Below are 576,716 nucleotides of genomic sequence, written 5' to 3'. Positions count from 1 at the left end.
TGTTCCGCGAAATTATTGACCAATACACCCTCACCACTGTTTTGTTGCAGCATTCTTGAACGTATTCTCATAGCGAATATAATAAAATTCCTTGAGACGGAAAACTTCTCTTCACAAATTAGCACGGTTTTAGAAAGCATCGGTCGTGGCCTTTTCTCGAATGATATCTTACAAGCCATGGATGAAGGCAACAGGCAGATTCCATACTGACAGATTTCTGAAGAGCGTCTGATGCAGTGACTCACCGCAGGCTGTTAACGAAGGTACGCGCATACGGGACAATTTCGCAGTTATCTGAATGGCTCGAAGACTCGTTAAGTAACAGCAATCAGCATGCATATTTGGACTTTCCCGGTGAATCTCGGTGGTGAAGTCTTCTCGGGTTATCAGGTGAGTCATCGTCGTAGTTCTGCGGCAACGTTCCAACAAGTTTCCTACTTGTTGAAACATTGCCGCAGAACGACGTCTTTACTAGGAATCAGTAAGTTGTCCTCGACGGCGAATATTCATCAGACAAGATTATGGTAAGGAGTGCCCCAGGGAAGCGTGATAGGATTGCTATTATTATCTATGTACATTAATGAGCAACAACCTGCGGCTGTTTGCTGATGATGCTGTGATGTATGGAAAGATGTCGCCGTCGAGTGACTGTAGGAGGATACAAGACGACCTAGACAAAAATTTTAGTTGGTATGATGATCGGCAGATAACTCTAAGTGCAGAATAATATAAATTAATGCAGATGAATAGAAAAAACAATCACATAATTTTCGAATACAGCTTAGCAGTGTGCTACTAGATACAGTCAGCTCGTTTAAACATACAGGGTGTCTATAAAGTCCTTTTACAACTTCAAAATTTTATTACAACGGCAGTTGTTGAAATATTTTAACAACATTTCTTTTATTGTAATTAGAGCTTATAAAAGATTTTTGACGGTGTTTAATAGACCTCTATATGGGCGCCTTTAGTTGCACGAAGCACATCAAGACGGTCCTCGATTTCTTGCCATGTTCGCTGTGACATAGCGTCATCAATAGTGGCAATGGTATTACGAATCCTTTGCTTCAGGTCACCAATGTCCCGTATCTGTCATTGATATACGATATTTTTTACATACCCCCATAAAAAAAAGTCCAAGGGAGCGAACGCGGTGGCCAAGGCATTGGCCCGTCCCTCCCAATCCATCTGCTTGGAAATGTTTCACTGAGGAACCGACGAACATGCAGTCCCTAATGTGGTGGTGCACCATCTTGCTGGAAAATGATATTTGGTTGTAAGTCAGTCAATTGTGATGCTACATACTCGGTCAGAAGGTCGAGGTAAACATCTGCAGTAATTGTTGACTCGTTGAAGAAAAATGGACCACATATACAGTTGGACATGGTTCCACAACACACATTCACTTTTGGACCATCCCGGTGAAGCTCCCTAGTCACATGGGGATGTTCAGATCCCCAGATTCTCACAATGTGTCTGTTTAATGTCCCATAAACATGAAAAGTTGCCTCGTCACTGAAACAAACTCGCTTGAGGAATGCTTCATCCTCCGAAAGGAGTTCCGGCATTCTGAGTGCAAACTCAGTCCGTTTTGGCTTGTCATTTGGCTCAAGTGTCTGTAAGAGTTGCCCTTTGTAAGCGTACAATTGTAAGTTCTTCTGGAGGACCTTATGCACAGTCCAACATGGTAGTTGCAAGTGTCTGGCAGCAGTGCGGATGGACTTCGAAGGTGAACGAATGAAGACGTTTAAAAACGCAATCGATGTTTTCCTCGGATTTCTTGGTCACCTGCTCCTCCCTTTATCCAATACTGTCCCTGTCTCCATAAATTTTTTGTGCCATGCACGGATTGAAGGGCGCGATGGTGGATCTCTTCCATACTTCGTTCTGAAATTTCGTTGAGACTGAACATCCGATTTTGTCTCAATAAACCAGGACACAAATTGTGCCTTCTCTTGAGGCGTTGCCTTTTTATAGAGGTTCAGTTCCTTTCATCAACAGAGTATCTGAAACACAAAATTTCAGTACGTATAAAATCTTTAGTAAACAGTGATTACAATAAAAGAAATTTTGTTAAAATATTTCAACAACTGCTGTTGTAACAAAATTTTGAAGTTGTAAAGGTACTTTGTGTGCACCCTGTACATACTTTACGTTGCAAATCGATATGAAATGGAACGAGCATATAAATATTCTAATGGGGAACGCGAATGGTCAGCTTTACTCTATTGGGAAAGTGCGGTTCATTTCTAAATCAGAGCACATGTAGAGCATTTGTGCTACCAATGCCTGGGTACCGCTCGAGTGAATGGGGTCTCCACTAGGACGGACTACGAGAAAATATAGAAGCAATTCTGAGGCGGGTTCAAATGGTTCGAATGGCTCTGAGCACTATGGGACTTAACTACTGAGGTCATCAGTCCCCTAGAACTTAGAACTACTTAAACCTAACTAACCTAAGGACATCACACACATCCATGCCCGAGGCAGGATTCGAACCTGCGACCGTAGCGGTCACGCGGTTCCAAACTGACGCGCTTAGAACCGCACGGCCACACCGGCCGGCTCTGAGGCGGGCTGCAAGGTTTGTTACCCGTACGTTCGATCAACTCGCAAGTATTACGTAATGCTTCGGGAACTCAAATGGGAATCCCTGGAGGCAAGGAGACGTTCTTTTCGAGGAACACTGTAGAGAAAATTTAGAGAACAGGCATTTGAAGCTGACTGCAGAACTATGGTACTGCCACCAACGTACATTTCGCTTAAGGACCACGAAGATAATAGCAATTAGGACTCATACGGAGGCATACAGGTAGTCGTTTTCCCCTCGTTCTACTTGCGAGTGGAACAGGAAGAAATGAGTCGTGCCCGCCGCCACGCACCGTTCGGTGACTTGCGAAATAAGTATGTAAACGTAGATACAGAGTCCACATCTGCGCGAGTATAATCAAAACAAGCAAAAATAATGGAAATTGTAAACTGTCGTCTGATTCACTTACAGTGGTAGACGAAAGTGACTTCCCTCAGCCATGTTGTTGTTTCTGTCACACTTAAGCGTCGAAGAAACTGGTATAGGCATGCGTATTCAAAGACAGATATATGTAAACAGGTAGAACGCGGCGCTGCGCCAGCAACGCGCGTATTAGACAACAAGTGTGTGATGCAGTTATTACATCTGTTACTGCTGCTGCAATGGCAGGTTATCAAGATTTAAGTAATTTGAACGTGGTGTTGTAGTCGGCGCATGAGCGATGGGACACAGCATCTCCGTTGTAGCGATAAATTGGGGATTTTCCCACACAGCATCTCCGATGTAGCGATGAAGTGAGCATCTCCGATGTAGCGAAGAAGTGGGAATTTTCTCCTACTACCATTTCACGAGTGTACCGTGAATATCAGGAATCCGCTAGAACATCAAAACACTGACAATGTTGCCGGCCGGGGTGGCCGAGCGGTTCTGGGCGTTACAGTCTGGAACCGCGGGTCCGCTACGGTCGCAGATTCGAATCCTGTCTCGGGCATGGATGTGTGTGATGTCCTTAGGTCAGTTAGGTTTATATGGTTCTAAGTTCTAGGGGACTGATGACCTCAGATGTTAAGTACCATAGCGCTCAGAGCCATTTGAACCATTTCTGACAACGTTGCGGCCCGAAAAGATCCTGCAAGAACGGGACCAACGTCGACTGAAGAAAATCGTTCAACGTGACAGCAGTGCAACCCTTCCACAAATTGCTGCAGATTTCAGTGCTGGACCATCAACAACTGTCACCTTGAGAACTATTCAATAGAAACATCTTCGACATGGGCTTTCGGTGCCGAAGGCCCACTCGTGTGCCCTTGACGACTGCACGACACAAAGCTTTACGCTTCGCCTGGGCCCTTCAACGCCGACATTGATGACTGGAAACATGTTTCCTGGTTGGACGAGTCTCGTCTGAAATTGTATCGAGCGGATGGACGTGTACGGGTATGGACACAAGCTCATGAATCCATGGACTCTGCATGTCAGCAGTGGACTGTTCAAGGTGGTGGGGGCTCTGTAATGGTGTGGGGCGTGTGCAGTTTGAGTTATATGGCACCCCTGATACGTCGAGATACAGGTGACACATACGTAAGCGTCCTGTCTGATCACGTGCATCCATTCATGTCCACTGCGCAGTCCGTCAGACTTAGGCAATTCCAGCAGGGCAATGTGACACCCCACACCTCCAGAATTGCTACAGAGTGGCGCAAGGAATACTGTTCTGAGTTTAAACACGTCCGCTGGCGAACAAACTCCCCAGACGTGAACATTACGGAGCATGTCTGAAATGCCTTCTAGCGTATTGTTCAGAAGAGATCTCTGCCCTCCTAATTTATGAACAATCCTGCAGGACTGAAGGTGTCGGTTTCCTCCAGCACTAATTCAGACATTATTCGGTCCATGCTACGTCATGTTGCGGCACCTCTGTGTGCTCGCGGGGGTCCGACACGGTATTAGGCAGATTTGCCAGTTTCTTTGGCTCTTCAGTGTGTATGCTTGTGAAGGCTGCGTCCACAGACTATAGCATTTTTTGACCATGCGTGGGCAAACAGTTTTGTACAGCCATCGGTCCATAGCTGCTAGAGCAAGCAGAATTCTATGAAAGCCGAAATATTTGTCATTAGAATCCACGGAAAAATTAAATTTTTGAGTAAACGTTGCTTCCACAGCTAAGAAATTTGCCTAGCTCAAGCACCATACGAGTTTCGCACAATTATTTCCTGCCGTTAGGAGCGCGTGGTAGGCGAGCGGTCGGGGGCACCTTGTCGCTGCTCGCGCGGCTCCCCCCGTGGGAGGTTGGAGTCCTCCCTCGGGCGTGGGTGTGCGCGTTGTCCTTAGCGTAAGTTAGTTTAAGTTAGATTAAGTAGTGTGTAAGCTTAGGGACCGATGACCTCAGCAGTTTGACCCCTTAACACCTTACCACAAATTTCCTATTTCCTGCCGTTCATCCATGGAATTTGTCGGAATTCCTCAAAACCGTATCACGACTACCATGTCAGATACATATGGTGACGAATCCACAAAGCAAATGTCCGAGCCCAGGAAAGAAATACAGTTGTCTTCCTGTCGTTCCTGTTGAAGGAAATATTGGTAATAGTACATCTTGTGGCGTTGGTAAGCTGTTGTAACAAAATGATATATTCATGAAAATAAATGGTTTTCATATATTTATACTAGCTCACCAGTGTCTCAATCTCATAGTGTATGAAATAAATTTTTTATAATATTTGTTAATGTAAATTTACACTCTCTGTAGTGAATAGTCATGCTTTTTACAATGAAGTTACACACTCGTACTCAAAAAAATATTGAAGTTATTTGTAATACAACAGTGATATTACACTACTGGCCATTAAAATTCCTACACCAAGAAGAAATGCAGATGATAAACGGGTACTGATTGAGTCAAACAGAGCTTGGATGGCGTGTACAGGTACAGCTGCCCATGCAGTTTCAACACGATACCACAGTTCATCAATAGTAGAGACTGGCGTATCGTGACGAGCCAGTTGGTCGGCCACCATTGACCAGACATTTTCAATTGGTGAGAGATCTGGAGAATGTGCTGGCCAGGGCAGCAGTCGAAAGGCCCTTACAGGACCTGCAACATGCGGTCGTGCATTATCCTGCTGAAATGTAGGATTTCGCAGGGATCGAATAAAGGGTAGAGCCACGGGTCGTAACACATCTGAAATGTAACATCCACTGTTCAAAGCGCCGTCAGTGCGAACAAGAGGTGACAGACGTGTAACCAATGGTACCCCATACCATCACGCCGGGTGATATGCCAGTATGGCGATGACGAATACACGCTTCCAATGTGCGTTCACCGCGTTGTCACCAAACACGGATGCGACCATAGTGATGCTGTAAACATAACCTGGTTTCATCCGAAAAAATGACGCTTTGCCATTCGAGCACCCACGTTCGTCGTTGAGTACACCATCGCAGGCGCTCCTGTCTGTGTGCAGCGTCAAGGGTAACCGCAGCCATGGTCTCCGAGCTGCTAGTTCTTGCTGCGGCAAACGTCGTCGAACTGTTCGTGCAGATGGTTGTTGTCTTGCAAACGTCCCCATCTGTTGACTCATGGATCGAGACGTGGCTGCACGATCCGTTACAGCCATGCGGATAAGATGCCTGTCATCTCGACTGCTAGTGATATGAGGCCGTTGGGTTCCAGCACGGCGTTCCGTATTACCCTCCTGAACCCACCGATTCCATATTCTGCAACAGTCATTGGATCTCGACCAACGCGAGCAGCAATGTCGCGATACGATAAACCGCAATCGCGATAGGCAACATCCGACCTTTATCAAAGTCGGAAACGTGATGGTACGCATTTCTCCTCCTTACACGCGGCATCACAACAACGTTCCACCAGGCAACGCCGATCAACTGCTGTTTGTGTATGAGAAATTGGTTGGAAATTTTCCTCATGTCAGCACGTTGTATGTGTCGCCACCGTTGCCAACCTTGTGTGAATGCTCTGAAAAGCTAATCATTTGCATATCACAGCATCTTCTTCCTGTCGGTTAAATTTCGCGTCTGTAGCACGTCCTATTGGTGGTGTAGCAATTTTAGTGGCCAGTAGTGTACAAGAGGAACAGATTCTAGCAGTATGTCAGGTACAGTATGTTCGGATGTGATCCCTTCCAATACATATGGAGTATATTGGAAGTACTCCAACAAATTAGGGATCAGATGCCTCAAACCAGAACCGATAAAAATGCCCATAAAATATTTCCGAGATCTATCGTATTTTTTTCAACAAATTTGTATGTCATGTTTTCTAGGTAATATCATTGAACTTATTTTTGGAACCAATAGTTAAACTGAATACCAAATTTTCGCAACCAATATTCCAATGCTAGAAACGGACTGCCTACACTTCGCATATCCGTCGTCTTCTGGAGTATGCTACGCTGTGAGAGATCCTTACCAGCTGTGACTGACAGAGGACATCGCGAAAAGTTCAAAGAAGGGCTACTCGTTTTGCAATATCGCGAAATAGGGGAGAGAGTGTCACGCATATAATACTCGAGTTAGGGTCGCAATCATTAAAACAAGGGTGTTTTTGTTGCAGAGTGGCCTCCTCACGTAATCTCAGTCATCAACTTCCGTTTCCCAATGAGAATATACTTTGTTCATTCCCACATACAGAGGGAGAAATGATAACCATAATAAAATAAGAGAAATCAGGAGTCGCACGGAAAGATTAAGGCGTTCATTTTTTCTACGTGCTATTCGTAAGTAGGGTGGTGGAGAAATAGTATAAAAATGTTCCTATGAACCCTCTGCCAAAGACTGAAGTGTGAATGGCTGAATGGTCATGTAGATACAGAAAATTAATCAGTGGGCTGTACTGTAGGAACTGTCTGGTTTGTCTGTACTTTGTCCCAACAGGTCTCCCACGTGCTTTTTCTCCTCTTGTCGCTTATGTCACCCCTTTCACTGATGCCCGAGGTGGAGTGGTAGCAGTACATTGGAACTTTTCAGGAGAGACTTTATTTTTTATCTTATTTATTTTATTCAAATTTTTCGCGTTATTAAACAGGATGGCTGTACGTTTAAAATTTAAAATTTGCTTTTTTCTATCATGATCCAAAAATTGATGATAGTCTTTACAATAATATGAACCAATTCAATGTGTAACGTTTTAAGACCTGCGCTGAGAAGGGATAAATTCGAAATAGGATACTGGTGATGTGCGGGCCTTTAAGGACTAGAACGGTAATATACTTAGTAAGTAGGTATGTGGGGACGTGTAGTGGGGGGGGGGGGGGGGGGGCAGTGAGAAGTAGGAAACTTTGAATTTGAGGTAGGACTGGCTAAGACAGAAGACAGGATATGCTTCTGGAGTAGAAAAGAAACAAAAGAAAGGAAACGACAGGATTGGAAAGCAGGAAAGGGGTTGGATGTGAGAAAATATAGGGGAAAGTGAGATAGAAAAGTACTACAGTTATGAGGCATCCAGCCCATTTTTTAATGTTTGTGACATCACGTAAGTAGGTCAGTTACTTACCCATGATGTCAAAAGCCACTCCCCTTACCTATCACTTTGAAATCACAGGCCACACGCCTTCTCCAATTAAGTGATCAGGATATGGGACAGCGGAAAATTAAAACTAAGAAATTGTAGGAAATTTAAAAATTAAAGATGGTGATTAGCGGTAAATGAAGATAGCGCTGGCGGGGAAAATTTTTACAACCAGTGACACTGCAGTACGCATACTTTTTGCTAAAATCTGCCATATTCAAAAGTATCCACAGCTCTATTTACAGAAACTATTGGTAATATAATTCTGCTTGTATTTTCAATTTCCCTCTGAAATCGAACACGATCTATCGCTACCTGTTCCCAAGATCAAATGCATGCTATTCGATATGTGAAATCCCACTGTGTTTCTACAAGAGAAATTGTAGTAGCTTGACCAAAAATTTATCAAGTTGCCCACAAACGAGAGAATAAAAATATCACAAACTGTGTTATACACTTGTGGTATGCTTTCACAGAACATACACGTTTTCAGGTAATACATAGCATTTGTCATCTACCTTGTGTAATGGATAACCCAAGGTGCGTGAAATTGTGAGATACATCTCAGTTAAAAAATCAATATAACTCTCTCTCGTATACATCTACATCTACATACGTACTTCGCAACCACTGTACGGTGCATGGCGGAGAGTACCTTTTGTCACTCTACTAGCAGTTTCCCTTCCTGTTCCACTCGCAAACAGAGAGAGGAAAAAGCAATTGTCTAGTGACCTCTGTACGAAACCTAATTTCTCGCATATTATCTTCATGGTACTTTGGCAGAAGTAGAATCGTTCTGCATTCGGCCTCAAATGCCGGTTCTCCAAATTTGAGCGACACTGCCTTTCGGAAAAGGGATTCTCATCTGAATTCTCGAAGCATCTCTGTAATACTTACGTGCTGATCAAACCTATCGGTAACAAATCTAGCAGCAAGCCTCTGGAATTAGTCTATATCTTCCTTAATCCGACCTGATGAGGGTTCGAAACACTGAAACAGTACTCAAGAATGAGTCGCACTAGCGTTCTACGTGTCGTCCCCTTTACGGATGAGCTACCCTTTCCTAAAATTCTCCCAAAAAAAAAAAAAAAAAAAAAAAAAAAAAAAAAAAAAAAAAAAAAAGGAGAAAAGAAACGAAGTCGACCGTTTGCCTCCCCTACCACAATCCTCACGAGGTCGTTCCACTTCATATCGCTTTGCAACAGTGTCAACCAGGACACTACTAACACTGTGTCTGAACATTACGCATTTGTTCCCAACCAGCAACCTGACGATCTCATTCCATTTCATATCGCTTTGCAACGTTACTCTTACATATTTAATCGAAATGACTTTGTCAAGCTGTACTCCAGTGAAGCTGAAATCTAATGTTATAGGAGTGTTTTTCTACTCATCCGCACTAACTTTTTTTCTACATTTGGAGCTAACTACCATTTTGTTTAAGTCATCATCTATATTCCTAAACTCAGTCAACGATGACACCTTCCCATACGCCACACCGTCATCGGCAAAGTGGCGTGTGCCGGCCGCTGTGGCCGAGCGGTTCTAGGCGCTTCAGTCGAACCGCGCGACCGGTACGGTCGCCGGTTCGAATCCTGCCCCAGGCAGCATGTGATGTCCTTAAGTTAGTTGGGTTTAAACAGTTCTAAGTTCTAGGGGACTGATGATCTCAGATGTTAAGTCCCATAATGCTCAGAGCCATTTGAGCCAAAGAGCCGTAAATTGCTGCTCACCCTGTCCGTCACGTTATTTATGAATATAGCCTACAACCTAGCTGACGCAATGTATCATCGTGCATATGGCGTGGCTGCGTATGTGCGATCATCGATTGGAGATGTCCACTTTTGCTCGGCAACAGTGCATGGCGACATACATGAAGTTGTTGTCAAGACATAAGATCTGTCCGAGAGCAATGTGTACAAACCACCAACCATTCCCTGGCCTCAATATATGCTTCCACACCTGCCACACCCAGCAATACACGTGGGGGATTTTAACAGTCACCACCCTCTGTGGAAATATAGAACAGCTGATGGAAATGGCGAGGTTCTTATTAACTGTGCGGAGAGTAACAATTTGTTCTTAGTTTTCGACCCAAAGGACCAAGGAACATTTAGGTCAGCGGCTTGGAGAAAGAAATGTAATCCAGATTTATGCTTTGTGACGACTGGCAATAACCATACACCACTGAGAAATACAAGAAGCACATTAACAGACTTTCCTCATAGCCAGCACTGCCCAGTCTTGATTGAAACTGGAATCAACATCCCACAAATAACAACCCTACAACGCCCAAGGTGCAATTTCAGAAAGGCAAAGTGGGATATCTACGTGTAAAAATTGGATAAGTGCTTGGGATGGTTTCACCCGACAGCGATTAATTATGACACACTCATAGGTGCAGTTAGAAGTGCAGCGAAAGCTGCTGTCCCAAAGGGGTTCCGTAAACAATATGCACCGGGATGGGACAAAGAGTGCGAAAATAAGTATCAGAGATTCCTTGAGAGTGAGGACCCTGAGATTGCAGACGATCTGCTGCACAGCCTAGACAACGCTCGGAGAGAGAAATGGATTGAAACCGTTGAGTCCCTTGATTTCAAGACATCTAGCAGACAGGCCCAGTCCCTCCTCCGAAAACAAGGTGGAGCTAACAAACTACACCATAACTCAACAGATTTTTCTGCAAATAGGATTTCGGCTCACGTACAGGCAAAAATCTAGTGCCAAAGGACAAGAGACATACAAGAATAATACGCCGTGAACTTAGTGTTCTTATGAAAAACAGCACACCTTTGGACCATCATTCCTCGATATTTACTATCAGTGAAGCCAGAGAAGAACTGAGGAGTCTCAAGGTGGGAAAGACACCTGGACTGGAATTCCTTCTTCACTGTGGAGAATATGCAAAAAAACTGTCTTGCAGAGTTTTACTCAAATATAATGGCAACAGAGAACAAACCACAGAAAATGAATCACTGAAGGAGCATTGTACTGCTTAAACCAGGAAAAACAAGCCATCAGCCAAAGAGTTATAGGCCAATCGCATTGCTCAGTGTCATATACAAGCTGCTCGAGAGACTCCTGTATAACAGACTGAGCCCAAAAATACTGGAATGAATTCCACAAGAACGATCAGGATTTCGACCTAATAGAAGCTACACTGACCAAGTACTTTCCCTGACAACATACAGAGAGGCAGGCTACCAGAAAAAGCAAAAAAAAAAAAATATCAGTTGCATTCATACACCTGAGCGCAGCCTATGAAACTGTCTGGAGACAAGGCCTGCTGTACAAACTCATACAAATAATCCCATGAAGCAATCCCAGACTCGTCGATAACGTGCTTACCAGGAGAGCTTTTCAAGTGACTACTGGAGAAAGAATGAGCTCTACCAAAATTGTCAACAATGGGGTACGACAAGACTCAGTCCTTGCTCCATTGTTCTTCAATGTTTATACATCTGACATCCCAAACACACAATCTAGGAAGTTTGACTATGCAGACGAGTGGGTTATAGCTGCGCAACATGAATCATTCGAGGCTACTGAAGACACTCTTTGCTCCGATTTGAAGCTGCTGAGTAGCTATTTCCGCAAATGGAGACTGCAGCCGAATCCGACTAAGACTGAAGTATCATGCTTCCATCTTTGCAACCACTCAGCGAGAAGAAAGCTTAATGTCATCTTTGAACGGAACCACCTTAGCCATAACAACTACCCCAAATACCTAGGAATCACATTGGACATGGCGCTCTCTGACAAGAAGCACCTGACAAAGGCTGCAGATAAAATGAGGATAAGAAACAACATCTATAAACTGTTTGGCACCACTAGGGGATCCACACCAAGCGCTCTCCGCACATCAGCAGTTGGGCTTGTCTACTCGGTGGCAGAATACTGCTCTCCTATGTGGATTAACAGCCCGCATACAAGTAGGATTGATGTGGTATTAGAAGACACCATGCGCATTATCAGTGGCACAAGAAAATCTACGCCCACAGTACGGCTGCCAACCCTGAGCCATATACCACCCCAGAATTGCGGCGAAAAAACACCTTTCTCAGTGAGTTCAACAACATAACTAATAACCCATACACAGCGATATATCTGACTTGGAGCTCAGAAGACTTAAATCGAGAAGACCAGCATTACTCTTTGCTAAATAGATGACAATCTGTGGAAACAACACTGGTAAGAACACTGTCCACCAAAATGCCAAAGTTTCATGGCAACTGAGAAACCGCCTGGCTTCAACCAGTCACGCAAAATGTGGACAGCTCTAACCCGCATACGTACTGGCTATGGCAGATGTGCTGGCGCCCCCTACAGATAGGGATACCAACACCACATTGCGACTGCGGATCTGTAGAACAAACAGTCCGAGGCATAGTAGAAGAATGCTCGGTTCGAGCCTACAAGTTAATCTTCAACGATTTCCACGCTGCAACTGAGGAGGCAATTGATTATGTTAAATATCTTGATGTCAGTCTGTAATTAACATCCGTATCAAATGTATAAAGGTTGTGATGTATGACGTACGATAAATTCATAAAAATAATTACAAATTAATACTTTCCGCGTTTTCTCGTGCAATGTTGCTGCCGCACCTCGTCTCTTGCGAAATATTACGGTCCTAGGTCAACTACATGGCATGTAAAACTGTCAAAAAGTGAGTTTTCTATAGCAAAATATGAGGCGCAACATGTCGTACTTCTCGATTGCTTTCACTTAGAAGCTTCTATTGTGTATGGAACGAAGACAACAAATTCAACAGCACGTGACAAATTTCCACTAGATAACCGGTAACCATTCCTGAGAGAAAGGCGAGCAAGGTGATGTTCTGGCATTACGACAGTTAGAAAACGAATAACAAAAACGACACGTTTTCGTAATATTTTATTACAAATTAATACTTTTCGCGCTTTCTCGTGTAATGTTGCTGCTGCACTTCGTTTCTTGCCTAATATTACAGTCCTATGTCAACTGCATGCCATCTAAAACTTTCAGTAAATGAGGTTTCGATTAAACAAAATATGAGACATAACATACCGTACTTCTCGCTTTCATTGACTTAGATGCTTCTATTTTGTACGGAGCAAAGGGATCAGATACACTGGTAAATGTCAATTTTCCACTCGATACCTGTAACCATTCCTGAGAGAAAGGCGAGCAATGTGATGTTCTGGGATTACGACAGTAATAAAACAAATAACAAAAACGACACCTTTTCTTAATACTTTATCACAAATTAATACTTTCGCCTTTTCCCGTGTAATGTTGCTGCCGCACCTCGTCTCTTGCCAAATATCACGGTCCTATGTCAACAGCATGACATTTACAACGCTCAATAAGTGAATTTTCGATAATCAAAACATGAGACATTACATGCCGCCTTCTCTGTAGCATTGATTTGTACTGAACGACAAGACCAAATACCTTAATATATGACACAAATTTCCACTCGATATTTGTAACCATTACCGAGAGAATGTCGAGAAAGCTGATGTTCTGGCATTACGAGAGTACGAATGCAAATGACAAAAACTGCACATATTCCTAAGATTTTACTAAAAATTAATACTAACGTGATTTCTTGAGTGACGTTGCTGCCGCACCCCGTCTTTCGCAAATTATTACGATACTAGGTCAACAGCATGCCATCTAAAATAGTCAATAAGTGAGTTATCGATTGTCAAAATATGAGAATTAACATGGCGTGCTTCTTGATTGCATTGACTTAGAAGCATCTATTTTGTACAGAACGAAGAGACCAAATACCTTAGTAAGTGACACAAATTTCCACTCGATACCTGTAACCATTCCTGAGAGGAAGGTGAGCAATGTGATGATCTGGCATTACAAAAATTCGAATACAAATGACAAAAACGGAACGTTTCCTTATGTTTTATTAGAAATTAATACTTTCGTGTTTTCTCATGTAATGTAACAGCTGCACCTCGTCTCTTGCCGAATTTTGTGGTCCTAGGTCAACAGCATGAAATCTATAACGGTCAATAATCGAGTTTTCGATGGTACAATGTAAGATTTAACATGCCATACTTCTCGATTGTATTGACTAGAAGCTTCTGTTTTGTACAGAACGAAGAGATCTAGTATATAAATATGTGACTCAAATTACCACTCCGTAGCTGTAACCATTATCGAACCCACCCGTTTAGCCGAGCGGTCTAATGCACCGCAATACGGGCAGGAAGACGTCCCGTTCCCTGGCACGAATCCGTCTGGTGGTTTAGTAGTAGCTTTATTCATCCGTTGATCTCTTTTTACAAGGATATAGGACATGTCACAGTATTTACAAATTTAGATCAATTTAAAATAAGCTAATTCGTATACACCTATATTTACAGACTTCTAGTTAGAGACAATCATTAGGTTTACTCCTGGTATGCAATACTTTTTTTACAAATAACTTATTGAATAATGTAATGCCACATTGTTCACTCATATCTCACTATTAGTCACTGCACACATTATACAGCCAGCAGGTGAAAGTCGCATCTATTTTCGGGTATACAGTTACAGTTCGAGTGTTATACTGATGTCACATGTCAATGTAAATAACAGCCAAGTCACCCTCTGGGCCACGCGCGTGTTTACCATTGCTGGCGCAATACCTCTCTACCTGTGGATACTGATGTCACAGTTCGCGCTTTAGAAGTTTGTTCCTGCGCTTCCCAGAATAGCACTGGGTGCATTGTTCCTGGCGATCCTAACGGGACATGCGTCTATCCGTGCACGCATGTTTACCTACATAGAGCTCCTGATGCATCGCCATGAAGTGTTAGCGTGGTGACTCACCATCACAGCCGCATCTAAAAGGTTCTCAATGTTATACTGACGTCACATGGCTATGTAAAGCCAAGTCGACCTCTTGGAAACTGTAAAGTGCTGCAGAAACAGTTAACCGTCGCTTTTGCTGTAGCTTTCGTGACCTCTCAGCTTGTCTTAATGGAAATTCTTGTCCTAACAGGACCTATTAACGAAAATAGCCCAGAATAAGACCGACTGCATTCTTCTCATCGCTAGAAGCCTTCATCATGTATGTGCGCACGTGTGAAAACACTGTTAATCATAAAAGCATTCTTGTTTCTTAGAGAGACGATGGTCGCATCAAGCCCTTCCAGAAATTGTGACTTTCCATAAAAGCTTCTCACTGGCTGAACATTCAGACGAAGCTCTTCTCACTGGTCGCCTTGGTCTATATATAAACACACAGCCAACCTCCATTGTCCTCACTCCACTGCTGTCCACCTTGTTGTGCATTCCATCCTCTCTGTGTGTGTTTACTTGTTCTTTTCTCTTCGCAAGATGAAGAGAGGTGGCTGTGGCAACGCTTCAGAGTGTAGCGGCAAGAGGCGTAGAGTTCTGGAGACAGGATTAACAAGTGAGTAATTTCTATTTTGGGCGTAAATTCTCGTGTTTGTATGTTATATTTGCGTTATTAATTCAGTCTTCTTGTTATAGTACAACTCCAGGATTTTGTCTTGGAGTGTGAGGAGAGACAGGAGGGGGCTGGACCGTGACAGGCTCTCCAAGTCCAGCCTCCTGTGGTGGGTTCACAGGCAGAATTGCCATTTGAGTATAATTTTCATTGTATCTTGTTCTTGTGTAGTAGCGATTCAAAATATTCTTATTTCATACTTGTTTTTTCCCTCTAGCTCACTTGATGCAAATGCAAACTGAGTTGGAGGCAGAGCTGGGGGCTGAAAAGAACTATCCACTGCAGCAGCAACAACGTTATTTGGAACAGCCTCCAGCTGTGGATAACCAACAACACCACTCACGCAAGTATAAAAAAATATCCATGTGTGATCTTTCTGTGTAATTCGACATTCAAAATAAATAAAATTATGTCTCGTCCTGTTACAGGAACAGCTCTAGAGGAGGAGTTCGATCTGTTGGAGAGGCAGCTGGAGGCTTTCCATCAGCAGATGCAGGAACAACCTCCAGCAAATAGTGAGATGTCTGAGAAGCATACTTGTAAGTTGAAAAAAAAGATTACGTTTGTACATGCCTCTAGTGGTAGTGGTAGTAGTAGTAGTAGTAGTAGTAAAGGAAGAATTTTTTTCTGCAACAAATCGGTTTATATATCTTGTTTGTTGTTGTTGCTGTTGTTTTTGTTGTAGGAGAGACAAACCAGTTGCCAGATTCTGATGAGGACAATGACATGCCTGAATGGGTCAGAGAAAGGCGCTCTGATCTGGCCATAATAGATGATGATGATGACTTTTTTGAGGGTGTGATGGAGTCGCCCGATGAAGTGTTAATGCCCTGCAGCCAGAGCAGAAAAGGTAATTACTCACTCTGTTTATAACCTTGTGATCGTCAGAATTCTTCCTTTCAACGCGCCAGCAGCGCGAAGCAATGTACTTAACTATTATTTATATGATCTCTTCTTCTACAGCGATCGCGTCTCAGCAATCTCAACACAGTCTGGCGCGCATACCGCTGGCGGCTAACCCTTCTTCCTAACCAAAGCGGCGCCCAGTAAGGCACGCATCGCCTATAAGGGCGCCGCTACTCGCTGCGTGGGAAGCCGCCGCCGCCGCGCCGCCGCTGGCGTACATGGGCCGAGCAATGAACCATCACCCCTCAAGTTACTGGGTCGGGTCTACAGCAGCATTGGGAACCATTGCCGCAGCCTGGCTGTTCCGATCGCTCTGAACCGGTAGCACCGCAACATCATCCTCCGTCATCATCATCATCCTCATCATCATATGAGTCTCGTCAGAATCTGCCTAAACGCAAGGTATGTGTACCTCGGCGCATATCGACTTGCCCTCGCCATCGTCAATGGGGTGGACTCAATAGTATTATTAGTAATACAGAAGATCCTGTGGCTAGTGGCAGTTCTCTCTCCCGTCCTTTTAGTGAAGGACATCAGGTCAGTGAAACCGTACCACAGTTAGAGTACTCGATGATTGAGGAGTGAATCTCATTCACGAGGATCGAGAACCCTGCAGGAGTGTAGCACAACCCTGTTGGTCTTCTAAGGGCGTGCCTTCCTGTCATGTAAACGGAGCTTCCCAAGGTAGTCAATGGCCCGTGGTATCCAGCCATTAAACTCAATGTGGTGCAACGCATCGAATTATCGCATCCCCCAAAGTTGAGTTTGGTGTTGAAACCGTGCGACTGCTACAGTCACAGGTTTGAATCCTGCCTCGGGCATGGATGTGTGTGATGTCCTTAGGTTAGTTAGGTTTAAGTAGGTCTAAGTTCTAGGGGACTGATGACCTCAGATGTTAAGTCCCATAATGCTCAGAGACATTTGAACCATTTTTTGGTTTCGTAAATCCACCTTGAGTACTATACTGGCCCAGTTTTCTGAGATGGAAGTCAGAGGATCAGCTAATGCACTCAGCCGAATATTACACCTGGACATTCATACGCATGTGTATGATCCGGTAAATGAAGGGTCTAGCTATATCAAACTCCCTAAAGATACAGCTAAACTGCACTAATTTCGAAAATAAAACCTATCAGGTTTCTTTTGCGCGGTCAATCCTGGCTCTTGAGACAAATTACAATCGAAGGGATCATCCTGAACGTCCCAGCACACACCATGTATGCGATAATATTCGTGGGTGTTATAACTTTGATCATATCGACTTCCCCATCAAGATCCAGGACATACCTAAATTTGAGGAGCAGAATACTGGAATATCGGTTCATGTTTACGGCCTGGAGAAGAAAAGCAAGTCAGATGAGCAAGACAAGCATATTGTCGTCCGCCCCCTCCACTTCTCAAAATTTGTCAGTGACAGTGCTTGCATGTAAACACACTGCTCTTTTCTGAAGGTGATAATTATTACTATGTTTGGATCAAAGACATGTCCTGACTCCTTTCCACCCAACTATCAACTAATCATCGTGTAAAACATATTTGCTCAAGGGGCCTGAATTATTTCTCCTCGGACAAGTTATTAGCGGCGCATCTAGTAGACTGTGCTTCCAAAGACCTGGTACGTGTTATTATGCCTACTGAGGAAAACAAATTCATTAAGTTTAAGAATGCTCACCATGAGGAGCTCTGCCCACTTGTAGTGTACACCACCTTTACGGAAAAACACGTACCATATGCGGCAGCGTACCAAACTGTATCATCTTATGATTCCAGTCAACCACTAAAAATCTTATGTCGGGATAATCCTGAAGTTTGGCTACTCACTGAGCTCGAAAAACTTTCATTGGAGGTTGATAAGCTTTACAGCAACAACACACCCATGGCCAGATCGAAGGAGAATGAAGATTAGTATAACAACACAGTTGTGTGAAAGAAAGAAAAATATAAAAAGAAGCATAAAAAAATATAGAAAAGCAACAATAGAAAGTGTTTGTATACTGATTTATTTGTTCATACGCAATCCAATGTACGTGTAGCCTGTAAATGTATATATATCTTTTAAGTTTTTCACCTGCCACTAGGCATTCAAGTCAGAATAGTTTTTAAGTGTGTGTGTGTGTGTGTGTGTGTGTGTGTGTGTGTGTGTATTCTATGGGATATATATATATATACACGCTGTGAACTCATTGAGTCTGAGATCGACTATACATGCAATGTCGGCATAACATCAATCCTTAAAACATATGTCTCTGCATCACCCGCAGATTTGCATGGTTTAGTAAATGCAGGATAGTTCATAGACGAAAGAGATATATATACTTTTAACTTACTTTCTACAAAAGTAACACTGGTAGGTAATTTTTTTTTTTCTTTTTTTTGTAAATCTGCACTAAAAACTAATGCGGAGATACTTTCTTTACTGCAACTAAATTCCACAGCCCCAGTAGCATAGCTTTTACAATAATTCTGATGAAGTTTGCATACATAGAATCTAATTTCAACAGTCTGCAACAGTCTGTAGTTTTTACACTAAAAATTGCAGACTGTTGAAATTAGATTCTATGCATGCAAACTCCATCAGAATTATTGTAAAAGCTATGCTACTGGGGCTGTGAATTTAGTTGTAGTAAAGAAAGTATCTCCGTATTAGTTTTTAGTGCAGATTTATATAAAAAAGTTACCTACCAGTGTTACTGTTGTAGCAAGTAAGTTAAAAGTTTTTCTGTACTGGAACAGGACAGTCAATTTCTACCTCAATAATACTATATTTTACCTCAAAAACTACATTGTACCTCAAGAATTATATTGTACCTCCAGAACTATATTGTATTTGTGTGAACTGAATAAACGAAGGAAAAAAATTCGTCACCATGCGTCTTTGATGTTATTTACAAAACCCCTATCCCCTATTACATTATGTATGTATACGTACATAAAGGCTGTGCAGGTCACAAATGACATTAGTTTTGCTGAAGATAAGTGCTATTGAGGAGGTGAAGCTTAAGATAGAAGTTAACAAAATATATAGAATGGTTGTATGGAATTACGACTATCGTACAGCATGAATTAGATTATGGGAGCAGGGGGCACGTGACCTTGTCCACTTCCAAAGATACATAGCAGGCATGTCTAAAATTATATCTCCTGTGCTTGAAGAAAACCACAGACATAACATGTGGTTAAAACTGTACACTGTCAAAGTGGGAACAGGGTTGAAAAAAAAGAAACACAGGTTGTGGGGTAAAAATTCATTTATTTTTCATCAAACTTAGAAGTAATTTTACATTTTCATGAGCAGACACAACAACACTACTTTCATACATGTTTTTGAGTCGATGGAGAGAAGGACAGCCGTAGAATTCCAGGTCTTGAATAGCAGCAAACAAAGATTCGACACATCCATGAGATCTTCTCCTGCCCCTTTATGTAGATGATACTATCCACGTAGTCGAATAATTTAAGCGCCATCGCTATATTTTTATAGGGTACGGCAGGAACATCCCAGTTAATTCCATGGTAGAAATGGGTTAACCACTTTGCACTCTTCCGTGTCTTAGCACACCTCACATACTTGAAAGACCTCGGTGATGCTATGTTTGGTGAGAATGTCTATTATTCCTGCATTTTCTGTGCACGCTACGAACGCAACATTTTTAATTTGAACTGTCTATGCTCACCGTCATAGAAACCCTGAGCGTCTCCAATGATGTTCACACCTCGAGATACCATTGTGAAATGCTGTAGGTATGATGCAGCACCTGTTCATCTATACAGCTCATTGCACATCATCGGTGAGGGGGCAGTAGTTGATCACATGCTTGTGTAAAACTAGAGCATACGCGGCAGTGCGATCTGGGAAATTTCTCGAAGATTCAAATTCAATTCGCACATCGATAGGCCCAGACTTGTTTACCTCATTCTTTTTCGAGCCGTCTATTACCATGATCGGTGATAGTTTATTGAACTTCCGTGGACTGAGTAGACACCCGCCTCTTTCTTCTTCAGCACTTTCATAGTAAGAAGTATGAAACCTTGCGTACATGTCATATCCTAGATTGTATACATTTTCATTCCACTGCAGTTGTAAATTGTCATATGAGTAGAATTCTGAATTCAGGCAGACTTTGGCATTAGTTAACTTGCAGTTGTCGAACACAGTGGAACCATTTGCTATATTACCTCTTCTATCAGTCTGAAATGCAAGGATGATGAATCTAGGTATCTCTAACTGCGAAGAGGTTTTAATAGCCCATGTTTGTCTGCTCACAGTCAGTAACATGGGTTACTCGAAAACATCACACGAGCGAAAGTCAGTGATAGAAATGTACCGAAATTCAGAACTTTTAAAAGTTTCAAACGCTCCTCGTCTGATACACCTATGTGAGGAATTTTCCATATTATCTTGCTGATTGTGATCACATTCTCTTCTTGAGCTCCTTGAATGTATGAGTTATTATCCGTCGCACTCTGTACCAGAATGAGTTCCTGTTTAGCGTTCATAATAATCTGGCTCATGTCATCAAAGTACTCCATAAGCATTTTTAGAGATATGCATGCAGTAAATGGCTTGTACTCTGCAGCTGTTCTATCCTCCGTATCGTCTATGAACTATCCTGCATTTACTAAACCATGCAAATCCGCGGGTGATGCAGAGCCGTCGGTTTTCTTGAATGATCCCTCTAGATATATGAATCTCTTGCATGGAATCATCAATGTGTCTTGGTGCTGGATGAAAACCCTAATTTCATCGTTCTTGTTAAATGTAGTTGAAGCGTAAGGTTCATGCGAGAAGTATTCCTGACGTATAATTCTTTCGTCATACTCTACTGGACTGGTTATATTGAGTGAGGACGTCATTTAAGAAACTTGTAGCTCGGCGTGTTATCACTTTGCGGTTCGGTAGCGAAGCGACGTGCTGTGGATTGCGTGCACTTGTTTTATACCGTGCGCCCATCCTGCCTTAGATGTAATCGTACAATGATTTCTTCACCACGAAAGCCAACAAGTCGATTATTCTGGTCCACAATACGCAACTCCAAATAGTCCAACGCCTGAGCTGTCACTGGAAGGTATATTGCATTGGCAGGAGTCTCAACGACTTTATACCCAGTTGCAACTGAGGAGAAGAATCAGTAAATAGTATGAATCAGACTGTCGTGGAGATAGGAATTCGTTGCAGTGTTACATCCAACTCGGATTGTGCTGACGGGAAGTACGTCCACAGTCTAATCTAATTTGTAAAATTTACTTGGACCCTTCTTCAAAACCTGTCCTTTTGTGAAACCCACTAGGCACCCAATTGAATCTTTCTGGTCAAGGTCAATCGTTGAAGTCCTTATTTCAGATTTAAGTTTATTGACGTTTGCACGTAGCTCAATGCCTTTTCCAGACTGTTTTAAGACTTAGTTTAAATCGTCGATATCGTATGCACCCGGCTCTATTTCCACAATGTCTTTTTCACCATTAGTATCCAGATGCAGTTGGCTGTTAGTCTCAGTGATATTGGGGATGCTGTTGTACGTCTCCAGTCCAATTAATGCAATACTCCATTCACCAATGCTCAAATGAATTGGCGGGAAGTAATTTCCATGCAGTACAGACGATCTTTCTTTTAACGTCAAGTGTACGACATTGGATCAGAGCCTCTACTGATGAAGGAATGTTTAAAGCTCTTCCTCATGTAGCATCCTGCTGCTTCTTTGTAAACGTCAAGAGAAACATGATGCATAGACGTCCACAGAAGTATGTATTAAAGTCCTGATAGCGCCGATAATTGTAGAACACAAGTCTTCTGTGAGTGAAGTATTATTGTAATTCTTCTGGTTATTGCAGGTCACCAAATGAGTCGAAATAGTAGACGGTATCCTAATTTTTCATATGGTACCCAGTGGGTGCCGGGATCTCCAGCAACATGTAAATTCACAATACCACGTTCACCAGTTTTCCACTTAGTCTTTGGTAATGCATCCCACATAAACACACCACGGAATCTTGGAACGTTGAATTTGTTTCTAACAAACTTAAGATGATCAGTATTTGTGAGTAGTCGATCTCGTATGACTACTAATGGGCTTTTTTTGTGAATATACCAAGCCCTTTCTGCACGGTTTCAAGTATAGTCATTTTCCGATGGCTGCGGCTTCCATCATGCAGTTATGTCTTCTTGCCTCTTCTAACTGTGCTTGGGAGTTTTGCGCGTTCTTGGCCGTTCGAGCGATAGCTGCAGCACGACCAGCGAGGGAACCTACCGCCGAGAGCACGGAGAGGACCAGGATGAGAAATGGAAGAAAACCGCCAGATGTTGTGGTATTGGTAGAACTCGAGGTGCTTTAACACAGCCTCCTCTTCTTCTTTCCCCACCTTTCTGCTTCAGTGCGTTTTTGGCTGCATACGTCGCTGCCAGGATAAAGTTCTTCAAACAGCTCAGCTTCCCACCCTTGTCCTCCTCGTTTAGTGCCCAACGTGCAGCATTCATAACCCGCTTGAAATTCATCACTCCTAAACACAACTTAATTTTACCTCGCATGGTTTTATCAACTGCAAATGCTGCGATGCGTTGACCTATACCAATATCCTTTCTTCTCCGTATCGCCTTAGCCTTATCAGTTAAAACCCTATCTGCAATGTGACGTCTTGATACATCTTGATTTGCAGCATATGCAATTTCATGTTCCATACACGCTTCGTCGAGCAGATTATATAGCAAATCGTTAGCATCAATCCAACTGTTTTGTGCAACAGGAAAACCAATCCATATGACTAGTGCTTTACTTCCTCGACGTCTTATGACTGTCCACAAGAAACACATCCGGTTCTGAGCTTTCCTGTAACTCCTCGGTGTAGAAGTAGCCTGCAATTTCTTCACCTTTACTATTCTTCAATATATAAGTTCTAGAATTCGTTCTTTGCACCTTTGAAACTAAATATCTCTGTTGACCAGTTCGGTATATATATATATATATATATATATATATATATATATATATATATATATATATATATATATATAATCATGCAGGTCGTTAGAATGAAATTACAATGAAATGAACGCTTACAGACGATGACATACGTCAACGGGGACAGATGAAAATGTGTACCCCGACCGGGACTCGAACCCGGGATTTCCTGCTTAAATGGCAGACGCTCTATCCATCTGAGCCACCGAGGACACAGAGGATAGCACGACTGCAGGGATTTATCTCTGGCACGCCTCCAGCGGAACCCACATTCTCAACGTATTGTCCCGCACTACATTCGCAGTGGCCCCGCCCATTATACTCATTACTCGTGGCTCACCAGCCACTTGACCATCTTCTTCTTCTGTGCGAAAGCACAAACAGTGCCCGAACTCTTACGGGAGTCGGCAACGCGCCGCGAGTAATGAGTAGCAGCTAAGGGTGTTCATTTCGGTAAGTATGATTTCTCAAATGGGGTCTTGTTTTGAGATACCTATCAAATCACCTACATTAAATATGTCTGCGTGGATCAAGCATTTTAATGCGGTAGTACACCGTATCCGTGAGTCCATTATCCCGAACGTCGATTGGTCTCATTTTTATTGTGCTATGTTTGGTTCGATTATACTGAGAAATTATTTCTGGGAGCATATCTGTCCATTTGTGTGAGCCGCGAAGGTTAAAACGCATCCACAATTGACCTTTTAGTGTTCTGTTCAGACGCTCAGGTGAGTGAACGTTGAGTAGTGATGTATTCCGTACCGCTGCATCACGGTCTTGAAATACCTAATGTAAAACTCCCCGACGTGATCAGTTTGGAGGTTGTCTGGGCATTGATTCATCCCTGTCTGTAGCAAACGCTCAAAAACATCCACGACATTTCTACCAGTTTTTGTTTTAGCAGGTAATTCCCAGGCAAATTTGGTGTATGTATCAATAACGATTAAAATATATTTGAATCCATTATTCTCATGCGAATATTCCCTCATATCTACAAGATCAGCTTGCCATAAGTCATCCAAACCTTTAATCATAACATGCCTACGAGGGTATGTTTAGCGTGCTGGTTTGTGCAGTTCTCGAACTACTGTCTCTATACTTATTCGATGATACGTCTCTCGCTAAGCTCAGAGATTACTGAAACAGCCTCACTCGAATGAGGTGTATTACCTGCAGCAGCTGATGCCATGAGCAGCCGTAGTCGATCTGTTAGCTCGTTGGGGTCGTCATATATACGGCGGGATTCGATTGTTCACTGCTTTATGTCCAAATATCATCTCAGCTGCTGCTGCTGTTTTCGCCATCAAGTATTGGTTTTATAATGGTTTTATGTTTCTTGTTGCTCAGGCTTTTCGCGATCTTATGTACATCATCCATGTGCAGCATTTCACGGTACGTTTCCCTATCATTAGCTGAGTAATTTATAGGTTTTGAATGCATTATGGGAACAGCAGTGATCAATGTCTTGTAAATAATTACTATTAAAAACAGTCTTGATCACGATTTATTTAACAAGGTGACCGGTTTCGACCACTACTGCGGTCATCTTCAGACCTACAAAATGTATACAAAGCACTAATTAGAGGGCTACATGCATTAATGAAAATACATAGAGTTATACGGCTATAAAGCTATAAAACGTTGAATTACCATTGAGTAGGAACCCCTTTCTGTTGGAGAATCACAACTGGAAAAACCAGTGCACGTCTTACTTTATATAATGGAGGCTCCACCCACTTCTGACTGCATGACGTCATTATTAACCAATGAGTTATAAGTCGAATTACAATTTAAAATTTCTTAGTTAAAAGAACATTGTCAAGAATTAGAAATAAATACACACTAAAACTTAGCTTATTAAACAGCTATAGTCAATTAAAAAGCGTTAAAAATATTTAAATATGTAGGAAAATGAACTTCGGTTTGGCAGAACATGGGTTGCCCTCTCGTGGCCTGTCGGTGAACCATTTGGAACCACTGGTTGCTATGGTGAAGTTAGACGCCGTACAAAGACGAAGAAGCAAGCTTTTTCCACTGAAGTTGTTGTAGAGTCGATAGTCGAACTAGTGGTTGCCATGGTGAGGACAAACGCCGATGCAAAGACGTGGCAGCAGGCTTCTTTCCAACGAAGTTGTTGCGAAGTTGAATGGAAAAGACTGTGGCGTCAGACGATGTATTATTGAGCAGCAACTTCTCTTTATTGAAACGAAAAGAGTAAGCTACAATAATCTGTAGCTGATATATATACTACATGCTGCACAAATACGCTACGAAGTAGTTGACCGTATATATGAAATATTATCTATGAAGTTAATGTGTAGATTACAAGTGCCATTTTTTTTATAATTCATTGCTGTTCCTCAAGTTACATACCAGTCATATAAGCAAATAAAAATGAAAGAATTTAAAATTATAAAATTATGAGCCATTGTCAAAATAAAATAAAACGATGTGAATTAGCAAAATGCAGTCTAAAAGCATAAAAGCAATAATTCTAAAACAGATAGTCAATCATAAAATAATGTTTGGTAAAATACAATTACAATGTAAAGATAAAATATTTGCTAAAAGTCTTAATAATTTAAAAGACCTTTTTTTAAAACAAATACAGAAGAGTAGACATTCTAAAGCAGATCATCGAAAAGCTCAAAGAAATGTTTGTCTTTGAACTGAAGTTGTTCGTTTAAAACAGATAATGGATTACTTTTGTGAAGTGAAAAAATTTCAATTTCTTCTAAGGTATTTAGCAATGGTCCTTTTGGCACAGTATGTAATATTTTCAGATTGCTAGAAATGCAACCCTCAGAATGATTGTATTCATCAAGATGTTGACCGAATATTGATTTGATACGTGCAGCACCAGTAGTATGTTCTCTGAAACGTGTTAAAAAGTTTCGGCCAGTTTGGCCAATATACTGTTTCTCACAATCATTACATATTATTTTATAAACACCTGACTTTTGGTATCTATTTAATAATGACGTCATGCAGTCAGAAGTGGGTGGAGCCTCCATTATATAAAGTAAGACGTGCACTGGTTTTTCCAGTTGTGATTCTCCAACAGAAAGGGGTTCCTACTCAATGGTAATTCAACGTTTTATAGCTTTATAGCCGTATAACTCTATGTATTTTCATTAATGCATGTAGCCCTCTAATTAGTGCTTTGTATACATTTTGTAGGTCTGAAGATGACCGCAGTAGTGGTCGAAACCGGTCACCTTGTTAAATAAATCGTGATCAAGACTGTTTTTAATAGTAATTAAATTTATAGGTTTTTTGGTAGGTCTTAGGAAAATAAGATTCATTAAGTCTTCCCATGCTAACCCCGAATGTTCTATCTATCTGACCAGAGGCGTGATGGATAATGAATTCTCCAATGGCAACACCATCGTTATGGCGTGTTTTTGTTTCTGCTGAGAGCTGCCTGAGAGATTCAGTAACCGGCTTAAAGGTCTCTCTTAGTGTTTGCTGTCGATCCATATGCCCTAACCTTATAACCGTAATTTCTCTCGAACTGCTTTTCGCGCTTGAATCACTTTCTGCTTCGTTGACATCTCAGTGTATGCTAATCAGACATCTCCGCAGCGTGAGGCTTTACATATCCACTCTTCTTCTTCTTCTTCTTCTTCCTCTTACTATGTGCCTGCTCCCCCTTCTCAATAACAAGGAACTCTACATCTATTTTCCCCTCAATAGCATCGACCTTTACAGTTAAGTCGGCTACATTCTTACTGACTTCATTAACTAACTCATTTAACGCATTCAGCACGCTCAAAAGAGTCTGGTAATACGTCTGTAGGCCGGCCGGCGTGGCCGTGTGGTTCTAGGCGCTCTAGTCTGGAACCGCGTGACCGCTACGGTCGCAGGCTCGAATCCTGCCTCGGGCATGGATGTGTGCGATTTCCTTAGGTTAGTTAGGTTTAAGTAGTTCTAAGTTCTAGGGGACTGATGACCACAGATGTTAAGTCCCATAGTGCTCAGAGCCATTTGAACCATTTTTGAATACGTCACTAGTTCCTTGCGCAAACCTCCAACTTTACGCACAGTAGCCTGAATTTTCGCATTCATGGCGAATGTTCTGTCTGTGTACACCCATTCTCTCGGTTGAGAGCTGGACACGCGCGCGGATTTGTCCGTGGTGCAGCGTATTCTGATGTACTAACCTCTGGGGTGCAATGAAGGAGCCTCCCCAAAGATTGCGAGAGCAAGATATAAACGAGAACCGCAATCGGGTGCACCCCGGGCAACGTTGATCTATCAGCGGTTAATCCTTCAACAACTTGAACGGACTTCTGAGAAAATGAAGACCAATAAGACCCTACCCAAACGGTCTTTTCTAAGGCCACTTGTGACGATGTCGATAAACATTGAAGGAATATCGAGAGACAAAGAAGTTTTACTATCTGACTTGTGTAAAGAATATCAATGTGACTTCCTCCTGATTCAAGAAACTCATCGGGGCAGTACAAGACCCACACCCAAAATATATGGAATGAAGGTGAACTTGGAGAGACCACATGAACGGTACGGCAGTGCCATATTTGCGAGGCCAGGAATTAGAGTCACATCTGCATCACTGACTGACAGGCAAGACATTGAGATATTGACCGTTCGAACTCAACAGTATAACGTTACCTCTGTGTACACACCCCCAGAATCAGATTTTGTCTTCACTGAGCCTGGCAATTTCAGTTACCAAGTCTTTAATTTTGTATTGGGCGGTTTCAACTGTCAGAGCACTACATTGGGCTATAAAGAAACTAACAGCAGCGGAGTGGAACTAGAGACCTGGGCTGAGGTACACGATCTACTGCTCATACACGACCCGAAACTGCCAAGCTCCATTAATAGTGACAGATGGAAGAAAGGGTACAATCCCGATAACATCTTTGTTAGCGAGAAACTCGCTGGCCAATGTGGAAAACTGACCGGGGAGCCAATTCCCCATGCGCAGCATCGACCCATAATTTGCACGGTCAATGCAGTTGTTAAGCCTGAACAAGTTCCTTTCAAAAGAAGGTTCAACTTTAAAAAGGCGAATTGGAAGAAATTTAGAGAGCTCATTGATGTATAAATAACAAAAATGCCCCCACAACCTGAGATGTACGACTCTTTTGTCAAACTCGTTCAGAAGGTGTCCAGGAAAACAATACCGCGAGGATGCAGAGCACAGTATATTACGGGACTGTCTGAGGAAGCAAAGCCACTACTGGAAAGATACCAGAAGCTCTTCGATAAGGACCCATTTGGTGATGAGACACTTCTAGCAGGCGATGAACTCATGTCAGCCATAACTGAGAACCGCAAAACCAAATGGTGTGACCTCGTGGAGAACCTGGACGTGAAAGTGAACAGTAGGCGGGCTTGGAAACAAAGAACCTTAACGGTGACGCCACAAAGTCAAATGACAAATTTATTAACGTCACGGCAGACCAAGTCGCCACTACACTCCTTATGAATGGCAAAACCCACGGCAGAAAGTACCAGGAACCATTAGCACGTGATCCGGCAGAGTAAAATCATCATCTCAAGGCACCATTTACAATGTCAGAACTTACTGCAGCCATTTCCAGCTTGAAGATTAACAGAGCCCCTGGTATCGATGAACTTAGAGTCGAGAAAATTAAAAACATGGGCAGTAATACCCTACAGTGGCTGCTATAATTGATAAACGCATGTGTAGAAAGGCTCCATATTCCAAAGATGTGGAGGAAAGCCCGAGTGGTTGCACTTCTGAAACCAGGAAAGGACTCTGATGATCCAAAAAACTTCCGACCTGTGTCTCTTATGTCACTGTTTTAAGATCATGGACCGCCTGACGCTAAGTCGCATAGAAAGCGTCTTGGAACAACAGATCATCCCACGGCAGGCAGGTTTCAGACCAGGCAAATCGTACTGCGGTCAAGTCCTGAACCTGACCCAACATATCGAGGATGGGTTTGAGAGGAAAGAGATCACGGGAGTGGCGTTCATAAACCTTTCAGCTGCATATGAAACTGTAAACCATCGGAGGCTCCTTAGGAAAGTATATAATGTGAAAAGAGATTACCATCTAACATCACTGATAGGTACTTTCCTGCATAATAGGAGATTTTTCGTCTGTCTCCAGGGCAAGAAGAGCAGGTGAAGAAATCAGAGGAATGGCCTACCTCAGGGAACGTCGTCGCCCCAGCTCTGCATATTGTTGTTGTTGTCTTCAGTCCTGAGACTGGTTTGATGTAGCTCTCCATGCTACTCTATCCTGTGCACGCTTCTACATCTCCCAGTACCTACTGCAACCTACATCCTACTGAATCTGCTTAGTGTATTCATCTCTTGGTCTACCTCTACGATTTTTAACCTCCACGCTACCCTCCAGTACTAAATTGGTGATCCGTTGATACCTCAGAACATGTCCTACCAACCGCTCCCTTCTTCTAGTCAAGTTGTGCCACAAACTCCTCTTCTCCCCAATTCTATTCAATACCTCCTCATTAGTTATGTAATCTACCCATATAATCTTCAGTATTCTTCTGTAGCACCACATTTCGAAAGCTTCTATTCTCTTCTTGTCTAAACTCTTTATCGTCAATGTTTCACTTCCATACATGGCTACACTCCATACAAATACTTTCAGGAAAGACTTCCTGACACTTAAATCAATACTCGATGTTAACAAATTTCTCTCCTTCAGAAACGCTTTCCTTGCCATTGCCAGTCTACATTTTATATCCTCTCTACTTCGACCATCATTAGTTATTTTGCCCCCAAATAGCAAAACTCCTTTACTACTTTACGTGTCTCATTTCCTAATCTAATTCCCTCAGCATCACCCGACTTAATTCGACTACATTCCATTATCCTCGTTTTGCTTTTGTTGATGTTCATCTTACATCTCATAGCCTCCTTTCAAGACACTGTCCATTCCGTTCAATTGCTCTTCCAAGTCATTTGCTGTCTCTGACAGAATTACAATGTCATCGGGGAACACCAAAGTTTTTATTTCTTCTCCATGGATTTTAATACCTACTTCGAATTTTTCTTTTGTTTCCTTTACTGCTTGCTCAATATACAGATTGAACAGCATCGGGGAGAGGCTACAAACCTGTCTCACTCCCTTCCCAACCGCTGCTTCCCTTTCATGTCCCTCGCCTCTTATAACTGCCATCTGCTTTCTGTACAAATTGTAAATAGCCTTTCGCTCCCTGTATTTTACCCCTGCCACCTTCAGAATTTGAAAGAGAGTATTCCAGTCAACATTGTCAAAAGCTTTCTCTAAGTCTACAAATGCTAGAAACGTAGGTTTGCCTTCCTTAACCTATCTTCTATGAGAAGTCGTAGGGTCAGTATTGCCTCACGTGTTCCAACATTTCTACGGAATCCAAACTGATCTTCCCCAAGGTCGTCTTCTACCAGTTTTTCCATTCGTCTGTGAAGAATTTGCGTTAGTATTTTGCACCTGTCACTTATTAAACTGACAGTTTGGTAATTTTCGCATCTGTCAACACCTGCTTTCTTTGGGTTTGGAATTATTATATTCTTCTTAAAGTTTGAGGGAATTTCGCCTGTCTCATACATCCTGCTCACCAGGTGGTAGAGTTTTGTCAGAACTGGCTCTCCCAAGGCTGCCAGTAGTTCTAATGGAATGTTGCCTACTCCCGGGGCCTTGTTTCGACTTAGGTCTTTCAGTGCTCTGTCAAACTCTTCACGCAGTATCATATCTCCCATTTCATCTTCATCTACATCCTCTTCCATTTCCATAATATTGTCCTCAACAACACCGCCCCTGTATAGACCCTCTATATACTCCTTCCACCTTTCTGCTTTCCCCTCTTTGCTTAGAACTGGGTTTCCATCTGAGCTCTTGATATTCATACAAGTGGTTCTCTTTTCTCCAAAGGTCTCTTTAATTTTCCTGTAGGCAGTATCTATCTTACCCCTCGTGAGATAAGCCTCTACATCCTTACATTTTTCCTCTAGCCATCCCTGCTTAGCCATTTTGCACTTCCTGTCGATGTCATTTTTGAGACGTTTGTATTCCTTTTTGCCTGCTTCATTTACTGCATTTTTATATTTTCTCCTTTCATCAAGTAAATTCACTATCTCTTCTGTTACCCAAGGATTTCTACTTGGCCTCGTCTTTTTACCTACTTGATCCTCTACTGTCTTCACTATTTCATTCCACAAACCAACCCATTCTTCTTCTACAGTATTTCTTTCCCCCCATTGCTGTCAATTGTTCCCTTATGCCCTCCCTGAAACTCTGTACAACTTCTGGTTCTTTCCGTTTATCAAGGTCCCATCTCCTTAAATTCCCACCTTTTTGCAGTTTCTTCAGTTTTAATCTACAGTTCATAACCAATAGATTGTGGTCAGAGTCCACATCTGCCAGTGGAAATGTCTTACAGTTTAAAACCTGGTTCCTAAATCTCTGTCTTACCATTTTACAATCTATCTGAAACCTTCTAGTATCTCCAGGGTTCTTCCATGTATACAACCTTCTTTCATGATTGAACCAAGTGTTAGCTATGATTAAGATATGCTCTGTGCAAAATTCTAGCAGGCGGCTTCCTCTTTCATTTCGTAGCCCCAATCCATATTCACCTACTACGTTTCCTTCTCTTCCTTTTCCTACTGTCGAATTCCAGTCACCCATGACTATTAAATTTTCATCTCCCTTCACTACCTGAATAATTTCTTTTATCTCATCGTACATTTCATCAATTTCTTCATCATCTGCAGAGCTAGTTGGCATATAAACTTGTACTACTGTAATAGGCGTGGGCTTCGTGTTTATCTTGGCCACAATAATGCGTTCACTATGCTGTTTGTAGTAGCTTACCCGCACTCCTATTTTCCTATTCATTATTTAAGCCACTCCTGCATTACCCCTATTTGATTTTGTATTTATAACCCTGTATTCACCTGACCAAAAGTCTTGTTCCTCCTGCCACCGAACTTCACTAATTCCCACTCTAACCTATCCATTTCCCTTTTTAAATTATCTAACCTGCCTGCCCGATTAAGGGATCTGACATTCCACGCTCCGATCCGTAGAACGCCAGTTTTCTTTCTGCTCTGTATAATATATATACAAATGACCAACCAGTGCCAAATATCACGCGCCAATTTATGTATGCCGATGACACTGCAGTTGCAGCCCAAGGTAACAATTTTATGGATGTAGAGGAGAAATTAACCAGTACCTTGGAAGCTCTCTCGCAGTATTATGAGGCAAACCACCTAAGGCCGAACCCTTCCAAGACGCAAGTCTGTGCATTCCATTTAAAGAACAGGGAGGCAAATCGTGAATTAAATGTAATATGGAGAGGTGAACGTCTCGAGCATTGTAAAACGCCCAAATATCTTGGTGTCACGTTGGATCGCACAATGACCTATAAACATCATTGTAATGCCACAAGGGAAAAAGTCTCAACTAGAAACAACATCATCAGGAAACTAACCAGCGGATCTTGGGATGCAAACCCAAAAGTCCTGATAACTTAACCCCTTGTGCTCAGTGTGTCAGCCGCGGAATACGCCGCTCCAGTATGGTCTGCGTCAACACACGCGAGGAAAGTTGATGTCGCGGTGAATGAAATGGCACGGGTTGTTACCGGATGCTCGAGGCCAACCCCAGTGCACCACATGTACTTAATCATGGGGATCGCACCGCCCAACATACGACGTGACATCGCTGACGAAGCCGAAAAACCCAAGCAAGAAAAGAACATGCGTCACCCTTTATATGGACACCAGCCTGCTGACCGACGGCTTTGTTCGAGGAAGAGTTTCCTGACACGTACCCGAGCCCTGGAAGGGTCGGCTGCAGAGAATCGTTTGGAAAGGTGGGAAATCGACCTGGGAAACCCCCATAATGATGTAAAAGAACTGGCGCCTGGTGGAGATCTACCATACACAGTCTGGAGAACCCTAAACCGTATGAGGGTAGAAGTGCCAAAGTTCGAGACAAACCTGCAGCAATGGGGTTTCCTAAAAGAGAATGAGAACACTGTCTGTGTGGTTCTGCCCAGGATCCTCAACACCTGCTTATCTGTCCATATTTAGACCAGTCCTGCACAGTGAATGACTTATGGGAGGCAAATGAAAAGGCCATATTGGCTGCCGATTTTTGGAAGTTTGAAGTCTAGTTCCGGACACGGGAAGTAAGTAAGTACTAACCTCTCTTACGATGCTATATATGCAGAAACTCTGGAAAGTTTCGCCTGTACCTACCATCACTCGGTTTTCTTGTTTTATCAGTAACGAGAAACCCATACTCTTAATGATTCCAGCAATCAACATATATCTTTACAAAATCATTGAACGACATGTCAGTTCCTACATGTGCCTGGTAATTGCGTTTTAAATTAAGATTGTCTTGTTTGAAGGCTATGATGAGGTTTGCATTATCCCTAACCAACTGTTTCGGGATTCTGGAATATGTTTGGCTTAGATGAAATACATCAGCACCCACACGACAACCGAAACAAAAATATTTTCGAATTTGGTCTCGGTTTTCAACAGCAACATCGTCAAATATGACTTCTGCTTTTTCAGGTGGGGGAATATCACCGCTTTTATCGCATGTCGTGCATGTAACACCATCTACACCGCGCAAGATGTCCTGTAATAGCTGACACTTGGGCTGAAACAGTGTTTATGAGAATACAAGTTCCAACCGGACTCCATCTACATGTGTTAGCAGCGTCATGAGGACATTAGTCTTGCCACAATTAGATGGACCTATAACAATTGCTGGTATATTAACAGAAAGGAGAATTCCGTTCTTCTTCTTCCTCAGGTCATCTTTTGCATCTTCACAGGACCAGTCACTGACAAGAAAGTCCTTGTGATGAGGATGTTTCACCCACTCTGCCATGATACTAACTACGCCAGGTACTGACAAGTAGATGGCATAAATAGAAAGATACACTTGAAGAGACGGTAATAGCATGTGTAGCCACTAAAGCTCTATCACTTAACCGACTGAGCTATATTGGCTACACAAAGAAATCAGATATATATATATATATATATATATATATATATATATTACCCATGAAGAGCAACTTTATCATTCATTTTGTGAATAGCTGGTGTAGTATTGAAACATGATATTAATAAGCGTAATACTTTGACTATAATGAGAGAGGTATGAAATAAAACACAAACACGGTTTGAGATATTATATATATATATATATATATATATATATATATATATTATTTATTTAAATATCATACGTAGGATGCAGTATTTCAAGAGCGCGCGTATCTCCCTGAAGAGAGTGGGTGCCTCACAGTACTCAGGTTTTTCACACGCACTTTAAATCTGTTTCTCTTTCGCTTCAGCGTTCATGTGCAAACAGAGGTACTGCTTCAAATCATCAACATGTACACTATGCACACGCTGGAAGTTTACATCATCATCGTATGCAGAGTCTATGCTCGACAACCAGCGGCTCAATCTCTCCAATGCAAGATGTAGCGCAGTATCCAGATCGTATAACTCCATAACTGAAACGTGCGTTAAACACAATTGTCACCCGATTTCACACATAATGCACAGTCATCATACACAGTTGTAATAGAAAATGTCACACCAGTAAGGTAAATGTCTGGGGGAGAACGAGTTGGATAATACTCTGTAGTCATCTACTGACTCTGCACGACAAATTTCGTTCCAGTTGAACTCGGAAATTGGCACTTTAACACTCTACGATGCATTTTAAATTTATATTCTCACCTGCAAGCCCCAGACATGATGTGCTTCTACAGCAACGTTCTTCCAGGAGTGCTAGTTCTGCAAGGTTCGCAGGAGAGCTTCTGTGAAGTTTGGAAGGTAAGAGACGATGTACTGGCGGAAGTAAAGCTGTGAGGACGGGGTGTGAGTCGTGCTTGGGTAGCTCAGTTGGTAGAGCACTTGCCAGCGAAAGGCAAAGGTCCCAAGTTCGAGTCTCAGTCCGGGACACAGTTTTAATCTGCCAGGAACGTTTCAAACCAAATAATGATACCCACACTCAAACTTAAGATCCGAAAACTCTGTCAAGGATACCGGACAACACAGCTGCACCTGTCGAGAACCCAAACGGAACTCTCTTGTACTCAAAGCAACCAGTCGGTCGCAAAGGCTGTCACCGGTTTAGATTCTTCCGCTAGAGGTACTTGATAATACGCCTGGTTCAAGTTGAAGGTAGTAAAAACCTTTACCTTCTGGAAACAGGAAAAACATGAATGCAGATCAGGGAGAGGTATAGACTTTAGCACAATTTTTTATTAAGCGTTCTACAATGCACCACCAGACACCTCCACCTCCCCCCCCCCCCCCCCCCCGCCCTGCGCATTGGGCACCACAAATATAGGTGAAGAGCACGGATATTTACATGGTGTAATCACTAAGTCCTGCAACATTTCCCAAATAGTTTCCCCTAATGCTTTCACACGAGTCTGGTATAACCTATATGGTGGACACCTTACGGGAACAATCTCCGTTAATTCGATCTTTGCTTCTTTAATCTCACCTAGCCGATCGGTTAGCACATCACTGATATCTGTACACAAGTCGACAATCTGCTGTCTCTGCTCTGGCAACATATGCTTCAGGTCATACACGGAAACGGTTTCCACTGCGTTCATTACGTGTCTGGAACCTTTAATCCGGCGATATACACAATGTTTAAAGAACTTTTAAGGCTTTTACCTGGAAAACTCGAAATTAAACTTCCTCCGACCCCACTGGGACACCATGCCTACCTTCCCGACTGAATCGGCACCCAGTATAGCCACTATCGACAGATTACGCGCTAATTTGACAGGAAATTTCCACATAAACTCAATGATTCGGATCTTAGCCGTAATTGTCCCCAAAATTTGCATTTGCTCTGAGTTAGCTAGTAGGCAACAGCCAATTTTGTCTGATAAATCCGGAAACTTGCAGTGTCCGCGGTATGCGGTCACCCATCTTCCATTCACTAAAGATGCGGAACTACCGGTATCCAGCAGAGCACCAATGTCCCTCATTTAGTGCTGCGCAAACAAAAGGAACTATCGCTGGGAACCGCTTCAATTCTCCTCCAGAACCCCCTAACACGCGATTCCTGCTTACAATACCGTCCTAAATTCTTGTCCTCCCCCTTCTCAGGGCAATTCTCGGCAAAATGCCCCTTGTTCTTGAACTTAAAACCTTACTGTAGGACAGTTACTAACATGCCCGCTGCTCTCACACTCTAAGCACTTTACTCCCATGAAACCCGCCTGTAGTATGAGGCTACTATTATCCAGCTTTTTCTGTTGACAACCTTTTCCCTTACCCCGTTGTTGGCGCCGTAGACGAGAGCTTGTACTCTATTGATCAATTCATCTAATTGCCCAAAGTTCTGTGGGCGTTCACAAAGCAGCCCGGCAACGATCGCTATGACGCATCCCCTGGAGAATATTCTCGACTACCTCCGTTCCACCATAAGACATAAGCTTCTAGCACTATTCTTTATCCTTTTGACGTACTTCTGTAACGGCTCGTTATCGTGCTGGACTTCTAGCTTCACGTCGCACTCGGGGGCAAATAATTGTGGCAGATTAACTCCAGAAATACACCAAACGACAACCCACGACGCCTAACGTCCATTAACAGTTGGACCAGACGCCCATTCACTATTTGACTCAATAACTGATAAAAATAAAAAGCAGTCAAGTCAAAAAATTCCCCTCTATCCTGTAACCTTGACAGAAAAATCAAGGTGCTAACGAGGGAACCTCCCCATCGCCCCCCCCCCCCTCAGATTTAGTTATAAGTTGGCACAGTGGATAGGCCTTGAAAAACTGAACACAGATCAATCGAGAAAACAGGAAGAAGTTGTGTGGAACTATGAAAAAATAAGCAAAATACACAAACTGAGTAGTCCATCGGTAACATATGCAACATCAAGGATAGTCTGAGCACAAGAGCGCCGTAGTCCCGTGGTTAGCGTGAGCGGCTGCGGAGGCAGAGGTCCTTGGTTCAAGTCCTCCCTCGAGCGAAAAGTAACTTTTCATTTTCAGACAATTATCAGAGTTCAGGCACCCACACATAATCAACTTCGCTCTCCAAAATTCCAGGACATGTTCAGATTTGCTTGGACATATACAGGATTTGACGGTATACACACGGAAAAATTTGAAAACGTTAAAAACATACGTTTTGACAGAGCACAGAGAAAACTGTGCGACTGTGAAACTGTTGCATTCATTTGTTGCAGTTTATGTCACAAACTCTTATGTTTTCATCACTTTTTTGGGAGTGATAACATCCACAAGAAAACCTAAATCGGGCAAGTAGAAGAATCTTTTTACCCATTCGCCAAGTGTACAAGTTAGGTGGGTCGACAACATATTACTGTCATGTGACGCACATCCCGTCACCAGTGTCGTATAGAATATATCAGACGTGTTTCCCTGGATCAAATGTTTTCGGTTCCCATTGGAGAGGCACGTCCTTTCGTCTAATTGCACGGTTTTGCGGTGCGATCGCAATACACAGACACTAAACGTATTACAGTGAACAGAGACGTGAATCAACGAACGGACAGATCATAACTTTGCGAAAATAAATTAGGTAAACTTTTCGCTCGAGGGAAGACTTGAACCAAGGACCTCTCGCTGTGCAGCTGCTCACGCTAACCACGGGACCACGGCGCTCGTGTGCTGACATCATTCTTGATGTTGCCTATATTATCCATGGACTACTCAGTTTGTATATTTTGCTTATTTTTTCATAGTTCCACACAACTTCTTCCTGTTTTCTCGATTGATCTTTGTTCAGTTTTTCAAGGCCTATCCACTGTGCCAACTTATAACTAAATCTGAGGGGGGTGCGATGGGAAGGTTCCCTTGTAAGTACCTGATCAACTGAATCTAATGATAACGTACTTGCCTCCCATAGTAAAGGTTAGGCAACTTAGCGAAAACATCAGTACCTTTTATAGAAGAAATAGAAGGGGCCTCGTTCGCAACTTGTCCTAAGGTAGGCTAATTCCCTGCCAATGGCTTCTCCTCCACATACTACCATCCCCTTGGTACGTCCTAACAATGCGTTTAATTGCTCAAATATTCTTTACACTGGATGTTGCACGGGTTGACAGTACACAGATCCTGCGCCCTGCCAGTATAATGTATACTCCGAGCTCACACTCTATTCATCTGTGACCGTGACGGCTCACCGAACTCTAAGTAAACAAATGACTGTAACTAGCCTAGCGCACGCTCAATGCTGGATACGGCGTCACTCACCTCGCTTCCCTCCACCTACGGCGGTACGACCGGACGGTCAACAACTTCCCGCGGCCGCCGCGCTAACTCGGCCACACTGCCCGATGTATCGGCAGACCGTACACTTACTTGGTACAATTTTTCCTCCTTCTGCAACTCCGACATTCTAATGACCTCTCTGACTGCCATGCTGAAACAATACAACACCAAAGTACATTCGGCGTTACAAAATATGACACTTCTATCTTAGTGAACTATCAGTAACAAAAATAATATACTTCGGACCGCACCGACGTCCTCACACCAGAAACAGGTGTAGTACTATAGTTATAAGCATAATTTTATTGTAATTAACCACCCAGTGAAATTCACTAATACTCTTAAACTCAAACTTTTAAAAACACGAAATAATTGATTTATAACAACGTCAAAAAAACTTCACAATGAAACGTTTATTTGAATGTGGTACCTTGGCCAAAAAAAAACTTTACAACCGGAAGTGAATATAACACAGGCGCCGGCCGAAGTGGCCGTGCGGTTAAAGGCGCTGCAGTCTGGAACCGCAGGACCGCTACGGTCGCAGGTTCGAATCCTGCCTCGGGCATGGATGTTTGTGATGTCCTTAGTTTAGTTAGGTTTAACTAGTTCTAAGTTCTAGGGGACTAATGACCTTAGCAGTTGAGTCCCATAGTGCTCAGAGCCATTTGAACCATAACACAGGCGCTCATCCTATCATAATTATTGCATTTCATCATTCGTCTTTGTTCAATGCAAACAGTTACAAAAGCCAAACAACCATCAGAATTTGTCTTTGGAAGGGACACGAAAATAACCATCTGAATACAGTAGTATGAGTAACATACGTTTTCCGACCCCTCCTCCTGCAGAGTTCTCTTACTTAAATATACGTCACAATTGAGCCATATAGAACACGCCCAGTATTCAGCCCCCTGGGCGTCGACCATTCCAGTCACCACAGTTCACTACAACTCAAAAAAGTTAATGATCGATACTATCCACGGTGTCATCGATACCGACCAAAGTCATCTACTGCCCAGAACACGTCGTGTAGCAGGTTGACGCAGTCCGGGGCTCCGCTCTTCCGGCTCGCTCCCTGGTTGCAACCGTTCTCCCTGTAGCTGGCTCCAGCTTCCCCTCGTGGCAGTCGGCAGAGGGCGCCCCACACTGTAGTACCGGCGCGGGAAGGCTGCGCGCAGGATTCAAAGGCGTCGGACATGTGGCGATGGCACCATTGGCACAAGGGGGGGAGGGGGGAATTTATGTCATGTACTAACGTATACGATCTCTTCGTTCTGTACGAAACTGAAGGTTCTAAGTTAATCCAATCGGCAAATACCCTATATTACGGTTGATGTATTGGTTATCCAAAAACCACTTTTTGACCATTTTAGGTGCCTTGCATATCACCTAGGATCATAATATCTGGCACGACACTATGTGTAGCAGCAACTTTACACGGGAAAACGCGAAAAGTAAGAAATTGTAATAAAATCTTAAGTAAACATTCCGTTATTGTCACATGCTGTCTTACTGTCGTAATACCAGAACATCACATTGGTTGCCTTTCTCTCGGGAACGGTTATTGGTATCGAGTGGAAATTCATGTCACATACCAAGGTATCCAGACTATTCGTTCTGTACAAAATTGAAGCTTCTAAGTTAACGCAGTCGACAAGTACGACAAATAACGTCAGTAGTGGAACAACCTTGTTACTGCGAGTTGCCTACATCAGAGGCAGGTATGCACTCAGAGGCAAACCTACTGTTCTCCTTTGACTGATCTATTGTTCTCCTGAAAGGAGACTTCTATTTGATTGACAGGCTCAACCTACTGTTCTCTCCTCCCCCCCACCCCCCTCCAAACCCCACCCACTAGGAAACCTCCCCTTTCGCTGCTACCAGTAAACTTGCAGGATTGAGTTATTAGAATAGCCTCCCTTACTATTATCAGTTTGTTTGACTATTTAATAAAAATTGATCAATTTTTTAACCTATCGCCCCTGGTAAACCTCTCCCCTCTCATTCTCCCTCTCGCAAATTGGCGGAAAAAGACTCAGTTGATCAGTCTTTTGGAGGGAAGTAGATTGTAGTGTATGAAATATCGTTTAAACAATTTATACAATGTAAAATATTGTTTAGTTATTTATGGCCGTGTATGGAATGTCGTTTAGTTATTTAATTAAAATCGTTGACTGGAAATCGATTACTGTGTATGGAATACTGTTGAATCAATTTAGACATTGTCTGGTATATTGTTTACTTATACAGTTTTGGGGATTCAAGGCAGTGTATGGAATATAGTTTATTTATCTATTTAAAGAATTTTTCGGGATATCGATAACCACCCCTGCCAAAACTTCCCTGCCCCCCCTTGATCCCACCCCTCTCCCTCCCCCACCCCTCCACCACCTGGAAATTGGCGGCTCTGTGGTGGTGAGGAAGGATCTTACGAAGGGAAATTCGAGGGTATATTGTTCTTTCACAAAAAAATAACTTTCCGGGGCTAGGATTACACTTGCTCATGAGTCTCTGCTGTTTGGGAAGATGCAGGTCTTGTGAGAAGTAATTACATCGATCGCATCTCTTTTTTTTATTCTAATTGTGTAAGGAATACCGTCATGAAACACACATCACACTTAATTACACACAGTTAAAAATCTTTTGATCGTAAAGCATTCCCCACTCGCTGTCCCTTTCCACTGCACCGCACAGGACGCTACCTCACACGATCCCAGAAGTCGGGATGCACCTGTGACCCCGCGAAGTGACGACGTGGCCATCAGCTGCCAAACCACGTGCAGGGGTCAGTTCGGGTCTACAAGGATGAGCAGGCGGCATCCCTTTGATTCAGGATACCTGAGAAATACCTGTCGAAATACGTGTCCATCTAAGGACCGTTGCGGGCTCGACGACGCAGAGTTGCAGGTCCAGCGCTGAGAGAGGTGTAACGCGACAGCCCGTCTATTACTTATCAGTCCCTTCCCGGAATTCCCAGAAATAGTTAACCGTCGCTTTTGTAGGAGATTTCGTTATGTCTCAGCTTGCTTGCATGAAAATTCTTGCACTAACGGGACCTGTTTACGAAAAAACCCAGAATAACACTTAATGCATTCTTTCTGATGGTCCTAACAAGACACCACGTGTTCCCTCCCTGGAACTCGTGACGTCCTGCCTTTAACATACGTCTCAGAAACGGTAAACGTTCTCACCGCTAAAAGCCCTCATCATGTCTGTGCATGCTCCCAAAAACACCGTTAGTCATACAAGCATTCTTGTTGTTTGGAAAGAGAGCACTGTCTAAGCACAGATGGGAAAATCGGAACAATTACGCAAACATAATTTGAAGCACTGTGCTACAGAAGAGAAAAATGGATGGAATTTTCTGTGCCCAACAGCTACTGGTCTGGAGACGTCCTAATGGCACAGTGGTGGATGAGTGACAGCATCTCCGCTAGAGATGGGTGATCTGCATCAACTTGTTTTTGAACTCTTGATTTCTCAGAACTTTCCGTAGACACCTTGCCTCCATCTTGTTCGAATCAATTTGGTGTAATTAGAATTAAATAATAGGATTGCTGCCGCTGTCTGACACCGTTGTTCTGGAACGAATCTCATTATCTACAGCGCATGTAATTTTCAACGTAAAAAAAAATCTTTGATTACCCTTACGAGTATCGACGTGCCGAATCTATACCTCCCTAGCGATAGGGCACACAGTCATTTTCTCTGAACATGCCTGAACATAAGCCACAGTAACTTCACACTGCAACATACACGCATTTCAGACAAACAGTGCAGTTAGCGTTTATGTGTGTGCAGCACCTGAAAAAATTATGGCATGCCCTCATCCACATCAGCTACGTGTTTAGATTCTCTTCAGTTCTAGGAAGTTATTTGACGTTTAAGTTTCCCAGTCAGCGCTTCCGGAAGGCTCTGCATCCTGTCAAGACTCTCTCAAACAAATGTTATAAAGCACAGGCGTCCGGTACAATGTGACAATCAACAACGCCCCCGCGGTCTAAAGGGTTGGAAATATATCACCGATACGGGTTGGTGTACTATAATCAACGGCATTGTCTATGATGCGACAAGGAAAACGCGATGATACGCTTAGGTAGTGCCGATGAGAGGACGATTTTTTTACAACAGTATTGCCCGTCCTGTTTGTAGACTACAGCAGGTCCAGTTGAGCCCTTGCATTGCTATATTGTGCAGCCGTTTACGAAATTAATCCATCACCCCTTACGTTCGGATATGTTCCTCAATGCATTGAAATCACAATTCACCACATCAAATGTATCCTTCCTTTACGACTAAACATACGTAATTTTCCTTTTTACGTGAACAGTAGTTTGATTACGTCCCACAAACGTCTGGAACATCAGCCACAGTCCCTTTACGTTCAAGCAGCAGCGTAACATTTCTATCAATTATGGCCATAGTAAAAAATTATGATACGTTCACGCTTGAAACAGCTGGATGTCGTTTTGACACTGCAAAAAAGCCCCCCGCCATCACATACTTGTCGATGAATAAAGGATGTAATTACAACTTGAAAAAACCATTAGAGTCTTTCCGGTTTATTAATTTCACCACTTACTCGAAACCTTTTGGTATTTTCAATACTTGTAAATCCAGCCAACACACAGTGGCGTCTTTATATATACATATATATTCAGACCGCCAAGTCGGGGTTTTTGTCAGTGCATTCCATGCATAGATTCCACCACAATCTTCCCCTGTCTATGAAATCATTATGAGCCATTGAGTAATTAGAAACTTTACGTGAAAACTCGCAAAAAATAGAGGAAACATATTTCCACTCTCGAATATCGATGTAGGTGATATAACAAATTACTTGTCGGGGTGGCCGAGCGGTTCTAGGTGCTACAATCCGGAACAGCGCGACCGCTACGGTTGCCGGTTCGAATCCTGCCTCGGGCATGGATATGTGTGACGTCCTTAGGTTAGTTAGGTTTAAGTAGATCCAAGTTCTAGGGGACTGATGACTTCAGAAGTTAAGTCCCATAGTGCTCAGAGCCATTTGAACCATTTTTGAATCATTCGCTCTACAGGGCCGCCGCGCCAAGCACGCATAGACAGAATCGTCATACGAAAACGGCCACATATGTATTTGACCACAATATTTACAGTTAAATGTTATATTGCGGCCTCAGTTGAATGACATTGGACAGTGAGCGAAGTATCGGAAATACACCCTGCTGACGGGTATGGTTCTAGAAGAAGAAAAATCTGTACCATTCTTATGACTTTACGCACTCTTCCCTTTGCTATCACAGTATTCCACGTCAGATTCATGCCTTCCTTAAGACTGGACATAGTCATTTCCTTTGTACATGTTGGAACACAAACACATACTTTATAAGCCTGATGCTCAAGGCGAACCTATCAGGCATTCCCTGCAACTAAGTACAATACTTCGCCAATAACTGACTGCTGGCGATACGAAATAATACTGACCGAAAATCAGCGACGGGTGGACACTTCTCATAAGTTTTTCTTACGAGTAGTACCACTGTGTCTTTGAAAGAGAGGAGTAATCGTCTTACAAACCGCCAGATGTTGAAAAAACACGGTCGCAACAACTACCGAATGTTACTGTCACAAGCGGTCTTGGTTCTACACATCCATCATGCAAGTGTACCATACAGTGCTCTACATATTTCTAGCACCTCGACCATAGTGCATAATTTACGATCTGTCTCTACGTGGATAGCAGTCACCGAGCATTCTTGCAGTCTTAGGATAAAGTTAGAGATGGAAAGACCCCCCCCCCCCCCCTCATTGTCTTTGACCAGGCCGCCCAGCTGCATCGTTACCGATTTAATCTGCAGCTGACCAGAAGTAGGCCGCTACATTCTGCGTCTCGTGAATGAATGGAGCTAGCCGAGTCCTCGCCCATCCAAGTACACAAGATTTCTGCAGATGCGCCCATATTGAGGAGGTGAGCACCCCTTATTCGTTTGTAGTAACAGACTTGTGATGTAATAGCAGAACAAGAAACGGCTGGTTTTTGTGTGTGTTGGAGCTTCAGGCGATTGGAGTTCGAAAGGTTTTTATGCAAATCAGCCACGTTATCAACTCTAAAGTATTGTTCTATAGTCTGGGATCTGTACCTGGAAGGTATTGGTAAGAGACAACATAAACAAACGCACTCGTATGGATACAAGGCTCCGCACTTAAAACAGGCTATATGTTAGAGCGGTAGTGTTTCCGACCTATTAGTCATAGAAATATATCTCCAGCGGTTGACAAACATCTTTCTTGCCGGTTTCTCTACGATAAACGATGGTAACAAACCGTAAAATGAAAAAGCTGCTTCCTTAAAATATCGATTCTGTGTGATACATGCACAATACAGCTTTCCAGAGATGTATAGCGTCCATTGTTCACATCCGATCACGTTTCTGAAATTATACTGTGCCCGCATCAGTCCTGTACAAAATGATAGTCAGTAACGGAGAACGCCTCTTAGAAGGAAACAGATAAACGCATTGCAGCGGCGTTTGACATGTGAAATTACACGTCATACTGCCACTAACTCTGTAAACAGAAAATCTGTCAGCCAAATGTATACACGGGGATTGCAGTGCCTCACAAACACCTATCGCGAGCTTAGAATCATCTTAGTTATGAGACTGAAGTCTTGATTTTATACCCAAGATGCGATAAGGGGATGGAGTACATCGCACAAATCTTCGTTCGTTTAGAGAAATGTGTCACGTTTCATCACACATGAGATGGAAGTCCTCTGATGACCGAGAGGTTCACTGTTAACGATCGCCAGTAGACACTGCTCTAAGACCCACATAGAACACGAAGTTGTATACGGGGCGAACACAGGCTATGTCACGCGACCGTTGCATCCTGACAGAACAGTGGAAGAATTGACTTGCAACAACTTCTCCTCCTCTCTTTCTCTAGAATGCATCATCAGTCTACCATTAAACCGTACCTCGTTACAACTCCATCTCAACCGTCCACCCCATGCACTGAATGGTTGAATATCGTGTGACTAGAGCCTCCCGTCGGGTAGACTGTTCGCCGGGTGCAAGTCTTTCCATTTGACGCCACTTCGGCCACTTGCGCGTCGATGGGGATGAAATGATGATGATTAGGACAACACACCACCCAGTCCCTGAGCGGAGAAAATCTCCGATCAAGTCGGGAATCGAACCCGGGCCTTTACGATTGAGATTCTGTCGCGCTGACCAATCAGCCACCGGGGGTGAACGCCCCATCCACTCTATGTCATCCTTTAACGCTGATGCAAGTAAGTTTAGAGGCAGATGTCTCTCTGTTTTACCAGAAAAGCATCAAAGACAGCAGTCAACTCATATGTATCACTATTACCTGAATAAACGTACAGTAGAATGCTGCCTCGATAGAAAAGAAATTGACTGTCTCCCTGGTTCCCGATGCTTCCATCTCAACGTTTTCTGGTATTCTTCTTGCTGTCGCATACTCATTCCCAAGTACAAGAAATCTGCTGCTCCAGCCAGAAGACACGCAAGTACTTCCTCAATTTCCCCACATTTCAGTGTATTTTCTGTCAATTTTTACGTATTTTCCGTCATTTTTCGCAATTTTATCGATTATTTTATGTCGCTTCTACCCATGCTATCATGACATCACCTCTCGTTCCGTGTTCTAAAATTCCCTGTGAATGCAGTAAAGCTGCCAACACCTATCGCGAATGCAATGATCGGGAGGCATAGTATTGTTCTGTACTCGATTGTATCCAGTCGCCTCCACCCACATATTGCACATCTGCTGTGCGTTTGCCATGTTTTCTGTATGTCTGCGTATGTGCATGGGTCGTGGATGGCTCCCAGGACCAGATCCTGCCGCTGGTGGATCCAATTTCGAACATAGAACACATCTTCGGACGTAACACGTGGATGGTCCACCTGCGAGCCGTATTCCAGATGTGATGTGTAGTGGATCGGCCTCTAAACATCGATCTGGATATACAGGGTGAAATGTATTTAAACCGACAAACTCTGGGAGGTTGTAGGGGATTTCAAAACAAATATTTTTTCCTAATGTCATTTTCTCCTATGCTGAGTATTTAAACCGCTGGAGGAAGATTTCTGTGGCGGCAAATTAATTAAACCAACAAACACTTTTCCATTTTTTATGAACAAGACACAACACATTAGCACAACCCAATTTCAATTACAGTAGATTTTCAAAAATGCATCCATTGACACGTAAACAAAGGTTACACCGTCTGATCATGTTCTGTCTAACACGGGCAAAAACCCCAGGAGTATCCTGAATTGTTCCTGCTGCTGCTACTATCCGGGCAACCAGATCCTCTTCTGATGCAACATGAGTCACGTAAACAATGTTGCGCATCTCTCCCCACACAAAAAAGTCCAGAGGGGACATATCTGGGTATCGAGCAGGCCATGGTACAGGACCACCTCTGCCAATCCACTTTTCTGGAAAAAGTCAGTCTAGGAATCGACGCACACGACGACTGAAATGTGCCGGCGCCCCGTCATGTTGGAACCACATGCGTTGTCTTGTAGGGAGCGGGACGTCTTCCAGCAATTCTGGCAATGCTCTGGCGAGAAAATTGTAATAGTGCCTGCCATTTAATGGCCTAGGTAGCAGATACGGCCCAATTAAACAGTTCCCCAACAACACCGACCCACACGTTAACGAAAAACCGCACTTGATGAGCGCTAGTAACTGTGGCATGTGGGTTATCCTCACTCCAAACATGCGAATTGTGCATGTTGAACACTCCATCACGCCCGAACCTTGCTTCATCGGTAAACAACACAGAGGATGGAAATGTATGATGCATTTCACACTGTTCCGGGTACTGTGCTCTGGGTGGATAGTCAACTGGTTCCAGGTTGTGGACACTCTGTAAGTGAAATGGACGTAACAATTGCTCTCGAAGGACTGTTCTTACATTCATCTGATTCGTCTCCATGTTACGTGCAATTGCACGAGTACTGATTGAAGGATCCCGCTCCACATGCTGCGAGAAAGCTTCCTCAAATTGCAGCGTGCTTACCGTGCGACGGCATCCCTGTCCAGGTAATCTGCTAAATGACCCGGTCTCACGCAGACGTTGGTACACAGCAGCAAAGGTCGTATGATGCGGGATACGGCGATTAGGATATTGTTGTTGATAAACCCGCTGTGCAGCTCGTCCGTTGTGGTGCGCTACGTAGTGCGCACCAATCATATCAGTGCACTCACCTCCGCTGTATCGCTCCATTAGTAAACAGAGACAATGCACTACTACACAGGTGGACAGCAGCTGCCTACAACTGAAGAGCGTTATACGCCTTCCAACAACTGAAGATCGTAATACGGCCTCTAACAACTGAAGAGCGTAATACGGCCTCCACTGGTTTAAATAATCCACTTAAGTAAAAATGACAAAAATGGTTCAAATGGCTCTGAGCACTATGGGACTTAACATCTGAGGTCATCAGTCCCCTAGAACTTAGAACTACTTAAACCTAACTAACCTAAGTACATCACACACATCCATGCCTGAGTCAGGATTCGAACCTGCGACCGTAGCAGTCACGCGGCTCCAAACTGAAGCGCCTAGAACCGCACGGCCACCGCGGCCGCCAAAAAAAAAAAAAAAAAAAAAAAAAAAACATTAGGGAAAAATATTCGCTTTGATGTCCCCTAAAATCTCCCAGAGTTTGTCGGTTTAAATACCTTTCGCCCTGTATAGTGTGCGGCAGATCCACACTCGATCGCTAACTCGGCTCTACTGCGAGTTCTGAGAGCCATCCACAACGCATGCACATACGCAGACATTCAGAAAACAGAGCAAACGACTGCAGATATAGAATATGTGGGTGGAGGCGACTGTATGCACCCGGGTACAGTACAATACCACGCCTTCCGATCATTGCATTTGCGCTAGGTGTTGGCAGCTGTACTACATTTACAAGGAATTTTAGAATTCAGTACGAAAGGTGCTGTCATGATCGCATGGGTAGAAGTGACATAAAATAATCAACAGAATTGCGAAAAATGACTGAAAATACGTAAAAATTAATAAAAAATACACTCAAATGTGGGGAAATTGAGGAAGCATTTGCTTGTTTTCTGGCTGGCGCAGCAGAATTCTTGTACTTGGGAATGAGTATGCGACAGAAAGAAGAATACGAGAATACGTTGAGATGGAAGCATCGGGAACTAGGGAAACAGTCACTTTCTTTTCCATCGAGGCAGCATTCTACTGTATGTCTATACAGCTAATAGTGATACACATGTGTTGACTGCTCCGTGCGGTTCTAGGCGCTGCAGTCTGGAACCACGAGACCGCTACGGTCGCAGGTTCGAATCCTGCCTCGGGCATGGATGTGTGTGATGTCATTAGGTTAGTTAGGTTTAACTAGTTCTAAGTTCTAGGGGACTAATGACCTCAGAAGTTGAGTCCCATAGTGCTCAGAGCCATTTGAACCATTTTTTTGACTGCTGTCTTTGATGTTTTTGTGGAAAAGAGAGCACCATCTGCCTCTAAACTTACTTGCATCAGCGTTAAAGGATGACATAGAGTGGATGGAGCGTCCGCCCTCGGTAGCTGAGTGGTCAAAGCGACAGAATTTTAATCGTAAGGGCCCGGGTTCGATTCCCGGCTGGGTCGGAGGTTTTCTCCGCCCAGGGACTGGGTGTTGTGTTGTCCTAATCATCATCATTTCATCCCTATCGACGCGCAAGCCGCCGAAGTGGCGTCAAATCGAAATATTGGAACCCGGCGAACAGTCTACCCGATGGGAGGCTCTAGTCACACGACATTCATTCATTCAGTGGATGGGGTGGGCGGTTGAGATGGAGTTCTAACGAGGTACGATTTAATGGTAGACTGATGATGCATTCTAGAGAACTAGAGGAGGAGAAGTTGTTGCAAGTCAATTCTTCCACTGTTCTGTCAGGATGCAACGGTCGCGTGACATAGCTTGTGTTCCACTCATATACAACCTCGCGTTCTGTGTGGGTCTTAGAGCAGTATCTACTCGCGATCGTTAACAGTAAACCTCTCGGTCATAAGGGGACTTCCAACTCATGTGTGATGAAACGTGACACATTCCTCTAAACGAACGAAGATTTATGCGATGTACTCCGTTCCCTTATCGCATCTTGGGTATAAAATCAACACTTGAGTCTCATAACTAAGATGATTCTAAGTTAGTGATAGGTGTTTGCGAGGCACTGCAATCACCGTGTATACATTTGGCTGACATATTTCCTGTTTACAATGTTAGTGGTTGTATGACGTTAATTTCACATGTTAAACGCCGCTGCAATGCGTTTATCTGTTTCCTTCTAAGAGGTGTTCTCCGTTACTGACGATCATTTTATACAGGAATGATGCGGGCATTGTATAATTTCTGAACCGTGATCGGATGTGAACAGTGGACGCTATACATCTCGGGAAAGCTATATTCTGCATGTATCACACAGAATCGATATTTTAAGGAAGTAGCTTTTTCAAAAAATGGTTCAAATGGCTCCGAGCACTATGCGACTTAACTTCTGAGGTCATCAGTCGCCTAGAACTCAGGATTAACTAAACCTAACTAACCTAAGGACATCACACACATCCGTGCCCGAGGCAGGATTCGAACCTGCAACCGTAGCGGTCTCTCGGTTCCAGACTGTAGCGCCTAGAACCGTGCGGCCACTCCGGCCGGTTGTAGCTATTTCATTTTACGGTTTGTTACCATAGTTTATCGTAGAGAAACCGGCAAGAAAGATGTTTGTCAACCGCTGGAGATATATTTCTACGACTAATAGGTCGGAAACCTGAGCGATCTAACATATAGCCTGTTTTAAGTGTGGAACCTTGTAGCCCTAGGAGTGCGTTTGTTTATGTTGTCTCTTACCAATACCTTCCACGTACTGATCCCAGACTATAGAACAATACTTTAGAGTTGATAACGTGGCTGATTTGCATAAAAACGCTTCGAACTCCATTCGCCTGGAGCTCCACTATGCACAAAAACCAGCCGTTTCTAGTTTGCTATTACATCACAATACTTTCAAATCTGTTAGTATACACCAATAAGGCGTGCTCACCTCCTCAATATGGGAGCATCTGGAGAAATTTGTGTACCTGGATGGGCGAGACTCGGCTAGCTCCATTCATTCACGAGACACAGAATGTAGCAGTCTACTTCTGGTCAGCTGCAGATTAAATCGGTAACGTTGCAGCTGGGCGGCCTGGTCAAAGACAATGAGGGGGGTCTTTCCGTCTCTAATTTTATCCTAAGACTGCAAGAATGTTCCGTGACTCCTATCCACGTAGAGATAGTTCGTAAATTATGCACTATACTCGAGGTGCTAGAAATATGTAGAGCACTGTCTGATATACTTTGATGATGTATGTGCTCGAAAATTAACAATGAATGGACATACTGCACAGCCATCTGTCTTCATTCGCAATGGTTCTCACAAAGTAGAGAAGGGGCTGTTTAGCTATGATACTGAAATTGGGAAACATGCTGTTGCATCATTGGCCAGTATTGAAATTACTGTCAAATTGCTGAAATTGTTCGCACTATCAACTGCACATAACAGTACATCGGCAGTGTCTTTTCCATCTCATCTATCCAGAGGTACGCTGTTGGTTACCTCATAATGACTGACTGACATCGCTTGTTTGAGACAGAGAAAGAGTCTTGGTGGAGGGGCAACCCCTTCTGGGGATATCTAGCACCGAAACAGTGATTATGTACATGACTGCAATATGAGGGATCAATCAAAATCGAACGCAGAGCCATCAGCTATTCTGTCACTGTGACAGACAAGTTTACATGTAGAAGTCGTCAGTCACCTTCGGGCAGCAGCGTGGAAACTCTCCACAACCCCGCCAAACTCTTCCAGTTTCCTTATGTTGTAACTGTCTTTTATTTAAAATCATCCAGTGTGTGTGTGGTGTATTATGGTAGCAGCAGTAACAACATGACTTACAAAGTGGGACGTCTAGTTTTCTGCGAGAGGCAATGGATCAGAATGTGTCAATGTCAGTTTAGAACCTGACACAGACCTCGATGTCGTGGTGGAAAAAGAAAATGTATGGCAATGTACAAAGCGTATTACAGAAGAAAAAAAACAATGTTTGAAACAACGATACAGGTTGACAGGGAGAATCTCGTCAACTTATAGTATAGAATGTGAGTAGGGTCATCCTCCTACAGTACAGGCGATGCAACTTTATATTGGTACTTGCAATAGCTCTATATTTATTAGGATCGTCACATGTGCTCGATGCCAGCACACAGATGGTATTTGTTTCGATATATAGGAGGAGAGAGATACGGTAAATATCTTATCGAGTTCTCTATTGGATGAATTTAGTGGAGCTTCTACAGTTTGTAATTTTTCTGTGGTACAGAATAACGAAGATACCATGTTGGGGTGATAGACGCGAATGGGCCCTGAGGGACGTGTATTTGCTTCGGACATAGTACTTGTATAAAGTTTGGGGTCGCACCGCAATGCAGTAGCAAAATCCGCATCCTGCCCCCAGTTCCCGTACTGTCTTTTACACTACCTCATGTTGCAGGAGCAGGCTATGTTTGGCGCTGACCTTACACATCGTACTCTGTTGCCAGAGCTACGAAATGTTCCCATTTCCACCAAAAGGTCAAAACACGATCCTGTCGCACTAACTCAAGTCACTCTGTTTCTACACGGGTTGCAGAAGATGGCAGATACTGATCTCTCCGACTTCTGCTTCGCTCCTATTTAAATTGGAACGATCACATGCGCAAAGCTGCAGAAATGGCGGAAGTTATAAGAGGCATAGGGACCATCTAAAATTCTACTGTAGCTGATAGGTTCGAAAAAGATGACTCGTTTCAGGATACGAAAATGCCAGAAATATGATTCACTAGTTCATTAAAGGACTTCTCCATAGGATCCAGCGCAGGTATGTGGTTGAATGGAAAGACTTGATTCCAAATCATAGACACCATTTCTACCGGAAACCGTAGCACTAGAGATCTGGAAAGCTAGAGTACATTTCTTACGACCTCATCAGCACACCATCTACTGTTTGTGATCCTTCTCAGTCAACTATCGCCTATAACCCAGTCGATATATCATCGAACCTATGACGTTCCTTAGCCGAATCACTTTCTAAATTCGATAATTTTACTACGAGGATGCACCGTCAGCGACGTGTAAGAGCACTGCTAGTCTGATAATATACACTCTGGTGATCACCGCCCATATTCAGTGTCGCGGTATTTGTCTGGAAAAACCACTTCATTTGGAGGTGATGCCATTCCTCGATTTATAAAGCCAGTATAGCGTTTAACATGGATACTTGTATGCACCTGTAGAACCAAGACCGCTTGTGACAGTAACATTCAGTAATACTTGCGATCGTGTTTCTTAACATCTGGCGGTTTGCAAGACAAACCTCTGTTTCTAAGACACAGTGGTACCAATCAGTTATTGGCGAAGTATTATGCTTAGTAGCACGGAATGCGTGATAGGTTCGCCTTGACCGCCAGGCTTATAAAGTATGTGTTTCTGTTCCGACTTGTGCAAAGGAAATGACTATGTCCAGTCGTAAGGAAGGTATTCGATTTGACATGGAGTACTGTGACAGTCATAAGAATGGTACAGATATTTCTATTTCCAGAGCCACAGCCGTCAGCAGGGTGAATTTCCGATACTTCGCTCATTGTCGAATGTCATTCAACTGAGACCGCAATCATAGCATTTAATTGTAAGTATAGCGGTCAAATATATATGTGGCCATTTTTGTAGGAAAATTCTGTGTATGCGGCTTGTCGTGGCGGCGGTGCCCTGTGGAGGGAATGATTCATATTTGTGGCTAACGGCAGGAGCCGTCCAAGTGGAGAGGCCTGTTGCGATGCAGGAATATAGTTCACTAAACCATGTCGTTCTCTCTCTTGGTACTTAGTATGTGATGGACAGCTTTTGTGATCGCGTGGAAATTTGAGAAGATTCAATATGGACATGAGTTTCCGCTGGACCATTATTGCCTCCCATGCAAATTGTCCGACTGACAGCGTCTTCACAATTCCCGTCTTTATTTGATTGAGAGAAGAGCGATTTTGGTGTGTGTTGACTGCATCTAGCAGGTGAAAAATGGGTGGAGGACACGTTTGCTGGTTATCTTGACATGAGAAACACCTTAGTTGACTTTGTAAATTATTGTGTTATATCACCGGCATCGGTATTCGCGAGTGGAAATATCAGTTTCCTCTATTTTTTGCAGTTTTCACGTAAAGTTTCTAGTTATTCAATGGCTCACAATGATTTTATAGTCAGGGGAAAATTGTGTGATCTGGTTGGTGGAAGCTATGCCTGGAATACACTGACGCAAACCCAGACTTGGCCGTCTGAATATATGTATATAAGACGCCACTGTTTGTTGGCTGGATTTACCAGTATGGAAAATACCAAAAGGTTTCGTGGGAGTGGTGAAATCGATAAACAGGAAAGACATTAGTGCTTTTTCCAAATTGTAATTACATCCTTTATTCATCGACAAGTATGCGATGGCGGGAGGCTTTTTTGCAGTGCGAAAACGACACCCAGCTGGTGCAAGTGTGGACGTATCATAATTTTTCTACAGACCCATAACTGACAGAAGTATTACGCTGCTGCTTGAATGTAAAGGGACTGCGAATTATATTCCGACATACAACCAGACATTTGTGGGACGTAATCAAACTACTATTGACGTAAACAAGAAAGTCGTAAGGGAAGGAAGTATTTCACGTGGTGAATTGTGATTTCAATGCATTGAGGAATATATCCGAACGTAAGGGGTGATGGTTTCATTTCGTAGACCGCTGCGCAATATAGCAATGCAAGGGCGTAACTGGACCTGCTGTAGTGTGCAAACAGGACGGGCAATACGGCTGTAAAAAAGTCGTCCTCTGATCAGCAACACCTAAGCGTATCCTCGCGTTTTCCTTGTCGTATTATCGACAATGATGTTAATTACAGTCCTCCAACTCGTATCGGTGATATCTTTCCAACCCTTTCTACCGCGGGCGCGTTGTTGATTATCACATAGTGCCGGTCGCATTTGCTTTATAAAACTTGTTTGAGAGAGTCTTGAGAATTTGCAGCACCTCCGAAAGCGTTGACTGGAAAACTTAAATGTCAAATAATTTCCTAGAACTGAAAAGAATCGAAACACGTAGCTGGTGTGAATATGGGCATGCCATAATTTTTTCAGGTGCTTAGACATATAAACGATAACTGCGCTGTTTGTCTGAAATGCGTATATGTTACAGTGTAAAGTTACTGCGACTTACGTTGAGAGAAAACGACTGCGTGTCCTATCGTGAGGGAGGTATATATTCAGCACGTCGATACTCGTAAGCCGGCCTTGTGACCGAGCGGTTCTAGGCGCTTCAGTCGGGAACCGCGCTGCTGCTACGGTCACAGGTTCGAATCCTGCCTCGGCATGGATGTGCATGATGTCCTTAGGTTAGTTAGGTTTAAGTAGTTCTAAGTTCCAGGGGACTGATGACCACAGATGTTTAGTCCCATAGTGCCTAGCGCCATTTGAACCATTTGATACTCGTAAGGGGATTGGGCATGGGTGTGTGTGTTGTCCTTAGCATAAGTTAGTTTAAGTTAGATTACGTAGTGTGTAAGCCTAGGGAGCGATGACTTCAGCAGTTTGATCCCATAAAACTTACCACAAATTTGCAATTTCGTAAGGGAAATGAAAGATTTTTTTTACATGGAAAATTATGTGCGCTATAGATACTGAGATTCGTTCCAGAACCACTGTCGTAAAGAGGAGACATGTCCAGTACATTCCTCGGTGTCAGATTCCGGCAGAAATCCTAATATTTAATTGTAGTTACACCAACAAGATGGAGGCAAGGTATCTACGGAAAGTTCTGACAAAGTAAGTGTTCAAAGACAAGTTGAAGCAGACCATCCATATCTGGCGGAGATGCTGTCACTCATCCGCCACTGTGGTATTAGGACATCTCCAGACCAGTAGCTGTAGGATACCGAAAATTCAAGCCATTTTTCTCTTCTGTAGGACAGTGCATCAAATTATGTTTGCGTAATAGTTCCGATTTTCCCATCTGTGCTTAGATAATGCGCTATTTCCAAACAACAAGAATACTTCTATGATTACCGGTGATTTAGCGAGCATGCACAGACATGATGAGGGCTTTTAGCGGTGAGTACGTTTACCGTTTCTGAGACGTATATAAAGGCAGGACGTCACGATTTCCAGGAAGGGAACACGTGGTGTCTCGTTAGGACCATCAGAAAGAATGCATTCGGTGTTATTCTGGGCTATTTTCGTTAACAGGTCCAGTTAGGGCGAGAATTTCCATGCAGGAAGGTGAGACATTACGAAAGCTCCTACAAAAGCGACGGTTAACTATCTCTGCGAATTCCGGGAAGGGACTGATAAGTAATGGACGGGCTGTCGCGTTACACCTCTCTCAGCGCTGGACCTACAACTCTGCGTCGTCGAGCCCGCAACGGTCCCTAGGTGGACACGTATTTCGACAGGTATTTCTCAGGTGTCCTGAATCAAAAGGGATGCCGCCTGCTCATCCTTGTAGACCCGAACTGACCCCTGCACGTGGTTTGGCAGCTGACGGCCACGTCAACACTTCGCGGGGTCGCAGGTGCATCCCGACCTCTGGGATCGTGTGAGGTAGCGTCCTGTGCGGTCCAGTGGAAAGGGACGGCGAGTGTGGCGTGCTTTACGATCGAAAGATTTTTAACTGTGTGTAATTAAGTGTGATGTGTGTTTCATGACGGTATTAAAAAAAAATGGTTCAAATGGCTCTGAGCACTATGGGACTCAACTGCTGTGGTCATAAGTCCCATAGAACTTAGAACTACTTAAACCTAACTAACCTAAGGACATCACACACATCCATGCCCGAGGAAGGATTCGAACCTGCGACCGTAGCGGTCGTGCGGTTCCAGACTGTAGCGCCTTTAACCGCTCGGCCACTCCGGCCGGCGACGGTATTCCTTGCACAATTAGAATAAGAAAAGAAATGCGATCGATGTAATTACTTCTCACAAGACCTGCATCGTCCCAAACAGCAGAGACTCATGAGCAAGTGTAACCCTAGCCCCGCAAAGTTATTTTTTTGTGAAAGAATAATATACCCTCGAATTTCTCTTCGTGAGATCCGTCCTCACCACCACAGAGCCGCCAATTTCCAGGTGGTGGAGGGGCGGGGAAGGGAGAGGGGAGGGATCAAGGGGGGCAGGGAAGTTTTGACAGGGGTGGTTATCGATTTCCTGAAAAATTCTTTAAATAGAGAAATACACTATATTCCATACACTGCCTTGAATCCCCAAAACTGTATAAGTAAACAATATACCAGACAATGTCTAAATTGATTCAACAGTATTCCATACACAGTAATCGATTTCCAGTCAACGATTTTAATTAAATAAACAAACTATATTCCATCCACTGCCACAAATAACTAAACAATATTTTACATTGTATAAATTGTTTAAACGATATTCCATACATTATAATCGAATTCCCTCCAAATGACCGATCAACCGAGTCTTTTTCCGGCCAATTTCCCACAGGGAGGGGATGGGGTTTACCATGGGGGAGAGATTAATTAATTAATGAATTTAATTAAGTAGTAAAACAAATTGATAAGAGTGAGAGAAGCTATTCTAATAACTCAGACCTGAAAGAAGAGGTTTCCTGCTGGGTGGGGCCGGGGGGGGGGGGGGGGAGCGGGAGAGTGGGGGGGGGGGGGGGAACAATAGGTTAAGTGCCTGTCAATCAAAAGTAAGCACCCTTTTAGGAGAACAATAGGTTACATACCTGCCAATCAAAGGAGGACAATAGGTCAAGTACCTGTCAGTCAAAGGAGAACAACAGGTTTGCCCCTGAGTGGATACCTGCCCTGATGTAGCCATCCCGCAGTAACAAAATGCACCCATATGAAGGTTGTTCCACTACTGACGTTATTTGTCGTACTTGTCGACTGCATTAACTTACGAGCTTCAATTTTGTACAGAACGAAGAGTCTGGATACCTTAGTACATGACATGAATTTCCACGCGATACCAATAACCGTTCCCGAGAGAAAGGCAACCAATGTGATGTTCTGGTATTACGACAGTACGACAGCATATGACAATAACGGAATGTTTACTTAAGATTTTATTACAATTTCTTACTTTTCGTGTTTTCCCGTGTAAAGTTGCTGCTACACATAGTGCCGTGCCAGATATTATGGTCCTAGGTGATCTGCAAGGCACCTAAAATGGTCAAAAAGTGATTTTTGGATTACCAATACATGAACCGCAATATAGCGTAGTTGCCGATTGCATTAACTTAGAACCTTCAGTTTCGTACAGAACGAAGAGATCGTATACGTTAGTACATGACATAAATTCCCCCCTCCCCCCCTTGTGCCAATGGTGTCATCGCCACATGTCCGACGCCTTTGAATCCTGTGCCCAGCCTTCCCGCGCCGGTACTACAGTGTGGGGCGCCCTCTGCCGACTGCCACGAGGGGAAGCTGGAGCCAGCTACAGGGAGAACGGTTGCAACCAGGGAGCGAGACGGAAGAGCGGAGCCCCGGACTGCGTCAACCTGCTACACGACGTGTTCTGGACAGTAGATGACTTTGGTCGGTATCGATGACACCGTGGATAGTATCGATCATTAACTTTTTTGATTTGTAGTGAGCTGTGGTGACTGGAATGGTCGACGCCCAGGGGGCTGAATACCTGGCGTGTTCTACGTGCCTCAACTGTGGCGTATATTGAACTAAGAGGACTCTGCGGGAGGAGGAGTCAGAAAACGTATATTACTCATATTACTGTATTCAGATGGTTATTTTCGTGTCCCTTCCAAAGACAAATTCTGATAGTTGTTTGTCTTTTGTAACTGTTTTCACTTCCGGTTGCAAAGTTTTTCTTGGTCATGCTACCACATTAAAGTAAACGTTATAAAGTTTTTTTTTTAACTTGTTTTAAATCAATTATTTCGTGATAATTTTAAAACTTTGCGTTTAAGAGTGAATTTTCCTGGATGGTTAATTACAGTAAAATTGTGCTTAGAACTGTTGTATTACGCCTATCGCCTCACCCCCAGATCTTCCACCTAATGATCTGTTATACCCCAAAATATGTAAACATTCCCGAGAGAAAGGTGAGCAATGTTATGTTCTGGCATTACGTCAGAACGAAAACAAATGACAATAACGGTACATTTTCGTAAGATTTTATTACAAATTTTTCGCGTTTTCTCGTATAACGTTGCTGCTACACCTACCAAATATTATGGTCCTAAGTGAAATTGATGGCGCTTAAAACGGTCAGTGAGTTTTCGATAACCAAAACATGAGATGTACACAACTGGCCATTAAAATTGCTACAACAAGAAGAAATGCAGATGATAAACGGGTATTCATTGGACAAATATATTATACTAGAACTGACATGTGATTACATTTTCACGCAATTTGGGTGCATAGATCCTGAGAAATCAGTACCCAGAACAACCACCTCTGACCGTAATAACGGCCTTGATAGGCCTGCGCACTGAGGCAAATAGAGCTTGGATGGCGTGTACAGGTACAGCTGCCCATGCAGCTTCAACACGGTACCACAGTTCATCAAGAGTAGTGACTGGTGTATTGTGACGAGCCAGTTGCTCGGCCACCGTTGACCAAACGTTTTCAATTGGTGAGAGATCTGGAGAATGTGCTGGCCAGGCAGCAGTCGAACATTTTCTGTATCCAGAAAGGCCCGTACAGCACCTGCAACATGCGGTCGTGCATTATCCTGCTGAAATGTAGGGTTTCGCGCGGATTGAATGAAGGGTAGAGTCACGGGTCGTAATACATCTGAAATGTAACGCCCACTGTTCAAAGTGCCGTCAATGCGAACAAGAGGTGACCGAGACGTGTAACCAATGGCACCCCATACCATCACACCGGGTGATATGCCAGTATGGCGATGACAAATACACGCTTCCAATGTACGTTCACCGCGATGTCGCCAAACACGGATGCGACCATCATGATGCTGTAAACAGAACCTGGATTCATCCGAAAAAATGACGTTTTCCATTAGTGCACCCAGATTGAGTACACCATCGCAGGCACTCCTGTCTGTGATGCAGTGTCAAGGGTAACCACAGGCATGGTCTCCGAGCTGGTAGTCCATGCTGCTGCAAACATCGTCGAGCTGTTCGCGCAAATGGTTGTTGTCTTGCAAACGTCCCCATCTGTTGACTCAGGGATCGAGACGTGGCTGCACGATCCGTTACAGCCATGCGGGTAAGATGCCTGTCATCTCGGCTGCTAGCGATACGAGTCTGTTGGGATCCAGCACGGCGTTCCGTATTACCCTCCTCAACCCACCGATTCCATATTCTGCTAACAGTCATTGGATCTCGACCAACGTGAGCAGCAATGTCGCGATACGATAAACCGCAATCGCCATACGCTACAATCCGACCTTTATCAAAGTCGGAAACGTGATGCTACATGTTTCTCCTCCTTACACGAGGCATCACAACAATGTTTCACCAGGCGACGCCGGACAACTGCTGTTTGTGTATGAGAAATCGGTTGGAAACTTTCCTCATGTCAGCACGTTGTAGGTGTCGCCACCGGCGCCAACCTTGTTTCAATGCTCTGAAAAGCTAATCATTTGCATATGACAGCATCTTCTTCCTGTCGGTTAAATTTCGCGTCTGTAGCACATCATCTTCGTGGTGTAGCAATTTTAATGGCTAGTAGTGTATGTTACGGAGGTGGCACTTGTTACGACTTCTGCACCACTTGTTATGTCCACGTCTGGACTTGTTAGACCTTCTTGCTACTTGTTAGCAGCAGACACAGTGGCTGCGCCAAAGACTGAGACGGCGTGGCGTTTTACAATTATTTATTGAACTTTCTTTACAATTCCTCCCTCGTCGTCGCTGCCCAGCCCTGCCGATCCCTCCACCTGGCTGCTGCTGTGTAGATTCTCCGACAATGCACGCGACGCGCGCAACTGATCGCACTTGGAGCCTCAGGCCACCAGTGCTCCGCTGAAGCCAGGATGCCCTGTGGTTGAGATGAACTCGTCGCCACTCGCTGCCCAGTACGGCACGCCCACTGAGCCGCGTCGCTGTTGCACCGGCGGCTGGGAAGCCATCAGTCGCTATGTCCGCGAGGTCCCGTCATGGATGGACCAAGCGCCGTGGCTCCGTGTTGCCGTGAAGTCCGGGCGTCAGTCCCCGGCGGCGCCTGTGACCAAGACCGCGCTGCGGCCGGTCCCGCTGGAAGTCCTCGCTGTAGTTAGTCAGCCATGGTGCCGACCAAACTCGGGCCGACCTCCAGAGCTGAAGTTGACATCTGGCGGCGAACAGATGACTCCTGTGAGCTGGAACAGACTTCCGGAATCGCCACCTATGAAGATTGAACATTCGGACATGGACTACGTCCGTCCTCAGATCCGAACTGCTTCCTAACGGCTTCTGTCTGTTTCTACCTGTGCTCCACTATTTATATCCGGCAGGAGGACGTTTTTTACCCTCGGTGGTAGCTTTTTGTTCTTACTCCCACAGTATATTGCAGCGTAGCTTAGCGTGCTGGTCTCACTTCCCCTTACTCAGCACTCTCCAGGCTTCACTCGGCGCTCGGTCTGCGTGTGTCCTTGCGTCAGCCACTTGGTAGACTGCTGCTGTCAGCAAGGCTATCTGTGCCGTGCTTACTTCGCAACGCCTCGGTCGCCGGCTGCCTCTGTTTTGCCATTCTCCACTGCGTGAAGCAACGCTTACTACGTGTGGCCGCAACATGTAATATGGCATGCTTGTCGATTGCATTAACTTAGGAACTTTAAGTTTGTACAGAACGAAGAATCCCAATAACTTTTTATGCGACACAAATTTGCACTCGTTAATAACCATTGCTGACAGGAAAGCGATCAATATGCAGTGGCATTATTACAGTACGAAACAAATGACAAAAGCGAAAAGTTTTAAGATTTTATTACAAATTAATAACTTAATAATAGAGCCAGAACATAAGGTTATTCGCCTTTCTCTCGGATATAGTTACATTTATCCGCTGGAAATTTGTCACGTACTAAGGTATCCAGTCTCTTTGTTCTGTAAAACATAGGATTCTAAATTAATGCAATCTACAAGCACGCCATATTACAGGTCATGTTTTGGTTATCGAAAACTCAAATATCAACTGGTTTAAGTGCCTTTCAGTTGACCTAGGAACGTAATTTTTTGCACGAGAGGAAGGTTATCAGCCACATTACATGAGAAAACGCGAAAAGTATTAATTTGTAACAAAGACTTATGAAAACGTACCGCTTTTCACATTTGTTTTCGTACTGACGTAATGCCAGAACATCACACTGCTCGCCTTTCTCTAGGGAAAGATTACATTTATTGGCTCGAAATTGGTCACGTACGATAGTTGGCTCTGAGCATTATGCGACTTAACTTCTGAGGTCATCAGTCGCCTAGAACTTAGAACTAATTAAACCTAACTAACCTAAGGACATCACACACATCCATGCCCGAGGCAGGATTCGAACCTGCGACCGTAGCGGTCACGCGGTTCCAGACTGAAGCGCCTAGAACCGCACGGTCACACCGGCCGGCCGTACGATGGTATCTAGTCTCTAAGTTAGGTACAAAATAGAAGCTTCTGAGGGAATGCAATCGACAAGTACGCCATATTTCAGGTCATGTTTTGGTTATCGGAAACTTAATTATTGATCGCTTTAAGTGCCATGCAGTTGACCTATGACCGTAATACGAGGTATGTCCACAAAGTAAGTTCCATTTGGTTATATAAAACGAACGTGTACAGATACAGAAAAATATTTATTGTACAAAAATCTAAAACTGTTAAACTACTTTTCTAGATAGCTTCCGAAATTTTGTAGGCACTTGTCATAGCGTGGCCAACGTTTTTGTATGCCTTCTTCATAGGTTTCCGCCTGTGTATTCAACCATGTGGTAACATATTCTTTCAGCTCATCACAGTTGAAGTGTTGACCACCTAGGACAGATTTTTGTGTAAAAAGAAAGTCGCTAGGAGCGAGGTCTGGGCTGGACGGAGGATGATCAAACGTGGCTCAGTGAAATTCCCGTAAGAGTTATTTGGTCACATTCGCCGTGTGATGTCGGGCATTATCGTGGAAAAAACACCTTTTGACAGTAATCCTCGGCGCTTGTTCTGTATTGTTCAGCGCAATTTCTTAATGATCTCGCAGTAACCATGTGCATTGATTGTTTGGCCTCGTGGTAAGAAATAAATCAGCAAAATGCCTTATCTATCCCAAAAATCGGTGCTCATGACTTCTCGAGGTGTCAAGATTTGCTTAGGCTTAACCTTCGTTGGGGATGAAGTGTGCCTCCATTCCATTGATTGCAGTTTTGTTTCACGGGTGTCGTACGTTACCAAACTTTCATCCCCATGACTCTCCGAGAAATAAAACCAAGGCCTTCTTCATTGTAGTGAGTGAAAAACTGAAGTGCACTGCCCATCCGTTGTTTATTGTATTCAGTAAGAATTTTGGGCGCCCAGCGTGAGCAATGTTTCCGCAATTTCAATTTTTCAGTAACAATTTCAGGTTTGAGGAACTTCCATAGCAAGGGCACCTTACGGTTCTGCTTAATCTTCTCTTCAATTGTGTGAACCATTTCATCAGTAACCACAGACGGGCGTCCACTTCGTTCTTCATCGTGTACTTGATCACGTCCTTCATGGGCCAGTCTGCCCATCTTCTAACCACTGAATCACTCATAGCATTTTGTCTGTAAACCTTGCAGATTTGCCGATGAATTTCCTTTGGTTTAACCTTCTTTGCATTTAGAAAACTAATCGCAGATCTGATTTCACACGCATCGGCATTTTCAATTGCGGCTGACTTTATAAAGAAGCACTACAAAGCACATGTCTTCAGCAGCGATCTGAAAATGGTGTGCATGTCTTCTACTTGAGTCAGAGTAACTGCCGCGCATGCTCGGAACTGCGATCGTAGTGATGCCGCGGATAGAAATAAAAACGGAACTTTGTGGACGACCTTCGTATTTGGCATGAGACGAGGGTAGTAGTGGCGACCTTACACAAGAAGACGCGAAAAGAAATAAATTGTACTAAAATCTTAAGTAAACGTTCAGTTTTTGCCATGTTTTCGTACTGTCGTAATGCCAGAACATCACATTGCTCGCCTTTCTCTAGGGAGTGGTTATTGGTATCGAGTAAATATTGTCACTTACTAAGGTAGGCGGACTCTTCGTACTGTACAAAATAGAAGCATCTAAATTAAAGCAATCGACCAGTACGCCATATTACTGCTCCTGTTTTGGCTATCGAAAACTCCCTTACAGATCGTTTTAAGTGCCTTGCAGTTCACCTAGGAGAGTAATACTTTGCGCGAGACGAGCTGTAGCACCAACGTTACACGAGAAAACGCGAAATCTTCAAGTAAACGTTCCACTTTTGTCACTTGCTTTCGTACTGTCATAATGACAGATCACTTCGTTTGCTCTTCTCTAGAGGGGATTATCTGATCGAAATTTATATCACGTAGTAAGGCGTCTATTCTCCCCGTTCTGTACAAAGTAGCTTCTAAGTTAATGCAATCGACAAGTACGACATATTACAACTCTTGTTTTGATTACAAACTGCCTTGCAGACCGTTTAAAGTGCCTTGCAGTTGTACTAGGACCGTAATACATGGCACCAGACAAGGTGTAGCGCCAGCGTTATATGAGAAAATACCAAAAGTAATAAATTGTAATAAAATCTTAAGTTAAGGCTCAGTTCTTGTCATTTGTTTTCGAGCTGTCGTAATACCAGAACATCACATTGCTCGCCTTTCTTTTGGGATTGGTAATAGGTAATGTGCGGAAATTTGTCGCGTAGTAAGGTATCTCAACTCTCCGTTCATTACAAAATTGAAGCTACTAAGTTAATGCAATCGACTAGTACACCATATTGCGGCTCATACTTTGGTTATCGAAAACTCATTTCTTGAGCGTTTGAGGTGCCATGCAGATGACCTAGGACCGTTATATCTGGCACGAGACGAGGAGTAGCAGCAGCATTATAGGAGAAAACTTGAAAAGTATTAATTTGTAATAAAACCTCAAGAAAACGGGCCGTTTTTGTCATTTTTTTTCTACTTATGTAATGCCAGAACATCACATTGCTCGCCTTTCTCTCTGGAATGGTTGTATTCATCGAGTGGAAGTTTATCACGTACTAAGGGATCCTTTCTCTTCCTTCTGTACAGAATAGAAGCTTCTAAGTTAATGCAATTGACAAGTACGCCAGTAGGTGGGCGGGCAACCTTCGTATGGCCCAAATCCAATATGGCGGCCGTGACGTCAGTTGATGACGCGAGTACCGTTACCTAAGACGGCGGGAAAGTACCACGTTCCTCCTGTTGTGAAGTGAGAATTTTTGGATGGAAGATTGGTCAGTTGGGATACCTCTACTGACCTAAGAAAATAGCAGGAAAGAAATGCACTTGGGCTACTTCCACTAACTTAAGACACCTGACCGCCACCTCTTCCTTGGAACTGTGGGTAAAGGACTTGGCCTGTGTCGGACATAAATCTGTATTTTCAGACTTTATTTAAACAATTAGAGGCAGTATCACCATAAGTGTGCTCACCTTGGGATTCTGGCGCGTCATCCTCTTAGAAAATGGGTTTGAATTTTGAATTTTTAGGGAATTTTGTTGTAAGAGATTACTGCTGCAGCTGAGGGAGTTAGTATGGTGTTGTCCCGACTAGAGGCTGCTCATGATGCCGTTCAATTCGAATATAATTTGTATAAGTTTGTAATCTACCTGTAGCATTAGTGTCATGTTACCGCCACAAGAGGCCGAGATCAGTTGTCGCTGTGCAACAAGGGTGATGCTACCCAGGGGGTGTTTTCATATCTGTATTACATGCACTCATTCAGCTGAGAAATGGAAGCCAGCATTAATGCTTGAACATATTAAGAGGAAGAATACGGTCCTGCATATAATTACTTTGCATTAAAGATGCATTACACAATGCATGGAAACATCTGTCTCTGCTCGAATTGTCTGTCATTTCTAAAAGCTACGTATAGGCTGCCAACACACAAGAGAAAACTGCTTCCGATCCACCAGACCAAAGAACTAAGGTAGTTGGCGAATTAACCACTAGAGGGTGCCACGACAGCTCATGTGATCGTGCATTTAAGTCCATAGGAGCATAGCACCATGACGTCACATGGTTTTCTCAGCTGCACGTCTGCCCCAACATCCTGATCCCCCTGAGGTCTGGTGGGGGAAACTGGTGGGAAATGGAAGCAGCCGGTTCTGGGCTGGTGGAGAGAGAAATGAGTGTACTTTATTTCTTCAACAATTTATTTAGGGATGGATTTCACATAGTTTATTTATTACGCTGATACAAAGCTCACCCTGCCGGCAATCTGGAGGGGAGAAAATTGGTGTGAAAAGGAATCAGCCTGTTCTGGGCTGCTGGAGAGAGGAAGGAGTGTACTTTATTTTTGGAACAAATTATTTAGCGACGGATTTTACCTAGTTTCGACTAATTCCTCATATTGCAGACATGGATGTGATCACTGTTTCGGTGCTAGCCATCCCCAGAAGGTGTCACCCCTCCTCAAAACTCTTTCTGTAACTCAAGCGTTGTCAGTCACATTATGTGGTAACCAACAGCGTGCTGGTGGACGGATGAGATGGAAAAGACACTGCAGATGTACTGAAATAAGTGGGAACAATTTTAGCAATTTTACAATACTTTCAACACTGACCGATGATGTGACGGCATGTTTCCCAGTTTCAGTATCATAGCTAAACCACCCCTTCTCCACTTCACGCTCCCCCTGTGGGTCCAGTGGTTAGAATAGGCCCAAGGCATTCCTGCCTGTCGTAAGAGCGACTAAAAGGAGTTTCACACGGTTTGGCCTTTATGTCATGTTTTACCACCATTCTTCAAAATTTTCCTGAAGATCAAGCCAATTGGGGAAGGGCACCTTACATGATGCATCGTGACAATCATGCATTCAGATCTTTAGCCCACTTTCTCGTCGTCTCATTGCAGTCCCGCCCATTCTCCATCTCTTGGGCGAGGACACCTTCCTGGGTGCGTTTTCCACCATGCACTATATAGTGTCGCTTTCTGCATCGACGATGACCATGGACTTCTCAGCACCTGATTTCCAGCACGGTAGCCAGTCCGTAGCCGCCATGTACCCTGTTGGTTGTAGCCCCCTGACCACACAGGTATCGCTCTCCTGATGCCTGCACTGTTAACTCCCCACGTATGCCAAGGGGTAGATGTCTATTTCCCTGGGGCATCGGGACTCCCGGCAATAGCCATCCTGCTAGGTGGCCTTTGCTGCAACTGGGTGGGGCCCTTGGGAGGGCCCCTGGTCGGAGTGGGTGGCATCAGGGTGGATGACACACAATGAAGCGTGGCCCATGTCTTGCTGGTGGTGAAACACCAACGGTCTCTAAGCGATCACGAGCTCAATTCAACGCACGGAAGTATGACCCCAAATCGTTCCCCTCCCTGGCCACACCATGGGAGGAACGTCATGCTAAGGATGGCAGCGGATCTTATTCGCCCCAGTACCCTGTATGTTAGAGAACTGATGGGGAACCTTTCATGATGATGAGGCCTCAGTTTTTTGTTGAGCATTTCGAGGACAAGTTTGGGGAAGTCGCAAGTGATTCTTTAGGAGATCTGTGTATGATGCACTGGTGACAGTGGTCCCTCTGGGCAAATGCTCCAAAATGACGCCTTTTTCGTCCCAGAAGAGAGTCAGCATAACCTTCCCTGCTGATGGTTCTGTTCTAAACTTCTTTGGTTTTGGTGATGAGGAATGGCGCCATTCCTTGCTCGCTCACTTCGTTTCTGGTTGGTGGAAGTGAACCCAGGTTTCGTCCCCAGTAACGATTCTTGCAAGGAAGCCATCACCTTCTCGTTCAAAGCGCCGAAGAAGTCCTTCACAAGCATCAACACGTCGTTCTCTCATTTCAGGAGTCAGCTGCCGTGGCACCCATCTTGCAGACACTTTGTGAAACTGGAGCACATCATGCACAATGTGGTGTGCTGACCCATGACTAATCTGTAAACATGCTGCAATGTCATTCAGTGTCACTCGGCGGTTTTCTTTCACTATTGCTTCAATTGCTGCAATGTTCTGTGGAGTCACAACTCGTTGTACCTGACCTGGACGAGGAGCATCTTCCACTGAAGCCACATCATTTGCGAACTTCCTACTCCATTCGTAGACTTGCTGCTGTGACAAACATGTATCGCCGTACTGAATCTTCATTTGTCGATGAATTTCAATAGGTTTCACACCTCCACTACGCAAAAACCGAATAACAGAACGCTGTTCTTCCCTGGTGCAAGTCGCAAGTGGGGCGGCCATCTTTATACTGATACTGCGACGGTATGTGTGCATCTGCTCTATGCTGCCACCTACAAGCCATTCTGCACGCCGTTTATAGCACGCTTACCAACTTACGGCGCGAAATTTCGATTTGTTATTACAAATTTAAGGTTTTCATTTGACAAATCCTCGTACAATGTATCACTGCTGCGGATTCTGCATAGTGTGTGTTCTTTTGGACATGTGCAGAAAAAGACACCACTCTTTCATGATAGTGGAACGGGCATGTTTTCTGTTCTAAGTCTTTAATTCTCTTCTTTAAGGTCTCTTACTTCTGCCTCCCGGTGTCGGGTGCTGTCCTGCGTATCTGGGGCATTGGCAGCAGCCAGTTGTTTCCACAGTCTGTGATTGCCTTTACGAAGTTCTTCGTTTTGGCCTTCTAGTTTACATTGTATAAGAGCAAGCGCCCAAATTTTATTTCGTAGGCCGGCCGGAGTGGCCGAGTGGTTCTGGGCGCTACAGTCTGGAGCCGCGCCGCCGCTACGGTCGCAGGTTCGAATCCTGCCTCGGGTATGGATGTGTGTGATGTCCTTATGTTAGTTAGGTTTAAGTAGTTCTAAGTTCTAGGGGACTGATGACCTAAGATGTTGAGTCCCATAGCGCTCAGAGCCATTTTGTTCTTCAACGTGGAGACGGAGATGGCAACGTCAAGGAAACACGACACGCACGTCTTAGATTCTTCACTGTACGAAGTACTTAGAGTTAGTGCCACCTTGGTGTTGATATAACTCTTCTATAAGTTTGTCCAAAGAGGTTTTTACGGTCCACTCATCTCCATTAGCAACAGCAGCAGTCGTACGAAAGTGCGCCATATGCAAAGCGGTCGTTTGGTTCGGCTCGCTGAGGCAGCCGTCTAGACGTGCTCGGCGAGTGGGGAGAACATATGGTGGGTGCTGACGCGTTGAATGCCGTTGCCGCTGACGTCGAGGTGCGGCGCAGCATGCTGACGCGATAGAAGACACATGACGGGTCGACGCAGGAGTCAGACATGCGCCGGCCAAGCGGGAGGGCGGCGAATCTCTACGCTCACGCGGCGGAAAAGCGCCGACGAACGAATCACTACAAAACTTTATTCACTCTTCCTCTATAAATTACAATATCTAACGAGTAAGCGATAAACGACTGTGCGAACGTAAATACGAAATGTTTTTTGCAACTTTAACGTAAGAAAACTGCATCCGAATACGGAGCTACATACGGTGCCACCGGCTCGGCAGCCATCTTGGTTACGTACAAGTGAACTGAGGTTTTCTCTGAAGTTTTCGGTTACATCATGCGGTGAGTATGATGGGGGATAGAAGACCAAACAATCTCACATGCAGCTTCAATTTCCATTTCGGTGGATTAGAGTTTCTTGTCTACTGCGACGAATACACCAACTCCATTTCCACTTGCTTATCCTCTCGAAATACACTTAAATTTTTTCCAAAAGTCTCACTGCTATCAATTTTAGGTTTCAACCAGCTTTCTGTACCTAGTATTATGTGAGCTTCTCTGATTTTCAGGAGCGCTTCGAACACTGAGACTTTGTTGCGAATGCTTCAGCAGTTGGCTGCCGGTGTGGCCGAGCAGTTCTAGCCGCTTCAGTCTGGAACCGCGCGGCCGCTACGGTCGCAGGTTCGAATCCTGCCTCGGGCTTGGGTGTGTGTGATGTCCTTGGGTTAGTTAGGTTTAAGTAGTTCTAAGTTCTAGGGGACTGATGACCTCAGCTGTTAAGTCGCATAGTGCTCAGAGCCATTCGAACCATTTGAGCTTCGGCAGTTAACCACTAGGGTTTTAATATTCTCACTTGAGGCAGACTTTTTTCGATCTTACACTGATGCTTATGGGGTTCCTTCAGCTACTGTTATCTGGATTAGACGGAGGGTCCTCTAATTTAAAAAAACTATCTGCACAGTCAGCTACCTGGGTAGCAGCCTCTCTGGTGTACTGCACACCTGACACATTTAGGGACACCCTACAGTTTCCTGTGTGACGAGTCGCAGGAAGTCACAGAAGTTTCTAAGTCTGTGGTTTAGTCCTTACACTTGGTTGAGAACCAAGGGGCCACGATCAGTTCTGTGGATAATGCTGCAAATTGAGAGTAACTCCATGAGCAAGGCTGGGCTTCTCAACCTTCTCTGCCAGTTGCTGAAATGATCCAAGTGGACCTTGAAGCCCAGACGACATGCATCATTTGTTCCAACGAGCACGACAATCTGCAGTTGCTTGCACACTGTTCCCTCAGTGGCTGTCAGAATAGCCTCTTCAGCATGTTGAATGAAGCCCCCTTAATAGAGCCCTACCATTTTGCGTTTGCCTCCTCTTGACACCGGACAGAACAGGCTTCCCCAAAACAGCTGAAGAGAGTCCCACTGGCTCATTTTCTGTATCACTAAAAGACAGCACCTCGAACCTGTTGGTTAGGGGGGTCGGTATAACACCCTGAGTCCTTCCTGTCCCCTATCCACAGTGTACAGCACTCGTAGATCTACCACTGAAACGCCACTCGCAGTCAAGTGGACGAGTAATGACAGATCCTGTACTTCTTGCGGAGGGGACAAGATCTACAAGGGAGGATGGTACATGAGGTACCTTCGATATCTGTACTACAGCTACTTCACTCTTGGGAGCTTTCCAACGCACTGATTCACAGCAGTTGCCATCATTTGACAGTAGTCAGGGCGATTCCCAGCTGCTTACGAATGTCAACTAACTCATCTCGTGTTCGGGAACAGCATTCACAGTGGGGCTGCATTCCGGTCTCATCACGTCGAAAACCTTTTCAATTGAATCACCAGAGTACAAATAACAGCTCCGCCAATGCAATGCGATACTAGTTCCATCTGTATACACTGATGACCAAAACATCATAACCACCTGTTAAATTGAAACTTCCTGGCAGATTAAAACTGTGTGCCCGACCGAGAATCGAACTCGGGACCTTTGCCTTTCGCGGGCTACTGCTCTACCAACTGAGCTACCGAAGCACGATTCACGCCCGGTACTCACAGCTTTACTTCTGCCAGTACCTCGTCTCCTACCTTCCAAACTTTACAGAAGCTCTCCTGCGAACCTGTTAAATTGCTTTCTAACGAATACATCACTGACACAGCGTATCGGTGATCCAATAGTTTGTTGGTAGGTTTGTGGAGGTACGTGGCATTACATGTCTACGCACATGTGTAATTCGCGTAAATAGTGGGTCACCGATTTGCATAGGCAATGATGGCGTCTGGCCCAGATGGGTTCCATAAGATTCACATTAGACGAGTTCAATCGCTGAAACATCCAGATGAGTTCACTATAGTGTTCCTCAAACTACTGTAGCACGGTTCAGTTACTCTGCAGAAAGATGACATCGCCGTCGGGGAAGATATCAGTCAGGATGCAGGTGGTTCGCAGCTATCGACGTGTCTTCGATTACTACCACAGGTCCCATGAAACCGCAGGAGAATGTCTTCCATAACATAATACTGCTCTCACAAATCTGTGTATGTAGCGCGCTGCACGTTTCGAGGTGCCGTTCACTTCGATAAGGGCGTCTGTGGAGACGACCATCGATCTAGTGTAGCAAAAATGTGATTCACCTAAAGAGCCGACATGTTCCCATCGTTCGACTGTCGAATCTCGATAGCCCCATGCCCACTGCAAACGTCGTTGGGTCGACATGTCAAAACGTAGGGGTGGTCTGCTGCGAAGTTCTATGTTCAACGATGTACGATGAACGATGTGCTCCGAAGCACTTGTGCGTGCACCAGCATTGTGCTCTTCCGGCTGAGATGCCACAGTGAACCATCTGTCTACTTTACAGAACAAAAATCTCCGAACCCCACGTTCTGTGAAGAGTCGTGGACGTCCAACCATTTAGCCCCTAGTGATAGTTTCTTTCCGCAGATACTCACGACAGTATCATGTGAACATTCGACAAGTTTCGCAGTTTTCGAGATATTCGTTCACAGACTCTGCATAATAATAATCTGCCCTTTGTCAAAGACGCTTGTATCATTGGATTTCCCCATTGACAGTCCATATCTTCGCTTGGGTAATCCTCCACCCGTGTTTGCTCCGCTTACATACTTTTGTGCCGCGCGGAATAGCATTCTCTGGCGCCTTGCCACGGTTCGCGCGGCTCGCCCCGTCGGAGGCTCGAGTCCTCCCTCGGACATCGGTGTGTGTATGTGTCTCGTCCTTAGCGTAAGAAGGATTAAGTAGTGTGTAAGGCTAGGGACCGACGACATCAGCAGTTTGGTCCAGTAGAAACTTACCACAAATTTCCATATTTTTGTAATCGCTTCACGAACCGCAACGCCACCAGGCGACATCCAGCGTCGCGTCGGGTAGTGGTCGTAATGTTTTGACTTATCAGCGTATGTGTATATCACTATCCCATGACTTTTATCACCTCGGTGTATTTCTATCAGCATTTGACATGAATGATAGGCATATAAATTCCCATAGAATCTTCATGGATACTTCTTCATTTCTAAATAATCAGAGACTGCCTAAACATATTTTTACGATCACTATGGGCGCAAAACATCCATCTACCGCAATGGACTTCATGCAGCAGTGGCATCGGTCTTGTGCTCCCTCCCTCCCTTCCACCCTCCCATGCTCGCACTCTCTCTCTCTCTCTCTCTCTCTCTCTCTCTCTCTCTCTCTCTCTCGCTCTCCCCCCTTCGCTCTCACTCCCTCGCTCTCTCTCCCTCGCTCTCTCTCTCCCTCGCTCTCTCTCTCCCTCGCTCTCTCTCTCCCTCGCTCTCTCTCTCCCTCGCTCTCCCTCTCCCTCTCCCTCGCTCTCTCTCTCCCTCGCTCTCTCTCTCTCCCTAGCTCTCTCTCTCTCTCTCTCGCTCGCTCTCTCTCTCGCTCGCTCGCTTTCTCTCGCTCGCTCTCTCACTCTCGAGCGCTCTCTCTCTCTCGGTCGCTCGCTCTCTCTCGCTCGCTCGCTCTCTCTCGCTCGCTCTCTCTCTCTCGCTCGCTCGATCTCTCTCGCTCGCTCTCTCTCTCTTTCGATCGCTCTCTCTCTCTCGCTCGTTCGCTCTCTCTCGCTCGCTCGCTCTCTCTCGCTCGCTCTCTCTCTCTCTCTCGCTCGCTCTCTCTCTCTCGATCGCTCTCTCTCTCTCGCTCGTTCGCTCTCTCTCGCTCGCTCGCTCTCTCTCGCTCGCTCTCTCTCTCTCGATCGCTCTCTCTCTCTCGCTCGTTCGCTCTCTCTCGCTCGCTCGCTCTCTCTCGCCCGCTCGCTCTCTCTTGCTCGCTCTCTCTCTCTTTCGATCGCTGTCTCTCTCTTGATCGCTCGCTCTCTCTCGCTCGCTTGCTCTCTCTCGCTCGCTCACTCTCTCGCTCGCTCGCTCTCTCTCGCTCGCTCCCTCTATCTCGCTCGCTCGCTCCCTCTCTCACTCCCTCTCTCACTCTTGCTCGCTCACTCTCGCTCGCTCTTTCACTCCCTCTCTCACTCTTGCTCGCTCTTTCACTCCCTCTCTCACTCCCTCTCTCACTCTTGCTCGCTCTTTCACTCTCTCTGTTGCTTGCTCACTCTCCCTCTCGCTCACTCACTCTCTCTCTCACTCGCTCACTCTCTCTCTCGCTCGCTCACTCTCTTCTGTCTCGTTCGCTCACTCTCTCTCTCGCTCGCTCACTCTCTCTCTCTCTCTCTCTCTCTCTCTCTCGCTCGCTCACTCTCTCTCTCTCTCTCTCTCTCACTCTCTCTCCCACTCTCTCTCTCCCGCTCTCTCTCACTGTGTGTGTGTGTGTGTGTGTGTGTGTGTGTGTATGTGTGTTATCCTTCACTATGAAGCGTTCCCATCCATTTGTTATTTTGGAGTGTTTAACTTACTTACTTATTATAAATGAATTTGTAAGTTTTACAAGCGATTTTGAATTTCAGGATGTGGATGAAAGATTTCCATCTGATTTGCAAACCAAAATAGCAGATGATCATAGTGAAACCGATGATTGGCAGCCATTTAACTAGTGTGTTTCTGATGTAATAAGTGAAACAAGTTCAAGTTCTGGGGAGAACAGTGACTGTGATGCTCTAGAGACTGAAGCAGCAAGAGCTAATTGCCATAGTGTACGGTAACTCAAAGCAATCTCAGCCGAAGTGGGGAAAAGAAGACAAAATTTTTAGCTGCAAGCTTCCACAATTTCTAAATGACGCGGAGTTAAATATAATGATAGATACTCCCATATATTTATTTCTTGCAGTGGTATACACTGTCTATCACAAAAATATCTCTGCATCATAGAATGGAAAGCAAAACCTTGCGATCACTGGCCCAGAAAGGAAGAAATTTTTAGGAATAAATTTGCTGATGATGAGCTACCCTGCCGATCATCGGACGAGGGATTTAGAATGGACATACAGTAGAACGTCGATTGTCCAAACGCCGCCCAATTGAACGACCGGTTTACTGAACCGTCCACTCCCAATTCTTCCTGTCCACTCTCAATTCTTCCCCGCTGTTGCCGAGTAGCCGACAATAGTAACCTGTAACCATTTGCGGTATTTTACGATCACTTGTTTTAACTATCGGAGAGCAAACTTGTGATATGAAATGCCTAAACGTAAACGTCTTGTCCTTCCTCTGAGAGACAAATACGATATTATTAAAAGGTTAAAAGACGGTGAATCTACAACCAAGACATCAAACGAGTACGGGTCATGCAGAATAGTGAATCTGTTGAGCTTATTACAGATAAATCTGACGCCGCCAGCATCTCATCAACTAGTGGTCGAGAAAATGAAGATGAAAATCTACTGACTGCTTCTGAAGCATTTACGTGTTTAGATATGGTACTGCCTTGTTATGGTTCGAAACTCTAGATGAAAGCGACCAGCATCAAATATCAGTACACAAAAAAGTGCGACTTACAAGGGAACAGTCCCAGGTGTCAACAAACGATCGTGGTGAAACTTGGCGGGTGTATAGAGTGGGCGAAACAACGCTATATGTATTTTTTGTTTGTCCCAATTTCACTTTTAAGGGGTAAAACACCTCCAGACAGGCGATTTGGTGTAAGGTAATATCTTCGGAACGATGATATATGCGTATAAAAAATGTTCCTTATATAAAAGTTGATATGTAATTAACATTCTTGAAAACGGTAAAATCGAATTTTGCAATAATCTGAAATTCTGCAAAATACCTCACCACCATTAATTAATTTTGAAAAATTAAAACTGTAATCACAACATAAATTAAAGAAGCTTTCAAGCTAAGTACATCCATATGTAATAAAGGTGATTTATGAAATATCATTTCTGGAAAATAATCTGTGCACAGTATGCTGACATAGTATTTTCAACATACCTAACTAAAATGGCTAAACATTTATTATTAATACAGTTATTTATTTTACTTTTTTGTTTTATGTTTTGAACTGTTATTTTACCTTCACATTCTTTATTTACTTTGTCCTTTAACATGCGTGTATTTCGTAAAGTGAGAATAACAAGTAAGTCATTATTATGATACAAAATAACTACAGTAATAATCTGTAAAAAAATGCTTAAAACATAGCGATTACTTACGCCATGCACATAAAATTAATGATATTTCTTCACTTAATACACACGACAGAGAACACAATACAAAACAAAATTCAGCAGGATTCCAAATTGTAGTGTGTGACCCTCTAAATATCCTGATTTGCATCAGGCACATTTCAGTTCATTGGTGAGTCTTGGTAAAGAGAATTATGTACTAGTGACTGCAGCTTGATTACATTGTGTCTCAAGTGGAGATTGGCATCCTAATCATTTAACGTCACTCAATCTGGAAATCTTCTCGTAAAATTCTTCCAACGTCGACAGCTGTATACGTCCCTTAACTCTGCCTGTGCCATCGAGCCTTGTGCGATGACAGACGAACAGTTTCCTTGCCCTCAGGTATGATGATCAAAACGGTTTTTTTCACAGTGACCACCCCCTTATAGAAACTAATGGCGAGTTTTGACTGAGAATTCGAGACGCTCTTTTTCAAGCACCAAATATCCTTGTGAAAACATCGAAATATGGTAAACAAATGTCTGACCAGGTCCAAAGATATTTGAAAGATGTTTTCTTTCCCAGAAGAGGGAGCAAAATCTATTATTGTTACGATTCTTAGAGCTGTCAAAGAATCGTATAGGCACCTGAGGACAAGGAGCTTGTTCATCTGTTGATCTCAAAGGACTCGATGGCACAGATAGTCATGAGACGGATTTCGATGTTGGGAGAACTTTGTGAGAAGGTTTTCAGATCTAGTTCAGTTGAATGATTATGATGTCGATCTCCACTTGAGAAACAGTATAATAAAGCTGCAGTCACTAGTACATAATCAATTCTCTTCGCCAAGGCTTACCAATGTAGTGAAATATGCCTGATACAAATCAGGATGTTTAGGTCGTCTACGAAAATTTGGAATTCTGCTGAATTTTGTTCTGTATTGTAATCTGTCATATATACAGGGTGTTACAAAAAGGTTCGGCCAAACTTTCAGGAAACATTCCTCACACACAAAGAAAGAAAATATGTTATGTGGACATGTGTCTGGAAACGCTTACTTTCCATGTTAGTGCTCATTTTATTACTTCTCTTCAAATCACATTAATCATGGAATGGAAACACACAGCAACAGAACGTACCAGCGTGACTTCAAACGCTTTGTTACAGGAAATATTCAAAATGTCCTCCGTTAGCGAGGATACATGCATCCACCCTCCGTCGCATGGAATCCCTGATGCGCTGATGCAGCCCTGGAGAATGGCGTATTGTATCACAGCCGTCCACAATACGAGCACGAAGGGACTCTACATTTGATACCGGAGTTGCGTAGACAAGAGCTTTCAAATGCCCCCATAAATGAAAGTCAAGAGGGTTGAGGTCAGGAGAGCGTGGAGGCCATAGAATTGGTCCGCCTCTACCAATCCATCGGTCACCGAATCTGTTGTTGAGAAGCGTACGAACACTTCGACTGAAATGTGAAAGAGCTCCATCGTGCATGTACCACATGTTGTGTCATACTTGTAAAGGCACATGTTCTAGCAGCATAGGTAGAGTATCCCGTATGAAATCATGATAACGTGCTCCATTGAGCGTAGGTGGAAGAACATGGGGCCCAATCAAGAGATCACCAACAATGCCTGCCCAAACGTTCACAGAAAATCTGTGTTGATGACGTGATTGCACAATTGCGTGCGGATTCTCGTCAGCCCACACATGTTGATTGTGAAAATTTACAATTTGGTCACGTTGGAATGAAGCCTCATCCGTAAAGAGAACATTTGCACTGAAATGAGGATTGACACATTGTTGGATGAACAATTCGCAGATGTGTACCCGGGGAGGCCAATCAGCTGCTGATAGTGCCTGCGCACGCTGTACACGGTACGTAAACAACTGGTTCTGCCGTAGCACTCTCCATACAGTGCCGTGGTCAACGTTACCTTGTACAGCAGCAACTTCTCTGACGCTGACATTTTCGTCGTTCTAGGTCTTCCCGAGTCGCGAGTCATAGGCTGGAATGTTCAGTGCTCCCTAAGACGCCGATCAATTGCTTCGAACGTCTTCCTGTCGGGACACCTTCGTTCTGGAAATCTGTCTCGATACAAACGTACCGCGCCACGGCTATTGCCCCGTGCTAATCCATACATCAAATGGGCATCTGCCAACTCCGCATTTGTAAACATTGCACTGACTGCAAAACCACGTTCGTGATGAACACTAACGATGAACACTAACCTGTTGATGCTACGTAATGTGCTTGATGCTAGTACTGTAAAGCAATGAGTCGCATGTCAACACAAGCACTGAAGTCAACATTACCTTCCTTCAATTGGGCCAACTGGCGGTGAATCGAGGAAGTACAGCACATACTGACGAAACTAAAATGAGCTCTAACATGGAAATTAAGCGTTTCCGGACACATGTCCACATAACATCTTTTCTTTATTTGTGTGTGAGGAATGTTTCGAGCAGGGTGTAAGGAAACGTTATGTTTTAAGCATTTACTTACAGATTTTCGTTATTGTAATGATTTTGTATCGTAGTAATTAGTTACTTACTATTTTAGATAACCAAAGATAGACACATTTGAAACAATAAATTAAAAAACAAGAAAATTAATCTCAAACGTAAAATAATGTCAAACATAAAACTACAAACAATTTCTGTTGTGGGGGTGAAGAGGAAGAGGTAAAGAGGAAGGAGGTGGAGAGGGAGGGAGCTGGGGGAAGGTGGTGTATCATTGTGTGAGAGAGGGGTGGAAGGGATGGGCCAAGATCATGTGGTATTAAATGCCAAAAAAGAGCTCATATTTACTAAAAAAAAGGTAATTAGGATTAACTTCAAAAATAAAACTTAATTTTGATAAATAACCGACGAGAGTGATACGTAGCGCATTTTTATTGTGTTTTTAACTGTTTATTCTCGACTAGATGGTATGTTTCCCTGCTACTGTGTCCTGGGCTGAGTCTCCACAGTGCCTGCTAGTAGCGTGCGCATTGCTACAATAGTCGTACCTTGCGTCAAGTGGGACAGTTGTGTCCTGCGGACTAGTAACGACATTGCTGGATGGGACATCAAAATTCTTAAAATGTACAGAAATTCAGAAACTACACTGGATACCAAGTATTTTAGCAGGTTGTTACAGGTGATGCCGGCGGAGCTAGAGCAATAGTCAAACTGCGACCCGAATACAGTATTCGTGGAGCCCGCGGTTCTCTGGCGTATTTTGTAATAATTCGCATATAGCAACTGACACTCGAATCCAAAAACATCAACTAACGTTAAGAAGATCTTAAATGTTCTTCCACTCAGTTGTTGTTGTTGTGGTCTTCAGTCCTGAGACTGATTTGATGCAGCTCTCCATGCTACCCCATCCTGTGCAAGTTTCTTCATCTCCCAGTACCTCCTGCAACCTACATCCTTCTGAATCTGCTTAGTGTATTCATCTCTTGGTCTCCCTCTACGATTTTTAACCTCCACGCTGCCCTCCAGTACTAAATTGGTGATCCCTTGACACCTCAGAACATGTCCTACCAACCGCTCCCTTCAAGTTGTGCCACAAACTCCTCTTCTCCCCAATTCTATTCAATACCTCCTCATTAGTTATGTGATCTACCCATCTAATCTTCCGCATTCTTCTGTAGCACCACATTTCGAAAGCTTCTATTCTCTTCCTGTCCAAACTATTTATCGTCCATGTTTCACTTCCATACATCGCAACACTCCATACAAATACTTTCAGAAAAGTTTTCCTGACACTTAAATCTATACTCGATGTTAACAAATTTCTCTTCTTCAGAAACGCTTTCCTTGCCATTGCCAGTCTACATTTTATATCTTCTCTACTTCGACCATCATCAGTTATTTTGCTCTCCAAATAGCAAAACTCCTTTACTACTTTAAGTGTCTCATTGCCTAATCTAATTTCCTCAGCATCACCCGACTTAATTCGACTACATTCCATTATCCTCGTTTTGCTTTTGTTGATGTTCGTCTTATATCCTCCTTTCAAGACACTGTCCATTCAGTTGAACAGCTCTTCCAAGTTCTTTGCTGTCTCTGACAGAATTACAGTGGCATCGGCAAACCTCAAAGTTTTTATTTCTTCTCCATGGATTTTAATACCTACTCCGGATTTTTCTTTTGTTTCCTTTACTGCTTGCTCAATATACAGATTGAATAACCTTGGGGAGAGGCTACAACCCTGTCTCACTCCCTTCCCAACTGCTGCTTCCCTTTCATGTCCCTCGACTCTTATAACTGCCATCTGGTTTCTGTACAAATTGTAAATAGCCTTTCGCTCCCTGTATTTTACCCCTGCCACCTTTAGAATTTGAAAGATAGTGTTCCAGCCAACATTGTTAAAAGCTTTCTCCAAGTCTACAAATGCTAGAAACGTAGGTTTGCCTTTCCTTAATCTAGCTCCTAAGATAATTCGTAGGGTCAGTATTGCCTTACGTGTTCCCATATTTCTACGGATTCCAAACTGATCTTCCCCGAGGTCTGCTTCTACCAGTTTTTCCATTCGTCTGTACAGAATTCGCGTTAATATTTTGCAGCCATGACTTGTTAAACTGACAGTTCGGTAATTTTCACATCTGTCAACGCCTGCTTTCTTTGGGATTGGAATTATTATATTCTTCTTGAAGTCTGAGGGTATTTCGCCTGTCTCATACATTTTGCTCACCAGATGGTACAGTTTTGTCAGGACTGGCTCTCCCAAGGCTGTCAGTAGTTCTAATGGAATGTTGTCTACTCCCGGGGCCTTGTTTCGGTTCAGGTCTTTCAGTGCTCTGTCAAACTCTTCACGCAGTATCGTATCTCCCATTTCCTCTTTATCTACATTCTCTTCCATTTCTATAATATTGTCCTCAAGTATATCGCCCTTGTATAGACCCTCTATGTACTCCTTCCATCTTTCTGCTTTCCCTTCTTTGGTTAGAACTGGGTTTCCATCTGAGCTCTTGATATTCATACAAGTGGTTCTCTTTTCTCCAAAGGTCTCTTTAATTTTCCACTCAGTAAAAAGCAAAAATATTGAAATCAATATTTTTGGATGTGCTAAATTTTAAATGACGTGGGGAATCGGCAGCAAATTAGGTGAAGTTGGCTACTTACCTTAGGGGCAGAGGGGTAAGTAGCGCGGCCACTGCACGGTTAGAGGATGTGATGGGGAGATCATTTCGTTGTTTGTCTTGCAGTACTGACAACTCACAGACGTACGCGACACGTACCGATCAGCTACTATGATATAAATTTTGACGCGAAAGCAACATGGATTCGTCACTGTACGTTACAGAGATGGTCATCTTCAAATGTGGTACTTATGTCTAGTTAGGAACGTTAAATTAAATAAGGCTGTTGTAATACTACACAGTGCGTAGAAGCAAACTGACGTTTAAATCATTTATCAAATTTCTGTGATGGTGTCTCATCTTCAATAGTGCATCTAAAAACAAGTACGAATACTATTGTTAATACAATTCATTCATACACATGGTAAAAGGAACACTTCAGCATGTAACTTAAGTGTCACAACTGTTAGATCACTGAGGTTGACAGCAATCTGGAACAGACCACAGTCAACACTAAGTGTTCCGAATGGTCCCGACATAAAGGGATCAGAACTTTGGGGACGCATGCCAACTTTTCACGTGTCTACTATAAAATAATACTGTCAATAAAAAACGATCAGTAATTAAAGAAGCGGAATTTGTGAACACACTTCAAATTATAGAAACAAACACCAGTGAGGGAGTTTTATTTCAAATGTTTTCGGTGTACTTACCACAAAGTAAATAGCATAGCAAGGACGAGAAATTTCCGAAAGTGTTGTAGATGTTTACTGCAACTGTAATGCAATTAAAATTACTTTGCATTTGATTTACGCCCGCGTGGTACCTGATATCTATCTTGCAGCTTCGCGTACGAAGTCTGCACAGTTGCCATCTCTCTGACATATACTGTGTTGCTCTGTGACAGATAGCAACAAAGAGCGCTCCTTTCGTCGGCTCTCAGGTGCAAACTATTTTTAATCGCACTATAATGAGAATACTGTCTCGTATGATAGTCAGATATTCCGAAATTCGATGATGCAATGAGGATTGCTTGCTGTCAAAATGACACAAAAGATGAGATAGCAAAAATATACATCACAAATCATATTAATCAACAGTTTTATTTATGTACTTAAGACTTCGCAACAAAAATCCAGACTTAACATCAGACTTGTAGCTTTTTATACAAAGTCTTTGTAATGCGAATGGTATCGGAAATGAAGAGGTTCATCGGCTTTTTGTCATTTTGAAAATTAGAGATTAATGGCTATAGAATAAAGTTAATGTGATCATTTGAATAATGTCAAATATTTTTATAATTTGATCTTACATAAAAGTACTTCGAAATGAATTGTCCTGCACCGTTAAAAAGCATCTGCCACGTGAGATGAACATTGAAGACTACGCACTAATAGAGAATTTTCTCTTCATAGGGATAAGTGGACTGGCCTCTATCTTCTGTGAAATTTGTTGTCAGTCGCGAATCCAGGGCTGTACCGTACCGAGGAAGTGGCAACATACGAGGGTTTCCCAATGGCATCTGTAGGTGATGTGCGTTACAAGCAACGTGCCGCCATTGAACTTCTCACTGCAGAGAAAGAAACTGCGGGTAATATTCAGAAAAGCTTGTCCAAAGTCTATGGAGCATCTGCTGTCGACAGGAGTACAGTTAGTAGCTGGACACGGAGGGTGAGGTCATCAGAAGGCGGTTCAGCTGAGCCCCACGATTTGCAGCGGTCGGGGAGACCATCCACGGTTGTCACACGTAACATGGTGCAGCGAGCCGATGTCATTCGTGAGGACAGACGCATTACGACTCGGTAGTTGGCACTGCATCTGTCAATCAGCAAAGGAAGTGTGGATGCAATTATCCGCACTCTTGGATATTCAAAAGTGTGTGCCAGATGGGTCCTGCGGTGTCTAGCTGTGGGTCACAAATCGCACAGAAAAAACATTTATCTTGATTTGTTGCAACGTTTCGAAGCTGAGCGGGAGGCCTTCTTGTCCCAGATTGTGACAGGTGATGAAACCTGGGTTCACCATTTTGAGACCGAAACAAAACGACAGCAGATGGAATGGCGCCGTTCCCACTCCCCACAGAAGAACAAGTTCAAAGCAACTGCTTCCACTAGTAAGGTCATGATCACCGTGTTCTGGGACTGTGAAGGTGTAATTCTCATTTATGTGATGCCAAGAGGCTCTACCATTAATTCAGAAGCATGTGTCAACACATTAACAAAACACAAGACGCACTTCCGGCGACTTTGGCGCCACAGCAACCCAGGAGATGTTTCGCTGCAACACGATAACGCTCGGCCTCACACAAGTCTGAGGACTGCTGAACATATCGCAGAACAGGGTGGACGGTGTTACCCCATCCATCCTACAGCCTTGACCTAGCCCCTCGTACTTCCACTTTTTTGGGGCATTAAAGGATGCCACTCGTGGAAGACATTTTGAGGACGACGAGGAGGTGATTCTCACAGTGAAGTACTGGCTCCACCACCAGCACAAAGATTAGTACCGACAAGGCATTAACGCCCTTGTTTCGCACTGGAGGAAGGCCATAGAATGGGATGGAGATTACGTGGAAAAATAGAATGTGTAGATAAAACACCATTCTTTCGAGTGTGTAATTCTCATTATGTTCAATAAAGATTTGTTGAAGAAAAGTACAATGTATTACTTTCTGTGCAACCCTCGTATGTCTCCGCCAAATGTGCACCCGCAGTGAGGGCGCAAAAATTGATCGCAGGTTGGGGAAAAAGGAGGAAAGATGGTTTAAGAATTAAACAGAACAGGCACGTGAGTTCTGCTACCCCTGATTTTCCCGTCTCTTGCCTACGAGAAGACGTCTTTCATTCCGCTCATCACTGCAAACACAAGCTCTTGTCACAGCGTCATTTCACCTATGTTACATCATAAGAAAATGACTACTGCTCAACAGATGTGTCTATCGCTGCCGGCCGGGGTGGCCGAGCGGTTCTAGGCGCTACAGTCTGGAACCGCGCGACCGCTACGGTCGCAGGTTCGAATCCTGCCTCAGGCATGGATGTGTGTGATGTCCTTAGGTTAGTTAGGTTTAAGTACAGGGTTATTGCAAATGATTGAAGCAATTTCACAGCTCTACAATAACTTTGTTATTTGAGATATTTTCACAATGTTTTGCACACACATACAAAAACTCAAAAAGTTTTTTTAGGCATTCACAAATGTTCGATATGTGCCCCTTTAGTGATTCGGCAGTCATCAAGCCGATAATCAAGTTCCTCCCACACTCGGCGCAGCATGTCCCCATCAATGAGTTCGAAAGCATCGTTGATGCGAGCTCGCAGTTCTGGCACGTTTCTTGGTAGAGGAGGTTTAAACACTGAATCTTTCACATAACCCCACAGAAAGAAATCGCATGGGGTTAAGTCGGGAGAGCGTGGAGGCCATGACATGAACTGCTGTTCGTGATCTCCACCACGACCTATCCATCGGTTTTCCAATCTCCTGTTGAAGAAATGCCGAACATCATGATGGAAGTTCGGTCGAGCACCATCCTGTTGAAAGATGAAGTCGGCGCTGTCGGTCTCCAGTTGTGGCATTAGCCAATTTTCCAGCATGTTCAGATACACGTGTCCTGTAACGTTTTTTTCGCAGAAGAAAAAGGGGCCGTAAACTTTAAACCGTAAGATTGCACAAAACACGTTAACTTTTGGTGAATTGCGAATTTGCTGCACGAATGCGTGGGGATTCTCTACCGCCCAGATTCGCACATTGTGTCTGTTCACTTCACCATTAAGAAAAAATGTTGCTTCATCACTGAAAACAAGTTTCGCACTGAACGCATCCTCTTCCACGAGCTGTTGCAACCGCGCCGAAAATTCAAAGCGTTTGACTTTGTCATCGGGTGTCAGGGCTTGTAGCAATTGTAAACGGTAAGGCTTCTGCTTTAGCCTTTTCCGTAAGATTTTCGAAACCGTCGGCTGTGGTACGTTTAGCTCCCTGCTTGCTTTATTCGTCGACTTCCGCGGGCTACGCGCGAAACTTGCCCGCACGCGTTCAACCGTTTCTTCGCTCACTGCTGGCCGACCCGTTGATTTCCCCTTACAGAGGCATCCAGAAGCTTTAAACTGCGCATACCATCGCCGAATGGAGTTAGCAGTTTGTGGATCTTTGTTGAACTTCGTCCTGAAGTGTCGTTGCACTGTTATGACTGACTGATGTCAGTGCATTTCAAGCACGACATACGCTTTCTCGGCTCCTGTCGCCATTTTGTCCCACTGCGCTCTCGAGCGCTCTGGAAGCAGAAACCTGAAGTGCGGCTTCAGCCGAACAAAACTTTATGAGTTTTTCTACGTATCTGTAGTGTGTCGTGACCATACGTCAATGAATGGGGCTACAGTGAATTTATGAAATCGCTTCAATCATTTATAATAGCCCTGTAGTTCTAAGTTCTAGGGGACTGATGACCTCAGAAGTTGAGTCCCATAGTGCTCAGAGCCATTTTTGTCTATCGCTAACATGGTTTAAGTGGCAACAGTGCGTTCGGTCACACAGCTGTCGCCTACACATCTCACTCATGTTCAACAGCGGAGCACTTGATGCTACTCCGCTACATAATTGGTCAGCTAATGGGTGGCTCATACCAATCAGCTGCTAAGGCAAAACTTTCAAACGGAAGTAACATGTGAGGTGTTTTGTTCTGTTAACCAAATACCTTTCTACACTTAAAACACGATCTGTCACCCAGAATACATGCGTATCAGTTTATCTCGTAAGTAATTTCTGTGGTACGTTTAGCTCCCTGCTTGCTTTATTCGTCGACTTCCGCGGGCTACGCGTGAAACTTGCCCGCACGCGTTCAACCGTTTCTTCGCTCACTGCTGGCCGACCCGTTGATTTCCCCTTACAGAGGCATCCAGAAGCTTTAAACTGCGCATACCATCGCCGAATGGAGTTAGCAGTTTGTGGATCTTTGTTGAACTTCGTCCTGAAGTGTCGTTGCACTGTTACGACTGACTGATGTCAGTGCATTTCAAGCACGACATACGCTTTCTCGGCTCCTGTCGCCATTTTGTCCCACTGCGCTCTCGAGCGCTCTGGAAGCAGAAACCTGAAGTGCGGCTTCAGCCGAACAAAACTTTATGAGTTTTTCTACGTATCTGTAGTGTGTCGTGACCATACGTCAATGAATGGAGCTACAGTGAATTTATGAAATCGCTTCAATCATTTATAATAGCCCTGTAGTTCTAAGTTCTAGGGGACTGATGACCTCAGAAGTTGAGTCCTATAGTGCTCAGAGCCATTTTTGTCTATCGCTAACATGGTTTAAGTGGCAACAGTGCGTTCGGTCACACAGCTGTCGCCTACACATCTCACTCATGTTCAACAGTGGAGCACTTGATGCTACTCCGCTACATAATTGGTCAGCTAATGGGTGGCTCATACCAATCAGCTGCTAAGGCAAAACTTTCAAACGGAAGTAACATGTGAGGTGTTTTGTTCTGTTAACCAAATACCTTTCTACACTTAAAGCACGATCTGTCACCCAGAATACATGCGTATCAGTTTATCTCGTAAGTAATTTCTGGTTGCCATTCTCGAAGTTAATGCAGTGTCACATGACCGTCCTGTCTCCTTCATTTTGTTGTGATGTATTTCTGGTGGAAGAGAGCTTTAATCCATCCTAGCTACTAAATGACGTAAACAGCTTAGCACAAATTCTTCTGTATTTTATGTCCACTTGTTTTGATACAAAGCTTCACAGCTTCAATCGAAATTATGTATGGACAGATCTCATAGCTCATGGCAGACTATTTAAAACAGATATGTGTCTCACTATGACGTTAGCAATCCAAAGTGAGTTAGTGACAGTTCTTAAAAAGATATTTCATTTGTTTCTGCTCCTTGACATTCTTGGGTGTGTCTATCTGTTCTTTGACTTCCAAAGCACTGCCAAGCTGCGACGTCCAAAGAACAAGTGCTCCGCCACAGCACGTGGTAAAACCTAGGATGAAACAGTAGATGGGCATCTGATTCGAACCATGTATGATCATTAAAAATCTCCAAAACTCTGTCAATAGGCGAGCCTGGACAGCACATGACAACCCACATATGATAGGATGAAACCTATGAGCACAAAACATAGCAGAATGAGTGTAATGTAAATTAAAACACAGCTCACAGCGTTGATAGAGTACAAAAGTGATAGGGTGCATGTGTGTTTCCATTCATCCGGGATAAATAATTGTTCCTGTCGCCTAGATCCAGTTCTACATTGTTTCTCTATTCACAACCACCTCCCATTCCCCCTCCCCACTCCCATCCTGTCAAAGAGGAGTTTTGGTCGGTTTTGTGAGGTCAGTTTTAGGAGGGTGTTGGTCCATGAATTTGTCTCTGTCAACTCTGGTCTGCTTTCATCAAGATACACCATATGGTCTCTATATCCTCCATGTTAATTTGGGTTGTTTTAAAAATGATAGGGGTTGATTTTTATGTTAAGTTGGTCTAGCATTACTTATCACTATTGTAGACATTTGTTTTTTTTATACTCTTATTAGTTTAATATACTTTGCCATCAAGGACTGTGATTTCAGTTGGGTTCTGTTATGTTATGGATGCAACAAGTAGTTCAGTTTCCATAGCTAAATGTAATTTTAAGTGTATTTTAGTTCTCATAAGTGGAATCGTTAATATTTTCTGTCTCTTGTACTGGATTGTCATTTAACACTGAGATCCATCTTGGTGCAGTCTGCATGTCCTTCAATTTTGTTTCTACCACTAGATGTTGGTCGCAATTTTCAACACACAATGGGGTGGCACATGCTTGGTTTGGTTAGTGTTGTAACATGCAGTTCTATTTGACCCGTACCAATATAATTTAGTAGACTGATGACTCCCAAGGATTGTGTGTCTTTTAATTGTCTGTTTCCTCTGTGGCTTTTGACAATAGTAGGTTTCTCCTCTTTTATACTCTACCGATATGGCGAGCTGTACTTTAATTTACATTACATTCATTCTGGAATGATTTGTGCTCATAGGTTTCATCTTATCATACTTGTATTGTTATGTGCTAATTGGGCTCATCTATTAAGAGTTTTGGAGATTTTTACTGATGTTGCACGGTTCAGATTGGATGTTCACCTCTTGTTTCATCGAAGGTTTTACCAAGGAATGACACATTTTCATGCGCACTTGCAGCTTGGAAGTCATGGCATATGAAGTATTAGTTTTGTGAGTACATTGCTTTATTGTCTACTTTGTTCGGTAAGATAAGTTGACTATTAGTGCTTTTACTCATGTAGTTTCATTCTATATGCAGATGTGACCTGAAGATATACCTCCTGGGTATGAAATTGGTCATCATGCAGTGAAAACACAATAAACAGCTATTGCAGATTTTGACTGTCACTCAGTTTATTATACACTATTCTACCATCTCTTATTTTAAATTGTTTGAGTGTGCTTCACATTTTCGGCTCTCAGAAACATCTTTCGATGCCTTAACAGGATAAGAATGGAACGTGTTATTCCAGAGAATCCCATGTTGTTCAAACGTGTGTGAAATCTTATAGACTTAACTGCTAAGGTCATCAGTACCTAAGCTTACACACTACTTAACCTAAATTATCCTAAGGACAAACACACACACCCATGCCCGAGGGAAGACTCGAACCTCTGCCGGGACCAGCCGCACAGTCCATGACTGTAGCACTTTAGACCGCTCGGCTAATCCCACGCAGCAATCCCACGTTACCCCTACACATGGACTTGTAAATGTCCATTATACAGACACCTTTCTTCAAATGCTGTATATCTTTGTAGCAAAGAAAGTGAAATTAAATTACTGCTGTTGTAATACAATGCAATGAGTAGAAAAAACGTTACTTGCAAAACATTTAATAAACATTTATGACTGTGTCTCATATTGCATACTGCTTTTAAATACAGGGTGAGGAAATAAATGCAGCCCGGACGAGTGGATGAGACTGGGAATGAATGTATGTATATAACCACACCCTGTGATGCGCACACCATGTGTATGCTCATCACATGATCCATACCAGTTCAGAGCATAGTGTGAGCTGTGTCAGTGTGAATGGAACAGTGCAAAGGGGACGATGGTACTCACAGTGGAGCAGTGCTTGTTCTATGTGGAATGTTATGTGACAACACAGTCATGGAAATGGTGTGGTAAGTTGTTTGCTGAGAGGTTTAATGGTGTCAAAGTGCCAGTAAAGAGTGCCATGCAATGCTTAGTCCAAAAATGGCATCAGACAGGACTGTTTTGAACAAGTCAAAAAACATACTGAAACATACCCCCACACCAGAAAATGTGGCTGCAGTTCGCTAGAAAATGCTTCATTCTTACCAAATCAACCCAACATCTGTTGCAAGAGATCAGCATATTGTGTAGACGAATACTCTACCTAGATCCGCACATGCATCCTAGCTGAGTATCTGTCGTTCATGATTTAAACCAGCAGATTCTCCTCAGTGTCTCCACTTTTGTGAGTGGCTGTTCACAGAGATAACAACAAATGGCTTGAACATGGATCTGTTCTTCAAGCTTGTTGAACCCTGGTTTCACGTAAATGGTTATGTCAACTCACAGAATCACAGGTTCTGGGCAGCGGAGAACACACGTAACTTTCATGAAACACCATTGCATGATAAGAAACTTAGGGTTTGGTTTGGAGTGTCTGCATCCTGTGTTACTGGTCCCATCTTCTTTTATCAGACACTGACCTCAGCGCATTACATTACCAACATTTTGAAACCATTTGTGGTAGCGTTAATGGAGGAGGAAAAGACCTGTGGTTATTTCCAAAAGGATGGAGCAACTGCCCATAGAGCCGGCCAAATTTTGGACCACATTTACACAATCTTCATGCTTCACACCTGGCAGGGTTGTTCACAGATGTCAGTTGAGTGACGGCTCTAGCTGGCCACTCAGGTCACCTGATCATCAGTGGGTTACTACCTTTGTGGGGAGCCCTCATAGTCTTTAAGAACTGCAGCAGAACACTTTGGATGAGACTGCAGCAATTCCAGCAATCGAACATCGATCAACCTTCAGCAACTTGGTGACCAGGACCCAGAAGTTTTGAACTCAGTTCTCCGGGCCACTTTTATTTGCTACACCCTGTATAAGTACAATTACTGTTATAAATCAGTTAATCATCTGGTCAGACAGACAACACAGCACTTCATCAAGCATTTACAGTGTCACAACCTTGGGGTCTCTGAGGGTGGCAGAATACTGAAATAGAGAACAGTCAACGCAAAGTGTTCTGAATGGTGACAACTTTTAACTCTCAGTATTTGGGGACCAGCAACCAACGTACTGGCGCCCTTACTATGGATACTCTTTTGAGGGCTCATAACATACTAATTTATATATGTACCAATTAATAGTAAGATCAGTGCATACGCGGTCTGAAGTGTCGACTGACACTGTCAGGATTGGCTCTTGGGCAAAAATATTTATGACCACTGGTCTTAAGTGTTCAAAAAAAAATCCTTTTGTAACTGAGTGTAAAATTTCAAGGTAATAACTATTTGGCCTATTTAGTATTTAGTTGTACTTAAATGATCAGCAAATGCTGTTTTAATATTTCTTTGAGCAATATGCTCACTACAGTGAAGTTCTGCCCACTTGACCTACAAATTGTTTAGGACCATCTTATATTTCACTGGGTGCTATGACTTAAAATTATAAGATCAGTGCAAGTGAGTTTTTATGCTTAGAGAATTAGTGCCTGTTGTTCTCTTTAGCAACTATTGTGTCAAAAAAATTATCTTATATTCATTTTTAACAGAGAAATTTATTTTGGGGAGCGGGTGCTACATGTTGCAGAAAATTCATTAATATCATTTGCATTCCCCTTTAGTGACAAAATAAAATCGAGGATAATGGAATGTAGTCGAATTAAGTCGGGTGATGTTGAGGGTATTAGATTAGGAAATGAGACACTTAAAATAGTAAAGGAGTTTTGCTATTTGGGGAGCAAAATAACTGATGATGGTCGAAGTAGAGAGGATATAAAATGTAGCCTGGCAATGGCAAGGAAAGCGTTTCTGAAGAAGAGAAATTTGTTAACATCGAGTATAGATTTAAGTGTCAGGAAGTCGTTTATGAAAGTATTTGTATGGAGTGTAGCCATGTATGGAAGTGAAACATGGACGATAACCAGTTTGGACAAGAAGAGAATAGAAGCTTTTGAAATGTGGTGCTACAGAAGAATGCTGAAGATTAGATGGGTAGATCACATAACTAATGAGGAAGTATTGAATATGATTGGGGAGAAGAAAAGCTTGTGGCACAACTTGACCAGTAGAAGGGATTGGTTGGTAGGACATGTTCTGAGGCATCAAGGGATCACCAATTTAGTATTGGAGGGCAGTGTGGAGGGTAAAAATCGTAGGGGGAGACCAAGAGATGAATATACTAAGCAGATTCAGAAGGATGTAGGATGCAGTAGGTACTGGGAGATGAAGAAGCTTGCACAGGATAGAGTAGCATGGAGAGCTGCATCAAACCAGTCTCAGGACTGAAGACCACAACAACAACAACAACAACAATAGTATATCATTTTTATGTTTTTATTCATGTTTTCTCCTGTCACCACTTGGTGAGTAGATTTTTTATCTATACAACTGCATTATTTTCTGAGCTATCTCTAGGTATTCTGGTAAGATTTTCTGTTCTATATGCTCCATAAAAAATTTCAGACAGAATTCCACCACTGCCCATCAGGTTCACGGTAATTTTTAGTGTTAAAAGAAAAATAATTATATGTCAGTTTTTTAAACTTTTATTAATTCTACTGTTTCCCCTTTTTTGTTCTTCAGTAAATTACTTTTGATTAAATCAAAGGTTCCACTCACTGGTACATTAGTGCAAAGTTCACTATATCAAGGGTCACATACGCTGGCATTACTATATTTTCGACCATATTGGCAAAATCATAAGTGCTGAACTGCCAATTTAATTTGTTTAAGGCTTTTAGCTATTAATGGCTACAGTAGGACACCATTTCATTTTGGATATTAGTCTCATGCTAGCATATCTGGTAATAAAGATTCTTAATGCAAAAGAGGCTCTTTTCAGTTTCATTAAATAGAATGTCACATATTTGTACTTAAGTTCATTGCGAAATTTTCCTGCAGGACCTTATTCACACATTTTATGACATTGCCCACAAAAAAGCTTCTGTTTTAGATGTAGTTGTCACCACCACAGTGTTTCCTGTCCCAGCCCTCATGATGAATGCTTTTCACTGCTTTAATTTCTTATTCAAACTCATTATAGTCCACTGTATTGATTCTTTCAGACATCTCTTTGAAATTTCTTTTGTAAGGCTTTAGTAACTTTATTTATAATGTCACTTTTGAGCTATAGACAGATTTTCTGTGTCACTTAACACATTTCGTTCAGTAAATATTTGCTTAATTTCCTTATCACTCTCAATGCAGGCTGTGAATTATAATAGTCCTTTTGAAAGAAGAGATTTCTTGGAATTTGTCATAGAATTCATGCACATGTGGCTCAGTGACAATCTTCTTCCTATTACCACACTGCACATTCTTACATATCCTCTGATGTCTTGCAACAATATTTCCTATCAGTAATCTGAAACAAGCCAAAAACCAGTGAGGTAACACCTTGGCAACTTTAAATGCATTTCTTACAATTCATGAGAAAGTCTATCCTTATTGGAACATGTTTCCCTAATCTTAGCTGACCCACAACATTCCACTCTGTTAACAGACTGACTGCGCCATTATTTTATTTCTTCATCATGATTTCACATACTGGGCATCTCAGTCTACATACACAATCTGCAAACTACTGTATGGAGCATAGCGGAGGGTAACCTACACCACTACAAATAATTTTCTTTCCTGTTCCACCTGCAAACAGAACAAGAGAAGAACGACTGCCTACGATGGGGTATCCAAAAAAACAGAATAACATTGCTGCAGGCAGAGCTTGTGTAGTATACATTTCTGTCGCTAGGCGTGTATAGTGCAACTCACTGCCAGTTCAGTGCTGACTGTGTTGTCAGCCTGACTTGTTCTGTTCACCCGCAGTGATTTTTTTTGTTTGCGCTGTTTTGTTCTCATTTCATTTTTCATGATGGCAAGTTTAAGTGAACAATGTGCAGCTGCGAAATTTTGCTATCTACTCAGGAAAAATGCTGCTGAAACTGTTTTAATGTTGAAAACATCTCACCAAGGTGACGCTATAGGAAAAACTCAAGTGTACAAGTTGTTTGCTCGATTTAAAAATGAGGACATGTCAACTGATGACAAACCTCATTCTGGACGTCCATCAAGTGCTAAATTGACAAAAATATTGAAAAAGCTCATTTTCACAGACCAGCGACAGACAACTGATCAACTGTCAAAGATTATCTTGAAGCTCAGTTCTGGAATTTTAGTGGAAGTTTTGAGGCAGACAGGAGACTGGTTCCAGAATGAGATTTTCACTCTGCAGTGGAGTGTGCACTGATATGAAACTTCCTGGCAGATTAAAACTGTGTGCCCGACCGAGACTCGAACTCAGGACCTTTGCCTTTCGCGGGCAAGTGCTCTATCAACTCAACTACTGAAGCACAACTCACACCCGGTACTCACAGCTTTACTTCTGCCAGTATTTCGTCTCCTACCTTCCAAACTTTACAGAAGCTCTCCTGCAGGAGAAAGTTTGGAAGGTAGGAGACGAGATACTGGCAGAAGTAAAGCTGTGAGTACCGCAGGAGAGCTTCTGTAAAGTTTGGAAGGTAGGAGACAAGATACTGGCAGAAGTAAAGCTGTGAGTACCGGGCGTGAGCCGTGCTTCGGTAGCTCAGTTGGTAGAGCACTTGCCCGCGAAAGGCAAAGGTCCCGAGTTCGAGTCTCGGTCGGGCACACAGTTTTAATCTGCCAGGATGTTTCAGGAGACTGGTTCTTCCACCACAACAACACATCTGCACACACAGCCATCTCTGTTAGGCAGTTTTTGGCTAAAAATAGCATGGTTCCACTACCCCATGCACCTTACTCACCTGTGTGACTTTTTCTTATTGCCATGCATGAAAAGGGGCATGAAAGGACACCAATTTGACAACACTGAAGATGAAGTGTGTTCACATTTCACGGCGTGCGGTTGCAGCTGTAGCGGTTATAAAGCTAAGTACTGACAAAGTTGTTTGTCCACTGTTATACAGTTATTAAATTTAATAGTTTTCAACGGTGTCTCATGCTGTTTGTGGTGAAATAATGATGTAATAAACTTTTGGAAATGTTCGCTCGCTGTGTTTTGTAGAATTTTCTGTGCGTTGAAGTCATTTAGAAAATTTGTGCTTTAGTTTTCAGCAGACATTTCTTATTGTTTCTAGTGAAATATTTCAGTAACATTTTCATTCACTGTTTTAACTTTGTTGAGTGTTCAAGTCTCACTTGAATTTTTGGTTTAGGTAGTATATTTTTATGAAGTTTTGTTGGTATTGGTATTAGGTGTGGTTTAGTAGTATTAATAAAAGTTGTTGCATCCCTAGTTAAGAGAGAGCTTAGTGATGCTATTGTTAGTTCTATAAATAGTTCTATTGATGTAACTGAATTTAGGTAACATAGTTATTGTTTTTCTCAGTAACTGTAAAATTTTGCCACGAGTGAGAAGTGTGGGCTCTGTCGTAGGTTTGTGAGTAGTGGGTTACAGTGTGGGATTTTTTCAAAGTTTTTTCATTAAGGTGGCTGCAGTGGGGAAACCAGTGGACATTCTAGCAAGAGCTTCTCCTGGGAATGCAGAGTCTGTAGTAGAAACAAGTTGACAGAGGAGCAGGAGTGTAAGATCTGTGCCCTTCAGGTGCAGTTACAGAACGCAAAGGAGGAACTAGATAGGTTGAGGAGGCTGGAGGGTGCTGGAGAATGGGAACAGGCAGTTGGCAAGAAGGCAGCTAGGAGGAGGAGGAGGAGGTATTCAGACAGTTGTACTTTGCATATATGCAATAAATTTGACCAACTATCAGAGTTGAGTAGAGAGAAGCCTCTTGCAGCTGTAGGTGTAGGAAACATGCAGCAGTCCTCAGCAGTTAGGAGACCTAAGTCAGTTGCAAAGTGCAACAGAAAGTAGGAGGTCTCCTGCTAGGTAGTTCACACAGTAGATGTCTAGGCCGCAATTGCAGGAAGTGTTGGGGAGTGAGTACCAGGTCATCAGCATTGTGAAACCTAGTGCAAGGTTGGCTCAGGTGATTTACAGAATAGGGGAGTGATGTAGGAACTTTACGAAGGAGGACAAGAACTGATAGTGGGTGGAGCCGGGAATAGTCTTGATAGGAACAGAGAATATGGTGTAGGTAGTGACCTGGTAAAGATAGCTACTCAAACTTGTGGCACTGACTGCATTTCCTGCAACCGTTTCAGCGTCATGATCGGCCTCATCTTAATGCGGTTGTTAGGTGCGTTAACATGGGGATTTAGATGGCACTGATGGCAGTGGGCATAGGTCGCATTGCAGTGGTGCCAGTTGAGTCTATTAGTAGATCGGGTTTCACCAGGCATGGCCTGCACCTCAATAGGTACGGAAAGGGAAGACTGGCCAAGCTTATAAGTGATGGTGTAGTGGCGGTGATGGGATCACTCATGGATAAAATTCCTATAGTAGCTGGTGTTAGAGCTGTACCTTTTTTAGATTGATATCAGCTGATAGGTATACCTGCTTAAAGGAAGTCCCTCTAACTAAGGAATCACCTTCAGAGGACATCATGTTTCCAAGCAGAGAAGGAATTAGCATATTTCATCAAAACATAAGAGGTATTAGGGATAAAGTTAGTGAACTGCTTATAGATGTTGACTGTGAAATTATTGCTTACATAATTTGACAATTCAGGGGCTTCGTTTACCAGGGTACAGATTAGCTGGCTGTTTTTCAAGGAGTTCCCTGAGGCCTTGAGGGGTGGGGGAGTGGCCATGTACGTAAAAAAAACAGTATACCATTTGAGTCAATAGATGTATCGTGGCATTGCACTGTACAGATATTTGAATGTTGTTCAGGGGCAGTTGAGTTAAGTGAAACTAAACTTCTAATTTTTGTTGTTTACAGGTCCTCTAACTCTGACTTCAGAGCATTTCTGCTCATGCTAGAGAAGGTTCTTGATTCACTTTATAGGAAGTACTGGAAATTAATTATATGTAGTGACTTCCACATTAATTTTTTATGTGATTGTGCAAGAAAAAGGATGTAGGTAGATCTCCTAAACTCATATGATCTGATGCAGACTGTGTTTTTTTCCAATTAGGGTGGAGGGGAACAGTAGCACAGCCATAGACAATATTTTTATTCATTCTTCATTACTATATGGGCATTCTTTTAGTAAAACGGTAAATGGCCTTTCTGACCACGATGCACAAATTTTAACACTAAAAGGCTTCCGCACTCAAATGCCACATATAATTACAAACCATGTAGGAAAGCTAATCCAATGGCAATAGTGTTTTTTAAAACTCATCAGGCAACAAGAGTGAGAGGATGTTCATAGTTCCAATAACATAGATGACAAATATAATGCTTTCCTTAAAACATTTCTCATGCTTTTTGAGAGTTTCTTTCCATTAGAATGTTCTAAACAGTGTACTATCAGTAAAAGGCAGCCCGTGTGGCTGACTAGTGGGATAAGGATATCATGTACAACAAAGCAGGAATTATATCAAAATGTTAGTAGTCACAATAAAGCTACAGTAGCCCAACAGTATTGTAAGATGCTTCAAATGTTGTTAGGAAGGCAAAGAGTATGTGGTACACAAATAGAATTCACAGGATAAAATTAAAACCATATGGTCAGTTGTGAAGGAAGTGTCTGGTCAGCAGCACAAGGTCGGTGATATAAAGTCAATTTGTACTAAAAATATTTCTGATACTGATAAATCAGATACACGTACAGTATTTAACAATCATTTACTGAGCATTGCTCATGAACTAAATAACAATTTAGTCTCAACAGGGGATCATATAACTCTCTTGGCAAATCCTTTCCGAGATTGATGTCTGAAATACTCCTCTGTGATACAGACAAGTGGGAGATTGAGTCAATAATTAAATAACTGAAGACTGAGGACTCTCATGGATATGATGGAATGCCTAGAAGAATATTAAAGTACTGTGCTGCACATGTTAGCTCTGTATTCTAACGCTCTAGACAACAAGAATTGATGTGGAGCTGATTTGCCAACTTCACACTGCTCTCACATCAGTTGACTTACTTGGTATGCACAGTCGATCTTCCTCTCTGGATAGTCGGCCCCGTCAATCTCCAAAAACTTCTTCTCCAACGAATAAAGCTGGCTAAGACTCATGAAATAATTGGATACTCGCAGAATACTTTTAGTTTAGTCTTGGTATATTTCAACTTCCACAAAGAACAAAGTCACCATTTCTCACATAAATATTCAAAAGTTTGCAACTCAACCAATTCGTCTCACATTAGACTCGATTAAATACATTTACAATAGCGTTGGTTTAACAACCACATAATTTACAAAAATGTCTTGCTTCTAGCAAGTCCAACATATGAATTACTTGAAAGTCTAATTTCATTTCTTTATTTGTCCTTAACAATCATCACAGTCACTAAAAGCACAGAAAAATAAATAAACACTATTTGTTCTTCTCTACACTTACACACTTACACTGAAACACTATGGATTGTACAGCAGGTATTTGTTGGCCACCATTTGGCCGCCGCATCCACAATTTGCTCGTGACTGTTTTTAGACCTGCACACACAAACACGCAATGCGCAGTAGGTCAGATTCATCTCTCTCACAATTCTAATTAAAATATCTTGTGTTTGAGATGGAGGAAGGGCAAGTGGTTCTAGAATTTATGCAGAAACTCTTGAAGCACTATGTATTCCTCCCCCTCAGACTGAACATATATTTTATAAACAATCATTATGTACATTGGTATCACATATAATAACAATTCATATTTCAACAGTATACCTTGTTCTTTTCATAACCGTAAATACCCTTTTTCTTATTACTTAGCTATTGCTTATTTTTTTCATTTTACTTTAATTATAAAATGTGAACATTGATTGAAATGTTGTAGTTAAGTTTTCTTATATCTAGGAATTGTGAGGACTAAACCTTTAGTTTCCAATCATAAGCTCCAGGTGTTCGTGACACTTGAGTACTTTATTCTTTATTCTAATTCCTTGTACTATTTTTTCCTTGGTATGTAATAGTGTCATTATTTATAGTAGTTGGTAGTCTGGAGGACTGTAAACTCACATAAAACATAATAATGCTAGTGACATATAGAATTCAAACTTACCTGAATAATTCTTATTAAATGTGACTCCTACCACGATACTGTCCTTTTCCCCTAGGATCAGAACCTTTACCTTACATGTGGATTGACCCTATGAATTCACTTCCTCCTTCCATCCTGGTACATACGCCCCTTTATAAAATATCCCTACTCATCTGGCCACAGCTCATCCTGCCCTATATCTTTTGCAAATGCCGGGTATGCCTCCCTTATCCTTTATGAGTATGCCTCATGGTTCATTGCCCTTGTATACATCTTTATGTACACTATAATCAAATATTTCCTGGTAAAATAAAAATCTATTTTACACTTCACTCTCACTTCTTAGTACCTCATTTAATACCCTAGAGTCCTCCTCTAATTTTCAACTTCTATACTCTTAGTAGATACTATCTCTACACATATTATTCAACTCATGGTAGATACTATGTCTACCTATTGTTCAAGCCCCTTTATCCTACTATTCATCAATTTATCCAACTATTCGCTACACTGACTTTTTTTAAATATGCATCACAATTTACTCCAGTCTGGTTTGCGTTCTCCTTCATTACTCATGCTTCCTGCTTATGTATACTCGTTGTAAGATCATCATAGTTTTTCTATACTTATGTACATATGCAATATGGAGGCTTTTCATGTAAATAAGCAATGTAGAACCGTCATAATAAAAACAATGTGTGTAGCTTTCTAGACGTACATATATCTTCTCCCCTACAACCCTTGGTGGTTCTTACATCCTTCTAATCTGTGACTTCATTGTTTGTGTATTAGTATTTCTTTGTGTGAATGCATAAGTGTGTTTGTGTGTTCTAATTCTTCGGCCTTCATATGTGAAAATAAGTTGTAGGATATTGGAAACCATGGAGACTAGGAAGGACTTCTGCGATAGAAGTATATGAACATGGAAAGAGGGAAAAATAGTTAGGTCCTCAAAAGAGAAGTAAGAAAGGAAAAAATATAAATGATTGCTAAGATCGAAGAAGAGAAAGAAGACAGGAAACCCTTCGAACCCTCCTTCCCCAGGATCCCTGCCTCGCCGGTACTTGAGTGAGGAGCTGGAGGAGGTATGGTGTTAAATCGTCTCCTACAGAACAAACATTCCCACCTTCACCCTCCCCGAAGAAAATCTTAGCAACCCTATGGAAACGGCAAATGGTGAAGAACCAGTCACACTTGTTTGTGAGGGTTGTTTGAAAGGTGTGATGTGTGTTCTGTGTTATCCATGATTTCACTGTTGGTGTAAATCTTGCTCTTATTTACACTACCCACCCCTTTCAAAATCAATACAAACCCTCCTGTCTACATCACATCTCATAAAAGGTATAAAATATTCTATACAAAATAGAACATTATATGCTATAGTATCATCATTATTTAATTATTCATCCAATATTATATGTTCTGCTAATGTAATATTCACTTCCATTCATTAACACAAATATGCATTAGAAAATATAAATTTGAACTCTGGACCAACTATGGCGGTACATCCGACAAAGAGTAATGCAGCTGTCCTAAGGCCAACTCAGCGAGGACGGAAACCTCGTGTAATGCAAAAAGGCAAAAGCTGGCTTGACTATATTATATTTTGCATGAGAACAGTATTCCCATGACTGAGGGAGATAAGAACTGACCAGGCACCTAATATATCCTGCCCCAAGGCTGTGCCCAATGTCTGAGATCGGAGACAACACGTGTGCAATTCTCCGCCTCATGCTGCAGCTGACCAAAGTCGGGACATCTAACTGACTGGAACAAGAAAATATCTTACCAGGAGTAATTTTGGATGACATAATAACAAATGCTCACTGGTAAGGTTTTTACCAGTACCTCTAAGTGTGGGAGGATAGAATAGTTTAAGAGTTTGGGGAAATTCGGTGCAGGGAAATTATTAAAGAAGAAACACCGAAAACAACTCGGGACCCAACGGTCGTCACTCCACCTGTTAACTAAGAATGTTTATGTCCCTGGGGATATATGACTCTGCCCAGGTCCCATGGATCTGATATTGACTTCACTTGAGCAAGTGCAGACCAGTACTTCTCGTTAAATTTTGTTTGAATGTCTCCCCACTGCAAAACAATCACCACTTCCCTAGGAAACACAACATTAGGTGGCGATGCACTTTTTCTACTTTGTTTTGGATAAGCTTGAATTCTTTCCACATGTCATCTGTAACCTTGCTAGTATCATTAAGTTTGGACGAAGCAATAGTTGAAACATTTCAGGAGGTTATACTCTCACTAACTTTTCGGTCTGTAATTTCTTCTGCCTGTTCCTCCAGACTACTTATATTTATTGTATCAGAGTTATTCTCTCTTGGAAACTTCTTTCTACATTTTCTACTCATGTATTAATGCCATTGGATTATTGGTATTAATTCGCTATTCTTATCGACGCTCCCTTTTAAAGTATGGAGTCTCTGCTTTACAGCATCAAACTTAACATTATACACATTTTCAAATGATCCTAACCTCCCACTAAGTTCAGATTCCACATTATTACATTTACCTTCAATATCAAATTCTAACTTTTTTATCAACTCCTGAATTTGATCATTCTGTTTCTGACTAGTCAGTGAACAGTTGATTTAGAAGGAGGTTTAAAGAGTTAGTTACTTCATTCTTTAATTCTAATTTCAAATGCACTACTTCATTATTTAAATCGTCAAATTCAGTGTTTAAAGCCCCCCTTGCTTTTGCATAGACTACCAAATTCTTTGCTTTGCGATTCTCCTTTGGCATTTAATAAATTTAATTGAGAATTTACTGAGCCTAGTTCTTTACTTAAAGTAGCATTTTGAGCAGTTGAAGCTGCACTCTGGGCATCTAATGTAGCATTTTGAGCTTTTAAAGTTTCATTTAACTGTAAATTCTGGGCTTTGTTTAAATTTACTAATTCAGACCAATCTGGCACTTCCTTACTCACTTTCATAGCCATGGCTGGTTCTGAAGTTTCCCCAATTCTCTGTGTATTATCCATATTCCTATTAGTTTTAGACCTAGTAACGAATGAACTCTAAGTATAATAACTACACCAATAAAAGTCACTCTATTGGTTGTATCCCTCCTTGCTAAGGTACTTAAGTTCTATTTTGCGCTCACCCGGCGTAGAATTCTCCCAACGTAGGTAAGCGGATGTGATGGCAATTCAACACTGGTGAACAGCAAGCTGGTGGCGTCAGATGTTGGTGTCGACGTCGGCATCGGTGGTGGTGGTGGTGGTTAGTGTTTAATGTCCCGTCAACAACGAGGTCATTAAGAGACGGAGCGCAAGCTCGGGTTAGGGAAGGATTGGGAAGGAAATCGGCCGTGCCCTTTCAAAGGAACCATCCCGGCATTTGCCTGAAACGATTTAGGGAAATCACGGAAAACCTAAATCAGGATTGCTGGAGACGGGATTGAACCGTCGTCCTCCCGAATGTGAGTCCAGTGTGCTAACCACTGCGCCACCTCGCTCGGTCGGCATCGGTAAGCAGCCGTGGAAGCAGGTCAGCACCAGTGAACCGCAACTGGTGCCAGTGGCGTTGGATGTTGTTTCTGCGTCGGCATCACTGTGATGTGTGTGAGTTGTATACTCCACCCACTGGATCTTCTTAGTTGAATTATTCTCATCATATCTCTTCTTAGTCTTCTTTCCGTTCTTTTAACGTTATTACTTCCTTACGTCTTCTCTTTTGTTGCATCCACATTTTTTTCCATTTGATTTTTGGACTTAATCCAATTACACAAAACAGTTCTCGTCTTGCTATATCTGGTTGCTATGGCAACACATCATATCTTCTTCTTCGATTTCTTTTCAAATTCCCATTTTTTTTTCCGAGTCCTTTTCACTGGTCACCATGCTCTAACGCTTTTTGACGATAGAATGTGTGCAGTACATATACAAACTTTATGTTTTCACCAATTAACGATGTATTGGAGTATGTAGAATAACATTCTTGCATTCCACATCTAAATATCTCCATCTTCCTGTATTTCACTCGTATTTTGAGCTTTAGGAATGTATTAAATAAACATTCATAAGCGACTTGGTTTAAGAACGACTCGCAATTTATGAACATGTCTTGCTTCTAGCAAGTCCAACATATGAATTACTTGAAAGTCTAATTTCATTTCTACATTTGTCCTTAACAATCACCACAGTCACTAAAAACACAGAATAATACATAAATAATATGTAAACACTCCTTGTTCTTCTCTACACTTACATTGAAACTCTATGGATCGTACAGCCGGTACTTGTCGGCTGCCGCATCCACAGTTTGCTCGTGAATGTTTTTAGACATGCACACACATGCAATGCAATGCATAGAAGGTTGCATAGTGGCATAGTAGGTCAGATTGGTCTCTCTCACACTTCTCTTTAAAATATCGTGTGTTCAAGACAGAGGAAGGCCAAGTGGTTCTAACATTTACACGGAAATTCTCAAAGCACTACAGTATTTAGCCATATTTGTAATTTTTCCTTTAGAAATGGTCAGTTTCCTGAACGATTAAGGGGCTCAGTAGTAAAGCTGCTTTATAAAAAGGAAGAAGCAGATAATGTAGACAATTTTAGACCTATTTCTATGCCATCAGTGTTTGTTAAAGTTATTGGAAAGGCTGTGTATGTAAGCATAATTGATCATTTTACATCACATAACTTGCTATCAAATGTACAGTTCGGCTTTAGAAGTCATTTAACAACTGACAATGCTATATTCTCTTTTCTCTGCGACATACTGGATGGGTTAAACAAAAAGTTTTGAAGGCTAGGCATATTTTTTGATTTAACTAAGGCGTTTGATTGTGTTGATCAGAAAATATTGCACCAGAAGTTGGACCATTACGGAATATGGGGAGTAGCTCACAATTGGTTCACCTCTTACTTTAACAACAGACAGCAAAAGGTCACAGTGTTGAGAATGGCTGTGATGTGGTGTCTGAGTGGGGTACAGTCAAATAGGGGGTGCCCCAGGGATCAGTGTTGGGGTCAATCCTGTTCCTTATTTGCATAAATGATATGCCCTCTAGTATTATGGGTAACTCTAAAATATTTCTGTTTTGCTGATGACACTAGCTTGGTAGTAAAGGCTAGGTTTCAAATGGTGCAATTCAAGATTTACGTTCATGGCTTGTAGAAAATAAAGTAATGCTAAATCACAGTAAGACTCAGTTTTTATAGTTTCTAACACACAATTCAACAAAACCCGACATTTTAATTTCAGTGAATGGACATGTGATTAGTTAAACTGAACAGTTCAAATTTCTGGGTCATCAGATAGATAGTAAACTGTCATGGAAAGCCCATGTTCAGGATCTTGTTCAAAGATGCTGCCATTTTTACCATTCGAACGGTATCCGAAGTAAGTGATTGTTTGACACGAAAATTAGTCTACTTTACTTATTTCCATTTGCTTATGTTGTATGGTATTATATTTTGGGGTAACTCTTCCCATTCTAAAAGGATATTTCTGGCTCAGAAAGAGGTGGTTCGGGCAATAAGTTGTGTAAGTTCACGAACCTCTTGTTGACCCCTGTTCACTAGTCTGGGTATTTTGACATTGGCCTCTCAATATATATATTCTTTACTGTTGTTTCTTGTAAACAATGTCAGCTTATTCCCAAGAATAATGCAATATGTCACAGAGAAAAGAGAATATAGCATTGTCAGTTGTTAAATGACTTCTAAAGCCGAACTGTACATTTTAATGTTGGTTAATACTAGGCAGAAATCAAAACTGCATTTGGATTAGACTTCCTTAACTCTTGTGCAGAAAGGTGTGCAGTATACTGCTGCATCCATTTTCAATGAGCTACCACAAGAATTCAAAAATCTTAGCAGTAATCCACATGCTTTCAAATTTAAACTGAAGGGTTTCCTCATGGGTCACTCCTATTCTGTTGAGGAGTTCCTTGAAAAATTAAGCTGATTCCTGTGTTATATTGTTGACTGCATGTACTTAAACTCATGGCTTGACCTTTTCTGGGTTCATAAACATTTATTTTTATCTGTTATTACTTTTATGTTGTAATGTCAAGTAATGACATGTTCCATGACCTTGGAGATTTTCTCTGCAATTTGGTCCTATTTTATTTATTTATTTATTTACTGGTCCAAGAATAAGTTTCGTACATTGTTTGTACATGTGATATAGGATAGTGGTAAACCTAGTTAGTTTACAATACAGTAGTCATTTTGACTACATTGTTGACATAGTAAAATTGCATAATAATGTAGGTTGGTGTACTACATTACTTCTATATGTGATAATAGCAGTTATTAAGTGAGATGACATGATAAGCACAATGTAAACTATATTATGAATTGACAAATTAGTGAAATTTGGTAAATGAGGTTTACTTATTATGATGTTCCATAAACTCTGACAAAGAATAGAAGCAGTGGTCATGCAAGAACTGTTTTAAGTTTATTTTAAATGCATTTAATGTTGGTATGTATTTTAGGTAAGAAGGCATATGGTTATATAACATAGCTCCAGAATGATACATTCCTCTTTTGCATAAGTTTGTATTTACTGTGTTCCTGTGTAGGTTCATCTTCTGTTTAGTTTCATATGTGTGTATATCATAGTTGTGTTTGAAGAGATTTTCCTTTTTTAAGATGCTCCCTTTTGTGAAAATTAGTGTTTCGTACATATGCACAAGCAAGGCAGTGGCAATATTTTCAGAGTTTTAAAAAGGGGTCTACAGGAATCCCTACATTTAGCTTTTTTCATCACCCTGATAATCTTTTTCTGTATTTTAAATGTTTTTGTAGTATTTGTGGAATTCCCCCAAAAATTATTCCATACATAAGTAGTGACTGTGTACTGCAATGATGCATTGCCAGCACTGGTGAGCAGCTTGTATTTTGAGAGAGGATCCTAACAGCATATGCTAGTGAATTCAGTCTCTTATTTAAATTGTTTAGGTGTACCTCCCACTTCAGATCTGCCTGAACATGTACACCTAGAAATTTTGTATGACTGACCTTCAACACATTTTTTCCTTCGATAGTGAATAAAGGGTTTGCAGGCTGGATATTTGTGTGGTATGAAAGTTAACTGCCACAGTTTTTTCAGAATTTATGATGAGCCTATTGGTCTTGAACCAGTGTGTTAAGGTACGCATAACTGATGCTGCAGCCTCCTGCAGATTTTCCTCATTCTGTGATTTAATTAGAATATTAGTGTCATCTGCAAACAGTGCAGTAGTTCCATTGTGTATTTTACTAGCCAAGTCATTTACGTACAGCAGAAATAGGACAGATCCTAGAACTGACCCTTGTGGGACTCCATACTTGATTTTCTTCTCGTCACTGAAAAAAACTAGAATTTTTTTTTGTGTTTCACTATCTTTGTGTTATATTTCTGCAATCTGCTGACGATTTCTGAGGTACGACTGGATCCACTTTTCAGACTGGCCTCTAATTCCATAATTACTTAATTTACACAAGAGAATGCCATGATCAATTACATCAAATACTTTACTTAGATCCAGAAATATCCCAGATACATGTTGTTTATCATCCACTGCTATTAATACTTCATTTAAGAAGGCAAAAATTGCTGACTGAGTTGACTTCCCACCTCTGAACCACTCTGGGAGTCACTTATCAGCCTCTCTTTATTTAAGAAAACTGTTAATCTTCTAAGGGGCATTTTTTCCATAATTTTGCTGAAGCCTGATAAAACTGAAACTGGTCTATAATTAGCTATATCACTTTTTGCACCCTTCTTATGCAAAGGTGTTACTTTTGCAGTTTTTCGATTATTTGGAAATCCACCACTTTCAAAAGATGAATTTACTATGTCTGTTAGTGGTTCAACAATAAATGTTGCACTAGCTTTGATAATAGCGTCTGGTATCTCATCAACACCCACTGAATATTTATTGGGTAATTCTTTTAGGATTCTTGACAGTTCCTCAGGTGTTGCTGGATACAGGAATAATGTGTTTGAATAAATTTTTTTATCTGAGGGACTGGTTGTCATCGTGTGTGTTTATTAACTGCTGTGCTATATTTGCAAAATAATTGTTGAAAGCACTAGCAACATGTTTGGGGTCAGTTAGTTTATTATTATTCATAATCAGCTCTATATTACTGTGATTTACTGGCCTGGTACCCATTTTTTTCCTTATAATTTGCCCGGTTGCTTTAGTTTTATTCTTGGAATCACACAATATTTTGTCATTTTCTAGTTTTTTTGCTTTTGAAATAACAAGGCTTTTTTTTTTTTTTTTTTTTTTTAATATGCAATAAAGTCAGGACTGGTATTATGCTTGGAGTACTCATACACTCTCCTTTTATTTTGACATGATATCCTTATCCCTTTTGTAATCCACTTGTTTGTTTTTTGAGTAGAGATCAACATAGTTGTTTTCTTGGGAAAAGCCATTTCAAAAAAATGTTGGACTGTAGCCATAAACTTATCATATTTCTCATTGGTCTCATTACAGTCACATACATCTTTCCAACTTTCATCCTCTAGGAGAGAACAAAAATATTCCACATTTTTTACACTGAAATTCCTTACAGTATGTTGTATTGGACTGGGAATTTGGTGTCCTGAAACATTCATTGCAAGAATTTGAGCATAATGATCACTGAAACCCATGTTTACAACTCGTGTGCTATAGGCATATTTGCACGTATTTATCAAGATGTGATCAATAATAGATGCTGAGTTAGGTGTTTCTCGAGTTGGTTCAGTTACCGTTGGATTGATGTTGAACGACTGTAGTAAATTTATAATGTCATCTCTGAATTTATTGGATTTAGAGAAATCAATATTAAGGTCACCACATATAATATATTTTTCTTGGCAGATTGAATTTCTTCCATGTGATTGTAAATCACTTTTTTGTCTCCATCTGGTGACCTGTATACACAAATAACTGCATTTTGCCTTGGTAGTTCAGCAATAGAGAGTGCTATATCTTTTTCACAGGACACTTTATGGTATTTAGTTAAACTATTGAATTCAATATTTTCTTTAGCATATATGCAAGTACCCCCATGACTCGATATTTTCCTACAAAACATGCTTGTAAGTTTCAACTGAGGAAGGTATGTTTGCTCTAATATATCTTGTTTGAGCCATTGTTCTGTAAAACATAGTACAGAAATATCATTTACATCATTTAATATTATTTCTATTTCATTTAGTTTATTTGGGAGTGACTGAACATTTTGATGGAGTAATTTAAGATTAGGGACAGGGAAGGAATCATTTCTTACTTGACCACTCTCCTCACTATTTGAGCTAGTGTACTTAGTGGTAAAAAACTCTTGGATGGTATTCATGGTGTTTGCCGTGTGGCTTTCATGTTCACCTTTTGTGAGTTCCTGCCTTTATTCTGCCGATATGTTACCAATTTTCAATTTTTTCCGTCCTTTTTCACCCATATGTCCATTAACGACTGCCTTGATGCTGCATTTGATGGCTTGAAATTCGACCTAGTAGGCCCTAAGTGTATTGTTATGACTTTTACTCAGCTTATTTTTTGTTATAAAACGGTCCATAACTGTGTTTTTTCGTGGGTGACATTTTCACTTCGAGACTGGCACTTTCCATCTGATTGTCCGTTTGCATATGCTTTTTTCCTGTACCAGTACTTGGTTTTTCAGTTTTCGCCATGTGTATGAAAGAAGCAAGCTTATTACAAATACGAATCTTTCTTTGTTTGGTCAGATATAAACCATGAATTGTATATTCATTTCTTTTCAGGCATTCGATTTCGAAATTCACAGATAATCTTGAGGAGGAAGTTCGGGTCGGTTACACCAAACAACACTCCCATTTTGCAGTAGTTCATTTATTCACCTGAACACATCAAAGGCTTACAGAGAACTGACATGGCGGAACTGCACAAAGATAGTGTTTAGCTTAGTTGAAAGACGATACTCATATCGATGCTGGTGTTGACCTCATTGGCGCAACATAGCCCACCCCCCCCCCCCCTGCAGTACGGAGTACTCTTGAGAGGCCGGGGAGGGGGGGTGACTATGGCGTCGGCAGGGGTGGTCCACAGGAGTCAGACCACAGTCAGCTGGACAGAGTCGTCGGGGAGCTGCGTGGGAAGATGTCGTGAAGGAAGGTTCGGCCACCGAACCTGGAAGTCGTTGAAGCGAGCCAGGCGTCGTGCTGCGACAGGTAGGCCGGTGGTTTGCGGGAGGAACTGAGCGACGACGACGATGTCTCCGGTGGGCGTGGCGAACACACGAAGCATGTTCAGGTCGACGTCGGGCGAGAGGGGAACACATTTCACCAGGTGGCAGGGAATGGCGGAGGTTGTGTCATGAGCACTGGATGAAGGGAAACACACGACCAACAGTGTATCATCACTAGTATTATAGAGTTGTCGTGGATTATGTCCGGGGGAACAGGCACAAACACCTCGAGCAAGGGCACGTTTAAGATGTGGGGGTGTGGGAAACCTCGACAGGGCGAGGCAGGCGACAGGGGAGAGGGACTGGCGAAGCGCCTGGCACCAAGGGCATGATCATAGGGAAGCTCGACATGGGGAGCATGGGGTCACTCGACGGAGTGCGTGAGGCCGGAGTAGGGGGCGAGGTCGGAGGAGAGCTTGACGACTGGAGCTGGAAGTCACTCGACCGACTGTGTAAGTCCTACGTGGAGGGAGTGGTCGGAGCATCGTGAGCCACGACAGTGAGTGGCGTGGTTGTGGCATGAAGGGGGGTAGAAGCAGGCTCGACATGAGCAGGCTTAAGTCTGTTGAGAGAGACTGTAACAACTGAATCTTTTATCTGGATGTCATAGGTGTTGGCTGATCGCTGGAGAACTTGGTACGGGCCGGTATATGGAGGTTGGAGGGGAGCACGGACAGTGTCATCTCAGAGCATGATGTATTCGCAATTGCACAGACATTTTGGGACGTGAACCTTAGAGCGGGAATGGGTGGCGGGTGGAGGGATGTGGAGGTTGATGAAGTGGTGTCTGACGCGGTCCACGAAGGAAGGTAAGTCAGACTGAAGGAGAGAAGCAGAAGGGCTCACGAGTTCACCAGGGAGAACAATGTTCTGGCCATATATGAACTCAGCTATTGTGCCTTTCAGGTCTTCCTTATAGATCACACGAATGCCAAGTAGCACAAGGGGAAGGGCCTCCGTCCATAGAGTGTCATGGCATCGAAGAGCCACTTTGAAAGTGCGGTGCCAGCGCTCTACTAGCCCGTTACTTTGCGGGTGATATGCTGTGGTATGGATGCGCCGGATGCCGCAAATGTTACAAATCTCGTTGAACAGGGCCGACTCAAATTGTCTACTGTGGTCAGTCGTGATGATAGCTGGACATCCAAAACGCGATACCCATGACTCGACAAAAGCTTGAGCAACAGTTTCTGCCGTAATATTGGGGAGAGGGACAGCCTCGACGCAGCGAGTTGTTCGGTCGATAGACGAGAGAACATAACGAAAGCCGTTAGAGGGGGGGAGAGGGCCGACAATGCCAATATCAATATGCTGCAAACGCCCAGGAGGGATCGAAAAGGCGCCGAGGGGGGGGTGAAGTGTGCTTGTGTACTTTGCATCGTTGGCACGCGACGCAGGAGTGTGCCCATTGCTGGCAATCCTTGTTGACATTTCTCCACACAAATCGCTCCGCTACGAGGCGGGTGGACGCATGAACACCGAGGTGGGCTAAATTATGCAATGCATTGAAGACAGCTTGACAGAGTGTGGTTGGGATGAGGGGGCATAATGTGCCCGTACTGTCGTCGCACCAGATCTCACCAGAAATGCCAGGGAAGGTGGTGCAGACGAAGTGTAGTGAAGAGGTAGAGTCTGAAATCAGGTTTTGTGTGTCCTCGTCGGCAGGTTGGAGGTTAGGCAGTTCAGAGAGGTCTAACGGCGAATGGACGGTGTCAACTTGTGAAAGGAAATCAGCAACTGTGTTGTCAGCACCCTTTATGTGTCTGACATCGGTGGTGAACTGAGATATGAAGTCCATGTATCTGAAGCGGCGAGGAGGCGGGTCAGCTGGCGGGTTTGTAATGGCCACAGCCAGGGGTTTGTGGTCCGTTAAAACATATAAAGGGTGTCCCTCAACATCAGTCTTAAAATGCTTGATCGCTTCGTATACCATGAGCAACTCCCTGTCAAACGCAGAATATTTCCGTCGTGCATTGGTGAGCTTGCGCGAGAAGAACTGCAGAGGCAAAGTCTGGCGGTCGATTTTCTGGCTAAGGACAGCATCAATGGCAGTATCGCTCGCGTCTGTGGTGATGAAAAGTTGCGCATTGTGATGAGGATGCGCGATGGTGCAGGCCTCAGCAAGACGATTTTTGAGGGCAGTGAAAGAGTCAATCATAGCAGGGGTCCATGAAACGGGCCGAGATCCAGAAGTGTTGGTGCCTGCCAAGGCATCCATCAGTGGAGCCTGAATCTCCACAGCCCGAGGTAGATGTCGGCGATAGTAATTAACCGTACCCAGAAAGTGCTGGAGCTCTATGAATGACACAGGTCTGGGTAGGTTTAGTATTGTTTGTACTTTCTCAGAGGGCGGTGAAATGCTGTCGGCAGAGACCTGAAAACCAAGAAAAGTGACAGCGGGTCGATATAACTGCAATTTGTTCTGGTTGGTCTCAATGCCTGCTGCCGAGAGTGTGTTCATAACAGTTTGCACATATCGAATGCTGTCCTCGACGGAGGAGCTGAACGCAAGAATGTCATCAAGTTATGCAAAGCAGAATTTTAGGTCGAATAGCACTTAGTTGATGAAGCGTTGCCAGATCTGGGTTGCGTTTTTCAGACCGAAGGGCATGAACTGAAACTGAAATAACCCAATCGGGGTGGTGATTACTGTCTTCTCGATGTCTTCAGGTGCCATGGGGATCTGGTGGTGGGCCCGTTTGCAATCAATGACAGAGAACGTGGTTGCACCTGCGAGGGAACTGGTAAAGTTAGCAATGTTGGGTATGGGGTAGGTGTCCATAATTGTTCGTGTGTTTAATCGACGGTCGTCTCCGCACATGCGCCAGGACCCATCTTTCTTGGGTGTCATGTGTATGGGCATGGACCAGCTACTGACAGATGGTTCAATGATGCCAGAGCTTAGTAGTTCAGAAATCTGCTTTTTAAGGTCGGAGAGGCACTTGGGACAAGGTCGACGTGGTTTACTGGAGATCGGGGGACCTGGCATGAGGCAAAGCTTGTGAACCGTGCCGTTGGTGATAACGGAAATGTTGCCAGCAGCGAGGGAGGGGGTTTGTTTACGTGTGGCAGGCGGGGCGGGTCAGGCGTGGTCGTGGTGTTCGGAGCCACTCGACAGATCCAACGGGAGCCGAGGCGGTTAAGTGTGCCAGGAGTCAACGCGACAAGATGGCCGCCGGCCCGAAGCAGTGGCACCGAGGTCAGGTGAGTTCGGTAGAGCTTGTGAGCCGTTAGTGAGTCCATTGTCTGAGGGCGCAGCCTGTGGCAGCACGGTTTGGCGAAGCGCTAGGTGCGAGTGCACCGTTTGTGTTGCCAGTGGCGGTCGCACGGCGGCGCATGGGAGCCGAAGTTGCATAGTTAGAGGTACTGTCCGCAAGGGAAGGGGTAGGAGCTGTCAGTTCGGGAACACGTGACGCTCGTTGCACATGCGCACTCATGTCTGGCAGAGTATCAAATGCTGCCATGTTAGGGGGGTATGGCCCTGTGGAACTGTCAGTGCACGTTATGGCAGACTTGATAGCACAGTTGCGAGGGGCAGCGGGAAGTAAGCTCACGGAGGCTTGATTGCTGGGACTACAAGCAGATTCGGCACACTTGCCGACCTTGCTTTGTCCTTGCTGCAGTATCTGTAATTCCTTTGCTGCATAGGAGAGCTGGAGCTGTGTTTTGTGGAGCTGGAGGGAGAGCTCGAAGTTTTCCTTGCATAGGCGAGCGACGTGTTCGAGGTCGACAAGGCGCATGGTTTCTTATGTCGTCGTCGACAGAGACGAGCATGTACGGATGAGATAAGCCCAGATCGATTTGTCACGGGGGGGTTTGCTCGACGGAGCACAGGGGAAGTGAGTCTTGGACGGGTGATGAAACACTGTGTTTCGCACTAGGTCTGGTGAAAGTTTGTGGTGTCACAAGAAGTCAATGCCTGGTATAGGTTCATCAATTTTGCACACTCAAACAGTCTACTTGAGTTTGCAGTTTGCGGAGAGTGAGACGATGTGGGAAGTTGAACCTGAGCATTGTAGTTTAGTTGAATTCATGGCCTACAGTGAAGTATGATGATGACAGATGTTCGACAACGCTAAGGACATAGGCAGCAGCGAAACATCGGCACCTGTGTCCACTAGGAAAAGGTATCCCGTCGAAATGTCTTTAATGTAAAGTCGTCCGCAATTATCTGGTCGTTCCTGGACAGAATGTAGCACTAGGGGGTGCCTGTCACGTTGTGCGCAGGAAGTGTTTGGGAAGTAGCAGGGTGGTCTGCAGTTCCGTGCCGCCTCACCAAACCGTCTGTGGAAGTAACGGTATGGGTAGTGCAGTTGCATTTCCTGCGGAACGTTCGTTACCAGTGGCGGTGGCCGAGGTTCGGTGGCCGCAGCAGGCTCAGTTGTAGGATGGGGCGTGACAATGGGCAGAGCCGGTGATGTCCCAGTAGCTTGTTTACTGCTTCCCAGAGTGAGCGGAACGGTTGGCACAGTGCGGCCCCGGCCGCAAGACGATGAGCCTGAACCTGAGACTTGTCAGGTAGGCAGTGGCTGGCGAAATAGATCAGTAATGCATCGTGTAGCTTGTCAGCAATTGTCACTGTTTGCTCGACAGGTTCAGGAGACCTCTGAGCCAGAGCAAAGCGGATGTGAGGAGATAGTTTATCTGACCAGATGGCGAGGAGAGCTGTGTCAGAGAGTAGATCAGCGCTGACCAGAGCACGTAGCCGTCTCCAGAGCTGGGAAGTTTTGTCGTTGCCTAGTTGCTCGACAGGGAGCATTTGCCGTATTGCTGTCTCAGTTGAGCGCGCAAGCCGACGTAGAACTGTCTTTTTGGCTAGAGTGTACCGGGTAGCTGAGTCCGGGGCATCGACCAGGTCAGCAATCAAGTCCTCCTGGTCATGCAGGTGGGTGATGAGGCACAGAAATCTGGTTGACTCGTCGAGTTTGTAATGGTTGAACACTTTGTCCACAATTTTGAACCAGGTTGTTGCCCTGTCGGGATTAAACGGCGGCAGCATCGGTATGCGTTGTAGAATGTTCGAAAGAACAGGTTGAGTTGAATTCGTCGGGGCACTGCCTGGAACGAGCTGTTCTTGCTGTAGTAGTGTGCCTCCAGGGGATGTGGTGACGACAGCCGGTCGGGTGGTAGCGTGAAGGTGACGCGTTGTGGTTGAGCGCAATCCATTGTGACATGGAGGGCCAACACAGGTGAGACACCGTAATGTGTCGATTGCAGTTGCGGAAGCTCAACATGTTGCGGGTGTGTTCGGATTGACGTGTCGCGGAAGACCAATGTGGATGAGGCAGTAAGGTGTGCCGAGAATGGTAATGGAAGCTCGATTGGAGCCGACGCGGGGGCGACAGGTGAGAAAAGTTCAACGTTTGAAAATGCGTGTTAGTCCACGGAAAGCTCGACGTACGATCAGAGCCGGGGCCACCTGTGTTGCAGGGAGGCTGCGGAGGTGCGGGCTGTCCAGAAGCACAGTGTGGAAAATGATGTCGAACGCCAGACAGAATGTGTGAATGTTCACTGTTCATAGACACTCCACTCAAAACGGTGTGAGGATAAGGTTAATGTTGTGGCACAAAACTCTGAGGCGTAGCAGTGGGACGGAGATGGAGGTCAGGCACAGATAACAAGCTATAGTCCCTGTTGCATGCCGAGGTATCAAAGCAGGAAGGAATGTGCTGATGCTGAACCAAGGCAGGCGCGGGCGTGGTCAGATGCTGAGGAGGTTGACCTGTGAACAAAGCAGTTCCGGCCACGTGGCAGGAATCCGCATGGTGCTGCACAGATTGCGCCGTGGCAAATCGTTGTCCTGGCGGTGGTAGGTTGTCCAACAAAGCATTTGCAGAAATTGGCATTGGTCCCACACTGCACGGAGATCCGTAAGAGGTCTGCACCATTGATGAGAGAGGGCACATGTGGTGGGAACAAAGGCGTCTGATAACCAGTCATGCACACTTCTAACCTCACCTATTGTTGCAGGATCGAAAACGTCCGGCGAAATCGGCGTAATCGTCGAGTGAGAGGCATCGTGTTGCAGTCCTGGCGGGTGTACATCGCCCGCAACACGATGCATGTCGATCACAAAATCCGGCATTAGGCATTGGGCCGAAGTCATTGTTCGAATGCTGTGTTGATGTAATACATGCGAAAATAACCGACGCGGACACAGTAAAACAGCGAAAACGGAAGACGTTACAACTCGGGGTCACCAGTGAGGAGGAAGTTCAGGTCAGTTACACCAAACAACACTCCCATTTTGCAGTAGTTCATTACTCACCTCAACATGTCAAATGCTTACACAGAACTGACATGGCGGAACTGCACAAAGATAGTGTTAAGCTTAGTTTGAAGATGATATTCAGATCGACATGCTACAATCTCTTCCTACACACGTCTGTGGCAGTGTTGATTTTTTCTAACAAAATGCAGTTTGCAGCTTTGATTTTTCCATTTAGATCTTGTGCATCATGCCTAAGCGGTATTGGAAGAATTATTACATTTTTTTGTGTGAGTTTAAGTATGTATTGCAAAGAATCTTTCATGTTCCTCTGCAATTCTTCCAGAGGTTTATCAGTGTCAATTGTGCCACCAATAATGATTTTAAAGTATCGTTGACAGAGAAGTCATCAGTTAATTAGTCTGCATTTTTCACAACTTCATTAATTCGCGCCGCAGGTATTGTAATACATTGCTCACTGAATTTTTTGCCTAATTCGTCTTGTAGTATACTCCCACAGTTTCTGCCATGGCTGTCGCTTAAAACAAGAACTTTATTTCCTTTTGTAGCAGTTGTTCGAGGCATAACAGATCGCGAGTTTTCACACGAAACATGGATATGGTTTTTCATTGCATTTTGCTCATTATGAGGTATTTCTGTTTCTGAATCCTTGATTTTAATCTTCATAGCACTGAAACTTCCTGGCAGATTAAAACTGTGTGCCGGACTGAGACTCGAACTCGGGACCTTTGCCTTTCACGGGCACAGGTCCCGAGTTCGAGTCTCGGTCTGGCACACAGTTTTAATCTGCCAGGAAGTTTCATATCAGCGCACACTCCGCTGTAGAGTGAAAATTTCATTTTAGATTCATAGCACTGTTTTCTTCTTGCAACACTTTTTTAACTTCGTTCTTGATCACTTGAGACCACTCGTCGGGAAAGGGCATTGTTTCCGGCGGAATTTTCGGCGCACTTTTCTTTATCAGCTGTTCGTTCACATTTTGGTGTTTGAAGTTTAGTAATATCCATTTTTATTGTACTGATAATAAACTGTAGACTGGATACTCATTTGTGTAATTTCGATATTTCATCCTTACAAGTTGCACACAATTTCTTTTTACTGGCAATATTTACATTTTTCTGAGGAGATGCATGACATACTTTTGCACTGGCCGCCATATTGTACATAAAGTCAACAAGACATGAGGGAAGAGCTATCAGCCATTTCTGCAGTGACTACACAAAATGTTTTGAACTGTGGAAGCACTAGTGGGACAAATGTATTAGCTGTAATGAAGAGTATTTTAAAGCGAATAAGGTTGTTTTTTTAAACAATTTGAAAGTATATACCTTTTAAAAAATAATTCTAGGTTTCTTTATGCCCCTCGTACATACCTCCATGCGGGCTCTAATTTCTCTACAATCTTAACTGCACAGTCCTTACACTATATTCATGGTCCTTAGGCAAAATGTATGTTGGCAGCAGTAGAATCATTCTGCAGTCAGCCTCAAAAGTCTGTTCTCTATAGTTTCTCAATAGTATTCCCAAAAAGAATGTTGCCTTCCCTCTAATGATTCTCATTTGAGCTCCCAAAGCATCTCCATAATACAAGCATGATATTTCTTATTAAATCTAATGCTAAGGTATTATTTTATAATTTTCTGCTTAAGTTACAGAAATAAAAATTCTCTCTCATAAGGCACAATTCTTTTTTCTAAATGTCTTCCTCTTCTAAAGTACTTGAGATATTAATTTTCATAAATTATTGTTAGATTTCTTGAATAAGAAAGACACACAATAGAAAATTCAGGATGGAATAATGACAATATTATGAAAAGGATAGATTGCTACTCACCATATGGAAGCAATGTCGAGCTGCAGACAGGCACAACAAAACGACTGATAATAATGTGATCTTTCGACTAAAAGGCCTTCTAAAGTAGGCCCCACACACACACACACACACACACACACACACACACACACACACACACACACACACACACACACACAACCACTGTCTCTGGCCGTTCAGGTATGAATGTTCATGTGTGTGTGTGTGTGTGTGTGCGAGTTGAGCTTGTGCGAATGTGTGTTTATTGTCTACTTTGGAAGAAGGTCTTTTGACCAAAAGCTCACGTTTATCAGTCTTTTTGTCGTTCCTGTCTGCAACTCAACAACTCCTCTACATGATGAGAAGCACTTTATCCTTTTCATAATATTGTCATTAAATGGCATAGTAATACAATTGAATACCACAGTAACGGAACACAACTTTACTTGACTGAAACAGCTGTATTTGCTTTTCTATTTGCAGCACTACATGTTATTACATTTTGAGTACATTCTTAAATTTACAAAAGACCTTTAATACCGTCGCTCACAGTATGTTATTTAAAAAGAGCAAAATTTAGGAATTAGGGTGGCAGTGCATAGCTGGGATAAATCCTACTGCCATGAAAAAAAAGAATGGACAGACGAAAATGGCATAGTTAATCACCCACTAGTCTGATTTATTAACTGTCAAAAAATGTCCCTCAAGGTTCCTTATTGAGCCCAATTCTGCTTCTATGTACAAAAATTATTCAAACAAAAATAATGGTAGAATGAAAACTATTCCAAGCTGCAGATCAAACCATGTCTTAAATTACAGAAACTATCAGAGAATAATTTGAAAATTCATTAAAGCTGATACAGAGTATAGAGTAGTGCAGTTAGATGAAACACTTTAGTTCTAACAAAAAAAAAAAAGACATCAGCCAAACTCCCTATTAAACTAATGGACAAAAAGTTATCAGAGAATACAATACTTCCCAGCATTATGATACAACAAAACATAAAATGGAATACTTGCACTGACTTTAAATTGAGAACAGGTTTCAAAATGAGAATACACAGCAACTGTCAATGTAATAAGTAATGGACTAAGTATTTTGCAAATATCAACTTGGTATTGAAATAAGGAATAGCATTTCCAGGAAACTGTGAGGCATTAATCATCTTGATCACAGAAAAAGTATAATTACAGTAAGGGAAAGAACAACCCAACAAGGACTTCACTAATTGTGCCACCATTTGAAGAGATGTGAATAATGCAATATTGCATACTATTATGTCTTGTTGGAAAATGTAGTGCTAATATTAAAAATGTATAGTTTTTCAGGAATGGTCCCACAACATTCATCCACTGGGTAGTTACAAATCTCAAGGACCAAATGCATAAATTAACCCCTGTCACTCCTTGATTAAATTTGTCATACTGCTCTAAAAGACTGCAATATCAATTACATACATTAATTTTTTTGTACTTCTTTCACCATGTTTTATGTCTTTTGGGATATTTTTGGAAAGCAAGAATATTCTACTATGCAAAGAACACGTGGAGTTATCTATTTACCAGTGAAATTGAAAAATAAATGAATGACAAACACAGACATGTCTATGAATCAACAGAGAACAAAAAAAATTAAAAACTAAAGAGGCACAGGTCTGGGATGACTACTTGTATTCTCTATTGCTGAATTTTAAGTTGTATATTTATTAGTTCATTTCCAATAGAAACATCTGCTTTCAGTTGTATGTTTTATATAGCATGTTATGAAAAGCCAAAGACATCACAATGAGAAGCTGAAGAAATAATTTCAACTGCTTATAAAAGTAAATTATAAATTTACTGCAAATTAATAGCCCAGTCCCTTTAAAAAATATAAACATTAATATTTTAATGTAACACAGCTTTTGCAATAAATAATTTGACTAGAATTTAGGATTCACCTGTATGTATGAAAAATTCAAAATATACAGATCAGCACTACTATTTTAAAATGAAGTTGAGGTTAACAAAAAGGACACACTGAATTGAACCATGTTTTGGTAATATTTCCACCATCATAAAATAGTATGGTACAGTAAGAGGAGATAGAGAGAGAGAGAGAGAGAGTGTGTGTGTGTGTGTGTGTGAGTGTGTGTGTGTGCAAGGTGGGGTGAGGGGGGGGGGGGGGGTTGCAGTTAGAAGGGGAGTATTTAAAGATGTATACAATTTTGAAAGGTAAGTGTTTTTTCAACAGCTGTTTGAAGCCAATAAATGAATTTGCACATGAATCTGTAAAGTGTATACAAAATTGTAACATATGACTAGCACAAAAATTTGTATTTCATACAGATGTGTTTGAGCAGTGCATTGTACAGCTCACAGTGTGTGTGGATGACAAAGACAGTTTGCTAACATTCTGAGCTTCACTATGAGAAACAGAAATTCATCACACACTCAAAGAAAATGAAAAGTATGAACTGAGCTTAATAGTCTGTACTAAGCTTCTCTTTGAAGAAGGAATGTGAGAGAAGGCACCTAGGTGACGGGAACAATACAGCATCTTAAATAGTATCAAAATGCACCACTATTCCAGCAGGCACAAACTCTTCATAAACACAAATGGTACAGGAATAACCTGCAACATCATCTGTTTTCTTACTGCTGTGAGTCACAATGATCTGGATATGAAAATTTCTTGCAAGATAATTATTTTGTTTACTTGCTACAGTTACATGACATGGCATGATCTTCTATGTGTGACAGACTCCTGCACATTGAAACAGAGAAATATGTCAACAATAATTTCGTAACTGTTCCATTGGCTGTAATGGTTAAATCCCCTGACCACCGACATAATCAATCTTAATTCTGTATGGGGACAAATAAAATTCAGTCCTGCCAGATGAAGAAAGCTGTGCTTGTGAAAGCAATTTTTTTTGTGATTTGTGTGTGCCTGTTTCTGATATCAATAACAATAATATTGAACTCAACAAAAGGCTGCAGAATAATCTCTAATGGTGCAATATGCTATGGTGGTGAGACTTGATGCGTGTTGAACCCAACAGTGGACTTCATAAAAAGAAGGATAAGATTACTGAGTATTATTAATTATTTTAATCACTAAGACCACACAAAACCTAAGATGCTTAATCATGTGTTCTCGAATATTTTTTGTAAAATTTCTTAAATATATGGCTTCCAAAGAGCTGCAATGCAACATTCCTTGAAAATGCAATGTTTACAAGAACTAACTGTTGGTGCAAACACAACTTCAAATATTCCTTCATTAAAACAGAATGAATCTCACATAAGCCATAATTAATTTCACGTACATGGCGTCTAAAGCTACATTTACAAATGGCATCTATCACAGGTGACACAGTGACAAGGGCTTTATAATTACACTTGATGCAATTCAACTTGTATATGCACATCAGGAAACTTGATTACGGGGCTAAATTAAAGGAACTGTAAAAGATGGACAGGAGAAAGAAGTTAGGTATAAGGTTCTATCAGTTTCTATTTATCCATGAGAGAACATGGATCAAGAAGTTCAGAGCATGGAGAAACCATCAGTTCACTAGTGAGTAAGAAATACGATTGTACTTACAGTACACGGTTTACCTTCCTAGTTGCAATATATAAATCAGATCTTTTTTTTTTATTTTAGAAATCAGAAGAAACTGATGTTAGCTATGAACACAAATACCTACAATTCAATAAATGCCACAATGTGAAAAATCACAGAAAAAAGAACTTGTTATAATGCAAAGTTCTAGATGGGATACAAATAATGGAAGGAGTAAAAGTAACCACTCTTCATGAAGTTGAGGTGTTGCTGGCCTTTATACCCTTCTCCAGCAGTAACTTACATACATACACATACACACACACACACACACACACACACACACACACATTGTCCCAGTTGAATACATTGTCCTGTCACTGTCACTGTAACTTGACTGGTTTGTGGGGTTAGGTGAATGGAATGAATCACTGAAGATTGTGGACAGGAGTGGTTGTATGGACAGTTCCCATCTACATACTTCAGAGAAGTTGTGTAGGGACAGAGGATCCAAACGGAACACATTTTTAACCAATCACTGGCCACCGTGTGGCCAACTCTTCTCTCAGCCACAGTTTGATGGTGCCCATCCACTTGGGCAGACACCTGGTCGTTGGGCGTGCCAAGTGAAAAGGCTGTGCAAAACTTGCAGTATAACTGGTTTCATGACATTACTACCTTTGCAGGTTAGCCTGTCTTTTACAGGAGAAAACATACTGCAGTGCCAGCACAATGTAGTCTGCTGGTACAACACGTGTGTGTGTGTGTGTGTGTGTGTGTGTGTGTGTGACAAAAATTCATAAAACTTTTCTGTGTTCCTCTTGTTGTCAGAGAGAACAAAGGCTACTACAAACTGCATCTACACCCCTATACACAGATTAACTGTGTACAGAAGGTCCTTTCTTAGGACTTAATTACCAGAGCCAAATATGTGCTGAAAGGGAATGAATTGTTCATCAAAAGGGAGGCAACAAAAGCTATCCATAAGAGAACTGAATGCATGTAATGTGGAAGATGCAGTTGCATTATAAAAGTCACCTGTGTGTAAAAATTAATATGGAATTGCTGTACTGAAAGTTGAGAGTACTGTTTACATAATTTGGAGAGCAGTTAGAAAGATGAAGCATTATGTAGCTACAAAACGCATTTACAGAAGAGTCTCTTACGCCAGCCACAATTATCAAATACTCCAAAAAACAGCAGTCTGTGAGCTGCACATGACATCTGGATCAATAGGCTGCAAGAGCCATGGTAATATGAAAGTTGGCAAAATGTTGACAACATAAATGGATCCTAGGGAAACAGTTACTGCTGATTAAATTTTGGTTCACTACCATCACGGACAACCAGGTCAAGCAATAAATCGAGCCAACAGTAACTGATACGAAATAAAGAAATTTCACATGTACCCATCAGCAAGAATGACTATGTTGTCTCTCTGAAACACGCAAAACAGCTTTTTGGATTATTGCCTGTCCAGAAATACTGTTTATGACAATCTACGAGTCTATAAGGCTTTGGACATATTTTGTAGTGTTCTGTCTTAATGTAATCATGTTTGTCCCACATTCTACAAGTAATAATTATACACTTGGGTTCCTTCCTCACAACACTGACCAACTGGCACTAGTGCTTTTCACTTCTACCACACTTATTTCACAAGGGAAAACTTCAGGTTCAGCTTTGGAGTGTAGATTGTGAAGTACAGCAATTACAGGTAAAGCCACCATTTTATTCACAATGGTGTCTGTTGAGCGTTCCCATAGTGGAAACTCTGAATGCAGTGAGAATTATACAGAGATATTACGTTCCTCTATGCAACTCTCATTCTATTACAAAACAGAAAAAAGTTTACACTCAATCCATTTATATGCAACTTCGCCATTTCCGTGGTAGTTATATTGAGACTTGCAACATAATCTTCATGAACAAGAACTTAAGGTTTCGTAATAGGTATTGGCAATAGAGGATTGGATTCCAGATGTTGTTAGCGCTTCCAGTTGCTTGGCAGTGTTTAGAGCAGAGGTACTTCACGTTACATATAGCTAAGTCTTAATTACTTACATTTGCCCATCATGAACTGTTAAAATTGTTTTATACGTTTGCACAGTTATCACATTCTACAGACCTAAAAGGTATACAAATTGCTTGCTCAGGTACCAATTTGAGCAATAAAATAAATCTGGCATTCATAACAACAAAATTTTGAATAATTTACACAAGCAACAAATGCATGTTCAAAGATTCACAAACAACAGTTCAGTCATACGAATTATTTCTTATGTACATTACACAGTCTACACAGTGTCCAAAGAACCTTCTTGTTTCTGGAATCAATCAAATAAATCAACATAAATAGGCAGTGCATATTGTTTCATATACAACATGAACAAGGACACTGTCACACAAAACATTAAAATAAATATATCTCCATTTAACAAAATGCTTACAACATATTCAACAACATCTTATGGTTTTTAACAACTGTTCGTAAGGATTTCACTAGTCAAAGAGTAATGGTCTTCAAAGTTCATTCTTCTGCCTCCCTGAAAATACCTACTTTGAAAATCATGCCTCTCTCTCTCACGAACTGAGTTCAGAACGAAGTCCTGGGGCACTACCAAGTAGCAGCACATTTGGATCATCAAGAAAATCACCAACAGCACGCAGAAACTGAGCTGCCACTGAATCCTCAATGGCACGGTTATCATACGACAGTGTTGCCACCATGCGGGTCTCCGGTCGTCCTTCAGAGTCTGTAAAAAAGCCATCTCTTGTAACCCAAGATTTAAGACTACAAAGCCAATCTGTGAAAACCTTACTCTACAACATGGCAAGCAAATTAAATGGATAAGAAGCACGGAATAGGCAGTAGCTAATGGAGATAAAGACCACTTCTAGCATTATTTATTAATATCTTTCTGTATTGTATAATGAAAAGGGGGGGGGAAGAAATTGTTAAATGATGAAAGTCAATATCCTCCTTCCCCTCTGTTAAAGTCAGTTTTAGTTACAAGTACTAGATTAAAATTGTAAATCCAACTTTATTTTCCTTCAGTTGCTAAATGTATCTTCAAATAAAAAAGTTTCTTTATTAGTTACTGTAACTATTTCTACATGACTTAAAAAAAAAAAAAAAAAAAAACTTATTACTTTCTTACATGTAAACATTCTGCATGTATGATGGCCTAAGCAGTCAAAACCTGGTTTGTAATCAAATAAGTGTAAATTCGCAGAGCACTGAGAAGGGTTTCCTAGAGGGAAAATTCACTTAATGCTATTTATCACTTAATACACCAACCTGATATTTACCAAACTGATATTTATCAAGGACCAGTTTTTCTGTATGCAGAAGGAACAAATGCCTATAGCTCCAGACTTCCATTCAAGACAAAGGCAAAACTTACTGTACTAGCTCCCTCAATAATTTATCCACACAGTAACTCAATTTAATATGAATTGTCATGAGATTAAGGCTTGCCGTGGAATAGTATTTTTTCTGTTGCTTGAGTATGTTTGATATGCTCAAGTTTGAACTCTCATTTAGTATGGTGGTGTTGTTAGTGTCAACATTAGCATTACATATTCTGAATAGTCCTTTTGTCACTTGAAAGCCACTTATGTTAATTATAAACAGGAGTGAAACCAATGCCAAATCATATAGGAAGGCATGTTTCCCAATTCTAATGTTAATTTCATTCCTATGACACTTTGCTTTCAGTAATGGAGGTATAATCCACCTGTGAAACAGGGATGCAATTAATGTAATACCATTTTAATTTGCCAAGACCAATTTATGCCCCATATGTCCAAACTTCGTGGGCAGTATAATATCTGTCATAGAACTCTGCCTGACTTTCGTTTGTGAGATAGGCAGTGTTACAAATATTAACAGCAACACTAGTGTCTTTTGAGCCACAGCGGCATCAGGTAAGCATTCGTCAATTTAACAGTTGTAAAATAATGAACCATGAGCCTTGTCGAGGTGATGTGGCTTGAGTGCCTCAACGATACAGATTGCCACACTGCAGATGCAACCAAAACTAAGGGATATCTGTGAAGAGGCCAGACAAACATGTGGTTTCTGAGGAGGGACAGCAGTCTTTTCAGTAGCTGGAGGGGCAAATTCTAGCTGCCTGACTGACTTGGCTTTGTACGGTCTTGTACTGCTGGTACTGTGAATGTCTAAAAGCAAAGGGAAATTACAGGCATTACTTTTTCCAAGGGCTCATATCTCTTCTGTATAGTTAAATGATGATGGTGTCCCCTTGGGTAAAATATTCCACTGGGAAAAACAAATCTGCAGTTTGTGGGTCAGAGCATGGAACACAAGAGTATCAAAGAGGGAAATGGATAGGTTGAAGTTAGATACAGTGGGAATTAGTGAAAAGCACTGGCACGTACAACAGGGCTTCTGGTCAGGTGCATATAGGATTATCAAGACAAAACCAAATTGGGGTACTGAGGGAGTTGGTCTAATAATGAATAAGAAAATAGGAATACATGTAAGCATATGATAAAGAGAGTGAAAGAATTTATGTGATGAGCAAAAGTATTCAGATAGTTACAAGAGTTGAAAATTTAGTTGTGACGGAAACCTGGAATTTGATAGTAGGAAAAGGTGAAGAAGAAACATAGAGAAACATAGTAGGAGAACTTGGACGCGAGGTGAGGGAAATGGGGGCGGGTGGGGGGGATAATATGTGTCACTGCACTGCACCCATCAATCAGCTATAGGTCAGTGGTTGCATTTCCCATATTTTACATGTTAGTTTGTTAATTATTCAAATTAGAATTTTTCACTTTCTCAAAACTTTTTGACGAACTTTGTGAATCTTCACGCACACTAAAACTGCTTTCCCACAAAATAGTACTGATAACTTTCCCATTTGCTAAGCATACAGCTAGTAGTTAAACAAACTTATTCATCTGCCTATTATATCTCTGTCTCTCTTAATTTTTCTGTCTTTTACATTAATATCTACAACAGAACAGCTTCTGTAATACACGAATCTGCAAACGAGCATCACCTACAGTTTAGTTAGTTCATTTCTGCTAGTCAAGTCAGTAACTCTGCAGCTGGTATTCTGTTTGCACGCACAGTCAGTCAGTGCGCAGCAGTCACAATATATAACCTTAATTGAGAATTTACTATGTAAAGTTCACAATGAATCACTTGTGCATATTTGGAATATTATTCAAGTTTGTGTAACTTACTGGCCAATGCAAAGATACAGATGTCCTACAGTTTACAAAACTGATCATCTAACCAAACTGTGTGTTAATAAATGTGAAAATAAATGAAAACTTAATTCTAGGTGTTGTGTGCATTGTTTAATAGTTCACCACCATCAATAAGCATGGGAAGGAGATTAAAGTAGAAATTCTATGAGACAAAGGCATGTGAACCAGGTTGGTAATGGCAACTTTTTTTGTAACAGCTTTCAAACGCTACTGGAGAAACAACATTTACTAACCTGTGGAGCATGGATCCTAACACCAAAATTGTTGTTTATATTCACTACCCCGGGCATGGGTCCTAATACCAGAACTGTATTTCCATTGGATGCTGGACAGTATGAAATTAGACTGTATCCATATAAATTTACCCATTCAATTTCAGTGACTTCCAAGTGATGATAATACAAGTAAAAAAAACCTCTCCTAGTAATCTATATGCCCTTTTATTTTCTTGTACTGATATCAGAAGTTAATCTGTTTCATTTTTTCGTTGGGAAATACTAAATTAGTGTTCTTTCTATCTACATATTTGACCAAGCTGCAATGTTTCGGAGCTCCATCTGTTTTTGCCACACTGTGTAATGTTAGTTATTAGATGTTATCAAAAGCAGGAAGATCCATATTGTGCTGCCTTGTGAAGGTGACGCATTAATCATACACACTTCCAAGTGACCTTCTCAAGTGACTATCCGAGACCTGCTGTAACACAATGTGCACAAAGATTCACCAGAGGTCAGCTGTACCACTCAAAAAATGATATGATCTTCACAGTAATGTGAGTAGCATTCTCACTGACCTACCTGATGTCACTCTGAATTATGTAACAAAGTCCCTGGCCCAAACTGTTGCCTACAACTCCAACTATAATTATATAATCATCTTTCCCGAGCTCTTTTCCCAAAGAGTCTAAATCACATTTAACATGGAGACCATTTTGCCAGTTACTTGGTAATTGACATTTCCTTCTCCTTTCTTCTGTGTCCTTAGCATACACTTTATGCCCTGTATTTGTCAGGTCGCTTCTCAACTCATCAGGCAGCCAGATTGTATTTGTTTGTAGCCTTGGAAGCACCAGGCTTCCAGAATATCTTAGTGTTTTTCATTGATTTGGCACACATCTTATCCCGCCTTAACACAACTGCACCTTCCAAATGAGCTAACTATTTCCATGCAACTACCAAATTGGCTGTAGACTTCCCTGTTTTCTGCTCTTTTCCCAATGGTGTGCAGCAGAAGTGGCAATCATAGCATCCCCAGGAATGACCGGCAGAAGTATCCATGTAAGTCACGGTGTGACATCCCATATGAAAACAACGTCTGATGCTGATATTTATTGCACTAATTTCAGTTATTGATGATTCTTATTCATTTTTACAGTAATTCTTATTCATTTTTACAGTATAAATTTGTAGATGTGAAGTTAGTTAAGGATAATAGATTTCAACGGCTACTCATAGCTCCCATACAGCCAATACCGATTTTATTTCAGCCACATCTGGACAATGCAGCAGAATTATTGTTATTATTTTTGTATCCAGCACAGTACAATAAAATTATTTACAAAATAAAACATATCTACAATATATATACAGGATTTTATGCAAGTTAAACTTGGTTCGAGGCCCAGAAATTGGTAGCCTTGATTGCTGGAACATTTGCTGCGACCAGGTCATCAAGTGTACAGGATTAAGGCAACTTCTGGCAGACCAAGCGGTGTGCATCATCTTGAGATTCTCCGCATTCGTATTCAGCAGAAGACTGGGACACTTAACGAAAAACACCTATGACAACATTTCCAGGCATCTGGGGTAACAGACAAACTTGTGCAAGGGTCTTTTTATTGTCATGGATCTCACCTTGTGTGTATCAGTTGTGTCAGCTTGCTGCCTTACAAGAACCTTCAAGTCTTTCTCTTGATCAGATGAGTGAGTTACTGTCTGCCTATAACTGTAAATGTACTCACATTATAGATGCTTAAGTGGAGTTTTTATCAGTGCCAAAAGCAGCCAAAACAGTCATACAGGGCATGGGCAGCAGAACTACATGGACTTAATCATCAACATAATTTTGGAAGTTATAGGAGTCGAGGGGCATGAAAGGGAAGCAGTGGTTGGGAAGGGAGTGAGACAGGGTTGTAGCCTGTCCCGATGTTATTCAATCTGTATATTGAGTAAGCAGTAAAGGAAACAAAAGAAACATTCAGAGTAGGAATTAAAATCCATGGAGAAGAAATTAAAACTTTTGAGGTTCACCGATGACATTGTAATTCTGTCAGAGACAGCAAAGGACTTGGAAGAGCAGCTGAACGGAATGGACAGTGTCTTGAAAGGGGGATATAAGATGAACATCAACAAAAGCAAAACGAGGATAATGGAATGTAGTCGAATTAAGTCGGGTGATGCTGAGGGAATTATACTAGGAAATGCGACACACAAAGTATTAGATGAGTTTTGCTATTTGGGAGCAAAATAACTGATGATGGTCAAAGTAGAGAGGATATAGAACGTAGACTGGCAATGGCAAGGAAAGAGTTTCTGAAGAAGAAAAACTTGTTAACATCAAGTATAGATTTAAGTGTCAGGAAGTCATTTCTGAAGTATTTGTATGGAGTGTAGCCATGTATGGAAGTGAAACGTGGAAGTAAATAGTTTAAACAAAAATAGAATAGAAGCTTTCGAAATGTGGTGCTACAGAATAATGCTGAAGGTTAGATGGGTAGATCACGTAACTAATGAGGAAGTATTGAACAGAATTGGGGAGAAGAGAAATTTGTGGCACAATTTGACTAGAAGAAGGGATCACTTGGTAGGACATAGTCTGAGGCATCAAGGGATCACCAATTTAGTATTGGAGGGCAGCGCAGGGGGGAAAATCATAGAGGGAGACCAAGAGATGAATACACTAAACAGATTCAGAACAATGTAGGTTGCAGTAGGTACTGGGAGATGAAGAAGCTTGCACAGGATAGAGTAGCATGGAGAGCTGCACCAAACGAGTCTCTGGACTGAAGACCACAACAACAACAATTTTGTGACAAATGTTCATCAGGAATCTCATTCAGATCAAATAGTTCAATGTGCAGTCATGCATCTTGCTCCTGTCAGGGAAGTTTGAGAGCGAGCTCTACATTGTGAAAATCCTATGCTTTCAAGTTTCATGGGTTGCAGGTAGGCAGATATAAGCCTGGTCCAAAGTTACAAAATTCAGTTTCTCTCACCCCTCCTAGCCTTCATTCAGTTCACAAGGGAATGGAGAAGCTACTGCAGCATTCCAAGAGATGTCAGCATTGTATAGGTAATCATTTTTCGCAATAACAGTCCGCATCACAACAGCAACAGCCTTGTGCTCCACTGCCTTCATGCCTGTACTGGTTCAATCAACACGAACAAACCACAGGCCCCAAGTGCTGGGCAACATGTAGTAGGTGCCATAAAAAGGGACATACTACTTTTGTGTGTAACACTCTTCTGAACCTGAGTGAGGACGAAACGAACATGGATGTCAACAGTGTATCAGCAGTGACGGTATCTACAAGCAAGTTCTACATTGAATTATGTGTTTATAAAAACCCATTGAGAATGCAGGTGGACATGGATGCAGCAGCAACGGATTTGGGTTCTCTCCCTCTGGATACAGTGTCACAGAGGATGTCGAGTTATAACAAACAATAGATTCCTATTCTTGGATAGTTTGCACCTGTGACATACAAGACTGTGGTTAGTTCATTAACATTTGTAGTTGTGGACAATGCTTACACTGAAAATCTGTTTGATTTGGACACTTTTAACTCTTTAGATTCTTCATCGATGAAAAAGAGCATTTGGTTTCTGATCAAGTTCCATATCAACAATTATATGCGCTCTGGGCCACATTTTCCTCTTCATTTTCTCCAGTACTGGGTCGTGCATCACAATTTCAGCTCATATTACAATGAAACAGTCTGCCTGCCTGCGTTTCATCCAGTCCCACACAGTACCAGTAACTTTACAGGATCGCGTAAAAGCAGAATATATCGTCTTCACTCCCTCGATGTTTTTCGACCTTTTTGTTCTCGAGAATGGTTACCATCACTGGTGATAGTAGGCAAACCTACAAGTGAGTTACACCTCTATGGTGATTTTAAAAAATCAATTAATACACTGTCAATCCTTAGTACCTGTCTTTTATTGCGCCCTGACGAGTTGTTAGCAAAATTATTTGGGAGGGGGGTGGGGGCATTATTTTTCAAAGATTGACTTAAAAGATGCATATTTACAGCTACCACTAGATGAGGAAACTCAATGCCTTCTAGTTATCAAAACACAATTTAGGCTTTATAAATACCAGTGTTTGCCTTTTGGTGTGGCTAGTCCACCAGCTATTTTTCAGTGCTTTTTACAGTAACTTATTGCATCGGTTCCAAGCTGCATCAGCTATTCAGACAACATAGCAGTGTCTGGTGGCTCTGCAGAGAAATATGTGCAGAACCATTGTGCTCATTTTCTGTTTTAGAGCCTGCAGGGTTAAAGTGCATTTGGACAAGACACAGTTTTTTCAACCATCTATTATTTACTTGGGTCTTGAAGTGTCCCATGCTAGCATTAAACCATTGCAACAGAATATTGAAACAATTGCCGTGTTGTTATACCCCACGTTCATCAAGCAATTATCGGCATTTTTAGGCAAAATAGCGTACTACCACAAATTCATACTGAACACTGCTACTGTGACACAACCACTCCATCTATTATTACATAACGATATTACTTTCCAATGGTCCCTGGCTTGTGACCGGGCACATTGATGAAATCTAAGCTACAGTCGGTCCCTTGTTTGATTACTTTTCAGTCAGGCCAGCATCTTGTGTTAGCCACAACACATCTCAGTTCAGCCTTGGCACTGTCCTTGTTCTTAAGTAGGCAGATGGACCAGAATGCCCTACTCCATATGCCTCTAAAACCTTAAATTCAGTGAAACAGCGTTATTCGCAGGTGGAGAAAGAAGCTTTAGCAATAGTGCATGCTCTAAAAATTTCACGTTGTTCTATATGGGCTAAGTTTCAACTGATCACAAAACACTGGTGTCTCTTTGTAACCCTTCCATGTCCTTACCAGACAAAGCTGCACACTGCTCACAGCATTGGGCTCTTTTTCCGTCAGGATATAATCATGAGATACATTTTTGACCTACAGTGCAACATGAAAACCTTATCGCTTTTTGCCGACTGGTGTGGATCCAGAGTTTGATAAAGAGGAATTGCTTTTATTTATTTAGATGCGGAAACTGAAAATGTTGCTGACGGTTTTCCTATTACTGGCACTAAAATTTCGGTTCCTGTTTTAAGTTAATTTGTTTCTATAATGCAAAACGGCTGGCTGGACAAACCTCTGGGCCATGCTTCTAATTTTTTAAGAAATTATTCTGCATTATAAAATCATCTTTCTGTCTGGGATGGAGTTGTGCTGTTATCTACAAAGGACACCACTCCCCAGGCTGTATTCCCATCCTCCCTTCGGCAGTGAGGTTATGCTTTTATCACATGTGGACCACAGGGGGTGTCACATACAAAAGCATTAGCACGCAAGACATGTCTTTTGGCCAGGCACTTGAAATAAAACAACCCCTTGCTTTACATTCCTTTTTCAACACCCTAATGAAATAGTCTCCAAAGAGGCAATAGATAGAAAGTTTCGTAATTCCAATTGTATCTAAAGAGTGATTTTGTGTAAACATTAAATTTCATAAACTTAATTATTTCCTTTGTTTACTTGTATGTCATGTTCATCCAATATATGCTAGCATTATTTTGCATTCACTAATTAATCCATAATTAAGAAAAATTAGGTTGGCAGTGTTGTTTTTCAGTATTTTGTATAATGTGATGTAAATACTACATAAAAATCTTTTATGTGTATACACCAGTTTAGGCACAAAATACAAAAGGTTTTGTGTATAGTTATTCATAATTACTTTGAACTTTTAATTGTTAATTTTATAAATTTGCGGTCTAGTTTTTTTAACTTCATTGTTAAGAACATACAAATTGGGGGAGCAGAAGGCTCAGAAAAGCTCAGTTGGAGACAGTTGACAGATGTGACCACTGTCACCCGTCAGTGTACTGCCACCAAGAAGAAATTGTGCAGCTTGTCATTAATAAACCACCATAAAACAACTTGGTACCTGGATTATTTCATGGAATTCATGTAACTAGATCCAGTTTGCAGATTAAATGGACCAGGACGACGACTTCAGCACCAGCGACAGAATGCAGATTACTCAGAGTTACACCAAACTGAGATATGTATAAGAAACAAAGTAAACTTTATATGTCACTGCAGAACTAATTACTAAAGTTTAATATTTGGATAACTGTTCTAGTAGTAAGCATATGTATTTGTCTCTAAGTTATCTCTGAGAGGTGGAGGCCAGAGTGATGAATGATGATCACATGTCCTTGATGTCATTGGAACAAAAGTATAACAACAAACTTTTCAAATTCTCTGTTTAATAAAATAATCTTTCAATGATTATTTTTGCGACAATTCCAGTCTCCCCCGTGCCAAAAATTTCGTTATAGACTGATGGGGAAAATAGTGTGTGTTGCTGCAGCCTGCCCACAGTGTATCACACACCAGGTGGCCCCCTTCCATATTTGTTGCTGTGGTTAGCTCTGCAGCCACCTTGGGAACTAGTTTGTGTAGATTTTGTGGCACCTTTTTTGAATTTCTACTATCTTGCTGTAACCAATGCATATTCTAAGTTTCCGTATGTGGCGTGTTGCATGTCTGCTGCTATGGGGACAATGATTACAGCTCTGTCAAAAATTTTTACAGTGAAAGGTCTTCCATATACGGTAGTTACAGACAACAGCCCCCCCCCCCCCACCCCCCCCACCCCACCCCGTTCATATCTCAGGAATTTGAAGATTTTTGTAAAAATAAGTGCTGTCTGCCATATCATGGCTCCTCCTTTCCATCTTCAATCAAATTGGGAAGCGGAACGACTAGTACAAACATTTAAGACTCACACGAAAAAGTATGTTTCGAATGGGTCCCCCGAAGTGCCTCTTGACTTGTTCCTTGGTTCTTATAGGTTTGCCCCTGTTGGAAATAAGAGTCTGGCAGAGTTGTTTCATGGCCATCAGCCTCAGACTCTGTAACACATGCTTCAATCGATGCCAGGACATTCCACACCACCAGCGTCACAATGCTTCCGCCTGGCACAGCTGTTTGGGCTCGCCGTTTTGGCTGCTGACCAAAATGGGTGCCGGTGGTCATAATGAGTCATCATGGCTGATGTATCTGTGTCGTCCACTCTGATGAGAGGAGAGCATTGCAACACTTCGACCAGCTCAGTGCCCTCACCTTCTCCGCTGCTGCTGCCAATGCCTTCACAGCTATCTCCTCTGCTGTGGGTGCCCCCTACAGCTGTCAGGGGCTAGGCAGAACCCCAACTCCCACACTGTCACAGCCAATGCCCACGCCACTGCTGGCGTCACCTGTTCAGCTGCCTTCACCATGGCCTCCTTCACTGGTGTTGGACTAGACATGAAGCTACATCAGTGTTGCCTGTCCCCCCCATATGGTCTCCCACTAGGGTGGCCTGCAGGAGGGTGGGGCACCACACCTGTCTGCGATCGTTCTACTTCCAACCCTATTCACTGGTGGTATGACTCAATGACTCAACAACCAGCGTATATGACAAAAGAAATGGACATGAGGACAGTACTCACTTCTCCACAAATTTGTATGTGAGCTTCTTCATAGATTGTGTGTGAAGTTTGTGCTTGAGTGCCTGATTCAGCCGCTAGGGGCCACCTGGTCTGCTAGTATGACAGCAGCTGCATCCCCTGTTCAAAATAATGACTATATAGGCTGGAGTGCAAGGCTTTGCCAGCCAATTGTGGGTTGTCTGTTATATGTACCTTGTCTCTCATGTGTGTACATTTTTTCATGTAATACAGTTACAGTATTCTAGGCAAGTTGAACCTACTGAAGTAAGTCTAGAAATTTTTAAGCCAAAGATGATGAATGTTTCAAGTATCTCTATGAGAAGGTTCCTCAGCCAGCAGAGGCGAAACTGAATGAAGGTGTGTTTGTCCTACTCAAGAGTCATATATGCTGCCTCAACTTAGAGACGGAGGCTTGTGTGTCATTCAAGAAGATTATTTATTACTAAATTGTTAAGCAACAGAAAAAAAACACATTACATTCCTATAGTAGCCAACATGCTGGAAAAATATTCACAGTTTAATTTTTGAACAATGTCATTGATTTTTTTCTCCTCTAAATATTTGGGTTATGTCAGTGAGGAACAAGATGAGCACTTTCAAGAAGATATCAAAGTCATGGAAGTATTGGGAACTGGAATATTAGTAAAATGGAAGACAGCTGTCAGTTACTCTGCTGACACATACAAGAAGTAATTAATTGGTGAAAAAGCTATATTTGATTTTTTCAGGAGAAGAGAAGAAGGAAATATGAGGCAGTGGTTACAAATACCTCCGCAACAAAGAGGTATTTTCATGTACACAGGGTGAGGCACCCACGACAGGCAACCCCAAATATATACAGAACGATAAATAAATGAAGGTGCAGTTTTCGACAAGTTTTCTGACATTCTCAAGTAATTTTTATTTTTTATTGTCACTGAATTACAACACTGACTTTGTTTTTTTTTCTAATGGAACAATATGCTTTTTCTGAAGCATTTGAAAGAAGCTTCTACGAGAACTTCAGTGGCATAACTTGTATGGGACTTGGTCAAACAGTATGAAAGTAACAGCACCACAAATAACTGTCCCACTGTCACGAAAGAGGTTCCACAAATGTCTGCCCTATTATATAAAATGTAGGCAAGTTTGTAACTCAGGTACAGTTCAAGTGTGTAACTCAGGTACAGTTCAAGTGTTCATTCTCATGGCTGTCATATCAAGTGCTCCAAACATTGACCTTGATGATTGCTACATGTAATAAACTGATTCTGGAGAAATAATACTGCACGCTGAATTTTATCTGGAGGTAAAACAAGCACAGGCCTGTGTTCTAAGGAATTTCGTGCCTTTGAGAGTCACAGGTGTTTCATAACAGACCTCTTGTTTTAATTTATAAGAACAAAGTGTTAAGTATGGTCAGCGTGCAGATCACTTTGTGTTTCCTAAACACGCATTCAATGCTCTCCAAATGTTCTCTTAACAGGGTCTGTCATTATATGTGTAGGGTAGAAGGGTCTTCAGTCATGTTGATACCACACAGACTGCCTTAGGTACAGTGAGATGTCTTCGAATAATTGCTGCTGCTGCAGCAGCAGCATATCTTAGGAACTCGAGATACTTGCGTGTATTTAGATTCTCATTGATAAAACAGGGACCAACGATGTGGGTCTTCAAAAACACGCACCAAACATTTACAGGCCAATAGAGTTGTTTTTATCTACTTTTTTTATTTAGAGTGAATTTTGAAATTATGATTAGTGCATATTGCAAAGATTGACTTGCTCATGGTTTGTTAATGATGCGTCTTTCTTACACAAAATTCTGCACAGATATGCCACATCACTTTGCACTTTTCGAAGACAGAATTCAGAGAACTATAACCAATTTTGGAAGTCACTGCCTTGAAGCTGTATGTGCGGCAAAACATGAAGAGGATGAAATGTAGTGTTCAGAGCACACTCATTTGGTTGATCCCTGTCGTACTTCCAAGATGCCTCTTGTGATAGTTGCATTGTGTGCTACTGCTGCTAAAATGTTAATTTCATTTCTTTCATCACCTGCTCTTGGCGTATTTTATTTTCACATTTCCAGTCTTGAGAACCTTTTTTTTATAATGTTTGCAAAGACAGATCATGAGTGCTTGGCACGATTTGGATACTTTTCAGCGTACAACCACACTCCTGCCCTAATAGTTCGCCACACTTGCCACAAACAATATTCGTTTTTTTGACAGTCGTATATAATGCAAATGTCTCAGAAGCTTTAGGAGCAAGTCATCTGATCGCTACAACAACAGAATACAGACTTTTGGGCTTCAAGCACACAGGTAAACACAAGAACCACACCCATGTTATGTGTTTCCTGATACTTGGTAGAATAAGGCAAACATTTGGGGGCCCTCCTCTCCTGATAGTGAAACTGTGGCTTGTGGGACTGTTATCTTGAAACTATTTGATCAAGTCTCATACACGTTAAGTTCCATTTAAAAAAGAGGTGCAGTAATGCAGCAACTTACAAAAATGAACAAAATTACTTGCGAGTGTCAGGAAATTTGCCATATTGTCTGCTATAGCTTGGCAAAAAGTGCACTTTGATATATTTATTCACTCTGGCTATATTTTAGGTGGCCTGTCTTATCTCCCTCAACACGTATACTTCACTAAAACATAATGAAAAATTACATGACACTTCATTCAAATTACATGTGTTTTGATAATTTTCTAGTTTATATCGAAGTCATATTGCAACAAAACTATATGTGACAGAAAGAAGCTGAGGCCAGATAAGGATTTAGTGCCCCAAAACGTTATAAATACTCTATTACCTACCAAAATATAATAAAATATATTTTTTTTGTTGGCCCTTGTCATCTGCCTGAATATGGAGACATCTTCTTCTTATGTTGTTAACCATCGTGTTGGTCAGCAGCAGCTCACCATGCTTTTCTGTCTTTTGCCATCTTCTAGAGAGCCGTATGGGTGGTGCAGCTGGTATCCTCCTTGATCTGGGTGATGCATTCCAGCCTTGGTATGCCTCATCTTCTTCCCCTCTTTTGTCTCTTCAATGCTACTTTTAATGACACATTTATGTCACGGCAGATAGCCGACTCATGTGTCCCTTTTCTGTTGGATATGTTTCCAAAGACACAGCTTCATTTCCTCCAATCTTGGTAGAGTAAGGCAAACATTTGTGGGCCCTCCTCTCCTGATAGTGAAACTGTCTACCAAGACAATCATTAGCATTCTGCAGTAGAACCACATCTTCAATGGCTATTGTTTTGTGTTGTTCTGCTTCTTTGATTGTCCATGTTTCACTTCCGTACAGCAACACACTCCAAACAAATGTCTTTATGAGGTCTTTCCCAACATGTTTGCCTAGACAGGAGAAGTCCTATCCTAGATCCTCCTTAACAGTCCCTGCTTCCTGAATTCTCCACATCTTATCACAGCCATCTCTTCTGTATAGTGTCTATACAACTTGTACAAGATGGAAGAGTTCATCATGTAGCCGTTCTCCAGCAGCGTTGATGAGTTTTCTGGTACAACAACTTCTGTGGCTTTCCCTGGTTTTAACTGTCTGACCGCAATGTTGGAAGTCGTCAGACAAGATACAGTCTCCCTCGTCTTCCGCATCTGATTCCTTGGTGTTCTCCAGTTCCAGATCTTCATTATTTCCTGCATACAGCTTTCTGAGGTAATGTTTCCACCTTTCTGCTCATATAATACCATTCCATCTTAATTTTGGACTCTATGCATTTTACTCATCTATTTACTAATAACTGTTTAATTGATTTATAGGCACATTCCAGTTTCCTTACTTTCATCATTTCATTCACCTCTTTGCAATGCTCCTTCAAAAAAATCCAGGTTTATTTCATTCAACACACTTATATTGCCTTTTTCCTGCCTCAGTGTTGTCTTGTTTCAACTTACTTCTCATATTTAGTTTTGTTATTATGCTTTCTGTAACCCTTTCTCCTTTAGGCTTTGCCTTCTATCTTCCAGAGAGAGAGAAAGAGAATATAAGTTTATTACTGAAAAAAATTTATATATAGTGTTTGAAACTGAACTTTAGTTCACAAAGATAAAATTAGTCTTTCAAGAAACCATGCGCCTTCTGAAATACATTAAACAACTTGCAAGAAAGAACAAATGGAAACAAAAAAAAATGCAAAGTAGTACAGATCTGTGCCAGAGAATATTATTGTGTGTCACTGTGCTTTGTCTTATCTCCCACAAGAAATGAACATGTTGACCATAATAGCAATTACAACAGAGTCAACTTGTGGCAATAGCCCTTTCCACCATGTCCATGAAAATCGCTGTATGCCAAAGCTACATGGTACTTTGTGCTATTTCAGAACAGTTTGAAGCAATTTGCTTCAATATAGTAAGCTGTTTGTTTTGCCAAATTTATGCTGTATTGCTTTCCTATTGTTTTTGGATATCTCTCCTCGTTATTGTTTTGGACCATTCACTTGGTTATGGCATCTTGGCTACTCTCAACTTCTCTGAAGTATGAGAGTTGTGCTTTGGTTTACTCATGCTTTTCCTCTTCAGTGGGTGAGCAGTCAACATGGCTCACTGCCATGCTTGGAGCCCGGCTTCAGCTCCTGGCTGGTTCAGAGATTTTATCTGCTCTGGGAATGGCTGTTGTATTATCCTCATAATCATTTCATTGTCATCGACACACAAGCCGCTGAAGTTGTGTTGAATAAATTGGGGTCTCCCACCCAATAATGTCATACAATCATCTCATCTCATTTTTTCTCATGCTTCCTGTTTAAGTACAGGATTCGATCATTGTTATCTTTCATCTTCTTTGAAAGTATGGGGCTGTGTGTGTGCATTTTGATGCATTTCTGTACACCATATTACTCAAAGAGATTTTGTGCATATCTGTAGACACACAAAAGATTGATTCATAACTATGAAGTCCAATGTGTTCACAGTCAATGAATCTATAGAGACTGCTTTATGCTTATTATGTAGTACTATATAGAGGAGAAATATTAAATGCAAATGTGAGAAAACGTTACTGATGTTTCCTCTAAAAGGCTGCCCCAACCACTTCCTTCTCCCACCATTCTCCAGTTAAAATATTGAGTGATCCATCTCTAATGATGTGTTACAAATAATTCCTTCTAGACCTTTTAAGGATTTTTATTACATTGTTTCACGCTTCTTTTAAGTGATCTAGGAATGTTTACAATCATTACTATAACATAGTATCAGGAATTAATTTCTTTTATTTGAAATGATCTAAGTTTTGCTAATAAGTTAAAATTTGTCTTCCTTACATTTTACTATGTACCAACTTAGAATAAAGTGCACAATCTGTAATGCAGTTTTTTCTATGCAACTGTTTACAAACTTTCCAGAGCTGCAGACACTGTTAAAGCTTTTTACTTGCATTACAAGAATAATAACATAATGTTAGGCCAATACCACAATCCTCTATTGTACTTTAAAACAGAGATGGATGAGTTTTATTCTTGCATATAGTGTTGGAGGCAAAGTTTGTTGTTAATTTTTAAGTGAATGTAATATTCAGATTTTTTTTTAATTATTCTAAATAGCTGAAGGTAATTTCATGCAGGATCTGTGGAAGGAACATTTGCATGTCACTTCTTTTATGAATATGCAATCTGTATTTTTGTTTTTATGAGATGTTCTACTTCCATGTGGGTTTCTCCACCATGAATCTATGGAACTAAAGTAATATCCATTTATTTATCCACCTATGCACTTAAATTTTTATTCACTACAATTTTATCTGCACAATTACTTACTTATTACTTGTTTCCCACCTCCGACTGCAAGAATGGCACACTGTGGGGGATTGATGATAGCACTGAACTCTCCAATGCCAAACATGCCCAAATTGGATACCCTATGAATATAATGGATGTTATAATACAGTCAGAAGATTTTGTATTACATGTAATTGCTTAAGAAAGATCATAAAATCTAATTTTTAATAAACATATAATTTACTTTTTTTAAATTGTCAAATCAGAGTTGAAAGCAACAAAAAACACTGAAACACATTACAAAAATGATATTTCTAAAAGGAACTAATTATTACAAAACACAAATGACAAAAAATAATCACCCTGTCATGGTATTGTTTTGCTGTAGCCGGAATAGCACACTTTTGTACCAAGGAGGAGGAGGAGGAGGAGGAGGAGGAGGAGGATGATAGCTTTAGGCTCTTACAATGAGACACAATGACTACATTAAAAATCTTCTTTGAAATATGAAGCAAAACGCAAATAACAATCTCTGATAAAACTTCCCTTAGTATTTTCTAGGACTGTTGTAGCTTACTTACTGTTTCGGAGAAAGGGAGTTCTGTATCTACAGGTATTTTTTTATCACATTTCTAAAATGCAAACATGTTTCGTGTGGGACAGATGTTAACTAAAATGTGGAAACGTCATTAGTTCGTTTAATGAGGAACACATCCAGAAAATGCTACAATTTAATTTTATCTCAATACAGAATTGTTCACAGATAACTAGAAACGTGTAACATTTAAATTTAGACTGCAATTACTAGTAGCTTGTCACAGTTCAAAATAGAATACAGCTAAGCTTTCATTATCATTCACAAATTACCAAACTTGTTTGAGCATTGTTATACACTATACGTTTAAAACGTCAACTTCTCTCTAAAGACAGTTGCATCTTTTGATAGTTAACACAAAAGATCGATGCTACAAGGAATGAAAAATTCACTAACCAGTCACTAAGTGGGTCACATGAAGTAACGTATAGAAAAAATACTGTCAAAGTGGGACAAAAATAAATGGACCAGAGGATCGTAATGTGCTGAACCTCAAAAGGTTTCTGTAGTAATGACTTGTACAGTGACAAAGAGCTGTCAGAGATCATTCCCGACCTCCGGCCTTCACCACTGGTGGCACAGTAATCTACAAGCCGTATCCACAAGAAGCGCTCTGGGAAGCGACCACACCACTGCAGTTCATGTCACATGCAGGACATCGTCACCTCAGATTGGCTATAACTGTACACCTGCCGCGCAGAGGACTCATTCTCTTGTGTACTACCTAGATGGAATGATCACTGTACCGGCTGCTAGCTGTTGATGACCTTTGCTTTGGTTCTGGACTACATACAGACCTTAATACTGGCAGACTACCTTCTGTCTGTGTGACACCGTCCTATACATTATTGCTTTACTGTGGGTTATTACTGTCTTAGTGTGATAAGCCAAATAAATTGTGTTCATAACAGCAGACATCTACAGTGGCAATGAGTCTTTCCCACTGTAGCAGTTCCACCTGCTTTATTTATTTCTTCGTTTGTTGTCCTCAGTGTTGACTTATTACGTTGCTACACTGGCTGAAAAATGGATTTTGTAATTTGGACACTGACTACTGTAAATACTGTAGCCGACAGGTACACATTTGCGTTTCACCGTAGTTTACCTTCACTTTGCACAACCCCCCAATAATTCACAGTTATATATATATGGCCAGTGCACTATTGTTTAAACTTTTCATAAGCCTCATTAATAGTTTGCAGGCAAACCTCCACATACTGCTACAATAGTTTTCTGTTGAACATCTACGAACAGGAAAAACATAACCACATAGTTCACAGTCTTCAAATAAATTGAACAGTCACTGTCCTAGCTGTAACACACGTCCTATTGGTGTAACACTTATTTCACTGTTGATACATTGTTGTCGTAATAAGAAACACAGGTCCCTCGTCTGAAACTCGGCCTTGGACTGACTGTCTTGTGGCCAAAAACCGGGCCCTTATATATCATCACAATAATAGGTACTGAAACTACACATTGTGCGACGTTTAACTTACAGAAATTACAATTAAAACTTAACTCATTAATTTAACTGAATACATCAAAAAATTCATTATTTTTAACAGCTTCTTCTACTGCAAGAATTAAGCCAAATTATTTGTTTAAATCATGAAATTAACATATATAATTACACAAACAATACTTTTGACAAAACTGTTAATTACTCTGGAATGAACGAAGGGCTGATTTTGCTAACATGTTTTCAAGTAGAGCCAATTAGATACTTTAAGGTTACTAGTATTTCGTCTTCCAAATGTTTACAATTAGCACAGAATTTATATTTGTTTGTATGTCGACAATAGCATTTAAGTTACGAAACAATTACTGATTTCACCCAATAATGAAAGATACTACCTACAAATAGTCAAAATAATTAGAAAAATCAATTACATACATAAAACTAAGCACAAAATCTGGTATTATATGCTTTAAAACTGAGGGTCAATCTTTCTCTATTATGAAAATACAGATTATATTCACGTATGTTAATGGTAAATTGTTAAAAGTGAAAAAACGAATTTAAGGAGGCGGATGGCAAAACAAGGGGGGGAATTAAAATTATCCCAGCTTGCTTCATCACATCACCCCCTCATTGAATTGACTAGATAGATATTGGAAATAGCTAACTGGACAACTCAATGACAACAAGTGATGATAGAAATTGGGTTTAAAATCTACACACAAAAATATTACATAAGAAAGCTTATCAAAACTACAGTACATATGTCTTCTCAAATTTATACTTTTGTGAACTGGCCATACGAAAATCACAATACAAAATATTTACATACAGCGAGTTGTTGTACAATATCACAAAATATCCACAAGTTAAACTTTCAACAAAATTTTTGCATCTTTTTTGTTAAGCGAAGATTATATTTTAAAATACATATCACTTTGTACAAGTCCTGTCTTGCTTAACAAAAATGAATCCTCATGGGTAGCAAAGAAGTTAAATTACACTATGCATTGCAGTTCATGTTTAGACAAAAAATTTCACTTGCTCACTGTTTAGTATTTTTCGCAATCACTTTCACTTTTTCAATGAGCTCTTACACACTTTCTCACCAAGTTGTCCACTCCTTCAACAGGTCCAAGTGGCAGTTAGCGAGGAAATGCACTGCTATCAGTTCCCTTGGAGGCGGTTCTCCTCCGCCACAGTACATGAAAAAATGAGATGAAATATCCTACTTTAGTACCCTTTCTTTGTACTTCTAACTTAAGTCCAAGGAAAAAAGTAACACTAATGGCAACTGATAGTCATTACGTCATATATAAATACATTACATAGTTCTCATAACATTACAACAATTAACACTAAAACTGACTATAGTACGGAAGGTGTGGTGACTACAAAAATTTTAAAATCAATTACACATTACACTACAAAACATTACCCTAAGTCATAACTGACTGAAACTGGTTAAACTTGAAAGACTTGTTTATTTCCCACTTGCAAAACATCACCTAAAAGATGTGCATTACCTCTGGTAAAAACTCAAGATGTGCAGTAGCATAGATTTACAAATCATTATGTAAAAAGAATAGTCACCATTACACAGCTCAATTAGTATTCAAATCAAAATTAAGGAGATGGAAGTTGTACCAAATCATTGCCCTATTTCTCCACTCAGAGTACTACTCTCACTGAAGCAGAAAATTAAATCCTCACAAAGTCACAAAATGTTATCAAATAGTTTAGCTGTCAGAATATTCACATCAGTCTAGCACCATAGTTTCCGGTGAATCAGAAAAATTATTGTTCTTCGTACCAGTGTTACCACTTCAAGCTCAGAACACACAAAGAAGTTTTCAAATAACATATAGGTCCAATGATGCAGCATTATATGCCTTGTACCACACTAAAATTTCCCTCTTTCAGTTAAGCTCTCATTCCTAACTGCAGTGTCATGAATTGCACAATATGTACAGTACCCAATACTGCCTAGTTCACAATTAGATCATTAATACAGTCACACTACATTTGTTTGTATACAGTTATGTTTTGCATTAATCATATCTGTCAGCTCCATTATTTCACTTGCATTTCTCACCTTGTTAGCCAGTGGAGTGCATTCTCAAAAAATATCCCTACTGCAGACACAGGCTCCCTAACCATTAAGACCCTAACATTACTTATTACTTTCTTATTTCATTGTTGTTTCATTATATAATAAATAAACACTTGCTCTGCTTATCTAATGCAAAACTGACTCTACTGAAAAACACTCCACAGTAACAGATCCTTATGCTAAGGCAAACATAACTCTCATTACTGATCACACAAAATTATCGCTTAGACAAACTATTATTTCACTGTATTCTAGCCTGAAGGGCAATATACATACAAGTCTTGCTAATATATTCCACACACATTACTCCAGGCAACTATGTTTCAAGTTATAGTTCCTTAATATTAGAAAAGGCTGTACATGACAAACTTCTATGGTTAGATAGTTTTCTCAATATACTGATGCCACTAAACACAAACACTTCTACTATACCACAATTAATATTAAGATCTCATATTTAAGATGATTTTTTACTGAATATTGCCCTTGCTGCCGCACCAATGAGCTGATTACTTCAGATGTTAATTACTATCCACATATGCTGACGCCTTTCATTTTCTGTTTACCTTACCTCTTTGACATAAATTTTTTAACCATGGTACCACTTTACTTTCTTTCATCCTCTTATGACGGCATTTCTTATCACTAACACAACATACTATATATAGAAGCTTTCACAACCCACAGTTGCTTCATCAGGAAAGAGGGAAGGAGAGGGAAAAACGAAAGGATGTGGGTTTTAAGGGAGAGGGTAGGAAGTCATTCCAATCCATTCCCTTAGGGGGGGAAAAAAGGACAGGTAAGTCTTTCCCCTCCCAGAGTTGGAATGACTCCCTACCCTCTCCCTTAAAACCCACATCCTTTCGTCTTTCCCTCTCCTTCCCTCTTTCCTGATGAAGCAACTGTGGGTTGCGAAAGCTTGAATTTTGTGTGTTTGTTTGTGTGTCTATCAACATACCAACGCTTTCGTTTGGTAAGTTATATCATCTCTGTTTTTAGATATATTTTTCCCATGTGGAATGTTTCCCTCTATTATATTCATACTATATATAGATATACATATAACACTGAAGAAAACTTTTCTAACATATTTATATACTAAAGCATCCTACAGTACAAAATTACTTGAAAATCAAAGATAAGAGTGTCCCTGATTGACTTACAAACTACAGATAGGATAGGAGAAGAGTTTGACTGCCTCATGAAACATGAAAAATGAGACAGACAGCTGGGGTAAGCATTATCACCACATAATGAATCCAACACAGAATGTTGAATCCCCTACTTGCTTTTACACAAGAAATTAGTCCCAAATATTACATCACCGCTGAGATTTTTGAATCACCAACAAACTGTACTTCAACAGCTGTCCTGCCAATTCTACATTTAATAGTATCTCTTGTTTCACACTCTTCAGAAGCTTACCAGTAGCACCAATAATTTTTATTCCAGAAACATGCATTACTACTCTAACCTCTGGGTTCTTAATAGATTCAGAAAATGCCTGCGACATGCCATTCAAATGACTACCACTGTCCAGTAGAAATTTAACATATATACCCTGTACAGTTGCTGTTATTACAGGGTGACCCACTTCCTTTTTACTTACCATGTCATCTTGTCCAAACAACAAATCCTCATTAATCCTTTCTTAACACATTGCCTTCATTATTAATTATAGATTCAAATACCCAATTCTTATCACTACTGGATTCGTCACTGCTATCATCATTACAACTACAGTCAGAATCAGACACACTTTCACTTATGCCAGGGGCGGGCAGGAATCCTGCACGTGTGCAGTTACCAGTTGTTCTGCGTGCACACAGGGGCAAGCTGGCCACCTGCTTCTCTCCCCTCCCCACCATACTGTCTCTCCGCTCCTTCCTCTGTAATGTGTTTTGTTTCCTAGCTTGCTGTATTGAATGAAGGAATAAGGTTAGTAGGAGTGCTTGAAAGAAATCATGGTTTGAAAGAGTATCTATTACCTACTATACGTTTTATTTAATTGTCACAGGTGGAGTTTACAATACGTTTAATGTCTGGAAGACATTTCACAAATTAGCTGGTTTTCTCCTTGCAAATTTGTGTTCAATGCATTTAAGTGTCCGGTAATGTCCACTAAAAATGCAAGGTCGGCAACCCACTCTGGATCTTCTAACTTGGGATCGTACCTTCCGTTGTCCTTTAAATACTGATTTATTGGTATTCTCAGCTAAAAAATTTTTTTTGAGTACATTACCGCGGCTAAGCCAGTGGCCTTCACTGTGGTATGGTATGTCACCGTACTCTTCCCCAATTTCGGCTAAATATGTGTCAAACTGTCTGTGTAAGCCCGTGGGATCTCAAATAATTAACTGTCCGAATAAACACTTGCATGACGTTCCCCAGTTTTGCCCTTTCATTGCAGGTGCTGTCCGCCACGGTAGCTGAGTGGTCAGCGTGACAGAATGTCAATCGTAAGGGCCCAGGTTTGATTCCCAGCTGAGTCGGAGATTTTCTCCGCTCAGGGACTGGGTGTTGTGTTGTCCTAATCATCATTTCATCCCCATAGATGCGCAAGTCGCCGAAGTGGCGTCGAATCGAAAGACTTGCACCCGGCAAACGGTCTACCCAACGGGAGGCCATAGTCACACGACCGTTTTCATTCCAGTGGTCGTGCTTTTTAAAGATATCATATCTAAAAAATCCTCTGTTATGTGAAGAGCAGTGTCCATGCCGCGGACATAAATCACTAATTGCGCGGTGTCTGAAATGTCTGTGAACTCAAGTGCGATGGAAAATGCAATGAACTCCTGCACTGCACTCCTTTATTGACGGTAAACGTCACTTGCCGTGGCACTTAAACGACGACTTACAGTCTGCCGAGAAAGAGTGATAGCTTGAAACTGATTTGCATTCAGTTGTTGTTGTTGTTGTTGTTGTTGTTGTTGTGGTCTTCAGTCCTGAGAGTGGTTTGATGCAGCTCTCCATGCTACTCTATCCTGTGCAAGCTTCTTCATCTCCCAGTACCTACTGCAACCTACATCCTTCTGAATCTGCTTAGTGTATTCATCTCTTGGTATCTCTCTACGATTTTTACCTCCACGCTGCCCTCCAATACTAAATTGGTGATCCCTTGATGCCTCAGAACACGTCCTACCAACCGATCCCTTCTTCTGGTCAAGTTGTGCCACAAACTTCTCTTCTCCCCAATCCTATTCAATACCTCCTCATTAGTTACGTGATCTACCCATCTAATCTTCAGCATTCTTCCGTAGCACCACATTTCGAAAGCTTCTATTCTCTTCTTGTCCAAACTATTTATCATCCATGTTTCACTTCCATACATGGCTACACTCCATACAAATACTTTCAGAAATGACTTCCTGACACTTAAATCTATACTCGATGTTAACAAATTTCTCTTCTTCAGAAACGCTTTCCTTGCCATTGCCAGTCTACATTTTATATCCTCTCTACTTCGACCATCATCAGTTATTTTGCTCCCCAAATAGCAAAACTCCTTTACTACTTTAAGTGTCTCATTTCCTAATCTAATTCCCTCAGCATCACCCGACTTAATTCGACTACATTCCATATCCTTGTTTTGCTTTTGTTGATGTTCATGTTATATCCTCCTTTCAAGACACTGTCCATTCCATTCAACTGCTCTTCCAAGTCCTTTGCTGTCTCTGACAGAATTACAATGTCATCGGCGAACCTCAATGTTTTTATTTCTTCTCCATGAATTTTAATACCTACTCCGAATTTTTCTTTTGTTTCCTTTACTGCTTGCTCAATATACAGATTGAACAACATCGGGGAGAGGCTACAACCCTGTCTCACTCCCTTCCCAACCACTGCTTCCCTTTCATGTCCCTCGACTCTTATAACTGCAATCTGGTTTCTGTACAAATTGTAAATAGCCTTTCGCTCCCTGTATTTTACCCCTGCCACCTTTAGAATTTGAAAGGAAGTATTCCAGTCAACATTGTCAAAAGCTTTCTCTAAGTCTACAAATGCTAGAAACGTAGGTTTGCCTTTCCTTAATCTTTCTTCTAAGATAAGTCGTAAGGTCAGTATTGCCTCACGTGTTCCAGTGTTTCTACGGAATCCAAACTGATCTTCCCTGAGGTCGGCTTCTACTAGTTTTTCCATTCGTCTGTAAAGAATTCGTGTTAGTATTTTACAGCTGTGACTTATTAAACTGATTGTTCGGTAATTTTCACATCTGTCAGCACCTGCTTTCTTTGGGATTGGAATTATTATATTCTTCTTGAAGTCTGAGGGTATTTCGCCCGTTTCATACATCTTGCTCACCAGATGGTAGAGTTTTGTGAGGACTGGCTCTCCCAGGGCCGTCAGTAGTTCCAATGGAATGTTGTCTACTCCGGGGGCCTTGTTTCGACTCAGGTCTTTCAGTGCTCTGTCAAACTCTTCACGCAGTATCGCATCTCCCATTTCATCTTCATCTACATCCTCTTCCATTTCCATAATATTGTCCTCAAGTACATCGCCCTTGTATAGACCCTCTATATACTCCTTCCACCTTTCTGCTTTCCCTTCTTTGCTTAGAACTGGGTTTCCATCTGAGCTCTTGATATTCATACAAGTCGTTCTCTTCTCTCCAAAGGTCTCTGTAATTTTCCTGTAGGCAGTATCTATCTTACCCCTAGTGAGATAGGCCTCTACATCCTTACATTTGTCCTCTAGCCATCCCTGCTTAGCCATTTTGCACTTCCTGTCGATCTCATTTTTGAGACGTTTGTATTCCTTTTTGCCTGCTTCATTTACTGCATTTTTATATTTTCTCCTTTCATCAATTAAATTCAATATTTCTTCTGTTACCCAAGGATTTCTACTAGCCCTCGTCTTTTTACCTACTTGATCCTCTGCTGCCTTCGCTACTTCATCCCTCAAAGCTACCCATTCTTCTTCTACTGTATTTCTTTCCCCCATTCCTGTCAATTGTTCCCTTACGCTCTCCCTGAAACTCTGTACAACCTCTGGTTCTTTCAGTTTATCCAGGTCCCATCTCCTTAAATTCCCACCTTTTTGCAGTTTCTTCAGTTTTAATCTACAGGTCATAACCAATAGATTGTGGTCAGAGTCCACATCTGCCCCTGGGAATGTCTTACAATTTAAAACCTGGTTCCTAAATCTCTGTCGCACCATTATATAATCTATCTGATACCTTTTAGTATCTCCAGGGTTCTTCCAGGTATACAACCTTCTTTCATGATTCTTAAACCAAGTGTTAGCTATGATTATGTTGTGCTCTGTGCAAAATTCTACCAGGCGGCTTCCTCTTTCATTTCTTAGCCCCAATCCATATTCACCTACTATGTTTCCTTCTCTCCCTTTACCTACACTCGAATTCCAGTCACCCATGACTATTAAATTTTCATCTCCCTTCACAATCTGAATAATTTCTTTTATTTCATCATACATTTCTTCAATTTCTTCATCATCTGCAGAGCTAGTTGGCATTCAGTGGGAAAAGTAAATCAGCAGCGTCATAGATGCACTCCTTTATGAAATCACCTTCAGCAAATGGGTTTCCAGCTCTCACTATATTAAGCTCAATCTTATAACTTGCATGTACCTCTGGGCTATCATTGTTGTCGTCCTGAAAAATTGAAAACATTGCTCCATAAAATCTTAAATCAGTTAGATGAGAGACATGACGAAAGAAAGTCGCAGATCTCTCGTGACAACAGCAACTTATGTCAGATTCATCTAGTATCGTCAGATCGCTCTTCTTAAGCTCAATAAATTTCCCCATCCACTCAGAATCTGACAATGAATTGTACTGTCCTTGTGAAATTTATTATAATGGCGTTCAATACTAAACTTCCGTTGACCAGCGAGGATACTGTCGCATATTAAACATTTCGAATTTTCACATTCTTGCACAAAGAAAAAATGATTTTCCCATTCCTTCTCAAAAGATAGCAAATCTCCACTTCCTTGATTCACTCTGCATTTTCCGGTTCTTGAAATACAACGTTCTTACATAGTGGTCGCTTCACATCAACACCCGCAGCTTAGCCCGGGACTACACTGCCCACTGCCGCAACCTGCCGGCTGTCGCCACTGCCCCGGTCGACGAATGCTCGTGAGCAGCACACGTGCAGCACTGTGCGCTCATGAGCCGCGTGCAACGTTTGCCTGCCCCTGACTTACGCTATGTTTTAGATTTGGGACCTCTTCCACCTTTTTCTCTATTTTAGCCAATTTTGCATCTACATTTTCATTTACTTTTCCCATTTTTTCCCCTACCACTACTGCACACTTGGTTTCTACCTCAGTTTCTGAATCATTCCTAATGTGATCGATTTGGTTCTCAAGTTTAACCCCACCTTCAGTACAAAATTTCTCAGAAGCCTTGACTTCATCTTTACACTGTTTTTCACAAGCCTCCACCTTCCTACTATTGTCATCACAAAGTCTCTCCCTCTCTTCTATACATTTACTACTCAATGTTAATTTCTCATTAGTATTATGTACTACTTTTCTTCATACTATTTTCCCACCTCCTAATGACTTCTTTTCTATTTTCAAACCTATTCATATTACTTTACATCCTATTCATGCCTTCTTTCAAACTATTGGCATTACCCAAAATTTGCCTCAACATCGCTTCCAAATTTCCGTAACCACTATTGTCCTGCGACTCAGTCCCCATTAAGTCTTTCTGGTTATTTAAGAACTTAACCTCTACAGCTTTGTTTTCAAGCACACTGTCTTGTTCGTTAAGGCCACTCATTATGCATCACTTAATATAAAACACCTTTTGCTATGAAATACCTTATTTTTCAATCACTCGTCTCCTGCTGCAGTTGTGGTTGCTGCTGCTGCTGCTGCTGCTGCCATCATCTCAGTCCATACATTCTGTACGACCGCGTCAAGTTGTAATTCTCTCGGCCAAGTGTCTTGTTTATCTCTGGTCAGCTGTGTCCATCTGCATGCTGATTGGCTGCACCTGTACTCAGTGGCTGCTTCCATAGAACCCTCTTGCTGACTGGCTGCTGCACATTCTTCATTAGGAAACCCCAGCACTCATTGGCTGACACCACTTCCATTTAAAGCTGTAAACTGCTCGAGTTCACACTTCACTGTCAAATGTCATGAGTTCTAGTTTATTGTGCCCACATACGATAATCCTCACCCGCAAGGGCACCATATGTAACGGTTCCACCTGCTATATTTATTTCTTTGTTTGTTCTCCTCAGTGTCAACGTATTGCGTTGCTACTCTGGCTGAAAAATGGGTTTTGTAATTTGGACACTGACTACTGTAAATACTGTAGCTGACAGGTACACATTTGCATTTCACCATAGTTTTCTTTCACTTTGCACAAACCCCCAATAATACACAGTTATATATGTATGGCCAGTGCACTACTGTTTTAAACTTTTCATAAGCCTCATTATTAGTTTGCAGACAAACCTCCACATACTGCTACAACAGTTTTCTGTTGAACACCTACGAGCATGAAAAACATAACTACATAGTTCACAGTCCTTCAAATAAATTGAACAGTCACTGTTACTGCTTTAATACACATCCTATTGGTGTAACACTTATTTCACTGTTAAGTTGATACATTGTTGTCGTACTAAGCAACACAGGTTCCTCGTCTGAAACTCGGCCGTGGACTGGCAGTCTCGTGACCACAAACCGGGCCCTTATTTATCATCACAATAATATGTACTGGAACTACACATCGTTCGATGTTTAATTTACAGAAATTACAATTAAAACTTAACTCATTAAATTAGCTGAATACATCAAAAAAATCATTTTTTTAACAGTTTCTTCTACTGCAAGGGTTACGCCAAATTATTTGCTTAAATCATGAAATTAACATATATATAATGGAAGGAAACATTCCACGTGGGAAAAATTATATATAAAAACAAAGATGAGGTGACTTACCGAACAAAAGCGCTGGCAGGTCGATAGACACACAAACAAACACAAACATACACACAAAATTCAAGCTTTCGCAACAAACTGTTGCCTCATCAGGAAAGAGGGAAGGAGAGGGGAAGACGAAAGGAAGTGGGTTTTAAGGGAGAGGGTAAGGAGTCATTCCAATCCCGGGAGCGGAAAGACTTACCTTAGGGGGAAAAAAGGACAGGTATACACTCGCACACACGCACATATCCATCCACACATCCTGTATGTGTGGATGGATATGTGCGTGTGTGCGAGTGTATACCTGTCCTTTTTTCCCCCTAAGGTAAGTCTTTCCGCTCCCGGGATTGGAATGACTCCTTACCCTCTCCCTTAAAACCCACTTCCTTTCGTCTTCCCCTCTCCTTCCCTCTTTCCTGATGAGGCAACAGTTTGTTGCGAAAGCTTGAATTTTGTGTGTATGTTTGTGTTTGTTTGTGTGTCTATCGACCTGCCAGCGCTTTTGTTCGGTAAGTCACCTCATCTTTGTTTTTATATATAATTAACATATATAGTTACGCAAACAATATTTTGACAAAACTGTTACTGTAATTACTCTGGAATTAATGAAGGCCTCATTTTGCTAACATGTTTTTAAATAGAGCCAATTAGATACTTTAAGATTACAAGCATTTCGTCTTCCAAATGTTTATAATTAGTGCAGAATTTATATTTGTTTATAAGTCGACAACAGAATTTAAGATACAAAACAATTACTGATTTCGCCCTATAATGAAAGATACTAATTACGAATAGTCAAAATAAATTAGAAAATCAATTACATATGTAAACTAAGCACAAAATTAGATCTGGTGTTATATGCTTTAAAAATGAGGGTCAATCTTTCTCTATTATGAATATACAGATGGGTCATCCCATATTATGTCATCCAGGGCCCTACACCCACCTGTCACAGGTATTTATGAAAATTTATATTTGAATTTTATGCATAAAGACAAGAAAATATTCGAAGTTTCATCCAATTCTAACATGTAGTTTCAGAGTTATCACCGTTTAAAGTTTTAGTCAAATTGTATTTCCAAGGGCAATTAAGACGTAACTAAAGCGTGCATGCTTTTACAGAATATGAAGCAAAATCGTTAGTTTTGAAGCTAGAGCCTTGAAATTTTCACTGTTTTGTTCTAAATTAAACACTGAAACTGATAGATCTACAACATTCCGCTTTATAATGTTCATTCATATTGAAAAACTGTACTGAAACTCAAAATATTGTTAATTTCAAAACTGTGACATAGGTATAAAAATTTTGAATAGCTAATATCTCTTTCCAAATAACCCAATACAACCACATATTTTTAAAAACAGTACAAAATTACCTTTCAAATGGCACAAAAAAATTTGGTGCGGTTTTGAGTTGTAACAATTTTATGACAAATGGAAGTCAAATTTTGTAATTTACTTTGTAAAACACACGTTTGATACAATAATTAAATATTTGAAGTCAATACAACTGTGAAAATACCAGATGAACTCAAGTTTTATGTATCGATTATTTTAAAATAAAAGATACATACATTGAGAATTTTACAAAATATGTTTAGTTTCATTTGAATACGAGTTGACAATTATTCGTTTTCAAACAAATTCTTTGTACAAAGCGTTTTTGATGATTTTAAAGTTTAATAATTATTCAGTTGCAGTATTATACTAAGTTTAAATGAAGCAGTATGTACAACAATTACATTTAAATGTCCATTAAGTTTTTTTTTTTTCTTTTTACAATAAAGCATTGCAATTGTTCCATGTTTTGATGAGTTCCTTTCAGGAATTAGCATCAATCTTATATGATCTGCAGAACTGAGATGCTACCTCTAGAGGAGCTATTACACATAGAAGATGGGCTGGTGGAACAGGACATCTGTCTTCTTTTTGAACCCAAAAGAAAGTTTTTGCTGGTCCGTGAGGGTGCATAAAAAGAATGTCATAGTCCTCTTCTTCTTCATTGAAACCCCAAACCATTGCTATCCGCCAGTTCTTCTCATAAACTCATGCAATGAAAGAATGTAGGTTAGGTTTAATAGTTGTCAGTCATAAAAATATTTTGTTTCAACAAAATTTTCGAGTCTGAACTCACTCGTTTGGCTGTAATTTCTTCACAAGAAGCTGGCTTAAAATAATGGAAAAGTTCATGTACCCGGTATTGTTTGACCCATTTGAGATCTAGTTTCAAGCATTGTTCTTTTAGCTTCATTTTCTTCTTCCTTTAAAAAGAAGAAATATATTTTTGAGAATAAACTTTTGCAAAAATTGTACATTTGTTCAGCGTTTATTATCTGCTCACTTTGCCAACTGCTCTGCAAGTTTTTTTTGGTTACAGTTCTCTTGACTGTGCTCCTATCCCATTGCAAGTTGCTTTACCATGACTCGTAGCATGGCATGATCAGCTTGCATTTAATTTAAAATCATTTTTTTAAATTTATGTATCATGCTTTTGAAGTTTTTATACTGAGCACTGCAACCATCTGTAAAATACTCAATTCGTTCAATGCCAGGAAAGTTTTGTTTCATGAAATCTATGTTTTTATCTTGTACTGAATAAACAAATGGTACATCATGCTTTAGATCATCTGAAATGAAACACAATAATGTTTCTTTTATGGTGGAATCTTCATTTTTAGAAAAAAAAAAAAACACTACTGGATGAAGTGAGCAGCTCAAGTGGCCCCAGTGGTAGGATTGCACTTCGTTTGCAGAATGAAGTCATCGTTTTCTGCAAAATCCATAAGAAGTAAAACGTCATTAAATGCCAAATTTTCTTTTCCCTGTTTCATGTAAGAGTTTTGAGTTTTTGTGATGTAAGAATGAGGTATCAGAGCCTCAATTTTTCTTATAGTAAAGTCAGTAAATTCCTTGCAAAGTAGTAGCATTGTTTGTAAAGTCATTCTGCTGTCACTTGAAACCCACTGCGAAAATTTAATGCCTTCATTTTCATCAGTCTTCTAGTATTTCTTTTAGATGTAGCTGCATTGATTCACTCGTTTTCGGGCACACATCACAACATCTTAACATACAGTCCACGTTTTGTATATCACAAACCAATTTGTCCATCACAGTGTGTATTGATTCTTTATCATGCTGGTTCAGAGCATTTGCTGAAAGCTCAACCTTTTGGTGGTACAAGCAAACACACACACTGTGAGTTCCAGGTGAACCAGCAAGCACACACCACTTCGGTCTCAAGGAGTAAAATTTGGAAAATACAATTTTAATATTTGGGTGTTTTTCTTTAAACGCAATAAGTAGTTCCTCTAAGTTGCATAAAAGAATTCTTTTCTGCTTGTAAGTATTTTTTTTTTTTTTTTTTGTTTTGTTTTTAGCAGCTGGCAACATGTAAGAAAATTCATAATCTTCATAAAACAGTTGGACAGTGTCTATTGTTTACTGGGGAAGGGTTCTGCCATGTTTGGATTCTGTCAAAGCCAAAATACCTTTCTCGTTTGCAAGCGTTCGGGCTTTTCGCACAAACTATTCTGATACATTATATTTTTCCACCGCTTTTATGCACGACCAAGACTTTGGAGTGATTGTTAATATCTGTATTTTTTCCTGTTTGGTCAAGTTTGTCTTGAATTTTTCCTTTATAGTATCCACTAAATGATCAAGATCCTTAGATTTTGTCTTCAATTTATTACCATTACTTGTACTGTCAGATTCACTTGAATCGTTGAATTCTTGTACTTTCAAAACAAATGGCAGCTTTTTTTTAACCTAGTCTTTTGCCTTTTTAAACTTCTTTTTGGCATTTTTTTTCTTCGATTGGGTAGATAATGACTGACGTTGAAGTGGTGTCACATCCAACCCTAAAAGCATTTCATTCAACTTTTCTCTTTCTACTAATCTTTTTGCATTGGTTAATTCACCCTCATTTGCTTCACCACTTTCAAGTAGAGCAATATCTTGATGATCTAAAGTAGGTGTTGTCCCATTCAACAATTTTCTACATGTACTGCACAACAGCTTTCCTGGCACTAAAACAGTGTTCTTATTTTCCTTAACATATTTCGCTTTTCCAGGGTAATTATCCTCAAATCTTTCTTCTTTGTTAAAGGTACAGAATGTTTCTTAAATGGATCACAACAGGATTTTTGGTTCTTTTCAAAATACTTTAAAAAATAACACAAATGATGGGAACAAATATCATCTGTTTCACTGTACTGCTTATTAGTATGCCAAACTAAAATTTCTACTTCTTCTTTACACAAGTTTTCCGAAATTAAATAAATTTCTTTGCTTTTTGTCAGTGAACTATTTTCGCATGAAAGATTTAGTAATGAACCTACTGAACACTTCAGGAGGGAGGGTTTCATGTCCTGACTTTAATTTCATGTCTTGATGGGAAACAGCAGGCAGACTGCTGACTGGTGAATTTTTGATGTGCATACTTGCATAGTAGTACTGCCTTATCTGAACTTGCAACACACTTCATATGACTCAAAAAATGTTGTATGTTTCTTGACTTTAACTTCAGTTAAATAAAACAAAAAAGACAAATAAAATAACAACTACAGTAAAATCTTTGACCCAATTTAAAAATACATAACAAAAGATGTACTAATAATTTACTGTTTTAAGTAGCTGATCTTCCAAATTATAGTTTTAAAACCTTATACTTCTATATAACCTCTACTGTAACCATTTTGAATCTTAAAATAGCCATTCCATACATTTTGAATAGATAAAACTTGTTTCCACTTCAATGTAAGAAAAAATTGTTACAACTCAGAACCCCACCAAATTTTTTGCATCATCTCAAAGGTAATTTTATGCTGTTTTCAAAAATATATGGTTGCATTGGGTTATTTGGAAGGAGATTTTAGCTATTCATAATTTTCTATGCCTACTGTATTTACTCAAACCCACGCCGCACTCGAATCTAAGTCACACCTGAAAAATGAGACTCGAAATCACGGAAAAAAATTTTTCCCAAATCTAAGCCGCACCTGAAATTTGAGACTTGAAATTCAAGGGGAGAGAAAAGTTTTATATCGCACCTCCAAATCGAAATAAATTTGGTCCATTGTAACATGAGAAACAATTTAGGTCGAATGGATGAAGATACAGCTACAGTAGTTTGGCTTCACCAGGTAGCCATTACTATGCACCAGGCGCTCCATCCGTATTTATACAGGTACCATTCCTTTTTCATGTGCTTCGTCTGGTTTGAATCAATTGCTTATTTTGCTTTGATCTGATAAGTGCCGTTCTCTTTGTTATAGGTGTTTACGTCACTCTAAGCTGAAAATGCATTATTGTACTGTGTCGTGCATTGTTTGTTGCATTCTGATAACGAGTGTTTACGATCTGTCACCGCTCGCAGCATGGCTTGCTTTTATGTGCACTACAGCCGGTTACAATAAATAAAAAGAGAGCAATTGTATCATTAGTGAAACAATAGCAAAGAGACTGCTATTTGTTGTTACTTACACTGCTGCTTTATTTGATAATGATCAACAAAAACCAAATAATAGACTGCGTATGATAGAAAATGTTCTGAACGAGAGTTTAGCGAAAATTTTTCTCCGTTTGAAAATCTTTGCAGACGCCTCTTTAGTACATTACATTCTGCACGGAAATTAGAATCATCTTAGATTTAAAAATCTAGTCAGTTGCTGTGCTTCATTTCTGACTGTATCACTATTCAGCATAAGAATAATATGAATATCAACATGACATGATATGTATATTCTTCCGCGTTTGCTGTTGTCTCGCTCTAGTTTCATAATTTATTAGGCAGACAGGATTTAAATGAGATAGCAGCAAACACGAAATAATACATGGCGTAATGTTTACATTTGTATCATTCTTATGGTGAAGAGAATACTGCATGTGAATCACGATTTATAAAAGTTCCTATTAGCAACCATCTCTTGTCACAGGTAGGAAAAAATTCAGAACGTAGAGTTGGCCATATTGACATACATTCCAAACAGCCTTGCCAGTCGGATTTTCGTAGTAGATATTTAGTGATGACTTGAAATGCAGGGTGTGTTGTTGTTGTCTTCAGTCCGTACACTGGTTTGATGCAGCTCTCCAGACTTTTCCATCCTGTGCAATGCAGAGTAGCAACACTTATTTTATAAGAATGAAAATAACTTAGAAATTAGAATTTAGAACAAAATTTTATTAGGTTTGTAATACATCTTATATGAAATGTTTAAAATATGAGTCGTGATTCTGAATCACCATCACTCGATTCTTTGTTGCTCATTTCTTTATACAGTGCATCGTCCTCCATACAGTCTAGTGCATTGGATATCGAACATTTTTTTAATGTTTGTTGCACAGTCTGATTTGGAATACATTTTCATGCATCATAAATCCATTGGCACACTTGCGCGTTTTACACATCCTGTTGGTGTCAGCTGTCTGTCGCTTTTCGAAAGCCAGTCTGTGTACATGCGTTTAAGCTTGTCCTTAAATGGTTTATTCAGACAGACATCAAGTGGTTGCAGAATTGACGTCATCCCGCCTGAAATTACTGCCAGGTCCGTTTTGCTTTCCTCTAATTTTCGTTTTACTGCAGGTGTTTAATGGCCTGCGTACACATCTAATACCAACAGACTGCGTAAACCAAGCATTGCACCACAACAACGATTCCACACACACCTAATCCATTCCAGCACCATGTCCCCCGAAAACCACCCAGTTTCGTTTGCTCATACAATTACACAGTTTTTGGAAACACTTCCGTTTTTGGTAAAGTCTTTCACTTGAAAACTATGAATGGGGGTAATTTATATCCATCTGCTGTGCAAGCCAGCATGACTGACATCTGCTGTTTTTCACCCCCTGATGTAAGAACACTTTCTTTCCTTTGGCATCAACCATATACTTTGACGGCATGTCAAAATATACGGGAGTTTGGTCAGCATATCCTATATGAATAAGAAGGTATTGCTTTTCTGTGCACTGCCTAATTATGAAGTGCTGAAATTCCAAAAGTTTTTCTTCATAATTTTTCGGCAGCTCCTGTGCAACTGAAGTTCACCTCCGAAGTGAAAAACCCCAGCGCTTCATAAACAGATCAATCCAGCTGCGACTGGCCTTAAAATTCTCGATTTGTTGCTCTCTAGCAATTTCACGTGCCATAATTTTTAAAATTTCGGCATTCACAGGCAGGAATTTCTGACGCTGTTCCTTAATAGATTCATTTAAAATCACTCCTAGTGCATGATATCGGCCACACTTTGGCCCACCAAATGCTTTCCTGCTACTTGAACATTCAAATAATTTATCTCTCACCAGTCGCCATCGCCTGACATTGCTCTCATCAATCCAGTATCACAGACTTGCAGCACAATTAGAACTTTGTTCCGCAAAAAAAAATAACTCCCCTCTTGAATTTGGCACTATAATGAAAGCGCTTCATTACGGTTCACTAACACCAACAAGCACTTCACAAAATTCCACGAAGCAACAGGTGCCGCTACGTGAAATCTTTATGAGCCCCAGCGTGTCAACTCGTGCACAATCCTAAAGCCTTGTGCATTGCTGGTATTTTTGTGTAAAGAAATTTATTTTTGTTGCCATGAATATGTGAAAGGCTGCTACATTGGAAGATGAACAATACAGAATTTCTATTTACTTCATTGGATTGTTGTTGTTGTTGTGGTCTTCAGTCCTGAGACTGGTTTGATGCAGCTCTCCATGCTACTCCACCCTGTGCAAGCTTCTTCATCACCCAGTACCTACTGCAACCTACATCCTTCTGAATCTGCTTAGTGTATTCATCTCTTGGTCTCCCTCTACGATTTTTACCCTCCACACTGCCCTCCAGTACTAAATTGGTGATCTCTTGATGCCTCAGAACATGTCCTACCAACCGATCCCCTCTTCTAGTCAAGTTCTGCCACAAACTTCTCTTCTCCCCAATTCTATTCAATACCTCCTCATTAGTTATGTGATCTACCCATCTAATCTTCAGCATTCTTCTGTAGCACCACATTTCGAAAGCTTCTATTCTCTTTTTGTCTTAACTATTTATCTTCCACGTTTCACTTCCATACATGGCTACACTCCATACAAATACTTTCAGAAACGACTTCCTGATGCTTAAATCATTACTCGATGTTAACAAATTTCTCTTCTTCAGCAACGCTTTCCTTGCCATTGCCAGTCTACATTTTATATCCTCTCTACCTCAAGCATCATCAGTTACTTTGCTCCCCAAATAGCAAAACTCCTTTACTACTTTAAGTGTCTCATTTCCTAATCTAATTCCCTCAGCATCACCCGACTTGATTCAATTACATTCAATTATCTTCGTTTTGCTTTTGTTGATGTTGATCTTATACCCTCCTTTCAAGAGACTGTCCATTCCGTTCAATTGCTCTTCCAAGTCCTTTGCTGTCTCTGACAGAATTACAATGTCATCGGCAAACCTCAAAGTTTTTATTTCTTCTCCGTGGATTTTAATACCTACTCCGAACTTTTCTTTTGTTTCCTTTACTGCTTGCTCAATATACAGATTGAATAACATCGGGGAGAGGCTACAACCCTGTCTCACTCCCTTCCCAACCACTGCTTCCCTTTCATGTCCCTCGACTCTTATAACTGCCATCTGCTTTCTGTACAAATTGTAAATAGCCTTTCGCTTCCTGTATTTTACCCCTGCCACCTTCAGAATTTGAAAGAGAGTATTCCAGTCAACATTGTCAAAAGCTTTCTCTAAGTCTACAAATGCTAGAAACGTAGGTTTGCCTTCCCTTAATCTTTCTTCTAAGATAAGTCATAGGGTCAGTATTGTCTCACGTGTTCCAACATTTCTACAGAATCCAAACTGATCTTCCCCGAGATCGGCTTCTACCAGTTTTTCCATTCGCCTGTAAAGAATTCGCGTTAGTATTTTGCAGCTGTTTCTTATTAAACTGATAGTTCTGTAATTTTCACATCTGTCAAACACCTGCTTTCTTTGGGATCGGAATTATTATATTCTTCTTGAACTCTGAGGGAATTTCGCCTTTCTCATGCATCTTGCTCACCAGATGGTAGAGTTTTGTCAGGACTGGCTCTCCCAAGGCTGTCAGTAGCTCTAATGGAATGTTGTCTACTCCCGGGGCCTTGTTTCAACTTAGGTCTTTCAGTGCTATAATATATGAAAATGCAGTAGTTGAAACTCGGGGCGAAGAAAAAAACTCGTCTACTACCTTTTTTTTAAATTTATTTACTGGTGCAGAGGTTTTGGCGCCAGTATTTATCTTTGTGCCTGCAAAGCATGCCTGTGCAGCGCTACATATATCCGATGGCAGAAGTTAGTTGTGGCGGCTCCTACCAACATTTTTCAGAACTTCGGCTTACTTTGCACTCGATTCTAAGCTGCAGGCGGTTTTTTGGGTTACAAAAACCGGAAAAAAGTGCAGCTTAGATTCAAGTAAGTACGGTATGTCACAATTTTGAAATTAACAATATTTTGAGTTTCAGTACAGTTTTTCAATATGATTGAACATTATAAATCTTAATTTTGTAGATCTGTCAGTTTCAGCATTTAATTAAAATAAACCAGTGAAAATATCAAGGCTCTAGCTTCAAAACTAACAATTTTGCTTCAAATTCTGTAAAAGCATGCATGCTTTAGTTATGTCTTAATCGCCCTTAGAAATACAATTAGCCTAAGACTTTAAATGGTAATAACTCAGAAACTATTTGATAGAATTGGATTAAACTTTGGATATTTTCTTATCTTTATGCATACATTTCACATATAATTTTTGGAGAAAAATCCAAAAACCTTGGGTTTTATATCTACTTTTGGCTGGATGATTTGGCGTTGAATGTCCCAGTTTATATTCATGTATGTTAATGGTGAATTGTTAAAAGTGAAAAAACTAATTTAAGGAGGCAGAAGGCAAAACAAGAGAGGAATTAAAATTCTCCCAGCTTGCTTCGTCATAGCACACCCTTTGCATTACTTTACTGGACAACATGGATGAACAATTTATGAAGCAGTGGCTCCAGTAACAGCAGGAACAATCACTTCTTGATCGGCAGTTACTGGAACAACAGCAACAGTAGCTTGTGTTACTACAGCAACAAATAACAGCATTGTCTACTACAAACAAGATACTTCATCATTCTACTGTTTCCTTCATTTATGGATGGCACTGATTTTAGGGAAACATATTCATGACACCTGCTCCATCACTTCACTGCCTACAAGGTAACCGATTCAGATTGTAAACAGTCATTTTTGTTTCCCGATCTTTTCATAGTGTGTTGAATTTGCTCCGTAAAAGTTATACCCCATGAAACATCCTGATAGTCTGTCTTTTAGTTTGCTCCTTACCATAAAATGACACATTAAGTTGCATACAGACACAATTAAAAGATACTTACACTTTTAATTGTGCCTGTCTGCAACTTAGTTTGTCACTTTTACAGTAAGTGGCAATCACTGATATCCCAACCTGGAGTTTCCATTGCTTGATTTTGCTGAACATAGTTATCTGCTGTTGGACCATTATGGGTGTCAATCCTGTGTGGGCATATGCTCATTTGAAACGTTATAGACATTGTGCACAAACATCGGGAACCTACTGACCTTCGTGGTCTTAGTCAACATTGTGCTTTCATGTCCTCTGAAGAATCAAGTTGCCAATTGTATGCAGACTCCTTGGTTCAGGACTCGCTTCTCCATCTTTCACCCAACAAGAGAGTCCACTCACAGGCTTTATGGCATATGGATCCCTCCTTAGACAAAATCCTTAAAACTCCTCAGGTTTTCAAATTCACATAGGAAACCGAAAGCTATTGGGAGGTTCAGCCCACAGTGTCTGCTGTCACCGCTTGTCTGACAGTAAAATCTTCGCATCAGTGCAACAGGAAATCACATCCCCGTGCCAGCCATTCTGGTAAACATGTTATGCCATGCCAACAAAATGGTCTAAAGGCAAGCAAACAGGGAAGTGACAGTTCAAGTTTCTCTCATAACTCAATTTCAGAATCTTTTCTGGGTTCTCCGTCTCGATGGAACTCCAATCCGTATTGTCTACCTTCTTGTACTCAGTGTTTCCACTAACACGCTCGCTCCCTCTGTCCACATCAATCAGCTATTTGTTTTTCATGTGGCATTACGGGTCACATTAAAAGTGTGCATCGGTCATCTGACATCCGGAACCACAGGTACGATGCAGAGTCTGGTTCTCCCGTCTTTTCCCTCGTGGGATCTACTCACAGCTCTCCTACTGAAGCCATGCATTATAATGCTCTACTGAAACAATGACTCATCCCACTAGATGTCAACCTGTCAAATTGGTAACCATGTTATGAGTGAATGGTTTGGAAGTCCCTTTTCAGGTGGATACTGGTGCATCTTCTTCTCTTATGAATAGTACTACCTATGTTGCATTAGATTCTGCTCTGCTACAACCTTCTTGTCAGAGAGTAACAGTGTACAGTGGCCATAACATTCACATGAAAGGCATTCCTGCTAAGGATATCTCCTATAAAATGTTTATAAAAACTATCCTGTTCGGTTGTTACTTCTGGTAATGCAGAAAACGTCTTTGTGGTAGACATATTGGAACAGTTTGGGTTTCTGATTTTGGAGAATGCGTGTTTGATTGCCACATTGATTCCATTTCACGGCGCTGATGACTTAAGTGCCTCATACTTGTATCTGTTTACCCCTAGTTTAGGAAGAGCTGCAGATGTAGATGTAAAAATTCACTGACAAACAGGTCTGTGCCTTGCTTCCTGCAGGCCCCGCTCAATTTCACACATCCTTTGGGATGTGGTTAAGGCAGAATTGGATAGGTTGGAGGCCCTCGGTGATTACCCTTCTCTCATCATGCAAATGGGCCTTTGCCCCTTGGAATCATGAAAAAATTGGATGGCTCTCTCTGCTTATGTGGTGATTTTAAGGCCGTTAATACCCAGGACATCATCGACACTTTTTCGGTTCACCGCAGAGAAGACCTGTTTTCTAAGTTACAAAATAGTGTCTGTTGTACTAAGGTCGATTTGTCGGAGGCATACTTACAGTTGCCACTGCAGTCGGGATCTACTGGTGCTCAACACACCTTTGGCCTTTACAGGTATAACAGACAAACCTTCGGTTTTTCTAGCACACCACCACTCTTCCAGTATTACTTGGAACAGCTGATATAGGACATTCCTTCGTGCTGCAATTATTTAGGTGACATCACAGTGACAGGGACACCAACTGATGAACACCCTCAGAACTTGCAGTCTTTGTTTTCTTGATTACTTCTGGCTGGCCCCAAATGTAAACTATAAAATCTAAATTTTTCCAACAGTTCGTTGACTACCTTGGTATTATCATTAGCAAACAGAGGAACTGTCCCACCAAGCAGGGCATCCATGCCACAGAAAACGTGCCCAAGCCCCAGTATCCCAAGGAATTGCAACTCTTTATAGAAAAAATTAACTATTACTGCCATTTCATTCAACATGCTACAAAAATTTCCTATCCAGTATACGCATTGCAGAAAAAAGGGGTTCTGTTCTGGTGGTCTCTGAAGTGGGACACAGCTATTTCAGCACTTAAACGGGTACTGTGCCTCATCCCATTTTCACCAGGGATTCCCCTTCTTGCCACAGGCGTTATTCAGCGTCGTGTCGGAGTAGTCCTGTCCCACAAGGAGATGGATGGTTCTGAACATCCTGTAGCATTCATGTCCAATACACTCAATGTTGCCCAATGCAACACCTCCCAGATTGACGAAGAGGCACTGGCCATTGTGTGTGAAGTTCATGTAGGAACAGACTCCGACAGCGACATGGAACTGTCACAGCTGTCTGAGATCAATCCTTACCTAAAGCTCTCACCACAAGTGGCATCACAACCTAAAAGCTGTCTCTGCAAAAAGCGATCTGGGAAAAGGCCAAGGCCCTGGAGCTCACGTCACATCATCTGGTGAGATCCCGTGACCTCCAATCGGCTGTAATCATTTGCCTGCCACACAGAGGACTCATCCTCTTCTGTACTCACTGTACCGGCCAGTATCTGTTGGCGACTTTTGCTTTGTCTTCAACTATGTATCGACCTTAATATTGGCCAGTTAGCTTCTTCAAACTTATCAGTTATTGTCTTTACTGTGTGTTTCTACTGTGTCACAGTAATAAGCCAAATAAAGTGTACTCACATGTCTGTGGCTAACATTAAAATCGTAGTAATGTATTGCTGTTAGTAACAACATTAAACATTTTTAAATCTACTGGTAGAATATCTTTTTTGCATTTTCTATTTTTAAATATTTTCTCTATTTATAGCCTGTATTTAATATTTTATATGCAACCTGGAAACTATAACTCTTGTGACATTGCTGTAAAGACTATACAAGAGAAATTGAGAACTCAATATGGAAAAGAGTTCAGCTATTGCACAAGTTGCAATATGAAGCAACAGTCACACTGACATTAGGGATTTGTCAAAAACCAAAGCCTCTTTACTACTTTGTGATGACAAAAACAGCTGTCCAAGACCTGCGCGTATTTCCTGCATAAAATGACATCACCACTTCTGTGGTATTGTCTCTGGAGATACTGTAATATTCTGCACATTTCAAAGTAGTAGGTATTGAGAAAAGCACTGTTTTCCAGTAAGCACTAATGCTAATAACTAAATGTAACTGATGCACACTGTTTGCAGTTATTTTAGGAGTAACAATTTCTGTGATACATACGTGAAGCTTCCACCTTGGAATTCATGAGGCTGGAGTTTCCCAGATCGTGCTTTTTCTGCCAGTTTGCGTATTTCTGTTGAGATCGTTTCGATACCCTTGCCTGCTGCATTTTTCACTATGGGTGTGATCAAACCAGCATCTGTGGCAACTGCTATTGATACATCCACAGTTGGAATATGAACTATCTGTAACAAAACGTAGCTTTAACTACCAAAATTCAGCTTTCATCACACAAAAACAAGGTAGCATCCTCATGAACACGAGCAGACACTGATAAGATTCATTGGATACAGGATATTAGTGGCTACTAATTGTATCTTGTCTTAATATTTCTGAGATATTCAATGACAGAAGCTAGAATTAAAGTAAATATTATTTTTAAGACATGTTTATTTAGTTTTCAAATTTATGTTCTTAATCAAAAGCAGAAATAGTCAAATATTTGTCCATGCATGTGTTACAGTCAAAATCCATTTTTAGTTAGAATGTGTTCTTACTAGTTTGTACTGAGCCACTTCATCAAAATGTGTTTTGTCTAGTTAAAACTAGTTTTAACTGACTTTCGCTTTTGATCAGCAGTAAATTCTAGTTGTAACTAAAGTTATCATCAACGAGTTTCAACTAGTAAGAACACTTCTAACTAAAGTAGACAAAACTAGTTATCACTAAATTTATTTAGGGGCAAATATTAAAATGAAGGGCAACTACGTGACAAAACAGGCTTAAAGAATGAAGATGGCTTCAGATTCAGTACATGCCACTGTAGAAATCAGTGACAGTATAATTATACTGATCCTGTTACCGACAGATCAAAAGCAGATCTCCCCAATATTATTGGAGTTGTTCTTCAGAAAGATGAACAGGGCTTGCACAAGATTGGAACGAAATATGGGATACTCGACAAATTGTATTGCAGGTATGTATTTCTGAACTGATTTCAATAATTAAGGACAAATGTCAGACATATTCATTACTTCATTGATTTAATGCTTTGAAAATGTTGCTAACTATTCAAGTAATTAATACCTGCAATACAATTTGTCGAGTATCCCATATTGTTCAAGTAATTAACAATATGGGGTACTCGACAAATTGTATTGCAGGTATTAATTACTTACAATTTGTCGAGTATCCCATATTGTTCAAGTAATTACTTGAACAATATGGGATACTCGACAAATTGTATTGCAGGTATTAATTACTTGAATAGTTAGCAACATTTTCAAAGCATTAAATAAATGAAGTAATGAATATGTCTGACATTTGTCCTTAATTATTGAAATCAGTTCAGAAATACATACCTGCAATACAATTTGTCGAGTATCCCATATTTCGTTCCAATCTTGTGCAAGCCCTGTTCATCTTTCTGAAGAACAACTCCAATAATATTGGGGAGATCTGCTTTTGATCTGTCGGTAACAGGATCAGTATAATTATATTGTCACTGATTTCTACAGTGGCATGTACTGAATCTGAAGCCATCTTCATTCTTTTAGCCTGTTTTGTCACGTAGTTCCTCTTCATTTTGTATTTGCCCCTAAATAAATTTAGTGAAAACTAGTTCTGTCTACTTTAGTTAGAATGAGTTCTTACTAGTTGAAACTAGTTGATACTGATAACTTTAGTTACAACTAGAATTTACTGCTGGTCAAAAGCGAAAGTCTGTTAAAACTCGTTTTAACTAGGCAAAACGCATTTTGATGAAGTGGCTCAGTACAAACTAGTAAGAACATGCTCTAACTAAACACGGGTTTTGACTGTAACACATGTACATATATATGTGTGTGCAACCTTGACCCCCCCCCCCCCCCCCCCCGCTCTCTCTCTCTCTGCAATCGAATGAAGTGAGGCTACAGTTCATTAAGTGTATTACAGTTTCCCATGGAAATCAGTTCACAGACTCCAGCAAACACAAGCAGATGAACCACAACAGTGAGCAAGGTTCTATGGAAAATTATTGCAATGGGTCCTATACATAATGCAGCCTAATGAACATGTAAAAAGACAGAAAACATCTGGGAATTTTAGTTCATTACCAAACAGATGAGGATTTATCAGAATGAATCATTACAGCTGATTAACTGCCATTTCATTAACTATGAAAGAATAACAGTTACAAACTCTACACATGCAGAGACAATAAATCCCAAGTTGTTATTGAACGTGAAAGCACACAAGTAAATATGTCTTAGTGTCATTCCTAAACGAGCTTTGTTTGGCACATTTTCTTCATCACAATAAATATCACAAGAAATGTGTATATAAATGTATGGCATAGTGAAACATTAATTCTGGAATACATTAAATACTGAATAGCAGGCACTTTTATTTACAACTTATTTACAGAAGACTCCGTGCCCACACAGATTTAGACTCAGTATATTATTAATTAATGTTATATTTGTTACAAATAAATGCAAAAATGCACACTATCAAATTACAACAACACTCATGACAGGCATTATTAGAATTACAATTTAGAGAGTCCATTGTGTGTTTTACCTTTCCATCAATCCAATGTACATTAACTTCAGGATACTGGAGCAATGCATTTGCAACAGCTTTCACAACAAAGTCATTCACAGATACAGATATACCATCTGATTTCAACTGCTTCCTTAAAGCTAATATTTTGTCTATTGTACATTTGACACTGCCATAGGCATGTGGTATTGTTGACTGGAAAAGAAAGAATAGCAATTGAATATACATTAATTTCATAAGAAAACTATAAAAAATAAAAATAAATTTTACACACACACACACACACACACACACACACACACACACACACACACACACAACTGAGACAACACCTGTAAATATCCAGAACTTCAACATTTTTTTAAAGAATTTAAATAGGACTACAGTATTTTTGCACCAGAATAGCAGATTAACTATTCTGTAGACCTGAAAAAAATAAAAATGCCTTCAAGCTGGTTAATTTTGTTTTGTTTTGGCTCCTTTTTCAATGGAGAACCACTATTTTTTGTGAAGAATGGAACAATTTCTTGTTGGCTTTAGAAAATAGTTATATCAATGAAATTCCCTTATACAGATCTGCTATTCTGGTGCACAAAAGATACATAGCTACACATAAGAAAATGCTTATGACCATTGTACTGTTTTAGAATATGTCATTCCAGTGATTTACAGTGGCAAAAGCAGGTACCAGGTACATCATCTTGAAACAAACAACAGTGCTCTCTATATTTTTTTAAAAAACATCAAGTTTAACATGGTTCTTGCAGAGGCCACAATTAAATGTGACTCCCTGTATATAGTAACAGGAGTGAAAAAACAGAAAGGAAAAATATCAGTGCACAGGCACGAAACACCATCTGCTCTTGCGCAACAAAAGAAAATTAGGCAGTAGTGCACACAGTCTCAGAGATCCACATTGACTCTCATCCTTTATAACTGAATCCTGTGAACCTTCAAGAAAATGAGGCTTATTATTCTATTTAATGTGCTATCCACTCAGCAAACAAAAACATATAAATTCCTACTTGCACAAAACTCTGAGAATCATTATGACGACAAGCATTCTCTCTTATCACTAGTATCTTGAATCATTATTCTCATTTCCTACACTACCCTCTCAAATCATCCCTGCCTTACTGTACTTCCTTCTCTTGTGGTTTAACTACATTCTTTTCTATTTGCATTATTACATTACTGACTTCTACATCTACATATTAATGTCTTGCCAATGTACAGCACCATTACCAAGTTGAAGTGTGTACAACATGTAAGTAGACTCATTTATTTTGTCATCGTAACTGTGATGGAGAAAACAAAATTGTTCTGCGGTCTGTACTGGACACCAGTTCTCTTAACTCTACATAATAATCTTGCGTAAATTCACCATTATTAAATTCCCCAAGCATGTGACCATTAAGTGTGTTTTTCAATTCCTATGAACCCTTCTTGCAAGCACACTTTTAGATTAAAATGGTCTAGCAGTATTCCATTGCCTCTGCATGGTCTCGTCTGCAGACACACAACAGTTTCAAAAGTCCCACAATAAATTTAACTTCTCTGTTTGTCCTTCCTAAAACTGATCTTAAATCATTATTACTGACATAAATGACAACAGTTAATTAAGTAAATGAGATCACTACACTGAAATTCATATCATCGTACCAATGGACAATATGCGAATTTCCCAGTAATGTGGCTTTTTGCAGCTGGGAAACAGACCTCTGTCTTCGCTGAATGTTTCTGAGTGCCCACCAAGATGTCTTAGTAACGTGTCCAATGTCGGAGAGAACCGCTAAGATCACTTTTACCAATTTATCCCAAAGTTGCAGAAATTTAATTTTCAGGGCTCCTTATCTCAGAAGCTCTTCCACCACCTTACGCAACTCTACTGTCACCTGGAATAATGACATCAACAATCTGCAATTTCTTTTTCTCCACTGCTGAGAAGTCTAGTGAATTATAATTCAATGTCTCATCAGCCCGAAGAGCCTAATAGCTAAGATAATCCTTTTCTGACCACCTTTTCTGTCTTACAATACCAGCTGCCAGTTCATAACTGGCAGCTGGTATTCTTGGCACAAGTCCGAATATACAATTTGCAACTCAACACTGTGCCTCTATTTGTAATCTGTCAGTATGATCTTTTTGCAACAGTTCAGGAGATGGTCAGTTGTTTTGTCACTCCTTTGGGAAGTCTGTTATTCTTCCAGTTTTGATTGGAACAGCACCCTTCCTGATGGCTTGCTCCTTTGCTGTTACTCTTTGCAATCCTGTTTCCTTCCCAGCCACAACCACCCTTTATGTGATTTGTTATTTGACCTTGTGGGTAATATACACATCAACTGTTTCTACTACAAATTTGTCAATGGATTGGAAGTCGAAAATCGGCAGATTTTTTGTGCTCCTCTGAAATTGCAGTGTTACTTCATTAGCAGCTACATCATCTATAGTTGCTGATAAGTTATTAAAATATGTCTTTCTGGATAAGAACACCTTTCTAGACCAAACTACATGACTTTAACCATTTGTGTAGTTTATACTTATTTCTGCTATTCATTCAATCTACTGCACTGTTGGCTTGGGAGAGAGGACATACTGGGCAGTCAAATGAAAATGAAACAAATGGAAAAAATGAATAAATAGTTTATTATTTCAAAAGTAATCACCGTAATTGTTAATACATTTATTCCACTGTGAGACAAGATGGTCAATAACTTCATGGAAAAACTTTCGTGGTTATCTACAGAATCTCTTCGTCCAGAACAAATTTATGGTCAATATGACCAAAAATATGAAATTGCATGGGGGAAAATAGAGACTGAAAGGGGGATGTGTAAGGGCTTCCCAGCAAAACTTCTGCAGCATAGACGAAACAACCTTGACAACATGTGGGCTGCATTTTTCTAAAGTTTATTATTCAGAATATAAGTTACTTGTGGCTGATAATAATTGAACACAAATTTCACAATGAGACATTTTCTTTAAAGTAATATTTTTCACAAAATTATGAGTCAGGAAAACCATATGCACATGGAAATCCTTCTCCACCAATTACTATCAGTTTTAGGTATGACATACTTTTGAAAGCCCTCGTGTTCCTTCTTTATAAGGAACATCTTGTCTTCTCTAAAATTTGTGTAATTCAAGAAATGGCTTTATCCAAATTTACTGTTATTGTAATAATTACAAAATTTTGAATCTTAAAATGCTGCCTTTTTAAAGTATTTTCTGTATTTAAAAATGTGTACTTGTGATAGAATTTCAGATCCACACGTTTATCCCAGAGTTGTAGCAAAGTCACAACAATTTTTCTAATTCTATGTTTATCATATTTCACACTCTATTATGTTAGTGAAATATTATAAACACAGAATCAGAAAAATGTCTGTGGCTTTGCTAGAACTGTGGGATAAATGTGTACATCTGAAATTCCACTACAGAAAATAGAGCCTGATACTAGCTACATCAAAGAAAACATCGTTGTGCAGTAGATTGAAGGAATAGCAGAAATAAGTATAAACTACACAAATGGTTAAAGTCACGTAGTTTGGTCTAGAAAGGTGTTCTTATCCAGAAAGACATATTTTAATAACTTTTCAGCAACTATAGATGACGTAGCTGCTAATGAAGTAACACTGCAATTTCAGAGGAGCACAAAAAATCTGCCGATTTTCGACTTCCAATCCATTGACAAATTTGTAGTAGAAACAGTTGATGTGTATATTACCCACAAGGTCAAATAACAAATCACATAAAGGGTGGTTGTGGCTGGGAAGGAAACAGGATAACATCATCTAGAAAATTAACCAATTATGAGTCAGAATTGCTGGCCAATACTTATCTTAAGGAGGCGAAACATATAGAACTCCAAATAAGATAAAAATTACAGTAAAAGGGAACCACTACATAGCTCTCGGAATTACCAAGTCCTTCATGGGAGAGAGAGGAATGTATTGAGGAAGGATGGGTAGGTCGCTCAGACCCCAGGATGAGAGACACCCGCCAGTTACGAATATGAGGACAGAGAAAGATCTCTGTTTATCCTTCCCTCCCAAAGGTTAAGTACTGACCAGTTTATTAGAACCTGATATTAACACTATTTTAAGAACAGACAGTCAATAATTACACAAAACAGCTTCATCACTAAATGTGTAAAAATAATGCCAACAATTCCAGACTTTTGAGTGTTAACTGAATATGTAACAGCTTTGGAACGGCCAGGATAGAAAAACAATAGGTGAAGGATAGATTGCTACTTCTCACACAGAGGAGGCTTTGAGTAGCATATAAGCACAAAGAAACAGAATGCTGAAATATTTAAACTCTTGGAAAAAGTCCTTAAGAAGTAGTTATACACATTCACACAAGAAAATACATAAACAAATATGGCAACTGTGTCCAGGTGCCTACGTGTGGCCTGATACATCCTCTATGTGGCGAGTAGGTCTCTATCCTTTACTTGTAACTGTTTCATTTCTAACTCTTCAGTTAAAATGTAATATACCCTTTCAGATGACATATGGCAAGTGTGAGCATTTTCACACACTTTCAGTAAGTGATCCTCCATGACCATTTTATGCACTTTTGCAATGATTTCTGGAGTAGCGACATATCTTGGCCGACCATTGTGTGGATGATCATCAAAGCTCTCCTGACCAAATTTAAATTCATTTGTCCACTTGCCAACAGTTGAATATGAAGGAGCAGAGTCCCCCAGTGTATTCTGGAAATTGATGTCCTTTGCTTTCATACCTTTCTTTACAAAGTACATAATCTCTGCTCAAATCTAGATTTTTTCCATCTTCGTAAATCACTACTCAGGAACAACAACAGAGCCACGTCACCGCCACTGTTCTCTTCCAAGAGCACTGATGTGGCACATGTTTACAGGCAACAGCCCAATGAATATCACGCGAATAACTCGTTGTGCTAGCGTTGACCTCTTGTCGTGATTCCGAGAACTTTTCAAACCACCCTCTATGTACAAATTCATGAAACCAATTTTTCAAACAATATTTTTCTCTCTCTTTCTTTTTTTTTTTTTTTTTTTTTTTTTTTTTTTTTTTTTTTTTTTTTTACAATTAAAAGCATATCTTAAACTATTTTTCTACATGGTTGCCTGCACCATTGTTCAGACATTAATCATAATGGAAAACAAACTTTTCTAGGCCCTCTTCATAGAAAGAAGCACCCAATGAAGACAGACACTGCTGAACACCATTTTTCTGTGCTGTCGTGCTGTCAAAGCACCTACCTCCAACGTAATGCTTCAAATTCAAGTCAAATGGTAGTCTGAAGGTGCAAGATTGGATTTGTATGGTGGGTGATCAAACAGCTTCCAACCGAAGTGCTGAATAAGGTACTGAGTGACACCAGCAGAATGGGGCATGCACTGTCATGAAGCAACACAATACCTTGGCTGAGCATTCCACACCTGTGTTTTGAATTGCACATCGAAGTTTTCTCACTGTTTCACAGTAACATACCATCACGACAGTTTTACCTCTGGGAAGGAACTCAACAAGCTGAATGCCCTGTCTGTCCCAGAACAGTGCACTTGAGTTTTTTATGCTGACAATTTTGTTTTCAGTTTTTGTTTTTTGGAGGATCATGAGTTGAATTATCTCACCCACTTGCTCACCAATCCCTTAGTCATTTCATCTCTACATATAAAAGGCAATGTCCCAACTGATTGACTTTCTCGCTGAGTCATCATTGCGCAGCCCAAACCGCTATGGATAGAAACTAGAAATTTGGAGAAGTGTTGATTTTATGCTGTTTATATTTTGAAGTTCCACCCCTACAGGGGTGAAACAGGAGACGAAAGGTTTCTTAAAAATATGTCACTATTAAGGCAATTTTGAATCTAGACCTACGAAAATTGGTATTTCATTTCTCAGTCACCATTTTTGAAAATTTAATCCCTATGGGTGTGAAAATGCATTTCAGTGTTTTTGGAAATTCAACCCCTACGGGGATAAAATGTTTTACGAAACTGTTTCATTGTGAAAGCATTTTTAAAGCTAAATCTTTGAAAATTAGTGTTTGGCTTCTCGGTTTCGAAAATAAAAGTTATATGTTTCAGTGTTCTTGGAAATTCAATCCCCAAGGGGGTGAAGTAGTGCCACACTTATTCACTAACTCAACATCGGCCAGTCCAGTCCACTAATGACAGAAAACTGAAACGAGTGTGGATCTCATATTGTAGGCAGCGTTTAAGAAGGGACTGTTCGAAATTTCACTCCTCTGGGAGTGAAATATGGGATGCAAGGCTTTATGAAAATATTTTGCTATTAGGACAATCTTGAAAATAAATCGTTATTAAAGGAACTACTAATGTATTTTTTTTTATTTTTCCTCCCCCCATGAACCATGGACCTTGCCGTTGGTGGGGAGGCTTGCGTGCCTCATCGATACAGATGGCCGTACCGTAGGTGCAACCACAACGGAGGGGTATCTGTTGAGAGGCCAGACAAACATGTGGTTCCTAAAGAGGGGCAGCAGCCTTTTCAGTAGTTGCAGGGGCAACAGTCTGGATGACTGACTGATCTGGCCTTGTAACATTAACCAAAACGGCCTTGCTGTGCTGGTACTGCGAACGGCTGAAAGCAAGGGGAAACTACAGCCGTAATTTTTCCCGAGGACATGCGGCTTTACTGTATGATTAAATGATGATGGCGTCCTCTTGGGTAAAATATTTCAGAGGTAAAATAGTCCCCCATTCGGATCTCCGGGCGGGGACTACTCAGGAGGACGTCGTTATCAGGAGAAAGAAAACTGGCATTCTACGGATCGGAGCGTGGAATGTCATTGGGTAAAATATTTCAGAGGTAAAATAGTCCCCCATTCGGATCTCCGGGCGGGGACTACTCAGGAGGACGTCGTTATCAGGAGAAAGAAAACTGGCATTCTACGGATCGGAGCGTGGAATGTCAGATCCCTTAATCGGGCAGGTAGGTTAGAAAATTTAAAAAGGGAAATGGATAGGTTAAAGTTAGATATAGTGGGAATTAGTGAAGTTCGGTGGCGGGAGGAACAAGACTTTTGGTCAGGTGATTACAGGGTTATAACTACAAAATCAAATAGGGGTAATGCAGGAGTAGGTTTAATAATGAATAAAAAAATAGGAGTGCCGGTTAGCTACTACAAACAGCATAGTGAACGCATTATTGTGGCCAAGATAGACACAAAGCCCATGCCTACTACAGTAGTACAAGTTTATATGCCAACTAGCTCTGCAGATGATGAAGAAATTGATGAAGTGTATGACGAGATAAAAGAAATTATTCAGGTAGTGAAGGGAGACGAAAATTTAATAGTCATGGGTGACTGGAATTCATCAGTAGGAAAAGGGAGAGAAGGAAACATAGTAGGTGAATATGGATTGGGGGGAAGAAATGAACGAGGAAGCCGCCTTGTAGAATTTTGCACAGAGCATAACTTAATCATAGCTAACACTTGGTTCAAGAATCATGAAAGAAGGTTGTATACCTGGAAGAATCCTGGAGATACTAAAAGGTATCAGATAGATTACATAATGGTAAGACAGAGATTTAGGAACCAGGTTTTAAATTGTAAGACATTTCCAGGGGCAGATGTGGATTCTAACCAGAATCTATTGGTTATGAACTGCAGATTGAAACTGAAGAAACTGCAAAAAGGCGGGAATTTAAGGAGATGGGACCTGGATAAATTGAAAGAACCAGAGAATGTATAGAGTTTCAGGGAGAGCATAAGGGAACAATTGACAGGAATGGGGGAAAGAAATACAGTAGAAGAAGAATGGGTAGCTCTGAGGGGTGAAGTAGCGAAGGCAGCAGAGGATCAAGTAGGTAAAAAGACGAGGGCAAATAGAAATCCTTGGGTAACAGAAGAAATATTGAATTTAATTGTTGAAAGGAGAAAATATAAAAATGCAGTAAATGAAGCAGGCAAAAAGGAATACAAACGTCTCAAAAATGAGATCGACAGTAAGTGCAAAATGGCTAAGCAGGGATGGCTAGAGGACAAATGTAAGGATGTAGAGGCTTATCTCACTAGGGGTAAGATAGATACTGCCTACAGGAAAATTAAAGAGACCTTTGGAGAGAAGAGAACCACTTGTATGAATATCAAGAGCTCAGATGGCAACCCAGTTCTAAGCAAAGAAGGGAAGGCAGAAAGGTGGAAGGAGTATATAGAGGGTTTATACAAGGGCGATGTACTTGAGGACAATATTATGGAAATGGAAGAGGATGTAGATGAAGATGAAATGGGAGATAAGATACTGTGTGAAGAGTTTGACAGAGCACTGAAAGACCTGAGTCGAAACATGGCCCCGGGAGTAACAACATTCCATTAGAACTATTGATGGCCTTGGGAGAGCCAGTCATGACAAAACTCTACCATCTGGTGAGCAAGATGTATGAGGCAGGCAAAATACCCACAGACTTCAAGAAGAATATAATAATTCCAATCCCAAAGCAAGCAGGTGTTGACAGATGTGAAAATTACCGAACAATCAGTTTAATAAGTCACAGCTGCAGAATACTAACACGAATTCTTTACAGACGAATGGAAAAACTAGTTGAAGCCAACCTCGGGGAAGATCAGTTTGGATTCCGTAGAAACATTGGAACACGTGAGGCAATACTGACCTTACGACTTATCTTAGAAGAAAGATTAAGGAAAGGCAAACCTACGTTTCTAGCATTTGTAGACTTAGAGAAAGCTTTTGACAATGTTGACTGGAATACTCTCTTTCAAATTCTAAAGGTGGCAGGGGTAAAATACAGGGAGCGAAAGGCTATTTACAATTTGTACAGAAACCAGATGGCAGTTATAAGAGTCGAAGGGCATGAAAAGGAAGCAGTGGTTGGGAAGGGAGTGAGACAGGGTTGTAGCCTATCCCCGATGTTATTCAATCTGTATATTGAGCAAGCAGTAAAGGAAACAAAAGAAAAATTCGGAGTAGGTATTAAAATCCAGGGAGAAGAAATAAAAACTTTGAGGTTCGCCGATGACATTGTAATTCTGTCAGAGACAGCAAAGGACTTGGAAGAGCAGTTGAATGGAATGGACAGTGTCTTGAAAGGAGGATATAACATGAACATCAACAAAAGCAAAACGAGGATAATGGAATGTAGTCGAATTAAGTCGGGTGATGCTGAGGGGATTAGATTAGGAAATGAGACACTTAAAGTAGTAAAGGAGTTTTGCTATTTGGGGAGCAAAGTAACTGACGATGGTCGAAGTAGAGAGGATATAAAGTGTAGACTGGCAATGGCAAGGAAAGTGTTTCTGAAGAAGAGAAATTTGTTAACATCGAGTATAGATTTAAGTGTCAGGAAGTCATTTCTGAAAGTATTTGTATGGAGTGTAGCCATGTATGGAAGTGAAACATGGACGATAAATAATTTGGACAAGAAGAGAATAGAAGCTTTCGAGATGTGGTGCTACAGAAGAATGCTGAAGATTAGATGGGTAGATCACATAACTAATGAGGAAGTATTGAATAGGATTGGGGAGAAGAGAAGTTTGTGGCACAACTTGACCAGAAGAAGGGATCGGTTGGTAGGACATGTTCTGAGGCATCAAGGGATCACCAATTTAGTATTGGAGGGCAGCGTGGAGGGCAAAAATCGTAGAGGGAGACCAAGAGATGAATACACTAAGCAGATTCAGAAGGATGTAGGTTGCAGTAGGTACTGGGAGATGAAGAAGCTTGCACAGGATAGAGTAGCATGGAGAGCTGCATCAAACCAGTCTCAGGACTGAAGACCACAACAACAACAACACTTTTAGACAAATCATGACACAAAATGTTTGACTTTTTTTCAAAAATTTTGTAAGCTTTACTTTCACAGAATACACATGAATGAGCAGAGGAGCATTTGACTATCTCATCAATAAATACAGTAATTGAAATGCTTGGCCTTAACATTGACTACTGATGAATTATGTTCACAACATCAAATACCTGTAAAGTTTCATAGTTCATTTACTTTATTAGGAATAAAATGTGTGTGATATACTGGGATAGGTGTGAAGATCAAGTTGTTTGCCAAGACCTTAAAAATATACCTAGGGATGCAGTGTAAACAGTATACATAAAACTTAGTATACAGATTGTAACAGAGTCAGTAAAAATATAAGAAAATCCCGGAATTGAACCCACGACCTCTTCCCAACACGTAATCATGAGGTGTGTGCGCTACCCCTACACCACAGCTAGCTTTGGCTTAATGGTACCAATCTGTGTACTTATGTTCATATTTAGCATAGTCAGTCATGTAGTAGTCATTCCTCCGCATTTGTTGGCTGTTAAAAGTTCTTGATCATGTAAAAAACATTTGTATTTAATTTATTGATGAGATAGTCGAATGCTCCTCTGGTCATTCACGTGTATTCGAAGAATTTGTCCGGTGATCTTCGTAGTTGATGATATTTATGAAATTCTCCATGGAGCTCCTCCCTTTGTAAATTTCATGCACAGCATTCCTTTTTGCTTTATTTTCTTAAGTAAACCTAATTCTGTAGCCTCACTCTTGAGCTACAGTATTCTACAGGTTAGGGATGCCGTTTTATAGAAACAGCTGGTTGGCCCTAAACAGCCATCTTGTAGCACGACATGGTCACTCGCATGCAGGACACCCAAGCTTTCCGCCCAACGCTGCTAATTGTCGCTGGAGTGTCGTGTATCTAGAAGTCGCTCGCTGGCACTCACTTCTGTCGCTCACGTAGGACATGGCCTTGCACAGTTTGCGAATTTCAAGATGGCAGAGTTAGACAAGCAACGCATGTGCATTACATTTTATGTGATACTCAAGAAAACTTTTACAGAGACATACCAAATGATGAAGGACACCTATGGTGATGAGCGCTTAATCCATACTCAGTTTTATGAATGGTTCCCACAGTTTAAAAATGGCTAGACTGAAGTTAAAGATGACCCGCATTTAGGATGCCCTTCGACGTCTACTGACAATGCTCATGTCAGGAACATCAAATTGTGCATGCCAATCGAAGACTGACTATGCAAGAGATTGTAGAAGAATGTAACATTTCAATTGGATCATGTCACAAAATCCTGACACAGCATCTTGGAATGTATTGTGTTGCCACCAAGTTCATCCCAAGGCTCATGAGTCAAGACCAGGAAGACTATCGCCTCACAATCTGTGAATAGCTTTTGAATCGTGCAAATGAGAACGAGATGTTCCTTAAGAGAATCAGAACTGGTGATGAGATGTGGTTTTACGGTTATAATGTTGAGATTAAGGTTCAATGTTCACAATGCATCAGGAAAAGTTCTGCAACACCAAAAATAGCTTGTCAGATCCGATCAAATGTCAAAACCATGCTGACATTTTTCTTTGACTTTGAAGGATTAGTTCATCATGAATTCGTGCCACAGGGACAAATTGTTAATCAATGGTACTATCAGGGCATGTTGCGACACCTGCAAGAATATGTGAGAAGGAAATGGCCTGAAATATGCCAAGACAATTCATGGCTCCTGCATCATGATAACGCAGCCATATATTCATCCCTGTTGATGCATGACTACCGCACAAAAACTGATATCATCGTGCCGTCTCATCCTCCATACCCTCCAGACCTGACTCCTGCAGAACTTTTTTTATTTCCGAAGTTGAAAACCCTGCAGAAAGCTTGAAGATTTGCAACAACAGACTAAATGAAATAAAATTCGCAGACGGCTCATCACACGATCCAGCAAGAGGCATACTAAGAGGGCATCCGGAACTGAAAATGGCGTCGGAAGCAGTGTATCAACTGTGGCGGAGAGTATTTCGAAGGAGACCACACACAATAAGTAAAAGGTAAGTATATAACAATTTTGTGGACAAAGTTCGAGAATTTTTTCAACAGACCTGTTATTTTGTGGTAATTATGGAACTTACTACCTCTAAGCTATCATCACTGTAAACAATAAAAATTAAAGTAGATTAACTGAAAATTAACTTTGATGGAGTTGATTTGATTACCAAAAAATTGTTTAAACACCTTGAAGATTAGTTACTGGACACAAAATGATGGCTACAACTGAGGCATCCGAAGATATCACTATTACGGGATCACTCTTACTGACTTTATACAGAATAGTAATCAGATCATTCATGTGCAGAAATGCCCCCAAACTACATTTTGAGCCAACTAGGGGCCTCCAACACATAGTTGGGTCACAGTTGGGTTTAGCGTGTGCATGTGCTGTGGACACATAAAGTAATAATCAAAGTACTTCTGGAGACACTCTCCAAATCAACATGAAGGTCATTGAATTCCCATGGATTTCCTTTGAACTAGTTCATCCAACGCATACCATTTCTTTTACTAGTCTGCATCCAAAACCTTGTCCAGTATGAACTGCACAAAAAATAACTCACGTCCAAAGCAACCACTGAGCTGATTCAGTGTATTATTTTGATCAACTGCCAACAGGCACTGATCACGGACTGACATATGCGTAAAATCGCTAACTGGGGACAATCCCAGCTGCTTAGAGGTGTATGACTCAGGTCGCTTGTAACGCATGTTCCCGCATTCCCGCAGTTGCTTGTTGTCACATACAGTGGACAGCCAGACTAACACCTCTGTTATTGAGATGCTTGGCAAAATACTTATTTGTGAATCTGGTGCTTCTGCAGAATAAAATGTCAACAGCCATCCAATATTTTCACTAGCAATTCACCCCATAACATATGATAGCAACTTACGCAGCACCTGAGGGATCAGAACATCCTGCAGAAGTGACGGCAGTCAAATAAGTGGTATTTTAGGGGCTACATAATTCTAGATTAATTCTTGTACTTTCAAATTATGAAGGTGCTCTACAGAAATTAGAAAATTTTAGATAAGATATGGTTCAAGCCATTATGTACTGAGATTAAGTATCACAGCGGGAAAAAGAAACCTTCACTGGCACAGTGCAGTCATGCAACTCCTTTTCTACTGATAGATCTCACTCTTTTCTACTGACGGATCTCACTGTCTGCGAAGCTTCTCTTCTCCTTCTGCTGCTACAGCATCCCACCCAAGGTTGTGGGGGCATTATTCTCAGCTCAACTGCAGTCTGAGTAGAGTTCAAACTCGAGAATGTGCACCAGTGAGCCATAGCCAATCTGAGGCGTCTCCTCAAATACCACCTGCTGTGGGTTAATAGCTTTGGAGTCTGTCACTGATACCGATACATCAAGTCTCTTGAGATGACAGAGTAGTGACTGACTGTAATGCACTGGTAGGCAGCACAGCTTAAGGTGGGCACGGGCTATCACGTGCCACAACCCATGTCCACTAGCGATCCGAGGGTACAAATAACCAGCACAGCAATCAACTTCAGCTTCAACACTGACTTGCTACCTCTGAGTGTTTTCAGCTGGAACACATTACAGCAACTGTTGCACTGCCCGAATTTGGGAACTAGAGACACTTCGGATTATTTATGTAAATGCCATTTACTGACCTCGGTCACGTACCCGATTACAAACAATACTACAACAATATGGTCTCATATATTACTAGCTACTTTCTGATCGAGCAACAAATCCTTCCCGTACTGAAATTTCGTGTAATTTTGAGCAGTTTGACACAATGCAGTGCAGCACTGGTATGAGGGTAACCAACTAAAAGTGTAATACATGTCAAACTGAAGCTCACTGTCACCCTCTGCTTTGTGAAGCAGTGTCCTCACTAACTCAGACATGCAATTTGCCACACCAGTAGAGAAGACAGCAACTGTTCAGATTTCTTTGTGGCTTCACAGAGTTGCAGCACAATTCCACATGTTGCGACTTATGTGACTGCAAGAGTACAGTATGTGAGTGCTTCATGTATAGAATATAATCTATATGCTACACCTTCACTGTACTACACCCTGAGGAGTTGCCTCCAATAACAATACGGATCATCCTAAAATTGTCCCCATTTATAATTCCCTCTTGATTAACTGCGTCTCTTATTTCAAAAAATAATCTTTGAATAACATGTTACAGTGCAATCATAGTCAACTTGCATCTGTCTACAGGCTCTCCGTCCTCTCTCCAACTCCCCTTCATACAGATTTAAGGTAATAAATGTTAAAGCAAACATTCTTCACTCTAAGGTACATGTCTTCAGGTGCACCATTCAGATAAACTTAATAGTCCACTGATTGTCGGGCATCCACTTTGCCAATGGGGTGGCTCATTTTCAGAGTCTGCTCCATCTTAAATTTTCTGCCAAATTGAGAATGGCCACTGAAGTGATCTAAATGTCAATCAGCAACTGTACAGAGTTTGCAGCCCACAGCCTGTATTGGATGGGCACAGTGTTCTGCAGGTATGCCTGCTATTAGTGCAGGCTGCTTGTGCAAAATAGCTGTGCTGGGGAAACAAAATTGTGGGAAATGCTTCACTGCTGGGAAGAAAAAATCTATGAGCTGTAAAATACTGGTACAGACAGCCTAGAAGACATGAGCTCTAGACACAAGGTTTTGGTTTTGTCTATGTCAATATACTGATTTTCAAGGAAGTTTTTTCACTCTCAGTTCAAAATGAAGTTGCAATTGAAAGGTGTTTTCAACTTTGAATTGAAATATACTATAGGTGACTTCTCTCCTGCATCCTCTTCACCTCACCCGCCTCCTACAATCAGACAAATGTATCAAAATTCCAGATGACATAACATCAAATACAGGGATTAGAGATGAATATTATGTTCCTGATTTGTGCTACTTTGCTACACAGATGCATACTGTGTGGCTTTTACATACCGGAACACTGTCTCTGAAATGCAGTTATTAAAAATAACTGCAAAGCTTGCTATATCAGGGTGTATACGCGGACAAGGAAAAAAAATTCCCGGGTTTCTCCCGAATTTCCCGGTTAAGAATACACTTTCTCCCAGGTGGAAACATACTTTTACCCTGTTAACTGACAGTATATTTTCTCTCAGAACTGTATAACTTATCAGTCCTTTGAATGATTATGGTTTTATACAAGGGCGTAGAATTTCCCGACGCTTTAGAAAACTAAACACAAGGAAAAAAAACATGTTTTGGAAAGATCTTTGATGTGCAGCAACATGTACAATGCATATTTTCGTATTACGAAAGTATAAATTCGAATTCCACCAAACAACGCATGTTACTTTCCGAAGCATTGAAATCGAGATTGCGATGCGCTTTTGTAAGTCAGTCACAGTTCATATCATGTGATCTCACCAGCCTATGACAGCGGTTATTCAGAGCTTAGGACACGTGATGTAGTCAGTCAGTAGTAACATCACTGTTAAACAGCGTGAACACACAAACAGAAAAAGTTAATGGTTTACATTAATATACACAGTGTTGCTACACAAAATGCAAAGCTTTCACATATAATATCGGTCTACAAGATTAATACGCTGCAAGAGAAGCTAAGCTTTCATATATAATGTTGGTCTTTTATGGGCATATTGAAATTTAAGATATATGACACAAATGTGCCAGTAAAATTTTTAATAACGACATAAATGTCTGATCTTCTGGGCTCGAAATTCATCTAAATGGCTCGTCATAAAAGAGTTGATTTTTAAATGAGAAATTCATCGTACATTCTCGCACAGAGTTCAACTTGCGTAAAAGAAAATTTACTATGATGGTAACGCTTTTCAAACCACCATTCAAGATATTTTCCCGTGACCTGTTAGAAATAGGTTCGTTTATGCAGTTGCCACAGAGTGCCAGATAGCAAGCATCACCGCACTTGCGCAGCTATGGTGTCGTAGGGAGCCCGTATGTTCGTACGTGTAAAACATTAAAAGATCTTACATTATGTCATAAAAGAAATAAGACATCAGAGGATAGTCCAAGAGCATCAGAATTTCGTGACCCACACTAAAATGTGCACATTTAAAGTGCACATTCCTATGCCCAGATTCCCAGTGAAATAAGCCTTTCAGTGCGATTTTTGGGATGTAAATTTTCTTGGAGTACCAGTACTGTGTTATCTCATGTTTGGTTCTTTATCATGGCATAATGCCATATGTGCTAGAAGTTGAAAACGTGCACTTGAAATGCAGCGAACAGTGTGTGGAATTAAACACTTCCTTTCAAATACATTGTCTGCCTCAGCGGAAAAGATTAATAGAAGAAAATTACTTTAGCAAACCGACAAAAATAACTTCACTGTTCTGCAAGGTAATTAATGCCTAGCTGACAGAAAGGTGGAAGTAACAAAATCTGCAACTAATAACACATTTTAGCCTTCCATAATTATGTGAATGTATTTTAATTCACTTGACAGTTCCCATCCAGAGAAATATGTTTTGTTTTCATTTGACGTGAGAGCAGTAAACGAAGAGGAAACAGCAAAATCACTAAATGTAAACACGGGTCACGTGAAGACTACCTACTTCCCCACTGTAACTCAAACTGCTCTGAGCATCAGCCCCCGATCTACGATATTTCCGAATCGGAGCAATACCCCACCACTTCCTCGAGCGTTTGAGACAAGATGTCAAAAATTTTAAAAAAATCGAGTTTTCAAAAGTATGATCATTTTTGTAGCACACATATTTCTGAAGAGTCTGATGCATGAAACATATGTGTTCGAGGAAATGTAAGACATGTTATTTGGTCATACGTGTGCCAAAGTGCAGTGCCACACCTCTTCACACAGCGTTCTCCTATCGCACGTCACTGTATTTCACTCTGTGGAATTGAAATGTGTATGTTTTGTAATGGATGCCATCAAACCATACTCAGGACAGTGGAAATTAAAATGTCCTGTGGTGCCTCTCCTGCTTACAGTCGGCCGGTTTGACATCCTCTTCAGAAAATTTGCACTCTTTATTCCATATCAGCTAACAACTTGCTGCTTTGTGTGACATAAAATTAAATATAGGATACATAAACCCAGTAAAGACATGAGACAAGCAAGACAGTACACATTGCTTCAATCCTTAGCTCGTAGAATTTTTTTCTCTCTAATCTTGCTACAGCTTTACATGGCATGCTTTCCTTTCTGCGAAAGAGTATATTACCTGCTCAAAGTTCGTCAAATGTTTTGCTACATGAAAAGTCGCAATGTCGTTGTCTAATACTGAAAAAGCTGTTAATACAAATAGGACCCAAGACTGGTGTGGTTTCCCGATCCGATTACATCTATTTTGTCACTGTCTGCTAGATAAACCATAATAGGCCTTTCTAATACTGCAACAATTGCAACACACACCAAATAAACGAGACTGTTTTAGCACAAACGGTCTTTTTTTGTAACGACAGAATATAATTCACAAAGTATCAATATCAAATGCCTGTTAGGCCTACTACAAGCAAAAAGCTTTATGTTAGGAAATAGTTTCACACTTCATTCACATGCTCTATTTTCTCAAGCACGAGATCGAAAAGTAGTAGTATGAAATTTTTATACAAACTTGGAATCGCCATATTGTTCCATAATTTGTGTGTTTCCCCGTTTCTTCTCCTTCCTCGTTCTCACAAACAGTCTTGTTATCACTAATTCTGTAACTATTCCTGCCAATGTCAAAGCTTATTCGCAGGTTAACTTCACTAACTCTTCCAGGATCACCGGTTTAGTTATCCCGCAATTATTCTCCTGTTAGGCGTTGTTAAATGTTCGTACAATGCGTTTTCCGCGCTTCTTCCCGAATAGAACTTAAAGCGACTGCTAGCTGAGGATTGTACAACTGGCCCTTACTAGTATAGCGATCTGGCCAAAAATCTTCTGTCAAAATTTCATTTTCTTGGATACACCGAGAAGGTAATGCATAATCTTTCTTACCTGTTATTCGTTTATTTCCACTCCTGTAGTCTGAATTTATGGATTTCGCTAGTAATTATAACAAAACTCATCATTCACAAACCCAATCAACCATACAATCAGACAGTGGTTGGCATTCATCCATTTGGACTTACTCCGCTCAGCTCGTTTGGCCCCTTTTGTCTGTATGAAAGTTTGTTTCTACATGCGACGAGGGTTCCCCTGACAGAGACATCATGTACACTATGCACGTATTTACAAATCAACTTACGATTCATTCGGAAATCAACTTAGAATGTGTTCAAAAATGTTCAAAAACCGACAGGGATGGGTTTCAAAGTCACAAGAATAATCGATAGACTAACATGCACTGGATGTTAGTCGCTTTGTGAAACAAAAGGTTTTTTCCCCTCGAGAATATGAATTTGTCCCCCCCCCCCCTTTCCCCCTCCCTCCTAGATCTGGGTTTGCTGCGCATGCATGATTCTGACAGCTTGGGCACTCCAGTAAAATTTTTCCTGGTAGCGTCTAGATGCTTGCTGCGACTGCTTACACTGCCAAACAACCACATTTCTGTAGCCAGAAGAGGAAGAAGGTACCAGTTGAGACCGGCCATGCGCATGATCCCGCTTGTAACTGCTAAAACGAATCTAAAGTAAACAGTTGTGACATCACGCTCATTGGAGGCAATTGGTTGTTATGAAGCATTGCATAGTCTTCCTAAAGCATTTGACACATTTTGCTGCTGGCAGATGCTAGTATGAGCACTGTATTTTGTTGCTGTATAGGGTGCATTTCCTTTGCAATTTAAGTTTTATTTTCGTTTTTTCTCCTGTTCATATTTTATTGCTGCAATATTATTCTGCATTTGCGGGATACAGTGATATCCTTTGTTAGAGTATCGGTTCTTAACAGTCAAAATTACAAAAATTTAACTGAAAACAAAAACAATCAAAAATTCCCGGAATTCTAAAAAATTCCCGGAATTTTTCCCGGTTTTCTCCCAGAAAAAAAAATTTCCGGGTTTTTCCCGGATCTCCCAGTTGTCCCAGGTCGTATACACCCTGTATATGTGTTTCCTGCCATTTGAAATTTACTGATTGTTAAGTTTTTCACATTGCTGATGCCACCTGTCTCCGATTGCATGATTTTCTCTTATTTTGCATATCCATTATGTCTTTTCATGTCACAACACCTTGGCCAAGACTGAAAGTGCTGTGCAGTTCCGCAAAGTATGGGGATCTACTAGACCAGTGGCTCCCAACCTGCGAGTAATTACCCCCATGGGTTAAAATGAGTAGAGGGTGGAAATCAAAATGATTTGATTGTGTCTCAATCACAAGCTATATTTTTAAAAAAATCATTATTATTATCATAAATCTTTTAATACAATTTTGATTACATAAGACTAACAATTACTTCTTTTCAAATACTATCATTAATGCATAATGCAGTGCAGTGGAGGTAACATTTCATAAAACAAATATATGAACAAAATCTTTTTCAAATATACATCCCATAAATGTATGCCTTTGCTTTGTACTGTGCTTCTATGACAATAAAAGTGAGACAATTACCAAATGCTAAATGTATCACGACAATTTCTTGTCCAAGCATGGGTAGTTCCTGGAATGATCCAGAAATTAATTCAGGATTCACTTCAAAACAGATAAACGATCTGACAGCACAGTGGTGCGAAGGAAGAATGTTATGTAACAAGTGTGGCAGTGTGGATAGTTAGCTTTCTTTTCTGAGGAGGAGTTGTAGATAACACTTATACAACATTCCTCGAACTGCTTCACCATTAAGTCTAAAACACATACACACTACTTGAATATAGCACATGGAAAAGAAATGTGACATTCAAGATTTATAGATGAGAAAGTACATTACTGACTATGATTGCAATGAAAACATAAACAAGAAAGTGAATGGGCTTGAAGCAAGACTTATGATGTGCACTCACTGAGACCAGACCAAATATAGAAAAGGTTATTAGAAATTAGCAGTAACCAATTGTTTCATGGACTCATTAGTTCCCAGTTTAATAAAATAATTACAAAAAGTAAATACAATTTATCTTTCATCATTTTAACATTAAAAGTGTTGGAAGAAAAATTAGTTCTCATTTTAAAGTTTAGTTACAGCTAATGTTGGTGATGGTGCTCTGAACAGGGAGGGGGGGGGGGGGGGGGGGGGGGGGAATACCTGATAACATCTGATTGCTCTCAGGGGTAATGGTCTCAGAAATGTTGGGAACAACTGTCCTGGGCAGATGCAATCTGAAGCACTGTAGCCTGATATCCAAATGGGACACACTTGCTCTATGTTCCGCAACTTTACCCTTGCCATTCTTCAACTATCTGACTAGCTCCCAAAGAAATGAAGGTTCTGATGAGGCGTTGGAGGATTTGCCACAGTTTTTTATACTGCTGACACATTCTGTAGAGCACCGACAGAGAATTTGATCAATGTTAAGTTAACATAGCATGATGTGACTTCACAGTCCACATTATTGGAGTTCGATTTTAGGGATCCTGTATGAGTAGAGTTCGATTTTTGATATGTTTTGCACACTTCCGAGTTCCTGTAAAGGTGTACAAAGCCTGCACAACGTGACAGTTTTCAAAACTCTCTTCTTCTTTCATTAACACCTTTTGGTTACTGATTTGTGCTCTGTTGGCACTTTAAGGTCCAAATTTCTGTCACTGCTTGTTTCGGATGGTTTAACTCAATGCGTGTCCAAAGGTGTTTCATCAACATTTCCATGGGTGTCAATAGGAGCCACTATAGTCCTATGGAAACGAAACAGCCTTGCAAGCCTGAACAGCCATAGTGCATCAGATGTCCCTCTCTTTACAGTTTTGAGTTTCTAATATCTTTTACATCAACTCTGGCACTGAATCATTTGAATATTTTCTAGATTTTGCACTAACTTGCAATTAGAGTAAAAACAAATGCAGTATTAGGAAGCTTATTATTCTCAAAATTTCACCAATGTGTCCACTAAAGCTCATCAAGCAAGTATCGAGTACTGCGCCTCGAAACATTCTAGACTTGGGACTACCAAATTGATTAAATGTTTGTGTAACCCAGTAACACTTTTCTATCTGCAGTGTAGAGACCAAACATGACACAAACTAACCTTGGATTGTGTCAGCCTCTTTGCGATGGTGCGGCGCATGTTAGTCAGCTCAAGATCTGAGAACTTTGCGCCCGGCGGCTTAACTTTCGCTGCTGCTCCTGCAGCTGGTTTACGCACAGCACCTGGCGGAGGTGCTTTGGCCGCCTGAGGTGGAGGAACTGGAAAATACAACTGTCATCAATGTGTTGCTAAGCAACTTCATTAAATATAAATCTACAAGCTTTTCTTTTAGAAAGAGAATAAAACAGAAATAACTTTTTTTCACTAGATAGGGTAACTCTTAATAAAACTATTACAGGCATAACATACAACAGAAAACAAAAATATAATAGGGAAACATTCCACACGGGAAAAATATATTTAAAAACAAAGATGATGTGACTTACCATACGAAAGCGCTGGCAGGTCGATAGAAACACTAACAGACACATACATACACACAAAATTCAAGCTTTCGCAAATGTCTGCTTGTGTCTGTATATGTGTGGATGGATATGTGTGTGTGTGCGAGTGTATACCCGTCCTTTTTCCCCCCTAGGGTAAGTCTTTCCACTCCCGCGATTGGAATGACTCCTTACCCTCTCCCTTAAAACCCACATCCTTTCGTCTTTCCCTCTCCTTCCCTCTTTCCTGATGAGGCAACAGTTTGTTGCGAAAGCTTGAATTTTGTGTGTGTGTTTGTGTGTCTATCGACCTGCCAGCACTTTCGTTCGGCAAGTCACATCACCTTTGTTTTTAGATATATTTTTCCCACGTGGAATGTTTCATATATATATATATATATAAAAAAACAAAGATGAGGTGACTTACCGAACAAAAGCGCTGGCAGGTCGATAGACACACAAACAAACACAAACATACACACAAAATTCAAGCTTTCGCAACAAACTGTTGCCTCATCAGGAAAGAGGGAAGGAGAGGGGAAGACGAAAGGAAGTGGGTTTTAAAGGAGAGGGTAAGGAGTCATTCCAATCCCGGGAGCGGAAAGACTTACCTTAGGGGGAAAAAAGGACAGGTATACACTCGCACACACGCACATATCCATCCACACATACAGACACAAGCAGACATATTTAAATATGTCTGCTTGTGTCTGTATGTGTCTGTACATATTTAAATATGTCTGCTTGTGTCTGTATGTGTGGATGGATATGTGCGTGTGTGCGAGTGTATACCTGTCCTTTTTTCCCCCTAAGGTAAGTCTTTCCGCTCCCGGGATTGGAATGACTCCTTACCCTCTCCTTTAAAACCCACTTCCTTTCGTCTTCCCCTCTCCTTCCCTCTTTCCTGATGAGGCAACAGTTTGTTGCGAAAGCTTGAATTTTGTGTGTATGTTTGTGTTTGTTTGTGTGTCTATCGACCTGCCAGCGCTTTTGTTCGGTAAGTCACCTCATCTTTGTTTTATATATAATTTTTCCCACGTGGAATGTTTCTTTCCATTATATTGATATATATATATACACTCCTGGAAATTGAAATAAGAACACCGTGAATTCATTGTCCCAGGAAGGGGAAACTTTATTGACACATTCCTGGGGTCAGATACATCACATGATCACACTGACAGAGCCACAGGCACATAGACACAGGCAACAGAGCATGCACAATGTCGGCACTAGTACAGTGTATATCCACCTTTCGCAGCAATGCAGGCTGCTATTCTCCCATGGAGACGATCGTAGAGATGCTGGATGAAGTCCTGTGGAACGGCTTGCCATGCCATTTCCACCTGGCGCCTCAGTTGGACCAGAGTTCGTGCTGGACGTGCAGACCGCGTGAGACGACGCTTCATCCAGTCCCAAACATGCTCAATGGGGGACAGATCCGGAGATCCTGCTGGCCAGGGTAGTTGACTTACACCTTCTAGAGCACGTTGGGTAGCACGGGATACATGCGGACGTGCATTGTCCTGTTGGAACAGCAAGTTCCCTTGCCGGTCTAGGAATGGTAGAACGATGGGTTCGATGACGGTTTGGATGTACCGTGCACTATTCAGTGTCCCCTCGACGATCACCAGTGGTGTACGGCCAGTGTAGGAGAGCGCTCCCCACACCATGATGCCGGGTGTTGGCCCTGTGTGCCTCGGTCGTATGCAGTCCTGATTGTGGCGCTCACCTGCACGGCGCCAAACACGCATACGACCATCATTGGCACCAAGGCAGAAGCGACTCTCATCGCTGAAGACGACACGTCTCCATTCGTCCCTCCATTCACGCCTGTCGCGACACCACTGGAGGCGGGCTGCACGATGTTGGGGCGTGAGCGGAAGACGGCCTAACGGTGTGCGGGACCGTAGCCCAGCTTCATCGAGACGGTTGCGAATGGTCCTCGCCGATACCCCAGGAGCAACAGTGTCCCTAATTTGCTGGGAAGTGGCGGTGCGGTCCCCTACGGCACTGCGTAGGATCCTACGGTCTTGGCGTGCATCCGTGCGTCGCTGCGGTCCGGTCCCAGGTCGACGGGCACGTGCACCTTCCGCCGACCACTGGCGACAACATCGATGTACTGTGGAGACCTCACGCCCCACGTGTTGAGCAATTCGGCGGTACGTCCACCCGGCCTCCCGCATGCCCACTATACGCCCTCGCTCAAAGTCCGTCAACTGCACATACGGTTCACGTCCACGCTGTCGCTGCATGCTACCAGTGTTAAAGACTGCGATGGAGCTCCGTATGCCACGGCAAACTGGCTGACACTGACGGCAGCGGTGCACAAATGCTGCGCAGCTAGCGCCATTCGACGGCCAACACCGCGGTTCCTGGTGTGTCCGCTGTGCCGTGCGTGTGATCATTGCTTGTACAGCCCTCTCGCAGTGTCCGGAGCAAGTATGGTGGGTCCGACACACCGGTGTCAATGTGTTCTTTTTTCCATTTCCAGGAGTGTGTGTGTGTGTGTGTGTCTATATATATATATATATATATATATATATATATATATATATATATATATATATAAAAAATAGAAGGAAACATTCCACGTGGGAAAAATTATATATAAAAACAAAGATGAGGTGACTTACCGAACGAAAGCGCTGGCAGGTCGATAGACACACACTCAAACACAAACATACACACAAAATTCGAGCTTTCGCAACAAACTGTTGCCTCATCAGGAAAGAGGGAAGGAGAGGGGAAGACGAAAGGAAGTGGGTTTTAAGGGAGAGGGTAAGGAGCCATTCCAATCCCGGGAGCGGAAAGACTTACCTTAGGGGGAAAAAAGGACGGGTATACACTCGCACACACGCACATATCCATCCACACATACAGACACAAGCAGACATATTTATGTATATATATGTCTGCTTGTGTCTGTATGTGTGGATGGATATGTGTGTGTGTGCGAGTGTATACCTGTCCTTTTTTCCCCCTAAGGTAAGTCTTTCCGCTCCCGGGATTGGAATGGCTCCTTACCCTCTCCCTTAAAATCCACTTCCTTTCGTCTTCCCCTCTCCTTCCCTCTTTCCTGATGAGGCAACAGTTTGTTGCGAAAGCTTGAATTTTGTGTGTATGTTTGTGTTTGTTTGTGTGTCTATCGACCTGCCAGCGCTTTCGTTCGGTAAGCCACCTCATCTTTGTTTTTAATCCCATACCACACTAAGAAGTGCCTTCCATAGAGCCTAGCCACATATGGTCATCACATCTGCAGTGACACACATTCAAATAGCCAAAGATCTCAATTAGCCCTTCACAGGCTGAAATTACCCTCCACACCTTACCCTGAAACAGGTATCTCATGCTGTGTCTCACCTGTCACCTACCATTCCCCACACAACCACTAGCTGGCCTTGCAACTGGAGCAACTGAATCAAGATCTCAGACAAGTTTTCAATTACCTCTTGTCATGCACCGAAGTGAGTTATAGCACCCGACTATCCTCCCAAGCCATCTCACAGTAGTATTTTGCTACCCACCCAACCTGCACAATATCCTTGTTCATCTCTATTCCATCCCTGCTGCCAACCCCTTACACCGTGGTCAATATCCCTGTTGAAGAGCTACATGCAAGAACTGTCCCACAGATCCTCCCACTAACATAGACTCCAGTCCCATCACAGGCATTTTCTAATGCTGCCAAATGCAAAGCCACTGGTGAAAGCAGCCATGTGGCATGCCAACTTAGATGCAACCACTATGCGGCTTTCGTTCTGGGCATAAGTACTAACAAGCAGTCTGTCTACATGAACGGCCACTAACAAACTATGGTCAGGAGACAGTTGGACTAGCCAGTTGTCAAGCAGGCCAGAGAACTTCGTGTGCTTGATATCAAGGACTGTTTCGCAGCTGTGTCATCTGGAATCTTTCAACCAACATCAGCCTTTCTGGACTGCACAGGTGGGAACTCTCACTGCATCAAATCCTTCATTCTCAAAAGCCCCCTGGCCTGAACTTTGTTAGTCCTTGTCCTCTACCTACCTGTGAACCCTTGAACATGCCTTCTATCCCTGCAGATCACATGCATAGATCTTTTGTCTGAGCCGCCACCCATTCCCTCCCTCCCTTTCCCCAGATGCAAAGCTTCCTGTGTGTGTGTGTGTGTGTGTGTGTGTGTGTGTGTGTGTGTGTGTGTGTGTGAGTGTGTGTGCGCGCGCGCGCGCGCGCGCACGCGTACGCACATATATAAATGTGTGTGTTTTTTTCTAAATATCAAGAAGGATTCATCTGATAACTTAGTTTACTTTTAAATGTCTCTGGCTCAAGAGCAGAGATCTCCCCTAATTTGAATTATTGTTATTCCAGCTTGTATCTGTCTTCTTGGCATTGAGCTATACCCTCCACCTTAATCATGACTGCATCCTCCTGGGTAATACATTCTAGAGATTCATCAGACCCCCACTGCATTTCTGGGCAGGGACTTTCCACGGACTTATCTTCAAATAAGGAGGGGGAAAGGACATAGCATGAGATGTAAGCTCCTGTAATCATGTTGGTAGGTTTGAGTAATAGAAAAAATAAATGGATAGGTCAAAGTTAAATACAGTGGGAGTTAGTGAAATACAGAGGACAGAAAGAACAGGATTTCTGGTCAGGCAAGTAGAGGGTTAGCAACATAAAATCAACTAGAGGGAATATAGCAGTACACCTAACAATGAAAATTGGGAATTTCTGTAAAAGGGAAAAGGAAGAAAACGTAAAACAGTCAGTGACACTGACAGGAGGAAAGGAATGGAATTAGAAGCTGTGTGGAGGAATGTTGCAGGAATATGCAAACAGTTCACTCAAGAACCATGAAATATGGTTGTATATATGTAGACATAGAAAAGACAGAGATGTGGAGGCACTGGAAGGCTTTACATAGATTTTGTAATGATGCAAGAGAGATTTCAAAACTGGGTTTCAAACTGCAAAACTTTTATAGGAGCAGATGGCGAACTGTGACCAAAACTTATTAGTTATGAAATGCAGGCTTAAGATGAACAAATTGCAAAGATCGGGGAATAAAGAAGATTGGCACACTAGTTGAGAGCTTCAGATGGTGCAGTGGACAACTACTGACTGACACAGTGGAAAGGAATGCACTAGAAGATGAATGAGTATCTTTGAAAAATGAAACAGTGAAAGCACCAGGGTAATAACTAGACAAGTAGGCCCAGTAGCGATCCTTGGATAATACACAAGATAATTTCTTCGATGAAAGAAAAAGATTTAAAAATGAAGCACCTGGAGCAGACACACAAAAATGAGATTAAGAGGAAGTACAATGTAGCAAAGCAGGAATGGTTACAAGAGAAATGCAAAGCTTTACAGTCAGCTACAGGAAAGATAGGTGTGACTTAAAGAAATCTTTGGAGAAAAGACATGTAGCTGTATTATGTCAAGAGAACAAATGCAAGGCAACAAGAGGCAAGGAGGGTTGTGGAAAAGCTCTATATATGAGAACTTGCTGACAATATTACAGAAAAGGAAGAGCAGATAAGATAGGAGATGTGACACTGTGAAAAGAATATAACAAAAAAATAGAGAACCAATGTGAAACAAATTACCCGAAGTAGATGACATTTCTCAGAATTATTAACATCCTTGGGAAGACCAAACAAAACAAAAGTATTCTACACATTGTTGTTGTTGCTGTCTTCGATCCAAAGTGTAGTTTGATGCAGCCGTCCACACCTACTCTATCCCGTGAAAGCCTTCTTCATATCTCTGCATAATTAGTGCATCTTATGGCCACTTGAAACTGCTTACTATAGTAAGCCTTGGTCTCCTACTACATTTTTTACCTCCTCGCTACACGCAATTATGAAACTGAAAATTCCTTGATGTTTCAGGTCCTATCAACTAATCCTTTCTTTTGGTCAACTTGTGCCACAAATTTCTTTTCTCCTTGATTTGCTTCAGAGCTCTAATCTTCAGCATTTTTCTGCAACACCACATTTCAGAAGTGCCTATTCTCTTTTTGTCTGAACTGTTTATCATCCACATTTCACTTCCGGACATGGCTACACTCCACACAAATTCCATCAGCATAGCCTCCCTAACATTTAAATTTATATTAGATGTTAACATAGTATTTTTTTCCAGAGGCACTTTTCCTGTTATTGGCAGTCTGCAGTTAATATCTTTCCTATTTTGGCCATCATTAGTTGTTTTTCTGCCCGGCACAGTCATCTACTACTTTCAGTGTCTCATTTTGTAATTGATTCCCTCTGCCTGATCTAATTAGTCAATATTTCATTAATCCTATTTAACTGTTTTTAACATTCATCTTGTAATTTCTTTTCAAGACACTACCCATGCTATTCAACCAATCTCCCAAGTCTTTTGCTATCTGTAACAGAACTACATTGTTTTGACAAGACTCAAAAGTTTTTATTCTTCTGCCTGAAACTGAGTTTTCCTAGGTTTCCTATAATGCTTGATCAATGTACACATTAAATAACACTGAGATAGCCTACAACTCTGTCTCACTTTCTTCTCAATTACTGCTTCTCTTTCATGTCCTATGACTCTTGTAACTGCTGTCCAGTTTCTGTGCAAGTTGTGAATAACATTTTGCTCCCTGTGTTATATCCCTGTTACCTTGAGAATTGCAAAGAGCATATTCCAGTCAACATTGTCAAAAACTTTTACTACATGTACAAATACTATACACTTTCTGTGATAAGTTACAGGGTCAGTACTGCCTCACATGTTCCTACATTTCTTTGGAACCCACATGAAATGGTGGATCATTAAGACAGAACAAACCCATTAGCATGTATACAACTGAATCAACTGCAACTTCTTCCACAGCAGACTTTATGTGGCATCTCTATTTGTACTGATCGAGCATCCATGTGTAACTTACCGTATTCTTTTTCTTAAATAGGATCTAAACCAGGCACAAGATAAAACACACCCAAACAAATGGATGCACATGTGTATGTACCACATCTCCTCCTAATCCACTGGATCAATTTCAACCAAACTTGGTACACATATTACTTACTGTCAGGAAATCATCGCTGTGGGGGCAAAAAGCAATGACGCACACAACACATGAGTAGCCATACTTCAGTCATCCAGTATTTGAGAATGAGAACACCTAGTAATATGGAACAAACTTCACACATAATTTCAAACATCTATGAAATTTTTTCTCACTGACAACCCCTAAAAAATGATGAAAGGAAAAAAAGTTTGTCACTTACTGCATTTTTGCTGTTCATGCAGTAAAACTACTGCATGAATCATTACATTTTAATTTACTACGGCTTTACTACTAACTGTATTTGTGACACATTTTTCAGACAGTATTCACACACACCACTGCACTAAAAACATTATATCTCTGTACGACATATGACACATATTTTAAGATATATGATGTCATGCACACTGAGACGAGTGAAAAACTGCTGAATCACACATGGTGTTTTAACTTATTGCTTCTTTACTACTAACTCTATTCACAACACATTTCACAGACAGCAGCCACAATACCACTGGATGTACATGCTAAATTACATCACTGTACAGCACAATGTTCACAAGATACGATGTCATAAACATTAAGCTGCTTGAAAATGTAAGGTGAAATTCACTAGAGATAAGGGGCCTTATATGTACAAATCTCTCTGAAACATGTTAAATACATGTGAAATATATTTGACTGTAGTATACAGGCAAAGCCATGGATAAAAAGTTCATCCTAAGCCCTGCAATGATTTCAACCAACTTTAGAACACACATTAGTTACAATCCAGAAAGAAATCCTGTGGGGTAAGAACTACCAGCATCTTATAGGGGTGAGCATGATAACATGGAGAGAGAGAGAAGGGGGGAAGAAAGAAATGGACAGAGAGAGGTGGAGGAAGAAATGGACAGTCAAGAGGAGCAGATGGACAGAGAAAGTAAAGAGGAATATATATATATATATATATATATATATATATATATATATATATATATATATATATATATATATATATATATATATATCTAAAAAGAAAGATGATGAAACTTACCAAACAAAAGCGCTGGCAGGTCGATAGACACACAAACAAACACAAACATACACACAAAATTCTAGCTTTCGCAACCAATGGTTGCCTCGTCAGGAAAGAGGGAAGGAGAAGGAAAGACAAAAGGATATGGGTTTTAAGGGAGAGGGTAAGGAGTCATTCCAATCCCGGGAGCGGAAAGACTTACCTTAGGGGGAAAAAAGGACAGGTATACACTCGCACACACACACACACATATCCATCCACACATACACAGACACAAGCAGACATTTGTAAAGGCAAATGTCTGCTTGTGTCTGTGTATGTGTGGATGGATATGTGTGTGTGTGTGTGTGCGAGTGTATACCTGTCCTTTTTTCCCCCTAAGGTAAGTCTTTCCGCTCCCGGGATTGGAATGACTCCTTACCCTCTCCCTTAAAACCCATATCCTTTTGTCTTTCCTTCTCCTTCCCTCTTTCCTGACGAGGCAACCATTGGTTGCGAAAGCTAGAATTTTGTGTGTATGTTTGTGTTTGTTTGTGTGTCTATCGACCTGCCAGCGCTTTTGTTTGGTAAGTTTCATCATCTTTCTTTTTAGATATATTTTTTCCCACGTGGAATGTTTCCCTCTATTATATTTATATATATATATATATATATATATATATATATATATATATATATATGATGTTGTTGTGGTCTTCAGTCCTGAGACTGGTTTGATGCAGCTCTCCATGCTACTCTATCCTGTGCAAGCTTTTTCATCTCCCAGTACCTACTGCAACCTACGTCCTTCTGAATCTGCTTAGTGTATTCATCTCTTGGTCTCCCTCTACGATTTTTACCCTCCACGCTGCCCTCCAATACTAAATTGGTGATCCCTTGATGCCTCAGAACATGTCCTACCAACCGATCCCTTCTTCTGGTCAAGTTGTGCCACAAACTTCTCTTCTTCCCAATCCTATTCAATACTTCCTCATTATATATATGAAACATTCGACCTGCCAGCGCTTTTGTTCGGTAAGTCACCTCATTCATATATATATATATATATATATATATATATATATATATATATATATATATATAATGGAAGGAAACATTCCACGTGGGAAAAATTATATATAAAAAACAAAGATGAGGTGACTTACCGAACAAAAGCGCTGGCAGGTCGATAGACACACAAACAAACACAAACACACACACAAAATTCAAGCTTTCGCAACAAACTGTTGCCTCATCAGGAAAGAGGGAAGGAGAGGGGAAGACGAAAGGAAGTGGGTTTTAAGGGAGAGGGTAAGGAGTCATTCCAATCCCGGGAGCGGAAAGACTTACCTTAGGGGGAAAAAAGGACAGGTATACACTCGCACACACGCACATATCCATCCACACATACAGACACAAGCAGACATATTTAAAGACCAATATATATATATATATATATATATATATATATATATATATATATATATATATATAATAGAGGGAAACATTCCACGTAGGAAATATATATCTAAAAACAAAGATGATGTGACTTACCAAATGAAAGTGCTGGCAGGTCGACAGACACACAAACATACACACAAAATTCAAGCTTTCGCAACAAACTGTTGCCTCATCAGGAAAGAGGGAAGGAGAGGGAAAGACGAAAGGATGTGGGTTTTAAGGGAGAGGGTAAGGAGTCATTCCAATCCCGGGAGCGGAAAGACTTACCTTAGTGGGAAAAAAGGACGGGTATACACTCGCACACACACCATGTCTGCTTGTGTCTGTATATGTGTGGATGGATATGTGTGTGTGTGTGTGTGTGTGTGTGTGTGTGTGTGTGTGTGTGTGTGTGCGCGCAAGTGTATACCCGTCCTTTTTTCCCCCCTACGGTAAGTCTTTCCGCTCCCGGGATTGGAATGACTCCTTACCCTCTCCCTTAAAACCCACATCCTTTCGTCTTTCCCTCTCCTTCCCTCTTTCCTGATGAGGCAACAGTTTGTTGCGAAAGCTTGAATTTTGTGTGTATGTTTGTGTTTGTTTGTGTGTCTATCGACGTGCCAGAGAGAGAGAGAGAGAGAGAGAGAGAGAGAGAGAGAGAGAGAAAGAGAGAGAGAGAAGGGGGGGGGGGGGGGGGGGAGGAGATGGACAGACAAAGTAAAGAGGATGAGATGAACAGGGAGAAGGGGAAAAGAGCGGAGGAGGAGATGGACAGACAGGGGATGAAGGATGAAATGGAGACAGAGAGAGAGGGGGAAGGAGGAGATAGACTAACAGAAGATAACTACTCTAAAAGAACATAATGATTGATAAAATGGTATTACATCACATACAGATTTTATTATGGGCTCAGTAAATGTAGAAATAAATTAAGTTTCCATTCAAAATACGAAAAAGACTTATCATTCATTGCTAAAACAGGAACAACTAGAGCAGGCCTAGCGTACATAGAGACATACTTCAAATTTCTAAATCAAACAGATATGACACAATTCCACCAGAGAAAAGAAAACAATCAGAAACAACAAAGAGAAAAAAATTAAGAAAACAATATCTGTCAACTAGAAGGAACAGAATATCTGTCAACTAGAAGGAACAGAACATTGGGAATGCTGGATCAGGAAACATGAGGTGCAGGTAGGCAGGCTGCAAATCATAGAAAAAAATTGGTGTTTGGAGAGGCTTGCAGGGTACAGGCATATCGCACAATAGAAAACAATAACTGCATGGCTTGTTTTAAGCACCAAGTGATAAGCAACCGTCACAACATTATAAATTCATATGTTAATGTTAATTTACAGAAATTCTGAAGATGTGCCACTAGCATGAAATGTGTTAATTTTAAAATAAATACCTGCAACAGAGACTGCCTTTTTATTTGAAAATTGGATCACTGTTGCTGAACCAGGATAGAAATGGTGTGGAGAAGCATATTTAAGTTTTGGAATTATTTATTAGGCCACTGATTCAGCACCTGTGCACTTACTTGCTCTACTCTGACAATTTACAATTCAAAAAAAGAAAAAAGCTGTCCCAGTAGTCACCGTACCTTGCTTTGGTGGCTTTGGCTTCAGTGCGTTCTTTTTGACAAATTCGAGGACATCGCCCTTGAGCACCTTCCCTCCTCGGCCGGTTCCAGGTATGTCTGATGGCTGCAGACCGTATTGCTCCAGAAGAAGTCTAACAGCGGGACCAATGTTGCTAATAACAGAAAAAATTTATACAAATATAAAAAGTAATTTATAAACCCTTATTCCTTAAAAACAGCTTTCAGTTTTTGAATGACTTATTCAAATGTTCACGCTAGAATGGATCACACAAAATGTGAAATGCCTAACATAAAACTGAAATACAGCAACAGCAACCCCTACCTTTTGGTCAGAGTTCGCTGGAAACATTAAAGGGTTAGTTTATTGTCATTCAAGTTATACTATGTGGAGGACGAAACTAGGGAAATTCATTACAGAATAAAGATGTAGCAAGGTGTTTCATATTTTTAAGGAAGCAGCCATCTTAGAAGTGAGACAAAAGGTTGCAGATTTCATGACGTTCGCGGCTAACACTTATCCTCTGAGTTGTAAGTGTTGTGCTTGGACTTTAGAGCAGGCTGCAGCTCTTAACAAAAAGCCACATATGCCAGGATGGGGCTGCAACACCTCCGAGCAGTAGTTGGGACCAGCAAAGATTAAGTATCATGGGCAGCGTCCCGCAGTCTCCGAGCACTCCTGCAAGATGCGAGTCATGAATCGTGACAGCTTGTCCCTCAAACAATGGGATGGCCTATTATATGTGCGACAAATTCTGTGGCACATCAACAGAGAGATTTTGCTCTCCTTTGTGACACGGACAGAACCCGAGCGACTACTACTGACCAAAAAAAGGCTCAATCAAGAGAGGGATGGAACCTTTCCTAATCGCCTGATAAGCATGGCATAAAATAACCTCCCCTTGTTGAGAACACCACTGGTGCACTGGCAGAAGCTATGGGGATGTCAGCAGTTGTAGTGGTGTATGAGAGGTGAGGTGATGGGGAGGGGAGGAAGTGTTAGTTTACAGGCCTGGCTGTATACAACCGAGCTGCACAGCAGAAAGATGGCCCTGTAATGCATGCTTAGGGCAAGCACAAAAGGATTAGGTGCAGGAAATGGCAGGTAAAACCCAAGAATTAGGGGAGACTTGCACACTTGTGGCCAAGTGACAATTGCCAGCTACTCTATGTAACTTAGAAGTACATGAAAAATACTAAAATTGAATCTAATAGTGTCTCACAGAATATGATGATATCAAATTTTGCATCTTGATTTCATGAGCTCATAGCAGTATTGCAGTTCATTGTATGGCCTCTAGTTCATGAGTAACACACCTTTTCATTCATGCTTCTATACACAGTAAACACATAATAACTTGATTTATCTAAAACTCAAACGATACTCAAGTAATGGTGACTTGAATTAATATGATTCAATCAAATGAACCAGAGCACAACACAATCCAAAAAAAAATCTTAGCATAATGTCAGCATGTGTTCCCCTACAACTTTAACCTTTCCCCAAATATGTTTAATGTTAGTTCCCAAAAACCATTTATGTGAAAAATTATATACCATGTTCCTAGACAGAAGTAAAGCTCTTCATAAATCAATCACAATTTCAATTTGGTGTATCTTAACTATGAACTGAGTATGTCATAAGGAAGGGTAGAAGTTTGTGTACCTTTTGATATGGCACAGTCATTTACAAAAGCATGTTTGTTTTTGTTTTATTCATCTTAAAGTAGAGCATGACAGCACCACTCAATGCCTTTATTGATAATTGCGTTAATACTCATGTTCGAATGATTTGGAAGGTGGGAGAGTAATCAGAATGAGAAGAGGCTTATTTTGATATGTTGTACGGTAATGAAATGTATGAACTGTTGATGACGGTCATTTTAATGACAATTCTGTAACAAGACATGAACTTGGCTAACATGGTCTAGTATCCAAGGTTCGAATGGTACTGGAGCACCTCACCTCATGGTCTTTTGCTTGAAGTAGGGACATCATGGTATCTGAAACTTCCTGGCAGATTAAAACTGTGTGCCCGACCGAGACTCGAACTCGGGACCTTTGCCTTTCGCGGGCAAGTGCTCTACCATCTGAGCTACCGAAGCACGACTCACGCCCGGTACTCACAGCTTTACTTCTGCCAGTACCTCGTCTCCTACCTTCCAAACTTTACAGAAGCTCTCCTGCAAACCTTGCAGAACTAGCACTCCTGAAAGAAAGGATACTGCAGAGACATGGCTTAGCCACAGCCTGGGGGATGTTTCCAGAATGAGATTTTCACTCTGAAGCAGAGTGTGCGCTGATATGAAACTTCCTGGCAGATTAAAATTGTGTGCCAGACCGAGACTCGAACTCGGGACCTTTGCCTTCCGCGGGCAAGTGCTCTACCATCTGAGCTACCGAAGCACGAGTCACGCCCGGTACTCACAGCTTTACTTTTGCCACTATCTCTTCTCCTACCTTCCAAACTTTACAGAAGCTCTCCTGCGAACCTTGCAGAACTAGCACTCCTGAAAGAAAGGATACTGCGGAGACATGGCTTAGCCACATTTTCTACGTGTTCCTTCCAATTTAAGTTGTTCGTAATTCTAATTCCTAGGTATTTAGTTGAATTTATGGCCCTTACATTTGACTAATTTATCATGTAACAAAAGTTTAACAAACTCCTTGTAGCACTCATGTGGATTACCTCACACTTTTCGTTATTTAGTGTCAACTGCCAATTTTAGCACCCTTCAGATATCTTTTCTAAATCATTTTGCAGTTTGTTTTGATCTTCTGAGGCGATAAACGACAGTGTCGTCTGCAAACAACCTAAGACGGCTGCTCAGATTGTCTTCCAAATCATTTATATTGATAAGGAACAGCAAAGGGCCTATAACACTACCTAGGGGGAACACCAGAAATCACTCCTGTTTTACTCGATGACTTTCCATCAATTACCACGGACTGTGACTCTCTGACAAGGAGTCACAAATTCAGTCACATAACTGAGACGATATTCCATGAGCAACTAATATCACTAGAAGCCGCTTGTGTGGTATAGTGTCAAAAGCCTTTTGTAAATCCAGAAATATAGAATCGATCTGAAATATATATAGATGTTTGAGACTTGAAAAGGTCTCTGAATCATATAGTTTCATTCCAACAATTATTTTTTATTTGCAATATTGGCTGCCTATTTGTGTGAGATCAATGATGTGTTTAAATCCTTTTAATTAAACAAGTCTGTTCTAGGGTAAGAAAGAGCAGTGAGGCCACACACACAGAGCCAAACAAGCCTCCTAGGGGAGCCTCAACACACAGACGGAAAGTCAACGATTATTTGTGATTGCTACTTGTGATGCAGCTCTTCAGGCTACTCTATCCTGTGCAAGCCTCTTCATCTTCGAGTAACTACTGCAACCTACATCCTTCTGAACCTGCATATTGTATTCAGGTCTTGGTCTCCCACTCGTTTTTCAGCCTCCACGCTTCCCTCCAATACTAAACTGGTATCCCTTGGTGCCTCAGAACATGTCCTACCAACCTTCTTCTAGTCAAGTTGTGCCACAAATTCATCTTCTCCCCAATTCTATTCAGTACCTCCTGATTAGTTATGTGATCTACCCAGCTAATCTTCAGCATTCTTCTGTAACATCACATTTCAAAAGCTTCTATTCTCTACTTGTCTGAACTGTTTATAATCCATTTTTCACTTCAATACATGGCTACAATCCATACAAATACTTTCAGAAAAGACTTCCTAACACTTAAATCTATACTCGATGTTAACAAAAAAATTTTTCTTGAAGAATTCTCTCCTTGTTATCATCAGTCTACATTTTACATCCTCTTTACTTCAACCATTATTAGTTATTTTGCTGCCCAAATAGCTAAACTTATCTACTACTTTAAATGTCTCATTTCCTAATCTTATTCCCTCAGCATCACCTGATTTAATTTGACAACATTCCATTATCCTCGTTTTGCTTTTGTTGATGTTCACTTTATATCCTCTTTTCAAGACACTGTCCATTCTATTCAAATGCTCTTCCAGGTCCTTTGCTGTCTCTGCCATAATTACAATGTCATCGGCAAACCTCAAAGTTTTTTTTCTTCTCCATGGATTTTAATTCCAACTCCAAATTTTCCTTCTGTTACCTTTACCGCTTGCTCAATACACAGCTTGAATAAAATCGTCGATAGGCTACAACCCTGTTTCACTCCCTTCCCAACCACTGCTTCCCTTTCATGCCCCTCAACTCCTATAACTGCCATCTGGTTTCTGTACAAATTGTAAATAGCCTTTCACTCCCTGTATTTTACCCCTGCCACCTTCAGAATTTGAAAGAGAGTATTCCATTCAACATTGTCAAAAGCTTTCTCTACGTCTACAAATGCTAGGAACATAGGTTTGCATTTCCTTAACCTATCTTCTAAGGTACGTCGTAGGATGAGTATTACCTCGCATGTTCGAATATTTCTACAGAATCCAAACAGATCTTCCCAAAGGTTGGCTTCTACCAGTTTTTCCATTTGTCTGTAAAGAATTCTTATTAGTATTTTGCAGCCGTGACTTATTAAACTGTTATTTGGTAATTTTCACACCTGTCAACATCTGCTTTCTTTGGGGTTGGAATTTTTTTTTTCTTCTTGATGCCTGAGGGTATTTTGCCTGTCTCATACATCTTGCTCACCAGATGGAAGAGTTTTGTCATGGCTGGCTCTCCCAAGGCTATTAGTAGTCTAATGGAATGTTGTCTACTCCCAGGGCCCTGTTTTGACTTAGATCTTTCAGTGCTCTGTCAAATTCTTCATGCAGGATCATATCTCCCATGTCATCTTCATTTATGTCCTCTTCCATTTCCATTGTATGCCCTCAAGTACATCACCCTTGCACAGACCCTCTATTTACCCCTTCCATTTTTCTGCTTCCCCTTCTTTGCCCAGGATTGGTTTTCCATCTGAGCTCTAGATAATCATACATGTGATTGTCTTTTCTCCAAAGGTCTTTTCAATTATCCTGTAGGCAGCATCTATCTTATCCGTCTTACTCCTAGTGATATATGCTTCTACATCATTATATATGTCCTCTAGTCATTCCTATTTTGCCCCTTTGCATTTCCTGCCAATCTCATTTTTGAGACATTTATATTCATTTTCACCTGCTCCATTCCCCTTACATCAATTGAATTCCGTATCACTTGTGTTACCCAAGGAAATCCACTAACCCTTGCCTTTTTACCTACTTGACCTTCAGCTGCTTTCACTGTTTCATCTCTCAAAGCTACCTATTCTTCTTCTATTGTACCCCTTTCCCCTGTTATTGTCAATTGTTCTCTAATGCTCCCTCCGAAACTCTGAATAACCTCTGGTTCTTTAAGTTTATCCAGGTCCCATCTCCTTAAATTCCAACCTTTTTGCAGTTTCTTCAGTTTTAATGGCAGTTCATGACCAATAAATTGTGGTCAGAGTCCACATCTGCCCTGAAAATGTCTTACAATTTAAGACCTGGTTTGCTAAATCTCTGTCTTACCATTATATAATCTATCCGGTGTCTCCAGGCCTCACCCAGATATAAAACATTCATTCAAGATGCTTAAACCACAGGTTAGGTATGATTAAGTTATGCTCTGTGCAGAATTCTACCAGGCAGTTTCCTCTTTCATTTCTTGCCGTATTCAGCTACTAATTTTCCTTCTCTTCCTTTTCCTACTATCGAATTCCAGTCCCCCATGACTATTAAATTTTTGTCTGCCTTAACTATCTGAATAATTTCTTTTATTGCATCACATATTTCTTCAGTCTCTTCATCATCTGTGGAGCTAGTTGGCATTTAAACTTTTACTAGCATGGTAGGCATGGGCTTAGTGTCTAACTTCGCTACAAAAATGCTTTCACTACACTGTTCATAGTTGCTTATCCGCATTTCTATTTTTTTATTCATTATTAAATCTAATTGCATTACCTGTATTTGATTTTTTATTTATAATCCTATATTCACCTGACCTAAAGTTTTATTCCTCTTGCTATCGAACTTCACTAATTCCAACTATATCTAACTTTAACCTATCCATTTCCCTTTATAAATTTTCTAATCTACCTGCCCAATAAAGGGATCTAACATTCCATACACCAATCTGTAGGAGGACAGTTTTGTTTCTCATGATAATGGTGTCCTCCTGAGTAGTCCCCACCCAAAGATCCAAATGAGGGGACTATTTTACCTCCAGAATCTTTTACCCACTTGGATGCCACCATCATTTAACCGTACAGTAAAGCTGCATGTCCTTGGGAAAAATTACAACTGTAGTTTCCTCTGCTTTCAGCCGTTCACAGTACCAGCACAGCAATGCTGTTTTGGTTAATGTTACAAGGCCAGTTCAATCAATCATTCAGACTACTGCCCCTGCAACTACTGAAAAGGCTGCCGCCCCTCTTCAAGAACCACATGTTTGTCTGGCCTCTCAACAGATACCCCTCCGTTGTGGTTGCACCTATGGTACAGCTATCTGTATCGATGAGGCATGCAAGCCTCCCCACCAATGGCAAGGCCCATGGTTCATGGTTTTTATAAATACAAAACATACACAAATAGAATGCTACTATTTGTTTCACAATTTAACATTTGCTGTGTCATACACAAAACAATATCTCACAGGCCATACCTACAGTAAAAACTGAAATGGACTGACACTACATATGACACGGTGATGAGATTCAACTGACTTAATTTCTGATTCACGTATGATCCTATGACTCTCTGTAGTCCAATGACATGCACACATGAAACATGAGGATCATTTTAAAAATAAATAATGATTTTTTTCTCTAGATATTTTTATTCACAACAATGAAAGAAAATTTATTTTACAACATGCTTTTATAAGATCTGCGACCCTGCTGGTGAGGTGGGACAAGAACTGCATGGGTCATCACATCTATAAACATTCTTTACTTCTAGAACAATCATTTGCTAGAACCATATGAGACACTGCACAAAACCTCTGGAACCATAGAACAGCATCTCAAGGTAATGTGAGTGTTGTCCAAGCTTCCCGCTCAGTGACACAGATACAAATTACTGCCTCTGAGGTTAAGAACAAATTGATCAGTCTCATAGCTCAAACAAAGTTGAACAATCTAGTGTCAACAGAGGAAAAATATATGTAGCGGATACAGTGGATTATAGTACTATTCGCTCCTGAGCACCTCAAGTTTTTTTACATACAAATAGACACTGAATGATGTATGCAGCCTCTCAGTACAGGTGCTTATTCCCAAAATGCAGCAAATGCTGATAACCCCAATGTTGAGTGCCATAAGGAAACAAACAAAAACTAACCCCCCCTTCTGAGCACAAATTCACAGACTAATCCTGTTACTACTTAAATAATTGCAAAAAAATTTAAGGTCCTACAAGAAGAGTTATTGAAGTGAGTCAGTGTTACCATATGTTAACTGTATGTAGGCCCGTTTCAGAAGGGGGGGCAAAGAGTGGAGGATCAAGCCCAGCTGTCATGGAGAGCCACAGGGAAAGGAGCCATATGGGGGAATACGCCATGTCTGGCACCTGCAGTGCCAGCATCATAAACTGTGCTTCGTACTTCCACGAAAACAGAAGTCACAAACAGAAGTAAAAAATCACTTAAATGCTGTTTGTAAATGAAAGTGAAATCGTTATATGTATTGACACATTTAGTAAAGACCCCAACTAAGGCAATTATGTGCACTTCTCACAAGTGAAACTAAACAGTACCAATTACCGTGGTTAACACACTGTACTCTATTTCTGTAATGTGTAAAAAATTTCTTAAGGTTCTGTGATCACGAAAAGGAAAAAAAAAAAAAAAAAAAAAAAAAATTGTGAATTGTTAAGCTAGGGATATACCTTTTCATTTCACTTTTGATACCATGTGAACTTCAACAGTTGAACTTTGCTGAATTATATGACATTGTACAGGGAGTACTAGAAACCTAAACCCGATTTTTTGCCTTGTCAGTTTACCATGCCACAAAGGAAAAAAAAAAAAATAATAATTATTAATCTCAATACTGAACCACTTGACCAGACAGAACAGACTCACTGTGGTGTTTCTGGGTGGCCAGGTTTCGCAGCGACAGAAGGAGCCGGGGGTGGGGCGGTTGGGGCAGATGGAGCAGGAGCAGAGGCAGGGGGCGGTGCCCCAGCCGAAGCCGGCACTTCCACAGACTTCCAGTCCTCTCCCTGAGCCACCATCAGAGCTATCAGCGTCCCCACCTTGACATCAGCTGTGTTCTCTGGAACCTGTAAAATAATTCGTACTTGTTATTTGATCCACAACAGTAAAAGGTTCTGTCACTGTTTAGAATTACTACACTGCCTCTACCTTATTACAACAACTCGAAGTTTAAGTTCACCTTTAGTCTAAAAAGTAGATCTTCGTGCAACTTGCTCGTTGTTTCTCCTCTACAACGAATGCATACAAGTATATAGACTCAAATCATTTCTTTAAAAGTTGTGCTACTTAGATGTAGGGAAACAATTTACTTTTTCTAAAATTGTGCAGAATATATGACACTTTGAAAACACTGCACTGACCCAAAAGCTGGTTCAAAATGGCTCTGAGCACTATGGGACTTAACATCTATGGTCATCAGTCCCCTAGAACTTAGAACTACTTAAACCTAACTAACCTAAGGACATCACACAACATCCAGTCATCACGAGGCAGAGAAAATCCCTGACCCCGCCGGGAATCGAACCCAGGAACCCGGGCGTGGGAAGCGAGAACGCTACCGCACGACCACGAGCTGCGGACACCCAAAAGCTGGTGAGCATGTGAAACATATGGTTGCGATTTTCAAAAAGAAAACTGAGTCAGTTAGAAACAAAACATACTCAGTCTAATTAGGCTAGACACAAGTACAATTGATGATCATTTGCCAGCTAAATACACAAAGCTGGAACTGCAGTTCAGCAGCCTGACTATGGTGAGTGGTTGTGTCAGGTCCAGTGGGAGAGGGGAGAAAGGAGATGGTTAGCCATGAGGGAGAGTTGGGGAAGGTGGCTGACAGTTCAGATGAGAGTAGGGATAGGAATGTGACACTGGCACCTGTTAATTTATAAGCACACGATGATGATGATGATGATGATATGGAGGAATCAAATGGAAGAATATGACACAACTTAGGAAACAGAGACTGCTGGGAAGAGCGTGTGGGTGCAGGATTAGCGAAGTTAGGTTCCTGCAGCAAGGTAAAGGTGCATGTGGGGCTGGGACCAGTGGAGACAGAGACTTGTAAGATTACAGGAATGAAGGACATGTGGCAAGGACAACTCCCATATATGTAGCTCAGAAATGATGGTGTTGGGGAGTTAGGATCCAGGTGACACAGGTTGAGAAGCAGCCACTGAAACTGAGCATGTTATGTTCAGCAGTGTGTTCTGCCACTGGATGGTCTGGTCTGCTCCAACACACAGTTTGGCAGTGGCTATTAATTCACGCAGACAGCTGGTTGCTGCTCACGTCCACATAAAATGCTGTGCAGAAATTGCAGCAGAGCTGGTATATGATACAACTGGTTTCACAGGTAGCACTGCCTCCAATAGGACAGGATAAGCTTGTGACAACACTGGAATAGGATGTGCTGAGTCTTGCCCCTGGTCTTCATCAGAGATATGACCCATCCGGCAAGAGATTTGGAGCGGGTGTGACCTAAGAACACAGCAGTCTTACCCTATCCCAGGAGAGGAAGGACCATCTGTGAAAGCAACCATGTCGTGTTATCAGCTCTACTGCCTCTCCCTTCCAAATTCCAATCCTGAGTATCAGCTGACCACTCCAATCGGTCAGTCACCCTTCTACAACCCACCCTCCCATTCTCTGCCTCCTTTCTCCATGTGAGACAAACTCACTCTCTCTCTCTCTCTCTCTCTCTCTCTCTCTCTCTCTCTCTCTCTGTGTGTGTGTGTGTGTGTGTGTGTGTGTGTGTGTGTGTGTGTGTGTGTGTGTGTGCACATGCATATGTATGTGAACGTGAACTCTACCTTAAAAAAGGATTCATCCAAAAGCTGACAAATTTCTTTCTTCTGTATTTGCCTGTAAGGAAGGAAGATTAAAGTTTAACATCCCATCAACAGCGCAGTCATTAGAGACTGAGAACAAGCTCGGATTACTGAAGGATGGGAAAGGAAACGGCTGTGCCATTTGCCAAAGAAACCGTCCCGGCATTTTCCTGGAGTATTTAGGAAAATCACAGAAACCACAATCTGGATTGCTGGACGGGGATCTGAATCATTGTCCTCAACATCTATAGTTTTATTTAATTATAAATATAATTATAATAAATGAACCACAACAGTTTTACAAATCACTCACTAGCCACTGCTATGTCAAAAATTAAAAACTATATCACCCAGAATGAACTTGAATAGCTCTTAACAGACACACCTAAAAATAAGCTAGCAGAGGAGAAGTGGGAATTGTTTACCAGGTGAAAGAGTTCCCACGCAGACTAGACATTCTGTCTCATGGACACAAAGTGACCGTTTTAAGGGTGCAAGCCTTGGCATCGACTTCATAAATGAATAAGATCAGCTGTTTTCTCCGATCTATTTAGTTATACATTAAAAAGATGATACTGGCCTATTCATTACTTTCAGTCTCCCAGCACAGTGTATGACTAATGCCCGAGTATAAAGAAGAGCAAGTGGCAGGGTGCATCTAATGGCCATTGTACACTGACCAGGCCTGCACGGCCTCTGATGGAATATGTAATTCCTAAGAGGGCTTGAAGTGTGTCATAAACCACTGTTGATACAGAATGTCATGTCATGTCTTTTTGCAATAAAAGTTGCCAGTCATTGAAGAGGGCTCAGGTATGCACTTCTGTATCATGTATGTCTTTAGTGAGCAAATGATTAAGTGGAGTTGAAAGTGTTTGCAAACAGTTTATAAAGAAGAAGTATATATTATATGCATGTAGACAAATTGTTGTGACTCGCCGATCTTTCAAAGTGCTGCCGCACAGTTACGCGCGTCCTCTACATGCGGCACTGTCTGCCAGCGATGCAGCAGCCGCGCCACCTAAGCGGCCAGCCAGCCAGCCAGCCAGCCAGCCAGCCAGCCAGCCAGCCAGCCAGCCAGCCAGCGGCAGCTAGACTTGGACTCAGTGCCGATTTGACTGTTACCGTGTACACATGTCTTACTTTGTCTACTTGATCTGTAGTCACGACATGTATTGTGTCGTCTCTGAAATATATGCGTTCAACTTGACGTTATAACAATTGGCGACGAGGATAGGATTTTTCTTTTCCATCGTTGACCCACAGATTTCCATGGCTACTTTAGAGCAACTATTGCAAGGTCTCATCGAACAGCAAACGCTTGTCACAAATGCCATTCGTGATTTCGTCGCGGCATCCAATGCGGGGCGTCTCTCGTCGTTGTCTATACCTCCTTTTCCTCCTTACAACGAGACGGCGGAAGACTGGTCTGATTACAAAAAACGTCTTCGACAGCACTTCTTGGAATTTCATGTCGCAGACGAACAAACATGTAAGTCTCTGTTCCTTTCATGGATTTCACCTCAAATGTATCGGTTGTTGGCACAATTGTCTCCTTTGAAAGATCCTGCGTCTTTGTCCTTTGCTGAAATGTGCTCACTTCTGTCCGTCTATTTTCGAAAGCAAACGCATGTAGTAGCCTCTCGTGTTGCCTTTTATCGTTGTCAAAAACAACCGAATCAATCCTATCGTGCTTGGGCTGCTGAACTTCACGGCCTCAGTCGAAAGTGCCAATTTGCTACTGGCGTTCACAAAGAATCCTACGCCGATTCCATGGTACGGGATGCTATTATCCGGTCAGCACCCGACAAAGAAGTTAGACAACATGCCCTTCAGTTGGCAAAGCCAACTCTAGATGAAGCCCTATCCCATCGCGGAGTCTTTAGAAATTTCTCGCACCGCTGGAGTGCAAATAGAGGCGTGGGGTGACGTCGGGGAAATACAACCTCTGTGCGCTGTTGACGACACGTGCGGCATGTCCCCACCCGCCGACGTGGCCACAGTACGCTCCCACGCGCAGCCTCGGCCTAACCGTAAACAACCCTCTAAGAAACTGCAGCAAAACCCCTGGCAACTTCCTTCATGTCCGCGGTGTTTTACGAAACATTCACAAGAGGATTGTCCCCAACGTTGGGCCATGTGTCACAATTGCAAAACGAAGGGTCATGTGTCTTCCGTTTGCAAATCCGACCACATACATGATGTTCATGACCGTGACACTGACTCTGTTTCTGTGTTGTCTGTCAATTGTACTTCTTCCCTTTCATGGAAGTTATTCCTCACTGTCCAAATACTTGGTCGGGATGTTCGCATGCAGGTGGATACTGGTTCTGCAGTCACTATCATCAATTCTCAGACGTATCTTCAGTTGGGTTCTCCAACCTAATCACCTGTCACTAGGCAATTACGGACATACAATAAACAGAAGATTTCTCTCTTGGGACAATTTTATGCTGAGGTATCTTACAAATCTGTCGTTCACACTGTTCCCATATTTGTGGTCGACCCTAGTAACGCGTAGAATCTTTTTGGTTTCGAAGCCTTTCGCGTTTTTGGGTTCTCCATAGATGACTCTGTCAATATTGTCTCTGACGCTATTCCTTACACTCACTTGGATTCCTTGTCGACGACATTTTTGTCCCGTTTTTCTCCTGGGTTAGGCCGTGCAAACAAATTTGAAGCTCATATCACGCTCAAACCTACTGCTCAGCCTTAGTTCTTTTGGGCTCGGCCCATTCCTGTGGCCCTTCGTGATCAGGTCAAACGGGAGCTGGATCGTCTCACTGCTTCATGGATCTTGCTTCCTGTCACTTCCAGTGAGTGGTCCTCGCCTGTCGTTGTCGTTGCTAAGCCCAATGGCGATATTTGTCTCTGTGGCGAATTCAAAGCCCCGACCTGAAGAATTGTTCACTAAACTTGCTGGAGGCCAGTATTTTTCTAAAATTGACCTGTCAGAAGCTTATCATCAACTTCCTCTCGACGCTGCTTCCTGGCAGTTCCTGATCCTTAACACGCCTTTCGGCCTCTATCAATACCAACGATTGCCATTCGCGGTTGCCAGCGCCCCTGCTCTCTTTCAGCGATTCTTGGAACAATTATTGCTCCCTGTCCCTGGGTGTATCAATTACATGGACGACATTGTTGTCAATGGCTACACCAGTGAAGAACATCTTCAGAATCTCCGCACACTTTTTCATGTCTTAGAGACTGCCAGTCTTAAGTGTAACCTTCAGAAATTAAAATTTTTTCAGGCATCTACCACATACTTGGGGTTTCAACTCTCTCGGGATGGTATTCGTCTGCTTCAGCAAACTGTCGCTGCGATCGATGCCCTTCCTCGCCCTACATCTGTTAAGGAACTGCAGGCCTTCTTGGGGAAAATAGCATACTATCAAAGGTTTTTACCGTCGGCGGCTTCGGTGGCTCAGCCGTTGCATCGCCTGTTGCACAAAAATGTGCCCTTTCACTGGTCCGCGCCATGCGATGCAGCTTTCCAGAAATTGAAGACTATGTTGAAACAGGCCCCGTGCCTGGCTACTTATCGACCTGGGCAACATCTTGTTCTTGCCACTGACGCCTCTCAATATGGGGTTGGTGCAGTCCTTGTGCACTATTTTTCTGACGGTTCTGAACAACCCATTGCTTATGCCTCCTAAACGCTCACGGATGCCCAACGAAAATATTCTCAAATTGAAAAAGAAGCTTTGGCCATTATTTATGCTCTTCATAAGTTTGGTGTTTTTCTTTATGGATCCAAATTTCATCTTGTTACGGACCACAAACCACTTGTTTCCTTGCTCCATCCATCAACGTCGCCTCCCGACAAGGCTGCACACCGCCTCCAGCATTGGGCTCTTTACTTGTCTCGTTTCAATTATGAGATTCATTTCCGGCCGACGGCTCAACATGCGAATGCTGATGCACTGTCTCACCTTCCCATGGGTCCTGATCTGGCATTCGATTAGGACGAACTTTTGTGTTTCCACCTGGATGTCGCCGAGCAGCGGGTTGTGGACGGGTTCCCCATCACCGGGGACCGGCTGACGGCTGCTACAGGTTCTGATCCTACCCTCTCCCGGGTTTTAAGCTGTATTCAGAAGGGTTGCCCAGATCGTCTGTCCGCTAAGATTTCCATTGCGGAACTACTACGCTTTGCGCTACCGCCTCACGGCTAGGGATGGTGTTATCCTCCTTTCCAACGACAATCCTTCGCCGCTGGTTGTGGTACCTGCGTCTTTGCGTGCGTCGGACTTGCGCCTCCTTCACCAAGGGCACTGGGGTGTCTCTTGCACAAAATCTCTGGCGCACCGTCATGTGTACTGGCCTGGCATCGACTCTGAAATCGCACACATGGTCGCTGCCTGCAGCCCTTGTGCATGACAGGCCGCCGCCCCAAAGTCATCTTTGTCACCGTGGCCTTCTCCTGAGAAGCCCTGGGAGCGTAGTCATGCTGACTTCGTGGGACCTTTTTTAGGTACTTATTGGCTACTCGTAATTGACACATACTCTAACTTTCCTTTCATTGTCCGTTGCACGTCGCCTACCACTGCGGCAACCACACATGCTCTAGCTCGCATTTTCTCTTTGGAAAACCTTCTCTCTACTCTTGGTACTGATAATGGTCCGCAATTTGCCTCTTCCGAATTTGCGGATTTTTGTGCCCGTCACGGTGTCATGCATGTCACAGCCCCTCCGTTCCATCCACAGTCAAACGGTGAGACTGAACGACTGGTCCGCACATTTAAGGCTCAGATGAGGAAACTCCCGACTTCTTCTGTGCTTCTCCAATTTCTGGCTTCTTACTGTTTCACCCCCATGGGCGACCACAGCCCAGCTGAGCTCTTACATGGCCGACAGCCCCGCACACTACTTCATCTTCTGCGGCCTTCCACCTCACGGCCGCGGGTGCCTTCACTTGGCCGGTTCACCGCCGGCGACCTTGTATGGGTACGGGGATATGGCAGGCAGCCAAAATGGAGTCCTGGCCGCATCTTACAACACCGTGGCCGAAGCCTGTATGAAATCCAGATGGACAAGGGTGATGCTGTGCATCATTCGGAAGAACGGACGCCACCAGGAGACGTGCCCATACAGGAACCGGATGACCATCACCTGTCGGAGCAACTCTACTCGCCTCCTTCTCCTATGGACGCCGACACATCGCCCATGTCTCCTGTTATAACAACCGGACTTGCCACAACGGGCAGATTGGTGCACGGGGCCCCAGCAGATTCGACCCCTATGTCTCCTGTAATCTCGACCCGTTATCATCGGGGACACTTCCGTCCGTACGGAAAGCCTCCTCCTCGAGATTTTACAGCCAGTCAAACAACACCTATGGAAGTTAGCAATCTACAGGCCACCTCCATCATGACCAGTGCAAAAACATCAAAGGGGGAAAAGTTTTGTGACTCGCCGATCTTTCAAAGTGCCGCCGCGCAGTTACACGCGTCCTCTACATACGGCGCTGTCTGCCAGCGATGCAGCAGCCACGCCACCTAAGCGGCCAGCTAGCCAGCGGCCGCTAGGCTTGGACTCAGTACTGATTTGACTGTTACCGTGTACACATGTCTTACTTTGTCTACTTGATCTGTGACTTACATGTATTGTGTTGTCTCTGAAATATATGTGTTCAACTTGACGTTATAACACAAATATTGATTCCAAGTACCAGGTTTTTGCTGAATGTGAAGGTTTGAAGCAAAAGCAAAGTGAGAGATTTGAGTGAGATTAATACTCAATACATGGTTGTAAAATAAGTAGAAAAGTGGAAGAAACCAGAAGCAGTGTTCTATTAAGTAAAAAGCATTAAAAAGTGTAGGTTCTTCACACCATATGAATTTTATTATTATTATTATTATTATTATTATTGTGAGTGACTCCTGGGATGTTCAATTGTTTTTGACGAGTTACTATGTAATGCGTTGAGACCATATGTTGATGACATATACGGAATAAAAACCAGTTATTATACCAACTGCATGACTGGAGGTTGAAAGTTGTTGTTGTGGTCTTCAGTCCTGAGACTGGTTTGATGCAGCTCTCCCTGCTACTCTATCCTCTGCAAGCTTCTTCATCTCCCAATACGTACTGCAGCCTACATCCTTCTGAATCTGTTTAGTGTATTCATCTCTTGGTCTCCCTCTACGATTTTTAGCCTCCACACTGCCTTCCAATATTACATTGGTGATCCCTTGATGCCTCGAACATGTCCTACCAACCGGTCCCTTCTTCTTGTCAAGTTGTGCCACAAACTCCTCTTCTCCCCAATCCTATTCGATACTTCCTCATTAGTTACGTGATCTACCCATCTAATCTTCAGCATTCTTCTGTAGCACCACATTTCAAAAGCTCTATTCTCTTCTTGTCCAAACTATTTATCGTCCATGTTTCACCTCCATACATGGCTACACTCCATACAAATACTTTCAGAAACAACTTCCTGACATTTAAATCTATACTCGATGTTAACAAATTTCTCTTCTTCAGAAACGCTTTCCTTGCCATTCCCAGTCTACATTTTATATCCTCTCTACTTCGACCATCATCAGTTACTCTGCTACCCAAATAGCAAAACCCCCTTACTACTTTAAGCGTCTCATTTCCTAATCTAATTCCCTCAGCATCACCCGACTTAATTAGACTACATTCCATTATCCTCGTTTTGCTTTTGTTGATGTTCATCTTATATCCTCCCTTCAAGACACTGTCCATTCCGTTCAACTGCTCTTCAAAGTCCTTTGCTGTCTCTGACAGAATTACAATGTCATCGGCAAACCTCAAAGTTTTTATTTCTTCTCCCTGGATTTTAATACCTACTCCGAGTTTTTCTTTTGTTTCCTTTACTGCCTTCTCAATATACAGATTAAATAACATCAGGGAGAGGCTACAACCCTGTCTCACTCCCTTCCCAACCACTGCTTCCCTTTCGTGCCCCTCGACTCTTATAACTGTCATCTGGTTTCTGTACAAATTGTAAATAGCTTTTCGCTCCCTGTATTTTACCCCTGCCACCTTCAGAATTTGAAAGAGAGTATTCCAGTTAACATTGTCAAAAGCTTTCTCTAAGTCTACAAATGCTAGAGACGTAGGTTTGCCTTTCCTTAATCTAGCTCCTAAGATAATTCGTAGGGTCAGTATTGCCTCACGTGTTCCCATATTTCTACGGAATCCAAACTGATCTTCCCCGAGGTCTGCTTCTACCAGTTTTTCCATTCGTCTGTACAGAATTCGCGTTAATATTTTGCAGCTGTGACTTATTAAACTGATAGTTCGGTAATTTTCACATCTGTCAACGCCTGCTTTTGTTTGGGATTGGAATTATTATATTCTTCTTGAAGTCTGAGGGTATTTCGCCTGTCTCATACATTTTGCTCACCAGATGGTAGAGTTTTGTCAGGACTGGCTCTCCCAAGGCTGTCAGTAGTTCTAATGGAATGTTGTCTACTCCTGGGGCCTTGTTTCGACTTAGGTCTTTCAGTGCTCTGTCAAACTCTTCACGTAGTATTATATCTCCCATTTCATCTTCATCTACATCCTCTTCCATTTCCATAATATTGTCCTCAAGAACATCGCCCTTGTATAGTCCCTCTATATACTCCTTCCACCTTTCTGCTTTCCCTTCTTTGCTTAGAACTGGGTTTACATCTGAGCCCTCGATACTCATACAAGTGGTTCTCTTTTCTCCAAAGGTCTCTTTAATTTTCCTGTAGGCAGTATCTATCTTACCCCTAGTGAGATAAGCCTCTACATCCTTACATTTGTCCTCTAGCCATGCCTGCTTAGCCATTTTGCATTTCCTGTCGATCTCATTTTTGAGACGTTTGTATTCCTTTTTGCCTGCTTCATTTACTGCATTTTTATATTTTCTCCTTTCATCAGTTAAATTCAGTATTTCTTCTGTCACCCAAGGATTTCTACTAGCCCTCTTCTTTTTACCTACTTGATCCTCTGCTGCCTTCGCTACTTCATCCCTCAAAGCTACCCATTCTTCTTCTACTGTGTTTCTTTCCCCCATTCTTGTCAATTGTTCCTTTATGCTCTTCCTGAAACTCTCTACAACCTCTGGTTCTTTCAGTTTATCCAGGTCCCATCTCCTTAAATTCCCACCTTTTTGCAGTTTCTTCAGTTTTAATCTACAGGTCATAACCAATAGATTGTGGTCAGTGTCCACATCTGCCCCTGGAAATGTCTTACAATTTAAAACCTGGTTCCTAAATTTCTGTCTTACCATTATATAATCTATCTGACATCATCTAGTATATCCAGGGTTCTTCCATGTATACAACCCTCTTTCATGATCCTTTAACCACGTGTTAGCTATGATTAAGTTATGCTCTGTGCAAAATTCTACCAGGCGGCTTCCTCTTTCATTTCTTAGCCCCAATCCATATTCACCTACTATGTTTCCTTCTCTCTCTTTTCCTACTCTTAAATTCCAATCACCCATGACTATTAAATTTTCATCTCCCTTCACTACCTGAATAATTTCTTTTATCTCATCACACATTTCATCAATTTCTTCGTCATCTGCAGAGCTAGTTGGCATATAGACTTGTATTACTGTTGTAGGCGTGGGCTTCGTGTCTATCTTGGCCACAATAATGCGTTCACTGTGTTGTTTGTAGTAGCTTACACGAACTCCTATTTTTTTATTCATTATTAAACCTACTCCTGCATTACCCCTATTTGATTTTGTATTTATAACCCTGTATTCACCTGACCAAAAGTCTTGTTCCTCCTGCCACCGAACTTCGCTAATTCCCACTATATCTAACTTTAACCTATCCATTTCCCTTTTTAAATTTTCTAATCTACCTGCCCGATTAAGGGATCTGACATTCCACACTCCGATCCGTAGAACGCCAGTTTTCTTTCTCCTGATAATGACATCCTCCTGAGTAGTCCCCGCCCGGAGATCCGAATGGGGGACTATTTTACCTCCAGAATATTTTACCCAAGAGGACGCCATCATCCGTTAATCATACAGTAAAGCTGCATGCCCTCTGGAAAAATTACGGCTGCAGTTTCCCCTTGCTTGCAGCCGTTTGCAGTACCAGCACAGCAAGGCTGTTTTGGTTAATGTTACAAGGCCAGATCAGTCAATCATCCACACTGTTGCCCCTGCAACTACTGAAAAGGCTGCTGCCCCTCTTCAAGAACCACATGTTTGCCTGGCCTCTCAACAGATACCCCTCCGTTGTGGTTGCACATACAGTAAAGCTATCTGTGTCGCTGAGGCACGCAAGCCTCCCCACCAACGGCAAGGTCTATGGTTCATGGGGGGGGGGGGGGGGGGGAGGTTGAAAAGTGTAACAAAAATAAGCTCAGAAACAATCATATTCAACCCAGTGGAGATTACATAAATATTGCTAGGCAAACCTCCACACAGCCTGGTTAGGTTAGGTAGAATAATGTGATCAAGATCTCTTTTATAAAGTAACTACTATGCAATTTTTTAGGTAAAATGTGACTGAGCTATAGTTTTATAATATAAATAATAGATTTGCAAAAATATTAAACACTAAATTAAATTAAGAAGACAGTTAAAAAACTGAATTTGCAATCAAGGGGGAGGATTTTTTATTTACAATCCTGTATTCACCTGACCAGAAGTCTTATTCCTCTTGCTATCGAACTTCACTAATTCCAACTACATCTAACTTTAACCTATCCATTTCCCTTTATAAATTTTCTAATCTACCTGCCCGATAAAGGGATCTAACATTCCATACACCAATCCGTAGAAGGACAGTTTTGTTTCTCATGATAATGGCGTCCTCCTGAGTAGTCCCCACCCGGAGATCCAAATGGAGGATTATTTTACCTCCAGAATTTTTTACCCCAAGGATGCCACCATCATTTAACCGTGCAGTAAAGCTGCATGCCCTCGGGAAAAATTACAACTGTAGTTTCCTCTGCTTTCAGCCGTTCACAGTACCAGCACAGCAATGCTGTTTTGGTTAATGTTGCAAGGCCAGTTCAATCAATCATTCAGACTACTGCCCCTGCAACTACTGAAAAGGCTGCTGCCCTTCTTCAAGAACCACATGTTTGTCTGGCCTCTCAACAGATACCCCTTTGTTGTGGTTGCACCTACGGTACAGCTATCTGTATCGCTGAGGTATGCAAGCCTCCCCACCAATGGCAAGGCCCATGGTTCATGGTTTTTATAAATACAAAACACACACAAATAGGATACTACAACTGTTGCACAATTTAACATTTGCTGTGTCATACACAAAACAATATCTCACAGGCCATACCTACTGTAAGACTAGAAGAAGGATACATTGATAAGATACATCCAGAGATAGCAGGGAACAGTTAAATTGGTAATGGAGGAAAGTGTGGGGGTAAACATTGTTGAGGGAGGCCAAAGCTTGAACACAATAAGGAAGTTAAAGTAGGATTGCAGTAAGCATGCAGGGGTGAAAAGCCTTGCACAACACAGTCTAGCATGGACAACTGCATAAAATCTGTCTTCCGGCGATAATAACAAAAACAACCACCACAACAACAACTATGAACAGCTGAGAATCAAAGTAATAAAGTACTCTAAAAACATAAAGCATCTTGGGAACTAACAGACAAACAATGTAAAACACAGAACCATTAAGTATTAAACATGATGGTAACACAATGAAAAACACACACACACACACACACACAGGCACAGGCAGGCGCCCATGCGCATACGCCCACACACACATCCCCTGCATCCACCTCCTCTTCCCCACAGTCTCCCCTTTCATCTGTCCCGCCATCCCGCACCAATCCCTTAACCCATGTCACTGTGTACCACAAACTCACCAGTTCCAATGCCTGTGTGCCACATTTTTACCCTGTGCACCTACTGGCCCCCCTTCCCATGTTCCTATCTCACTCACCTGCCGTCTCCCTCTGAGCAATCAGCCACTCTTCCCCAACATACCACGCTGCCCCCTTGCCTCTTTTCTCTCCTCAACCACTCCTCCCGAGACTGCACATCACCACACTGTACTAGCCAAATGCATCAGTGTACGTGTACGTGTACGTGTACGTGTACGTGTGTGTGTGTGTGTGTGTGTGTGTGTGTGTGTGTGTGTGTGTTAGCACACGTGCGTGCGCGTGCGCATGTGTGTGTACGCGTACGCGTGCACATCCCCTCTAGCTCGACAAAGAATTCATCCAAAAGCTAGCAATGTTTTCAGTCTTCCCTGTGTGCCTGTCGGTGATTCAATGTTTCCAGTACCTTGTGAGTTGTTGCCTTTACTCCAAAATTGTTTATATTCTGCCAGGACTTTCTGTACCTCACTGATGACTGCTTAAAACTGAGGGTGGTCAAATCAAGGTTTAAAAAGGGAAGTAAGGAAGACAGACATCATTTATCTCCATTTTCACCAGATATTTGAAAGTGCTACTCTGTCTCAGCTTAATGGCTTCTTCACGAAATGCAAACTGCTTACACAATAACAAGTTTTCATGGAGAATTTAGCCACAAGAGCACAAAGAAAACTTTGTAATTAGATTTTCTGTTATGGTCACTACTCCAAAATAAATATCTTACTGTTAAAATAATATTTTAGATTTGAATTGGACTGATTTTGTTGCCCAAAACCAAAACATTCACAAGAGTGTAAAATTTGCATAAGCAACACATATACAAAGTAGATAATAAATACAATACATATATAATTAAACTATAATTAAAAATTATGTTCAAAGAATTCTTCCAGGGAACAAAAACAATTTTGAATTAATAAATTACTTATAACTTTTTTAAACTTCTCCAGCTTTTAACTGAATATGGTAATTTATAAAATAATCTAATGGATGTAAGTGTCAAGATGTATACAATTTTAGTATAAAGACAGCAGCCTGGGTATGTGGTGGGGGTATGGAGCTAGCAGGAGTGGGGAACGAGTAGGATAGCACGGCAGTGGTGGGGGAAGATGCTGTGCTGCCTGTAGGAGCATGCAGAGAGATGGTGGGGACAGGATACGGCTGCTAGATGCAGTGTGGGGACGTTGTGTGGGGTCAGGTGTGGGGTTTGGAGGGGAAGGGACAGGAGAAAAGTAGAGAAGGGGAACAGAATAGTAGGTGCACTGGTGGGATGAAGGCCGGAGTGGTACTGGTGTGGAAGCAGGGAAAGGGATGAGTACACAGAGGATAGAGAGGGATAAGTACATAGAGGACAGGGACTGGCGAAAGTTGAAGCTATGGGGGTTACGGGAACTAAGTACTGTATTTTATGGACTATAAGACACTACACATTATAAGATACATCTAAATTTTTAAGGAGTTTTTTTAAAAAATAACATTTCTACCATTTTTATTATTAGACTGCAAAGCCAGATTGAAAAACATCTTAGTTCATAAAACCAAACTGACCTTTAAGATATCTGAAAATTGTCATCTAAAATTTCTTCTCCTCCTCCTTCCTCTTTGTTGTCACCATCATCCTCTTCATAGATAAAATGGTCTCCACTAACTTATGCTGCACTTCTTGAAATATATAACAACAATGTCTTGCCTCACTCTAGACCAACGTTTTATCCGACACACTTGTTTGATAGTAGGTCATTTTCAAGCTCCCTGCGGTGAGAGTTCATGTTGGGTTTCATCCATCATCCGCTTGTTCCATTCCTCTCTCATACACTTTAAATGGTTTATTTATCAAGACGTCAAGAGGTTGCAACTGCAAAGTAAGTCCTCCCAGAATAACAGCAAGCTCTGTATTTCCCTGTACCAATTTCTATTTGACATTATTTTTCAAATCATTGCTAAACTCATATAGCACAAGAAGAGAACTCTCCTTCAATAAAGCACCTTTCCTTCTTTTCCACACACCGTTAATCCATAATTTCATACCAGCCTTGTCCACCCAACCCTTGTTATGTACATGAATAACAACACCTGGCGGTATTTCAGAAGGTTTTGGCACTGTTTTGCACTTGAAAATGATCATTTGGATTAAGTTTAGTACCATCAACACAACACGAAAGGAACTTGTGCATTCTTTCATGTCCGCTTGTTTTTATAGTTACAGTTTTAACACCTTTCATGGCAATAGTTCTGTTACTTGGCATGTCAAATGTCAGAGAAGTTTCATCCATATTCGCTATTTGGCTTAGTTCCAAAGTGGTTTTCTCTCAGTTTTGAATAACAAAATGATGAAAAAATAATCCTCTCTCTTCATACTCTTGTGGCATTTTCTAAGATATTTTGGATCTGGTTCGCCTGCTAAGTCTGTGGCACTTCATAAACCTATAGGCCAACCAATTCCACCCTTAAAGTCTGTTAAGTTCCACTGTACCACTAGCTTATGAGCATGTATTTGAATTATTTTTGTATTAATTCCACTGCCATTTTGACGGTGTCCTTCGATCCATTTCAATACGTACATCACCTTCTAGTTTTGACCATTTTGCATTCAGCTCTCTATTTGCACATTTAGTCTTCCTCATTTTTTTCCGTTTTTCTTTACTAGCTGACCAATCCCAAACGGCTTTTTCTGTTGGTGGGCGGCTGAAATGTTGCTCAGCTGCTATGTTTCCATATTCTTCTGCATATGTTATTACTTTTGAAATATAGCCTGCATCCTATGAATACCTTGTATTTTCATCCATTATCAAACTAGCTACTAACAAAAATTTTATACTGTTACCAATATCACAAATCACTTTCAGTTCAATACAATGGCACTGTGGGCTGCAATGATGCATCACAGGCTAGACAGTGTTCTAGATTTGGATGGCGGGGCAGGAGGGAGACAGTGTTAGCAAGCTTGTGAATCCCGCAACTCATGTTCAACGCATGGGTGCACTGCTGCTGCAAGTTGAATCCAATGTTGCCAACAACCAAGGCAGGTTTCTCGTGGCATCGAATATATGGTCTTTTTAAGACTACTGGGAATTTTATATCAAACACTGGCCATTTTTACATTAATTCTGAGTATAAGACGCACCTGAATTTTGGAGGCAACTTTTTGAAGAAAGGAGGAGGATGAGGAGGATGTTAGTGTTTAACGTCCCATCGACAACGAGGTCATTAGAGACGGAGCGCAAGCTCGGGTTAGGGAAGGATGGGGAAGGAAATCGGCCGTGCCCTTTCAAAGGAACCATCCCGGCATTTGCCTGAAACGATTTAGGGAAATCACGGAAAACCTAAATCAGGATGGCTGGAGACGGGATTGAACCGTCGTCCTCCCGAATGCGAGTCCAGTGTGCTAACCACTGCGCCACCTCGCTCGGTTTTGAAGAAAAAAGTGCATCTTATAGTCCATAAAATATAGTGTGTGTTGTAGAGAGAGTTCCCGCCTGCTCAGTTCGGAAACCCGGGTGTTGGTAACTAGAATACAGATGGTGCAGGCTACGAAACAATCATTAAAATGAAGCACATCATGTTGGAGAGCATGTTCAGCAACTAGGTAGCTCTCTTGGCCACAGTTTGGAGATAGGCATTTCTGAGGACAGACAGCCTGTTAGTTTTCATAGCCATGTAAAAAGTGGGACAGTGGTTGCAGCTTAATTTATAGTTTATAAATTACATGGCTTCTTTCACATGTGGCCTGCCTCTTATGGTGTAGGGGGACGCCTGGGACCGGACTGAAAAAGGTGATAGTGGGAGGAAGTATGGAACAGATCTTGCATCTAGGTCTATTGCAGGGACATGAGCCATGAGGCGAAAGGTTGGGAGCAGGGTAGAATGGGGATGGACAAGTATACTGGGTAGGTTTGGGGGCAGCAGAATACCACTGTGGGAGGGGAGGAGTGGATAGTGAGGAGGATGTTCCTCATTTCAGGACATGACAAGGGGTAGTCAAAATCCTGGTGCAGAATGTGGTTCAGTTGTTCCAGTCCTGAATAGTAATGAGTCATGCGAGGAAAGTTCCTTTATGGCCGGACAGTTGGTATGTGGGAGTTGGTTGGCAACTCTCTGGCCACAAAGGAACACTCCCCTCATGACTCCATTACTATCCAGGACTGAAGCAACCGATTACATTCTCCGACAGTGTTTCAACTACCTCTCATCATGCCTTCAAATGAGGATTATCCTTCCCACCCATTCCAAAGTGGTATTCTGCTGCCCACCAAAACTACACAACATCCTCACCCTATTCTACTCCAGCCCTGCTCCCAACTCCTTGCCTCATAGCTTATATCCCTACAATGCACCTAGATGCAAGACCTGTCCCATACATACTTCCACTACTACCTACTCCACTCCTGTCACAGTTATCACTTACAACCCCCTCTCCCCCTAAAGGTGGAGCCACCTTTGAAAGCAGTCATGTGATGTAAAAATTAGGTTGCAACCATCATGCACCTTTCTACACAGACATGACAAATAATAAGCTGTCGACCCACATGAATGGCCATGGCCACACTGTGGCCAGGAGACAGCTGGATCACCCAGTTGCTGAACATTCCATGCAAAGATCATGTGCTTCACTTTAATGACTGCATCACAGCGTATGCCATCTGGATTCTCCCTACTAGCTCTTCTTAACTGTGCAAGTGGACACACTCCCTACAACACACCCTTCAGTCCCGTAACCACCCTGACTTCAACCTTTGCTTGTCCCTGTCCTCCACCTACCTATACCACTGCAGCTACAGCACTACACAGGCCTTCTGTTCCACCAATGCACTGACTAGTCTTTTCTCTTTCTTTACTACTCTCCCCTCTCTTCTTCCTTTCCCACTCCCCATCACTCCTCCCTTCCCTTAGCTCAGCCTTCTGACACTGCACCCCTGTCTTGTCCCCATTACATCTCTGCACGCTTCCATAGGGAACTCAGCATCTGCCCCCCACCCCTACCCAGCTATACCTCCCCCTCCCTACCCGCACCTCTCCCTTACCCCAGCATCCACCCCAACAACAGAAGGCTGCTCACATCAGACATAGTTGCAATCAGGCTCCGGCACCCACAAACAGTGGCCATGCACATGCGAGTTGTGCATGTCGAAATGTGTGTATGTTTTCTACTTTGGAAGAAAGATTAAGTCTGAAAGCTTTAAAATTTTACCAGGCTTTTTCACTGTGCCTGTTTGCGACTCAACTGTTCCTCTATGTGGTCAGTAGCAATCTAATCCTTCCATTTTGCTAGGCAAGTAATTCATATACAAAGCATTAACTAATACGCAGGATGCCCCTGGGGGATTGCTAGAGGACTTAAAAAGAAGCAAAAAAATTGCCAATTCTTTTTATTTCCTTAGTTACACACACTTTTTTGTTGTTACATGTTGATTTGTTTCTTTTTGTTTTCAAATTTCCAGCTTGGTTCTACAGAGATTTTTTTCTTTTCAAATGCTATTTGTTTTGGGAAGTGTAAAGTCAAAGTCCTCTAATGGTTATCTTAATTGCTGGTACTAGTAAATAAATAAATGCTTTTAGTATTGAGAACACAATCAGTAGTGAAAGCTTACTGTACAGTACTTACTGAGCTAATGTTTAGTGTGTAATGTACATTCTTCCACCATGAGGAAGTGAATCAGCTATTTTCAAGAGAGGTGCCACCGAACAAGTGTGCTTTAGTGACCTCAGCTGGAGTGCAATGTGTTGTGCCTGGTTTCCAGTCACAGGCATGATGCCTGCTCAGTCATACTCTTACTGGTCTTGTGCGTTATCATACACTTCTGTCTAATCAACACATGGTAAGCATGCTCTCGACGTATGGACTGGCAATGCACCAGACATATGGACTGGTAGTGCATCTGAGACCAGACATTGTTATGCTGAAAAATTTCCTAACAGACATTTGAAATGGAAATGAAGTCCCATGCTTCTTTATAGAGCGTAGGGGAGTGATGCGGGAGACCCGCACCGCCTTACGAGGCAAGGTCCTAGTGGAGGTGGTTTGCCATTGCCTTCCTCCGACCGTAATGGGGATGAATGATGATGATGAAGACAACACAACAAAACCCAGTCATTTCAAGGGAAAATCCCTGACCCCTCCGGGAATCGAACCCGGGACACCGTGCTTGGGAAGCGAGAACGCTACCGCGAGACCACGAGCAGCAGACAACAGACATTTACCAAACAATAAAAACTTTCAAACAATGTATGTATGTCTTGTGGAGAAAGGCTCTTTACAGTAAAGGTCATTACATTGTGGAAGACCAAACAGTGTTAGAACATCTGATTTGAAGATCGAGTACTTCATCATATTGAGGACAATAAGGCAGAAGCACCACAGAAATATCCAAAATTGAGTATGTGATTCACGAGACAGTGAGGAAAGTGTTCAGAGAGCAACTCCTTCATCCATGCTATCTTCAGAGAGTGCCACGTCTTAGTAAAACAGATTTTCTATTCAGAAAAGCTTTTTGTAGGCTACTTGGTTATTGGGGGTGTGTGCTCAGGACCAACACTTTCTGTCTGCCACACTATTCACTGATGACGCAGAGTTTATCAAGGATGTAGTGCAGCATTTTCACAACTCTCATGTATGGACAGGTAACAAATCTTTTGCAGTTTTGGAAATAAGACATCAACAAGAGTTTAGCAGTAATACATTGGCTGGCGTAATTGGAGACAGTTTAATTAGACCTTTTGTTTTCCATGGAATAGCATCTGGAGTATCATACAGCGAATTTTTAATGGAACACTGACATGCTTCACTGGAAGATGTTCCACTAGACTTATGTCAGAACATGTGGTTCATGCTTGATGGGAGACCACCTCATTTTGCTCGGCAAGCAAGAAAAATTTTACATAAGTGTTTCCCAAAAAAACCGATAGTTCATCAAGCAGCAATATCTTGTCCTGTAGTCTTCCTGATCCCAGTGCACTGGATTTTTATTTTGGGGCATTTAAAGGGTGTAGTGTATTCAAGACCTACTACAAATGCTGACATCCTTTGCCAATGGGTTCAAGGATTTCAGCATATACAGCAGACACCTGGAATATGAGAGCCAGTAGACAACCCCTGACGCAGCATTTAGAAGTTTGTGTTAAGAGCTGATGGTGGACCTTTTCAGCATTTCATTTAACCATCAGAAGACATTTGAAAAGAAAAAATACACGTCCTCTATCCATTCCTCAGATATTTTCCACATATTATTTAATACCCTGCATAATATAAACAGATGTGGTACCAAGATTGACCTCTGAGGAAAAGTGTACTTAACAGATTAGCAACTAGGATACTGGTTGCTGAAGTGCAGTAAACAGTTTGAGTTCAATTAAACAAGTGTGATTTGATAATTTCAACAGCAGGCATAGAAACTACAGTTTTTAGTTTGAGCAGTAGAGTATTGTGGCACACAGTGTCAAAAGCCTTTGATAAATTAAAAAAAAAGAACTTTGCATTTACAAAGCTTGGTTAATGATGATCGAAAAAGGTCGCCTGCAGAAAAAATTTATGTAGCCACAAACTTTTGTTCAGTGGTATGTGGGAGTGCTATGAACAACATACTAAACATCCTGACCAATGGGGTATGAGTGTTGGGTTGGTATAGCCTATACTTGAATGCCTCCAATGCTTTAGCCTCACAAAAACCAACTACAGGGTTTGCCATTACAAATGTGGTGATCTACCAGAATGTTCAATACAAGTCGTCTGCTCTGACCACTGATGTAGGAAACATGTGACAAATGTTGTAAACAATGTTCTTGACATTTTTTTCAGATGGGTTCAGCTACAGATCAGACTGTCAGCACAACCAGGATTTTTTAGTACCACATTCATTGGCTTCGCCAACTAGCAATCAAACTGTCACCTTCCAACCTAACCAAGTGTCATGACAAATAGATTTTTTTTCTTTAACATTCATTCACTTAACCAACTAACAACAAAAATGTGAGTATACACAGCAGATGGTGACACGCCTGCAGCCATTATCATTAGGTAACTGGCCAAAGCCATTAGCTCTTATCGAATATTCCTCTTGACTCTAAATGTGATCCCCAATTATCTGATGTTCACTCTGTTCTGAATAGTTTGTTATTGTGCCTCATCCCCTGCACTATTCAACCCAATGCTCTGCTGGTTATCGTTAGTTGACTACTTCCCCTCATCATGATGTTGGGTTCTGCGACTACGACCACTGGGGGTATTTCCATGTGCCAATCTATGTGACAGCCGGCCGAAGTGGCCGTGCGGTTAAAGGCGCTGCAGTCTGGAACCGCAAGACCGCTACGGTCGCAGGTTCGAATCCTGCCTCGGGCATGGATGTTTGTGATGTCCTTAGGTTAGTTAGGTTTAACTAGTTCTAAGTTCTAGGGGACTAATGACCTCAGCAGTTGAGTCCCATAGTGCTCAGAGCCATTTGAACCAATCTATGTGACACTGCTAACCACCTGATGATGATGCTTTAACAAATCGAAACCAATCATGAATAAATTATCAATTAGCAGCTGTTTGCAGTTTTACTCCAGTTCAATTTATTATAAATTATTTACGTAGCTCAATAACAGCAGCACATATGATAATTTTTCCTAAACCCTAATTGGCAATTCCAAAGCAACCGAAACAGGTCATAATCTCTTACAAAGTTAATATTACTCAACACAAGAGCACGTATGAGATGAGAACAGTATAACTGGAAACTTCTAAATGAGGTTCTTCATTAATTGATCACTGCACTGATTTGCTTTAAAGTTGATACCAAGCTGGATCCACTGACACTTTCTTTGTTATATATGAGGGCTAGTTTTGGTACCTGCAACTCACTACATCTATTAAGTGTCTATAAATTAAAATATTAACATATTAGCAATGAAACTGCTTAGCTTCGAGCATAGTGTCAGTGGAGACTACAAAACAGTACACCAGATGAAGATGATGTTCAAAATGAGGCCTTTGGCAACTAACAGTTATTAAGAGCTAAATACTGTCAAATTTGTCCTCTTTCCACAAGAGTACAAAAGTGCTCATACACATGTGTTTGAGAGCTTTAACAGTTCCCTATGGGAGTTGTCTGCAATTATAATACTTGTCATGTGCCAATGTAGACAGTAGTAATTAATGTTGGCCTTTCACTTTACACTACGTCTGGCAGTAACCACTCAGCTGCATATTTTACATACCAGGATTTTTGCAAGGACGCCCTCTTCTTCAGTTTCAAATGAGACAACAGCTTTGTCAGTCTGTATGTCACAAAGAACGTCACCTGGCTGAACAACATCTCCTTCCTTCTTCAACCATTTCACAATTGTCCCTTCTGACATGGTAGGGGAAAGTGAAGGCATCTTGATTTCTTGCCCAGCAACTGAAACATAACCAGCCCTGAATTACAACTGCGAGGTCACGTCGTGAAAATATTTTGTATATAAACTAAAATCTCCCGTTAACGCCGATTTAATTACTGCAACACAGATTCGCGTTGTTTTGAAACACTAAACCGGTAAAAAGAAATAGAATTAATTTACATACCACATAGCAAGTAAGAATTGTGGAAACATAGTTTCTGAGTAGCTGCCAAGCACCTAGGTTGTGTCAATAGTGAAAAAGCGTGCTTTTGAACCAACTGGGCAACGCGAATCCTCACAGCTGCAGCCATTATTTACTTCCTGACGACCGTAATTCGACCTTCATTCCAGTTCTGGTGTTCAAGATAATATAAATCAGTGCACATTAGTTGATTTTGCAGACGACGCAATTTTCTTCCTGTCACGCGAAGTGGAATTCAACTATCAACAATAAACACATTGTTAGCGCCATAAAAAACAATACGATCGGTGCTCGCCAAATGTAAGATATTTTTCTACCGGTGTTGGTATTGGCTGTTGGGTTTCAATTGTCTTTCACAGCCTGCGAAAATGTTTGAACACTGTGGTTATAATAAGCACTAAATAAAACAAGCACACATCAAACAGCTGACGGAGAAACGCAGATCAGATTGACTGTGTTGCGAATATTGTGGAGAACGAAGTGTTATAATGTTTCCAGTGTTACTCAGCCGATGTGCACCGTGTCGGGGTATTCTGGTGCGTTTTATATGAAAATGCTTGTAATATTACTGTGGTATTTTCTGGAATATTGTACAATACTTGTTTTTACAGGCGACGGTCTGTCCTTGGGTAACGCGGCCTGTCTATCTTACGTCAGTTAAGTTCAGCAGTCAAGAACTCTTTCCGCCAGAAAATATTACTGAACCACAGATACCCCCATATAAGGAAAGGGTGGACGAACCAACTGACTTGAAAAGGGCCAGGTAATATTACCGTCATTTAAAATAGACGCTGCAAATAGCCCCTATTTGCCTCCCTGTGATTAGTGATTGACGATAACTTCCTACAGTGATTTATATATTAAAATACAGACTGCATATTAGTAAATATTAACAAAACACCGAATTCCAGATAACAATTATAACGTTAAAACATGCTTTTCTGTATGTAGGCTGCTGTACCAATCACGGAAGCGTGGTATGCTGGAGAATGGACTTCTGCTGAGTACTTTTGCAGCGAAACATCTCTCAAAAATGACGCCAGAATTGCTACAGCAGTACGATCGTCTTATCAATTTACCATCAAATGACTGGGACTTATATTACTGGGTTACTGGTGTTAAGCCAACTCCTGCAGAGTTCGAAAATGATGCTATGAAGCTGCTGAAAGAGCATGTACAAAACAAGGAGAGACAACTCCGGATTCGCCAGCCTGACCTTGACTAATTAACACATTTTTTTATTTATTTTAAACTACCTATCTTCACATAAGTGAGGCCTGTTCAGTATTCATTGTTTGCTTTAATGTACAACAGTTGTCAGTCCTAGCAGCCGAAATACCTCTCTCTCTTGTCGTCCCTCCCTCTCTCCCATACACACACATTTTATTAACAACAGCTCCTGGATAAGCACCTTTTGTCTCTGGAAGCCTAGTTTTACTGCCATTTAAATTGCATGATTTTGATTAATACTTGTTAATTATTTAATTAGAGAGGTCACACTAATCTAGTGAACAATACACTGTATTCAGTTACGAAATACTAACTTATTTATCAAGACAAGTGTAATGTGAATGTTTGGTGCTTTCATATTGTTTGTTTATAATATAAAATGTAGATAACTTTCACTGCACTCTCAGAGCTTCACTGGTGCAAACACACATACTGTGTAAATATGTATATTTGTTGTTATTCAATGTCCATAATTGATAATAAATTATAGCCACAAAAAATTGAGTCTTCATTGCTTTCAAAATTTTCAGCAGATACAGTCCTAAGATTGCAGGTTGTCCACATTTCTTGCTGGTATCCTACACGTGTGCTTGTCTGTAGAAGGAAATTTATTGCTTGTTGTGTAGCAAACACATTATTTATTACTCATTCTTTGCTTGTGAACTTCAGCTGTCAGTTTCCAGCAGAGAGTATTGTGTGCCAGATAATTTTATAAGCTGACATCTGTGTTCTGACTGCATTTAACACTTGACATTATATCAGGGCTTAGTTACATAAATATACAACCAATTTGCAACAAAAAAAGAGCATCACATAAAAGATTGATACATATTAAATATGTTCTGTTATTGCATTATCTGAAATTAAATTGCATCATAAATATTCATTCATATTGTGTATACATTTAAAAGTTTTTAAAGATTTAATTCCTTTTATTTTGTTAATTGTGTTGGTAGCTTATTAGACGACCTATTACCAGCTTACTAGACAACATATTGCTTTTTTACATGGGGTAGGCATTGGTAGTCTGGTGGACACTGTCTTGCACAAGTTATCCTTTCCTCTTGTTGCATGCTCGTGTATGTCTTTATTATATTCTGATATATATAAAGTGAAGACACTGTCATAATACTATATTGGTCTAAATACAAACCACATCCAAATATAAGCTGTATTTTTAATGTTGAGGGGAGAAAAAAAAAAGACAGATGCTCAGTGAGAAAAATTTGTCATTTTACTCATTTACCAAAAACTGTTTACAATCTACCGACTCTTAATCACATATTTTATGTTGTACTGTAGATAAATAACAGTCTTCTAATCACAGTTTTTGTTGGTGTCACTGTACTTCACTACCAGTATTTATTTCATCACTGTCAGTATTTTAATCACTCTCCTCTTTAAGTATGTTGTGCTCACTACTATCCAGGGTGCTGGACATACAACAATTCTTTGAACCTTTTTATGATGGAATCGGGTAATGTGTGACATGAAGAGCAAATCCATTCACTAACAAGGATTCCTGATGCCTTTTGAATCTTGCCATATGGGATGAGTGCATAATCCCTTTCTAGATGCTAATCAGAGCAACATTTTTGGAGATAGTCTTCAAATAGTTTGTTTACTATGTCATCCTGTTATACATTTTATTCACAGCATATTCTTTTCACCATAATAAAAATCAGATGTCGGCTGCACAAAAATTATAATTTCACTTTGCTGGTTTCAGCACATTAATCTGTCACCTTCAGAAGTTCAATATAGGCTTAAATTATAGGTACAGCATTTAGCTATGTTGACAGTGCAGCAACTTTATTCAATTTGTGAAGTGACCTTCAAAGACATCCAACACTAGCATAGCTCTCATACTAAGCAATCTATCAAGTCAGTGATTCCAAAAGATAGCCAGCCAGTCCATCGATAATTCTGTCGTCTAGGCTATGGACCACTAATTGTTTAGGGAAATTTTCTTTGATCTGTTTTGGGTTTCAGAATAATGTGGGGGATGGGGTAGCTTTCCTCCTCTTGCAGAAACTAACAACATGGTAATTCTTTGTATTCCATTTCCAGTTGTCCTTAGTGAGATACTTTTTGTCCACCCTAGTATTTCTTGACAAGTCTTGTTGGCATTGCCCATTTGATGTAATGGTTAAGAGTGCTACTGCCCGATTCGTATTACACAATTCTGGAAGTGGGTAGGTTTCTTGGAAAAATTTTCTCGTAGTCCGCTAGTGAAGTACTTCTTCAAAGGAAAAAAATGGATAAAGAGAGCACTTCTACACATAAGCCATGTAGCACCAACTAATATTCCCATGGAATTCTGTACGTAATATGTTTAACATCTTTGCAGTTCCCAAGGCCTTTAACTGGATTATTTATCGAGAGGTAAGAATCCCACTTTTCCTTTATCTTGTATACTTAAAATAACTCTAGCTATAATTTCAGGACATTACCTAGCTTTTAGTACTCTGTAGAACTTTCTTGATGAAATTGCAGTTCTACATCTACTCTGCAAACCACCGTGAGGTGCATGGCAGAGGGTACAACGCATTGTACCAGTTATTAGGTTTCTTCCTGTTCCGTTCACATATAGAGTGCTGGAAGAATTATTGTTTGAATTCCTCTGTGTGTGCAGTAATTATTCTTATAATATCCCCAAGATTCCTTTGTGAGTGATATTCAGGGGGTTGCAGTACATCTCTTCAGTAGAGACAGTTCTTGAAATTTTGTTAATAGATATAATTGTGTAGGCTTTGCGGCCAGAGTCAGTCGACATAAAAGTTTTCTGGGTATTGTACCGCATCATAATGTATAAAACTACTGCTGCTGGCGAAAAACCAATGTTTCGCTGACAGGTGCAGCGGCCTTCTTCTGGGTCTTATACATTATGACGCAGTACCGTACCCAGAAAACTTTTACGTCATTTGTTAATAGACTTTCTCGGGATAGTTTACATCTGTCTAAAAGAGTCTGCTGGTTTAGTTCCTTCAGTATCTCTGTGGCATTCTTCCACAGATTAAACAAAGCTGTGACCATTCATGCTGAACTTCTCTGTACACGTTCAATAACCCTCTTAGTCCCATCTGGTACTGGTCCCACGCACTTGCGCAGTATTCCAGAAGTGGTCACTTCAGTGTTTTGTAAGCAGTCTCTTTTGTAGACTGATTGCGCTTCCTCAGTATTCTACCAATAAACTGAAGTCTACCACCTGCTTTACGCAGCATGACTTAGCCTATGTGATCATTCCATTTCATATCCTTACAAAGTGTTACACTCAGGTATTTGTATAAGGTGGTTGATTTCAACAGTAATTCGTTGATATTATAGTCATAGGCTACTAGGTTTTTTTCATTTTGTGAAGAGCAAAATTTTATATTTCTTAACATCTACAGCAAGCTGCCAATCTCTGCACCACATTGAAATCTTATCAAGATATAAATGAATAATTATGCAGCTTCTCTCACATAGTACTTCATTGTAGATAACTGCAACATCTGCAAAAAGCCTTATTTTACTATTAATGTTGTCTGCAAGGTTGTTAATATACAACATGAACAGCAAAGGTACTAAGACACTTCCCTGGGACACACCCGAAGTTACTTCTAGATCTGACGACGACTTTTAAAAACCAAGATAACATGCTGTGTCCTTCCTACCAAAAAGTCCTCAGTCCAATTACATACACTCCTGGAAATGGAAAAAAGAACACATTGACACCGGTGTGTCAGACCCACCATACTTGCTCCGGACACTGCGAGAGGGCTGTACAAGCAATGATCACACGCACGGCACAGCGGACACACCAGGAACCGCGGTGTTGGCCGTCGAATGGCGCTAGCTGCGCAGCGTTTGTGCACCGCCGCCGTCAGTGTCAGCCAGTTTGCCGTGGCATACGGAGCTCCATCGCAGTCTTTAACACTGGTAGCATGCCGCGACAGCGTGGACGTGAACCGTATGTGCAGTTGACGGACTTTGAGCGAGGGCGTATAGTGGGCATGCTGGAGGCCGGGTGGACGTACCGCCGAATTGCTCAACACGTGGGGCGTGAGGTCTCCACAGTACATCGATGTTGTCGCCAGTGGTCGGCGGAAGGTGCACGTGCCCGTCGACCTGGGACCGGACCGCAGCGACGCACGGATGCACGCCAAGACCGTAGGATCCTACGCAGTGCCGTAGGGGACCGCACCGCCACTTCCCAGCAAATTAGGGACACTGTTGCTCCTGGGGTATCGGCGAGGACCATTCGCAACCGTCTCCATGAAGCTGGGTTACGGTCCCGCACACCGTTAGGCCGTCTTCCGCTCACGCCCCAACATCGTGCAGCCCGCCTCCAGTGGTGTCGCGACAGGCGTGAATGGAGGGACGAATGGAGACGTGTCGTCTTCAGCGATGAGAGTCGCTTCTGCCTTGGTGCCAATGATGGTCGTATGCGTGTTTGGCGCTGTGCAGGTGAGCGCCACAATCAGGACTGCATACGACCGAGGCACACAGGGCCAACACCTGGCATCTCCTACACTGACCGTACACCACTGGTGATCGTCGAGGGGACACTGAATAGTGCACGGTACATCCAAACCGTCATCGAACCCATCGTTCTACCATTCCTAGACCGGCAAGGGAACTTGCTGTTCCAACAGGACAATGCACGTCCGCATGTATCCCGTGCCACCCAACGTGCTCTAGAAGGTGTAAGTCAAGTACCCTGGCCAGCAAGATCTCCGGATCTGTCCCCCATAGAGCATGTTTGGGACTGGATGAAGCGTCGTCTCACGCGGTCTGCACGTCCAGCACGAACGCTGGTCCAACTGAGGCGCCAGGTGGAAATGGCATGGCAAGCCGTTCCACAGGACTACATCCAGCATCTCTACGATCGTCTCCATGGGAGAATAGCAGCCTGCATTGCTGCGAAAGGTGGATATACACTGTACTAGTGCCGACATTGTGCATGCTCTGTTGCCTGTGTCTATGTGCCTGTGGTTCTGTCAGTGTGATCATGTGATGTATCTGACCCCAGGAATGTGTCAATAAAGTTTCCCCTTCCTGGGACAATGAATTCACGGTGTTCTTATTTCAATTTCCAGGAGTGTATTTCACTTGATACCCATATGATCGTACTTTTGGCAATAAGTGTAGGTGCAGTACTGAGTCAAGTGCTTTTCGGAAATCAAAAAACACTGCATTTACATAGTTGCATTGGTCCAACAATTTCAGTATGTCATGTGAGAAAAGTGTAAGTTTGGTTTCACATGATCAGTGTTTTCAAAATCCTTGCTAATTGGCATTGAGGAGGTCATCCTGTCATCAATATCAGTGATACTGGACAGTAGGTTTGTGGATCACGTCTACTACCCTGAATACTGAATTTCTGGCTGAGATAGCCCCCTTCTAACTATAATTTATCGTAGATCCCTCAAATGAGAAACTGTGCCCAGTTCTTGTAAAAAGACACACATCACTTCTGTTTACTAGAAGGTCAGATGTACATCAACAACATCAAAACGAGGATAATAGAAAGTAGTTGAATTAAATCAGATAATGCTTAGGGAATTAGATCAGGAAATGAGGCACTTAAAGTAGGAGATGGGTTTTGCTACTTGGGAAGCAAAATAACTGACGATGGTCGAAGTACAGAGGATATAAAATGTAGACTGGGAAACGCAAGAAAAGCATTTCTGGAGAAGAGAAATTTGCTAACATTGTGTATAGATTTAAGTGTCAGGAAGTCCTTTCTGTAGCCATGTGTGGAAGTAAAACAAGTACGATAAATGGTTTGGACAAGAGGAGACTAGAAGCTTTTGAAATGTGGTGCTACAGAAGAATGCTCAAGATTAGATGGGTAGATCATGTAACTAATGAGGAGGTACTGAACAGAACTGGGGAAAGGAGAAATTTGTAGCACAACCTAATAAAAAAAAATATTTAAAAAAAGGGATTGGTTGGTAAGAGACATTCCGAGGCATCAAGGCATCACCAATTTAGTACTGGAGGGAAGTGTGGGGGTTAAAAATCATAGAGAGAATCCAAGAGATGAATACAGTAAGCAGATTCAGAAGGATGTAGATTGCAGTGGTTACTTGGAGATGATGAGGGTTGTACAGGATACAGTAGCATGGACAGCTGCATCAAACCAGTCTTTGGTCTGAAGACCACAAGAACAACATGTATGACAGTCACTGGTGGGTTGTGTATTACTTATAGACTTACGATGTACAGACCAGCATCTTGCATAAATTTGGATATCTCTATAATTTGCGTTTTCTGATATACCTGACGTATCTGTTTCAGAAGATGTGACATTCTTACAAGACTGGACCCAGTGACAGCATCTGGAAGGACATGCTCTCTCCCTGCATCAAATCTGATGAACGTGAACAGTTTGTGAAAAGAGCTGTAACCACTTTTTATTGCCTTTTCATTAAAGCTACACTGTAAATGGTTCATAATACCAATACAATAATAGAAGCCATATTTTTGTACAACATGACTTCCAAATTATATTTCTTAATAATTTGTCTTTCATTTTTATGTGATATCTTCTGCATTTTGATAGCGTACTGATGCTGACAAAATAAATTTTTGGTCATGATGCCTTTAGTGTGATATCTTGATATTTACCATGTCGATAGTGGCATATTTGAATAACACATTGTATATATATTTTTTAAATATTACAGCGTGGTGTTTTGATATATTTAATGTCAAAGGTTAAGGTCAATGACCTTTAATGTGAAAATTCTTTAAAAAAAAAAAAAAAGCACCTTGTTGCATATCAATGTTAAGATCTAATCATTAGCTTTACAATTATGTAAGTTTCTTTGCTGTATCTGGATTGCAACCAGAATTATAGTCATTATGTTGAGGCAGACACTTGTAAATTTCACACAACTTCCAAACTTTTTCAGACCTGTGATGTTCTCTACTGTCGTCATATACCTCTGCAAATTGGTAATTTTCCATCTCTTATGCAGACCATTGGATGCACCAAATTTGAAAGAAATTCGAGGTGGTCTCATTGAAAATTTTACTTTTCTATGTTGAATTAACATAGTATTACCCATACACATATTTAACATAAGACGGTTGTGAGTGGGGTACAGAAGAGAGAAGTTACATATCATGTACCACCTCAGACTGTATGCCCAGGGACCTCAATACATGGGAATGAAAATCTGTAATAAGTTAAAAGGTAACAAGTTGATGCAGATGAATTTAGGTTCACTTAAAAGAAAGCAGTATGAGGTACTGACACTGAAGTGTTATTACGCATTGGATGAATTCATGTGGGACAAACTGGAAATATGAGCTGGGTACAATGTGTTACACAGTCCAAGAAATATCCTTATTGTGTTGTTATTTATTATAGTGCTATTATTTATTAATGTAAAAATCACTGTAATTTTTTTATAAATTTTTGACATGTCTCCTGTACGCAAACAAAATGGATTGCAAATGTACATCATTAGATGAATAAAACACAGTTCACAATTCTACAATAGTTATGAAGTCTTTGTTGAAGTTTTTTGCTGTTTCTAGAGGATCTACATCTCTTTCAGTATATTTTGTTGGGCAGCTGTCTTCTGTATATTTTGACACTTTCCCACTCTCCTCATTTATGAAAGGCTCATAATTTTTTTGAATAGTTCTCTGCTTGATCTACAACTGTTTTAATGTAAAAAGCCTGTATTTCTCTGATGAATCTGCAGTACCCTTTTCTTTTTATTTTGTTAAGAACATGACATACATCAGCCTTTCTTGCTCAGACAGATCATAATACAGTTTCAGTTTATTTCTTGCTTCGATTACCTCTTCAGGCACCTAGCTGTTCTGTTTTCTTGCTACTTGTTCATTAATCTTTTGTTGATTGGATATGTAACATAATTACGATATTACTACTACTACTACTAGTAGTAGTAGTAATTACATAAAATGACAAACTTGTGCCAGTTGTTATTTGCAACACTATCTGCATACTGCTATATGTTGTGGGTACATGACATGGTAAGGGAAGCAGAATAGAGATGAATGGGGTATCATTCTAGTGATGATATGGGACCAAATGGAGAGATCTACTGAGATAAGCAACTTTGACGGAAAGCAGATTATTATGGCATGGCATGTGGGAACAAGCATCTCAGCAATGGCAAAGCTGGTCAGCTGTTTGTGTACTACTCTCATGAGCACCTATTGAAAGTGGCTGAAGGACAGTGAAACCATGAATATGTAACAAGGTGTTGGATGTCTGTACCTCCTCGTAGAATGTGAAGCTCAGACAGTTGCCAACTCTGTAAAGGAGGATAAGTGGCTATCTGCAGCAAATCTGACCACAATGTATAATGATCAAACAATGGAAACTCCAGGTTGGAATATCAACAATATTAGGAAAAGGATAAATTGCTACTCACTATAAAGTGAAGAGTTGAGTTGCAGACAGGCACAATAAAAAGACCATTACACATTACAGCTTTCGGCCAACACCTTTTTCATCAAATAAAATATGCACACAGTCACACAAACAAGTACATCTCATGCAGACAAGACTGTCACCACCAGCAGCTTTGACCAGAAGGTTACAGTCAGATGAATAGCAACCTGGAATGGGATGCGGAAGAGGGAGGGATAGCAGGGTACAAGTGGATCGAGAGAAGAGCACTGTCTGGCAGGGCAAGCAGGGTCTAGATGGTGACATGATGAGACTGTAAGGCACAGTGTGAACAAGTGGAGTGTGGGTGGGGAAGAAATGGGGAGCAGAAAAGGAGAGGAGCAACCTCAGGGGCAAGACACCTTATCCTCATTCCTTCATAACCTTAACACCTTTTCTCCCATCAAGTGCACCTGGTCCTCCTCAACCCAGCATGCCACATTGACCTCCCCTCCTCTCTAATGACTCCATCTGCACCTCAGACCACATTAAACCCACCAACATAACCTGCATTTGACAGCAGCCATCCCTTCCTCGCCAAACAATTCCTCCCAGACAGCCTGGCCGCCAGTGGATAGTGTATCTGCAGTCAAGAACTCCGTTTCGGAGTATGCTGAAACCTCACCAAGACCTTCACAGACAGTCACTGTTACCCAGACCCAGTCTGTAAACACCTACTGTCCCATGCCATTTCCCCACACACCTCCAATTCTCCCACCACCACCAAGAGCCAGCTATAAAAGAGTGTCCCTTCTGTCACCCAACACCAACCCGGCCTGGAAAAATTGAACCACATCCTTCGTCACGGCTTTGATTATCTATCAACATGCCCTGAAATGAGAGACAACCTACCCTAGATCCTTCCCACCCCTCCTAAACTGGTGTTCCCTCACCAACCTGACATCCCCAAAATCCTAGTCCATCCCTATGCCACTCCCAGTCCCAACCCCTTGCCACAGGGTTCATATCCCTGCAGCAGACCCAAGGACTCAAGACTTGCACTATCCACTCACCCAGCACTTCCTGTTTCAGCCCTGTCACAGGCTTATCCTACCCGATCAGAGGCCAGGCCATCTGTGAAAGAAGCCATCTCATTTAGCATCTCTGCTGCAATAATTGCACGGCTTTTTTTTTATTGGTTTGAGTACCAACCAGCTGTACACCAGGATGAAAGGCCACAGCCAAACTGTGGCCAGGAGCAAAGTTGACCACCCTGTGGCACAACATGTAGCTGAACACAATATGCTTGATTTCGATGGCTGCTTCACAGCACAGGCCACCTGGATCCTCCCCTCCACCAGTAGCTGTTACGAATTGTGCACGTGGGGGTTATTCTTATAACATATTCTCCACTCTTGATATTATACTGGTCTCAAGGAAACTATGGTCACCTACTGTCCCCCACACCCTCCATCCAAAATCCCCCATCCCACCTCCCTCTGTCCTATCATCTCCTCACTCACCACATCCCCCATCCTCATTGTATGCTGCTCTCTGCCAATGCACCTGCCCATTCTTTCCCCTTCCTTGCTCCTCTCTTTCTCTGCTCCCTCTTTTTTCGGGTTATATGGGGGGAATTTTTTGCTGTGCAAGGGATGGCATCTGTCAAAATGCAGGTTCTGTTGGTGGTTGGCAGGTTTTATGTGGACAGAATTGTGGATGGAATCATCAAAGAGGAGGGAAGGGGAGGTCAATGTACAAGAAGGTGACATGCTGGGTCGAGGAGGATCAGGTGAACTGGGTGGAAGAGAAGGTGTTGAGGTTGTGATGGAATGAGGATAGTGCGTCTTGGCCTTGAGGTTGCTCCTCTCCTTTTCTGCTCTGCATTTCTTCCCCACCCACACTCCACCTGTCAACCCTCTGGCCTGCAGTGTCACCCAGTCAGGAGAATCATGTTTCTTGTTATACCAGGTTGATAGTCGTTTCTGGATACACCATCATCCAGGCAACCGGCTGCTCAAAACTTTCAATGCACCACAGATGCAGGTCAGTTTAGGGAGGTGCTATGCTATGGAGGATATTTTCCTGGGTGTCCACGGACCTGTGATAGTAATCAAAGGCACATGACAGCTATAGACTACGTGAACATTACTGCAGACCAACCGCATCCCCTTGTGCATAATTTCTTCCCTGACAGCTATGGCATCTTCCAGCATGTTAACTGTCCATGTGACAAAGCCAATATGATGATACAGTTGTCTGAGCAACATGGTAGTGAGCACATGTTGAAGTCTTAGCCAGCAAATCAACCATATATGAATCTGATGGAACACATATGGGACACTATTGGACACCAGCTCCACTTGCACAAAGCACTGGCCCATAATTTATTAGGATTGACTGACCTGTGCATAGTCATGTGGTGCCACATACCACCAGAAACCTTGTTGAATCTGTGACGTACAGAATATTGCTGTACTCTGTTTCAAAGTTGGACCTACACCTGCTTATACAACTGTACTCTGCAAATCACTGTGAAATGCATGACACAGGATCGTTACAGTATACCAGTTATTAGGGTTTCTTCCTGGCCATTCATGTATGGAGTGCAGGAAAAATGGTTGTTTGAATGCCTTTGCACATGCAGTAATTATTATAATCTTATCCTCATGATCCCTATGTGAGTGATAGGTAGGGGGTTGTGGTACACCTGTGCAGTAGAGCCAGTTCTTGAAACTTTGTTAATAGACTTTACATCTGTCTTCAAAGGACTGCCATTTCAGTTCCTTTAGTATCTCTACGACACTCTCACAAACCTGTGACCATTCATGCTGCATTTCTTCATATACATTCAATATCCCCTGTTAGTCCTATCTGGTACAGGTTGCACACACTTGAGCAATATTCTAGATCCGGTCACATGAGTGATTTGTAAGCAATCTCTTTTGTGGACTGATTGCACTTCCCCAGTATTCTACCAACAAATCAAAGTCTACCACCTGCTTTACCCATGACTGAACCTGTATCATCATTCTATTTCATATCCCTACAACGCGTTACATCCAGCTGTTTGTATGAGTTGGCAGATTCCAACAGTGATTCATTGATATTATAGTCATAGGATACTATGTTTTTTCACTTTGGCAGTGCAAAATTTTACATTTCTGAACATCTAGAGCAAGCTGCCAACCTCAGCACCACATTGAAATCTTATCAAGATCTGAGTGAATATTTATGCAGCTCCTTTCATGCAGTACTTCATTATAGATAACTGCATCATCTGCAGAAAGCCTTATCTTACTATTAATATTGTCTGCAAGGTTGTTAACATACAACATGAACAGCAAGGGTCCCAACATACTTCCCTGGGACACACCTGAAGTTACTTCTACACCTGACGATGACTCTCCATCCAAGATAACATGCTGTGTCCTCCCTACCACAGAGTCCTCAATCCAGTCACAAATTTCACTTGATATCCCATACGACCATACTTTCAACAATAAGCATAGGTGCATTACTGAGTCAAATGCTTTTTGGAAATCAAGAAACACTGCATCTACTTGGTTCCCTTGATCCAAAGCTTTCAATATGTTATGTGAGAAAAGTGTGAGTTTGGTTTCACATGATCAATGTTTTTGAAATCCATGCTAGTTGACACTGAGTTGGTGATTCTGTTCAAGACACCTCATTATGTCCAAGCTCAGAATCCTACAACAAATCAATGTCAAGGATATTGGACAGTAGTTTTGTGGATCACTTATATTACCCTTCTTGTAAATGGGTGTGACCTGTGCCTTTTTCCAAGAACTGGGCATGGTTTTTCATTTGAAGGATCTACTAACAAAACAATTTTTCCAGATTCATTGTTGGATGATAAAGTCTCCACCAACAGTTACAGTATGACCTGGGAACTTACGTACAAGTGAACTGAGGTTTTCTCTAAAGTTTTTGGTTACATCATAAGATGAGTCAGGTGGCCAATAGAAGGATCCAGCTACCATTTTATGTCCACCCTTGACACTGAGCCTTGCCCAAACAATCTCACATGCAGCTTCAATTTCTATCTAGGTGGATTTGAGTTTGTCTACTGTGACAAATAGATCACCTCCATTTCCCTTTGCCTACCATTTTGATATACACTTAAATTTTCCCCAAAAATCTCACTGCTATCAATTTCAGGTTTCACCCAGCTTTCTGTGCCTAGTGTTAAGTGGGCTTCACTGCTTTTCATGAACACTTCAAACTCTGGCACTTTGTTGCAAATGCTTCAGCAATTTACCATCAGGATTTTAATACTCTCACCTAAGGGAGGCATTTCTTTCAATAACAATGTTATCATTAGAGATGGATGCAAAAGCTGTAACTCTTCCAACTCACTCTGAGATTTAAATTGTCCTGAATGTCCTAAAGTTCACAATCACAAGTTATTGTTGTTGTGGTCTTCAGTCCTGAGACTGGTTTGATGCAGCTCTCCATGCTACTCTATCCTGTGCAAGCTTCTTCATCTCCCAGTATTTACTGCAACCTACATCCTTCTGAATCTACTTAGTGTATTCATCTCTTGGTCTCCCTTTACAATTTTTACCCTCCACGCTGCCCTCCAATGCTAAATTTGTGATCCCTTGGTGCCTCAGAACATGTCCTACCAACCGGTCCCTTCTTCTTGTCAAGTTGTGCCACAAACTCCTCTTCTCCCCAATTCTATTCAATACCTCCTCATTAGTTATGTGATCTACCCATCTAATCTTCAGCATTCTTCTGTACCACCACATTTCAAAAGCTTCTATTCTCTTCTTATCTAAACTATTTATCATCCATGTTTCACTTCCATACATGGCTACACTCCATACAAATACTTTCAGAAACAACTTCCTTACACTTAAATCTATACTCGATGTTAACAAATTTCTCTTCTTCAGAAACGCTTTCCTTGCCATTGCCAGTTTACATTTTATATCCTCTCTACTTCGACCATCATCAGTTATTTTGCTCCCCAAATAGCAAAACTCCTTTACAACTTTAAGTGTCCCATTTCCTAATCTAATTCCTTCAGCATCACCCAACTTAATTCGACTACATTCCATTATCCTCGTTTTGATTTTGTTGATGTTCATCTTATATCCTCCTTTCAAGACACTGTCCATTCCATTCAACTGCTCTTCCAAGTCCTTTGCTGTCTCTGACAGAATTACAATGTTATTGGCGAACCTCAAAGTTTTTATTTCTTCTCCATGGATTTTAATACCTACTCCAAATTCTTCTTTTGTTTCCTTTACTGCTTGCTCAATATACAGACTGAATAACATTGGAGAGAGTCTACAACCCTGTCTCACTCCCTTCCCAATCCCTGCTTCCCTTTCATGTCCCTCGACTTTTATAACTGCCATCTGGTTTCTGTACAAGTTGTAAACAGCCTTTCGCTCCCTGTATTTTACCCCTGCCACCTTTAGAATTTGAAAGAGAGTATTCCAGTCAACATTGTCAAAAGCTTTCTCTAAGCCTACAAAGCTAGAAATGTAGGTTTGCCTTTCCTTAATCTCTCTTCTAAGATAAGTCTTAAGGTCAGTATAGCCTCACGTGTTCCAACATTTCTACTAGTACTCCACAGTTATCACACTTCGTTCAACTCAGCACAATCCAGTTTATCATCCACACATGGCAATCCATCAAATAATATGAATTGATGACTCTTAACCACCACTATATTTCTCTTATTTCATCTCCAAAAACTATAAAGCAGGAAGTTATAATGTTTTGGCTTTTGACTGTATGTTTTGATAGTCAATTTGCCTTTTCTCCTCCCATATCTTCTGCTCAATTCTATCAGCCTTCTTGTTAATGTATCATAATTGTGAAATAATCTGCTAGTGTGGAGTTTGCTAACTGGGTGTCATAGGAGCATGATCATGCGTTTGTTATTATGAGGGCAAGTCAACAAGTAAATGCCGTTTTTTCTGCTCTTTAGGTTGACAGCACTGAAGTAACAATAACATACCTTAACCTTAATAATGAAGGACAAGATAGAGTGCTAGGAAGACATGTTAAGTTGCAGACAGGCAGAATTAAAAGACACACTAAGCTTTTGGCCACAGCTTTCATCAGCAAAAGAGAAACAGAGAAACACACACCATTCATACACACAAGCAAGCACACCTTGCACTGTTGTGTATTAATGTGGTGTTTCTCTTTTGCTGATGAAGGCTGTGGCTGAACCCTTTGTGTAAGTGTCTTTTAATTGTGCATTTCTGCAACTAGCATGTGTTATTTATGGTAAGTAACAATATATCTTTTCCTACATGTTGATATTCCTACCTGGTGCTTCAATTGTTTGATATCTTAACCTTTCAGTTACTCTTGTGAGTTACTTGTGTTGGTTCAGTGAACTACTCATACTGATAGTGATTTTGAAGTATTTTATTGTCAGAAACCCATAGTTCATATACATCAAGGAAGATATGAGAGGAGTGATTAGTTTTTGTTCTCTGAAAGGAATAAAGGTGAAGAGATTATTCACAGAATGCAGGGGAGCATTCTGGTGTTTGTTTTTCAGTTATAACTTAGCTCTCTGCTACCAAAGGTTGACCATCCATTCTTTCTTTCATTAAACAGCTGCTAAATTCATGACAAACAGAATGTCACTCAATCTCCTGTTTGCCAGCTCAAATAAAAAGCCATTCCTTAAATATGCAGTTCATCACTGCAGTATACAATGGTATGCAAAACTTAAGGATGAAAGTAACTTTCACATGAAATGTCACCGACAAGTAAAACAGCTTGATGAAACTTAAACCAACCACAGAAAGAACCGCTACAGTATAGTACAGAAGGTGACTGAAAGAAATACACAGTGAGACAAATAGAAATGACACTTTTACTCAAAGACAATTACACAGAGGCCACTGTGACTTACAATGTTCCCCTAGACATTACAAAATGTGTGCTATGGAACTTAGTAGGGTGTGTGATCACCGCAGACAGCAGTGCATGCTGTGTAGTGTGCCCTCATGTTGGCCACAAGGTTGATAAATAATTCTTGTAGCAGTGCATTCCATTCCCCAACCCGTGTGGTTGACAAGTGCTAGATGGTTGTTGGTGCATGTGAATGTGCTGCAATACATCTCCCCACTGTATCCCACATGTGCTTGATGGATTTAATTCTGGGGAATGCACAGGCCAGTCCCCTTGCTGAATATTCTCTAAATCCAGCAGCACCTCCACCTGTGCTATTCTGTGTGGTTGTGCATTATTATCCATTAAAATGAAGTCATGATTAAATGCACCCCTGAAAAGATGTACATGGGGGAGGAAAACAGTGTCACAATATTGTTAACCAGTGAGTGTACTGTATTCAAAGATTTGGAGGTCAGTACGCCCATACAAGATTATGCCTTCTCACACCAAAATACCTGGACCAACAAAACAATCACATTTGACAATGTTCCTGGGTGCATTTGTGTTCCTTCCTCTTGCCATATGAGGATACACCCAGAGTCACTACTCGGACTGAATCTAATCTCACCCAAAATAAGCACATGCCACCACTCCTTGTCGGTCCAGTCCCTATGTTCTTGGCATAATCATAAATGATACCACAGACATGCAGATGCCAACAGAGCACAACATACTGGTTGTCACGCAGAAAGATCACCCCCATACAGTCACCATGGCACTGTGGAGGGTTAGTTTGCATGCCATACAGTCCTATTATATGTGGTTGTAATTGCAACTGCTGTTTGACATGGGTTTCATCTTGCCTGTTGCACAATGTAGTTGTCATCTGCTGTTGTATCTAACCTTGGTCAACCACTTTCTCACCTTTGGGCAGCAGTGCCTGTGGTTCACAAATATTTCTGTGTATGACTGTGAGACCTCTGGCAACATGCTCCACACTTTCATTCATTTCCACAAAGTAGATAATATGTTATGTTACTTTGTCTACCACATTTTGCAGAAATGTAGGTAGGACAAGACAGTAGAACTAATCTACTGGGATACAACTCTTACATACAACCCAGACAAGATGAGCAAGGAGAAGTGGCACTTTATATGAGAAAAAGAATCTCTACAGTTGAATCCCCATACCTCCCTCAGTTCAGAAATATAAAGGCAGCAATGGGATATGTAAAGAGATCATGACAATAGAGCTTAATCATAGTAAGTGTTTATACATTACCCCACACAGAAACACTAACAAATTTCCTACAATACTTTACAATCTCCAGATAGTTTATGAGCATGGGAGGCTTCAATGCTAGTCATGAGTCATTAGGTGACACTCCAACCCATAATAATGGTAACAACCTTATTACTTTCTGATTGGTAAAAACACAAGTTGACTGACACTCTCCATGACAACATCCACTGGATTTCAAGGACATTCCCTGCCAGATCACATACTATTTAACACAGACATTTCTGAAACAAGAAATCAAGATTGGAGATTCTGGCCACAATACTCAATGCCACATGAGGAGCACTGCTGCACAAATGATGACAGAAGTCCTCTCTTCAATGCAGCCGTGTTTTATTTGTTTTGTTCTAGGATTCAAAAACAACTAAGACTATACACATCCATGTCAGAACTATAGAACACGAAGACGAAAAAGGGGTGAAAAGTGACTACATGTTAAGCCCAATTGATGGAAGGAAAGACTGCTAAAAACAGGGACTTTCTCTTGGAGAAAGATCCATAAAATACACCATAGAGACAACAGAGGTACTGAACTAAAGATTAACTCAGACAGTAAACATAAATTAGAATGTAAGAGGTTAAAAAAAGGGCATTCCAAAAGGAAATGACGAACCATCAAATGTTGATGACAATAAGCACAAAGTGGTGGGGGTCACCACTTAACAAATGGTGATGGCTAAAACAACAGTGCCCAATACATTGGTACAATGATCTCCTCACAGCAAGAGGGCCTAGAGAAGGTTAGCTAAGCCTCTAGGAGAGGTTTAATTCCCTGGAGCTTGTTCCCATGAAGGGAAAACCAGTGCGGATGCCAAAGTGACACCACCTGCTGACAGACAGCAACCCAGAGATCATCAGAGGGAATGTAAGAACTAGCAGGCCTAGGTAGGAGGACTGCAGCCCTGGTTGTAGTGTCAGCAGCCTCATTTCCCATCAGATCGACATGACCAGGGACCCACATAAACACCACAGTGGCACCTTCAAGAGTGAGCAAGTGAAATCTTTCTTGCACCCATTGCACTAAGGGTACCCGTCAGGTACTACTGTGAAGTTCTGTGTGAAGGTCAAGAAACTTATGGCGATAGGTTGAGTCTGGAGTCATGTCCTTAGGAAGAGAATGAAGTCTTAGGTGAACAAAGGTCACCAGATGAAGCCAAGATGGTGAAGGGTCCACCCTCATCAGCAAAGTGGAAGGTAGGATGAAGTTAAGCTGCCAGAGCAATAGCCAAAAGCAAACTCCAGCAGGTCACAGAGAAGAGGGGCGCACCCCATACTGGCAGTCAGCAGAGTCATCAAAGGAGGAGGCATAGGATGGGTGGCCAGGCATACAGACAAATGGCATGCATATTCGCTGAGGAGTACATCAAATTGGTATGACAGCAGTAGTTTGACAGCCTCTGCTTACAGACTTTCAACCAGGCTCGTGTAAAAGGCACCAGTGGCCAAATGGATGCCACATTGGTGGATTGTATTGACATGGCACAAGATAGACATATGTGCAGATGCATAACCCAAGACGTAAAGACAGCAGAAATTCATACAAATGGTTTTATTAGTGAAAAAGCAAAAGTCATTGTCTATGCTCCACAAGTAAAGATGATCGAAACATCTTTGAAGATGCTGCTCAAGGGGCAAGTCTGCGGAGAACTGCAATAGATCACAAAATTGTCAATGAAAAGGGAGCCGGAGATGACCGGTGGGAGACAGGCTGTAATAGGGTTAATGGTGATAGCAAAGAGGCTGCTGTAGGCTTTCTCCAAATTGAAAAACATGGCCACAGTCTGGTATTTCCACAGAAAACCATTCATGATGTAGGTGGACAAAGTGATGAGATGGTCAACTACAGAACAGCGTACTCCAGATCCACACAGTGCAGTGGTTAGTAAAAGCAAGACTCAAGCCACCATACCAGCTGGGCATGAATCATATTTTCCATCATCTTGCAAACACATCTGGTGAAAGAAATGGGGCAGTAGTTAGAAGGAAGGGGTCTGTCCTTACCAGACTTTGGTATGGGCGTGACAGTGGCTTCATGCCAGTGTCTGGGAAACATGCCCTCTGCCCAGATGTGATTGTTCCTATGAAGAGAAAGTGCTTGCCCGCAAGAGAAAGGTGCTACAACATCTGAATGTAAACATCATCCAGCACTGGGGCAGAGGATCAGGATGAAGTGAGAGCACAATCTAGTTCTCTCATAGTAAAAGTGGCACTGTAGCACTCACGATTCTGAGAAGAGTAGGTATTGCCCGAGCCTCCTCCACTCATTTCTTTTGGAGGAAGGCAAGGTAATAGCGGATGGAGCTCAAAATCTCCACAAAATAGTGGTCCAAGGTGTTGGATATAGAAAGAGGTTTCCACTATGACATCATCTGCTATGGACAGGCCAGAAATTGGGCAATGGACCATGGCCACTGAATGTTGGAGCACATGGTGGAAGAGGGAGTGAAACTATTAAAAGAACTAGTATACGAAATCCAGTTGGCTTTTTTGCTATCCTGAGGAACACAAAGATATTGCACATGCAACTGTTTATAATGAATACAGTTCTCCATTGTAGGATGATGGTTAAAAATGCAGAGAGCATGTCTCTGCGTGTGAATTGCATTGTGGCATGCCTCAGTCCACCAAGGGTCTGTGACACGATGAAGATAAAGTGACAGGAATTGAACATTCTGTGGCAGTAAGGATAAAATTTGCAAGGTATTATACCTGGTCATCACAAATGGGAAAAAATTGTTCGGCAAAGGTCACCAGGGAGGAGTAAAGTCTCCAGTCAGCCTTAGAAAGCTACCATTTGGGTTTGTGTGTAGGTGGGGTAGGAGTCAGCAAACAGACAGCATGCAGGCAATGGTCACTCGAGTACATGTCAGAGAGAGTGGACCAGTGAAGAATGAGAGGTCTCTATGACAGTTTCTGGGAGAGCCCCAAAAGAGATGGTGTGCATTGAAATTCCTGAACAACAAAAAGGGATGAAGGAGTTGCTCAGTAAGCTGGAGGAAGTCTGCCCTGGGGACACCGAATGAAGAGGATGTAAACGGTACAAATCGAAAAGATGAAGTGAGGATGGAAAATGTGGACTGCAACAGCTTGCAGCCGGGTTTTCAGGGAGATGGTTTGACTATGAACATCAACCCAGATGAGCAGCACGATCCCCCCCCCCCCCCCCATGAGATAAAATGCCATCCTTGAGAGGAAGATCAAAGCAGACCCAAAAGAAATGCGAGAGGTCAAAGCAGTTGTGAGGATGCAATTTTGTTTTCTGGAGGCAGAGAACTGGTAGACACTGTGATTCAAAAGAGCAGATGTAACTCCTTCTTGTTGGGTCTAAGGCCACAAATGTACCATTGGAGGAGAGTCATGATGAGGAAACGGGAAAAGTGAGGAGGGAAAAACTGAAGGGGTATCACCTCAACGGCTGCCGAGTGCCAGCCTCCAAGGACTCTCTGTTATGGTGTGTGGAGGCTGGAGGATCTTGCTCTATGAGATCTACAGAGGCATCGGCATTCTCTCTCTATCAGACTGCAGACTCCAGGGTAGAAAAATTGTTGGTGGTGCACGCCGGTGACGCGGTCACCAGGGTGAAAGTATCATGTGGCAACACCATTGAAGAGGATCTCCGACTCAGCAAAGTAGAAGACCATTTGCCTTTGTTTGATTTCTTGGAGCCTTTCAATTAGGCAAATGATGATTCAGATGTCTGTCGGCTAGAGGGACATAAAAAGTCTTCATGGGATTACTCCTTCTGCCTTTACCGGCGTGCCGGTTGTGTAGCAGGTGATGTCGCCACAGGATGTGAAAATTTGGAGGCTGGTTGCATAGCTGAAGGAGGAGACAGGGATGCTTCTGTGACAATGGATGACTTTACAAGCATGCTGCTGAAGTGAGGTCCCATGTCTGTATGACCATGTCCTTCACAGAGCAATATGTAGCAAGAACTGTACTGTAAGAGACAGATGACAAAACAAAGATTTTCTGCGTTTTCTAGCCAACAACTTGTGAGCGACAGGGTAAGGCACTTTTTTTCTTCACCCAGATCTCCTGGACGGCCCACTCATCTAGATCCACAGGACGATCTCAGGAGGAGGCTGCATGGTCGGCTTTGCAATTGATACAGCAGGGAGAAGGAGACAATCACTCTTGTGAGCATCCGTACCACAGGTTACACATTTAGCCAGGGGTTGTGATAGTAATGATGTCACTGGGAGCAGCGTATTAGGTTTGGAATGTAAGGTTTCATTGCAATAACTTTATCTAGATCTTTGAGGGAAGCACTACTCTATCAAATGTGAGAAAAAGACTGCGCATTGACACTAATGATGCATCTATCTTTTTCATCACCCGACCAAAGAGGTAAGTTTGGGTTTCTGCCTCAGTCATACCATCAATCAGCCTAATGTAAATAACACCAAGTGAAGAATTCAGCATTCAATGGGCCTCGACATGAACAGGATAGCCCTGGAGGAGCGGAGCTGCAAGCAGTTGTGCTTGAGAAACACAAGTTGTCTCCAAAAGCGAAGTGGCACAGCGCAAGCGAGAGCAGAATTTCACAGGGCTGGCAATTTCATCAGCACCTTCCTGAATAATAAATGGATTAACAGTAACAAAGGCCTGACTGCCTTCAGGGTGTGAAACCATGAGGAACTGTGGTGCAGCTGGGCATGTCTTTGAATCATTAGCCTCATTCCGCTCTCATTTAGTAGAAGTAGACTGAGAAGAGTATGTTTGGCTCATTGCTAGTAAAACCCACATGATTGCCACCGTCTCTGATGGTGTGTTCCTTCCAACTAGGGGCATCTCTGATGGTGTGCTCCTTCCAACTAGGGGCACCCCTCAGAGTGGGACTCACCTGCCTTAGGTGACTATTCACGCCTCTGGTCACACCTCCTGAGCACCTGACAGAGCGACCAGTTGGCTATTTGGGAAGGTAACAGCTCAGGCAGTCACCCCTTCCTGGGTCTGTCCTGTACCAGGGTTACACGCGAATCCTGCCTGTTGACCTGGGGCTGGGAATTATGCGTTATCAGTCACCTGTTACACGTCAGATGTGTGGGCTGGCCTTCAGGAGCACACAGGGAGGAAGAAGAAAAAGAGGAACTTCAAACACCAAAGCAGAGGAAGGACAGGAGAAGAGGAACAAAGAAAGAAACAAAGAAACAGGGAGGGATTGAAAATGCACCCCCCAAAATATCCCAGACATGTTCTCCAAGGGAGGGGAAAAAGAATAGTAACAGGAGAGACATGCAACATGGAAGAAAAAATATGCTGTGAATGCTTGGGCCCTGTGGTAGCCAAGCACGAACTCACCAAAGAGCAGTGAGCCCCTGGCGGGGTATGTGGCTGTGGTGAAGAGCAGCATGCTGTACGCTGAGGTGACAACATTCAGGGGATAGTGGTATCCACATATACAAATGAGGGTAGTATAGTGTATACAAGATGTAATAGAGCATTGTGTTGGTGGAGCTGTCATTTATGCACAGGTGATTCATGTGATTATGGCTGCACAATGGGAATTAATGGCCTTTGAATGCTGAATGGTGAATGGTAATTGGAGCTATAAATGTGGGACATTCCATTTCAGAAATTGTTAGGTAATTCAGTATCCACAGCGTCAAGAGTGTGCCAAGAAAACAAAATTTCAGCTATTACCTCCCACCATGAACAACACAGTGGCCAACATCCTTCACTTAATGACAGAGAGCAGCATTGTTAGTGTAGAGTTGTCAGTGCTAATATACAAGCAACACTGCATGAAACAACTGTAGAAATCACTGTGGGATGTATGACGAATGTATCCATTAGGACAGTGTGGTGGAATGTGGTGTCAATGGGCTGTGGTGTGACCATATCGGTTGGACCCTAGTTGCGTGGAAATCATGGCCTTGTCATGAGTCCCAATTTCAGTTGGTAAGAGCTGATGGTAGGATTCGAGTGTGGCACAGACCCCACAAAGCCAAAGACTCAAGTAGTCAACAAGACACTATGGAAGCTATTTATGGCTCCACAATGTAATGGGCTGTGTTTACATGACAAGGACTGGGTCCTCTGGTCCAGTTAAACTGATCCAACTGGAAATGGTTATGTTCAGCTTTTTGAAGACCATTTGCAGCCATTCATGGACTTCATGTTCCCAAACAATGATAGAGGCTTTATGGATGACAATGCATCAAGTCAGAACATTCTGGACGATTTGAGTACATGACTTGGCCTCCCAGATTGTCCGACATGAATCCCATTTAACATTTATGGCGCATAATCGAGAAGTCAGTTCGAGCACAAAATTCTGCACCAGTAACACTTAGGCAATTATGGATAGCTATAGAAACAGCATGTCTCAATATTTCTGCAGGGGCTTCCAATGTCTTGTTTGAGACCATGCCACATTAAGTTGCTGCACTACACTGGCCAAAAGGAGACCCGGCATGATATTAGGAGGTGTCTCATGACTTTCATCACCTCAGTGTACATCATAGAACATTTCAATATTCCCTCAGACCATTAAAGGGGCAGTGGAAAATCTTCCCAATTTGTCAGCAGAAGCTTCTGCCTGGGGCTATGAACCCATTGAGATTGTTTGTATCTTGAGATGTGGCAACGGCAACGTGATGAGCACTAATGCCACACTCTAGCTTAGTACTACTTTAAAACTGTAATGAGTGTAAATAAGAGTAATTGCTTATTGGAGAAGCAAATGGGGTTGCTGTATGAGCAAAGAAACAGAAGTTATAGTGATTTTAATTACGAGGCACAAATCAAAATTCAGTTTGATATTGAACTCAGGCAAGAGGTGAATCAACATTGCTCATGTGGTTGACAGTGCTGAATGATCACGGACTGAGCCAAATCTGGGAGTTCACGTGCGCCACTTTGACTTGCATGACATTAGCAGGAAGGCAGGAGAAGACTGCCAAAGAAGATTTGGACAAAAACTAAAACACAATATCCATAGACAGACACCCCTCCACACTAGGAAAGGTGGACTGGTCCAACCAGTGTCCTCCAGCAAAGACAAAATAGTTATGTTGATGAATAACTAATGTAAAGGTGGAAGCACCGGTAAAAATTACGTAAAGTTGTAAGTCCATAATTTGAGTGCTAGGGAGTCAGTAAGAATGAGTTAGGCATGGTTATGATTAATTTCATGAGAAAGATGATGGATGATGTCTCAGTGTCGCAGTGAGAGGTAGGGGCAGCAGGAACACCATTGCCGTGCACTTGGAATTCTGGCGGCAAATGGGATGGATGGGCATCAGCATCACTCGCCCTTATCTCAGACGTACGAATTGCATTTTGCTCACGCAGAGCCAGAGTGTGTGAAGTAACTGTCACGTGGATTGTTCAGTTTTATAACTTTGACTTAAAGTTTGATTTGAACTGTGACAACAATAGAGGTCTATGTGAATTTAATTCACTTAGCAAAGCTTATTCTGCACAACCACATGGATTATGTCAGACATGGTAACTAAGCTGCTGTGTTTTCGCCTGCTGCTGTAATCCTCATTTGTGGTTGCAAGCAGCAGTCAATGATAACCAGTTGCTTGTGGTCACTCTGTTTTGGACTGTAGGCTTTAGTGGATCAGGATGTAGTTCCAAATCCATCCTTTGGAAAAGATCCTGGCTTTGTGTAAGGAAGACCTGTGAGGCAAGAAATAGCATCATCCCCAAGAAAGCACAATAGGGATTAGTGTCATTGTGACAAGATTCATTATAAATCTACTGGACGTGAGGTTGCAGTAGTGTGGCATATGCATCACACAGAGGGTCATACCAATATCATCCATCATAGTGGATTCTGATTTGCACAGTACGGAAGTTGTGGTGTTTGTGAAACTGTGTACGAAGATTTAATAGAGGCCAATGTGCCTCAAGAATGTATTTCATTTCTATCAGAACTTCGTCATTTTCTTTATTAGTGGCAAACTTTCACTTCCATCCATTAGTCTTATGCCTTTGTAGAGAGACAGAATTCACAGTGTGGTGAACAACACACTGTGGGTGCACTCCAGGTAAGTGCAGGTAGGCTACAGGTGAAGACAGTGCTGAGGCTGACTACACTGCCAATGTCCTGATAAGTCAAGGAAAGGTCCCATCATGCATCCCTGTAAAGCTATCACTTACTGCACCATTCTGTCATTGTGGTCCAGGTGTATTGTTAAGTAGGGACTGTCATTCATCACTTCTGCTGTTGGGATGCCTTATTAAGTCTTATTTTGTTTTTAACCAAAAAAGACATTTCGACAAGTGCCATTCTCATCATCCTCTTCCGAAGTGTCGCGATACGTGGATTCTGTAACATTTATACTAGCAGTGTGCCCCCCCTCTACCTAGTTAGAGGTGGCTGGGTAATGTCCGGTTGGAGTATGGGGAGGGAGGGGGGGGGGGAGGCTGAGGGTGCATTGGTGGGGTAGTGGGTGTACCATTCATATTTCTGTGTGGGCATTCTGGCCACGTCTTCCGAGTTGGATGCTGTGGCAATATTCTCGTCATATTGCCACTAATGATGCAGGATTCAGTGTCATAGCTGGTATCCTCTATCTATTGGAACTGTTCATAAACGAATCCACTGAAATACAGATTCACGAGAACCTCTTCAACAGAGACAAAGGACACCAACTAACTGCAGTATCGAATACCGCATTAGCGGCAATACAAAGAGAGCATGGCCAGCAGCCTATAGCTTGGAAGACATGGCTGAACTGCTCATAAAGAGAAGCAAATGGTGCACTTTCTACCCCCATCACTGCAGCCTCACTTCCCTCCCCACTAGTATAAATATTACAGCATCCACCTATCTCGACACTTCATCAGAAGATGATGAGCATGGCACTCATCATAACATCATGGTATTTTAACACTACCACCCAGCTGGAAAACCTAAAGCCTTTCATTGAACAGTATAAGCCAGGTGAGCCTACATTCAAAGAACTTCAATTCCTTGTGATAGTAACTGATGACATAGATATGGGGTAGATGAGCAATAGATTTGAACAGACACTGCAAACAGCTATGGGCACAGCTGAACTATTAAAGACAAACTACAAATAGCCTATTTCTATGGCTAATACAGGGAAAACATAGAATTTACGAGAAAATTAGGATGACAAACTACCCCAACCACAAAGCTCTGTAGAATATAATGAAGGAAAAAAAAAAAGAAGAAGAAAATCAGACTACTGACAGCAGCACAGTGTGACGATATATGTATTAAGTTGGACTTTAATGGTGAACACGGGTTATGGAAGAAACGTGAAAACATTACAGACAGCTCCCACCCTCTCATAGATGCAACACTGGCCATGACAGAGAGAAGGGTAAAGCCTTCAGAAAAGTATTGGAAGAAGGTGACTCATTCTCATAAGATACTTCAATGACAATTTCACTCCACTGCTAGAAAATTACAAGAACTATTAGCTACCCATAAAGCAATGACTAGAGAAGATTCGTACATTGTGTTTCAAAGATCCCATCATAGAAGGATATCTTCAAGACGTGCAACTAGTCAATGATACATTAACGTAAGACAAAAATCACAGAAACTTAATCTGTATACTGTATTAACAATAAACCATCACTACACTGCTTGATGCTATATATGAATCTGCCATCTAAATTTAATCAGGTAAATTAGTAAGAAAGCTGCTATTCTGAAAAATCCGCTGCCTTCTCAGTTATTAACCACCTGCTGTTTATCCAGTGTTGATAGCTTATTATTTCCTTGATCACTATGTTTTTTTTTAAAATATTTTTTACATCTATAAATACAAAGTCTTGTTCATAGTACATGATTACTTGTCGTACAGCTTTATACCAAACACTGCTAATTGTACTGTCACTCAATGCCTGAATTTCGATACATAGATAATTAGTAGAAAGAGTGGCTAATGAAGTAGTTTTTAATTTTGTTTTGCATTGGTAGAGATTCCAAAGTTCTTGCTTTATGCTTATTGAATACCTTGCATAATACTATTCTAGACCCTGAATGAGGCAGCAAAAATTATTTTTGTGTTTTGTTTTGTGTTTTGTATTGTGTCTCTGTATCACACTTTAAATGAAACTGATTTTTATTATCATCAACAACAACCACTAAGGAGGAAATTGTATTGAAAAATGAGTGTAAGAATTCCAAGATCCTTAAAAAGGTTTCTAGATGATGCACAATTATCTGCTGTATACAATGTTCTTTCTGCTTAGTTCTGCTGAACACACACTTCATTTGCTTTAGGTGCACTAGCACAGAAGATAATTCCATGAGACAGTAGAGAGTGAAAATATGTAAAAGAAGCCAATTGTCTTTTAGATCAACATGATGTGGGAAGCTTCTAATGCTGTAACATACTGAAATGGGCTTCTTGATAAGTTTATGCTAGCGTTGACTCCATTTTGACTTGTTATCCAGCTGGACTCCAAAGAATTTTACACACTGTGCTCCAATCAATGTATGATCATTAATTTCTACTTCTGCTTCTACATTACATACAAACGTATTCTGCAAGCCACAGTATAGTGCTGGATAGATGATATGTTGTGTCTCTACTAGTCACTTTCCTGCCCCACTCGGAAATGGAGCGGGAGAAAAATGACTATCTATATGACTTTGTACAGGCCCTAATTTCTCTAATATTACGTTTGTGGACCTTGTGCAAAATGTATATTGACAGCAGAAGAAAAGTTCTGAAGTAAGCTTCAAATAACGATTCTCTAAATTTTCTCAATAGTGTTTCTCAAAATGAATGTCTTCCCTCCAGGTGCTCACATCTGAGTTCCCAAAGCATCTCTGTAATATTTGTGTATTGATTGAACCTACCATTAAAAAATCTAGCAACCCACCTCTGAACTACTTCGATGTCTCCCTTTAATCCAAGCTGGTTTGGATCCCAAACACTTGACCAGTACTCAAGAACAGGTCGCACTAGTGTTCTATACACAGTCACCTTTACAGATGAACCACACTTTTATAAAACTCCGCCAATAAACTGAAGAGATCATTCCCCTTCTCTACTACAATCCTTATAAGCTTGTTCCATATCATGCTGCTTTGCAATATGACTATGGTGTATTGTACCAACTAATGAATACTTCAGAAGGACGTCGAGCAGATACTGCAACACACACACACAAATTATTAGTAAAATTTATTAAAACCTGAGCATGTTAAATACTTAACTTTGTAAACAATTATTGTCTACACAGATGACATGTAATCATTGCTGTTGTTGACACTTGTGAGATGAGCACTTTATTCATTGCAGAATGATCAAAGTACAATGGACCTTAATGTTATATCCAGTTCTGAATAACTGCTGTATTCACACACAACCAATGTGTGCTATGACAATACTGTCATCATAAGTGATGATTGCAGGTGGTCACTGATTACACAGAGACTGGGCTGTAACATAGAGACTGAGCTCAAACATAAACAACTTTTCGACTGCAGCGGTGTTGCATGGAAACCTTAGGGGGCATGTCTATACCGATGTCTCCGGTTCACTGCTGCATTTGGCAGTGACTTTATTTATGGTGCTCTTGTGGGGTACTAACTTTTGTGTGAGACATCATTCTGCTGACACCTCCACAATTACACGTAGATATTTAATCAACCCGACTGTGTCAAGTGACACACTACCAATGCTGTATTCAAACACTAAGGGATTGTTTTTCCTACTCACCTGCATTAACTTAAATTTCTCTACATTTAGAGCTAGCTGTCACCCATCACACCAATAGAAATTTTGCCAGAGTCATCATGTATCCTTATATAGTCACTCAATGACAACATTATTTTCCTCCACTCTGAGATTATTTTCATTCCTGAGATACAGTCTGTTAATGGCACTCTCATCTTCCTGTAATGGGGTAAAACTCCACTCAAGCAAGATGGGTGCCATTGATACCCTAGCACTTCAGTTTTTAAGTAGACATTTGTGAGCCACACAAAGACTTTGGGGAGGTCACAGATTATACCAATAGGATAATACTTCTTGACTAGCTCTTGCCAGCACTTCATTTGTGAGATCTTGTATTGCTTTGAGTGTTGAGAGTCCTTTATGGAAGCCACACTGAGAGGCAGCTGTAAAGTTCTGCTAAGTTGAATGAGTCAATATTCTATCATTGGCCTTTTTCTAAAACACTTTTGAAAAGTATTCTAATCCAAAACAAAGCACATACAACAGACAACACATAAGTAGTGAGCAGATTCTTGCATTCTGGCCTATACAGCCACTAGTTCTAACAGGGAGCACAGTAAGCAGGCTGCAAATGCAACTGCTGTCGTACTGGCAGTCCAGGTGGCATCTAGTGGCCAGTTCAAGCACAAATTTCATGTGTGATTTATGAAGCTGTGCACACCCACAAATTTGGTAGTTACAGCACTCCTCTTTCTTTGCGAAGAAGTAAGCACTGTGCTCGTGTCCATTTCTCCTGTCGACCATGCTGGTTATGCGACGCACTGCCACTGGTGCGTAGGGCTGGAAGTGACACGAGCGTGAACAGGACTGGCGCCCGCCCTCCTGTGAGAGACCATATGGTAGGACAGGCAACACTGGCGCATCTTCCATTTCCGTGTTCGATGCCAGTCATTGCAAAGGCAGTTAAACAGGTGGCACCAGCAGCAATGGAGGCAGCAGCAGTGGAGGCACGGCTGCAACAGCATGGGAGGTGGGGTGTTCGCCGACAGCTGAAAGGGGTACTCAAAGCAAAAGATACAGCTGTGAAGATGTTGGCAGCACTGGTGGAGAAGGTGCGGGCACCAGCTGTGATGAACAGCCACCCACATGAGGTAGTAGCTGGTCAATGTTTCATGTCCTCCCCTCAGCAGTGCAGATAATATAGAGGTGTTGGCCATGGTGACTCTTAATGACCACCAACACCTATTTCAGTCAACAGCCAAAACCACGAGTCCAAACAGTTGTGCCAGGCTGGAAGTGTTACGCTGCCAATGTAGGCAAATGCCCGGGCATTGACTGAAGCAGATGTGCCAGAGTCTGGGGCTGATGGCTGTGCAACAACTCTGCTGGACTACCAGGAGTAAACCTATATGTCATGAGCCACTTCCAGTGACACACCCAAAACGTATTCTCTCATCTGTCTTAAATGTTCAGACCATCATTCTGCTCCCCATTTGATTGACGGTGGAAAGGAGGAGCCGTGACATGGTGAACATCACTTTTCTTACAAATTCTTCAGATTCCTGAGATATGAAATGGGGGCCATTGTCTGTAACTAATGTATATGGAAGACCTCCCATTGCAAAATTATTTTGACACAGCTGAAACTGTTGTCACTGCAGAAGTAGACAGACAATGCACCTCATACAGAATCTTAGAAAACATATCAATTGAAACATTTCTGTTGAAATTAAAAAAATGTCCTACAAAATCGACACGAATTCATCCTCAAGGCTGCTGTGGAGCTGGCCATCGTGATGGAGATGCACAGGCCTGATGGGTGGTACACTGTGGGCAGGTTGCAACAACTTGCGCTATTTCCCTGTCATTGTCAGGCTGAAAAACATACTTGTGTGTTAACACTTTTGTACGTGATGATGATGATGATGATGATGATGATGATGATGATGATGTTTGGTTTGTGGGACGCTCAATTGCATGATCATCAGCATCCATACAAAGTTCCAGTTTCCACACAGTCTAATTTTTTTACAAAATCCAGTGTAGCCACTGTCACGAATGATGATGATGATGATGATGATGATGATGAAGAAATGATAAGGACGACACAAAGACCCAGTCCCCAGGCAGAGTAAATCCCCAACGCAGCTGGAAATCAACCAGAGGTAGCAATGTTAGCCACTAGACCATGAGCTGCAGACACTTTTGTACGCGATACACCCCAGTCATCCATGTGTAATAAAAGTGTAACCTCACGCCAAAGTGTAAACAGGGCTACAACCCAGGGAGTGGTGTCCTCTGTAGCTAACAGCAGAACTCCATCCCAAACAGATAGACATTTTTGTAATGCAAAACAGTTTCTTAAAAATCAAAAGCATGGCCCAGAGGTTTGTCTGCCCAGCAGTGTTGTACAAAAGAAACAGCTTTACTTAAAAACAGGACCCACGGCTAGTGTGTCTGCAATTTTAGTACTAGTAATAGGAAAACCATCAAAATCATTTCGAGTTTCTTAATGAAAACAAAGCAATCTTGACCAATCAGGAAATGTGATAAGGCGTCAACATTTTCATGCTGTGCCGTAGGTCGAAAATGTATCTCATAATTGTATCATGACAGGAAAAGAGCCCATCACTGTGAGCAATGTGCAGCTTTGTCTGGCAAGGATGCCAAAGGGTTAAAAAGAGACACCAGTGGTTTGTGCTTTATGATCTGATGAAACTTAGACCCATATAGAAAAACTTGAAATTTTTTAGAGCATACACAATTGCTAAAGCTTCTTTCTCTATCTGAGAACAATGGTGTTATGCTGAACTTAAGATTTTAGAGGCATATGCAATAAGGTGTTCTGATCCGTTCACATAGTTATGAGCAAGGACGGCACTAAGGCCAAACTAAGATGCATCCATCACTAGCTTAATTAACTTGGCTGAAAAGCGTGCAAATGAGACATTGACTGCACGTTGGATTTAAACAACTTGAATGCCCTTTCCCAATCCAGAGACCATTGGAAAGGAACATATTTATGTAATAATACATGGAGTGGTTGTGCAAAAATGGCAGCATCCAGTGTGAATTTGTGGTAGTACGCAATTTCGCCTAAATATTGCTAATAAGTACTTGACAGATAGGGCATGTGACAATGCAGCAATAGTATCGATATGCTGGCACAATGGTTTCCTGCCAGTGTGCAACATTTCAAAACCCAAATAACTAACAGGTGGTTGAAAAAACTATTTCTTGTCCAAATTGCACTTTAACCTTGTAGACTAAAACAGAGCACAAAGGTTCTTTAAATATTCCTATGTAGAGACATCAGACACTACTATGTCATCTACATAGCTGATGCAGCCTGGAACTGATTGCAATAAGTTGCTCTAAAAAGCCTTGAAAAGTAGTTGATGTGCTTGCCACAGGGTAAAATGCAAACACTGATACAGATTAAGCCCAAATGACGTATTGATAGCTAGAAGATGTCTAGATTTATCATATAGCAGTGGCTGTATATATGCATCTGCTAAGTCAATCTTTGGCAAATAATGGCCCCCTGACAATTTTGCTGACTGCTAGTCAGGGTGTGGTAAAGGATAGGTATCAATTATTGACTGTGCATTAATTGTGCATTGCACAGGCATAATTTACTTGTAGGCTTTTTTTACCATCACCAGTGGTGTTGACCATCCAGTGGAAGACAAAGGTTGAATAAAATCAAGGGGTTGAAGATGATCTAATTTTCCTTTTACTTGATCTCGTAGAGTAACTGGCACTGGGTGGACCTGGAAAAAACAGGAGCAGGAGGAGACAACTGATACACATGGTGTGAGATCCAAGACAAAAAAGAGCCTTGAACAAGTTTACTTCAGTTACCCCAAATGCCTGGAAATGTTGTCACAGGTGTTTTTCATAAGTGTCCCTGTCTTCTGCTGCATCATCGTGTGCAGGGAACAGCAGCACATATGTTTTTGGCGGGGCTGCACATTGTGGCAATGTAGACATTAATCTGGAAATAGTAACTCCTGTTGCTTGTGAAGCACTGCTTCCATGGAAATTAAACTCACAGGACCAATGACCGAAGTGGAACACGTGGAGTCGAATACTGTACTTGGTGCCAATGAGTTCTAACCCTACAACACAGTAGCTTTATTACATGAAAAAGTGTAAACACATGAGAGACAAATTAATACAACAGACAACACACAAGTGGCCAGAGTAGCTGTGTGCTCTGACCTATACAGTCATTAGCTCTAATAGGGGGCGCAGCCAGCAGGCTGCGCATGCAACTGGTGTCATACTAGCAGGCCTGGTGACCAAATCAAGCACAAGCTTCACGCATGAACTATGAAGTGGCACACACAAAAAAATTTGATAGTTACAGCAAAAAAAGTGGAAGGAGTGATGTAAGTGTGTAATTAGAGGTGCTCTTCTTATCTTCAGTTTTGTAGATGGGTGTTGCCAAATTGTATTTACGGAAGGAAATATATACAGTGTCATTAACTGATTACAAAGATAGCTTAGGGCTAGTTCTATAAAGTCAGCACAAGATTTTAACCTGTGTTAGAAACACCCACATAGCCATCAGAATAATACATTTTAATGACACAATGAATTCTGTAATCTCTGTGGGAGTTGCATTGTTGAAACTAATAACTGTCTGCTGTACCTCCACAAGTAAATCTAATGATCTGTATATCATTGTTTATTTCTGGGTGCAGTGTTTGCTGCCATTGTGGAGAAGTAGTCACTGATGAATTTGGTGGCCAGTGGATTGAAATTGTCACCATTTCTGCAAGAACTATTTTCCGCCGCCTCAGTTTCTTTTGGATGACTATTTTTATCTGTCTCTTGAATGTTCCAAATATTTTTTTGCAATATTCTTGGAGTGCTTTATTTTTTGAAGTTAGGACCTGAGTTTTATTTTGTTATGGGAGAGTGGAGGATTCTACAGTACTGGGAGTAATGGTATTTCAGATCTTGACTACTCCTTTTCAGTAAATTACATGGTGCGCTCTCTTCCTGCTAGGTGATCCTTTAATACCAGGAATTATCCACCCCCTATCCTTGCCTTCTTTTTAATTTTGCCCATATTTGTTTGAGGGGAAAACAGGATGCAGTGCTGTAGGAATGGTTTTACGGAAGTGTTAAATTTTCAGTTAACACTATATGTTTTACAAATTTCCCCAAGCATTCTACTCACAGTTTCTCTCTAAATTCAATGATGAAATCATTGTTTATGATTTGCGATACAATATGTTTCTTCTTTGGTCTTTACCTCTTTATTGTTAACATTTCACCATCATGAATAGAAAAGATAGATTGCTACTTACTGTAAAGATGGTACACTGAGAAAGGCACAACAACACACACACACACACACACACACACACACACACACACACACACACACACACAAGCATACCTCACACATTCATGACTACTATCTCCAGCAGCTTGGACCAGTCCAAGAAATTACTTATGCCATGAGTGCAGGACATTATTCTGCCCCAGATACAACTAGACAACACTTATGACAGTTCTCCCCAGCACCACCACCCTCATATTATTGAGTATTTCTTAATGAAAGTAACAACACAGTTGATGTGGAGACTGACAGTGAACATAATGATTTGCAAAGCAGACAGGCCACAGACAGACTCAAAGTCTTGTAGACCTATCTCATTTCTAGGAGTCATAAGAAATACATTTGAAAGAATAATCACTGAGCGACTGACACAATACGCTTATGAACACCACCTGTTACCAGACACACATGCTGATTTCTGGAAACATAAGTCAACAAATCACCCTTTTCTAAGACTTACAACAGACACAACAGAATCCACCAATGTTGGACATTCAGTGCTAGCTGTCTTTCAACACAATTTGGCAGGACGTACTTCTGTACAAGCTGACAAAAATAAGAATGATGAAAAAAATAGTATGACTCATATGAACATTATTGCAAGAGAATATGCAATGCAGAGGATGGTTAAACTTTCACTACTTGAGCCAGTGTAGACAGAAAACTGTTTACCACATGGCAACCCAACTTTACAGGAATGGTGTTCAGACTGTGTGCTGCAGTAACTGCATTGTTAGTAGTGTTGACATCATCACTTGCCATTAGGCACGGGTACTGGTGCAGCAATGTAGAGTTGAAACACAGGCATCAGTGTGAATTACAGCTGCAGTTAGCATTGGTCTGGACAACGTGAGCAAGGATTTACTCGTAAAGTTGTTTTATGAAAAGTACAGTAGTAGTGCTGTTGCTCTTCATGAGTATCAACACATTAAAGGAATAAGGAGAGGTCCTCTTCTCACACAGGGGTTGAAGAGCATCAATTGGAAGTTCAAATTAACTAGTGATTTGGGAACTATTCCTCAAAGATGGAGACAGACAATTGAGCTACAAATTGTTGAAGAAGATACTGTTTCCATGGCTGAGAATGTTGGGTGAAATGTGAGATCTTCAAGCAGGGCACGAGCTGTGTCACAAAAGCTGAACATTCTGAGGTCCACCATTTGAAAAGTGCTGCGAACAAGTTTGAAACAGTATTTCTAGTGCACTTTCAGGCTATCATGGAAGCAGATGGTCGCATCATTGGGTGAAGTATGGAGCCCTAAATCTAAACATGGTAAGCAATAACAACTGTTACCCTCTCATGTGGAAATTAAAATTAGTTTCTTTCAATGTTTATTTGTTATTTCTCTTCAGCATGTCTTTACACATGTTTCCATAAAGTTTCATTGTCCTAGAATCACTTGCTTTTTGTGGGAGCCCTCTCAAGTAGCAAAAGTTTAATTATAACCAGACATGTAATCAATATGAAAATGAATTTACACAGACACTCCACAATCTGCCAGGACAAATGAAAACTAGGGATGGACGCAGACGACACTGCTCACAGGTGCTTGGTGCCTTCAACCCATACTGCACGAAGATAAGACAAACCAGTACCTTGACTCACTTCAGAAGTGGATGGGACATTAAAGCCAGACTGCAATAATACACAGACAATACTATTTAGGCACCATAACCTATCCCAGCAAAAATGGCAAACAAGAGACACCTTGTAACAACAACAACGCTGTACTATTATACAAATGATATTTTTTTACTGATTTTGATGTAGGATCGGAACACACCGATTCCGTAGAACAAGACAGTGTGAAAATTTATTTAACAATTAACCAAACAAATTGCCGGACAGAGTGAGCAGCTCGAAACACAGAAAGATCAGCTTAAAAGACATGTTGATGAGCAGCTTAAAACTCAAAGTAATCAGCTCAAAACACAGAATGATCAGCTTAAAACACACGTTGACGAGCAGCTTAAAACGCAAAGTAATCAGCTCAAAACACAGAATGATCAGCTTAAAATACACGTTGGTCAGCTTAAAGTACAGGTCAAAGAACAAGGAATTAAAATTAGTAAACAAATAGAACAGGTAGAACAAAAAGTGGGTAATTTAAGCTCTGTAGTAAATACTATGAAGTTTGAAATTGACACAATTAATAAAAATATGGATACTATGTAGGGGGAAATTGACAACATTAACAGTAGGTTTGATGTTGAAATTCTCAACATCCAAGATAAAGTAGAGCCTCTGGTTGAAACAAAAGTAGACGAAAAAGTTTTCGGTCTTAAAACTGAGATCGTAAATGAATGTCAACACGGAATCTCACAGTTGAAAAAGGCAGTTTCAGACACTGAAAGAGATTTAGACAAGAAAGTTACCGGATGTGTACAAAAGTGTGAACAAAATACGAGGGCCGTTCAGAAAGTAACCTCCGGTTGGTTTAAAAAAATACACCAAGTTAAATAAAAATATTTTAATATATACATCTTACAACTACATCTTTGCACTATTTTTCTACATAGTCTCCATAGCGATTGAGGCACTTATCGTATCTCTTCACAAGCTTTGAAATTCCTTCTGCATAAAAATCACCCGCTTGTGCCTGGAGCCAGCCTGTGACCGCATCTTTGAGCTCTTCGTCATCAAACCGCTGTGACCCGAGCCATTTCTTCAAATGCATGAAGAGGTGATAATCACTTGGCGCCAGGTCTGGGCTGTAAGGTGGATGGTTGATAACGTCCCACTTGAAAGACTCAAGAAGAGCCGTTGTTCTGCGAGCAGAGTGAGGACGGGCGTTATCGTGGAAAAAAACGATACCGGAAGTCAGCATACCACGGCGTTTGTTCTGTATAGCCCGTCGTAACTTTTTTATTGTTTCACAGTACACATCTTGATTAATGGTCGTACCACGTTCCATGAATTCAACCAACAACACCCCTTTGGCATCCCAAAACACCGTTGCCATCAGTTTTCTGGCAGAAAAATCTTGCGAGGCTTTTCTTGGTTTGGTAGGCGAATTTGAATGTGCCCACATCTTTGATTGTTCTTTTGTCTCAGGGTTCACGTACTTAATCCAGGTTTCGTCACCGGTCATGATTCTGTTTAACAATGGTTCTCCTTCGTCCTCATAACGTGACAGAAAGTCTAATGCAGAGGCCATTCTTTGAGTTTTGTGGTGGTCGGTAAGAATTTTGGGCACCCATCGTGCACAGAACTTACGGTAACCCAATCTTGTTGTCACTATCTCGTACGAGAGAGTCTTAGAAATCTGTGGAAAACCAGTAGACAACTCCGACATTGAGAAACGTCGATTTTCACGAACTTTTGCATCAACTGTCTGAACGAGTTCGTCAGTCACCAATGATGGTCTACCACTCCTCTCTTCATCATGAACGTTTTCTCGTCCACTTTTAAATAAACGTACCCATTCACGGACAACTCCTTCACTCACAACTCTTGGTCCGTACACGGCACAAAGCTCACGATGAATAGCTGCTGCAGAATATCCTTTGGCTGTAAAAAACCTTATGACAGCACGCACTTCACATTTGGCGGGGTTTTCTATTGCAGCACACATTTCAAACTGCCACAAAAACTAAACTAGCGCAGGTACGACGTTCACTCGACCATGGCTTGATGCTGACTGACCTGTTGAGTGCGTGAACGCACAGATGGCGTCGCTACTCCCCCCACAACCAGCACTGTGACCAGTCGGAGGTTACTTTCTGAACCGCCCTCGTACATCGAAAATTCAAGGCAAAAATTTCGATCTCGAGAGTAAAATCAAAGATAGGCCTGGTGTTGTATGTAATGGCACACCACTTACGAAGCTGTTGGAAGGTGAGGAACACTTCGATCCCGCCAAGAAACATAATGGATGGCATCCGTTAGATTTCATCAAAAATTGCAATAGAATGTTTCTTGAACACTTGTCTGGTCAGGAAAAGATAAACGTAATAATTAGCGCCTTAGCAGGTGACGCTAAGCGCTGGGGAATTAATTTGAATACTGAACAAAGTTTACGGAAGAATATTGGTCTGAACAAAAACAGGATCATTTGTGGCGCGACTTTATCATGGCCAAGCTTCATGATAACAGGGGCAGGAATTCTTTGAAAGATTTCTGCGAATATTGGTACTGAAAATTGACACATTTAAGAGGGAGAAGATCTGATTCTGAAATCATATGGGAGCTATATAAAAAGCTTCCAGAAGAGTCAAAGAGATACGTGGGAAGCAATCATCGTAGCTTCCAAGCGTTTCTCGAGAGGGTCAAAGACGAAGACCATTGGCGCGAAAGTCGTGCCAATTATCAGAATTTTGGTGACAGAAATAATCGCAATAATGACGAGAGAAATGACGGCGATGGGTTTCGCGTCAACGTGATACAAAGAGGTAGAGGCAGAGGAAGAGGAAGAGGGAGTTATCCAGGTCGCGGTAGAGGGTACGCCGCGCAAAATAATAACGACGCGGGAAACTGATTTCCGCGAACGTTGCGGGCCAAACGGAAGCGGACAGAACATACCAGCCCCGATTTAAGAAATGTTACCGGACTGACAGTAAAGTTATGAGACAGGTTAGAGACAGGCGTGGAACGACACAACGTGTTGTTGCAAAACAAGCGTCAGGTGCGAGCGCTGGTGAGTCATCTTCGCCGCGCAGAGCAATACATGTTAACAGGCGAGTGGAGCATCAGAGGGCAACGGCCCAGCCTAGCAGAACAGCTGTTCAGAGAGAAGCCGCTAGCAAGGTGGCAGCATTAGGTACGAACATTGCCGTAAGAACTGGTGAATACATTACGAGTGGTAATTCCGTGGCGAAGGAAATAGTAGATGGAACAGTGGATACACAGAGAGGTGCGATTAGCAGTGTTAGCAATGAAGTAAAAGGCGTGAATGAGTTAGCAGAAGTAACTGATTGGCGTGTGCAGATCGACGATCTGTACAAGGGCCTCAACCAATGTGAGTGGGAGGATTTTAAGAAGGAATATGAGGCAAGGAGGTTAATTAGTGGAAAAGGAAATAGTAGGGATGTCGATAAGGTGACGTGGCCCAAATTTGAAGAGGAGAGAGTAAATAGCGCCGCGAAAAGTACGTGTGCTGCCGATAGCACGAAGGTTAAAGATAGGAAGGAATTGGAGGATGAAATCCTGAGCATTGACGAGGAAGTAACTTCTGTTAATGATCCGCCAACAGTACGCGCTGCTACCGAAAGGCACCGTGGGGAAGGGGCAGATAATTACCTAAAAGTAATTGAAGTCCACGAGGATTACTCTAAATATGAAGTAACAGTGGATGTGTGTAAAGCCGATAATGAGGCCGTTTTGCCAAAAGAAGATACTGAGTTAAAATCAAAGCCTGATGAAAATGCAGAGGAAGAACTTAGTGCCTGTCTCAGAAAAGCTTTTATGTTTGAACCTGAAAGCGATCCAGAATGGTCGGATTCGGACGATAGTTCAGATGACGAATATTTCGGCACTAGTGAAAATAATGGGAATACAGCTAATTGCGATATTGTACCTACTGATGACGAAGTTTCAAAACAAAACCCAGATGTTGAGACTGAACACAGAAAAAAGGAACCACCTGACGACTCGGTGTTTATTTTGCAAAGAGTTCAAGTAAGTAAAGACTTTGAACTCCAAAAACCTAGAAAGCCACCAGATATAAATGGTTCACAAGTCAGGAACGTATCTTGGGACGATGTCACAGTCGACCAAGGTGCGTTGCGATATAAAACAGGAAGGGGCATGATTTAGAGTCTGGGGCAGATTTATATTGGACTTTGAGAATGTCATGAACACAGTACATCATGAAACTACTGTGTTCCCACCGGAAGAAATTTTGTTAGGCAGCAGAAGTAAAAGTTTAATTGAGGAAAAACTAGAGTTTCCACCTTGTACAAGCTTGGGGTTGAATCAAAAGAAAGAATTAGTCAGAAAAAGGGCAAAGCAAAAAGCTGAATCTAGATCTAAAAGACATGATAAAAATCTGAAAGTTTCAAAATTTAAAACTGGAGATTATAGATTATGTTCTTTTAAAAACCCACGAAAAATCTAGTGAACTGAACCATGAAATTTCCAAATTTAAATATATTTATAATGGACCGTATGTAATACAGAACATTGCACACAATAATGCTTACTATCTGATCTACCCAAAATCCAAAAGACCTTTAGGTGTAAGAAACGTTGTGGACCTGAAACCATATGTTCCTAGTAGTGAGTGACCTAAGTACACACAGAGAGCAATTTGCAGTAAATGTGCTGTATATTACGCTGAAACCATTTTATTCTAAATGTAACGAATCTTTGTAAATGTATGTATACCAATGTCAGTGTGCTAATGTAGTTATGTGAGTTTCAGATTACCAAATGTCCTATAAATGTAAAGATGTATGGAGAAAAGGGTTGAAAAGAAAAAGCAAATGCTGTAAGCCAGATAAAAGATGGGACTGCCGAAAACCAAAGTGGGCAGTATATGAGTCATAATATAAAGGACTGCCAAAAATCAAAGGGGGCAGATAAATAGTCAAAGGAGAATTGTAAGTGTGGTACAGGAGATGTGATAAAATGGTGCGAAATGGACTGCCCAAATCTGAATAATAGGCAGCAAATATGTGTAGTAATTTTCTAAATATTATTGTGTGTTTATTAGTAAATAAGGAAATGGACTGCCATTCAATGCAAGCAGCAACAAATTGTTTTATAGTGTATATAGGTGTTTGTATCTGCTTTATTGTTAAGTGTTAGTGTTCCAGAATTTGAAATTATTTCTTTGAGAAATTTAATAAAAAATGAGTAATTTGCTATTTAAATCATGTTGTGATAGGAGGTTGGACTTTGCCAAAGGCACTTAAGCAAACGATAGGTAAATGTTCTTGATATGTTAAAAAGTATAGACCTAGATAATGTAAGTGAAAGGAAGTTTGTGGTATAACCTTTTGTGATGGGACATTCACACAAAGATTCAGAACCCTGTATAAATATAAAGTTCAGTGTTCCCATCAAATTTGCACTTAGTGAAATTTACTGGAAACAGGGGCATGTGTAACAAAAACAACGCTGTACTATTATACAAATAATATTTTTTTACTGATTTTTTGATAACTTAGTGTAATCGATGTTCCGATTTCATTTCTTTTTTGTTTGTTTCATGCCATTATGTTAAAGAAACTGTAAACAATTTTCAATGTGAATATTAATGTTTATGTCAAATTTCAAGCAATATTGTAATAGAATTGAAGTGTAACAAACGTTGAATCTATTGTAACATGTTTAAAATTGTAATTGTGCGTCTGGTCCATACGTAGGCAATGTGTTAGGATATGTAGAATGCAAAACCTCTGGTGAATATCCTGTCTGTAGGGGAGCGGTAAAAGGTGGATGGCAGGTGAGGGCGGGAAAATGCACACGGGTGCTGCACGGCATAACGGGTTCAGCAGTAGTAGTCGGAGTTGGGCATTGGCCTGAGTAACACGTTCTGGATCGAGGAGGCTCTCCTGGAAGATGTAGTTTCATTGAGCCTCGGATGTCCGTTCCGACGCCTATACAGCATGGCAAAATTCCATAGGCACTAAATGGAAAAGTATTGCGACGCCATGAAGAAGTAAAGCGCCGATACATCAAGAGCCATTGCTGTGGCTGTATGTGCGCTCTGTGCCTCGCCATCTCGCCACCTGCCAACCGCCACATCGATACAAACAGGTTGAAACTTTTAGTACTGTATTCGTGTGGACCAGTGTTACTTTTGTTCCATACTATTCAATAACAACTTAAATTTTACCAGAACTGTCCTATCATTTAATTATCCTCACAACTAACCTAGACAGGGTCCTTTCCAAATGTTGTGCAATCCGAGTGTCCCAAGATGAAAAATTAAAGTTTGTGTTAATAATAATTACCTGCAGACCTAGCTATGTTAGAATGATGTTTAAAGAATTTTTTTTGTTAATGAACTAATAGACGAATAACAAAGGTCTGACAAAGTGGGAAGATAATTTTGATATTGATTTAGTAATGAAACTTAATTATTTCAAGACAGATATAATGGCATTTAAATGAGTAGGAAATAAGATAAAGAGAGTAGTAACTCATATATTGGAAACGTTGAGCGTATAATGGTGTCAGTAATTAATTTTTTTTATACAGTGATCATAACAGTTTCAAGGCCCCCCCCCCCCTTTTTTATTCATTTTAATTCTGAAGTGCTCTAAATTGATTTGACCAGCAAAAGTTAAAGTCAATGTAAAAGCCAAAATTTATCAGTGTTTTATCTTTATCAAAATTGACATTTTGTGTGTGGCTCGAAAGTGTTATTTCTAGGGTAACCTATGCCCGATTTTAATCAGATCAATAGACAGTATGAAGTTTTGTAGTATACATTATAGTGTAGTGTTATGTATTTATGGTTTTGCCATACCAGTACAGAACGTGAAACTATCAGTTCAGTAGATTTTCTGGTTCTAAAATTCTACTATATTATGCAGTGTTACTACTTGTTGCTTTGCACGAATATATGCCTAGTAGTACAGGAAAGAAACTCAGTTAATGCCTAATTAGGCTGGTGACTGTATTGTTAACTAATTGGTAGCATCTGCTGTGTTGCTTTTTGTCCGTCCTGACGTGTAGTTACATTTCGGACTTATTTGACGTATCATTGTTATTACAGTGTGGGTGTAAGTCTGATTTGCCTCCATTCAGGTACAGGCGGTCAATTTCTATACAAAAATCCTTTCTCATAAGGTGAAGCCCGTCAACTTACCATAGTACAGGCTTTAATGAGTATCGTGCCCCAAAGCGCGGTGTTACAAGTGGCTCCCGGTGACAGGACATCCAGTTGTTATCGGTCACAAATTAATGTGAATACCGAACAGTGGATGTTCAGTAGCACGAATTGCAATAATCTTTAGTAAAATAAATAGCAGTGAACATCAAGTACGGCAGTGTGGTGTAATTTGCATTCAGTATGGACAGGAACATAGAAACAGTAGATGTGCCGAGCGTAATGGAAAATGCAGCTGGCAATAACAGGAGTTTACGTGGCCAGATAACAGATAGCGTTAGCGGAAGACAACTGGCATACATACAACATCACGAACATGTTAACGAACAGATTGAAATATCGAGATTGCCTAGAACACAGCAAGGAATAAAACAGAAAGTAGAGGGTCACTTTGTAGATGATAGTGGGTACGTGAACAAATCCACTGAGATGTTTGATTCACCACAGATAAAGAAAGAACCGAAAGAAAATTTTGATGTAGGATCGGAACACACCGATTCCGTAGAACAAGACAGTGTGAAAATTTATTTGAACAATTAACCAAACAAATTGCCGGACAGAGTGAGCAGCTCAAAACACAGAAAGATCAGCTTAAAAGACATGTTGATGAGCAGCTTAAAACTCAAAGTAATCAGCTCAAAACACAGAATGATCAGCTTAAAACACACGTTGACGAGCAGCTTAAAACGCAAAGTAATCAGCTCAAAACACAGAATGATCAGCTTAAAATACACGTTGGTCAGCTTAAAGTACAGGTCAAAGAACAAGGAATTAAAATTAGTAAACAAATAGAACAGGTAGAACAAAAAGTGGGTAATTTAAGCTCTGTAGTAAATACTATGAAGTTTGAAATTGACACAATTAATAAAAATATGGATACTATGCAGGGGGAAATTGACAACATTAACAGTAGGTTTGATGTTGAAATTCTCAACATCCAAGATAAAGTAGAGCCTCTGGTTGAAACAAAAGTAGACGAAAAAGTTTTCGGTCTTAAAACTGAGATCGTAAATGAATGTCAACACGGAATCTCACAGTTGAAAAAGGCAGTTTCAGACATTGAAAGAGATTTAGACAAGAAAGTTACCGGATGTGTACAAAAGTGTGAACAAAATACGAGGGCCGTTCAGAAAGTAACCTCCGGTTGGTTTAAAAAAATACACCAAGTTAAATAAAAATATTTTAAAATATACATCTTACAACTACATCTTTGCACTATTTTTCTACATAGTCTCCATAGCGATTGAGGCACTTATCGTATCTCTTCACAAGCTTTGAAATTCCTTCTGCATAAAAATCACCCGCTTGTGCCTGGAGCCAGCCTGTGACCGCATCTTTGAGCTCTTCGTCATCAAACCGCTGTGACCCGAGCCATTTCTTCAAATGCATGAAGAGGTGATAATCACTTGGCGCCAGGTCTGGGCTGTAAGGTGGATGGTTGATAACGTCCCACTTGAAGGACTCAAGAAGAGCCGTTGTTCTGCGAGCAGAGTGAGGACGGGCGTTATCGTGCAAAAAAACGATACCGGAAGTCAGCATACCACGGCGTTTGTTCTGTATAGCCCGTCGTAACTTTTTTATTGTTTCACAGTACACATCTTGATTAATGGTCGTACCAGGTTCCATGAATTCAACCAACAACACCCCTTTGGCATCCCAAAACACCGTTGCCATCAGTTTTCTGGCAGAAAAATCTTGCGAGGCTTTTCTTGGTTTGGTAGGCGAATTTGAATGTGCCCACATCTGTGATTGTTCTTTTGTCTCAGGGTTCATGTACTTAATCCAGGTTTCGTCACCGGTCACGATTCTGTTTAACAATGGTTCTCCTTCGTCCTCATAACGTGACAGAAAGTCTAATGCAGAGCCCATTCTTTGAGTTTTGTGGTGGTCGGTAAGAATTTTGGGCACCCATCGTGCACAGAACTTACGGTAACCCAATCTTGTTGTCACTATCTCGTACGAGAGAGTCTTAGAAATCTGTGGAAAACCAGTAGACAACTCCGACATTGAGAAACGTCGATTTTCACGAACTTTTGCATCAACTGTCTGAACGAGTTCGTCAGTCACCAATGATGGTCTACCACTCCTCTCTTCATCATGAACGTTTTCTCGTCCACTTTTAAATAAACGTACCCATTCACGGACAACTCCTTCACTCACAACTCTTGGTCCGTACACGGCACAAAGCTCACGATGAATAGCTGCTGCAGAATATCCTTTGGCTGTAAAAAACCTTATGACAGCACGCACTTCACATTTGGCGGGGTTTTCTATTGCAGCACACATTTCAAACTGCCACAAAAACTAAACTAGCGCAGGTACGACGTTCACTCGACCATGGCTTGATGCTGACTGACCTGTTGAGTGCGTGAACGCACAGATGGCGTCGCTACTCCCCCCACAACCAGCACTGTGACCAGTCGGAGGTTACTTTCTGAACCGCCCTCGTACATCGAAAATTCAAGGCAAAAATTTCGATCTCGAGAGTAAAATCAAAGATAGGCCTGGTGTTGTATGTAATGGCACACCACTTACGAAGCTGTTGGAAGGTGAGGAACACTTCGATCCCGCCAAGAAACATAACGGATGGCATCCGTTAGATTTCATCAAAAATTGCAATAGAATGTTTCTTGAACACTTGTCTGGTCAGGAAAAGATAAACGTAATAATTAGCGCCTTAGCAGGTGACGCTAAGCGCTGGGGAATTAATTTGAATACTGAACAAAGTTTACGGAAGAATATTGGTCTGAACAAAAACAGGATCATTTGTGGCGCGACTTTATCATGGCCAAGCTTCATGATAACAGGGGCAGGAATTCTTTGAAAGATTTCTGCGAATATTGGTACTGAAAATTGACACATTTAAGAGGGAGAAGATCTGATTCTGAAATCATATGGGAGCTATATAAAAAGCTTCCAGAAGAGTCAAAGAGATACGTGGGAAGCAATCATCGTAGCTTCCAAGCGTTTCTCGAGAGGGTCAAAGACGAAGACCATTGGCGCGAAAGTCGTGCCAATTATCAGAATTTTGGTGACAGAAATAATCGCAATAATGACGAGAGAAATGACGGCGATGGGTTTCGCGTCAACGTGATACAAAGAGGTAGAGGCAGAGGAAGAGGAAGAGGGAGTTATCCAGGTCGCGGTAGAGGGTACGCCGCGCAAAATAATAACGACGCGGGAAACTGATTTCCGCGAACGTTGCGGGCCAAACGGAAGCGGACAGAACATACCGGCCCCGATTTAAGAAATGTTACCGGACTGACAGTAAAGTTATGAGACAGGTTAGAGACAGGCGTGGAACGACACAACGTGTTGTTGCAAAACAAGCGTCAGGTGCGAGCGCTGGTGAGTCATCTTCGCCGCGCAGAGCAATACATGTTAACAGGCGAGTGGAGCATCAGAGGGCAACGGCCCAGCCTAGCAGAACAGCTGTTCAGAGAGAAGCCGCTAGCAAGGTGGCAGCATTAGGTACGAACATTGCCGTAAGAACTGGTGAATACATTACGAGTGGTAATTCCGTGGCGAAGGAAATAGTAGATGGAACAGTGGATACACAGAGAGGTGCGATTAGCAGTGTTAGCAATGAAGTAAAAGGCGTGAATGAGTTAGCAGAAGTAACTGATTGGCGTGTGCAGATCGACGATCTGTACAAGGGCCTCAACCAATGTGAGTGGGAGGATTTTAAGAAGGAATATGAGGCAAGGAGGTTAATTAGTGGAAAAGGAAATAGTAGGGATGTCGATAAGGTGACGTGGCCCAAATTTGAAGAGGAGAGAGTAAATAGCGCCGCGAAAAGTACGTGTGCTGCCGATAGCACGAAGGTTAAAGATAGGAAGGAATTGGAGGATGAAATCCTGAGCATTGACGAGGAAGTAACTTCTGTTAATGATCCGCCAACAGTACGCGCTGCTACCGAAAGGCACCGTGGGGAAGGGGCAGATAATTACCTAAAAGTAATTGAAGTCCACGAGGATTACTCTAAATATGAAGTAACAGTGGATGTGTGTAAAGCCGATAATGAGGCCGTTTTGCCAAAAGAAGATACTGAGTTAAAATCAAAGCCTGATGAAAATGCAGAGGAAGAACTTAGTGCCTGTCTCAGAAAAGCTTTTATGTTTGAACCTGAAAGCGATCCAGAATGGTCGGATTCGGACGATAGTTCAGATGACGAATATTTCGGCACTAGTGAAAATAATGGGAATACAGCTAATTGCGATATTGTACCTTTTACCACTATCTGTGATATTACTTTTCACTGAGAACGTGGATTATAGCAATTATCCACCTCTATAGATGGAATGGTGACAGTCTAGGTAAGGAATAATAACATTTCAGACTTAGCCACCGAACTGATTTATTCCTCATGACATGTTTCATAAGGAATCGTCCATTTTCAGGAGTGTTTAAGTGAAATATTTAGATTATTCCCATGAATCCATTGCTGAGATATGTCACCACTGACAATAATCTCGAACCAAGAGACGTGACACTGCAAGAAATGTAACCAGTCAGCCCTTAGAAGGAGATGGTTGGCAAGCCTTGCTACCTCTTTTGTGGGAGGACAACACTGAGGACTTTTTCAATAAATCTCTTTGGCATCTTCCTCTCTTATAATTAGTTGTGTGTGTTCATTCAACTTTAAACCATCTATATGTATACTCTCAGATATCTAATGCATATGACTGTTCCCATTTATTGTTTGTGAATCATATTGTCAAACAGTAACACGTCTTGCAGCCTATTTATGTGTAATATGTTACAGTTGTATGTGCTGAGAGTCAGCTGCCATTCCTTGCACCAAGCATGAATTGTGTGCAGGGCTTCCCATATTTCTCTAAAAAATTTTCGGAGCTGCAAATTTCCTACATGCAAGAGTATTATCAGCAAACAGCTTGTGGAGCTTCCAACATTATCCACTAGATCAAGAACCAGAAGTCCACAGACAAACTTTCAGAGGTGGTAGTATGGACAAAAAGAATGAAAAACTGTCAAGTAAACATGAGCTCTACAATGCATACCTTAAGAGCTATGAGCACTTGTTCAGTAGAAAATATGTGCTACACAGCAGCAAAAAATGAAGAAATGCTCACAGCTCTAAATGAAAGCATTTTAAATCCCTTGTTTACACGACATTTTTTCTAATTTTGGTCCACACTACCACCTCTGAAAGTTTTTTGGAGTTCTGGTGCACTCAGTATATTGTGATCAGAAAGAGTCCTAAGCCACTAACTTGCAACACACCCAAAGCTACTCCTATGTCTGAAAATTTATCTCAATTAAGAATGGCATTTTGCATTGTCTTGTTTCCAGTCACAAGCTGGCCTGATATTCTGTATGCTCATATTTTGTTCACTAGGTGACTCTGCGGAACTGTGCAGAGAATATTAACAGAAGTCAAGAAACAAGGGTTTGGGCTGGGCACTGGTACTGTCTGCCTTCCTAGTTCTATAGATGAACAGAGTGCACTGTGTTTCTTAAGACTGTTGTTTGTAGAATCTGTATTATTTCCTGCAGATGAGGTTATTTTTAGTATCAAAGTCAAATAACTTATTGGGATCATGTCACTTTCCCCCCACTGTCTGTTTGTTGGAGAGCTTAACTGTTGTGGCAAAGGAGCTCCTGGTGGAAGTCTGTTCTTTCTCATCTTGTTCTTTCACCCATTTCATTCGATTTGTATATTTATTTACTTAAATAGTGAGAACTGTTGTAAGGAAATGGGCTTCATGACCAGCTATTTAGTTATGTTATTTATATGGGAAAAGGACAAACCTGAATATACTGGTAACCTTCATGGTTAGATTTACACTGGAACTACATTGAATGGAGGGGAACAGGTATGACGATGTAAAAAAATCACTAGCAATATACATTATTTAAAATCATTTGGATAACATTTCACAAATACTGAGAATATACAGGGTATCCATAAAGTCCCTTTACAACTTCAAAATGGTAGTTGTTGAAATATTTTAACAAAATTTCTTTTATTGTAATCACTGTTTACTAAAGTTTTTATGTATACTAAAACTTTGTGTTTCAGATACTCTGTTGATGGAAGGAACTGAACCACTATAAAATAGGAACTCCTCAAGAGAAGGCACAATGTGTGTGTCCTGGTTTATTGAGACAAAATCAGATGTTCAGACTCAATGAAACTTCAGAACGAAGTATGGAAAAGATCCACCAGCACACCCTGCAATCCGTGCATGGCACAAAAAATTTATGGAGACAGTGACAGTGTTGGATAAAGAGAGGAGCAGGTGACCAAGAACATCCGAAAAAAAACAACAATTGCCTTTTGAACGTCTTCACTCATTCACCTACGAAGTCCATCTGCACTGCTACCAGACAGTTGCAACTACCACGTTCAACTGTGCGTAAGGTCCTCCACAAGAACTTACGGTTGTACGCTTACAAAGTGCAACTGTTACAGACACTTGAGCCAAATGACAAGCCAAAACGGACAGAGTTTGCACTCAACATGCTAGAACGCCTTTTGGGGGATGAAGCATTCCTCAAGCGAGTTTGTTTCAGTGACGAGGCAAATTTTCATGTTTCTGGGACATTAAACAGACACAATGTGAGAATCTGGGGATCTGAACACCCCCGTGTGACTAGGGAGCTTCACCGGAATAGTCCAAAAGTGAATGTGTGGTGTGGAATCATGTGTATTCGAATAATTGGTCCATTTTTCTTCATCAAGTCAACAATTACTGCAGATGTTTACCTCGACCTTCTGACCGAAGATGTAGCACCACAACTGACTGACTTACAACCAACTATCATTTTCCAGCAAGATGGTGCACCACCACATTGGGGACTACATGTTCGTTGGTTCCTCAATGAAAATTTCCAGGCAGATGGATTGGGAGGAATGGGCCAATTCCTTAGCCACCACGTTCACCCTCCCTTGGAATTTTTTATGGGGGTATGTAAAAGATATTGTGTATCAAACACAGATATGAGACATTGTTGACTTGAAGCAAAGGACTCATAATGCCATTGCCAACATTGATGACGATATGCTACAGCGAACATGGCAAGAAATTGAGTACCGTCTTTCTATGCTTCGTGCAACTAAAGGTGCCCATATAGAGGTCTATTAAACACTGTCAAAAAACTGTTATAAACACTGATTACAACAAAAGAAACATTAAAATATTTCAACAACTGCCGTAGTAATAAAATTTTGAAGTTGCAAAGGGACTGTGTGTGTGTGTGTGTGTGTGTGTGTGTGTGTGTGTGTGTGCTTTTTTTCAGTAATCCCACACCGTCTTTGAACATTTACATCTGGCATATATCACAAAATTAAGATTAAAAAATGGCAAATAATTTGGGATGTACTTATTTTAAAATAAAAAAATCTTTCATTTCCTTCTGTGGAGGAAGAAGGTGGGTTCATTGAGAGCTAAAGCCTTTTTATGACATATGTTCTTAAAAGTATCTCCTGGATTTTCTTTTCAATGTAAGTTACAATTACTTACCTATTATTATTATTATTATTACTACTACTACTTCTCTATCTAATTGAAGCATGAGCAAATAGAAAAAATATTTATGGATATTAACAGCAATAACACACAAAGGTAATTATGTTGTCAGTGGCAACCCGTCTTGGCAATGCATTCATGGAAATAATCTAAATATTTCAACCTAACACTCCCGATAAAGGAAGATTCCTTACGAAACATGTAGTGTGAGGAATAAATCACTTCAGTGGTGAAGGTCGAATATATTTTTATTACTTATCCAGGTGGTCATCATTCCACATACAGACATAAGCAAGTGTCATAATCTACTTTCACTGTGTAAAACAAAGCATAGGGCTACAGATAGAGAAATGCTGAATGAAACTCATTTGGCTGTCTAGAGAGCAAGGCATGATGCCTTCAATGACTACCGTAGCAGAATATTGTCAAACGACATTTCACAAAATCCAAAGAAATTCTGGTCAATTGTAAAAGCTGTTAGTGGCACCAAAGTTATTGTCCAGTCCCTAGTGAATGAGACAGGAGCTGAAATTAAGGGTAGCAAAGTAAAAGCTGAAATTTTCAAACGTTCCTTTATGAAGGAAAACCTAAGGAAATTGTCCCAATTTAATCCTCTTACTATTGAAAAGATGAATGGCATAAATATTAGTGCCAGTTGTGTTGAGAAACAGCTGAAATCATTAAAATTGGACAAAGCACAAGGTCCTGCGGGGATACCTATCAGATTCTATACTGAATTTGCAGGTGAATTAGTCCCTCTTCTAACTGTAATCTATCATAGATCCCTCAAACAAAGTGTATAAGTTCTTGTAAAAAGACACAGGTCACAACCGTCTTCAAGAAGGGTAGTAGAAGTAATCCACAAAGCTACTGTCCAATATCCTTGACATTAACTTGCTGTAGAATCTTAGAACATATTCTGAGCTTAAACAAAATTAGGTATCTTGAACACAGTCACCTCCTCAATGCCAGCATGGATTCCGAAAACATCGATCATGTGAAACCCAACTTGCACCTTTCTCACATGACATACTGAAAGCTTTGGATCAAGACAACCAGGTAAACAGTGTTTCTTGATTTCCGAAAAGCATTCAACTCAGTACTGCACCTATTCTTATTTTCAAAAGTGTGATCATATAGGGTATCAAGTGAAATTTGTGACTGGATTGAGGCTTTTTGGTAGGGAGGACACAGCACGTTATCTTGGATGGAGAGTCATCATCAGATGTAAAACTTCGGATGTGCCCCAGGGAAGTGTGTTGGGATCCTTGCTGTTCATGTTGTATATTAATGACCTTGCAGACAGTATTAATAGTAAAATCAGGCTTCTTGCAGATGATGCAGTTACCTATAATGAGGTACTATGCGAGAAAAGCTGCATACATTTTCATTTAGATCTTGATAAGATTTCAATGTGGTGCAGAGATTTGCAGCGTGCTCTAGATGTTCAGAAATGTAAAATTTTGCACTTCACAAAATGATAAAACATAGTATCCTGTAACTATAATATCAATGAATCAGCATTGGAATCGGCCAACTCATACACATACCTGGGTGTAACACTTTGTAGGGATATGAAATGGAATGATCACATAGGTTCAGTCATGGTTAAAGCCGGTGGTAGACTTCAGTTTATTGGTAGAACAGAGATTACTTACAAATCACTTGTGTGACTAGTTCTGGAATATTGCTCAAGTGTCTGGGACCAGTACCAGATAGGACTAACAGGGTATATTGAACGTAAACAGAGAATTGCAGCACGAATGGTCACAGGTTTGTTTAATCCATGGAAGAGTGTCACAGAGATACTGAAGGAACTAAACTGGCAGACTCTTGTAGACAGACGTAAACTATCCCGAGAAAGTCTGTTAACCCTTTTGTGGTTTTTACTCATTTTTTAGAATTTATTAAGGTACCTCAGCTGTTACAGAGTCTTATTTGGGTCAGAATTACAAATATGCCTTTGAATAATTTTTAACTTGAACCATTTTCTTATATATATATATATATATATATATATATATATATATATATATATATATATATATATATATATATATATATATATATATATAAAAAACGGGAGGGGGGGGGGGGGGGGGGGGGTACGCATATGTCCCACTGATCATTTCTGGGACCGATTTTCCTCACAATGAAGTTGCTACAAATTAGTGTAAAATTTATGAACAAGGCCTATTTGCACCAGTATTTAACATTAATGTATTGGAAATGAAATGTAACTCATTTTGCCAATATGCAAACATGTGGTGTACTTTATTATTTCCAACAAAAAAATACATTTTGCTACTTAGTGAATATTACTTACAAAGTGGCACATTACAGGATGAACAAATATATTTTGTTCGTTTTTCAGCGTCTTTTGTGCTGCAAAACCTACACCACCACCTGTTCTTTGTCTCCATGGGAATATGAGACCTGACATTCATAAGCCTTACTTCCTGTGGCACTGCAGTGACACCTCTTTTGCTAGAATAGAAAGCAGGTGATGGGCCCTTCTTCATTCTTGATGAAGATCCATTTATCAACTGCCTTGCTAGTCTCATTCAAAATGACAGCTGGTTTGCGTTTTGTCTTGACATTCGAAATAGTACATAAGAGTTGACGATCGCTAAGTCAACAAAACAATAAATAGTCGGTGCCACCATTTTACTGATTGCCTGCCAACCATATACCTTTCTTGTAGCTGGTCAAAACGATCTACTCCACCCGTAGTACTATTATAAGCATGTACTACTTCAGGACATGAAATGCTGATTGTGGATCCATCTTTCAATTTTCTTTTGATGAATACAACATCTTTAGGATTATGTGCAGTGGAAATGAGACAGACTGCTTTGCTATCATGCCACTTGACAGCAGCAACACCAGATTTGACAGCAAATGTAAACTCTCCATGGTTTAGACTTGGTGATTTACTCGCCAAAAATGGAGGTAGGCCTTTTCTGTTTCCTCTGACAGTACCACAGCTATAAAGCCCCCGTTTTCTCAGTTCCTTCATTAGTCTAAATGTTGAAAAGAAATTATCAAAAATCGCATTTCTATTGGAATTAAAAAATGGTTTACAGAGTTCCAGCACTACTTTTTCACACATTTGGCAATCTTTGAATTCCTGTCTACTGGCAACAGATTTACCTGTGTAGACATCAAAATTTGAAATAAAACCTGTGTTTGCATCAGCAAGGCACCAAATTTTGTAGCCTCTTTTTGCAGGTTTCATGAGCATGTACTGTTTCAGGCTCGTTCTTCCTTTGAATGCAACCATTGACTCATCAACTGCTAGTGAAGTAGAAGGGTGATATACTTTCAAACAGTTTTTGTTCAGGGCTGAGATAAGTGGTCTGATTTTGTACAACTTGTCATAACCAGGATCGTTTGTTGCTGGCTGAAACAAATTATCATTGCAGTGAAGGTTCTCTATTATTTTCTTATAGCAACCAAGTGTCATAACATTCGATACTGCATTTACATTTACATATGGGTCTGAGCTCCAGTAACTGGCTGCTTCAGGTAATTGATGAATACCCATTACTATTATCATACCCAGAAAAGCTTTTAGTTCCTGAACTGAGTTCCCTCCACTGTGCACTATTCTTCAGTTAAGCATACAAATTTGTTTGAAAGCAGATCTGTTGCATCACTGAAACGTCAAATAATTTTTCAAAATACACAAGTTCATTGTCTGCCAAAGCAAAGTTTATTGTTGGTTTTGGGTCGAACACTGAGGATAAATTTAGTTCTTCAAAGTGAGTTACATCATCATCCCAGTGAGAATCTGTAAATTCACCAGTTTCATCATCTTGCTCAAAATTCACTCCACTTTCACTCGCAACACTGATGTTTTCATCTATCAACGAATCTAGTTGCACATCATTGTTGACAATCTGTTCCATATAATTGTGTGTCCATGTTTCTAATGGTGTACTTGGAGTAGACAAATGATCATGAGATGAAAAACCTCCTCTAGATCATCATCATCATCATCATCATCATCATCAGCTTCAATGTCCAATTCTTCTGGATTATCTGGCAGTGAAAATTAAAAGTCCAGGATCTCGCTGTCTCGCAGCATCTGCATAAAGTAACAATAATATGTCTTAGTTCTAAACCACATACCGTACTTTTACTAGCACAAAATGTTACATAAAAAAGCTCTTTCTCTGAAATATAAGTCCTACAACATCCTAACATACAGGAACTATAGGGTCACACAATGGTTACTGGGACACATGTGTCCCACTAATTGTAACTACGCTAAAAAATATTTTAGAAGTAAAATACGTTCTAGAAAGTGTAGTTGTCATTTGTAAATATATAAGAAATTGAAAATAGCAAAAATACTTACTTCGGGCATTTTTAGTAGTCAGAATACACCGAAAACTGTCTCGAGACACAAGAAATACAAGTTTTGGTGCGGAAACTCACGCGACAACGCACTGCAACAGTCACAGCCTTCTATAGACTGAGAATTTCAGTGCCTCGATTTTTTTCCGAGTTCAGAAGAGCTGCCAACAGATGGCAGGACTGAGCAGAAATATGCAACTCGCTTCCCAGTGTTTTAAATAAGGCCCAAAATTAGTGGGACATATGTGTCCCAGCAACCATGAAAGGGTTAACTAAGTTTCCCAGAACTGGCTCTAAATGATTACTGTAGGGATACATTACAATCCCCTACATTTCACTCACATAGGGATTGCGAGAATGACATTAGAGTAATTACTGCACCATCAGAGGCAAAGGATAAAAATATGAACTTAAGCACATAAAATAAAGTTCACATTAATATTAAAGGTTAATTTTCTATCTATATATAGATAATTCCATGTCAATTCAACACAGCACTCAACGCAGCTGTAGCGATTATAAAGCTAAGTACTGACAAACTTATTTGTGCACTGGTATACAGTTATTAAATTCAATAGTTTTCAGCGGTGTTTCATGTTGTTTGTGGCAAAATAATGATTTAATAAACTTTTGGAAACGTTCGCTCACTGTGTCTTTTAGAGTTTTCTGTGCATTCAAGTCATTTAGTAAATTTCGTGCTTTAGTTTTCAGCTGACGTTTCTTAGACAGAGAATTTCTAGACCGCTATTGTTAGTTCTATAAATAGTTCTACTGGTGTAACTGAACTTTGGTAACATAGACATATAGTTTTTTTTCCATTAACTGTAAAAATTTATAGTGAGTGAGAAGTGTGGGCTCTGTCATAGGTTTGTGAGTAGTGGGTTACAGTGTGGGATGTGTTCAAAGTACTTTCATTGGGGGAATGCAGTGAGGAAGCTAGCGGGCATTCTAGCGAGATCCTCTCCTGGGAATGCAGAATCTGTAGTAGAAAGAAGTTCATAGAGGAGCAGGACCATAAGATCTGTGCCCTTCAGGTGCAGTTACGATGTGAAAAGAAGGAACTAGGTAGGTTGAGGAGGGTGAAGCGTGCTGGAGACTGGGAAATGGCAGTTGGCACAAAGGCAGCCTGGAAGAGGAGGTATTCAGACAGTTATACTCTGCACATATTCAATAGATTTGACCAGCTGTCAGAGTTGACTGGAGAGGAGCCTCGTGTAGCTGTAGATGTAGGTGTAGATGTAGGAAACATGCAGCAGTTTGGAGGCTTATGGTCAGTTGCAAAGTCTACTAGAAAGAAGAAGATTCTGCTGCTAGGTAGTTCGTACAGTAGAGATATTGCAGGAAGTGTTGGGGAGTGAGTACCAGGTCACCAGAATTGTGAACCCTAGTGCAGGGTTGGCTCAAGCGACTGACAGCATAGGGGAGCTACGTAGGAATTTTATGGAGGATCAGGTAGGGATAGTGGGTGGAGCAGGGAACAGTCTTGATAGGGACAGGGAATGTGATGTTAAGTGGTGATCTGGTAAAGACAGCTACTCAAACCAGTCGCACTAATGTGCATTTCGTGCATCTATTTCATCGTCATGATCGGCCTCACCTTAATGTGGTTGTTAGGCGTGTTAACATAGCGTGGGGAGGGCAATGATGGCAGAGGGCATAGGTCACATCTCAGTGGTGTCAATTAGGTCTATCAGTAGATCGGGATTCACTAGGCATGGCCTGCACTTCAATAGGTATGGGAAGGGGAGGCTGGCAGAGCTTATAGGTGACAGTGTAGTGGGTCGTGGTTGTGGTGGTGGTGGTAGTGGTAGTACCACACATGGAAAAATTCCTGTAGTAGTTGGTGTTACAACTACACCTTTTTTAGATTGAAGTCAGCTGATTGGTCTACTTAAAAATGTTCTGGGATGCAGCCAAAGCACTGCGTTATTGCCTGTGCCAGTGGGACCTATGCTGTTTGTGTGTTCTACACCAGAATTTTACGTTCATGGTTGAAGGGCATTAATTGAAAGAACTAATGGAGTGTGAAGAAGACACATTCCCACTATAAAAGCACTGACTAGCATTTGCTACATGTAATCCTGTATCTCTATCACGCTTCATAGGTGCACGTCCCTATTGTCCAACTTCGACAAAACTGACTAATAACCAGTTTAACTGTTTGGTGCAAATTGCATTGATGAAATAATCAACAAGGCAGGGTAGTTCCAGAGAGTACAACAAAATCAAAGAGATGAATTCATTGAAGTGTGTGCATCTACTTTATAACACTTCCTACCTCACTGCATACCACCCAGCAGCAGTCACTGATTTTTAAAATCACAAAAGAAGAAATCAAAGTAAATTAATATTTTATATCTAAAAACAAAGATGATGTGACTTACCAAAAGAAAGTGCTGGCAGCTCGATAGACACACAAACAAACACAAACATACACACAAAATTCAAGCTTTCACGACCAACGGTTGCTTCGTCAGGAAAGAGGGAAGGAGAGGGAAAGACGAAAGGATGTGGGTTTTAAAGGAGAGGGTAAGGAGTCATTCCAATCCCGGGAGCGGAAAGACTCACCTTAGGGGGAAAAAAGGACGGGCATACACTCGCGCACACACACACACACATATCCATCCACACATATACAGACACAGGCAGACATATTCAAAGACCTGTGTCTGTATGTATATGTGTGTGGGCGCGCGCGCGAGAGTGTATACCCGTCCTTTTTTCCCCCCTAAGGTGAGTCTTTCCGCTCCCGGGATTGGAATGACTCCTTACCCTCTCCCTTAAAACCCACATCCTTTCGTCTTTCCCTCTCCTTCGCTCTTTCCTGACGAAGCAACCGTTCATTGCGAAAGCTTGAATTTTGTGTGTATGTTTGTGTGTCTATCGACCTGCCAGCGCTTTCTTTTGGTAAGTCACATCATCTTTGTTTTTAGATATATTTTTCCTACGTGGAATGTTTCCCTCTATTATATTCATATCATTAAATTAATATCTTGGTGTTTGTGATTTTGTTCAGAATTACTCCTTCACCATTCACGATGAAGTACAGGGATTTAACTACAAAAATTCACAGTTTACAATTCATCTATTTGTAGCTTACTACCAAGATGCAAATACTTATAAAACACATCATGTGTCATATGTAGAAATATGGATTGCCTTCAACATGATACTGTGTGTGTGTGTGTGTGTGTGTGTGTGTGTGTGTGTTTCTTTCCAGCACATTTTCATCAAGTTCTTAATATGTCACTTTCCAACCCCAAAGCATATTTACTCCTTTTTGGATGGATATACTGCCCAATACACCAACAGACAACAGACAGAATTTCTTCAATGCATCCCACCATCAGGAAGATTTTGAATGGCAGTTTTTTGCTATAGCACATGGCAAAGGACCTTGTGATAAGATTGCAGGGGCTGTAAAGAGGTCATCCACACTTTCCAGCATCAAGCGGCCCATGAAACCCATATTTTGACATCAAGACAGTTATTTCAGTGGTGCAAAGAAAATATTCCTTCATGTGTCTTTGGCTAAAGATCCATTTCCCACCATGATTATGACATTGCCAAGTTGAAGCAACATTTCAAGAATATGATTCCAGGTACCAGTAAGTTTCAATGTGTAATACATAATAACATAGGTATAGTAGTAATAAAGACATTTTCTGTTTCTGTACTGAGCAGAGAAGATACAGTATTGCTATGTGGAAAGAAATGCTGTTAAGACTTACATAGATTTGCTGCCTGTACATATGACAACATATACGTATTTTGCACAGGACATAATTTAATCATAGCTAATACTTGGTTTAAGAATCGTGAAAAAAGATTGTATATGTGCAAGAGACCTGGAGACACCTGAAGGATTCTGATTGACTATAAAATGGCAAGACCAAGATTTAGTAACCAGGTTTTAAATTTTAAGACATTTCCAGGGATAGATGTGGGTTCTGACCATAATTTATTGGTTCTCAACTGCTGAATAAAATTGAGAAACTGCAAAAAGTAGGAATTTAAAGAGATGGGACCTGGATAAACTGAAAGAGTCAGAGCTTGTAGAGAGTTTCAGAAAGAGCATTGTTGTTGTTGTTGTTGTTGTTGTTGTCTTCAGTCCTGAGACTGGTTTCATGCAGCTCTCCATGCTACTCTATCCTGTGCAAGCTTCTTCATCTCCCAGTACTTACTGCAACCTACATCCTTCTGAATCTGCTTAGTGTATTCATCTCTTGGTCTCCCTCTACGATTTTTACCCTCCACGCTGCCCTCCAATGCTAAATTTGTGATCCCTTGGTGCCTCAGAACATGTCCTACCAACCGGTCCCTTCTTCTTGTCAAGTTGTGCCACGAACTCCTCTTCTCCCCAATTCTATTCAATACCTCCTCATTAGTTATGTGATCTACCCATCTAATCTTCAGCATTCTTCTGTAGCACCACATTTCGAAAGCTTCTATTCTCTTCTTGTCCAAACTATTTATTGTCCATGTTTCACTTCCATACACGGCGACACTCCATACAAATACTTTCAGAAACGACTTCCTGACACTTAAATCTATACTCGATGTTAACAAAATTTTCATCTTCAGAAACGCTTTCCTTGCCATTGCCAGTCTACATTTTATATCCTCTCTACTTCGACCATCATCAGTTATTTTGCTCCCCAAATAACGAAACTCCTTTACTACTTTAAGTGTCTCATTTCCTAATCTAATTCCCTCAGCATCACCCGACTTAATTCGACTACATTCCATTATCCTCATTTTGCTTTTGTTGATGTTCATCTTATATCTTCCTTTCAAGACACTGTCCATTCCGTTCAAATGCTCTTCCAAGTCCTTTGCTGTCTCTGACAGAATTACAATGTCACTGGCGAACCTCAACGTTTTTATTTCTTCTCCATGCAAGAGCATTAGGAAACAATTAACAAGAACAGGGGAAAGGAATACAGTAGAAGAAGAATGGGTTGCTTTGAGAGATGAAATAGTAAAGGCAGCAGAGGATCAAGTAGCTAATCAGACGAGGGCTGGTAAAAATCCTTGGGTAACACAAGAGATAATGAATTTAATCAACGAAAAGAGAAAATATAAAAATATAAAGAGAAAATATATAAATGAAGCGGGCGAAAGGGAATACAAACGTTTAAAAAATGAGATTGACTGGAAGTGCAAAATGGCTCGAGGACAGATGTAAGGATTTAGAAGCATATATCACTAGGGTAGAAACAGATACCACCTACAGGAAAATTAGAGAGACCTTTGGAGAACAGAGAACCACCTGCATGAATAACAAGAGCTCAGATGTAAAACCAAGGCAAAGAAGAGAAAGCAGAAAGGTGGAAGGAGTATATAGAGGGTCTATACAAGGGAGATGTACTAGAGGGCAATATTACAGAAATGGAAGAGGATGTAGATGAAGATGAGATGGGAGATATGATTCTGCGAGAAGAATTTGACAGAGCACTGAGAGACCTAAGTCAAAATAAGGCTCCGGGAACAGACAATATTCTGTTACAGCTACTGATAACCTTGGGAGCACCAACCATGACAAAACTCTTCCATCTGGTGAGCAAGACACATGAGACAGGAGAAATACACTTAGACTTAATGAACAATATAATAATTCCACTTCCAAAGAAAGCAGGTGCTGCCAGATGTGAAAATTACTGAACTATCAGTTAAATAAGTCACTGTTGTAAAATAATGACAAGAATCCTTTACAGAAGAACGGAAAAACTGGTAGAAGCCGACCATGGGGAAGAACAAATTAGATTCTGGAGAAATTTAGGAACGCACAGGGCAATACTGACCCTATGACTTCTCATACAAGATAGGTCAAGGAAAGGAAAGCCTACATTTATGGCATTTGTAGACTTAGAGAAAGCTTTTGACAATGTTGACTGGAATACTCTCTTTCAGATTCTAAACATATCAAGGATAAAATACAGGGAGCAAAAGGATATTTAACCAGATGGCAGTTATAAGAGTCGAGATGTACGAAAGGGAAGCAGTGGTTGAGAAGGGAGTGAGACAGAGTTGTAGCCTACCCCCAATGTTATTCAATCTGTATATTGAGCAAGTAGTAGAGGGAACAAAATAAAAATTGGAAGTAGGAATTAAGGTCGAGGGAGAAGAAATAATAACTTTGAGGTTTGCTGATGACACTGTAATTCTGTCAGAGACAGCAAAGAACTTGGATAAGCAGTAGAGTGGAATGGACAGTATATTGAAGGGAAGATATAAGATGAACATCAACAAAATCAAAATGAGGATAATGGAAAGCAGTCGAATTAAATCAGGTGATGCTTAGGGAATTAGACCAGGAAATGACCACTTAAAGCAGGAGATGGGTTTTGCTACTTGGGAAGCAAAATAACTGATGACGATCGAAGCACAGAGGATATAAAATGTATACTGGCAATGGCAAGAAAAGCGTTTCTGGAGAAGAGAAATTTGTTAACATCGTGCATAGATTTAAGTGGCAGGAAGTCCTTTCTGTAGCCATGTTTGGAAGTAACACATGGACGATAAACGGTTTAGACAAGAAGAGAATAGAAGCTTCTGAAATGTGGTGCTACAGAAGAATGCTCAAGATTAGATGGGTAGATCATGTAACTAACGAGGAGGTACTGAACAGAATTGGGGGGAGGAGAAATTTGTAGCACAACCAGAAAAAAAAAAGGTTGATTGGTTGGTAAGACACATTCTGAGGCATCAAGGCATCAAGGCATCACCAACCAGTTTAGTACTGGAGGGAAGTGACGGGGGTAAAAATCATAGAGAGAGTCCAAGAGATGAATATAGTAAGCAGATTCAGAAAGATGTAGATTGCAGTAGTTACTTGGAGATGAAGAGGCTTGTACAGGATACAGTAGTGTGGACAGCTGCATCAAACCAGTCTGTGGACTGAAGACCATGACCAAGACCACAAGAACAACATGTATGATAGTCACTGGTGGGTTGCATATTACTTATAAACTTATGATGTACAGACAAGCATCTTGCATAAATGTGGATATCTCCGTAATTTGCGTTTTCTGATATACCTGTAAATTTCACACAACTGCCTAACTTTTTCAGACCTGTATCATTCTCCACAGTCGTCATATGCCTCTGCAAATTGGTAATTCTCCATCTCTTATGCAAACCATTCGATGCACCAAACCTGAAAGAAATTTGAGGTGGTCTCACTGAAAATTTTACTTTTCTATGTTGAATTGATATGGTATTACCTATATATATATTTAGCATAAGATAGTGATGAGCGGGATACAGACGAGAGAAGAAGTTACATATCTATTCCGAAAAACAAAAAATATACAGATGACATGATGCTGACTAGAGATGAGTCATTCATGAACTAACTGGTCCAAATGAACAGTTCATCAAGATGAACGGAATGAGCGAGGAAGGAATTGTAAGGAACGGTCTTTCATAGTTCACTTCGGTCATGGCTTTCTAATTATAGTTCCCAGGAATGGGAAATGGTCAGTCTGGATCCCGCAACGGCACATCAGCCGGTCTCATTCCAGCCTCGGTCCCATTCTTGTCTGACTCGGTCTCGGTAGTGGCTTTCTACTTATAGTTCCCGGGAACGGGAAACGGTTGGACTCATTCCCGAACGGCACGTCGGCCGGTCTCATTCCAGCCTCGGTCCCATTCCCATTTGTCTCTGTCTCGCTCGGCTGGACTCGTCCTTCTTCACGTGGCCACTTGTCGCAGTTCCACTGCCGATTACTCATAGTTAGTTCAGTATCGAGTTGTTGTTCATTTCGTTCACTTCGCACGCCCATTCTAGATCTGTTTCAAACCTGTTTTGAACTCTGGGCTTCTGTATTCTATTCAGCATCCACAACCCGTAATTAAAACATATTTTATAATTACATAAACTACATAAAAATTAAATGGTATGTGATACACACATATTTTCAGGTAACAAGACGACGTGTCAGCTTACTTCACTATTCCGATAAACAGCACAAGAAATACTTGTAAAAAGGCAAGATTTTTTGTTATTACACATGTAAAGGACACAAGCGACCATTTTCTGTCTTTTTTTTTTATCCAAGGTAAAAGAGCATGTTCATTGTTATGGAAGGCAGACTGACTTACAACCGAATGAAGCCTGCGCTTCATAATTGAGTGTATGGTGCCACATTTTGGAAAGAGAATATGATAACTCCTACAATATTATTTCAGAAGTACAGGGTGGCGCACGAAAAATCGGCCCAGAGTACTAGACAGCTCATTGTCACTTACCAATTGTCACCTATTGTTTCGAAGGTGTTTGCATTAGCTTATTTGTTATTTCTTCACTGCCTAATTATTACATCTATTCTGCTCGTAGCGGTCAACAAACCGTGTGTAATTGGCGAGCAGTCTGTACTCGGGGCCGGTTTTTCATGCTCCACCCTATTATTTTACTGTGATCAGCCACATAACGCTACAGTTGCCTAAACAAGATATTTTGCAGAATCATGAAAATTACAAGTGTGTGAGAATTCTGTTATGAATGAAAACTCTGTACTCCAGGGGGGAGGCAAGTGCCCCCTCTTGGTGCCTTCCATCTTCAGTCACCTATGCTACTAATTTTCAATTTTTCATAAGAATCATATACCAAGCACAATGAACAGTGAATGAGTAAAAATGAACGGTTCCCAAAAAAAGAGTGATAACCAGTGAACTAGTTCCCAAGGATGAACGACTTTGCCCATCTCTAATATTGACCATGTAAATGATTTGTAATTATGTTCAGTCACACACATTACACTATTATATACTCAAAAATTCATCTGTATGGATTAGAAGGAGTTGCGAAACAGATATGGTTTCAGTTTGTTTTTAAAATTTATTTTATTAACAAAACCACAAGATTAAACAGTCAGCATCCTCAGAAAAATTTCCTTATTAGATTCTTGACACCACTAAATGTTCAAAGAATTTCATCAGTAAATACTTCACTCCTTCCCATTTCACACTAACACTGTGTGATAGGTAATTATAAATAAAAAGTACAAAATAGCAGAAAGTCTGATGATGGCCTTTAAAGCCTAAAACTAGTTAACAGAATAAATTAATACTGTAGAACATCTGTAATTTTTGTGTCTTTCATTAATTACTATGAAGTTGTTCAACCAAGAAGTGATGGGAGAATTAGTTAACATTAGTGGTAGATATTTTAAGCCTTTTCTCCTTTTAATACTATAATAATGAACATTACTGTTGATATCTAACTGAAATTGATTTTTGACAGCAAACCTCATTAGGGTTGTGTTGCCAGAATGAGCAATTACTGCACAATGAGGCAACTTCAAAGGTTCCCTTCCCTTCCCTTCCCTTCCCCCCCCCCCCCCCCCCCCCACACACACACACACACAATAAGCATGTCCTGGGGCTATATTATTGAGGTGGTGCCTTGTTTACATTTATCGTAAGGGCATAGTTTTCAGATGTTTGCCACACTAACAAACAAGCTCCAATGACAGTCGATTCTCACTAATCTGATGACTTTATTTATTGGATGTGGGCTGGCTTGTGTGTTGGTAGCTGGTATCCTTCTGTGACAGTAACATGTTGCTTGATCCCGGTGTTTGTGTTCAGTTACAGCAGCACAGTCTACTTTAGTGATATTACAGTACCATCAGCAGCTTGTCCCTGTGACTAACTGGCTGCAGCCTCCAGGTAGCTGGATGGAGGAAGTAAATGGCAGGCCACAACATTATAAGGTTATCCTCTCTAGGTGATCAGTAGCATGTAGGAGACTCAGGTTTGACTCCTTATACTGCCAAGCACTGAACTAAGTACACTCAGCCTTGAGAACACAACTGAGGAGTGAATTGATATAAAAAGTATTACTAGCAAATACTGGAAAACGGGCAAACAACCTCAAGAGCACAAGTGTAGACCTACTTGAAGGTGACTTGTGGAGAAAGCCATCTTTAACACGAGTTTACTAATAACTTTTGCGTCTGCATTGACAGTAAACATGACTCAGAGGTAAGCTCACAACATGTTCCCAAGGTCTACTCACACAGTTATACATTACATAAAAATTTATATATAGGAGTAACAAAAACATTATTTTATGGGTAGTGTTTTGAAACGGTATAGCAATTCTAATGGCAAGAAAATAATCAATCAGAATAAAATTAACTAAGTAGTAAATGTTATATGAAACTTCTTGTAGAATGTAAATACTTTCGAATTAAAGGTGATCACTCACCAAAAAGCAGAAGCATTGACCAAACAGCAGAAGCATTGACTTGTCAATAGGCATACACAAAAGGAGGCACAATTATGTGCCACTCCTTCTACATGATGCCAGCTGCACTATGCTATTTTGCAGCAGGTAGACTGGATATGGTAGAGGTAGTGTCACATGGGGTGGGTGGTTAGAGGAAGAGGGAGGTGGGAGAGGGATTGAAGATGGGTGGCTAGCAGCTCCAAGGGGAGCAGTTGGTTTGCTGGCAAGGAATGCAGGAAGGAGGGATGTCAGGCATATGGGATAGACATGTAATGCACAATTGTGGGGGCCAGTGAAGAGCAATGCATGCTGAAGGGAACATGAATTCATAGGGGGTGACAGGACAGAGGAAAGAGAAACTAGTAGATGGAGGCTGTGGGGACAGTGGGTTACCTGAGGCAGACAGTTTCGTGTTATTTTCTAACCTCTCTGTCACCAATGAACTTGATGCCATGCAGTCATTCTTTCATCAGACCAAATACACTGGTGTCCAAAATTAAAGCAACAAACTGCTATTTCCCCATCCTGTGTCTAATTCATGATATAATCATACAAACTGTCAACCAGGTGTCCATATGATCATGTTCTGTGTGGAGGATGGCATTCCGGTGAACAGACAACCATACCAACGATGGCATCAGGGCACCTATGAAACGAGATAGTGTCTGCTTGGTAGCCCCACATCCTCAATTGCTATGTACACAAATTACAGGCGGTGCAGTATGGCACAGAGAAGATGCCTACCAGAACACTGGGGTAGTGGGCCATAGAAAGCAAGCAACCAAGACAGTCGCAAACTGATGTGGACTGATGGTTTAATGCGAATCATTCTGTTGTTTCTCGGATGTGGCAACAGTTTATAGAAACAGAAACTGTATCCTGAAGACCAGGCAGGGCCGACCATGTACGACTTCAGAAGAGAGGGCTGTTAATGGCTGTAAGGACACGACAGTAACTCCTTATTACTGCACAGCAACGAGCATGCGAGCTTGCAGCAGCCACTGGATGTTTTATACTGAGGGAAAGGGTATGCAAAAGGCTTCGGCAGAACGGCTTTTATTGTCAGAGACCTGCTTTATCTGACTGACTGACGCGTCTTCACAGAAGGGAATGTCCTGAGTGGAGTCATCACCTGGACAGTAGAACAGTGAGCCAATGTTCTTTTCACAGGTGAGTCCCGATTTAATCTGGAGAGTGATTTTTGATGGATTCGCATCTGGAGGCAACGTAGAACAGGATTTTAGGACCCAAACATTGTGAAAAGAGATCTATATCAAGGAGGATCCCTAATGTCAACACCCAGAAAGACTTTTACTTCGACCAGTCATCATTAGTTTGTTTAACTGCTGTCAGGTATCGTGACGAGATCTTGGGACCTCACCTGGAGTTATGGCGAGTTGTTGTCAGCCCAGACTTCGAACTGATGGAAAATAATGTTCGACCTCATAGAGTACGGGTGGTTGATGTTTTCTTGGAAACTGAAGACACTGCATGCATGGTGTGACCTGCTTGCTCTCCCGATCTGAATCCCATAGAGCAAGTATGGAATGCACAAGGGGAGGGCTTGCATCTCGTCAGCATCCACCAACCACTCTCCAAGACTGCGAGCAGCTCTGCAGGCAGAATGGACATTATTGCCTCAACACGAAACTGATTACATCATTCACAGCATGCCCCGTCACTGTCAGGCCTGTATTGCTACCAGAGGTGGTCACACCCCATATTGAGCACACTAATCAGTTGTCACAATGTGTGCACAAATCTGTTAAGTTGGAAAAAACTAAGAATACTTTTGTCAACTATTGCGCATTTTGCAGTTGTTTATGTTCTGTATTCTTTATGTTGTTATCATCTGTTTGCACTGTTTTGTGGAAAAATAAACACAATCTTGCAAAATTTCCGTTTATTACTTTAATTTTGGACACCAATGTAGATAATTATAAAAAGAAGCAAGGTTGGGGTTGTACGGAGGATGGCATAGGAGCATCACTTCCAGCATGAGCATTACTTGTGCTGTACGAGGTTGAACGTTGTCTTTAAGAAGCAGCATACCTTTTGTTTATGATCCCAAACATTTCATCTTCAGTGCAGGTTTGACTGTTATCTGTCAGGCCCACAAGTAATCATATGCATATAGAGCACCTTTTTATTTTAAGGGGAAACAGTTGCTTTGAATTTCTTTCTTATACACACAGTTGATTCAGGGTGTTTCCACTGTACATTTGTGCTCAGGCTCAAAATGGTTTGTCAAAGTTTCATAACGGGTTAAAAACCTGTCCAAAAATGTAACAACTTCACTACCGAAGTGATTTTTGAGCCTGGTGTAGATGTCAACACACTTTTCTTTGAGAGGAATGGTCAGTACCGTAGGAGCCCACCTTGCACAAGTCTTACAGTAGTCCAATTTGTTTTCACCAACATGTTATTGAAATTTTCAGCAAATTTTTTAGTTCCAAGTAGTCAGTCTTCTCAGATAAGTGAATTAATATCATTCTGAAATGCCAATATTGATATTGCTACTCCTCACCACCAGCAGCAGGGCTTTTCACACATGCTTTTGCAGTTAATTTTAAGCTTTTTCCAACCACATTTGAAACTTGTCTCATTCATGCAATTACTACCATACTGTTTCTTCGTCACAGAGAATATTTTTGCCAGTTGTACACAGATCACACAATGCTCATCTTCATCTTCAAAAGTATTTTCTCTGAATGGACACACATCACAGGATCTTAGATGTTATGTTTACATATAAATTAATAAAAAAAATGACACACACTCTTCACATGGTTGCACACTAACACATACGAAAATTTCCATTCCCCGCATTAGGTGTTGCCTTCACTATATATCTTTGTCCATCTAATTATTCAACAACTTCCATAAAGAACCACTTGAAACTTTCGTCTCTGTTGTGTATTGCTCTCTTCCCATCAAGTTCACCTTCGAGTTGTAGTCTGTTAGTTAATTGCACACTTCACAAAAATGGCAGATTAGAATTACTTTTGCCGTCATTTACAGCAAGTGTATGAAAGAAAATCCAAATGCTTTAAACATTCACAGATCACTGCCTGAAGACAGGTTTTTAAATACTGTCAACCCACATTGGACGTGCCAAAGATCATCTAAAATCCACTTAGCACACTGGCTTTTTCATCTGATTACCCAAAAATGTGTAATTTCCATAAGAACCATACTTTTAGATGTATGAAGACTGCATTATGGGCTGGATATCTTTGAGTCCTAGTTATGTGCTGCAGGCAATGGTTGTAGAGGTGTTAGCTAAATGAACTACAGCCAACTGTGCATAAAAATGTCATTTCCTATTACTTCTCTAAAATCAAAATGTAGTAGTTCCTCAAGCCATTATTTCAGTTTAAGACACTTGTACACATTTGTTTACAGGATAAGCAGCTGTGTGCGATATAATGAAAGAGTCTGCCTTTCTAACATCACAAATGAGAACCAAAACATGATATCTTCGGGTTTTTACTGTCTGTTAAGTAACAATAAGAAGAAAGGAAAAAAATCAACCTACAGTTTCATATGCAACAAAGAATGGATGGCAAAATTAATAAAGCTGCCCTTCCCCCCACCATAATAATTCTTCAATTGAGGTACAAAATACAAAAGAGCAGTCTATGCACAGGTTACAGAAAAACTTGAAACAGTGGTTACGAAATAGCTCATAGTATTATCACTTCAGACAGTAATTTTTAAATACTTTTTATCTACAAGTTGCTTGTATTTTGACTCCTCTGAACAAAAGTTTCAGTAACATAAACTAGTTGCACAAATAACTTAATTGTTCCTTATTTTACTTAAATTTTATGTCTAACTTGACAGAAATAAAATATAAATGCACAATAAGTGTGAGCAGCACAATAATGATTCAACTTGATCCTTCAAATCCATCATACATTACACCAAAGAGACAAATGTAGTACGTATTCAAGTATATTCACGAAAAATTCTGTTTAACACGCAATAACAGCATGGAAGGCTGAAGTACACACATTTATCACATATAAGAAAGTTATGCAGTATTTTTGTAATGGGAGGGGTGTTAAGCAAACTTATCTTTGTGTGCCAGACAGAAAAACTTATTGGACATACTTGTTCTTACCAAATGAAAGATCAAGATTTTTCTAACAGGATGTACAAGTATTATGTACATCTGTAAGTACATCTGTTTGTTTCAAATCACAAAATACTGCAATTTTGGAAAATGTAACAAAATATTGTGAAAGCTGTTTTCAGTCATGAATCTCTTCATATAAGTTAAAATTCTCTCAAGACAGAATATGTGGAAAAATAAAAAGTCACAACAATGCACCTTCTCTGTTATTTTAATAAAAATTTATTTGTGAAATGTATCCATACAAGATTCTATACATTATTCTGTGAATGATATCAGCTCTCTCGAAAGTCATATTTAAAGCACAGAAGTCTCTGTTTCATAATTGCACTCTTGCATTACTAAAAAATAAAACTATTTTTTCAAGATAATTTTTCCTTCATCCACCAAAGGTGGCAGTAGAATTGTTTGGTATCAAATTACCAGTATTAAAGCAGCCTGACAAAAATTCATCACTGATAAAACAAATCGGGTTACAGTAATTACACAGATTTCAAAGTGTCAGTTCATTTATGTAACCACTTCAAAAAATATTTCTGGTCAATACTATTCAGTGATAAATGGGCTGCAGCACTGTCATGATCATGTGGAATATGTCATAATTCAACACTATTTGTAAAAGTATATAGAGCCTCTTTCCACGACCCTGAAGAAACCATTGTATAAAACAGCAGTCATCTATTTAACAAATTTTCAAAATCGTGCACGGATGTAGACTGCAGATGCATCATGTGAACCATATCCAAGCCTTTTCGCGTGCTTGAAAAGTTCATTGGTTGATGCAGTCAGCGGCAGCGGTTGCTCCAACTGGTCACCCATGATTAGAGAAAGTTTTAGGTCCTTCTGCATATGTTCCAGAGGTAAATGCGTAGGGAAAGAACCATCTATAATGGCTGAAAATGAAAGTTATTTAAGAAATCAGTAACTGGCTCACTTCACCTATTCACACAAATGCAATAACTATACAGAAACAGGTCTCTTACACATCAGCCTCAACAAGTTACTACAATGTTAAGACACGAACAGTAAAAATCTTAGACTTAGCTTCTGTAAGAATTTTATAAAATTGCAAATGATAGTTTCCACCAACACAAAGCATACACAATAAATACTACATGATGTTCATACAATGCAGTCCCTCAATTAGTAAGTAGAGTGATCTCTTATTCGAAAACATTATTTCTGATAAAGTTCATGTATAACATCTGACTCTTATTTCAGATGTCTTCAAATCCAAACCTTGTTTTTTTTTTGTGTGTTTGGGAAATATGTATACACAAACTCCATCACTTATCTCTGGGTAAAGCAAATTTTTCAGACCAGTGATTTCTTTAGTACACTTTCACTGGCCCCATACCCAGTGTAATGTTAACACATTATGAACTAATTCACAAGTTGTTATGAACAACCCAGCTTTCTTTCTCACTGCACCTTTTTGCACCAATTTTATGTATAATACAGGCCTGTAGTGGATAAACTTATGAAAATGATAATATCCATTTCTGACTTGTTCACTCTGGGGGCAATTTGCAGTGTACGGTAACTGAAGAAAACTTCACAAGCCAAGATCGTTAAAAAAGCGTTTTATTGGATGACCGATTTTGACAGAGCTACACTGTCATCATTGGATCTCATGCTTTTGAATTTTTACAACATATTATCGATCAGTGTTAGAAGTTGGTTCACATTTTTCTTCATTTACTCTGCTGATATTACTAAAAAGAAATCACAAGACGTGGCTATATAATGAAAACTATAACATTACTTTTTATTTGTTGCAACCGATTGCTGAATCTGCCTTTGCCTGATAACTTTTGTTGCATATCTGAGGCTTCATTTCCAAGAAACAGCGACATCTATGAAGAAAGTGAATTATGCATATTTTGGTATAAAAGTGAGATCAAAAGCATTTATAGATCCTCTTGAGAAGAGTAGCTTTGATTCTCGTGAGGACTTTCAAGACACTGCAAGAGCCTGGGATACTCACAAAAGCCAAATTGAAATCTACAGTCAGAGACTTACATCTCAGGATTTATCATAATCATTACACTCTAAGTTAAGAGGAAAAAAATATTGACAATGGAACTACTCCTTTGTGGCACAGAGAGAGAGAGAGAGAGAGAGAGAGAGAGAGAGAGAGATCATTTGCATAACTATTTGTAGAGCTTCCCATGCTACTGAGAGAATGCTATAAGAATTTCTATTCTCACACAACTGAAGCACAATGATTATTGATAAATCATTATTTCCATATTTTCTGGACAAAAGCAATGTTAGCAAAATATCTAAAACTTTTATGTGAATGTGACAGCTCTGACAGAAGCAAGGACTGGATTAAAAAAATGCATGACTGCAAAAATGTAGTTCAGCAATGTTCAGTTGTTCTAAAGGAAGTTCTCACACAGTCACTTCAGATTAAGGTAGGGGGTTAATGAAACAATATCAGATGGCTTGTCTAAAGAAAGTGGGTGTTTTAAATGGATTTGTGAAAACTTTGTGCATTATCAGAAGCAAAACTGAAACTAGGAATTTTTGTTGATCCAGACATGAAGAATATTTTTAGTGATGAAGTACTTGTAAGCAAAGCAGTAACAGATCAGCATCATACACCAACAGTGTTTGACGAGGTAGTCCAGAAACATTTTAGAAAGTTTAAGGACATGCCCGACCCCCATGAATGTCCAATTGGAAGTATTTTGCGAAAATACCCTGTAAATGAAGACCAAGAAAGTTTTTTTTAATAATTTTTTATTCCTTCAATAACTCAAAAACTATGGCTTTGTGCAAAAAAGGCTCCCAGTAGTAAATTAAACTACAGTAAATTTCCTATTAAAAGAGACCCTATTCATTCTTCCTTTTAAGACCAGTACTTCTTATGTTGTAGGTGATGGAAAAATCACATATGATTAAAAAAATGTGTGTGTTAATGGTACAAAATTACCATTTACTGTTAAATAAATTGGGTTAAGAACAATTAGGAGGATAAGTCAATTATTATCTGCAATTTAGTGAATTACTGTTTATTTTGGTAGTACTGTCATCTTACGTTGACGAGGCATGCTTTGTTTATTTGCTGTTACATCCTTGCAATTTTCAAGCTACTAGGTTAGTTTCTTTATCACTGTCCTGTTGTTAATCATGGCTGCTCTGCTGTCTATTTGCACCAAAGAAGAGCAACATTCAGTGATCCATTTTTGTGGTTGGAAGGCGTATCAGGGGTCGAAATTCATCGAAGACTTTTGGTACAGTACAGGAATAGTGTTTTGCCACAATGGAATGTCCACGAATGGATTGAAAAATTCCGAAATGGTCACACAAGTGTTATGCACGATGAAGGAGCCAGACGACTGTTTACTGCCACAAATGAAGAAACCACTGAGCGTTCACATGATATGATTCTCTTAGACAGACGATTAACTATTGACGAAGTGGCACATCGTCTGCAAATTAGTTGTGGTTCTGCCTACAAAATCATCCACAACAGACTTGGGTTTCATAAAGTTTGTGCAAGATGGGTCCCCAAACAACTCACGCAGTTGCATAAACAAACACGTTTAGACATCTGCAAAAACATTTGGATCCCTATGGTAATGAAGGGGACAACTTATTAGGCAGGTTCATTACTGGTGACGAAACATGTATCCATCATTACGAGGCGGAGAGTAAACAGCAGAGTATGGAATGGAAACATCCAAATTCGGCGTGCAAGAAAAAGTTCACGACCCAACCGTCCGCAGGAAAAGTGATGCTTACAGTTTTTTGGGATGCACAAAGTTCAGTAATGGAACATTATCGGGAAAGGCGCACAACAATAAACAGTGTACATTACAGTGAGATGCTTAGTGCCAGGCTAAAGCCTGCAATTCAAAGCAAATGTTGAGGATTGCTGTCAAAACGTATGGTGTTGTTGCACGACAATGCCTGACTGCATACTGCTGCCCAAATGCTGAAATGCTACAGAAACTAAAATTTGAAGTACTGGATCATCCTCCATGATCTTGCCCCTTCTGACTATCACTTGTTTGGTCCACTCAAACAGGCATTAAGGGGCCATTGATTTGCCTCAGACGAAGCAGTGAAAGAAGCGGTGCATTCCTGGCTCGCAGCTCAACCGAGAACCTTTTTTTATGAGGGCGTCAGGAAGCTTGTACAACGATGGACTAAGTGCGTTGAAACGCAAAGAGACTATGTCAAAAACTGACGTTCTTGTAAGTTTCCTATTTGATTACAATAAAATTTTATAACTACTTTGCAGATAATAATTGACTTACCCTCGTATTAAATGCTAGTATCACATCTAAGTGCAGTAGGACCATATTAATCCTAGCAATAGCAACAAATTTTCCACAGTGCACATTACAAAAGGTGAGTACTTTATATCCCCCTTAAAAAATCATTAACTGTTGATGGCTTATATAAACAACAGCTTTAAGGAGGTACTGATTTGTAAGTATAGTCAAGAAGGTGAAAACACCTTTTAGAACACTCTTAGCAGTATCTACACTTTTTTATAATGTGTATTACCCAGCTATAGGTACTTTATGACCACAGCAAAAAATTTAAAAACTGCAAATTTTGTCCTAGTCTGTTTACATTTACTTAAGACATACACTCTAAAGAAAAACTGATTTGGAAGTAAGGTCCTGAACCTGAAAATATTGCGTATAACATTCATTGTGGAAAGTGACTTCATTAATAAGACTTAAATTTTGGGTTTAAGTTTAACTGAAAAAATTAAAACATTTACAAAATCTGATAGATGAATTCATCAAAAACATTTGTTTCTCAAAATTTTGAAACATAAAATAACTGATTAAACTACAATATTTTGTATGGGGAGGAATAGCACAAGGTAAGGTAGGTCACTCTATTGCAGTCTTGCACTTTCCTCCTTCATAGGTTTGCAAACCAAAGAGCAAGCAGGCAATTCCCCACACTATCTACACCACTACATCACAAGAAGCAACTAAAAAGCTTAATTCACCACCAAGTGACTACAACAAAGTAACATGGCCTTACAATATGCTGTCAACGGCAGAGATAGCAGCAAAGTGCCACATTTACCAATTCTTTCCACCAACACTACAAAGGTCACTGAAAATATCGCAACTACATATTGTACACTTCTCAGCCATGGTTTATAGGAAAGCATTTTATATAAAAGCTCATGTAACAACTGCAAAGAACTACGCATTTAATAAATTGAAAACAATAGCACTATATAAAAATGAGCTCAGAGGAGTTATTTTGTCTACTTCCATAACAGAATTGGACAGGAAACACTGGTGAGGCATATGCTGTCTACAAAATGAAAAGAGAGCAGTGTTTGTTGCAGGGAAGTTGCTCTTCCTAGAGGAATGCTGCATCTGCTGTAATGGATGACTAAGGATCAATTTGCCCTCTAGCAGTGTAGAACAGTGGGCAGAGATCTTGTCCTCATCTTTTCTTCTGTCAGTATTATTAGTAATCTTATTTGTATTTCATTAGCAAATCTTATATGTATTTCATGTAGTTTTAATGCAGTCCCCCAAATGTGTCTGCACATTGCATCACCATTGATTTGTAAGACCTGCACAGGGCTGGTATAACTTTGTGGAACACCTTGTAGTCACTTCTTGTGATGTAGTGGTGTAGGTAGAGTCGGTAATCACTGTAGGAAGCGAGAGTAGGCTCTTCATTTAACAGTACACAGTACTTTCATACCATTAAAACACTATTTTTAATAATCTGTGATTTTTGTCATCCCCTGTAACACGAAATGTGTTAGTCCTAGTAAAACATGAATAGCACCTTATTTGTAGAAAATATAATGTTGTTTAATTTTGCACTGGGAAACATTTTTGCTAGAAGCCACAGTTCTCAAGTTATCCAAGGAAGCATAATAAACAATATAAACAATCCTTCCTTCCTTCCTCCCCCCCCCCCTCGCACGTGTGTGTGTGTGTGTGTGTGTGTGTGTGTGTGTGTGTGTGTGTGTGTGTGTGTGTGTGGTGGGTGGGGGGGGGGGGGGGGGGGGGAATTGTCCACAGGTCTTTTTTACTGTCACCACCTTTATTTGTCCATTTCCCATGTCTGCACCATTTTTTTTTTTTAATTTCACATTTACCTCCAATGATTATCTGTTTTTCCACACAGCATTTACCCACATTTTTTCTCTCACCTTATAACTACATTCCATTGGTATTAATTTTTTGCTTTATCCATCAGTTCAGAGAAGCATACCTATTCATAGTTGTAACAAAGTCTCTTGCCTCTTTCCTGAAATGTTGCCTAACACATGAAATCTCACCTCCCACCCCTCACCTCCAGGTGCTGGTGCTGATGCTACTGTCGCAAGTAACCCCTTCCGCAGATGTCACCCCTCCTTCCAACAACAACCTCCCAGTTCTCTGGTTCATCTGAGGCCCATCCCCCCATAAAACTAGCACTATAAGAACAAATTCCCACGACACAGGCATCCCTGAACTACCTTAGCCTCTCTGTAAGACACTCTTATTATGTTTTCCTAACTGCCCACAATACAACTTCCAAACTGAAAATCTTTGTCATCAACAACTGGAAAAGCACTCCACATACCGTTTCCAAGAGTTATCTAACTTCCTGTTATCCTACTCCTGTCTTTCATTACCACAGCACAACAGGACTATCCTGCTATAATAAACCTCCCATCAACCCCCCACAACACACAGACTTTCTCTTGCCACCTCTTCCATACACCAAAACCACCAAAGCTCCCTCACAACACACAAAACCCAGAATTGAAACAAACATATAACACTGTTGTCACTACACCCACAAAGTGTTTTTACCAGTTAACTTTGACTATGGACACTGTCCACAAGTTTAACAATAATTTCAATCTCCTTTTGAGCCTGTTGACATGAACTAGACTGTGAGTTGCTACCCTTAATCCTTCCATTATTTGTATTCCATGCAAAAATTTCCAGCATATTTCATAAAATTTTTATTTATTGTGCTGTACGATCTGCATATAAAAATTGTACATCTGCACATTATTTATCAAAGCCCAAGTTGGCTGTGTTTGTATCATCATTGCTATTCCAACACCACCACCAGGAAAGACTTGTCTTTTGCTTTTTCATTAATAAACTGCAACAGCTAAGGACTATTTATTCCCTGTAATTACTATTCTTTATGTTCAACCAAATGTATTAATTGCTATTTTCATTAACTACAATCCCTTTCAAAGTACAAGATTTTTTCCTTGGGTACATAGCATGTTGTTCTATGTATTACACACTTGGAAAGGTATCAGGTCGTCATGAGACAGCTTCTAGGTACCTCACAATATACGATACTGTATATCATACTGTGTGATGTATAGGTGTTGTATGATGATGACCTGATGTGTAACACACCAATCATCAATTTGCAAACCAGAGGATGAAGCCTTTCATGTTTTGAAATGATTGCACTTAATAAAACATAATAAATACAGCTATTCTGACATTAATAACCCCAAGAACAGCAACAGTAACAAAAACAAGGAATAAATCTGTACTTGAGAAGTATAAGTATTGCAGATCTAATTCCCTCAGTTTTGACTTTAGATTATATCTGTATTACTACTGCTTCATTTGCCGAAGAATGGTGACAGCCCTGCTCCAGTCCATTGCTGATTTAGACAATGTTAGATGGATATGCGCCCTTTTACCACTGCCTAAATCAGTTAACAGGAGAAGCGGGACTACCATCATTGTTGCACAAATGAAGCAGTGATACTACAGACAGGATCGTAAGTCAAAAGTGAGGAAACTGGACTTCACTCTCCATTATATCTCAGGCACAGAAATAGTTTTTATTCTCCGTCAATAAGATTTTTAGCACCTGTCATCTCCATCTCTTCTATCACTATGAAACAACAAGATTAAAAGTTACAAGATTGTCACTCCAATTTTCAATTCACATAATTTTCAGAAACATGTATTCTGATATCACATTTAACAACCCATCTTCTTTCTATGACACAACTGGTTGATATCAATGCAAAAAATCACGAACAAGTCCTAACATTGTAGTACAATTGGTAATCCTGCAATGTCGAAATTAGAAGCACAAACTAAAACCTATTAATTTTTGTCCATCCACTATACAGTATATATCCTACCAACAGATATCACTTTAATCTTAGATACTAACTAATGCGATTCTGGTGCTTCATACAATTGCCTTTCATTCTGTGGCAATCTGCATTTCTTTATGTTATACATTTTACGTGTTGTCCTCAGCTCCTCCAGACTACTTCTGTTCATGATTATGAGCACAATCTACACCCAAAGTTTCTCTGCCTATTTGTACTGAGTTATCCTCTGAGAGAATTTTCTTTGCCATTTGAAAAGTAAAGAGGATACTAAAAGCCAATACATAATTCTATAGTTTTTATTATTTTTAATATGTTCTCTGAGAATGTTAACAAAAAAATTATAACTTGTCTAATTATATATGATGGTGTAAAAAATCTAATTTGTAGAAAAATATTTCCTTTTGTTGCTATGAAAATGAGGTCATGTTAAAAAGATACAAATGAGAGAAGTGTTAATTTTTTAATATAAAATTTGTTTTAATTACCTCGACCCTTGTCAACTAGGGTTGGACACGCCAAGGAAGTAAGTTCTAATACTTCAAGCACATCTTTCTGCTGGAGCCCGGCCCGATCAGCAAGAGCCATGCCTTCAGCTAAGCCAGCCAATGTTACACCGGTCATCAGCTGAAGAACAAGATTCATCTTCGAAGCATTTCCAACTTCACCTGAATAAAAACACGCAACATAATTATTGCATGCAGTTTTAGTTCCCCTATGACTTTGCATTAACATAAAGGACTTCTTCTTCTTGTTAAGTCTCAACTTACACATGCCATTCAAAAATAACTTTATTATGGAGTGGACCACATGCTGCTATTGTTCGCAGTATTACGTGGAAGTTTAAGAGCACATTTAAACTACAGAATATCTATAATGGTGACAGGCTGATACAACTTAATTGGTAGAAAATATGGAACTGTGCCTCTGACCAGGGACATAGTGAAATTAGTTGTATTATGTGGACATTTCGGTTACCACTGGCACTTTTATAGTGAAATATTATTAATGATTTCCTCTGAAATGCAGAATATTGGTTGTTGTGACTGACTGGTATGAATTACTTGTGTTTGTGGATGCGAATTTTTTCATTTTCTGCTACTGCAGCTTCACCCATCCCTGCCCGCTACCCCAAAATGGTAGCTACATGGTTTTCCAACCCCCATTCCCCCAAATGTCTTTCCAGATAGTAAATGTCAAAAATGGCTCTGTGTGTGTGTGTGTGTGTGTGTGTGTGTGTGTGTGTGTGTGTGTGTGTGTGTGTGTTATTGTGTCTATCAACGTACCAACGCTTTCGTTTGGTAAGTTACAGAATGTTTGTTTTTAGATATATTTTTCCCACGTGGAATGTTTCCCTCTATTATATATAAAAAAACAAAGATGATGTAACTTACCAAATGAAAGCATTGGTATGTTGATAGACACACACACACACACACACACACACACAAACACAAACACACACACACACACACACAGTCACAAGCAGACACATTAAAAGGCAAAGAGTTTGGGCAGAGACGTCAGTCGAGGGGGAAGTACAGAGGCAAAGATGTTGCTGAAAGACAGGTGAGGTATGAGCGGTGGCAACTTGAAATTAGCAGAGGTTGAGGCCTGGCGGATAACGAGAAGAGAGGATATACTGAAGGGCAAGTTCCCATCTCCGGAGTTCTGACACGTTGGTGTTAGTGGGAAGTACCCAGATAACCCGGACGGTTTAACACTGTGCCAAGATGTGCTGGCCGTGCACCAAGGCATGTTTAGCCACAGGGTGGTCCTCATTACCAACAAACACTGTCTGCCTGTGTCCATTCATGTGAATGGCCAGTTTGTTGCTGGTCATTCCCACATAGAAAGCTTCACAGTGTAGGCAGGTCAGTTGGTAAATCACGTGGGTGCTTCCACACGTGGCTCTGCCTTTGATCGTGTACACCTTCCGGGTTAGAGGACTGGAGTAGGTGGTGGTGGGAGGGTGCATGGGACAGGTTTTACACCGGGGATGGTTACAAGGGTAGGGGCCAGAGGGTAGGGAAGGTGGTTTGGGAATTTCATAGGGATGAACTAAGAGGTTACGAAGGTTAGGTAGACGGCGGAAAGACACTCTTGGTGGAGTGGGGAGGATTTCATGAAGTGTACGTACGTATGTACACATGTTCATGTTCCATACCTATTCCTGAAGCATGGGACAGATTTCATCCAAATTTGGTACACACACTATTTATCATCTATAAAGAAGTACTGTGGGGGGTAAATGCCACCATGATCCATAGGCATGAGGGTGGGGTTGAAAAATAGTTGCTAACACCAGAAATCTAGGCCACCTTGCAAGATTGATGTTTTCTGTGAGTAGCATTGGAATATGTTCTAACAGGGTTTTTGCAGAGAGGAGGAGGGTACAGACAGAGAGGGGTGAGGTGGGAGTGGTGTAGAGGGACATAGGAAGATAGAGAGAGAAGTGGGCTGGTAGAAAGGAAAGAGGGACATTTACATGCAGGCAAAGTTGCAGGTAAAATGTTAGAGAGAGAGAGAGAGAGAGAGAGAGAGAGAGAGAGAGAGAGAGAGAGAGAGAGAGAGAGAGTTAACTGCAGATTTTTTTTTAATGAAGCTCTGTTTGTTGGAAACAATGTAAATCTCATAAAAATTTTGGGTTAAACATTGTAGGAACTTTCTTACTGCAGAATAATTGCCTATAATAGAGAAGACATTAGTAGATTGGAAAAGCTGTCATAGAGAAAAGTGTGTGGAAGTAAGTGAAAAACTTTGTGGTTAAGGTGGTTTTGTGGAAATTGAAGACACCTGATTGTCCGTGAGGAGATTGCTGGACACAAATAGATAGTGTACGAACATGTTCAATAGTTATTTGAGTATATGTGGCAGAAAAGACAGTGTAAGAAAGATGATTTGTTTATGTACCTGATGAATACAGAGGCAACAGTACCCAAGCCATAAATTGGTCACTCACTTTCAATGAAAACTTGATGTTAATTTTATGTTTTCTGTCATATTTAGATTCATCTATATTATCATTAATAATTTTTTGGGAGACACGTTCCATTCGTGGAACTAAATACGAGGCTATTTGTTTCAATGCCACACACATCTAGCTTCCTTTTCTTATGAAGTATTAACAGTGGCCTGCAATACATGATGTTTAATAATTAAAAATAAATGAAATACATATGGCATAGGCACAAATAGCCTTTTATTTAGTTGCATATATGGACTACATCTCCAAGAATATAATAATTATTAAACCTGCTATTAAATCATTTATTATGTGGTTTTTGGTATCAGTTTTTGTCTGCAAAAATTCATTTTCATCGCACTATAATAAGTACTATGCTATTATGGGGTTGTTATTTAACTATGCAAAAATATTTATTCTTCAAGTAAATGGTTCTTCAGATAAATGAACTGTTTCCCTGATTTAAGAAATACTTGACTGATGAAACCACTGTGTCACATGTGAATAATTTGTCGCAAAATCTAATAAAATTTGGATTTCTGTCATCTTATTTCCAATTTATTTCCCTTTTTTCTGGTACTTGCAATTAACAGCATTTTAGCATTCTACTATGTTACATTTCCTTATTTATTTCCGCAATTATGCAGCACACTATTCTTAAAAAAACCTGGGTCAATGAAAGCAGTCGTACTCTGACACTTTTTTCAGTTAAAGCTGATGCAACAAAACAAATGTGGGGACCTTTGAGACGGAACAGCTAGAGCAGGAGAGGTGATAGCAGAAAGTGCTAACGGTGAGCAGAGTAACAAGTCAGTTTTAGGGTTCTGTGCACCTGTTGTGGCAGATGGTTATTTTGGGGTGAATGTAGTGGCATGGGAATTGCGGAAGTAAATGGGTCTCTTCCATGGTATTGCAGATTATGTTCAAGGGATAGGAAAATAGCAGAACAGGAAGGGAAGATTAGAGCCCTTCAGCCTGAAATGGAGGAACTGATGAGATTAAGGGGGGAGAAGTGTGAAGACAGGTGCGAAGTGGTAGCAGGTGACAGGGGCCACAGAAAGAGAACAGTATCTGACAGTTTCATCATTGGCACAAACAATAGCTTTGCCTTGTTACTTCAGTCAACTAAGGAAGAGGCTCAAGTAGATGTAAGTGTAGTCAGCACTCAACAGATTTTCACTAGGAAACCAACTGTTGCAAAAAAAGTTGAAAGTAGGAGGAAAGTTCTGTTGTTAGGTAGTAGCCATTGAAGGTGTGTGGGCCAGATCTTGCAGGACAAGTTAAGTGACAGGTACCAAGTCACAAGTATTTTCAAGCACAGTGCATGTCTTAGCCAAGTGATAGAGGATGTAGGATCATTGTGCAAGGGTTTTACAAAGCAGGATCATGTTGTGGTAGTGGGTGGAGTGGGAAACAGTATTGATAGGAATCAGTGGTACAATATTGAGTGTGACCTGGTAAAAATAGCATCTGTAACGAACCATACACATGTTGGCTTGGTTCCTGCTTTCATGCGGTATGATTGGCCCCAACTGAACAGCTCTGTCAGGAAGGTCAAAATGGAGCTAGATCAGCTGCTTTGGGTGGCTGCTTTGTCAGGCATAGGTTTGGTTCCTGTTGATGGTATTGGTAGGTGGGACTTTACAAGACATGGCCTGCATCTAAATAGGAAAGGGAAGGGTAGACTGCCTGGGATGATAGCAAAATTTTTAAGAGGAGTGGGGTGGGGGGCACTGAAACTCATGGGAGTACTTTTTTAGGCTAAGATCAGTGTCCAATCATCCTACATTGATTGAAATTAGGATTAATGCAAAGTTCAGACAGGCAGGTACTAGAGATGTTAAAATATCACAAGATTCTCATAACAGTACAGTGAGTCACAAGACCCTCATAAAAATACAGTGAAAAATAATGTTAGTATGTCGCAAGAGTCACATAAAAGCACAGTGAAAAATAATGTTAGTATATTGCATCAGATATCAGGGGATTAAAAAACAAAGTAGATGAGCTTCTTGTTTGTTTAGAAGATTTAGAAACTGAGGGTGGAATGGATGTGCTACGCCTGTCTGATCATCATATGGTCACAGATATGGAAATGGTAAATGTAGGTGGATATGACCTTTCAGCACACATAAGTAGAGACACAATGGAGAGAGGAGGAGCTGGCATATATGTTAAAATCTGCCCTAGTGTGAAAAATTTGGAAACTAAAATTTTTTTTATAGAGCAACCTATAGAAGTACGTGCATGTGAGCTTAAACTAAATAATGGCACTTTTATAACTGTAGCCATGTACAGGTCCCTATTGGGAAATTTTCAACTATTTTTGATAAACTTTGACTCTTTGTTGTGCTATTGGTCAGACAGAGCAAAGAGTCTGACAGAAAGCTTGACCTTGACCTTGAAGAATTTCTTCGTTCTTTCAATTTTACATCAGTTATTGATTTTCCTACTCCGGTGTCACAGGAAAGCAGCACACTGATAATGTTTTCATAGACAAAGATAAATTTAATCAAATAAAAACTTTTCCCTGTTAAGAATTGTCTGTCTGATTATGATGCACAGCTGGTTACAGTATATGACATACGGGGTGTTCAAAAAGTCTCTCCACAGTGCCGTATGATTGTTAGCCGCGCGTTCCGTATGCTGCAGTGAATATACCGAAATGAAACTCAGTGAAACTCAAGTTATTCATTTATTGAATATTCATTTTTACTTACATATTTTCACATTAAATGTTGAAAGTGTCAGCCTTGTTGTTGAATACACAATTCAATTTAATCTAATCATGTTTCCAACCACAAGCTGTAACATTTCTTCTGTAACAGAAGCAATGAAAGTGGATACTGCAGTTTTCAGTTTATCGGTGGATTTTGGACGGTTTTTATAGACAGTTGCTTTCTTTGCACCCCAGAAGAAAAAGTCAGGTGGTGTTAGGTCAGGCGATCATGGAGGCCAAAGTCCCTGTGAAATTATGCAATCACCAAAAACATCAGCAAGCAGTGACATTGAAACACGAACTGTATGTGCAGTTGCACCATCTTGCTGAAAATAACTGTTCGGTATTTCAGTTAATACAAGAATGGGTACAGAATATCACTGCAGTATCATTGTGCATTTATTGTTTCACTGAAAAATATGGGACCCACAATCCGGCATCTAGAAATTGCAATCCAGACTCCTATTTTCACAGAATGAAGTGGTTCCTCATGAATACACAATGGATTTTCAGTACTCCACATACGAGAATTTTGTGAGTTCATGTACCTGGATACATGAAACCACGTTTCATCAGTGAAAAATGTTTCATTAAGAATATCCCTTCCATTTTGTTGAACAAAATTTGAGGAATTGACAATAATGCAGTCTCTAGCCATGATCAGTATTTTTTAGTTCTTGCACGACTGTCACTTTGTATGAGAAAAGTTCTAATTTTTTTCCTTACAGCTGTGTGGGCCGTTCCGACACTAACTTTGATTTCCTGGGTGAGTTTACTTACTGACTTGCTCGGACTCATGGACATTTTATCGGAAATATCAAGTAGTTTATCCTCGGACAAAACGGTAGGATGACCACTTCTCAGAACATCTGTCACTGAACCTGTACTTCAAAGTTTATTAATAAAATCTCGCACAGTATCGTGATGTGGGAATGTTGTCTCCGGGAAAACTGAATTAAATGTTTGATGAACTGAAACTGCGTATTTACCACCAGCTTTGAACACTTGTTCGACTAAAAACACACATTCTTCAATGGTTAGCATTTTAACAGTGGCAAAAACGAAACAAACGAACAAAGGAACTAAACTTAAAGGTTCACGTCAACACGTAATGACACACAACAAAGATACTACTGACGCTGGCTGAGATAACGAAACAGTGGAATGTTGGGAGAGTCCACTTGAAGGGAAGTAAGCCAGGCAGGCGAACAATCATACGGCATGCGGGGCTAACAATCATACGGCACTGCGGAGAGGCTTTTTGAACACACCTTAGTTCCATACAGTAACGCAAAGCCATCCTCCAAAACAGTGCGTTCAATTAACGATTTAACAATTCAAAATTTTAGGGAAAGCTTGCAACAGTTATACAGGGGTGAGGTGTACAGGGAACATGATGCTAATTTAAAACTTAACCTATTTCATGATACCTTTGTGAGTATATTTTAAAACGGTTAGAAAACAGTGAAATATAATTGCAAGAAACCATGTAAAAAGCCATGGCTTACTAAAGGGATAAAAATATCTTGTAAACAAAAAAGAGAAATTTATCTAATAGCTAGGAGTAATGATCCTGAAACAGTGAAACAACATAAAAACTACTGCACTGTATTAAGAAAAGTTATTAAAGTCCAGAAGTATGTGCATTATGTCTGAGATCAGAACATCTGATAGTAAAATTAAAACAAGTTGGAATATTGTTAAAAGGGAAACAGGGCAACCGAGAGCACAGGAAGACCATATTTCTATCAAACACAACGAAAAGTTTGTAAACAACAAATCAGAAGTTGATAACATTTTTAATAATCAATTTTTAAGTGTTGTAGAGAAAATATGATCCAGCTATTCATTAGAAAATGCAATGCAGTATATGGAAGAGGCAGTACCTACGCAATTTGATAAAATTGAAATTCAAACCACCTCTCCTACTGAAATTAGGAAAATAGTAAATTCACTCAAAAGTAAAAGCTCACATGGAATTAATGGCATTTCCATCAGAGTACTAAAAGCTTGTTCCAACAAATAAGTAGGATTCTCAGCCACATATGCAATAGCTTACTGAAACAGGGCATTTTTCCAGACAGACTGAAATAAGCTATTGTTAAACCATTGCATGAAAAAGGGGATAGATCTAATGCTAACAACTACCACCCAATCTCACTTCTCACAGCTTTATCCAAATTTCTTGAAAAAGTAATATATTCAAGAGTAGCATAAGATATTAGTAAAAATAAAGTACAAACAAAATGTCAATTTGGTTTTCAGAAAGGCTTTTCAATAGAAAACGCTATATATGCTTTCACCGTTCAAATATAAAATGCATTGAATAACCGAACATCACCCATTGGTATATTTTGTGATCTCTCCAAGGCTTTTGATCGTGTGAATCATGAAATTATTCTAGATAAGAAGTATTGTGCTATGAGTGGGACAGTGCACAAATGGTTTAATTCATACTTCAATGTGTAGTGTTGCAAGGGGTAGCAAATTTGTTATAAAAGTCAGTAAATTACTCAACAGACAGTATTTTTCAGTATAGGTATTTCGTTCATTCCAAGCAAGTATCAATTCGTGATGTCATCGTCTACACACCACTCGACTGTAATCTGAATCAGTTTTAGCAAACTAATAGTTTCTTTCAGATGATAAAATTTTATTGATTATGAAATGCAAGTCCTTGAAGTTTACTCAGAATGGGAAATGTTATTTAGTAATTGCAGGCCAAAATCTGTCTGTTTAATATAAAGGCGTTTTGAATTTTGTGTGCATGAAAAAGTGTGAATTTATGTGCGGCTTTTACTCTGAGATGAGTTATCACTTAGAGTGCTAAAAAGTGCATGTGTACAGTTCACTGACCTGCACAGTGAATTTTATATTTTGTGATTTTGACCCGAATGGAGACAAATCCAGTTTCATTTAGACTTTACGTGAGATAGACACTTCACGTTATTACAAAAGAGTCATTTAGCCAATTAGGGAAAACAAACCTGCACGCTTCATCTGAAATACATTACACACTAGTGCATTATCGAGCTGTCCAGTGAATCGCGTACAATAGTTGCAAACACGCTTGAACTTAATGCACGAAGTTGGAAATTAATTTTGAGACAAGTGCTGATTTTGACAAAAATGAACTGAAAGTTTATTCAAAATATCAAGGTTCTGTTTTAATTGGGACACATATCACCTTGTTGATCATGTTGCTTAGCAACACTGTAATGCAGATTAATTCATTCATTAGAACGATTTGCGACGTATTAAGTCCCATTACACATACAAACTGTTGCATGAAATTTGATGACCGCATGAGAGTATGACAGTGATTTTATTTCCAGAAATGCCAATAAACTGGGGGTTTCAGAAGTTAAGTTACTAACTGTTGTGTAACTTCATTGTTTGTCCCACATCACTACTGAACATGTTGTATCGTGTCTCTTCACAAGGGATCTCAAGAAGCCGGAATAAATAAGAAATAAGAAGAAGACTAAAGAAGAAGCATCGGAATAACTGGGAGAATGCAGAAGGTTGAAATTAACAGTGCAGATAGCCTGCAAAAGAGTCCTTTAACTGGGGAGATATCAAGAACAGTGTCCTACAGGCTGTCTTGGGTCCCTTACCATTCTTAACAATATATTAACGACTTGCCACTCGACACTCATCAAGATGCAAAGCTAGTTCTTTTTGCTGATGATACAAGTATAGTGATCACACCCAACAAGCAAGCAGCAGCTGAGGAAATTGCAAATGACGTCTTTCAGAAAATTATTAAGCGGTTCTCTGCAAATGGACTCTCACTAAATTTTGAGAAAAAACAGTTTATACAATTCTGTACAGTAAATGGCATAACACCATTGATAAATATAGAGAATGAACAGAAGTCTGTAGTTAAGGCAGAATACTAAAATTTCTGGGTGTGTGCAGCAATGAGAAATTGAATTGGAAGAAACAAATCAATGATCTGCTGAAACGGTTAGGTTCAGCTACTTATGCTATTAGGGTTATTGCAAATTTTGGTGATAAACGTTTCAGTAAATTAGCCTACTATGCCTATTTTCATTCACTGCTTTCATATGGCATTATATTTTGGGGCAATTCGTCATTAAGGGAGAAAGTATTCATTGCACAAAAACGTGTAATCAGAATAATATATGGAGCCCACCCATGATCACTTTGCAGACATTTATTTAAGGAACTCGGGATATTCACAGTACCTTCACAATATATATATATATATATTCACTTATGAAATTTGTCATTAATAACCCATTCCAATTCAAAAGTACCAGCGAAGTACATAGCTACAACACTAGAAGAATGGATGATCTTCACTACTCTGGATTAAACCTCACTTTGGCACAGAAAGGGGTGAATTATGCTGCCACAAAAATCTTTGGTCATTTGCCAAATAGTATTAAAAGTCTGACAGATAGCCTACCAACATTTAAAAGCAAATTAAAAGAATTTCTGAATGACAACTCCTCCTACTCAACATATGAATTCTTAGATATGAAGCAGTAAAAAAATGTTACATTAAATTATTTTGTGTAAAGAAAACTTATTTTAAAGTGACACATTCCACATCATTATGAAATGCCAAATTCATGACCTATGGAAGAAGGATTAATGTACGTACAACAGAAAATACAGGGATCTACCGCTACGGGAGTCAAAGGGTCGTAAATTGTTCTATAAAAAAACGAACACTGCTATGATATGCAAGTGACGAATAAGTAGAAACACGGACAGGGGAGGAGGGGTATGAGAATGTAGTTCTTAGGTGTTACAGAAAACAATATGATCATAGCATTTAACAATCTTTTCACAATCCACACTATATTACATGTCATGCACATACGCAATTCCCCCGCCCCCGATGGATGGTATTTGGGTGGAAACAGTCCAACATTGAAATGGAAGTTAAGCAGTATATATGTGATTTGCTGTTGGCATGATCATCAGTTTTCTTTCAAGAGGGGATCACAAAGCTGGCCACACACTGCAGAAAATGCATTTCCATTAAAGGGAACTATGTAAAAAAACATTTATCGTACCAGTTAAGTAATTTTACCAGTCACTACTGGAATGAAACCTTTTCTCTTATTTCAAGGAGTAAATAACACAAAGCCTGAAGACCAAGTCCAGTAGTATACTCACCAAGGTAGAAAGAATTTTTGCCCATTGCTTTGAAACAGGACTGACATTCATCAAAGAGAGATCTGTCACCAGCTGCTAAGATTACAAGAGTTCCTTCCTCCGCCTGTATCTTACTTCCTTGTACTTGGGCTTCCAGGTACCGGCCACCTTTGGCATTTATCGCCTATTGCAAGAAACACTAGTTAAAGAACATACATTCATTACAATCATGCTGGCAATTTTATGAAATGCTAAGAGATTTCCAAGCATCATTCAATATTGGCAAATATTACATACAAAGACATTGATCTGACACTAAACAATATGCTTCTTTGCCTTTACTTTATGACTCATCAGAACATTAAGGGAAGACTGTAACTAGATAGTATTATTGGAACCAGAAAAGAAAAGATGAGAGATATTCTACTACTTGAGGGAAGAGGGGGAGGGGAGGGGGGGGGGGGTGGTAGCAGCTCAGACTTTTTTTCAACTCCAGAGACAAAGAAGCCAAGTCTTGTTAGTTCAGAGTTAAAGAAGTTAATTTTTATCTAATGTCTTTGTACAAAATTTACTGGAACACTTTGGAGATCAATTAGATATAATTTAAGAGATGGAACAAAATTTTACACACACCCATGAAATATACATAATAGCGAGACACCATTTACCCAGCACATATTGGTAAGTGCAATCAGCTGTCCAGTGGTGACTTTTTGCTGGTAAATCTTTCAACAGCTGTTTACAGTAAACTGGCAGTGTTGGATCCACACAGAGTAATGTTCTTGGTGATATATTATTAATTCTTAAGGTTACATACATATTCCACTATGGCAATAATGTTATTTCAAAGCAATGAGGGGAAAAACTGTTGTTCTTGCTCATGTTTTCTTTGACATTGATTACGTTTTAAAATGACAGATGCACATTTGTACAGCCCCACAAAGGCCAATTGTGTAAATTTACAAGTGTAGGAGTAAAAATGGCAAACAGCTGAAATCAGCTGATAATAGTATAAATGACAATGACTGAGTAACACCCAGGATGGAAAATGGAATTGTCTCTCACAAATTCATAGCAGTTAAAAAAAAAAAAAAAAACACACACACACACACACACACACACACACACACACACACACACACACACACACACATTATCAGACCTGAGAGTAAATGCAAGTAATAATGTCGAAACTTACTACTGCACTGCTTAATCCCCATCCATTAGTGTAGTCATGGACTGTATTTAAAACGAAAAGTATTGTGAACTGAATGTGTTGATACAGTACCCTCTAACAAAAAACAACACAGGTCAAACCCGTCTACAAGAAGGGTAGTAGAAGCGATCCACAAAATTACTGTCCAATATCCTCAACATCGATTTGTTGTAAAATCTCAAAATATATTCTGAGCTCAAATAAAATGTGATATCTTGAACACAGTCACCTTCTTAATGCCAACCAGCATGGATTTCGAAAACGTCGATCGTGTGAAACCCAACTTGCACTTTTCTCATATGACATACTGAAAGTGTAGGATAACGGCAATCAGGTAGATGCAGTGTTTCTTGATTTCCGAAAAGCATTCAACTTGGTACTACACCTATGTTTATTGTCAAAAGTACGATACCGCGGGTTATCAAAATGAAATTCGTGACTGGATTGAGGCTTTTTGGTATGGAGGACACAGCACGTTATCTTGGATGGAGAGTCATCGCCAGATGTAGGCGTAACTTCAAGTATGCTCCAGGGAAGCTTGTTGGGACCCTTGCTGTCCATGCTGCATATTTATGACCTTGCAGACAATATTAATAGTAAAATTAGGCCTTTTGCAGATTACGCTGTTATCTATAATGAAACACTATCTGAAAGCTGCTGCATAAATATTCAGTCATATACTGATAAGATTTCAGTGGTACAGAGATTGGCAACTTGTTTAAATATTCAAAAATGTAAAACTTTGCACTTCACACAATTAAAAAATCTAGTATCCTATGACTATAACAGCAGTGAGTAACTGCTGGAATCTGCCAACTCATACAAATAGCTGGATGTAACATTTTTTAGGGACGTGAAATGGAATGATCAGTTAGGTTCAGTCATAAGTAAAGCAGGTGGTAGACATCTGTTTATTTGTAGAATACTGGGGAAGTGCAATCAATCTACAAAGGAGATTGCTTACAAATCACTCGTGTGACCCATTCTAGAATGTTGGTCAAGTGGGTGGGACCCATGCCATATAGGTCTAACAGGGGATATTGAATGTTTACAAGAGAACAGCAGCACGAATGGTCACAGGTTTGTTTACTCCATCGGTGAATCTCTCAGGGATACTGAAGGAACTGAACTGGAAGACTCTTTAACATAGACGTAAACTATCCCGAGAAAGTCTATTAACCTAGTTTCAAGAACTGGTTTTAAATGATTACTCTGGGAATAACTGCAACCTCTTTGCATATGGACTGTGAAGATAAGATGAGAATAACTATCGCATGTACATACAGCTCTAGGTTCTCTCCTAAGAGAAGTCAGATGCATTTTATCTAGTGTTTTTGCAAATATTTATAATTTCGTTTTTATACTGTGTGGATTGAGACACCCCACACAAATTCCGCTCATCACATTTTTATGTGAGACCAAGTGTGAATAGGAAACACTGACTTCTTTCTCAGAACAGACAAAATGTTTTAAAGTGAAATTTTATGTGAGCATCTGATATAGCAGTTCAAAATTATCACTAGTGCAATATTTGCTTCAATAACGTGTGTTTTCAGGGACATAAAAATATTAAGAATAACCACTAACCCAGCAGTGACAAACAGCACTGTCGCCAAACTGTTCTGTGACAATGTATTGAAAAGTTACACAGAACTGACCTGTATTAGTACTGCACTTACAGAGATTATTCTCTATTCATTTGTAACAAAAACAAACATTGGAAGATTAAACAAAGAGGAAACAGAAAAATCACTAGACGTAAACATGGATCATGTAGAGACTAACCCCCCCCCCCCCCCCCCTTCAACTCAGACTGCTCTGTGCACCAGAACTTTTAATAATAATAATAAGACTTTTCAAAAATAAGTTCATTTTGTAGCGCACATCTTTCTGAAGAGTGTGATACATAAAACATGTATCTTCGAGGAAATGTAAGACATGTTATTTGGTCTTTAGTGTGCCGAAGTGCAGTGCCACGCCTCTTCAAACCACATTCTTATACAGCGCGTCACTGTATTTCGCTCTGTGGAACTCAAACGTGTATATTTTGCAATGGATGCCATCAAAGTATCTCGGGACAGTGGAAATTAAAATGTCCTGTAGTGCCTCTCCTGCTCCCAGTTGGCCAGTTTGACATTCGCCGCCCCCCCCCTCCCCTTAAAGAGAGAGAGAGAGAGAGAGAGAGAGAGAGAGAGAGAGAGAGAGAGAGAGAGAGAGAGAGGGGGGGGGGGGGGGGGGGGGGCAATTAGTACTTGATGGGATTATTTGTAACCGGGAGAACAAGAACTCTTCAGAAAATCTGGACTCTTCATTGCCTATTAGCTAGTAACTTGCTCTTCTATGTGACATCAAATTAAATATAGGTTACCTAAAACCATTAAAGGCAAGAGACAGGCAAGACAGCGAACATTTCTTCAATCCCTAGATCCTAGCAATTTTCTCTCTAATATTGCTGCAGCTTTACATGGCGCGCTTTCCTTTCTGCGAAAGAATCTATTACCTCAAAGTTCATCAAACACTTTGCTACATGAAAAATCGAAATGTTGTTGTCTAATACTGAAAAAGCTGTTAATACAAATAGTATCCAAGACTCGATGTGATTACGTCAATTTTGTCCCTGCATGCTGGACTAAACAAAACAGGCCTTTCCAATATTGCAGCAATTGTAGCACACACCAAATAAGCCAGACTGTTTTGGCAATAATGATCCTTTTTATAGTACGAGAATATAATTCATGAAGTACCAATATGAAATACCTATCAGGTCTACTACAATCAAAAAGCTTTATGTTAGGAAATAGTTTCACATTTCATTCATACGCTCCAGTTTCTCACACCCGAGACCGAAAAGTAGTAGAATGAAATTTTTGTGTACATTCGGAATCATCATATTCTTCCATAATTTGTGTGATGTCCCCGTTTCTTCTCCTTCCTCGTTCTAACAAACAATCTTGTCATCACTAATTCTGTAACTATTCCTACCACTGTCAAAACCCATTCTTGGTTAACTTTACTAACCCTGCTACAATCACCGGTTTAGTTATCCGGCAATTATTCTCCAGTTAGGTGTTATTACGTGTTCGTACAATACATTTTCCGCACTACTCCCAGAATGGAACTTAAGTGGCTGCTAGCCGGGGACTACAACTCGCCCTGTCTAGTGTACCGAGCTGGCCAAAAATTTTCTGTAAGAATTTCACTTTCTTGGATACACCGAGAAGATAGTACATAATCTTTATTACCTGTTATTTCTGTTAGTCGTTTATTTCCACTCTGGTAGTCTGAATCTATGGATTTCGATAGTAACTATAACAATGCTCAACATTTGCAAACTGAATCAACCACATAAACAAACAGCAGTTGACATTCACCGGTTCGGCTTTATCCCACTCAGCTCATATAGCCCTGTCCCATTCTGTCTGCAGGAAAGTTCATTTCTAGATGCAGCCCCTTTGCTAACTTCTGCTGTACCTAATTTCAACCAATCCATTTCTCTGTCCGAATTTGGTAAGGCATTTGACTCTTTATTCAGGAAGATGGCAGTTCAAGTCCCTACCTAGACTTAGATTCTTATGATTTCCTTAAATCACCCAAGGCCATTGCTGGGATTCTCTCTTTGAAAGTGCATGGTCAATTATCTTTTACAACCTTCCCCCACCCCAGCTTGTGCTCCATCTCAAACAAACATTAAAACCACCTCTTCCTTTTCTAGTTTTGTAATCTGCCCTCAAAATTAAGGGACGTGCATTCCACACTCTGACCCATAGAATGCCAGATCTGTTTTCTTTTTTCATGAAACCATACAAGAGAGCTGTTATATGCTCAGTAAATATAACAGCTGTATATTCTCCTTGGTTAATGTTACAACATCAGATTGGCCAATCACCCACACCATTGCCCCTACAACTACTGTAAAGCCTACTGCCCCTCTACTGGAATTATAGGTCTGTCTGTCCTCTCCACAGACACTTATTTGATGTGACTGCATCTGTGATACAGCCATCTGTGCTACTGGGGCATGCACGGCACCCCACTATAGCCACGTTTACGATTCACAGCAGCATGAAAGACATGGTGAGCAGTATTTGCTTAGGCTGACTCCACCTACATCTGCATCTCCACCTACATCCATACTCCGCAAAACACCTGACTGTGTGTGGTGGAGGGCACCTTGCATACCTCTATCGGTTCTCCCTTCTATTCCAGTCTCATATTGTTCGTGGAAAGAAAGATTGTCAGCACGCCTCTGTGTAGGCTCTAATCTCTCTGATTTTATCCTCGCGGTCTCTTCATGAGATATACGTAGGAGGGAGCAATATACTGCTTGACTCCTCGGTGAAGGTATGTTCTCGAAACTTCAACAAAAGCCCGTACTGAGCTACTGAACGTCTCTCTTGCAGAGTCTTCCACTGGAGTCCATCTATCATTTCTGTAACACTTTTGCAATTACTAAATGATCCTGTAACGAAGTGCGCTGCTCTTCATTGGATCTTAACTATCTCTTATCAACCCTATCTGGTACAGATCCCACACTGCTGGGCAGTACTCAAGCAGTGGGCGAACAAGTGTACTATAACCTACTTCCTTTGTTTTCGGACTGCATTTCCTTAGGATTCTTTCAATGAATCTCAGTCTGGCATCGGCTTTACCGACGATTAATTTTACATGGTCATTCCATTTTAAATCACTCCTAATGCCTACTCCCAGATAATTTATGGAATTAACTGCTTCCAGTTGCTGACCTGCTATATTGTAGCTAAATGATAAAGGATCTTTCTTTTTATGTATTCGCAGCGCATTACACTTGCCTACATTGAGATTCAATTGCCATTCCTTGCACCAAGCGTCAATTCGTTGCAGATCCTCCTGCATTTCAGTACAATTTTCCATTGTTACAACCTCTCAATATACTACAGCATCATCTGCAAAAAGCCTCAGTGAACTTCTGATGTTATCCACAAGGTCACTTATATATATTGTGAAAAGCAACGGTCCTATGACACTCCCCTACGGCACATCTAAAATCACTCTTACTTCGGAAGATTTCTCTCCATTGAGAATGATATGCTGCGTTCTGTTATATAGGAACTCTTCAATCCAATCACACAATTGGTCTGATAGTCCATATGCTCTTACTTTGTTCATTAAATGACTGTGGGGAACTGTATAAAATGCCTTGCGGAAGTCAAGAAACATGGCATCTACCTGGGAACCTGTTTCTATGGCCCTCTGAGTCTCGTGAACGAATAGCATGAGCTGGGTTTCACACGATCGTGTTTCTCGAAACCCATGTTGATTCCTACAGAGTAGATTTCTAGTCTCCAGAAAAGTCATTATACTCTAACATAATAGGTGTTCCAAAATTCTACAACTTATCGACGTTAGAGATTTAGGTCTATAGTTCTGCAGATCTGTTCGACATTCCTTCTTGAAAACGGGGATGACCTGTGCCCTTTTCTAATCTTTTGGAACGCTACGTTCTTCAAGAGACCTACGGTACACCGCTGCAAGAAGGGGGCAAGTTCCTTCGCGTACTCTGTGTAAAATCGAACTGGTATCCCATCAGGTCCAGCGGGCTTTCCTCTTTTGAGCGATTTTAATTGTTTTTCTATCCCTCTGTCATCTATTTCGATATCTACCATTTCGTCATCTGTGCGACAATCTAGAGAAGGAACTACACTGCAGTCTTCCTCTGTGAAAAAGACCTTTGATATTTCAGCCTTTAGTCTGTCATCCTCTGTTTCAGTACCATTTTGGTCACAGAGTGTCTGGATATTTTGTTTTGATCCACCTACGCTTTGACGTAAGACCAAAATGTCTTAAGATTTTCTGCCAAATCAGTACATATAACTCTACCTTTGAATTCACTGAATGCCTCTCGCATAGCCTTCCTCACACTACATTTCGTTTCGTGTAATTTTTGTTTGTCTGCAAGGCTTTGGCTATGTTTATGTTTGCTGTGAAGTTCCCTTTGCTTCCGTAGCAGTTTTCTAACTCTGTTGTTGTACCACGGTGGCTCTTTTCCATCTCTTATGATCTTGCTTGGCACATACTCATCTAATGCATATTGTATGATGGTTTTGAACTTTGTCCACTGATCCTCAACACTATCTGTACTTGAGATAAAACTTTTGTGCTGAGCCGTCGAGTACTCTGAAATCTGCTTTTTGTCACTTTTGCTAAACAGAAGAATCTTCCTACCATTTTTAATATGTCTATTTACAGCTGAAATCACCGACGCTGTAACCGCTTTATGATCGCTGATTCCCTGTTCTGTGTTAACAGTTTCAAATAGTTCAGATCTGTTTGTCACCAGAAGGTCTAATATGTTATCGCCACGAGTCGGTTCTCTGTTTAACTGCTCAAGGTAGTTCTCAGATAATGCAGTTCAAAAAAATTCACTGGATTCTTCGTCCCTGCCACCCGTTATGAACGTTTGAGTCTCCCAGTCTATATGTGGTAAATTAAAATCTCCACCCAAAACTCTAACGTGGTCGGGATATATTTTCCAAATTTTCATTCAGGTGTTCTGCCACAACAACTGCTGAGCCAGGGTGCCTATAGAGACATCCAATTACCGTGTTTGAGCCTGCTTTAACTGTGACCTTCACCCAAATTATTTCACATTTCGGATCTCCGTCAATTTCCTTCGATACTATTGCACTTCCTATCGCTATAAACACTCCTCCCCCTTCACTGTCCAGCCCGTCTCTGCGGTATACATTCCAATCTGAGTTTAGAATCAAATAACAGTAGTGCAGGACTAGGTTTAACAATGAGTAAAAAAAAAATAGGAACACCGATAAGCTACTATGAACACCATAGTGAATGCATTATTGTAGCCAAGATAGAAACAAATCCCACACCCACCACAGTAGTACATGCTTATACGCCAACTAACTCTGCAGATGAGGAGGAGATTGAGGTAATGTATTATGACTTAAAAGAAATTATTCAGATAGTTAAGGGAGTTAAAAATTTAACAGTCGTGGGAGACTGGAAGTCTACAGCAGGAAAAGGAAGAGAAGAAAAAGTAGTAGGTGAATATGGACTGGGAAAAAGGAATGAAAAAGGAAGCAGCATGGTAGAATTTTGCACAGAGCATAATTTAATCATGGCTAGCACTTGGTTTAAGAATCATGAGAGAAGGTTGTACACATGGAAGGGACCTGGAGACACCGGAAGGGTATTGATTGATTATATAATGGCAAGACAGAGATTTATTAACCACGTTTTCAGATGTAAGACATTTCCAGGTGCAGATGTGGACTCTGAGCACAATATATTGGTTATGAACTGCAGTTTAAAACTAAACAAACTGCAAAAAGACAGGAATTTAAGGAGATGAAACATGGATAAACTGAAAGAACCAGAGGCTGTCAAGGGTTTCAGTGGGAGTGTTAGGGAACGTTTGACAAGAACAGGGGAAAGGAATACAATAGAAGAAGAATGGGTAGCTTTGAGGGATGAAATAGTGAAGGCAGCAGACGATCAAGTAGGCAAAAAGGCAAGGGCTAGTAGAAATCCTTGGGTAATGCAAGGAATACTGAATTTAATCGACAACAGGAGAAAATACAAAAACACAATATATGAAGCAGGTGAAAGGGAATACAAATGTCTACAAAATTAGAACAACATGAAGTGCAAAATGGCTAAGCAGGAATGTCTAGAGGACAAATATACATCTGTAGAAGCATATATAATTAGGTGTAAGATATATATTGCCTACAGGAAAATTAAAAAAAAAAACCTTGGGAGAAAAGACAACCACCTGTATGAATATCAAGAGCTCAGATAGAAAACCAGTCCTAAGCAAAGAAGGGAAAGCAGAAAGGTGGAAGGAGAATATAGAGGGTCGATACAAGGGAGATGCACTTGAGGGCAATATTATGGAAATGGAAGAGGACATAGAGTACGAAGAGAAGGGAGATATGATATGGTGTGAAGACTTTGACAAAACACTGAAAGACTTGAGTCAAAATAAGGCCATGTGAATAGACGACATTCCATTAGAGCTACTGATAACTTTGAGAGAGCTAGGCATGATTAAACTCTTCTATGTAGTAAGCAATTAATTTATTTGCGTGTTTTTGGGTACCTGCATAGTTTAATTCACAAATTTCAGGCGTATTATAGTATTTGAGAGTTGTAGCATCGCGTTTTAGTGCCCGTATAGTGTAAATTCACGTAGTCGTCAGTCATCTGTTTGTTTTGAACGGCTTGTGAGATAAAAGAGAGGAAGAAAAGAAATTGTTAGGGACTGCGCCTGTTGTGTACGGATTCAGGAGGAATTGGCCACCGTCCGTAAACAGCTCGAAGCTGTGTTGGCCATTGTCTACAGGCTCCAGGCTGTTGCCCTGGGCCGTGGTGACACTGGGACACCTGAGGTGAGTGCTTTGGTGCCTCTGGAGCCTGCAGCATCGCCTGGGATCTCTGATGCCACTGTGCCCTCGGATGTGGACGCCCCTGCTGGTCAACACTTGTCTGACGGTGATTGGCGAACCGTGGCAGGGTCACGAATCCCTGGGCGGAACGCGAAAGTTGGTGCTGGCCTCAAGGCTGTACCCTTATGCCTCTGTAACAGGTTTGAGGTACTGCCCACTGCTGAAAGTACTTCTGAGCCAGTAAGGGCAGCCTCATCTGTTGTGGCAGTGGCCGGTCTTCCTGAGAGGCCCGGACAAGCGCAGAGGGTGGGATTGCTTGTCACTGGAAGCTCCAATGTTAGGCAGGTGATGGAGCCCCTTAGGGATATGGCAGCTAAGGATGGGAAGAAAGCCAATGTGCACTCTGTGAGCATACCGGGAGGGGAGTCATCCAAGATGTGGGAAGGGTCCGGATGCCATGAAGGGTACAGGGTGCAGCCAACTGCAGGTGGTGGCTCATGTTGGCACTAATGACGTGTGTTACTACGGATCGGAAGAGATTCTCTCTGGTTTTGTAAGGGGTCCGTAGGCCCTTACTATAACTTTGCACTTGGCACAGGTCGATAGGGCGAACAATCGATTGTGACTTGTTGAGAGAGCGAGTGTCGAGATTCGCCAGTGTGGTTGGCGGAAATGGTGTGTGTGGAGGCCATTATTGGAATACAGGGTTTTTAACGGAGAAGGGTGTCACCATCGCCGTGGTTAGACCCCTAAATAATAAAATGAATACCGGGAAAGTGATGAAGTATCTTTATAAAAGTGAGCAGTGACGTTACTAGTGCCAATATTTAGTTTTGCGTCTACCGTGCCGGCCTAACCTTGGATTGCAGTGTTGGATGCAGTGATGGACTAGCGTGTGACGATAATGGCAAATGAAGAAATCCTGTGCTGAGATTAGCCGTAATTAGATATGTATGACTAAGGCAGTGGCTGTCTCCTTTTTGTGTTTTGAGACGAATATAAGTTCGTAATTAGTGAAACTGTGTTGGTGTTCCTTATTATCATACATTCAGTATTATAGTATTGAACAGGACGAACTGGAAAGTAACAACTTCCGTAGCGGTCAATTCCGACTGCCAGCCCCATTAGGTTCACGGTCATGTTAATAATAAATATTGGGCTGCTATTCGATCAGATCTGGTCGGGATAAAAACGGAGGTGTTACAGTTTCCAGTGGCTATCTGAGTTGGTGAAGTCTGCCAGTCCTGCTAGCAAGATGAAGGCAGAGCTCACTATCTGCAGCATCATCATCAACAGGACCGATTGTGGACCTTCGGTACAGAGCCGAGTGAAGGGTCTGAATCAGAGGCTTGGATGGTTCCGCGACCGTGTAGGCTGCAGATTCCTCGACTTGTGCCATAGGGTAGTGGGGTTTCGGGTTCCGCTAAAAAGGTCTGGTGTCCACTACACACAGGAGGTGGCTACATGGGCAGCAGGGGCTGTGTGGCGTGGACTGGGTGGTTTTTTAGGTTAGACAGTCTCGGGAAAGATCAAAAAGGGCTCCAGTCTCAAAGGGTACAGGGCAAAGAAACGACGAGAATCAACCAAGCAACAGTCGGTATTGTAGTTGTAAATTTCATAGCTGTGTTGGAAAAGTACCAGAGCTTCAAGCGCTGATAGAAAGCACTGAAGTTGAAATCGTTATAGGAACAGAAAGCTGGCTAAAGCCGGAGATAAATTCTGCAGAAATTTTTACAGAGGCACAAACTGTGATCAGAAAGGATAGATTAGATAAAGTAGGCGTTGGTGCGTTTGTGTCTGTTGGTAGTAGTTTATCTTGTAGTGAAGTTGAAATTGATAGTTCCTGTGAATTACTTTGGGTAGAGGTTATACTCCACAGCAGTACCAAAATAATAATTGGCTCCTTCTATCGACCCCCCCAACTCAGATGGTATAATAGCTGAATGATTCAAAGAAAACTTTAACCTCATTACAAATAAGTATCCCACTCATACAGTTATAATTGGTGGAGACTTCAATCTACCCTCGATTTGTTGGCAAAAATACATGTTCAAAGTCGGTGGTAGACAGAAAACATCTTCCGAAAGTGTACTAAATGCTTTCTCTGGACATTACTTTAAACAATTAGTTCATGAGCCAACATGAATTGTAAATGGTTGCGAAAACACACTTGACCTCTTAGCCACAAATGATCCTGATCTAATAGAGTGTGTCATGATGGATACAGGGATTAGTGAACACAAGGTCGTTGTAGGGAGGCTCAAAAACCATAAAAACCAAAACCACTAAAAATAAACGCAAAATATATATATTTAAAACAGAAGATAAAAATTTATTTGATGCCTTCCTAAGAGCTCCATTCCTTTCAAGCTAATTATGTAAGTGTAGACCAGATGTGGCTCAAATTCAAAGATACAGTATCGACAGCAATAGATATACCGCATAAGTTAATAAGAGATGGGACTGATCCACCATGGTACACAAAAGACGTCAAAACACTGTTGCAGAAGCAACGAACAGAGCATTCCAAATTCGGGAGAACGCAATATCCCAAGACCGGCTAAGTTTCACGGAAGCTCAAAATTTAGTGCGGACGTCAATCCGAGATGCTTTTAATAGGTTCTACAATGGGACATTGTCTCAAAATATGGTAGAAAACCCAAAGAGATTCTGGTTGTATATAAAGTATACCAGTGGCAAGAAACAGTCAATACCGTCACTGCGCGATAGCAATGGAAATGTTACCGATGATGGTACCACTAAAGCGGAGTTACTAAATACATTTTTCTGTAATTCCTTCATGAAAGAAGACGAAGTAAATATGCCAGAATTTGAAACCAGAACAGCAGTTAGCATGAGTGACATAAAAGTAGATATCTTAGGTGTTGCGAAACAACTCAAATTACTTAAGAAAGTCTTCTGGTTCAGATGGTATACCAATCAGGTTCCTCTCAGAGAATCCAGACACAATAGCACCTTTCTTAGCAATAATATACAACCACTCACTTGACGAAAGGTCTGTTCCTAAAGACTGGAAAGTAGAACAGGTCACACAAATATTCAAGAAAGGAAATAGGAGTAACCCATTGAATTACAGACCCATATCACTGCCCTCAATTTGCAGCAGGATTTTGGAGCATGTACTGTACTTTAACATTATGTATCACCTTGAAGAAAATGACTTACAGATTCAGGAAATATCATTCTTGTGCAACACAGCTAGCTCTTTATTCCCATGAAGTAATGAGTGCTGTCGCCAAGGGATCTCAGATCGATTCCATATTCCTAGATTTCCGGAAGGCTTTTGATACCATTCCTCACAAGCGACTATTAATCAAATTGTGTGCATATAGAGTATCGTCTCAGTTGTGTGACTAGATTCGTGATTTCCTCTTAGAGAGCTCACAGTTCTTAGTAATAGATGGTAAATCATCAAGTAGAACAGAAGTGATATCTGGCGTTCTGCAAGGTAGTGTCATAGGCCCTCTGATGTTCCTGATTTACATAAATGATTTAGGCGATAATCTGAGCAGCCCCCTTAGACTGACTGCAGATGATGCTGTAATTTACCGTCTAGTAAAATCATCAGATGATCAATTCCAATTACAAAATGATCTAGAGAGAATTTCTGTATGGTGAGAAAAGTGGCAATTGGCACTAAACAAAGAAAAGTGCGAGGCCATCCACATGGGTACTAAAAGAAATCCAGTAAATTTTGGGTACACGATAAATCGCACACATCTAAGGGCTGTCAATTCGACTAAATACCTAGGAATTACAATTACAAGCAACTTAAATTGGAAAGACCACATAGATAATATCATGGGGAGGGCGAAACAAAGACTGCACTTTGATGGCAGAACACTTAGAAGACACGACAAACCCACTAAAGAGACAGCCTACATCGCACTTGTCCAATTCTCTGCTGGAATATTTCTGCGCAGTGTGGGATCCTTACCAGATGGGATTGATGGAGGACATCGAAAAGTGCAAAGAAGGGCAGTTCGTTTCGTGTTATCGCACAGTACGGGTGAGAGTGTCACCGATATGACACACGAGTTGGGGTGGTAGTCACTGAAACAAATGCGGTTTTCTTTGCGGCGAGATCTATTTATGAAATTTCAATCACCAACTTTCTCTTCCGAATGTGAAAATATATTTTTGACACCCACCTATGTAGGGAGAAATGATCATCATAATAAAATAAGAGAAATCAGAGCTCCTTTTTCCCATGCGCCATTCGAGAGTGGAATGGTAGAGAAGTAGTATGAAAATGGTTCGATGAACCCTCTGCCAGGCACTTACATATGAATTGCAGAGCAACCATGTAGATGTAGCAAGATGTACGAGACAGGAGAAATACCCTTAGACTTCAAGAACAATATAATAATCCCAATTCCAAAGAAAGCAGGTGCTGACAGGTGTGAAAATTACCCGAACTATCAGTTTTTAATAAGTCACAGCTACAAAATACTAATATGAATCCTTTACAGAAGAATGGAAAAACTCGAAGCCAAACTTGGGGAAGATCAGTTCGGATTCCAGAGAAAAATATTAACACTCAAGGCAATGCTCACCCTATAACTTCTCATGGAAGATAGGTTAAGGAAAAGAAAACCTGTGTTTATAGCATTTGTAGACTTAAAGAAAGCTTTTGACAGTGTTTACTGGAATACTCTCTTACAAATTCTAAAGGTGGCAGGGGTAAAATAAAGGAAGCAAAAGGCTATTTAACCAGATGGCAGTTATAAGAGTTGAGATGCACGAAAGGGAAGCAACGGTTGAGAAGCGAGACAGACAGGGTTGTAGCCTATCCCTTATGTTATTCAATCTGTATATTGAGCAAGCAGTAAAGGGAAAAAAGAAAAATTTGGAGTAGGAATTAATGTCCAGAGAGAAGAAATAAAATTTTTGAGGTTTGCTGATGACATCTTAATTCTTTCAGAGACAGCATAGGATTTGGAAGAGCAGTTGATTGGAATGGAGAGTATCTTGAAAAGAGGATATAAAATGAACATCAACAAAATCAAAACCAGGATAATGGAAAGTAGTCTAATTAAATAAGGTGATGCTGAGGGAATTAGATTAGAAAATGAGAAAGTAGCAGATGAGTTTTGCTGTTTGGGAAGCAAAATAACTGATGATGGTCAAAGTAGGAAGTATATGAAATGTAGACTGACAATGTCAAGAAAAAGCCTTTCTGAAGAAGAGAAATTTGTTAACACTGAGTATACATTTAAGTGTAAGGAAGTCCTTCCTGAAAGTATTTGTGTGGAGAGTAACCATGTATGGAAGTGAAACATGGACAATAAACAGTTTAGACAAGGAAAGAATAGAAGAAACTTTTGAAATGTGGCGATACAGAAGAATGGTGAAGATTAGATGTGTAGATCACACAACCAATGAGGGGTTATTGATTAGAATTGAGGAGAAGAGAAATTTGTGGTACAACCTGACCAAAAGAAGGGATCGGTAGGTAGGACACATTCTGAGGCATCAAGGAATCACAAATTCAGCAGTGGAGGGAAGCACGTGGGAAAAAATCTTAGAGGGAGACCAAGAGAGGACTGCAATAAGCAGATTCAGAGGGATGTAGACTGCAGTAATTACTCCTAGATAAAGGGCCTCGAAGAGGATAGAGTAGCATGGACAGTTGCATCAAACCAGCCTTTGGACCGAGTGCTACAAAACAAATAAATTCAAGTATTTAAACAGCTAACATAATTAAAGATAGGACAAAGAATACATCTGCTGCTGGTTATGAGTGCATGTTGAGAGAAGGCTAAGAACTATAAATTAAATGACAGTGCAGAAGGCTCTCCATTAAATGTGGTATACAAGAAACTTTCTAATGAATCTAATTAACAATAGTATTAGGAGAAGATAAATTGCAACTCACTGTAAAGATGACACATTCAGTTGCTCATAAGCAAAACAAAAGACAGTTACACATTTAGCTTTTGGCCAAAGCTTTCTTCAGGAAAGGGGACACACACACACACACACACACACACGAAACATGGGCCACAGAGCGGCCATTACTCATTGCTGTGTGGGGCCAAGTGCATTTGAAAGTGCAGGCCCAAACTTTTCTTTAACGTGGGCTTAGCATTGATCATGCAGTGGACGAGAGGAGAGTGCGTATTTGCTACGGTCACGTACTTTTCCAGAGGCCATTTGGCCATCACAAACTAGCGTGCATTCAGCGAACAGCTTAACTTCATGCCTAGTGTGCATTTAGCGAACAGGTCAATAATAGCCCAGCAGGTCATGTTCCTGCTAGAAAATCAGTTGTTGTGCGGGTGGACGCGTTTATGGATACTGGTAATGTGCAGAAAAAGAAACCAGGACCTAAAGAACCACCAGGACACCAGAAAATGTAGAGAAAATGAGGCTGGTAATTTTGAATTCCCCAAGCGATATGCATGAACACACACAGCCATTCTTGCAATTTCTGACTGCACAGCAAGATGAATTCTTCATGAAGACTTGAAACTTCATCCATGCAAACTGGCATTGTTGCACACACTTAATCCACCCAATTTTGTTTCATTCGAAAACCTGCCTCAGAACGCACATTGTTTTATTCAGTAATGAGGCACGTTTTCATTTGTCTGGATGCTTGAATAACCAAAACATGCAACACTGAACTGGTACGAACCTAAAAGAACTTCGCAAGTAGTTCCTACATGTAGAATGTGTGACTGCTTGGGGTGCCTCATCCAAAATTGGCATTACTGGCCCACAGTTTTTCGAAGAGAACAATTGGGCTCTCATTATCACTTCTGAGCATTTTGTCCAGATGAGCATTTTGTCCAGATGAGCATTTTGTCCAGATGAGCATTTTGTCCAGATGAGCATTTTGTCCAGATGAGCATTTTGTCCAGATGAGCATTTTGTCCAGATGAGCATTTTGTCCAGATGAGCATTTTGTCCAGATGAGCATTTTGTCCAGATGAGCATTTTGTCCAGATGAGCATTTTGTCCAGATGAGCATTTTGTCCAGATGATTGAGGAGTTCCTTCTTTCCCAACTTGAAGAAACGGATGTGGGGGATGTCTGGTTCCAACGAGACGGCCATGGCTCATACGGCACTAATATCAATGACACACTTGCGCCAACAGTTCCCCGACCATCTCATCTTTTTGAGGAGAGATCACCTGTGGTCATCATGCTCGTCAGATTTAGCTTCGTACAACTTTTTCTTGGTGTATACCAATCAGCCGTGGATCCTGGGCAAGCTGCCAAAGACCGTAACATGCTGAACAAAGAGGACTGAAACTTCAGATTTCAACTCGCCAAACGATTTGAGCAGAAACGGAGGCCACATTCAAGATATCACTATCAAAATCTAATGAAATGGAACTTTAAATGTACCTCTAAGTGTAAAGAAAGTCAACTACATTAGTTGTTGTTGTTGTGGTCTTCAGTCCTGAGACTGGTTTGATGCAGCTCTCCATGCTACTCTATCCTGTGCAAGCTTCTTCATCTCCCAGTACCTACTGCAACCTACATCCTTCTGAATCTGCTTAGTGTATTCATCTCTTGGTCTCCCCCTACGATTTTTACCCTCCACGCTGCCCTCCAATACTAAATTGGTGATCCCTTGATGCCTCAGAACATGTCCTACCAACCGATCCCTTCTTCTGGTCAAGTTGTGCCACAAACTTCTCTTCTCCCCAATCCTATTCAATACTTCCTCATTAGTTATGTGATCTACCCATCTAATCTTCAGCATTCTTCTGTAGCACCACATTTCAAAAGCTTCTATTCTCTTCTTGTCCAAACTATTTACCGTCCATGTTTCACTTCCATACATGGCTACACTCCATACGAATACTTTCAGAAATAACTTCCTGACACTTAAATCTATACTCGATGTTAACAAATTTCTCTTCTTCAGAAACGCTTTCCTTGCCATTGCCAGTCTACATTTTATATCCTCTCTACTTCGTCCATCATCAGTTATTTTGCTCCCCAAATAGCAAAACTCCTTTACTAGTTTAAGTGTCTCATTTCCTAATCTAATACCCTCAACATCACCCGACTTAACTCGACTACATTCCATTATCCTCGTTTTGCTTTTGTTGATGTTCATCTTATATCCTCCCTTCAAGACACCATCCATTCCGTTCAACTGCTCTTCCAAGTCCTTTGCTGTCTCTGACAGAATTACTATGTCATCGGCAAACCTCAAAGTTTTTATTTCTTCTCCATGGATTTTAATACCTACTCCAAATTTTTCTTTTGTTTCCTTTACTGCTTGCTCAATATAGAGATTGAATAACATCGGGAGAGGCTACAACCCTGTCTTACTCCCTTCCCAACCACTGCTTCCCTTTCATGTCCCTCAACTCTTATAACTGCCATCTGGTTTCTGTACAAGTTGTAAATAGCCTTTCGCTCCCTGTATTTTACCCCTGACACCTTTAGAATTTGAAAGAGAGTATTCCAGTCAACATTGTCAAAAGCTTTCTCTAAGTCTACAAATGCTAGAAACGTAGGTTTGCCTTTCCTTAATCGTTCTTCTAAGATAAGTCGTAAGGTCAGTATTGCCTCACGTGTTCCAGTATTTCTACGGAATCCAAACTGATCTTCCCCGAGGTCGGCTTCTACTAGTTTTTCCATTCATCTGTAAAGAATTTGTGTTAGTACTTTGCAGCTGTGGCTTATTAAACTGATTGTTCGGTAATTTTCACATCTGTCAACACCTGCTTTCTTTGGGATTGGAATTATTACATTCTTCTTGAAGTCTGAGGGTATTTCGCCTGTTTCATACATCTTGCTCACCAGATGGTAGAGTTTTGTCAGGACTGGCTCTCCCAAGGCCGTCAGTAGTTCCAATGGAATGTTGTCTACTCCGGGGGCCTTGTTTCGACTCAGGTCCTTCTGTGCTCTGTCAAACTCTTCACGCAGTATCGTATCTCCCATTTCATCTTCATCTACATCCTCTTCCATTTCCATAATATTGTCCTCAAGTGCATCGCCCTTGTATAGACCCTCTATATACTCCTTCCACCTTTCTGCTTTCCCTTCTTTGCTTAGAACTGGGTTTCCATCTGAGCTCTTGATGTTCATACATGTAGTTCTCTTCTCTCCAAAGGTCTCTTTAATTTTCCTGTAGGCAGTATCTATCTTACCCCTAGTGAGATAAGCCTCTACATCCTTACATTTGTCCTCTAGCCATCCCTGCTTAGCCATTTTGCACTTCCTGTCGATCTCATTTTTGAGACGTTTGTATTCCTTTTTGCCTGCTTCATTTACTGCATTTTTATATTTTCTCCTTTCATCAATTAAATTCAATATTTCTTCTGTTACCCAAGGATTTCTACTAACCCTCTTCTTTTTACCTACTTGATCGTCTGCTGCCTTCACTACTTCATCCCTCAGAGCTACCCATTCTTCTTCTACTGTATTTCTTTCCCCCATTCCTGTCAATTGTTCCCTTATGCTCTCCCTGAAACTCTGTACAACCTCTGGTTTAGTCTGTTTATCCAGGTCCCATCTCCTTAAATTCCCACCTTTTTGCAGTTTCTTCAGTTTTAATCTACAGGTCATAACCAATAGATTGTGGTCAGAGTCCACATCTGCCCCTGGAAATGTCTTACAATTTCAAACCTGGTTCCTAAATCTCTGTTTTACCATTATATAATCTATCTGATACCTTTTAGTATCTCCAGGGTTCTTCCATGTATACAACCTTCTATCATGATTCTTAAACCAAGTGTTAGCTATGATTAAGTTGTGCTCTGTGCAAAATTCTATCAGGCGGCTTCCTCTTTCATTTCTTAGCCCCAATCCATATTCACCTACTACGTTTCCTTCTCTCCCTTTTCCTACACTCGAATTCCAGTCACCCATGACTATTAAATTTTCGTCTCCCTTCACTATCTGAATAATTTCTTTTATTTCATCAAACATTTCCTCAATTTCTTCGTCATCTGCAGAGCTAGTTGGCATATAAACTTGTACTACTGTAGTAGGTGTGGGCTTCGTGTCTATCTTGGCCACAATAATGCGTTCACTATGCTGTTTGTAGTAGCTTACCCGCATTCCTATTTTCCTATTCATTATTAAACCTACTCCTGCATTACCCCTATTTGACTTTGTGTTTATAACCCTGTAGTCACCTGACCAAAAGTCTTGTTCCTCCTGCCACCGAACTTCACTAATTCCCACTATATCTAACTTTAACCTATCCATTTCCCTTTTTAAATTTTCTAACCTACCTGCCCGATTAAGGGATCTGACATTCCACGCTCCGATCCGTAGAATGCCAGTTTTCTTTCTCCTGATAACGACATCCTCTTGAGTAGTCCCCGCCCGGAGATCCGAATGGGGGACTATTTTACCTCCGGAATATTTTACCCAAGAGGACGCCATCATCATTTAATCATACAGTAAAGCTGCATGCCCTCGGGAAAAATTACGGCCGTAGTTTCCCCTTGCTTTCAGCCGTTCGCAGTACCAGCACAGCAAGGCCGTTTTGGTTATTGTTACAAGGCCAGATCAGTCAATCATCCAGACTGTTGCCCTTGCAACTACTGAAAAGGCTGCTGCCCCTCTTCAGGAACCACACGTTTGTCTGGCCTCTCAACAGATACCCCTCCGTTATGGTTGTACCTACGGTACGGCTATCTGTATTGCTGAGGCACGCAAGCCTCCCCACCAACGCCAAGGTCCATGGTTCATGGTACATTAGTATCTCCAATAAATTGTGTGTGTGTGTGTGTGTGTGTGTGTGTGTGTGTGTGTGTGTGTGTGTAAAAATAATGAAGTTTCCATGCTATACCCTACATTTTATTATTACCTTCTTTTTCAACACTGGTAATACTTGAATGAATTGGAGCTGCAACAAATAATAATACAAAATTGCAGGGCACTATATCTACTCTGTGCAACTGCAGTTTGTTTAATACCCCATGCAGCAATGATGAATTCATTCAAATGCATCATTCTATCATTTAGTAAATATACAATACACTCATGTTTGTAAAAACACTGACTTTTTCCCAGCAATAGCCTCTGTTTACCTATACAAGTCCACATGTTTCATTCATATACGAAGTCCATATGGTGACATGGTAATTGTAACACTGCTACCAGATATTTATTTACTCTCTATAATTCAACAGATCACAACCTGGAACGTATGTTAGCTACTTGTGATGCCATGCATTTGTAAGAGCGGGTTTCCGGCATCACACTACAATGTGCATCTCCTAAGTAGCTTGGGGGGGAGGGGGGGGGGGGGGGGGGGAAGGGGGGGGAGGAGAGAGAGAGAGAGAGAGAGAGAGAGAGAGAGAGAGAGAGAGAGAGAGAGAGACCACGAGCACCTAAAAAAAAAAGAGCAGTTTCAGATATGTGTGTGTACTGTTTTGTGTATAATTTCACATTTTTAAAACAACAGTATTACATGGTAAGACACAAGTTGTACAAGTCTTCCATACTTTCAGATTAAAGTAAATATATAAGGATGACAATAATAATCATATCACCTCTGCTATGTCCTGTGATGTCTCGGCATCAATGCCAGTCATTTCCACATAACCTTTTTCTGTTGTAATTTCTACCAGGACTCCACAATTGCCAAAAACCATCTGTAACATAACAAATCAAGATCACATTACTGTTTGAAACTGTGATGATAATGATGATACAATTAGGCAACTTTCTTGTAGTTCTTAGATTGGTCAGATTATAAAAATAGGTTTGAGACATTCACATTTATAATGTTTAAATTGTCATTCTCCAGGTGCTAGCAGTTTTCAATTCAACATCTTTTGGTTAAATGAGTTCATAAAAAAGAATCACTTTATTTAACAGACAACTGTACAAGGTAGCACTGTGTGACAATATCCACTGGAAAAAGAAGACAATACGGTCAACCTGATTGAGACTGGGCTCAATGTAAAATTTGAGTGTTGTGTGCAGGTCCAATAAATTTGAGACTACTTTCATACTTACATCTTTGGCTGCTTGTGGATCAGCAACACAAGAAAAGGTAATGTCTGCTGCCTGTATTACATCTGAGGGTGTGAGACCTTGCTGAGCACCTGCTTTCACAAAATCTCGGCACTGAAAAAGACGTGATCCATATTAAAAACATGAGAGGGAACAGCTATTTTATCATAAATAACTGCAAGGAGGTTAGGAATGTGTGTCCTAGCCATGGAGATACAGAGTAGGACCAGAAACAACGTAATTCATGGTGCAAAGGATGAATCAGAATGTAGATTTCTGTTGAAGGAAGTAGTCATCAGCCACTCAGTCTTATAATTTTAATTTTCTCAGATGACTGAAAATTCTGAGAAGTTCCCAGTACAAACTGCAGTAAGAAATGTTAGCCATGATAGCAAAACAGAAGCCGAAGTTTTAAATTTCACATTCAAGAAATCATTCACACAGGGGAATCATACAAATGTTGTCATTTGACCATCGGACAGACTCCAATATGGACAACATCGTAATAAGCACCCATGACGGGCTTGAGACTGCAAAGCTCATGTCCATGATTCAGCATGGTTCCAGAAAGCATCGGTTGTTCAAAACTCAGCTTGCCCTTTTCTCACGTGATATACTGCTAACTATGGACGAAGGGCAACAAGCAGATTTCATATTTCTAGGTTTCCGGAAAGCATTTGACGTGCTGCCCCAGTGCAGGCTATTAACGAAGGTAGAATGGCTTGAAGACTTCTTAAGTAATAGAATCCAGTGTGTTATCCTTGACAGCAAGTGTTTGTCACAGTCATGGGTATCGTCAGTGGTGCCCCAGGGAATTTGGATAGGACCGCTGTTGTTCTCTACACACATAAATGATTCGGTGGACACCGCGGGCAGCAATCTGCTGTTGTTTGCTGATGATGCCCTGGCGTATGGTAAGGTGTCAAAATTGAGTGACTGTGGGAAAAATACAAGACGACTTAGACAAAATCTCCAGTTGGTGTGATGAATGGCACCGAGCCCTAAATGTGAAAAAATGTAAGTTTATGCAGACAAATAGGAAGAGCAAACCTGTAATGTTCAGATACGATATTACTGTCCTGCCTGACACAGTCAAGTCATTTAAATCTCTGGGTGTAACACTGCAAAGCAATACAAGATGGAACAAGCATGTGAGAACGGTGATAGGGAAGGCAAATAGTCGACTTTAGTTAATTGGGAGAATTTTAGGAAAGAGTGGTTCACCTGTAAAGGAGACTGTATATAGGACACTGGTACGACCTATTCTTGAGCACTGCTTGAGTGTTTGGGATCTGTACCAGGTCAGATGGAAGGAAGACATTGAAGCAATTCAGAGGCAGGCTGCTAAATTTGTTACTGGTAGGTTAAAGCAATATGGAAGTTTTGTGTTACAGAGATGCTTCGGGAGCTCAAATGGGAATCCCTAGAGGGAAGGTGATGTTCTTTTCAAGAAACATTATTGAGAAAATTTATGGAACCGGGACTGAAAGCTGACTGCTCAATGATTCTACTGCTGTCAACATACATTGTGAGTAAGGACCATAAAGATAAGGCTCATACAGAGGCATGTAGACAGTTGTTTCTCCCCCGCTTTATTTGTGAGTGGAACAGTAAAAGAAAAGACTAGTAGTGGTACAGGGTACCCTCCCCCACGCACCGTATGTTGGTTTGCGCAGTATGCATGCAGATGTAGATGTACCTGTACAATGCTGAATAAAGCGAGCTATTCTGCAGAGTGAACTTCAAAAAACAAAGTGTTATTAAAAGAGTTCTGAATTTAACTCGCAACAGCCACAATGCTATTGGTAAGTCATTAAAGAAAAATCTGTTTCTAAAGAAATGTCCCAGCTGATAATGCAGGCAAAGTGGAAGATTCACTCTTAGAAGTTATTTTTTATGTTCACCACTGACTTGACTAAACAGACAGAGACAGAAAGCTAGTCACAATTCCACTCCATAAACTTGTGAACACGTCAATGTGTGCTTCAGTCGGTGATATCTGGTAAGTCATAAAAAATTTCAGATGTTATTTGGAATATCACAGTAGCATTAGAATGTTTTGTACTCTCATGAAGTCATTAATTATGAGAAATGGATTCTCAATTTTGAAGGACAAAAAGAAAAAAAAGCATATGCATTCCAACATAACACACAATAATTCAATAACAAATGAAGCATGTGAACAGGAGTCAGTGTGGATCATGTAGAAAGTTTTAATTTTTTGGCATGCACTATGATGAAGAAATGTACATGAAAAAAAATTAGTTATTGAGCTTCTCTAACAGTCCAGTCCAGCAATGGTTGCTCTACACATAACTGATGGTTTTGGAAACGAATAATTAAACCACTTTACACTCTGCATATTTCTACTCATTAATGTCTTATGGCGTAATTGTCTGGGGTAACTCATCAATTGGGAAGATAGTACTGACTTCACAATGGTGGGCAGGAGGAAAAATATATGACATTCAATCAAAGTTATCTTGTAGGTGCTTTCTTCAAGGAGTTGGCCATTTTATCTAAATATTTTCTAACATACTTACTCGATAATGAAAAATATCATCAATATTCCATCACAGTTTGCAAAGGTATGTCCATAGTTACAAAATTACAAGAAAAAAAAAAGATCTGTATTACTCATTAGTTAAGCTCAGAAAGGATCCACTATGTTGCGGCCTAAATCTTTAGTCACCTCCCCAAAAACATAAAAATGTCTGACAGATAGCAAAGTGAATTTTCAGTGTATTGCGGAATTATTTCTTCTCGACAACAGCTGTTATACCATAAATGAATGTTTAACAATACACTTACAGTAAAAAAAAAGATGTCTACTTCGATATTAAATTTGTGTTTGACTAACATGTGTAGTGACTAAGAATAAAATGTTAACTTCTATTACATGTAAGCTGCTTTAGTAATTAGGAAATGGCCAGTATGAATCCAATACTCGTAAACAAATCTTTTATGCACAGTTTATAAAATGACTGCTCCACACAAACAATTGTGCAAGTGGTCTGTGAAAAACAGAGGCAACTAACCCTCCTCCTCCACCCCACTTTTGCAGCAACACCATGGAAATTATTTCATGCATGGAAACAATAATACCTCCTTATAAACAGTGTTTGTTAATCATTAATGTAGTTTTATTGTTTCTCACTGTGTAAACTGCTTTCATGTGCTTTTACTGCTTCTCGCTGTGTAAACTATTGTCAGTGTTTCCAATGGTTGACTACTGCCTTACAATGCTAAATTTCGTCTGCTGCAACATTATGCATAGATGTACCGTAGCTAGGTGTACAGCATGAAGAACGATTGTAGCAAGGGGATTGATATGTTATTAAATTTGGCATACATAGTAAACCAGTAACAAATTCTAACAGGCAGTCACATTAAGGGCTTGTTTTCGAACGAGGAGAAAAACTAAGGGAGAGGAGGTGAATACAGTGTCTCAAATAGCGAAGTAGTAGTTTTGGTATCGATTTCTTTCATATGCTCTACCCGGAACACACAGTGTGATAGTACACGCTAGTGTAAAAGAGGGAGAAGCGAAGAAGTGGGTGGTACTCAATTCTGCACCAAATAAAGGTCGCCGGGCGCTTTTTAAGTTCATGCTCTAAAACGTGAATTTCCTTCAAATTCATCATGTGGACAACTTTTAATTTTGTTCTTTGGCGAATTATGGTCATTTGCGGTCTACGGTGTTAACAGCTTCGCAGGGCTATACACTGAAAAGGTACTCTCCTACACCTCAATTTAAAGTTAAGACGTGTTTATTGGGCAATTACCTCATCGTCATGAAGGAGCGTCTACAGTTCATGCTTACGTCTCTGCTTAATAGATGGCTCTGGCGTCCGCTACACTGCGCGGATCGACGTGCTGTTTGAGCGGTTCCTGATGAAGGGCAAAGACGTACGTCCACGTACTGCATACACGTCCTCGGATGCATAATCACACATTTACTGCATATTTTTATTTTAAAAAATAGAAATATTGCTGAATTGAATCGCTCCACACCAGAGAATGAATGATGAATGAGAATTGCGCATTTGCGAACTACGAAGGCAAAATGGCAGAGGTGAGGAAAGTTCGCTTCATGACAACGTGGATGTTCGTATAACAACTCTTATACTCCTATTAGAAAACACACACCACTTTCAAAGATTTGTCAACGACTTCTGCGTTTTAATACCGATGTAGTTCTCACTTTCAATTACAGGCCAACACTCAATGAAACTTAACGAGTCTGTTACCATAACACAGCCGATATTTTATTAATAAAGAGGGTCAGTGACATATGACAGGCCGACTGCGTCCTTTAGTTTTATCAGTAAACGGAGTTCAATAGATTATATTATACGGAGAAAATCCCATGCGCCAAACTGCGTTTTTCTTTTTCCATTTCGTTGCCCAAATAATTTGTTTCAGAGTGAAACGTATCTCTTCAAGTGCTTGAAATATCATGAATACACACCGACAGCACAAAAAGCACCATGTGCTTCATGGAGGATGGGGTGTGGGGAGCTGTATAGCTGACCAGCACTTCGATTGTAGAATGGTCTACTGTAATAATACAGTGTAAGTTTGTAATTTGCTGCCTGAGCTCTGGAAGTACATCTTCCTCAATGCTCTATACGGTGTCCAGTAAGAACAGAATGGTGCGTAGTGTAGGTCCCTGGGAACAGGTGTTTCCAATTACGCTTTTGAAAACTGACGTGGCATCGTCCGCAAAAACCACAGATTACTCAGTACAATGGGCTTCCGCTCTATGGTGTTAAAAAGATAACTGTCATTTAAGTGGTGGTATTTTCGAAATTCGTGTCGCTTTCAGCTCGCCTCTATGAAATCAAGGGCTTCTGCCTTCGAAATGTTTCCCTTCAATGTCATCTCTTACTAACGTCAACCATAGAAACTTGGATGAGCATTCTGGGCACAATATTCGTTTCTATACATTTTGCTCGATATAAATATACCCAGTGTCAAAGATTGTCGAAAAAGGCTGATCTCAGATATCTAAAATTTATTTTGTACTCTGAAGAAACGTGTTTATAAGCATCCATACTCATAGTCATCAATGTTTGATAGAAAGAAGTTTATTGTATCATATATTAGGGTTCCATCCCATTCCACTTACGGGCAGTGCAAGGCAAAGTCCACCGCTTGTGCTGGCTATTTGCCTTATATTTTCACGGTTCAGCACATGCCTAGTTTAGTGTGTACTTGAGAAACAAGAGGCAGAAAGTTACCCTAGGATGTTTGAGTAATGGAAACATGAACGTCTTATCTTCATGGGGACAAATGATGAAGCGCATTATGATTATTCGTACTTTATGTGAATCGGGAGGGAATGTAAATCCTATTCAAAGATGCATCAAGCCGGTTAAGGAAGCACCCACAGGGAAAATAATAAATGATATTTTTGTTAACATTTATAACTAGCTCTGGTCAAATGGGCTATTTTGATAAACTTCAGAGAGGGGAAAAATAAAAAGAAATAACCGTAGTAATGTAGGGTGGAAAGTTCCAAGTTCTTCGGTTTCCATATTAATGAAAACATAGTGAAAATGTTCCAAAAACGTTTAAATTCCGCTACTTATGCCATAAGAATAATTTATAATTTTAGGGATACAGAAGACAGTAAAGTTAATGTTTTGCGTATATTGACATTCAATTATGTCCTATTGGGGTAAGTCCTCAATTTGACAAAAAGTATTCAATGCAAAAATGAAAGTAATTAGATTTACAAGTAGAGTTCACTCTCGTACATCTTGCAGCCATCTGTTTAAACAACTAGGAATATTCACCACAACTACGCGGTACATTTCTTCACTCGTGAAACCTGTTAGCAATCCATTGTAGATATTCTAACTGTCTCTGCAGTCTTTTTTTCGACACCAGGAAGTACGTGATATGTGATCCGCACACTTCGGCGGTACTCCAGTATAATCTGCACTATTCACGCATGTTCAGTTCCTCTCATCGCAAGAAACACAAGCGAACGAACAGATTTTACGCCGTAGCGAATGAGACAACCAATGAGGCACGTATGGAGTCTGTAGTGAGCGTGGGTGCCCCTTGCATATGAAGCTGTCGACAAGGACGTCAGTATCAGACGCACACAATGGAGACCGCCTCAACTGGCTTATAACGGCCCCTACATTTCAGTTGCGATTAGACCAAGGCCACAAATAACACAGCTGAAAAACTAAATACGCTGAGACACTACTGCTATATTTAGCGATACTGATTCTCCCCACCTCCCTCTCTCGACCAAAACGAAAGAAAAAGTTTTTAAGTGCTCCTGACGGATATTCTATAGTTCCAGAGTTCTCGGTACAAAATCTGAATAGTTATATGCAGAATTTCGCGAAGAAAACAATAATATTCGCGAAACTTTTAATCTTTTAAAAAAAGTCATTTGCCAATCTGCGAAAAGAAGAATTCTGAATACCTGTCTAAGGGTTATACAGAAAACCCTAATGACATTTTTTGCGCAGATAATAGTTCATGAGGCGTATATTTCTCGGCAGTAGTGAAAATGTGTCCCTCATTACTGTAGTTGTCTCAAACTATCATCTGCACAAAGAATGTCATTAGGGATTTCTGTAGAACTCTTGGGGAGGTATTCGGAATTATATTTTTTTCGCATTTTCTTGAGATCAAAATATTCTCTGGTGCTACTGCTTTCTTCGCGAAATTCCGCACAATTACTCAAATTTGGTACAGAGAACTCTACAATTACAGTATATCTGTCAAGAACTCCGAATAAAATAGATATTTCTCGAAAGTCGGGTGCCAAACCAGTTACTTACATTTTGTAATTCCCTAGTAAAATATTAATTTCAAATTATTGCTAAATGATGAGAGACGTGTAGCGAATGACGCAAAATGCTTCTATTAATATTTTTCAAAAAAGAAAATGTTTCACGTCAACTAAGCTAAGACTATTGAGCTAATATCGATGTATTTAAAGATATTTAGCAATCAGTTACTGCGAGGGTAGATGTGTGTATTTTTCCAAGGAACACAGTTTTATTAGTTCTCATTGTTCATTTATTGCTACCTGGAGTAGAGGCAATAATTTATTCCATATTTTGTCATTCAGTACGCAGTATTCTTTGAGTTGAACTACGCTCGGCGTTGCGAAATTTATGAGTCAGATGCGCATTCTACGGCCTCAGGCATAATGTTTGTGGCCCAGACTGTAGAAAAGTCTTCAAATTTCTGCTCTTAGGCGAATTTGTTAGAAAATGGACTCTCCACACTGGCGTCTACCAGGTAACTGGGCTATTTCTAAGTTAGGAAGGGAGTTGGTGAAGATTCAGGATTCTGATGCGGTACGGCGAGCAAGAGTCGCACGAAGAGTTGCGGGATTACTGCTCATCTCTCAATACATGGTGTACAACTGCTGCGATGCCTGGTGAATATCGTGAATGAACACGCCAACGGCTGCCGGGTGATCGATGGCAGATACTTCCGAGACGGACACGGGCGGCACAACAGTTACGTGTTCGGAGCTGGCTGTGAGATTATTGACTTGCTGAAAGTAACGTGGCGACACGAGGGTTTTCGTGTCGTCGCGAGGGCCTACCACAATCTGGTGGGTCTTGAACCGATCAAGAAGAGACACTATATTGCCTCTTTAACTTGTCGAGGCGAGTCACTGAAACCCGTCGCAGACGACCGGTGGACTATGCTCTCACTATCTGAAGTTTCGATGGCTTCGCAACCAGGGGGCGCAGGTTCGGCACCTGCGTCTAGTAGGTACAGCGGCGTTCATGTTACTGGCCGTGCCTGACCAAGGCAGCGGCTGCACAATGGCGGTGCAGCAGAGTACAATAAATTGAGTGATCTTAACCCTAGCAATACCAACGTACTTTCCACAACGCGTAACACCAGGAAGGAGGTACTTCATGGCCGCCACAAACAAAATAAAACAAAATCGTTCATTGTTGTGAACTTCTACTAGCAACATAGTTTTTAAATATGTATTGATGAATAAGAAGGTCCTGAATCTAAAAATGTCTTTTAGTACAATCTTATCAGTATCGATGCATTTTCCATTGTGAGTACACTGGGAGAAGGAGTACTTCATAACCACATTTTCTTTAAAAATTCAGATTTCGTTATTACCCTTAAGTTTCATTCGCAACGTACTTTTAAAGATATGTAGATGTGTAAGAAGTGCCCTCAATTTTCAAATAGATGACATTCGTTTCAAAAGGTAACATTTACTATTAATACTTAAATTTTTGTGTTACATTTAGCTGAAAATTCAAAACAACAACCGAATCTGGTATACGAAACCATTAAAAATGATAAACACTTTTCAAAATTTTAAAAATCGAAGTACATGACTAGATTACAATGTTTTCAAAAATTGGGCATTAAGTACCACCTCTCAGTAATGCGAGGATTAATTTAAAATAGTAACCTACAGATAACACGGAAATGGAAGAAAGCTCAGAAGCAACGATATCTGGTTATTCAATTTTATCAAAGCGGCAGGGAGGTCACAGTGATGAATTTGAAGTGGAGGAAACATCATTAGAAACTAAGGCGTAGTTCAGTAGAAGGGGTTGTTAAGAATCGGGAGGTGAGAAAGCTCCAATTGGTTCCAGGAAATACCTCTGTGGCTGGAAAAAAAAGAGAAGCTCTTGGGAGACAACACACAAAAATCAGTGTGTAGCAAATCCAATAGTTTAAGTCCAGGAAAATCTGAGGTGACGCGAACCAACGAAATAACGTTATCACATTTGTCGTGGATTATTATGTCGCACTATGTGCAATTATGACTCATGGTCAGAGGTCTAGAACTACTTAGAACAACTAAACGTAATAGAGAAAAGTATATTAACTGACGATAATTGTGGAGCAAGAGTCATTAAGTGTCTATTATCCAGACCCGAGTGGAGGCAGCAATTTTTTGTATGGAGGGCGCCATGAACGTTACGTATGCTGTGTTCCTTAATGTACCAGTGATGCAACTGGGAAAGACAGTTTATTAGTTGGAGACCTATTTATTAATATATATTTTCATTAATGTTTATTTTTATTTAGCTAACGAGAATAACAGTGTTAAAAGTACTTATCTTAGTGATTAGCGTAATTAACTGCAGTAGCAAAAACAGCAGTTTGAACTCGTTCCAATATTATCGCCGATACAAAACAACAGAGAAGTATACGAAATCGGAAGCCCTGCCTAGGTGTAATCGTGAATTTATGAGAACTCCTCGCAGCTATTTTTGGTAGAATTGGCTCATAAATATGAATGAAATGGAATAGATTGGTATGAATGGATACACTGTCGATACTGATGCTAAGCAATCTTCATAAATATATAACAACATTCAACAGTGGCAAGAGAGATTCTTAAATAATAAACGAAAATAAATATAAATATTTTCAAACCATTTTTATGGTCAAAGGTCATTGTGGGCAGCCGAGCTATGTTTGGAGTGATGTGGAGAGGAAAGATATTCATTATACACACATCAAAAAAAGTTTTGCATCACCTCGGTTCCGAGAGTTCTTGAACCTGTACAGAAAATTGGAATAGTGATCACCATAAACATCATTTCCACCCTTTTTTATTGCTCATGAAAACCACACATTGCATGCTGTACCACCATACGGCGAAACCTTCAGAGGTGGTGGTCCAGATCGCTGTACACACCCGTACCTCTAATACCCAGTAGCACGTCTTCTTGCACTGATGCACGCCTGTATTCGTCGTGGCATACGATCCACAAGTTCATCAAGGTACTGTTGGTCCAGATTGTCCCACTCCTCAACGGCGATTCGGCGTTGATCCCTCAGAGTGGTTGGTGGGTTATGTCGTACATAAACAGCCATTTTCAATCTATCCCAGGCATTTTCGATAGGGTTCACATCTGGAGAACATGCTGGCCACTCTAGTCAAGCGATGTCGTTATCCTGAAGGAAGATGTGCACGATGGGGGCGCGAATTGTCGTCCATGAAGACGAATGCCACGCCAATATGCTGCCGATAATGGTTGCACTATCGATCGCAGGATGGCATTCACGTATCGTACAGCCTTTACCGGGCCTTCCATGACCACCAGCGGCGTACGTCGTCCCCACATAACGCCGTCACAAAACAAAAAACAGTAGGCAACCTCCAACTTGCTACACTCGCTGGACAGTGTGTATAAGGCGTTCAACATGACCGGGTTGCCTCCAAACACGTCTCCGACGACTGTGTGGTTGAAGGCATATGCGACACTCATCGGTGAAGAGAACGTAATGCCAATCCTGAGCGGTCCATTCGGCATGTTGTTGGGCCCATCTGTAACGCGCTGCATGGTGTCGGAGTCTTGACATGACGTCCTGTGGCTGCACGAAAAGAGCATTATTCAACATGGTGGCGTTGCTGTCAGGGTTCCTCCGAGTCATAATCCACGCCAGTAGTAGCTCTTGGGCGGCCTGAGCGAGGAATGTCGTAGACAGCTGCTGTCGCTCTATATCTCCGTGTCCGAACAACATAGTTTCAACATAGCTTTAGTTCACTCCGAGACGTCTAGATACTTCCCTCGTTGAGAGCCCTTGCTGGCACAAAGTAGCAATGCGGACGCAACTGAACCGCGGCTTGATTGAACCACAAGACAATACGAGCCGTGTACCTCCTTCCTGTTGGAAGGACTTGAACTGATCGGCTGTCGGACCCCCTCCGTCTAAGTGGCGCTGCTCATGTATAGTTGTTTACACCTTTGGGCGGGTTTAGTGACAGACTGTGTCTGTGATACAATATCCATCTATCTTCAGGAGTTCTAGGAACCGGGGTGATACAAAACTTTTTTTGATGTGTGTACATATTTATACATAATAAGGTAAGTTACACATGTAGTCCACGGTAAGACCACTACGCAACAAGAGTGTCAGAAGAGTGTTCCGCATTTCCTGTAGAGACGGTTCTGCTGTGGTAAAATGACGAAGTGCGTCACAGTGAGGGAGTGAAATGGTGCAGCAGCTGGAAACATACTCTTAAGTATGCGGGACGGTACAATTCTTGTGGGCAATTGAAACACCACCTGAGGAGGAAAGATATTTCCCAACAATAAAAGCATTAACACACCGGTTCTCGGGTGGCTCCGTGACCATGCAGACAATATCCGTTGTCGAGGAACTGAAAGATTAGTATTAGTAGAACGTTGCGACGTCTGTTTACAGCAAGCTGATGACTATGTTGAAAGTTACTTGACCTGCCATAATAATGTGTAAATTACTTTCTGAAGTTCCCTAATACATAGAGTAGTTTATTTATTTTAGTGAGGAGTAGCTTAAGATTGACTGTTTAGAAAAATATATAATAATGGTGTTTTAATACTTTATTTTACTACACTGGCTTGTAAGTGGTGACAGAGAATGACCGAATTTGATGTTTCTGATGCCGCAATTATTATTTAGTAATATAGGGACCCCCTCTGCATTTCAGTTATGTAAAAAAGCACTACAGGCCAAAGGAAGGTTTTCACTTAGATAAAAGGTTACAGAGAAATGATATATGATATGATAAGGTAAGTATGATTTCTTACGTTAAAAACGTGTTAAGATATCTAGCGTTGGAGAGCGGTGGCCCAGAAGGAGAGCCTAGGTATTCCGTAGAGACATCCAGCTGTTCCAATGCAGCCCAGCAGTCCCTTTATGTTTAGGGCTGTTTATCTCTTTTTTCTCACCACCCACGCCCATGTGTCTAGAACTATTTATCTCTGTGTTTCCCACCGTTGACAATCAACCAACTAGTTAGCTTGTTCCATAGATTCGGCAAACTCGGCTCGATTTGCTTCTGTTACGTGGGGACGGAGGTAACGGCCCAGATAAATATGATTTTTTATTGCTCGGTAGAATATCGATTTCAAACTTATAAGCGAGGAAAAATATTCACTTCAAATTGCTGCAGCGTGATTCCAGAAGTGGGCCAAGTAGGGCAAGATCTTATTATTAATATTTTTGAAATAAATCTGCTCACATTATATATCTACTCATGGCGCTACCAAGCATTGAGTACCGAGGAATTCGGTACCTGGGAAATTAAAGAACATGAGGTGTAGGCGCAGGCAACGGCCAAACAGCAGAGAGACAACTCGCCGTTACAGCGTCTAATAAGACAAATTTTATAAAATGTATTCGGTACCCTTTGTTTTGTATCCGTAATAGACTAACTGTGATATATGACGGCGAGAAGCTATAGCTATTGAAATTAATATTAACTGATTCTTTTTAAAGTTAGCAATCAATCACTGTGAAACGCGGTGCCTGTACATTTCTTTAATGAATAAATAATTTTATTTGCTCTCAGCAATTCTTGATTTTCTTTTATAAACTGAGTAAACGTGAAGTGAAATTATTTTCACTGTATTTCAGTGCCTGTAGTTTCTTTTACTGCCACGTGGACCTAAGAATCATTATTCCACATTCTGTCATTTAGTATTCTTATGTTGAGCCATGCCCGCAGTGGCGGAATTTTACCATCAGAGTCAGATGTGTACTCTAAAACCCCAATAATGAGTTTTGTGCCGGTAAATTAATATTTCCTGGGGATTCTTACGTACGGCCATACTAGCAGTTGTTCGCCCCAAAAGAGCCTATAAGTCAAACTCCATCTTCCAATTTTAGCTCGGATTATTATGAACCTTATTCCAAAATTATTAATAAAAAGAGACGGATCGGAAAGGGAAAGTGGAAGAGGTTGAGCTACCACAGCATAAAACAAGAATCGACAGTAATCGTTAAATAAGTTTACTGGATCGCCTTTCATAGTAAGTAAAATTGGGTGCGGAGAAGGCCACATGTTGCTTGTGCCACACACTGCTGAAAATTTTGTTTCAAAATTCGAACAGAACATTCACTGTACTTTCCGTACAAAGAGGCGGCGAGTTTTTATATACCTGATAAAGTAAAATTCCGCACCGGCAATCTCTAAGAACATCATTAGTAAAATTTAAAAACGTTTTTATCTAAGCTTGACGTGTACTAAGGAATTTTAAATGCTCACTACTTCTCTGCGATGTGCGAGTTGGACATTAAAGAAAAGAATCGAAGTTTTCGAGATGTGGATGTACTGCAGGGTACTTGAAGATACCGAGAATCATGAGACTGACAAATGAAGCCTATAAGCGTTAGCAGAGACAAAGAAGCACCCAGCACAATTTAGAAAAGACTGCATGTTTAGAGCATATCAAGCGAAACGAAAAACATTGATTCTTGTAGCTGGTAACTGTAGGCAGAAGAGAAACCGAAACAATGCAGAGCTGAAAGAAGGAGAGCGCCTTGGCTGTGAAACACGAGGCAATAAATTGGGCTACGTATTATTTAGTCGCTGACGAATACCGCAAAAAACTGAGATGTTATGGAAAACATGACCGCAAACGTTCATTGGTGGATGATCATTCAAAGAAGGGTCAAGTTATCGAATTACTGCTGTTTGCTGTCCCAACGTCTCTGTGACAGAACTGTATGATATTTGTGGACAGGCTACGATCAACAGAATCAGATTCCTATATTAAAAACGTCGTATGCCCCTGTAATCTCGTCTGACAAAATACTGTACGAATTTAATTTCTTCAGGCATCCAGACGGTATCTCTGCAATCACTTGTCCCTGTGCTGCCAAAGACAGGCAACACGCCGCGAACCGTAGCCAAATTCCTTTTCCCACGAATTGGCAGAGCGGAGAGAGCGGAGCGCCTCGGTGAACGGTCGGTACATTCGGGCAGCACAGGGTCCGCGCATGCGCGCTCGCGCAGAAATCAATATACGCCGGCAACACCGCTCGCAGCCGTGAACTCGCCGGAACTGGCTCTCGCTGCTGCCTCTCACTTATGTTAACGAAAACATTGGTCAAAGCACATGTGGGCGAAACTGCGTCATGGATATCATTTAACACTAGCCGTACCAAGACATTTCCATTACGCGCATTACCAAGGGAGGGGAGGGGGGGAGGAATTGTCCAGAACCTCAAAATTTCTTTAACACGCTCTTAGCAATATCAACGATCATTCTACGACTTGACGTCCATCACAAAAAATATATAAAAATGCATATTTCATTCATTGTTGTTGACTTTTAAACTCAACATACTTTTTACTGAGATACTGATGTGTAAGGAAGGCCCTGAACTTGGGAACACTGAATAGCCGCCAAGCGGTAATTTTAAACAACAGTTAATGATTCAAGAGACTTTCAGTTTTTTCGGACATCGTCTCTTATTTAAAGTGCCGAGTGCAACACTAACATTATTACTGCCAAGACTAACATTTTACGGGCATTAAAGACCATACGAAGAAACAGGTAACAAAATTCTGTTTCATTAACAAAAAGCAAATCGATTAAATTGCTTTCAATTAAGTTTGAAAGTAACATTGCTCAGTTCGTGACAGTTATCGACTCTTTCTCATGTTTTACTATACCTGACGACAATCACTGTCTTTATTTTCAAAGAGGCTAGTTTCATCTGTGTTCAACAGCCATCTACAGATAAACATCGCAATATAGAATCCCCGTAGTACAGGCATAAGCTTTGGTATGATGTTTCAAGTGAGAACGCTCGCTTCTGTTTTACGAAGCTTCTTGTGCTGCAGCAATGATCTGAAGAGACTGTAGATCACAGCTGAAACTGGTCATTGTAAAAATAAGTGATAGTCATCAGGTACAATGAAGGAAAGAAAACAATCACTTTTTAAACGCGGCTTTCTTATACTCGATATTGACCATGTCATATTTCACAAAACACTGCTGAAGCCTTTCACACATGCTGTCCATGGCGTGGAACATTTTGTCGCATTGTGCCCATTCATTGCCGTACAGTTCCAAGGAGAGCTTTATAAAATCGATAAAATCGGAAAAATATACGATCAAAAAGTCAAAATTTTTATCGAAATATTGAGTGAACGACGAGAAGTGTAGACTGGGATATCACACTGTTGAAATGATTCATCCTACGTTAACTTTAGTCAACTTGAGCGTCAGACGTTCCATTATACGCCAGTACTGAAAGTATCATATCTTCGGAAAAAAATTGGATCCTTCACAACCTCGGCTACCGCGCACCACTGTAGTATGCGATTTTCAAATGGTACGAGATGAGTCCTTTTTATCCTACGAGGATTGGTTGGTATGGAAGACTGGAGGATGTCTGTGTCGTGTGAACATAGCAGCTGCACTGCCTAATTCAAGGGTAAGGATAAATACGTAGATCGGAAGCACCGAGCGAGGCAGCGCCGAGTTCAGATAGACAATGGACACATTCGGAAGGACAACGGTTTATATTCCCGTTCGACCGCCCAGCTTCAGGCTTTTTGTCGCGTAATGCAAATGCCTTTGGAAAGGATTCGTCTGGTTTATCTTCCTCATCCTTTCCCAGTCCGAACTTGTGCTCTGGCTCTAATGACATCATCGACAGGACGTTAAGATCCTTATTTCGTCAATCTGTATGGAAAGAAAGTAAGTAAAGTTTACTTTCCCGCAGAGTGATTCCATTACTAAATCGCATATATTAACATATGAGCAGCTTCAACACTTTATGCACTTTCGTCCTATATAAAATGCTTGGCTATCAATAGCCCGTCGATGTGGACTTCAGTATCTTAAGCAGCAGACATCAACAGTGGCACTGTCCACGGAGCTATCGTGACATTCGCCTTAAACGGTTTCGGGAAACAACTATGGGTGAACGCGGCTTGAGTCCCACTAATCCTAAATGATAGGTCAGTGCCTTACAGCCAAGTTCTCATTCAAAATCGTCGAAACTTCGATATTTTTATTGCATTTTTTGAAAGGTTGTGTGTCTAGAATGTTAGGACGGAGAGGTGGTTTTTTTTTTTTTTTTTTTTTTTTTTTTTTTAATGCAAGCGGTGTCACGGCCGCCGTGGGACGCTCTCGGCCGGAGACGTCAGGCTCCAGTAGAAAACTTGTCATGCCGTGACGCACGTTCACAAAATGATTTCTGTTGCAGTATGCAAGCAAATAAGGTGACTAACAACGCATTTCGTCCAGCTCAGCTAGACTGGCTATTCTTGCCAAGAGGAACGAAGGAATTGATCTCCAGGAACAATTAGAATTAGACGAAGGGTTGTTATACGGTCCTGGAATTTCAGTCTAAACGTAAGTAACGAAAACACTTTTTCTGGTCAAATTTTGATCCGCTATACTAAAGTGGACATTTTGAAAATCTAACTTCAGATTTGTCGTCAGCGACATCAAAACAATACAACAAAGTGTAAGTTTTATGAAAAATTGAACTAATAATACATATAAAAGTTTACACTAGCTTTCAACAGGTTTTTCGCGTGAGCTGATATTTCAAAACTGCGTTCAGCATAAAATAAAAACGGTTCAACATATTAACTTCTACCTTTGACCCACGAAAAGTTAACACTTTTCTTTGAAGCTTATACCCATAATACATGAAATTTGTTAGTATGAATTATGTCTTGTAAAGCCATAAAGAGTGAAACAAACCACCAAAAAATCTAACTCAAAGTTCGAGTTAGCACCTTATAGTTAAATTTATGTTTATTCCTACATCTACATGGATACTCTGCAAATCACATTTAAATGCCTGGCAGAGGGTGTGGCAAGAACAAAATTAACAGCTGGAAAATAAATTTAATGTACATAAATATAGAGGTACGCAGATATCTTCCTGGGCAGTTTCAGGGTGACAGAACAGTAGTCTGCTAGTTTGACAGTACTTAAAGTACTTTACACAACAAACAAATGCGCATCATGTACTTTTTCCTCATGTGTTTTCTCATCTTGCACGGCAATTCTTGCTTACTGATGCTGTGTGTTCGTGACAGCCGACCCATGCCGCCTTTCAGGTGTTATTGTTCACCAAGTCCATTAGAAACTGCCGTTGGACAGGTCGTCATAGCACATCAGTCGATACTCGGTACACCATTTTTCATATTTCCTTGTTGACACTAGGCATGTGACTTCCACTTCCTCTAATTGGGGGGGGGGGGGGGGGGGGGGGCAAATCACGTCGCTTCTTTTGAATCGTAGTGAATGTCGACAAGGCAGTTCGCTAGATGTGTTGGTTCCTATTCATTCACGGTATCCCTTACCGCACATCTTTTTTGACTACAATCAAATGGGAAAAATCACAGGGCATGAGACCTGAACCACGCGCTGGCCATCCGTGTGGACGATGTCTTCTCACCCGTCAGTTAGCAAAAGATACAGTGGCCGTAATCCAGTGCCAAACCATAATATTCGGCCGTAATTGTTCTTTTTCAGCACACACATGTCGGGTCTTGCTCGCCATATATTGACAACTGTATCTTTTAACAAAACAGTGAGAGAAACCACTTCACATGAGCGCACCACCAACAGTTGTCCGCTTTGATACCACAAAAGTTCCAGCTAATACCATCTATCTGCCACCATTGTGTATGAGATAATGTGGTTTCGCATTCTTACAGGTAATATTCTTCGCAGTGGTTCTGACCCTAAGAGATGTTAGATCATTAACGCAAGACACTCCCAGCAAAGACTTCTTAAATTTCTGGTGAACATATCATCATTGATAACAGCATTGGCGTCTTTTCTCAAAGTAACAGTGTTCCTTATGTTGCATCCACGACACTGCCAGTTATCAACTGCCGCCGACAATGTTCAGTTGGATTTTTATCGAAAGTATTACGAATTCCTCGTGAGCCTTTCAGTGCCTTCGCATGCGTACCAGTGATCCCGAAACTTCATACCGCACCGCTACCTCACCTCTACTTAATTCTTACGCACCTTAAGTTTTCCTGCAACAAAAAGACATGCCAAAACCTGAAGCTCTAATGCATATAATGAGCGAAGCCTCAGTGTTAACACACAGTAAAGCTAGGTGACTTTAGATGTCACCTTTTTTTATATTGTACTTGAGACTGACGCTGTTAACATTTTTTCCTGCTAAACCTAACAGCTCTCGTAATGAACAATAGTAGTCATCTAAAGAACGGAGACACAGCTGAACATACTTCGTAACTTCATAACAGCTATTCGAGTTCTACTGCTGGTAAAATGTCCGTTGTACTCCATTCTGTTCGTTGAGCTTTTATTGTACATGGAAGTTATTGTTTGTAATTCGTTCTCAGGCACTTCTACTGATATGAAAGCTGTTGTGACAAAATGTCACGCTAGCGCACGGCAACTTTTGTAATTGGGAAGGGAAATTGGTGTTTAAATGTGTGATCAAATGCGTGTGAATTCCTAAGGGACCAAACTGCTAAGGTCATCGGTCCCTAGACTTAGGTACTGCTTAAATTAACTTATGCTAAGAACACACAATATTACCTGTAAGAATGCGAAACCACATTATCTCATACACAATGGTGGCAGATAGATGGTATTAGCTGGAACTTTTGTGGTATCAAAGCGGACAACTGTTGGTGGTGCGCTCATGTGAAGTGGTTTCTCTCACTGTTTTGTTAAGAGATACAGTTGTCAATATATGGCGAGCAAGACCCGACATGTGTGTGCTGAAAAAGAACAATTACGGCCGAATATTATGGTTTGGCACTGGATTACGGCCACTGTATCTTTTGCCAACTGACGGGTGAGAAGACATCGTCCACACGGATGGCCAGCGCGTGGTTCAGGTCTCATGCCCTGTGATTTTTCCCATTTGATTGTAGTCAAAAAAGATGTGCGGTAAGGGATACCGTGAATGAATAGGAACCAACACATCTAGCGAGCTGCCTTGTCGACATTCACTACGATTCAAAAGAAGCGACGTGATTTGCCCCCCCCCCCCCCCGATTAGAGGAAGTGGAAGTCACATGCCTAGTGTCAACAAGGAAATATGAAAAATGGTGTACCGAGTATCGGCTGATGTGCTATGACGACCTGTCCAACGGCAGTTTCTAATGGACTTGGTGAACAATAACACCTGAAAGGCGGCATGGGTCGGCTGTCACGAACACACAGCATCAGTAAGCAAGAATTGCCGTGCAAGATGAGAAAACACATGAGGAAAAAGTACATGATGCGCATTTGTTTGTTGTGTAAAGTACTTTAAGTACTGTCAAACTAGCAGACTACTGTTCTGTCACCCTGAAACTGCCCAGGAAGATATCTGCGTACCTCTATATTTATGTACATTAAATTTATTTTCCAGCTGTTAATTTTGTTCTTGCCACACCCATCTATTTTACTGTCTCGAATACACGACGGCTGTGCGACGGTTGAAATATTTAAAGAGGTCTCCGTGGAGGGAGTCGGCCGTCAGGTAGCGCTGGCAACATTGTGTGCAGTGAGCGACTGGTGCGGCTAACCTGTCGATAAAGCGGCCACTGTCATTACAGGCACTCGAGATAGGCGCTACGAACTACGAGCTGGAACCCTTTAAAGCCCTTTCTCTCACAGGAAGTGACGTGCATGATACGAACAATATGATTCCACTGCAGAGCCTCCTGTTCATGATTACCAGACAAATACGCCTCTCACGACTGCGATTGATACAGTACCTTCACGGTTCTATACGCACGCATGGGTGGCAAAATCACTGCTTCGTCTTCATTTCTGTCCGTTATTACACTTTTTATCGATGTCACCGGTCAGCATCCATGTTTTACAATTACATTTTTTTTAACTTCAGGCTATATGTAAGTACTGAATTTATAATTCAATCATTTAAAGCCACTTGGGCCACTGCTACACAGGGTGCCCCGGGAGGAATGGTCAACGTTCAGGTATACGACACCACGTCTTCAATACTGTGAAATAGATCTCTTGCACTGGAAACTCTTTTCTCTCCATCTTATGAGAGGTGGTAGTATGGACCAAAACAAGAAAATTGACCAGTATACACGGGCTCTAAAATGCGTACCTCAACAGCTATGGTCACTTGTTCAGTAGAAGAGCCGTGCTTCACAGTAGCGAAGATGAAGTGCTCCTAGCTCTTAGGGTATGCATTTCAGAGCCCATGTTTACCAGATTTTTTTTGCTTCGAATGGTCGTTCCTGTCATATCCCTGACCACAGACCTTTTCTTCTGGGATACCCTGTATAATTCCAAAAATGCTGTAAAATTTTTAAACAGCTTTCGATGATACTCTCAAACTTTAGGAGGTATGTTTCCCTCCATTTTCTTAAGTCTTTAACAATCATGCTGGTTAGCAGCAATTCGCCATGCATTTCTGTCTCAGCCTTCCTCTTGAGTGTGGTTTAGGTGGTGCAGCTCGTATCCTCCATTATCTGGTGAGGTACTCCAGTCTCGGTCTGCCTCTCTTATTTTTCCTTTCTACTGTCCATTCAATTATACTTTTAATGATATCATCATGACTCAACAGATGGCCGACGCGTGCGGAGACAAGGCTTCTCTTCCTCCACTCTGTGGAGCACCTCTTCGTTTGATGTCTTGTCTATCCAGGGAATCTTGAGTATTCTGCGGTAGCCCACATCTCGAAGGCTATTATTTACGTTTTTCTGCTTCTCTAAGTGTCCACGTTTCACTTCCGTACAGCAACACACTTCAAACAAACGCATTTATAAGGTTTTCCCTGAGAAGTTTGTCTATGCTGCTGGACGTGAAAAGATTTTTGCCTGGTAGATTCGGCTTGCAATATTCTTCCTTGACCTTCCGTCTGATGTAATCTTCACTTAACATAGTCATATCATTAGCAAAACTCAGCATGCATATAATTAATTTAATTCCTCCTATAGCTCCCAGATTCTCCCTAGCTTCATCTATCGTCCTCTGAATGTATCCACTGAACAAGACCGGAGAGAGTGCGCAGCCCTGTTATGCACCCTGCATAATAGCTGCTTCTTGACACCTTATCAAGCCATCTCTTCTCTGCGTCATTCTTCTGTCCATATAATTTACGCCAGTCTCTCTCAGCATCTTAAAAAGCTGGCGGCACTATTCTCCAGCAGCCTTGATGTGTTTTCCTGGTGCATTAATTCCAGTAGTTTTCTCAGGTTTTAGTTACACGACTCCAAAGTCGAACTCATCGCGCAGGACGTCTTCTCTCTTCTTACAGATCTTTATAATTTCCTACATACAGTTTTCAAGTTATTATTTCCACCTTTCTACTATGTATACGGGGCGTTCAAAAAGAAACTAGCTGGAGAAATAATTACAGAAACCAGTACCTGTATGTTACAAGTATTGACCCTGGCTGTTGAGACACTTATCCCACTATGACACAAGGCGGTTAATGGCAGTCTCATAAAATTCCCGGGGCTACAATGTTAGCCAGTTCCGCACGTACTGCTGGACGTCGTCGTCCGAGGAGAATCGTTTGCCCCTCGGAGCCTTTATAAGGGGACCAAAAATGGCGTAATCTTCTGACACTCTTCCTGCAGCACGAACAACAGTGAATGCTCAGCGTTACTCGCAAACGATTACCACGCTTGGCCAAGCGATCAAACCAAAACGACCAGGCAATCTCACCCGTGGGCTCATTCTGCTCTACGACAATGCAAAGTCTCATACGGCCAACACAATCGCGGCACTCCTGCAGAAATTCAAATGGGAGGTTCTCGGCCACCCTCTATAGTCTATACAGTCCGGACCACTCTCCCTGTGATTACGCCATTTTTGGTCCCCTTAAAAAGCCTCTGGGGGCAAACGATTCACCTTGGACGACGACGTCCAGCGGTACGTGGGGAACTGGTTAACATCGCAGCCCCGGGAATTTTACGAGACAGCCATTCACCGCCTTGTGTCACAGTGGTGCAAGTGTCTCAACAACCAAGGTCAATACTTCTAACACACACGAAGTGGTTTCTGTCATTATGCCTCCGAATCGTTTCTTTTTGAACGCCCCTTATATTTCTGCTCATGTAACACTTTTGTTTTGGACTCAACTGCATTTTATTTGTCTGTTTCCGAAGAACTGTTTAATTGATTCATACGCAGATTCCAGATTTCCTACCTTGATTATTTTATCCAGTTCACCTCCAGTATGTAAAACATTTCGGCGACTGACCTAGTCGTCTTCGACAGTGGCCTCAAGCGATGGTCTTAACAAGCGCACGCTGTGAGGTCTCCAACAGGGTAAAACCTAAGAAACCATACAATGGTGCTGTTAACTGTATGGTTAAAGTCCACCGACAACGTCTATCCCTGTTGAACGTGCATAAAATTATTTACATGCATTACACCGGAAAAAACAGCAGCCAATGGCCATTATTAGTCACTGAACGTACTTATTTATACAGTAAAGAAAAATACATCGATATATATATATATATAGATAAGTACGTTCAGTGATATATATATATATATATATATATCTCTCTCGAAGGCTTCATATATGCTAACGCTTTCGTAAGGATGACGCCTCTATCGACAGCATTCATTTCCTGCCAAAATTTCATTCAGTATGCTGTTTAGATGCATGGATTTTATGTTCTAAAATCTTTATCAACAAGAAAGCGAAAAGAAAGAGATAGGTATCCGTTCTTGTCATCTACTTTTCTGTTCTACAAATTAATGTTCCCGCTCGTAAATACAACAGAAGTTCCCTTTTATTTAATAGTGTATGAGCTATTCTCAACGTGCTAATGAAACTACGACACTAATAATTCAAATGTTAAAAGAGCTGAAATAAATGCTCGGATTTCCCCTTTAGTTGGTAATGGAGCACTCACAAAACAAGGGCGATTGGCAGACGCGTCATTTCGTTAGCGTTCTTGTTCGTGTCTCCTGTTGCGTAACAACTAAATTTGTTGCCATAAGATTTACTTACGATAAAAAAATTACATTTATTTCTGGCAATTAGTCCCTTTCAGTTACGATCTTCTACAAACAACAATTCTGATCCTAAAAAATAACGAGGTTAACTTGTTCACAGGCTGAGGAATGCTACAGCATCATACAACCTTTACAAGATCCTGCTTCTTATTTCGTTTGCAGTTACATGCTGGCCACTTACAGAAATACTAAAATTAATGAAAATTACTTAAGAGAGGGCTTTTGAATCACATGTGCTACTAATTCTCGGAGCAAAATTCTGACTTTGTTTAAAGGCTACCAGAAAAACTATGTCGGTGTTTATTACTAAACAATGCATCTATTAGATGTTACTGGGAAACTATCAGATAGTTGTAGCAGCATACTCCGCATTTCCATGAGTTAAATGTACACATCCACTCGAGTACCAACGACACTTCCTTTCTCCAGCTATTATCACTCAGGAGACAGCACTGGTCGACGTTTAAGAAATCACGAAAGTATATGTCCGAAAACAAATGCATTTTGACATACGTAGCATTTATGACGGGAACGTTCAGAAGACAGTACTGCACCATGTTTTTCTGTAAGGTTCATTGCTCATTTCGTAACGACTGTGTGTCTCACTTGTCAGTACTTATTTTGCCGACTGCGCTGCCGATATATGACTGCAAGCCTGGTAACGGCTTAGAGCTTAAGATCCGCAGTTCACAGTTTATATTTCAATTTACGCATCAGATGGGTTCACACAGGGTGAAATAATAAATTAACACAATATCCCCATCTAGGGAGACGCGTATCAATTCTCGATAGATCATTTACGCAAGACATGACATTCGCTTTAGACTTAATGTGGAGGCAGAAATTTTGAGGGAAAGGCTTATAGACACTTACACCTAACTCGGCACATTAAAAAGTGCTGTCCGCGACAAATTTCCTATCCTGTTGTAGAACGTTAACCTTTCAGAAAAACATGGAAGTTAATTATATACGATGGGGCAAGACGTACTTTTATTCTTGGCGACACAGTAGCTAACCCAAACGTTAAATGAGCGATGGATTGATCGAAGATGTGTGGCATGGTCTCCCTGTTCTTAACGCTTTAAATTTCTGGCAATGAGGACATTTATTAATATCGTGTATGCCATATCAACTGATGAATACGTAACTGGAGGATGTGATGGGATACGACAGTCACCGCCAGAAAGTTAACAACAGTTGGTAAACACGTTGAACACACCTTACGTGGCAAAGAGACTGATGGCTATCACAGAACAACAACTCACGTTTTCGTTTTCACACATATTATTTACTGGCATTTCTTCCACTTACGACAAATACTGTTTCCGAAGCAGCACCATGAACCTATAACGGATCCCGATCACCTGCAAAACTCAATTATCCACTTCTAGAAATATACATGTGTTTTAAAGAAACAAACAAAAAAAAAAAATGATTCGAGCATTTTTACTTGAATAACAAACTGGAAATACAAGTATTAGTCCATCTTTAAAGTGTTGCCAGAATTGCCTCAGAAACTGCAGCTTTGAAGCTGAATTCGATTGTGCAGCAGTTTCACGAGTAAATAAACAAGAATTTTCAGTTAATCGTTTCAGTAGAAACTCACAGCTACAAAGCTGTTAACACACAGGCCGCGTAACAACGAAACAAAAGGTCGGTGTAATGTATACGTCAAAATAAGAGTTAAACGTTAAATAAAGTTTTGTTTGAAACTGCTTTATTTCAATTGTGCAGTAGAGTAGGGGTCCCAAATGCGACACAAAAAATACAAGATTAATTCTTCTCAGAAAGCTACGACACGAATGGGCCCGAAATTAAACTCAGTTACGTACAATACGTTCACCCCGTGGCATGTTCAAAATGATGTACATGTAAATGAAGCCAGTGGCACACAATTGTACAGCTATTTTCAGTTCGATGCTGTAGTTGTGCTACATTCTCCATTGCAACATTATACACGAGTTCCTCCAGAGAACTCCAAAAGTAGAAGTCCAGTGGTTAAGATTAGCGTTAGGTTGAAAGAGAAAGTGTACAAGTCGGTGGTAAAGCCTGCTATGATATACGGGGCAGAGACATGTCCAATCACAGTAGCCCAGGAAAAGAAGATGGAAGTGGCAGAAATGAGGATGCTGAGGTGGATGTGTGGGGTAACAAGGAAGGGCAGGATTAGAAATGAATTTGTTAGAGGAACTGTGAAAGTGGGACCCATGGGGGAAAAAGGTACAAGAGAGCAGACTAAGGTTGTACGGACACTTACAGAGAAAAGGGGAAGAGTATATCGGAAACAGAGTTGAAGATATAAAGACTGAAGGAGCGAGAAGGAGAGGAAGACCGAAGATGAGGTGGAAGGATAAGATATCCGGGGACCTAAGGGAGAAAGGATGGAAGAAGGAAGAGGCAATGGATAGAGTACTATGGAGGAGAAGGATCCAGAAGAGCAACGCCGACCCTACGTGACGTGGGACAAGGCGACGAGAAAGAAAGAAAGAAAGAAAATTGTCATCAGATAGATGTAGACCTTCGTGTTAAACATTATATTTAGATATCCTCAAAACAGTGAGTTCGTAAACTTTCTCGACAGTCTATTAATTTTTCGCCAGTAATAATAGGCGGATGATGCCATATAAGAGTTTGTAACACAATACAAATTTGGCGCTACACAATAAGCAAAGTAAACTTTGAACTTCTAGTTACAGAGCTCTGCGCTGAAGCAGACTGTCCACGTGACGTTTCATGGCTAACCAGTGGGGACGGAAAATTACGGCACGCAACGTACTGTTGGCAAGGTATCACGTAGTCTGACGAAATGAAAAAAGAGAAAAAAATTAACATTCCTTGGCACGGACAAGCTGGAATTCCCGAACAGAGTTTTCCATTTGTTTGAGGCGTCAGACTGATGCGTCTGAATGAGAGGTGATACTCAAAATGCAGCTTTATGATGAGTAGTCACAACAGGCATTTTAACAATTTGGCGCATACAGTTTACAGAAAAAAATTACGTGTTCATATCTTGTCACAGGATGACGCGAGCTTCACACTTGACTTTTCACTGCGTTTAAGATTGGGTGCTGTGTCATTACATACTGCGTGCTTTCCACGATTATATATAATTTTATTGCCTTCGCAAAGACCGACCCAAATTTTGTGCATCAATTATGTTCCAATCCTATTACTCCCATATTTTGTGAATAAAAGATTTGGAACCCTACAAGCTGAGGTTCTCCCGCGATGTATGTGGGAAAAGCACCATTGGAGGAATGTATTTGGTGGACGGGCAGGACCGTTTCATTTATTTAACTCCAGACGCTGATACAGGTTTTGATGACAGCTACGGAATCGAGCACTACCTCAGCCAATTGAGGATGAAAAAAATATTACCGTGGTGCTGTTGGAGGAACAATTCCAGTATTCAACTGAGAAGATTCACAAGAGCTATGGGTAGTGTAAATAAAGTGGCTTGATGCGGATATGGAGACAGCTCCTACCGGACATAAAAAAAAGGAAAATGGTGTGAGGTCATCCATATAAGTGCTAAAAGGAATTCCTTAAACTTCGGTTACACGATGACTCAATCAAATCTGAAGGCCCTAAATTCAATTAAATACCTAGGAATTACAATTACGAACAACTTAAATTAGAAAGAAAGCACCGAAAATGTAGGGAAGGCGAACCAAAGACTGCGTTTTTGTAGCAGAACACTTAGAAGATGCAACATATCTATAAAAGTGACTGGCTACACTACGCTACACACAGCGCAATTGGGCCGTCAAAGCACTCGACACGTTCAATCACTTGGAAACAGGCACTCAAATGGTGGATGTAGTGGTTCTGAGACGTTTTAGGATATTTTTGCAGTATGAATTGGGCCCGCTCATTCAGGTTCCCACGATATGAACCAGGATGTTAAAATAACCATTCTCAGTGGCCAAGGAATAACTTTTCAACTATATGTTCATGATAAATAAGCTGTCGAAATTACAATCTTCCAAGGCGACTGCAACCCTGTTCACAGAACTACACGCATATGCTTCTGGCATGACAAACGCTCAGGCAGCTTACAGCACCACGACTGCTCCGCTTAATCACCCGATCTTAATTACATAGAAAATGTCTAGAACTATTGGGAGCAAAGGGCAGAAGTATCATTCAGCATCCCCACAGTGTGGTTCCTACAGAAACTTGTACACACTTTTTCTCGCAAACTGAGGCCATTCCCAAGGCTAGATGCAGTGTCACACGGTGTTATATGCGTTCTATAGGGGAAGGGGCTGTTACGTTTTTGTCCGGTGTACTAATATTAGAAAGAATGGTGGTAACATAGTGTCAGTGAAATGATACACTGAGTACAGTTCACTTACACTAATATGATGTTATCAACATTCTGCGTCTTATATTTGTATCCTCTGTCCCCTGAACTATAAATTGCGTTCATATGCCCAGCGTAAAAAGTAACTACAATCTACATACTCGTAACTTGCAACCTCCATAACTGAACCGCCTTACCATGGACAATAGGCGGTAATTAGTGGAGGTTTCCTCTAATCTATTTAACACACAACACTAAGTGACTGCACGAGATATGGGATTTCCTGCATACGTTACGCATGAAGACTGATCTTTATATATTTCAACGTCTAGTTTTCTTGGAAATACGGTTCTTTCTGGCCGCTAGACAGGTATTACTGAGTTACATGGCAACAAGTATGTATGTCAAAAATGCCACGGTACAGTTTGCATTCTACATTACACTGTGCCGTCCTCCTGTGATCGGCTTTATAATCTCATCTCGGGTAGGAAGATGGCAAAGGCTTACCCTCTACATATGATCACGCTTAGCGCTGTGTACAGATGAAACTTGGGAGACACAGCTGTTTTACATTAGAGGCTCATTAACACTGTACTGTACATACAGGATGTGACAAAAAACATACGGCCAAATTGAGAAAAACAATATGTACATGGGTCTGGATATGCTCTAAGTGATTCATTTTCTATAACTCTTCATATTAGAATAATCTTTTCGTGAGTAATGTGTCCAAAAAGTTTGACCGTATCTTTCTGTTACAGCCTGTGCAGTTTAAAAACTGTGATATTTACTAATTGCAAATGAAGCTGTCAGCAAGGCAGAGCGATCTTTGCACTCTTGCTTTCGACAGTATTATAACGTATCCATGTAAGAGTAGTTGGACAATATGAAGCGCGAGTGTGCTTATCAAACGCTCTGCGCCAGTTTTATCGCTGTTTGTACAGGGAAGTAACAGCTGGTTACCTAGCCAGAATTTAAAAAAGGCCTCGCATATCGCAGTATCCTTAGACGAATGCGGTGCTGTCAAAATATCCTGTCACCAACAGACAGCCATAGAGGTGTATTTTATTCAAGAAAAGAAAGGAAGACACAAACGTTTGTGAAAGCTGCAACAACTCAAGCTCCTAACTTTACAGAACTGTAAATAATTTCTGACATTGCAGAATGGAGTGAGCACTCAAAACCCCTAACTGTCGTGCCATGAATACACGGAGGATCTAGACATATTCCAGGGAATCTTCCTCCATGCTGTTAGTATGAGTGTTTACAAGAAAAACAACGGTGGGTATTGGACGTTCGTGATTAACAACGTGCCGATCTAACACATCGCAGACACCTTCAACGGGAGACACATCAGGCGAGCGTCCACGGCAGGGTATCACATTACCCGTTCCCTTTTTATGGTTGTGGGGTGATTAACCGCCCATGTGTCCGGACACTGTTCTACTGAAATGTGGCATGTGGACTTGCCTGATGAGGAGCAATACCTCGAACCTGCCCGGTACTGCGCTATATCAACTCTCCCACAATATGTAAGAGTTGAGATAGCGTTTTTTATTCCACATTGATCCAAACTATCACATTTTACGATGAACAAAATCCCTTTGGACATTAGGCTGCGTCGTTTAGAAATTAAAACCATGTTTAGACCGTATCCACAGCAATCCTAGTACTCAAATGGACTTTACTGAATTGACAGTAGCTGTCGAAGCCTTTACACTTCTTTATATTTACCCGCTAATACGGTAGTTGATTATCCATGTTGTCCTGATATTTATCACAGGAAGTAAGCTATTTGTATATCAAGTTCAGCTGAAATTGTTCCAAGCTTTAGAGGTCACCCCGTCCTACCATCACTCACACCACAAAGTTTTGAAGTGGCCTTGGCATATTTATCTGCCTAATATTTAGTGTCTCAGAACTAGAGAGATCATTCTAGGCTATAAAGATTCAGAAAGCAGTATCAAAAACAAGCTCAGCAAGACGAATTAACAAATGATAGTGCAATCGTCGTTTGGAAACCGCAGATAGATCGGTAGCATCACTTCATGCACAGGGCCAGGGACCAGCCAAATTAGTTTCTGCTATACTATGGTTTTATCAAGATGCAGTAATTACTATGCTAGGATATACAGAGGCAAGGAAATTCAAACGCACGAAAACAACTTTAACAGAAGAGGAAGAGGAGGACTGAAATTAAACTTACGGAGAGCCTTAGAGTTAAATTAAGGAAACTGGTTTCGTATTTCCAGATTTCCAAGTGGCTTTTGACACCACCCCTCACAAGTAACTTCTAATCAAACAACCTGCCTACAGAGTATCATCTCAGTTGTGCGACAGAATTCGTTATTTCCTGTCAGAAAGGTCACGAAGTTTTAAGTGTTTCTGATGGTGTGTGGAACGGTAGAGGAAAAGCTTGAAGGTGACTCGGTGAACCATCTGCCATGCACTTAATTGTGAATTGGAGAGCTGTCACGCAGATGTAGCGCTAATTCTTCCCCATTAAAGCTCTGTAACACACATCGGTGCAATGCCGCAATCTGATTACATAGTTAACCTACAGTTGCGTGGATAGGAGTTCGGCTCGCTGAGCTTGTTTGATACTGCTTTCTGAGTCTTTATAGGCTCTGATGCTGTCCCTAACACTGAGAACCGAAATGTTCGGCAGATATATGTCTTGGACCATGACCTAAAGTCCCTAAAACAAAAACTACGAAGATCATAGGAGTGTCTTACCCCAACAGTATTTTTCCCAGCTGTAATTCATATGTATTCTATATGTCAGGTTGAAATTGCCCCAGGCAATACGAAGTTATGCTTTCATGTTTACAATTTTGCACATTTTGGAAGAAAAAAAAATGGAGTCATCATTCTGAACAGAGGTACTTACAGACTCGCTATCTTACCACACATTGCTGTTACATCGTTCCACACATTTTGGATTCGAACTACTTTAAGTGTTGCACATTTCGTACCTGGTCGAAGGCATCTAACACTGCACTTACGAATTCCTGAAGTGTTATTATTCCAGAATGAAGAGAGAACGGCAGTTAAAAAAATTGAGATGGAGAGTGGGCCTTACTCTGACTTATTTCTTTGTAGAGATCGTGGAACGAATCCACCTTCGGCACAAATTTTTCACCCGTCAGTGCGGTTCATTTGTGGTTTGTGCTTCTGGTACCTACGAGAAAAGGACTGACAAAAAATCGAGGGAGCATCAAAAAGGACTCTCGGCTCTCAATCTCCAACACACCAGATACAGTCTGATCTCTCTCTACCATCGGGAAAAAAGCAGCGTTATAGTACAGCAAATTCCGGGAGGGAGTCGCCCGATTCATTATCTTAGCCGTGCGAGCGAGGTTAACTTCTCGGAGCTCGAGGCCGCTATTGACGTGAAAGCGTTTCTTAACCGACGTGAGAGGGAAAGCAAATTGCCTAAACTTCGCGCCTTGCAAAATCCATCGCATTACCCACCCAGATTGGGAAACCTTCGCGTTACGGACAGGTCGCGTTTACAAACTGGCGCCGTAACACACAGTAGACGACCCTGGCTGCCATGAAAGGATATAACAGAAATAGTGCCGAGTTCAAGGCTCTCATTCTACAGGAGATTAAGCCATGCAGATTTAGGCTTTACCACGCTTTCCGCTCAAGAATAAACGGAGGATGCTTATTTTTGAAAGGACACGACCGATTTATTTCCACAACCTTCTCCTATCCGAGCTTGTTTTATACCTCGAGCTCGTCGTGGGCGGGACCTAAAGCGGTCATCTTTTGTCCTCCCTAAATTGGTGACAGTACTAAAGTTATCCCAATGGAATTTCGATAGTGTCAAATTTTGAATGCTAGTCGTAGCAGTTGTTCATTACCGTTATCATTTTTTGAATTTTGATAACAGTTCACCACAAGTGATAAAAGTGCTCAATGCGCCAAGTAACTGCTGAATACTGGTTGCAGCTCAGCTGGCCAACGCAGTGAATCCCGAACACAGCCGAATTAATCTCAAATAGCGTGTGATAATCTGCTGAAAAAAGTATTGCATTATGTGCGTACCTGCGAACGTGTGTAGGCTTATATTCTACGGGTGAAGGAAATGAAATAAAGGCCTTATCAAATTAAAAAATAAAGTTACTGTGAGAAAAAGTCCACTTACCAAATATAGGCAGAATGTTTGAAAGTGAACTTAAAACATCAAATCAAAAGTATCCTGAAACCCCCGTGTAACGAGGAAACGATCGCTGGATGTCCCGAGAGGTGGACCCACCAGAATAAAACAAGACTGGGGACTGCTGCGTTGTCAGTAGGGAAGCAGTAACAACTAAATGGGTTGGTCAGAACTCACTGCCTTAGAACGTGAACTATTCATTGGATGTCACATGAGTAAGAAATCCAGCAGGGACATTTTAAGCCTTCCAAAGCTGGCAAAGTCTACTGTCGGTGCCGCGAACAACCACAGCTAAACCAAGAAGACCTCATGTACTGATGGACCGCGCAATGTCGGGCACTGAGGACGACGCTCGTGAAGAACCGCATGAAATCAGCAGAAGGAATCACTCGCGAGTTGCAAAGCGATATCAGAAGTCTAGCTAGCACAATGTGTGTGAGGGGGTAAAAAAGAATGGGGTACAATGGTCGAGCAGCTCCTCATGTGCAACACATTTCTGTCGTCAGTGCCAAGCGACACTTGAGGTGAAGTGAAGAACAACGCCACTGGACAGTAGATGACTGGAAACGAGTGATTTTAGCGACGAATCATGCTGTATCCCACGGAAATCTAATGAAAGGGTCTGGGGTTGGTGAAAACCAGGAGAACGTTACTCGCCTTGATGTGTAGTGATAACACTGAAGCACAGAGGAGGCCATGTTAACGGTGTAGTAGTGTTTTTCGTAGTTAGGTTTAGCTTCTCTTATTGTGTTAGAAAAATGGGTAATGTGGAAGAATATGACCACATTTTACAGTGTTGTGTACTGCGTAACAGTTCGGAGACGATGATTGATAGTATCAGCGTAACAATGCACTGTCAGAGCAGCATGTGTGAGGCAATGGTTTATGGGCAGTAACATTCCTGAAATGGACTGGCCTGCACGGAGCCCCGGTTAGCCGAATGGAGAACCTCTCCGCTAAATTAGAGCGTCGACTTCGCTACCTACCCTAGCGTCCATCACCACCACGTCCGCAGCTTTAGGCTGTTGAGCAGGAATGTACTACCATTCCTCCACAATCAGACACCTCACAAAGTGTCCCCAGCAGAGTTCAAACCGAAGAGTGACACATCCTATACTAATATCCCATTATTTTTGGTCAGACAGTGTATGAGAAATGGAAATTTTAATTTTGTTGATATGTAACATTTAATACACCCCGTGAACTGTAACATGTTTCTCATCCTCCTTTGGGCATGCTCTTCGCCAAGTGGCCCAGACCGTCGTTGCTGGTGACTATCCCATTCCGACGGCAGCGCTCCTGAGATTATCCAGTGCGAGAAAAAGTTTTCTGCAACGAACGGTTTCTAAGTTTCAACTGACCTCAAGTACGCTCATTTGGCCTCGTATCACCAGATGCAGCAGGCCATTCGGTTGTTTCCTGCCTCCTGATGGAAGGTGTTCACAAATTGGGCGCGGTGTGCTCGTTAATTATCGTCTTGAAGGTTTAAGTACTCCCCCAAATGGTTGGCTCGAACACTAGGTTAGAGGATCCTGCCCCGATATTTTCCAGCCCTCGGATCATCCTAGATAAGACAGGACGGTACTGCCCTCAGCACATTACTGGCGGACCTCCTTGTTGAACCTGTGGCACCGCGTGCGTGAGACGTTTGCTGGTACTTACTTGTACCTGGCCCTGGCCGCCTCCACATTCTTCTACGGCGTACATCGGGCTTCAGACAACTCCTGCGCTCGTCGGTGGCGATAACGCGATGCCAATGACCCAGGATGCGTTTCAGGTGTTCCCTCACCTACCTAGAAGCTAAATTTATGGCGTGGAGACGGCTTCGTGATGTCTGGACCGGCGTAGTACTACATTACGGCACACGTATGTGACAGCATCAAAAACCAAATAGAACTCAATGCGCCGTTGCCATTGGTTAGACTACGGAAGAAGAGAAAGTGGTCTTCGCTCTACCTCAAACAAGTTTGATAAGAGCTTCGCTGTCCGCGATATATGTAAATGACTTTACAAAAAACGTTTACATATCTGTACGCAGTCGATCCAGTTGTGTACAGGGAAGTCACTTAAACATAGTAATGAAGACTATGAAAACTTCCAAAAGTTTGGCGTTTGGTTCAAAGACTGCCATAAGATAAATGTAGCATAGAGCGTAAATAAAAATGGACCCGATATCATCTGACAAGACAATCCACAGTCACTACAATCCGAACCAAGCCAATGAGCAGCAATTTAAGGTAAAACGAACACTAAAAGCTGTTCGTAAGAAGGTAGATATCAGGCTCAGCTATACTGTAAGGTGTTATCGATGCACGAAAGCGGTCTCTTAGAAACCATTCGTTCCCTCAACTTTCTACTGTTGTTCAGTGATATGGGAACATTGTCAAATCGCATTAACGGGACAGTGTAGAGATACGAATATTTTAACTCGTCACCACACAGCTGGACGTGTGATCTTGGGGTAAAATAAGTCGTTACAAATGTGACCAGAGATATATTTGACTTTGTATTCGTGTAGCGAATGCATTCTCTGTATTGGCGAATGCGACGTCAGGTAGGGGATGCAGGAGAGGGAAGTGAGAGCAAGGAGTGGGAACTCTGCTGGTTGTGATCATGTCTGTACTGAGTGGTAAAAGCCAATGTTCTTTAATAATTGTGTTCTATTTAAATCAAATTTTTACTTGAAACCATCACGACAAATATTCAATTACAAGTACGTAAAAGTTATTATTTTAGAATTAACTATGTAATGTATCATATAAAATCGTCGTTAAAAGGAAATGTAAGAGCGCCAAGTACCAGATAAAATTAATGGAAGTCCCCCCCCCCCCCCAAAAAAAAAGAGACATGGATAGCTCACTTTCTATTATCATAAAAAAAGAAACTGTCACAGACATGATAACGGAGTTGGGGTGGCAATATGTAAAGCAAGACTATTTCGTTGCGATGTGGTCTCTCACGAAATTACAACCACCAACGTCTTGCTCCCAATGCCAGTTTTTTTAACTGCCGCCTACATTTGGAATAATGATATCGTGATATTTGAAATCGGGGCTTGGATGTAAGGATTAGCCTGTGCATTGTTTTCCCATGTGCTATTCGAGAGGGGCGATCGAGAAATGGTCTGGAAGTCATTCCAAGAAGCCTCTGCCAAACAAGTGTGCATTGCAGAGTAATCGTGTAGCAGTAGTTCCTGTGAAAGGCTGACATACTGGTGCAAAATGACCCCCGATACACCTGGCCTGTCCGCAGCTCGTGGTCGTGCGGTAGCGTTCTCGCTTCCCACGCCCGGGTTCCCGGATTCGAATCCCGGCGGGGTCAGATATTTTCTCTGCCTCGTGATGACTGGATGTTGTGTGATGTCCTTAGGTTAGTTAGGTTTAAGTAGTTCTAAGTTCTAGGGGACTGATGACCATAGCTGTTAAGTTCCATATTGCTCAGAGCCATTTGAACACCTGGCCTGATACAGTTCCTCTGTCAAAGACATGCACGGGTGTACGTGCACCAATCATAATCCTGCCCCACACCATCAAAGCACGACCTCCATACAGTATGATTTATTGTAGGATTATATGATAGCGGAACAAACACTGGTAGCAGTTACTTCTGTAAAATATCGGGGAGTATGCGTGCGGAACGATTTGAAGTGGAATGATCATATAAAATTAATTGCTGGTAAGGCGGGTGCCAGGTTGGGATTCATTGGGAGAGTCCTTAGAAAATGTAGTCGATCAACAAAGGAGGTGGCTTACAAAACACTCGTTCGACCTATACTTGAGTATTGCTCGTCAGTGTGGGATCCGTACCAGGTCGGGTTGACAGAGGAGATAGAGAAGATCCAAAGAAGAGCGGCGCGTTTCGTCACAGGGTTATTTGGTAGGCGTGATAGCGTTACGGAGATGTTTAGCAAGCTCAAGTGGCAGACTCTGCAAGAGAGGCGCTCTGCATCGCCGTGTAGCTTGCTGTCCATGTTTCGAGAGGATGCGTTTCTGGATGAGGTATCTAATATATTGCTTGCCCCTACTTATACCTCCCGAGGATATCACGAATGCAAAATTGGAGAGATTCGAGCGCGCACGGAGGCTCTCCGGCAGTCGTTCTTCCCGCGAACCATACGCGACTGGAACAGGAAAGGGAGGTAATGACAGTGGCACGTAAAGTGCCCTCCGCCACAGACCGTTGGGCGGATTGCGGAGTATAAATGTAGATGTACAGGTCCACTGGTCCCTTTCAAGGACATTAAGGGGTTTGTATCTGGTTCATGCCAGATGAAAACCCGGCGAGAATCACTGTTCAGACTATACCTGACTCCTCCGTGAACATAATCTAGGACCACTGTTCCAATGACCACGTACTGTGACCCCAAGCTTTACGGGCTCTCCTGTGACCAGGGGTCAGTGGAATGCACCTTGCAAGTCTCTGGGAGAATAAACCACGTCCAGTCGTCTGTAGGCTGTATGTCTGGAGACAACTGTTCCAGTGGCTGCGGTAATGTCCCGAGCAAGGCCACCTGCAGTACTCCGTGGGCGTCTGCGGGCACTGATGGTGAGATATCGATCTTCTTGTAGTGTTGTACTCTGTGGACGTCCCGTACTGTAGCGTCTGGACACGTTTCCTGTCTGCTGTAATCGTTGCCATAATCTTGAGATCACACTTTGTGGCACACGGAGGACCCGTGCTGTGACCTGCTCTGTTTGACCAGCCTTCAGTCGCACTAGTATTCTATCCCTCATAACGTTATCAATATGTGTTCTTTGGGCCATTTTCAACACACAGTCACCATTAGCACGTCTGAGAGCGTCGGCACACTTACTCGCTGCACCGTACTCTGTCATGCACCACACCTCTGGGTATGTGGACTGCTCCCAGCGCCACCGTGCGACGACCGCAGGTCAAATGCACCGCATGGTCATACCCCGAGGTGGTTTAAACCCGCAAACCGCCCGCCAGAGCGTTGTTTCACAATGTATCAGCATTATCCTTAATTTACGAGCCTGAGTGTATATCAAGATACCTTCGCACATTCTTCTATTACCAAATAGAAGAATCCTTGGTGTGTTAGGATGTATGCTATCAACCGATCCCATTCCTTTAGTCAAGACTCGGCATACGTTTTTATTTCTCAGAATTTTATTCAGTACACCTTCATTAGTTATTCGATCTACCCACCTAATCTTCAGTATTCTTCTACAGCGCAACACTTCACAAGCTCTTCTCCCTTCTTGTCTTATCAGTTTATCGTCTACTTTTCATTCCCATACAAGGCTACAGTCCAGACAAATACCTACAGAATAGTCATTCTAACACTAAAAGTAAATTAGATGTTAACAAATTTCTCTTTTTTAGATATACTTCTCTTGCTATTGTCAGTCTGCATTTGATATCCTCTCTACTTTTGCCATAATCGGATATCCCCCCCCCCCCCCCAAAAAAAAAAAATAAAATTCATCTACTATTTTCAAAGTTATTACCTAACCATCCCCTGAATTTACATCCCATTACTCTCGTTTTACTTTTGTTGATTTTCATCTTACAAGCTCTTTCCAAGACACTGCATTATTTTCAATTGCTCTTCGAATTCTTTGGTACCTGACAGGATTACAGTTTTGTCCTTGGTTTTCTTTGCAGTTTGCTTTACGTTCAGACTGAATGACATTGCGGACTATATATTATCCAATTAGTCCAAGAAATAAATGGGTCATGGAGAACTAGTATCAAACGGTGACCGACGGAGGGGTACTATTACAACGGAGCCTTAAACCACATACCGGTATACATATCCTTTGCTCATGCCCTTAGGTCTGCCTGGTTGAACTTTGAAAACAACATCAGTCACGTGGCGCGCTGAATAACGCCGAATCAAGGTCATTTATGCGTATTACGAAGTTTAGTAGACAGTGCAGTTGTCTCATTTCTGGTAGCCTGTGTACCCTCCCCCGCGCGCTTGCGTGGTGGCTAGCGAAGGACAAAATATGTTAACTGTGAATGTAAATTGGAGCGACAGAGCGGAGCGATGATTGAGGGTGTCTGGCAGGAGCGTGGAATGTGATGGCGGTCAGCGCGTTATTATTGGCTAGGGGAGAGGCGGAGGCAGAGGTGGGCCGCTATTTCCGTAGCCTCGTGCGGCAGCCGCAGCGCTTGTCACGGCGGCGCTGTCCCCACGTCGTCTGCGACCGCAGCCGCGCCCTTGGCGCCGGCGTCTCAATGGCAGCCGTGCTGCTGCAGACACCACCAAGCGAGGGCACCTTTCTGTCTGCCTGTGCAAGCATCCAAGCTGCATTCCGCTGCGCAAATTTACTAACAAAACCCCTTACGGACTGGCCTCTTCGACTTCCTACATACATACAGCATTTGACTTTCCTAAAACAGTGCGACGCAGAACAGCATTAAACTGTTTTCTGGAAATCGTCTTAAATGGTTAATTACGTCATTTTATGGTCATAGCAGGCTTTTTCCCTTCTGAATTTTTGTATTCTTTTATAAAAACGGAAATGAAATTAAAATAGTTTGAAAGCCCGTTAAAACGCTCCATTCGACTCATGTGAAGTGGCCAGCTCCCTGCTCCTATGTCTAAGCTAATTCACAGTGATGTCTTGTTTTGGCATTTACGTTTCGGAAAATGGATTAAAAATGTAAGTGTAGCGCCATACTGTACAAATACATCCATAAAAACCCTTGAAAATATGTCTGAGTGTTCCAAAGAATGAGAAAGTGTGTAAAAAGTGATTGCACTGTACCGGCAAAATGCCATCACGTCGATGCCCAAGATCCCTTATTTAATTAAAAATGTCTTGATACACTTTCCCACTGTTACAAAAAAGGATATCATCATTCAACGACATTAAATCCAAGTAAAAATAATCGTTATACCCGCTTTCTTTCACAGAATTTGGTAGTTCGGTTGGTAGAGCAATGGGCTATCGAATATCAGAAGATGATATCCATAGATCGCAGGTTCGAATCAAGCCTGCAAAAATATTTTAACTTATTTGTAATACAAATCGACAGCCCTTTCATTTGAAAACCAAATCACAATTACAAAACTTCAGCACACCGATTCGAAAAAGAGTAATATTGTGTTTTCCTTGGGGTTTACATACACTTACATTTGCAATAACTATTCACACGTGTCACGTTCTAAAAGATATTTCTATGTAATGTGACCATACACTTTTTACTTTGTTAGAAACAATGTTTTTTATCTCCTTATTGTTCAGACTTTTGAAGCTTCATTATCTTACTGACACAAGATGAAGTTAAGTCTGCTTCAGACATTGACATTAGTTCACACTCACAAACAGCACAGCCCTTACATTTCTGTTACCTTCATATTGTACATGCTTTATACCTCTCCGCACACAAAACCTCATTGTCCTACACCTCCTTGCACTGTAGGAGCATGGTGATATCTTCACTACTAGCACTCCTTTCCAAAAAGGTAATTGTTTGTGAGCAAAGTAAATGCCTTAATATGAAGCTATATATAATACATCTCACCATCGAAACAACTGTTACAGTGAGTTCTTGCTAAAGCTATTTCCGTTTTTCGCGTACAACTTTAAAAAATATACGACCCTCCCTCACATGCACCACATAGCGCGAGCTAGGGGCGGCACGTCTGTTGATTACCATAGCGGAAATCAGCACTAAGATTTACCAAGAATAATTTTAATATGCTCTGGGTCGTAGTAGTTCACGACTTATAGTCGACAACCTAGATATAAAATACGGACCAATTTGCGAAAGTTCTACAATTCCTTAGTTTTGAGAGAGTTTAATGATGTTGCAGGGAACAGGAAAAAGAATGTCCTTCCTTGCACGTATCATCGCTCTAAATAAGTGGGGCATAAACGCATCAACTTTCGTAAGGTTTCCACTATCTGCGTTCGCAAAATTCCTTCCTATTGTTTCTTTGCAGTTGTAAATGCGTTTTCATCACTAAATAGCAAAGTTATTTCCATAAAAAGTACGTAAAAACCTATAACTTCGACTACCACTCCTGTAAGACGTAGCTTCGTCTTACTCCTAGTCTGTGACGTAATCAGAGCTTCAGCCAATAACAGAGCGATTTCGATCACGAGACCAAATATTGATATATAATGACATTTAAGCTTTAATTACATAAAACATATTTTGTGAGAATACTGACTGTAAATGCTATGTGAATGTTATGATTACTCAAAATAACAACAATCCCAACCATATTTTTTACACAGGAAAATAGCCTAATTCTCAAACATGGTCAAGAATCTCGCCTTGAAACATTTGAAGATTTTGGAGAGCTGTCAACAACAAAATATTGCAAACTATTTTACAGAGTCACCACTATTAAGGGCATAGTGTGTTAAGTTTTGTAATCGCGAAGTAGCTGGATCTATTCTAGCTAGGAGCATCGTTCTTATTTTTCTCCTTGTACTTAATTTCTATATTTATCATCCGAAGGAAATACACTGCCTAACAAAAAATTGACGTACGCACAAGAAATGGTCAGATGTCTACGTAATTTCGTACACATACACACGGTCGGTAGGTAAGGAAATGAGTAGCTTTGCAATTCTCTGAGACATGTAGAACGGCCAGCTGAGTCCGTGTTTAGTGTTGTTATCAAAGCTGGTATGGAATATGAGGGGCGTGAACGGCGTCAGAGGTTGAGTGAACACTCTGAAGGTCACGGAGAAGCCACGTACTAGTACGAGACAGCGTTATCAGCACTTGAAAGTAGTATGACAGGAGCTTTACTGTTGGTTCTCATTTGATCCGCTGGTTGAATGGTGCAATATATACATTTGTGGAGCATTCGGATGTGGCAGTGTCCCGACGCTGGACTGCATAGAATCGCGAAGGCTAGCAAGCTCGTCGTCAAGGTTCTTATCGACCACGTCTTAGCACAAGGGAGGATCGCCGTATCGCGCACCAAGCACATCTTAACCTGTTCACATCCGTGCTTGCGATCCAAGAACAAGTAATTGACTCCTTGCAACATTCTTTCTCATCCCGCGCCACTGTTCGGAGACCAGCACTGGCTGCACCATGCGCAGACTGCCGTAAACGCTACAAAGGGGCTGCGTTTGAAGTGACGCTGTGATCGGGAAGCGAGGAGTGCTGATGAATGCGTCGCATTGTCTTCAGCGATTAACTGCGCATCTGCAAACCCCCGGATGATCATCGTCGGATAGCATGCTGGTGACCTAGTGAGAAGTCAAATGGTTCTAGTGTTTCGGATAGGCACTGCCAGACGACAAAAGCAGCGAAAAGTGACCAATAAAATCGCAGGACGGACTGTGCATCGAATTCTGTACCTCTCAATTCCTGGAGTGGTACCTTAATCGCTGAACCTCTAAGTAATACAGTCTTTATGCATGTATCTGACCCCATCAGCGTTACATCACCAACACACTATTTGACGTGTAATAAATTATTAACGTTATTGCAATCAGAAACTGATGTGATACAATAACAATTATATGTTAATGGTCTGCACACAAGAAACGCCATCAAGCAAAATAATTACTTTGTGCGAAATTTCGTTTCTCATGAAAAGTTATTTAATATTTACTGTGGACTTGCGGTCCAAGACAAGAGGGTACGAACTTTTTTTGGTGTATTTATTCCTTGAAGTTAGTGAATCTAATCACATTTTGTGTTTAATCGCTGTTGCACTTTTGCACATTTTAATTGATAATTTAATTATAGTGACCCCTCAACGTCTATCAAAGTAGTAGTGATAGAGCACTATCAAATTCTAGAAAGGTTATACCGGCAACTTTGTGGCTTGACAAATGTAAAGCTCCATGATACGCCACACCAACCGGCCATTATTTAATAGTTTATAATGAAGATAATTATCACGTTATATGGAACTTCTCCATATACAGTGTAGTACCTGGCAAGTCGACGACAAACAAAAATAAAAATATTAGTACACATGTGATCGGAACATAGCTCTTGGAATGATGCCTCCACATCCCTCCTCGCAACAAGTGGCCGACCTACTTGGATGAAGAAGAAATTAAACGAACTTATTATCTCCCTACCCCCCCCCCCTCTCTCTCTCTCTCTCTCTCTCTCTCTCTCTCTCTCTCTCTCTCATTCCCTTGTAAGAGAGCGATTTACCTCAAGTAGTCATGATTTCTTCTTCGTTCTTCCCAAATTCTCTTCATACGTCCACTGTGTTCTCTTTTGCATTCTTCAGACTATCTTTTCCCCGTTCTGTTCTCTGTGTGTTCTTGTTTATGTGTGTGTTTCTTTATGATGTTTCTAAACTGTTCTCTATTGTTTATGTCGTAATGTGTGATTCCCAGTTCTTTAATGTCTTTGTTTCAGTAATCCAATTTGTCTCGTTTTTGCTCTTGTTCATTATCTCATAGATTTGCCCTGTGAGCCTGGTTTTATTTGTGCTGCTGATATGTCCATAAAATTTCATCCTCTTTCTAATGGTGTCTGTTGTCGTTTCTATGTCTTTGTAAATCTCTCTAGTTGGCCTCTTCATCCAAATTCCTTCCCGAAACACTGGTCCATATACTTTCCTCGCAATTTTTCTTTCCTGCTTTTCAATCTCTCTGATCTTCGTATGACCATGATCACTGTAGTTTCTGCAGCATAAAGTGCTTCTGGTAGAACTACTGTGTTGTAATGCCTTAGTTTCGCATTGACAGAAATAGATTTCTTATTATAGTGAGTCCATGTGAGCTTATATGCGTTTTGTAATCTGGAGATTTCATCTTCATTGGCTATTGAGTTCAGTCCTCATGGTTGGATAATCTCTCCCAGATATCTGAAGTGAGCAACTTTTGCCACTTTCCCGTACTGATTAGTAACGGGGAGATTATCTACAGGTTTGTTTTCCACGTACTGTGTTTTCTCGTAGGAGATTTGTAGCCCAGTTTTCTGTGAGATTTCGTGTAGTTTTTCCAATGGAAGTTTGGCGTCCTCTCGATTGTTCGTTAGAATGGCAAGATCGTCCACGGAAGCCAGACACTTCACCCTGATTTTCTGCTCTTTTTTAATCCCAAGCTGAATTCCTTTTATTTCCTTTTGCCATGTCCTCACAACGTTTTCCAGAACCATGTTAAATAGAAGGGGGAGGGGGGGGGGGGCAATCCATCTCCTTGGCGAGCACTAGTATGGATATGAAATGCTTCTGATGTTTCTCCCATGAATTTAACTTTGGAGGTTGTATCTGTTAATGCCCGTTGAATAACTGACCATGTTTCCCTGTCAATCCTAAACTCCTCTAAAGTAATAATGTTACTCTATCTATTGAATCGTAAGCCTTTTTAAAATCGACGAAAGTTACCACAGTATTTCTACATCTTCTCATTTGTAAGCTCGATCTCTGCGAAAACCTGCCTGGTACTACCCTATTAACTGGTCCGCTTGTTGTTCTAGTCTGTTTGACAGCGGCTTTGAAAGAATTTTGTGTATTACAGAGAGCAGTGAAATTCCCCTGTAATTACTTGGATCGGTTTTTGCGCCTTTTAGGTGGAGATGGTGAATTAATGCACATTTCCACTCTGCAGATATTTGTTCGGTTTCCCAAATGTTTGATATAATTCAGTGGGTTGCTTGTGTGAGACTATTGTCATTTAATTTCCATACTTCTGTGATTCCGTCTTCCCCTGGAGATTTGTTCTTCAAAGAACTGATTATTTACTTTCCCTCTTTAAGCGATGGTGGACTTGAATCGGGATTGGGTAGGGTTTTTTCGAAATCTAGTTCTGTCGGAGGCTCGCAGTTGAGAAGTGAATGAAAATATTTAGCTAAAATTTGACAGTTCTTTTTAGGGTTGATTTCCAGTGATCCATCGGGCCGGCGAAAGCACAGAAGAGGTGGATGATACCGTGTTAGGTTTTCTTTGAAAATTTCGTAAAAAATTTCTGGTGGTGTTCTTGATATATTCTTGTTCAACTTCTGTAAGCTGGCTTATATCATATCTATGTTTTGCTCTCCGTATTGTCTTGGACGAACTCTTCTGTGTTCTCAAAAATTCCTACCATTTTTCTGTAGTTTTGTTGCTATTTAAAGTTTTCCGAGCTTGTATTCTTTCTTCTATTGTTTGATCACATGCGCTATTCCACCATCTGTGTTTTCTCTTTCGTGGTGGATCGCCAAATTTCACAGTGTTTTTCAGTTCTTCTGCAAGTTCCTTCCAGTTCGTTGCGTTTGATTGCCCAATTTCCTGGAGAATTTCCCCTGTTGTTAAGTTTAAGATATTCTGGATCATTTCTAACTGTTTTGTTCGTTGGTGGTTTCTTTCTGTTAGGTTGAAATCTAATCTATATTTTAGTTTCTTCACCGAAAAAATTGCGCTCGGAATTTTCTCGTGGGCGTACTATATATTGCACAGAATCAACAACAGTAGGCACACAAGAAAATTCCGAGCGTAATTTTGTCGGTGAAGAAACTAAAGAATTAGTGAAATTCATAACAATATTTATCACAAAACGGCTCATAAGCCCCACCCCCCTCTCGAGATGGACAAAAAAACCGAAGAAGACATACAGGAGGGAAAGAAGTGCTACCCAATGTTTCCTAGCGGATCTTGTATATATTGTCAATTTAGTATTGGAGGGGGGGAAGGGAGAGAGGATATCGTGTGTGTGGAGAGGGGGGGGGGGGGGTTCGTGAGGGGGGAGTGGAAGCTTAATAGTATAGGGAGAGACGAGTTTAGTACGCAGATCTTAATGGATGTGGGTTGCAGTTGTTATCCAGAGTTGAAGAGACTTGCACAGGACAGAGTAGCGTGGAGATCTGCTGCAAACCAGGTTTCGGACTGAAGACCGCAATACGAGCAACTCGTCTGCCAACGGATCACGCGTAAATTCCACAATGTTTCTTCGAGGCAGCTGCTCGACATCGCCAGGCCGTTGCTGCCGATTGCAGCTGGCAAGGAGCAACCACGTGATGATGACGAGCGGCTATCTCACAGAAGTATCGAGGAACTTACGCGACTTAAGCACACCGGCAAAAAATTAGTCACCCTCAGAAAACACCATGCTAACACAGTGTAACAACGGCCTCTAGCCTTCACATACAAAAGAAGTGAGTTACAGAAACCTCGTTCGTTCGATTCTTGAGTATTAGTTGCCAAATTTGGCCCCTTACTAGGCAGGATTGATAGAGGTGATAAAGAAGATCCATGGAAGAGTGGTGCGTGTTGTCCATAGTTCGTTTAGTAAGAGTGAGAGCGTTAGGGATGTGCTGATGAAAGTCCAATGGCTTTGTGCATCATGCTACATTAAAAGTTCCGAGTGTGTGTGTGTGTGTGTGTGTGTGTGTGTGTGTGTGTGTTGCAAGGGTCTGACACCATATTACTTCTTCCCACATCTTGAGGAATAAGCACCACGACACTATCGGAGAAAACTGGAACTCACGCGGAGATTTACTGACAATAGTTCTTGGCGTACGCAGGGGTAGATACAGACTCAAATCACAATTTGGTACCGAAGAGTAGGCTGAAATTTAAGAGACTAGTAAGGAAGAATCAGTGAGCAAAGAAATGGGATACGAAACACAAAGGTATGAAGAGAGACGCTTGAAGTTCTCAAACTACAGACACTGAGCTAATGAATAGCTCAATAGGCAGTACAATTGAAGAGGAATGGGCATCTCTAAAGACGACCATCACAGAAGTGGGAAACGAAACCGCAGGTACAAGGAAGGCAACTGCGAAGAAACCACGAATAGCAGAAGAAATACTTCAGCTGTTCGACGAAAGAAGGAAGTACAAAAATATTCAGAGGAATTCAGAAATACGTGTCACTTAGGAATGAAATATTTGTAAATAGGAAGTACAGGGACCTAAGGCGAAATGGTTACACGAAATACACTGACATGCCAAAACATTACGATCAATGCATACCACGACGTTGGATGCATTACGCAGAGCCTATGAACGAGTATCTCGAAAACTGCGAAGCTGGTCGCGTGTTCACGCGCTACCTGACGCTAAATGGTTGTACGTTCCACGACTCTTCACAGAACGTGGGGTTCGGAGGCTGTTCAGTAAAATATGATAGATGGTGATCTGTGCCATCTTTGGCGAAAGAGCACAATGCTAATGCACGCACTACAAGTGTTTTGGAGCACACCGTTCACGTATGTTGAACATGGAGCTTCGCAGCAGACCACCCGTACGTGTTCACTTGTTGACCCAACGACTGCAGTGGGCACGGGACCATCGGATTGGACTGTCGATCAATGGAAACGTGTCGACTCTTCGGGTGAATCACATTTTTGCTGCACTATGTTGCTGATCGTCTCCACAAAAGCCGCCATCGGGTGAACGGCGGCTAGAAACGTGCACCGCGTCACGGACGTAGGCTGGTGGGAGCAGTATTATGCTATGGGAGACATTCTCCTGCGCTTTCATGCGACCTGTTGTAGTAATGGAAGGCACGCTGACAGTTAAGAACCACCTGCATATTCTCACGTGTGATGTCTTCCCCGACGGCGATGTCATCTTTCAGCATTATAATTGTTCCAGTCTCGAAGCCAGAACCATATTAACAGCGGTTTGAGGAGCATTATAGTGAACTCACTGATATCTTCGGCGACTAAATTCGCCTGATGTAAATTCTATGGAAGCCATCTCGATGGGTATCGGACGCCATCACCGCGTACGCAAATCAGTATCCCCGTTATTGATGCGAATTACATGACCTGTGCATAGACATCTAATGCCACATACCTTCACAAACCTACCAACAAACTGTCGGATCCTCATATGCAGAATCAGTGATATATTTCGTTCCAAAGACGGACACACAAGCTATTATGTAGGTGGTCATCACGTTTCAACTCATCAGTGTATCTGAAGAAATCGAAAAAGAAATTATTGTTGGAAAGTGAAAAATCGAAGCAACCTTCTGTGTAATTGAAAGCAAAAACGGTAACATTAATCCGGCCGATGTGGCCGAGCGGTTCTAGGCGCTTCAGTCTGGAACCGCGCGACCGCTACGGCCGCAGGTTCGAATCCTACCTTGGGCATGGATGTGTGTGATGTCCTAAGGTTAGTTAGGTTTAAGTAGTTCTAAGTTCTAGGGGACTGATGAACTCAGATGTTAAGTCCCATTGTGCTCAGAACCATTTGAACCATTTTTTGGTAACGTTAAGAGTGCAATTGGAACTCCACTGTAAATGCAGAGGAGAGCGCGGATAGGTAGAAGTAGTACATCGAAGGCCTCTGTGAGAGGGAGGACAAGTCTGATAACGCGATAGAAAAAGGAAAAGGAGTCCATAGAGATGGGACAGGGGTCCCGTACTAGAAACAGAATCTAAATGAGCTTTGGAAGACTAAAGATCGAATAAGTTAGAAGGTATAGATAACATTCCGTCAGAATTTCTATAATCACTGCGGGAGTGGCAACAAAATATTCATTCACGTTGGTGTGTAGAATGCATGAGACTGGCGATGTACCATCTGGCTTTCGAAATAACATCATCCACACGAATAACATCATACACACAATTCCGAAGATTGTAAGGGCCGATAACGGCGAGAATTATCGCACAATCAGCTTAACAGCTCACCCATACAACTTGGCGAGAAGAATAATATACAGAAAAATAGAAAAGAAAATTGAGGATCTGTTAGATGACCATTAGTTTGGCTTTAGATACGGTAAAGGCAACACAGATGCATTTCCGACGTTGTAGTTGATAATGGAAGTAAGAATGAAGAAAAAACAAGGCACATTCACCGTGTTTGTCGACCTGGAAAAAGCTTTCGACAACGTATAATCGTGCAAAATGTTCGATATTCTGAGAAAATATGGGGTAAACTGTAGGGAAAGATGGGTAATAATATGTACAAGAACGAACAGGGGAGAATGAGGGTGAAAGGTCAGGAACGAAGTGCACGGAACAAAATGGGTGCAAAGAGAGGGATGTTGTCTTTCGCCCCCCCTGCGGATCAATCTATACGTAGAATAAGCAATAACGAAAATGAAAGAAAGGTTCAAGAGTAGACTTTAAATTCAAGGCGAAAGCATATCAATGTTACGATTCGCAGATGACATTGCTATCCTCAGTGAAAGTAAAGAATTACAGGACGTGCTGAATGGAATGAACACTCTAATGAGCATCGAAATGGAGTAAGAGCAAATATAAGAAAGATGAAAGTATTGAGAAAATGTTATCAGAATTGGGGACCACAACGTAGATAAAGTTAAGAAATTCTGCTATCTAGACACCAAAATAACCCGTGACGGACGGAGCAAGGATGATATAAAAAGCAGACTAGCAATGGCGAAAAGGGCATTCCTGGCCTAGAGAAATCTGATAGTATCAAACATAGGTCTTAATTTGAGGAAGAAATTTCGGAAAATATACTTTTGGACCACAGCATTGTGGCACTGAGACATGGACTGTGGGAAAACCGGAACAGAAGAGAATCGAAGCATTTGAGATGCGTTGTTACAGAAGAATGTTGAAAATTAGGTGGACTGATAAGGACTGAGGTGGTTCTCCGTAGAATAGGGGAGGAAAGGAATATATTGGAAACACTGACAAGAAAAAGTGACAGGATGACATGAGGTGTGTTAAGACATCAGGGAACAACTTTCATGGTACTAGAGGGATCTGTAGAGGGTAAAAACTGTAGAGGAAGGCAGAAATTGGAATCAGGAATGGTAGGACCTGATTATAGTACCGCAAGTACCGTCCGACACACGACGTAAGGTGGCTAGCGGGGTCGGCAGTGTGCTCCCTCTGTCCAATACGCGGCTGAGGACAGCTGTCCGTTCCCCGCCCAGCCGCCTGCCGGGACCCGGGGCAGCAGAAGGCGCGCTGCGCCAGCCGCTGGCAGCGACCCTGGGCTGCGGCGCGATCAATACGCGTTGCATGCGGTCGTCCGCCGCCTCCGAGCGTCAGCTTTACCACTCACAGCGCGTCTTTAACCGCTGCAACACGCTGTCGCCGCTGGGTCTCCTGCTCTACTACAGAACTGTTCCAAAGTTAACCGTAACTAGGGGCAAAATGAAAAGACAAAAGCTGACCACTCATTGGGTGACTTTCTTTCAAGTTCTGTCCCATTTAATTTTGCTCAAAATCAAGTACCGGAACAATTTCCCATTTTACACGTAAATATTAAAAATCAAATCTAGAAGTCGTGTAAGCCGTGACTTCGATGTCCGCCGATTTCAGCAAGTGGACAGTTACAGTTTCGTCGAGATGGTTTTATGTTGTGACACTACGAGCAATGGAGTTAATCAACCATTCCCGCGACAAAAACTTAAACGTTTTGCAGCAATTTCTTATCTGCGAACGTGTACGCGCTTAGGTCCAAGGGGAACATGGAATGAAAGAATACGCTTTATCAAACCAAATAATGAACTTTACTGTTCAGTAAAAACAAAACAATATCCAAATAAAGATAGCCTGTCGAAAAGAGAACACATCTGCAGGTCTGTGAAAGCAAAATGTGCTGCTGGGCAACATTTAATACCATTTCTCCACGCATGGGTCTACAGCATCAACTTCTAAATGGGGAAAATTTTAGAAACCACCGTGGGCTGTCAGTTTTACTATGCAAAGAGCTTTTATTGCATCGTGTGCGTATTTCACATTACAGACTAGTTTCGGCCTTTGGCCAGTTTGAAATGTGTGCGAATACAATACCAGAAGAACAGTAAAAAGGAACATCTTTAAGTTTGTATATTACATTCATTGTTAAATTACTTAAACAATGCTGGTGATGTTTGTGACACATTTGACACCTGTTTCGTGCTATGTAGGGACTGATATAACCTGCTTCAAGCTCATATAATGCAACAGGTCATGTTAGTACAAACACTACACAACTAGCTTCCTACTCCTTTCCAATTTCTTTAACGGCACAACATGTCTTTTTGCTCCCTCGTACATAAACATATCTGTTATAAAAACGCGGGTAATATGCATCATCCAAAGACCATATACTTCAGCATGCCATTTTGCGGCGAGTAAACATTTATCGACAGAAGGCGCTACATTCATATTACAAAGCTTAGCGTACTTGCGGTTATTCTTAATAAAAATATTACATTATGTACTTTGAGCCACTTACAACCATCGCTAGTATAATCAGTTCTTTTATGCTATGTAGATGTTTCGATGTGTTGATAAAAAAATATTTAATTTTCTATTGTTATATGCCACTGCTACAAGTGGTCTCTACACTCGTTGCCATTACAAAAAACAAAGTGACTTTATCACTGTCCCTCGCCATTGAACTAAAAAGACACTCCTTACTTTTCACTGATAACTCTATGCCACGCAAATCAGTGAACTAATAAAATTGTTTAAAATACTGTCAAATAATAATATCATTTACATTCATTATCGTTTGGTAAAAATAAATAGCCATTTTCGTAAGACTCTACTAACATGGTTCGATGTGCTCGTTTTCCCTAAAGCAGTATATTAAAATTATGAATTACGTCACTCGTAAAAATAGAAAAATCATTCCTACGTAGGAACAGGATGTTACTCAGCAAACACCGCCATATTACATGACGATAAAAACAGTCTCTCCGGTTAATCAAATTTAACAAATTTTAATATGCAAGTATAGTTATGTCAACAATGTGTCGTACCTATTTACTGTTCATTTGGTACTGTATTCACAGACGTCAAAATTGCCTAAGGCCGGAAGTAGCCTGTAATGTGAAATATATACGGTACATAATCGAATAAACGCAGTTTTCACAACAAAACTGGTTTCATCATTCACAAATTCAATACCATGTCACTTCACTTGGTGCACTAAAGCAAGCTTTCATCTTCCTTGGCTTGCTGTTCAGACCTGTTCCATTCTTCGACGGCTGCCTTCCTTTGGCCATTCAGAGTGCGAATAGGATGCCTGCCCCGATAAACTGCAAGTTTCAACTGTTCTCAAACATGTTATATCGACGTGATGTCAGTAGATACCTCATGTTACTCTAATCGAGTGATTCAAGAGTTCGGCGTAGTGTGCTCGTGTATTATCGTATTAAATGACGAACTCCTGGCGAAACGTTGACTGTAGGACTTGACAAGAAGTTGGATGATCCTGTACCGGGACTGAAAAGCCCTAAAATTATCCCGGATAGCAATGACGTTCGGATGTGATATTAGCGCCAAATATCTGTGACCCAGCCGCTGTTGGACCCGTGGGATTGCATACCTGAGACGTGCTCTGGTATCAGGCAACCTCCACACACACGACCATCATCAGGCATCAGATGAATCTTGCACTCTTCGACGAACGGAACCCTATGCCATCGCTGCAGGTATTCCCTTGCCCACAGTCCTAGCGCACACTGTGCTGCAAAATTTGTATAATTGCTAATAATGGAGGTACAGAAACAAACTTCTTCCTTTTGTACTGCCTAATCCAGTGATGCCCAACCTGGGCATAATTGCCCCCTGAGGGCTAAAAACTGAACGATTCGATTCTGTTTCAGCCAAAAACTGAATTATTTTCAAAATATCTTTACTATTATTACAATCTTGTAAGACTAATACTGCTTATGTAAGTTATCAATAATTACCTTTCCTCAATTAGTATCATTATTATGGTGAGAGATTACAGGTTCCTCACATAAACTACCCACTAAACACATGTTGTGCGTTGTCCCGTACACAGCTGATGATAGAAGTGAGAAATTACGTAACAAATGCTAAATACGCGGGTGACTCAAATGAAAACCTTAAATAACAAATCGAAATTTCGCGCCGTTATCCTGAAAGGTGGTACGCGTGCTACAAACAGCGTGCAGAATGGCCTGTAGGTGGCAGTGCAGATGCACACATACTGTCGCAGTGTCAGTATAAAGATGGCCGCCCCACTTGCGACTTGCACCAGGGAAGAACAGCGTTCTGTTATTCGGTTTTTGCGTAGAGAAGGTGTGAAACCTACTGAAATTCACCAACCGGAAACTAAGAGAGCGAGCAACCCAGACCCTGCCCCAAGTGATGCATGTTTGTAACAGCAGCAAGTCTACGTATGGAGTAGGAAGTTCGCAAATGGTGTGACTTCAGTGGAAGATGCTTCTCGTCCAGGTCAGGCACAACGAGATGTGACTCCACAGAACATTGCAGCAGTTGAAGCCATAGTGAAGGAAAACCGCCGAGTGACACTGAATGACATTGCAGCATGTTTACAGATTAGTCATGGGTCAGCACACCACATTGTACATGATGTGCTCCAGTTTCACAAAGTGTCTGCAAGACGGGTGCCACGGCAGCTGACTCCTGAAATGAGAGAACGACTTGTTGATGCTTGTGAAGGACTTCTTCGGCGCTTTGAACGAGAAGGTTATGGCTTCCTTGCAAGAATCGTTACTGGGGACGTAACCTGTGTTCACTGCCACCAACCGGAAACTAAGAGAGCGAGCAAGCCAGACCTTGCCCCAAGTGATTTCCATATGTTTGGACCACTCAAAGACGCAATGGGAGGAAAGAAGTTCCGTTCTGATGAAGAGGTACGCCACAAGGTGCATCAGTGGTTGCGCGGACTACCATAAGAATTTTCTTCTAAAGGAATTTATGCACTTTGTAAACGCTGGAGGACCTGCACTGAGCGTGTTGAAAAGTGATACAGCTTTGTACCACTTCTGCACAATAAATAATATTTTTTAAAAAATTAAGGTTTTCATCTGACTCACCCTCGTATCTAAAGAAAATGTCTTCACCAAGTTGCAGATAGTACCCGGAGTAGTCTAGAAATTGCTTCATTACTCGCTTCCAATCAGATAAATGAATTGGCAGGACGACACTGCAGTAACTACATAAGGCCTACTGTTGTGCAGTTCAAATTACTACTACTGGTGGTGGTGGTAGTAGTAGTGGCTGTGGTCCGACACAAAGCAATAACAGCCTGAGACCTTCCAATTTCTGTCAGTTCAGAAGTAGGGAGTGCAGCAATTAAGTGATTTACGAACATTAAGTATAGTGCGCACATTTTAACTTGCTTTATACTGAATGGAGTTCAATAGTGTGTAGGTCAATCAAGTACAGCAATGGAGAGGAGTAACAAGTGTCTATACTCACTGTGGGTAGCTAGCTTTCTTATCTGAGAAGTAGGGGAGGAGTTGTGGGTAGCACCATTCATTCTATCGCCGCTTCCCCCCTCCCCACCGCGCGCGCGCACACGCACACACGCGCGCGCGCACACGCACACACGCGCGCGCGCACACACACACACACACACACACACACACACACACACACACACAAACTAAAAAAAGTGTTCCAAGAAGTCTTTCATTCTACAGTTCAATTAGGGGCAACAGACGGAGGGGGAGGAGGCGGGGTACTAGCTAATGTCTGATTCCACTCAGTGGTAATGGTTTAAGAAAGGTTGGGAAATCACTAGTCTAGATCGACGAAACCTCCTAATTGCCTCCAAAAAGACAGCTCGCAATTCTCTTGCACACTCATCGGCGTACATAAGAGTCATAATAGATAGGCAGCACACATCAGCTGGTGATTATGACCGCGGACGACCACCACCAGACCAATTTTCAATTTCTCGTGTCAGTAAAACCGTTTGATGTTTGAATGACGTCACTGTTGTGTACACCACTTCAGCGGGCAAATACTCGTACTGACAACCCTCCTTGCCTCAAAGCGACATTGCGCGCACTCCACGGTTTGTTGGTTGATTTAAAGGCGGGAGGAGGGAGCAAACGACGAGGTCATCGGTCCCTTGTACCTAATAAAACAATGCCGTAAGTGTGAGAATAAAACGGACGAAACATATAACACAAAACGGAAAGAAAGGAAAAGCCACAAGAACGAAGGGAAGGCAACGAACACTAAAAGAAACAAAAGAGGACAAGAAAACGGCAGTGAGACGCTAGAAACAGAAGAGAGTAAAACATGAAAGCAGATTACAGTGGCTGGCCAACCACGAGAATAAAAAGGGAAAGCCAGCCACTCTGCAACACGTTAAAACCTCCACCCTGAAAGCAGTAGGGTGGAGGACACAGCGGGACATGCGCTAAAACCTACACGGAAGTATTGATTTAACTTTTCGTTTCAATATTCTGTGGAGGGGTTCATGGATAAGTGAGTGTGCAGATGTTGGGTGTTATTATTTATTATTATTATTATTATTATTATTATTATATTGCACAGTATTATCATATAAATCCTCTTTGGGAGAGTTATATTATTTTATCTGTTAGTGTATATAATGAATTGCTTTGCATGTATACTTCGTCATTCAACAGGGTTTTCCTTTCTGCTTTGGTTTTCTGTATGTGGCAATTTTCTTGCAAGGTTAAGAGGTGTTTTTTATTGTTGATTCTAATTATTATCATGTCATCTTCTCTAGTGGTTGGTTTGTGGTCACGTTCTCTTAGGTGTTCTGCAAATGTGGAGTGGTTTGTCCCATATTTCTTGGGTCTCATGTGTTCTTTGTATCCGACATCAAATGTTCTACATGTTTGTCTTATGTATCTGCCTTCACACGTGTTGCACTGCAGTGGATATGTACTTGCTTTCTGGTAGGTGTCTTTTTTTTGTCAGTTTTGGGGTGTATTTTTGTATAGAATTGTCTGTTGTGTATGCTATGTTTATTCCCTGTATTTTGAAAATGTTGGTGATTATATGGGTGAGTTTGTGTTTGTGTTTGTAAGTCATTGTGTACCATCTTGTGTTTTCTTTCATCTTTTTCTGATTATCCTGCATAGTTGTTATGGGACTGCATGTTTGTGTTTGGTTCTGTTGTGTTGTTGTCTGTGGTTTGGTGCTTTCTACTTTTATTTTACTTTTAATTTTGTTGTTTAGCTTTGTGACTGTTGTATCATTGTAACCATTTTTTTGTGCTATCTGTATTATTGTGTCCAGTTCTGTTTGGTAGGTTTCTTTGGTGAGTGGTACTGTGTTGAGTCTACGGAGCATGTGTCGAAGTGCTGCTTGCTTTTGCAAGTGTGGGTGGTATGAGGATTGGGCAAGTTTTCCGACAGGTCTGTGCGGAACTGACATCAAATTCATATGTTCAAACGTGTGTGAAATTTTATTGGACTTAACTGCTAAGCTCATCATCAGTCCCTAAGCTTCCACACTACTTAACCTAAATTATCCTAAGGACAAACACACACACCCATGCCCGACGGACGACTCGAACCTCCGCCGGGACCAGCCGCACAGTCCACAACTGCAGCGCCTCAGACCGCTCGGCTAAAACTGACATCAAGGGAAGATAGTTCCTATGACTATGATGATTTAAATTTGTGAGTAAACGGTAGTCCACACAATAACTAACATCATTCATGTCGGAAAAAAAACCTCAGTCTTCAGACAGGACAGCCCGAAAGGTTCAGCAACACTTACTGAACTGACGCATCGATTGTTGGCTTTTACGAGGGCAGTTCAATAAGTAATGCAACACATTTTTTTTCTCTTCCAATTTTGGTTGAAAAAACCGGAAATTTCTTGTGGAATATTTTCAAACATTCCCGCTTCGTCTCGTATAGTTTCATTGACTTCCGACAGGTGGCAGCGCTGTACGGAGCTGTTAAAATGGCGTCTGTAACGGATGTGCGTTGCAAACAACGGGCAGTGATCGAGTTTCTTTTGGCGGAAAACCAGGGCATCTCAGATATTCATAGGTGCTTGCAGAATGTCTACGGTGATCTGGCAGTGGACAAAAGCACGGTGAGTCGTTGGGCAAAGCGTGTGTCATCATCGCCGCAAGGTCCAGCAAGACTGTCTGATCTCCCGCGTGCGGGCCGGCCGTGCACAGCTGTGACTCCTGCAATGGCGGAACGTGCGAACACACTCGTTCGAGATGATCAACGGATCACCATCAAACAACACAGTGCTCAACTTGACATCTCTGTTGGTAGTGCTGTCACAATTGTTCACCAGTTGGGATATTCAAAGCTTTGTTCCCGCTGGGTCCCTCGCTGTCTAACCGAACACCATAAAGAGCAAAGGAGAACCATCTGTGCGGAATTGCTTGCTCGTCATGTGGCTGAGGGTGACAATTTCTTGTCAAAGATTGTTACAGGCGATGAAACATGGGTTCATCACTTCGAACCTGAAACAAAACGGCAATCAATGGAGTGGAGCCACACCCACTCCCCTACCAAGAAAAAGTTTAAAGCCATACCCTCAGCCGGTAAAGTCATGGTTACAGTCTTCTGGGACGCTGAAGGGGTTATTCTGTTCGATGTCCTTCCCCATGGTCAAACGATCAACTCTGAAGTGTATTGTGCTACTCTTCAGAAATTGAATAAACGACTTCAGCGTGTTCGTAGGCACAAAAATCTGAACGAACTTCTTCTTCATGACAACGCAAGACCTCACACAAGTCTTCGCACCCGAGAGAAGCTCACAAAACTTCAGTGGACTGTTCTTCCTCATGCACCCTACAGCCCCGATCTCGCACCGTCGGATTTCCATATGTTTGGCCCAATGAAGGACGCAATCCGTGGGAGGCACTACGCGGATGATGAAGTTATTGATGCAGTACGACATTGGCTCCGACATCGACCAGTGGAATGGTACCGTGCAGGCATACAGGCCCTCATTTCAAGGTGGCGTAAGGCCGTAACATTCAATGGAGATTACGTTGAAAAATAGTGTTGTGTAGCTAAAAGATTGGGGAATAACCTGGTGTATTTCAATGCTGAATAAAACAACCCCTGTGTCAGAAAAAAAAATGTGTTGCATTACTTATTGAACTGCCCTCGTATTTCGGGATCTTCTGATCTTTAACGGCCTCGACCCCAAACCACGACGAGCAATGGAACTTGAACCTTTGACAATTTTTAGTCTGTCTAGATACGACGTACAGAGAGGAGTGAGCTTTATATTATTTACTTACTTCTTTTTATTTTAGAGTCCTCACTAACAGCAGTCAATATACCCTAAATAGCTGCAAAAATCGCAGAAAACACGTCACCAAGAACGTAAGCGTCCACCGCAAGAAATCTGCATTTTAGCCGGCCGGAGTGGCCGAGCGGTTAAAGGCGCTACAGTATGGGACCGCACGACCGCTGCGGCCGCAGGTTCGAATCCTGCCTCGGGTATGGATGTGTGTGATGTCCTTAGGTTAGTTAGGTTTAAGTAGTTCTAAGTTCTAGGCTACTTACGACCACAGCAGTTGAGTCCCATAGTGCTCAGAGCCATTTGAACCATTTAAATCTGCATTATATGAGCATTCATTTATCCTGCCCGTGTACTTATCCTCAAATTATTTCAAATCCAGAATAACTGGACGATATTTCTTCTGTCCACCAGCAGCAATGTTGTTAGTTGTGCCCCTGCCACACACACTAAAAAAACTAAATATCTTCCAAAGCACCGCACTCATGGTACTGAATGGAGAGCTGCCCTCAACGCGTGGCGAAATGACCACAGAACAATTCCCTATCAGTTAGAAAAAATAAAAATATAAAAAATCCTGTTGTGCAGTGGACGTAACTAGGACGCAAGAGAGATGCAAAAGCCGGTTTGCGGCGACCCTCGCCGGTGTTTCGCAAGCCCTGCAGCTAGTACGGAGACGACAGACATTGCCTCCTGCCAGGTTAGCACGTGGCTATTTTATCATGTAAGACGTACACAATTCAACTCTCAAAAGACTGCCCCCTCAACTTTAATGGAAGCTATCGTTTCAAGGGTTACAAATACTTCTTGGCAACATGTTTTGAAATATTTCCTTCCTCCGAACAAGTACGACGTCAGGTACACAGACTGCGATATCATACAGTTGTGTGGTGGAAGACTGTGGTACTCTTTCCAGAATTTGTTTTGTAAAAAAAGAAAAGATTGCTTAGCGATATTAGTAATATTGAGCCCGTGTAATACGCCAGTTTCAACCATTTACAGCATTCGCAACAGACTGAGTTTTCCATTTAAACTACGCTATAAATTAACAGATTAATTTCTTCCGCGCTTGTAGAAATGGATGACGACAGTACGGGATTCAAATGATGGCGAGCATGATTCATTCACTCTTGGACTGTGAAAGTCTTATCACATGCAGCGAACATTTTGCGTTGATAACTTCGTCGTTTGGGTGTGCTCTGTGTTTTATGGAGAATAAAGATTTGCGTCTGAATTAAGTGTTTTGTTCAGTTTGAACTACTTTGTTAACAAGTACCGTATTTCATTGCGAATCGACGTTCTAGATACCTTTACAATGATTGCAACACACGTCATTTTTTCTAATAGGATAGAAAATGTATTTGGCCTCAAGATACAAAACTTGCCAGAGCTTCAATACGCAGATGTTTGGTGTGATCAGTAGTTTTCAGCGTGTAAGCATGACTCTTCCCTATATGCATCCATTAACGTAAAAATGCTTTCTTTAGTCCACTGTGGAGGTACCCACGTTAGTTAAAAGGAGCGTGAGATCCGAGTTCCAACCTAACGGCGCTATCGTGAAAGCGCTTGCAGGTTGATGTCAGACGCCGAAAGGATTCCTGACCGGTGAGTACGGGAAACCAAGAATTTTACATGGAACATAGCACCGGAGCTATCACCAGAAAACGTGCGGAGCTCCCCGGACGGCTAACACCCAACAACGCCTATTTGGGAGCAATCGCGCGAGCCGTCAAACTTACAGCGTATCTCATTATGTGTCAGTAAACTTTAGTCTGCGTGATACGTACGGGCTTAACATTTCAGAACGCATCTCCAGCGCGCTACACACGCGTAACGTCGCCTGTGGGACCGAGCGACGTGGCGCAATGGTTAGCACACTGGATTCGCTAATCGTTCGAGACAAATACTGGAATGCTTTGTTTGAAAGGGCACGGCAGACTTCCTTCCCCATCCCTGAAGCATTCCTAGCTTGTGCTCTGTCCCTAATGACCTCGCTGTCGACGGGACGTTAAAATCTGATCTTCCTTCCCTCGACAAGAGGACCATAGGCGGTGCTTCAGGGGCACACAGACGACCGGGTGTAAATCAGCCGGCACGTGTGGTTTAATTTGCTAGAGGCCCGTGGTGAGGAAGGCCGCAGGCAGTTTAGCGGCGTTTGGCGAGGCACCCGGTGGCATTCACCGCGTGACCTCGCGTGTCCCAGGCAACAGAGTGCACGCACAGCTGGGATGCTGTTTTGCTGTACAGACAGTTGACTAGGCACGCTCTACAGCTGCGAACTCCAGCACAAAAGCAAGTACAAATAATGGCGACTTCTTTCTTTCTACGTTGTTCACGATAATGTTTGAAATTATGAACAGGCACAAGGTCTAGCGATTTGGTGATGAAGCAGCAATCTTCTCTAACAGGCAAGACGCAATCCATACACCGTGCCACCAAATTTCGCATAAGAAGACGCACTATAGGTATACAAACAACAAGGTGAAATCAACGAACTTTTGCGGCCGCATCTGGAAGCCACCAGGAGAGGAATCATAAACTTATTCGTCTGCACTAATGTCATGCTGCTCAATTTCAAAACATGAGAGCTAAATTCTCAGAAAAAAGTTTTGCTTCAGGTTTTCGGAAACCTGAAACGGATCAAACAAATCCATTACGTAATAGAAAAAAAAAATGCTTATTGGACCAAACCGCTCAGGTCATCAGTCCCTTAGCTTACGCACTGCTTAAACTAACTTACGCTAAGGACAAAACACGCACCCATGCCCGAGAGGCGACTCGAACCTCCGAGCCGCGCGGACCGTCACAAGGAGCCTCAGACCACGCAAAGTTATATAAATTTCTCTTGTTGACGAGCAGACCACATAAATCTGAAATATTTTTACAATTTTATATGATTCGCTGTGATTAGTTCTTTTGCTGCTTTTTCTCATCTTTTGCTTATATGCGTACCACTACGATTCAAGTCAATTAATCAAACCGTCACTCATTCCTCCTTACCCCATATACACAAACACCGTTCGACAAGAGACAAGGAATTTATACTTATTGTCTCCGTCGATAATTTACGATTCCTCATAATTCACGTAAGCCCGTTAGCCTTATTTCCTCGAGCAATCATTCCATGTTAATCTTTCAGTAAGTCACCAGCTGTGGCAAAGCAATTATCATTGATGTTATTGTCACTCTTTCCGTCTTGTCGAATGATTTTGTTATATCTGCCTAAGGAAGAGCCTGCGATACTGTCATTTTTCCAGGTTTCCATTGCCCGTGCTTATGCATACATTTCGTATCCCAAGCCAGATCTCTGAGATTTATTTGCCACGTAGCTGAAAATTCTTATTTCCGCAAGATACAAACCGCCCAAACACCGGATGCTTTCCGCCTATAATTTTCCAGAAAACAGTTTTGGGCAACGAGCACACCTGTCAAAAAGTGGAAAACTATCAGATCGATCCAGCTGCACTCCACGAATCGTCCTGCATGCCTTTTACAGTAATCCCACTGCATTAAATGTCACTCGGAAACCACACATATACATGTCCATATCCGACGTACCAATCGCCTACGACAGACTACGTACACTGATTCGCCCAGTCGATATGTCCAATCGCTTTAAAAGTATCGTTACTTGCTCTGAAATATACTACAGGAAGTTTTGTATGCAACACAGAAGATGAGTTTTCGGTACTTCCATTACCCAACAGAGAAAGGCTTCTTGCTTATTTACAGAAACCAGAGCAATGCGCATATCAAGAATTACAAGAAAGTACACCACCTCGTCAAAAACATGCGGAAACCCTTATTTAATACGGAATCGGCCACTAGACATTAAGGGTAGTGGACCGGCCAGTATAAAAGCAGGCGGGGAGTATTGTGTTGTCGGTAGAGATGCAGTAAAAGAAGAATGAATTGGTCGGTCCGGAGAGCTCAAAGACTTCGAAGGTGAACTAGTCACAGATAGTCACATAAGTAGTGCCACATCCATCAGTGACATTTCCACCCTTCTAAAGCTGCCCAACTCGACTGTTGGTGACGAGATCGTTAAGTGTAAACGCGAAGAAACAACTACAGTTAAACCAAGACCAAGCAGGCCTTATGTATGTCGCACAGTCAACGTCGAGCATTGCGGGAAGTGGTTGTCAAGTATCAAATGAATTCGGCGGAGGAATCACTCTTACAAGGGGAGGCCGCCAATTGTGAAATTCAGATTCGATTCATACTGCGCATAATAAAAGCTCATGGCCAGAGGTGTAATGTGGCAAAGCACCAAGATGCACTTCTCAGCCGTTGTCGAGAAAATCGACAGTTAAAAGAAACCGTTGCGGTGAAATACTCTCTACGATTAATAATTTTCTACAGCGTCGTGGCGTAGCGGTAAGCGCTCAGGTTCGTAATTCGAAGGTCGCCGGATCGAATCTCGCGCCATGCAACCTTTTTTTAGTATTTGTTTTTATAATTAAAAAATATATATATATATATTCCCGGCAATCAGTTGCAATAATTATGCATATAATAAGTTGTTGAAAGTCGTTTGTCGTGGAAAAACTGGCGACTTCGAACATCATTATGTTTTCCGTAAACAAAGTTGTATTTCACAAATGTTATTAATTGTCTTCATAATGTTAACCACTTGTAGTTAACGGAGGACGTAGAAACGATATTCCGAAACGAATACGTATAGCGTAAGTCATACGATCGAATTAGAATAGAGCCCCCACGAACACAAATTTTCTGTGGCAGGTATGAAACATAAACTCCGTTACTCGCTCGTTACACTTGAATGACAGATGTTGAATGGGCCGAAACGAGCCGCCGCATAACAGCGTAGTCGCCTGCTAACTTCGAAAGAAGGTAGATGCGGTCCCTAGCGCAACTTATAACATTGTCGAAAATCAGTGCGGACGGGAGAGCTTTGGTACACCCTGTTAAAAAAAACGGAAAAATGGAGGCGGTACAATTGGAGAGCGATCCGCCTTCACCAACATGCATAAGCAATTCATTAATACTTATATATATATATATATATATATATATATATATATATATATATATATATATATATATATATTGAATTACAAAAAACTAATAATAAAAAAATTACATGGCGCGAGATTCGATCCGGCGACCTTCGAATTACGAACCCGAGCTCTTACCGCTGCGCCACGACGCTGTAGAAAATTATTAATCGTCGAGAGTATTTCACCGCAACGGTTTCTTTTAACTGTCGATTTTCTCGACAACGGCTGAGAAGTGCATCTTGGTGCTTTGCCACATTACACCTCTGGCCATGAGCTTTTATTATGCGCAGTATGAATCGAATCTGAATTTTACAATTGGCGGCCTCCCCTTGTTAGAGTTTCAAAGTGATACCTGGGATCCAGCTGGCACCATTATTTGTGCATTGAGTTAGGAAAAAAAAAGTTTGATACAATGGTCGAGCAGCTCCTCATATGCCACACATTTCTGTAGCCAATGAGAGTTCTGAGAGATGAAATAATAGTGAAGGCAGCAGAAGATCAAGTACGAAAAAAGACGAGGACTTTTAGAAATTCTTGGGTAACACAAGAGATATTTAATTTAGTCGATGAAAGGAGAAAATATAACAACGCAGCAAATGAAGCGGGCGAAAGGGAATACAAACGTCTAAAAAAAAAGGAGATCGACAGGAAGTGCAAAATGGCTAAGCAGGAATGGCCAAAGGAGAAATGTAACGATGTAGAAGCATATATCACTAGGGATATGATAGATACTGCTTACAGGAAAATTAAAGAGACCTGTGGAGAAAAGAGAACCGCCTGCATGAATTTCAAGAGCTCAGATAAAAAAACAGTCCTAAGCAAAGAAGGAAAGTTAGAAAGGTGGAAGGAGCATATAAGGGATCTATACAAGGGCGATGTACTTAAGGACAATATTATGGAAATGGAAGAGGATGTAGATGAAAACAAGATGGGAGATATGATACTACATGAAAAATTTGACAGAGCACTGAAAGACCTAAGTCGAAACAAGGCCCTAGGAGTAGACAACATTCCGTTAGAGCTACTGACAGCCTTGGGAGAGCTATCCATGACAAAACTCTTTCATCTGAGGAGCAAGATGTATGAGACAGGCGAAAGACCTTAAGACTTCAAGAAGAATATAATAATCCCGATTCCAAAGAAAGCAGGTGCTGACAGGTATGAAAATTACCGAACTATCAGTTTAATAAGTCACGGGTGCAAAGTACTAACACGAATCTTTAACAGAAGAGTGGAAAAACTGGCAAAAGCCGACCTCGGGGAAGATCAGTTTGGATTCCGTAGAAATACTGGAACACGTGAGGCAATACTGACCCTATGACTTATCTTAGAAAATAGATTAAGGAAAGGCAAACCTACGTCTCTAGCATTTGTAGACTTGGAGAAAGCTTTTGACAATGTTGACTGGAATACTCTCTTTCAAATTCTAAAGATGGCAGGGGTAAAATACAGGGAGCGAAAGGCTATTTACAATTTGTACAGAAACCAGACGGAGTCGAGCGTCGCGAAAGGGAAGCAGCAGTTGAGAAAGGACTAAGACGGGGTTGTAGCCTATCCCCGACGTTATTCAATCTGTACACTGAGCAAGCAGTCAAGGAAACAAAAGAAAAATTTGCAGTAGGAATTAAAATCCATGGAGAAGAAATAAAAACTTTGAGGTATGCCGACGACATTGTAATTCTGGAAGAGCAGTTGAACGAAACGGACACTGTTTTGAAAGGAGGATATATGATGAACATCAACAAGAGTAAAACGAGGATAATGGCATGTAGTCTAATTAAATCACGTGATGCTGTGCGAATTAGATTAGGAAGTCAGACACTTAGAAGTAGTAAATGAGTTTTGCTATTTGGGAACCAAAATAACGGATGATGGTCGAATTTGGGAGTGTATAAAATGTATACTGGCTATGGCAAGAAAAGCGTTACTCAAAACGCGTACACAAGTGTCAGGAAGCTCTTCCTTAAAGTATTTGTATGGATGGCTCTGAGCACTATGGGACTTAACAGTATTTGTATGGAGTGTAGCGATGTATGGAAGTGAAACATGGACGATACAAACTTTAGACAAGAAGAGAATAGAAGCTTTTGAAATGTGGTGCTACAGATGAATGCTAAGATTGCATGGGTAGATCACGTAACTAATGAAGTACTGAATAGAATAGGGGAGAAGAGAAATTTGTGGTACAACCTGACCAAAAGGAAGGATCGGTTGGTAGGACACATTCTAAGGCATCAAGGGGTCACCAATTTAGTACTGGTGGGAAGTGTGTGTGGTGGTGGCGGTGGTGGAGGGGGTGGGGCGGTAATCGTAGAGGGACACCAAGAGATAAGTAGATTCAGAAGAATGTAGGTTGCAGTAGTTACTCGGAGATGAAGCGCCTTGCACAGGATAATACAGGAACATGGAGAGTTGCACCAAACCAGTCTTTGGACTGAAGACCCCCAACAACAACAACAACAACAACAACAACAACGACGACGACGACAACAACAACAACCGGCATACCATGTTGCATCATCTTTCGGGCACGTATATTGAAAAAATAAATATTACGGATGCTCAGCAGAAAGATGCTGGAATATTCTATCCGTAAGGAAGACATCAAGAAACACGTAATATACCATGTGTGTTTTCATGCTTAGAAGAAACACTAATGCTCATCGAATATCGCACAAGAAGCTTGGTTAGGCTCTTGCTCTTATCCGCGAAGGCCTTGGCAAGTGCTAAACCGTGCGCAAATCTACCGAGAGTCGACGGCAGAAAAGATGAGACTACCAGTTACGAGCATATCGGCTAATTGTTAAAGCACCGAGTATCGGTTTGAATGTTTACATAAGCAGACGCAATGTTTTCTAGTGACCTAAGCACATATGGCTTCACTTAACAGGATCATACGCACTGCTTGGTCGTAGTATCGACCAGGGCTGTTTATAGACTTACGACAATAACTGTACACGACTCTTACGATCAGGCACAAGCGTATCATACGGTTACAAGATGTAAATGCAAGACATACGTTACCTCTTAGCAGCTTTCATAAACGAACATTTACTGAGTAAAAAAATATGGTAATTTAGTATCTTTTATTTGTTCACATTGTCGCATAGGTCGCGGTCTGGTGAGTGATGCAATGGTTTCTTCTGGTTTGCGTAGCTCTTTCAGAGCAGTGTGTTACGTGTGTATGCATTGCGGATTATGGGTCAAAGCATGTGGACGCATCACTTTGCCTCACTATATGCGTAACAACTCTCGCCGTAAAGAAAGTTGTGTAGTTTCGAATGTTCCAGTTATAACGTGTTCTTAAAGCAAACTTCATATAGGTGCAAAAATATACGGCAAGTTTAAGCGAGCAGAAAATATGCTCAAATAAACGATCTTTATCCTTGCATAGAACCGACCTATCTAGAAACTGAAAAACAAGCAAGGAACAACAGGGAAAGGTATGCTGTAGTCTGACGGAGGGAGCAAAAATAAGATTAGCGACTACGTTCCGCAACGATAGTTAGACAGCAAAAACTAGGTCCGGACAAGCATGGAGCACAAAATATGTCGTGATATATTATATTCGAAGAAACCTTCCTGATAATGGTCTAAAGTGGTACGGGTCATCACGAGAACCCGAACCTCGATAGCCGGTCGAGGATCTGAAATCCTCTCTTACCAAATCCAGGTCCTGTACATTAACGATGGCATCATCTCACTTCGTGTATGTATAAAAAGTTAGGGGAAAAAATCACATTGCGTTTGCAAATCGAATACCCGAAAAGAGGAATTTCCCATCTGAATTCATCACTTAAGTTTGTTCCACCAACAAAACTATGCATTGGGATGTTCAATGGCGACAGAACCTGATGATGCACGTAATTACATGCACGAAGAGAATCCCATACCCAAAGTCTCAATTAAAAGCATCGTTTCAAGTCGTATGGTTGCCCTTGGAAAACCTATCTGGAAAAACGGGTTTCATGGGTACCGGTTTGCGCAGAAACGATGCAGAGTGAGCACTGCGACGCCGTTCCGGAAGAAAAATTTAGCACAGTGACGCCGTTCCCACTAGAGTACCTCTAACTTCACGCGTTGTGGGCTTTAAATGAATCAGGTATGAACGGCCAACTCTAGAATACAACAAATACGAACTTAAGTGAATGCAGACAGACAGACTGACTGACTGACTAACAGAATTTGGAAATTTGTGATAAGTTCTATGGGACCAAACTTCTGAGGTCCTAGGCTTACACACTATTTATCTAACTTTAACTTACGCTAAGGACACACACACACACACACACACACACACACACACACACACACACACGTGCCCAAGGGAGGACTCGAACCTCCGACGGGGTAAGCCGCGCGAACCGTATCAATGCGGCCCGAACCGCACGGCTACCCAGAGCGGTTCTGACTTTCCACAAGCCAAATCAGAAAGGAAGAAACCAGATGTGTGTGGTTTATCAGGATGTAGTATCCGATTGGTTGGTACAGGACACCTTGGATAAAAGATTAATTCACATTCTGCCTACTGGCAACATTATATGAGAGTACCATAAAATGAAACTGTCACAGAAACCGCGGGCCCAAATTTCGGAACATGAGCTAAAATCATGCGAACGCTTTCCACCGGTTTAAGAACGCGACGAAAATAGGTTTCCTTCTTTGCTGTGTCCCGAATATCGACATTAATGGCAACAACAAAAAGTTTCGTGTGGATAGGGAATGCCAAACTCCAAATGTTTATAATCACTTGAGTATTCTTGGTCTTAACACGTAAGATGAGTAATTGTTTCGTAAATACGATGGATTTCTGTGTATCGCAAGATAATAACGAGTGTTCTCAAATACATCCGCAACATATAACATCCATATGTTGATTTCAGATTATTTGTAGCCGTCGGCATTTGCTACCTTGTTAGTCATGGGAAATGGTAGAGCATGGAGCATAACGGCATTACCAACTAAACTGGAACTCAAAACTTATCTTCAAAGGCACTGGCGTGAAGATGCAGGCCCACTTTTCACTGTGTGAAGCCGCGTCATTGTACGCTGCAGATAACCCAATCTCCGGTCTATGTAGGCCACCAGACGGTAGCGTTTCCGCCTGATGCTACATATCTGTATCCTACTCCGTTTCCTATATGACAGTTCAGGTGGACGACAGTATTTCGTACGGGCGAAAAAGTCTTGAGATATGATTATATATAGTTAATGTGAGTGGCCCTGTGACACAGGTGGCGGAACGTCTAACGTCCACAAACAATTAAAACGATGTCACAAAAATAATTACTATGAGTGGGACAAAAAATAATGACGTCTTTAAGTATGTAACGAAAACCATGTCCATGAATATTTCTGGGCATAAATATTCTGTCTTGTAGCGTTATTACCTTGTTTTTTAGGTTTACAATGATTTTCATTAATTAAGAATTAGCAGACACTATATTGAAATATGCGCTGAACTCCTGCAAAATTATTTCGGAACTAACAACCCGCATAGTTTCATCTCATTGAATTATAAACAGATAGATCGTTACAATGCCAGGCTGCTCACTACTTCATGAAGTCTTACTTACTATCTGTCAAAATGAAAATAGCTTATCAATATCTTCAGCATATAATAAAGCATCTACATTAAAATATATGTTTCACTCTCTATGTGGCATTGGAGGAAGCGATGCTGCCCTGGGACCACGGAGGTAGGCTGTTCGGAAATCCCTTGCTACTACTCAACCGCAGCAATTGAATTCCGGCAAATGGCGCGAATACTCCCGCCTGCGGACCAGCACTTGATAATACCACTTCACACGCTACTCATTCATACGAAAGATTCCGCAAATGGGCAGTAATCACCACGATATAACGGAAGCATAGTCTTTCTCACGAGTCACGGGGCAAGCATGTTAGCACGATCAGGTCCATGGTCTGAAGGAGTTCAGCGTTGTTGCTGTTGTGGTCTTCAGTCCTGAGACTGATTTGATGCAGCTCTCCATGCTACTCTATCCTGTGCAAGCTTCTTCATCTCCCAGTACCTACTGAAACCTACATCCTTCTGAATCTGCTTAGTGTATTCATCTCTTGGTCTCCCCCTACGATTTTTACCCTCCACGCTGCCCTCCAATACTAAATTGGTGATCCCTTGATGCCTCAGAACACGTCCTACCAACCGATCCCTTCTTCTGGTCAAGTTGTGCCACAAACTTCTCTTCTCCCCACTCCTATTCAATACTTCCTCATTAGTTATGTGATCTACCCATCTAATCTTCAGCATTCTTCTGTAGCACCACATTTCAAAAGCTTCTATTCTCTTCTTGTCCAAACTATTTATCGTCCACGTTTCACTTCCATACATGGCTACACTCCATACAAATACTTTCAGAAACGACTTTCTGACACTTAAGTCTATACTCGATGTTAACAAATTTCTCTTCTTCAGAAACGCTTTCCTTGCCATTCCCAGTCTACATTTTATATTCTCTCTACTTCGACCATCATCAGTTATTTTGCTCCCCAAATAGCAAATCTCCTTTACTACTTTAAGTGTCTCATTTCCTAATCTAATACCATCAACATCAGCCGACTTAATTCGACTACATTCCATTATCCTCGTTTTGCTTTTGTTGATGTTCATCTTATATCCTCCCTTCAAGACACCATCCATTCCGTTCAACTGCTCTTCCAAGTCCTTTGCTGTCTCTGACAGAATTACAATGTCATCGGCGAACCTCAAAGTTTTTATTCCTTCTCCATGGATTTTAATACCTACTCCGAATTTTTCTTTTGTTTCCTTTACTGCTTGCTCAATATACAGATTGAATAACATCGGGGACAGGCTACAACCCTGTCTTACTCCCTTCCCAACCACTGCTTCCCTTTCATGTCCCTCGACTCTTATAACTGCAATTTGGTTTCTGTACAAATTGTAAATAGCCTTTCGCTCCCTGTATTTTACCCCTGCCACCTTCAGAATTTGAAAGAGAGTATTCCAGTCAACATTGTCAAAAGCTTTCTCTAAGTCTACAAATACTAGAAACGTAGGTTTGCCTTTCCTTAATCTTTCTTCTAAGATAAGTCGTAAGGTCAGTATTGCCTCACGTGTTCCAAACTGATCTTCCCCGAGGTCGGCTTCTACTAGTTTTTCCATTCGTCTGTAAAGAATTCGTGTTAGTATTTTGCAGCTGTGGCTTATTAAACAGATTGTTCGGTAATTCTCACATCTGTCAACACCTGCTTTCTTTGCGATTGGAATTATTATATTCTTCTTGAAGTCTGAGGGTATTTCGCCTGTTTCATACATCTTGCACACAAGATGGTAGAGTTTTGTCAGGACTGGCTCTCCCAAGGCCGTCAGTAGTTCCAATGGAATGTTGTCTACTCCGGGGGCCTTGTTTCGACTCACGTCTTTCAGTGCTCTGTCAAACTCTTCACGCAGTATCGTATCTCCCATTTCATCTTCATCTACATCCTCTTCCATTTCCATAATATTGTCCTCAAGTACATCGCCCTTGTATAGACCCTCTATATACTCCTTCCACCTTTCTGCTTTCCCATCTTTGCTTAGAACTGGGTTTCCATCTGAGCTCTTGATGTTCATACAAGTGGTTCCCTTATCTCCAAAGGTGTGTCTAATTTTCCTGTAAGCAGTATCTATCTTACCCCTAGTGAGATAAGCCTCTACATCCTTACATTTGTCCTCTACCCATCCCTGCTTAGCCATTTTGCACTTCCTGTCGATCTCATTTTTGAGACGATTGTATTCCTTTTTGCCTGCTTCATTTACTGCATTTTTATATTTTCTCCTTTCATCATCTAAATTCAATATTTCTTCTGTTACCCAAGGATGTCTGCTAGCTCTCATCTTTTTACCTACTTGATCCTCTGCTGCCTTCACTACTTCATTCCTCAAAGCTACCCATTCTTCTTCTACTGTATTTCTTTCCCCCATTCCTGTCAATTGCTCCCTTATGCTCTTCCTGAAACTCTGTACAACCTCTGGTTCTTTCAGTTTATCTAGGTCCCATCTCCTTAAATTCCCACCTTTTTGCAGTTTCTTCAGTTTCAATCTGCAGTTCATAACCAATAGATTGTGGTCAGAATCCACATCTGCCCCTGGAAATGTCTTACAATTTAAAACCTGGTTCCTAAATCTCTGTCTTACCATCTGATACCTTCTAGTATCTCCAGGGTTCTTCCATGTATACAACCTTCTATCATGATTCTTGAACCAAGTGTTAGCTATGATTAAGTTGTGCTCTGTGCAAAATTCTACCAGGCGGCTTCCTCTTTCATTTCTTAGCCCCAATCCATATTCACCTGCTACGTTTCCTTCTCTCCCTTTTCCTACACTCGAATTCCAGTCACCTATGACTATTAAATTTTCGTCTCCCTTCACTATCTGAATAATTTCTTTTATTTCATCATATATTTCTTCGTCATCTGCAGAGCTAGTTGGCATATAAACTTGTACTACTGTAGTAGGTGTGGGCTTCGTATCTATCTTGGCCACAATAATGCATTCACTATGCTGTTTGTAGAGTTCAGCGTATATTTTAATATATTGACTTTCTCACGAGTCACGGGGCAAGCATGTTAGTACGATCAGGTCCATGGTCTGGAGGAGTTCAGCGTATATTTTAATATATTGACTGCTAATTCTTAAATAATGAAAATGGTTTCATCGGGCAATGTACTATGCTCAACACTCGTACAAACTCTACACACGACACGATGGACGGATTATTATTGTTGTATGCCGACGAACCTTTGTTCTACAGCAGCTAAACAGCCCCGGAATAATACTCACCGCCACCGCCCCCTGGCAACAAAATGGCTCTAAGCACTATGGGACTTAAGATCTGAGGACATCACACACACCCATGCCCGAGGCAAGATTCGAACCTGCGACCTTAGCAGCAGCGCGGATCCGGACTGAAGCGCCTAGAACCGCTCGGCCACAGGGGACGGCCCCTTGACATCCATTCATCGTCGTCCTCGCCGGCCGAGCTTTGGAACTGAGTGATTAAGAGCTTTATTTCAGACTTTCAGCTTAATTCTTGACATTTCTGTCGGGGAAAGAAAGAAATTTCGCAACAAATATTGATTGCTCTTTCTTGCCGGCTTCAGCACAGCACTAAGAGGACTGTCGAAGTTTCCTCTAGTCACAATTGGTTAGCTCAAAATGCTATATGGCTCATACAAGGGTTGGAACTATTTGTTTATTCACAATAGACAAATATTTCAAAAGATTTACTGCGTTTTAAAGTAGTCACCAGCATTGTGTATAACCCGTTGCCAGCTGGTCGCAGGCTGTTTTCAAAAAATGGACAGCAGCCTAGAAAAAGAAGCTGCGACACCTTCTGCAGGAGCCGCCCATCATTTTGGAAGACAATGCTCGGGCGCATATGGATCAAGTTGTAGAGGATTTGTTCGATCGATGGGGTGGGAAGTGCTCATTACCCGTGGAGTGAATTCCTATGGGACCAAACTGCCGAGGTCATCGGTCCCTACTCTTACACACTACTTTAACTTATGCTACGAACAACAAACACACCCATGCCCCACGGAGGAATTGAACCTCCGGCGTGAGGGATCGACGCCCTTGTTACTTCGAACTGAATCGTAGGATGATGAAAGCACTTCATGGCATTCCCTTCAGAGCTGTTACACAGTTTCGCCGAGAAAAAGCAAGCTCCACTCGAACCATCAACACAACTGACGCTGGAAAGAGTGACCTACGACTTCCAATGCCTGGCAACGAGTTAAATACAATGCTGGTGACTACTTTGAAGGACAGGATCACTTTAAAACCTTTATCTATAGTTTATTAAGTTCCAAACAAATAGTTGCCACTACTGAAGTTCCAATTCTCGTACATGTGTCCATGGCAGCGCACGCACACGCCACATTCGTTAGGTACGCAACAACTCGACGCCTGAGATGAAACACCCAGTCCACTCTCGCTAGTTCTTTAGTGTACAACACAGTGCCATCGTAAATCATATACTCGTAAACATACAATCACCGAAATCTTTACAAAGCGGCTTTCTAAACACAAAAGTCTGACGGGCAAAATCTACATCTGCGACCACACTCTGCAAAACGCTGTGGAGTGCATGGTAGAAAGTACTTCCTAATGTACCAATTACTGGAATTTCTTCCCGTTCGATTCGAGTGCGTAGCGCCTCCGTGCGCGCTATAATTAATCTTATATTCGCTGTCCGTACGAGTGATACCAAGGGGCTGCAGTATATTCTTAGATTTCTCATCCACTACTGGTTCTTGAAACTTTGCAAGTAGACATTGGCGAGATAGTTGACGTTTATCTTCAATAGAGTGCTAGGTGATGTTTTTAACATCTCCGTAGCGCTCTCCCTTGGGAAAAACCAATCTGTGACCACATGAGCTGCCCTTCCTTGTATTGTTCAGTATCTCCTGTTAGTCATATTTGCTATTGGTACGCGCTCCTGAGCAATATTCCAGGACGTGTCGCACGAATTTCATCTATAAGCTACAAATGGATCAAGGTTGTAACCAGCTTCAAGTACGACTCAGTCTCGATGTCAGCGTTTCATTTCACACATCTACAAATTGCTTGACACGGGCATTTGTATGTGCTGATTGATGCAAATAGCGACTCAGTGACCCTGCAGTCACAGGACACTACATGTTAGGCGTCTGTTAAGAGCACAATTTTACATTTCTGTCCATTTAAAAGGAGCTGCCACTCTTGTCTTCCTTTGGAGTCACTAATTCATTACAGATAACTGCATCTGTCAGGCTACTACTACTACTACTACTACTACTATTATCGTTTCTATCTTTTCTCAGACGTTATGTCTGGTCAAAAATGGAAAGTGACGCGGACCTTGATCAAGCGTGACTCCCTTTTAACTATACGGTATATGTTATATTGCATTTAGGAACTTTCGGGTAATTGAACATGTATCAATAATTACGGATTTCTGTAGTTGTATATATAAGTTTGGATGTAGCTGTATTGCGTTGATGTACTGGTGGATACTGTGTGATATGACTCCTGTAGTTGATAGTATAATTGGTATAATGTCAGCTTTATCCTGATGTCACATGTCCTTGACTTCCTCAGCCAGTTGGATGTATTTTTCAATTTTTTGTCCTGTTTTCTTTTGTATATTTGTTGTATTGCGTATGGATATTTCGATTAGTTGTGTTAATTTCTTCTTTTTATTGGTGAGTATGATGACAGGTTTGTTATGTGGTGTTGTTTTATCAGTTATAATGGTTCTGTTCCAGTATAATTTGTATTCATCATTCTCCAGTACATTTTGTGGCGCATACTTGTATGTGGGAACGTGTTGTTTTATAAGTTTATGTTGTAAGGCAAGCTGTTGATGTATTATTTTTGCTACATTGTCATGTCTTCTGGGGTATTCTGTATTTGCTAGTATTGTACACCCACCTGTGATGTGATCTACTGTTTCTATTTGTTGTTTGCAAAGTCTGCATTTATCTGTTGTGGTACTGGGATCTTTAATAATATGCTTGCTGTAATATCTGGTGTTTATTGTTTGATCTTGTATTGCAATCATGAATCCTTCCGTCTCACTGTCTATATTGCCTTTTCTTAGCCATGTGTTGGATGCGTCTTGATCGATGTGTGGCTGTGTTAGATGATACGGGTGCTTGCCATGTAGTGTTTTCTTTTTGCAATTTACTTTCTTCGTATCTGTTCATGTTATGTGATCTAAAGGATTGTAGAAGTGGTTATGAAATTGCAGTGGTGTAGCCGATGTATTTATATGAGTGATTGCTTTGTGTATTTTGCTAGTTTCTGCTCGTTCTAGAAAGAATTTTCTTAAATTGTCTACCTGTCCATAATCTAGGTTTTTTATGTCGATAAATCCCCTTCCTCCTTCCTTTCTGCTTAATGTGAATCTTTCAGTTGCTGAATGTATGTGATGTATTCTATATTTGTGGCATTGTGATCGTGTAAGTGTATTAAGTGCTTTTAGGTCTGTGTTACTCCATTTCACTACTCCAAATGAGTACGTCAATATTGGTATAGCATAATTATTTATAGCTTTTGTCTTGTTTCTTGCTGTCAATTCTGTTTTCAGTATTTTTGTTAGTCTTTGTCTATATTTTTTCTTTTAGTTCTTCTTTAATATTTGTATTATCTATTCCTATTTTTTGTCTGTATCCTAGATATTTATAGGCATCTGTTTTTTCCATCGCTTCTATTCAGTCGCTGCGGTTATCCAATATGTAATCTTCCTGTTTAGTGTGTTTTCCCTTGACTATGCTATTTTTCTTACATTTGTCTGTTCCAAAAGCCATATTTATATCATTGCTGAATACTTCTGTTATCTTTAGTAATTGGTTGAGTTGCTGATTTGTTGCTGCCAGTAGTTTTAGATAATCCATGTATAGCAAATGTGTGATTTTGTGTGGGTATGTTCCAGTAATATTGTATCCATAATTTGTATTATTTAGCATGTTGGATAGTGGGTTCAGAGCAAGGCAGAACCAGAAAGGACTTGATGAGTCTCCTTGGTATATTCCACCCTTAATCTGTATTGGCTGCGATGTGGTATTATTTGAATTTGTTTGGATATTAAGTGTGGTTTTCCAATTTTTCATTACTATGTGTACGAACTGTATCAATTTTGGATCTACTTTGTATATTTCCAATATTTGTAGTAACCATGAGTGGGGTACACTATCAAAAGCTTTTTGGTAATCAATGTATGCGTAGTGTAGCGACGTTTGTTTAGTTTTAGCCTAATATGTCACCTCTGCATCTACTATCAGTTGCTCTTTACATCCTCGTGCTCCTTTGCAACAGCCTTTCAGCCTTTTTGTTCTTCATTTATAATTTTGTTCTGCGTTGTATGTGTCATTAATTTCTGTGTAATGACTGAAGTTAATATTTTGTATATTGTTGGTAGGCATGTTATGGGGCGATATTTAGCTGGGTTTGCTGTGTCTGCTTGATCTTTAGGTTTCAGATAAGTTATTCCATGTGTAAGTGTATCAGGGGATGTGTATGGGTCTGCAATGTAACTGTTAAATAATTTAGATAGATGTGAATGTGTTGAGGTGAACTTCTTTAGCCAGAAATTTGCTATGTTATCTTTTCCAGGGGCTTTCCAATTGTGAGTAGAATTAATTGCTTGGGTGACTTCATGTTGCAAAATTATCACTTCAGGCATTTGTGGTATCATCTTGTATGTATCTGTTTCTCCTTGTATCCACCGTATATGCCTGTTATGTTGTACCGGATTTGACCATATGTTGCTCCAGAAGTGTTCCATGTCTGTTATGTTTGGTGGATTGTCTATTTTAATGTGTGTTATCTATTGTCTGGTAAAATTTCTTTTGGTTTATGTTGAATGTTTGGTTTTGTTTCCTTCTATTTTCACTTTTTTTTGTATCTTCTAAGTCGTTTGGCCAATGCTTGTACTTTCTGCTTCTTTTCATCTAATTGCTCTATCGCTTCTTGTTGTGAGATTTTACCTAACCTTTTTCGATTTTTTTTCTGACATTTCATTTCTTATAAATTGTGTTAGCTGTCCGATGTCTCTTCTCAGTTTTTCTATTCTGATATGTAGCCTGTGTTGCCATGCTGGTTTTGTGGGTTTCTTCTGTGTGTTGGTTGGTTCTGATCTCTGCCTAGTGTGTATATTTAGTGTAGTGAGTGCTCCTATATAAACCAGTAGTTGTAACTCTTTCATAGTTGTGTTTTCATTTATTTTGTTGTGTATGATTGTGTTGATAGTTTTTATTGTTGTATGGACTTGTGGGTTATTTGGCGGTCTATGCAAGAATGGTCTAATGTCTGTATTTATGTCTTTGTATTCTATATATGTCAGCTGAAATTTTTCTTCTATGTCTAATATGTGTGTTACTTCGAGTTCTATTTGTGCTTGTTCTGGTGGCTGTCTTAAGATTTCGTTTTCCTCTGATTGTTTAATTGATGCGTGTTGTTCTTTGTTTGTTTGCTCTGGGATGTTTGAGTCCATTATTGTATTTTCTCCTTCTTCTGATTGCACATTACTTTGTTACAGTATTTGTTGTACTTGTTGTTTGATGTTTTCTAATTCTGACTGGGGTATCCTGTTATTTCTGATTACTACACGGATCTGGTCAGCTAGTCGTTGTTCTGTTAAAAATTTTAATTCTGGGTATCTGATAATAAATGTTGTGTATACTTGTGATCTGTATCCAGTTGTGTTGGTTCCTAGGTTTGTTGCTTGGTAATAACAGAACACGAGGTGTCGATTAACTTCATCTGAACATCTCATCCTCTGTCTTTGTTTTCCTTCTAGGGTGGTTGCAGGAAACATATCTTGCAAAACACCTCTATTTGGATTTAAATCATTTTCCAGTTGGCTAGCAGTGTCGTTACCATTGTGGGCGGGCATAGGGTTCAAACGTCGTCCCCGACCATGACGGCGCTTTTCCGAGGCTTCTTTAGTTCTGTCCTGAACCAACTAATCACACTAAAAGGGGGGTTAGCCCTATTAGTGGTTTGTTCTTTTCGTCGCCTTTTACGACTGGCATAACATACCGGGGGCCTCCACGGGGTCTATTATTATTATTATTATTATTATTATTATATTATTATTATTTCTTTCCTTTCTCAGACGTTGTGTCTGGTTAAAAATGGAAAGTGACGCGGACCTTGATCAAGCGTGACTTCCTTTTAACAGACACTTTAATAACAGATTAACTGCATAAGACTCAAACAGAGAACCACGATGGTGCACAATTTATACTGAAGTGAGATAAGGGACAGTAATGGAAGCTCAACAGCTTAACAGCGCAAAATACTCCGTAAGGGACTCAGTCAAGCTGCGCTGATAGAAACTTCCTGTATTTAACTTAACAGCTGGAGCTGAAATACAGATCCACGCAAGAACTTGGAGAAAAAAAAAAGTAATATGAGAATACTTCTCTGAAATCCGAAAGCAGGGACAAACGGCCGTCCCGAGTTCTTTAATCTGAAACAGGGACTATCCTGGAAAACCGGGATGTCGGGGAACCCCAATTGGATACAACTCGCACCCCTTTAAGTGCATTCAGCAGCAGCAGTTGGTCCCCACAGCCACAGCAGCTGCGCTAGTGGCTGCGTAGGCGCCTGCAAAACCGACACAGCAGAGCGGCGCGAGCATGGCCGGGTTGTTCCTAACCGCCTTTACGTAACGCGCAGCAGGGTACGCACACACTGACACACGGCGACGCGAGAAGGCCACACGCGGCCAGAGCAGACGCCCTTGTACTCGATGGTAACGAGCGCTTACTTGTAGCTTGCACTCGAGACGAGCTGCTTCACAACGTGCTACCGTCAATCGATTTCCCAGCTGCTGGCAGGGCCCGCAAACTACTTCACTGCCCGGCAACAAGGGGCTACAGCGGCCCATCGCATTAGCGTCGGAGAGTCCGCCACGGTGTCAAATATTTAACGAGCCAATCAGATTATGGACAGACCTGGGTTTCTACTACAAACAACGGGTGGCAGCAAGTACTACACCCACTCAAATGTCCATGGCATATAGTACTGAAGTCAAAGGTAAACAAAACGCCTCCACGTCGTTAATTCTTGTCGGCAGTATTGTTTAATTACTACAGTGTGTTTACTGATTCTAGTTCAAATCACACTAGACGCGGGGAAGAAATATGCCGTCATCCTTACTAAACGGATACCAGTATTCACTTTGAGTAATGTGCAGAATAGAACCCACACGCAACTGACAACTTGCGGAATGTAAACCAGAGACCCGATAAATAAATTCCGTACCTTTTCCAGACTGGTGTACAGAGGTAAATTCGTCTGAAAAACGTTACGAAATGCGGAAAGCCTTTTAAGATGAACAGCGTTTTACTGTGTCGGTAACTAACTGGCAATGCAATGAGACTAGGCTGATGAAAACACCCCACATATCGTTTCACTATACGGTCAGCGATCTATCAGTAGATTCACTAAGGGGCTATTTACTTTCATTCCACTGATATTTCTTCTCTATCACTTCCCTATATTACGGGCAAAGGTTTTCCCACGAGAAATGTGATAATAACATCCTTGGGCGAAGAAATTTGTAAGCGGTAGTTCCAGGTCTGAGTCCCAGAATGGTACAAATTTCTATTTGTCTCGGCATACTCGTTACATTCCAGGTTCAACAATTCAGGTGATTTTCACTTATTTTTAATGTCTTTCCACCTTCACCTATTTCATCCCACCGATCTCAGTAAATTTAATTCAATTTGTGTAGAGCCCTATTCTGCGGTCTTCAGTCCGAATACTGGTTAGAAGCAGTTCTCTACACTAGCGTATCTTTATCAGCCTCCTCTTGATCTATGCATAAAACCTTCATTACTTCGATCTGCTTACTGTTAAGTCTTGGTACTCCTCTACAGTTTTTACCTCTATTACCAAAGTGACTATTCCCTGTCGCCTTAGGATGTGTACTGTTAACCGACCCCTTCTTTTAGTTCAGGTACAAATTTCTTTTCCCCCTTATTCTGCTCAGTCTCTCTTTAAGGTAGGTATTTAATCTAGCAGTCTAGTCTTCTGCAGCACATTTTACAAGCTCTTATTCTTTTCTTTCGCATATTATTTATCGTCAACGTATCACTTCGGTGAAAAGCTACACTCCGGACATACAATTCCACAGAAAAAATATATACATTTAATACTGAAATAATACTGTTTCAGGAACACTTTCCTTGCTATTGCCAGCCTGCATTTTATATTTTCTATATTTTTGCCATTGTCAGTTATTTTGCTGCCCACATTCGGAACCGCATCTACTATTGTCAATGTTTCACCTTCTAATCTAATTCTCTCAACATCACCTAATTTAATTCAACTACACTCCATTAGTCTCGTTCTACTTTTTTTATGTTCCTCTTATCGTTCTGTAGCAAGGAAAGCCACGGCCCTCTACCTAATCAGTTAACCTAATAGTACTATGTTCCCGTAAGTCGTGAAGGTGGCAGGGGTAAAACACAGGGAGCGAAAGGCTATTTACAATTTGTACAGAAACCAGATGGCAGTTATAAGAGTCGAGGGGCATGAAAGGGAAGCAGTGGTTGGGAAGGGAGTGAGACAGGGTTGTAGCCTCTCCCCGATGTTATTCAATCTGTATATTGAGCAAGCAGTAAAGGAAACAAAAGAAAAATTCGGAGTAAGAATTAGAATCCATGGAGAAGAAACAAAAACTTTGAGGTTCGCCGATGACATTGTAAATCTGTCAGAGACAGCAAAGGACCTGGAAGAGCAGCTGAACGGAATGGACAGTGAACATCAACAAAAGCAAAACGAGGATAATGGAACGCAGTCGAATTAAATCGGGTGATGCTGAGGGAATTAGATTAGGAAATGAGAAGCTTAAATGAGTTTTGCTATTTGGGGAGCAAAATAGCTGATGATGGTCGAAGTAGAGAGGATATAAAATGTAGACTGGCAATGGCAACGAAAGCCTTTCTGAAGAAGAGATACTTGTTAACGTTGAGTATAGATTTAAGTGTCAGGAAGTCGTTTCTGAAAGTATTTGTATGGAGTGTGGCCATGTATGGAAGTGAAACGTGGACGATAAATAGTTTAGTCAAGAAGAGAATAGAAGCTTTCGAAATGTGGTGCTACAGAAGAATGCTGAAGATTAGATGGGTAGATCACATAACTAATGAGGAAGTATTGAATAGAATTGGAGAGAGGAGAAATTTGTGGCACAACTTGCCTATAAGAAGGGATCGGATGGTAGGGCATATTCTGAGCCATCAATGGATCACCAATTTAGTATTGGGGGGCAGCGTGGAGGGTAAAAATCGTAGAGGGAGACCAAGAGATGAATACACTAAACAGATTTAGAAGGATGTAGGTTGCAGTAGGTACTGGGAGATAAAGAAGCTTGCACAGGATATATAGTAGCATGGAGAGCTGCATCAAACCAGTCTCTGGACTGAAGACCACCACCACCACCAACACCACCACCACCACCACCACCACCACAACAACAACAACAACAACAAGTCGTGAACGAACCTGAGGTAGTAGTGTCCAGTACGTGGAAACGTCAATGACAGAGAAATTTTCAATTATGTAATGGCTAAAGCGGCTGCTCGCAATACGAAGGAAGATTGCATTCTAATCTGGCACAAATTTTCATTTGTAACGACATTCAAAATCGTCTTTGTCTAATGACTGGCTGCTGTCACTACAACACTACCGTAGACAAGTTCGCCACTTTTTATCGCCCTGTACGTTATTGACTGGAGGCCAATGGTCACTCACCTCTCGAAATAACAGCCGAGTTCCGAAGCTCCCATACTTCGAAAACTCGGCAGCTGGGTACCCTGAAAATCATTAATATGCAGATCTAAACGTAAGTAACAAGATGTGTAGCGTGGCAGTGGCTATCCGTCACTGACTATCACTCTCTGGGCTACAAATAAGAGTCATCATACGTCATTATGCTTTTTAAAGTTGCAGTCACGTGCACTAACTCGTGAAATGACGACTAACAGCCAACGATTCGTAAAGTTCGAAGTGAATACTAACTGCTGCCGAAACTTGCAGTTTTCTGCTGCTTGTTTTTTCTTCAGAAACTTCGTACACAGCCGCTCCTAGGCGTAACACTTCTGGCTGCCCTGACAAAACTATCGTAATGCATTTCATATTTATGTGAGGGAGGCAGTAATAACGGGCGGTCAGTATGATGATATCAACACAAAGCTGTGAAAACGTGGATAATGGACTATTCATAAATTGTGCAGGACAAGAGCCTCGCACTGTAAAAGTGACACTATAATCTAATATCTTTTTTGAAATTCAGCAGTCACAGTTTCATATCTTCTTTGATCCCTAGAATCAAATACTACCATCGTTTAGTAAATATTATGATTAAAATTTACCAAATTGACGTATTTGACCTTGCTGTGTTTCGCAAATAAAAAATCTAATTTGTGTATACTACCAGAACTGTAATTACGATTGGTACCAAAAATTTAGCAAAATTCTTATTCTTACCTACCCAAAGTGCTTTGGAGCAATTGCAGTGGATATCCAGAAACAACAGCTATATTTCCGACGTGATGTAATTAGCAAATTCAAAACAGAAAATACTATTTGTACAATGTGGTTAAAGGGACAATCAGATATTCAACACAATGAAGTGGTTGATGACCTTGTAAAGTACATCAATGAACGAAAAACGATTTCTCAAGTAAAGAGGCGTATAAGAAAGGTAAAAGCAGTGGCAAACACCTCAGCAGGGGAAGAGGTTTACGTACACTCCAGTCCACTTCATGGGACCAACAAAACCGCGGAACTATCAGAAGAATCTTTCGAGCAGAGGTGTTACATCAATTTTCGGAATAAGTTTTAGGTGAACACAGGTTACCCAGCACATCTATGGAAGATCGGAGTCATAAACGCTCCCCCACACTGTGAACACGCAGAAGGCGACGGTAATCTGAACCACGTCATATTGTGATGCACTGACATTGATCAAAGTAAACTATACGATAACATTTATTTTCCCCTCCCCAACATACTCTTTAAATTCTAATAAGTTTGAACAGTATCGTAGTTAATGTAATACCAAGTTGCCAATAAGAAGAGGCCATAAATCTCTGACGCATTAGATACTGAAATTCGTAAATTTATATGTGTATAGCGTTACCTGTATTACCCAGTCCTAAAAATCACATTTATATGGTTGTACTGTTTCCAACAAAATTCCAATTACACTTTAAAAAAGCATATCACAAGAGCTACATCTCAATTGACTTTCGTTTCACTCATCGCAACAGCCCACGCCTTCATATTGAAAATAAATAAAGTGCGCGTCTTACACATTCTTGATCCCATCCTGCCAAATACTTCCTGAGCCACGTCTCTGCCCAGCCTTGGCACGCTTAGTTGACATTGACGTCTGATGTTGGTCTCACTTACCCGGGTCTGCAGATCCATATCGAAGCCAGCACATGGTGACTTTACTTTATACAAGGGTACATAAACGTATAACCGGTACAGCACAGTGTTTCGTGTTCCACAAAGCTTGAAATTCTGTTTTTACTTCCGGCGAATTTACGGCTACCATACAACCCGCTATTTGAGCGCATGTACTAAAACGTTGGTAAAGAACAGCCACTGCAGAGGGCATTAACAGGGCAAGAAAAATCATGCCATTTATAATTACTGTTAGCAGTATCGCTTGTTATTACGGTACATAACAGCACAAGCGGCAATTAACTTTGTCACGTCCTATGCTAATGCCTGACATTCATATCTTATACGACTTCCGCACTCAAAAACACGCGCAAATAGCACAGGTGGCACTGTATGTAATTTTTCGCAGAAATATCCGGGTAATGAGGTGGAAATGCGCCAGCACAGTCCCGTTATGCGTCGTTGGCGTGCCTTTGGAGTTGACTCTGCCCTGAACAGATAGCACAATCGCCATTTATTTTCCTGAACAGTTCACTGTGAACATTGGTGCTTTTTTCATCGAGGCATCTTTTTAAGGACTATCGAGTGCTATTAAAGTATATAGTACTTCATTCCAACAACCACAGTCGGAGCCACTTCTTAATAGACAATAATATTTGAAATCATTAAACCGCTATAGGAACACGTGCCCTTCTAATACCATTACTTACTGAAAACCTCGTTATGAATTAAACAGTTCTGAAATTTGCAGGGTATACGCCTTGCGTGGAAGAGGAGTAGCCTATGTATTTCGTCGTAAGAACACGTTTGTGTTACTTTCCAAGACGCTTGAGATGGGAGAAATTTTCTTATGGAGTTTATTAAGAGATCGAAATTTTTTGGCGATGATGTAGGTGCAGGAGGGCGCGCGCAAATGGAGCTATAATTTTTGTAGGAACTATGTTCCCTCAGATAGTAATAAACATTGTAACCGCTGTAACTAGGCACGATTTTCAGCATGTCATGTCAGGAGAACGTTTCATGCGATACGGGTTGTTGTATTGAAGGCAAATTGTCTAATAACTTAAGACAGTTGGTTGACGTTTAATCAAAGATAACTGCTGCCTGGCTTCGTAAATAAGCTCTCTCTCTCTTTGTGTGTGTGTGTGTGTGTGTGTGTGTGTGTGTTTCATAGGTAATTCTGTTAAAGTAAAATGGATGATGGACTATCACATAAACACAGTATGATGGATGACACCAGCATTTGTCCTCAGTGAAAGCTGAGACGCGATAAGAGCGCGAACTTGCTGTGTAACACTTGATTGCTATGTGCAAAGCTTTTAAGTCCAAAGTACGTACCGACTGCGCAAGGTCTTTAACCTACAAACAAAGACGACCCGCTATTGTTTCGTCCGGCGACTACGTCAGGTGATAGTCGAAAATAATACGGACAGTATTTTAGCCGCTCACAAGCATGGGCCATGAATTCAGAAACAAACCTGCAGCGCACAGACCATCTGTAAAACAAGTTCTAATCAACGTCCTAAATCCCTCGAGAATGACTACAAATACAAACATGAGCGCCTAGTTTGGCCACTCGTCTTAAAGGACGCATCGCTAGTCGAACGGCTATTTTAGACAACGCGAAAGGACAAAACATTCGTTCCACTCGTAAGTCGCCTCGTAACTCAAATACCCCTTTCGTGAGATGACACATGGTTACACAAAAGAACCAAAAAACTCTCTTCTCTAAATGATCACCATACACAATGGCCTTCGCCTTGGTGGGTCAACGTTCTTTTAAACAATACGGGGTGCAATCCTTGACTACTAGGTTCTAAATTTCAGGTTACAACATATACACATGAGTTACTTGTTGCCTGGGGAATCTTACGCGAAATTTTGTGGATAGTGTTGGAGTTCAAAATCGATTATTATTCAGGGAAGGGATTTCTTCTGAATATTTTGGTATAAGAGACTCGTGATTTCCAGTGGCGTATTGCCGAGTAATAATGTAATTATTTATTTGGTCTTTTACCCTAACTGCCTTTGTTTCTGTGGGAATACCTTTACAACAGTGAAAACGTCTGTAATATGCAATCAACAAATCGCACAAAACAAAACAGTTATACAACACGCACCGCCCTAGGAACAGCTCTGCATAGCATCGTTGTGATGCTTTTGCATTTCATTCTGTGACTCCACACACGAGGTGCACACCGGCCAACTCTTCACCAGTAAACCTATCCATACTGCTTTGTATTATAGTACAACTAGCACTGCAGGAAAAACAAACACGAGACAGATTCGACAATTACTGAACGCAAGCTTGGTGGCGAAAGAAAACTTGGCATTACGGCTGCGAGCAGCAAAAGCTGCGAGTTGTTTCTAAACAAGATACACAGCACATACCGTCAACATCTGCACTGCTGTGCAGATATTTTCGGTGTGATACACATGCGACGATAAACAGCGGTAACAAATCAAAACGAACTGCAATCACACCGAGTCCAACCACTGGAAACCACAGGTCCCACGTACCAAAATATTCTTCACCCTGCATATATACAACGGCTATATAAATGAGAATTGTAGTCCTACAGGCTTTTCCTGCGTTTTGGTAACACTACTGAGTTGTCGAATAATTACACATTAAAGGTGAATCTATCGCACAACAACGCAGTGATTCAAAGAGTCGAAATCTTCGAATACACAGAGGCTGTGCATAAGGAACGCCGAAAAATATGGTGTGAACGAGAGAAAAAGCAAACAAAATTGGTTGCGCATTATTACGAACACTGCAGTTGGATGGAAGACTTTGAAGAGAAAATTTGTGTGTCTTAGACGGAGGACTGTCAAGAAGAGGTACGTAATTTCTCTCTAGAAGAACAGTCAAGTGCTTGACATTGTGGAATTAATAATAGGCACCATCACATCAGTGTGTTCGTTCGGTAGCGTACCCCGTTATGAACTATAGGCAACTGCCAAAACTTAACCCAAGTTTTGAAACTCAATCGCAAAGCTAGATGACACAAATAAATGTCTGGAAAATAAAAGCTGCGTGGGTGATGGAAGGAAATGCTCTTGGATACATACAGAAAAATCTACGACTGGAGCACGAAGGAAGGAAGATTAAGGTTTACCGTTCCGCCGCATCGACATCGTGATGATTGGAGACGGAACACAAGCTAGGATTGTTACAAGGATGGAGAAGGATATTGGTCGCCTTTTCAACGGAATCATACCAGCATTTGCGTGGAGCGATTTAGGAAAATCGCGGAACACTTAAATGTGGACGACCAGAGGCAGATTTTAACCGTCGTCGTCGTCCCGAACGTAAATGCACTGCGCCACTTCGCTCGGCCAAAGTTGGGATAATACCGGAGAATGAAGTCAAGACTTTCAACGGAGACTCATTGCACAGAAAAGTAATCATCATATCTAGGGAATGAAGGCATGCGGATAACACGTAAAACATCCGAGTATGCAGTTACCACTATACAAGATATTTCCACAGCTGTGTTTGTTCCAGAGTTTTTAGCGGAGATCTTGGTACCTCGTTGCCTGACTTAATGAATTTTTTTCCTCCCCTGCATATGTAGGCAGAACGGGCCGTTTTAGAATTTTAAGCTCTTTCTCAGCGAGAATGAAATGAATCAAGAGCTTCCCAATTGAGAATACTTGTAAAGGCATTACTAATTTGGACACTTGACCTACGGGGAACTTCCCAAACATGTTTGTCTAGAACTAATACAAGGTACAATCCGAGGACCCGTTGTCATGGTTTGCAAAGTAAGAATGTAGATTTAATGGCAAGATTCGTCTGCTTTCAAGATTTTTGTCTGTTATGGGCACTGCAGTATAATTATACCCCGGGTAATACGTTTACTCGAGCTTTAGAGCTGAAGTAAGGGGGCTCTTGGTATCCTTTCGCAACCCTAGTCTTCCTATCAAAACTGTCTTCCACTTTATGCCCTACAAAGTCGATGGCTGAGCCATTCATTGAGAGCGTGCTCCCGCTGACATCCCTAGCCAGCTGCTACTCGGTGGGGGCTGTCGCCGCCGAACGAGCGAGGCTACGGTGTTATAACGGCTGCGCCTGCAGCCGTCAGCTGCCTCGCGGCGTTGCCACGTCTCTCCCGTGCTACGGGGCCATCTACAGCTCGGCACTCTCGCAGCCCATCCGGAAAGAACAGCCCACCGACGTAGAGAATTCGCATACTGCTCGTTTTTGCATCAGCAACTGTGGTCTTCGTGCATAGTCGTATCTGTGACGGCTGTATCCGTGACTAAGTTACACTGCTAAAGCAACAGGAACACACCGTATCCATTCACCAAAATTCATCTACGTGTAACAGCTGGACCAACAGCTTCTACACCTCATCTATACTCTGTTAACTACTGTGAAGTAGTACTTACTACTGTACCGTGTATTAAAATTTTGCGCACAGAGTGCAAGGAGAATAATTCCTTAATGACTGTAGGGCGCTATAATTAAGTCTTGTCTTCCCAGCCACTACGGAAGCGATATGTAGAGGGTTGTAATATATTTTTAGACTCCTCATTTAATTGTTATCTTAAACTTGATAAGTAGGGTTCAACAGTCTCCCTGTTAGGCTTTTTCATCATCGCAGTGGCGCTCTTCAGTGGGTAAAAACCCTGGGACCACTCGAGATGCCCTTCTTTGTAACCTTTAATACCCCTCGTCAGCCTATATGATAGTTGTCCGAAGATTTGGGCAATATCCTAGGCTTGGAAGCTGGAGTGTTCAGCAAGCAACCTCAGTTGCAGAGTCGTTAAATTTTTCTTCTACCCTACCAATGGATATGTGTTTTCATATATTTCACTCTTGCATGAAAGTACATCGACTATCTTGCGTAATTTTTGGGGCACTGTTCCTTGTTTTAAAATGGCTTTATGTTAGGCGAAATAATAGGCAAGAAAAAGTGTCAATACTGCATTTTGTTCCGCAGAATACAATCTCTTGTAAAACAGTCACACTGCCATAATAATTTGTTGTTTTTAATGACACCCAACCTTCAGTGTGGAGAAATGGTAGATAGTGGCTGTCATGTTCTACTCATCAACCCGAAGACTGTTTTAACATAGCTCTCAACGCTAGTTTATCTCATGTTAAGTCTTAGCACACCTGTACTACTATTACACCCTACAACCATCTGAATCAGCTTACTCTGTTGTAACCCTTATCTCCAACAATTTTACCCCCTGACATTTCCCACTGTTACCAAATTCTCTCTTGATGGCTCGGGATGGCCCTACCAAATATCCCATCATGTGGTTGAGGTTTGGCATAAAGGCCTGTTCCCCCTAACTCGATCGAGGCACCAAGTCATTCTATCTAGCGAACTTAAGTTTAGCGTCATCTTTAACTTCTGAAGTCCTGTCGTCCTCAGGTGCGTGTAATATTACAGTATGTTGATAATTTCTACTTTTGGGCGGTCTAATTACAACTTAATGAAACAGTTTTCGTGCCAAAAGCGTTTCGCCTTTATTCGTTGCAAGGAATCTTCTTTTTTTATTTTTGAACACTTGTTTTGATGCTACGTTTTGGTGCAACATAGCGTCAAAACAAGTGTTCAGTTTCTAGTGTTGGTAATCTCAAAAACAAAATTAAAAATAGCAATTGTAATTAGGCGATCAAAAAGCAAAAATCATCAACATACCGTAAGTTTAGCGTTCTTGTGAAGCGCCACAGTCCAAAAGTTTCTTATTGCATCTTTTACCGTACATGTTGCACGCCTATGTAAGCTAGTAGGAAGACAAATATTTTCAGAAGACTCTTCCTAATATCCCATGACGATAAGCAAGTGCGTTCGATTACAGCACCGTTTGTGAGACGCATTTATCTGCTGCATCGATTAAATTTACGACGGGAAGATTACGAAGCGAAACTGAAGGCGCACACAGAACTGTACGTGCAGGCTGTGTTGTTATACAACTGGGTTTTGTTGGAAGGACTTAAGAGACTTGTACCACATCTAAATTGATCGCCACTCTCGAAGAAACCATTACAAGTTCAAAAACTTTGTCCGATGTAAGAAACGGCCCAACGGTCCTAAAATTATCAGATTAAATAGACAATCATCCAACACAACCGCGACATACGTTCTCTGATATTTCGAGTGTTCAGGGTGATTAAGTGTGTTGAAGCTATTAAGATATGTGTCATTTGAATCGTAATGGACATGTTTCGCGAACAGGAATATTGCTTTTTATAAGTATAGGCGCCTCACACGTCTTAGTATGGCACGCTTCTTAAAGCTAAACTTGGTTCAGGACATTTTATACCAATCACGATGGGCCCTTTTATTAGATATCTTACTTGCTTTATTATTTGAGGAATATTCCTTCACTGGGATAGGTAATAAAATTAAGAGCCCATACGACGAGTCCACAGAAGTGGCAGACACGTTTTTTCGATAAAAAAAGACGAGTGACGAAAGTGTGTGAAGCAGGAACATGCACAACGCATTCCTGGAATCACAGACAGTAAAACGTTTCCGCAATTCAAACCAAAGATCTTGCACAATGATTGAAACTGTATTTCTTAATGAGCGTAATGGCGAAGAAATTCTGGAGTTTCATGTGAGAATGCAGCAAAAATGGAAAAAAGTAATAATGCTACAAAGCACTTGGCAAAGATACTTGGGTACGAATGTTAAAAACTTAAGTGGGCCACCGTTTACATTGCAATTAGTTGACGCCCGTGTCTGCGTAGGTTTTATTGCAAGTTTGAATCTGCGGACACCGAAACATTTCACAAAATATTGTAGTAAGTAATGAGATAAGAGTATAACTACGCGAACTTCTGTTTGTAGCATTTCTTAATGATCGCTGCATTTCCATGATTTTATTTCCTTCATTAACATGTTACGCACAAATTTTGCATTAACAACTGAAAACTGGCTAATGTACTCTGAAAGGGGGACTGCTGAATGCACGTCTTCATATTGTGTGGATCTCTGTAACTACTTGTGTTAAGAACACAGTTTATAGTTCCGTAAACTTGTCTAAACAATTTAGTTGGTGCGGACGACAGAGGAACAATAACGTCCTTCATTCGCTAAGGAGTGCACGCCGATGCTGTAGCAAAGATCAGCGGAGGCGGGTGGGTATACTGCGTAATGCCGAGGTTACTTTTAACAGCTCATGATTGAACACTAACCGTAGGAGTCGCAAGACATAAGGGCTTAAAAGTTCTGAACGATCTGCAATGTAGTTATCCGGAGGGAAAAATGGAAATGGGTGTTGCACTCTATGAAGATGAAATGGTATGAAGTGATGTTAAAACAGAAATGTTAAACCTCCAATGTAATGAACATGTTGACAACTGAACATTGTGCCAGACATCTACTTATACATCTACATTAATACTCCGCAAGCCACCCAACGGTGTGTGGCGGAGGGCACTTTACGTGCCACGGTCATGACCTCCCTTTTCTGTTCCAGTCGCGTATGGTTCGCGGGAAGAACGACTGTCTGAAAGCCTCCGTACGCGCTCGAATCTCTCTAATTTTACATTCGTGATCTCCTCGGGAGGTATAAGTAGGGGGAAGCAATATATTAGATACCCCATCCAGAAACGCACCCTCTCGAAACCTGGCGAGCAAGCTACACCGCGATGCAGAGCGGCTCTCTTGCAGAGTCTGCCACTTGAGTTTGCTAAACATCTCCGTAACGCTATCACGGTTACCAAATAACCCTGTGACGCTCTTCTTTGGATCTTCTCTGTCTCCTCCGTCAACCCGACCTGCCACGGTTCCCACACTGATGAGCAGTACTCAAGTATAGGTCGAACGAGTGTTTTGTAAGCCACCTCCTTTGTTGATCGACTACATTTTCTAAGGACTCTCCCAATAAATCTCAACCTGGCACCCGCCTTACCAACAATTAATTTTATTTGATCATTCCACTTCAAATCGTTCCGCACGCATACTCCCCGATATTTTACAGAAGTAACTGCTACCAGTGTTTGTTCCGCTATCATATAATCATACAATAAAGGATCCTTCTTTCTATGTATTCGCAATACATTACATTTGTCTATGTTAAGGGTCAGTTGCCACTCCCTGCACCAAGTGCCTATCCGCTGCAGATCTTCCTGCACTTCGCTACAATTTTCTAATGCTGCAACTTCTCTGTATACTACAGCATCATCCGCGAAAAGCCGCATGGAACTTCCGACACTATGTACTAGGTCATTTATATATATTGTGAAAAGCAATGGTCCCATAACACTCCCCTGTGGCACTTCGCTACAATTTTCTAATGCTGCAACTTCTCTGTATACTACAGCATCATCCGCGAAAAGCCGCATGGAACTTCCGACACTATGTACTAGGTCATTTATATATATTGTGAAAAGCAATGGTCCCATAACACTCCCCTGTGGCACGCCAGAGGTTACTTTAACGTCTGTAGACGTCTCCTCATTGATAACAACATGCTGTGTTCTGTTTGTTAAAAACTCTTCAATCCAGCCACACAGCTGGTCTGATATTCCGTAGGCTCTTACTTTGTTTATCAGGCGACAGTGCGGAACTGTATCGAACGCCTTCCGGAAGTCAAGGAAAATAGCATCTACCTGGGAGTCTGTATCTAATATTTTCTGGGTCTCGTGAACAAATAAAGCGAGTTGGGTCTCTCACGATCGCTGTTTTCGGAATCCATGTTGATTCCTACAGAGTAGATTCTGGGTTTCCAAAAACGACATGATATGCGAGCAAAAAACATGTTCTAAAATTCTACAACAGATCGACGTCAGACGTATAGGTCTATAGTTTTGCGCATCTGCTCGACGACCCTTCTTGAAGACTGGGACTACCTCTTTTCCAATCATTTGGAACCTTCCGTTACTCTAGAGACTTGCGGTACACGGCTGTTAGAAGGGGGGCAAGTTCTTTCGCGTACTCTGTGTAGAATCGAATTGGTATCCCGTCAGGTCCAGTGGACTTTCCTCTGTTGAGTGATTCCAGTTGCTTTTCTATTCCTTGGACACTTATTTCGATGTAAGCCATTTTTTGTTTGTGCGAGGATTTAGAGAAGGAACTGCAGTGCGGTCTTCCTCTGTGAAACAGCTTTGGAAAAAGGTGTTTAGTATTTCAGCTTTACGCGTGTCATCCTCTGTTTCAATGCCATCATCATCCCGGAGTGACTGGATATGCGGTTTCGTGCCACTTACTGATTTAACGTAAGACCAGAACTTCCTAGGATTTTCTGTCAAGTCGGTACATAGAATTTTACTTTCGAATTCACTGAACGCTTCACGCATAGCCCTCCTTACGCTAACTTTGACATCGTTGAACTTCTGTTTGTCTGAGAGGTTTTGGCTGCGTTTACACTTGGAGTGAAGCTCTCTTTGCTTTCGCAGTAGTTTCCTAACTTTGTTGTTGAACCACGGTGGGTTTTTCCTGTCCCTCACAGTTTTACTTGCCACGTACCTGCCTAAAAGGCATTTTATGATTGCCTTGAACTTTTTCCATAAACACTCAACATTGTCAGTGTCGGAACAGAAATTTTCGTTTTGATCCGTTAGGTAGTCTGAAATCTGCCTTCTATTACTCTTGCTAAACAGATAAACCTTCCTCCCTTTTTTTTATATTCCTATGAACTTCCATATTCAGGGATGCTGCAACGGCCTTATGATCACTGATTCCCTGTTCTGCACATACAGAGTCGAAAAGTTCGGGTCTGTTTGTTATCAGTAGGTCCAAGATGTTATCTCTACGAGTCGGTTCTCTGTTTAATTGCTGGAGGTAATTTTCGGATAGTGCACTCAGTATAATGTCACTCGATGCTCTGTCCCTACCACCCGTCCTAAACATTTGAGTGTCCCAGTCTATATCTGGTAAATTGAAATCTCCACCTAAGACTATAACATGCTGAGAAAACTTATGTGAAATATATTCCAAATTTTCTCTCAGTTGTTCTGCCACTAATGCTGCACAGGCACTCTAATGCGGATTTCCTACTTTTAACGAGCAATCGCCTTAACCATTAGGCAAACTCCGCACGTCTCCATACCTGACTCAAACTTTCACAGCCACATTATTACTTCAGAACGATACGAACACTGTCACAACATATTCGTCACATTGAAGATCCAGGATTTCTGTGCAGCCTTCACCGATTCATTGCATCTTCACTGATTTACAGCCATAGACTCCAGCCTTTTTATTTCAGTGAATTCTATTGAATGTATATTGATTCCTATGGCAGAATAAGCCACGGTTCTTCAAGATATCAGTTGCCCCAGTGGCGATATTTTGTCATACCCCGTGAAAGAATCTAAGTTTTGTAATGTTCGCAATGGGAAAAATTAACGGTATGACGTTTTATGTCTAATCTTGAAGCGTACTCAGACATCCTAATGATTAGCGGCAGCTTTCGAAAATCTGGGAACAAGCTGGAGGCTAAGTAAGGCATAATCTTTTATTTACTGCGATTTATTCATTCGCGACTTCGTTTTGCTGGTATCTCAAATTTCCGCGGAACACCTAAAAGACGTGGCCAAAATTATCTGGACATCCACATCCATTCTTTCCAAAACGTCTATCAACGGAATTAAACTCTCCGAACAAAACCTTCTATACACCTAGTATAAATCACGCTAATACCGCGTAACACCTGCTTCAGCCTTGATAATGGTCTCAATTCGGGGAGGGAGAAGGACCACAAGTTTCTTCATGGTTAACATATCCTGAAAAGCTCCTTGATTAGATAGATGGCTTAGAGCTACCGAAGTGTGGTGATTATCTATACTACATTTCACCTGACGCTCCAAATGGTCCCAGACATTTGCCACGGGATCATTTAGTGAGCCAGCCGAGGTGCTGTTAGATACCTGAGTGTTCGTCAAAATACGAACGTATTTGTCTTGACTTGTGAACACGGCTGTTATCTCGGAAGACGAGAGTGTGTACGGCATACTCATTACGAAGACGATGAAGGTGTCACTTGGCCACCGAGAATGTTGAAATAATCATCATGGTTCACATTCGCGGTAACTAAACGAGAACTGAATCATCACAAAACCACCTCCGGCCTCAACTACACCATTCAGACACTGCCGGTTAAACGCCTAACTTGACCGTTGGTGAACTCTATTCATTGCACCCTTTGGAAAAGGGGCTAGATCGTGACTGATGGACCGTATTACACGGCTCCGTCATATTAATGTGACCACCGCCTGTGGTCGACGTCAACGTGCAATAACCATTCACAGACGGCAGGGGGCTCCACTAGGGGGGAGGGGGGTACACGAAGCGTGTAGGGGGAGGGGTGGGGGCAGTGGAATCGTCGTTATGCAGAAAAGGAGCGATTTATCTGACGTCCAAAGGGCATGATAACTGGCTTCTGGGCCAGAGGTGGAAGCATTTGGGAAACGGATAAGTTTGTAAATAGTAGGCGTGCCACCCTAATTAAAGTATACTGTGTATGACAACATGCGCTATCCAGAGCCAGCGCCGAGGTAACAGTGGTGCACGTGTGTGTGTGTGTATTCCTAAGTGACCAAACTGCTGAGGTCATCGGTCCCTAGACGTACACACTACTTATGCTAAGAACAACACACACCCATGCAGGAGGGAGGACTCGAACCTCTGGCGGGAGGAGCCGTGCCATCCGTGACATGGGGCCTCAAACAGCGCGGCCACTCCGCGCGGCTAGTAGTGTACAAAGGGCCGTAATAAGAGGAGTGAACTATAGATGCGGATATATGTACGGGCGAATAGACGTGCAATTATGGAGCAACTGACTGCCCATATGAACGAAGGGGGCTACCAACAGTGTCTAGTCAACAACAGTTTAGCGAACGTTGTTGCGTATGGGCCTCCCCGCAGAAGTACCTGCTTAACGCGCCCATACTGACTACTGTTAATCGGTGACGAGGACTGGAATTCACACACGATTATCGCAATTAGACTTCACTGAGTGGCAACAGGTGGTCTTTTCGGTTTAATTACATTTTATTCTCCATCACACAAATGGCCGTTTGCGTGTACGGCGTGAAACGTCTGAAAGCAAATGTTCTGAAACAATCGTTGGAAGCGTCCAGGCCAGAGACCATACCCTGGATGACCTCGTCGTCCTGGAAGGCAAAATGGATCAACACAAGTGTGCATCTATCATTGGGGACTTTGGAACCATATCAACCAGTACATGCAGCTTGTGGTTCTGCGGCACGGTGGCATTTAGCAGCAGGACAGTGCAACGTATCACACAGCTCGCAGTGTACGTGTGTGGTTGGAAGAGCACCAGGATGCGTTTACTGTACTGCCCTAGCCACCAAACTCCCCGGATTTCAATCCAATCGAAAATCTGTGAGGCCACCTCGCTCGAGCCGTTCGCGCGCCATGGATCCTCAACCAAGAAACATAGTGCAACTGGCCATGGCACTGGAATAGGCATGGTTCCACACCCCTGCCGATACTTTCCAGAACATCGTTGACTCTTCCTCCACATCTCGCAGTGGTCCGCGCTGCAAAAGCTGGTTATTCAGGCTTTTGACAGGTGGATGTACATGCGTCCCAGTCAGTTGCTGCACAGTATCTGTGTCGTTTGGCTTTCTCAAGATGTGCAGCTGCCGCTTGGCAGCAAGTTTTTTTGTTTTTTGTTTTTTCTTTTCTTTTCTTTTTTTTTTTTTTGGGGGGGGGGGGGGGGGGGGGGAGGCGGCAAACGTCTACTGCATGCAAATACATTCGCCATCCTCGCTTGAAAACTAAGATGAACTACCACTCACTCACAACAACAATTCCTGTCGGGTTAGATACCGAATGCCATTGACAAGGCATGACACTAGTGTCCTGTCCCTTCGGTCAGGCTCTTTATACGACCGATGTTATTACGCCGAGTTATATGGCGGCGACTGGTACTCTGTTCCTCGTAGGCATGTGCTGATACACAAATCGGTCAACTCCGTTTTGTTGGCATGGGCACATCAAAACACGACAGCTCCTTTTTGTCATTTTGTCAGTTCACCACGTCGGCCCATCTTACAGCGCTAACTCCCTCCAACAGACTGGCACATACGCATCATTGCACTGTCTTGACTTACATTAACTGCGAAGGGTCACATAAATCCAGCTGATAACCTTGAAACGGAAGAAGTAGTATGACTAGGCTTTAACGCCCCCATCAACGACAATGTTGTTACACATGGAATGATTCGCGTTCGTGTGTAGGAATGGTCGGTTTATAAATTTTTGTAGTGCGGGAATCACAAATGAATATGGGCTCTATGCGGAGGAAATCAATTAAGATGCAATGGCATGATATGCTATCACTAAAAAACAAGCAGATGTGCAGAACCTGCAATGTAATGAATATGTGCCTTATCGAGACTCGAACCTTCAATTCCTATTTTTACGAGCAGTCGCACTGACCATCAGTCTTTTTGTCAAGGCTGACAAACATCCAGGAGGAGGAGGAGGAGATTAGTGTTTAACGTCCCGAATACAACGAGGTCATTAGAGACTGAGCACAAGCTCGGATCAGGGAAGGAAATCGGCCGTGCCCTTTCAAAGGAACCATCCCAGCATTTGTCTGAAACGATTTAGGAAAATCACGGAAATCCTAAATCAGGATGGCCGGAGACGGGTTTGAACCTTCGTCTTCCCGAATGCGAGTCCAGTGTGCTAAAAGCATCCAGGTCTTCGTCGTTAAACCAAATGCACATGCTCATAGTAATTCCCACCATGCGCCGCGACCAACCGCGCACTTTCAACGTCCTAAAGCAAACGTTCAGAAGTTAAGACGACTTTATTTCACATAGTTCAATAATTGTCGCCCTGTATGTTTCCACTAATGAATTCTGAAGACTGCTATCAGAGGTTGTTCCAGCAGAATTTACATAATATTTGACACGATCGCACGGAGCTATAACATGTATGCTGCATCACCACAGTCTATGAAGTCTCATGAGAGAACTGCTCGAATAAATAACAAGCGACACAGACGCGCAAGCTGCTCAACCGATTCGCGTAACAAAGTTTGCTGGAGGCAGTCAATTATTCTCATACGGCCGTGTGAGATCGGCTCTATAGAACGGATGAAGAGAGACGAATGACGGAAAAATGTCACGATAACGGGTAGCCAAAGGTCGCGTTGGATAACATTAAGATTTTGTGTGTGTGTGTGTGTGAATTTACTTGTAGTCCTGCGTCTCTTACGGATTTTTCCGAAACATTTCGTAAGATGTCGAACGCGATTATTCACTTCCTTCATACAGCTTTAATGTTTCCCTGACAGCGACACCGAGATGATTAGGTGTAGTCTGAGCAGGTCAATATCTAAGCCTTCGCAAAGAAACCAGCTCTTTTATTTGAGAACGAAACAGTGTCTACTTTAACACACGTCATATAGAACGTATTTGTGAACAGTAGATCCAGCAAATCTCATCTCAAGATTTCACTTAGGAAACTGATCGAGTTAATTACTACTACAGCTTAAACGCATGAAACGCCGCTATTGACGATTACCAGTTTACACGAAGCAAAAAAACTTCTAGACTGATACCTTGTGCTAACAATTCAGCTTAGCCAACGGCTCTGACAGTTTAACTCATTTTCCAATACTCTTTCTATAGGTCACGACTGTGGACAATTGCAACCCCTAGTTCTTTCAACTGATCCAGGTTCAATTTTCATAATTTCCTATCTTTTGCTATTTCTTACTTTTTGTCAACATTTCATAATCAATTAATTATGTGCAGGGTCCGCAGCAACCTCTGGAAATATCTTACAATTTAACATTTGGTTCCAAAACTACATCTTGCCATTGCATAATCAATCCGAAACCTGCCAGTGTCTCCATATCCCTCCCACGAATACAACCTCGTTTCATGATTTTTAAAGGAGTGTTCGTGGTGATTACATAAATTTTGCCCCGTGCAAAATTCTACCACGCAGCTTCCTCCTTCATTATTTTCCTACAGTCCATATTCTCCTAGTTTTTCTTCTCTTCCTATTATCAAAGTCTAGCCTCCACAACAAATTTCTTCTCCCTTAACTACACGAAATTTTATTTTTATCTCATCGTACATTCTTTCAGTCTCATCATCTGCGGAACTAGTTGGCGCACAAACGTTTATTACGTTGGTAGGCTCTGGGTTCGTGTCTATCTTGTCTAATTCATCGTGTCTCATTCATTATAAGCCCCACTTGTGCTCCTCATCACTATTGTATTTTGTATTTATAACCCTATACTTACCTAAATAGAAGTCCTATTCACCTTGCCACCGAACGTCACTATTTCCCGTTATAACTTCAACCTACCAGTTTTACTTTTTAAATTTTATAACCGGCTTACACGATTAAAGAATCTAACATTCTAAGCTCAGAATCATAGAATGCTAGTCGTGTTTTTCCTGATGGCAATTTCTTCCTAACAAGGGAAAACTCCCCATCGCACTCCGCTCGGCTTTAGTGATCAGACGGCCGAATGGATAGCGCGTCAAAAACTGAACACAGATCAAGAATGAAAACACGAAGAAGGTGGACTGAACTGTGAAAAACGAAGCAAAATAGAGACAGTGAATGGTTCAAGCTCAAGATGTGCAGTGACTAATGTATTTAAATAGTAACGTCGTCGTCGTTACGTGGACACGGTGTTGGCTAGCGAAGGTGATGGTCTGGCTTTTAATCTCCCCCGTGTCCCGTTCTTTTTTTTCTCACGAAATTATGAACTGTCCATCCGCTCATTGACGTGTCTGTTCGCTGTATTAAAATCTGTATATGTGTCGTGATGTAACGTCCGTCTGCAACAGCGAGGTGTAAGGAACGGACGTCCAGAGGCATGTATCTCCTATTTGTTCTACAAAAGTATCACATGTTATGACTCATTTCGTTTTTTAAGTTTTAACTCTTTAATTTCTTCGTTGTAACACAGTTCTCGCCCGTTTATTTGTTGTCATTTCTGTAAGAGGTCTATGCGGCGACTCGCCTGCTCTCAATACCAATCACATTTACTTGTGACGGTAATACACATGACACATTCTATACGCTATGTATAGTATAACAATTTCCAAGATTATGGAAGGAGAACAGACACGTTAGTGACCGGACGGACAGTTCGTAAGTCTGTGAATAAAAAAGAAGGGGGAGGAGGGGGGGCACGAGATAGGTTTGAACACGGATCTCCCGCTCCGCGTACAGACACCGTGATCACATATCCAAGATGCGGCGGCTCTAGCACTTCGCTCGATGTTGCATATCTTAAGCTTGGACGGTTCAATGTTTCTATTTTGCTTCTTTATCAAAGTTCAGAACACCTTCCTGTTTTCATGCTTGATCTGTGTTCTGTTTTCGACGGGCCATCCACTGGGACATTTGAGCACTAAATCTGAGGGGCATGCGATGGGGAATTTATCTAGTGAGTAGTTCCCGCCCGGAGATCCAAAGGGGCGACTATTTTGCCTTGGGAATATTTTACCCAAGAGTATGACGCCATGTAACCATATAGTATAGTTGTATGCCCTCGCGAAAAATAACGGCTGTAGTTTACCCTTTTTTTTTCAGATGCTCGTAGTAGCAGCACAGTAAAGCAACAATGGGCGGTGCTACGACTTCAGATCATTCGATCATCCAGACTACTGTCCCTACATCCAGACTACTGTCCCCTGCCACTCGTAAGGGACCAAAAGTTAGTCTGACCTCTCCGTGGATACCCCTCCCTTATGAACGCACTTATTACATGGATATCTGGATCGCTGAGGTACGCAAGCGATCCCACCTTGGCAAGATCCGTAGTTCATAGTGGGAACAACAAACTTATCAGTGTCTAACGGTCAGGATGTTTGTTTCTTCGCAATAAACTGTAAGCTCTGCGATGGCATAAATCTGCAACTTGGCCAAACTGCAGCCACAAAGTTTGTTATTTTACTATCGTCAAAGCACACCAGTACATAAGGAATTAAATCGACATGAAATAGTGAGAGTTGTTATTTTACGCTGCCGTGGAAACTACGTACCTCACGACAGACAAAATAAGTTTATTAGCAGTAGGCATTTAAAGACTAACAAGGCAAAGAAGGATGCTGAAAAAACAAGTAAACTGATAAGGATGATGAGGTTCTTCACAGCATTGGTGATGAAAAGAATATATGCATAATGTTAACACGAAAGAAGACACGATGATAGATCAGCACAGGAGATGAAACTGTGGTGGGCGGCATCAAATCAGTACGAAGTCTAAAGTTATTTGGTTGGCGAAGATTCTAACCACTACAAAGATTTCTGAATCACTACATAACCCCGTATTAGCATTGTAGGTTTACGTAATGCATGCCATATTTTGCTACACAGGGACTACAAATAATCATAGATAGAACATATGTACGAGTATTCAGTCCCCTCTCTCAACCCCATTTTAGTCCCCGTTGAAACGCATACTCGTCCGCAATGGTATTTGCACCACGGCTGGTAAGATATCTGGCCTGTACTGCGGATGCGCCGAAATCTCCCACCGGAAGGACTACAGGCGAAACGCGCAACGACGGGCGACCTCGTGTTCTAAACAAATTCCTCGCCAAACATTCCGCGCAGTTTGTTTTGTATAGCTCCACGCTGTTTTTGCAGTATCTCACAGACGATGTCAGCAGTGATAGTGTCTCCTCGAGGCAAACACTAAACAAAATTATTTGGTACACCGTTCCGGGGGAAAACGGACTTCTTTATAATATTGTAACTTATTTCAATACACATAGACGTGATCGTAAAGCTTTTTATTTTTAGATGCCCAATTTCGATCTTCTAAGTTATCAACTTCACATCTTACATTCCTTGATGATCGTAGGAACCGTTGGCGTGGAGCAGGTCCGTCTATGCAGGAGTGGAGAACACTGCAGCGTCTTTTGGATTTGTATCGGGTGGCAGTTTTACGCTGGAAGTTCTACGTGTGAAGATAGCAACCAACCCTTGCGACGACAGAAAGGCATTTTCCAAGCAGTAACACGAGTTATACTGAAACCACATGAAAATGTTGTGAGATGCCATGCCTTAGACAGAGGCAGCGCTAAATCTAAGTTGTGTAAACAACTTCGAAAATGATAGAATAATCAAAATCAGTTTTATACTGATGTACGTAAAACAAATTTTAAAGCTCTATCCCCAAGTGCCCACAAAATGTAGCTGTAAATTTTCAGAGCCTTTAGCTTTCTTCGCAGTTTTATTTGGAAGTTTCAATTTGAGTCGAACACAACATCTACTTAATAAAAACACGGGTAACAGTACAAACTGCAATTAACTGGTACTTCAATACCTTTACAAAAAATGAATAACTGGAATTTTGACTTACCAATAAAAGTTCTTGCTGCACACACTTAACGCATACGGTTCTTGGTAACAGATGCGAGGATAGCTAGTTCTCATTTAGTAAGATGCGAAGTTCTGTCGTGGCCACGTTATGTTAAGGCGGATACCTTCACAGTTCTACAAAACAAGTTAATTCACTAAACTCTCCAATGTTCTAAGTGCTCGTTGTGAAGAAGTAACACGAATGCAGAGAGAAGGCTATTCTCTAGCTGAACGGTTGGGCAGTTTATTTAGCTCACCCGTCATCTAACTATTACCTCTTCTCTCTGGCTGAATTCTGTGCTACATGAAAGTGCAGTACCAGGTCGTGGTATATTCCGAAGCTCTTCGTTGAGAAGTACCATCGACATCATCACGAGTGTAACAGACACCGGTGTTGTCTACTGGGCAGTGCTATTTTAAGTCTCAGCATTCCAATGATACGCCGATTACTTCATTACATACTGTGCACTCCAGATAGCTATTTACGGGCAGTAAATATCTGTGATCATATTCACGCAGTCCCATTCGATTCTGTAGAAGTTCATGTATTATCAATAATTACTACTGGACAGTAATCACGATAACGAATAACGTTTCATGTATTACAACCATTTATCTGGTCAAACGATTATCTGAAAGTATTCAGCACTAACAACATCTATTAAGTGTAGTCTACACTGATAGCTGAAATGAAGTCCATTGAGATATGAGAGAGCAGACGAGAAAAATATGCAGAAACATTCTTCATGATGACCAAAGTTAACTGAGGAAATAAATCTAGCTACGCTTATTACATTTTAATACTAGTTTGTGGGCTGACTGTAATTAAAATGCTCAAAAAAGACAACTAAGAGGCTTATTATCGTCGTCGTCGAGCCCGATGACTAATCTGATGCAGCTCTCCACCCTAGTCTATCCAGTAAAACCTCCTTTATCTCTGCAAAAATACCCCAACCAGCATCCATCTCAACCTGCCTACTGTGACCAAGCCTTGGTCACTCTTTACAATGTTAGCCCCTCCCCTTCCATTATCAAACAATTATTTGATGGCTCTCAATGTGAGCTCTCAACCAACGTCTTCTTTCAGTCAAGTTGTGTCACAAATTTCTTTTATCATCAACTTTTTCGAGTGACTCACTTCCTAATCTAATTGCCTCAGCATCGCCTAAGGTTTGACTGGCGTAAAAACGAATTTTCTGGAGACCGAACAATTCCCCAGTGGAGCTCAACACCGAATCTGAAAGCGCCAAACTTATTTTCTTTCATGAGTTTCACGAGACGGTACATAGTATGGAATACCCGAACGGTTATGCAGTTAGTATGAACACTTCCTAGCAAACGGAACTCAGTACGTCATTCTCAACAGGGAGACCGCCGCAGAAGCGAAAGCAGCGATCGGCCTACCTCGAACTATAATAATCGTACCATTACTGTTCATAAACGAAGTGCACACCAGATTCATAGAACAGACTGTTCGATAGTTGTGGTACAAGGTGGTGGGTGACGCCGTTAGGATGTTGTTGCAAAATGTAGAAAAACTGCAGGAAACGATCCCGAAGAGAATAAGAAGTAAAAAAGGTCGGCGACGCGTTTCACGAGAGGTACACCCACCTGGAGGTGAAGATAATTGTGTTGAACGCTGCAGAATATGACTCTGGTACCAGTACCAGGCAGGTGGCTCTTCATCATAAAGTAAGCCAAACGATCGTGTAGATCTTTCTCCACGACAACTGACACTATCTGTATCATTTACAACGCGCGCAGACCTTATTACCCACAAACTTGCTTCCGCGGCGAGGATTTCGTCGCTGGTTCGTCTCGTCTCACAGTCCCTGGGTTTTCTGTGGTCCGTTCTGTTTACAGATTAGGCTACCTTTGGGAGAGGTAGTATGGTCAACCCTCAAGCACCCACCTTTGGGTTACGGGGAATCCCCATAGTATGGTGGAATGGAACCATCAACGCTGGTTCAGCCTCAATGTGAGAGCGGGGATTATTGGAGATCGCCTCTTGAGTGTGGATCTAAAGCAACAGTAGACAGAACGACCCATCTGCCTCGTGGGCTATCATGCGCAAATTTTAATCACTGAAACCTACACTGGAATGTGCGTATGGCATTACTGGTCGGAAAACGCCATCTGGAATGTTCGGCCGCCTGGTGAAAGTCATCTTATTTGACGCCATTTCGTCCACAACCGTGGTGGTGGTGACGACGACGACGACGACGACGACGACGACAATACTCCCCGTCCCGAGCAGAGAAAATCCCCGACCCAGCCGGGTATGGAACCCAAGATCGAGTTTGCAACACTACTAGGGCCATCTACAATGAGGTGATAAAAGTCATGGGATAGCGATATGCACGCATATAGATGGCGGCAGTATACCGTACAAGAGGAATAAAAGGGCAGTGGATTCGCGGAGCTGTCATCTGTACACAGGTGATTACAGTGAAAAGGTTTTCGGCGTAATTATAGCAGCATGACGGGAATCAACAGACTTTGAACGCAGAATGGTAGCTGGAGCTAGACGCATGGGACACTCCATTTCGGAAACCGTTAGGGAATTCAATGCTCCAGATCAACAGTTTCAAGAGTGTGCCGAGAACACCAAATTTCAGGCATTACCTCTACACCACTGACAACGCAGTTTGTGTGCGTGTGTGTGTGTGTGTGTGTGTGTGTGTGTGTGTGTGTGTGGGAAAAGGGGGGGGGGTCCATTTTACACTTTCCACGACCGATGGCTGTGGCGTTTGTCAGTGCTAAGAGACTGGGTGAAATAACCACAGAAATCAACAGGGGGCATACGACGAACGCATCCAATACGGCAGTGCGGCGAAATTTGCCGTTAATGGGCTATGGCAGCAGATGACCGACACGAGTACCTTTCTTTGCTATCAGCGCGACCTCGCCTGCAGCGCCTCGCGCAGACCCCAAGAAGCCATGACTTCAGTTGTCAACAAGGAACTGTGCAAGCAGGTGGTGGCTCCATAATGGTCTGCATCCAACTGGAAATGGGTTATATTCGGCTACTTTGAGACCATATGCAACCATTCATGGACTTCATGTTCCCAAACAACGATGGAATTTTTATGGATGAAAATGCGCCATGTCATCGGGCCACAATTGTTCGCGATTCATTTGAAGAACATTCTGGACAATTCTAAGGAATGAGCTGCCCGCCGAGATCCCCTGGCATGAACCCCCCGAAAATTTATGGGACGTAAGTGACAGGTCATTTCGATCACGACTAAGCGTAATTCGCTCAAGAAGTAAGTCGTCAATAAAACCCTCTTTTAACCAATTCACAAAAGTTGATCGTCGCTTTGGAAGCCTTAAGAAATTGCTGAACTAAGCCGGAAGAAAATACCTTTTATAAAGTTATTTTCCTGCGCAGGCTGTTTTCTTACTCTGAATGAAACATATTTCAACAACAGCTCATTTCACCCCACCACCCGGGCATTATCAAGATACATCACACCAAAAATTATGTTAAATGTATAGTACGATCCACATAGAAGCGTGAGGTAGGTAAGTGCACAACTATCACATGTGTGTTCATATATTAAAAAAAATAATAATAAAAAAGCTACCAACATACATAATACAATAAAATGGGCCACGATAATTACTGAAATGTAAAATACAAATAGCGTAGATGGCTTAAATTTTTTACTTTTTATTTTTGTAACTTTTTGACGGCACTGACCATGTGAAGTATATCTGAAGCTAAATAGTTACGCCGATCAGTTTTAATGTTTTGTTTCGTTTGCACGTCTCCATCTTACATATGAACACGTTTGTGATGCTAGTTCCTGCACTTTAGTTGTGTTGAACTCATACGGACGCTATCACAAAATTCCAGCGTACCTGGAGGGATCCGAATTTCCTTCCCGCGAATGGAATAAGAAATGGACAAAGTGCCTGCAAAGTTATGTCACCCACAACAGTATAGTGGTTTACTAGGTACACACGTACATGGAGAATCGGGCTAATTACCCCTTCCTTGCATGATATACGCAGTTGATTCGAGTCACGCAATGTTGTAAGTTTCGTATACAAAGCAGCGCAGCAGACTACAGACGTTGCGTCACACTGACACAGCGATGCCGTCTAGTTTCGAAAGCTCGTTTCCGCGGAGTGCAGACCGCCAAGCGTTGCAGCTGCTGGAATTGCTCCTTCTTGCACACAATGGCGACAGCACGGCAGGAAGTCAAGTGGGGATCGTACCGCCCGCAACGACTGTGGTATGGGGTCTTCCGCCCCCTCTCAGCCATGACTGCTGGCGCCCATAATTGGGGCAACACGGTGAGCCAACTACTGCCCAACTTCCTCAGGCCAACTTCATTAATAACTGGAGTGCTATGAAACGCATTTTGCTGGAAACAGGAACTGGTTTCCCCTCACAACGCAAATAGCGCTTCCCACGTACACAGAGCTTCCGAAGTGGAAGTTCAAACTTCTACCTACCACATGTGATCTTCTCTATGTAACTAGCTCGAAACAATGAGATTTCAGTGCAGAAATAGAAATTTAATGGCGCCCTTGAAAACACAAGCGCTTTCTGGTTGAAACTGATCGTTATTTGGTACATAAAGGTCCATCTCTTAACGCATATAAGGAGTTTTAATACAGAAAGTAAATCATAACTTCTTACAGTCTAGAACTTGCAGAAGCCGTATGTCTGAGATTAACTTAAGCATTTCTCATTGGCTTAGTGTAAATACAAACTAAAATATAATGGGCAATTATGCCGGTTATCATCCTTAGAAGCCTAGTGTTTTTATACGTATAGAGCATAGTGCTGTTATACGAACAGAGAATATCCCGATTGATAGTAGTTTAAAACTCGTAAGGCAAGAGTGTATAAGGAATTTTTCTTTTGAAAACACGGTCTGTATACGTGCTTTGCCTACAAAATTTAAATTCAACGAAACATTAGGAAAACCTTCACTTGTAAAGAACCTTTAAAAAGCTGTCGTTTGAGACTAAGACAGCAAGGCAGTTACAAATCAGCACAAACTGTTATTTTTCAGTCCAATTAAAAACCTACGGACGCCCTGGTCTTTATTGCCTTGTCTACTCTCAAAAATTGATCAGTTTGTGCTTAAAAGACATTTACCAGCTTGTGGTTTGTTTCTTAATTACGAATATCCACTACTTTCTATCATCTAATCACGTAGATCTTACGGAATACAGGTATTCCCAGTCATAAAAATGGATGACAATTGTACCACACGCATCACGCTACTATTTGTGTTTTGCTCGGAATAATGTTTAAGTGATATCTGTCGTATTAAAAAAAGTCTATTGAATAGATGGTTTTTAATTATTAAGTAAACTGTAGAGTTTTCCGTAACTATCGATCCAGCAAATAGACAATTAACGAACAGAAATGATATGCCTAAATTTTAATTTAGTTTAAGTTGTGGTATAATTACCAAATAGAAAAACAGAATAAAATATTTCTGTTACCACTAGATTTCTGGGTTTGCAGCTGAGTTAATGCTGACACGCTGCGCGCTGACGGAGTATAACCACCACTGAGAAAAGGAGTAAAGAATAGATTCACGCAGCCAACTATTTCAGCTGTCGGTGAACACTGCCTCACCTGTAAATATGCAATGACATACGAATATACGGGCGATGTGGTGCAGGCTTCGAAGTTCTGGGACAATGTAATAAATAAGGCAATCGAAATTAAAAGAGGATAATTTAATTAACAGGTACAGTGGCTTTAATTCATGTGAAGCGTGGGACCTGGCGCTCACTCTTGCTTAAATTAAGTCGGAAAAACATTCTCTTAATTCATAGATGAAGTGCCCATTAAGGAAATTTTTGTGAATAGTACAACTTTATATATTATTCTTACTTATAATTTTTTTACGATTTGCCATAGTCTTTGGTAAGTCTTAAATTAGTTTGAGGTCAATAAAGCGGTTGACGTCTAAACACGAGAAACGAAGTCTGTGCTCAATACTTGAATGCAGAAGTTCTCGAAATATCATGGAAGAAGCATGACATTAAATCCTTTGCAAACCCGGAAATCTGGAAATCAAATTCTCAGAGAAGGCATCAAAAAATATCACAATATTTCTAGGCCTTTGTGTGTACATTTAAACTTATTAGCGACACTGTACTTTTCGCTCGTCTGCAATGCAGCCGTCGCTAAACACTGCCTCTTCTTTGATTCCGAAATTTCATCCAGCCATCAAAATGCGTTGATTAATGTATGATATGGAAACTAAGGATTTGCTCAGTGGTTCTTGAAAGCGATGTTTTATGACATGCACACATTCTCTGGATTCCGCCTTTTTTTGTTCTTTTTCTTCTTTTCCGAATCACTTCACGTACAAGAATGGTATACGAAAGCCAAGCGTACGAGTGTGGGTTCAAGATCATGTCTTCGTACAATATCCACACGGCAAAAAAATGCTATGTACCAAACTAAAGTTCTAAGGCAGTCGGTAGAAGGTGAAGTGGTCATTCACAAGTAATGCCTCTTCGAAATTATTGACAATCAAAACATAAGAAATCACTTCTTCTATAATCTATCAAACAAAACCCACTTTTCTCAAGGTAATCCCAATGTGTATCAGCTTCATAAAAGAATAAAATGTCCTTTAGCATAAATGCACGCCCGAGCTGTATATGGTACGCTGCCCACGAATTCATTTCACCATTCTTCAGTGGCGCTCCTGTTATAAATCCCGCACATCTCGTGATGGGTCAAAGGACGCACTAGTACACCTTCTCAATCTATCCCAAACATATCCCATGGGATTCATGTAGGGGGGAATGCAGTTTAGTCCACTTGGGCATATTCGGCACGACTGATAGAATCTACGCTGGCATGATGGATACTGGGGCTGTCATGCGTAAACTTCAATTCTTCGCCAAAGTGCCGATGAAACGGCTCAACAATAGGTTGAAGGACGTTATCACTGTATTTTGGAGTACTGAATTCGCGCTGGACGGAGAACAGTAGCATCCAACGCTCCCCACATGAAACTACCCCAGAATATCACTGATACACCGCCTAGAAGTCGCTGATACTGGTCACCTACTGAAGCTGTTACCGTAGGTCGACCGCTGCGGGGCAGTCATGAACAGCACCTGCGTTTTGAAAACGATTGCGTGTCCATATATCACACTCGCTAACTGCTATTCGCCTCGCAACTTCTATTGTTGATAGCAGTTAATGATATTCTCGGTTTACAAGCCAACTCACTTCGAATAAAATACTCGAGCTTTCTATATCTGTCTCCGCCATCGTCATCAATAGTTGAAATCACTGACTAACAAGGCTGACACCGTGTTCTTATACAAACGGCAGTCACTGATTTAACTCCTGACGATGGCGGACAAACTCCTGACGATGGCGGACACAGCTATGAAAACTCCAGTGATTTATTCGAGGTGACGCGGCATGTAAACCGAGAAGATTTTATTGAAGCATGCCACCGCGAAAGACTAAAGAGAACACAGTCCTTATTGACACGAGCAACATTTCGTGCGCGATCAAACATTGATATACGTCTCGTGGCATAGCACAACGTCCGTACACTATTTATAAAAGCCCTAAACTGTTTTTAATAAACAAAAGTAGACATGTGACTGTCTAACAGACATTCAATGGAATGAGTGCGTTTGTGATAGGACTATAAGTAACATTCTTCACTTCATTTATGTCACATACGGATTATGCAAAAACCTTTCCTGAGGCGAGGCAAATCCCTTTTTAAAAGTATGTATCACTGACATTGAAAACGTCCGAAAGACAGAAGGAACAAAGTCCATAGGCAACCAACTGAACGGTACAGCCGTAACTGCTGTGACACAATAAAAAAAAGACACAAATTATTTCTTAGAATTCAATGTCGTCCAATAGTTTAGGAATCCTATGATGCAATTAACTGAACCCACAGAGCGGCGGAAACGATAAGCGAAAAGTAAGAACAAACGTGAATCCCAGATTAATAAACCGGTGAATAAGAGGCCAGAAAGTTCCAGAACCTCAGGATCTGCCGAGACTGCAAAGAGACAGACACACCCGAGGAAAATAACAATAAGTTACACGTGTTTTATCAATAAAAGTATCTTCTAAGAATTTTTCCCATCTCAAGATTTGGATATAGGGTTTTTGCCTCCTACATCGGGATTGCGTAAACAGCATATTATTCGAAATGAAGTTTAAATTTCTATAGTACAATGCTGATTTTTTTGTGTGTCAGTTTCTATACTGTGAGATGACAAAGTCATGGGATAGCGATATGCACATATACACACGTCGGTAAATTTTGCGTGCACAAGGTATTAAAAGGGCAGTGCATTCGCGGAGCTTTCATTTGTACTCAGGTGGTCTACGTGAAAAGGCTTCAGACGAGATTATGGTCGCACGACGATAATTAACACGCTTTGAACGGGGAATGATAGTTGAAGCTAGATGCATGGGACACTCCGTTTCAAAATTCCGAGATCCACAGTGCCACCAAATTTCAGGCATAGTCTCTCACCACGGCCAACGCAATGGCCGACGGCTTTCACTTGACGACCGAGAGCAGCGGCGTTTGCGTTAAGTTGTTAGTTCTAAAAGACAAACAACACTGCGTGAAATAACCGCATCAATCAACATGGGAAGTACGAGGAACGTATCCGATATGACAGTGCGATGAAATGGTTTCGACAGACTATGGCAGCAGACGACCAACGCGAATGCCTTTTCTAACAGCGTGACAACGGCTGCAGCGTCTCTCCTGGGGTAGTGACCACGTTGGTTGGACTCTACACGACTGGAAAACCGTGCCGTGGTCAGATGACTCCCGATTTCAGTTGGTAAAATCAGATTGTAGGGTTCGAGCGTGACTCAGACCCCACGAAGCCATGGACCCAACTTGTCAACAAAGCACTGTGAAACTAACAGTGGCTCTATAATGGTTTAAGATCCAACTGGAAATGCTTTTGTTCGGCTATCTGGAAACCACTGGCGGCCATTCATGGACTTCATATTCCCAAACAATGACAGAATTATTATGGATGAAAATGCGCCAAGTCACTGGGCCACAATTGTTTGCGATAGGTTTTGAGAACAATCTGGACAATTGGAGCGGATGAGTTGGAGACCCAAATCGCCAATATGAATCCTATCGACCATTTCCGAGACATAATCCAGAGATCGGATCGTGCACAAAATCATGCACCGACAACACTTTCGCAAATATGGACGGCTACAGAGGCAGCACGGCTCAACATTTTTGCGAGGGATTCCAACGACTTGTTGAGTACATGCCACGTCGAGTTACTGGACTAGACCACACAAAACGAGGTCCGACACGATATTAGAAGGCATCCTATGACTCCCGTCACCTCACCTCAGTGTTCTTGTCAAGGGGGGGGCACCAGTGCCTCGCCAAGAATGGTTGCTTTCATACTTCAGAAAACTGAAAAATAAGAATCAGCATTTCAGAAAAGAAGGCAATGAGAAGCAAGATGAGCTGCTACTTAGAAAATTGCTCTAAAGAAACAGAATTTGCGCGTACAATTGATATTGGTGAAATAGGGGCTGCTCTAAAACAAGCGAAAAGCCTTAAGACCTCACGTGTGGATGGATTACCATCGTATTTTTCTTTTTTATAAGGGACCAAAAGCCAAAATCTAATTGGCCAGATTCTTCATGGAAATAGCTGACTCTGCAAAATTACGAAAGATATCGAAGGAGACAGAAGTGATTCCAATACTTAAACCAGTAAAACAGCATACAATCCAAAGAACTTTACGCCTATCTTGCTACTGTGCACGACCTGATAACTGTTTGAGAGGTTATTTTCCTCGAGATTAATGCCACTAATCGAAAAGGTGATGCCTGTGGAACAATCTTGTTTCAGGAAAAGTAGAGCTGCTATGAACAAGTATTTACACTAGCCACATTTATAGAAACAGGTTTCCAAGGTGCAGTGAAGACAGGAATAGGCTGCTGGATCGACATCGGTATATGACAGTCTGGACCAAGGGCTTTTAACTAAAATTTGCAGAAGTCACCAAATGCAAGGAAACGCCGGAGATGATGAAATTATGCTACTCGAAATAACTTCAACTTGACAAATAAGAACTACCTGAACCACTTCACAACGGCCTATCTCGAGGTTTAGCGCAATTCCCCTTACATTTCAACTAATATACCTCGGATTTACCCAGCACATAGTCACAAAAATTTGTCTATGCCGATGATTTAGCAATTGTCACACAATCACAGTCATTTGAACAGCTAAAAGCTACCCTAATTAGTGATCTAGATACTTTTCATCAGTATTATACCAAATGGCACATAAAACCAAATCCTTCCAAACCTGAAAGTATCACTGCGCATCTAAACAATAAAGAAGTAGTAGGAAGCCGAGCCTTAATGGAGATGCAATTAAACATAAAAACACGAACGAATACTTAAGAGTTGAAGTTGACCATACACTTTCATACAGGCACCACCTAGAACTCCCAACCATGAGGCTGCTCATGGGGAGGCGATGCGAACACATTGCGCACATATCAGCATTGGCACTGGTACAGAGTACTGCAGAATACTGTGCCGAATATGGGCAATGAGCAGCCCCATAAAAAAGTTCATGTGGATCTCAATGACTCAATAGATCACTGAAACCGACCCTTACAACCTGGCTACCAGAGTTAGCCAACATACGACCATCAAACACCTCCGCAAGGTTGTAATAAAAAGAGAGTGGAAGAAGACATCAAACCAATGTGATCTTCCAATTCATCGTCTTTTACACACAATGAATCGATTGCAGTCCAGGGTGCTACTCTTGAAAACCATCTAAAGATTAGATTTTGAGGAAGAAAGAAATTGGCAGGAACACTGGCGAACAAACACCCCACAAAATGGAACCCTTATCGCTATGACCGAACGAGTTCCTGGTTTTGACCTTGCAAAAAGACCCTTGACAAGATTAATGAGAAAAGGACTGTAACGGGTCACTGCTAAATCTTAATGGCAAGTGGGACCTTGCCAATGATCCTTTCTGTGTGTGCAGTGAACTTTGGGCCATATTTTAAGTTGCGTAATTTACAGTCTTAGGAGGAGGAATTAAAGTCATCCACCACGTCTCCGTAGAAGCCCTCCAGTGACAGAGGGATGTTTAGTAAGTTATTTGACGGTAGTGCATATCTTACCTCTTTAATATGTTGTCTCGTTTATAGTTGTTCATGAAAATACAAACTTCGTTAATTATTGTTGATTTCTACTCGGAACATACTTTTTACAGTGATACTGATGTCTAAGTTGGGTGCCGAACCTGAAAATATTGAATACGACATTCACTGTGAAACGTCGCATTTACTACTGAGACTTAAATTTATGGGTTAAGTTTAACTGAAAAATTTAAAATATTTACGGAATCTGGTAGAAGACTTCATTATAAACAGCAAATATTTTTTTCAAAATTTTAAAATAAAGTACCTTACAAGATTACAATATTTTCAAAAGGCGGGCACAAAGCGCCCCCTCCCCCCTGATATTGGGAGGGTTAATAATTCGTAGCCCGACTTCTACCGTTTCCAAATACTTCGGTTTTTCTACAGCATTGTTAAATAGCTGTCTGGAACTAGTGTTTTTCGTTTATATCGAAAACATTTTCGGCATTCAGTCTCGCAAAGCAGTGTGACGTCACGAAGAATATAAATACGCGCGCTCGAGTTTTTAGCGCGGTCTTTGTCTACTCCTGTCTTGGCTCTGTTCTTCCACGTGAGCTTCGTGTCCACGGTGTGATCGACGCCAACATCTAATAAAATTTAGTGTGTGTGGCGGAGCATTTTAAAATGTATAGAACATAGCAATTAACCTCAAAATCAGTGGGAAGTATAGCAATGTCCTAACTATAACGAACACTTATATTGGTCCATGTCAAGAGGGAGTTTAAATCTGTTTGAATGACAACACATTAGCCAAAATTATTGCATTATTGTTTCACTACAGAGCAATTTTGGCATTACGCCACTGTGATGTGCTCACTGGAGTATATTTAAGAAGAACGTAATAAGTGTCAAATAGGACGGAAGTATTCTCGCATGACAAAGAAACGAAATCATGTTACCTAATGGCAATAAACTGATCCAGGATAAAAGTTAACGACGACAGCAACTCCTGCATCATCGTCGGTAATTGTTTAATATCCATGAGGAGACAATCTTTATACAGCTGATCCCTTCTTAAAGAGTGCAATAAGAAAGAAAAAAAGAACTGTCAGAAGGAAAAGGATACGTCATACGATGAAGTTTAATGCATCGTTCAGTGCGGGGTTCTCTAACTTTTTCCGACGCGCCCCTTTCTGAAACAAATCAGTCTCCTATTTTTCCTCCCATTCTCCAGCACTTCCCATACTTGGAACAAAACCGGCCTACGCTATTTGCCTCTGTCTAATTACTGCAAGTACAAATTACAACGATTATAGTAATAGTAACTAGAGTGCGTATTTTGAGCAGATTATCATACATCTGTATTATCGTTAGGTAGCGAAAGTTAATAACAAAAATAGTTTATAAAAAACCACAGCTGCGTGTGCAGTTATAGGAACTGAGCAAATAGGTATATTTCACAACACTTCTTTTGCAAATTATCTCACAAATTAGTTAAAGTTTAGCTGTTATCACATATATAGTTTTTTATTCATTTAGAATGTTTTACTGTTTGAAAAATAACGATGTACAAAAGGAAATAGGAGTAAAAATGAAAGTTCAAAATTCGGAAATTTGTCTGTCTTGAACCTGGAAAGAAAGCAGATCCAGTCCAGGCTGGATCTCTTGAACAGCAACTCGCAGATCCCCTTCCCTGCTGCAGTCGACACACATTTCGTCTTGATTAATGACCCTGCGGAAAATCTTGAATCACACATGTAAGTTGATGCGAAGGGTAACAAGACCACCACTGCCATTCTTGCTAAACTGGGTTATTCACTCCGCGTTTGCAACGCAAACATTTTGAGGTGACTTTGATTTAAATTCATTTCGAAGAATTCTATTAGCCCCTACTGTTCTCCTTTTGACAAGTGGTCTGTTATTATCGTATCGAACGGATTGTGGAATCACTCACTCAGATAAAGACATCGGAAATTAATCCTCTAATTGATGACGCAGGATTTCCACATGTACGAAGCTAATTCTACTATTTTACCTACATCCAGTTCAGTTTCCTTCATGAACTTATACAGATATGAAAACATCTCGCAGTTACCCTTCTCCATCTAGGTTTCCCGAGGCCAAGTTCTCTCTTAAACGCAAACACTTTTCCGTTTAGAAAGATAAATTACTATTTCGGCATTTAAATAATACGTTGAGATCATCGAGTTTCTCAAAAACGTCGGACAATCTGCACAATACTTGAAGCCTTTTTCATCCAGAAACAGAGCCGGGATTGTGGGACTGCTATTCGATGGGAAAAAGATGTTCATCATTCAGGTTCTCGACACGACAAAGAACTAGATAACCAACGTACCGCCGTGGGCAACAGAAATGAATCATGAGCAGAACACATCTCCTCGCAAAGAATGGGAAACAGTCTACTGTTTGAAGCTCGTGCTTTCACAAAATTTACAACACTGACTGCATCATTCGGCTCTTACTGACTTCCGGTTGTACAACTTTAGAAGCCTATGCTTCTGAGAATCACGCAATATGTGAATTTACAGAAGGAGAAACAGCACACCCTCTTGCCACGAACCCCTTTTCAGTTCCAATAAATGCCGCTGTGTCTTCGGTATACACACACAAACACAGTTTGTCCATTAAGGAAGTTGTCAACAAAAAAGGAATTCACAAAAAAAAAGAAAAAAAAATACCTTCGCCTGTAGTCCGCCGTTCCACAGCTTTACAAAATACAAAGCTTTCGTGCATTTCATTTCCATAACAGCAGCGCACAAAAACAAGAAGCTGGAAAATATGTGGAATATCAGTACTGTTATCAAGTTGCTGGGCGAATTTTGGGTTATCATGAAGACGTGATAGCAGTTCATTTTTCGAGTCAGTAGCTGTTGCATCAACACGACGAACGTCAGTATCATATGAAAGAGGCGTCTACATCAGACTCTAGCCAAACCTTTCTCCGTGACGGCTGCGAGAAATAGTAATTTCTCACCGATTATGTGCGGTGTTTCACGTTTGGCAATTAAGTACAATCAATACTTCTAGGGATTCTCCTGTTACTCATGACGCTTAAAAGATTCGATGGGTTTACTTAAGCGACTAACATGCTTTGTCTGCAGGTGTGTCTTCAGATTTATAGGCTTCAAACTATCGTTGGCTAAAATCTCCAAACAAAGAAGCCATACTGGTCTTTCCTCATAATTCAGAAGAATGCTGGCCAAGCCTAACGCAAGATAATCAACTTCATAACTATCCCCTTTTGCTTTGCGTTTAGAACTAACATTGCTGTTGATCGGAACCAAGAAAGATGGGGAAAAAAGAATGTACTTGGTGCTTAAAATCGAATCTTTATCCTTATTAGAACTGTATACTTGCGAAGCAGAAGATGTACTCGGCGAATTACTTCCATTGGGTCTCTTGTTACCACTGCGAATCAGCCACTTATCCGCAGGAATGGCGGAACTCTTATTACTTCACTTTAAATCCAGTTAACTACTACCACTGACAAGCACTAGAATTCAACTTCTAGCTCACTACCTGGCCGAAATCGAGTACATCTACATCTACGGAATTACTCTGCTATTCACAATAAAGTGCCTGGCACAGGATTCAAAGAACCACCTTCATGCTGTCTCTCTACCGTTCCACTCTCTAACGGCGTGCGGGAAAAACGAGCACTTAAATTTTTCTGTGCGAGCCCTAACTTCTCTTATTTTATCGTGATGATCATTTCTCCCTATGTAGGTGGGTGCCAACAGAACATTTTCTCAATCCGAGGAGAAAACTGGTGACTGAAATTTCATGAGATCACGCATGAGAAGAAACGCCGTTGTTTTAATGACTGCCACTCCAATTCACGTATCATGTCTGTGGCACTGTATCCCCTATTTCGCGACAATACAAAAGTAGCTGCCCTTCTTTCAACGTTTTCAATGTCATCCGTCAGTCCCACCCGATGCGGATCCCGCAGAATAGGGCGGGCAAGTGTGGTGTAAGCAGTCTCTTTGTAGATCTGTTGCACCTTCTAAGCGTTCTGCCAATGAATTGCAGTCTTTGGTTTGCTCTACCCACACCATTATCTATGTAATCGTTCAAATTTAGGTTATTTGTAACTGTAATCACTAAGTATTTAGTTGAATTTACAGCCTTCAGCTTTGTGTGACTTATCGCGTAATCGAAATTTAGCGGCTTTAAATGGTACTCATGTGAATAACTTCACACTTTTCTTTATTCAGGGTCAATTGCCACTTTTCGCACCACACAGACATCTTATCTAAATCGTTTTGCAATTCGTTTTGGTCATCTGAACACTTTACAAGACGGTAAATGACACCATTATCCTCAAATAATCTAAGCGGGCTACTCAGATTACCCACTATGCGTTAATGTAGATCAGGAACAATAGAGGGAGTATAACACACTTCTGTTTTACTCGATGGCTTTCCATCTATTACTACGAACTGTGATCTTTCTGACAGGAAATCACGAATCCAGTCGCACAATTGAGGCGATATTCCATAGGCACGCAGTTTGGTTAGAAGACACTTGTGAGGAACGGTGTCGAAAGCCTTCCGCATATCTAAAAGTATGGAGCCAATTTGACATCCTCTGTTGATAGCACTAATTACTTCATGAGTATAAAGAGCTCTAGTTCTGTTCCGCAAGATCGATGTTTTCTGACTCCGTGCTACGTGTCAATAAATCGGTTCCTTCGAGGTACTTCATAATGTTCGAATACAATATATGTTCCAAAACCCTACTACAAATCGACGTTAGTGATATGGGCCTGTAATTCTACGGATTACTCGTATTTACATTTTAGGGTATTAGTGTGACTTGAGCAATTTTCCGGTCTTTAGGTACGGAACTTTCTGTGAGCGAGCGGTTGTATATAATTGCTAAATATGGAGCTACTGTATCAGCATACTCTGAAAGGAACCTGATTGGCATACAATATGGACCGGAGGCCTTGCTTTGCTACACCAAGGATATCTACTTCTATGTTTCTCATCTTCGCTGTTGTTCTTGATTGGAATTCGGGAATATTTACTTCGTCGTCTTTGGCGAAGAAGTTTCGAAAATCCGTGTTTAATAACTCTGCTTTAGTGGCACTGACATCAGTGACTTGACCGTTGTTATTGCGAGTGAAGGTATTGATTGCGTCTCGCCACTGGTGTGCTTTATATATGACCAGAATCTCTGGGTTTTCTGCCAGATTCCGAGACAGAGTTTCGTTGTGGAAATTATTAAAAGCATCTCGCATTGAAGCACGCGCTGTAATTCGAACTTCTGCAAAACTTTGCCAATCTTGGGACTTTTGCGTTCTTTTAAATGTAGCATGGTATTTTCGTTGCTTCTGCAACAACGATCTCACCCGTTTTGTGTACCATGGGGGATCAGTACCATCACTTATTAATTTATGTGGTATATATCTCTCAATTGCCGTCGATATTATCTCTTTTGAAATCATTCCACATCTTTTCTACGCTTACGTGATCAGATCGGAAGGAGTGGAGACTGTCTCTTCAAAAGGCATTAAGAGCATTTTTATCAGCTTTTTAAAATAGATATACTTTGCGTTTCTTTTTGGTGGTTGTGGGTGTTGCGGTGTTCAGCCTAGCAGCAACTGCCTTGTAGTCGCTAATCCCTGTATTCGTCATGATACTCCCTATCTGTCCAGGATTATTTGTTGCTAAGAGGTCAAGTATGCTCCCGCAACCATTTACGCTTCGTGTGGGTCCATGAACTATTTGTTCAAAATAATTTTCTGAGAAAGCATTCAGTACAATTTCGGATGACGTTTTATGCCTGCCCCGCCGGCTTTAAATGTATAATATGAACAGTCACAATGGCTGTGATGTTGCAAGGAATTGGCGTTCACATTGTCAAGCGACTTATTGTCATCAGTCGTTGTTAGAAATTTGCTAAACAGCGGTGACAGGGGCTGTGTGATGAAATGTTACTCACTTTTCTATCCTCTTTTGAAGTAAGACAGCAAATTAACGATGGGGGAGCTTCGTAACTTGTTTCATGGAAATGAGAATCTGACGCTAGCAATATCTGTCCACTGGAGGTATTTTTCTTACATTATATGAAAGCCAGTTCGAGGATAGCTGGTCTAGTGAACTGTAATGTCCGAACCCTACTAACGTAGATGGCACATATCTTGACATCGCAGAAAACCAACTGAAATGAAGTGGCGCGAACGTAGATAAGCATAGAATGAATTATCTGCCAAACGGATTTCACAGGCGTGTTCAGAAAAGAGTGGACTTGTTTACAACTAATGGACAATTTTTTTTTTGCTTTTAGGACATACATTTGCCATGTGAATCACATTTGCAGCTTTTGTTTTGATACATACGAGTGAAAACAGTCTCAGATTGCTGCTATGGAAAGGTGAAAAATATTTTTCAAAGACCTGATCACATGGCTTAATGTTATGATGGGAGTGGATTATTTATTAACTCCTGCAAACTCAGCCACTTCGTACGTTGATCCACAACATTGCATAACTTGCATTCGGATTAATGAAATAGAGCTGCCTTTGGAATTTTCACTAGTGTACAACTGCACAATTTAGAATACCGAAACAGTTTCAATTTGTGCCGACAGAAGCTGGACGAGATAACTGTTACTGACTGGTTACGTTCCATCGGCCAACCATTGTCAAATCAACACGGACTATACTATATTCAGTCCAATATATACACTATCTCATTAAAAGTATCCGGACACCCACATGTAACGCGCAATTTACCACTAGATGTCACGAGAGGCCTATAAAACGAGGCGGGGAGTGTAGTGTTGCCAGCAGAAAAGCACTACCAGCAGGTGCCAGGAGATCACAGCGACTTCTAACGTGGACTAGTTACTGAAGGCCACCTGAGTGGCAAATCCATGGATATTTCAACCCTTCCAAAGCTGCCAAAGTCGACTGTTGATTAAGTGTCTTGGAAGTGGAAACGCGATTGAAAAACCACATGTAAAACATGACCAGGCATACCTTTTACTGATGCACAGGCAACGTCGAGAATTACTGAGTCATATTGCAAAAAAAGTCTCATAGAATTAGAGGAAGAAATCACTCTTAAGTTACTAAATGCCACAGCAGTCCAGGCAGCACTGTGGCTGGGTATAGGGAGTTAAAGGAGTACAACGGTAAAGCAGCTTCTCATAAGCCGCACATTTCATTAGTCAATCCTAAGCTACGCCTGAGGAGAAGTAAAGAGCAATGCCACTGGACAGCAGATGATATGAAATTAGTGATTTGGACTGATGAATCTTACTATACCCAGTGGTAATCCGATGGAACGGTTTTGGTTTGGCGAAAGCCCTGAAAACTTTACCTGTCATCATATGTAGTATCAACAGAAGTATGGAGAAGGCAGTGTTATGGTATGGGGATGTTTTTCGTTGTTATGGTATAGTCCACTTATTGTGCTTAAGCAAATGCTAGAAACAGAAGGATATGAACACATTTTACAGCTTTGTGTACTGTGTACAGTAGAGGAACAGTTGGGAGACGATAACTGTTCAGCATGACACTGCAGCCTGTCATAAACAGCATCCGAGGCAATGGCTTGTGGATAATAACATTCCTGAACTGCACTGACCTGGCCAGAGTTCCGTCCTGAACCCAATGGGACGAGTCTGCGTCGAACATTGTTACCACCTCCTGGTTTCGATTCTCGCGGGAGAATGGGCTGCCTTTTCTCCACAGACATTCAGATACCTCAATGGAAATGTCCGCAACAAAGTTCACGCCATCATAAAAGAGAAGAGTGGACACACCTCATTAATATCCACTAATATGTATCCAGATACTTTTGATCCGATAGAGTATATAGGTGCGTAAGTATGGGATATCGCTAAGCACACGATAGTGGGTCTATGTGCCGGTCAACAGCCACGCATAGAAATGTTGCACTTAAGTTTACAGTCCATAGGAAGCAAGTAAATTAATTTAATCGCTAACTTCGTTAATGACTAATGGCACAATGCCTTTACAATTTCTTAAACTTTTGATCTGTCGCAATTTCATGGACTTTAAGGGTAAGTCGCTGAATTTACATTATTAACAGGTTTTTAGTAAAAGCCCAGAAGATAACAGTAATTCTGCTAGCAGAATCCTTTGCAGTTACTTACTAATATAAATTTTTCTTCCCACCTGTGAAGTATTATACCTAGTTTGAAATTTATGTCGACGTTAAATCTTTTACTCAAATAGCCTGATACAATGGCAGTATGTTTCAACAGCTTGTGCACAAATAGTGTTGATATAAGTACAATATTCATTCTATATGTTGGTACGTGCTGCGCGGTGACTCGAGTCGAGTGTCAACTCGCTCGCAAGAATAGTTTTGTTTATACTTTTTTTAATAGTTGCGTTTTGAGTTTCGTTCAAACCGATGAACTGGAATACCGTGCAGTCCTAGACTTTAAAAGTTTTGAAAAGTTTCTTAGCAATGGAAATTCATGTGAATTTCGTCAATGTTTATCAAGGTCTTGTTTGTTCATTTTCAAATACTACCCAATTGTTGATTCTTGTTATATAATAATTACGTAGTGGTATCAGGCATGTTTTTCGCCTCCTAAAGCTGGAAATAGCAGCAGCTATATAGGTTAGATAGTAGTTTCAACCCCAAGTAAGCTCAGCTAGCAGAACAACGGGAAAGAAACGTAGCGTATCTAATTAGAAAATTAGTACTGAACATTTTGAGCAATACTAAGAAGCTATATGAAATGGGTCCAAAACGTAAAATCCACGTGAATGGAATACATATTTGTTGTGAGGGTTCTGCTGAACCGTAGTGCACCCAACGTTGCCCTAGGCGCCAGTTACCCTAGTTACGCCACGGATGCTATGCATAACAAATCTACAGCTCGGAGCAGGCACAGTATTGATGTGGTGAAGAGCATGACCGGGAGGTCTAGACGAGGGCTTTCCTGAACAGGTTTCGGGTCTGCAATAAAAAGCGTTATTCTCCTAAATGCCAGCTTGATCCTCAGTCGGCTCCCTGTAGGTAAAAATAGATTAGAAGCACTAATCTGATTAGTAATTTATGACGCAAGCGAAAGGGAATACAGACGCCTAAAAATGCAAAATGCAAATTGGCTAGATAGTAGTGGCTAGATGTCAAATGCAAGGCTGCGGAGGAATGCATAAGCAGGGGAAGATGCCACCCATAGGAAAGGTTAACAGACCTTTGGAGGCAAGAGAAGCAACTATATAAATTATCAAGAGCTCGGATGGGAAGCCAGTGCCGGTCAATAAGTATGCACAACAACCACTCACAGAAATGATGCAACTGCCGGATAAAGGAGGGAAGGCGAAACGAATATGTAGAAGAGCTATACAAGGCAAGTGATCTTTAAGACAACATTATAGAATGCGAAAAGAAAGTAAATGATGACGAGATGGAAGTTATGATACTGCAAGAAGAATCTGACACAGCGCTGAAAGACTTTAGCCAAAGCATGGTCTCACAAGTAGATTACTTTCCCTCAGAATTATTGAGAGCCTTCGGAGAGCCAGCCACGCCAAAAATCGTATCTAGTGCGCAATGTACAGGGTGGTCTGGAAACAGTGAAAAACTTATAAGGGTGCTGCAGGCCCCTTGCGGGGCCGTCCGCATTGCCACCCGCGCCACCCCCGGCAGTCAGCCCGCACGCTATTCGTTCGTTTCTTTCGTCAGCCGACTCGACTGAATCGAGTTATTGAGTAGTTGTACTTTCCTACGTAGCACGCGCGTCAATGTCATCGTATTTTATACGTTTCAGTCTAACACATACTTACGAGAAAATTCGCTGCCATTCTAATGACCTCGATACATTATTCTGTGTGGCATTTGTTCGAGAAAAGTCGCGAATATTCTACTGTTTTCTTGCACAGAGAACCTTCGATACGTAGCGTCATAAATACGGACTATTCGCCGAATAGGAAGCTAGTTTACATTCAGAAGCAGTAATATTAAGACTGAAGAATGAATAAACAAAAAGTCCTAGTTGTAGCAAGTGCAAGTGTGAAAATTAGTCGAGAGTGATCAGTTGATTGTGAAGTATTAATAACAGTAATTCATAGTAATTTCTCAGTAAAAATATTGTTACTAGACTCTTAATAATATTTTTACTAGTAACGTAACAACAGTTTCCCACATTAATACGAGTTAGGTATGGGAAACTATTGATGCGTATATCTCCGGCAATAGTGACTTTCGAGAAGATTCCTAAAAACTCATTGTTACTATATAGGCCCTCTATCGAATGCACTAGAAAAGAACGGAATCGACAATAAAAGTTCCACACACAAATTGCCGCATGACATCATTGGAAACTCGCCCTTAAATTATATGTCGTAAGGTACATATTAGCTTGTCGCTTTCACCGTAGGTACTTGTTCACACTCCATAAAAGTGTGGAAGCGAATATTCTGGCAGCGAATGTTCTCGAAACAACCGAACCACTATATAAGGGAAGTTCAGTTGCTGCCAGGTAGTCAGTTTGAAAGCTACAATCTTCGCGATAACTTGGAAGTGATAAAAAGAGAGCAACTGATGTTATTGGCTATTACTACGGACTTCAGTCAGTGTTGTGCTTAGTGATATTAGAAATACATTGTGTGTGACCGTGTGTGTTTAAGTGCTAAATGTGTTAGTGTTGCATTTTTCAATGCGAATAAAATGTTTATTCGAGAATAATTGGCATCTAATTTACCTACGTCGTAACAGTATAATAAAAGGGATCGTTATGTAATAAGAAAAAGAAAAGGAGAAACATCTGAAGATTCCGGTCAACATTCAGCCGCAAAAACACCAGGTGTACATGCGGAGCCCAGCACTTCGTCGAAACTACCACAACAAAGTTCATCGTCTGTCCCACGGGCATTGGCAATTATTTGGATATATTAGCGTCAGGAAATATTAGTGATGACACAAAATACAAGCTTCTCACAGCTCCAAGGAAACTAACTGTAGCCTGCCGTTGTGGGCGAGCGGTTCTAGGCGCTTCATTCCGGAACCGCCCAGCTGCAACGGTCGCAGGTTCTAATCCAGCCTCGGGCATGGATGTGTGTGATGTCCTTATGTTAGTTAGGTTTAAGCAGTTCTAGGTCTAGGGGACTGATTACCTCAAATGTTAAGTCCCATTGTGCTTAGAGCCATCTGAACCAAACTAACTGTTCGATTTTTGTAAATAATAAAATGGTTGAAGGAAAGAAATCCATTATCGCCAAGAAACTTCTGACTCAACTAAGTTTACCAAACTTACTGGTAAGACTTGAGACCCACTCTCAGTTCAAGTACCACGTTGAAGCGTCAACTGATGCAAAATTATTTCTGGCGACACGAGACAACCGCGAACTTGAGGTCATAAATCAATTGTCACGACAGAGAATGGAAAGCATTTAGGAAAACAGAGACCGTCTTGTACCTATAATAAAAACAATCGTGCTTCACGGAAAGCAATATATGGCTCTGCGGGGGCATAGAGATGATGGATTAGAAAACTAAAATGATCGTGAAAGTATAGTGAATAATGAGGGAAACCTTAGAGCTCCTCTAAGATTTAGAATTGAGGCTGCAGACTTGCAACATTGAGACCACTACGTAAGTAAAACAATGTGTAACGAACTTATTACACGCTGTGAAACAGTGATGCTATCGCTTGGACGAAATCAAACACTCTCGTTATTATAGCATAATCTTCGATGAGACTACGGACATTGCGAACATCGTCCAACAGAGTTTAGCTGCAAGATATGTTGATGGTGACGGCAAATTACACGAAAGATTTTTGGGTTTCGTTGACATCCATAAAGACAATGATTGTAGTCGAAACAGTGACGATGAAAGTCAAGATGATGAACGTAGCGTTACTGGTGAAGTATAAGGTACTAAGATCCTAAGTAGAATTAGTCGTTGGAGAATTCTGATGGTTTCTCAGTTAATATGTCAGAACTGAAAGGAGCTGTGGCTACAATAAAAAAAGAAAGCTATCAACGCGCAAGTAGCACTGTGTCGAAGTCATCAGCTCAACCTCGCTGTCTCTGGCAGTTGCAAAGTTACAAGTGTGAGAAACTCACTTGGTACAGGGTGACACAAAATAACGGGAATGTTTGAAATGATTCGTGACAGCAAATAAACAGGCCGCCGTTTCAGTAACCATGAATCAGTGGAACGGACAACAGCGTGCGTTAGCCACAAAAATGTTTTACAAAACAATGATAGTTTGGTAGTGGCACAGAGGGAGTTTCGACGTTTTTATAATTTAGGACGTCATTGTGCCATTCCAGCGAAACACGCGATAAAAAGTTGGATTAATAGCTTTGAACAGACTGGATATGCCTTCAAGAAGAAACCAATAGGACGACCAAGAAGTGTGGGTTTTCCAGCGAAAGTTGATGTACGCGGGTCTGTCTTACAGAGTCCACGGCGTTCAATTCGTAAGCAAGCAGCAGTGGTTGGAATGTCCCAGGAGAGTGTTCGTAGAATTCTTCATCTTGAGGTAACATTTCATCCGTACAAACTACAGGTGGTGCAACAATTGAAGGACAACGATTAAGGATAACGATTACCGGTTACGATTAGGATTCTGTCAACAAATAATAACAAAAATTAATAATGACGATGAATTACTAAACAAGTTATGGATGTAAAATGAGGCACATTTTCATCTCACAGGTTATGCGAATAAGCAGAACTACCGTTACTGGGCAAACACACATCCTACCTAACGACGTCTATGAGCGCCCTTTAAACGCTAGTAAAGTGACACTATGGTGTGGTGTTTTCATCACACGGGATTATCGGGCCGTATTTTTTTCGCAAATGAATAGGGAAACACAATAACCGCCAATGCCTATCGTTACGTGGAGATGTTACGAACTTTCGTTACACCTGCATTGAACAACTTTCCAAACGTTCAAGAAGCCTCGTTTCAACAGTACGGAGAGACATCACACACTGCACAGCAATCAATGGCATATGCGAGAATTGTTTGGCAACCGTGTGATCCTACGATTCGGTAACATTCCCTGGCCCCTTAAGATCGTCAGATTTATCAGTTCGCGATTTTTTCTTTTGGGGTTACCTCAAGAGCAAAGTCTACACGACTCGACTAAGAACCCTGGATGAGTTACAACAGATAATTCGGGATGCAATTCACAGTATCCCAGCTGAGATGTTGCAGCAGTCAATGACGAATTTCAACCGCAGATTTCACGGATGTATTCGTACAGGACGACGCCACCTAAAGGACATAATTTTTTTTTAAAAAAAAAAAAAAAAGATAAGTGCCATCAATGCTTCGTAAATGGCGAAGTTGTAAGGTTTCAGTTACTATGAATGCAATTTCTTTCCTTCATCACTTCTAGTTTTATTGGATTGTGGAAATGTTCCCGTTTTTCTGTGTCACCCCGTACTATTAAAGAAGTAGTATCGTTCTTTACAGCGTCTAGCAAGCGGTTCGCAACATTGAAGAGTCACCTAAAACACTCGCTGCAGTCACATTTTCAAACGAGATGGGTTGAGCGACACGAAGCTGTTATTCAATTCGCAGTTGATCTCGCAACACTTTCCAAAGTTCTTAATCTCTAATTGCGAGTTTATTATCACACTGTTTACACTGAGTGACCTTACGAGCGTAACATATCCAGTCAGCAAAATCTTACAAGACCCTAGCTTGGACGTCGCGATGGCAAAAGCAAAATTAGACTCGACGCTCTAAGTGTAAGACGGCATGAGAGCTAATGCTGATAGCCACTTTGCTCTTGTTGCTGAAGAGGGGAAGGTAGTTATTGAAGCGTTAGATGTGGAGATGAGTGTTCCTCGTCTTAAAGGCAGACAAAGACACAAGAAAAACTGCGATCAGAATGATGAAGCTATGACATATTGTAAAAGAACTGTTTTTGTTCCAACAATGGACCATGTTACGACTGGCATGAGAGAATGTTTTTCTGAAGAAAATACTTATCATATAAAATTCAAAATACTTTTGACCTCACAACTACTGAAACATGACAGTAATGATATGGCACATAAATTGAATCTGTGCTTAACCGAATTATCGTTCTTTGAAGAAGAATCACTCTTTGTGATTAAAAAGAGACTAATCGGAGAGATTCTTCAATACAAGCAAACGAGCATAAACACCCTTAGTGACCGTGATTCTGTTATGCAAGCGTTGTCTGTTTGTCCTATGACCATCCTACTTTGCACACGCCGTACAAAATATATGCTAAAGATTTTCAACATTGCGGCGTACAAAGACATGGCTGAAGTCGACAATGAAGGAGGATCGACTTAATGGCTTAGCTCTGTTGAACACTCACCCTTACATTGATTGTCTCATCGAAGATGTAGTTAACCAATTTGCAGGACGAATAGGCGCATAGAATTCATCATCTAAGGAAGAGAACCATAAGTGTAACATTTTTATATCATAAGATGGCAGTGTCTTGTATGTGTGTTCAAATAAAACTTTATTAAACTTTTCATGTGGCTTCATTTTTTTTTTAAGGTAGCTCAAGATACCTTTATCGCCCCCTCCTTGAGGTTTTTCTGTATATGCCACTGGTTACAGGGTAGGTTATAGTTACAGTTTCCCGTCCAGGTCTGCGTAGGTTGTGCAGAGAAATAATTACTACGAAAAAAATAGATACGTTGAGCAGTTTCCGAGTTAATTAGCATCGAAGTTAATCAGGCCACTGCGAATGCAAATTCAAGCGGCCCGCCAAAGTGTATGTCGTGAACCGTGTTCTTCGTTTGGTTCGCAAACAGCAAACAAGAGAGCCATACAAAAATTGGATACGGGACAGTAGCAAGGATCGAACTGGAGCCAAAGGCTGAGAAGTATCGTGTGCTGTTTCTACTCTATGAAAACAACTGACATTAATGGTATCTGGCGGACCGCTGGAATTTGCGTGCGCAATACCTGATTGAATAACTTCAAAGCTAATTAACCCGGAAACCCTACAACACCCTTACAAGCTTTTCCACTCTGTTTCTGACGACTCTATATAAGAGACAGGCGATACCTTCAGACTTCAAGAGGAACGTAATAATTCCAATTCCAAAGAAAGCAGGCGCTGACAGGTGTGAATATTACCAATCAGTTTAATAAATCATGGTTGCAAAATACTGACGTGAATATAGGAGAAAGAAAGAGTGGCAGAAGCTGACCTCGGGGAAGATCATTTTGGATTTCGAAGAAATGTAGGGACAAGCGAGGCAATACTGATCCTGTGATTTAGCTTGGAAGTGAAGTTAAGGAAGGGTAAACCTACGTTTATAGTATTTGTAGCTCGACTGGAATACTCTCTTTGAAATTCTGAAGGCAGCAGGGATAAAATACAGGGAGCGAAGGGTTGTGCAGACGTGAGACTGCAGTTGTAAGAGCCGAAGGGCATAAAAGGGAAGCCATATATGTGAAAGGAGTGAGACAGGGATGTTGTCTATCCCCCATGTTATTCAAGGTGTACACTGAGCAAGTAGAAACGAAACCACATAAAAATTTGGAGAAGGAATTAAAGTTCAGGGAGAAGCAATAAAAACTTCGAAGTTTGAAGGCGACACTGGCACACTGTAAAAGACGGCAAAGGACCTGAAAGAGCTGTCGAACGGAGTGAATAGCGCACTGAAAAGACATAAAGTGAACATCAACAAAGGTAATGGAATGCAATCGAATCACATCAGATTATGTTGGGAGAATCATATCAGGAAATGAGACAATATAAGTAGAATGAGATTTGCCATTTGGGCAACAAAATTACTACTGATACCTGACGCAGAAGGCATATAGAATTCAGATTGGCAATAGCAAGAATAGTATTTCTGAAAAAAAGTCTGTTAACAGGTAATATCAATTTAAATGCTGGGAAGTCTTTTTTGAAGGTATTTATGTGGAGAGAAGCCTTGCGTAGGAGTGAAACGTGTATGATAAGCTGTTTAGACAAGGAGAGACTATAACCTTTTGAAATATATTATAAAAATGCTGAAGATTAGATGGATAGATCGAATAAGTAATCAGCCCTCAAACAGCAGGGAACATCTTCAACGCACGTCAAACTAATTTACTTCTCCTCGGCGTGGCAAGTAACTGTGGTTTCCCCGTGAAAACTAATAAAATAATTATGACTACTTTCCAGACAGCTGTTATTCAATTTCTCTACTAACAAAACACAGACAAAAATGTCGAAGTTATCTACTTCACCAATTTCTAACAGCAATTTTCTGATACCGAGCAGATTGGTAACTGCGCAAAGCGTTCCACAATTCAGCAATAACTGGGCTTTTAAGGCACCACTGTAGACCACGCTCAAAAGAAGTAAGTTACTAATGCGATGTTCTTGGCTTTGAAAGAGCTTTGGTCGCATCAGAACCGACGCCCTTGTTCATAAATTATGTAAAATGGAATGCTTTTGGGCACTTAATCTCGCTCTTTACGTTCCATTCTTCCAAAGCGACAGTGTGATGCAAAGAACAGAAACCATTCCACGAATACACTAACAATTATCGCAAGCATATTCCAAGATTACATGTTTGAAACTGTTTTTACAAATAATGCGTCCAAATGAAATTGGAACAAAAGACATACTAATCGAATAGTTAAGCAACCGGTCATAGATTGTACTTACATACAACGAAAGATAATATGTAGCATAAAGTTTGCCAAAGGAGTACAGAACCTAGAACCTAGGCTGTTGCTGTTGTTGTGGTCTTCAGTCCTGAGACTGGTTTGATGCAGCTCTCCATGCTACTCTATCCTGTGCAAGCTCCTTCATCTCCCAGTACCTACTGCAACCTACATCCTTCTGAATCTGCTTAGTGTATTCATCTCTTGGCCTCCCTCTACGATTTTTACCCTCCACGCGCCCTCCAATACTAAATTAGTGATCCCTTGATGCCTCAGAACATGTCCTACCAACCGATCCCTTCTTCTGGTCAAGTTGTGCCACAAACTTCTCTTCTCCCCAATCCTATTCAATACTTCCTCATTAGTTATGTGATCTACCCATCTAATCTTCAGCATTCTTCTGTAGCACCATATTTCGAAAGCTTCTATTCTCTTCTTGTCCAAACTATTTATCGTCCATGTTTCACTTCCATACATGGCTACACTCCATACAAATACTTTCAGAAAAGAATTCCCGACACTTAAATCTATACTAGATGTTAACAAATTTCTCTTCTTCAGAAATGCTTTCCTTGCCAGTGCCAGTCTACATTTTATATCCTCTCTACTTCGACCATCATCCGAATGGGGGACTATTTTACCTCCGGAATATTTTACCCAAGAGGACGCCATCATCATTTAATCATACAGTAAAGCTGCATGCCTTCGGGAAAAATTACGGCCGTAGTTTCCCCTTGCTTTCAGCCGTTCGCAGTACCAGCACAGCAAGGCCGTTTTGGTTATTGTTACACGGCCAGATCAGTCAATCATCCAGACTGTTGCCCTTGAAACTACTGAAAAGGCTGCTCCCCCTCTTCAGGAACCATACGTTTGTCTGGCCTCTCAACAGATACCCCTCCGTTGTGGTTGTACCTACGGTACGGCTATCTGTATCGCTGAGGCACGCAAGCCCCCCCACCAACGGCAAGGTCCATGGTTCAGGGGGGGGGGGGGGGGGGGGGGACCTAGGCTACAAGATCTAAAATCATCTTCAATACAGGCGGGAGAACACCCTATAAGCTACGTACAAAACTTTTTATGTATGTTACGAAACACGAAGAAATTATATACTCATATATACAGAGAAAACAATCTTCTATATTTCTTTATTTAGTTAGCTTGTAGCTGACGCAAAGGAAGGGGACGATACCAAGCCAAGTAAGTGGACACAATTGGATCAAACAATACGCAATGTTCCTGGGACGATTTAACTGTATTAGCAACAACTGGTAGGTGGTATGCGAGTGATTACAAGCAGTGACGAGATTTCCGCTGCAATACATATACACACAACCAAAAACAGTTTTGCATCACCTCGGTTCCGACAGTTCCGGAACCTGTACAGAAAATTGGGATAGAGATCTACATAAACATCATTTCCGCCATTTCTACTGCTTATGTAAACCACACATTGCATGTTGCACCGCCATACAGCAAGTCCATCAAAGGTGATGGTCCAGACTGCTGTACACATCGGTACCTCTAATACCCAGTAGCACGTCCTCTTGCATTGATGCATGCCTGTATTCGTTGTGGCATACTATCCACAAGTTCATCAAGGCACTGTTGATCCAGCGATTCGGCGCAGATCCCTCAAAGTGGTTAATGGGTCACGTCGTCTATCAACAGCCCTTTTCATTCTATCCCCGCATGTCGGAGAACATACTGGCCACTCTAGTCGAGCGACGTCGTTATCCTGAGGTAAGTCATTCACAAGATGTGCACGATGCGGAGGGGAATTGTCATCCATGAAGACTAATGCCTCGCCAATATGCTGCCGATATGGTTGCACTATTGGTTGGAGGAAGGCATTCAAGGCCGTGTCCTACGTGAGCGACAGAAGCTACCGACAGCGAGTGCCTTCTGGATACGCGACCCTCAAGCGACAAGCAGCAGCATCTGGCTAAAAGCTCCGGTGTCCTGCGTGTGAGCGACCATGTCGCGCTACAAGATGGCTGCTTAGAGCCAACCAGATGGTTCAAGACGGCGCCCCTAAACTGTAGAATACTGTAGCTGGAGAGTAAGGCTACAAAATTAGGTTTATTTAAGAAAATAGAGCAAAAAGTAATGCTGTTCATTAAATTTACGTAGGGAGGAATCTCCAAGGACAATTTCATAAATATCGTCAACTACAAAGATCACCAGACAAATTCTTCTAATACACGTGAATGAGCAGAGGAGCATTCGACTATCTCATCAATAAATTAAAGACGATTGTTTTTCACATGATCAAGAACTTTTAACAGCCAATAAATGCGGAAGAATGGCTAACAACCCTAAACACACATAAAATAGCCAGATTGACAATGTAAGTTTCCGTTAGCTGTGGTGTAGCGGAAACGTATCAGCTTGCGATAACGGCTTCGGTAAGGTCCGGGTTCGATCCCATGTTATTCTTATATTTTAAAAGACTCAGTTATAATTCTGTATACTAAGTGTTATGTATACTGTTTACACTGCATCCATAAGTATATTTTTAAGGTCTTGCCAAAGAACTTGACCTTTAAGTGTACACACACCTAGCCCAGTATATCATACACATTAAATTCCTAATAAATTACAATGGACCATGAAATTTTACAGATATTTGATGTTGCCAACGTAATTCATCAGCAGTCAGTCTTAAGACCAAGCGTTTCAATTAATCTAAATAGTATGTAAAAGTAAAGCATACAAAATTTTTGAAAAGAAAGTCAAAAGTTCAGTGAAATGATTTGTCTAAAAGTATGAAATAAAAAATATTAGGGAAACGTTTGGTGCACCTCATTTTCTGTTCGTGATTTCGAGCATCATTCAAAGGCACGTAGAACGTTTCTTTTATCTACTTATTTCTTTTATACGAATCACTCCATAAAAATTTTTACCGATTACTTTCATTTTTTTATTTTCAAGTTTTATTCAGAAAGCATGATCTTACTGACCCCTCGTTAGCCTTCCTAACGTTTTCGTAACTCTGCTACTTGATTTTGACATTTAAATATCGCACCAATGTATCTTTTTATGTGCGAAGTATCTAGGCCTTGTACAGATGAAATTTTTGACACTTCATTTACATAGTTTGGCAGCAGTTTTTCGTTAAATATTTCAATTTTCTCAATCCATCTATTAAGTTTTCGTTAATTACCCTGATTACTTTCAAGTAATTAAATATTTTCAAGCAAAACTAGATCTGACGCTGGTCACTTCTATACCCCGTGTACCTGTTTGTTTGTCTGGCTATGAAAATTCGGACAAAACTTCAAAGCGTAATTTATAAGGAGTCTTGTTTTCGCTCTGCTGACGCGCTTACAAAAACGTATTTAGTGTTAATCATACGCTAAAATAGTCCTCCTTGCGTGCTGCCACTACCAAAAATCGTCGTTCCCGTATCTTGAACCGTTTATGACCAACGACGATTTTTAAGACCACTTAATTCCCGAAACGCAAGACTTAATTTCGTGCACCACAGTAACTAGGACGAATAACGAAAATAAATTCAGGCCTTTATCGAGAAAAGATATCAAGCTATAAGATGCGGAAGAATCAATTTTTTTCACCGAATACTTTTCTTAAAATCGGATGATAAGCATTTCATAGCTGCCGTCGCGTCCGTTCTACCGCTTAGCCGAAAAGACACGTTGCTGTCGCTCTCTGTCGCGAGTGCTGCAGCGACAACATTCAAACGTCGCCAGTTGCAGCGGAAGACAGGCAGCGACACACCCCGCGGTTGTGCTTTGTCGCCTGAAGCTGTCGTCTGCTGTCGGTCACTTACGTAGGAGGCGGCCTAAAGGCGTTCACAGCCTGACCGGGTTGCCTCCAAACATGCCTCCGACGATTGTCTGGTTGAAGGCATATGCGACACTCATCGGTGAAGAGAACGTGATGCCAATCCTGAGCGGTCCATTCGGCACGTTGTTGGGCCCATCTTAACCGCGCTGCATGGTGTCGTGGTTGCAAAGATGGACCTCGCCATGGATGTTGGGAGTGAAGTTGGGCATCATGCAGCTAGCCTAATGCGCACAGTTTGAGTCTTATCACGACGTCCTGTGGCTACACGAAAAGCTTTATTCCACATGGTGGCGTTGCTGTCAGGGTTTCTTCGAACCATAATCCGTAGGTAGCGGTCATCTACTGCAGTAGTAGCCCTTGGGCGGCCTGAGCGAGGCACGTAATCGACAGTTCGTGTTTCTCTGTATCTCCATGTCCGAATAACATGGCTTTGGTTCACTCCGTGACGCCTGGACACTTAACTTGTTGAGAGATCTTCCTGGCACAAAGTAACAACGCGGACGCGATAACCACGGGATTGATCGTCTCGGCATGGTTGAACTACAGGCAACACGGGCCGTGTATCTGTTTCCCGGTGGAATGACTGGAACTGATCGGCTGTCGGACCCTCTCCGTCTAATAGGCGCTGCTCATGCATGGTTGTTTACATCTTTGGGCGGGTTTAGTGCCATCTCTGAACAGTCAAAGGGGCTGGTCTGTGATACAATATCCACAGTCAACGTCTATCTTAGGGAGTTCTGGGAACCGGAGTGATGGAAAACTTTTTTGATGTGTGTATATTTAGGCTAGGATGAGTCCAGCCACAGTTAAACGATGATGAAAGATCAGTAAACACTTCCGGGCTAAGTTGCCGTGGTCGATCTGTAGAACTTCTCCCTGACGTTTCGTTCTCAACTACGGAGAACATCTTCCGAGGTGAGTCGGTGACGGTTATTTGGTAACCGTGATAGCGTTACGGAGATGTTTAACAAACTCAAGTGGCAGACTCTGCAAGAGAGGCGCTCTGCATCGCGGTGTAGCTTGTTCGCCAGGTTTCGAGAGGGTGCGTTTCTGGATGAGGTATCGAATATATTGCTTCCCCCTACTTATACCTCCCGAGGAGCGCGCACGGAGGCTTTCAGACAGTCGTTCTTCCCGCGAACCATACGTGACTGGAACAGGAAAGGGAGGTAATGACAGTGGCACGTAAAGTGCCCTCCGCCACGCACCGTTGGGTGGATTGCGGAGTATAAATGTAGAAGTTTTTACTGATGAAGGCGCCGGCCGTGAAAGCCTACATGGGATGATGATTAAAGAGTTTTGGATCGACCAGTCGTATATAAATGATGAGAGTTTTGGATCGACCACAGAATTCGACCACTCGTATATGACGATTGGGAATAGGAAAGTAATAGGAGACGTGAGAGTCGGCCACGCATTTAGGGATTAGTAGGCGAGGTATTTCCATCGAAGCATTATTATTAGTTACATCACGACGCAGAAATGTTACCCACACAGCTAATGGACACAAGACATGAATCTCAAATAGGACACACACTATAATAAGTACTGAGGTACAAATGCATAAAGCACATGAGAAATGTTTGCTATATTCATAGTGTTTACATGTTTGAGCAGCAAAGTCCATAATAAGTTACAAGCGAATTAAAGCAACAGGATTTATTTCGCTATCTTTCTCTGTTATCACGATCTACGGTATCTTCGGTTCTTTCAAAAGACCTGTGAATCTTGTTTGAATGTCTAGTGAAGTTATCGAATGCAATGAAAATAAAACCTGAAGTATAAAATGAGAGCTATTCTGTCATATCTTTTCGATTCTCAATATGTAGACGTAAGATAGTGGTGCGATGTTAACTCGAATGAAAGTATGCGCTGACTGGGATGAGTCACGCCTGAATGATACCTTGCATATTCAAGGCTAAATGCGCCTGGGAAATTAAATACTAATACTGTAGCAGGAAAAACACTAATTATGTAAAAGAGAACCACAAGTTTAAAGCATTGCTTTTCTTATCTTTGAATCGTGCACTTCCTAGAAACAAGGTTACAACTTTCGAATACCGAAAGCATAATTCTAGTGTGAATCTTTAATACCACTGGCGCTAATGGCCGACATTTCCCTTTCTATTTAGATTTCTGTTACTTCTGCTCCCTACAATGCCTAGCTTACGGCGATTAATATACGCGGACACGGGGACGCGAGCTGTCTATTATAAGGCAACAGAGAATCAAAACTGCAGTTTTCAGATTTGGAGAACGTACGGAAAAAATTTGCTTGCTGGTAAAAAGTTATGGAGGATGCTTTAAAACCATTGTTTTTAGTGTCGACGTTGCTGGAAAAGAACTGCACTTTTTGCCGAAGCTGTTTCGTGAGGCAGGCTCTTCGCACCTGTTACTTAATCTTGTTCTCATGGAATTCTCATGTTTCGAAATGCACACACTTTTATTCCGCCCCGAAAGCGGAGCTATGTTTACTTCAAACAGTGTCAGGGCTTAAAAGGCGGTCGACGGTTATCACGGATCGTCCTTTCAGCCTTATCTGGGCCATTGAAGTGTCTGGGAACATGCGACATCAGACATTTTAAATGTAGATGTATACAGGCCCCCTCCTTACTTCTTCAGTTGTGAGTATTCATGCAGCACCTGCATGGTTAACATCTACTACTACTACTACTACTACTACTACTACTACTACACCCACCCCCCTCCCCCTCGTTTCCATTGCGTCGTCTTCTCTGTCCATCCATCACCCATTCACCTGGATACATGTCTCCATCAGTTCAAATTCATTTTCATTACAGCCATATTTACGTCTTACACTCCATTTTGTTAAAGGGTCCACTTGTTTTCTGCCTCTCTTACTAAGTCCTAACACGCCTCTGTCCATTCTCAATTGATTGTTGAACACGTTTACGGTTTTCAATGGTTTTCACAGTGAAGTCCATGTTTCGTCCATACTGACGACATATACTACTATAGTTTTGAAAATCCTATTTAGTTTAATCGAAATGCTCTGCAGACCAATTTCACTCTTCCGTGTATTTCTTTTTCTGTCTGTTCACTCGTTGTCTTCAACTGCTCTCAATACAAAAGCTTATCAATATGTTCTACACCATCATTATTATCTTCTACAATTTTCTTTTCACTATTCTGATTGTGCATGACGTACATGCCTTCTTCATCTGAAATATCTACACACACTTCATCGCACTGAATACATTATTTAGAAGCCTTTACCCACGAAGTTTGCACCGTACGGTCAATGTATAAAAAGAAAAATACACACAGAAACCAAAAATATAGTTTTATATGCTATCTTTTATTCCTTTTATATATTAATGACACTATCGTGAGGTCTTTGGGTGGATAAACGTTACCAAATGTATGCCATGCAATGAAGATACTTGTGTGCAGATAATTCTGATCATTGAAGCACGTGACTTCGAAACGTGTTAAATTAATGGTTTTCTTTGATGTTAGGCTCAAATTACATTTTTTTGTTTTCAAACTGAGTACAGTCACGACCTCACGTACAATCATTCTACTGAGCTCTTTCATTCATTTTTGGAGTTAACCTGCACTAGAGGTAAGCCGTGCAATTCCACCCGGAAAACTTATGTGGCTAAATTGAGGAAAAAAGGAATAAGTTTACTGCATACGGAAACTTTCTGTGTTTGATAATTTTTGTTATAAGAAATCTCTTTGCCTGACTCGTCCTATTTTGAAATTCCCACCATCCCAATGATGTTTACTGAAAGCTTTAACATTTGTATGTGATATGCACATACTAACAAAGGTTAAATCAGTGTCTTGATCCCTACGGCCTGTGAGACATTCATGATGAATATGCTCCCGTTAAAGCTAAGCCATATATTCCGTTAAAAAATCACGCAGTACGGAGCCAACATTTCTGACTAATATTATAGATAACAAAGAATACGCGTTTCGTCTTCAAAGACGGAGAAATCGTGCAACAGATACCGCAGAGAAGAATACTCGTGTAGCTGTTCATCCTACATTTCTCTAGCGTGTTTGGTGCGCCTGGTTCTGCTCTACTTGTTTAGCAGCAGACGCTGTACTCTAATTGGGAGTGACGCGCGTAAATTAATTTCCCACAATGACTGACACTACGCGTTCTCCACATTTCGACTTGGTACGCTTACACACCAAGCGCCGAGCAAGCGTAAAGCCTTCCACCACTGCCAACTGGCCATAAGCAGCTGTTACGATAGTAGCACACACCCTATCTACCACGCACATGCCACCTCTGTCATGAGCTAACACAAAATCCGCGACCACTGCCATCGCCATAATTTCGCCGTGTTATGCAAAACACCGGTACCAATTTACGTCGTTTTAGTGGCTGAATGGTATTCCTTCTGGGCCAGTGTTCGTTTCTCAAGATGGTTCCGATGAACGTTCGGCAAAAGACGTCATCTAATTAACACACACACAAAGACACGCGCGCGCGCGCGCGCGCGCGCGCGCGCGCGCGCGCGCGCGCGCGCACACACACACACACACACACACACACACACACACACACACACAGGGAGAAGCATGCTATTAACGACATCATCTAGGACTGACAGCTGCTTCGTCGTAGTTTCAGCGACAGTTCCAGAGATAAGGCAATATACAGGATGTTTCAAAAAGAATATACGTATTACAATGGATTATTTTGTCCAAACTATCGATCGCTGCGCCTCGCCTCTTGGTGAACCGAATACGTAGTCTAGTTTATATTAATAGCAGGTAGATGTCAGTTGTCTTCCGTTTTGCTTGGTAACCGTCATATGTTCAAAATGGCTACCCCGCAGCAGAACTCATTCTGTGTTCTCGAGTTTGCGAAGTGCAATTCTGTGGTTACAAGGCGAAGAGTCCTGGCTGCTCTCATTTTCCTGAATAAATAAAATGTTGCACGAATTCAAACTGCTTTCCAACGTAGTCCTTTAAATTCAACTCGTCGTGCTAATAGGGAGTTACAATTGCCTACGACAACAATTACGCGTGTTTTGAGACGTCGGCTGTTTATGAAGCCGTACAAATTACAGCTGTTACAGGCTCTGCGTCCTGATGACTAACGCAAACGTGTGGCGTTTTTTAACGAGATCCTTGATGCTACCGACAGTGGTAACACTTTCGCACAACGCATCGTGTTCAGTGATGAAGCGACTTTCCATGTTAGTGGTCAGGTAAACAAACACCATGTTCGAATTTGGGGCCTACAGAACCCACATGCAGCCACTGAACATGTACAAGATTTGCCCAAAGACAATGAGTTTTGTGCGATATCCCGATCATCTGTTTACGGCCCATTTTTCTTTGATAGAAACACGGTTAACAACTTCATTTTTCAACAACACGGGGCATCCCCTCACGGGAGTCGCCAAATGCGTGAATATCTGAATAAAATTCAACCGAACCGTTGGATTGGTCGTCAAGGAGATGGCGACTTAGTATGTCTCAGCTGGGCTCCACGGTCACCTGATTTGACACCCTCTGACTTCTTCCTGTGGGGTTTCGTTAAAGAAAACGTTAATGTACCACCACTGCCACAGAACCTGGAAGAGTTGAAGAGCCGGATCAGTACTGCCATAACATCAGTGACTAATGACATGCTTGCCTGAGTATGGGAGGAATTTGAGTATCGATGTGATGTTCGTGTCGCTGATGGAGGACATATTGAACATCTGTAATCTGAACTTGAGAGGTTCGTAAATGTGTGTGTAAAGTTTATTCGTATGTCTTAAAGTTTAATAAATATATGCATTCGAAATATGTAAATTATTTTTGTAACATCCTGTATTATACGTCGGAAAAAAATTATGCTTTCACAACCGTCATTTTAAACTAAGATATCTTAAAATTTCAATGAAAATCTCAATGTTGTTTTCCGATATCGTACAGTTCTATTATTACAATCTAACTGGCAAGAAAAATATTGGACTACTGGGTATTACTAAATACATATTTTCCGCGTGTAGTACAACAGAATTGCGGTTACCCGTTCATCACAGCATTGTCTTACATTGTCTGAATTGTCTGCCGAGCTTATCTGCATTACTAAACGGCAAACCCAGTTCATGCCACACGATCCTAGTTGCAGGGATACCAACGGGCAACGAAAATTTGATTTCAAGTATTTCATACAATTATTGATCGAATTTAAAATTTTTAAATGCTATCATAATCTACACATTACGGGGTAAACACAGTAACACAAGTATTACAGTTAGAAAGTGAGTATGTGTCTTGAGGGAGCGTAGCTCGTGATGGCCAGATTAACCGGACTATATTTACCCATTATTTCTTAATGAGAACACTCAGCAACTTCCATTAAAATACAAACATCTGATTACGACTTCTCTTATGTACTGCGCTCTTTGATTTGTATTGTAAATATGTTACTCGTATTCTAATCGATTCTGCTCGCATCCATAATACTGGATGGAATAAATGATTCCATATTTGGTATTTTTCATACAAAACAGAAGCCAGCTTCGTCACATGGTGTCTTGTGGGTTTTTATGTATTTGTTATTGCCAATTTGTATGTGAAGTGCTCCATTTAAATGCATGTTAAGTATATTGCTTTTATTCTACTTTATTTTTGTTTGCCCCGGTTTTCCTCAATTTGTCGCATTTAATGTTAGCAGATTCTGACAGTATTGGTATTTAACTTTATTACAACCTTTTACGGAATGAGTACGGAATTCTGCTTTGAATGCTGTTGCCTCTTGCCACTAACTGCCATGCATTTCCCAAAGGTTTGCGGAGTATGTACGTAGATGAGTATGCTTTGTATTGTTGGTGACTGGAGTATTCATCCTTATAAATGCTAAAAATGCGACAATAGTTGAGCAAATGTTTTCACACATCAGTACAAACATAAATTTTAGTAGAAGTCGATGAAACTTCTGTGGCCTCCATTAAACGCGAGAGTACGAAAACGGATGTAAACAAAAACAACGTAGAACGAGCAACATACTTACAATGCAGCTAAACTGAACCGTTCACATGTGGGTTCGTTAGCAGTAACAAATAGACATCAGTTCACAGAATACCATGTGACGAACCCTGCCTTAAACGTGCCCTGAAAGGCAACCATTCACTTCGATAATTATACCTTAACGGTAGGGCGGCGCATATGAAACATAAATAGATACAGAATCATTTACCCAACTCAATATTACGGATAAGAGCAGAAATTAAGCAAAATACGAGCAGCACTTTTACAATGCAATTCAAAGAGTGCAATACGGACGAATGTGCGTAGTGCCGCTGTATACGAGTCTGTGAAGTTTGTAAGAGGACAGCACAACCGGTTCTATAACATTTTTCCACACACAAAAAAAATGGCTCTGAGCACTATGGGACTTAACTTCTTTGGTCATCAGTCCCCTAGAACTTAGAACAACTAAAACCTAACTAACCTACAACATCACACACATCCATGCCCGAGGCAGGATTCGAACCTGCGAACGTAGCGGTCGCGCGGTTCCAGACTGTAGCGCCTAGAACCGCTCGGCCACTTCGGCCGGCTTTTCCACACAAGCAACATATCATTGGCACTCCCCCTCTCCATTTTTTCACACAAGTGCCATATGATTCGGCGCCTGTCTCGCATATATTAGTTGTTCATTGGGCTCGGTAAAATCTTTAAACATAAATCTCGACCTGGTGAATGTGGGAAACACTGTTTTCATTACTAATTATTACGATACATACTGTGTACAAAATCTGCACCGTGGGGGTGTCTGGCGCCCCTCTCACTGTCACACCTTAAGCGGCCGCTTATATCTCTTGGGCCTTAAACGGGCCCTGAAACGCAACCATTCCTTCCAGAAATCTCCCTTAATGGTGGGGCGGCGCACATCGAGCCGCCGCCCCCTCCCCCCCCCCCCCCCCCCCACCAGGTCTTCCCAAATGTCAATACCCTCCGGATCCGTCGCAACAAACGTGTGGTCCTTCATGTTCCGCAGCACTTACGGACGTGGAAAGGTCATAGACGCCAAGGACACATCGATATTGCGATGTTTGTCTTTAATGGAGGTACTTATCGATTCCAGCTGACCGGAGCTCGAAAGCATTAGGGCGAAAAGTCGATACTTGCGACAAAGCTCGAATGCCACGAAACGAACGAGTTTCAGGAGGGGCTTGCGTGTATTCAATGGGTGCAACCAGCTGCCAGTAGTACAGTAGCTTTCTACATCCGACCCCAACTTTTCATTCAGAAGACCGATTTGATGTAGGTCATCACGCTAGTCGATCTCGTGCAAGTCTCTTCCTCTCTCAATGACTACTGCAGCCTACATACTTTCCAACATGGCTACTGTAGTCAAGTCTTGGTCTCCGTCTACAATTTTTACCGCCCGCACTTTCCTCCACAACAAGATTATTAATTATTTGATGCCTTGGGAGGTGTCGCATCAACCTACTCTCTCTCTCTTAGTAAAATTGTGCCATAAATGTGTTCTCTACTCCCTCTCTCCAGATTCGTTTCAGTACCCGTTCCCTAGTTCGAAACATACTGGTATTTACGTAAGCGATTTACGAGAACTACGGGAAACAATCTAGATGGCCAGACGGACTATTGAATCCCCGTCATCCCAGAGTTGAACTGTAAAATTAGCATCAGACCATAATAAACATTTTATTTTCATACTATTTACATCATTTACTGTCTTACTAAAACAGTGACAGCTATAATCCAGTTCACTACCGACGAAATATGGAAGTCACATCAATCTATAGACGTACTTGACAATGTTGATAAATGCCGAAACAATCTGTCGTGGATAAAGATTACTTTTTATACGCAAAAATTTGGTGCATCTTTCCAGTAATTAGTTCAGTGCCTTAACAATGTATCACCTCGCCCCGCCATATTCTCTCTCTCTCTCTCTCTCTCTCTCTCTCTCTCTCTCTCTCTCTCTCTGGCAAGCTTTCGTTGCCACTGCTCGTCCAAATTTATCATTTCATTACCCCTGTTTTTACTTTTTTTTTATGTTAATATTATTGCCCCTCTTCAATACATCCATGCCACTCAACAGCTCTTCCTTGTCCGTTATCTCCAAACTTGGAAGTTTATATTTCTTCTCGATGAACAGTAGAGGGAATTTCTGAGCCGGAATCAGTTTCCTTCACTGTTTGTTCAATGTACACGTTGAACAACTTGAGGGGAAGACTATAAATCTAATTCGACTCTCAATTACCTTTTCCTTTACACAATTTGACTTTCCGAAATATCTATCCTCTGAACCACTGTAGTGCATGGCAAACGGTGCTTCGTATCATACCAGTTATTCATGCTTTTTACCGTTCCATTCACATCTGGAGCGTGGGAAAAGCGATTAGCCTCCCGATCTCAACGGTAGCACTACATGTAATGGGATTGTAGTATATTCCTAGATGATGGTTTACGAGCGTCCTATAATATATCTTTACTAACAGCGAAGTCGGGGAAACCCCACACAATTGGAGAGCAGCTTATCTTACCAGCCATTGCGGAGGTCCTTAACAATGATTGCACAAACCCGCACATGATATTTTAAAGAGAATACCTTTGAGCAATAACACCGTTCAGAGACGCATAGACGAGATGGGACGCGATGTGGAAAACATTTTATGCAAGCTCTTACAGACCAACAGACAATCTCTCCAGTTGGACGAGTCTACATCACCCGGCAATGAAGCTCTGTTGTTAGGATATGTTCGATTTATCAAAGATGAAAATATGTGCCAAGAACTGCTTTTTGCTACATATTTAGAGACTGATACCAGAGGAGAATCGATTTTTCAGGCCGTGAACATTGTTTCTGTTGCGACTGATGGTGCACCGTCTATGGTTGGTCGTCATCGTGGTTTTATAGCTCACTTAAAGCGACAACTGCCTGATGTACTGGTCATTCACTCCGTGATTCACAGGCAGCATTTAGTAGCAAAAAAGCTGAGTCTTAGATTGCATAAGTCTTTACAATGTGTAATAAATGTTATCAACAAGATTCGAAGCAATTCTTTGAACTCTCGGTTATTTGCTCAGCTATGTGAGGAAAACGACGAAGTCTTTACTTGATTACTTCTACACACTGAAGTTCGCTGGCTATCAAGAGGCTCTTCCTTAGAAAGATTTTCAGCCATTTTTGAATCTGTGTTGGAGTTTTTACAAGAAAAAGATCCGAACAATCTGAACAATTGTAAAACAGATATTTATTACTTGACTGATATCTTTGGAATGTTCAACAAAGTTAATTTGCAACTGCAGGGTGACGATCTTAACTTGATTAAAACAAAATCAATAATATCGGCCTTCGTGGGTGCACTAATCCTTTATAAACAAAATTTAGGCAGAAAAGAATATTCGCAGTTTCTGCATTTGTCAAAATTACCATATATGCTTCACGATGGTGACATTTTATTATATGTCATTCACTTGGACGCATTACACAAGGATTTTACGGAGAGGTTTGAGGATCTTTTAAATTTACAAATTCCTCAATGGACAATAAATCCGTACAATACCACAGCCATAGAAGAAGCCAATGTGATAATGTAAGAAGAGTTGATTACCACCAGCACAGACGAAAAGCTTAACCAGGAGTTCAACCAAGGCTATCAGAAGTTCTGGTTGCAACGCAACATTGAAACACAGTATCCTACATTGTGAAACATTGCTGAAAAATACCTTATCGCTTTTCCATCATCATACCTAGTTGAAAAAAGCTTCAGTGTGGTAACAAACATTTTGACGAAACAAAGAAACCGTTTGAAAATCAACAAACGTGGAGATTTAAGGCTGCAACTCACCAATATTGAACCGGATGTAGCTAGATTGGTAGATAGTCACCAGGTTCATCCATCTCACTGAATGTTTTATTTTCTCTTTCCGAATTAATACTTTTTTAAATATAATTTCCTACCTACTTAAGATTCTTTAAGTACTTAATTTTTAATAATCATTATAAACTAAACTTGATATTTACTGAATTGTATGTCTTATTATTTTGTTAAATTCTGATGAGAAAATGAAGTTAACTTTACTCACTTAACCAAGTGCAAAGTTTTCCAATTGGTACCTTAGTACCTAGGTATTTTGTATCAATAGGAAAAAACTAAAGATAGGCCCCCTTATTCATTGTTGTTGTTGTGGTCTTCAGTCCTGAGTGGTTTGATGCAACTCTCCATGCTGCTCTATCCTGTGCAAGTTTCTTCATCTCACAGTACCTACTGCAGCCTACATCCTTGTGAATCTGCTTAGTGTATTCATCTCTTGGTCTCCCTCTACGATTTTTACCCTCCACGCTGCCCTCCAGTACCAAATTGGTCATCCCTTGATGTCTCAGAACATGTCCTACCAACCGATCCCTTCTTCTGGTCAAGTTGTGCCACAAACTCCTCTTCTCCCCAATTCTATTCAGTACCTCCTCGTTAGTTATGTGATCTACCCATCTAATCTTCAGCATTCTTCTGTACCACCACATTTCAAAAGCTTCTATTATCTTCTTGTCCAAACTATTTATTGTCCATGTTTCACTTCCATACATGGCTACACTCCATACAAATACTTTCAGAAACAACTTCCTTACACTTAAATCTATACTCGATGTCAACAAATTTCTCTTCTTTAGAAACGCTTTCCTTGCCATTGCCAGTCTACATTTTATATCCTCTCTACTTCGAGCATCATCAGTTATTTTGCTCCCCAAATAGCAAAACTCCTTTACTACTTTAAGTGTCTCATTTCCTAATCTAATTCCCTCAGCATCACCCGACTAAATTCTACTGCATTCCATTATCCTCGTTTTGTTTTTGTTGATGTTCATCTTATATACTCCTCTCAAGACACTGTCCATTCCATTCAACTGCTCTTCCAAGTCCTTTGCTGTCTGACAGAATTACAATGTCATTGGCGAACCTCAAAGTTCTGTCTCACTCCCTTCCCAACCACTACTTCCCCTTCCCCTTCCCCTTCATACCCCTCAACTCTTATAACTGCCATCTGGTTTTTGTACAAATTGTAAATAGCCTTTCGCTCCCTGTATTTTACCTCTGCCACCCTCAGAATTTGAAAGATAGTATTCCAGTCAACATTGTCAAAAGTTTTCTCGTAAGTCTACAAATGCTAGAAACGTAGGTTTGCATTTCCTTAAGCTAGCTTCTAAGATAAGTCGTAGGGTCAGTATTGCCTCACGTGTTCCAACATTTCTATGGAATCCAAACTGATCTTCCCCGAGGTCCGCTTCTACCAGTTTTTCCATTCGTCTGTAAAGAATTCGTGTTAGTATTTTGCAGCTGTGACTTATTAAACTGATAGTTCGGTAATTTTCACATCTGTCAACACCTGCTCTCTTTGGGATTGGAATTACTACATTCTTCTTGAAGTCTGAGGGAATTTCGCCTGTCTCATACATCTTACTTACCAGATGGTAGAGTTTTGTTAGGCCTGGCTCTCCCAAGGCTGTCAGTAGTTCTAATGGAATGTTGTCCACTCCCGGGGCCTTGTTTCGACTTAGGTCTTTCAGTGCTCTGTCAAACTCTTCACGCAGTATCATATCTCCCATTTCATCTTCATCTACATCCTCTTCCATTTCCATAATATTTTCCTCAAGAACATCGCCCCTGTATAGACCCTCTATATACTCCTCCCACCTTTCCGCTTTCCCTTCTTTGCTTAGAACTGGGTTTCCATTTGAGCTCTTCATATTCATGCAAGTGGTTCTGTTTTCTCCAAAGGTCTCTTTAATTTTCCTGTAGGCGGTATCTATCTTACCCCTCTTATGATAAGCCTCTACATCCTTACATTTGTCCTCTAGCCATCCCTGCTTAGCCATTTTGCACTTCCTGTCGATCTCATTTTTGCGACGTTTGTATTCCTTTTTGCCTGCTTCATTTACTGCATTTTTATATTTTCTCCTTTCATCAATTAAATTCAATATTTCTCCTGTTACCCAAGGATTTCTACTAGCCCTCGTCTTTTTACCTACTTGATCCTCTGCTGCCTTCACTATTTCATTCCTCAAAGCTACCCATTCTTCTTCTACTGTATTTCTTTCGCCCATTCCTGCCATTTGTTCCCTTATGCTCTCCCTGAAACTCTGTACAACCTCTGGTTCTTACAGTTTATCCAGGTCCCATCTCCTTAAATCCCCTTTTTGCAGTTTCTTCAGTTTTAATCTACAGTTCATAACCAATAGATTGTGGTCGGAGTCCACATCTGACCTGGAAATGTCCTACAAGTTAAAATCTGGTTCCTAAATCTGTCTTACCGTTATATAATCTATCTGAAACCTTTTAGAATTTCCAGGGTTCTTCCATGTATATAACCTTCTTTCATGATTCTTGAACCAAGTGTTAGATATGATTAAGTTATGCTCTGTGCAAAATTCTACCAGGTGGCTTCCTCTTTCATTTTTTAGCCCCAATCCATATTCACCTACTACGTTTCCTTCTCTTCCTTTTCCTACTGTCGAATTCCAGTCACCCATGACTATTAAATTTTCGTCTCCCTTCACTACCTGAATAATTTATTTTATCTCATCATACATTTCCTCAATTTCTTCATCATCTGCAGAGCTAGTTGGCATATAAAATTGTACTACTGTAGTAGGCGTGGGCTTCGTGTCTATCTTGGCCACAACAATGCGTTCACTATGCTGTTTGTAGTAGCTTACCCGCACTTTTTCCTGTTCATTGTTAAAGCTACTCCTGCATTACCCCTATTTGATTTTGTATTTATGATCCTGTATTCGCCTGACCAAAAGTCTTGTTCCTCCTGCCACCGAACTTCACTTATTCCTACTATATCTAACTATCTAACTTTAACCTATCCATTTCCCTTTTTAAATTTTCTAATCTACCCGCCCGATTAAGGAATCTGACATTCCACGCTCCGATCCGTAGAACGCCAGTTTTCTTTCTCCTGATGACGACGTCCTCTTGAGTAGTCCCCGCCCGGAGATCCGAATGGGGGACTATTTTACCTCCGGAATATTTTACCCAAGAGGACGCCATCATGATTTAACCATACAGTAAAGCTGCATGCCCTCTGGAAAAATTACGGCTGTAGTTTCCCCTTGCTTTCAGCCGTTCGCAGTACCAAAACAGCGAGGCCGTTTTGGTTAGTGTCACAGGGCCAGATCAGTCAATCATCCAGACTGTTGCCCCTGCAACTACTGAAAAGGCTGCTGCCCCTCTTCAGGAGGGGATTATTTAAAGAAGGGGCGCAGACATGGTCACGATTCGAATTTTACATATGTCTGGTTATGTTGCCAATTACGTTCGATGTCGTGAGTGCGGAGAACATATGCGCCTGACAAGTGTGTCTATTCGTCGTATTCGCGACTTATTCGTATGGCGATTCAGCAATGATCGGTAGTGGCGGTCCATTAGATGAGGAACAAGATCCGAGAAATCTAAGCTCGCCTTGAGGGATATCATAAAAGTTACACACTGTTGGTGTTTGAGGTATCCTGTGTGGCTGTGTGTGCATGAATGCTGTGTAAATGAGCGTACAGTTGTAGATTGGTACTCTTTTTGTAGGGAAGTTTGTGGGGAATATATAAAATACAGGGGGCCTTTGGGGGCGGGGGGAGTTATAGTCGAAATCAATGAGTCGCATTTTGGCAAAAGGAATTACAACGGGGGAACCTGCGGTAGGATTATGGGTTTGGGGGGTAGGCGCTGTAGTTTCAGGTCCAGAATGTGACGATGTAGTTTTTTTAAGTAGCTCCCAATCGAACGAAGGAAGTTTTGCTCACATTAATTGAAGATCATGTTGCAGAGGGTTCCGTAGTGATTTCTGATGGTTTTTCTTCATACAGGGATTTGGGGAATTGGGGTTTTCAGCAGCTTGTTGTTAATCACAATACTGAATTCAGATTATCAATTGGGGCTTGTACAAATAGTATAGAAGGTTATTGGTCAGCCATAAAATCTGTTTTAGGGAGGCGAAAAGGACGGATTTCGACACTACCCAGAGTCACTTAGATGAATATTCGTGGAGGCTTAGTGTACCCGATACATATTGCCCGTTTAAGTGTTTTCTTAAACGTGTTGGGCAAATGTATCGTCCAAAATTTGTCAAGTAAGTAAACTGTAACTATATAAGTAAACTGAGGAGCAGGATACAAATGTTACGTATGGTCTCGTTGCTGAACATGTTCGATGTCGTGAGTGCGGAGAAGAGATGCGCCTCACAGGTGTATCTCGTCGCCGTATGTGATTTTTGCTGATGTCTTTCTAGGCGAGCTTCTGTTCTTTTAGGAAGTTCCCGTCTGGTAAGTTCACTTTTCCATTTTCTTCTTTTATTGCATTTGACTATTTTGTCGAATTTCATTGTTGTATTACACCGATAGTATGTTTTCGTGTAGTCCAGTAAGTAATAGAAATTTCGCAGCTGTCTTTCTTCTTTCGTTTCCCAGCATTAGTATCAGTACGATTTTTTCGGATCTGTACTAGCAATATTGAAGGCGAAACGGCCGACACAACTGAAATTTGTATCGCGTCCTTCAGTTGACCTTAACTCTGACACTACGTATTCGGAAAGAACGACATTAGTAACATTGATGAGATTTACAAACATATGTCAACTGAAGAGGAAGATACAAATGTTGTGTATAGCTATATAGCTCAAGTACAGAATGGGATACTACTAGCATCGAAGGCGAAAAGTGAAGTAAGGGATACAAATTGTATATGTGTCGTCTTATTGCCTCATTGCGTAGTTCAACTGCGGTACAGGTTGCAAACGTAACGTACGTCCATTTCCACGTTTTCGTTAGCAGCATATATATGGAAGTATGGGATTTCCATCCATTTTTCCCCTTCATTTTGCACAGAAATAATACGATACAAACACGCTATATCCTTAACGTGAAAATACTAATTGCCTTGATATATGTCAACTATATTTTTGTCTCTCGTATTCCTTTGTTTCTAAAGGGTCTTTGTCTGCTCATCCATCTGTGTAATAAAAGCTCTCTGGCCAATTCTGACGTCATTGGTCAAAGCCGACGGGGTGTATCCCCTGCTTCACTACACTCTGACAGTTGCAGAGGTCTAGGCGCAGCAGAGACACGTGCCTCCCTCAACCAATAACGTAACGCGATTTTGTAAATGTTTCTATGGCAACGCCTCAGTGTTGTCACATTTCTGTGGATGGCTACTGTTTTCGGCTGCATCCGTAGGCGCTTCTCAGTTAAAGCTGACAACAGTGCTGTTAGCTGTCAGGGATTTTCTTAGGCCGGTATTACACTATCAAATTTCTTTGTCAAAGTTGATATGTCAAAGGAGTTTGATGGTGTAATAAGGGCACTTTGTCAAATCTCGTCTGTCATCAAATAAATGTGATCAAATCTCGAGCCTCGCTGTCGATTTGATTATAAAAGTCGCTTGTCTTCTGTTCACTGCAATGTGACATGTTACCACGTGGAGCACTAGCATCGCTGCAGCGTTCCGTCATCTTTAGTGAGTTTATAAACAAGCCCAATGAATACAATTGGTGTGTACCGACAACTACAAAATTAATAGAGAGGTATGAAGCTGATGGGGCGCTTTACAACGTGAGGCACCCTGAATAAAAAAATAGATTAAGAAGATTGGAGACCTAACCTAACCCTCTCCTGTACCAAGAAATCTGAGTGTTACAGTGAGTCTGTCTTCTACAGATATAGCAGTTCTTAAGTGAGTATTGTGCTTTCTGATATTAGAACACACTTCACTGAGCAAATACTGAAATGTGTGCTCATCCATTCTTAAGTAATTATGAATGACTTGACGTCCTCCTCTACAAACTCACGTAACAAGTTTTGTTGAATGCTTTTATCGTCTCGTCGTAAAACACACGGCTTCACCCTGGTACGTTTCCTTTTTTTCCGCTTCTCTTCCACATGTGCACACAGAGCAATTGTGGTACATGCAACTGCTCCGGTTAATAACATGTTGTTGTCAGCCATCATTAACTTTGACGAAAAATATGGTGACAGTGTAATACCCCTTTTTAGCGCCACGTCAAAGATCTTGATCAAATTTAACGAATAGATGATCAAATCTTTGACAAAGAAATTTGACCGTGTAATACCGGCATATATATATATATATATATATATATATATATATATATATATATATATATGCTTGTGGGGCCTCTTTCGAGTGGCCCTGTATATCACAAGGTACCGGTACTCCTATCCTTGGTACGGGTCCCACAGACTTGTGCAAAATTCTAGCATCGCGCGCACGAGCTATTTGTAAGCAATATCCTTTGTAGAACGATTTTATTTCCCTATTATTTTACCAACAAACTAAAGTCTGCTACCTGCTTTACCCACGACTGAGTCTATGTGGTCATTCCATTTCATATCCCTACAAAGTATTACACCCAGGAATTTGTATGAGTTGGCCGATTCCAACAGTGATTCGTTGATATTATAGTCATAGGATACTAGGTTTTTTTCATTTTGTGAAGTATACTGTTTTAAATTTTTGAACATATAAGGCAAGCTCCCAATCATGCATCATTTTGAAATATCATCAAGGTCTGACAATATTTGTACAGCTTCGTTCAGACTGCACTTCACACTGTAGACAACTGCATTATCTTCAGAAAGTCTGGGGTTACTGTTAAAGTTGTCCACAAGATCATAAATATACAATCCTCAATCCGGTTCACATATTTCGTCACACACCCATATGATCGTACCTTTGATAACAAGCGTAAATGTGGCACCGAGGCAAACGCTTTTCGAAAATCGAGAAAGACTGCATATTTTCCTTCGGTCATGTCCGAAACAACAAGCGCCACGCTGAATCCACAACTGGGTTACATATAAGCAAGCAGGAGATCCCGGGTTCGAGTCCCCGTCCGGCGCATATTTTCACTCGTCGCCACTGATTCCGCATAAAGTCCCGATACAGCTGAGGATACGAGTTATTTCCCTTTCCTTTGCTTTCTTCCCCCTCCACCTTCAATTTACATAAAATGTAGCACAGTTGCGGATTTCACATGAAGCCCATTCTTTTGCATATTCGGAAAGAACAGCCAGCACGCTTTCGTATAATATTCCCAATATATTGCAGTTTCCAAGGGTGTAGATGGGCAGGCACCTAACACGGCTTAAATTTCTTCAAGTGAAACAAGTAGCAATGGAATTTTGTAATCTCGCTTGTTAAAGTACTTGGCTGCGATCGAATCGTAGCAGTCAAAATTTACACTTTATGAACTTCTGCAAAATTGATAATGGACACTGTTGCTACAGTTTCCGACTGTAATTTGTACCATAATTTCCACCTTCGTATTTTACATCTCACTAAATGATCATTTAAAGACAAAGTATGCAGCTAATTGTAGCAAGAAACTCTGTTCGCCAAGAGAACTATTCAATATACTGACTGCTACGAATTACAAAAAAAAGTTTTCAGTGAACCTTTGCAACATGAGAATGCCAGAAGCAGAAGACAGCAAAACGAGCACTGTACGTATTGGAAACATGGACCAACTTCAATTTCTCTCCTCTTTTTTACAAAAGTAGCTACACTCACAAAATAAAACATTCCATGAATCATCTGCTGACAAATTGTTCTCGCAATGTTTCATACGGAAACATTCAGCTTTCGTTCGTCTGCATCTCCGCCAGACGGCAACAACTCTCATCCAAAACGAAGCAACCATATTGGCGCTCGCTACGCTGTAACGCTATAGGTCATTCACGTTTTGGGTCAAGCTGCCCCTAAGAAGTCTACTGCAAAGACGGGAAGGACGTAGCCACGATTTTGTTCGAAGGGGGAGGGGTCAGATTTCTTAATGAAGGCATTAAAGAGACTCATGGTTTTCATTTACTTTGAAAATTTCCATAAAGAACGATAAACCGTTTTATTCGACAAAACTCGGAGTTTTCACCGTGCTGAGATGTAATCTCGTTACTTAGGAGAGCTGTATTTTGGCAAACCACTAATAAGCAATCACGCTCCTCAAATCTCCCTTTACACTCCTTTGTCATTTTACACTCTTCTTTCGCTCTGGATTTGAGCTAAGTGACCCGGGAGGACGAGCGCTAATTTTTTAGGGCATTGTAATTATTACAGACATGGCTTTTGGAATAAAGAGATCACTGCTCGACAGAGAACACACAAAAATTCTTGGTGGCGACAATGCAAGGGATCTGAAATTATTCAACCTTACGCTTTCCCAAATTTCATTACCTAAGTATGCATTTATCATTCCTTGCAATGTAAGAAAGTTACTCTTTTTGCATTAAAGACTGTGCTGGTAGATAAATGAATGAGCCTAAATGAGGAAAATTTGGATCATAGAATTAATGTACGCTCTGCACCGCGTATCTATAACTAAATTTTGTAAACGTCTCTATGGCAACGCCGTTTCATCTCTCTATAGACAACTACTGTTTCCGCCTACAGTCGTTTGCGCTTCGAAGTTGAAAGGTGGTAAAAGCCTACCCGGTGTCACGGATTTCCTTAAGGTGACTGGACTGTATGAGTGTCTTAGTAATAAAGAATAAATGTAGTACAACTTAATGCATGGTACCACAATTTTTTTTATGTATCTCATTGTTTATGATATCGTATCTCCTAAACTATGTTTCGTACAATATGTTTGTGTATATACATTCAGCGGCATATATGGATACTGTCTCCGGAATGTGTTGCGAGTACAGTTGCTACCGAAGAAGAAAAATTTAAACTTAATGCATGATATGGCAGTTTCTCACGCATCTCATTATTTATGACGTCATATCCCCTCAGCTATGATAGGTGCTTCTTATTCCCGCAGCGATTGTTGCAAGGGATGTATGTACCAAGTTTGGTTGAAATCGGTCCAGCTGTTTTGGAGGAGATGTGGAACGGACACAAGGAGCCCGCTAAAAAAATCTTTTTGATGTGAACGTACTATAGTATGTGCTGTCATGAAATACCCCTCCACCGTGGTTTTCATAAAACAGTACCGCCCCGGTGACCACATTGGGCGCTTTTTTGTCATTTGGACTACTAATGCTAGAATATTGAGCAAAATTGAAGAAATGCAGCCATCGTCGTTTCGGTGTTTTTTGTTGCACGACGCGGTTTTTAGATGAAAAACAAATCCGAGGGTATTTTTATGCAATTATTTTAATTTAATGAAATACGTCTGAAATAAAAACATTGTAACCCCAAAGTTCTACCAGGCTCCAAATAACGAGTTCAGTGCCAACATTGAACTGTTCTAGATAGGTAACCAGGTTATTATAGTAGTGCCTACATATTTTTAATTTAACATAACGCTAGCGGACAAATCAAAATCTGTTTTTCTCTTCTTTCTTGTTACAAACTTTCCCTTCATTAAAAATTACATCACAACGGCACACAGCACCAAAACAATAAACGGTAGTACTTCCATTAAATTCAATTGCAAATAAGAACGGAACTGATTAAAAAAAAAAAACTGAGCTCAAGCAAGGCCGACAAAATGGCTTGGCTAAAATGGGATGGACGATATACGATAGCGCTATGGATATATAGTGGGTTTGAATCTACCGTTGGCCTGGCTGATTATCGATAGTGTGTATCCCTTTTCCGTCATATGACTGAAATTCATAATACCTTTAAATTTCACTACACAGCAACTAGGTCGTGATTAATTTCCTTCAGGTGATAGGGGAGGTCTGAACACTCCTTTGGCTACGTCCTTGCAGACGACCAGAGATGAGCCCTGACTGCTGGCAGCAATGTTGCCATACTTCAACAGCGAAGAGCAAGCGGCTATCCGCAAAAACGATACCCGTTTATAGGACTGCGGCAACACTGTTGCGTTGCCGTAGAGACGTATACAAACTGTGTTACGCGTTTGGCTGATTTAGCCGCGCGGAACAGCCGCGACAATTCCACACGAACTGTCAGGTATTCTTCCGCTGACTCTGTAATAATAATTGTCTGAATTCAAATTCTGCATAGCACATGCGACTACTTGCCCAATGACTACATTTCGCAATTTGAGAAATAATACGTAGTTCTTTACGGAGATATAAACTATCCTGTTAATTGTAAAATAAACGTTTTTCAAAGACTATCTGTTTCAAAATCGAGCGAGAAACGGGGGGCAAAAAGATTGCGCGAAGAGAAAATAGTTTATCTTCTAGAAAGTAAAGCATTACTTAAAAAACACGTTCTGGAAAAACCTACACGAAGTGTACTACTTCGGGAAGTTTGTTTACACCAACAGGTTTTTTTACAATCCATTTACTGCCGACTGGGAACCTCGGCATAAGAAAACCAGACTTGAATTCCGCCGATCTCCGTCCTACGTCGGTTATGTCAGCCTATATGTCTGTTGCTTCCAGACCACGAACGAACTTCTGGACGGTTATCAAGACCGCTTGGTATTACAACTATAGTTTAAACTGATCAATAGACCAATGCCATCCTCACACGGGTCGTGAACTGGAGTGTCAGCTTTAAACGTGACGAGTACCTCAAATTAATAGCGCGGAAAACGCACGTTGCAGAGAGCTTACAAGCGTCAATACCAATACCAAGCACGTCAGATATTCCGAAACCGCCATTTGTTCGTGGGAGGGCCAATGAAGGACGTCACTTGCAGCTCGTTTCTCTTTTCAATACAGAGTGTCTCTTTATATATGCATCTAAAGAAGAATGCCTGTATGATGTCAAAAGTACAAATTACCATGGTCTCTCAGAGGCTCTATCTCACGTCGGTTATGATAACAGACTAGGGAATGTATACAGAATGGAAACTCGGTAGCAATCCATGCGCCAAAATTTAGTGCACAGGCGCGAAGTCTGCCATATTGAAACCAAGGGCGAACGGATATGTATTGCTTATTTTAACTGCGCAGCAGCTGTTTGACGTACTGTTAAAGTTAGAAATACATAATGAGCAGTAGTAAGAGAAAAGACTACACACGAAAAGAACGATCGGTTGCCACAGAATGGTTCATAGCAGTACATGATAAAAATGAGTCTTCCAATTTTCTTCCTGCAAATAACAGTTAATTGAAAAATAAAAAAAAATAAATCTGTATGTAAATGAAGCAAAGTTAAAACCACTCCGTGAGTTAGTTTTTCGGTGGAGGTTCTCCTATCCCTTTAAAATAGCTATCGTATCGAAATTGCCCAGAAAGTTGCAACGAAATCCACGTCTCACTGCAGTATGGACGAAACAGAAGTATTTCATTTGAGCGCGCTCTCTGGCGTTTCCACGTGCAAGTAGCCCGTCGTCAACATTTCGTGCAAGCAGACGCACGTTTCTCAAATTAGTGAAGCGTTTGTTGTTGCAGTTAGTGCTTGGAGAAAAAGACAAGCAAAACATTCCACCACAACAGGTACGTAATGGAAAAGCTGAAACATCTCATTTTCAGGACAAAACTTGGCAGGAGTTTCTTTGCGACACAAATCGTTTATTAAACGAATGATTCACATAACGTAATATGTTAGGGAGAACTTATGGCTCTAGGCCGAATTCAAAACATTTGTACACAATTTTAATGCAGGTTATTACCTTCACCTAATGTAATGTTATTTTCGGAGTGGAGACATCAATGAAAATTTCCGCAATGATACAAACGACGAACTCCTGCAGTGTCTCATAACAGCTGTTTCTGTTGGAAGTGAAGTCCCATAAAAGAAAAATCAAAAATTTTGCAAGCAAAATGAGACATTTACAAAAAAAAAAACACAAAAAAAAATTACGTTCATTGTGCTCTGAAGCTAAAAGCAGCGACAGTTCAGAATTTGCACATGTGAAGACTTATGAATTTCAAGGCTTACGTGGCACGTTTTTAACGAACGATTCATCACAACTTCAAGTGTTTAATTTAGTCGCTTCTATTACTTCCGTTTCGTACGAGCCGCAGTAGTAAGCAGCTATCGTTTCGCGTTTACTCGGTTTCAATATATGGTGTCAAGCGGAACGCTTGACTTCGTACAGACCACGTGAAACGCCTTCTACTTTCCTTTCTGTGTACTGTCTATTCTGTGATACTATCACAAGCACCGTATGCACAAGCCAGAACGTTTCTGAGCGTTCAACAGTGTGGTCGAGACGACGTCCCGTGTGGAAGCAGCTTAACATCCGTCAAGATTCCGTGCGCCTGCTGGCTCATTTTCGTACCTAGTATACTGCACAGCTGCCGCCAGGTGGATCGTTCACGCAGCTCTTTCAAGTACTACGAGCCTCACGCCGACGACGAAACTGCAGGGGATCAGGAGACCAATGCCCTGCAGGGCTATAGGGCCAGCGAGTTTAGTTTTTGCATGAGGTCTCAAATTCGTCTTTCCGTAACCCGATGTCCCAATACCGCATCTGTCTCGTCATGAGAACACTCCAATATCGATTCCGGAAATGAAGATTAGATTGTTGGAAATGCAGCTCCCACGATCGATTTGTGCTACATGCAAACACATTACCAGATTTGGGTCGTGACTGGGTTGTCAGGATTATTTAATTGTTGGTTAATGTGGACGGTGTGTTGTATGTGGAGGGAGGGAGAGGGAGTGGATGGAGTGGATGTGGGGGTGGGAGGGAAGAGAGAGAGAGAGAAGACGCAATGTAGTGGCAGGTTTCTTTATTTAATTGAAGAGCAGCTTACTTTACCTAGAACGCAACCTAAACACTGGTATATTCGCTGACTTATCAAAATGTAACTACTTGGTAACAAACCTGTAATCTCTTAAGCTGGCGGATTTGTAAACTGCTGTGCCATTCTCTCATCAGTATGTTGTTACACAGGTCATCTTACAGTAGATCGGCAGTGCATTTCTCCTTCCACCTTGACCCCTTCTCTTTAGTCCTTTCTCATCAAATTCCTTGCGATAGTGGGAAAGGTTGAATATAGAAGACACTGGGCTGTTTTAGAGGTTTATCTCTGAACGTTGGGAGTAGACAAAGGGAGTTTCCAAATGGGAATGCATAAGGAGGGGATCACCAGAGTCAACAACCGCCTCGTAAGCACGGGATACTTCGAAACCGAGATAATCTTGATGCAGACAAAAGTATATGATTCTAGTGTGTGTGCTAGAGAAAAGTTGAGGACTTGCACGGAATGTAATGGAGTGTACACGGTCGGTCGAGAATTTCTTCTTTTAGGCGGACAGTATTTTATTAACGGAGACTAAACCGATAACTTCCATTGTCATAATCTCCCTGCTGTTTGACGAAGTGTCATTGTTTCCACATTGTGGTTGAACTAACACTTCACAAAATTGTTTTTCCTCAAACCCAGCTTAACACAGCAGGAGAAAATCATCTTCTTCTAAGAGTTCTGCCACTGCTATTCTAGAGATTATGTCAATGCTGTACCTCCCAATACCTTCTACTGGGTCTTAAAATCTCCCATCATTTTTATCTTTACACTTACACTTATTGGCAATATGCTCTTGTTTATGTTTATTTTCACACGATGTCACATCACAGGAGATGAAAACGTTACGTAATGATGCAATACTGATAGATAGTACTTAATTCTGATAGGTAGTACTTCAGCGACCTAAATACTGGCAAGGCAGACATACGTCTAGTGAAATTTTAAACAGGAGTTTTTACCGAACTCTCTTTTGGTCGCAGCGCTATTTCCGTTTACTCAGCTACAGATGACTCCCGGAGAGTCAACACTTGCATCTGTCCCTATCCATGTCTTACAGTTCTGAACTCGGAGTGACCTCCCACGATGCTGTGCGATATCATCCTTACGCGAAAGGAGGGGAGGGGGCGAGGTGCGAAGCGTGCATAAGACTCCAAAGACTCCACATTGCGTATTGGAACGCCCTTCATCGATCTCTCTACAAAGCGAGATACATGGTGGCTTACGTACTTACGTAACGTGCAGTCTGCTCGGATTCCTCACGACAAACAAGTAGCGGTCGCGAAATCAACGATCTGGGGGGACAGGGAGATTAGGAGTTCCAGCCCAGCGTGCGAGAGAGAGAGAGAGAGAGAGAGAGAGAGAGAGAGAGAGAGAGAGAGAGAGAGAGAGAGAGACAATATAGATTTTAGAGGAACAGTCATTGTCTGATGCTTCCATTCGTAGGGAGCATTAAGTTGCACTCCCCAATCATACTCGGGTGGTTTCCAGGTGAGGGCATTTCCGATGTCCTGTCAGATCTTGATCATAAATAAAGGTCATTGGTTGAGTTCCTCGAAATTTGTTTCGGTAGTTGGAAAACAGTCAGCAGTCACATGTAGGAATCGCCAATGTACGAGGGGGCTTTCAATACGTAATGCAATACATTTTTACTGAAATCATGTTCGTTTTATTGAGGATTCCATTACAGCATATTATTCCCTATCATTTTGGCTACAAAACCCTATTTTTCAACATTGTATCCGTTCAATGCGGCGACCTTGCGCAGCCTGTATGCCCACTAGGTACCACTCTACTGGTCGACGTCGGAGCCAACGTCTTGCCACATCAATAACTTCCTCGTCATCCACATCCTGTTTCCCGTGGACTGCATCCTTCATTGGGTCAAATAGAAGTCGGAAGGCGCGAGATCCGGGCTGTACGATGGATGAGAAATGAAATTTTGTGAGCTCCTCGACGGTGTGCAGACTTGGGCGAGGTCCTGCGTTGTCATGTAGAAGGAGAAGTTCGTTTGGATTTTATAGCGACGAATGTCCACACGACCCAACATAGCACGAGTCAGTTTTGTGCGGTCCGCCGGCTGGCACACGAGGGGATCGGACAGGTTTGCGCGACCTTGTTGCAATGACAGGCGCTTACCCACCGACTCACTCTGCTTTTGTTCACTCCCTGGTCACCGAAGACGTTTTGCAAGTGCCTATGAATATCTGCGATGCTCTGGTTCTCTGCCAGAAGACTCTCAAGTGACCACTCTGCTTCGAACGCACCTTCGTTACAGACGCCATTTCGAAGGCTACTTAGAGCGCCTCTACGTATCGGAACTTCGTGAAACTTTAGAGGCTGTGGCGAGGATATTCCACGGCATCCCACAAAAAATTCCGCATTTTTTCAACCGAAACTGGCCGAGAAAAAAATTGTGGCATTATTCACAGGCCGTCCCTTGTACATCTACATTCAAACTCTGCAAACGCACTGCAGAGCAGTTGTTTGGGCTTCTTCCTATTCCATTCGCGTACGGATCGCGAGAGGAATGACTTTAAACGCCTCTGTGAGCGCTATAATTAATGTAAACTTGTCCTACGGTAGTGATACATAGGAGGTGTAAATATATTCCTAGACTCATCATTTAAAGGTTGGGAACTCTTAAGTACGCCTTCTTGGGATAGTTTTCGTCTTGTCTTCAAGCGTTCGCCAGTTCAGTTTCTACAGCATTTCCCTGGCGCTCTCCCATGCTTCCAGCGAACACATGACCATTCACGCTGTCCCCTCTTTGTATACGTTCAATATCATCCCTTTGGTAAGCATCCCATACATTTGAGTAATATTGTAGGATGGGTCGTAGATATTAACAGCGAGCAATTTCCTTTGTAGACTCATTGAATTTCCTCTAGTTTTCTACCAATAAACCGAAGTCTGCCTCCTGTTTTAGGGTAATACTGAACCTATGTGATAGTTTCATATTTGCACGAGTTGACCTATTACAACTGTGACTCATTGATACTGAAATCACAGGGTGCTACGTTTCTTTTTCCATTTTATGCAGTGCACATATTTAAACATTTAAAGCAAGTTCCCAGTCTTCGGACCACTTAAAAATGTTAGGATGAATTTAATGAATGTGTGCGCAGCTTTTTATTTATTTATTTATTTATTTATTTATTTATTTTTTTTTTTTTTTTTTACACACACAACTTCGTTATAGATAACTGGTACGTCTGCGAAAAATCTGATGTTACGATTAATATTGCTCGCTGGGTCGTTACATTAATATACAACATGATCAGCAATGGTCCCAACATACGAGGGCAGTTCAATAAGTAATGCAACACATTTTTTTTCTCTGCCAATTTTGGTTGAAAAAACCGGAAATTTCATGTGGAATATTTTCAAACATTCCCGCTTCGTCTCGTATAGTTTCATTGACTTCCGACAGGTGGCAGCGCTGTACGGAGCTGTTAAAATGGCGTCTGTAACGGATGTGCGTTGCAAACAACGGGCAGTGATCGAGTTTCTTTTGGCGGAAAACCAGGGCATCTCAGATATTCATAGGACCTTGCAGAATGTCTACGGTGATCTGGCAGTGGACAAAAGCACGGTGAGTCGTTGGGCAAAGCGTGTCATCATCGCCGCAAGGTCAAGCAAGACTGTCTGATCTCCCGCGTGTGGGCCGGCCGTGCACAGCTGTGACTCCTGCAATGGCGGAGCGTGCGAACACACTCGTTCGAGATGATCGACGGATCACCATCAAACAACTCAGTGCTCAACTTGACATCTCTGTTGGTAGTGCTGTCACAATTGTTCACCAGTTGGGATATTCAAAGGTTTGTTCCCGCTGGGTCCCTCGTTGTCTAACCGAACACCATAAAGAGCAAAGGAGAACCATCTGTGCGGAATTGCTTGCTCGTCATGTGGCTGAGGGTGACAATTTCTTGTCAAAGATTGTTACAGGCGATGAAACATGGGTTCATCACTTCGAACCTGAAACAAAACGGCAATCAATGGAGTGGCGCCACACCCACTCCCCTACCAAGAAAAAGTTTAAAGCCATACCCTCAGCCGGTAAACTCAGCCGGTAAAATCATGGTTACAGTCTTCTGGGACGCTGAAGGGGTTATTCTGTTCGATGTCCTTCCCGATGGTCAAACGATCAACTCTGAAGTGTATTGTGCTACTCTTCAGAAATTGAAGAAACGACTTTAGCGTGTTCGTAGGCACAAAAATCTGAACGAACTTCTCCTTCTTCATGACAACGCAAGACCTCACACAAGTCTTCGCATCCGAGAGGAGCTCACAAAACTTCAGTGGACTGTTCTTCCTTATGCACCCTACAAGCCCCGATCTCGCACCGTCGGATTTCCACATGTTTGGCCCAATGAAGGACGCAATCCGTGGGAGGCACTACGCGGATGATGAAGTTATTTATGCAGTACGACGTTGGCTCCGACATCGACCAGTGGAATGGTACCGTGCAGGCATACAGGCCCTCATTTCAAGGTGGCGTAAGGCCGTAGCATTGAATGGAGATTACGTTGAAAAATAGTGTTGTGTAGCTAAAAGATTGGGGAATAACCTGGTGTATTTCAATGCTGAATAAAACAACCCCTGTTTCAGAAAAAAAATGTGTTGCATTACTTATTGAACTGCCCTCGTACTTCCCTGGGGCACATATATGTTGCTTCTACATCTGTCGATAACTCACCATCCAAGGTAACAAGCTGCGGCCACCCTAGCAAATAAGCGATAAGATCGCACGTTTGATAATAAGCGTAAATGCTTTACGGGAGTCGAGAAATACTGCATGCCACGTGAAAAAAGTAATGAAATTGCAAATTTAACGCATTGGCCACCCAGGAGTGGCGCTGTGTGACCACTTCCGCTTAAACTCTTTGTGACAGAACTTTTAAAACAAAGTTGAGAGGTCTTGTGGCAGTTCACTCAACAAAATCGCCAAGTTAATCTAAATGTTGCCTGTCAGACTATAACAATTAATAAATATTTCTTGTTTTGAACACGACGAATCAAGATATGGTTGCACTCTTCATAGCGGCACCTAGAATGAAGAGGTAGACAAAATCGTACGCAATAACGTTGCAAACGAATATCGTACACGTGTATAACGTTAACATTTCAGCAGAAGGGTTAATACCTACGCTTGTGCAGACCACTGAATTACTAGTGTAAACCTGAAATAATTAGAAGTTTGTTAACAACACAGCATCGTAAAATTGTCTACTTGTGCCTGACGCGTGAGTAGGCGCAGGTGGGCCCCTGATGGGTGAAGTATTGGTTATAAAGAGCGACATTAACAGATCGAGAATACTTCATGCAAGGGCGTCGTCGCACAACTAACTTCGTTCAGCATTATTAATACTGTTGTTTGCCTGTTGCTCCCTAAGCTCAAAACCACAAAGAAAAGAATTACAAAGCATCTAAATCGGTTCCGTTAGATACAGGGTGCAGACAACGAGCTTAGGGGTACCGTACAACGGTTGAGAGAGAGAGAGAGAGAGAGAGACGCGTGTATGGAAGGGGAGGCGAGTTCCGCGCATGCGCAGACACTGCAGCGCGGTGTGCGACCCGGCCGGCCTGCAGTTCCGTATCCGTTCCCGTCGTGGCAAGTGTAGCGTACGCCATGCCGTGAATAGCTCCGCAACTCTCGCGCCAACGCCGATCAGCAGCAAAGCAGCCTCCCGCACCACGTTACTCCTACACGTCCGTTATATTATGGGAAAGTGTCGCGGGTTACTTCACCGATGGTGAAAGGTGAGTATAATCTGGAACGGACAGACGGCCATTTTAACTACAGCTGCCAAAACTCCGACGTCCCGTCACTTCATATGTGGAAGCGTCAATGCAGTTCGATACACAGCTGTCGAGTAGTGTGGACTGGTGCGGCCCGAGTGTGTGACGGCAGTCCGCTTGTGGCGTGTTGCAGGTAGCCCCGACAACTGAGCTCGGCCGCAGCAAAATGCACAGCTGTGAAAGATGAGAGCTTGCGACGCGAGCAGAAATGCCGGCACTTCTGCTCCGTGCGCGGCGTTCGTGGTGGCCGCGGCCGTGCTCGCGGCGGCCGCCCTGTGCCACGGCGCCTCCACCACGCTGCACCCGCGCCACCATTCCCGGCACTCCAGCGCCGCGTGCCCCACCGAGTGCCGCTGCTTCAGGGAGCACCACTCGTCACAGTTGCACTTCCACGTGGAATGCACCGACTGCCTGCCGCACGTGCAAGTCCCCGCCGGCGCCGTCCGCGTCTCCTTCACCGACGTACAGCCAGAGTGCCTCTCCAATTACACATTCTACGATTCCCCTTCGCTCGATTATCTGTCCTGGCAGTTTAGTAGGCTGAAATCCGCCAACGAAACCTTATTCCACAAACTGACGCTTTTAGAGAACGTCGATCTCAGTCACAATGAGCTCGAATCCCTCTCATCTCACACCTTTCACTCTCTCCTCTCACTCAGAGTGCTCAATTTATCTTACAATCAATTGCACGACCTCCCAGAAAATGTATTTGACGGTCTGGATAAATTAGAACTGCTGTCTCTTAGTTATAATGAATTTCACGTGATACCTTTCCAAATATTTGCCCCCTTGAAGCAACTGTCATTTCTGGATTTATCATTTAACATGCTCACTACGATACACGACGATTTTTTCTTGCCCAACAGCAAACTGCGTACAGTAAATCTACAGTGTAATGCCATAAGTAGAATTGCTATCAATGCCTTTAATGGTCTACACGAACTAAAATTGCTCTCTCTCTACAACAATTCACTAGCGGAAATTCCCAGCCGTCTTTTCCGGGAACTGAGCACTTTACAGACTCTGAATCTAGCTCACAATTACATAAAAAATCTGACAAGTAATTCATTTTTTGGGCTCCATCAGCTGAAATTGCTCAATTTGAGTAGTAATCCAATACAGAGGATACCGACAGATCTGTTTCTCCCGTGTGGGCAACTGAACACCCTCATTCTGGAAGATACGAAAATTCACGAAGTAAAGGGTTCCGACTTAAGAGGTCTGTCTAATCTCAATTCTCTCGTATTAAAAAGAAATTCATATCTCGAACATATCGATAATTTTGTCCTTAACCACACTCCGAGGATACAGCATGTTGATCTCAGCAGTAACAATCTGACTCATTTGCCAATTTCATTGAGGAGCCTGAGTGATGTGAGAGAGATAAGACTGGCAAACAATCCGTGGGCTTGTGACTGCCAAATGCTCTGGTTTTTAGAATGGAGCCAGAATGTTGCTATCCCAAAGACTGAACTACACTGTGCGAACAATCCTCACAACGTAAAACAAAACAATATGATCCTAATTCTGAGGAGCTTGAACTGTAGGCCAACAACCTTTGTTAGTGCAACACCTCAGAAAATGTACCCACTGCGGTCTCATGCCATGCTCCACTGTTCATTTAGTGGCAGCCCTGCCCCTTCTATAACGTGGATGACACCGACAGCAGAAGTTTTTCACTGGAATCCTGATCCTGGTATCCGTGGTGTTTTTGATCATCATCCACCAGCACACTTTACAAACATGCAGCCTATAGATCACAGCAAGTCACGCATAAAAGTCCTCGAAAATGGCACCCTGTACATTAAATATATAAAACGCTCTGACTGTGGTGAATACATTTGTTTTGCCTCAAACCCTATATCCAATGCCACTGCTCGAGTAATGCTTAACATTGACCCAATTACAATTCAGCAAATAAAAGTGATAAGTCTTCTTGTAGGTATAGCAAGTGCTGCTGCTTTTCTTCTCCTAACTCTGGTGATAAAACTGTTCATTTATTTAATACACAAGTAAGTAGAGCACAGTTATATTGCCTTCGCTTTTACAATGTCATTATTATTACAGTAATTGCACAGTGAAAATATATTTATGCTTACTGTATTAAAGGACTGGCTGGCACCAGTACTGCTGCTGCTGTCGAAGAGACAGAATATCACCCCGAGCAAAGCAGATCTACCAAATGCTAGACAATATTGAGCAGTATAAGACACAGCAATTGGAAAAACTAAGAGAAAATTATACATTACAGGTATGAAACAAAGATCTGTGGAAACATCTGTATGTACTGCATTTGACTTTATATTCTGCAATGGACAGTTTCTTAAATTGATTATTCTACTTGGAAGTATATTTACAATTTTGTTAAATTATATTCCAAAACAGCCCAGAAGAACTGTAAAATTTAAAAATAACAAAAACTATCTTTTTTCCTTGTTCACAGGTGCATAGAATTAGGGATAATTGTGCTCAGCAAGTAGAATGGATCCAAACAAGCTACCAGGGTCAAGTTAAGCACTTGAAGGATTTTAGAGATTATGGCACAAATCATTTAACATCCATCAGAGATCAATACTATGAGCAGGTAATGCATAAAAAAATAAATACATAAAAAGAATTGTGCAAGAATTATATGGTGGAATTCTTTTAAGTTACACTATTTCTCTCTTTGCAGATAAGGCGAGTTAGAGATTATTCAACTGGGCAGCTTAACTGGGTACGAGAAAATTATGTCTTCCAACGCAACAGGATTCGCAAGTTCAGTGCTCATCAGATACTTCGTTTCAGGGAATCTTACAAATTCCAGCAACAAACACTTGCCAAACTTCTAGAAAATCTACCGGGATTCTATTTTGAAAACTGCCGCTCTGGGTCCTGTGGTCGTACGGACTCTGCAGTTTTTGAACCTGAAGAGGAAAATGTTGAAGTCTACCTAAAAACAAAAGCATATGCCAGCACTTCAATAAGTGATTCAAATAACTCTGATGATACACAGAGTCATATATCACTCTATTACACACCAAGTGAATTATCATCAGAAAGTCCTAACTTTTCTCCAGTGAGTACTGCTAGTCAATTGGAGTCTAAATTTAACATCAGTATGGAGAGAGAGTTGCCTGAAGAAGAAACTGTGGAACCACAAACCTCTCCATACTTTTCTCCTGTCCTGTGCCAGTCTAAAGGAAAGAGAACAAGAAGTGTAGCAGCAACCAAATTGTCAACGGAAGACTGTGCTGTGTTTCAGTGTGCTAAAGTGAACAGAAGTGGAAGTAGTAGTGATGTGAAAGTGCAGGAGGCAGGTACTCCTGAAGAAGTGGCAGTGCTACTACCCCAGCTCCATTTGAGTGCACATGGGTCATCAGAAGTGTTTGTCTCAAAATGTGATGATGATGTGGCGAGTGACCAGGGAAAGCAACCAACACCAAGTCATGAAACTGCGCTGTAGAGCTAAGGAAAGCTGGGTGTGGTATTTTACTTATTTAAATAACTGTGATATGTTCCATTGAAGAATGTGCTCAGTGGTGTGTGTGTGTGTGTGTGTGTGTGTGTGTGTGTGTGTGTGTGTGCGCGCGCGCGCGCATCAGAGAGAGAGAGAGAGAGAGAGAGAGAGAGAGATATTCTCCTATGCTGTGATTTCTCAACTTCCATGAACTGTAATAAGCATTCATGGCTGCCAGTGGTAGGTAGATGAAGCTTAAAATCTCTACTGTAGTCTTTTGTTTCAACAATTTCCAAAATGTTTTGCAAAGAATCTTTTGGAAATTTTAGGTTTTAGCGACAACTAAAATTTCTTTAGTCATTCTCTCATGCAATAAATAATTAAATCAAATGTAGGGTCACATTTTAATGAACAGTAATTGCTGCTTTCTCAAGTTTGTTACCTAGTGCATTGTCAACAAAATTGGCATTTTTTAACTGAAACATCACAAATACAGTAAAAATGATGGTATGTAATGGAACTTGTTTTAGCAATCTAATTGTACACTTGGGGATCTTGTCCTTTGTGGAATCTCAATAACTAAGTGTTTTCTTGTTTTACGAAAAGCTTTTCAAGATGCACTGTCATGGTTAAAAATCCTGTAGGAGACACTGCCATACAATTATAAAACATACAAAAGACTGAGGGGTTGGGTATTGTTTAGACAGGAACTGAACTATCAGCAATGAAACTTATTCTCAGAGTAAGTTTCAGGATGTTTCACTTTACGGTTCATCTTGAAAAGCTGATTTTTTTTCCCCCCTGTTGAAATACAAAAACATGGAAAAGAAATTCATTACCTACCACAAACTAGACAAAGGAAGTTCTTCAATACAATAATTAGCTAAAATGTTACTGAGATTAAAAAGCACCATTTTAGTAACAATGTTGAGAATGGATACTTATATTTTTGTGGTAATTCTGTAATGTTGAAAATAAACAGCTTTTGAAAACTATTGCTTGCTGTTCCCACTGATATCATTCTCAGCTCTGCCATTACCAGAGATTTTCCACTGTGTCACATGTAAAACTGCCCTGTTCAGTATGCTTTAAAAATGGCAAATTTAAATTAAAATGAATTTCAATGTCTAGTTTTCAAAAATTTCAGATGTGGTAGTTCTTGCTAATTATATTTTACATCGACAGGAGTCATTTTTATTTCCTGCATCTAAAAATTTTTAAACCACCTAATTTCAGAACATGTAGATTGGATACTGGACATTTGACATCTTGATCTATGGGCACCACCAACCTATTTCAGCAGTGTGCACCACTCCATTGCAATATTCATAGTTCATAGAGATTGAGTGTTTTATTGGATAGATACAACACAGAATACTGTGACAATTCAAAAATCTTCTGAAAGTTTCCTATTTCATTAAAGTTCACGTCATCTCATTGTTCAATGTCTTGAGGCAAGTGGTAAAGTGTCAAGAATGGGGTTTGATCCCATATTTGTATCTGTCAATTTTCACTTGTGGCAATGTGTGCTAATGTGGGGAAAAAAAGCTGCACCATGGTTTGGTGTCCACCTTGAACTTTAGCCCCCCTACAAACAGCTAGTAAGTCAGTTCAGTGGTCAGAGGAAGGTAATGGCATATTACCTCAAATAGGACCATATCAACTTCAGCAGTCTGGTGTTCAAACCAACCTTCAAGCTTTATCTTTTTAATGTCTTCAAGACATCTCATCAATCATAAACAACAAACATGTTCTATTTAATTATTAAAAATCATAGCTGTCTTACCTTTTCCGGCGTCCTATTCCAGACAATCACTGAATGGCCTGAATTTAGTAAATTCTTCACAATTCCTGAGCCCATGATTCCCAGACCGAGAAAGCCAAATTTGAGATCAGATGGTAGAATATTCTTTTCTTTTAGAGTCTGTGTAACACTCTCTACATCCAAAATAGGAGTTTCCTACAACAAAACTGACAATTAGACAAACTTTGAATATAATTATTTCTTAAGGGAATGCATTCAATGTAAGTAATCTCCTGGGGTTCCAGATGAGACAGCATACAAAATAAAAGTGCAAATGCAAAAACAGCAGAAATAGTAAGATGATAAATCAAACAACAATGCCACGAGCTTTTTGATGATGAGATACACACATTTTAAGCCACTAGCCAATTTATGAGAGAAATTTAGCAATACTTCTATGTAAAACCACAGGCTGCAATTATCAGTGAGAGGTAATTGCCATCTTCACCTCTTAAAATTTATCCATATCTTAATACACTAAGTTTTGGTCTTACTTTGGTGTTTGTACTACGTTATGGAAAAAGCTTGTTGGGAGACAAAGCATTCTGGTATTTCACTTTGCTTCACATGAATTATACAGGCAAATTACGGAAGGAGCTACATTTTCAACAATGAAGTATGCAGGTGACAAAATAATAGCAAAGATAGAGACAGAATCGTAAAACAGCTCATCACTGTGATGAAACATTCTAAGAAAGCTAAACATCCATGCACATTTCTGTCAAATGTATGCAGATTTACAGAAGATGGTCTGTTTAAGGGGATGTATGAGGTGCCTCATATCAAATTGCTTGCCATATGAATGTTATCGGAAATGGAGGAATGTTTCATACGAGTCGTCAGCTTTGACCAGTGACAAGGGAAACCTGCAACAAATGCCATAAACAATGCCGACTATAACATGTTGTTGTTTGTGATTAATTCAAATGGATTAATGTACAGATCAGTCAGTCATCACAACCAGGTATTTTAGCATAACATTCATTGGCTTCGCCAACTCAACCGAATTGTCACCTTCCAACATAACACATACCTTGAGCTATGCTACAGATTGGTATGTCACAACAACCAGTTTTATTTGTTTGCCTTCATAGTCATTGGATTCACAAACTAACAACAAAACTATGAATATATGCACCAAAAGGTGACAGCAGCCATTAACGATACATCACTGGTGAAAGCTGCAAACATTCCTCTTAACCCAATGTTATCTATGGTAACACCCACCATCATTTATACTGCCAACAATCCTTTTCACAGTGTTATATGCCTCTTACAAAAGTCATATACTGGCAACCATATTGTCACAGCACATCTCATTACTTACAAAGACAAAATTGGTACCTAGCCTGAACCATTCAACTACCAATGTCAGATCATTAACATGATTTATAACAAGAATTTCAATGACTAAAAGGAAGTCACCATCATCAATTAAAAATGAAACACTCTTCTAGTCACATTTCTACACACAATTACATTTATGTGGTAAAGGATTTGCAGCTTTCAACAAGTCAATTGCTGTGTTAGCTTGCTGTTAATGAGTAACACCCTCCTACCTTCCACTACACTAAATTGTTATCTTACTGATCCTCCACAATGTCCATACTGATCCTCCACAATGTCCATACTGATCCTCCACAATGTCCATACTGATCCTCAACAATGTCCATACTCATCCTCAACAATGTCCATACTCATCCTCAACAATGTCCATACTCATCCTCAACAATGTCCATACTCATCCTCAACAATGTCCATACTCATCCTCAACAATGTCCATACTCATCCTCCACAATGTCCATACTCATCCTCCACAATGTCCATACTCATCCTCCACAATGTCCATACTCATCCTCCACAATGTCCATACTCATCCTCCACAATGTCCATACTCATCCTCCACAATGTCCATACTCATCCTCCACAATGTCCATACTCATCCTCCACAATGTCCATACTCATCCTCCACAATGTCCATACTCATCCTCCACAATGTCCATACCAATATAGGGTGATCCAAAATTCGTACACTCTGACAGTACAGGGTGCTTTCTTCCTTGCTAGCACTACAAAAAAGTAATAAAATCTTGTCCCTTAAATATTTTCAGTAGAAAATGGATGTCAACGAAAGGAAATTTGGAAACAATGTAATCAATCACATGTATGACAAGCAGCTTCATCATTCAATACTCTGTAATTGCGACATCCAGCTAATGCTGCCCAAAAATGCTGTAGTACAGTGTTTCTTAAATAATGTGTATATACCTCAACTACAGCATTCTTCAATGTTGAGTATAATTATTGGCCATGTAAGTGAAACATGTTCATACTTAGTTTAAAGAAATTATCTGTTTCAAGACAGAAATACCCACAAAACATATTAATTTGGAGATTTTAAACAAATTTCTTATATTAAGTAAGTGTGGTTAATGTTTTTTTCTTCTTTTTCTTTTTTTAAAGGCTCACAATGGAATGGATAGCATGAAGCGGCAACATACATGTGTAAATGTGAAGAAAAACAACTGTAGTCTCGTTTCTGTGTTAGAAATAAATAATTGCTCACATTTTGTGTAAGACTTCCTGTAATTGCTGCATTAACAATTAAGAAGCCTGATAATGTATTACACTGCCTAAAATTATAAATAAGAATCAAACTTGAGTAATGTATCTCAAAACACTACTCACTGTACTAAGTAGGCAGCACACCAACAGAATACTGATCGCAGATAAGTGTCATACAGGTGACTGATTAGTGTTGCCAAATTACCTTTCTTTGAAGAATACTTTCTTCTGAAAATCTGCCCAATTTTGTGAAATTTTGTTAGAGACTCTTTTCACTCTTAGTATGCAATTATCATGCTGTGGTGTCCGAGGGTGTAAAATTTGATTCACCCAATACATGGTCACGTGCAATTTGTACAAAATTTCCGACCCTGTATTCAAAACAAAGGTGGTAAGTGGGAAAGAGCAGAGTTATCAACAAATCCTATCATCATCAAAATTTCTAGATGCAAGCGACTTGAATAGGCCTGTAAAATTTTACCCAATAGTTATTTGCCTAAATGCATTTGACAACCATCAAATTTGGTTTACATAGCATCTCTGCATAACTGCTGCAAACTACATTTACTTGAAACTGTTTGCTGTAGTCAGGCCTTCGTCTCCCTCTACAATTTTTCCCCCCACACTAACTCCCATTACCAAACGGACTATTTCTTGATGGTCAGACTGTGTCATTTCAACATACTCCTTCTTTTGGTCAAGTTATACCACAAAGCCATGTCCATACGATGAATTTTGTGTGTTAAACTTCGCACATTAATTTCCAATAGTGCAACTACACACGTGCATTTGTGCATGCGTAATTTCCTGGAAATGGAATCTGTGCATAAAGCACATTGCTACCTGTCTTCGGCAGCACACTGCGCTTTTTAACTGACGATGGGCAGCTGGGATCTGTATGTGTTTGATTGTGTACTGTGTTGAGGTTACGCTGTAAAGTGATTTATGTGCAATAATGTCTGTTGACTCAACAGGAAGCACATTTAAGTTTATAGGTGATTACAGACAAAGAAAAAAATCAAATGTAAAACTGCTTCTGACAGTTATTTGAATAAAAATTTGAGATGTGTCGCCATGAGTGTCACATATTAGATAAAAAGGCTCCCATCATATTTCTGTAAACAATAAGATACCATAAATTTTGAAGTAGGAAAACTGAAAAGAATAACCCAAAAATTTATGAACAGTGTATATGAAAACTCTGGTGGACGAATATTTGTGCTGTGGTGACTTAAAGACACAATAACTGAGTAGCCTGACATCTGAACAACAGAAACTGAAAAACACAACCTCTGTTCTAGTAGATTCTGGCATTTATGAAATTCCCAAATATGCCATGTCCAAGGATGCTAATCTACATGTCACATTTCATGATTAAATACAAATGATGCATTGACAGTAAATTAACCTTCACATATGACAAAGAACCTCCCTTAAGTATATATGTCAGTCTTAGGAACAATAACTTTTTATTTTTATGTATTTATTTATTTATTTGTGTTCCTTCGATCCAGTATGCAAGGGAACTGCATGGATATGGAACGAGTCATAATTATACATGAGAACAGTACTTATGGATGCTCATAGATAAAAATTTTAATATTGTACAGGAACAAAATATGCTAATAATTAAAAGCTTAGGGATTTCCTACAGTGAAAAGAGGTATAAAACAATCAAATAATAAATTACAAGTTACAAATGTGATAGAACTGAAATGCTTTGTTTTGAAATGAGGAATAAATGACTCAAACGAATATATAAATCGCTATTTACTAGGTAACAAAATTTTATTGCCAGGCTTATCGCTGCAGTTTCCCAAGTAGAAAATCTAAAATCTCGCCATGACCTCCTCCTGAAACTTGCAGACAGAATGTTGTCTTCACTTTTTACTGTGTATAAACACTTCTTTACCTACAATCGCTTTTGTTTTCTTTTTCTGTCGCCTTTTCATCATAATAAATGGAACAGAAACTCCAAAGCGAATAAGGGGATTCACACAGCAGACTGCTTGCGCGAACCCATGGACTGCAGAACGCCTATGCATACATAGAGTCTTTCCACGAATTTTTGTGCATGCCCTTTTATTCCTTTGTGTCTGCGATTGCGCACAATGAAAGAGGCATCATGTGGACATACCTTAAGATCTTCTCTCTTCAACTCGACACCTCTCCATCATTTAATCTCTTCACACATTTAATCTTCAGCATTTGTATGTAATACCTCATTTCAAATATTTCTAGGTTCATCAGGCTGTACTGTTTATTGTCCATGGTTCACTTTCATCTAAGGATTCACTCCAGACAAATACTTTCAGAAAAGGCTTCCTACCACAAATTTATATAGGTGTATTTTACACATAAACATTTCTTGCTATTGCAAATCCACACTTAATACCATTTTTACTTCAATGGTTTTTGTTCCTCTTATTACGTGTAATGGAAACACTGAACATTTTCTTCACGCCACTCCTGTGGCAATAATTTGAAACTGGGATTTTAGTTTGCACAGTTATAATGTTCCTGCGTGTAGTAGTTGTGTTGGGATGATAGCACAAGTATTGAAAAGTCAGTGCACCACATCAAACCAGTAAAAAGACTGGCAACTTAAGAAACTCCTATATATTATCTGAAGGCCAGAATCATGTGGTTCGATGAAATAGCAGGGACTGAAATTTTATGAGTACTTAAGACAGAACTGATCTCAACCCAGTCGGAATAACACAGTGATGTTAACATTCAACATCATAATGAAATTTTCACTCTGCAATGGGGTGTGCGCTGATATGAAACATCCTGGCAGACTAAAACTGTGCGCCAAACTTTTGCGGCAAGTGCTCTAATGACTGAACTACCCACGTGCGACTCACGATCATACGCTCTGTTGCAAAGCAAAACTTTCATTCTGAGAACATCCCCTAGGCTTTGGCTCAGCCATGCCTCCACAATATTCTTTCTTCCATGAGTTTTAGTCCTGTAAGTTTTGTAGGAGAACTTCTGAAGTTTGGAAGATAGGAGAGGTTCTGGCAGAAGTAAAGCAGTGAGGACAGATCATGTGTTGTGCTTGGTTAGCTCGGTCGGTGGAGCACTTGCCTGGGAAAGGAAGAGATCCTGAGTGGGTACAGGTCTATTAAGTGCATCTTTGTGAAAGACATCTAAATGTCAGCAGAGTGTTTAGAATCATACCTGATTGACTTTTCTAAGTCTGAGTTTGGCACATAGTTTTAATCTGCAAAGAAGTTTCATACTCAACACACCAATACTATACAACAATTCAACATATTGCAGAGGAAAAGGAAGAAATTTACTGGAGCATTATACCACAATTTAACAGATGTTTTTCTCTAAATGTGTTTTTGTTGTCGGATGGTAGCTGCAGTTGAGGTCATCAGTCCAAAGATTGGTCTGATGCAGCTCATCACACAGATCCATCTTGTACTTCCATATCTGTATGACCCTGCACAAATTTGAACTTGCTTACTGTATTCAAACCTAGGTCTCCCTCTATAGTGTTTACCCCCATACTTCTTCCATCATCAAATTAACTATTCGGAGATGCTTCAGGTAGCTCCTGTCACTCTATTCCTTCTTTTAATCAACAAGTGCCATAATGCTCATTTCTCACATCTGATCCCTTACCTCTTCATCAGTTATGTGATCTACTCATTTAATCTTCTGTAGCCTAATGGAAAAAGGTGGTATATATACAATCAAGCTTAAAAATTTAATGTGGGTACAAGTGCATCTTTGTAAAAGACATCTAAATGTCAACAGAATATTCAGAATCATCCCTGATTGACTTTTCTAATATTCAGTTATACACTGTGTATGATACATTATTTATTTCCTCAGTATAGTCTCACAACCTACAGACATTACCACCACCACCACCACCACCACAACTACGGTGAAAGCAAATCTATTCTGTAGCTCTTAAATGTGTTCTACAATTGTGTTGCTGCACCTAGTTTAACCTAACTGAATTTTTATATCTACAAAATTGAAGAATGTTATACTCACAGGGCGTATAATATTTGACGGGCGCTCCAATAAATTTGATGCAGCTCCTTTCCTTGGACTTGGGCTGTGATTAACAAGATTTGGTGAAATGTTATGTTTTATCCTAACACTATCATCTTCCAAAGATTGACTTCGAGCCTTTTTCGGTGTTGGAGTATCCTTCATTTTATCTGAAGGCCCTCTTTTAATGTTTTTAACAGGTGTCTCCTGTAACACAAGACAATTACCACTATCAGTTAAATGTCTACTATTATATTAAGATGGGAAAAATGGCACTACCTTAGCATTTACTGTATCAATAATATATTTGTTCTACAAAAAACAGATTAAAACTGAAAGATTATATATAATAATTCAGACCTTCACAAACTTTCCAAAGAACTATTTTTTTCTGATTCTGCACAAAATGGTCACAGTAGAGCTCAAATTATACGCCATGTTCCAATAATTAATGGAACTAACTCCATTCTGTTGATTGTTTTCGTTGTTATATTAGCCCATGTGGCCATCATTCCTTCTTATGTAATCCTCTTTACAGTCTTTGTTGTTGTCTGTCTTGTTTAAACTGTCATCTGTTTTCTACCTTATGTCCTAATCCACTCATATACTTTCTGTATAATCTCCTTTTATGTGTGTGTTCTACCGCCACTTGGTGAGGTTTTTTTTTATCTATCAAATTACAACTCCATACTGTTCCTTGTAATTTACATTTTTCATTTGTGCAATGTCACAAAGGCATTTCATCGGCCTACAACACACGTTTAACTTTAAGTGTCAAGTTCCAACTGCCAAGCCTCTAAAGCATTTAGGCATTTGGGGAAAGAAAGAGGAACGTAAATCAAGAAATGATGCCCCTTACAATGCTATCGGCTAGTAATTACTATTCATTAATATGGGAGTCCTCTTGCATTTCTTTATTATGAAAGAAACAGTCAAAATAAAGACATACATCAACCTGATAATCCCCTGGTGTCTCTGATGTGTACTGTGTTGTATTCTCCCAGCAATAAAAACAGGAAGGATGGGACTAATTAACTGGTATAAAGGGGAAATTATGATTCTGCATAGTTGTAGTAGTAAACTCTAAATGATGTAGGAAATATTAACAACATGCTTTCATTTCATGACAGGATTACCATATCCAAAGCATCATTCAGGTGACTAAAATGTTGCTTCTGAGTCCTACATTGTTAGACACACAATTGATTTCAAACACAAAAATCAAACTGCCATGTATACAATAACGGCTTGTAGTGTAAAAAACTGTGCTAACATGGCTTAAGAATATCCTATAACATGGCTTAAGAATATCCTAGAAGGCACATTATTTATATAGCTTTCCATACTTCTTCAGATCATATAAAGTCTCCAGATACACATTTTCCTTCATTGATGCACATAGTAGTGAACTTGTTGGCTGTTTAAGTGTAATACATTCAATACTTGCATCTACTAATATTTTGACATGCCAAAACGCATGTTTGACAAAAGGGGTAGATGGAGAATGGAAAGGCTAAGTCGCAGAGGGGAAGAGGAAGAGACAAGCGGCACAGGAAGGGATGTACGTGGCATACAGGCAAAAGGAAAGAAAGACAAAGAGAATGCCAGCAGGTTTGCAGAACAGAGTTTGATACGGGGAAGTGGTAGAGTCAAAAGAGTGATGGCATGCAGAGTATAAGGGAGGTTGAGAGACAGCAAGCAATCAGAGAGAAACGGAGGGAGAGGCAGCCAGCATATTCAGAGTACATGATTGAGACATGGAAAGCACATAATATGAGGGAGGAATGGAGACCTCAAATAGGCCTAGTGACAGGGTGGAAAGGAAGAAGGTAGCGAGCAGACAGGAGTGGGAATGAGGGAGATGTTCAGGTAGAAAATCAAAGGTGCCACTGCCAAATGTACATCATACATACAATGCCTAGAGCACCTTAACTCTATATAATTAGGAATTTATTGTGACAACTTCAAACCAGCAAATGGAAGCTCTTTATTCATGTCGTTGTTGTTGTTGTTGTTCCCAGTCAGTCTATCTTGTGCAATTGTTTTCATATTAACATAACTACTGCATCCTTTTGAACCTGCTTACAAACTAATATTCTCTGGTTCTTTACTGTCGCAGCAGTCTGTTTTTTACAATTTTCTGACAGTGCTGCTTGCTCACTACAGCCTACCATTACGCCTACATCTACATCAATACTCTGCAAACCAATGAAGTGCATGGCAGAGTGCACGTTTCATTGTACCAGTTACTGGGATTTTTTCCCGTTTCTTCACACATGGAGCACAGGTGGAATGACTGAGTGCCTCTGTGTGTGCTGTAATTTTTCTAATCTTGTCCTCGCAAAGAGAAACTTTAAACTTTCAGTGCAGGGCAGGAGCATGTATAGGAACTATGGCTCAAGTTTAAAAGAATAGTTGAGCATGCACTGGATAGATATGTACCAAGTATAACAGTTCATAATGGGAGGGATCCTTCACAATATACAATCACTATAAAGGAACACTACAGATGCTGAATGAAACCTGTTTGGCTGTCAACAGAGCAGTGCAAGAAGCCTTCAATGACTACTGTAGCAAAACACTGTCAAATGATCTTTCACAAAACCCAAAGAAATTCTGGTCGCATGTAAAGGCTGTTAGTAGCACCAAAGGTGGCGTCCAGTCCCTAGCGAATGAGACAGGAACTGAAATTAATGGTAGCAGAGCAAAACCTGAAATGCTTAACTCTGTTTTCAAATGTTCCTTTACAGATCACCCTTGAAAAGAGAGCCACCTAAATACCTGGAAGACAGCAGCAATGCCACAATCACTTTTTTCTTCTGACAGCAGTAAGCAGACAGAATTAAACATGGATCAATTTAATTCAAAATAAATACCCAAAATTAATTATTTAAAAAAATGTTATTTTATGATGCTTTGTTAGTGCATACCTTCACTGCATGGCTCGTGAATCAAAGGCCCAGGAAAAAGTATTTCAGTCATCATGTCAACCATTATCATATTATTTACAGAAGAACACTTTAATGCCTCATAGACAACAGATTCACTTTATTTTTCTATCCATATGGCGGGGTACGAGTTTCTTTTGTAAATAAACAGTGTACTATGGACATATCCCATTCACTTTCAAAGTAAATATCTTTGGAAGATTGTCTGCTAATTTCATCTTATTCTGGTTTATAAGATTATAAAAGTCAAGAATCGCTAATTGTTATCTCATTCTTGAAGTCATCAAGAAAGAGTTTGTTGCTATCCCAAACAACATATTCTGTGGTTTGTTTTCTGTTTCATTAAAGTGACTGGTCCAAGATATAGTCTCACAAAAGTGGGAAGGAGTAAGCCTTAAGGTCATCAGGAGATGAAAGTACACACATTGTATGTTACAAAGTGTGTCAATTAATATTGTGACATCTGGCACCAATGGCAGTGACTTCAAATAAACTGTGTGAAGCAATCTGTTTGAGAGGTACATTTGTACAAGGAAGCACAGATCCGGCAAGATACTGTGCATCTGTTTCTGTGAGAATTTTAATTGTTATGATATGTTGTACCTCACTGTAATGGTCAGTGGGTCAGGAAAAATAATGTCTAAAACAGTTAGCATGTATGTACTTCTTATCACAGATCTGTCTATAGTGTTACTGAGACGAGTCGGGCATTCATTCCAATTGTAACATCAAATTTGTGTTATCAAGATTTAATATTCAATTTCTGCCAAAATGGTTAATATTTTCTTAATGTCGTTAGACAATCCACTACAGTGACACAACAGTATTTTATTTCAAAGAATAACTTCAAGACTTTTGACATAAACATTAATTTATAATGATATCCAAATGAAAACCAGTCTCGTGGTTTACCGTATCAGCTGCCAATCATTTATGTATTCATAATCCAGATGTGACTTGCATCTCCCAATACTTTTGCACATGTATAAGTTCCAAACTATTATAAGGTTGGAAGTCCATACTAAATCAAAGATAGCTGAAGTGTGACTGGTTTCAAATAATAATGAAGGCAAGGATATATTGCATTCAATGACACCATTCAGGGCAGGAGACTATTATTCCCTACCACACATACATTTGTTCTTCCTTCTACTGTATCAAGATTTTCTATAATTCTGAATTTGTTCTGTTCCTACAAAGAACTCTGAAACCTCATGTTTCATGTATTATGTTTTAGTTTCCATTCCAAATAGGCTCTTAAAAACTTTCAAAGTTTTAACTGCTTCATACTGCCTTTGTCTTAAATTTAATATTTCTTATACTAAGAATACATCACTGATTATCAGTAACATTTACTGGTAATTTTAATATGCGATACTGTGTTACAAGCCATTAATTGTGCCCTGAGCTTTCTTAAAATATAGAAACTGTCAACATAATTTTAAAACCTGGAATTAAGTTGCTATAGGTAGCAAATCAATATAAAAATTCAACCAGTTGTCATACTTATACTGACTACAGAAATGGTTGAGAAATTAACAGAAAGGGGGAGTGGAGGGGGGAGAGAAGAGAAACACACACACACCTTTTTTAATGCCTTAGATTTTGCATCCTTCTTGGCTGCTACAGATTCCCTTAACCTATTGAACTCCGCATCTGGGTCCATAAGGTCATTGTATTTCTGTGAAAAAGTATGACAAATAAAAGCATAAATAATAGGCAAGGAACCGAACCACTAGTATTTTTAAAACACAGATTCTACAATAAAGCAATACTGTCTGAACACACAAGATTAACAGTGCACACACTAATGAATTTTGCAGTTCATAATATACTTCATGGTTATAAAGTCATTAATTTTTTTAATCTCAACCTTGTAAATCAACAAACACTCAACACAATTTTTATAACATATTACATTTTAAAATTTTTTTGTAACATATTACATTTTAAACTAATGTCCGATAGTTATATTCACATGGGATAAGATTAACATCTATAATGATGTTGGGCCCATTCTTGGTTCTGTTATTCATTTATGGACTGTTTACATAGGCTGATAACCTCGCTGTTCTAAAATGTCTGTCATGTTTATTTCTATTCAATAAATCAGTAGATCCAAACTGACTCATTAAATGTGGAAAAAAACATTAGTTTATCACGCACATCAACTTTTCTTAAAAATTTTACTTTATGTTTTGTCATTGTTAACAGCAGTTAGCTTTGAACTATTTTTTGAGAAATTTCTTTGCCAGGCCGATGCCTGTAAGGTAATTACTAGAAAGTGGTGGCTGTCTTTGCCCAATCTGAAGCCAAATGTATGGTTTGAAGAGACCGTAGCTGTTACCTTAAAATAGTATGTAAATGTATGTACAAATGGTACATCTTTTATAAATATTAATTAAATATCCATTGAGGTGAACCACTTGTAATTTCAAAGAAGAACCTCAAGATTATTGACATCAGTACTGATTTCCAATAACTTTCCAAATAAAATCCAAAACACACACACACACACACACACACACACACACACACACAAAAAAAAAAAAAAAACACTGAGCTGGACAGTGGACAGCAACTGTACCTGATGAGAGCAGCACTCTGGCGTGAATGGTGGGGTAAGGACGCATGGGTGAGGGGCGAGATAGACACAGAGAGAGAGAGAGAGAGAGAGAGAGAGAGAGAGAGAGAGAAAGGGGGGGGCCTTAGCAAGTGTGCTGGCAGAATAAAAGACTTCATGTGGGAGTGGGAGCAGGGAAGGGAATAGTTAGGAGAAGGACAGGGACTAACAAAGATTGAGACTCTGTGTGTGTGTGTGTGTGTGTGTGTGTGTGTGTGTGTGTGTGTGTGTGTGTGTGCGCGCGGGTGCGCGCAAGAATGTAGGACATATTGCAGGTAAAGTTCCTGTCTGGGTAAATCGGAAAAGCACCAAGCTGATTTTCACAGGAAGGACCCATATAGCACAGGCCGTCAAGCAGTCATTGAAGTGAATGAAGCACACTGTATTGGGCCGCATGAGCATCTGTGTGGTCCACCTGTTTCTCGGCCACAGTCTGTCAGTAGCAATTCATGTGGAGAGAGAGCTGTTAGTTGTCATGCTCACACAGGAAGTAGCACAGTGATTGCAGCTTAGTTTGTAGATCAAATGATAGTTTCACAGATAGCCCTGTCTTTGATGGGATAGGACAACATGCCTGTGACTAGAGGTGTGAGGATGTATGGGACAGGTCTTGCATCTAGGTCTATTGCAGGGGTATGAGCCCCGAGGCAAAGGGTTGGGAGCAGAGATGGAGTAGGGATGGACAAGGATGCTACTTAGGTTCAGCAGATGGCAGGACCACTATAGGAAGGGTGTTAAGGATAGTGGGTAGGTTATTCCTCATTTCAGTTGAAGTGAAGGTATTTCTGGTGGTTGGTATGTTTGATATGCATGAAAGTACTGATTAGCCATCCTTGAGGTGAATGTAGACATTGAGGAAGGTGCCTTGTTGAGTTGAGGAGGACCAAGTGAAGCAAATTGGGGAGAAGATGTTGAGGTTCTTGCAGAATGTGGATAGGGTTTCCTCACCCACAGTCCAGATCACAAAGAACCATCAGTGAATCTGAACCAAGTGAGGAGTTAAGTATTCTTGTTGGTTAGGAAGGATTCCTCTAGAAGACCAATAAATAGGTTGGCACTGGATGGTGCAATGCAGATTTCCACTGCTTTACCACAGATCTGTTTGTAGGTGATGCCTTCAAAAGGAGAAGTAACTGTGGATGAGGGTACAGTCAGTCATGGTGGCCATGAAGGAGGTTGCAGGAATGGAGTCAGTTGGGGATTGGGAAAGGTAGTGTTCAGTAGTGGCAATTCCATGGTCATTGGGAATGTTAGTGTAGAGAGATGTGGCATGAAAAGTGTTGAGCAGGGTGCTGTGTGGTACAGGAATAGGAATTGGGGTAAATTGCTGGAGCAAGCAGTTGTTGTGTTTTGTACAGAAGGGCAGGTTACAGGTAACAGGCTGCAGGTGTTGGCCCACGAGAGACAACATTTTCTCACTGGAGGGACAGTAACTGCTCACAAAGGAGTGCCTTGGGTGACTGGGTAGGAATGTGGGCAGTGGTAGAGGTGTGTGTGTGTGTGTGTGTGTGTGTGTGTGTGTGTGTGTGTGTGTGTGTGTGTGTGTGAGAGAGAGAGAGAGAGAGAGAGAGAGAGAGAGAGAGAGGGGGGGGGAATTCTGCAATGTTAACAAAGGATGGCACAGTTGGATAGAGGAGTGTAGTGAGGCAGGCAGGGTTCAATTTCGGTTTTGAGCTGAGTCCAATTGGTAGGGTTGGTGACAAAGTGATTCCACTGTACAGAATGGAATAAGGAGTGAATGTCTTTCGGAAGTCCTGGCTGACTGACTTTGGTAGTGAGGCCAAAGGCACGGCCTTGGAAAGAATTGATACTTCTGTGGGTCTAAGGTTTTTTCCTCCACTTCAACAACTGCCACCCATTCCGTATCATCAACTGAAGTCTCACTAGGGCTTTCACAGAGTGAAATTACCGTCCCAACCATGTACAGAAATGGATCTCCCACACTTTGTTTCCAGTCATCAGCCACTTTCCAGTCACCAGCCACCTCCCACATACCCACCATCTGGCCACAGAGGAGCACTCCCCTCAAGACTCTCACCCAGGACTGACACAACTGAACCTTAATCTCCACCACCTCCTTACCCCCACCATCCACACCAGATTGCTCTTCCTGTCTGGCACAGTTGCATCCGCAGTCTGGACTCAATAGCCAGAGACAGTGGTCATGTGTGTGAGCACGCATCTTGTGCTTGTGCGAATGCTTCTGTGCTTTTTACTCCAGAAGAAGGCCTTTGGCGAAAAGCTTGAATGTACAGCAGTCTCTGTGGTGCCTGCCTGTGACTCAGTGTCTCCTTATATATCCTTTCCTTAATATTGTTGTTGCTAGATAATGTAATATATTTATTAACTCATTTTGGAACATAGGCACTTGGAATATTTGTGACTATGGTTTCACACAATAAGGGAACCACCTTTTTCATGTACTTATCATACCTACTTAGAACCATTCCAATAAACTGGTGTCTGGCATCTTCCTTCCTCACTTCTACATTTGTGGTGTCTTTCCCCTGCTCTGGACAGAAATTACTATTGTAAATGATTCAGGTGAATTATCAATAATTGCTCTGTTAAACCATATCTGATCTTTCCTTCTATTTACATATCCTACTAAACATTTATTTGTATTTAGATCCAGATACCAATCTTCACAACTCTGCATTTCTCAGTTAAGTTAATAATGACACTTAATACACTACTGTGTCATCTAGAACCAACTTCATATTGCTGTAGTAGCTATCTGCCACTAATACAGTTATTCAAACATTAGTATAAAGTTTTGGATATTTCAATCATAAAAACACAAGTGCTACGTACATATGGAAAATACAAACATGTATATAGTGGTGCAATGTTGTTTTTTAGTATTATTTAATGTTACATTGAACAAAATGCTAGGGAAGGAAAAAAAAAGAGTACCCCCACTCCATACATTCGCCATTCACAAATTTAAATATATAATGGGATCAGAAAGGAGACAACAGAAACAGTTTTGGACTGTAATGATAATATGCAAACTTTGGTCAAATCTAACAAGCAAGTGGGCATGCAGAAAGAGTGTAGGAAATATAGACTCAGTAATGTACTGAGTTTGTGTTGAAACCTTCACCATTTGACTCAATCATTTCATGCTCTACTTTGGGAAGTTTATTAAAAAGTAATCTGGATGGAATCATGGCTTGCAGGATGTAACAAAGATTACTAGGTGAGTTGCCAAATATAAGGTGGGGATGGGGAAGTTAGCTGATTAACTATTAACCTTTCTGGACAAAACCAGCTAACAGACTGAGATCACATCTTACACCATTATTAACAGCACCTGACAAATATGATTGTCACTTTTCAAATGACTGAAAACAAAAATGAAATCATCAGGCATACTGATTTCCTGTAAGTATACCTTCAGTCAAGCAAAGCAGGAAAACTACAGAGCTCTTACTTTGTTATTGGATCTGGTTTTTACATTGTTTCTGCATCTGGCCAACATACAAACAAAACAAACTTAACATCTCAAAACATAGCTACCTAACATCAATCTGGAAACTGTCCATTAGTGGTTTGATGCTTTATGTTTCTATTGTTCTAGGACTAATAAAATTTTATGTTTTTCTGACAGTGGATGCTCACATTTAATGACTCCACTTATGAAAGTAGAATTTAAAGTTCATAGGTCCTACAGATCACACCAGCGTACACAGTTTCATTTTCTGTTTATTCTTGCAATTAGCTACTGTATCAATCTTTAATTATTATGTAGAAAGAAGCTATAATTTTTTCCCATAAAAACATATTTAGTTTTCTGAACTTTCTTGAGTAATTGCCTTTGGTTTGAAATGGTTTACCACATTCTGGTATGCAGACAGTTTACTGTACATTACAGTCAGAACTCAGCCAGCCTCTCCTTCCTGCAGGTTTTGCCACTTGATGGTAAAAGCTCTTCCGAAAACGCAAAACAGACTAACCAGCTGTTCCTCCTCACCAGATGCTAGATTCTATTTTGTATGCATCTTTCTAGAAGTTAACTGCTGTTATTTTCAAACGTCCTTCACCCTTCCAAGTAAATCCTTCAACAACTGGGTACAAACTTTTATAAAACAATAACTATGCCTTTGACTAGAACTCCTAAGTGTCTCTGGAGCTGAGCAGTAAATTTAGCAGCATTGTCTTTTAAAATGCATTGTCATGGCCTGATTTACTGCCAAGTTTATTGGGACAAGTTAATTAAAAAAAAAAAAACCACCACCACACATCTTACTCTTGTATCATTGATGTGCTTATCAAACTCCATCATTCCCTTCCATCTGCTATCCTTAGAAGTCTTTTGTAGCTACTGATGTAGCAGATCAGCTAGTGAATTCAACCCAATTGCCAATGGCATGGACAGAACCTGTCTTCAGGGTACAGACAGTAGTGTGACTTCTGATGAATGTGGCATTAAGCCGACACCCACTTTGAAATCACAACAGAGAAACAACTATTTATCAAATTCTCCTGCTGGACTTTGCAAATTTATCTATACATACTCTATACTATTACTGTGGTTTGAATTCAAATAATCCATTCTCAACTTATTTATAAACAAACACCAAAGTTTATCATGTCCATCTTATTATTTTCAAAATGTATATATACCAACATATTCAACCCAAACACATACAATAATACAGCTGTGAGACTCCTTCGAGTAACTAGTGCTCCGGGCAAATTTGAAATCACATTGATAGTCCCTCTATCTGTGAAGGGAACAGGAAGAAACTGGCTAGTAGTGAAAGCGTATACATTCAGTGCTCTGCAGCCTGTAGAAGTAGTGACAAATCATACTGGTAGTTGTTTGTTATAAACTGCTTGCAGATATTGGTTTATTTTACTGGACTAGCTTTGTGCACTGCCCATCATCACTGACATACGTATTACAAAAGACACATATTTCTTATAACACTTTAGTTATAGTACACATAGTGTTGACTGGAATATTCTCTTTTAAATTCTGAAGGTGGCAGATACAGGGAGCGAAAGGCTATTTATAATTTGTACAGAAACCAGATGGCAGTTACGAGAGTCAAGGGGCATGAAAGGGAAGCAGTGATTGGGAAGGGAGTGAGACAGGGTTGTAGCCTATCCCCAATGTTATTCAAATTGTATATTGAGCAAGCAGTAAAGGAAACAAAAGAAAAAATTGGAGCAGGAATTAAAATCCATGGAGAAGAAATAAAAACTTTGCAGTTTGTCAACGACACCTTAATTCTGTCAGAGACAGCAAAGGACCTGGAAGAGCAGTTGAACGGAATGGAGAGTGTCTTGAAAGGAGGATATAAGATGAACACCAACAAAAGCAAAATGAGGATAATGGAATGTAGTCGAATTAAATCGGGTGATGCTGAGGGAATTAGATTAGAAAATGAGATACTTAAAGTAGTAAAGGAGTTTTGCTATTTGGGGAGCAAAATAACTGATGATGTTCGAAGTAGAGAGGATATAAAATGTAGACTGACAATGGCAAGGAAAGCGTTTCTGAAGAACAGAAATGTGTTAACATCGAGTATAGATTTAGGTGTCAGGAATTCGTTTCTAAAAGTATTTGTATGGAGTGTAGCCATGTATGGAAGTGAAACGTGGATGATAAGTAGTTTGGACAAGAAGAGAATAGAAGCTTTCGAAATGTTGTGCTACAGAGGAATGCTGAAGTTTAGATGGGTAGATCACGTAACTAATGAGGAGGTACTGAATATAATTGGAGAGAAGAGGAATTTGTGGCACAGCTTGACCAGAAGAAGGTATCAGTTGGTAGAAAATGTTCTGAGGCATCAAGTGATCACCAATTTAGTATTGAAGGCAGGGTGGAGGGTAAAAATCGTAAAGAGAGACCAAGAGATGAGGACATTCAACAGATTCAGAAGGATGTAGGGTGCGATAGTTGCTCGGAGATGAAGCTTGCACAGGAGATGGTAGCGTGGAGAGCTGCATCAAACCAGTTTCTGGACTGAAGACCACAACAACAGTGGTGTTTTATATGTACGTGATTTTTCATATCAATTATGTGACCTGCCTTATATATAATGCTTTTTAGCAAATGCCAATGGCAATACTCCATAATAATCATGTAATAAGGTAATTCTATGACATTTACACATATGCAGTCAGTCAGTGTAAGGTACTTTTAATGAAAATATACAGAGTTGTCACTGGCAATTGCTAAATATGCAAAGACTATTTTTTGCTACGTATCACAGAATATACATAATGCTATGTGTAATTTGTATTACCTCCAGTAGTAGAACAAATACGTTGTCAGTTAATAATGCTAGTGAAATTTTCACCAACTTTCTTTATCTGTCTGTCCATTTAAAGTAATGTCAGCATATTTTGTTACAACAGTGAAAATTTTTATTTCTTCCAGTATATTTAGTGTAAAAAAGTCATTATTTATAAGGCAACTTACAATATAACAATTTGTATGTGTGTGTGTGTGTGGGGGGGGGGGGGGGGGGGGGGGGGGCTACAACAGGTGTAAAAAGCTCCTTTTCTAACACACATGTTTACAAATGCATGTGGTAAAAAAACAATCTTCAGCAACAGAAATTTAAAATTATTTGCTACCCGAGAAGAAACTGCCATGAAAAAGTTAACACTTATAAATAAAATCACCATTAGAATACAAAAATATTACGAAAATCATTTCCATCATATTACCTCTCCTTGATTCTTTATATAATCCTCTATTGCATTTATGGCATCTTTAAATGCTACTGATTTATTGGACTTCACAAGTTGATCCTTGAATTCAAAGTATGGTTTTATGTTCGTCTCTTCAATCCATGCACTGCAAAAAGATAACTTTCGAAATTAACTCAAGCGACATAGTGAACAGCTATGTTACTTCATCTATTTATTCAATGAGGATACTAACTAATTGTTTGTACCAAAGAAGAATATGCAATGTAGAGCAGTCTTCTTCGTCGATGGTCGTTTCAGATCCTTTGTTGGATGAGAAACCTGAAAAAAATTAAAGCAAAATATTAAGACAAAAACAAGAATATGGTGTTAAGAAATGGGTATCTTATATTGCTGGGTTAGTAAAAATGTTCTAAATTATGACAGAATTTGATTTAGAAATTCTGCAATTAATCTTTAAAAAATATTTTAAATGGAAATGATATACATTATGAGTACGTGGAGGGAGGGGGGTGGGGGTGGGGAGGGTTGGCAGCATGTGGGGAGTTGGGGGCAAGAGGCCAAAGAAGAACAGAGGTGTTTGATGGGTGTACATGTGGCACCAACGGTTAGGAGGTGAAGGGGGGAGAGGCAACCCAGTGGTCACTAAAGAGAGGTAAATAGGTTTTCTGACAGGTAAGGACAGAGGAATAAAGAGGGCAAACACACGGTAATGGAAGGAAATAGGTGGAGAGGTGGGTGAAGACAGAAGATGTGGGAGACAGCAATGTGGATGCCTTTATGGAGGGAGGGAGGGAAGGAAGAAGGAAGGAAGATGGACACATGGGACAGAGGAAGGAAGGAATGGTGGAAGGAAGCTGGACGCATGGGACAGAGGAAGGATGGAAGGGTGGAAGGAAGGTGGATGCATGGGACACAGGAAGGAAGGAAGGTGGATGCATGGGCGGAGGGAAGACATATATGTTATAGGAAGGGAGGGAATGAAATGACTACACAGGAGAGGGACCTTGGGGAGGGAGGTATGCTCTGGATGGGGGCGGGAGGGATGGAGGAGGAGATGTGGATACTTAGAAGACACGGAGGATATGAAGATACAGTGGAGTGTTACAGGGTATAGGGGAAGAGTGCAGGATATGGAGCAGAGGGAGATGTTATGTGCGAGGAGTTTAGATGTTGAGAAGAGGGTTTTATATGGGGGTTAACTATCAGGGGAGTGGAGAGGATAAGGGGAAAGGAGGGAGGAAATATGGGGGAGAGAATGTAGGTGTAGCAAAAAAGACTTGGGGAAGAAGATAGGAGGGGGCACAGGGGTGACAGTTAGTTAGTTAGTTAGGTAGTTAATTACATGTTCCATACATCATCTGAATGATTCTTTTATGAAATGATGTGGAACAAGTCCGTTTACACGATATGTATATGAGATCAGTGCTAACATTAATGAACACACTATCATTTTATTCCTACTCATGCAGCTACACTTAAAAATAAGGTTTTTTTGGGCTGGCTACCTGTTTTTAAGTACAACTTCCTCAATGGAATAATTTAAAATCATTTCTTGTGAACATTTCAAACTTGCTTCAGTATCTGACAGACATATTATGTTATTGGGAAAATGTTCAAAAATTTTTATGACTTCACTCTGAACTACTCTCTGAGCCACTGACAGCTTTAACAATGGATAATAAAGGTCATTTTTCCTTCTCTAGTGTTGAGGTACGTATGTGCAAACTGTTCTTCTCAAATTGTTATGAATTCTTTATGAAAAATTTCATTAGCAAAGATACGTATTGTTGCAGCGGGGCTAAAATGCATAGCCCCTTCAAGTGGTACCTACATGATGTCCGTGGGTAATACCATATATGATTCTTACTGTTCGCTTTTGTGCAATCAATGCTTTCTTTCTAAGGGATGAGTCCCCACAGAATTATTCTGTACAACATTGAGTGGAAACAAGCCAAATTGTCAGCAGGTTGATACATTTGTTTTCAAGATTAGCAATTACACAAAGAGCAAAAGTAGTTGAACTTTATTGTTTGAGGAACTCAGAAATATGCTTCTTCCATGTCAAGTTTTCATAAATATGTACGCCCAAAAATTTGTAGCATCTGCCCTCCTTACTGACTCCTGCTCATATGCTACATCAATTGTTGTGGCAAGACTTTTTGTTGTACCGAATTGAATGTAGTGTGCTTTTTCCAAAATTTAGAGAGAGTCAATTTTCACAGAACAACTTAATAATTCTTTGGAAATATTAATGAACTCTTCTATTGCTTTCTTTCAATTTCGTTCTAACGGGATTTATCGGAACACCATTATTGTCTACCAAAAGTACAAATTTTGGTTGTTTTAACATTAAGTGGACCCAAAATTGAATCTTATGGGACTCCCTTTGTGATCCCACCCCCTCCCCCCTCCCATCAGAACAACTGTCTACCATTATGACATTGTCTGAATTATTCATCACAACCTTTTGCATTTTATTTGTCAAGTATGATTCAAACCAGTTGTGTGTGAAGTTACCAATTCCATACAACTTCTTTACGTGAATGTATAAATAGTACTCTCAGTTGAGCAACATTTCTGGAATCCAAACTGTGTTATGCTACGTAAATTGTTTCCGTATAAGTGTGCAGCTAATCTGGAGTATACCTCTTTCTCGAATATTTTGGTAAAAGATGACAGTAAGGAAATTGGACGATAATTGTTTAAGTCTGTCAGGTCACTTTTCTTATGAAGTGGTTTAATAATTGCATATTTTTACCTGTCTAGAAAAATTCCCTCTTCCAGTGATGCACTGCATATATCACTAAGGACATTACTTAACTTTTCAGAATTCTGTTTGAAATTATATCAACCACACAAGAGCTTTTATTTTTTAGAATTTTTGGAATTATATCAATTTCGGTGAAGGATGTTGGTGCTACTTCTAGCTGCTTAAGGTTTGGTGGAATGACACTTAATACATTCTCTTGCTTTTTCCAACTAAACCAGTTAATCATATATTTGTTGCTATGCCTGGAAAGTTATTGTTAAAAGTACCTCCAGCTTGTGAATTGTCAGTCACAACACTGGCATTTAGTTTAATTGTTATGGAATCGTACACACTTACTGGCTGTCAAATCTCCCGCTTGACAATGTCCCATATAGTTTTAACCTTATTATCTGCATTATTTATTTCTGGCACAACATGGATACTTCTGGATATTCTACTGGCTTTAAGGAAAGTCATTAAAGTATTACAGTATTTTTTGCAGTATGCAGCTAATGTTGGATCTTGACTTACCCTGGTATTTACATAAATTTTTCTCTTCCTCTTACATGAGATCTTACTTGTTCTTTTAACGGATCTTTTGGATATTTTGTTAGGGAAGATGGCTCTGTTAATTGCTATCAGCTCTGAAGTAAAAATGCTGTGTTCCTGGCAATAAATGATGTTCCTTACTGGTGGGTGTTGTAAAAGCATAATTCGTTCTGTTCATTGCTTTGAAATTGCCCATGTAAATGATAATAGCACCCAGATATTTGCGGAGAACCGCAAGGAACAGACACTGAAAGGTCATGAGGGCAATCGAAACTTGAGGACCATGAAATATATTGGTCCTAATTCATGGTCTGGTTACCAAACAACGGGTGTTGTGTGGGAAAATACAGGGATTACATTCTAAGGAGGTTTGGTGGAAGTAGAGGCCTGCGAGGCACATTCCTACTCGTGATTCCATCCAAGAGAGTCAATGTCCTTGTATGCAGAAGGAATGTGTTAAGTTGGATTAAGAAGAAATAGTTTAAGTGTAACTGTGCAAGTGAGCAACAGTTGGTACCATCAAAACTCAAGAGAGAAGATTCCCGGTTCTGCAAGGAGACTGTCTACAGGGCTAGTCCGCAAGGTGCTAGTCAAATGCTTCAGTGATGGACTGGATCTAACAGATTCAAAGCTGAAGGTGCTGCCAAGCCACAAAACTGGCAACCATAGTCCAGTCAGTACAAGACCAGAGCCTGGTAAGTATACAGAGTAGCAGCACAATCTGCCCTCCACGGGGTATGAGCAAGAAAGCAGAGAGCATTTCACTTCCAAATGCAGCTGGTCTTTAGTTGATGAATATGGAGTCGCGAATCAGCTTTCTGTTAAAGGCACGGCCCAAATGTGGGACTTTGCAACAACTTGTAAGTGCTGGAAACCCAAGTAGATTTCTGGGAGAGAATGGACTGTTGTACAAAGACTGATATGCACGACCCACATTTTTGCAGAATAGAAATGGAAGGCATGAGACAGGGTCCAGCTGGAGACATTTCAGGTGGCACCTTGGAGCTGGTGCTCAGCCAGGGTGGGAGCTGTACCAAATGCAAAAGTCATGGACCTTCAGCGAGGCGGTGACCAGTGGCCTGGGTGTGACATTAAACACGTAGCCTTGTGGGGCGCAGTTCTCTTAGACCTGTGGAGAGGTGAGTGAAGTACCAACTTTAACCTGGACCAACTGGTAGGATAAGAACTTATGGATAAAAAATTGATAGGCAGTCTCAAAAGCCCCAGTCCAGCAGGCAGGTGGGTTGTATGGGGTTAAGTACAATTTGATGATGCCAAGCAGTGTCACATGCCTTAAGTAGGTCAAAAACACCGATGATGTGTTGGTATTTAAAAAAAAAGCCTGTCACATTGCTGTTTCCAACCAAATCAGATCATTAGTTGGGGATCATCCCTTCCAGAAACCACACTGCTAGGAGGTCAAAGGGTCCATGATTTGGAACCCAGCATATCTTTGGACAACCACCCTTTCAGTCAGCTTGCAGAGCATGCTGGTGAAGCTAATCTATCAGTAGATGTCAACAGACGTAAGGATGGGGATGATGGTACTATCTTATGACTGCAAAAGGAAGACACCTTTGTGCCACATAAAATTGAAGATACTGAGTAGTTGTACACTTTGAGTAACGTTCAGATGTTGGATCATCATCTCATGAATTGAATCAGGGTCTGGGGCCATACTGTGGGATGAAGCAAGAGCCTGAACCAGTGGCCCAGTCTGTGAAAGGTTAGTTATACAAATCGGCTTGGGAGAGCGGCGTGAGTACAAAGTGGTGGGAGAGCACCACGTAACAAATGGCAATGGTTAAAAAGAGTGCCCAATGTGCAACCTAGCTAAAATGATCTCTTCATGGTGAGAAGGCAAGAGGAGGTCGTCCAGGCCACTTAATAACCCAGAGCTTGTTCCCATGAATGAGGACCAGTGGTGATGCCAAAGGGATACCACCTGCTGCAGACAGCAACATAAATATCTGGGGAGAACATGTAAGAACTAGCAGGCTGAGGTACAAGGAATGCAGCCTTTGCAGTAGCATCAGCAGTCTTGTTTCCTGTCAGACCAACCTGGCCAAGAATCCACATAAATATCACAGTGGTTCCATCAAGATCCGCTGTGCTAAGGGATGGACGGTAAACAGCACACAAAAGGCTTTGAAGGGCACTGAAATAGATGGAGCACATGACACAATTGGAAAGCCTTTGTCGCTGGATGTACTCCGTGGCCTGATACAGGGCGAACAGCTCTGCTGTAAATACTGAGGAGTGTTCCAGAAGCTCGATACCAAAAAACCTCGGTGCCAATGACGAAGGCACACCCAACACGATGTTCAGTCTGAGAGCCATCAGTGTACACAAAAAGTTCAGTTTCAGTGTGAAGGTCGTGAAACTTGCAGTGATAGAGCGAGGATGGAGTAGTATCCTTAGAAAGCGAATGAAGGCCAAGGTGAACACGGATTGCCGTATGAAGACAAGGTGGTAAAGGGTTCACATCCACCGGGAAAGTGGCAGGTAGCGTGGCAGGTAGCCTGAGCAAGAGCCGAAAGCAAAACCCAGGAGGTAACAGGGAAGACAGACACATCCCATACTGGCGATCAAAGGAGTCATCGAAGAAGGAGGCATAGGATGGGTGGCTACACATGGCAGACAAACAGCATGCAAATCTGCTGACCAGAAAGTCACAGCGGTGGGACAGTGGCAGTACGGCAGCTTCTGTGTACAGACTCTCAACCAGGCTAGTGTAAAAGGCACCAGTGGCCAAACGGATGCCACGATGGTGGCACAACAGGGACAAACGTGCAGATGCATAAACAAAATATCCATAGTCTAATTTTGAATGGACAAAGGACTGGTACAAACAGAAGAGGGTGGTATGATCTCCACAGGAAATACCGCTGAGGACAAGTAGGAAACTGAGGGACTGCATGCAGCGGGCTGCCAGGTAAGACATGTGAGATGACCAAGGAAGTTTCCAATCAAGCATGAGCCAGAGGAATTTTGGTAGTTTCGACAAATGGAAGAGCAACAGGCCCAAGATGTAAAGATGGTGGAAGAAAGCAATTGCACCAACAGAAATTCATACATATGCTTTTGTCCGTGGAAAAACGAAAACCACTGTTGATGCTCCATGAGTGAAGGTGATCAAGACATCTCTGAACTGCAATAGATGGCAAAATCGTCAATGAAAAGGGACATGCCTGGCAGGAGACAGGCTATGATAGGGTTGATGGTGATAGCAAAGAGGATGACGCTCAGGATGGAATCCTGAGGCACACCGTTTTCTTGGGTTAAAGGTGTCCAACAAGGCAGAACACACACTTACCTTGAAAACTCGGTCTTTTAAAAATTCCTGAAGGAAACAGGGCAGGTGGCCATGGAAACCCCACGTTAGAGCACATGGAAGATACCAGTCCTCCAGCAGGTGTCTTAGACTTTATCCAAATCGAAAAACACAGCCACAGTCCAATATTTCCACAGAAAACCATTCATGACATGGGTGGATAGAGTGACGAGACAGTCAACTGCAGAACAGTGTGCTCAAAATTCATAATGTGCAGTGGGTAGTAAATTGTGAGACCCAAGCCACCATACCAGCCAGGCACAAATCATATGCTCCATTATCTTGCAAACACAACAGCTGGCGAGAGAAATGGGGCAGTAGCTAGAAGGAAGGTGTTTGTTCTTACCTGGCTTAGGCATGGGTATGACAGTGGCTTGACACCAGTGTCTGGGAAACATGCCCTCAGCCCAGATGCGGTTGTACAAGAAGCAGAAAGTGCTTGCCCACAGGAGAAAGGTGCTGCAACATCTGAATGTGGGTGTCGTCTGGCCCTGGGTTGGAGGATTGGGATGAATTGTGAACATGCTCTAGCTCCCTCATAGTAAAGGCAGCATTGTAGCACTCACTATTTTGAGAAGAGAACAAAATCGCCCGAGCCGCCTCCACTCGTTTCCGATGGAGGAGGGCAGGCTGATAGTGGGAGGAGCTCAAAATGTTCAAAAAATGTCAGCCCAAGGTGTCAGAGACAGCAATAGGTTCCACTACGACATTATCGGCTACTGTCACGCCGGAAATTGGGAAATGGATCTTGGTCCTAGACAGCTGTCACAGGTTAGCCCACATGACAGAAGAGGGAGTGGAACTGTTAAAAGAACTAGTGAATGAAATCCAGATTGCTTTTTTTTCTATTCCGAACAATGAAGCGACACTGTGCACGCAGCCTTTTACAATGAATGCAGTTTGCCATCATAGGGTGACTGTTAAAACCATGGAGAGTACTCCTCTATGTGCAGATTGTATTGCGACACATATCAGTCCACCAAGGGACCAAGATACAGTGTGGTAAAGAGGAAGTGCGAGGAATGGAATGTTCTGTGGCAGTAAGGATAACATTTGTAAGACATTTCACCTGGTCATCACAATTGGGGAAATGTTTGTCGAAGGTCGCCAGGGAGGAGTAGTGCCTCCAGTCAGCCTTAGTTAGCTGCCATTTGTGTGTGCATGTGGGTGGAAGAGGAGTCAACAAACGGATCGCACACGGGAAATGGTCACTCAAGTATGCATCGGAGAGAACAAACCAATCAAGATGATGGGCAAGCTGGGCAGTGCAGAAGGATAGGTCCAAATGGGAATAGCTGTGCATGGAGTCTGAAAGGAATGTGGGTGGCCCTGCTTTATGGCAGAGGAGGCTGATTGTGAAAGTCAGAGGGCACCTCCCAGACAGGTTCTGGGAGAACCAAAAATGGGGTGGTGCACATTAAAGTCACTGAGCAGCAGTAAGGTGTGAGGTAGCTGCCCAATAAGCTGGAGGAAGTCTGGTCTGTTGACATCAAATGATGGAGGAATATAAACGGTAAACAGGGAAAAGTTCAAGTGAGGAAGGAAAAATGAACTGCAACGGCTTGAAAGGAGGTAGCCAGAGAGAGAGAGAGAGAGAGAGAGAGAGAGAGAGAGAGAGAGAGAGGGGGGGGGGGGGGGGCTGACTGTGAACATCATCCCATATGAGTAGCATGACTCTCCCACGAGTTGGAATGCCATCCTCGGGGAGGGGGGGGTCAAAGCAGATTGGGAAGAAATGCAAGAGCTCAAAGCAGTCGTGAGGATGCAATTTTGTTTTCTGGAGGCAGGGAACAATGACATGTTGGGATTGTAAGAGCAGCTGTAAATCCTATTTGTTTGATCTAAGGCCACAAATGTTCCATTGACAAAGAGCCATAATGAGGAAAAGGGAAGAGATAAAAATGAAGAGGTGTCAACTTAGTAGCTGCTGAATGCCAGCCTTCAAAGACCCACTGCTACAGGTCCCAGAGGCTGGAGGATCCTGCTCCATGAAATCTACAGAGGCGTAGTCACCCTACCTCTGTCGATATGCGGAGTCCAGGGCAGAAAAACAGTTGGCAACACGCGACATGCGTTGCCGGCTGGACGAGGGTTCACGTGACGACATCGTCAAAAGGATCTCCGAGCCAGAGAAGCAGAAGACCGGTTGCCTTTATTTGACTTCTTGGAGCCTTTCCAGTTGGCAGAGAAAGCCTCAGATGTTTGTTGGCTGGAGGGACATAGCAAGTCGTCGCGGGAGTGTTCTTTCTGTCCTATCCAGCCTGCCGGTTGTGCAGCAGGTGGCTTCGCCCCAAAAGGTGAATGTTTGGTGGCTTGTTGCACACCTGGACGAGGAGACGAAGATGCTACCATGACACTGGGTGATTTCACAACCTCAGTGCTGAATTTGAGGTTGCATGTCCATGTGGCCACGTCCTTCATGGAGAAAGACGTAGCAAGAACAGTACTGTAAGTGTCAGACAGTACAACGCTGGGTTTGTGACTAGCCAATAACTTACAAGCGATTGGTTAAGGCACTTTTTCCTTTACCCAGATCTCCGGGGCAGTCCACTCATCAAGATACATCTCAAGAGGCGGCGGCATGGTCACTATTGCAGTTGATACAGTAGGGAGAAGAGAGGTGTATAATCGTCCCCATGCACTCCCTGCCACAGGTTACACTTGTGATCAAGTGTCGACAAGACATTCGAGTGTAGTCGAAACGATGACACTGGTAGCAGCGAATCAGATTCAGAATGTACGATCGGACTGTGATAACTTCATAGCCTACTTTGGTCTTTGACGGAAGCACCACTCTATCAAAGGTGAGAAAAAGAATGCGTGTTGGCACTAAGGATGCATCTACCTTTCTTGTCACCCGATGGATGGCAATTACACTCTGATTAGAGAAGTACGTTTGGATTTCTGCCTCGGTCAGACCGTCAAGTACCCTAGTGTAGATAATACCACAGGAAGAATTCAGAATTATACGGGCCTCAATATGAAGAAGATAGCCACAGAGAAGTGAAGCGGCAAACATTTGTTGTGCTTGGGAATCAGAGGTAGTCTCCAAAAGCAAAGTGCCTCTGCGTAAATGAGAGCAGGATTTCACAGGGCCGGCAATTGCATAAACACCTTTCTGAATGAGAAATGGATTTACCATTGCAAAGGACTGACAGTCTTCAGTACATGAAACCACAAGGAACTGTGGTGCAGCTGAGAGGGTCTTTGAATCAAGAGCTTTACTCCATTTACATTTGATAGACGTGGACTGCAAAGATGATGATTGGTTCATTGTGTGAAAATCCCCACGATTGCCAGTGTCTCCGACGGCGCGCTCCTTCCAACTGGGCGCCCCCTCAGAGTGGGGCTCACCCATCTGACGTGACTGTTCACACCTCAGGTCACATCTCCCAAACACCTGACAGAGGGACCATCTTGGGAAGGTGGCCGCTCACGCAATCACCCCTCCCTGGGCCTGGCCCATACCAGGGGTTCGTGTCAACCCTACCTGTCAACCCGTGGCTGAGATTTGTGTGTTAGTAAGTCACCTGTTACACATGGGCTGGCATTCAGGAGCGCACAGGGAGGAAGAACAAAAGGAGGAGCCTCAAATGACAAAGTGGAGGAAGGACAGGAGAAGGTGCAGAGGGGAACCAAAAGCTCTATGAATTAAAATGTGCTTGATTTTTACAAACTTAAACCTCAATAATTGCACAATGATAAAACTTCTGTTTCCAACAACGAAATCTACAGGGTGATTTCATGAAGATGTAACAAACTTTCAGAGGTAGCTACGAAAACAATCAATTAACGACAAAATTAGTGTCTGCCCCCTGATTTGAGGTTCAGGGCGACTTTCCTGAAATCTATCCCTTTCCCTAGACCTCTTCAGTCCTTTTCCTTCAACCTTTTTCCTTCCTCTTCAACCCTTCTGCCTGAAGGAGTCACAGGATCCGTAAGCTTGCCAATTACAACAGTCTTTTACATGTGTGTTCTGCCGCCGCTTGGTGATTAGATTTTTATCTATCCAATAACAAAAATTTCAGAAATGATGGATAAGGGTAAATGTACCAATTTGGGGTGCAGAATCCTGGTCTGTCAATGACCAAATCTAAGAGTTATAGGAAAAAATCATTCTGATATCTGACAGTGTAATACATATTTTAGTCCTGTTGTTGCTAACATTGTAGGGTAGACAACTTCAGAGGTAGTAGTATGGACTAATACAAGAAAAGAAAAATTATCTAATAAACATGGGCCCTAAAACACATACCATGAGAGCTATGGGCACTTGAACAAGATAAGCGTGTATTTCATTGTATCAAAGATGAACAAATGCTTACAGCTTGTAAGGTATGCATTTTAGAGCTCATGTTTAGCAGATGGCTTTTCACTCTTGTGCTGGTCTATATTACCACCTCTGAAAGTTGCCTACCCCACAATCTTAGCAACAACAGTGCCAGTACATGTATTCCACTGTCAGAGATATCAAAGCAGTTTTCGTTTAAACTTTTGATTCAGTCTTTTCCCGACTGTGGTCTCTTACCTCAAACGGATATGTATGCCCTTCTCAATCATTCCTGAAAGTATGTAACATCATGGAATTACTCTATATGTATTGTATTGTTACGATGTTATTTAAAGGGGGCGGCTGAAGCCACGAGAGGTCAGCACTGTATGAGTTTTAGTGATGTTAACTCATACGCATGTCTCTGTCATAAATTTCAGTGTTGAATAAACAGTTTACGTTCAACTTTAGTGTGCTGACTTCATTATTTAGTAGTTACTAAGTTACTATGATGCAAAAAAAGTCCTGATTTTACAAAAGTGAACCACATCATGCTTCATGTACAAGACATTATTTCACAGAGTTAAACCACCTGTATGTCAAACTGTAGTGAATTACAGAAGTACTCTCATAACAAGACCATCACATTTCACCATGAAACTATCAGTTCTCTGAGAACACATCATACAAGGTAAATCAATGCCTTCCCATGGTTATGTACTACATTGATACATTTAGCACAAAAAATGCCCTGCAAATGCTGAAACAATACACTCTAACAAAACACAAAAGCACCAACCTCTATTTGCCCACAGCACCAGAGATGGCCATAGCACACACTGAAGTGACAAAAGCCACAGTATAGCGATATTTACAAAGTTGGTGATAGTATCATGTACCCAAGGTTTAAAAGGGGAGTGTATTGGTGGAGCTGTCATTCGTACTCAGGTGATTCATGTGAAATGATTCCTGATGAGATTATGGACGCATGACAAGAATTACCAGAATTTGACTGTGGAATGGTAGTTGCGCACAGTGTCAATAGTGAGGCAAGAATATAGAATTTCAGGTATCACCTCTAACCATGGAAAACACAGTGGCTGACAGCCTTCACTTAACGACCGAGAGCAGCGGCGTGTGTGTAGAGTTGTCAATGCTAACAGACGAGCAACACTAGTTGAAATAACAGCCAAAATCGATGTGGGACATATCTTTTAGGACAGTGCAGCAAATTTGGCTTCAATGGGCAATGGCAGCAGGTGACTGACAAGTGCCTTTACTAACAGATCATCATCTCCAGCACCTCTCCTGGTTTCGTGACAATCCTGGTTGGACCCTACACAACCAGAAAACTGTGGCCTGGTCAGATGAGTCCCTATTTTAGTTGGTAAGATCTGACGGTAGGACTCGAGTGCAGTGCAGACCCCACAAAGATATGGACCCAAGTTATCAACAAGGCACTGTGAAAGCTGGTCATGGTTCCATAATGATGTGGGCAGTGTTTACATAGACTGAATTGAGTCATTTGGTCCAAATGATCCGACCACTGACTGGAAATAATTTTGTTCTTGGAGATCATTTGGAGCCATTCATGGACTTCATGTTCCCAAACAATGACTGAATTTGTATGGATGAAATTGCGCCATATCAGCAGGACACAATTGTTCATGACTGGTCTTAAAAATATTCTGGTCAATTTGGTCAAATGATTTGGCCACCTACATCACCCAACATGAGTCCCATTAAACATTTATGGGACATAATTGAGAGATCATTTCATGCACAAAATCCTGCACTGGCAAGACTTTCACAATTATGGATGGCTATAGAGGCAGTACGGCTGAACATTTCTGCAGGGGAGTTCCAACAACTTGCCGAGTCCATACCATGTGAAGTTGCGGCACTGCACCTGGCAAAAGAAGGTCTGATACAGTATTAGGAGGTATCCAATATACAGTATTAGGAGGTATCCAATAAGTTTTGTCATCTCAGTGTGTAACTGTCAACATATACTGCCAACAAAGTGACACCAGTGCTGCTCACTACAGAAATTATTATCCTATGTGAGAATGTGTCTTCATATATAAATAACAAGAAAGAAAGGAACACTGGACAACATTTCTTCCACATAAGTGTCTCAAAACTTACATTCCTTTGAAATCTTGCTATCTGAGGAGACTACGTACTTAAGAGTTACGTACATAGCTGTAAAAAATTAACAGAAGGGGAAACCAGCATTCAATATGTTCAGCCTGACACACACTAAAAAGAATTATCATAAAGTGTACAAGTTCATTTGTGCACATAAATACATCACAATTTGTGAGCTTGCTGCACAGCTGAATTGCAGTCACAACGCCCAACAGAAGATTGCGAAAGACTTGAGGTATTTAACAGCACACCTTGACAGTCGATACCTGATTTCTAGAATAGAAGAGTTCAGATCTGCTTGAAGTTTTCAATATATATATATATATATATATATATATATATATATATATATATATATATATATATATATATATATATATATATATATATAAAACGTTTCCCTTATCTAGCACAAAAAAAAGAAGCTTGGACACATCATGATCCAAAACAAAATATCAGTCCACAGAATGACGACATATTTCATTTGAAGAGCCTAAGACAAAGTCTGCAATCAGCACAAAGAGAACTATGATTATTTTTATGACGAGAGCGTCCCACTAATTTTCTCACATATAGCAAAATCATTATCAGCAAGTAATATGTTAGAAACTACAGAAGCTTAAAGAAACCATCAAGATGGAGGAACTATACAAGAATCTAAAGCGATTCATAAATATCACAACAATATGCCAAAGTACAGTCCACTGGTAATAAATCAAACAACTGCCACATAGGAATTGTCCAAGGTCACCCCAATCCAACATAAGGTCTGGATCTGTCCCTATTTGAAAAAAGATGAGGTAAAGATGGGTATGAAGAAGGAGATACAATAGCGCACACCTGACCTTTTTCCGAGAGGATTCAAATGCTGGTTGAAAAAAGTCAACAAGGATGTATTACAGGGGAAAAGTTATTCCATCCAGACGCTGTCTGAACAATCTGCAACAGTCAATGAAGTTAGTACCACTTGTCTTACTTTCAGTATACGAGTATCTCTCATATTAACCAGCTCTAAGACAGATATTCTCTCTTGTGTAGGTAACGGAGGTCATTGTTTGGTGTGTTGGTTAAGGGATTCAACAGCGAGTTTATCAGTCCCTTGTTCAAGGGACATCAACCAGAAATCTGATCTTCTTATAACAATATACAGGAGAGGTAAAATCACAGGACTGAAAGCAATATTGATGCCAGAGATGAGAAATAATTGCATGGGAGCTAACAGTATATGAGTCAAGACGATTTGTACATCAGAGAGCAGATGAGGTGCCCAAGGGCTCACCTGCAGTGAGCAGCACCTTCCCTATGACGAAGCCCCAACCAACCCAGCACACAGACGGAAGACAGTAACAGAGTAAATAATTCCTCGTAATTGGGTGGAGAGGCAGTAACAGCAGAAATGAAAAGGCTAAACAGTAATGAACACCAACAATAAAAAAATGTGAGAGAAATAATGAGGTGGGTGGACACAGTAAGGTGTCTCCCAAGACCCAGCATGTAGGAGAAAGCACCCCCCCCCCCCCCCCATTCATTCCATTCCAGACCCAATGTAATCAAAGTGTTTAAGATGAGAATAGAAACCATTTCTTCACAGGAAGCACAAAAATTTGAACTATTCTTTCGTCATCTACTAGTACTAAGGATAAGGAATCCTTAAGATCTTGCCTTCACCTGAGAGCAATGTGAAGGAGACATCTAGAAAAGTGCTAATTAGATTTAAAAGTAATTAAAAACAGAGGATGAGATGGATGAATAGGGCAGCTGGTGGTGGAGGTAGCATCACGGCACCCCTGGTCATGCAGCACGAGGGAACATAACTCCAGCAATCCCGACCCCACACCAAAAGAAGTTTAAAACTTTACATCTGAGAATAAAAACATCTTTCTTGGAGGAAACAATCAGCTCAATTGTCCGCACATCATATGTCAACATTATATACAAAGACTATGGAAGACCGTGTTGGCATGGAGAACCCAAAGAAGGAGAGGCATTCCAGCAGGATGTGAGCAACTGTCTTTAAGGCTCTGCATCCACAACGTGGGGGTAGCTCATTACATAGGACAGAACTAGGGGTTAATCTGGTATGATGGATGCAGTGGCAACAACAGGGTGGATTCCTCCTGCCAGCAAGGCCACACAGCTGGAGTATCCTTGAAAGTACAAAGTTTATTGGAGGAGGCAGTAGCCCAACAGTTGATGTTCAATCTCCGCGTGAGTATACGCCTTACCCGTGTCACAAATATGTGTCTGGGATCTTCAAAGTGAATGGTGGGCAAATAATCAGTTCTTTACACAAACACTTGTACAGTCCATTCCCTGGAATATCCGAATGATTTGGGACCCAGAGAAAGACTGCTGAGCAGGTACTAGAAGTAAGGTCAGGGTGATAGGAGTAAAACTGATCAGTAACCTGAAGACTGAGAGGAACAGACCCCAAAAGGTCAGGGGGGGGGGGGGGGGGGCGACAAACTTCAGATAGTTGAAATGAACAGGTCCTAATCTGTGGGTTGAGTACCAACCAAGGCCGAGTGCAAGGAAATACATGGGGGCAAACACTAAGGGCGTGGGGGGAGGCAGAGGTCCCAGCACTGGGTCTGTACACACATTCCAACTGGGAAATCCACCCAAGGGTGAGCTTTACAAGGTCAAATGTAACTTGATAAGTAAGATGGTTAGGAGACTGTCATATGGTGATTGTGTAAGTGAAGCCTGCCTCTGTAGGTGAGTGGTTAGTGTGGCTGAATGCCATGTGAGAGGCTAAGGTTCAATTCCCACCCCAGTCAGATACTTTCTCCTCTTGGGAACTAGCGAAGTATTATCACCCTCATCATTTCACCATGATCAACACACAAGTCACTGAAAAGACATCAAATAAGAAGACTTGCACCAATTGGGACTCCTGGAAAAAACGTGCCACACTGATGCTCCATGTGTAAGTGAACAAGAACTGGTACTGTTGGAACTGAAGAGATAAGATCGTCGTCTGAGCATGGAGATGGGCTGCAGAACTAGTTAGGAAGGCACCAGTGGCTAATCTTATATGCAAGATGTCCCATAATAAATAACTGTTTGTCCAGATGCAAATCACAAAATGTTTCAAGCAAATGTTCTTTAGCCATCAGGGGGACATAAATCAGCACGATTGCCTTATTGTGTGACGTGTAAGAATACAATGTACACTGGTTTTAGGAATACCAATCTTGTGTTTAAGCTGTCGTGTGCTCATCTTTGTAAAAAACAAAGCCACAATGAAGGCAATCATTCTGATTGCTGTCCCCCTGACAGCTAAAGAACATTTGCTTGAAACGATTTGTAATGTGCATCTGAATTGTCATTTAGGGTGGTCAATATAAATGGGACACCCTGTATAACATGACATTGTATTGGGCACAATAATTTCAAAGCTGAATGTGTTGCTCACACATCAACCTGGAAATCGTACTACAAGTCAGGATGATGCCATGGCCTGGTAAAAATGTATCGAAAAGCACAATCTGTTTCCCAATAGGTTGGTTGGTTTGTTAAAGGGGGGAGGGGGGGGGGACCAAATTGCGAGGTCATCGGTCCCTTGTTCCCGGTAAAATAATTACACAACGGAAAGAAGAAAAGAAAGGAGACGTACAGCACAATAACAGGAGAAAGGAAGAACCAGAAGAACGACGGAAGGACAACCAACACTACTATGGACAAAACAGGAAAAGAAAACCAGAGAGAGAAGCAAGAAACAGGTAGAAGCGGTAAAATCAAGAGAGCAGATGACCGTGGCTGGCCGACCACGAGAATAAAAAGGAAAAGCCAGCCACTCTGCGACATATTAAAACAATTCATCCTAAAAGCATTAGACTGCAGAACATAAAGGGACAAAGGACATGCGCTAAAACTTATACACAATGCTAAAATGCACCATCATATATAAAACATAAAACTAAGTTAGCAAATGAGGCGTCGTCAGCTAAAATTAATGGCAACGAGTCCGGTAGCTGAAGAGCCCGTTGCAGGGCAGCCAAAGAAGGGCAGCTCACCAAGATATGGGCCACTGTCAGCCAGGCGCTGCATCGACACTGAGGTGGGTCATCACGGCGCCGGAGCTAGCCACGTATCACACAAGTGTGGCCAATGCAGGGCTGGCAGAGAACCACAGAGTCCCTGTGAGAGGCCCGCAAGGAGGACTGCCACACATTTGTAGTCTCCTTAATGGCATGCAGTTTGTTGTGCATGCTGAGGTTATGTCATTTCGTCTCTCAAAAGCGCAAAACCTTGCGGCATAGTACTGAACACAGGTCAGTTGCTGAGAAGCCGATCTCCATATGCGGTTTCCACGTAGCCTGTTTGGCCAGCCTCTCGCCAAGTTTGTTGTCTGGGATTCCGACGTGACCTGGGGTCCAGACAAACACCACTGAATGACTGGACCTTTCCAGGTCATAGAGGGACTCCTGGATGGTCACTACCAAATGATGACGAGGGTAGCGCTGGTCGATAGCTTGTAGGGTGATCAGTCAGTACACAGAAGAAACAACTCGCCAGGGCATGAACGGATGTGCTCGAGAGCATAAGATATAGCCACAAGCTCGGCCGTGAAAACACTGCAGCCATCGGGCAAGGAACACTGTTCAATATGTCCTCCATGGACATACCCGAAGCTGACGCGAGCATCAGCCAGTGAGCCATCAGTGTAAACAATTTTGTGGCCTCGGTACATGTCAAGAATCGAGAGGAAGTGGCAGCGGAGAGCTGCGAGGTTAACTGAGTCCTTAGGGCCATGTGAAAGGTCCAGGCAAAGCCGCGGCCCAGGTTTACATCATGGATGTGTATGTGAATGGACCTGAAGTATAGGTGGTAAAGGCAAGGACTCCAATTCGGAAAGAAGGGATCGGACACAAACTGCAATTGGAAGCCCTGACCTGGGCCGCTGATGAGGGAGATGAACTGCCGTGGGTGGGAAAAGGAGACAGTGATTTGGATCCGCAGGAGAACTACGAACATGTGCAACGTAACTGGCCAGCAGTTGTGCATGCCTAACCTGCAATGGAGGGACTCCGGCCTCCACAAGGATGCTGGTCACCAGACTTGTGCTACAAGCTCCTGTCACTAGGCGAACGCCACAGATGTGCAACGGATCAAGTAAACGTAACACTGAGGGCACCACCGAACCATAAACCAGACTCCCATAGTCAAGGCGGGATTGAACAAGGGATCTGTAGAGCTGAAGCAGCGTAGAGCTATCTGCACCCTAGTTGGTTTTGCTCAGGCAGCGGAGGGCATCGATATGCTGCCAACACTTCCGCTTAAGCTCCCTGTAGGCGCCGCTCAGCACAGCAATACTGGGGGAGCAGTACGAAATGCAGAAGTCATCTGCATAGAGAGAAGGTGAGACAGACAGCCCTACAGCTGCCGCTAGACCATTAATGGCCACTAAAAATAGAGAGAGACTCAATACAGAGCCCTGCAGGACATCATTCTCCTGGATATGGGGGAAACTATGGGAAACGCCAACATGGCCAGTAGGCCATGTCACTCCAGGACCCAACCCAACCGCCAACACACCATACATTTAAGTAGCTTACAAAGAAAGTTGGTGAGGCTGATGGACCAATAGCAGAGGCAGACAGCCCTACAGTCCACATCAAGCGGGTTTTTACCGGGTTTGAGCACCGGAATGATAGGGCTTTCCTGCTATTGCGATGGAAAGATGCCATCGCACCAAATCCGGTTGAAGATGATGAGGAGTAGTCAGATGAGAGATGTTTAAATCATCTGACTGCGGATCCGATCTGGCCTAGGAGCTGTGTCGGGGCAATGTGCAAGGGCATAGAGGAGCTTCCTCTCTGTAAATGGGGCATTATAGGATTCACTGTGGTGTGTAGTAAACAAGACGACTTTCCCTTCCAGCCACTGTTTGAGAGTGCGAAAGGCTGGGGGTAATTCTCCGACGCAGAGGCTTGAGCATAGTGCTCAGCAAAGTGCTCGGCAATCGCGTTTGCACCAGTAGATAACACGCCATTTATGTTAACAGCAGGAACACGTTGTAGTCTGGTAGCCAGAAACACATTTGATCTTTGCCCAGACTTGGGAAGGTGACGTATGGCACCCAATGATCGAGACATATCTCTCCCAACACTCCTGCTTCCATCGTTTGATAAGTTGGTGAACATGGGCCCGTAGCCATTTAAAGGCATGCTCGTGGGAAGGGTGCTGTTTATGCCGCTGTAGAGCTCACAGATGCTCCTTAATTGTTTCAGCAACTTCCGGTGACCACCAAGGGACTGCCTTTTGCTGGGAGCACCCTAAAGAGCAAGGGATCGTGTTTTCTGCCACAGAAATGATTGTTGTAGTCACTTGCTCAACCATTACATCGATGTTACCGTATGGGAGAGATTCAACGGTGACAGCAGAGGTGAAAGTTCCCCTGTCCGCCTTGTTTAAAGTTCATTTAGCAGGTGTCCGTGGGCATGACGCCGAGGCAGTGACAGTAAGATGGGGAAGTGGTCACTACCAAACAGGTCGTCATGTGCTTTCCAGTGCATAGATGGGAGAAGTCCCGAGCTGCAAATTGACAAATCAATGGCTGAGTAGCTACCATGAGAAACACTGAAACGTGCAGCGGCCCCAGTATTTAAGAGGCAGAGGTCGTACTGAGAAAGTAAAGTTTTGACATATCTGCCTCAGCCAGTAAGCATGGTGCCACCCCACAAAGGGTTATGGGTGTTAAAATCTCCCAAAAGTAGGAAAGGTTTAGGGAGTTGATCAATAAGTGCAGTTAATACATTCAGGGAAACTGCACCATGTGGAAGAAGATATTGCAGACAGTTATTTCCTGTATTGTCCTTATTCTGACAGCTACAGCTTCAAGAGGGGTCTGAAGGGGCACAGTTTCACTACAGACTGCGTTTAGGACATAAATGCTAACCCCAACAGACACTCGATTATAGTCGCTACAGTTCCTATAGTGTCCCTCATAGCTTCGGAGGGCAGGGGTCCACATTGCCAGGAACCACGTTTCTTGGAGGGCAATGCAGAAAGCAGGTGTAAAGCTTCACAGTTGCCGTAGCTCATCCAGGCAGTGGGAAAAACTGCCACAATTCCACTGGAGGATGATATCATCGTGAGACTGGGAAGGCATGGAACATTCAATGAGGCAGTTTACGCCTCAGGGTCACCTGCTGCCACCAATTTATTGCCTGAGCAGTCTATGTCCATGGTCCAGCGAGATCTGGGTCCTCAGTGGACGCCAGAAGCTCCACCTCATCCGCAGATGTAGAGCTTGTAGGTAGTGGGGCCGTGGATGCCACAATTCCCTTAGTCTTGGGAACTTTCTTTTCTCATAGTGGTGGCATAAGAGGACAGCCACAGGATGTAGGTGCTCAAATTTACTCTTAGCCTCAGTGTAGGTCAGTCAGTCCAGCATCTTATATTCCATGATTTTCCTCCCTTTCTGTAAAATCCTGTAGTCTGGCGAGCAAGATGAATGATGCTCTCCACAGTTGACACAGATGGGAGGCAGGGCACATGGAGTATTGGGATGTGATGGACGTCCACAATCTTGACATGTGACGCTGCATGATGAGGATGATGATGATTGGTTTGTAGGGCGCTCAACTGCGTGGTTATCAACACTCACACAAAAATCCCAACCTTTGCTGAGTCCAATCTCGCCACTTTCAGGAATGATGATGATGAGGACAACACAAACACCCAGTCATCTCGAGGGAGATGAAAATCCTTGATCCCGACAGGAATCGAACTCGGGACCCTGTGCTCGGGAAGCGAGAACGCAACCGTGAGACCATGAGCTGTGGACTGTAACGCTGGAAGTACAGCAGGAAGACATATGGCTGAACTTCCAGCACTTAAAACACTGCACTGGCAGAGGGATATATGGCTTGACATCACAGTGGTAGGCCATCACCTTGACCTTCTTGGGCAAATGTGTCACCCTGTTTATCCCTCAGACACCGATGGACGAAATGAACACCTCGTTGCTCTAAATTGGCACGCAGCTCGTTGTCAGACTGCAAAGGAAGGTACATGTGGAATATAATACCCTGGACCATATTTAAGCTCTTATGAGGTGTTAACAGAAACATCCCCCTACTTGTCACAAGCGAGTAATGCCCATGACTAGGCAGAGGATGCTGTTTTTATCAAGACTGACCCAGACCGCCTTTTGGACAAGCCCTCCACCTCCCCAAACTTGTCCTCCAAATGCTCCACAAGAAAACTGATGCTTCATGGACATGAAAGATTCCCCATCAACTCTCGTACATATGAGGTACCGGGGCGAATAAGATTCACTACATCCTTAACCTGGCATTCCTTCCATGGTGTGGCCGGGAAGGGGAAGCAGAGAGCACTAATCTTTCACATGTAGCTTATCTTAAGTTGACAAAAGTGGGGCAGCCGCATCAGCTTTTTATCAAAGAGGAGTCCCAAAAATCACAATTATGCCCCAGTCTCTACATACTGGGTACACAAGTAGAGTTATGGGCCGAGAAGAATCATGGTACTATGGCAGAAATGCATGACCTGCATTTTCACAAAAGAAAACTGAAACCGTGGGAAATGGTCCAAGAGAGATGCCTTCTTCAAGCTGGCATTCAACCAAGGCTACAGGAAAAGTCATCAATGTACAGTGGGAGGGTAACCGCTTGTCAGACAGAAGTCACTAGCCCACTGATGATGATTGGGAGAGTGCAATACTCAGTACTGAGCCCTGAGGGATGCAGTTCTCAATTATGGCTTCAGCTGCAAGAGGCTGCAGTCGTTTGTGTGTGTGTGTGTGTGTGTGTGTGTGTGTGTGTGTGTGTGTGTGTGCGCGCGCGTTTTTGACAAAGGCCTTGTTGGCTGAAAGCTTATATTGTGACAATCTTTCTTGTGCCTACCTGAGACTCAGTATCTCTGCTATATAGTGAGTAGCAACTTTCCTTTTCATAATATTGTTCCATAAGAATCATAGTGATAACAACTGAAACTTCGGCAAGCAGCTGTGGAATCTACAATCATGGAGGATATGTAAAATGTGATGACAGGTCTTTGCTGACAATATTTGTCTGGTGTGTAGCGTTTTATAGAAGTGGAATGTGGATGATAGGCAGTTCAAACAAGAAGAGAATAGAAACTTTTGGAATGTGGTGCTATAAAAGAGGGCTAAAGATTAGATGAGCAGATCCTGTAACAAGTGGGGGGGGGGGGGGGGGGGTACTGAATCCAATTGGGAAAAAGAAATTTATGGCACAACTCAACTAAAAGGACAAATTCATTTGATAGGACACATTCTGAGGCATGAAGGACTCATCAAGCATTGTTGTGAGATATTGGTGTTGGCCTTAGCACTGGACTTTTGGATTGTGATTTCCAACCTAACCCATGGTCAGTTGTGGATCATCCTCCCCAGTAACAATGATGCCCCGCAATTCAAAAACTTAGCAAAATTGTCTGTCAGGCTACCCTTCTTTCAAGCAGTTTGCAGAGGAAGTTTGTGAGGCTAATCAGTCAATGGTTCTTCATATAATTTGGATTTTTGCCTAGACTTAAGTATTGGGATGATGATATTTCTCCATAGCGAAGGAAAAACACCTTCTGAACACATGGTAGTCTGTGAGTTGGATTATAGATTATGAACAGAAGCAGGGCCTGATGACATACCGTGTGATGACTTAAGAGCCTGAAAAATTTCCCAGTCAATGAAAAGATGATTATACAATATTCAGGATAAAGCGAATCCAGGTAAGGGGTTGTCTTCTACTTGTCTTTTTTGTCTTCAGAAGGTAGCAAGATAAGAAGGGACACTGACAAATTTGAAAAATGTGTCATGAAGTGTTTGGCAAGAACTGACGCATTGGTAGAAAACCATCATGCAGGAGGAGACCCAGAACATTTGTTGATTTGTGACAGTCCTGTAGACAATAGAGTTTGCCCACACCTTGGAAAAAGAGGTGTACATTCCCAGCATTCCTTCTTACCATGTTTAATTTAATAGCAAACCTTTAAGCAGCCACTTAAACTGAGGATGGCAGTCAGAGAAGGGTGTTGCTTAAAACATAGGGTCGTTTGATGGTCCTGAATAGCTGGTCACCTATGAAGGGAACCCATAAAAAGAGGTATACAGCTGCCACTTGGCCCTTCGGAGAGCCCCACTTGGTAGTCAGTTCATTGTGCAGAGACAAGGAGGAGACAAGATCACTGGAAAAACTACCATATAGCAAGCACTGCAGCAAAGTCACGAGACTGGGGGAAGAGAGAGCAGGATTAATAGCAAAAATGGGCAACACCAAAGCGGATAGTGGTACTGTCATCGAGAAGTTTGGAAAGAAGTTCATGAATCAGTCAGTGGTGTGGTGAATGTTGTTATTATTATTATTACTGTTGTTGTTATCTTTAGTTCAGTCTGGTTTAATGCAGCTTCCATGCTGGCCAACCCTGTGCAAGCCTCTGTGTGTCACAACTACAACCTACACAAATTTGCAGCTGCTTACTGTATTCAAGCCTTGGTCACCCTCTACAACTTTTACCCCCCAAACTGCCTTTCATTACGAAACTGATGAGTCCTTCATGCCAGATCCCTTCTTTTAGTCAAGTTGTGCCATAAATTTCTTTGTCCTTTTTTTTTCCCTCTCTAATCTGGTTTACTACCCCCTCAATTGTTGCTAGAACTACCTATCTAATCTTCAGCACTCTTTTATAGCACCACATTCCAATAGCTTCTATGGTATTCTTGTGTGAACTGCCAATCACCCACATTTCACTTCCGTACAAGGCTACAGACCAGACAAGTCTCTTCAGGAAAGACATCCTAACACTAAAATTTATATTAGACGTTAACAAATTCCTCCATCTTTAGAAACACTTATCTTGCTTTTTGCGAGTGGTGTGCAGTGAAGTTACCAAGTGAGTGTTGGGGGGAGAAGGTTGTCTGATTAACGTTGCCATCTCAGGGTCCATAAGGACCCTGCCTGGAGGTAAATAGACATTTCAAATTACACTTTCTAGCTGCCAGTAATTTTACAGGGTTGGAGAATGGTCATTTGAGAAATGTGTTTTTTGGAGAGCAACACAGCTAACAAAACGAGACATCTGTTGTGCAGCTACGGCAGGTGATAGTAACATCCTATGCAGTTCCATTAAATTATAATATTACAAGTGAAAAGGCCAACAGAACAGTTCACACTCCAGGTTTACTGTCTGTCACCAGTGAACAATATACAGGGACATAGGTTTTGATTTCGACAGTGTCGAGGGTCTGGCAACACTGGAGTGTGTTTCTCGAGAGACATTTTCTTTATCTCATTAACTACTTTACAGTACTTTGCAAGGGCGTGTCTGGTGTAAGAATAGGAACTGAATAGGAGTGGGAAGCCTTGGGAGCAGCAGTCTGAGGCTCCTTCAAGCACTGACTAGGTCGATGGTATGTAGATTCTTGGGGATATGATTCCCTGAAGGGAGACCTACCACTGCTAAACATTGCAGGAGGACAGTACTACTTCTGGCCTGATACAGGGAACTGAGATCCCAGAAGATGGTGCTGTAGGAATAGAAAGAAAGAGGCCTTTCTCCCCTTTGGGCTAATTTACTTGCATGACTACCAGACAGAAATGTCACAGGAACGAAGAGAATAAGTACTTGACATAGCAGCAAAATTAGATATCACTGGGATGGTCTATAAGCACATAAGTTATTTTCTGGGCTTCAAAATATGAGGGGCAACCAGTTATATTCCTTAACTAAGGTAACAGTCTTTTCGGGTATTGGCAAGGGTAGTGGTCTCTGCAGTTGATACGACACAGAAGTGACTGCTCATATTGTAAGTTCTCATGAAGTGGCTGACCACAGTCTCCACAAATTGGGCTTTTCGTACAACAGAAGACACATGCCCAAAGCATTGACGTATACAGCATCGCTTTATGGGTGAGGGAAATATGGCTTCACACCACAGCTGTAGACCATGATTTTAAATTGCTCAGGAAGCAAATCCCTCTCAGAAGTGAGGACAGATGCTTCAGTGTCAACCTTACTGTATAGTGGGGCTTGATGTATGAAGTGGGTCACTTGCTTCTCCAAGTTTTGATGTAATTCCTCATGTGCATGCAGCATTAAGTTGTGGTGAAAATTTAACCCCAAACCATGTATGGGCTCTTATGGCTCAGTTAACCGTTATGTAATCAAGTTTCTTGCAAGAGGATTGGGTACAATGTTCAGTTCAGATTAACAGATTTCACCATAAACATTTTTGATATTGCTTACAATAGATAGACAGGATCCTTCATAGTCGAGTCACAAACCAGGAACAGAGGGGAGTAGGTTTTTGTGGTTTACTTGTTTTTGCTTTCCCCCCACGGTGTGGTGAAGGAAGAAAACTTCTTGGAGTCATAATGATCTACACTGAAGCATTCAGGGCTGTCTGAAGAGACTGCCAGAGTCTGGTAATGGTCACAAGCTGATTACTCAGGTCGTAAAACAACTAGGGTCACACACGCCCATGTCAGAACTGTAGAACATAAAGGCACGTTAATATAGGCTCAATTGACAGAATGAAAGACAGTTAATATAGGGATGAGAAGAATGGTCTATAAATTAAACCCTTGAGAAACAGAGGTCCTGAACTAAAGATTAATGTCCTTCGCCATACTGCCGCGATGGATAAAAAGTACAATGCAGTAAACAGCCAACACGTCGTTTGCTAAACCGGTCGGTAACTCAAATGGCAAAAAACAAATGAGAACTTAAGTGGTTAAAAAAGGGCATTCCATCAAGAAATGGCAGACCGTCAAAGGTTGAGGACAATGAGTACACGGTGATGGGGGAGCACAGTTTAACAAATGGTGATGGCTAAAAAGACCGAGCCCAATATGCAACACAGCAAAAACAATCTCCTCACTGCAAGAGGGCCAAGAGGAGGTCGTTCAAGCCGCTGGGAGAGAGTAATTATCGGGAGCTTGTTGCCAAGAAGGGAGGACCAGTGGTGATGCCGAAGTGACACCACCTGCTGACAGACGGCAACACAGAGACATCTGAAGGAATGGTGGGCCGAGGTACGAGGCCTGCAGCCTTGGCAGCAGCATTAGGAGCTCCATTTCATGTCAGACTGACGTGACCAACAACACACACAAACATCACAGTGGCTCCATCAAGAGGGAGCCACAGCTTTCATGCACCCGTTGTGCTAAGGGATGATGGTGTGCATCACCAGAGGCTTTGAGGTGCACTGAGAGAGTTGAAACAGAAGACGCAACTGAAAAGCCTATGTCGCCGGATGTACTCCGTGGCCTCATACAGGGCGAAGAGCTCTGTTATAAATAATAAGCAGTGTTCTGGAAGCAGACACTGAAAAACTTCGGTGATAATGATAAAGGCACACCCGGCGCCACGGTCAGTCCGAGAGCCATCAGAGTACGCAAAGGTACTATCACAAAGTTCAGTGCGAGGGTTGTGAAACTTACGGTGATAGAGTGAAGATGGAGTGCTATCCTTAGGAAGCGAATGAAGGCCAAGGGGAACATGGGTCGGCGTATGAAGCCAAGGTGGTGAAGGGTTCACACCCATCGGGAAAGTGGCAGGGAGTGTGAAGTTAAGCTGCTGGAGCACGAGCTGAAAGCGAATTCCAGGAGGTAACAGAGAAGATGGACATATCCAATACTGGCGATCAAAGGAGTCATCGAACGAGGAGGCATACGATGGGTGCCAACGCATGGCAGACAAACTGCATGCCTATCTGCTGAGCAGAAAGTCACGACAGTAGGACAGCGGTAGTTCGGCAGCTTTTTGCATACAGACTTTCAACCAGGCTCGTGTAAAAGGCGCCAGTGGCCAAACAGATGCCACAATGGTGGATAGCATGAAGGTGGCATAAGAGGGACGGACGTGCAGGTGCACAAGTGAAACAGGCAAGGGACTGGTACTAACAGAGGAGGCAGGTTCAATCTGCTCCTCAGGAAATATCACGTGACGAAGCAGGAGCAGGGATAATTTTAATTCCCTCTTGTTTTGCCATCTGTGTCTTTAAATTCATTTATTTCATTTTTTACTAATTACTATTAACATACGTGAGCGTAACCTGCAGTTTCAAAAAAGAAAAAGGTTGGACCTCAGTTTTAAAGTACATAACACCAGATATGATTTTGAGCTTGATTTAGGTAGGTAATTGATTTTCTAATTTATTTTGACTATTCGTAGTTAGTATCTTTCAGTATAGAGTGAAGTCAGCAATTGTTTCGTAACTTAAATTCTATTGTTCACGTATAAACAAATATAAATCCTGTACTAATTATAAACACTTGGAAGATGAAATACTAGTAATCTTAAAGAATCTATTTAGCTCTATTCGAAAACATGTTAGCAAAGCCAGCTCTTCGTTAATTCCAACGTAATTAACAATTTTGTCAAAGTACTGTTTACATAACTATACATGTTAATAATTCGGTTTACCCCTCATAGTAAAAGAAACTGTTAAAAAGAAACAGTTTTTCGATGTATCCAGTTAACTCATTCCAGTTAACTTAATGAGTTAAGTTTTAATTGTAATTTCTGTAAATGTTAACTTCAAACAATATGTAGTTTCAGTACCTCTTATTGTGATGATATATAAGGGTCTGATTTTGGTCAAAAGACAGTCAGTCCACAGCCGAGTTTCAGACACGTAACTTGCGCTACTTAGAACAACAACAATGCTTCAACTTAACAGTGTAATAAGTGTTAAACAATTCGGCCATGTGTAAAAACAAGGACAGCGCCTGCTCCATACGTACCTGATTATTCTTCAAGAACCGTGAACTTTGTGATTAGGTTTTTTACTGCTCTTAGATGCTCAACAAGAAATCTATTGTAGCAGTGCAGTATGTGGATGGTTCACCTGCTAACTATCAATGAGGCTTATAGGAAGTTTGAACAATAGTGCACTGGCCATATATAACTGTGTATTATTGGAGGATTGTGAACATTAAGTAAAAGACACTGAAACGCAACTGTGCGTTTGTCGGCTACATCATTTACAGTAGTCACTGTCCCAATTACAAACCCCATTTTCCATCCAGTTCAGCAATGCATACGTTGACACTGAGGACAACAAACGAACAAAAATAAAAGTAGGAGGAACTGCTACAACCAATGAGGACATGTAAGACAATGAGGGACCACATGCAGCGGGCTGCCAGGTAAGACACATGGGAGGACCAAGAAAGTTTCCTGTCAAGCATGAGCTCCAGGATTTTCGTAGTTTCAACTAATTTGATACAACGGGCCCAAGACGTAAAGTCGGTTGAAGAAAGCACTGCTCTACCAGAAATTCACACAAACGGTTTAATCAGTTGAAAAACGAAAGTCATTGTCAATGCTCCATGAGTAAAGACGATCAAGACTACACTGAAGACGCCACTCAAGAAGACAAGTCCAAGCAGAACTCCAACAGGTCACAAAATCGTAACTGAAAAAGGAAGCTGGAGATGCCTGGTGCGGTACAGGCAATTATAGGATTAATGGCGATAGCAAAGAGGTCGACGCTCAGGATGGAACCCTGAGGCACACTGTTTTCCTGGATAAAGGTGTCTGGCAAAGCAGCACACACACTTACCTTGAAAACTGAGTCTTTTTAAAACGCCTGAAGGCAACAGGGCATGCAGCCACAGGAGCCCCACATGTAGAGAGTATGGAAGATACCAGTCCTCCAGCACATGTCACAGACTTTCTCCAAATTGAAAAACACGGCCAGAGTGAGATAGTTTCACAGAAAATTATTAATAACATAGGTAAACAAAGTGATGTGATGGTCAACCGCAGAAACGCGCGCTCAGAATCCACACTATGCAGCGGTTATTAAATTGCGAGACTCGAGCCACCACACCAGCTGGGCCTGAATCATACGTTCCATAACCCTGCAAACACAGCTGGTGAGAAAAATGGAGTTGTAGCTAGAAGGAATGCATTTCTCCTTACCGGGCTTACGTATGGGTATGACAGTGGCTTCATGCCAGCATCTGGGTAACATGCCTTCTGCCCAGAAAGGAGAAAGTGCTTGCTCGCATGAGAAACGTTCTGCAACATCTGGATGTGAACATCATCTGGCCCTGGGGCAGAGGATTGGTATGAATTGAGGCCATGATCTAGCTCCCTCATAGTAAAGGTGGCATTGTAGGACTGATGATTCTGAGAAGAGAACAGTATCGCCCAAGCCTTCTGCACTTTTTCCTGATGAAGGAGGGCAGGACAATAGTGGATGGAGCTCAAAATCTCCGCAAAATAGTGGCCCAAGGTGTTGGGGACAGCAATAGGGTGCATTGTGACATTGTTTGCTACTGCCAGGCTGGAAATTGGGGAATGGACCTTGGTCTCTGAGAGCCATCGGAGGTTGGCACCCACATGACAGAAGGGGGAGTGGAACTGTTAGAAGAACTAGTATATGAAATCAAGCTAACTTTTTTCTGTGGTGGAAAGGATAATGTTTGTAAGATACTCCACCTGGTCATTGCAACTGGGGAAATGTTCAGCGAAGGTCGCCAGGGATGAGTAAAGCCTCCATTCGGCCTGAGAAATCTGCCGCTTTGGTGTGTATGTAGATGGGTTAGGAGTCAGCATATGGACAGCACACGGGAAATAGTCGCTGGAGAACGTGTTAGAAAGAACAGATCACTAGAGGCGATGGGCAAACTGAGCAGTGCACGAGGAGAGGTGTGTGCATGTGCGTGGAGTCTGAAAGAAAAGTGGGTGCTCCCGTGTTAAGGCAGATGAGGTTAAGTTGATTGTGAAGGTAAGACAAGAGTGCACCTTGTGGACAGGTTCTGGGAGATGGTGCACATTAAAGTCACCAAGCAGCTGAAAGGGGTGATAAAGCTGCCCATTAAACTGCAGGAAATTCTGCCCTTGTGGCATAGAATGATGGAGGGATGTAAACAGTGCAGAGAGGAGGTCAAGTGAGGAAGGAAAATGTGGAGTGCAACAGCTTGAAGGCAGGTAGTCAGGGAGATGGGTTGACTATGAATGTCATCCCGTATGAGCAGCATGACTCCCCACAAGATGGAATGCCATCCTCAGGGGGTGGGGTGGGAGGGTGTCACAACAGACCAGGAAGAAATGTGAAGAGTTTAAAAGTGGTCGTGAGGACGCAATTTTTTCTCCTGGAGGCGGAGAACAAGGGACACTGTGATTCCAAAAGCAGCAATAAGTCCTCTTTGTTGGATCAAAGGCTTCGAACTTTCCATTGGAGGAGAGAGGAGGGAATGGGTAGAAGGGAAAAATGAAGGTGGTGTTGCCTCAACAGCTGCGGAGTGCCATCCTACGAAGGCTGGAGGATCCTACTCCACGAGATCTACAGAAACGTCGGCATTCCCGTTTTGTCGGAGTGCAGCGTCCAGGGCAGAAAAACAATTGGTGGTGTGCACCGGCGACATGGACGAGGATACCATGTGATGCCACGTCGAAGAGGATCTCCGAGTCAGCCAAGGAGTAGACAGTTTGACTTCTCCCGACTGGAGGAGGAGGACTCAGATGTTTGTTGGCTGGAAGGAAATAGGAAGTTGTTGCACGAATATTCCCTCTGTCCTGTACACCCTCGCGGTTGTGTAGCAGGTAACTTCGCCCTGTGAGGCTACAACCACAGTGCTGAATCTGAGATCGCATGTCTGTGCGGCCATGTCCTTTGTGGAATGAGATGTAAGCAAGAACAGTACTGTAAAGGCCAGCTGGTAGAATGCAGGGTTTGCAACTAGCCAACAACTTGCGAGGGACTGGGTGAGGCACTTTTCCTTCAACCTTCAGCCAATGTGTAAGCAAGAGCAGGATTTCACAGGTCTGGCAATTGCATCAACACCTTTCTGAATAATAAACAGATTTACAGTTGCAAAGGATTGACCATCTTTGGTACGTGAAACCACAAGGAACCATGGTGCAGCTAGGAGGGTATTTGAATCCTGAGCTTCATTCTATTTATGTTTGGTAGACATTGACTGTGAAGAAGATGACTGGCTCATTGCGAGATAATCCCCATCATTGTCAGCGTCTCCTCTGGCGTGCTCCTTCCAATTAGGGGCTCCCCCCTCAGATGGGGCCACATCCGTCTTACGTGATTGTATACACCTCCTGACACCCGACAGAGGGACCGCTCAGGCAATTGCCCCTACCTGGGCTTGGCCTGCACCAGGGGGCACGTGCGAACCTACCTGTCAACCCGAGGCTGTTAATGACTCGTTACCCAGTCACCTGTTAAGCGTCAGATGCAAGGGCTGGTCTTCAGGAGGGCACAGGGAGAAAGAGAAAAAGAGCAAATTCAAACACCGAAGCAGAGGAAGGATAGGAGAAGGAGAATGAAGAGAGAAAAAAATGGAATGAAAAACGGTTGAAAGAGTATTCTGATATCAGCTACTGAAAATGCAGAACACATTCCCAAAACATCCCAGAATTGATACCCAAGGGGAGGGGGGGGGGGGGGGGGAGAATAGTAAGAGGACAGACATGTAGCACAGAATAGAAAAAAATGCTGCAAAGGCTGGAACCCTGTGGTAGCCAAGCACGAACCCACCAAAAAGCAGTGAGCCCCCTGGGGGTCAGGTCTCTTGACTGTGCAACATAGCCTCCATGCTACCAATTACTCTGGTCAAGCGTCCTCTCCATATATGCCATTCAGGCAGAGTAATGGCCACCTGGTTTGACAGTCACTGCATGGAGTCCCAGAACCCCTGACCACTCCCCAAACGAATAGAAATCCCATTCATTTGCATGCATAGGGAGGAAACAATGTGACAACAATAGTGCATTCTCTGCATAGTCAGGGGCTGTCATTATGTCAGTGTCCGTCAACCCCCACATCGACTGGCTATTATGCCAAGTACTGGACTACCTTCCCACGTGGCTCACAATTCTGTAAAAATTACTTTTTGAAAAAAGTGGGGGACAAACTCAGATGTGGGGACCAAACATGAGTTAACTACAGTAAATATTGTAAAACAAATGAAGTGGGAAAAGCCCCAGTGTCCTACAAGCAAGCTAGGTTGTTAAAAGGGAATCTGTCCTACAGATTAAGTCTGAGAAAAGATATTATTAGCGAGTAAGAGTGCTGCACAGAAAAGGAAGTATGGCAATGGCTTGGTGCCCCAAGGCTCATACTCACGAAAGGGGTACGAGATCCTTGGGGTAGGCGGGGCGGGGGTAGCCCGTATGTTCCTGACTTAACTCAGGTCATTTCATAGGTCACTGGCCGTACTGGCAAGGATATGAATACATTCTACTGCAAAACTGATTTACTGAGAAAGATTTAATAACAATGGTCATAGCTGAAATAACAAATCACGCACCAAAAATGTTTTGCATTTATCAGTGGTACACTGATTGAGACTGTAAAAGTAGCAGAGTTAATATCTACATGGATACTCAGTACAACACACTTAAAGGTCTGGCAGAGGGTTCATTGAACCCCCCTCACAATAATTCTCTATTATTCCACTCTAAAACAGCGCGTGGAAAAAATGAACACCCATATCTTTCCGTTTGAGTTCTGATCTCCCTTATTTTATTATGATGATTGTTTCTCCCTATGTAAGCTGGAGTAAACAAAATATTTTTGCATTCGAAGGAGAAACTTCGAGACCAAAATTTAGAATCTGAATCTAGACTAGATTCAGCTGCAATGAGAACTGCGTTTGTTTTAGTGATGTCCACCCCAAATCCGGCATCATGTCCGTGAGACCCTCCCCTATTTCTCGATAATACAAAATATGCTACTCTTCTTTGTACTTTCTCGATATACTACATTAATCCTATTTGGTAAGTGTTCCAAACCACACAGCAGTACTCCAAAATTATAGTGTCGGGAGTCTCTTTAGTACATCCGTTGCATCTTCTAACTGTTCTGCCTTCTCCACAACATTTTTGTGGGTTTTTTTCCAACTTAAGTTGTTCGTAATTGTAAGTCACAGCGAGCTATAACTGTACAAGTCAGATATGTGTTTGAAATTAGACTTTTTTTTTAACCATTTCATCAATTGTATCATCTGAGTTGAGAGGTCGTCAGTAAATGGATCCAATTATTATTTTATTCCGCTTGCCAATAATAACCTCAACTCATACTGACTCCCTCACAGAACTATCCACTTTAACTTTGCTACAATATAGACCCACATCCACTGATTGTGAACACACTGCTATTCATTAAGTTGCTGCCCTCCTCCATCTGTTTCATGGTTGACAGACAGTATATGTACCCAATTTGCTGGATTATGCAACATTACGCAATACATTTTTAATGTAGGGGGGCCTACTTTTCAATTTCAGTAGTTTATAAAGAAAAGTGTGTAAAAAAATGGAGCGAATACTGCCAGCCACAAATGACTCAAAAATTGCTGAACCAATTAGAAAACAGGGCAACAAAATTCTATGAGGAGTGGATATTGTCAATGATGACTTTGACCTTAAGCTACATCACACATACCTGTTAACATAACCATTAAAGCAGACTAACTTTCACTGGCTTTGTAACTGGTACGTGCATGCACACACCTGGTTACCTACAAGCATATGTACTATTCCCCCATAAGAAAACAGGCCCACTGATGTAGGCGGAAAAGTTACTCACTAATTGGGATCATAAATTAATTTTAACAGTTTAAGTACAATATATGTAGACCTACATAATATGCATCAAATCATTCATTGGAGACTTGTCCGTTATCCAATATAGATTTCCTGAATTTACCTTTTAGTTTAAGTTTTACAACAAAAAGTGTATTCAGTATGGAGTGAATATAGAAATAAGTCTACACTACAAATCAATACCACAACCTACATTACACATCCACATTCGTTGGCTTTGAAAACTCAAGTGAATTATATACCACCTCAACCTAGATTTTGGAACTGTGAGGGGGAGGGGGAATGTCAATATCACGTTTGCTCGGCATACACACTAATGTTATTTATCAGAAATACTTTCATTTTCAAAGTATGGACTGCTCCAGAAGAGAATCTAGAAATATGACAAAATTATATTGTGTGGTATAATCATTATATTCATCAGCACAGAAGAGAGATTGGCATTTTATCTTATGTTGTCGTGCTCTCCAGGGAAAGGTATATACTTGTATTAGCTAGCCAGAAATACGGAAGCGTCCGATCCCGCCCGTCTGCTTTGACCCATAACGTCCCAAATATGGCGGAAACGACCATAAACCACGATTCCAATATGGCGCATATAAGTTGGTGCGTACACATTATGAGGACGAAAATACACCAAAAAACAAACATACAGACACTTTCCACAAAAAGCCTAATGACACTAACGGGACAAGTGCGGGAAATGGGGTGTTTTTAGGTGGGGGCAAACTAAATATAAACAAATTTAGACACCCACCCCCATACAAAATCACACAAAACGATGAAAAAAAACCGACGTCACAAAACTCCCCAAATACCACTAAACACAATATCATCTGGAATCAGACACTTCCCTTGACCTATATAGCTCAACAGCAGCTCTCGATCCCATAAATTAGGATCAAACACTTCCCTTGGCCTATATAGCTCAAAAACATCTCCCGATACCAATATCCACATACACAGCCGCACATTGGGATCGAACACTTCCCTTGACCGGCGCACTGTTAATTTTATCCATCATATCCATTCCTGAACAAAAACAACAACCGATTAATTTTACTAAAATTACCACACAATGTACAGCGAACAACGCTAAATTAACCTTCACACAAAATTGTTAATTCACTGAAACGAATTCCACAACAAACACAGCCGACACTCAAACAATTCTGGATAATGAGCAAAAGCAAACAGAGCCCATTACACCACACAAACTAAAACCCTGAACATACCACCAGAGAGCACAACAAACCACAACACGCCACACTCACAAACCAAACTCCGCGCCGTCATGACGTCACACACGACACCCTTACGTCATGGGTCAAAGCCGACGCGAGGGGTTGGACACTTCTGTCGACCCAGCTAGCCTTAGAATATACACGCCATTACATCTAAGTACATGCTGTCAAAAATAAACAACAGGACACATGAACCTATCGATACCAGATGTCAGCTTCGTTCTGTAACATAATTATCGTGTGTCGTGTGTGCAAACAAAAAAAGAGAAAACTGACACTTCTCTTGTATCTATTTCATCTTGCACAATGTAGGATGAGGCAACAGACTGATCTGTAGCGATGCCTATGGAATGTAAATCATTGGAGTGAGATTGATCAACTTCACCTTTCTAGACAATTGTGCACAACACTTGTTTTAAGATGAGATTAATCAAGTCTATTTTATGTAATACATGCAAAGAGCTAGCAAACTAGAAATTACTCCTCCATATCTTAGGAAATTCTGAGACAATGGGCAAAACATTATGTGACACAAGATTAATTTGAACAACAACTCACTCTAGACTTTTTATTTCTATTACGCTGAAGAAACAGGATTAAAAAATGAGGAAAACGTAAGTGTTCCATGTTGTTGTACACCAGTAGTCTTTCAGAAAGTATACTTTAACCAAAAACAACCCCCTATCATATTTCTGAGGTAATACCTTTTTAAAAAAAAAAAAAAAAGGGGGGGGTATATTGTAGACAAAAACGAGGACTAAAAAATTATTTAAAGACAACGTTCCAATAATAACACACATACACAACTGAATCATTTTGCCACCCCCCCCCCCCCGAGAGAGTGTGTGTAGGGAGCAATACAAAGCTCTACCAAAACCAAATAATCAATGGGGTACCCTTCATCTTGCACACAAGTTTCTCTATTACGCCATAACCACTCAATGAATAGAAAATCCACAGTTCTTTGCAGTGCGAATGGTCAGAACTTAAAAGAGCAGCATGACAACAAGTAGCCTACCATCAGAATTACCAAGCAAGCTAGGATTGTGTTTGCGTCAATATCTGGTGTTACCTTCAAATATTTATTTATTTGTAAACAATGGTGTGCAAGTGCTGATATACAGTTATGAAATCAACTCAGTGACTACTGAACAGCAGCACACCACATCATTCACACTATGATTATAATTATTCACAATTGATGATGGTAATGTGAGACAGTAAATTGTAGTACACATTACTGCCATGAAGAAATAATACCACTTACTAAGAGGACACAAAAGAAAGGTCAGCACCTATGCAATTGCATGTTGATGGTAATTCAAAACCAAGGGAATTCCATTTCTACGACAAAGCAGTTTATGTTAAGTGCAACTAGCACCTGCCATTAGGAAATGCAATTAGCCTGTTACAGAGGTTGATCATCTCTGTCATGCATAATTCAAAGTAGAATTACATAAGAATGAAATCATCCCACCGATCTATAAATTTAAATTGTTTACTTCACACACTCATTTTATATAAAGGCCAAAAATGGAATATATTTCATGTATTTGAAGCAGGAACTATCAGCAAACAGCAAAGACACTTCTGACGGATCAAGCATATTTCAATTCACATCATAGCTTACATTTATTGTAAAAATCGGCGCATACTCCTTCCTGCACACAAGAAGACAACCAATGAGTTGACTTTGCCCCAGGAGAAACAATATAAAAACTTGCCATTCTAGTCTACATCTAGGAAAAAAATACCAGTTATACTCGGAGAGGTGAGGGTCAATCGGTTATACGGAAACAAATCATTTGATGCCATTATTGATGTTCTAGTGGAGGAATCCAAGATCTGTCGTAAGTCGAACCGCCGAAAACATTGTACGTGAATGTAAACATAACAAAAACACAGTCATTATGCGTCTCGCCAATACTTTGTACCCAGCTTACAATCACTTTACAGCTTGCAGTTTAAAGTATCTGGCACATTCTTCTGATAGCAGCACAATTCCTCGGTTAAAAATGTAAACAAGCAGCAACACATAAAGCTTGATCAGCAGCGAATGTGGCATCCAGTAACTTGGAAGAGGGTGCTCTCTGATTAAGAGGCTGATTTATCTTGCGGCGCACCAACAAATTATTTTCCACGGGTTTTCGCTAACTGCTAAATGCCTAAAAAGTTCGCAGGGCACATCAGCCGAAGGCTTACGCCCTAACGGTTTCTCACTAGCGTAAGCGTAAACAAAAACACTCACCCGTCCAGGCCATGGAGAAAACCCCTTCATTTTTGCCCTGGAATAAGATTCCACGTTATAAACACAGCACATATTTCAATTTTAAACACTAAATCATTCCTAATATCACTATGTTCGAACAATTTTCGCTCACCACACTAAGTCTCCCAGTTTGAACTCCTCCGCCATATTCCTACACGATCTCGACTGCGACTGATAGGAATTCTGGGAGCAGCGTCCTTTTCTTTACTTGTACTGCAACACCGCCGAGAGATTTGAAGTTTTGGCGCTTCGCGTACTTAGTAGAGAAAAATCTTAAAGATACGAAGTAAGGTATGAAAAACAGTTACAAACTATTTTTTTACAAGCGTTTGTTCTTCTATGTTGAAAAATTGCAGGTTAATAAAGCTAGCGCTCAAATCCAAACACAGCGCGGAAACGATTCTACGACAAACTGAGGTCATGTATCGCATAAGTATAGTTTGCTCTTCCTTCTGAAATGCTTTGCAACGACACAAGGTCGATCAATTGATCGATTCTGAACGGTCGACCTTTTGTATCTCAAAATGTGACAACAATAAATTTATTTATTTATTGGTGCTGAAAGAGTTACGGGTATTGTGTATTTTGAGAGAAGTTTTACAAAAAGTGAAGAGTTAGACATTATTTCACGCTTAGAATTACCCTGATCTGTGTATGTATGAAATTCCTTCTATCACCGAGTCCAGTAAAATATTATTGAACAGATAGCAGAAAGTTATCGACAACTTCTCTTATGCTGATTTGTGTAGTGTGGTACACTGGACAGAAAAGTTCTTCTTTTTCGTTTTAGGAATTAGGCTTTTAAACGTCGATTCACACTTAACGTAAAAAGGAACAAAAGGGAACGCGACATTCACCATAGCGGTAGACCGAACATCCACACAACGTCACTTCACTTAGACCAGTATACAGTGACCTCTATATGGAGATCACTGCCAGTATACCATTTGGGATACAAAATGTCGGAATAGAGTAACCGAAATAAAGATTTAGCAATCATAGTAAAGTCTACTAATGGCCAAAGTAAAATTCAAAATGCATTTTCTATTAATTTTCCATACTGCTGTGAAATAACATCCAATGTGAATAGACCTTTAGCTTTTTCCCTGTTCAAAAGTTCTTTTCATGACTGCTTAGGATTTCCCATGTCCATCCCTCCATATCGTTTTTAATCGAAAGACCGAGTGATACTGGACATAACAAAGCATCATGAACCGGAACGGAATAGAATATGCCATCTACCATGCAAAACATTAGAATTCTGAGGTAACGTTTATTAATAAAGTAACCAGGAATACTGGTAGACTTTATTAACGGTCAAAGCACAATTCACAGCGAAAGATCTTTTGTGGAGGAACTCAGTAAGTAAAAATAACTAAGACCTCCTGGTAGCTTCCGAATGTATTAGAAAACAGAACAATCAATGAAATTAAATACAAAATAGAGGCAAATCAACAGGGCCCAACGTTTAAAGTATATCGTTGAAATAACAGTACCAATGGGGTTTGAAAAGGAAGCACGAAGAGTTTGATTACGGAAACTCAACAAATCATATGGGAGAATCCGTGAATTCTACATGAATAAGTACATTTCCACACATTCAAATGTACATCTACATCTATACTCTGCAAACTACTGTGAAGTGCATTGCAGAGGCTAAGTTTCACTGTATCATTTATAAGAGTTTTCTCCCTTTCATTTCACGTGTGGTGTGTCGGAAGAAGGTTTAAATTCCTCTGTAAGAGCTGTTATTTATGTAATGCTATCCTCACGATATGTAAGGGCTTGTAGTACGGCATATTCCTAGAGTCATCATGCAGAGCTGGTTCTTGACACTTTGATAGTAGACTTTGTTGGGACAGTCTGCATCTATCTTCAAGAGTCTGCCTGGTCAGTTTTTTCATCAGCTCTGTGAGAACACTGTAATCAAACCTCGAGCTGTCTATATGGGTGAAATTGTATTTCTCGACAGAAAAGGGGATCTGGAAAACATTTTGATGGAAGAAAAAAAAAGAATATTCTGGACCCAGAAAATACTGAGTATAGATACACACTGAAAACCCGAAAAGTAGTAGAGAAATTATAAAATTTGGCAGCTGGCATTAGAAGACAAAGACATATTCAAACAATCCAACAATGAAACTAACACACAAACTTTTAAAGCAACATTAAAGAATATACCATGGATCCAACAAGTTAAAAAGGACTTAGAGAGAGGTCAGATCAAGCAGTAAAGGTAATAGACAGGAAGCTATTTGTTCAAAAGGTGTGCTGACAGACAATGCAGTCATAGAACAAGTTCTTTTAAATAAATAAAGAGAACAAGAGCTGTTTGGGAGATCAGGATACCAAACCAAAACGCACTGCATCGTCCAATAGGATCTTTAGGAATTTAATAATAATAATAATAATAATAATAATAATAATAGGACCTTTAGGAATTTAATAATAATAATAATAATAATAATAATTCCCGTGGAGGCCCGGGAAAAGAATAGGCCTCCGGTATGTTCTGCCAGTCGTAAAAGGCGACGAAAAGAACAAACCACTAATAGGGCTAACCCCCCTTTTAGTGTGATTAGTTGGTTCAGGACAGAACTAAAGAAGCCTCGGACAAGCGCCGTCATGGTCGGGGACGACGCTTGAACCCTATGCCCGCCCATAATGGTAACGACACTGCTAGAGAACTGGGAAATGATTTAAATCCAAATATAGGTGTTTTGCAGGATATGCTTCCTGCAACCACCCTAGAAGGAAAACAAAGACAGAGGATGAGATGGTCAGATGAAGTTAATCGACACCTCATGTTCTGTTATTACCAAGCAACAAACCTAGGAACCAACACAACTGGATACAGATCACAAGTATACACAACATTTATTACCAGATACCCAGAATTAAAATTTTTAACAGAACAACGACTAGCTGATCAGATCCGTGTAATAATAAAAAATAACAGGATACCCCAGTCAGAATTAGAAAACATCAAACAACAAGTACAACAAATACTGGAACAAAATAATGTGCAATCAGAAGAAGAAGAAAATACAGTAATGGACTCAAACATCCCAGAGCAAACAAACAAAGAACACCACGCACAAATTAAACAATCAGAGGAAAACGAAATCTTAAGACAGCCACCAGAACAAGCACAAATAGAACACGAAGTGACACAGATGTTAGATATAGAAGAAAAATTTCAGCTAACATATATAGAATACAAAGACACAAATACAGACATTAGACCATTCTTGCATAGACCACCAAATAACCCACAAGTCGAAACAACAATAAAAACTATCAACACAATCATACACAACAAAATAAATGAAAACACAACTATGAAAGAGTTACAACTACTGGTTTATATAGGAGCACTCACTACACTAAATATACACACTAGGCAGAGATCAGAACCAACCAACAAACAGAAGAAACCCACAAAACCAGCATGGCAACACAGGCTACATATCAGAATAGAAAAACTGAGAAGAGACATCAGACAGCTAACACAATTTATAAGAAATGAAATGTCAGAAAAAAAATCGAAAAAGGTTAGGTAAAATCTCACAACAAGAAGCGACAGAGCAATTAGACGAAAAGAAGCAGAAATTACAAGCATTAGCCAAACGACTCAGAAGATACAAAAAAAAAATGAAAATAGAAGGAAACAAAACCAAACATTCAATACAAACCAAAAGAAATTTTACCAGACAATAGATAACACACACACTAAAATAGACAATCCACCAAACATAACAGACATGGAACACTTCTGGAGCAACATATGGTCAAACCCGGTACAACATAACAGGCATGCACGATGGATACAAGCAGAAACAGACACATACAAGATGATACCACAAATGCCTGAAGTGATAATTTTGCAACATGAAGTCACCGAAGCAATTAATTCTACTCACAATTGGAAAGCCCCTGGAAATGATAAAATAGCAAATTTCTGGTTAAAGAAGTTCACCTCAACACATTCGCATCTAACTAAATTATTTAACAGTTACATTGCAGACCCATACACATTCCCTGATACATTTACACATGGAATAACATATCTGAAAACTAAAGATCAAGCAGACACAGCGAACTCAGCTAAATATCGCCCCATAACATGCCTACCAACAATATACAAAATATTAACTTCGGTCATTAAACAGAAATTAATGACACATACAACACAGAACAAAATTATAAATGAAGAACAAAAAGGCTGTTGCAAAGGAGCACGAGGATGTAAAGAGCAACTGATAATAGATACAGAGGTGACATATCAAGCTAAAACTAAACAAAGGTCGCTACACTATGCATACATTGATTACCAAAAAGCTTTTGATAGTGTACGCCACTCATGGTTACTACAAATATTGGAAATATACAAAGTAGATCGTAAATTGATACAGTTCCTAAACATAGTAATGAAAAATTGGAAAACCACACTTAAATCCAAACAAATTCAAATAATATCACATCACAGCCAAAACAGATTAAGCGTGGAATATACCAAGGTGACTCATTAAGTCCTTTCTGGTTCTGCCTTGCTCTGAACCCACTATCCAACATGCTAAATAATACAAATTATGGATACAATATTACTGGAACATACCCACACATACACATTCCCTGATACACTTACACATGGAATAACTTATCTGAAACCTAAAGATCAAGCAGACACAGCAAACCCAGCTAAATATCGCCCCATAACATGCCTACTAACTATATACAAAATATTAACTTCAGTCATTACACAGAAACTAATGACACATACAACACAGAACACAATTATAAATGAAGAACAAAAAGGCTGTTGCAAAGGAGCACAAAGATGTAAAGAGCAACTGATAATAGATGCACAGGTGACATATCAAGCTAAAACTAAACAAAGGTCGCTACACTACACATACATTACCGAAAAGCTTTTGATAGTGTTCCCCACTCATGCTTACTACAAATATTGGAAATATACAAAGTAGATCCAAAATTGAGACAGTTCGTAAACATAGTAATGAAAAATTGGAAAACCACACTTAATATCCAAACAAATTCAAATAATATCACATCGCAGCCAATACAGATTAAGGGTGGAATATACCAAGGAGACTCATCAAGTCCTTTCTGGTTCTGCCTTACTCTGAACCCACTATCCAATATGCTAAACAACACAAGTTATGGCTACAATATTACTGGAACATACCCACACAAAATCACACATTTGCTATACATGGATGGTCTAAAACTACTGGCAGCAACAAATCATGAACTCAACCAATTGCTATAGATAACAGAAGTATTCAGCAATGATATAAATATGGTTTTTGGAACAGACAAATGTAAGTAAAATAGCATAGTCAAGGGAAAACACACTAAACAAGAAGATTGCATATTGGATAACGACAGCGACTGCATAGAAGCGATGGAAAAAACAGATGCCTATAAATATCTAGGATACAGACAAAAAATAGGAATAGATAATACAAATATTAAAGAAGGACTAAAAGAAAAATATAGACAAAGACTAATAAAAATACTGAAAACGAAATTGACAGCAAGAAACAAAACAAAAGCTATAAATACATATGCTATACCAATATTGACCTAATCATTTGGAGTAGTGAAATGGAGTAACACAGACCTAGAAGCAATCGATACACTTACACGATCACAATGCCACAAATATAGAATACATCACATACATTCAGCAATAGAAAGATCTGCATTAAGCAGAAGGGAAGGAGGAAGGGGATTTATCGACATAAAAAACCTATATTATGGACAGGTAGACAATTTAAGAAAATTCTTTCTGGAACGAGCAGAAACTAGCAAAATACACAAAGCAATCACTCATATAAATACATCGGCTACACCATTGCAATTTCATAACCACTTCTACAACCCTTTAGATCACATAACATCAACAGATACGAAGAAAGTAAATTGGAAAAAGAAAACACTACATGGCAAGCACCCGTATCATCTAACACAGCCACACATCGATCAAGACGCATCCAACACATGGCTAAGAAAAGGCAATATATACAGTGAGACAGAAGGACTCATGATTGCAATACAGGATCAGACAATAAACATCAGATATTACAGCGAGCATATTATTAAAGATCCCAATACTACAACAGATAAATGCAGACTTTGCAAACAACAAATAGAAACAGTAGATCACATCACAAGCGGATGTACAATACTAGCAAATACAGAATACACCAGAAGACATGACAATGTAGCAAAAATAATACATCAACAACTTGCCATACAACATAAACTAATAAAACAACACATACAAGTATGCACCACAAAATGTACTGGAGAATGATGAATACAAATTATACTGGAACAGAACCATTGTAACAGATAAAACAACACCACATAACAAACCTGACATCATATTCACCAATAAAAAGAAGAAATTAACATAACTAATCGAAATATTCATACACAATACAACAAATATACAGAAGAAAACAGGAGAAAAAATTGAAAAATACATCCAACTGGCTGAGGAAGTCAAGGACTTGTGGCATCAGGATAAAGTTGACATCATACCAATTATACTGTCACCTACAGGAGTCATACCACACAATATCCACCAGTACCTCAACGCAATACAGCTACATCCAAACGTATATATACAACAACAGAAATCTGTAATTATTGATACATGTTCAATTACCCAAAAGTTCCTAAATGCAATGTAACATGTACCATACAGTTAAAAGGAAGTCACGCTTGATCAAGGTCTGCGTCACTTTCCATTTTTAACCAGACATAACGTCTGAGGCAGGAAACATAATAATAATAATAAAAGATTAAGAATATAACAAAGCACAAGATAAACTACTATAAAATTAATGAGTATAGGCACGACAGGTTAACATCGAATGTCAGCATATGACATCACATTTATCCCACCAGCATTAAGATCAAAACTCTCTACCAGAAAATGCTTGACATTTACATTCTATTGTGTTACATTCCGTTGGTGCTGTGTGAGAATTTCGCTGTTTGAAACATACTGTTGAATGTTTTGAATGTTACATTGTGTGATGTGCAGTGAGAAACATTCTTTATTTCTAAACCTTTATATGTGGTCATATCAGTAATTGAAGTATTTGTTTTATTTCTTCACAGACTGTATACATTTCTAGTTATGGCCTTATTGTTTCATTTCTGGTATGTAACATGTTGTTCCTCTTATGAATTTCATATTCGTGCTCTGTATTCGACTTAATGTTTTTTAGTTGGCACCCAGCATTCCTTACCATACGAAAGGAGTGGGATGACCGTAAATTTATAGATCTTAATTCTCGTATTTTGCCAAGTTTTTCCTTGAATCGGTCGTGCACAGCACCTGGAATTTATTCAAATATGAGCAGTATTGCTTCAAGATCAATATTAGCGTAATTTGATAAGCTAAATTGGGCCTCTGTAGCTTGCCCGTAAGGGAAATGGCGTTCGGCCCTGGGGTGGAGGCTCAAGATTAACTGACAGTGTGATCTAGTTCCCTCGTAGTAAAGACGGCATTGCAGCACTCACGATTTAGAGAAGAGAAGGGTATCACACGAGCCTCCTCCCCTCGTTTCCAATGGAGAAAGGCAGGGTGATAGTAAGATGAGCTCGAAACTTCCGCAAAATGGCGGCCCAAGGTGTCGGAGATAGCAGTAGGGTCCACGATAACATCGGCAGCTACGGTGAGGCCGGAAATGGGGGGATGGATCTTTGCCCCAGAGAGCCCTGTGGTTGGCCCACACGATAGAGCAAGGGGTGGAACCGTTAAAAGAACAAGTGAATGAAATCGAATCCGTGTGATGATGCTTGCTCTTATAGCGTATCTTCTGGAACAACTTAGTTTCATACTTGCTCTGTGCCACAGAATGTCGTTACCTATATTTTAGCTTTAGATATTTGAACATAGTATTCCTTCTGTAAGGTAAATGAAGCCCCGTATACTTCAGTAACTTTTTTCTCATTGATTTATGTAATTAATTTGTAATTTCTTCTTCTACATTTAGAGCTACTGAACCATGTTTACAATTTTTTTAGCGATTTTACTCGTTATTTATAGATAGTACATATGTCTTCAACTTTCTGCCTTCCATTCTTAGTTGTTACTATTTCAGATCGAATTGTATATACAGGATAAAAATGATAGTTCCTCATTCTTTGTTTGTAGAAAAAATAACTTCTATCGTCTACAGGTAGTGTTGTAAATGTATTTGCTAGTATTATTGTAAGAAAATAGCCTTTATTTCTAACTAATGATTGGCACTGGAAACAGCAATGTCTTGCATTGACAAATCACTATTTATGTTACTAACAGATATAGTTACTGCTTTTAACTCTAACTTATGTGTGAAAGTATAGATTCCATATTGATCTGACATAAATATGATCTGAACTGTTTGCTTAATATATACGCTTTCATGGATGTTGTCGATTTGAATTAGGCTGTATGGTGTTAAATCTTCTTTAGTGAAATAATCTTCAAAAGATTTTTCAGTCTGTTTCTCAGATTAATTATTGTTAAATGTTGTTAGCAGATTAGAATTAGGTTCATCTACTTCTTGTTTCCAGTTATCTCTTGTTAACTACACCCATATCTTCAACTCAATCATTAACAGTAACTAATTGGATAACAGGTAAACAGACTTAATTTTTCATTTCCTTAAGCAGAACTATTTTTGAAATATTCTTCATATGTTAATTCTTTGTAGATCTCAGTAGTGACTGTATCTATTGTTTTTCAAATGAGTTCCATTTATTACATTTAAAATTTCATAGATATCATTAAACCACCTTAAAACAACGAAACAAAACTGTCAACTTGTATATTTGCAAATACTTTGTATTATCGATTTTTCATAATGCATATAACACATCTGATCCCAGTTATTTAGCTAAAACTACTGGAAAATTTTTGCTTCAAATGAATGTAGTAGAATTTTGAGGACAGGTCGTGAGTGATGCTTGGATAGCTCAGTTGATAGAACACTTACCTGGGAAAGGCAATGGTCCCAAGTTCGAGTCTCGGTCTGGCACATAGTTTTAATTTGCCAGTAAGTTTCAATACCAACATATGCCAAGTAATAGGATCATGTTGAAAGAAAAAATTGCTGCTCAAACTGGTCATGTCATGAAATTTTCATTTTTCAGTGAAGAGTGCACTGATGTGAAGCTTCCTCACAGATTAAAATTGTGTGCCAGACCGAGACTCATACTTATAACCTTTGTCCTTCTCAGATGAGTGTATCACATTTGCTTGCGAAATGGGAAAGTCCCGAGTTCGAGTCTCCATTAGGCATGCAGTCCTAATCTCCAAGAAATTTTTTTATCATGATGTTCCTCAGCTCTGTCGACCTTAGCGAACTTCTGCGTTATCAGTGCAAGTGTTCTTTGTTCCATCTGTACTGGTGCATCTCTTAGATCATCCAATGGTGTGACGTTAACAGAGTAAATTTCTGGTTCCGCACACACACTCAATGGAGATCTCACCAGGCAGCACTGGCTTGCCTCATCGGTCACCCTAATCAATTTCACTATTAAGAATACTGCTTTCAGCACTCTTTACACCCTGTGGCATTTAGTTCACATTTTGTCCAACAACAATGTCAGTATCTTCAATGTCAACAGCTGAAAGCTCATCTTGAACATTTTCCATATTTGATATACTTATTGACTTCGAAGTCGTTATTTTCATACTTTCTACCCAATCGATTCTCTTCTATGTAACAGTCATAGCCATCACCTTGTGACCTACAAAAGGGGTAATATAATTTTTTAACAAAAACAAGATAGACACTTTCATCCCTTAAAAAAGTCACTACAAACACAAATAATCTCCCACAAGTATACACACAAAACCAAAAATACACAATAATGCACAACACACCACATAAGCTCAACACATAGTAAACAATTAAAAGCTGTCAAAGCAAAATCTGTGAGTGGACAAAATCAGAATTTTGTTACTCCTGAAAAGAAGATTATTAATTACACAACCTATATATCTGTCTGTTTATTGGAAAATTTCAGCGAGAATTCGAAAGATTCTAGTCAGGCATAAGCAAATAAAAGAGGGGTGTTAAATCTCCAAAGATTGTGTCAGCAGATGAAAAGTAGCTGTAACTCACTTACACTCACTCTGTTCAAACACCTGTGACAGACTATCACCCTTACTGTTCTTAAGCGACATTAATTAGGAGCACATTTAATAAACACACGTGATCCCAGCCTTCAATACCTGTTTGTATGACAGTGTGTGCAGTGCATAATACAAAGTAGCAGGCATGAAGTCAGAATATGAGGCTACAGACGAAATCACATGCTTAGAGAAAAAGGCTTACTGCTAACTGATATTCTTGTCTCACAACCAAACTCTGCCTGAAGAACTGTTAGTAGTAAGTGGTCACAAACCCTCTGAAATGGGACAGAATCTGGTGTGGCATTGGAATTCCAAAACAGTTTTATTTATTTTAAATTGTTCTTTTATTACAACGATTTTGTAATCAATAACCAAACTGAAACATACAAATAATATAAATTATTAAAAAAGCAAAGGGACATGGGATCAGTCAAACTGTCACCACTTGTGACAATTCATCTACGTTGTCCTTCAATACAAAAGAATTTACACGCACTAATTTGCATAGACACTTACATTTGGGAATAGCATTGCACGGTGTGAGAAATGTTGCAGGATTCAAGAAACAGTGAAAGGTTGGATGCATAAGAATCCAGCAGACATTTGTTCATCTACACAATGAGAAGAAAGCGACATTTTCCGTCACAACCAGTAACGACATGTCTGTAATGAAGCCAGCAGAGAAATTGTGACTTCATTTCATGCATGGGCACAAGTTCACAAAAATACATTAAATTAAACTTTGATCAAACTGGATAATAATGTCCAAGCGCGTCTGTGTTCATCTGACTATTCACTGAACAAACTCGTTCTAGCATTCATTAGCAAGATGGGAATAAGTGCACTCTCCCCACATGGATTCACACAAAAAAAGGGGGCAGTCGCAGCAATAAAAACAACGACAATAGATTGCAACAAATATTTATTTACTCTGGTAACCAGTTTCTTTCAAACATGACCATCTTCAGATCACTAACTCTAAAATTTACAAAACTGGCCAAGTATAAGCTAGTCGCCTTACGAACTAACATACAGCAACGAAGTTACAAGATAAAATATAAATTTACCTTTGGTGACCTGTGGAGCAAGTGCACAGGGCTGCTGTACATATGAAAACGTACCAGTCAGCAACTTTTGACTACTTGTAGATGCTAGTGGTTACAAGAGGAAAGCTCTGCCCACTGTTCCACATGTGGGCTGTAGAGTAAAGCAATGAGTGAAAAAGTACCTAATAGTTAGTGTACAACAGAAGGAAACCCATATTGTATATGCAAATGTAATGCAAGATTGATTTTCATAACAAATTCTTGTATGTTATAATATTTAAAAAGTGCATTAAAAATTTGAAAAGCCATTTGTAGCAACTAGAATTTGATAGAATGGTTACACTATGCACATTTTGATAAGTGTAACAGGCGATACGAACAGCCAACCAAAGATGTATAGAGTAGGACACCAATCGTTGCCATAGGGATGCACACTTGATATTCTTGGTTTCACAGCGGTAATACACTACATGATATCAAGAGTATCCGGACGCCACAAAAAACATACGTTTTTCATATTAGGTGCATTGTGCTGCCACCTGCTGCCAGTTACAACATATCTGCGACCTCAGTTGTCATTAGACATCGTGAGCGGGCAGAATTGGGCGCTCCACGGAGCTCACAGGCTTCGAAAGTGGTCAGATGATTGGGTGTCACTAGTGTCATACGTCTATATACGAGATTTCTACAATTCTATACAATCCTAGGTCCACTGTTTCCAATGCAATAGTGAAGTGGAAATGTGAAGGGACATGTACAGCACAAAAGCGTACAGGCCGACCTTGTCTGTTGACTGACAGAGACTGCTGACAGGTGGCTGGCCGTAGTGGCTGAGCAGTTCTAGGCGCCACATCTGGAACCGCGCGACCGCTACGGTCACAGGTTCGAATCTTGCCTCGGGCATGGATGTGTGTGATGTCCTTATGTTAGTTAGGTTTAAGTAGTTCTAAGTTCTAGGGCACTGATGACCTCAGAAGTTAAGTCCCACTGTGCTCAGAGCCATTTGAACCTTTTTTGAACTGCTGACAGTTGAAGAGGGTCATAATGTGTAACAGGCAGACATCTATCCATACCATCACAGAGGAATTCCATACTGCATCAGCATCCACTGCAAGTACTATGACAGTTAGGCGGAAGGTGAGGAAACTTGGATTTCATGGTCAAGCGGCTGCTCTAAGCCACAAATCACGCCAGTAAATGCCAAACGACGCCTCGCTTGGTGTAAGAAGCGTAAACACTGGACAATTGGACAGTGAAAAAACATTGTGTGGAGTGACGAATCACGGTACACAATGCGGCGATCCGATGGTAGGGTGTGGGTATGGCAAATGCCCGGTGAACGTCATCTGCCAGTGTGTGTAGTTCCAACAGAAAAATGCGGAGGCGAAGGTGTTATGGTGTGGTCGTATGTTTCATGGAGGGGGCTTGCACCTCTTGTTTTGCATGGCACTATCACAGCCAGGGTGGTCGAGTGGTTCTAGGCGCTACAGTCTGGAACCGCGCGACCGCTACAGTCGCAGGTTCGAATCCTGCCTCGGGCATGGACGTGTGTGATGTCCTTAGGTTAGTTAAATTTAAGTAGTTCTAAGTTATAGGGGACTGATGACCATAGAAATTAAGTCCCATAGTGTTCAGAGCCAATATGAACTATCACAGCACAGGCCTACATTGATGTTTTAAGCACCTTCTTGCTTCCCACTGTAGAAGAGCGATTCGGGGATGCGACTGCATCTTTCAACATGATCGAACACCTGTTCATAATGCATGGCCTGTGGCGGAGTGGTTACAAGCCAATAACATCCCTGTAATGGACTGGCCTGCACAGAGTCCTGACCTGATTCCTACAGAACACCTTTGGGATGTTTTGGAACGCCGACTTCGTGCCAGGCCTCACTGACCGACATCTATACCTCTCCTCAGTGCAGCACTCCGTGAATGGGCTGCAATTCCCCAAGAAATCTTTCAGCACCTGATTTAGCGTATGCCTACGAGAGTGGAAGCTGTCATCAAGGCTAAGTGCAGGCCAACACTATATTGAATTCCAGCATTACCAATGGAGGACGGCACGAACTTGTAAGCCATTTTCAGCCAGGTGTGCAGATACTTTTGATCACATAGTGTAATCCTGCAGGCCAGCCAGTAGCATTTAGCGAGTCCTACTTCAATCTCAGCATCATGCGCATTGTAATTTAAAAACTTCTACATGTACTTAAAGACAGTCAGCTGGTTACAAATCATGGAAGAAACTGCAAGTGTTTAAAAAAATTTTAAAAACGGGATTGCTGTTGGTTATATAGTTAATTAGGCTGCATTTGAATATAGTGATAACTAGCATAAAAAGTATATTAATACTAAGTTTTGAGAGAATTACAGGCTACTGTAAGACCTAAAATCATAACATTAAACTCCTGGTACTACTAGATACCTATGTAGTGGCATGTGGACATGTCACATGATGGGAAGTTTGTCACACCCCTCCTCACGTAATGTCAACTCATCCATTCTCTTGATGCCTTTGAAATGGGAGTCAGAACTGTGACACCCAGCATTGAAACCATGCTGTTTTCTTATGTCTGGCTGAGGAGAAGATTTCAGATACGCTGCCGTTCAGCATGGATATGAAAAGGTCTCAGGAGGTAGGATAAAGGCCACCAATGAAACCATCCTTCCCTTGGGGTGTACATTTACACGTATTTTGCGGTCGTAAACGAGTTTTCAGTGCGATGTGCAACAGAACGTTGTTCTTGACAACATTTGACGCAGCCGACACACACCAGACAATTGAACCCTTTTCTAAGAACACTGTGTGGCTACATCGCCATTCATTATGAACTGACCCCTTTGGAGTACGGTGCGACATTCTTAAAGATTCGACAAAATCTGTACATGTTACTAAGCAACAAAGAGTTTTTAAGTTTTTACAGCCTTTCTATTTCGCATCCTTCTGTGGGTAGGTAGTGTGGTTGGGGAATGGGTGGGTGATGATCTTCCCCATCGTGTGACAAGTCCAGGGTGGTGTTGTGCAGAATTTCTGTGAAATTTGGTGCCAATGTGACATCATTACCCACCCTACACATCACATTAGCTGTGGTCTTTTTTCATAACTATCGACATCTTGCTGTTTGAAATGACGCTGAGCCCAAGGATGATGTCTCAGGATGCCACAGTCTTGCACCATTACAGAGCAATGCTGTAGCCACTTTTGAGCAAAATTTTAAACTCTTCTATCTCAATGGGAGAAAGTGATGGGGTTTCAAAAAGTGACCCTTTAATTCTTCTGCACAGTTTATATACGAAAAAATCAAAACTAAAAACGTAAAAAAAGCATTTCAAAGCAGAAACACGCTTCTTTAAATTTATCAGAATGTAAATCTGCACCTAGAACTTCATGGTAAAAATGAATTAAATTCGTAAACTCTTCTCAAAATATGTTCAATAAATTACAATTATCTCTGAGTAATGGTTTTGGAATTATCGTAAACTATAAAGAAGCTATACTTTTATATCTTCCCTCAGTGCAGTATTCATCAATTGCATCCTTGGTTTTGAGAATGAAATCATAAAATAAAACGAATGAAATATCTCCACATTTATCCCAATATACTAAATTTTCATTAGTTTCAATAAGCATACCGAATTTAGTGTCCAGTTTTCCTCGTGTTATACCTCTTTATAATCTTATTGGACATGCAAGTCACTGAAGTGGCATCAAGTAGACCTGGGTGTCAGACATCAACAGGTAGTGTCTCAAGCAATAATGCCACATGATCATTTCATTTCATAAATTCATGACATTTTGATTGATCTAAACTTTTTCGGTAGATGTGTAAATGCTTGGTTTTATCCCAGTTTAACCATCAATGCATTTATCAGTCACTGGAGTTACGTTTCTGTATTCACACACACTTATTCCTATAGTTCCCCATGTTACTGAATCTGTAGTATTTTTCCCACATTGTATTAACTTTTATTTTCTTTTAGTCTTGCTTGGTTTGGGGGACGGGACCAAAGAGTGAGGTCACCGGTCCCATTTGATTAGGGAAGGATGGGGAAGGAAATTGGCCATGACCTTTCATAGGAACCATCCTAGCATTTGCGTGAAGCGATTTAGGGGAATCATGGAAAACCTAAATCGGGATAGCCACACGCTGGTTTGAACAATGGTCCTCCCCAATGCGAGTCCCGTGTGCTAACCACTGGTGCACTTTGCTCTGTAATTCCTGGCTGTACAAAACATTCTTTATTTAATCTTGTGGTAGGTAGAACATCTGGTTGGGACAGATTGCGCGAGCTGTCAAAGATTGTTTCCATGAATGACATATGGACAAAGGGTGATGATCAGCCTAGTGATGTGTCACACCAAAACTGTACTATAAGCAGCGTATCGTAATGTATTGGAACCGCAAGCTCATGTAGGGGCCCTGTAGGAGGCTACATAATTGTTTGTCTTGTTCTTGTGCTGCATCCAAGTCACTGAAATCAATGACA

The 576,716-nt window shown here is 41.2% G+C and overlaps 5 protein-coding genes across 6 annotated transcripts; 2 read left to right on the top strand and 3 right to left on the bottom strand.

The window, feature by feature from the left end:
• Positions 1-96,965: 96,965 nt before the first annotated feature.
• Positions 96,966-229,690, bottom strand: LOC124622152 (pyruvate dehydrogenase protein X component, mitochondrial-like). Of its 2 annotated transcripts, XM_047147791.1 has the most exons (10): positions 229,348-229,690; positions 229,002-229,183; positions 207,025-207,224; positions 198,959-199,110; positions 187,506-187,663; positions 166,638-166,814; positions 164,136-164,320; positions 138,397-138,497; positions 122,232-122,427; positions 96,966-97,362 (listed from the first exon to the last, which is right to left on the bottom strand). In XM_047147791.1, the coding sequence occupies exons 1-9, from the start codon at positions 229,472-229,474 to the stop codon at positions 122,255-122,257; spliced, it is 1,455 nt and encodes a 484-aa protein (XP_047003747.1). In that variant the 5' UTR covers positions 229,475-229,690; the 3' UTR covers positions 96,966-97,362; positions 122,232-122,254. The 2 variants fall into 2 exon arrangements, with proteins under 2 accessions (XP_047003747.1, XP_047003746.1); XM_047147790.1 differs by lacking the exon at positions 96,966-97,362 and having other exon boundaries at positions 116,566-122,427.
• A 53-nt stretch (positions 229,691-229,743) lies between these two features.
• On the top strand, positions 229,744-231,101 carry LOC124622153 (succinate dehydrogenase assembly factor 2, mitochondrial-like). Its single transcript, XM_047147792.1, has 3 exons — positions 229,744-229,901; positions 229,977-230,128; positions 230,317-231,101. The coding sequence occupies exons 1-3, from the start codon at positions 229,854-229,856 to the stop codon at positions 230,588-230,590; spliced, it is 474 nt and encodes a 157-aa protein (XP_047003748.1). The 5' UTR covers positions 229,744-229,853; the 3' UTR covers positions 230,591-231,101.
• A 51,929-nt stretch (positions 231,102-283,030) lies between these two features.
• Positions 283,031-283,948, bottom strand: LOC124623070 (piggyBac transposable element-derived protein 4-like). The gene has a single exon (XM_047148863.1). The coding sequence runs from the start codon at positions 283,946-283,948 to the stop codon at positions 283,031-283,033; it is 918 nt and encodes a 305-aa protein (XP_047004819.1).
• A 15,389-nt stretch (positions 283,949-299,337) lies between these two features.
• On the bottom strand, positions 299,338-561,422 carry LOC124622272 (putative oxidoreductase GLYR1 homolog). Its single transcript, XM_047147935.1, has 12 exons — positions 561,127-561,422; positions 560,994-561,030; positions 524,119-524,204; positions 523,902-524,031; positions 516,177-516,272; positions 511,644-511,850; positions 505,044-505,217; positions 339,624-339,734; positions 339,155-339,256; positions 318,078-318,240; positions 307,728-307,907; positions 299,338-300,031 (listed from the first exon to the last, which is right to left on the bottom strand). The coding sequence occupies exons 1-12, from the start codon at positions 561,159-561,161 to the stop codon at positions 299,832-299,834; spliced, it is 1,521 nt and encodes a 506-aa protein (XP_047003891.1). The 5' UTR covers positions 561,162-561,422; the 3' UTR covers positions 299,338-299,831.
• Positions 499,595-504,252, top strand: LOC124622269. Its single transcript, XM_047147934.1, has 5 exons — positions 499,595-499,779; positions 499,952-501,830; positions 501,928-502,069; positions 502,262-502,402; positions 502,493-504,252. The coding sequence occupies exons 2-5, from the start codon at positions 500,002-500,004 to the stop codon at positions 503,261-503,263; spliced, it is 2,883 nt and encodes a 960-aa protein (XP_047003890.1). The 5' UTR covers positions 499,595-499,779; positions 499,952-500,001; the 3' UTR covers positions 503,264-504,252.
• Positions 561,423-576,716: the final 15,294 nt, after the last annotated feature.

The sequence above is a fragment of the Schistocerca americana genome, chromosome 7 (genome assembly GCF_021461395.2).
Source record: "Schistocerca americana isolate TAMUIC-IGC-003095 chromosome 7, iqSchAmer2.1, whole genome shotgun sequence".
NCBI lineage: Eukaryota > Metazoa > Arthropoda > Insecta > Orthoptera > Acrididae > Schistocerca > Schistocerca americana.
The sequence above is the reverse complement of the archived record's forward strand: the minus strand, read 5'-3'. Positions and strand labels throughout refer to the sequence as shown.

Bases quoted from the DNA above. Each gene is read 5' to 3' on its own strand.
- LOC124623070 (XM_047148863.1), bottom strand. From the start codon at position 283,948: ATGGGTATTCATCAATTACCTGAAGCAGCCAGTTACTGGAGCTCAGAC.
- LOC124622153 (XM_047147792.1), top strand. From the start codon at position 229,854: ATGTTTCCAGTGTTACTCAGCCGATGTGCACCGTGTCGGGGTATTCTG. The intron at 229,902-229,976 runs GTGCGTTTTATA...TTGTTTTTACAG, and splicing joins CACCGTGTCGGGGTATTCTG to GCGACGGTCTGTCCTTGGGT. The intron at 230,129-230,316 runs GTAATATTACCG...TTCTGTATGTAG, and splicing joins ACTGACTTGAAAAGGGCCAG to GCTGCTGTACCAATCACGGA.
- LOC124622152 (XM_047147791.1), bottom strand. From the start codon at position 229,474: ATGGCTGCAGCTGTGAGGATTCGCGTTGCCCAGTTGGTTCAAAAGCAC. The intron at 229,184-229,347 runs GTATGTAAATTA...GTTATGTTTCAG, and splicing joins CAATTCTTACTTGCTATGTG to TTGCTGGGCAAGAAATCAAG. The intron at 122,428-138,396 runs GTAAGTAATTGT...GCTTTTTTACAG, and splicing joins AGGTGGGAAACAAGTAATAA to ACTCTGAAGGACGACCGGAG.
- LOC124622269 (XM_047147934.1), top strand. From the start codon at position 500,002: ATGAGAGCTTGCGACGCGAGCAGAAATGCCGGCACTTCTGCTCCGTGC. The intron at 501,831-501,927 runs GTAAGTAGAGCA...ACTGTATTAAAG, and splicing joins TTCATTTATTTAATACACAA to GACTGGCTGGCACCAGTACT. The intron at 502,070-502,261 runs GTATGAAACAAA...CCTTGTTCACAG, and splicing joins GAGAAAATTATACATTACAG to GTGCATAGAATTAGGGATAA.
- LOC124622272 (XM_047147935.1), bottom strand. From the start codon at position 561,161: ATGGCGGAGGAGTTCAAACTGGGAGACTTAGTGTG. The intron at 524,032-524,118 runs GTTAGTATCCTC...ATCTTTTTGCAG, and splicing joins TTCTTTGGTACAAACAATTA to TGCATGGATTGAAGAGACGA. The intron at 511,851-516,176 runs GTGTGTGTGTGT...CTTGTGTTACAG, and splicing joins AATCTAAGGCATTAAAAAAG to GAGACACCTGTTAAAAACAT.